This window comes from Syngnathus scovelli, chromosome 19 (assembly GCF_024217435.2).
Source record: "Syngnathus scovelli strain Florida chromosome 19, RoL_Ssco_1.2, whole genome shotgun sequence".
In the NCBI taxonomy this organism is placed as follows: Eukaryota; Metazoa; Chordata; class Actinopteri; order Syngnathiformes; family Syngnathidae; genus Syngnathus; species Syngnathus scovelli.
This window is the reverse complement of record NC_090865.1, coordinates 3,846,079-4,333,665: the sequence shown is the minus strand read 5'-3', so window position 1 is coordinate 4,333,665 and position 487,587 is coordinate 3,846,079. Positions and strand designations below refer to the sequence as shown.

The 487,587-nt window shown below is 43.6% G+C and overlaps 28 protein-coding genes and 9 long non-coding RNA genes across 90 annotated transcripts; 18 read left to right on the top strand and 19 right to left on the bottom strand.

The window, feature by feature from the left end:
* Window positions 1-207: 207 nt before the first annotated feature.
* LOC125986830 (fibronectin type III domain-containing protein 5) lies at window positions 208-3,821 on the top strand. The gene is made up of 6 exons (XM_049750732.2): window positions 208-451; window positions 1,101-1,219; window positions 1,281-1,479; window positions 1,805-1,894; window positions 2,033-2,233; window positions 2,706-3,821. The coding sequence occupies exons 1-5, from the start codon at window positions 325-327 to the stop codon at window positions 2,170-2,172; spliced, it is 675 nt and encodes a 224-aa protein (XP_049606689.1). The 5' UTR covers window positions 208-324; the 3' UTR covers window positions 2,173-2,233; window positions 2,706-3,821.
* Window positions 3,822-5,507: 1,686 nt separating this feature from the next.
* Window positions 5,508-10,425, bottom strand: LOC125986827 (macoilin). Its single transcript, XM_049750730.2, has 11 exons — window positions 10,192-10,425; window positions 9,436-9,577; window positions 9,158-9,284; window positions 8,950-9,073; window positions 8,704-8,882; window positions 8,089-8,614; window positions 7,844-8,002; window positions 7,580-7,762; window positions 7,393-7,513; window positions 7,153-7,327; window positions 5,508-7,083 (listed from the first exon to the last, which is right to left on the bottom strand). Exons 1-11 carry the CDS (start codon window positions 10,269-10,271, stop codon window positions 6,881-6,883), a joined length of 2,019 nt encoding a protein of 672 aa, XP_049606687.1. The 5' UTR covers window positions 10,272-10,425; the 3' UTR covers window positions 5,508-6,880.
* Window positions 10,426-10,432: 7 nt separating this feature from the next.
* Window positions 10,433-13,230, top strand: srfbp1 (serum response factor binding protein 1). Its single transcript, XM_049750729.2, has 3 exons — window positions 10,433-10,577; window positions 10,841-11,305; window positions 11,379-13,230. Exons 2-3 carry the CDS (start codon window positions 10,856-10,858, stop codon window positions 13,089-13,091), a joined length of 2,163 nt encoding a protein of 720 aa, XP_049606686.1. The 5' UTR covers window positions 10,433-10,577; window positions 10,841-10,855; the 3' UTR covers window positions 13,092-13,230.
* Window positions 13,231-13,453: 223 nt separating this feature from the next.
* On the top strand, window positions 13,454-15,486 carry e2f3 (E2F transcription factor 3). The gene is made up of 6 exons (XM_049750731.2): window positions 13,454-13,879; window positions 14,075-14,174; window positions 14,297-14,507; window positions 14,601-14,732; window positions 14,810-14,924; window positions 14,988-15,486. Exons 1-6 carry the CDS (start codon window positions 13,727-13,729, stop codon window positions 15,171-15,173), a joined length of 897 nt encoding a protein of 298 aa, XP_049606688.1. The 5' UTR covers window positions 13,454-13,726; the 3' UTR covers window positions 15,174-15,486.
* A 347-nt stretch (window positions 15,487-15,833) lies between these two features.
* LOC125986771 (uncharacterized) lies at window positions 15,834-143,528 on the top strand. 3 transcript variants are annotated; one of them, XR_007487767.2, is made up of 11 exons: window positions 15,834-15,977; window positions 16,325-16,408; window positions 49,339-49,503; window positions 50,774-50,826; window positions 73,640-73,790; window positions 82,874-82,959; window positions 83,711-83,787; window positions 115,168-115,277; window positions 133,424-133,559; window positions 136,636-136,691; window positions 143,393-143,528. It is a non-coding gene; the product is annotated as an uncharacterized lncRNA (long non-coding RNA). The 3 variants fall into 3 exon arrangements; XR_007487766.2 differs by lacking the exon at window positions 115,168-115,277; XR_007487768.2 differs by lacking the exons at window positions 49,339-49,503; window positions 115,168-115,277.
* sox4a (SRY-box transcription factor 4a) lies at window positions 75,067-78,515 on the top strand. The gene has a single exon (XM_049750627.2). It carries the CDS (start codon window positions 75,465-75,467, stop codon window positions 76,557-76,559), a length of 1,095 nt encoding a protein of 364 aa, XP_049606584.1. The 5' UTR covers window positions 75,067-75,464; the 3' UTR covers window positions 76,560-78,515.
* lpcat1 (lysophosphatidylcholine acyltransferase 1) lies at window positions 141,799-149,555 on the bottom strand. The gene is made up of 14 exons (XM_049750626.2): window positions 149,291-149,555; window positions 146,236-146,375; window positions 145,955-146,169; window positions 145,777-145,889; window positions 145,355-145,415; window positions 145,068-145,126; window positions 143,933-143,967; window positions 143,770-143,824; window positions 143,624-143,706; window positions 143,432-143,557; window positions 143,165-143,312; window positions 142,679-142,777; window positions 142,467-142,608; window positions 141,799-142,397 (listed from the first exon to the last, which is right to left on the bottom strand). Exons 1-14 carry the CDS (start codon window positions 149,375-149,377, stop codon window positions 142,264-142,266), a joined length of 1,497 nt encoding a protein of 498 aa, XP_049606583.1. The 5' UTR covers window positions 149,378-149,555; the 3' UTR covers window positions 141,799-142,263.
* A 1,851-nt stretch (window positions 149,556-151,406) lies between these two features.
* Window positions 151,407-152,498, top strand: ndufs6 (NADH:ubiquinone oxidoreductase subunit S6). The gene is made up of 4 exons (XM_049750628.2): window positions 151,407-151,583; window positions 151,702-151,755; window positions 152,068-152,190; window positions 152,364-152,498. Exons 1-4 carry the CDS (start codon window positions 151,440-151,442, stop codon window positions 152,430-152,432), a joined length of 390 nt encoding a protein of 129 aa, XP_049606585.1. The 5' UTR covers window positions 151,407-151,439; the 3' UTR covers window positions 152,433-152,498.
* A 2,407-nt stretch (window positions 152,499-154,905) lies between these two features.
* On the top strand, window positions 154,906-215,728 carry LOC125986623 (uncharacterized). Of its 4 annotated transcripts, none has more exons than XR_011085763.1 (12): window positions 154,906-155,085; window positions 181,582-181,636; window positions 195,955-196,033; window positions 209,115-209,243; window positions 210,907-211,056; window positions 211,652-211,885; window positions 212,915-213,146; window positions 213,231-213,377; window positions 213,831-213,915; window positions 214,025-214,142; window positions 214,449-214,960; window positions 215,111-215,728. It is a non-coding gene; the product is annotated as an uncharacterized lncRNA (long non-coding RNA). The 4 variants fall into 4 exon arrangements; XR_011085760.1 differs by having other exon boundaries at window positions 210,853-211,056; XR_011085761.1 differs by having other exon boundaries at window positions 154,907-155,085; window positions 210,853-211,056; window positions 213,278-213,377.
* irx4b (iroquois homeobox 4b) lies at window positions 155,639-158,814 on the bottom strand. The gene is made up of 6 exons (XM_049750359.2): window positions 158,417-158,814; window positions 158,142-158,327; window positions 157,950-158,059; window positions 157,713-157,869; window positions 157,471-157,624; window positions 155,639-157,388 (listed from the first exon to the last, which is right to left on the bottom strand). The coding sequence occupies exons 1-6, from the start codon at window positions 158,459-158,461 to the stop codon at window positions 156,850-156,852; spliced, it is 1,191 nt and encodes a 396-aa protein (XP_049606316.1). The 5' UTR covers window positions 158,462-158,814; the 3' UTR covers window positions 155,639-156,849.
* irx1b (iroquois homeobox 1b) lies at window positions 166,005-169,209 on the bottom strand. The gene is made up of 5 exons (XM_049750358.2): window positions 168,660-169,209; window positions 167,972-168,214; window positions 167,022-167,754; window positions 166,896-166,956; window positions 166,005-166,443 (listed from the first exon to the last, which is right to left on the bottom strand). The coding sequence occupies exons 1-5, from the start codon at window positions 168,894-168,896 to the stop codon at window positions 166,395-166,397; spliced, it is 1,323 nt and encodes a 440-aa protein (XP_049606315.1). The 5' UTR covers window positions 168,897-169,209; the 3' UTR covers window positions 166,005-166,394.
* On the bottom strand, window positions 198,329-199,461 carry med10 (mediator complex subunit 10). The gene is made up of 4 exons (XM_049750362.1): window positions 199,223-199,461; window positions 199,073-199,156; window positions 198,884-198,986; window positions 198,329-198,816 (listed from the first exon to the last, which is right to left on the bottom strand). The coding sequence occupies exons 1-4, from the start codon at window positions 199,342-199,344 to the stop codon at window positions 198,721-198,723; spliced, it is 405 nt and encodes a 134-aa protein (XP_049606319.1). The 5' UTR covers window positions 199,345-199,461; the 3' UTR covers window positions 198,329-198,720.
* On the top strand, window positions 199,855-207,245 carry ube2ql1 (ubiquitin conjugating enzyme E2 QL1). The gene is made up of 3 exons (XM_049750361.2): window positions 199,855-200,434; window positions 200,739-201,664; window positions 204,797-207,245. The coding sequence occupies exons 2-3, from the start codon at window positions 200,957-200,959 to the stop codon at window positions 204,926-204,928; spliced, it is 840 nt and encodes a 279-aa protein (XP_049606318.1). The 5' UTR covers window positions 199,855-200,434; window positions 200,739-200,956; the 3' UTR covers window positions 204,929-207,245.
* nsun2 (NOP2/Sun RNA methyltransferase 2) lies at window positions 211,326-216,049 on the bottom strand. The gene is made up of 19 exons (XM_049750353.2): window positions 215,783-216,049; window positions 215,378-215,535; window positions 215,199-215,303; window positions 215,023-215,128; window positions 214,880-214,951; window positions 214,724-214,808; window positions 214,451-214,646; window positions 214,286-214,360; window positions 214,009-214,139; window positions 213,824-213,897; window positions 213,615-213,745; window positions 213,255-213,351; window positions 212,928-213,121; window positions 212,759-212,851; window positions 212,551-212,686; window positions 212,322-212,402; window positions 212,080-212,218; window positions 211,960-211,999; window positions 211,326-211,871 (listed from the first exon to the last, which is right to left on the bottom strand). The coding sequence occupies exons 1-19, from the start codon at window positions 215,846-215,848 to the stop codon at window positions 211,574-211,576; spliced, it is 2,277 nt and encodes a 758-aa protein (XP_049606310.1). The 5' UTR covers window positions 215,849-216,049; the 3' UTR covers window positions 211,326-211,573.
* Window positions 216,050-216,512: 463 nt separating this feature from the next.
* Window positions 216,513-220,289, top strand: txlna (taxilin alpha). The gene is made up of 11 exons (XM_049750357.2): window positions 216,513-216,800; window positions 217,082-217,256; window positions 217,343-217,579; window positions 217,754-217,845; window positions 217,934-218,104; window positions 218,224-218,418; window positions 218,489-218,608; window positions 218,679-218,753; window positions 218,834-218,926; window positions 219,005-219,100; window positions 219,252-220,289. Exons 1-11 carry the CDS (start codon window positions 216,771-216,773, stop codon window positions 219,573-219,575), a joined length of 1,608 nt encoding a protein of 535 aa, XP_049606314.1. The 5' UTR covers window positions 216,513-216,770; the 3' UTR covers window positions 219,576-220,289.
* Window positions 220,290-221,403: 1,114 nt separating this feature from the next.
* On the top strand, window positions 221,404-227,927 carry LOC125986616 (trafficking kinesin-binding protein 1). 3 transcript variants are annotated; one of them, XM_049750356.2, is made up of 18 exons: window positions 221,404-221,587; window positions 221,674-221,868; window positions 222,554-222,630; window positions 222,790-222,906; window positions 222,980-223,080; window positions 223,426-223,531; window positions 223,604-223,682; window positions 223,753-223,883; window positions 223,965-224,039; window positions 224,123-224,260; window positions 224,344-224,420; window positions 224,501-224,749; window positions 224,806-225,074; window positions 225,814-225,932; window positions 226,020-226,056; window positions 226,282-226,387; window positions 226,470-226,595; window positions 226,681-227,927. In XM_049750356.2, exons 3-18 carry the CDS (start codon window positions 222,580-222,582, stop codon window positions 227,264-227,266), a joined length of 2,367 nt encoding a protein of 788 aa, XP_049606313.1. In that variant the 5' UTR covers window positions 221,404-221,587; window positions 221,674-221,868; window positions 222,554-222,579; the 3' UTR covers window positions 227,267-227,927. The 3 variants fall into 3 exon arrangements, with proteins under 3 accessions (XP_049606313.1, XP_049606312.1, XP_049606311.1); XM_049750355.2 differs by having other exon boundaries at window positions 226,020-226,209; window positions 226,470-226,765; XM_049750354.1 differs by lacking the exons at window positions 221,404-221,587; window positions 221,674-221,868 and adding an exon at window positions 221,999-222,101 and having other exon boundaries at window positions 226,020-226,209; window positions 226,470-226,765.
* On the bottom strand, window positions 226,097-233,951 carry LOC137839695 (uncharacterized). 6 transcript variants are annotated; one of them, XR_011085767.1, is made up of 8 exons: window positions 233,822-233,861; window positions 233,508-233,581; window positions 232,548-232,636; window positions 230,777-231,310; window positions 230,445-230,688; window positions 230,272-230,333; window positions 229,907-230,122; window positions 226,097-226,205 (listed from the first exon to the last, which is right to left on the bottom strand). It is a non-coding gene; the product is annotated as an uncharacterized lncRNA (long non-coding RNA). The 6 variants fall into 6 exon arrangements; XR_011085768.1 differs by having other exon boundaries at window positions 229,907-229,988; XR_011085766.1 differs by lacking the exon at window positions 226,097-226,205 and adding an exon at window positions 229,487-229,647 and having other exon boundaries at window positions 233,508-233,578; window positions 233,822-233,871.
* Window positions 229,171-231,404, top strand: LOC125987497 (uncharacterized). 9 transcript variants are annotated; one of them, XM_068648874.1, is made up of 14 exons: window positions 229,255-229,298; window positions 229,355-229,449; window positions 229,528-229,567; window positions 229,640-229,681; window positions 229,756-229,812; window positions 229,919-229,971; window positions 230,056-230,096; window positions 230,171-230,231; window positions 230,298-230,370; window positions 230,460-230,552; window positions 230,628-230,691; window positions 230,757-230,888; window positions 230,970-231,031; window positions 231,099-231,404. In XM_068648874.1, exons 5-14 carry the CDS (start codon window positions 229,798-229,800, stop codon window positions 231,387-231,389), a joined length of 885 nt encoding a protein of 294 aa, XP_068504975.1. In that variant the 5' UTR covers window positions 229,255-229,298; window positions 229,355-229,449; window positions 229,528-229,567; window positions 229,640-229,681; window positions 229,756-229,797; the 3' UTR covers window positions 231,390-231,404. The 9 variants fall into 9 exon arrangements, with proteins under 9 accessions (XP_068504974.1, XP_049607872.1, XP_068504973.1 ...); XM_068648873.1 differs by lacking the exon at window positions 229,528-229,567 and having other exon boundaries at window positions 229,171-229,298; window positions 230,171-230,195; XM_049751915.2 differs by lacking the exon at window positions 229,528-229,567 and having other exon boundaries at window positions 229,171-229,298; window positions 230,757-230,864.
* On the top strand, window positions 232,089-232,660 carry LOC125986624 (uncharacterized). The gene is made up of 3 exons (XR_007487728.2): window positions 232,089-232,288; window positions 232,383-232,469; window positions 232,566-232,660. It is a non-coding gene; the product is annotated as an uncharacterized lncRNA (long non-coding RNA).
* A 2,059-nt stretch (window positions 233,952-236,010) lies between the features above and the next one.
* cckb (cholecystokinin b) lies at window positions 236,011-245,554 on the top strand. The gene is made up of 6 exons (XM_049750363.2): window positions 236,011-236,166; window positions 237,214-237,378; window positions 243,024-243,324; window positions 243,596-243,704; window positions 243,769-243,903; window positions 245,206-245,554. Exons 4-6 carry the CDS (start codon window positions 243,596-243,598, stop codon window positions 245,346-245,348), a joined length of 387 nt encoding a protein of 128 aa, XP_049606320.1. The 5' UTR covers window positions 236,011-236,166; window positions 237,214-237,378; window positions 243,024-243,324; the 3' UTR covers window positions 245,349-245,554.
* Window positions 245,555-246,666: 1,112 nt separating this feature from the next.
* LOC125986778 (uncharacterized) lies at window positions 246,667-252,443 on the top strand. Of its 5 annotated transcripts, XR_011085795.1 has the most exons (8): window positions 246,670-246,918; window positions 247,814-247,901; window positions 249,322-249,523; window positions 249,780-249,823; window positions 249,912-249,956; window positions 250,092-250,648; window positions 250,903-250,996; window positions 252,324-252,443. It is a non-coding gene; the product is annotated as an uncharacterized lncRNA (long non-coding RNA). The 5 variants fall into 5 exon arrangements; XR_011085794.1 differs by having other exon boundaries at window positions 246,667-246,918; window positions 250,092-250,996; XR_011085797.1 differs by lacking the exon at window positions 250,903-250,996 and having other exon boundaries at window positions 246,673-246,918.
* Window positions 249,292-258,481, bottom strand: LOC137839704 (uncharacterized). Of its 17 annotated transcripts, none has more exons than XM_068648932.1 (13): window positions 258,355-258,474; window positions 258,199-258,298; window positions 257,961-258,001; window positions 257,831-257,889; window positions 250,584-250,636; window positions 250,460-250,500; window positions 250,326-250,385; window positions 250,193-250,255; window positions 250,045-250,137; window positions 249,909-249,970; window positions 249,749-249,843; window positions 249,609-249,670; window positions 249,292-249,537 (listed from the first exon to the last, which is right to left on the bottom strand). In XM_068648932.1, the coding sequence occupies exons 1-9, from the start codon at window positions 258,377-258,379 to the stop codon at window positions 250,088-250,090; spliced, it is 492 nt and encodes a 163-aa protein (XP_068505033.1). In that variant the 5' UTR covers window positions 258,380-258,474; the 3' UTR covers window positions 249,292-249,537; window positions 249,609-249,670; window positions 249,749-249,843; window positions 249,909-249,970; window positions 250,045-250,087. The 17 variants fall into 17 exon arrangements, with proteins under 17 accessions (XP_068505033.1, XP_068505032.1, XP_068505024.1 ...); XM_068648931.1 differs by having other exon boundaries at window positions 249,909-249,974; window positions 250,076-250,137; XM_068648923.1 differs by having other exon boundaries at window positions 249,752-249,843; window positions 250,045-250,255; window positions 258,199-258,217; window positions 258,269-258,298; window positions 258,355-258,473.
* Window positions 258,482-260,847: 2,366 nt separating this feature from the next.
* Window positions 260,848-265,663, top strand: LOC125986777 (uncharacterized). 4 transcript variants are annotated; one of them, XR_011085793.1, is made up of 6 exons: window positions 260,850-261,116; window positions 262,188-262,276; window positions 263,696-264,369; window positions 264,465-264,845; window positions 265,126-265,207; window positions 265,460-265,663. It is a non-coding gene; the product is annotated as an uncharacterized lncRNA (long non-coding RNA). The 4 variants fall into 4 exon arrangements; XR_011085792.1 differs by having other exon boundaries at window positions 260,848-261,116; window positions 264,465-265,207; XR_011085791.1 differs by lacking the exon at window positions 265,460-265,663 and having other exon boundaries at window positions 260,851-261,116; window positions 264,994-265,143.
* Window positions 265,664-267,782: 2,119 nt separating this feature from the next.
* trim71 (tripartite motif containing 71, E3 ubiquitin protein ligase) lies at window positions 267,783-285,507 on the bottom strand. 2 transcript variants are annotated; one of them, XM_049750637.1, is made up of 8 exons: window positions 285,223-285,507; window positions 283,839-284,834; window positions 278,638-278,805; window positions 276,245-276,379; window positions 273,647-273,889; window positions 273,088-273,585; window positions 272,884-273,024; window positions 267,783-272,704 (listed from the first exon to the last, which is right to left on the bottom strand). In XM_049750637.1, exons 2-8 carry the CDS (start codon window positions 284,568-284,570, stop codon window positions 272,132-272,134), a joined length of 2,490 nt encoding a protein of 829 aa, XP_049606594.1. In that variant the 5' UTR covers window positions 284,571-284,834; window positions 285,223-285,507; the 3' UTR covers window positions 267,783-272,131. The 2 variants fall into 2 exon arrangements, with proteins under 2 accessions (XP_049606594.1, XP_049606593.1); XM_049750636.1 differs by having other exon boundaries at window positions 283,839-285,507.
* Window positions 285,508-286,912: 1,405 nt separating this feature from the next.
* topaz1 (testis and ovary specific TOPAZ 1) lies at window positions 286,913-293,327 on the bottom strand. 4 transcript variants are annotated; one of them, XM_049750947.2, is made up of 22 exons: window positions 293,205-293,327; window positions 292,989-293,124; window positions 291,911-292,089; window positions 290,937-291,781; window positions 290,807-290,853; window positions 290,541-290,638; window positions 290,418-290,467; window positions 290,311-290,354; window positions 290,177-290,232; window positions 289,912-289,998; window positions 289,695-289,752; window positions 289,424-289,575; window positions 289,197-289,289; window positions 289,025-289,128; window positions 288,890-288,959; window positions 288,642-288,813; window positions 288,477-288,577; window positions 288,200-288,365; window positions 287,963-288,115; window positions 287,623-287,826; window positions 287,334-287,520; window positions 286,913-287,287 (listed from the first exon to the last, which is right to left on the bottom strand). In XM_049750947.2, the coding sequence occupies exons 1-22, from the start codon at window positions 293,316-293,318 to the stop codon at window positions 287,068-287,070; spliced, it is 3,336 nt and encodes a 1,111-aa protein (XP_049606904.1). In that variant the 5' UTR covers window positions 293,319-293,327; the 3' UTR covers window positions 286,913-287,067. The 4 variants fall into 4 exon arrangements, with proteins under 4 accessions (XP_049606904.1, XP_049606902.1, XP_049606903.1 ...); XM_049750945.2 differs by having other exon boundaries at window positions 290,937-292,089; XM_049750946.2 differs by having other exon boundaries at window positions 286,913-287,266; window positions 290,937-292,089.
* Window positions 293,328-293,525: 198 nt separating this feature from the next.
* LOC125986974 (uncharacterized) lies at window positions 293,526-301,768 on the bottom strand. Its single transcript, XR_007487830.2, has 6 exons — window positions 301,652-301,768; window positions 300,740-300,801; window positions 300,465-300,630; window positions 299,669-299,788; window positions 296,044-297,562; window positions 293,526-294,018 (listed from the first exon to the last, which is right to left on the bottom strand). It is a non-coding gene; the product is annotated as an uncharacterized lncRNA (long non-coding RNA).
* Window positions 301,769-305,713: 3,945 nt separating this feature from the next.
* LOC125986780 (1-acylglycerol-3-phosphate O-acyltransferase ABHD5) lies at window positions 305,714-309,028 on the top strand. The gene is made up of 7 exons (XM_049750649.2): window positions 305,714-306,000; window positions 306,603-306,685; window positions 306,759-307,137; window positions 307,216-307,367; window positions 307,433-307,544; window positions 307,620-307,800; window positions 307,879-309,028. The coding sequence occupies exons 1-7, from the start codon at window positions 305,957-305,959 to the stop codon at window positions 307,987-307,989; spliced, it is 1,062 nt and encodes a 353-aa protein (XP_049606606.1). The 5' UTR covers window positions 305,714-305,956; the 3' UTR covers window positions 307,990-309,028.
* Window positions 309,029-311,780: 2,752 nt separating this feature from the next.
* On the bottom strand, window positions 311,781-321,833 carry snrka (SNF related kinase a). 3 transcript variants are annotated; one of them, XM_049750646.2, is made up of 8 exons: window positions 321,533-321,833; window positions 318,663-318,995; window positions 318,374-318,592; window positions 317,921-318,167; window positions 315,744-315,885; window positions 315,212-315,424; window positions 314,989-315,123; window positions 311,781-314,171 (listed from the first exon to the last, which is right to left on the bottom strand). In XM_049750646.2, the coding sequence occupies exons 2-8, from the start codon at window positions 318,783-318,785 to the stop codon at window positions 312,965-312,967; spliced, it is 2,286 nt and encodes a 761-aa protein (XP_049606603.1). In that variant the 5' UTR covers window positions 318,786-318,995; window positions 321,533-321,833; the 3' UTR covers window positions 311,781-312,964. The 3 variants fall into 3 exon arrangements, with proteins under 3 accessions (XP_049606603.1, XP_049606605.1, XP_049606604.1); XM_049750648.2 differs by lacking the exon at window positions 321,533-321,833 and adding an exon at window positions 321,315-321,507; XM_049750647.2 differs by lacking the exon at window positions 321,533-321,833 and adding an exon at window positions 319,629-320,834.
* A 1,286-nt stretch (window positions 321,834-323,119) lies between these two features.
* Window positions 323,120-324,746, bottom strand: rpl14 (ribosomal protein L14). Its single transcript, XM_049750650.1, has 6 exons — window positions 324,618-324,746; window positions 323,842-323,943; window positions 323,677-323,771; window positions 323,493-323,592; window positions 323,356-323,409; window positions 323,120-323,227 (listed from the first exon to the last, which is right to left on the bottom strand). The coding sequence occupies exons 1-6, from the start codon at window positions 324,618-324,620 to the stop codon at window positions 323,156-323,158; spliced, it is 426 nt and encodes a 141-aa protein (XP_049606607.1). The 5' UTR covers window positions 324,621-324,746; the 3' UTR covers window positions 323,120-323,155.
* A 742-nt stretch (window positions 324,747-325,488) lies between these two features.
* On the bottom strand, window positions 325,489-348,725 carry LOC125986788 (growth factor receptor-bound protein 10-like). Of its 4 annotated transcripts, XM_049750663.2 has the most exons (17): window positions 348,488-348,725; window positions 345,951-346,058; window positions 343,702-343,795; window positions 341,854-342,079; window positions 341,559-341,682; window positions 335,727-335,883; window positions 334,033-334,148; window positions 333,123-333,197; window positions 332,668-332,805; window positions 332,116-332,226; window positions 331,307-331,405; window positions 331,145-331,222; window positions 330,347-330,463; window positions 330,204-330,270; window positions 330,047-330,134; window positions 329,861-329,954; window positions 325,489-329,211 (listed from the first exon to the last, which is right to left on the bottom strand). In XM_049750663.2, exons 2-17 carry the CDS (start codon window positions 345,999-346,001, stop codon window positions 329,065-329,067), a joined length of 1,782 nt encoding a protein of 593 aa, XP_049606620.1. In that variant the 5' UTR covers window positions 346,002-346,058; window positions 348,488-348,725; the 3' UTR covers window positions 325,489-329,064. The 4 variants fall into 4 exon arrangements, with proteins under 4 accessions (XP_049606620.1, XP_068505035.1, XP_049606623.1 ...); XM_068648934.1 differs by lacking the exons at window positions 343,702-343,795; window positions 348,488-348,725; XM_049750666.2 differs by lacking the exons at window positions 341,559-341,682; window positions 341,854-342,079; window positions 343,702-343,795; window positions 345,951-346,058; window positions 348,488-348,725 and adding an exon at window positions 337,251-339,278.
* On the top strand, window positions 342,076-343,249 carry LOC125986789 (uncharacterized). The gene is made up of 2 exons (XR_007487777.2): window positions 342,076-342,540; window positions 342,894-343,249. It is a non-coding gene; the product is annotated as an uncharacterized lncRNA (long non-coding RNA).
* Window positions 348,726-356,067: 7,342 nt separating the features above from the next.
* LOC125986717 (triple functional domain protein) lies at window positions 356,068-388,934 on the bottom strand. 2 transcript variants are annotated; one of them, XM_049750545.1, is made up of 64 exons: window positions 388,710-388,934; window positions 388,373-388,488; window positions 382,927-382,977; window positions 378,602-378,676; window positions 377,572-377,686; window positions 376,487-376,679; window positions 375,591-375,695; window positions 375,302-375,498; window positions 374,983-375,232; window positions 374,289-374,411; window positions 373,914-374,105; window positions 373,503-373,634; window positions 373,200-373,430; window positions 372,776-372,898; window positions 372,367-372,558; window positions 372,011-372,180; window positions 371,413-371,587; window positions 371,145-371,340; window positions 370,919-371,085; window positions 370,731-370,850; window positions 370,389-370,580; window positions 370,181-370,330; window positions 369,978-370,092; window positions 369,798-369,913; window positions 369,596-369,718; window positions 369,331-369,525; window positions 369,140-369,255; window positions 368,752-368,818; window positions 368,563-368,672; window positions 368,275-368,344; window positions 368,098-368,187; window positions 367,939-368,031; window positions 367,763-367,874; window positions 367,496-367,686; window positions 367,327-367,428; window positions 366,459-366,488; window positions 366,081-366,223; window positions 365,917-366,016; window positions 365,607-365,850; window positions 365,428-365,535; window positions 365,169-365,362; window positions 364,918-365,091; window positions 363,242-363,337; window positions 363,021-363,169; window positions 362,891-362,957; window positions 362,725-362,828; window positions 362,591-362,660; window positions 362,436-362,525; window positions 362,280-362,372; window positions 362,130-362,180; window positions 361,992-362,069; window positions 361,740-361,919; window positions 361,491-361,671; window positions 361,153-361,407; window positions 360,619-361,067; window positions 359,847-360,094; window positions 359,643-359,778; window positions 359,552-359,579; window positions 359,320-359,482; window positions 359,134-359,255; window positions 358,989-359,067; window positions 358,685-358,885; window positions 358,483-358,621; window positions 356,068-358,042 (listed from the first exon to the last, which is right to left on the bottom strand). In XM_049750545.1, exons 2-64 carry the CDS (start codon window positions 388,434-388,436, stop codon window positions 357,488-357,490), a joined length of 9,240 nt encoding a protein of 3,079 aa, XP_049606502.1. In that variant the 5' UTR covers window positions 388,437-388,488; window positions 388,710-388,934; the 3' UTR covers window positions 356,068-357,487. The 2 variants fall into 2 exon arrangements, with proteins under 2 accessions (XP_049606502.1, XP_049606503.1); XM_049750546.1 differs by lacking the exon at window positions 366,459-366,488.
* Window positions 388,935-389,970: 1,036 nt separating this feature from the next.
* adcy2b (adenylate cyclase 2b (brain)) lies at window positions 389,971-406,841 on the bottom strand. The gene is made up of 25 exons (XM_049750908.2): window positions 406,325-406,841; window positions 403,462-403,659; window positions 401,747-401,908; window positions 401,011-401,160; window positions 399,750-399,898; window positions 399,115-399,226; window positions 398,560-398,687; window positions 398,018-398,176; window positions 397,643-397,775; window positions 397,226-397,402; window positions 397,120-397,160; window positions 396,967-397,047; window positions 396,629-396,698; window positions 396,057-396,154; window positions 395,584-395,668; window positions 394,135-394,275; window positions 393,789-393,938; window positions 393,520-393,704; window positions 393,126-393,210; window positions 391,650-391,808; window positions 391,405-391,551; window positions 391,223-391,330; window positions 391,033-391,147; window positions 390,843-390,967; window positions 389,971-390,714 (listed from the first exon to the last, which is right to left on the bottom strand). Exons 1-25 carry the CDS (start codon window positions 406,592-406,594, stop codon window positions 390,562-390,564), a joined length of 3,381 nt encoding a protein of 1,126 aa, XP_049606865.1. The 5' UTR covers window positions 406,595-406,841; the 3' UTR covers window positions 389,971-390,561.
* A 3,106-nt stretch (window positions 406,842-409,947) lies between these two features.
* tent4a (terminal nucleotidyltransferase 4A) lies at window positions 409,948-417,855 on the bottom strand. Its single transcript, XM_049750541.1, has 13 exons — window positions 417,122-417,855; window positions 416,109-416,232; window positions 415,557-415,603; window positions 415,333-415,453; window positions 414,984-415,091; window positions 414,026-414,154; window positions 413,752-413,959; window positions 413,563-413,689; window positions 413,381-413,484; window positions 413,132-413,316; window positions 412,507-412,665; window positions 412,267-412,434; window positions 409,948-412,163 (listed from the first exon to the last, which is right to left on the bottom strand). The coding sequence occupies exons 1-13, from the start codon at window positions 417,853-417,855 to the stop codon at window positions 412,005-412,007; spliced, it is 2,373 nt and encodes a 790-aa protein (XP_049606498.1). The 3' UTR covers window positions 409,948-412,004.
* Window positions 417,164-419,251, top strand: LOC125986716 (uncharacterized). The gene is made up of 2 exons (XR_007487749.1): window positions 417,164-417,308; window positions 417,472-419,251. It is a non-coding gene; the product is annotated as an uncharacterized lncRNA (long non-coding RNA).
* Window positions 419,252-419,683: 432 nt separating this feature from the next.
* Window positions 419,684-421,942, bottom strand: srd5a1 (steroid-5-alpha-reductase, alpha polypeptide 1 (3-oxo-5 alpha-steroid delta 4-dehydrogenase alpha 1)). The gene is made up of 5 exons (XM_049750543.2): window positions 421,515-421,942; window positions 420,988-421,154; window positions 420,720-420,821; window positions 420,364-420,514; window positions 419,684-420,283 (listed from the first exon to the last, which is right to left on the bottom strand). The coding sequence occupies exons 1-5, from the start codon at window positions 421,823-421,825 to the stop codon at window positions 420,217-420,219; spliced, it is 798 nt and encodes a 265-aa protein (XP_049606500.1). The 5' UTR covers window positions 421,826-421,942; the 3' UTR covers window positions 419,684-420,216.
* A 523-nt stretch (window positions 421,943-422,465) lies between these two features.
* On the bottom strand, window positions 422,466-429,065 carry LOC125986714 (importin subunit alpha-7). Its single transcript, XM_068648888.1, is given in 15 exon segments — window positions 422,466-425,885; window positions 425,960-426,144; window positions 426,217-426,344; window positions 426,427-426,552; window positions 426,636-426,714; window positions 426,777-426,940; window positions 427,053-427,152; window positions 427,240-427,328; window positions 427,420-427,551; window positions 427,614-427,708; window positions 427,780-427,879; window positions 427,993-428,085; window positions 428,166-428,302; window positions 428,911-429,004; window positions 429,006-429,065. Coding segments are annotated over 15 exon segments (1,755 nt in total). The 5' UTR covers window positions 429,051-429,065; the 3' UTR covers window positions 422,466-425,697.
* Window positions 429,066-487,587: the final 58,522 nt, after the last annotated feature.

The following is a 487,587-nucleotide window of genomic DNA, read 5'->3' as shown; positions in this document are numbered from 1 at the left end:
GATGTATAACAGTGCTGTTCTGGAATCTCTCTAAGTATCTGCTTTCTTTCCTCTCCTTGAGGCCATCAAAGAGACTTTCAGATGTGATAGGTTAGGAATATTAATCATATAACAACTCATGGAATTTATTTTTGAGATTCTTTTTATACTATACGTTCTGGGCACTCCTCCTCCTCCGCCTCCTCCTCCTCCTCTTCCTCAGAATCATCATCATCATCATCATCACTATCCCTCTCCTCCTGCGGCGAGCCTTCAGTCGACGTCTCGGCCGCAAAAAAACAAGGAGCTCAGGATGATGCGCGCGTCCCACGGGGGATGCTCTAAATGGGCCACGCAGCGTGGAAAGACACGCTAGAAGAGGAGGACGAAGAAGAAGCGGGAGGGATGTTTGGGTCTTTGTGGCGCTCTGCCATCCTTCTCGGCTTCCTGTGCATGTCCCCCGTTCGAGCTGGTGAGTGAAACAAGGTCCTCGCATGCAGACGTTCGTGCAGTTCTACAACACGTGTTGCTTGAGGGAGCACATGCTCATGGCTCGAAATAGATTTTTCTAAAGGTGTATGAACGTCCTATAATGTAATCATCAAGCCAAAGTGAGTGTTACGCTATGTGCATTTAAGTGCTGTTTTTAAATCTCACATTGAGCATCACCTTGATGCATTTGATGCGATTCCCCTTTAAAAAAAAAATTGTAAAATGAGAAATAAGAAGGGGAATTGCAGCAATCTCGAGACACAATGCAAATATGCCCCTGATCGGTTGTAAACAGTCGGAATCATAAAACTGGAATGGGCAGTTAGTCCTTTGCTAGGAATGCCGCATCTAGTGTCATCTAATGCTGTTAGGGTAGGGGAGGGGGTGAGGGGGGGTGCAAAAATTAAAAGTCATAAAGAGAATACTCATACTTTTTCAAAAATTAAGTGTATTATAATATTGTGAGGCTCCACAGCCCGGAAAAATTCAATTCCGTCCGTGTTAGGTCATCTAGTTTTCCTCTCACACCACGTTGATGGTGTTAGTATTGAACAGAGAAATAAACTGTGAGACAGTAAATTTGTGCAGAACAGCATTAGTGGACCCTCTTTTTTTTTTTTTCATACCAGACAGCCCACTGTCAGCTCCTCTCAATGTGACCATTAAGGAGATCGAGGTCAACTCGGCCGTAGTCACGTGGGAGACTCCGGAGGGAGACCCGGTGATTGGGTTCGCCATCACTCAACAGGTGAGTCCGGTTCCAGTTTTGCATGTCAACAGTTATTCCACATTTGTGTTTTGCTCCTCAGAAAAAGGACGTACGCATGCTACGCTTCATCCAGGAGGTGAACACCACCACTCGCTCGTGTGCCTTGTGGGGATTGGACGAGGACACCGAGTACATCGTTCACGTGCAGAGCATAAGCATGGGAGGCAGCAGTCCCCCAAGCGAGCCCGTTCTCTTCCGAACCCCCAAAGAATCCGAGAAGCTGGCGTCCAAGACTCCGGGTGAGGCGTGGAAAATAACACCATAAAAGGAACGCTTCCCTTTTTTTTTTTTATCTGGGCTGACCCAGTTAGAACGTCAAGAGCGGCGGCTTCAGAGGGACCTTGCAAATATTAAATGCTCATCATCAGCGGGGGTGATAAGAGTGGGAAGTGGGGAGCGACATATCTCAAAGAGACATGCCCGAGGGAGGAGAACAGTTTAAATTTCAAATCTAGTCTAAAAGCAGGCAGAGAGCAAGTACATATTCATCCTTTTTGGCGTCCCAATACTTTTGTCTGTATCGTGTAGGACTTTGGAGGTCATCACTTTATGTTCTTTCCCCAGATGAGCTCACACTGGAAGAAATGGGCGAGGCCGCTCAACTCCGAGCTGGCGAGGTCATCATCATCGCAGTGGTTCTTGTCATGTGGGCAGGTAACTAAATTAGCTTCATGCTAACAAACAATGCAAAACACCATTGCCAGGCTAACAAATACTCTCCGCACACCTTTGCTGTTTTCATAATCTCGCCTCTCTGTCTGCATGGGTAACTCCGCCTCCTTTGCGTTCCAGGCGTGATCGCCCTGTTCTGTCGTCAATATGACATCATCAAAGACAACGAGCCCAATAACAATAAAGACAAGGCCAAGAATTCGTCGGAGTGCAGCACTCCCGAACATCCGCAGGGAGGGCTCCTGCGTAGTAATGTTTAACAGACGCTCGCCATCTGCCCACCTTGCAATAACTTCACCCCCCCCTCCGACCTCAGGACAGGTGAGGCCTTTTTCATCTTATCAGTTATATAAAAAAAAAAAATCAAATACTCATACCAGTTATTGGGCCAATATTTTAAGGTATCGGGTACTAACAGAGGCGGCCGATACTAGCCACGATACTGTATATAAGAATCTGGCAGCCACTTTATAGCACCTGCACCTTAATATAGGATAATTTATGCAAACACTTTTGTTTGGATCTGTAATGAATTTTATTCTCCTCCTGTTTGGTGTGAATCCATTTTGGGTGTTAAATCTGCTAACAAGCCAACGGGGAGGGAAACAATCTCCTCGGCTGAAGTAATACAATCCTTCACTGTCGACGTAATAAATATTCCAAACTTATTTTAGCAAGCAGGATTAATGGTGAACCGTTGAATAGGCTTAAGGGGAAAAAGAGAGAAAAAAAAGATAAGGCATCAAAAAGATGATTATAAAATCGCTTCCAGTGCGTTTTTCTTCTGTTTCAGAGCCTGAGAGCCATTCTGTAGCCAAACATGCTGCGACACAGATTCAACGTTCAACTCCTCATGGCACAATGAACAATTGTTGGAAAAACATCTGAGTAAGTGGACTCAAACGCTTCCAACAAGGAAACAATAGAGAATAAATCACATTTTTGTTGTGATAAAAAAAAACTCTGCATACATTTGGACTTTCATCCAAAATCCGGATTGTCCCATGTGTTAGTTTTCGATTGGCTTTTGTGCCACTTCTTCTCCTCGCCGTCTTTCCGGCTTGTGGGCGCCCTTGACATTTCAGGAATACAATGCAACAAGATTTTTTTTTTTTTCAGCACAGCGTATATATTGATTGTTACTTTCACTCTTTTTTTAATTGATGTCTTGCTTATACTATCAGCTAAAAAAAAAATCATCCCACTTATGTTATTTACTAGAAATACAACATAAATAATAATAGTCTTTCATTATTCTACTTGTGCACTTGTGTTAGTCTTCTAGGGCACTCTAGTAGAATAATTAATAACTTAAAAAGTTACTAGTAAGGCAGGAAGTCGTACTAGGGCAGTTTTTTCGATACTGTATGAACATTTTGCATGCATATAGAATGACTCGGTCGCACAAAAAGCTACTCGTGCTCGACTTTGTCTTGTGTCCTTATGAGTCACGGCTCTCCAATCTCGAGCCATACAGCCACACTTCCTCCCTCCCGTTTCTCATTATGGCGACTTCCATTAAGCCGCCCTACTCCGGCCTTCACATCAGCGATTTTCCGCCTCATATCCCCTCGTCGCCAAAGTCCGTGTCCTTTTTTCGTTGTTTGTCGTGCTTGAGCAACAGGCAATTTTTTTGTAAAGAAAATCAGCTGAGGAAAAATTTGTTGTGGTGGGGCATTACAATCAAGCGCTTGATTAATTGATTCTTACGATTGTTTTATCATCTGAGGCAAGAAAGCATCTGAACGTAAATCATCATCATAAAATAATTTTTGATGAATTGTTAATTTTCTCCATTGTCCTGTGAGGAAATGAAGTCAATGGCCCATCCTATTTTCCGAGAAAATGTGAATGTTCAAGTATGTACTCTACTACATGATCAAAAAATAAATATTTTCAATGAAGTAAATTTAAGCGACTAGAACTTTATCACGAGTGCTTGTGTGTGTTTTGTAATGTCACGGTTTTATTTTGGGTGTGCGAGAATTATTTGCAGGTGCATGTTTAAGGTGTGAAACGCAAATATTATTTTTTGTCCTTTAGAATGCCAAAAAGGATCCAGACAGGCATCAAATGTCAATGTCAGCAAACCGAAACACTGGGAGGCACAGAAGTGCTTGGGTTCTATTTTTAAACACATTTCTCACTTGACCTTTGAGTCCTCAGCAGCTTATTGACATTTAAATGCATTGCACAGTTAGGGTCATAAGCATTTGTCCGTACTCTTGACAGAAAAAGTGCACTTTAGGTCGTTCTGCATCTTTTTTGTATGCCTGCCTGCACGCTTCTATTAAACCAAGCGTGAGGGAGGCATGTTTAATAATGCAGGTGGTTAAGTAAGAAGGGCGGGACAGGATGTCCCTCAAATATTGACTCGCTCAGACTGAGCATGTGTGGGCCATAGATCACATGACTTTCAGCCTCCCATCATAATATTCATAATGATCAATCAGAATAATAAAAGGTAAAATAAATGGTTCGTTATTATTATTATTATTATTATTATTATTATTATTATTATTATTATTATTATTATTATTACTATCAGTATTATTATTATGATTGTCCGACTTTTGAATGCAAGTCATTTTGAGGTGGCGAAAAGTACATGATTTCACCATATCCTATTACAACACTGCCACCTGCCGGATTTTGCCGGAAGTGAACATATTATCTACATTATGCAGACCGCAAATGCACTGCTGTCAATAACAATAAAAAAAATAATAATGATAATAATTATTATTATAGTACTCAATAAGAATATTAATAATTATTATTTATTATTGTTCTTGACATATGTAGTGTACATATAACAATAATAATAATAGTGATAATAATAATAGTAATACTATAATATGAATAATAATAATAATTATTATTACTATTGTTATTATTATGATTGTTATTGACAGTAGTGTATTTGCGGACTGTGTAGTGTAGATGACAATGTAGTTCACTCAAAATCCGGCAGATGGCAGTGTTTCAATAGGAAATGGTGAAATCATGTTATTTTCGCTACCTCGAAATGACTTGCCTTCAAAAGTCGGAAAGTAATAATACTAATACTAATACAAATACTAATACTAATACTAATACTAATACTAATACTAATACTAATACTAATACTAATACTAATACTAATACTAATACTAATGCTAATACTAGTTCTAATAAATTTATGTTAGTTATTGACATCAGTAGTGTATTTGCGGACTCTATAATGTAGTTCACTTAAAATCCGGCAGGTGGCAATGTTTCAATAGGAAATGGTGAAATCGTACTTTTCGCTACCTCGAAATGACTTTTTTCTTCAAATGTCTCCTGGCTGAACTAAACTGTTTTGAGAATTTATTTATGTTTTCATCTTAACGTCCATATACTCATTAGCAGACTCTTATCAAGCCTGACAAGAAAAGCCATTTTAGGCCGTGCTCGTCACTGATTTATAAAAATAACTATAATAAATATAATTTTGCATATTTGCAATTTTCCGCAGTTTATCTGAAATTCCACAAGGGACAAAAATCTCCTCTAGTTGTCAACATTAAGTCTTCAGATTATAAAACCACTATTGCACAAAGATCACACAGAGTGGCTTTCACTGCCTCCAGCAAGTCTTTAATAGTGATGGGCAAACTGAAAAGTGTGACACCGTCACTTGAAGTAAAATGAGATGTGGGGGAAATGGAGCACAAAAGAACACAAATTACTTTTACCTCCCACACTTTTTCCCCTCCCTCACAATGTTAACGGAATGTACTAAGCCACAACAACAGTGTTCCAGGTAGGTCACATGATAGCACAAACATGATCAAAATGATTCACATTCACAAAATCCTACCTGGTTGGAAAAATAGAGCAAAAAGCAATAGAAAAATACTGTCATTAAATCCACAAATAAATACATGAAGGAAGAACACAATCAAAGTGACAACCTGCCGTTTCATCACAATTGGCCTTGTAAACTCTACACCATCGATACGTTCTAATGACACAAAAAAAGAACAATTAAACAGCACCCGTTTATAAAAAAAAAAAATGCTAATTACATCAATTGGAGTAAAAATGGAAAAAACACACAGCACACTTGGCACTTAACTAAACAAAGCAACATTCCTCTGTAAGTTAATGTACATTTCTGTAAACAAAGAGACGCCATTTTTTTTTTAGGCATAAGGAGACAATCAGTTTGGTTGTTGTTTGGCACACCAACACTGTGTCACTAGGAAAATGTGAGTTTCCCTTTTGGAAAAAACTCAGGCTGTCCGATTAAATTTGGGTAATTGCAAAACAAATTCTTGATGGAGCTGGTGACACTTAAATGTATTTTGCCTTTAGATACGAAAAACAGCCAAAAGAATGCGGCTGCGGCGTTTCGAAAATTCAATTCAAAGGCACTGAAATATCGGAAAAAAAATAAATAAACAGTAACGACCGGTTACCGAGACATCATTAAATTCATTGAAGGACATTTAGGTTGGAATTTGGTCCACATGAAAAAGTATTTGCAGCAAACAAAATAATACTCCGTATATTTTGGCAGTGCCGTGATTACAGCATTTCGATAATCGATTAATCGAGTTAAAAATGATACTTTCACCATTGCTTAACGTTAGCAGGGATCTAAAAGCATGAATACTTCTACATTCATGTATATTTTAGGTGCCTTTAAGTCAAAAATGATAAATTAAAGCCCAAGTTGACTCATGAGAAACAAATGCTTATAGAGGTAAAACAATAACGCACAATGTTTCTTTCTTCGTTTCATTTCTTCACACGATTCCTCTTCCCACCCGTTAATTTGAATAATTAAACCAGCAGAACAAAAAAATACTCCCTTCAAATGTAGATATGTTGTGTCCCTCAGTGCAACATCTGTCAGAGGCTTGTAAACTCAGAATGACCCGAACAGAAACAAAGAGATTTAAAAAAAAAAAAAAAAAAAAAGGAAAGACAAAAGTCCAGTCATTTTTTGAGGGGCTGGTAAACTGAGGCGTTGGGGTCCAGGGAGGAGGGACTATTGTCCATAAACTTGGAGGAGTAGTGCGGGGTCACCGGGTTCAAGTTGCTGCTGTCTGACGAGTACGAGAGAGTGGGCATCACTGCCATCACTTCTGCTATCTTCTGCTTCAGCTCGGCGATCTCTTGCTCCCTCTGGTGGATCTGGCCTGAATAACCGGGAAGTGACAGAACCGTGAGGAACAAAAGCTGGGGAGCCAAGCACTGAAATTTCCTACCTTGCGCGATCTCCAGCTGCCTCTTGGCATCACCCAGCGCCGAGAACAGATCCAGCTTGATCCGGGTCTCGGCGCTCAGGCTGTTCTCCAGGTGCTGTGTCTTCTCCTGCATGGCTGACAGCGCCGACATCAGCACCTCCGTGTCCTTCTCATTCTCTTTATATTTACGCAACTCCTGTAGACGAGATCCTCCGGTTGGAATCGATATGAAACGGCAAGGTGTGTACTTCTCGAACCTACCTGGCACCTGCCCTCCAGATCCCGAATCTGCTCCTCCTTGACTTTTATGTCCATGCTGAGCTTCTTGCACTCCGTCTCCAGCTCTCTGATACGACCTCGTAAGGAATCATTCGACTCCACTCTGGAAGACCAAAGAAGAATCTTAGCGATCTTTTTGTGTGTTCCTGCCTGCTTCAATTTTCTGTACCTGGTGGCCGCGGCTAACGCCACAGCTCTAGCGGCTGTGGCCTCCTCCATCTTTTTCCTCTTCCTCTCCTCGGCCAGCTGTTTTTCCGCCAGGACCCGCGCCTCCTGCTCGGCTTTTAGCCTCTTCTCCAGCTGGGAGATGGTCTGCTTGTCCTTCTGTTTGGCTTGGACGGAGCTGTGGAGCCTGTGGTAGTGGATCAGAACATTAAATCCTTGACAAAGACTTTTGCGGTGTATAAAATGATGGATCGCTTGGGTCTCCTACTTGTTCTGGAGCAGTTCATTGTCCTGCTGGAGCTGGCCCAGTTCCGAGCGAAGGCTGCGGTCTTGGCTGCTCAGTGAGGACAGCTGACTCCGCAAATCCGACTCCACCTGCCTGTTGGCCTGCAAGTCCGCCTTGAGGCGCTTCACGTCCTGCTCCATCCTTTCCGTATCGTTCCGGATCAAATGATGTCATGGTCAATTTGAGCACAGTAAGTACTTTTCTTTTATCCGACGTTCATCTCTTACCGTACTAAAGCGTCCATCTTCCCCAGCTGGTTATTGGGGATGCAGTTTTCCAACGGGTCCTTTGGACTTTTCCCACCCCCCTTCTGCTTTCTGTCATTCTTACTCGACGCCGTGGGAATGTTGCCGTTACTAAAAGTGTGATTCCGCGGCGATGAGTTACAGACTCCGCCTCCTGAGGCGTTTTTGTAGTTTTTCCCACTCGCCGCCACTTCTTCTTTAACAGCGGTCAGGGCGTTGGAGTCGCCGTGCGCATTCTCTGCCCCCGCCACGTCGTTGCTCAGTTTCTTTGCCCTGATATAGTTCTCGATATATTCCGTCTCCTGTAGTTTGGAGTCCAGTGAGTGTATAATGTTGTTATTATTGATTCCAATTGTGTTTTGTTTTTTGCCTTCACGCTCTTTTGCAGAACCGTCCTTCCCTTTTTCCCTGTACTCCAGTTCCGGTAATGGGACTGAAGTGTTTTTCTTATTCGGGGGTCCTCCGTTTTGAGACCCGACGGAAGGTTCTGTTTCTGAAATCCCTTTTGCTGAAGCAGAAGGACGAACAGACTCGTATTAGAAGAATTTTTTGCATCTTTCTACTGGACAAATGTGAATTTGTGTGTGCACATCTCACCCTCCTCTGCCTCCCTCTCTTGTCGTTGCAGCATCTGCTGCTCAGGTGGAAGAGCCTGTTGCAGCAGCTCCATGTAGAACTCGTTCTCCTTTTGCACCTCCTTCTGTTTCCTTAGCCGCATCTTATAGCTCACGTAGCTCTTAAAGCCAAAGCCCAGAGTCACCACTGGGTAGCCAATACTGTCAAGGAAGACAAATATTGATAAATAATTGCAGTACTGCTGGATGGCATTTAGATCAACTTTACCAGTGAGCAGCAAAAGGTCGACACAGGTCAACATGAAAGTTCTTCAGGTCTTTGAACCGGATGGCGGCTTCGATGTACACAAACAGGATCCACAACGACACAGTGGGTAGACACACTCCTCTTTCTGCGTGCAACACACATGCACACAAAGTAAATTGTAGATTATTTTTTAATTTCAGGTCAGAACTTTATTGCAAATAAAACTAACCTGTGTGCCAAACATATTGGACCCATACATAGGTGCTGGCAGCAAAGAAGAGCCACTGGACAGGGATGAAAAGGAGGCAAATGATGTCTGACGTGAGGGCCACAAACACAAAGAAGAATGAGAAGGCCTGAAACAGAGAAGGGAAAAGAGAATTTTAATCAGGCTATAAAACGCACAGCTATAAATAAGCACTTTCCATGCAAACCTCATAAGACAGGAGGGAGTGATTTGGGGATTTTAATCTTTGTCATTAAAACAACAAAGAAACACACCCTTACCAGACCCTGATATCTGTAGGAATCGTAGACGCTGCGGATGAAAAGCCAGAATGGCCACAGGTACTCAAACCTGAACTCCAACACAAAGTCAGCAAGTAGAACTAACACCCACACCACCAGAAACTTCAGATATAGGAATGTACTGCAGGGAGAGGAAGACAAAAGACACAATGGAGATTATGCTTCAAATTGTTGGGTGCATATTTATATTACATGGCAATTTTGCAATATTTGCAATTGAACATTTATTCATCTTGTGATGGAAATTACATAAATTATAAAGAAAAAACAAGATTAAGAGGTTGCATATTGATTTGTGTAATATTTTGTAATTATAGGCTAATTATGCGACAATAATATTTGTGCAAAGTGTGAATTATAAGAACATGTTTAACATAAGCTTTTTTTCCGCTCAAAATGTTGTAAAATAAGACTCTGCATTTCAAAACATTTATCTTTTGACATTAATGTGTACTGCCAACTAAATCAATTTGAAATGATAATAATAAAAATGTCCAACATACGGATGAGTCACACATTTAAATGGGGAGCCAGTTTTGAATGTTAGCTAGCCTGGAACAAAATAATGCACGCAAAATGAAGAAGAGCGATCATTTTGCTCTTTGCATGGCTCAGAATGCACAGAATGGTAAAAGATGATTTAGGCACAGCGTGCAAAAAGCTATGTTGCAAAATTGAGAGAGGCGCCATTGTTATACAATAGCGTCCCTCCGATCCATTTTTTTTTTCCTGTACCTGCTATATATACCCTCGGTGATTCGGTTCCGTTTTAACGGCCGTCTGAGTTTGCTGCAGTCCGCATTGCGCCGCTTCATCCTCCCCCAGATGATTTTGCCGATGTGTCGGTGTAGCAACAGGAGCACGGGACTGTCATTCGCTCACGCGAAATATTCACACGTCGTGAATTAGCCACCGTTGTTATTGTTTAATACACATGAAACAAAGAAATAAATAATAACAGTGCGCGAAAAAGCCCCTCCCCTTTTCACGACACGCCGCGTTCCCTTTCGCGACGTAAGGCGTGATGACGACATCAGAGGCGTGGCCACGTAAAACATGGCCGCCTCCGTTGCGTGCGTATCTGTTGCCTCACGTTGGGAGCGTATTGCCTGTTAATTACGGTAAGTTTTGCAATATTTAGACGTGATTTAATCGCTTTGTATTGTTTTTAGTTTGTTGATAATTTGCCGTTCAAGATGCTTACTGAAACAACATTATTCAACTCCACCCGGCAAAACGTGTTTAACGCCACCACGTTGATTCTGTCTGCACGTAACGTAGCTTTCAGAAATGTTTATTATATAAACAATTATGAAAAAAACAATCGTACTGGAAAATACATTGCAAGATGTCATTATGTGGTAAATGTGTTTATTTTTAACAGATCAACTTGGAGAAAATGGCATCATATATTGAGGATAAGGAAAAGGAAGATGTGGAAAAAGAGTCAGACAATGGAGATGGAGACAACAAAGAGGTGGAGAGCGTGACAGTGGAAGCAGAAGGAGAAACAGAAGATGCCAGAGAAGAGGATAAAGATGGAGGAGATTCAGAAAAAGAAGACTGCAATGATGAAGAAGAAGATGAGTCAGAACAATCCGAAGTCGAAACGGAGAAAAAGCCAGACCAAGTAAAAACGCAGCCGGTTGTCCTGAACTTGAACAATGAGGTGGTGTTAATGAGAAAAGAGGTGAAGCGAGTGAGGGCACTGCTCAGCAGGAAGATCATTCGACAAATTGCTCAGCTGAAGAAAAAGAAGGGGACTGAAGTGGCTGTTGAGAAGAATCAGAAGAAAGCCGCCAGATTACTGGAGGAGATCCACGCAATGAAATCTCTCAAACCGGACATTGTATGTAAATACGTTTTACTCCTAGAATTGCAAAAAGCGTAATTTAACCAGTCTCACTGTGATTCCTCCGTAGGTCACCAAAGTCGCTTTGCAGAAGGATCTCAACTTCAATGAAGTGTGCAAGAACCCAAAGTCCACCATGTCCAACAGAGCCGTAGCTCGCATCGCCTGCCACCCGCAGTTCAAGAAAAAGATCGAGGACATTCGGGCGGCCGTGAAGGCGTTCAGCGAGCAGAGGAAAAAGAAGCAGGTGCAACAGAAGGAGAAAAATGACCAAGTAACGGTAGCCGTGGAATCACCCGTAACGGTAGCTGTGCAATCACCTAAGCCTAAAAAGGTCAACAAGTGGAAGGCAGTGATGCGAGAAAAACGTTCCAAAAAAGTGAAGAAAATCACTAAAGGTGACGACAAAGACACTAAAGATAAAACTACTTCTGAACCTGATGGGGAAAAAATGGAATCCACTCAGGCTCAGGAGAAGAAACCAGAGAAAATCACTGAAGATGATGACAAAGACACACAAGATAAAACTACTTCTTCTGAACCTGATGAGGAAAAAATGGAATCCACTCAAGATGCTCCTGCTGCAGAAAAGAAACTAATAGCGGAGCCTAAAATTGTCCAACCGGCATCGGTCAAAAAGAGCCAGCCAAAAGAACAAGTAACGAAGAAACCGCCAGCTCAGGCTCAGGAGAAGAAACCCGAGAAAATCACTAAAGATGATGACAAAGACACAAAAGATAAAACTACTTCTTCTGAACCTGATGGGGACAAAATGGAATCGACTCAAGATTCAGCTCCCGTTGTTGAAAAGAAACTAACAGCAGAGCCGAAAATTGTCCAACCGCCATCAATCAAAAAGAACGAGCCAAAAGAACAGGTAAAGAAGAAACCCGAGAAAATCACAAAAGATGACGACAAAGACACAAAAGATAAAACTACTTCTTCTGAACGTGATCTGGAAAAAATGGAATCCACTCAAGATCCTCCTGATGTTGAAAAGAAATTAACAGTGGAGCCTAAAATTGTCCAACCAGCATCGGTCAAAAAGAGCGAGCCAAAAGAACCGGTAAAGAAGAAACCACCAGCTCAGACTCAGGAGAAGAAACCCGAGGTGGTGTCCACGCCGACGAAACAAGAAGAAAGCGAATCCGAGCTCTCTGACGACGAGGACAAACCGTACTTTGATGACAGTACTGAGGAACGATTCCGCAAGCAGTCGTCCCAGGAGGACAGCGACAATGACTTTTTTCTTGGCAAAGTGAGCAAATTTAAGAAAAAGAAAAGCAAAAACACAGACAGCGACAAGACGGAAGAGGATTTTGCCGGAAAATCAAAGACTAACGACAAGCTTGATTGTGAACTCGGCGAGCTTGAGTCGCGCTTAAAATCGAAAGCGCCCAAATTTCAGACTGTCTTCTGCTCTTTGTCTGAAACGAGACCCGGTTGGGGCGGAAGGGGGAAACCGTTTAGGGGTCAAGGGAGACCGACGGGCATGGGCCGTGCTGATTTTGATAAAAACAAAAGGTTCCATAAAAAAGACGGAGACCAAACCAGGAACCCAAAGTTCAACAGAAGTTTTGATTCAGAGAGACCAAACTTTCGAGGACGTGGCCGAGGCGATGCTGCGAGGCAGCAGGACCGGCGTGGCCGGGGAAATGTTGCCCAACAGGAACCACAACAGGCCTTGCATCCATCGTGGGAGGCCAGTAAGAAGAGAAAAGAGCAGCAAGGAAAAATTTTGCCTTTCCAAGGGAAGAAGATCAAGTTTGATGATGATGACTGAGCCATATATTGCAATCAAGTGTTTTTTTAATGCCTTTTTGGGCGTCTTCTTTCAGATCATTTATGGTAAAAATGTTAGACAAATTTAAAAATTGCTTATATTAACGGGTCATGTTAATAAAATACCTTTTTATATGTTGTTTTTGATTTGTTTATTTGATGTTTAGAGAGGCTTATTTAAAAAAAGAAGTGACATTAAGACTACAATATTTCTGTTAAATCGTGTCACCTTTTAAGGACAGTATTTTTTTGGCCAAAATCACAAAGCCAAGCTTTATTACATTTTTTAAAGTCTTTGATTTATGTGTATCTTGGAGATTTGAAAACAAAAGTCACATGTCTACAAAGATCACTGCTCATTGGTTGGTAGTTTTATTGCGTCACGGCGGAACACTTAAGGCTGCTAGCTAGGTTAGCAAACATCGGTCGTTCCTCCTGCAGAAAGAAGGTCATTATTTTACCTAAAAGTAGCTGTTAACACTCTGCGTTACTTTTTATGCAAAAAGTAACGCGGTGCAAACACAATTGCATGTTCGTGCGTTGATAATCCCATTGGAATGCTCAAGGCAGTTTCTACGCGTGTGCTAGCGAGGCACGTTAACTGCTAGCATAATAAGAGCTGCAACATTTCTGGACATGCTCGGCGACGCGATGATTTCAAGTGGGACATCCGAAGTTTCCTGCAGCAAAAAAGAAGAGTCACCAAAGTCCCTCGACGAGACGCAGCAACAAACCGCACCAAAGTTGGTTCTGATCTGGCCCAATCCAAGTTCTGATCAGCCCGTCAAGGTATTGACTATGTTCTTTCTAAATCACGATCGATGATAACAATAATCATGGTCAAGAGCCAAACAAACACTTTTATAATCATGTGCAAGGTCAGTGTGAGCCAGACGCATCTACAAACTGCAGCATATTGAGTTATATTTTGTGCCAGAATATTTTATTGCATTTTGAAATGTGCATTTTTTTGTATTGCAAAAGGAGGAGGAGCTGGAAGATGTTGATGATCCAAATCAGGATGATGGGATGATGTTATCTGTCTCCGACCACAGCGCATTAAACCTATCTACAGGAGAAGAAAGTAACGCATCTTTACAAAAACAAAATACCCAAAAGCAATCATTGAATATATTTATTTATACTGTTTGATTAATACTTGGTCATGATTTATTTCCTCCCCAACCGCTCTCTGTTTCAATCCAGATTACACCAGAAAGTCTCGAAACGACACATCGCTTGTTCTCTTGACAAGAAAGTTTTTGAACTTGCTGTGGAGTTCAAAAGATGGCATTTTGGACCTTAACCTCGTGAGCCAGGAGATCAGCTCCTCCAAGAGACGCATCTACGATGTCACAAATGTCCTGGAGGGGATCAACTTGATCAAAAAAATATATAAGAATCATATACAGTGGTTGTAAGTAGACGTAGAGTTGGGAAAAAAAAGTCGATAGCATTTTCACATTGCTGTAATGCTATTATTTTTTTATTTTCTTTTATGTGTCCGCAGGGGTGGCAGTCCCAGTAAGGACATCGTCCAAATAATAAATGATCTCGCCGAAGAAGAGAAAAAGCTGGACGAGCTGATCGAAAGCTGCACAGTGGATCTCCACGTGATGTGTGCGGACGAGGAGAGCAGCAAATATCCTTTGCCATTGCCATGCTTTTTTTTTTTTTTGTATTCTGCTATCAATTTGCCCCCTTGACAATATACTTCACGTTTGCCTATGTGACCTATGAGGACATTCAAACCATCCCCACACTTAGTGAGCAAACTCTACTCGTCATCAAAGGCCCCGAAGATACAATCCTGAATGTCACGCACCCGAAAGAAGTACGTTCCCTTTGTTGTGTGTACTTGTATGCAAATCAGAACACGCTCTATTCCTGTCCTCAGAGCTTCCAAGTCCACATGAAGAGCACTCAGGGTCCCATCGACGTGTTGATCTGCTCGGACGAGCCTCTTCCGATGGAAGTCACGGGCGGTCACGTGGACGGCGACGCCAACCGCGATCACAACTCTGCTAATGACTCGTACACTTCATTTGTTCAAATGCCTCTGAAAAGCGAACCTTGTTATTAACACTGTCCAAGAAAAGCCTGTTCTCCAAATACAACACCAAACTCCCTCCAAAGATTACTAATGTTTTTGCAAATTGAAAAATGAGCCATTTAATTACCTCTGTGACACTGAATGTACCTGAAATGTTGTCATTGCTTTGACTGGCATTTGTAAGTAGTTGCTTGCATCACAAATTGTTTTACACATTAGATGCTTTATTCATAGTCTTGTCTCCCATGTGATGAGATTTTCTGAAAGGTTTTTGTAGTTGTACGAGAGTATACAATGTTACCGCTGTTCATGTCAACAAATAATAAAATTGATTCACTACCTTAATTCGGACCACAAACTGTACCATCATGAGTCCAAATCTTTCAATTGCGTATACTGATGTGCTAATCACGCAATGCTTGATTGTGGAAGGATTTTAAAATCAACTTTTTTCCTCAAGAGGTTGATTTCCTTTTTAATTTTACTGTGGTCACTATTGTGAATATCTTGTGTCAAGAGTGTGGGCTTACACCTGTTTGAAATAAAGTGCCTTTTAAAAATTCATTGTTTTTTATAAATTATAAGTGAACCAATTTTATGAATAATTAAAATAATTATCTCGAAGCGGGTGTGGGCAAAAAAAAAATGTTTACGTGTACGTCACGATGACGTCATGATGTCAACTGGCTTCACCTGCAGTTTGCAAGCGTGCACATGACGTGCAGACAATGACGAGCGATGTGCAAATATTGCAAAATACGCTGCTGTAGTTTATATTTTGCACATTTTAAACAACGTCGTCGAATACCAACAAAATAATGACGCGTTGAACAGGTGAGTGTGGCTCATTTTTCCTTGAAAACTGTCAAATGTTTGAGCGTGCTGTTAGCAGGCAACCCGAGAGGCTAAACTTTACGTGCAAAAGGTAAATAAAAAGTTAATTTCCTCATCTCTAACTAGTTGTAATATTTTACCCTTGGAGCGCCATGACGCACAAACAATATGTGGTTTTTCTTATTTTATTAAAAGTACATTTAAGCCTGCGCGTATCTCTGTCGCCACTAGATGTCAGAATAATCCCACAAATTACTTGATCCAATGCATACCCTTAAAAAAAAAACAACAACAACGGTATTTTGAAACTAAAGTATAATAACCACCATCTCCTCTTCCACATGCAGTCCTTGCTACAAGCTGCAGAAGTTCTCAGCAGCATTTTGAGACAATGGATCGACCATATATGTTGAAGCCATGATGATCAGAGGGTGAGTTTCTGCAAATGAGAAATCACATTGTAATGCATGAACGCTTAAATTTCAAAAGCACTGTTTGATAAATCACAAAAAATGCTTGGAAAATGAAATGTAATGTTGCTCGAGTCAGAAAATAATTCAAAACACAAATATCACAAAATCCTGTTTTAATTTCTGAATATTCTTTCCCAATATTTACCATATAAAAATGTTTTGCACAAATGTAAATTTAGAATATCCACGACTAAAACATTTAAATGTTTGAAACCGTTTTCCACTTCAATTCAGTATCCAAACATCTCTGTTCCTGCTTCTCTTTGTGTGAACTGGAACGTCAACATAATAAAAGCAACCTCAACCTGATGATGTAATCCATTGGGAGATTTGGGTACCCACTCTCATGCATAGATGGCAGTATTGCTCCTCCAAACTCTCATAAACCCAATCAACCCAGTTCCCCATAAACAGAGTTCACAGAGTCACTGGATCACTGCAGTGATTGATTTATGTGTTTCAATTTTTTTGTCTTGCTTTGCGTACTGTAAAGATCTTACACATGAGAGGTGGAGTGAGGAGGGGAGGGGGAGGGGGGGGGGGTCAAAACAAAACAACTGTGAATATTGAACTCGGTCATATTGAATCAAACCTGACGTCAGCCTCGCCCTCTGTCTCAAGAGGACCCGGTTAAAGATCATTCATTAAAGCTGTCAATCACCTGATCGATCTGTCGATGGAGTTTCATTTTTAGAGTGCATCGCTTTGCCGCTAACGAATAAACAGCAAAGAGGGGGGGGGAAATATACATAGAAGGGGAATGGGACGACTTAGGCCGCTCCTTGGGGGGGTTTCGAAATGCAGTAGCTTGTCCCTGTTGTCCAAAAACTGTCACATTAAGGTCGAAGCGGACTTCAGCCCAAAGTTAGCCCGTTGTTTCGACTTCTGCGAGACTGCAGAGACTGAAACAAAAAACTGTGTGTTAAAAAGGCAGCCCGAAAGTAAGAGAGAGAGAGAGAGAGAGAGAGAGAGAGAGTGAGAGAGAACGCGGTACTCGCCTCGAATTGGCTACAAAGAGCGCATCGTATTTTTGCGTCGGGTGACGCTGACCAATCGGCTGCCTCCCAAATATTTTGGGCTTATGAATGAAATGAAAAAGTGAGGGAGCAGGACGGGTGTAGTTTGACGCATCAAGCCTGAGTACACCAAAGAAATATGTGCTCAGTGAAGACCCTCTGGAGGGCCTCGGTGCCTAGCTCAGCAATGTGACGCTTCAAAACAAACCTGTTTTCGGATTTTTTCCAATAGCGCAAGACGTGAGGGTTTGAACTGACGAGTCGATGCATCGACTAGCGCTGTCCAAAAATGATTATAGCTTGAAGGCCTTGCTTTCTTTTCAATCTCAAAGGAAATGAAAGAAAAAGTGTTGCGGCCTTCTCGGAATTGAAGATAAGTCGCGTTCGTAATGTAATGTACTTAGCGGGAGCGGCGGTTCATTTACTTTCCACCCCAGTGGAGGCTTGAAAGAGGGGGGATCAATGAAGTGCAGATCCATACTGTAGGTGGATGCGCGGATCATTAGAGGAAGTGATTTTCCACCTTGTCACGTGCTCTTTAGAGGTTTGACCTTCTCGCAAAAGTATTTGGCTCGTGTCAACTTTCTACGGAAGCCATTTTGGAGACTCGTTCCTCCTTGTTCCTCCTTGTTCCTCACAGGCCTGTCAGGAACTTTTAGCCACCACCTCGGAGTGGGCGTGGACTTTCTTGTCTTCCGCTTGGACACCTCCAATATTTGCATTGACAGAAGCAGGCGCGAACTCCACCCCGAAGGCTGCCAGCCTTCAGCCAATGCAAGAAAGCTGGTCATTTGCATGTCATTTGCATATCACCCCCCATGTGACTGTTTGCAATGTCGGGAGGGCAAATTAAGCAGTGTTCTGTTTTAGCGCCATTTGCATCTCATTTGCATTGGTTACTTAATGAGGGTGACTTCCATGGCCCGACCCTGGCGGAAACGCCTTACCTAGCGTAGCACCCCCCTGCAGACGGCGAGATGGGCTAATTTCATTAAGGCAAACAGCCGTTTGACAATGAGAGTGCCTTTGGATGGAATCGTTAAAAGGGACGACGGCTCGCAAGCTGTTTGTAATCAGCCACTTTTTTTTTTTTTTGCATTCATATGGACATTGTGCCATATTTATTGTAAGGATGAAAGATTAGCCATAGAGAGTCTAGCAGGCTGCATCAATCTCCATCAGCGTCTTCGGGGCAGGCGCATTAATCATCTCATCTATGGAAAATCGTCTTCATCGGACCGTTGGGGGCGCCGCGTGCAAATTTGGATGGCGGAAAGTACAGAAGGGAAGTTAGTGGCCGAGCGAGCCAGCCAATACTTCTTCATTGACCCGAGGAACTCCACTTGGCTGTTCGAGAATGTTCTGTCCTGTTAATGTTCACCTGGGCTGAATAGTTTAGCTAGGCTTACTTTTTTTTTTTTTTTCTCATTTATAGCAGGCAAAGAAAGCTTCATGAATTGCCTCACATAACTTCATTTTTGCTTTGTGCTGCTTTTGCAGCTTTCAAAGAATTGCACATCCTGGAAAAAAAATCAATCCAATGCAATGTTGTTCCTTTCGCTCAAGGATTTTTCGATTTTTCTTGTTGAGGACTCTTATTGATACATTCATGCCATATAGAAAATATATGCCAATGCCAACTAACCAGCACTCACATACTCATTACCAGGCTTTGTGTGAGATGCTTAACCATGGACATGGACTTGCAACATGTGTGCTTATGTGCTCGCTGGCGCGCACACACACGCTCGCGATGAGCCTGGTGGTAGGTCTAATGAGAAAGAAGGCCTTGAATGGTCCTCATGCTTTGAAGCATTAAAGCTTAATAACCTGTCCTTTCAGCTGCCTCGAAAGAACATGCGCCATGCTGATAATTGGAAAGATACTGGCCATTTTCTATCGCTTTCCCATGTCTCTTTTGTCTAATGGCTGCTTTTTGCTTCGGCTGGAACTATTACTTGGCCATGAAAGATTATTTTCCTGTTCCCCCCCCCCCCTCCAATCATAATTTGGCTATTTAGTAGCGCTTACTCGATGGACTTCTTGTTGTGCCTTTTCTAATATCTGCCACGAGGGAGGAAATAAATGGAAGGAACAAAGTAAAAAAAAAAAGGCGGGGATAATTTGATGTCATTACTTTTATGGAGCAAATCTAAAAATATAAAAGCGAAGCTGCTATTTTTTCGGCGAATTAATCATCACGTACTGTTTGACTGTATATCATATTTGATAGCACACCTGACTCTGTTTTTACACCTTTGGCTATTTTCCTGAGACAGTCAGTCCGCCTGTCAGATGGAGGCCCTCGCCCCCTCCCACTCCCTATATGCCGTGGATTAGAGTAAAGGGCAACTTTATGTGTTGATGCCCACAGCAGTGTTTGTATGGCTTCCAGTAAGTGGCTAATGTGCGGTCACAGTTGGAGGAGGCCTGTCCACATTGCCGTGTCGCCACGGGGACGAGGACGACAGTTCACCGCGCTCGCCTGTTTAATGCGCCCTGACCCAGAAACTACCCGTCTGACCTCTTTAGCTTCTGCTTATAGAAAAGCTCCTTCACATTTCTCTCTCTCGCCCGCTTTCCCTCTGTTGTCCTTATGTCCTCTCCACGTGACGCCGCACGGCCCCGTCCAATCCACCGTTAAAACTGTCAAAAGTTTCTTTCAAGAGAGTTTGCAATGCAAATATCATTTTCTTGCGTCACGCTGAGATTTTTGTTGTCTTTATTTCCTCTTCTCGAACTTTGCCAACATTCTGAGTGATGATCTTTGGATTATTTGTGTTCATCCGCAACATCCAAACCATCTGTTTTTGATTCTTTTTTGGGGGCAGGCCTTTAAGGTTTGGCTGCTGTCGCCAGAAAGAAACATTTGAAGCAAAAAGTTCGATTTGCTTCTACCATATTTCTAATTTGACATGTATCTGTCGCTGGAAAGCGAAGCGTGGAGAGTCTCTGTCACACAAATTAACTTCTCCCTTAGCAACCGCGCCATGTTTTTGTGATTCTTCTAACTTTGTTCCAGAAAGAAAACCAACTTGACTATATAACCTGTTTTTTAAAAAAAGGAAAAAAAATCCACTCCCCACCGCCACCCCACCCCCCGTTATTGTGACTTATATAAGCTGTGTTACTGTCTCTGCTTGACCTCTCACTGCGGTGACAGTTGGTGCTGCGAGAACACCGCCCAATCCCATTCGATCAGGCTCAAGAGATACGTGTGTGTTTATTTTGTGTTTTTTGTTTGCCGTGAAACCTTCAGCTCAAATCGAGCATATCCCACCTTGATAAACTCCAAGTTGACCCCAAGTGCCTCTCGATGCAAACAATCTCGCATTTCAAGGAAAGCAGCAAAACTGTGTGACCATCTAAACTTCTTGCCTGCTTTGTCGCCCCTCCAAAAATAAAATAAAGCCTATCAAATTTAATAATTAATCCAAAGACATTTATGTACGCTCACATCAGAATGCATTTGTCACCAGTGAGGACCCCCTCCCAATTGGCCTATCCCAAATGTCACCCCCCTTCATCCTCTCCTCTATGAATAGCACAGTAGATGTTACGCAACCCCTCCCCTCCCCTCCCCCTCCCTCTCCTTTTTCGACTACCAAAGACATCAGCATGTCAACAAAGGCTGCCTGCCGGCTGCAGATGGGCCTGTTGTTTTTGTTATCTTCCTCTCCGGTACTGTGAATCTTGGACTACATTATCAAGTTAATGATATGATATGACGTGACACGCACCGCTTGGTGAGAAAACGCTAGAGGAGAGGGTGGGGGGGGTGCACATTTTTTGCACGGCGATGATAAACAAGTCCAAGAAGTTGGCGACACGACGGATGCCTCGACAGCGCGGCGGTTCTCGTCGAGCCGTCACGGGGCCTGCCGGAGTTCCTCTCGCCGTCCCGTTCTCTTCTGCTCTGTAATCGGTGGCCCGGTTGTTGAGTTCTTCTGCACCGAGTTCACCTCTCCTTCTCCCCTGCATGAGTCATCACGGGATAATCAGGCCCAGAGCCGTACAAGGATAACTCAGCCTGACAGCGCAGACACGCTCTAACGACCATCGCCATCCCGTCGAAAGAATTTTAAAAAGCAATCGCCACAAAAGTGGCCGCCGAGGAAAGGGAGAGAGATTGATTGGGAGAATGGAATGAGTTTATTTCCCTCCTCATATATACAATATTTCCTTTCTCCTTCACTGACTTTGGATGTGCTCGACACGGACGTGTGTTTCCTCCCCTGCTGGGTTTAGTAGGTCATCGGGTGCAGTGAGTTGGCACATCAGGGTTTTCCCCAGGTTAGTGTCAAGGCCAGTGCCCAGGATAATTATGCTTTTTTTTTTTCTGTTTACTTCACGAGAACATTCTCCTTTTCCTCCCATTCCCCTTCATATTCCCGCTTTCGACACTTTCTGGAGCCCAGTGGTGCCATCTGTCAGATGTATGTGTTTGTACACGCCGAGCTCAAGAAAGAGAAAGTATATTATGCAAATGAGCGGAGAAGAGAGGTTGGGGCTGAGGGTGGCAGTGAGCAGAAGGGTGGAGAAGAGGGAGAAGTGAAATGGAAATGATTGTGCGCACGTGTTAGAAGAGGGAGCGTGTGCGCACAAATGGGCGTTTGTGTGTTTGAACGTCTGCCCGAGAGCTGCAAAGTCAGCCATTAATATGACCTCTTCCTGGCAATGTGTGTGTGTGTGTGTACTTGAAAGCAGCTGTTTTTTTTTTTTTACCAGCAGCATGCTGTGATTTTGGATATCTAATTTATTTGAATCACTGGTGAATATGATGTCATTTAAATAAAAAATTGACCTGCTTTTAGGTAAGTTTATTGAATGGCTCTTTGGGACCACACTTCCAGAGAACCACCCATACGTCCTGGCTACTCAATATCCACAAAGTTGCATTGAGATTTACTATGATCATCCATCTGTTGAGTCTAGAAGAGATTTTTTTTTCCCATTGTTTCCAAGCAAAAAGGCCTCTGAGGTCAACCAGCGTCCTGGAACTGATTATGTTGGGCTGTAATCTTTCTAGCAGCCCCTTGTTAGCGGCTCATTTGGAAGGTATTCCAGGGTAAACCCTTTAAGTAATGGGATTACAATATGTTGCTAGTCTGCAGGGACCCCTCCTCCTTTATTGTAAAGAAGAAAAAGATTTAGCATGACAGTTTGAAACCCCACCAGGTGGATATTAGCGATTTTCACCTTCCATGGGTAAATAAACAAAATGGCCGCCAATGATGGCAACAAGTTTGAAAGGGCAAAGTGGAATTCTTCTTGTTTATTAACTATAGTGGCCAAACTCCCCCGTATAATAAAGTCGTTTCATCACTTCCTGACAGTTTGTTATTACGAACCGAGTTTCATACGCCGCTTTGCTCATCATTAGTGCTAGTCGGTGTCACAAGCAAAAGGCCAAGAACAAATGACACCAACGTATAGACGGAAAACGGTGAAAGGAAGGTTTGAAAGATAAAAGTGACACTGATGAACGCAAGGTCATTGATAATTAAAAAGATAATTACGTGGCGGCTTCGCTAAGGACACGAGAGCTAATCTCAAAGGTTAGCTCGCGTTTAACATCATCAGCACCTCGGATGGTTTGATCTAAAGTTGTAAATGAAGCTTCTTTAGAAAGATGTGAATCGTACGTTCGGTCACAACAGAGCAAAAAAATACGGCACACGGTAGGACAATAAAATTGCCGGAAAGGATGTCAACCCACAAGGACATCATTAGAAGAGATTAACAGCAGGGGGGCTTGGGGTATTTTAGCCCCGGGTTCAAAGTTATCATTTTACTGGCCTATGACCCTGACGAGCTCCTTCGGCAGGGCTTATTAACTCGGACCTTGCGTGTGTATCTCCAAAGCCTTCTTTCTTTTTCCGCCGCAACAAAAAAAGGGCCATTACGGGGGCTTCGGACATTCCTCGGCACGCAAGGTTTGTGTAGGAGTCGGCCTTGCACGGCAAGCCCTTTGTCATTTTCTACTTGAGGAAAAAAAAAAAAAAATCGCCCTTTTTAGTTCTTTTTCTTTGACGAGTTTCACTTCTTGCATGGCTTCATGGTTGAAGGAAGCAAAGTGTCATTTCTGTTTATGAAAGTCGATATTTAAAGACACAGAAATGGCGAGCGGAAGATTGACAGCTTGCGTTTTTCCCAAAAGGATTGTTGCACCCCCCTCCACCCCTCCCTCCCAGTTTTAGCCCATTGGAGGAGGTGAACCGGCGAACAGGCCTGTAATTGTGGTAAACATGGAAATGCAATATTCACGCCAGGACTGTTCTGTCAGCTTAATGGACAACTTCTGTCATCTGTCACACGCTTGATCCCCCCCCCCCCTTTTATTCGTGACTTTCTGTGTTTTTTAACACTCTTGTCACACACTAAATTCTCTAGATTACCGACCAATCAGACGCGAGCGCTGACAGGTTTAGGATGAAAAATGAATTCGACAGTGATTTTCTAAATCTTCTAAGAATGATAATGTACGTTTAATCTGCTTGGGAGGGGAGAGATAACTTGGTATATTTAAGTGGTCATTTAAAATGCTCAACATTTTTTTTTTTTTTTTTTTTTTGGTGTGCTCTATCTACATTATACACTCTGCAAATAAAATAATAATAATAATGATGATAATGATAATAATAATAATAATTATAATAATAATATTCTTCATATTATTAACAATAATAATAAAAATAATAATGATAAAAAAATAAAGAAAAAGAAAAAACACCTGAACAGATGTCCAAAATGTGCCGCTGCCGCTGCCCATTATTTTATCCTTTTATCTTTTTGAGCCGAGCAATTGAGGGCCATCAAGTCTTATTATTTAAATGACTTGTTTGGGTGTCCAATTTAAGGTACGCTACAAGAAAATTGGTTAGGTCGCCGCCAGTCGAGAAGCAGTTCTTGCAATGAAACTAACAAAGACTTCAAAACTTGATCCTAACTGCGATACCAGACTGCACATTTATTATAATTTTTTTTTTTTTTTCAAAACAAGTCCCCCCCCCCCCCCCCCACACACACACACATCCTACAATATCTCATCTTTTCTCTTCACAATTAAGAGTTAGCCTTGCGAGAAGACCGCCGAGCATCATTTGGTTAGTCCGCCCCATCGCACAATGGCACTTCTCAGTCACTTTGGCACCACACAATTGAGACAAAAGACAAAGTGAGACAAAGCGGCATAAGTTTGTATCAACACAGAGACTTGCGAAGCGCTCCGTCTTCATCATATCTGATGCAGACAGTCAACTTAGAAGAAAGGTGTGTAGGCGCGTGGCTCCATCGTCTACACCCCCTCCTCCCCTTGCCCCAAACTAATGACTGATTCCGATCACCGCCCCACCATTGTTTTACAGCTGCCTCTCGAGAAATAAAGCAGGAAAGACAGAAAAAAAAAAATCACAGAGCAGAAAGAGGAATCCTAATTAATTGTATGAATATGCAGATTGGGTGGAATCCTCTGGATAGCCGATTCTTTTCACCTCGATCCGCTTCAATATTTAGACAGAGCTCGCAGGGACAAAGCCGAGAGTATAGGCGGAGCGTTCAATCAGCCTCGATTCAAGTCAAACTTTTTCGGTGTGTGTCTATAGACGGAGGGCCTCGATTTATTTTGATTTTTTTTTATTCATCCATAACATCAGGCCAGCATTTTAAGCCAAGCCAGTTTCAAAATCAGTCTGTCAGGCTGTTTTAGCAGATACATATATTGTTGTTATGTGTGTGTGTCTGTGTGTGTGTATTCTCTGCATGCTCGTGACTGCAGTAAAAAATGAGTCATGTTAATGTCTGGAAGTCGTGTCGCGATCTCAAAACCACGAACCGGGCAAAAACAGTTGGTCATCTGGTGTGCATTGAGATATCGCAGCTAGACTGTTAAACGTGTGTGTGTTTGTCCCTCTGTGTGTGTTTGTGAGTGTGAGAGACCTTGAAGTGAGACACTGTGAAGCATTTTGTCCCCCCCCAAAAAAGTCTTAAAGTAATAAGACAGGTTTTTCTAATTTGTTAAACGACAAATGCGCCAAATCACCTTTTTTAGCCAAAAACATTTAAGACGCCTTTAATAGCTTTTCCGAAACTTAAAACGGGATGCCGCAAGGATTCAAATTAAACATCCAGCTGTGTAAAAAAAAGTTGTTAATGTGAGAGCAACCTGAGATTTGGGTGCAATTGTTTTTTTCTCCCCCCCCCCCCCCCTTCTGCCTTGCAATCTGTTTTTCATCATCATTATGCTTTTCAGTAATGAGCCACAGGAAAACAGGCAAGTCCAACATAATGGAATATTTAACAGCGTTGTGTGTCCTTGGATGGGTAACGTTCTCCTGGAAAGAGTGAATACCGGAGTGTTTGTGTGAGAGGGCGAGATAAGACGCAGCGGGGGGTTAAGACTCGAGATGGGCTGAGTCTTGTTTTCCTCCCTGAATTATTTAGTGCCAGCTCGCCCGGGTTTTTGTAGGAAGACCTCAAATCGGAGGCATATTCTCCGGATGGGTGCTCTTTTATCCACGACCTGATTTTTGAAAAGTGATCAGAAAAACTGGAGTGCAATTGTCCAAAAGCTGCTTTGGCCACTGCATGGATGTGCGATGGTCTCTGCTTAAAGCCTCTTAACAGCGCTGCGGGTTTCCAACCCCGTGTCAAGTGATTTCAGCTTTTGTTTGATCTCTCTTAAATGACCTGAAAAGTATCGACGGGATCATCCCGCTCTTAATGTTTTTCCCCATTTGTTGAAAGTCATGCCTTCGATTTAGACTTAAAGGATTTCAGGTTCTGGATACCGACATGAATAATCTCGTGTACCTAATGTATTGTCCGGGATGCCACACCCAGATTTCAAAACATATCCCCACCTCAGTTTTTTTTTTTTTTTTTTTTTGTCCTTCTGCCCAGTTCCTCGCAACCGTCCCTTCAACATGTTGGCACACACACACTCGGTGTTTTTAGAAAGCAAAAACAACACAGGGAGGACGACTAAAATATGGACCCGCTTAATCTCTGCGGGTGGATGAGTATCAAATCCGAAACATTGAGGAAGAGAGAGAGAGAGAGCGAGAGAGGCTGGAGGAACACTGTGTTCATTTTGCCAAGGCCAGATGGTGAGGGCAGCTTTAGTGTTGCACAGCCTCTCTGTCCGTTAGGCCTTCACACACACACACAAACACACACTCACAACCGCAGCCACGTCTGTTTATACAGCAGTGTTCTTCTGTATGTGCTGGCCTGAGTGAGTCAGACTTATTAGATTAATCTTTTATTTGTCTCTACGTTGTTATCGCTGTTTTTCATCTCACCGTGTTGCCGGGATTAAGAGGCAGGGTCTGTTTTGCATTGCTTGTGTTTGGATCGTTTGTAAAGCTTTTTCCTCTTATATGTGTGTACGTGGATGAATATGTGTACCGTATTTTCCGGACTATAAGGCGCACCGGACTATAAGGCGCACCATTAATGCATCATGTCAGATTTTTAATCCAAATCAAATCATTCTCCATTTTATCTTTTTTATTTCAACTTCAGGCGCAACAAATGACTTTATAATCACAAAATAATGATCCATAGGGTTTTTGATTGATGATTCAAAGTCTTCAGCGGGCCACTTATGATTGATTTCATGACACAATGTTTCGGGCCAGTTTAAATTTAGGAATTTGGTCCATCTATAAGGCGCACCGGACTATAAGGCGGCGTTTGAGAAAATTGTAGGTTTTTAGGTGCACCTTATAGTCCGGAAAATACGGTATTTGTTTTTAAACCTTTCCAAACCTTTGGGAAGCACCCTTTTTATAATTGGTGCAAAGGGCCATTCTTTGTGAAATTTCATTTGTTTATTTAATGATGCAGAGAGAGCTGTGGCTGAAAACATCTCATCCATGTGATATATTTGGAAAGTTCTCATCCGTTCTGACTCATTCCTCCTTGTTGCCGCCGTGTTTAATCAACACTTTGCTACCCTGTTGGAAAACAGATTTTTCTCACTCTTGTCTGTCACTAATGCAGTTTTAAAACCTTTGGATAAAAGCATGAGAGGTATTTTAGTGCAGAACGTCTCCAAGCGGGGGCCGGAGGTCGAACAGTAAATGTATAACGCTTGAAAGAAAATAGTCGGGCTCGTTGCAAAATATGTCTCGGCCTCGCAGAACCGATGTGTCAACTCAGGATATACACTCCTTTCCTTCGCGTGACCTCACATTGACCTCTAGAGTTTTATTGGCATGAGGGAAAATATGTTGTTTGCGCTGCATAGTATGAATTGTGCTGCTCTAATCATTTGTTTATGCATGACTTTTTTTTCTAGGGTTGTTTTCTTTGGTTGAACGCCCTCGGCCTGACTTGGTTGAATGTAAACGGTTGCGCTATTGTTAGCCTCATTTACTTCAATGCATTGATTTTGTTATGCTAGGAATTAAAAATCGGCTTGTTTGCTTTAATATGCGGCGTACAGTCGAAAAAATACATTTCAGCAGTCCTTCATGTTTCAATTCAGTTTGAACTGCCTTGATTAATAATTAATGAAAATGGAACATTAATAAAATACCCACCTGTAATTCTATAATAATAATTCTGTAGTTCCATCCCCGGTGATTTTTTTATTTATTTTTTTTGTTCCACCTACCGTCTTGCAGCCTGTCAATGCACCGACAGAATACTAATTGCAAATTTAGCTGTTGATATCCCACAGCCCCGCGCAAATTGAAGATTAAATTAGCCAAAAGTATAACGGGCAGGACTTGTATATTCTAAGCAAGCCTTTGATTTCAAATTCCGGATTGATTGAACATCGCCTCAGGTCTATGCCTGGGCATGGCATAAATGTTATGTTTAATTCAAAGTTGTTATTATTTTTTTTTTTTTTTACACTGGATGGGAACCAAACTGATCACGACTTGTTTACATTTTCCAAGCCCGAGCAAGTCCTGGCCTACTTTCCCCAACACTTGCTTGCACTTTAAACTGACTTAAGTGCTTGTTTGTGCTAGGGACTGTCCTCGACATATGTACGCAAATTAGCTTTGCATGTATAATGCAAAACTCCTCGGATATGGATCCATATACAGTCCTATCTTTAGCCGAGCGTTCCCGCCGCCTTCGTGTGAGTGACGGGTTACATTTGTTCCTGTATACAGAAGATGTATGGCCGCTGCAGCGTGACCCCGTTTGGCTGTAAGATCTCCATCACTCAGGGTGACTTAGAACTTGACGCAGATAAAATGCAGCCAGGCACTTGACGGCTTATATAAAATAGGCCGATTACAAGCCGGTTCACATTCAAGATGTTGGGCTTTTGTGCTCGAACAGACTTTATCAGTCTTTTATGAAATCATCTGTTCTCTGTTAAAAGTGCGATTATATAAGCATATAGAAAAGTGTATAGCCGAGTGAAAATCAGTCGGCCCATCTGTTTTCTGGGAACGTCTTACTCCATCAGTCAAGCGGCGATGTCTGGCTCGCTATTTAACCAGATTTAAACGTGTAGAATTGTGGAGCGAAAATCTCGTGGGTGTGTGCGTCAGCGTGTCCCTGACAGCCCTGTGGAACCGCACGGCCCGTAGCCGAGCAGATACCAAGTCGAGATTAGGATGTAATTACACGCCACTTTCTGCGCCGTCTATCTGCCTAGGAGAGGAAGGAAAAAAAATACAGGGGGAGATGTGAGGAGGAAGGTTGGGGTCACATATGTCGCCTCAAATGTGCCGACGAATTAAAAAAAAAAAAAAAAAAATCACCTGCCCTACCTGCTTTTCTGTGGGCATCAAATGTTTTGACTGGAAAGCTGTCCCACCCTCCCCTCCTGCTGTGCTTGCTCTCTGGCTGTCTGTTGCCACGGCAACGTAATGAGCCATCCCAACCCATCCGCAGGATGGTGCGCGTGCCTTCGGCATCAAACATTTGGATAATCTTCACTCTCATTTATATGCAAAGTCAGCATAAGAAAAAGTGGCAAAAAAAAAAAGTATGGAGACGTGTGGGAGGGGCCGTGAAAAGAAATCCTGTTTTTCTTCCCCGAACATGTATCCCATGTGCACACTAGGAAGATAATTTGTAAAAAAAAAAACATAAATGGAAGCATCTTTTTTTTTTTGCCCTGACTCCCTTTTCCTTAAATCTCTTCATGTCTTGTTCTCATTACAGTTTTGCCCTCTTTTTTTTTCCCGTGGTGACATTTTTAGGTCACCCCTCGCTCACTTTCATCATCTCGACGGCGCCACACTGTATGCAGCAAAGGTGAAGACGGTGGGATGCGGGAAGAATTTCCCCTCGGGGGTGGAAGAAAAAAAAAAATGGTGATCTTCCGGCACGTTCCCCGCTTCTCGCCGGCTGCCGTTTGAAGACGGCGATGCTGCCGTTGTATGAGACAGCTGTCACAAACGAATGAATACCTATAAGCGCCACGCGGCATCCTCACATGCTGTCACCGTCTTTTAAGGGAAGAAATTCCCCCCAATCAGTAGCTGTGTTGATATGAGCAAGTTTTAATCCCACTTTTGGGGGGGGGGGGGGGGGGGACCACATTCATGCCGGATCAAAAGCTTTAAAGGGATTTTGGAGATGGAGTCTGTCTGTGAGTGTGTGTTTTATTTTTATGAAAAGGAGTTTGGGGGGGGGGCTTTGACACAGATGTGATTGAATATTGAAAAACAAATACGGTGCACGTCACCACGTATACTGTAAACAAACAGCCAGCCTGCAAATACAGTACATTTTATTTTATCCTGCGTGAGTAAAAAGTCTCCGCACACCCCCGTTAAAAAAATTTTGATCAATATTAAATAATTAGATAAATAATTCCCCCCAAAATTCCAAAATAAAAAAAATACCTGCAAGTACAGTACAGTACATTTTAGTTTTAGGAAAAAGTCTAAAATAAAAATAAAAAATGTTTTAATATTATCAATACTAAATAATTAGATAAATAATTCCCCCCCAAAAATTCCACAATCAAAAAATACAACAAATATTTGTTCCTATGTTTTTTTTGTTTTGGTTTTCATGGAGGATATAAACAAACAATAAAGCAAATTCCTCACAGAAGGTTGTAATCAACAATGGCTTGACTATCCATTAATGCTTTGTGCCACTGGCAAAGTAGCAAATCTGCACTGTTAATCCCTCGCACCAATGTTTTCTGTGTAATCCTGCTCAAATTATTAAAGTAATTGGCGTTTAAATGCGGGAAAATGTAATTATTGTGACAATTCAATAATAAAAATGAAAGGCTGTGTAGCCGGGTCGGATCCTCCACGTAATTCTCATGACTATTTATTTCATCGAAATACACTGGAAAAGTAATTTTTTTATTTTTATATGATATGATTCCGTTTTAAAATACCTTCATGATCAATCAAAACAAACAGACCCTCATCCTGAGCCTCAACTAGTGTGACAGTATGTTAAAATCATGAGTGGATTAGCGCCGAGTTTCTAAAACGAAATCACGGCTGGATTAATTCTATGTGACATCAGCTCGTCTGCAGCTCCTAAGCCATATTTAGTTGACGATCAAATAGCTTAACCTGGCCAGTCAATCCCATCCTAATATTCCACTAATCTGTCCCCAATCCAAACTATAACAGAATCAGCATCAGCCGTTTGTTGTTTTGTACTTTTTTTTTTTTAATTTATCTTGCCACTATTTTTTACAGATTAGATTTCACACGCAAGTGCTCAATCTAATTCCTGCTTGTGTTTTCCCGTAAATATTCCCAGAAAATGTAAATACTCAACAGACACCTAATCGAAGTCACATACCTAAACACACAGGATTAGTGATTTATCATTATCATCAAGTCCGAGTCTTGATGTCAGGGAGGTCAGTAAGGTTCTTACGCTTTACAATAAGCGGGCCATGTTATTCACTCGGTATTTGAAGAGCACTTTACTTGATGAAAACACACAAATACAAGTGAGTACAACCTCCCGCTGTACTTGTTTGTTCGAAGCCGGGCCTTAATGCCTTAATCAGATCAGTTCTTGGTGAGCAGCGAAAAATGACGGTTGCCGAAAAGTTGAAAAAGGCTCGTCAAAGTTTTGAAAAGAAAATGACGACGGGAATGTTTTAAAAGTGACAGCATGATACCCTGCTGGTGTTAATTTTACATATCAAATATTTATCTGGAGATCCAAACATGTTTGACTCAACTCAGCCAGATTTTCTTTTTATTTTATTGGCACATTTTGAGGCCAGATGAACGCTTAAGTACATTAGATCAGAATATATACAAGCTGTCAATCAAGTTTGAATCAAACGCCAAATACTGTGCAGAAAAAAAAGTGGAATACCGAAGAATATCCAACTTGTAAATATTTTTTTGAAGGTTGACTTCAATGTTGTGCTAAATGTCAGCTAATTACATGTTTCCTCCCTCTAAATACATGTTTGACACTTTGATGAAATAGTTCGAGCTTGTGGATCAATATCTCATGATGCCTCCCATTACAGTTTCATTTTTCAGCCTGATGGCTGCATCATGGGGGTCGGGAGTCACGAGGAGTAGGAGTAGGGGGGGTCCCCCCATCTGCGCCATCTGGGGTGGCTCCCGTGACCCCATTCGCTTTTGTCCAATGAGTAAAGGCCCTGCTCCAAAGTCAGCGGGCCGTGTCCCATTTCATAAGTCGTACCGAAATGATCCCGATGCTCATTTCTCCCTCTTTATTTTTTTATTTTTTCTATCAAAGTAAATCACTAATGTTCAATCAAACTGAAAATGTTCCCTTGTAACCTTTTCACATTTACTTTATTGGTTTTCCGGCTTCACTCAATTTGTCAATCTTCCAAATCTCATACATTTCCTTAAATCCCTACTCCTCCTATATACGGTTAATACAAATTGCCGGACTGCGGGTCCAGATGACCCCAGCTTGAAATGTAAAGGATTGCCTTGCGTCCGAGTCGGATTTTCCCCGCAATCCTTATTTTTGTCCACCACAACTGCATGTGGCTGCAATGTAGGCTAACACTTGGATAATTCGGCCATGTATTTTGAGCCGGGACTTTAGGCTTTAGTGGATGTATGGAGACAACAAGGTTCTAATCAGCAGTAATGTGATGACCGGCCATGGATTAGTATAAAAGGTTTGATTGCATCATACGGCCCGAAACCAATTGAGTCCTAAATCTGCAGGTGCTTATGTCGCGTGTGTACTTGCATATGTTTAGCACTTTGTAAATCAAGGCCGAATACTAAAAAGATCAATCGGTGACATTTTCAATTGAGCCCCTTCATTCCCGCGGATCGTCGATACCTATCTGCGTATGACTCAGGGAAAATGTGTGGGAGTGATTTATTTAGGTGTGACAGATGTGTCGACAACGTACCAATCTGCCGTGGGTGATGAGATTAGTCACATTGGACACCTCTCTTAATTCTCCGTGTGTGTGATTGGAGTGCTGGTCAAGACATGCGTGTGTATTTATGTGTGTGTGGAAGATAATCCCACTGAGCAGCTGTGATTTAGCCTATGGAGCATCTGGTCAGGTTGTGTTTATATAACAGAGCGCTGACCTCAAATTAGCGGCAGTCGATAATGATGATTAGGTCGGGAATAATGACGATAGTTTTCCGATTTTCCTAGGAAAGAAGGGACTTTATCGTGACAATGGCCTCCCGCTTATGAAATATCTCGCCGCCTCTCTGAGCTCCGGCGGTCCCTCATCAAATCAAGAGCGAGCTAATACCTGAACCCGGACCCTCATTTTTTTAAACTTTATCAGCTGTTTTAAATTAATATTGATTCCGGGTGGCACGAGTCACAAATCAAGCCATCGACTGGTCGCCGTTTCCGACGCACCTCCATCGCTCTGCCAAACGTGGATTGTAAAAAAATCCAACACCATACAACTCGATTAGCGGCGGCCTTTTGTAACCCGCAGTTAATTGCCCTCTTTTATCTCCTTCGGGAAGTAGAAACAGACCCATTCGGTTCTGTCCGACAAAACGTTGCTCATTGGTTGGTGCCTTGATAATGGCTGTGATTTAAAAAAAAAAACGTGTCGTATTATCTCTCGTTGGGAACTCGCCCGCTTTGAAGTGTTTTTTGTGTGTGCGCATGTTCACAAACATCTGTGCAGGCTTGCACCCTTAAGTACTATATGTTCTTAACTTGGTAATTGGATTACTGAATTCCTCAAACGCCACAACTGAGCGCCCCCCCCACCTCCCCTTCGACTCCCCTCGGAGTGCTATTTTATGCCTCCTCAGCATCCTCGCCGCTCCCCGCGTTATCCTTTTGCTCCAATTCTAACTTTCCCCAAGACATACTCAATAGAGGCAGTCGATTTATTTATTTATTTTTTTGCAAGGAAGCGCTGACAAGTAGTTGCAAGTAATTCCAGTTCTCTGACCCATTTCCACAGAAAAATAGCAAGCGGAAAAAAAACCTTCCTCGCTTATATTAATCTGCTTTCGTTGACCTAGGCGAGTCAAAAGAAACATAGAAATGTGTGTTTCATTTGACGTTATCGTGTTGTATGAACACCAAGGTCACACGCTGCTCTTAAGGTTCCATCTCATTTATCTTGAAGGGAAATAGTGCAAATGTGTTCACAATCGCCGCTTGCGTGTTTTTCGATTGTGTGCGAGCTGGTGTGTCGCGCTCTCGCCGAGTCAGGGCCAAGGGTAATATCCGTGGCTAAATCCAAGCGAAATAGGAGTGGAATGATTTAATAAGAAGACTGGAATAGAAGGATGGAGAGGATGGATGAATGTTTTGATCAGAGCAATAAAGAACGACCCCCCCCCCCAGCTCTCCCTCGCCCTTTTTTTTTTTTTTTGCTTTGCCCTGGGCTATCTCTGTAAATGTGTGTGTGTACGTGTCGCCCGGGCAATCCCGGTTCTAACGCGAGCGACGCCGGGGATGAGAATGAGGAGAGACAGCCAGGGGAATAGTGTCGAAAACACAGAGCGGACTACTCCATTCAATCAGTATGGAGCTGAAGCTAGCTCATCTGCTCTGCAACAATGAAGCGGTCACTATGAATTAGAGCCACACTGAGATTCGGGAGATGGAAGCAAGCATGACACACACACCAACAATGTATTACCATGGCCACTGCTCTCTTATTCCTTTCAGTTTTGGCCTTGAAAGTAGTCCGCCTTCAAGGCCGGTCATTGTCCAACGCTGCCTCGGGCAACTCGCTACACGCATTTAGAGTTTTACAAATGTGCTCTCCCAATAGGTCAACATGCTGCGTTATCAAGGTGAATCAACGGAATAGTCGCATGTGTCCAATTCAATTCTGAGAAAATATGATCTTATATTGAAGCGAGGGTTAGCATAGGTCATGGTGAAATACACAGGTGTGAAAGTCCAGGCCCGGGGGCCAGATACGGCTCGCCACATTATTCTAGGTGGCCGGCGAAGACAAATCATGTCAGTTACAAAATTTCAAATTGAGATATTGTTAGCAATTTTTATTACCATTCATTTTTTTCAAATCATTTTTATTTTTAAATATTTGATTTCAATATTTCATTTTTAAATATTTGAACAGTTTAAAAAAAAAAACTGGGAAAATGCATGCTCGATTGAGTTACGGTCTGGGGATTGACAAAATAATTTTGGGAAAAAATAAAATAAAAAAGTCACAGAGTTCAACTTGTCCTCTTGGACTTTGTCAAACGTACACAAATTGTGAGTGTTTGTGCGTGCGAGTGTGTGCATGCAGTTAATCTGTTCAACGCATTGTATATATTTATCCCGTGGGATGAATCCAGGCCATGCAACTGATGAGTCTTGGATTTAGCCTGATCAGTCTGGGTTGGAGGGAGGAAAGGAAGCAAAGTGAGGATGAGTCACTGTTATATCAGCCACTGGCTAGCGGCTTAAACGGACGCATAAGCGCAACAGGCTAACCCTGTTGACTCCACGCCGCTTTAATCTTCACAAGGGAAATGGTCCATGCCTGAGAACCAACCAGGGGGTTAATCAAGTAAAATGCACCCTCATTAGTGGGGAATACGGGGTGAAGACAATTAAAAGGCATAATGAAAACAACAGATCACCCACAAATTAACGGCACAGTCAAGATGACGCTTAGGGAAGATAAAACTGGAAGAGAAATAATCTGTGCATGAAAAGATCAAATGTCAATAGGCCACGCCCACTTTTTCCGCTGTTTACAACTTATTTGCGTTCGTCCTCTTCGGGAAATCGCCACTTACTGGACATACTTCCCAGCATGCTTTGCGTTCCTCCAGTCCGGCACTGTTAGCATTTTCATCGGGAAATCATTGCTCACCGAGTAAAAAAAAAAAGAAAAGCAAGAAAACAGCCGTTTACCTTAATTTGCAAGCCTTTAAGGATTTTTAACTGCAGCGCCACTAGTGCGGAACCGTGCTTATACTGAGAATATGAGCTCATTGGAAGGTTTTATAGCTGCAGAGTCACCGTGGTCTTAAAGACCAGCTGTTGGCGTGCCTGTTAAAACTGTTTACACCTGTCACTCAGTCCGAGTGTGCACGTAAGAATAGCAGCACTGCAAGGAACCTCAGAAAATCTCAAACTGATTATTTTCCCAAATAAAAACAAGCTTCGGAATTGCCGACTAAGCATTTCCTGTATCGTACCTGAGCGTATTTCATAAACAAGTTGTTTATCATTAACGGACTCAGCAGGTAGCACGAGGTGAGAGGAAGCCTCGATGACTTCGCAGAATGAGCGCATTAATATGTTCACGGAAGCAATTATGTAAACGTCGTGGACGGACTTGAGCAGAAGAAATGACAACCAACAAGCCTGAGGATGATTCATGTTATAGTCTGCTCCCTCAGATGACCTGCTTGGCCATGAAGAAACTCAAACTGATCATTTAAAAATGCCATACAGCAAAAAACTGGATATCCCATCCTGCCCTGGTGTGAGGCCTGTTGTTTTTTTGTTTTTTTTTAATCTTCAGTGACGTAACAGCACTCAGCAGCCATGGCTGTTTGTTTGACCTACTTTCTCTCTATCGGCTCTCATCATCTGGCATCGGAGGGGGAAATCCCATGGTTCCATGGAATGGGGTGTCACACCTGAGCCTGGTGATTAGTGGCGCAAAACGCCTGGAGACACGTGCAAATACGTCCCCGCCCGATCCCCAGGTTGGACGGCCGCTGACGTGAAGGATAGATATTCCCTCGGATGTCATTAGACGACCTGATTCATCAACGCTTGCCCGTTGGAGATGCGTTCCAGCAGATGTATGCCCTCCAGCTAGAGTGTGTTTCTGAAGCCCACCTTTCCGGCCCTCTCAAATGATTAAAAATCGGGGTCACGGTTGTCGGGGTGTGCAGAGGATTACAGCCTCCATCCATCTTTTTATCAGCCATCATTGCTTACAGCTAGTCAGGGATGTTTTTGGGGGTGCGAGCGTTTCATGTGGTGAATGATGCCCGTCTGTTTTTTTTTGTGGAGGTAGATGATGGGGTGTGGCGGATTATAGAGGGAGGGAGGATAAAATGAGGATGGGGTTGTCATGGAAACCAGTCGTCGTGGAAACAGACCCCCCCTCCCTCCCTCTAGACAAGGGTGGGCAAAATTGGCTCATGGAGCTTACTGCTGAGTGTGTGAATTTAAATGAGACCACACCCATAACACACACAATTAGTAGGAGCGGCTAAATGTTATCATACTGAAAATGGCCACTGATGTTTTTTTATTGATTCGATTCCAACCACACACCACAACCTCCGCTTTATGCTCAACCAACAGTGTATTATCTCCGTCACATGTCAATGCTGCGAGAGCATACGAGGTGAATCCAGTATGCGTGCGCCGACCCTCATCCCGGTGAGTCATAGCGGCGCCCCGCTTATAGAACAGCCTGTTTCTGCTGCCTGAGTGGTTGCCTAGGGAGTCATGTGGCTATACAATGCGTCCTCGATTCAACTCCACTCAACTAAGTCACCTCAGATGAATCCCAGCGTTGAGACAAAACACCCTGCTTTCAAGATATTGTCAATCCTCTTTTATCGAATTTTTCTCCCCTTATTTGATAGGTTTGTTTTGAAATGGACTGTATCTGGAGAGCATCACATGGCAATCCAATAAAAATAGCAAAAGTGTTCCGCCTCTCCTCGTGTAGCTTCAAATCCATCTTGTTCAGCCACACCAAGTCAGCATGCATATATCTTGTTTTGTTTCCATTGGCTGTGGACTGATGTAAACCCAACTGTCCCCATTTCTCCTTCCCATCCCTCCCTCCTTCCCGTCTTCTGCTTCACAACACTCCTCCCCTCATCACGTTGCCCTAACCACACTTTCCCTCCTGCTCCACACCCTTTTTCACAGCCAACATCCTTCCTCTGCTTTTTATTGTCTTTCCAATCTTCTCTCTCGGCCACCACCCCTCCCTGGAACATCAGAGTTGACTTTAGGTGAGGATCCCAAAGGATGGGGGTGACGTGAGGTGACAGTATTAACCAAAATAAAGTGGTGAGGGGAGTAGAAAGTTAGGTGGAGGGAAAAAAAGGGGCAAACGGGGTCAGAGAGCTTGAATGAACCATATGGGGGGGCGGGGAAGAAGGAAAAATAAGTGGGTGGGGTGCTTTGGGATAGTTTCCGCAAAGTCTGCATCCACTCACATGCTCCCATGGGGATGAGCAAGACTGTGCCCCCCCCCCCCCCCCTCCTCTCTCCGTCTGCCTCTGAATGTTTCGTACTGATAAAGTGTTTGTGTCCAAAACAACAGCAGTGAGATAAAGCTGCAGCGCGAATCATCAGTAGACTCTGTGCTGCTTGAGTTTTATATGCGTGTTTGCTCATTTCATACTTGATAGAGATTAAGTGGCTGTTGAAACGGTGCGGCGGGAGGGCGGGCGGGCGGGCGGGCGGCACTCTTTCTTATCACAGCAATGCATTAACTCCGTTTTGTGTGTTTGTGTCTCACCGTGTTGTATTTACGACCGCACGCTACTTGCACCCGGGTGTTTGAAGTCATTATGAGTCAGAGATACTCGGTCAAGGTGACTCTGCACACTCAGCATATTTCCAAAAGCATGCATGTGGATTTATATTGCATTATGTATGTATTCCAATGTGAACAATACGTCTTTTGTATAGCTGCTCCATTATGCATGTTGTCTATTATGCATAATTTTTTCTTGTCTCCAACTTATATTTACATTTGTGCATGTCTGTTTTAAGTCCTTTCCGCTAACTCTCTCCTACATAGGTACAAAAAAAAAAACTGTTTCAAGAATGTATGTTGAGCGACAGGAATAAAATCACACCTAGGTGAAGATTTTTTTTTATACCGTATTTTCCGCACTATAAGGCGCACTGGATTATAAGGCGCACCTACAATGAATGGCCCATTTTAAATCTTTGTTCATATATAAGACGCATAGAATGAGTAACTCAATGTTGCTCAAATGTTAATGCAATCACAATATAGTAACACTTGAAATAGTGAAAACAATAACAATATATTAACTCAACGTTGCTCAAACGTTAATATCACACAACACACAAAATAAACACGTTAAGGTTACTTTAATAAGTTAGTCCTCATCCACGAATACATATTGCTCCATATATAAGGCGCACCTGATTATAAGGCGCACTTTTGAGAAAATTTGAGGTTTTTAGGTGCGCCTTATAGTGCGGAAAATACAGTATATGTAATTTTTATAAATACATAACATGGAGGCAGAGTTAATCCTTAGATGAAGTTTTTGTGGCATATTTTCTTCCAAAACTCAAGTGATCTGATTTTACTGACTTTTGACTTTTACACGCCGGCTCCAGATTGTTAACGTTGCTCCTGTTAAGATATTTATGGGCAGTTTTGAATTTATATTTAGAACCTATATATCGCAGCCATCTGGTTGTCACTTGTCAAACTACAGACACCGACCCCGAAGTTGCCTGTCTAGGCCTTGTCACTGTGGGTTTCACATTCTGGGTTAGACCCTGATTTGAACTCCCCGTGCTCCACATTAGCAAAAAACTATCACGGCCAAAAAAATAAATTATGTAGAAGGGGTTTTGAGAAAAAATGAAAACATCAAACAAATAAGAAAAAGAGAACTGCTCCACCCCTCCCAACCCCGCCGCTACCTTTTCACACACATAAAACGTATTAGTCCTTTGACCAGCCAACTGCAGACTCGATCAGAACAGATTAGTCTGGAAAAGGATGAGAGCAACTAGGACAGGGAAGGAGTTGTTTGGCTCACGATGACTCCAAATTACAATTGAAGGTAACTGACATCCAGTTTGACAGTGAGTAGGTGGCTGAGTGAAACCGGTTTCCTCGCAGTCTGTCATGGATTATTGGATTAACTGTCGAGTTTATGCATGATGAGAGTTGAATGTGTTCACTTTTACTTGATATATTGGTGCATGTACTTAAGCGCGATAGGCCTGAGGACTCGAAGAAAAAAAATAAGGTTTTCGCTCAAGATGAATGTTTTAGTGTCAAGATTAGTCAAAGGTTTTTGGGGGGGAGGTTTAAAGCATCCTTGAGTACATCAATAAATCGAGTTTATCTTATATAGATGCTTGAAATAACCACATTAAAAGTAGCCGGGTTGCATTAAACTACTGTAGAAGATTAGGGAACACTGCCAATAGAGGATCCTTTCGAAAACCTGACACCAAGAACATAGTGGTGACGTCTGTTTCCCATTTTCAACCACCAATTCCACTTTTCCAACAGTAAGCTGTAGTTTCAAAACCGCAATCTGTACCCCCAAAATATGATGGCTTTAATATTTTGGAAGTTCGTAGGATTTGTTATTGGAGCAAGACATCCATCTTGGTGTCTGATGAAATCAAAAAAATTGAGTGATGCATAAATAATTCCAAATCCTTGATATTTTTTCTCTTTTCACATTTAACACACAGATTAACACGGTAGACTTGAGCCTCCCGAGTAGCAATTAACAGTTGCCAGCATTGCTAACAATCACTTTAACCAGAGCCCAATGAGAGCACTCGCACCTCTTAAGTGTCTCTCCAGCCATGTAACGAGCTCTGTTCATTAGCCAACAGCCATCGTGCTAATTATACCAGGGCAGTGGCGAGGGGAGCTTGTCCAGAAACTTACTTTGTCCAACACGGGGGTCACAAACTAGACCATCTGTAGTCTCAAAGGGCGACACAACGAGCCCTCAAGCCTGTTTAATTAAAGTAGTTCGCCAATTATCCCCAAAATAATCACAAAAACTATTTAGACTATTTTATTTAGCTGTATCTTCTGCTAATATTCTTGAAAACTGCATGTAAGGATTATAGACTGCTCTCAGAGGCCTCTTGAGGACAAATCTTTGAATATCAATAAGGTCAATGTGTGATATTAGCAGGACGCGAGGACCTTGACATTTGCCTACCCTTTCCTTTTTGTGTAAATAAGATACTTTACAAAGTAATCTGATAAATGCATACTGGTTTCAAATGTTTTTTTTTTTTTGGTGACCCTCTGAGCTCTATCTTAAGTCCCCTTATCTTCTTGTTTGGGGTAGTTTGTAGCTCCCTTGAAAATAAAAAGGTACATTTTAGTTTGTCCCACTTCTATCTTGTTCCAAGTAACAGTCTGACTGCCACATACAAAAAAAAAAATCCATCGTCTGTCCATTTTCCTATAACCCAGACATGTGTGCCACCGTGTCCGCATGCACATGTGTTTTTTATTTGCTTGTGTGTAATGCGAAGAGACAGCTCAATCTGCTCCCTCTAATCGCGGGGATACCGAGGCCCCGGGAATAAGACACATCTTATTTCCTGTGACATGGCTGTAACTTCCTGTTGGCCAGTTTTCATGGATACCGACCCCCACCTCCCTCCCCCCTCCCACCCTCTCCGTTTCTTGATTAGCTGATGTAAGTGTGTGAGCTTTTGAGAAAGCGTCACTTCATTGGGTTCCTGATAGCTTGGCTGAAAACTTGATTATAATGACAAGCCTCGGATTGTATCACCGGAAGAGGGGTGTGTGTGCGTAGGTGTGACTGTGTGAGTAAGAAAAGTGTGTAGGGTTGTGTGTCGGTTGTGCTCGTACGACAATTCTGCAGCAGCTTAAGGATATCGACCCTTTAGAAATTATTAGACAACTATTGTCCTTCAACGTATTAAAATAAAAATGTGTAGACATATTTCCAGTGAAAAAGCTCTCCGGGGTTTAGAACGGTGAAACCATTTTGAGTTATCTCTCTCCCTCTGCCCCCCACACACACTCCCCCCCTCCCACTTAAAGCACATCTCCACCTTGTTATCACCCCGCAAAGCCAAAAAGCTGTGTTACCATGGCGATAGCTTCCCCGTTGGAAACCGAAAATGTGCGACTTGGAGGTGCCACAGTCATTTCCATAGCTGCCTGAGCTTGACGCCATCATTCACAACTCGAAGAGCCGCACCTGCATCCCGGCGTCATTATCGAGGCATGCCCTTTACAAACGGCACGTTTTAATTCATTAATTCGAGAGGCCGAGCAGTGAATCTACACTCTTAATAAGCAGTTAGGCATTAATGAAGACTATCAAAGCACCGTCCGGAGACTATTTTCATCAGCACCGTGAAAAAAAGTCTCATTTGCCTCCGTGGCGCTGTCCAGAGGTGTGACAGCTTTGTTTCATACATTAAATGAGACAAAATGTCACATGAAAGTAGTAACGGGGACACATCACCGCCGAATATGATGCAAATAAGAGCAGTCAAGGATGGAGGGATTGTAAATGAATGTCCTTGTTGCCAGCAGTAAAATGCAGAATGGCAGCCATGCAGAAATCACTACAGGACGGTTAACGAGGGAAATAATAAAGGGCATATAAAATGATGTCACAAAAGCCAGTGACAAAAGAGAAGTGGGCTAGTAACATTGAGGCTTTCCTTAACATATACAGTATTGTCAGAATCAACTGTTATTATTGCTAAAAAATACAATAATGATTACCAGGAATTCAACAAATCTCAATAAAAATAAAATATGACATGTGCAGGTTGAGTTAATTGAAAATTCAATATTGGTAAATGTTTTTTTTGTCGCAATCTGCCCCGTGATTGGCTGGCGACCAATCCACACAGTACCCCACCTCTCGCCCCAAAGTCAATTTAGTTCTGATCGGATGCTTGCACTTGAGCTTTCCTCTAAAAAGCACTGATTTTCCTCTATCCCCGGCCTTTCAGAATGAGAATTTCCTGCTGCTTTAAATGGTGTCTTACAAACACCATCTGCCCACACCCCAGTCGACTCCGTATACATGAATAGTGAACATCAATTAACTCGTCTCAAGTGTTCTCACATCGGAAATCGCGCGGCCACTCCCAGGAAGTGTTTTTGTGCAGGTGGGGGAAAGTGGGCTTCATTAAAGCTGTGTTGGATTTACATTTTTTTTTTTTAGGGGTGCAAATTTAGTTCTGGGGAACACATGGCACCCCTGACATCAGACGCACTGGCTGAGTAATTAAAACAAGCTTGTTCATGCCTGGCCTCTCATAGAACCTGAAATATAATATAATATAATATAATATAATATAATATAATATAATATAATATAATATAATATAATATAATATATAATTGACATAACATAATAACATAACAACATAATAACATAACATAACAACATAACATAGCAATATAATAAAAAATAAATAAAAAATAAATGTATATGCAGTGATAGCGATATGGAGATGATAACAAAAGAGATGCCGCTGCTGAGGGCGTAGTTTAAAAACTTTTCCCCTATCATATCTGGAGCTTACAAGGCAGTAAAGGGTCTAAACGCCCCAGGCTAAATGTTTCGAATCCATTCTATAAGTGACTTAAAACATCCACGGGCCTTATCACTAGAGTCCATATGTCTTAATGTGTGCATGTGTGTTTACGGCACCACACCTACACATTCCAACCTGAGACATCCATAAACGGGGGAAGTCATGCCAGGGATTAGAGAATGGTATTCCCAAATCCCAGACACGGATGGCTCGGTCCACCAATCACACGGCAGGCAGCGCTAGCCTCCCGGTGAGCCATGCAGGGGAATCCTGGAACAATACCAGTCGAGGCTCTGCCTCCAGGGGGAAAGGAATCTTGCTGTTGTGGTATTTAGCTCCCCACCCCGCACCAAAAAAAAATAGTCGATTTGAGAGGAAAATACATTTCATAGAGGATTGCGTTTGAGTTCTACCGCTGTCACGTCAATTTAACTTGAACGCCCACACATGCATGATGCAAAGACCCGCTTCCAAAGTATTCTGAAGATTGTTTTTCTACTTGTCAAATTGGAATAGAATCGTCCAAAATACACGTGGGATTGAAATCCATTCTATTCTGACGCATGTTAAATTTTATCAGTATCAATATTGACGTTTTGCTTTTTTTTTTTTTTTTTTTTTTTGGGATCCACTTATGTTTCTCTTTTCTTCAGTATAGTTACTGACTTTCACTACTATTGGAAAAATGAGCGAGTGATGCTATCCCGATAACAATATATGTCTCCAGTCAATACTCTCCAATACCCGAGGAAAAAAAAAAAAAAAAAAAAGGTAAACCTGGAAACTAGAAGGCCTGCGGTGTTACAGTAATGAGGTCACAACCTCATACATATTGAACATATCATTTCCAGCAGCACTATTTTTTTTTTTTTTAAATCTTACCGGATATCCTCGACCCCGCACGTTTGCCCCGATGCTTATCTTTAGCTCCTTTGGGTTAAAATAAAGTCGAACTATTTTTTTTCTGTCTTGTTGTTTTGGGGGGCCAAGCAAAGCCGGGCTGGTGTTTTATGAGAATCATTGATCGTGAGGGAGGGGGCGTGCATTGATGAGTCGAGGCGAGGCGGCGTTGTGAATGAAGCAGGATATAGTTGGCGACCCAGGGGGAATCACAACATACTCCGGTCTGATCTCCTGCAAAGCTGTTTGGAACCCAACGCTGTCCGCCCTGATAAATGTACTCCATCGCTCTCTCCTCTTGCTCTCTCTTTCACTCTGTTTTCTGCGCCTGATGAATGCAGAGAGAATCAATAAATCTATTCCCCTGCTGGATACCTGATAAAATTTACAAGGACAAGCTTAATAAATTACTAATGGGGTGGCCAATTAGTTTGTGTGCTTGTCTATGGAGAGCGTGTGTGTGTGGATTTGATTTTAAAGTCCTGCCTGGTCATTTGTATGTACACACGTGTCCGCATTTCCACTATTGACTTGAGTTCAACATTTCTGTACTCACATCAAGTAATGTGAGCAAAAATTTGATCCTCATGAATTTTCTTTTTGCACAGGTGTCAAACTCAAGGCCCGGGGGCCAGATACGGCCCGCTACATCATTTTTTGTGTCCCGCGAAGACAAATTGTGCATCAAATTCGTGTGTCATTACTAGAATTGCAAATTGTTTTCACTTTTAATCTTTTTTTTTTAATAAATTAATCAATTTGACCAGTTTTTACTCGTCTGATTTGAAAACGAGTTGTCTGTTTTGTAGCTTATACTGTATATAATATGAGGTCATAATGGCCCTTTCCGAAAGAAGCTCTGACTACAACGCGGCCCGCGAAAAAAATGAGTTTGACACCCCCTCTTTAAAGTCATCATAGCTTCAAATATAAAAATGTCTTTATGGAAAGATATGACCTTACTTTCAATGTTGATTAGGCCTCCGAATGACATTGGCAAACGTCCTTTTAACACGAAGGTGACGGCTCGAGACGCTCGTCATACCTTTTCTCTCTTGCCCCCCTTCTGTCATCTTTTAAAGATGCTTTTACTCAAAAACTCTGCGTCCTCTCCACAGACAAGACTGTAATTATTCGACATTTGCATGATAAGTATGTCTCCCATGTACTCATTTATGTATGCATGTATGTACTGTGCTTAAATGCACATTAGCCTCAGTCTGGCACGAGCGCTCTTCTTTTATCTCTCTTTAAAAGACAGGAAGAGACAGTTTTTTTTTTTTTGATGCAGAGTCTGGTTCGGCGTCTCTCTGCTCTCCATGTGAGTGTTTATCATTAGCCACTGTCAGGCAAGAGAGCTTTGAAGTGGAGTCAGGGATTCGCCCACGATGTGGAATGCTTATGACACTTTGGTGCTGTTTGTGTTTTTTCCGCGTACATTTTGCGCGCTTTCCCGTCAGGATCAACCCTGCAATTTCTTTCTACTCTCATTTGTGATATTTGGGTGAATGGCACTTTAAAGCATCCCCTCATCACTTAACTCAGATGTGTGCCATTTGCAATAATAACAAGAAATATTTTTTCCCTTTTAATTTAATACTTCTAGAGAGCTAGGGAGTGTTTTTTCCTCAAGAATGCTGTTAGCCGCTACCCATGCTTCACCGAGTCCGCTGATAGAAAAATGCAAAGATAGCGTGCGGTAAAAAATCCGAACAGCGTAAACGAGTGTGGCGAATGTGTACGCCTTGTGATATGCCTTGCATGTACAGGATCTATACGATGCGCCCCAAAAGGTTCACGCGCCGTTAAGCATACGCGAAGGCAAGCAGACAGAGAAACGATTTCACTTGCGTCCGACCTCCCAAGGCCTCATTAGCTTTGGAATAAGTGTGCGAGCAGCGAAGCGGAACCGGCATGCATAGTGAACGGGCGCACAGCGGCCCCGACGTCAACACGTGATTGGCCTGGAAGCTCGTCTCGTTGGGGCATTCAGGTGCGCCGTGTAACAGAGCGACGTTTATCTTATCAATTATGGATCACATTTATGAAGGCTCCACGTTGGTTTGAACATCTCCCTTGCATTTGTATTTTTTGGACCATCCATCCATCAATCCTGGTGCACCTTTGAGTCAGAAAAATACGGTAAAAGTTACTCAGCCAGATGTTCGACTGTTCCTGGCACGGTGCGCCAATAAAACATTGGAAGGGCGAGTGTGATCCTGTTCCTGAGGTTTTTTTATGACAGTCGGTTCCCAAACAGATCTCCGTTTATTTCTGGAAGGAGATGATTCGTCTCATGTGCGGGAAAAGTGTGGTGTCGTCAAACCCGAAGAAAAGTGATGTTAATGGATGAAGTCTTTGCTTAGTAATTTGAGCATATTATCAACAATGGAAGGGTGTTATTATCCACGGTTTGATCTTGAAGCGAACTCAGCACTTTTCGTAACCACTTTGGTCCTGCTGGCTTTCCATAAGATACAAACAATTGCATAATTCCCATAGATGTATCGGGGGCCTGTATTTGTGGCATTTCTTAATCCCACATTTTCTCCGTTTAGCATCTTTGGGTCTTTGGAAAGATGTTATATAAATATTTTCAAGTACAAACAGGGAGCCAGGAGGTTTAGCATTTTTACCAACAAGTTCGGTTTTCATAACTTCATTCACGTTCAAGATAGACATACCTGACACCTGACAAATCAATCTCGACTTCTTCCGGAGCGCTTAGCCAATGTTACGCAATTCAGAGCGAATCATTGAAGTTGTCGGCACTCATCGACAGGAATGACATGACGCTGAGCAAAAGTGAAAGAGCGGATGGGTCAGATGGCAAATCCGATCAATCGGAAAGATCCTCACTGTCTAAACGAGTCGACCGTCTGAACCGCCATCACCGACTGACAGTCTTGATAACCATCCTAATAACAGGATGGCCGGTTAATAAAGCATACTATAAATGATTACCTCCATCATTAATCCATCTGTTAATACCCAACGTGAACGCGGCCACACGTGCTTTTTGATTAATACCGCTCACAAAAATAGAACCAAACGATTCCGTCGGAAAATGGCGGTTCACCTGGAAGACTTTGCTAGCGAAATGAAATATTTGCTCTCAAATCTGTGTAATCCCCCCGCGGCGGATTTTACATGGAGCCTGCTTTGTCATTAGCTCTGTTTGGACCAGATTGCATCGTGTCCACCAATTTCATTTGGGAAATCTATCTCTATACGGCACATAGCCTCCTCGTGGCGGTGCTGGAGGCTGTGCCTGTTAGAGTGTGGATGATGACAGAGCTGATTCAGACTTTATAAATAATAGACTGATACCGGAGGTATCACCTGATGAATATTGCATTTTCATTTCTGCTGCTCGCCCGGCCTGCCTCTCTCTCGCGTTTCATTTTTATTCATATGAGCCAGTAAAAATATCCGCCGATCCACTTTGACAGTGATTTACGGCTTGCATAAAAAAAAAAAAACATACTCACAGGAATATATATTCTTTATCCTCTGCAAAAAAACGGTCTTCTTTGTTTTTGTTTTTTTTGATAACTGCGTTATACTGCCCCCAGTGGCCAAGTAATAGTGTTAATTTCCTTATTAAAAAATATTCTGCTTTCAACTCTTTCATTGAGCCTTTCAAATTTGGCAAGGGAACTGAGAATGTTCCGCATAGTGCAAAGTATTTACCTCCTGCTGGGAAGTGTGGTGCGAACGGGCGGTAAAAAAAAAAAAACGGAATAAATTAACACCTTCAACAGATTATTATAGAGGAAGGTGTTTGCTAGAGTGGCACCGACGAACATGTGTGGACTCGTATCACTCCCTATTTACCTGCAAGCCTCTCTTCTCTCTATGCATATTATGAATTTTATAGACTTGTATTTTTTTTGTGATGATATGATGTCTCCATTCGTGAATATCACAGCAGTGGAAACATCTTGTGAGGTACGACAAGGAAGAAAAGTGAGAATCTTAATCATCCAATCAGGAGGAAGATTAGAGGGCTGGTTGGATGGGGAGGTGTGGTAGAGCAATTTAGGGAGAGGAAAAATATTTTTTTTTCCTTTTGGTTAGCAACACAGCAGCCAATCACAAATCCAGACATGGAGCAAAACAACTTTATTCACCAATGACCCTGACTGGGTTTGTTTGTGAGTGGGTGTGGAAGTATAGAGGAGAATCAGAAGGGGAGGGGTGGAGAGGAGGGGCAAATCTGCCCGTGTGAGGGATTTTTTGGCAGCTACCCAATCTGTGTTTGTTACAAAATGAGCAGAGGGTTTATTTTAATTTGACATGGTGAGCAATTCTCTCTGTGCAAGCATTAGGGCCCGTCGTGCGTGGCCATGCACATACACACTTTAGCGGAGTGTGCATCTTTTTGTGTGCGAAGGAGTTTGAGTGACAGCTCTGACCTTTTCAATATGCCTGTTAAACCTGAGCTCTTGTCCCAGCGCAGACGTGCTTGTGTCAACTCCAGCATTACTACATGAAGGTCAAACTCTGTCTCCAACACACACGTCACGTTGTTTCCCTCTCCTGTAAAAAAAAATTGCTCTTTGCCCCTACTAGCATGTCCAGGCAATTACCACATCATACTGATGTATCGTCGCTGCTGTCCTACCGTGCAATAATTGTGGATTTAGTCCCATCATTTTTTCCCCCCTTCATTTGCTTTTTCTGTTGTTGCCGTGGTCACCATAGCTGCTTTTTATTCCTTTATACTAAACGCTAACTTCTGCAGAAGAATAAATTCCAGACTCGTTAAAGTTTGATCAGATTTAGTAATGGCGTACAAGCCCTCGCATACTAAACACTTCCTCGAAAGAAAAAAAAGGTGCTGCATATCACAAGTAATATCAAATCTAAATAGCTCCGCTGCTCTCTGAACCCAACTATGGTGCTCACTGATGGATAAATTATGAAATGTGTTACAAACGGTGCACGCCTCTCCGAACGTGCCTGTGAATGTACATGCACCCATCAAGCGTGCGTGCGTGAAAAACGCCGATGATAACGTGCACTTGTTTACATCTAATTCTGCCAATTCTTTTTTGTATGTGCGTGTGTAAACCTCTCCCCGGTGTGCTCATCGTACCGGGGTGAAGCTTACAGTCCATTTGTCTGGGAGCACACTGACCATTAGCTAGCCGCCATACATAATGTATAGCGGTGACCTTTTTGCACGCTGCACCCTAAGGCCTATAAGCCATTGTTTGGTGTTGTATTGATTTTTTTTTTTTTTTTTTTTTTTAAATCCCCTTATAGATGGAGACGGTGATTTGAGGGGAGCGACTGAGTGCAGCTGTGTCTGCTGAAAGGAGAAGGGGAGGGCCGGAGCAATGGAGTGGAAAGAATTGAAAAGGCTCGGCGGGGGGACAGCACATACCTTTAACCCCCCCCCCCTCTCCTCCTCTTGGTGACCGCTCTGAGGTTAGCTCTCTTATGAACGACAGGTCATGTTCAATGGTGTTGAATGTTGCGGGCCATATAAATGCCAGCCATGCACAGCCCATTAGACAGAGTGGCGAGGCTGCATGATAAACAATTCTCAAGTCGCTGAAAGGCTTCTCAACATTCATCGAGGCGCAGAAAGGTGTCTACCCCCCCACCCCCCCCCTATAATCTTCCCCAACATTCTTTACGTCCCTTCTTCTCCCATTGACAACTAAAGTGGAGATAGCACAAGACTGAAAATAGCCTCGGAAAAGTGTCCCGCGGCGATGTTAAGAAGCTGTTGGCAGGTGGGAAGATTTTCGATTCACTGTCACCGAGGAGGATGTCAGACCTGTTGCAGACGCTTGAAATTCTGGGGAAAAAAAAAAAAAGATCAACATGTTTCCATTTGACACAATTGCAACAACCTTTTTCAAACTCACCTATTTGCTGTTAAAGTTTATTTAGAATATTTACAAGAGCCTCATGAAAATTTAGTGAAGACATTTCACAAACATGGCTCCAAATGTATCGTGAAAACAACATCAAAACAAACTTAGCGGGCAGATCACTCCAGTAATGATTCCTGAAAAAAAATTTGGTGAGTGTTTTTAAATTGATGTGCGGCGTCCTGCTGGGATGCCGCTTGCAAGCGGGTGTGCATATTTGTACACCGTCTGCCATCATTGTTGTTCCTCATCTTCCTGGCCAGTAATACTTTTGATGACTCCTTTTGTCTCCCGCTGTTTGGTTTGTTCCCATTCATCTTGTCTCTTTTAAAAAGATGGACACAGGGAGGAGGAAAGGGATTGAGGCGGGCAGGGTGAGTGGCTGCGGCTAACAGAAAAGCTTCGCAGCAGGCTTTCGTTCCATTCATCAATGTCAAGATTTCAATCACAGCGCGACATCTTTAAAAAAAAATACTCGTCTTTGCTCGCTCGCTGAACAAAACCGAGATGAAGTGAACTTAAATGCAAAAGCCTTTTTCCTTTTAATACGATTTGCAGCCGGTGTTTCCTTTTTAAAAGAGATGGCATATAATATAATAAGGACGACAAAAGCTTTTTCAGAGCAACTCTTGTCGGCCTTGAGGTTTTATTATGACTGTGATTATTACTTTTAAAAGCTGTTTTTTTCCATCATGCATTTCAAAAATGCCCATCTGCATTAATGGCATTAAAAATATTGTACACATGGAAACACATGTTAAGTGCTTGCCAGGGAAAAAAAAAAAAACTCTGACCCTATGTTTTTTTTTTCTCATCAGCCCTTCTCCTCGTGTCAACCAATCAGCTCTCACCATCCACTCGTACTGCTCAGGTATGTTTTTTTGTTTTTTTTGTACCTCCACTTAGCATCATGATTCATTTAGGACTCTTATGTTCAACAAGTTTATTTCAAATTTCCGACTGGATTTTGAAATCAATTGCTCTTGACAACTTTTTCTTTGCACATGCCCCATTCTTCTCCACTCATTGCTCTTCCTTCCACTTTACATCATTATTTACATTCCCTGCGTCCATGTCATGAATGCCGCTTGTGCTCCGCGCCACAAAGCATCCGCTAGTAGCTGTTTGTCCTCCCAATGACTGCTCGTCAATGTAACGTCCTTGAATAGAAATGTCTTTGTGTGCGAGCATTCATGTTGTCATTTCTGGGTCCCTTCCTCATTTCGGCCTCCATATGGCATACGCAGATAGCGTTCTTCGGGTCGTGTCTTGGCTCGGCTTTAATTAGTGGATTTGCCGCTAATAGATGGAGCTAATTAAGAGGGATTGGAGTGCTTGCACACTTCCCGCTGTTTTCGATTGTGTGTGTGTGTGTGTAAGGGGGGGGGGGTATGTGTGAGCTGACATGGTTGGGTCTGGTCGCGGTTGACGATGGATGCTGTCACCTTGGTAACCGTGTTAAATAGATTCCAGAGGTGGGAATCGGCTCGAGCCAATTAGACATAGACATGCTATGAAAATGGCAGGACAGATTCAGGTATGCGCTTTTTTGGCTCGGTCACTCACCCCCCTCCCTCCCTCGCCCCCTCCCTACACACACGTGCAGACAGCATCTCGCCTCAGGCAGTGTAGATATGACCGTCATAATCACATCACCCCCCCCTCCCTCCCCTTCTTCAATAACAATAACTCTGCTCAGGGATGCAAATAATCTGTACGTCCACATATCTTATTATTGCAATCAATAATAACGAAGCGCGCACACACACGCACGACAATAACACCCCTGTCACCCTAATGAGAAAGTATGGCCCATTATTATGCATTGTGTATTGTTGTTCGAGCGGGTTTCAGCACCATTTTGAAAAATAAAATGGTGATCTAAAAGGGGGAAGGGGGGGTCACAAGGCGAAGCAAGTAATTTACTTTCAAACGAACTCATTCCGTCCATTCTTCTTCTCTGTAGTCGGACTCGTCATCAAACGCTTATGTGATTGCGAAACACCACCCGAAAAGTGTAAAGGGAAGAATTAATGCATGCGTGTTATTTTGATTCTGCCGCAGTGATTTTTTTTTTTTCTCCCAAAAGCAAAGCGGTGACCCATAAGCGTTCTCTGCTTGCCCTTGGCCCCGTTCCGATGAAATGAAAAGAGTGCTAAAGCGGACTTTGTGATAACACCACCTCTGCCATCACTCAGATGTGGATGAACACTTGCAAAAGTGACTTTGGATTAGTTCTTGTTTATATTTTTCAAATGTTGATAAGTGTGTGCGGATGATTGGTGATTTGGGCCAGGGTGTCTGTTAATGAAATCCTTTGTGCTGCTCTGATTGGCTCATCAATCAAACAGTAGCTCGTATATTACCCAGAACCCCTTTCTGCTCTCTCCAGGTGGTGGATTACTGCAAAAATATAAAAGAAGGTGCAAAACAGGAATTTTTTTTTTGACAAAACCACATGGGGGCAAATAGTTGAGAACTTGAAAGCACATATTTGCATTTACGCTAACAGGAACTACAAACAGCCCGCGGCACCCCTAAAAGCTTTACGTCAGGGGTTTTCCCGCTGTCATCTTAATATCCAGGAGACAATGAGACAGTGAATGCATCATCTGCATTAATTTTTGCTTGATTCAAAGTGTCGTGGTTAAAGAGGGCAAAAGGAGGGGCCAAAGGGGAAGGGCGGAGGTAACGTGAAAAGGGGGAAATGTGACGGGAGGTTTCAGGGTGTGTTAGTCCTGCAGGGGGAAACCTCGCTGGGGTTGGAACGAAGCACACACACATTCCCTTAAGATTAGAAAGAGCAGACACACACGAGCGCACATAATCACATTCTCACATATGCACGCTCATGCAGAAAAGTCACCTCCCCCCCACTTTTCCCCAATCCAGACATAATGAGGAAAAAGTCCCAAAGAACTGTGATATTTTTTCATGGAGTGACAAGATGACATCATTTTGAAAAAAAAAAAGTCTTCTTTTACAAGACAGGTGCTCTCTCCCTTGGTCGATACACGTCCTCCCCTTTTGTCCAACCTCTCGTTGCGCCTCTCCTGGCTGCCGTCTGCGCAGCCTGTCGTGGAGGCTCTGGGACACTTCATGACTCATCTGTCTGCCACATTGAGCTTGGCGCGCTCACCGAGTCCTTCTTTTGAATCACTTTCCCAAAAAAATTAAGCAATCTGTGCTGTCTGCACCCCCCCCCCCTCCCCTCCCCTCCCAGACACTCACTTGATTGAAATCACCCATATAATTATTACCTTTATTATGACTTTAATACCGAAAAATCAGGAACATGTTGCAGCCTGAGCATTATTTTATTGATCATTTTTTACGTGCAGGTGTATCAAATAAATTTCGTCATGACTCATATCATCGGTATCCAAATTGCCGCACTGTTGCATCAGCGTTGACATGGCACGGCTTTTCTCTTGGCTCTCCGTGTGCATAATTGTGTGCGTAAATGCACCACAGTTGGACGTTGATGTGTTTAAATGACCATAGGTTGCCCCCGTGAGGTTTAACAACCCTCGCCCAGCCAACTTCGGTTGGCCTGTGAGGCTCGGTGTGACCTGCCAAAACACACAAGGCAACACTTAGTGACGTGTGTGTGCGGCATAATGACAGAGTGACTGATGAGGCTCGACTCTGAACGGGCAGATCTCCTACTCTTAACAACCATTTCAGCATGTACGAGCAATCACCCATAAAACGGTCGCCCCCTGCCAAAATGTGCATGTGGATGAGTTTGAGAATCTGTGGGCAGCCGTAGATGAAATCTTAAAAGGAATTAAAAAAGCGTGTGCAGTGGCATCGTAAAGGGAAATGACAACCACATTGGCGTAACTCGCAATAGACAAAATATAATGATCCATTCCGGGTTGGGCCGTCTGGCACCATTTACAAGAATGTTTTTAATTTTTTTTTTTTTCTGGCAGTTCTAGCTAAACATGCTATGTGGTGTTCCTCAAGGCGCCATTTAGGGCACAAATTAGTCTACTGGCTAAGTGTGTGCAGAAACCATAATCTCATAATAACGCAGCCATAATCCCAGATGAGCCGTTAATGTTTGAGTTGGACAAGAGCGAAAAAAGTTCCCAGTTAGTTCTTGCAATAATTTTGACTTTATTGAATAATTCGTTTATTGCTGTGATTATAGTCATGTTTTTGATCGTTATAGTTTGCTTGAAAGTGGCTATGGATCTTCACCCACCCACTCTGATTATATTATGATATAGAAATTGGACGCACTGTTGCGTAACAGCGGGGCAGAATAGTTCACCCATGCGTGTTTTCCAAAGTAGGCAGAGAACCAAATATTTTTCGACATGTCACAACTGATGGATGGCCAGACACTCCAGAGACCAATTAGACAATTCTCCATATGTCCCCTTTAATATTTTCGTAGCAATTCATTTGTTTGCGATAACTGCGACAAATCTTTCCTTCTCTCGCACGGCTAAGAATAACAAAAAGTTTGTCGTTTCAAAAAAAAAAAATGTACGGGTCTGTCAAGCATTGTTTTGTTTATTGCCTGAGAGCGGCATGTGCCAGCTCGGTTCTCCGCCGAGCTCCCCAGACTAGAAATTACTTTCCTCTCTTCTGCCTTTTCTTTCTTCTTTCCCTCCCTGCCTCGGAGGCAGAGCAAGGCGATGAGGCTTCCCGGCAAAGGCAATGATCAAAAGTGGCACACGGATGCCTACAGGTTCCTCCTGACATGAGAGGAAATTGCGCGCGCGGAAGGTGGAGAGTTCGCCTAGCTAGGTTGGAGGGGTCGAGGGAGGGAGGCGCGAGAGAGACGCTCAGCCATCACTTGTCAAGCGGGATACCTCAAGATTGCCAGAGATGTAAATAGGGATGCAGAGGGAAGCGGGAGAAGGTTTGAGGCATGAAAGGCGGGCGGGGAATAAAAGAGGAGAAAGTTGGAGAAAGGCGAGCACAGCATGTGGGGGGGCCAACGTAAGAGCCAGGGGAGCTTCTCCAGTTGAAAAGCCATCACAGGTGAATAATTGAAGACGGGGCTCGGCTCCCGACAGACAAACAGTCGAGTCAAAAGGCGGAGGTGGCGACGCTCGAGTGTAAAATTTCGCCGTGCTGAAGAAGGGATTTTATTCCACTCGGTGGCAACTCACCACATGAAGTTGCATATGTGATGTGTGCTGGAACGTACTCATGAAGGAATAATTCTGTTTTTGTATGTCAGGCTTTTGCCACAATTAGAAGGGTGTGGTGAAAGGGAAAAATCATTTTTTGGGATGTAATGCGGTTTTAAAATTTAATTCCATATGATTATAGGTTGGAGCGTCTGGTATTGTTCAAAATTCTGTTCTGGAACGTGCTTCTAATTTATCAACACGTGTTGGCTGACAATATAATGACACTCACAGGCATATATTATTTATCCTCTATGAAAACGGCTCTATACTTTTTCATTTGCCTTTTACCTTTTGCTTGCTTTTCTGTCGTGCGTGCGCTGACATGACATGATTTCCTGCTCACACAGCATGTTTAATGCATGTCCCAAATGATGTTACATGTTTGCTTTTTTTTTTTATTTGATTCCCTCCATCCAACCAGGAGTGAGCAGACATTCTAATGTGCAGGCACAGGCAGTGGAATAGCTTTATTTGACCGCATATAAGACCAATTTGAGCCAGATTTATGACTGCCTGAGTCGCGTTATTCCCGTGATTTCCCAGACAGGACCGAATTTACAGCTGTTGTGTGTGATACCTGCTCACATTCCAAATCTAAGAGCCGTGGCATTGCAGGGGTGCCAAGGGAGTTGTAAGGGGGGAGCCTTATTTCCAGCAGCCCACCTCTTACTTAGCCCCTTACATACATTCCACCATGGAAAAAAAAAAAGCCCAAGGCAACTTTTATCGTGCCTTCCTTCAATTACGCCATAAAAACAACACATTTAATCACAGCCTCTGCTCACATGATGAAGTAGTTCATCATTAATAAATGCCAAGACAATGGATTTCAATGCATACACGTATTTGATATCAATAAAAAAATGATTTAGGCCCGCACCTCGGTGTCCAAACGCATTATTATTGCAGAAGGGGATGGCACCGTTCATAACTTATCCAAGTCCAAGGGAGACGAGTTCCCTTGAGAGAGCGCAGCAGTAGTCCCGGGGTGTTGCGACAATGGATGGTTGCTCACCACAGGGGGATTTATGTGCCTTAAGGAAAAGCCTGGCAATCCATGTTGGGAATACAGAGTATTAGCCAAATCCCTACAGTGGCGAGACTCCAGGCAAAAGTCTGATGTAAGTGCAAGAGGAAGACGACGCACTGGTTTCCCCCCACTGGGAAGGAAGATATGTCACCAGTATGTCTTTGACACTACTCTGACTTGACATGGAGGCTAAAAGAAATCTGCTGACATACATTAGCAAAGCGGCGCTTTCACCTTTTGTGTTATCGGGGCTTCATCGGGATTTGTTCACATAGGAGTGAGAATCGCAGAGTTGCTGGAAATACAAATTTATCGCGATATTTATAAAGGATCACGTACAACATATTGGAAAGAAAAAATAATATTTTTAGGAACCTCATCATTATTTTTAATCTTTTTTATTTTATTTTATTTTATCTTATTATATTTTATTATATTGTTGCGTTACTTCCTTTGTACCTCCTAATCAATTTGGCAATTAGTGCCAACCCTGTTATATATTCACATCTTGTTAAAATGCACGGCAACAAAAAAAAGCGAGTTGTCCGCTTCATGTCAACAAATTGGTAAGGGGAAAAAAAAACATTTTAGAATGAAAAGGCTTGGAGGGTGCCTAGCAACCGTGATGTGGATTGAGAGAAAGCGATTTTCAGACGGGAATTGGAACAATAGAGGGAGATAGCGTGTGTCCAGAGGCAAGAGAAGAAGTGCAGGTGGCGAGTGAGAGAAAGCCTTGGAGAAGGGAGAGAGAGAGAGGGAGGATGGATGGAGGGGAGGAAGGCGAGAGGACGGGGGGGCGTCCTATTGCATTCCTGTTGCATCAGTTCAGAGTAACAAGATTTGGAGATGCAGGCTCAGACATATTAATAGGTTTTGCCCTGACGTCCAACCCCCCCTGAACCTAACTCCTGCTTACACGCACAATTCTGCTCAGCAACACGGCTTGTCACTCACACGTCCCTTCCCACTTTCTTCGGAAAGGTGGCGAGAAAGAAAACGGACAGTCAACGACCCGACACAAAGACGCTGACCTTGGAAGTATCAAGGAAAGAAAACAAGACTATTTAATTTAGCGTGGCCTCAATATGGGCTCCCGAACGTGGATCTATTTTGTCATGTTACACGAAAACGTATTTTAATCCCGACGGGAATGAATTGCGGATCATCTTGTGTTTTCAAGTGGGTTGTCAGCCACGTTAATCTCCGCCGACTGCGTTCAAAACAAGCAGCTGAATTGGATCAACAATACGTTGGTTGCTGGTCAGTTTTTATCGTGCTTTTCTTTCAGTACAATTGTTTTTTTTTTTTTTAAAGAGAGAAAATAGATCACAAGTAGTCTAGCGCCGCAGGGCGTTTCAAATCAACATTCAACAACACATGTTGCCGTTGTGTTGCAACATCCACAGTATTTTTAGCAATGGGCCTTAAAAGGGGCTAATTTTTTTTCCTCATCTCCCGGCATAACATTTTTATGTAAATGCACCAACATGAAATCAGACAGCCAGAGATCATTACCGCCTCTTCAGCGAGCTGAGCTGTTTTCTCATTGAAATTCAACACGCTATTGAAAGAGAAACGGAAACAGAACGCTGGCAAATTTCAATGAGCGGCTCAATATCAGTTCTTTGCTTATTTAGCGTTTTGTAATTCTTACAAAAAAAGAGCGCAATGGAATTTGATTTTTTTTTTTTGGCGTCGCTAATGCTAAAGACTTCCAACCTCCAGTTGCCCATTGTAACTTTTCGAGCCAACGACAAAGAGAATCACCACCTTGGAATCATTTGTTAATTTGTTTTATAGATGAAGACCAGGTAAAGCGTCTCGGGGTCTCTCGTTGTGAATAAGCAAACGAGCGGCCCCCGCATACATCACTAATTAAAGCGTGTTTAGCGCTAATGGTACATATTGATTGCTGCAGGCTGATGCAATGGCAGAAGGTAATCTGGTTAGTGCCATAGCACCCGAGGAGAGATTGAACTAGGCTGAAGTGAAAACGCTTCAAGGCTCTTCCCCCCCCTTGCTTACTTTCTTGGCTCCTTCATGCTTTGGCTGCTACTAAATCATAATCAATTAGTCGTTTGCCGCAAAGCAAAGCCAAGCAGGCGGACAGACAATGATAAAGGATATTAATCTGCTCTTATGTAATGTTGCTATATTGTGTACGGAAATGCATCCCGCTGAAACGTTTGACAAATTAATCCCGTGGAAACAAATCCCAAATTCCTATGGTATTGATTTTGCCTTTTGTTTGCAATGTATCACTGTTGCTTCAGGATGAGACATGAGTTGGAAGAGATGCATCATGGGAAATCTCAAAAGGGCATTGGTCCAGATAAACAAACAAAACGATCATTCAGAACAATTTGGATGGAGACTCAGGTGAACTTGCAAGTTCTAGGCTAGGAAACTTTTGAGAAGTGGAAATAATGAATTCATTACTTGAGGGCAATTCTGCCGCTTTTGTGGATTTTAATGATTAATTCTAACTTGAGTAAAAAAATGAGCCCTCTCGGTTCAGTTTCAAATATTTGAAGACTTCACCGCAACTCATCAAGTATTTTCTATCGCTTTATTTTTCGGCCCTTTCTTAACGCACATTAGCCCGCCGACAGTTGTGAGCTCTGACATTTCAGACGTCGCGGGTCAGAGGTCACTCATAATCTGCCCATCACCATTCCTGTCATAACCCATCTGACATTTTCCCAGCTCTGACTCCAAATGTCAAGACCTAATCTGTAAAGGAGGAGCGCTTCCAGGCCGCGAGTCGCATTCATGTTTACTCGCCGCTCTGCAGATGTGCTCGGGATGTGTTAATGATTCCAAATTTGAAATCGTCCACGGGGTTCGGGAGAGTTGGCCGTCTCTCTCCGGTATTTCGTGCGGGGGGTCAGTGGTGGGCCCCGCATCTGCGCTTGTAGATAGACAGAAGCTAAATGAGAATTGTTGCCGGTGTCTTCTTCCATTGGTCGCTGGTGGAGAGACGGAGGCAGATTATTAGCTGCCGGTGTCGCCGTTCGTAAAAGGGAAATGGATTGTGAGGGAAAGGAGTGTCAAGCCTGATTTAAGTCTTGATTCCTCAGTCTCTCTATTTGCGTTCCCTCCCACTCAACCTAATTGTGTGGCTCTCCATTTTTTTTTCCCTTCACCTCACTCCTAAACATGGTCGTAATCCCCTACCTGTAGAGATGTCAAGCATCTCCCACATGCGGGAAGAAGAAACTTACCCATTAGGGCCCTGCTGCATCTTCTGAGCCTCGGGCTAGGACATCATCTCCACTCCCCGCTGTAAGAAGTGGCGGCATCTTGGCTGAAGTTCCGGCGAATCCCCCCCACCCCGAACAATCAACTGTATAGCCATTTAGTCGGCAGCACGTATAGATGCCAAAGCCATCACGCCCCCCCTGCAATGACTGCCTCGCTTTAAACGCCCCCCCCCTTTCTTCTTTTGTATACGCTGAAGGTGGGGAATGATTGCTCCATCATTGTGACATATATAGGTCCTGTCTGTTTAATGGCGTGTGTGTGTGGGGAGGATTGGGCTTGGGGAAGAAAATGCATTTGTGTCAATCACCGAGACACATATAGATTACGATAACTTCCCCTCAATTAGACTTGACAAAAGAAGAGGTAGGAAATAGAAGAACGATGAGAAAATGCGAAGGTGGGAGAAGAACTGGCAAACATCATTTCACTCTTCGTATTGTCACATTTTTACATTTCATGTCGTTTTCTTGAACACTCTTTAGATGTATTTTCCTCAGTCACAGCCACTGTGATCCATAATATGACAGTATTGCATCATCTGTCCGCGAAACATTTCTCGAGCCCTACGGCGTGCTTAGCTGAGGTAACAGACGGTGGATGCGTGTGTGTGTTTTCATGCATGCACACACACGCGTGTGCAGGTTTGAATTGATAGCCGATTGCTGTGCTTTTCCATGTCCATATGTTGAAACCCGCAGCTACATCCACCATCTGGCCTAGTATGATGCTAATTTAGCATCCCCCTTAACTATAGTTGACTGTCGATGAATTCCCCACCATCTTCAGCCTCATGATTCTACGACAGAAACTATTTTCCCCGGCTTGGAAGCGAAAGGCCTCGGGGGTAGCGTGTATACAATGCAGGGAAAAGGTATTCTGGTTCAGCAGCTCTGCGACTTGACTCAAGAGTAGCCCGGGGAAGCATGTCAGGATATTCTCGGGATAATCACTCAAAGCCCGGCCGGACCCGCTGCTCGGAGTAGCGGAACGGGGGAAGGGTTCTCAACCTGCCGGGGAGTTAGCTGATGGAGGTCAAGAGCATCAGGGGTGAGAAGAAAACATATATATGTGTGTGTTATAAGGTGCACACTTTCTTTGGAGGTCAGTGTGATTGTGTTTGCACTGCCTCCAAGCCAACATGTGAGAAATAGATAAATAAGTAAATAAATAAATACAATTTTATTTTATTTTTTAGATACATTTTAGTTTGTTTTCATATTTTTATATTTATATATTTTAATATTTTTGGGTATATTTTTAAATAAATAAATACATTTTTATTCTACTTTTTTGCATACATTTTTATTTTATTTTATTAATTGAATTTTTGCTTTAAGTTCCTTAAGTTACACATACATCAAGCAGTACTAAATAAATAAATAAATAAATAAATAAATAAATAAATAAATAAATACATTTTTATTCTACTTTTTTTATATACATTTTTATTTTATTTTATTTTATTAATTGAATTTTTGCTTTAAGTTCCTTAAGTTACACATACATCAAGCAGTAATAAATAAATAAATAAATAAATAAATAAATACATTTTTTATATACATTTTACTTTTATTTTATTTTTTTATTTTTTTTTTTTTTGCTGGTGGGACTTAAGTTCCTTAAGGGACACATACGTACATCAAGCAGTAATAAATAAATACATAAATAAATATTTTATTTTTTTCTATACATTTACTTTATTATTTTTGTAATGTATTTTTTGCTGTTAGGACTTAAGTTCCTTAAGGGACACATACATCAAGCAGTAATTAACAGAACCCGTAATGTTGTCAGCGCAGCTAAGCGACTCCCCCGGAGCCCGGCGACATCGCTATGCAGGCCGGGCGGCATGGTGGGCTTCCCCATATGCGCACGGATGCTTGATGATGCATGTTTGAAGTTAAAGACGGATGCATTCCTGATTGGTTTGGCTCACCGGGGAGACGCTTTGAAAGAGCGGCTGAGCGTTTGGCACGCGACTGTCGGCGAGGAGGTGCACTTGTGTGGGATTGAGACCGACGCAGATGAGGAAGAGTGTCGAGTGTGTCCTGTCTGATAAAAAGGAACATGGTTCATCATCACAGGGAGCGCCGGGGGAATGCTAGAGTCCATCTGCGAGCTAATACATACTAATGCTCTCGCTGGGTTGCACCTATCTGTCAAAGGGACGAATCGAGGCGATGCCCTATTTCGGTTTTCTTAAACTTAACTTTCTTAAACATAGTAAATAAATAGCTTAAGCCAATGTTGTCATGCAACCGCACTATAAGGTGCACCTAAAAACCTCCAATTTTCTCAAAAGCGCCTTATAATCAGGTGCGCCTTATAATCAGGTGCGCCTTATATAAGGACCAATATTGAGCCACGACAGCAGGCGTGTCCAAAGTCCGGCCCGTGGACCAAATGTATATATCTTATATATGGACAAAGTTTTAAAATGGGCCATTCATTCAAGGTGCGCCTTATAATCCGGTGCGCCTTATAATGCGGAAAATACGGTAGGCAAACCGCACGTTTCACTTCTTTGTATTTCTCGGCTACCTTTTGTACGCTCCATGTTGCCGTCCGTCACCAACTTGCAAGGCCTTTCGTCTCCTCTTCATCTTTTTTCATGTCTGACAGAATGTGTGGACTTTGTTGGCAGCCTGAGGAGATGTGGCTCACTTTTTTTTTTTTTTTTTTTTTCTGTTGTTCCTCATTAGGTGAAAGCAAAAAAAAAAGTCTGGTCCAGCACGGTCTAGTGTGTCAGAAGCAGTTTCAAACAAGTTTAAAGCCTTTAGCTGAATTGTTTGACGTCCGCTCAGGCATGCTATTGCCTTTTGATATTTCCTTTTTTTTTTTCCTTTGGTAACGAATGCCTGCGTGAGAGAGGTGTCAGTGGTCCAACATGTGAACGTTCTGCGTGTCTAGCGGTATCACACTGAAGCTTAGCCACGGCATCCGAGCCTTTCGGAAGAAGTCGACGGCACCGCCGAGACCTTTTCAAAACACATTAAAACGGGGTCACCTCACTGAGGTCCAGGTTTGTGGTAAAGCGACACATCCAGGGGAGGCGGACATAGGGGGGAGGGGGCGAGTGCGCTCTTCACTAAACCTTGGGAAAATGTGCCCTTTCATCACACACTGTATTCCCGTGTGCATCTGTCCATATGCATTTGCCGGCTTTGGAAAAAAAAAAAAAAACACGTACAGTGGTACGCAGTCACGATATGTCGCCACATCGCACGCTCGGCTGATGAGAACATACAGGTCGACCTTACGACAGGATTTTGAACACGGAGATATGTATGATTGGATTGATATGTGAGTGGATGCTTGTCCTATCCCAACGTTGGGCTTTCTTTAAATGAAAGCACGCATGAGAGCACATCCCCTACCTCAGCAACAATCTGTACGTGAATGTCTTCGCATATCAAACGAGTTGTGTGTGCGTGTGTGTGTGTCTTAGTGCATCAGACTAGTGAAGAAAAGAATAACCCAATTATACAGACAGTCTGCCTGCTCACAGACGAAGTATGGTAGGTAGTGTGTGTGTGTGTGTGTTTGTGCAGACAAAGATGATCACAGTAAAAAGGGAAAAAGTGATTTCTTGATTAGCAGAGCTGAATCGACTGAATGAACACAATGTGCTCGCCACAAAACCAAGGCCGTAAAGATAGCGGGCAAACATTTCGTCAAAGCCATCAAAATTTTGGAATTTCTACTAATGAGGATTCTGGAGTGCACACCTCAATTCATGTTCCTTTTCTAAGGAGGAATGTAGCCCTGAACCTGGCACTTTGGTGGATGCTGTTGCATAGCAACTGCTGAGTACCTAAAAAGGAAAGGGGGGGGGGGGGGGGAGCAAGGCTATTTGGCTTGTTAAATATTCCCTGCCTGCTAGAGCGTCTCCCAAACCCAAATGTGTTCCCTTTAGAAAATAAACTGAAACAGAAAATCCAAACATTTATTGACATGTTTATCTGTTCAATATCAAACACAGTTCATAAATCCGACTTTCAAAGATGGCCCTCGCCGTTCCATTCCACACAATCTTTTCTTGTCAGCATCTCGTGCCGTGTTTTCATTGTCCACATATTGCGTTCCCATATTATCTAATAAACCCGCGCACAATGGGGAATTAGCATTTGAAATGCCAGCGGTGATGTTTTCGCAAGCTTCGACAAGGGTCGCGGATCAAAGTTGAGCCATTTTGTCATATTACAGATAAACACAAAGCAATTTCCCTCTGAATTTATTAGCATTTCAGACAGGGCCCCGTCATTCTGCGGACACTCAGATGTTTGTGTCCTGCAGGACGAGAAATTTGAATAAAGCAATAAGCTGCCGCGCTTGTCTTTTTGCTTGTAGAGTCAAAGACGACTGATGCTCCCAAAAGGACAAACGAGATTTGTTTTTATTGAACCGGCTTGTAATCAACAAACATGTCCTCGCTGGACACTACATTAGGTACACCTGCAAATCAGCAGTAGGACAAAACTTTGGGGGGGTGCCTAATATTTTGAATGCTTAGTGTCCATAACCTGACATTGAATAATACATCTCCCTTTTTTTTCCCCCCACATAATCTATTTTGCATCCAATATAAGCTTTCAAAAAAATCAAAGCGCCGGCTTTTGCTAACTTTGCAGCCTCTCTTGAATGCACGCCGCCGCGCTGCTTATTAATCTTTATTTTGCACGCCAATAGGATGCTGTCGCCGCGGGACATATTGTGACTACGGTTGATCTCGCCACCGTTCTTTCTCACCGAGCTGCGAATAATAAATCAGAAAGCTGACCAGAGATAACGTCTATCCGTGAGGCCGTATAGCGAGCGGTGTCTGCGAGAATGCTAACAAGCTGTGATTTTTTTTTCAGCCATTCTCCTGTTCTTGATATTATTTTTGCAAAGCCGCAGAATGATCCCTTTTCTTTTGGCTCTCATACATTTATTAATAGTTTCTTTCAAAACATCTCTGGATAAGATGGATAACTCAGTCCTTTTATCGCTCTCTCTCTCTTTTTCTCTCTCTTTCTCTTGCTTGCTCCCCCCCCCCCCCCCCCCCCAACACACACACAGACAGTGATGTGGTGTGAAATTGGATGGGAGGGCTGCAGTGTAGTTTTGTTGCCTTTCAACACGTAAATGTGGGTCACAGAATAGATTATATGCCCCCTCACCCCTCTTTGCCCCCCCCAACCACACACACACACACACACTGTGTCACTTTGACACGGTTACCTTATCTACAAGAAATCCCACGCCGCAAGATTACACGTCAAAAGTTCTTGTTTAAAATTGGAAGAATGATGATTTAGCCTTTTTTAAAACAACCACAATCGTCTGACATATATTCTTTATCCTCTGCATTGAACAACTTGAAGGGAAAAAGGCATCAAAAAGAAATGCTTGCTGTCATCTTAAGGTCAAATTAAAAAAAAATATTTTCTGATCTAACTTTGAAATAACTCTAGGGGCATTGGCTTATTTTATGTTTATAGAATCTTAAATTGAGATGAGTGCTTTGTTATCTGGCCTGTAGGGGCCATATTAAAGCATCCTATAGAAAAATAAAGCCAGACGTTGGCAGAGGCATTGTGTAGACTTGTGTGTTTGTGTGCATGTGTGTGCGTAGTATTTGAAGTCAATGACAGCTTTTAGGGATTTAGAGGAGACTGGAGCCTTCTCTATTCACACTCCCACATGAAGATGAGTCCTGCATGTTTGTGTGTACGTGAAGGTGACAAAGACAGAGAGGCTTTAATTTGCGGCTAATCTTAGCAAGCCAGTGAGTGGCATTTGTAAAATATTAAGCTATCAGACACCTGACATATTTTTTTTTATGAATTAATTTTTTTGGAGGCCCTTGCAATATTTTTTAGCCAGTTTTGCCATATGCGTTGGTTGAAGTAGACCCTAAGAGTAAATCCAGGCCAATATGAAATCTTCCATTGGAGATTACGGTTGTACTTCCTTATTATGCCTTTTTTCCAGAAAACTGACAACCAGAGCGTGTCTGCAAAATGCTGCTTTAAATAAATGACAAAGCTTCTTTCTTAGCTTTGATTTCATATTGCCAGTCTCCGTACGCTTTTCATCGCCAACAATGCTTGTTGGATGATCATTTTATGTCAAACCCGCTGAAATAATCTCTCGCTTATTGAAAATGAGCCTCAATCGGTATTACTTGCACTATTGCGACGACATTTGTACAGCAGGCCAGTGGAGGCTGCCAATCCTCTTAGTGTTTGTTCAAAGTCGGGGCGAGCTCCGTTCCCACATTTCTTATGTCAGGAAGGATGTTCGACAGCTCCCGCGTTCCATCTCGCTTTCTCTAAAGAGATGCTTTTGTCATTTCAATGTTGGCACGCGTTGGCTAAGAAGAGGCGGCTTTGTTTAGGTGGCGTTGACAGACAGGCGGTCCTCCCCTCTCGCCCCCTGCATGTACGCATCACCTTGGCGAGCATCAAGGGGATTAGCGTCTTCTTTCACAGGTAAAAACGAGAAACATCAATGGGGTCCCGTGGAAGATTTACACCGCGTAGATCAGACGGCTAAGGCATTGATGCAAGGCCCCTTTGCGAGTTAAACATTTTGACATCAATCTATTGGCTGGGGAACAACGAGGAACCTTCCCCTCCCACGGTGAGGCGGGATGAATCCTCATCTTTACGGCCTTTATTCCAGGGAAGAAAGGTAAAAAAGGGGAAGTGCAGGGCTTGGACTCGTGGGAGGAGGCTGATCTTCTCTCTTTATATCTACTTACTTTGACGATTGAATTTAAAGGTCAGTAAACAGCATCACTATTCGTTAGCATCCAACCGACCATTAGAAGTACCGATGCTGAAAAAGCCTTATCAGTGTTTTGGTTTATTCGTGCTGATATCAGCTCCCCCCCACAGACACACACCTCCACCTCACTCACTACCTCTCATCCAACACACACCTACGGGCACAAACATTGTTATCTCTGCTATCTGGTGTTTAGCCAACTCACAGCTAATCCGGTGTGAACCCAGTCGCTGGCTTGTGCTCAGCAGTTTGCAAACACACACACACATACATGCAGAGGGAGTCAGAGTTTTGGCCCTGGAGCTGGGAACATCACGCTCCAGTAATGTGATGCTGAGGCAACCGCATGGCTATGTGTCGTTAATGTAAATATGCATTTTGGGGACATGTCGGGAAATGGATGAGGTCAACTTCCCCTCACTGGTGTACATGCAAGTGGGGACGACCAGATGGTTCTAGAGGAAGTGAGGATTTAGCAGAGCCTCAGAGGGGATGGAGCTTTTTTTGGTTCCGGTCCCCCCCTTGCGGATTCCCGTCTCACCTGTGATGACTCCACACGGGGTGACATAACACATAAGCAGCTTGTTTTGTTTTAGCCCGGCCCACATTTGCGTTACCTGAGGTGACTTAAATTAAAACTATTGCTGTTTATTTGAGGCGGGTTTATTTGAAGCTGTTTATTTCAAGAATTGGAATTTGTCCTGCTGGCATTTTTTTTTTTTTTTTTGCACAAATCTGGCCTGAAGTGTTGAATTGGTTGCATTTTCAAAGAATGTGTGACTCATTAGTGTGCAGGGCAGAGCTGACCTGTTGATAGCCCTCAGTACACTGCGCTTTTCACTCTGTTTTCTCAAGAGGCCTGCTTAGATAAGACTCCTTGGGCTAGGAAAGAAACCCGCAGCCCGGGGAGACAAAAGCATAAGAAAAACAGAAAAAGTCAGGCAATGAACACAGACGTACTCGACTGTATGTGCGGGTGACGAACACAAACAGCCCTTATTTCTGTCTTCCCTCTGATTTTCCCTCTTCTCGAAAATCCCCCCCTAGGCTACAACAATATTATGAAATCATTTTTTTTTTTACGTCTGGTCAGTCCAGGCCAGCTTCATCTGCTCCAATATAATGTTCACTTATGTAAATGTAACGGCTGCCGTTAAAACTGTTCAATTTTGTCCGCTTGGCCGAGGTTTTTTTTTTTCCTGCACATACTGTAAAGCTTCGTGTCACTGACTCAGTGTTGTATAACAAACAAATCTGCGCGCTCTTTGATGGAAGAGGCTCACATAACCGACTCCAGGCAGGGGCTACATTCATGCTTGTCTGCGTCGTAACAAAGCGAAATATATTGGAAAAAAAATACACAATACACTGACACATTGTTATTGAAGGTTAGCTGGGCCGTCAGACATTGTGAATCTTAGTGTCACAATAATACCGCGAAATCAGAGGTACCCTTCCGGTAAATCTCTTATAAAAGATTCTATTTCTTATATATGAGGCACTTTTCGACCTCAATTTAAAAACACAATTTTTTTTTCTTTGTGTTGGTTCTTGGAATTTCAGACTGGAATGCGTATGCTACAATAGTATGAAAATAGTTATGATAATTATAAGGGGCATTTTCAAAAACACACATATACACCCCCCCCCCCACCACCACCACCCTCCACTCGTGTCATTGAAGCGGCGCCGCTACATTGCAGCCTCAAGATGTGCCCGACGCTCAGACGCTAATCAATGCAATGCACCCTGGGCATTGCTATGGAATGACCTGTGCATGGCGGCACTGTCACATACACACACACAGTCACACACACACACCTCCTTAGACAACTGAATGATTACGCATCATAACACTGCTGAAATGCCCCATGGGTTGACACTGGCTGTCCGGTCGAATCATGTTCTCCTTGCTTAGCCCGGCCCAGTCGTGTGTGTTTGTCTGCTCCCAATTGTTTACATGCTCTGGGTTCATGGCGATATTGCTGTTATCGTGTAACCCTCACAGCGACGTCATTTGTCACTCTATGTAACATGTTAAGTGAAGACAAAAAGCTGAAGGCAAAGGGAGGAGGGGGGGAGTGTGTCATGCATTTTCAGGTTGTGTCTATTTCTTTTGATTCATTTTCTAGATAGAAACGGGTCACAGTAAGTCAAAATTAACGTTTATTGTCATGAACAAATGTTTCACGTCCACATTTAAACAATAGATAGCGTTCGCACTTGATAAAATAAATGGGTGCTATAGCGAAAGCAGAATATTTAAACACAAACGGATGAACAACACGTGTAGCTCAATGTCCATTGAATTAAAACAAAAAAATATGGCATACATTCATTAGGTTTTCATAATGTACAGCAATATAGATAGCTAGTTTACTCATAAAATAAATAAATACCGTATTTTCCGCACTATAAGGCGCACCTAAAAACCTCTCTCTATATATACATGGACCAATATTGAGCCACTACGGCAGGCGTGTCTAAATATATTAACTTAGATATGGAAAAATTTTTAAAATGGGCCATTCATTGAAGGTGCGCCTTATAATCCGGTGCGCCTTATAGTGCGGAAAATACGGTGCAAGCTAATTTGCTGATTTTGCGGCAAACTGAAACGAATGAATGACATTTTAATTCATTTCAATGGGTAAAGACGATTTAAGATGAGCACAGTTTTAATAAAACAACATTTATTCTGTAAGAAGATGATTCCATTCCAACCTAAATTCACTTTGAGACAGTTTTGTTTTTCTTTGTCCCTTAAGTTTGCTTTTTCAGGCTCCAAAACTCATTGCTGTCACCAAACTGACAAAATAGTTCATTTTTTATTTGCCTTGAGTAGTAAAAAAAATTACTTCCATGACTCCTTAGTAACAAACTCGTACATTTTGCTCCTTTCCAAGCTGTACATCCCCCCAGATGGATGTCTTTGAACCCAAGGCACTTCACTTTCATGCCCACATTCTAAACTGCTCCACCAAAGTTGTCCTGTGGAAAAAAAAAACCCTCCACTGGCAGACTCTTGGCCTTAAAGCTGATGATATATTGCGGTTCCGAATGCAAATAAAGTCTCGGCAAACAGCCTGAAATATCCTAACAAACACTTATATTCTCAAAGTCCTGCAGAGGAGATCAAGCTGGTCCTGATCCAAGAGTATCCCTCATGGCCCCAGAAGTTCTTAAAGATGTGTGCAGCAAAACCACACTGTTGTTTGGGATGGCACGAAAGAGTCTGGGGGTTTAACGTAGCTACTAGTTTTGCGTGTTATAGGAGAAGACAAAAGACGTGAGAATGTACCCTGTTGTTATGTCGGGGGGAAGCATATAGAATGCGTGCTGATAGATATTTGCCAGATGGAAGTCGACAAAGTTCCCTCTGTGCTATTTTGGGAGATGGAGAGGGAAATGGTCGGACTTGGCAACTCTTCTTATGTATATTGCAAGTGTACATATAGGGGAGGGAAAGGGTCTGGCACATGTTTAGTGCGGTGACCTACTTTTTTGCATCTGGACCCGATCACCCCCCATTTCCCGAAGCCAACGTATACGGCTCTATCTGTCTCAATCGGCGAGGGCTTTGAAAATTTGGCCGGTCCAGAGTTTGCGAGCGTAATCAAGCGGCAGGAAGCGTGCCACCGTCTGTATACGCGACTTAAGTAAATAGACGAGAGCGCCGGCTTGATCCGGTCGCAAAAGAAACGGTTGTTTGAATTCGAGACGATTTTTACCACTCCAAGATCTTTGTGTAAATGCTGAGACGGGCAAAAAAACAACACCACGGAGATATAGTTAAGTTCTGCCATCGTGATTTCCAGGACAGACATCGGCAGCAAATACCTCCATTAGAAGCTGTCATTTAGTTGACAGATGCAATTTGAAGGTCTTGACTGGACCGCTAAAGGTAGAGAGGATTTTCGTTTTATCTGCGGTCATCTGTTCAATCTGAGCAAAACACTCGCTCTAATGCGTCTGGAGACTCAACACGGGGGTCCGTCCTCTGTAGATGAAGCCAGAGGTTGAGCAGCTCACAATAAATCAGGAGAGCTTTAGAGGAGAAAACTAAATTAACCCCGTAAGGCCCGGCCGGACCAGCTTCCATTTTTCCACATCGCTGACCCTACCGGGAGATTCTGACCCTGGGTAGATTCAAGCAAACCTTCTAATATGCTTTGCTTCTATTCCTGACTCCCTCCGGGGTTTGCTGATGTTCACCTTGGGGAAAAAAAGGACATTGTTAGTGTGACTGAGCTACGTTGCATTAAAGACTAACTTCCACTGCCACACAATGTCCCCCGAGAGCCGCGCTCCCGTTAGTCTGATCTATCTTCCTGGCTATTGGAATTGATCCTCGTTTAGTGTCGTCGGGGAGCGATGATCACACGGAGCGAGGTAGACGCACGGTTCCTCTTAGCACACAAGTCCCTGTGACTGCTGAAGTACACCCTGTTCCTCTTCTGCCGCACTGCAGAGCCTCTCACTCGCCGACGCTTCAGCCCTCGGCTAACCTTCCTTCTCTGCCTCCATCATTTTTTTTTTTCTTCTAGCGCAGACTGATAAGTAAGCATGCCGGAGACGACTAATCCTCCTACAGGGGAGAGACGATTCGGGCGGTACGATGCCGATCGTGCAAAACCGGCAAGGGAGGGAGCGAGGATGAGAGAGGGAGGCAAGTGAGGTGACGACTGAAAGAATCCAGAACGCAGAAGGGGATTTGAGGTTACATATTTCGGATCGCTCGCTATTGTCTTGCCGTTAATTTGATCAAGCAATCGACGCGTCCTCTTCGTCATTCTCTCTCTCTCGCTCGCTCGCTCTCTCTCGAAGTCGCTCACTCTCTTCCGCTCTTCGCTCGTCTGGCGGAGGCTGATGTAGGTCAGTGCGTCTGGAGCCTGTCTGGAGCTGCAGAGGGGTCTCCGAGCTCCACGGCGGAGCCTCATCGACCCCCGCTAGCGGCTGGGCGAGCTGAGGACACCGCTCGCTCCCTGGGCTACGTGAGGACACGCTCGGCATTCCTCTGACCTGACTTGCCCGGAGGATGCTATGCTTATAAAAAGGGGAGGAGGAACAGGGGGTAGAAGGGGGGTGCAAGGTTATACCGGGGTGGTCTTAGTCAACGTATGTTGTTTGCATGTGGCTCTGAAATTTAAAATAAGGTCGCGGGAGACAAAAGGTAAAAATGCAGAGAGGGAGATTGCGGCGAGTTAGGCGATGCAGTCCTTGCTGATGTGCAGGAATGGATTTTTGTTTTTTTTTTTATTGGTGGGGGGGTCATGCAGTCGTCCCAGTGCCTAACTTATTCCTGATTCTCGTTGTCTCTTCCCCAGACATCGCCGAAATAAAAGCGACTCCCGCAAATCCTTTATCCGTCGCGCACAAGAGAAAACAAAATCTTCGGTTTTGTGGTATCTTCATCCATATGCTACTCCGTGCATCTTTTTTGTTCCATATGGCTCCAACTCCAAGCAGTCGGTGCGATTCCAAGTATCCGTCCTGTATCCGTCCGTTGTATGTCGACTGTTGGGTGTCGAAATTTGCAAAAGAACCAAATGCGCTGTTGACGACTTGCGCATCCACCGAAATGGCTCTCCCCCCCTCCTTCGTGCTCCCAGTCGATGCTCCTTCCTGGTCCTCTGGCTTTTTACACAATGCAAAAAAAAATTGTTGTATCAGAGTGTCTGAAAGTACTGCGAGACTGCTGGAGTGGATGGTTGTGTCGGTGTGTGTGTATGCGTGCCCTCCTGATTTGACTGTCTCATGTCTGAGTTGTGCAGCGGTAGACTGGCACTTCACTGGCTTGCATGACTTTGTGCGTCATTTTATGTATGTGCGTTTTTGGGGTGCAACCATGACAGTCAACTGATCTGACTTGACTTCTCCCAATGACGTCATTGAGCATATGAATCATTATTGTCCATTTTTTGGAAGACTGGAAGTTATGCTAAGTGCAACCATAAGAATGCAGGAAACTGTTGAGGTCTGACCCAAAAAAAAAAAAAAAACAAAGTTGAACTTTTTGCCCACTTGGAATGAGTCACTTGGCCCTGTCTATATTTTTTTTATTTGCAGCCTTCTCAGAATTCAAATTTGGACAATAATATTAGTGTTTTCCGGACTATAAGGCGCACCGGACTATAAGGCGCACATTCAATGAATGGCCCCTTTGAAAACTTTGTCCTTATATAAGGCGCACCGGACTATAAGGCGCACCATGAATGCATCATGTCAGATTTTTAATCCAAATCAAATCATTCTCCATTTTATCTTTTTTATTTCAACTTCAGATGCATCAAATTACTTTATAATCACAAAATAATGATCCATAGTCGTTTTGATTCATAGTCTTCAGCGGGCCACTTATGATTGATTTCATGACACAATGCTTCGGGCTAGTTTAAATTTAGGAATTTGGTCCATATATAAGGCGCACCGGACTATGAGGCGCACTGTCGGCTTTTTAGAAAATTTTAGGTTTTTAGGTGTGCCTTATAGTCCGGAAAATACGGTAGCTCTAGCACACTCAACAAATACTTCTGACCACACCATGATAAAAGCAAGGCCAAATTGAAGATATTACCAGAAAAACTGCCTGAAGTACAGTATGGCCCAAAAAAAAAAAAGTTTTAGTGTTATGTAAGGGCTGACAGCATTAGGTGGGTGCAATGGAGCGCCAGCCACCTGCCCTGTCTGACACATCCACACACAAACACTCGACGGACAACGTGACCCGAGGATGAGTCACAAAGAGAGAAAACGTGCGCATATGCAAATCACTGCTTAGTCTTCACTTTCTCTATTTGACCGCAGGGTGGAAGGGACTTCCCGCTGGTTTTGAAAACTTCCAATTCTTGGAAAGGCTCCAATTCAGTTCGAGCAAACGCACACGCACGTTTACACTCGGGGGCGTGCACACAAAGGCCTCATTGTGTTTGACCCGCAGATGACGAGCAGGCAGGTCAAACTGTCGCGTCATTCCGAGGCAGCTGAAAAGGCCGGCGAGAGTGCTGTAATGAATACCTACGTTTGACTGCGCCGGGAGAAAGGCGCACTTTACCCTCGCTCGCGTTGTCTTTTAGGGCCAATCTACGACAGGCGTCGTAAATCTGTCGGTGTAGAAACACACACAGTCACATGACTTCATTCGGGCTATACCAATACAGAAATCTAAAGATTTTACTTATCAAGGTTTTGATGTAACATTCTAATTTCAATCAGTAATTTCCTTTTTTTTATGTTTAAGCACATTTTTGTCATAATTATCAGTGTGTACAATCTTTTAATAAACTATTTTAGAAGCACATTCTTTTGGTATTTTTGGAGGCTCTCCCTTTAATTCCCAGAAGTATATACACAACATGAGTTTTGGAAAAGCATCCCACCATAAACAGCATTTTATGAAGTCATTGTTGAAGTCTCCTTTCTCCCGCTTGCACTCTCTCATCATGACACTATCCCTGCAGGCGTCAACAGAGCCGAGACAAAGTGTCGGTGTATTTGGGGTAAACACACGGATCCTGCAGTTCTGAAGAAGGCGCGGCCATCGGTCGTCTGCCGGCGACATACTGGAAACGACCTGACAGCTGCAGCTCGCACAACCAGATAAGATTACAGGTAGACTCGCTTTACCTGTTGAAACGCACACGCGGTGTGGGTGTTTGCGAGGCGTCCCCCCCGAGGAGTTCTGTACACACTGGGATGATAAATATGGATGCAGGTGCGTGTTTAGAATGTTTGGACTAAAGAATGAGCTTATTATTATTCAAATCATTGACTAAAAACATATTTGTCCAAGTTATTACTAATTTACTGTCAGGAAAAAAATAGCTAGTTAAAAATTAGTTTGTGTAGATTCTTAATCACTTATCGAGCACAGTGAGTACAAATGGGCTCACAATCAAGTAATATATTTTTAAATAATTATGCAAAGGACATTTTTGGGGTAGTGCTTTGCTAAAAACAGATGACATCATTGCTAATAGATGTCAAAGAATGACAGCAAAGCACATTTGCCTGTGAAATAACTTAAGTCAGTCCAAAAATCCACAAGCACAAAACAGCGATTAGGTGAGTTTGCATTGCTGGTGTGAATATTTTTCTTTATATATGCTGATAGCAAAATCTGCTCAAAAATACTCCTAAAATATCTCGATGTGTTGATAAATGCGTTTATATCGCCAATCTATGCAGTTCCCAGTCAACCATCGCAGAGCATGACATCATCTGGTTTAACAACAGGCAGCTTTGCAGAACGACTGTACTGTACACACACACACACACTACACACACACACACACTCAGCTCCTTTTGGCTCTAGCCTGACATCTAGTGACACCGACTGTAACGTGATCCTACATGACATGAACATGTGAACATAATGGAACTGGAAGCTTGCGATGGGGGAGCAATCAGTGTTTTTATTTCTTCAACGTACGATTTAGATGAACATGTTTGGCCGTCTTGGTGTTCTCAACTACAGATTGAAACCATTTTAAGTGTAAACACAGATTCCTATTTACAGTACTTGTGATGTAATGCTATGTGATGTATGATACCAGGACTGGGCGAATTTCTGAGTGAGTCCCACTCACAGCATTTCATTGCCTCACTGTTGCACATAGTTTTTATTTGAACAGCAGCAATGAGTAAAAAAGAGAAGCCCACTGAGCTCCAATAAATACGCTAAGTTTGTCTCCCCTCTCGAGTCTGACAGGAATGAGGTCAGACACACCGATCCTCATTGCACATTATTATTATTATTATTGCCCGTGTCTTTTTGGCCCAGCCAATGGGGAGGCGAGAGGCGCGGCCAAAGTGAATAACCGGGGATGGAGATAGGCGGCGATTGGCCGCTGTGCCTCGCAGTGAAGCTATAAAAGTGCGCAGGGGTCGTTGTTGTGTTTACAGTAACGTTGACAGAGCGCGCAGGAAAACGGGGAGACTATGAGAAAGCGCAGCTGCAACATTCAACCACATGGTTCCTCAAGCGCACACACAAGCCGCGCCGCTGACGTCCACTTAAAGGACTTGCACTGGTGCCGTCCACAGCGACGTGGTCTCAGTCCAGTGGGTCGTGTTTTCAGCCGCACGGGCAGTTGAAAAGTTGCCACTTGGAGCGTTTTTGTTTTATTTTTATTTTTGTAAATCGAACCAAAAAAGGTTCCAAGATTGAAGAGAGACTTGGGAACTTTTTTTGTTGTGAGGTTTATCAGGCAGCGTGATAGGAACAAGTGGGACGTATTGTTGAGAAGCGGTGGTGTTTTTACGCACTTTTTACGCACAGTAAGGATGGTGCAGCAGCAGCAGCACATGAGCGCTCACGCTCTTTCCCCAGCCGGGGACTCCACGGACAGCGGGGAGATGGACTCGGAAATGGATGCGTCTCCCACCCCGGCGGAGCGGAGCGACTTGGCCTGGTGCAAAACCCCGACGGGCCATATCAAGAGACCCATGAACGCATTCATGGTGTGGTCGCAGATCGAAAGGAGAAAGATCATGGAGCAGTCTCCGGACATGCACAACGCGGAGATCTCCAAGCGGCTCGGCAAGCGGTGGAAGCTGCTCAAAGACGCGGACAAGATCCCCTTCATCCGGGAGGCGGAGCGGCTGCGGCTCAAACACATGGCCGACTACCCAGACTACAAGTACCGGCCCAGGAAGAAGGTCAAGTCGGGCAGCGGGGCAAGTAAGCAGCAGGCGGAGCGCGCGGAAAAGAGCTCGGAGCGCAGCAGCAAAGCCAAAAGAAGCCCCGCAGCCAAAGCGGCGAGCCGGGCGCACAAGCACGTAGCCAGCAAGTCCACCAGCCCCCCGGGTCTGGATGGCGCGTCACCCAGTGGCGACCACCAGACCCTCTTCAAATCCAGGTCAGTGTCTGGGGCCAGACAGATCCCCGACAAGCGCACCGGGGAAGCGAGGCGCAGCTTCGCGTTTGCGGGGGCAGGGAGCTTAGAGAGCGGACCTCCCTCCGTGGGAGTCCCGGCAAGTCCCACCCTGAGCAGCTCAGCCGAGTCCAGCGACCCGCTGAGCCTGTACGAGGAGCACAGCCCCGGGGGGAGCGATTCGTCCCCCACCGCGCGCCTCAGGTACTCTCGCGCGTCCTCCCCCACGCCGTCTGCCTCTCACTCCTCGTCAGTCTCCTCCTCGGATGAGGAATTGGAAGACGAGCGACTCGACTTAAACCCGAGCCCCGGCTATGAGAGCATGTCTCTGGGTTGCATGGGCTTCTCTGACGCAGAACTGGACCGGGACTTGGACTGGAGCTTTGGGGAGTGCGGCGCCGGCTCGCACTTTGACTTCCCAGACTACTGCACTCGGGAGGTGAGCGAAATGATCTCAGGAGACTGGCTGGAGTCCACCATCTCCAACCTGGTGTTCACCTACTGAAGCTACAGCCGAGCCGAGGAGAACCGTGACGAACCCTCCCGAGTTTTGAACTCTACGACCCCCATTCCTCCTCCTCCTCCCTCCCGGAGCCATTTTCACGGAATAGAGTGGAAAGAGGAGACAGCCCGTGTGCGCGCTATTCACAGACTGTGCGTCTGCCGGGTGCGCGCGCGCAGGCGGGCGGGGGAAAAAATGCTTAGTTTGCATTTGGACAGAGTGGAGGAGTGAATGTAAGCAGAAAGAAGTGAAAGTGACTTCGAAACTAATCCCCGACAGGATGACAAGTGACACTAAAATGAGTGTTATTTGGGGAAAGAGACACTTCAGGTGTGTTTTTTTTTGTCCGTCCCCCTCCAAAAAAGTAGTTCCAGTATCAACACGCATGCTCTCCAGAATGAGGAGGATTTAGCTGTTGTTAAATGTTCATTGCTGCGTAATGACGCAACGTGTGAGACCTTCGGTTGGACACAATTCACGATCACCAGCTTTTTTTCCAACGGCAGGACTTTTAAAAAAAAAAAAAATTCAGACTTCAGAAAACCTTTCTTAAAACACTCAGTGCACAATTCAGGACCAACGCCCCCCATCCCCATCCCAGTCTGCATCCTTTCTGCCTAGTGCTTCAAGTTTCTAGTTCCTCTGTGTCAAGATGACTTTTTTTATATCGATGTGTTTCTACCGGCCAAAATTTTTTTATACATAGAAAGTCTGGTCTCGTTTGTGCGCGTGCGTGTGTGCGCGCGCGCGCGCGCGCCTGTGTGTGCACATACACTTTGTCTGTATCCAGCGCGGAAGGGCTAGAAGTGTCTCTTATTTAAAGTGTCTGACCTCTCTCACTTTCTGAGTGCGTCACGATTTTTTTACTTGTATTTTTGTACAAAATCTATCGGAAGTCGAAAGGGGGTGGGGGGCGTGGCTATTGAGGGAGCGAGGCAGTGATGTGGAGGTAGCCTCCAAAAAATGTTTTGGATCTACATTTCATGTGCAAAAGAACCTGGGGGGCGGGGCTGGCACAATCTGACCTCACACCGTGTTTACAATATTTACCCACATGCTTCTTAATGGCACAGTGACTCCAGTTTCACCAGCCAAGTAAATAAAACACCACTGCTGCAGGCTCCCGAGCAGCCTGAGTGGTGAGTGTCTTACTCCAGTACACATCCTAGACTTTGTAAGGACTGAAAGATCCCAGAGTGTCACTGTTTAGATAGAGCTAATACCTCTGTGTGCTTTTCTTCTAATTCTTCTTCTTCTTGTTCTTCTGCTCTTACTTTCCGAGATAAGTTTTATTTGAACCACTGGATGGAATTTCACTCACATTCCACTTTGCCTAGACTTTGGAGGGAAGAAGGTGTATGAAGTGCTTCATCTGTTTCTCGCGCAAACCGCATCCAAAATAGTATTTAACCTTTCTGTACCTGTTGGCTACGTATAGCAAAAGGCTAATTGTTTTTTCCTATATTATGGCATGGCAAATAGCATTTGTATTTCAGATTCAGGTATATGTAGCTATAGCTGTTGTGTTTAAGATTTTTAAAAGAATAATAACATGAAGATATTTATGTAAACTGACTGTATTATAAGCAAAGATTGTGTGTTTTATGTATGATGATCAACGACAGGCACTAGGACAGCCATCTTTTGGACACGTTCAAGATGATTGTGGTCCAGGAGTTTCTCTTTTTTCCAAGACATTTTTCTATTTTTTTTTTTTTGGTTTTGTTGTTGTTGTTTTATTTTTTTTTTCATTTGTGCAATATGCTGTGTATGACCATGTCGTGTCCGATCATGCCAATATTGATTTTGTTGTTTATTACAAGGAAGAAAAAAAAAAAAAAAACAGCCAATGTTTTGGGTCAATCACTGCCTCTCAGACCTCTGTACAGATTGTCGTTTTTATTTGTATTTCTTTTCCTCCGAGAAGGAAATAAAATCAGCTGGAACTGAAAAGTGCAACATGACTATTCTTGTCATTCTTTCATACTACATCACATTCCACGACTTCCCCCGCTCGGTCCGATCGTGACTACGCGGGCTCGTTTGCGCTGCTCGGCCGGATCAGACTGTGAATCGATAGGTGGCCGGCGAATCAATAGGAGTGGTCTCATTCACCCTCTCCCGTCTCGTACTACACGTGCAGAAAACGTGGCTGCCATGGTAACACTGTATCCAAGAGCAAACCAGAGAGGCTGCAATCCTCTCGGGACCAGTGTGCCATTGTGTGTGTATGTGCGTGTGTAATAAGGGACGCAGACTGATCCATTGGTGGGGGGTAGGCAGACATTTCTGGAAGGCATGACTGGAATAAAAGAGGAGAATGAGGTGAGTGTGTGCACATTGAGAGGAGGAGGGGGGGGGGGGGGGGGGGGCAGAGGGTGTTTGTCTGTCCTGGTGCTCGTGCCGGAGTCTGCTCCCAAATCCAATTAATTCCTTCTGGATGCATTCATTTGTCTGCTACATATGACGAGAAAGAACGAGACCCCTTAGGTGCAGTATTTAGCGTGTATCAATTTACGCCCTGGTCCACAAGGACAATGGTAATTATTTCCATCTCGCCCTTGTGTGTGTTGTGAGTGCCGGGACATCTAATGAGAAAGATAAGGCGAGGTGAACATACCAAAGATCACTGGGATGTCTTCAATAAGCTTGACATCAGACGAGAGGTGACGTACTCGGATCTGATGGAGCCCCGTATATGCGTGTCAACAAAATCGCCTTAAGGGGACGAGCCAAGATGCCACGGTTCACCTTCATTGGCTTACTTTTATTTTTATCCTTTTTGAGGCTGAAGAATACCAACACAGTTTGACAGCAATTGGAAATTAGATCCATGATGTCATCACCGGCCCGTTTATTAGCTGCAGCTGCACAATGCAATGTACCTCATATTGCGGCCACTGAGTATTTGTAATTTTTTCCCCTCAATAACAACTCGGGTGTTCCGTTCCAGTAAAGTTGACTTGTTCAGGACCACAGTGGCAGATTTTACATTAAAGGACAATGTTTTATTTGAAAAGAACCCTGAGTGTTTTGTGCTTTGACTAAAAGGGATTTAGCTGTGCTTAATTGCATCGCCTCTGCATATATTTCTATTCTAGATTTCCTTGAAGCTGCCGTTGAACGTGACTAATTGCAATGAGTCAAGCTTCTGAGAACATTTCATGTGGATTGGACTCTTTGGTGCCAGAACATGTGACCTGTTCTTTTTTTTTCGCCCTTCTCATTACAACTGTTTGTGAATCACCTTTCTGTCTCGTTCCGCTAGCAAGATAAATTTTAATTAATCATCTCGTACATTATTGCATAATCAGCAAATTTACCACAAAGACAATATAAGCTGTATTTTATGTTCACATTACGTAACAGTTGTCTATTATTAATGTGCTGTTCAAATGACTTTACCCCCCTCAATCCAGTTTTGATTATCCATTCAGTTAATTCTTAGTAAGCCTTTCGAGTTGCAAAACATAAGTTGGCAAGTTGAAGCTGGCTTGACCCTGATAAAAATCTTCCAATGTAATGCAGCTTCTTTACAATCAAAGTGCAATGCTATAACCTGCATATGTGAGATGAGATAAAGTGAAAAACACATTACTCCTCAGCCCCCATGAAGATATTACAGGACAAAAATATTGCCAGGCAAAGGGTATAAAAATATCACTAAGTCAACATAAACACACTTTAAAAACCAGAAAGGCAATTGGAGTCCTTGCAACAATGACACTATAGGAACTTTTGAAGCACATACATCGAAAGATGTTGTGATGGCGTGCAGTCCAACTTTGAGATGCCGCCGGCTGGATTTCCACAAAATGTCATTGTAGTAAACAGAAACGAGATAAGAGCAGAAGAAGTTCAAATGGAATATTGATACCGAAATAAAACGCCCCGCTTCCTCTCCCCTGACATATGTTTACGCCTCAAATCCTTTTGGTTTTGAACCGGCATTCAGAAACGCATCCAATATTCAGATGCAAAAAAAAAAAATGTCTGTTGTTGACTTTGCTCCAGGAACTCTAGGGTTAGGGTTTCAAAGTAGGGTTTCTTACTAGAGTTAGGGTTTCAAAGTAGGGTTTAAAACTAGGGTTACAATTTCAAAGTAGGGTGTCATACTTATGTTAGGGTTTCAAAGTAGGGTTTAAAGCTAGGGTTAGGGCTTCAAAGTAGGGTTTCATACTAGAGTTAGGGTTTTAAAATGAGGTTTAAAGCTAGGGTTAGGGTTTCAAACATGGGTTTAAAGCTATGGTAGGGTTTCAAACTAGGGTTCATACTAGAGTTAGGGTTTCCAACTAGGGTTTAAATCACAGGTGTCAAACTCAAGGCACGGGGGCCAGATACGGCCCGCCACATCATTTTATGTTGCCCGCGAAGACAAATTTTGCATCAAATTCATGTGTCATTACTAGAATTGCAAATTGTCTTCACTTTTAATATCTTATTTTTTTTATATTTGACCAGTTTTTACTCGTCTGATTTGAAAACGAGGTGCTCATACATTTATTTGGGTTGACAGTCATAATGGCCCTCCGAAAGAACCCATGACTACAATGCGGCCCGTGAAAAAAATGAGTTTGACACCCCTGCTCTAAGAATTCTGGGATGTGATATAATCGGTGACTGAAACAGCTCCACACAAAACACTGATTGCACTTTGTTGACTTACCATGGCTGATAGGAGCTGGGCCGGGCCTCGGTACAATCCAATAGTGGACAGTTAGTGTGAGGTTAAATGGTGTCTGGGAATGGACAGGAGGGGGAGGGGGGGTGTTGCCCCTTCAGGCTCTTTGATGGGATAAACAAAGTAGCGCCCTCATTAAAGCTCAATCGGTAGATAAACTGTGGACTGGCACTTAATGATTTGAAAACATGGCTGTGAAATATCGAAGACTTGAGTTTACATTTTTGCAGAAAGTATTTCTATAAAAGTAAACACAGCTTCGATGGCCTTGCTTCCTGTCACTTTGTCGCCAAGTTGCCAAAGCGGAAGAAAAACAACCCTCGGTCCGATGTCAAATAAAATATTGTGACTATTACGGTGATATCTTCTCAAATGTAAACACCATTGTTGTTCATTTGTTTTTTGGGTGACACAGATGCCAACACAAGTGTGGAGTCATGCACCGCTGTAAATAGCCTCAGTGCTTCACAACAAGCACAGATGGAGACTATTAGGCGCATGAAAAGATCGGACAAGTCCACCTACACTCAGACTTTGGAGTCATTTCGACACCATGGCACACTGTGTACTGCACGCGGCGAACTCATTGTCGAGCATTGTGCTCCAACCGCCCGTGAGTCATCGTGGTAGGTGTTGTCGTACGCCTGAAAGCCTCCAAACAAGTTCTGAGAACACGGAGGCTTGGATCAAAATTTCTAAAAGGCTGTCATGGCACTGTTGAGGCAGTTTTGTGCACAACGGAACAGCCAAAGCGTCGTTGTGTAAGCTGAAAGAACCTAAAAATAGAGCGCGGGGCCTATTGAACAATCTTATCATGCAGCTAACACAAAATGGTTCTTCAAGTAGGGATGTTTTTTTTTCTTTCCCATGGAGCTGAAAGAGAGAGCCGAGCTGCTCGGGCAGTTGCAGACGGCGACCTACATGCAGCCCGCAGTGCTAAAATTAAAATGCGTCAGCGTTGCTGTGACACAACCTAAATTACATCATCTCCACGGACAGTTGTCATCATTTGAACACTCTGCTTCCGCTGAGCTGAAGCTAGCACAGAAGAACGGAAGTCATTAGAAATGTAGTGTAAATGGGGGGGAAAAAAGCAAGGTGCAAATGCCACAATTCTTCCAGGTCGCAGTTCCTACAGCGCCGCAACTTCTCACTAATCATGGCTAACATCTGTTGAATAAATTGACACACTTTTTTAACACTCACACTTCCCAGATGCGTCACAAAGTTTAATGATCGCCTGATATTTCTCGTTTTGTGGATTTAAATGGATCTGATTTCAGTTCCTGTGGCGGAGCTAGAGGGGGGGCTGCAAGGGCATTGCCCTCCCCTAAAATATGCTTGGGCTGGACCAGTTACATAACGTCTGGGTATTTCCAGATTTTTTTCTGGGAATTCCACATTCCCATCCAACGTCTAAAAATAACAATCTTTATAAAATGCTTTTTATTGTGTAGAAAAAAATGGATCGTTTATTATATGAACCATGACTGGCATTTTTCTGTATTTGCATAGCCAATGTGGTTATGATTTTTTTATGAGCATCTTGTGATACTTTACAAACATCACTTATAATTTGTGGTTTGTCAAATAGACTTGTACACTATATATGAATCCATTTTTGTGTCTTTTACAGAACTACACAACTTTGCAGGAGGCCCATTCTCATGCTGAGACACGAGCAGAGTGCACCGAAGCGGACTGGAAGATGAGCAAGATAAAGTACGTTTGACTTTCTAATTACAAACATCAAATCCCTTTATAAAGTTGTGGAAAATTACATTTGGCCATCAGCCCAGTAACTTGTTCCAGCTATATGAATTATTTCTGAACGACCTTGTGAAGGATTCAGCTCAGGCCAGCGGGGTCCGCTCGTTCAAGGCAGTTTGTGAAGTTTTTAATTTGTATTTGAGCCCGGGGGGCCAAAAGCTGACGAAGTCGGGTCAGTGTAGTTAAAACAGTTGCCGGGTCAGGGGCGAGGATGTGTTTGGATTTGTAAAGCGTATGGAAATGCTGCTGTTTGGCAACTATCAAACCAAAAAGGCTGTTTTGATTTTTTTTTTTTTTTTTTTTTTTTGGGGGGGCTACTGCTGCCTGAGTTCAAATATGGACTTTTGAAGCCTGTACAAAAAGCCCGTGGCTATGACTGACTGCCATAAGATGAAACTACTCATGATGACTCGCATGCGATTGCTCTTATTTTTTTTCATCCTTTTGTTTTCCCAAACTGGCTTATTAAGCCTGCTGTCGTGTACACCTCACTGACCCCCGCACGTAAACTTCGCTCATGACCGACTTTGTGAGCCTCCAAACTGCCCAAAGCGGCACACAAGACTTCTAATTGGACATATTTGGTAAATCCACATGAAAAGTATTTGCCAACTTTATGCAAGTTTGATGATGATCGCACATATACACAAAAAAACTATTCACAACTATAGACAACTTATAGGATTTTTTATTTTTAATGCAGAAAACCACTAAAGACAACACGGACAGTCCCAAACTACGATTTGAACCCGGAATAATCTCGACTATGAGGCAAACATGGTAAGTGCTATTTTTTGTCACCATTTATTTATCAGAGGGAATCATTTCCACAAAACCTGATTTCAGGACTCCTTGCAGTTATCACGTTGTGTTCATGCATGTGAGCTATGTTGTTGTGACATGCCTTGCCGTCCCTTCTGTGAAAAAAAAACACAAAAAACGATAGTTGCTGCTGTATCCAGACAGCATAACTAATGAGTCAGGCGCACACACACAACACAACACACACAGCATGGATACATGGGGGAGCCAGTGAGTAGGATATGATGTCACCTCCATAACCATAATTACCCGTCATAAATCATGTGGTGTGACACTCTGTCACCGAGTGAATGTGTGTCCTATGTGCCAGCCAGGGATGGCTGCACTTTACTGCTGAGTGCCACCGCACTCGCCCTCAGTGTGTGTGTGTGTGTGTGCGAGTGTTGACATTCTTCTTCACCCATCACAGCTTCCCGGATGATGCAGGAGTGTTTGTTTATGCTTGCTTTGCTATTCGTTTAGCAGCAGCGACTGTCAACGTTGCTGCTCTGACACGACGGCTTTCATCTGTTAGCGCTCATTGTAATTAAAGGCGGTCAGTGGCAAGATCACCAATAGGGGGCAGCGTGATTGGCGGATTTTTCTTTTGACCTATTAGTCGTTAATTAAGGACAGGGGCGGAGATGTTGTCATATTGATTGAAGTGAGTTGAGGAGTTTCATTTTGAATACATTATCGGCGCCATCTTGTGGCTTCTTTAGGCAATTACATAAGGCTAGTCCCGCTCTCACTGCCGCAATACGTCACGCTCGACTGCTTACATATTGTTGTAAATTCCCCTGCCGCTGCCAGGTGGATAACTTCAGTGATGGGAAACTGAACTCTCCCTCTGCGACTCTGTCACGCTACGCTTCCCCTCGGGAAACAAAGTCGACACATTCTCAAACTATAACGACGTTTTAGTATTTGAAGTAATGCTCTTGTCTTGCAATAATTCTGAATCTACCTTCCTTCATGGAGATGTTAATTTCCTGAGAGGCTGCTAACCTCAACCGAGAGAGTAAAAATGTACTATTATTACTCGCTATGAGCCCTCTGGCTACTTGTTTAATCACACTGTCTCATTTTCTCTCTCATTTGCATGTTGTTTAATGGGTTGTATGCGCGAATGTGGAGTTGTTTAAAAAAAGAAGCAATGACTGCAGCAGTGCATCACTAGCAACGCGGTCATGCATATTTATGTGAAATGGCCAAAATGTCATTTGAGGATACATTCTATTTATACCAAGACTCCAAACTTTTAACTACTGCGTTGAATAAAAGGAGATTAATAGAATTACATGAATGTCAGTTGATTTAAAAACCTTTTAAAAAATTGATCCAGATGATTACCGTGTTTTCCGCACTATAAGGCGCACCAGATTATAAGGCGCACCTTCAATGAATGGCCCATATAAAAACTTTGTCTATATATAAGGCACACCGGATTTTAAGGCGCATAGAATAAATAACTCAACCTCACACTATAGTAACACTCGAGATAGTGAAACCAATAACAATATATCAATAACTCAACGTTGCCCAAACGTTAATATCACACAACACACAAAATAAGCACGTAAAGCTTACTTTAATAAATTAGTCCTCATCCACGAATTCATAGTGGTCCATATATTAGGCGCACTGTCGGCTTTTGAGAAAATTGGAGGTTTTTAGGTGCGCCTTATAGTGCGGAAAATACGGTAGATAATGCAAGTCTACCTAATCCTGTGCCCGCTTATTTCCAAATTGTAAATACGTGACTGAATGTGTGCGTCCTTTGCGTGATGTGGTGTCCTTGCTTTATACAACAACAACAGGGAATTTTTCATTCCCTGTGGATAGACACACACATGTAGCACGCACACGCGCAAGTAAATCTGCTGACGGTGCTGAACGGCGCCGCTTCGCTGTCACAAAAGCCCTTGAAGTGTGGAAGTAGCTCTCGCAGGCCTTCTGCTGTTTAAGTCAGACCCTCCCCTCCCCTCCCCTCAGCCACCTCTCTGTTCTCCCACTAATTTGCCGCATTTACTTCAAGTTTACATCACTGATGGTTCTCCTGCAGATTTTTTTTTTTTTTTTACAAAATCAGCCCCAACTGTTTCTACATCCAAGTGACAAATTGCTCACTTCTGCAGAACCTCCCTCCTCCATCTTTGCCTATCTGCCTTCACCTGTCTCTCAGGCGCATCTTTCGAGTCTCTCTCACACACACACAGATTGGCTGAGCTATATTCATCTGCTCCTGGTGGTGCCTCCGCTTGTATAATCTTTTTCTTATATAAGTGAACCGGAGGCCATCGAGGTCATTACGGCTCATACAGTGGAAGTCAAGCGAAGTTGCTGTTTGTGTGTCACGGCATGTCTAGACACGGCTTGAGACGTTCTTTGTTGAGTTTTTTTTTTTTTTTTGCTCTTATGTTCTATTTAAAATGCTGTTTGCAAGCTAAGTCGGGAACATTAAGGCTAGGAAGATGCTTCGATAGATACTGGAAGGTGAAGAGTGAGCTGACACACTTGAAGTTTTTTTTGTTGTGTTCTGAAGATGTTGATGTCAAGTCTTTTCAAGAAATGAGAATAAAGTGACTTCTGATTACTCAGCTGTCACAACTCTTGGAAATAGAAGACAAGAGGTTAAAAGGAGTGAAATTGGAGCCCGCCCCTTTTCTAAACTTCTATAGGCTGGCTGGAACAATATGTTTTCCAGATGCGAAGCACATGCACGAGGCGCAAAAACCGTGTTCGCAAAAAAAAAAAAAAAGTGTGCGAAGATGAGGAGAGGGTGCACAGAGCACATGTGTAAAAGTCATTTCTCTCAAAGGTACACGGGAGGAAGAAGGGAATAAAGATAAATGTCCTGTGACATTGGGAAAGTGGGCCAAAGCCGGGCGTGTTTAAACTGATCCACATGTGCTGCGGGGGAGGGACTTCATCATCTTATAGTCGCATGCATTGTATCGCCGTGCAGTATTAATGAGTTGTTTTCTCAAACATGGTGAAAAATATATTTGTCACCTTTTTTTTTTTTTTTTTTTGTTGCGCGAGCCTGATTAAAAACAAACATGGATAGGTGCATGAATCATAAACAGGCGGGACAGCTTTAATAAATGAAACTCCTTTATTATTATAATTTTTTTTTTTTTTTAACATGGTGACATTGTATTATGAGGATTCATGAAAACTTGTTGACTGCGGCCACAAGTCCGAATTCGGCTCAGGGGTTCTAATTTGCACTCGGCTGCTGTCATTTCGTACCATGCATGGTAATAACATTTACTCCCCGATGCATATATGTTTACGAATGAGATGTGCAGCAATCGCTTAAGCATGTTGCATGAATAAAAACAAAAATATTTTTCCACCGCAGGAGGTCATAGAAAAAAATATCAATTCCAAGCAGCCAGCCATCATAAAAACCTTTAATAACCGTGTCACACTTTGAAATTCAATTCACTTTAGCACGTTAGCATTTTATCATAACGATGCTAATAAAATGTAACTCAATTCAATTCATAGTCTTAAACCATCAGGCCTGAACCAAGTAAGTTCTAAGTATGTTTTAAGTTCATTTTTACACCATAAGTCAGTCACAGGTGTCAAACTCAAGGCCCGGGGGCCAGATACGGCCCGCCACATCATTTTATGTGGCCCGCGAAGACAAATTGCAAATTCGTGTGTCATTACTAGAATTGCAAATTGTCTTCACTTTTAATAATATCTTGTTTTGTTTTTTTATATTTGACCAGTTTTTACTCGTCTGATTTGAAAACAAGTTATTTGTCAGTTTGTTTTGTAGCTTTTACTGTATATAATATGAAGTGCTCATATATTTATTTGGGTTGACAGTCATAATGGTCCTTTCGGAAAGAAGCTATGACTACAATGCGGCCCGCGAAAAAAATGTTTGTTACCCCTGCCATAAGTGATGCTCACCTTTTTGATAAAGCCCTCAAAAAAAAACTTCTACTGTGCTTCATTAGGACTCTCATTAAGTATGCTGAGCTTGTACGCTCGCGTCATTAAGTACTGTACCCATCTGTAAAATACATCATGTGATCTGACGCGACCCCAAAACCTTCTGCTTTCTTTTCTTTGCTCCCCTGTTCCTGTTCTTAAACTACCCTTTTTTTTTTTTTTGATGACTCAATGAGATTGCTGTGGCATGGAGTAGCGGCTGGTGTAGCGTTTGAGCGCTAATGAAATGTGAGGTGGGCGGACGCTGGCGTCGCCATGCGTGTGTGACACTTTAATGCAAAGCAGCAATACTTCCAGCGTGCAGAGGGGAAATGTGATTTTTGGCAGGCTAAGATGTGGTTTGCTGTCTTCCTCTCTGGCGCGGCAGCTGGGAGGGTCATTTGTGAAAGTCTGTGCTTATTATTTTTAATTCCATACAAGGCTTGATTATGTGATGTTTTCGATACTTAAATACGCTATTGGTAAGCCAGATGCATCCTGTTTTATTCCCAAAACAAACACATCAAGATCTTACCAGTGGCAGCCGCCATTAGCGAAGGGAGAATGGGTGAAACTTTAACTCACTTCTTGATTAATGGGTCGAAGTTCACTTTCGGATTCAATGCATGCAACCGCCATCTTCATTATTTTCCTTATTGAATGGCTGTCTGTGTTTTGTCCTGAGCATTTCCAAACAACTCTCAGCTCCTAAAAAGCTCTAAATGGAGATTTGGCCTTGGATGCTAACCTAAGTCTCACGAAACAATAACAGCAGAAAAATACTTCTGCATAACATCCCCAACCGGTATGATACATAATGCAGAAATATTACCGAGAATCGGTGCTAAACAAATTGCAGGTTTATTTCCACTTCTTGTTAGCAACAAATCCCAGCACAAAGTATTTTTGTGTGTTCCAGGAAACCGAAACTATTCCGCACCCTTGCCGTACAGAAAATAGACTCGCCTTAAGACCAGATAAAAGCGGGTCTAAGTTGTGGCGCAGGTGGTGGAATTTGATCTAGCTATAGTCGGACTATTCCTTCTTGCTAAGGGCACCTTCTGTTTAGTACGGGAGATATAACGTGTCATGCACAGGTGAGACCACCCTCCATGAAAGCATGTGAGCAATCATTGGTTGAAAAGCCCGCTTGGCTAACACATACACACACGCTTGCTCATGAGCATACTAAAGCAACACACTATTTACACTCGGGTTCATGCACAAATGCGAGCACACACGCGGGAGAAAGACCCTCTTGTTCTCACGTCACCGCGAGGCCGCCCTAGATTGAGATGACACGGCAAGTTTTGGAACGTCAACGTGGGCTTCTCCTACTATTACACACAAACCTTGAATGCCAACAGCTGGCCGCGTGAGCCGACCACACGCGCGTACATACGCGCCGCCTCGGAACGGAATCACAATCGGGACGTCTGATCCCTATCGCACGAACTCACATAGCGAGAACATATGGAACTGCGTTGGTGGCCGTGTGTGAGATCAATGGCAGCCAACCCTTGGAGACATGCCATTAAGCTTCTCAGACGGATGGACGGAACCAGACAGACTAGGAGAGGGCAAGAGCGACAGAGTTTTTGCTTTCACTGGAACGGCAAAGGGAAAGTGGCGAAATACCTTCTTGTGTCACACCATGGCTTGACTTATTTATTTTCTCCCGTGTCATGCAAGGCGCCCCCTTCACATGGCGTTTTTTATTCCAGGGTCATTTCCACTGTGGGAAAGGAGAAAATGGGCCCAAGCCGTGCATTTTCCCCTCCTTTTCTGTTTGTTCCTGTCCTCCGTGGCTCCCACTGTCTGCTTCCTCTCTCCCTCCTTTTTTGAAATCCTGGGGAAAGTCCCGCTATCTTTCTCAATGTGGAACGCACAATGTGGGAATTTTACGTTGTGTAAGTGCATACGTGTGTTTCCAATCACATTTTTACCACTGAAAAATTATGACGGCATGAAGTGTACTTCTTTTTTTTTTTGCACGGAGTTTTCAAAGTATTTGGAATTCTCCAAGCACGGAAAAAAAACGATTTGTTAAACGAATGGGTGCTGAAATCCTGCGCTAATTGGCCCGTGTGAACAAATCTCCGAGCTAAGCCCGCGTTCTCGTTTGCACAGCATCGGCACCCCCCGTTGCGTCAAGCGTTCTGTATTTATTCCATTTTTTTTGTTTTTGGACAACCGCGGCGAGATGTTCGACTGACTTTTGCTCACTCTCGCCTATGCTCTAGTGATTGATATCAAATCTGTTGTGTTTGATCAATAATTAAAGGTGCCGAGCCCTCGTCTTTCCCCAGACTAGACTGAGTGTTATGAATTATGGATTGTTATCCCTGCTGGTCTGATCAAAGAATAATAACAACAGCATAGCTGGATTGGCGTATCACTTAGAGCTAAATTATTATTTCATCACCCAACACTGATCCACGATGAGTGTCACCGTCCAAGTCGGGAATGACGGAATCTCGGGTGAGGACACCAGGAAAGCTGAGATGAAGGATTTCTGTTCTGCTGCCAATGTTAGCCAGCGATCCGTTTTAATTATACTCGGTCTAGCTCGAGAAAGCGAGTCTTGTCGCGCCAGTGTGCACCGTCACTGATCAAAGTCACGACAACATACAGGAAGACAAATGAACACGCGTGTGAGCATGTGCACTTGACTGAGTGCCTTGATTGAACTTCTACATGTTCACTCTTGAGGACATTACTGTTCGATGCAGGGGAAAAAAAAGTGTGATGTCATTTTCTGTTCAAGGAAACGGCGCTTTGACGACATCGGCGTACGTAACGTTGTTAAATCACTTAGCGCCCAGACTGAAAGAGTCAAAACAGGAAAAAGCCAACAATAAAGCTTGTCTGTCACCTTTGACCTTTGCTGTGAAAACTCCCATTGAGCTGCTAGAAAGTGTGTATGTGCATTCCATTAGCACCTGGTCGTGTCTATCTTCTCCAAGTGTGGCAAAACTGGGGAACAATATGTTGCAAAGAGAATTTTTTTCCTTATTATGTTTATTTTATTTATTTTTATTCAAGCCTTCAAAGAACCTTCCTCATTTCCACCCCTTGTTTTCACTTTATTACCTCCTCCGCTCACACACCGCTTTAATTAGATCTTAACAGTGGAGACACCAATCTGGAATCCCATTGGCTAATTCCCCCAGATGCTGCGGCCATCTTCCTATTGGCCGCCGCCTTCGCTGTTGCTCCCACTCCGACCCAGTCAACTCGCATATGAACCGAATCCCGCCGCTCCTATTGGCTGTCGCCGAGACACATGAATGGCGCTCGGCGAGGCAGTTTGCTCTCCCACAGGATGATACAGTCATCCTCCTCTGAGATTAGGAAAGGGGAGGGGGGGGGGCGAGGGGGTGCAGGACCATTCATCACCTCCCTCTCTCCTTATGTATTCCTCTTCCTGTGTTTTGGCTGTTGGGTTGCTGCCTTTGTCCCCGTGAAGGTTTTGAAAGCAGTCCAAGTTATGTGAACGTGCCCGGGTCAGGCTGATTTACCTCCTCTCAGACTCCAGTGAAAGTTCACTCCATCAGATCCCTCCATGTAATCCCGAGGGATGTCATCCATCCACCCTTTTTAGGGCAGCGTTTTTAATGTTTTTGGACTGGGAACTCTAATTATTCTTAGTCCACATATACACCGGGTTTTTGTCTGGCATGTGTCTGCTTGTTGCTCATTGAGTAGGTTAAGTAGAGCAGCGAGAGGCCCACATGTTAGTCCAGCTCACTCATCGAGCTCAAGACGGTGTGATTAGCCAACGTCCGTTTCAACAAGTCCACGTTTTCACTTCCTGTGACAGCTGCTCTAGATTTAACGTCATATAGTACGCAACATTCCAATCCAACATGAAGCATTAAATTTTTTTTATTTGAACCGGTGGCTCGAGAAAAAGAATCTTAGTAATCGGATTTTAAAGCTTGAAAATGGTATTGTGTCATCAGTCTGCTTTCACTCACCGTAAGTTTTACGCTAGCTCGTTTGTCGGAGTTCTTTGCGGTCAATGCAGCAGCTCTGTGATTGTGGCTAAACTAAACACGTCAATCCCTATTAGGACTCTATATGATGCAATTCTCCTCTGGGCCAATCAACTGCAAATGTCACTTTGATTTGACCCATAATAGCGGATCTTGTTGGAGGAGTTTGCTTGATGAGAGAACGTGAAATGAATCCCAAAAAGTCACAATAATCAGTCTCGCATGTCACGTGATGGACGGATGGAATAAAGGGTCAATTACCGTATTTTCTGGACTATAAGGCGCACCAGGCTATAAGGCGCACCTTCAATGAATGGCCCATTTTAAAATGTTGTCCTTATATAAGGCGCACCGGACTATAAGGTGCACCATTAATGTCAGATTTTTAATCCAAATCAAATCATTCTCCATTTTATCTTTTTTATTTTAACTTCAGATGCAACAAATTAATTTATAATCACAAAATAATGCGCACTGTCGGCTTTTGAGAAAATTTTAGGTTTTTAGGTGCGCCTTATAGTCCGGAAAATACGGTAAATGTACCAATTGTTGAAATGACACAGGAAGTCTATTTTTTTTTTTTGCCGTGATTTCTGCTTTTAAAATTTGTGCTTCATCGTAAATTCCAGGAAATTGTCTTATTATTTTTGCTGAGTATTTCAAAGCAAATAGATAAGAACAGCTCGACATTGACTAGACATTGTTTTTTTTTTTCTTTCAAAGCACCAATTCAAAGCTCGCCCTGGGGGGTTAATCTCGAATGAGACTCGAGGAGGAGATTAGGTTATTAGAGATGAGCATCGGCAGTAATCTGAAGCTGACTCAGCTCGTTTTGTTCTTCTCAGACTTGAAGAAGGAAATTGGTTAATCTCTTCCTGGACACCCTAAAAATGTGTCTGTCATGGGGAGATTTACACCTATAAAGCTGTCTGGTAAATGTGTGTGTGTGTTTTTTTGCGGTTGGAAGCGTGACCACTCTTTTACCAGCAACCACACATGTGCTCATTAACTTCCTTCTTTTGTCCGTGTCCTGCAATGAAGCACACGGCGTGAGAAGGAAGGCATGCGGACAGTAATCATTTATTTACTGGGAATGATTAATCCCGTGTTCCTTCCTCTCTCTTCTTTCCTCATCATTTCCTCTCTTCGCCATTCCTTTGCCGCTCTCCGGGCCGTCAAAGCGTGCCTGAGTCGAAGCCACCCTCATTAACCTTATCATCACGCTGACCCCAGCTGGACTCAAGCTCCCTTCACATTACAGTGGATATAAAAAGTCTACACACCCTTTTTTTCCAAATGCCATACGATATAAAAAAAAAAAAGACCAAGATAAATCATTGCTAAACTTTATTAATGTGACCTGTGATCTACACGGCTCAATTGGGAAATAAAATTGAAGAAGAGAGGTAGTTAGGTTGCAAAAGTGCACACACCCTTAATATCTGCAAATCCAATGTGGCTATGTTATAATTAGCCAATTACATTCAGTATAGTGAAGGGAGGAATGTAATCACGACGAGTGTTACATTCAAGTCGTTTTGAACTTTTCGTGTTCTGTTTGATGTACCGTGAGTGTGTACGTTATGAAAAGTCCACACGGGGATTAAGCTTGTCCTTGTCTAAAACAATATGAAATGAAAGCCCCGGGAGAGCAAAGGCGTCTAGACTTTAAGCAGTGAGCAAGATGAAACATCTGGCACTGTAAAATGGTCAAAAGTATTGGACAAGATGACCTCTGACCTCAAAATTCCCACTTGTGAATTCTATACTTGATAACTTAACGACAATAAATGATCAAAAACTATTGTTAAAATGGCTTTCGCTTCTGTTATCCGGAACAGTAAAATGATATCGGTGCTTAGTATCGGCGCGTTTTTATGAGCCACATAAGCAAGTAAGGCTCAGATATAATATTGTTTTTCCTCCGCTCCTCACCCAGCAGCTGTTTTATAATCGTCCCGCGGTCTCGCCGTGCTTCACGCATTGTCATGGTGATGAGGGGCAGAGCGAGTGAATCCTACCAGCCCCTCGTCTTTGGCAAGGTGAGAACTCATTGAGCTAAAAGGCTCAATGGCAACCAGGAGCGAAAATCATCGTCTCCATTTCTGAATGATTTGCCACTTCCGTTTTATCCGCTCAAAGATCCTCCATGATGGAAAAGGGAGGCCCAAATATCAGTGTCATATATGTAATGTAGATGAACATGTAAATGAATGCGTAATGTATTCAGATTGCCTCTTTGTCTTTGTGTTTGGAGCTCCTATAGGTGATTCTCGCCCCGGGCATAACAATCATTCAAAGTGTTAATGGGTCGCACACTGAGCTCGTTAGCTATGCACAGCCTTCATTTGCATACAAATTCAATTAACTTTCACCACAAAAGAAAAAAAAATGGAAAGAAAACAAAATCTTTTGTTTGACACACTTCAAGAAATTCCCCGATCATATAAATCTGAGTTTGTTTTATCGATATGTTTGACCGCTTTGCTGTCACATACTACGAACGATTGCGTCAGGTAATTCTCTCGTGCCATTAGATGGCACGGCAGCTGCTTTACACGCCGGCCAGAGGCCGAATAAAATCGCTTTGTTGATTGAAAGCCAATTTTCAAAGTGGCGCCTAGTCAGAATGTTCAATGGAGGTGCACTCAGTTGCCTTTGTGTGCCATCGTGTATTCGTTGGGCGGCGCTCTTATCGAGGGAATTGGTAATTAGTGGCATGCATTGTGTCAGAGGACGGAACACTGAATACCAATGACATTAAAGGGCTGATGAGATAAGAGTGTGTGAGTGTGTGTTGGTTTACGCCGCTCGCTCCGGGCGACGGCGAGGTGCAGCGGTCGAGCCGAAACGCAACTTCAATTTACATGTTTGCATTTTTGACAATTAAGTAAATTGATTTCCTGTGTGTGCCCGCCCGCGTCGCACGTCAAGCTTTCTTGAAGATGCTCAATACCAAAACCTGTCCCATAATGGGCGCTGTCTCATTTGCATGTCATTAATTAGACAGTCTTATTAAATGCCTAATTAGCATATATAGCGTTGTGTGTTTTATCAGGCTGAAAGCAATAGCTTTGCTTTCATTTGATTTTGCGATCCACGCAGATTGGACTTTATGATAGTTTTAATCAGTTTGGGATGTCCGTTGGTGAAATTGTCTAAAAATAAACAAGAATTAGCTCACAAGTATCAAAAAGGTTCTTTGAGGCTGTTGTTGGAACTTCGGATGACGCAGCAAGCCTCTTTATGCGATTATGCGTAATGAATATATTTTTTGAGGCCGAATCAAATTTGTATCAGGCAATTGATTCAACATGACACAAATTGGCGTTTATTTTGCCCAGCACAAAACAACTTTTGAGCATCATTTACTCGCTCGTTATTTCTAAATAATACAAAACGTAGGTTATAAATTATATTTGACAGATTACATGACCAAAATGCATGTGATTAAAAAAAAATGGCACTATCTTGATCACAGTCATCAACATTCTAGTCTTGAGTAAAAGTTCAAGCTTATGCATTGCTAATTGCACATCAGTGCTCGGCAACCAAATCCAGCGAGGGGCCAAACTGCAGAGACCAGAGGGGATTGAGCTGGTGTGTGTGTGTGTGTGTGTGTGTGGGGGGGGGGGGTTATATAAATAAAGACGAGGTGGGAGGGATGGGAACGGAAAGAAGGATGAGGTCAATTTAATGGGAGAGGCCTGCGCCGACTCACTCAACTCGTTCAACCTATACCAAGCCAGTTTTTTTTTCAGAGCTGGTGAAGGAGGATGACAGAATGAAATCAGGAAGGGGTCAAGGGTTAAGCAGATGCTTTGTTTTTTTCCTCCTGAGGTCGAGACGAGAGGTTTTACCTGCGAGTGTTGGAGGAGGAGGAAGTTGAACTTCTTGGCCCCTCCCACAGTCGCCGTTCCTAAAATTATGAATGAGGACCACACATTATTTTCTAATTGGAGGAAATCATATTTCCCTTTTGGTCTCAAATATAATAAATGGCTTTTAGCAGCTCCTTTAGATGCATCAAGACTTTCCTCCTATTTCCTTTGAATCTCATTAATTTCCATATTTAATTAGCTTGGCTCATTAAATGCCATGTGCCCAGCAATGTATGCAGGAATAATTGGATGCAATTTTATAGGCGAGTATTATCCACAATGCTCTTGTGTGCCTTGTGACAGGATAATATGTAGGCCTTGTTGATTAGTCAACTCTAATACACGACATTTGATTTGTTTGTCCATCAATGTGTGTGTATGAACGTACGTCGCCCTCGGGTGCTCAAGAAAGTGTGTGTGACTGCGTGTGTGTGCGCGTGAGAGAAAGACAATCCAGCCATCAACTCTTAACCATGTTAAAGAGTGAAATTAGCCATCAGCTCCAGTAAAAGCCTGGCTGACAACCTGTAATCATGAGAGAAAGCAAATCATTGTGTGACACACACACACAGACACACACAGCTGGTGGAATTATAATAAAATAAATATTCTTTTGCATCCCACTCTATTTCCTAATCTTGACACCGCTAGCTAGCAAAAGTTGCTACTAAATATTGAAGCAGTAAATATTTCTAATATGGTAGTGGCTGTAAAAATCATTTAAATGGAACGTTAGTTTCATTGTAATAGAGATGACAGGTCATGAGTTTTAGTGTAAATGTTGTTAAAATTGTGTAAACACTTTGAAGCACCACCCAGTGTGTTTTATTATTATAAGCATTATTTCAACCACGTCTTCCATTTTTTTTCAGAATCGTCCAATATGTTTTCACGTACTTATCAACTTTTCGACACCAGCGCCGTTAAATGTTTAGCTCTCCTTCAGCGTCTCCAATCTATATTTACAGCTTCCATAGGGGCGGTCGTTGTCACATTTGAAAAAAAGAACTAGGTGAGTTTTAATTGTGCGCCATGCACGACTAACTGTGACATTTACAATTAGACGTTGTCAGCAGTCAAAGCGTCGACGCAATTTACAGAGTGCACATTACTGTCCTGAGTGGAAGTGACAACAATTTGATATGTCGTCGGGGGGGAGAAAAAAAAAATATGTCGCTCTGTGTAGGCGAAAAGCTTTCATTCTAAACGGATAAGTGGCTTTTTTATAAGAGGTTAAGTAGATAAAGTAGCTTCAAGTGACTTCTATGCCGGTGATAGTTTATGACTTAGGAGGTTGAATGCGGGCGGTTGGAGCGAGCAGGGGTAGGTCGATTTTTGGGAGTGTCTGTATGGGGGCCGCGGTTTCTTTGGTCTCGGCGCTGTGGTTTGTGCACATTTGGCTGGCAGACAAATGTGTTGCGCATGAGTCCTCTCAGATGTGGCCCAGCGATGATGAGTAAGCACACTTACCATTGGACGTTTGTGTGTGCGTGTGGCACGGAGCTCTCTGCCTGACACATGGCCTTGAGGCAAGCAGGGAGTTGGAGATTTAAGTTACGCAGCGTTTTACCAGCCAGACTTTTCCCTTAAGTCTAATTACAGGCTAAGATGTGGCTCCTGTGAATTACATAACCCCCCCTCCCCACACCCCTTCCAAAACCTCCAGGTTGGTCATGTTTAGCACGACACACTTAGACAGAATGATAACCTCACATGTGCTTCGATAGCTTTTAAATAAATATGTTTAAAAAAAAAAATGATTTTGATGGTACACTGGCTTGTAATAATAAGCAAAGAGCCCCTGTGCCGGCAATATCAGACAAGAGTAAAAATAGATACGCCACTGTAATATTAAAATCAACATTCCACCTTAACCGAACAAGCGGGAGATGAGAAGTGGAGATGACGTTTCATTACTTTGAATCTGTATCTGTATATTTTTCTATTTTTGTTCTCTGAGACTGGTGGGTTTTTTTTTTTCTTTTTAAATACCTGTCGCAAAGAAAACACTTAATAGAAAAAGTCAAATAAATAAATAATAATTTATATTATATTATATTTGATATTTAATTTAAATATTTTTAAATTATTTATAAAAAATTTAAAAAAAAAATAAAAGCAAAGAATGGTCGGAACAGTCTTGCATCCGTCCCGTAGAAATAAATCTAACTTGGGCTCTTTTTGCCCTGTTTTACTGCCGCTTCTCCCCCCCTCCCTCCTCGGAAACGGGACAAGGTGGACTATAATTTCCAATTGACCCAAACAGTACAGTATGTACAGGTTAATGTCTCCTCTAAACTTGTCATCTGGACAAAAGAGGTATAAATCTCTCCACCTTATCGCAATTAGTAATGATTAATGAACTCGATCCATTGACAGATGTTGTAAAATGCCGACGTGGCACTTTTGCGTAGCTTTGAGTCAACCGCCACGTCTGAGGGGGGGTCTAATCCTCATCATCAGCTCACAGTATTGCCGCACAGCCCTCTCGGTGGGTGGCTTCCTTCCACACGCCTGTGTAAGAAACGCGATTTAATAGTTCTTTATCATTCTTGCACCTCTCCGTCTTCTCGCCCCCTTTATTTTCCTTCCTCTGCTTTTTCCTGCCTCGTCTTAAACTCCCACAGAACTCCCAAGCTGCTCAGAGGAAGTCCTTCCTGGGATTAAAACACACACGCACGCATGGATTGGCTCAGACGCAAACTTCCTCGTCAGAGTTACCCGCTTTCATTCGTCCTCCCACAGACATCCTGTTTGTCTCCTTCGGCAACGCAAGCCGGGGAGGAAGCGAATAAACATTTTGTGAAAAGCACAGCAAGTACAAAAACGAAGAAGAAAAAAAACAATAGGCCTGAATTTTATTTCTCTTCTGGCTCTTGTGGAGCAATTTCAGTGACAGCTTTAACCAATCATATCAGCTCTACCTTTTCAAGGCGGGAATGATAGAAACCTTGTTTTTAATCCGTAATCGCTTTCCATTATCTCCCGTAAGGCTTCAGCTCCCCTCTATCCAATCCATTTTACCCATCTGCCAATCTCCATCATTTCGATCTGGGTTTGTCTCTTTTTTACCCCGCCGCTGTCGGCCTTCACTCCATCCGTGGGTAATCCATTACATCTCTTAATGACTGTTGTTGCGCTCCGTAAAGGAGAGCTTCGGCGCCGTACGTGTCAGGAGCTTCACCTCGGTGCCGACTCTCCAGCCGTTTCAGTCACGCTCTGGAAAAATCACAGATTATCCGATGAGTAGAACAGGTTCTTTTCGACTCCAAAACACCATTGCTAGCCATCATATTGCTTTTTTTTCCCTAGAAGTCCTATGCATGTAGGAACAAAACCATGACCAAAATGAAACATTACCATATTTTCCGGACTATAAGGCTAAAATTTAAACTGGCCCGAAGCATTGTGTCATGAAATCAATCATAAGTGGCCCGCTGAAGACTATGAATCATGAATCAAAAAGACTATGGATCATTATTTTGTGATTATAAAGTAATTTGTTGCGTCTGAATTTGAAATAAAAAAGATAAAATGGAGAATGATTTGATTTGGATTAAAAATCTGACATGATGCATTCATGGTGCGCCTTATAGTCTGGTGCGCCTTATATAAGGACAAAGTTTTAAAATGGGCCATTCATTGAAGGTGCGCCTTATAGTCCGGTGCGCCTTATAGTCTGGAAAATACGGTAAATGGAGATTGTCTGATTTGCTGTTCACCGAAGACATTAAATTTGCAATCACGGAAAGAAACGCCGCGTTCAGGCTATATATGACTTTATATTACAGCTGCAGTTATTGCATCCATACCGCCCGCCATAGGAAAGTAGTAATACATACATCTCGTCCTGTCACTTTTGATAGGGTCACTCTGAGGCAAATTAGTAGTTATAGTCGCTCTCCCGGAACCCCCCACTGTGCCAAGCTCCTCTGATTTAGGATTATGAGCACTCGGACCACATGACAACTCTCTCCATTCATATGTTTTATGGAATCATCACTGTCGCCACCCGGCAAATGAGCGCGGTAATATTTAGGACGAATGGCTCGGCGAAACAATGCTTTTGAATATTTTAGCAGCAAAGCGGTATAAAACGGGACGGGGGTGTCGCCGCTGTGGATCTAACTGGGAGGCGCCGGGATTAGTAATCGGAGTAATCGGCTGATGACTTGTTTATATTGCGGGGTGTAGTTTCCTCCATTGGCTGCCAGAGAGGCTTGTGGAGCTAGCTGGCTGTGGCCTCCGCTGACCAGCTTTTTACACAGCATCTGTGAGGGCACAGATAAGCGGCAGCTCACACACACATCGCTGACGTATGATGGCGAGGCTGCATGTGTGTGATGTTTTTGCTAGATTTATTTCCAAGAGCCTGGGGGGCATCTGGGTGAGGTTCCAACAGGATCTAAGAGGCCAAAAGTTCACAGAAATACCGAGCCGGGGAAAAAAGTGGCAACTCGTGTGCATGAAAGCAAAAAAAAAAAAAGACGTGACAGACATGTGGGATGATGGTAAAAATATCCTCAAGTGAAGAACTGAACATTTTCACAGGCAGCACTGGCTTATGTTTTATAAATATAACATGAATTTTTATCCGGGAAAAAAGTGCCGTCTGGACTAATGAGATTTAATCGCATCCCGCAAGTGTCCCTAATGTTACGTCCGCTGAGCGCCTACCCGTCTTTCTCCTTCATGGCCCGTGAGGCCGAAGGCCCGCTTACCCTACGAGGCGTCTTCAGGTAATGGCCTGTGTAACGAGCGGGCCACGCTCACTGCAGCTTATTTATGGAGCCGCTGTGGTCTTTCTCTTGGCCTCCACACCTATAAATACACGTGGAAACGTTAGTCTGCTAAAGCAAACAATGATGTGAGCCCAGGAGGATGTCAAAAATATAATTTGCAAATTCAGCACCACGGGCCCCCTTATAAAGCTCGGGCTTCTATCTTTAGTTGGAGAACAGAAACTTCAAGATGACTTCAAGATGTAATTAGATGTTATTAGTTTATACTTTATTGACCTGAACTAGAGTATATACCTGCTATTCAACCTCACAAAGGCTACTGTGGTTTTTTGAAATCCACTCGAGGATAAAGGCGGTTCTAATTTACTATATCACTGACGCAAGTTGGCCAATCCATGTCGGATTTCAAATCAGTCATAACTGGCAGATGTGGCTCTCATTTATATGATTTATGCTGTACATTTTATTTAAAAGTCTCCCTCTCGCTTCATGGCCCAGCACACATAATAATAGTCAGGTTGTTGTTGGACAACTAGAGGTGTCAGTGAAATAGGCGTCGGCCGCTGAGTTCCATATGCAAAAATTGGACAGGTTTCAGAACACGCCGATGCGAGCGACTCGGCTCGATCTGCATAATGGTTATACAAGGGCGCTCCTGTTAGTGTCTGCTTTTAGCTGGGCTGAGTTAAAGCAAACAGCAGACAGGCAGGACTGGAGACGAGCCCAGACCTGGAACTGGGGAACGTGGTTAAACTGATAAAACTGTTATTAGCGCGTTGGAAGCGGCCGGCTGGCAAAGAAATGGAGGGGGGGAAAAAATTATAAGAGAAGGAGTACATTGAGTTAGGTTCGTTGGCTTTAACACTTTTGGAGTCAATGCTCGTGGTGTAGTTAGCTTCTCCCAGAATTTTGCTATCTAGTATAAGGCAGGTTTAGAAATCACTGGCATCAATCCAGTATTATAAATGAGTAAAGTTCTAAATGAATAATTCAGGCTGCATATTCTTTACTCATTGACTTATGTACTGTTTGCTCTTTCGAGGGCTCTTGCCGATTCCAACGCGAAGGATGAGTGAGCAAGCCACTGAAAATAACACTGGCGAGGAAAATCCCAAAATATCAACGCTGGCCTTGAGAAGCCATAAAGGTCAAACTCTAGCGGCGTTCGCTGCTGTAAAATCAAACATGCTGCTATGCCATGCTGCGAGAGGGAAAAGGGAGCAGTGTGAGGAAGGAGGAGGTGGAGGGAGGGATTGGAAGGTGTTATGTTGCAGCGTGGTGCCAGGGGAACTGCAAGGCTTGGCAGTCAGGTGTGTGAGCATCCTGAGTTTCTCTTCTGCAAAAAAGATGATGGGGAAGTTGGGATGAGATAAATGGGAAGACAGTCAGCGGGGAAACCGCCGAGCAAAGCAACGCCAGGGACAATTTACGTATCCGTCACTCTCTGATGGTAATCAAAAGCCTTTTTTTTTTTTTGTTTGGTCACGTCTCAGGAATGACAAACATCTCCAAACATCCAATCTGGTACATGAAAGCTGACTTGCGTGGGTTTTCTCTTGGTATTCCTCTCACATTTGGTTAACTCAAGACTTGGAATTGCCCAAAGACTACTTGTTTGTTGCTCTCAAACTTTTTATACCAAAAATATTTAGCTCCAAGCACCGCTATCATGGGCAATATTAAATTACAGTAATAGGCCTTAGTGTTGATCTCTAAGGTGCTGCAAAGTCGCCTTATAAATCAAAAATGATGATTACAAAAGCCGCTATCTCACTAGTGACAAATTTTCTTCACAAACACCCATTTAGGATGAATAGCCGAAAACGCTAATGGTGATGCTTGTTAGCGTGATTATTATTGCAGTGTACACAGAATCTAGATCACGGAGGGAGCCGGCGTACACAGAAGCTCCCGTTGCAACAGCGTGAAGTCAGTTGAGGTCATTATGATGATTTTATGAATGCAAACCATTTCAGATGAAGTATTCATGAAAGTCGGCTGCAGTCGACACACTGATTAGTCCGACATCTCTTGGAGGGAGCGTTTAATTAGTCCCCCACCTAGCGTGTAAAGCTAATACTGCTTTTTAAACACAACGGGAGAGCGAGAAAAAAAAAAAAAGGCATTGATCGTGCACGATCAATAGAACATCGCCCCCAGGTCCTGAGGGTTTGAACATTCATGAACATTGTTGCTGTAAAATGCTTTTCTTCCCAGATGGGCCCCTGGGCTTCTATGATTGTCTGTGTTTAGACATTTTTACCAAGACATCACACTTTTTTCGAAAGGCACCATGAGTAGATTATCGATTAAAAAAAAAAGTGATACATTTAAGACTATTTATGCGTGTTGGCAAGTGACAGGTGAGTTAAGGTGAGGCGGAGTGGAAGCGAGGTGATGACACCCGAGCGAAACTGAAGGCGTCGGAACGCCGGCTGGATGTTGATGTGATGCGTGAGGTGTCTGTCGCTTGAACTCTTGTCAACAGCACCTTGCTCCCCCCCCCCATTCACCCCAAAAGACCCCTCAGCTGCTGAGATCAGTCCTGTCGCTTGGTAAAAAGTAGCTCCAACAGTTTGATGGCACCGTATTGCATCATAGAGCTGATTGGCTATCGGGAGTGTGGCTCCGCCCACATTGTTACAATCAACAATTTCTCAAAACAGCACAATTATTGCAGCCATGTCATACCTGAGCATGCCGATTGTAGTAATTGAGTGAATTAGTAAGGTTATTAAATATCTGTTTGTCTCCTTTATAGCTATAATTAGCGTCATTAAAACATTAGCCACAAAAGAGTAGACAGCGTCTGAAATATAGTCGAGACAATTCAAATGGATTCATTTGACAAATTGCTTCATTACACGGAAAAATGACACCCGTAACATTTATTATTATTTCCAAGGACTTTCGTTCTGTGACTGAGTATCAATTATGACATCACCTCAAAGTAAACAGAAAATAATGGACTCGAGTGAAGCAGAGTAGAGAACAGCAATTTAAACATTTCGCTCGGTTATTGCTGTAACAATAACAATTCAGAATTATGAGCACAAACTCCATTTGCATGAGTTAAATTTGAGCACAGACATGAAATGAACGATGGACGGTCCCCACTGAGAAATCCAACGCGGTAGTTAATCCGACAAAAGTTTCAGATGCTGATCCGTTTCTGGCATACTGATCGGCTTCTAATGATGATGTTTGACAATTAGCTGTGAAAACCGCGCGAATATTTCCCCTCGTCTTGGCAGCCGCCCGGTTTGGCAGAGCGTGGCGCGTCTAGCGACTGAGGCTTCCTGGCCAAATCAACATTTATGATAGACGATCCCAGATGGGCCCATGCAGATGGCCGGGCGATCTGGCCTCAGTTGGGACTTTTTCAGGCCTCCCCAAACAAGAGTGCAAAATGCATTTGTGAATTATAGTAGACTGCCCGGAATTACGAATTCTCCATCTCGTTGCCGCTCGGCGAAATCATTCACGGGGACGTTTACTGCAGCTGTTATGTTTGTGGCGCAGCCCCTAACTGCGACGTTAATCATCCCGGCGTGCTGGAGAAATACGCCCGTCCCTCTCGCCCCGCTCGCAATTAATCCACATCCTCCACGCTCGGAAGGGTTAACACGGCAAGACGACAAATTATTCCCAACTGTCCGCCAAGCCGTGTAAAAGCGCTCGCAGATTGATCGATTGCTTTGTTTATCAGTCATAAAACTATTAACAATCAATCTTTCATGGCCGGCCCCTCTCTTCCCAGGCAGTTTTCTATATGGATGATTATACATTCATTAATGCATGGCTTGTTGTGCGCGAGTCAAATGAGCCATGTTTGACTGGGATGCGGAGAACGTAGATTACTGCACACATGCCCCATTGAGGAATCTTTTAATTAACAGTATGGCTCCTCTGTGTTAGCCATGGAAATTAGCTTAAAGTGACAGCACAGAAGAGCACAAGCTTTTATTTCAAAATAAAATCTAGAACAGGATGAATGTGACCACCGGTGTTCGCATTTATTTTCCAAGTTTCAAGATCTGCCCAAACTTGTTTTTTTTTAACCATGTCAAGGAGGCAGTTAGTGTATCCTTCCTCTCGCTGCCCTTAACTCCAGTGGCGTTGAATAAAACATCTAGACACGCTGTCAGAGATCATATGACCCTGAAATGATTGGATTTCACATTAAAAGCACCCAGCGCTGTAGATGAGAGGCGAGTCGCGCAGACAGTTTTGTTAATCTATGCTCAGACCTTGCCTGAGGCCGTACAGCGCTGAGGTAAATGTGGCTTGAGTTATGGTACGTATGTCCAGCCAATTACTGAACTTGAATGTTTTGACCGTGCAAATGAAAGATGAGGGAACAAAACACACACACTCCTCTCAGAAGGTTAAATTCTCATTTTACTTTTTGTTTCGAACATGTCGGACTACTGTTTTGGAAGACGCAGCTTGGATTTCCCTACGCTATTCTGTTCGAATCATAATTGATACACTGATACAAAGCCACATGAACTGATTGGTTGCCTCGTAATTGATACATAACATTAAGAAACCCATTTGTGTACCGTATTTTCCGGACTATAAGACACACCGTACTATAAGGCCACCTTCAATGAATGGCCCATTTTAAAACTTTGTCCTTATATAAGGCGCACCGGACTATAAGGCGCACCATGAATGCATCATGTCAGATTTTTAATCCAAATCAAATCATTCTCCATTTTATCTTTTTTATTTCAACTTCAGACGCAACAAATGACTTTATAATCACAAAATAATGATCCATAGTCTTTTTGATTCATGATTCATAGTCTTCAGCGGGCCACTTATGATTGATTTCTTGACACAATGCTTCGGGCCAGTTTAAATTTAGAAATTTGGTCCATATATAAGGCGCACTGGACTATAAGGCGCAGTGTTGGCTTTTGAGAAAATTTTAGGTGCGCCTTATAGTCCAGAAAATACAGTATGTGTGTGACCAATCACGTTCCACGTCGGGGGCGCTCATAACACTAGCGTTCTGTGCGATAGCATCAATTATTGATATTAACGCCAGCCACAGTGTCATAATCGCTCGGCGCAGATAGGAATAAAAGATTCATCAATGCGGTGTTACGCTGAAGAGAAAAAAGACTGGCATGCCGACGCTCTATTTAGGTTGAAGGCGTCAGCCAAATAGAGAGCAAGTATTCCAGTAGGGATTAGATAACACGAGTTCATCAGGTTTCCCGTAATGTTTGCTCCCTGCGGCGCCTTTGCTGACATTAAAGCGTGCATCGTGTGAGTCTCTCGCACAGTGTCTAACCTCACTTAACCATGTGACCTCTCTTTCCTCCATCGCCTAGACAGCAAAGAGACAAGGCGTAACATGTCATTTGTAATCCCATCCCCCCCTCCCTTTTTTTTTTTTACATTTTAAACTGCACTGACTGTAATAAGCCGCCGCAGATGATCGATGACTCGCTGCCACCGTTTCTGCTGTTGATGTTTCAAATACTATCGAGTCGCAATTAGATGGTCAAAAAGAGAAAAGGAGCGAAAAGTTTTACAGCAGGAAAAGATAAAAATCAACTCGCTGTATTCTCCTGGCAGCAAACAAGCCGGTAATTAAAAACTACGGGGAAATGTCCTGCGAGAGAAGTGAGAGTAAAGAATCAACAAATGTTATTGGACCGTATGGTATATGTAGCGGAACTCGGATTATTTCCCCGATGCTTCACGACTTTCTTGCCGTCTGGTGGATTTACCTCCAACGCGTTACCTCGATTTTCATATGTTCGTATACACACACATATATGCATAGTATGGTCTATACGGAAGATTTTCTGGGATGAGTCTGGAACGAATCTTCCGCAATAAATTGGGGTTCACTGTAGTGAGAATTCTGTTGTGTTGAATAATTTGCATCCCAATTCGTCTTTTATAAGTGAGAGGAAAATTGCAAAAAGGCCTTGGTTGGCATATCAGAGCTCGGCACTTACCTCTACAGTAAGCCCGTCTTGCTGTCATTTGCCACCCTGACTCGGGGCTTTCGAGAAGGTGCGCAAGACCAAATAAGGGGGGGTGAATAGAGGCGGCTAAAGAAGCACAGGGGGCTTAGCTGATCAGTAAGACACAAACTCCTCACACCAGCGAGATTTCAGCGCCAGCTTAAAGGCTTCGGGGGAATGGATTTGGCCCTAACATCACATGAAATTGCTTCTTCAAAGTCTCCTTATCAAGACACACGGAAAATCTCAGAGTGGTTTTACTGCTAAAAAACATGCAATCACATTTCACACTTTTAAATTACATACTTAGCCATTTTCTTTAGCGGGGCGCGGGAGGTCAAGTGCTTAAAGATTTGTCCCCTTCTAGTCTTTTTTCAAAAAAGGTGCGCTATTTTCGTTATCTGACTTTCACAGACCAGTGACTGTCCGTTTCATGCATATTTCCGGCAGATGAATAGCGATCGGTATTAGCGTAGCGACACACAAATACTTCTGAAAGTGCACATTTAAGCCCGCCGACAAACAAACCTGGAAAGAGCGACGGAACAGGAGGAGTTTTGAATTGTCTAACGCGATAAGCATAAAGCTGAAAGCAGCACCGTAAGCTGACTGTTGTTTGTTCACCTGAAATATGACACATCAGCAGTATTTCTAGTTAAAGCCACCTTTTTTTTTTTTTTTTTTTTTTTTTTTTTTTGCCGCCTTGACAGTCCCGGTTCCCAAAAGGACACAAAATATGCGCACGTGAAGAAAAAGCAAGTGATTAAAAAAATGTGCATCATTATTTCAAAAACATCCACCAGGGATTTTTCGATCACAGCTGCGATAAAATGTTCCCACGAGAAAGCGTTTTTGAGACGAACAATCTAAAAAAAAAAAAAATGCTCTGAAAATGTTAACTCGTACATTTCTTGCTGCAACCACAAATTAAAATATCCAGCACTAAAATCTTTTAATTTTATCATCCGAGCATTTTGTAGGCCCGAAAAATGGACATATGGAACATGAGCTGTTAATTTACTTCTCCGCACGAGCCGAGCGGCAGCTGAATCAGGATTATTGCCCATATTTATAAATCATCTTTACACACTAGCGACAATCTTGATCGTCTTATTTAGAGGCACTGCTACTGTTTACATTAGACAGATGAATATTCGAGTGTTTTCTATTTTGGATCAACCTATCCGCTCGTGTCCGACTAATATGTAACCCACCAACACCATCAAATAAAAAAGATGAGGTAGAATTTATTCATGAAAAAAAAAAAATCATATTGAATGTTTTATGACAAGGGGAACCCCCCCAGGAGACTCGACATTGATGGCGGTAAAAGACACAATCAATGTTGCTTGGACCGCTCCCTGCGAGGCATTCAAGGTCCAAAGGAAAAGGCCGAGAGACTTTTCATTGATGCGGGTCAGGAAAACATTCGCACACACGTGGACAGAAAGAAATCTCACAATGATCAGTGAAAGAATCCCTTGGTAGTCTTGAGGTTTCATTGTAGTCCGCGTCAGATGGAGCAAAGCCGCCCCAGAACATAACAAAGCCTCCTCCGAGTTTCACAGTAGGTGTAGCGCTCTTGTTTGTGTGAGCTTCACTCGAGAGAGATCCACTTTTGTGTTGCGTCCAAGGAATCTTCTCCCAGAACCTTTGTGAACGGACAATATGGATTTTTCAGGTCCATCACTTTCTTTCTTTCACCAACAATTTTGTCGGTGTAATGTATCAATGCTAAATTGAGAGTAGTTAGAGACAAAGTAGACTCCCTGGAAGTATAAAAGCAAACACGTGACGGGCTGAACAGCACCTTTGTCAGGTTGTGATTGTTTGTTTTGATGGGTTGAGAATCGCCGGTGGAGAAGATGAAAAATATTTTTAGTTTTCTTTCTTTTTGCCTTTGAGGACCGATATGAGACGCTCGAACAAGCAAAATGAACCCAATTTAGACAGAATCAATATTGTGAAAATTGTTTTACAAAGTGATTTTTTTTTTTTTACTGGACAAACTTTAGTCTCACAACAAGGACGTCAAAGTAAACACGAGGATCAAACATTGATCAACCAGCATCTCGTTAACATTTGTGTTCAACTTTTGAATATTTGGGTCATTTCTTTGCTCAATAACAGCAGAATGTTTTGTCTCCAACTTGAGTCGGTTATATACGAATGAATCACACATCCAGACAGAACATGACTCATCACTCTCCTGCTGTCCTCTTGTGTTCTAACACTTTTCATCGCTTCACTTTTTTTTCCTTTCTTCCTTTAGTCGAGCAAAAACAAACATTTTCACAGTCTCGGATGTCGATTGACCTAACGTGTTGAATAACCTGTTTCATAACTGAGGTCACGTACATAAACGCTCTCGTCTTGCTGAATGTAGGTCAAATATTAAGCCGAGTCATTTCAGGTGATTTTACTGGCTTGTGTGTCTGAGCATGGAAGCTAATATCTCCCGCGTCTATCTCATGAAAAGAGCTGATTATAGGCCAGATTACTTGGCACGAGGGTGGTGGATAAGGTTTCATTCTCACAGTTACCTCATTCATTGTTGAATAACTGTGATTATCTGGTGTGTTGGCTAATGTTGTATAAGGACAACTTCACTTTGACATGATTTTGGGCGTTAGTGGTCATGCTCTCGAGTGGTCTAGATGTTTTTTGGCATAACATTTTGTGTCAGCCTGCGTTGCTGCTATGCCCCACTGACTTATGGTGTTCCACAGGGCTCAATTTTAGGGCCCCTGCTGGTTTTACTGTATTTGCTTTCCTACCAAGGTCTTATTGGGATTTTTTTGTATTAGTTGCCTGCTTTCGTTCAGTTTATTAATGGTGTCATTTACCGTATTTTCCGGACTATAAGGTGCACCTAAAAACCTAAAAAGCCGGCGTTAATATCAATAATTGATGCTATCGCACAGAACGCTAGTGTTATGAGCGCCGCCGACGTGGAACGTGATTGGTCACACGCATACTGTATTTTTTGGACTATAAGGCGCACCTAAAATTTTCTCAAAAGCCAACACTGCGCCTTATAGTCCAGTGCGCCTTATATATGGACCAAATTCCTAAATTTAAACTGGCCCGAAGCATTGTGTCATGAAATCAATCATAAGTGGCCCGCTGAAGACTATGAATCATAAATCAAAAAGACTATGGATCATTATTTTGTGATTATAAAGTAATTTGTTGCGTCTGAAGTTGGAATAAAAAAGATAAAATGGAGAATAATTTGATTTGGATTAAAAATCTGACACGATGCATTAATAGTGCGCCTTATAGTCTGGTGCGCCTTATATAAGGACCTTTATATCAAGATTTTCTCGAATCTTGATAGGCAGTGTAATGTGGTTAATGGAATGCAATATTAATATGTTGCTTTGTGTTATCTTGGTTGATTTTTCCTAGTGCATAGCTTTCTCACATTTTCAAGATAGAATGTCGCTGCCCCCCCCCCCCCCCCACACACACACACACACCTCTCATCTACGCTCCTCTGCTGACACACACACACAAACATTACAGCTTTGATAGAAATCCCAATGGTGAACTTCTATCAACTCCAGCAATAACGAGCTGTCATGGCCTTCAGTGATCTATCTGTCTGGATGTGTCAGTGTAGCAGGCAGGCAGACTGAACGTTGGTTCCCCACTTCCAAGGCCTGCCAGTCAGCACTGGGGGCACCTCAGACATCCCCGTGTCGGTGTGGGATCATATCTGAAGGCTGACACCGGATCAGAGGCAAGAAAAAAACACTAATTCGGCGTTTGACCTCAGCTATGGAAAAATAGGCCGAGGTGTTAAAGGAATGACAGCTAAATGCCAAATTGGTTGTCTCGGGAGGTTTTCATATCTGAGTGACTCCTATTTTAAAGATAAGAAGCAGATGGGACTTAGTAAACTTTTAGCCAACATTCCAATGATGCATTTACATGCCGGAGTTGAAAGTCGGCGGGCACCTTGAATATCTAAAAGTCACTGCGCTACAGCGATGATGAAGATAAACCTAAATAAGCCTCTCAGATAAAACCTGACTGGAACCCTCACGACATCCCCATTTAATGTATTCCCTCTACATTCCCTGAGATATATTATCAAGCCCTCCTTATTGTGGCGGTGATAAATGCAGCACGCATTACCTCCACCAAATGTGTTTCTCCTATTTCCACAATAAAGGCACCTTACTTTCTTCTGACCTTCAGCTGGGTTGCAAAGCCAGCACAAAATATGCATTTAGAAGAAGCAGCAGCGGGAACATACGAGTTCCTGTAGCAGATTGCTTTCCTTTGTACGGCAACATGCAAGAACATGCATCACTGTCCGCCTCCAACAAACCACTAATATGCACCAAATATTAAGTAGGATCAGCAAATAAATATATGGAGTCGGGCGAGTCGGGTGACACATGTTGGCCATTTGCATGGAGCTCCTCTGTCACGTCGTTAGTCGACTTTCTCAACCGAGACGTCAGAAGGGTCGGATATTTGCAGCGGGATCGGTCGAGGAAATCTGTCAGATGTTTATCCATGTGCGAGTGTTTAAAGAAAAAAAAGTTCCTCACGTTCTGGAGTCAGATGAAACTGAGGTGAGGACGTCATTTGTATCTTCTCATGTTTCTTAGAAGTTCATTAGAAGATCGATTCAAACCATTGTGTTCTCTAGTCAAGGCCTTTTCGCTTTCAAACTCACTGCGTGACTTCAGGGAGAGCGTCCAAACACCAATCTGGACATAAATGAGTAAAAAGAAACTACTCTCCTTTATTAACCCCCTCAGGAACATTAGAGATTCGTACAAGACCTCCGCTGGTGGCGTTTAGTGTATCGAGCATGTCGCCATTCCCTTCTAATAGCGTCGGGTCATCAAGCAGCGCTCGGAATGGAAAACACGGTATTGATTTGAAAATGTCTTCTGTTATTTTTAAAGCTTCCATTTTTTTTTTTTTCCCGAGGGGGGCGGGGTCTAAGTCAGCAGAGCCTCAGGTAATACGGGTTTATAAAACAACCTAGTGATCGGTGTTTCTTGTGTGTGTCCATGCATGTATCAGATTTTGTCGGGTGCAGAATACATACGAGGCGGCGGGAGAGTCGTATAGCTCGCCAAGTGCGGCCAATAAAGTATAATTCATGAGTGTTACAGTGCCCGTGGATAGTAGTCATTACTCTTGTGTTGGTGTGTGTGTTGTATATCAGGGCTCAAAACAACAGCCTTCATCGCTATATTGATTGCCTGACATCTGATTTTTTTTTTTCTCGGGGAGAGCGAAAAAGTGGAAAAGATGGATGATGTCAGAGAAGTGGAAAAACAGCTCTATGTCTTAATAGCGCCATGTGTGAGACACGTCTATATTGTTTCGGCGGTGGGGAGCTGGACGCCAGCGGAGTACCGGTTCAGGCCCATTTCCCCCGTCAGAGTCGAAATCCAATCTTGAGGCCGGCGTGATGTACAGTACAGTATCCCGTGTTGTTCTTCCAAACGGACAGTGCGGCGCATTGTTTTTATGCTCGTCAGCAGAAAAATTCCTCGCTGAGGCCACAGTTGCTTCTCTGTGGACACGCCGCTAATGCGGTGCATGTGAGAGAACATTTTCATGTGATCGCCATCCATCTTTTTCAGCGAAGAACCCTAACGCGAGCTCGCCTGAAGCTTTTTGAAAGAAAGTTGTAAGAAAGCCGAGCAGTCATAAATATTGGGACACCTCATGACACTCTTGGAGAGTTTCTATGGGGTATTAATTGTAATATTTTTTGCTTTGAGGGGCATTTTGATAAAGATGTGGTGGACTGCTTAAAATATATATATTTTTTTGTTCTGTCTGTTGGACTTTTTGTCCATTCACCAAGATCAGGTGTCAAACTTAAGGCCCGGGGGCCAGATACGGCCCACCACATCATTTTATATGGCCCGCGAAGACAAATTGTGCATCAAATTCGTGTGTCATTACTAGAATTGCAAATTGTCTTCACTTTTTAATAATATGATGATTTGAAAATGAGTTATTTGTCAGTTTATTTAGTTTTTACTGTATATAATATGAGGTGCTCATACATTTGGGTTGACAGTCATGATGACCTTCCGAAAGAAGCTATGGCTACAATGCGGCCCGCGAAAAAAAATGAGTTTGACACCCCTGACCAAGAGGAACATTTGTGAGGTCACCATCTTGGATGGATGTCAGGTCAGGTGTCCTTTGTCACCACAGTGTATGCTGTAAGCATGGCAACGAGAAATAATCTCATCAAAATCTGCCAAAATCACTAAAATCATCCTTTTGAAGTTTTCACAAACTTGTCCAGCTGTCAGATGCTTTTTCAGCCACTACGAAATACCCTTTTTTTTTTTTTTTTTGGACTATACGCTCGATTTTCCCTGCCATATGGCCCTGAAAGAGGTCCTGGAGGGATGCAACCTTGGAGCCAGAACACGCACCTTAAAGACGGTTCCTGCATTACTATCACGGCATCCTGCCCAGTTGTAATTGTGATTCAGTACGACGCCGCTTGATGTATCCCTCGAGAGAAATTAAAATCCATGTGCGTGCGAGTTGTATTTTTGGCCTGATTAGAAGTCAAACGGCAGCCATAGGTCACCGCGGCGGCTTCCATTCGAGAACTCTCGTTGAATTAGTCGCTAGAAAAGTACTAATCCGCTCCGATATAATTGCCGCCGTGCGCTTTGCTTCCAAAAGGGCAGCGGGCGGATTGTTTTTTAGCATCAAAATGTGTTCTGTGTCGCCCTGCTGACTTTTCTCACATCAGCACTCATTCAATCTTTCTTTATTCCGTCAAGCTCCTCACGGACCGCTCGTGAACTTGATGGAACCTCAGATTTTTATGCAGGCGCCTGATATACAGCCGTATTAAAGAGGGGCGCTTTCCGTTGGACGAGCGCGGTTTAATCTAAATCTAAAGATATGACTCCCCGGAGGCCTCCGCTGTAATCATGTCGGACTGACGACGGAGCTTCGCCGTCACTCTCTCTCCATCTCATTTGATCATCATCTGCATTGCAATTATTTTGCAGATTTGGATGCTACCGTCGCGAGGTTATGTTGCTTACATCACGTTTTTTCAGTTCGTAAAACACAAATCTCAGTGATTAAATTACAGACGATCCCTCTTACAATAAATGAATTTTAACGCACGTGCCAATATTGTAAAGTCACTTTATATTACGTAATCAAGCAGTCACGCTAATTGCGTAATAGGCTTCCTTGCTGTCGACTCTCATTTGCATATTTACACTCGTCTTAATAAGATCTACGTGGACCCTCCCTCGATATCATCGATTTATTTATTCTCTTGGACTCGATCTAAATTCCCAATCAGTGATCGGGAAAGGATTGGAGTAATGTCACGGCCTTGGAGGAGTAAACAAGTGTCCGTGTGTGTTTGAAAGGAAAGAGAAGTCCATTTGCAGTGCCATTTAAATTTTCTGAGCGGGACAAAAGAATGGGAGAATTCTTAGAAATTAGATGTGGAAGGACTCAAGATGCGTTTTAAAAGCAATTGAAGCCGCAAGGCTATTTCTTCTCTGGCCTCTCTGCAATGATGCAGAATAATGAAAATAAGTGTGTCCATTAGGCAAGTTAATCTGATTTGCTCGATGTTTTCATCCCAGACTGAAGGTCCCTTGTTTTTTTTGGCTCTTTTTATAAGTACTCCGGAGGGGCTCTCACACACTCACGCACACACACACACATGTTTTCATTGCTTCAGGGGGTACGTTTTCATCGATTCACATCAATTTCCTCGGGACTTGCCCAAACCGTAATGATTGAAAGTGTATTCATTGTTGTTTGCAAACACTTTTTATGCTGCATCCACAAAGCAGCCAATTATAGTGACACCATTCCATTCAGGGCATGTCACCATTTACAACCAAAGGCGGATAATGATAATAATAGATAGAACCCAGTGTACTTTTGGACCGCCCGCAGATTGAAAGCCTTTTGTTATCCTGAAATTGGCTGATTTACTTGCAGATGTATATCAGTTTAACATTTCAGTATGCGTCACCAAAATGGGTCCTGGCGGCAGATGACATCCACTGAGGCTATATGTGCATCATGGGGTCACTCCAACCTCATTTATTAACCCCGCAGTGATTTTTAAACCACATCATCTTTTAATCAAGAGAAAAGTAGTTTTTGCAACAAGTCTTTCCTCTGTTTTTGTATCAAGAGTCCATTTTGTAGGCTTCAGATAAGAGTTTGATTTCTTTTGTGGCTACGTTTGCAACTCAAATCTTCTCTTTCATTGATTTGAATGGAAATGGCATTAATCTATTCCAGCGTGATAAAAAAAGTTTTTTTTTTAAATGGACGATAACTCAATAATAGTCCATTTTTTAAAACTAATAATTAAATACAAATTAATGAGTTTGTACATCACGATTAATTGTGACTCCTGTTGTGTGCGACTTGGCCATTGGGGGCAGTATAGTGCAGTTCTGAAGAGATAAACGTAGAAGACTTTCACAACTACTGTGATTCAGAAAGTTGCAGTAATATTTGTCGTTTTTTTTCACAAATATAAAATATATATCTGTGAGTATTAGTATAGTTTTTGTAGCTTTAGTTCAAATATTAATTGCTTAGAGACGTTTTGCATGGTGTATTTACGTTAAGCTAGCCCAAAGCAGGTTTGTGTGTTTGTTTGTGTAGCACAATATCTATTTCTTTGCTAGGCTGTGTAGTGTGAGTCTAGTTTGGCGCTTACGCACAGAGCTGCATCTCCCCACTGTTCTTTCTCCTCCATTCACCCATGCCTCTTTTCACCAAAACAACACAGGACTCTTCTCAGCCGCCAGCAGAAAGAGCAAAATTTACAAGAGGAGCACAGTGGATGAGTAGCGCTGTTGTGTTGCAGCTGAACAGGACCCTTTGACTGCAAAACCAAAGGTCAGGGCACGGCTCCCGAAGCCTGCGGGCCTCTTTGCTTGCTTGTGTGTCCCAAAGTGTTTGTGCGTGTATTTACGCTCCTCCACAGTGTGTGTGCGTTTCGGGGGTGCATAAAGCTCAGCCTGTTAAAATTACAGCTAATTTGCTGCCATATTGTGTTTGATTTCGATTTTTTTGTGGCACATGACAGTCTCATGACAAAACAGCATGTGGGCAAGTCTGTTTATACGCATCGTAAACTTTGGGTGTCAAGTGCGCGTGCATGATGATGAACACTTGGCCTTTGTGTTGTGATTGGCATGGAGATGTTCCTGTAGTGGAGGAAAATCAGATCAATCATTTCCAGTCATGTGTATTATTTACATTCATTATTTTGTCAATTTAGAATAATGCACAAAATATTTTGGATTCAACACTTGCAGCTATTTGTAACCTTGATATGGGATAAGACAGATGTGCAAGGTGCCACCCACCTTGAGGACTCTGGAGGACATCAAACCTATAACCGTTTAGTTATTAAATATCCACATGACCGCCTGAGTGATAGCTACATCCAAAGCGGGACATAACATTTAGAAATGCGTGATGCACTTGGGCTTCTATAGAAAGTCAATTGGGTGAAAAAGCATTAAGGAGGCTCGGATGGCTTTCGAGACGCGACAATTGATGCTGCGCTGTGAAGTAGTGAGCGAAGAAATGAACATCTAGGTCATAGGCAGACGTCGTGGCGCTGTTAACTACCAAATAAATCCCGACACACTTTTGTGAGTGACAACACACTTTCAAGCTCGGGGCGGAACATCAAAACATCATTTGCGGTCCTGCTGAAGAGAAGCTGGGGGGGGGGGGGTGTTTGGGAAGACGCGAAGACGCAAGTGTTTCATCGTCAGTCTCCAAAAGGTGCAAGTCGGTAATGGGTGCTATCCGCCTTCAAACGTTGCCCGTCATCACGACAGTCAGCGCCTTGCTACGCGAGGTCAAAGGTCAACCTCTAAGGGCCTGAAATCACGCCAGGTTGCACTTAAATAAATAAATAATGTCTCCCATCCCAATCCTTTCCTTTTACCCACTTGATTCCTTTTTGAACGCAACGTTTAGGAACCTCTCGGTGATATACGAAGCCGGTGGCAAGGTGAGAGTCCCCCGTCCCTTCTTAATTCAGTCCTCCTGGCTGAGTGCACTGGCACTAGAGCACTGATGGATGACGCAAGGCTCATTAGGAAAAGACAACAAAATCAATAGAGCAAGCACAGAGGTGTCAGCGCTTCACACACACCAGAAAAAAAACGAAAAAAAACACACTGATAGTCTTTTCACCAACTGAAGCGTGTGTGAAATTTGGGCATTCAAGTGTGCGTCCGTTACGGTGTGAGTGATTGATGCTGATGGACACTTCATGGATAATGGATAGAATGTAATATACGACGGGGCGCCTCCTTGTTTGCGCCAGACATAGAAAGGATAACCGTGGTGGGTGAAAAGAAGGAGGCAGACGCCGGGTTTTGCTTCACAAAGTGTGACGGCTTTCTCCAAAGCGTGATATTGGAAAAAAAATGACAAAAGTCATTGTTGCAGATTGACGGTGTGCTTACACATCCGCTTGTGTTTGTGTGACACTGACAGACTTCCTCGGTGCGCCGATATCCCAACTTGCAAAAAAATGTACCCTCTTCACCTTCAGTTAACTTTATATCATCCGCAAGTACCGTATTTTCCGCACTATAAGGCGCACCGGATTATAAGGCGCACCTTCAATGAATGGCCCATTTTAAAACTTTGTCCATATATAAAATATATACATTTGGTCCGCAGGCCGGACTTTGGACACGCCTGCTGTAGTGACTCAATATTGGTCCATATATAAGGCGCACTGGATTATAAGGCGCACTGTCGTCTTTTGAGGAAATTTGAGGTTTTTAGGTGCGCCTTATAGTGGAAAATACAGTAGATAAAAAGTCAATTTAAAGGGAATGAGCGTAGCCAAGAGTCAAATCGGTTGTGTTCACTCCCACAACGGCGCAGATGCCCATTGGCACGTTGCGCTAGTTACTTCCTGCTTGCTATGATCGCCATTTTATTTTAATGTTCCATTTATGTCAATAAGGCTCCCAGTAGCTTATATTGTGGAGCACTGTGTCATTTAACTTTAATATGTATCATATTCATCTTAAACACAATTTAAAATTCGTTTTGTACAATTTGACCATTTTTTTGTGCTTAACTACTTTAGTGTGCACTTTTTGGGGTGGTGGGGGGAAGTGGATTTGAGGTGATAAAAAGCATGTGCTTATCTGCAGGATGAAGGTGGCAATTTTATGATAGCACACACGGCTGAGCCGCCGGCTGCGGTAGGCGACCGGGGTAAAGATATTGCTTCACAGTTTGCTGTTTGCGGCCTCATACGCCACGCATATCTTCCTGTGCGAGCCTCTGCACTCGGCTGTTGATTTCCCAGTTTGACTACAAGCGCCTGGGCAGCAGACAGCAGACTGTTACACTCCTCCACTTCATTCCCCTGCAAAAAAAAAACTTCATATCGTCCTCTCTTTCTGCTCGCATATGGACTGGTGGCAATGGCATTCCAGAGTAAAGTTCATTCAATGGATCTTCACTCTCCTCCACTAAGAGCGCAGTAATTGAATTGAAATCAAACTTAATTGGATTGCTGAAGGAATGTCAGTGAACAGTGCACGTCTTCCTGGGAAGGAGATGTACAGCTCAGGTCAGATTGTGCCTGTGTGTGTGATGAGGTGACACTCAATGACGATAAATTAGATTAGACTAATCATTTTCACCATGAGGGCCGCCGTGTGCGGCTACGGCTTGGACGAGGGCGTCGGGAACATGCTGACGCTCAGCAGAGGCCGGGCCGGCGCTCACCATCACACGTCAAGTTAACTTCCTGTACAAGAGCAACTTTCTTTTCTACTTCCATATATATTGTATTATCACTGGAGAAATACAAACCCCTACTGTACCGTGTTTTCCATACTATAAGGCGCACCTAAAAACCCGAAAAATTCTCAAAAGACGAAAGTGCGCCTTATAGTCCAGTGCGCCTTATAGTCCGGAAAATACGGTATATTCAAAAGAGCCTACTTTCTAATAAACTTCCATGGATTCATTTTTTTTCCTCCTCATCAGATAGTTTGACTTCCAATCTTATTATTTCAACTGGCCAATTTTCATTCGACCGAAAGCGTCGGGAGTATCCCATGGGTCCACGCTACACATGTATTCTTGAATTTCTGCGAGAGAAGTAACTTCTCTTCTCCCTAAAGCCTTTTTTTTTTTTCTTCATCAGAACTTGTTTCGGACTTCATTTTAGCTGTAGGCTCCGACAGGACTCCAATTAGATGGACGATGGAATTAATGAAATCTGTCTATCTTCTCCTCCTTCTCTTGCTCTATTTATCCCGGTGCTCAGGGGGACACTCGGTCTGGATTCAGTCAGCTCGGTGGCTTATCTCCTTCTTACTAAATTAAATATGTGTAATTGATGGTTTCATAAACAGAGCTAACCTTGCCAGGAGCAATCGGGAAGCGCCACTGAGGACATCCCTGTGAATATGGATTGCGTCAGAAAAAGAGTCCACCTTTTAGTTTCTTCCCCACGTCGTATTAGGAAATAGAAAAATAACAATTCCAGCTGCAATTGTTTTCTTTTTAGGGTCATGATGTCTCCTGCCAGTACGCTGTGTTGCTTGTTATAATTTTACACTCACAAGAAGTTCCCTCATTCTTCCCCCGCTTTTATTGTTTGCATGCAAGCTCTCTGTGAAGAGGCTCGGACAAAGCAAAAAACTTGACTGAACAGCGTTTTCAAAATTGATAATTACAAACATGGAGAATTCTGTGAATTTTTCCATTTATAACTCAAACACAACTGCTATGCTAATGGAAATTAGCACAGATGCTATTTCAAATCACATAGAGCAGCAACCCAAACAAACCGAGTAATACTACTCAAAGGGAGTCAAACTCGTTCGTGCCAGATTGCATGAGACAAGGGCCTCACCTCCGACAGCCTCAAAAGCTGCCATCTACATAATGAATGCATAGAAAAGCTTATACACATTTTTTTCCACAGCCCCGCTATCAATAACACAGACATATCCATTAGTGTGAAAGAGCCTAGTGTGGGGCAAACACTCCCTCTAGCATTTAAACAAATCTCCACAGGGACTCATTCTCCCAGACTCCCCTGGGGTGGGAACACACACCGATGTTGGTCCATATACTGTACTACTGGGATTCAATTCTTGGAGAGGAGAAAGAGACACAACACACACATCAGGAATCACGTTTGCTCTACTCATGTGGGCCGGGATATTTAAATTAATGAGTGAGATTGAGAGATGAAAAATGGCTAGGCAGAGGCTCTGACTTTGAGTAATGCTAGTAATTGGAAGGAAACATATAGGAATGCATGGATTAACAAATGCACGTTTTTCAAAACACACATTGCTTGGAGTGTCGTCATCCGACTGAAGTTGTAGTACAAACTTGCAATCTTCAGCGCAACTCGTGATATTTTGGCCAAATACTTGTTTACGTCTTCCCGATGTGCTGTCAATTTATCAAGCCCCAGTGAAGCTTATACCTTCTGTTAGCGTGTTACGATCCTATAGCCTTGCCCTGATTTATCGGCTGTCTGGCCGCAGCACTCTCTTGTGTGTTTAGGTGCTAATTAGAGAACAACACACCAGCACGCATGCACGCACACAAGCGTGCAAGGCGCACGCGTACGGTGCGACCGCAAGCTCACAGGTGATAGAGGCGGTGCTTTATCACCAGAGAAAAGTGGGTGTTGCGCCAAAAGAGGGCCTTAAATTACTAGTGACACCTCAAACAAGCCTCAACCGCACACACACTCGGAACCACACGCACACAAACACACACAAATACACACATTTGTACAGAATATTAACCAGTAAAAAAAAATATATATATATATATATATATATATATATATATATATATATATATATATATATATATTTTTTTTTTTTTTTTTTTTTTTTAGGTGCGCCTTATAGTACGGAAAATACGGTGTAAATATATATATATAATACGGCTGGCTAGCTCAATCAGTCAGCCGTATTATATATATATATTTACACCGTATTTTCCGTTTTTTTTAGGTGCGCCTTATAGTACGGAAAATACGGTGTAAATATATATATATAATACGGCTGACTGATTGAGCTAGCCAGCCGTATTATATATATATATTTACACCGTATTTTCCGTACTATAAGGCGCACCTAAAAACCTCCAAATGTTCTCAAAAGCCGACAGTGCGCCTTATAATCAGGTGCGCCTTATATATGGACCAATATTGAGCCACTACAGGAGGCGCGTCCAAAGTCCGGCCCGCGGGCCAAATGTATATGCCTTATATATGGACAAAGTTTTAAAATGGGCCATTCATTGAAGGTGCGCCTTATAATCCAGCACGCCTTATATATGGACAAAATTTTAAAATGGGCCATTCATTGAAGGTGCGCCTTATAATCCGGTGCGGTTTATAGTGCCGAAAATACGGTAATATAGAGTAAATGAAATAAATAAAAATAAATAAATTATATATATATATTAGTTGCTTTTTCAGTCCTCACTATGACCATCTGACTTTGCTCTATTTGACTGACCAAGTCCGTAGTAATCCCCCCAACCCCAGCAATCTGGAATGCCCAAGAGGGAAAAGTGCACTGCATCACTCCATAAATGTATGAGTGTCCAAAATGAAGAGGCGCTGAGAAATGTGTGGGCAGCAGACTGGGAAGCATGGCCAAGCTTACTAACAGGATTGAAGGGGGGGGGAAGGACAGGGAGTGATGGAGGTGGAGAGGCTCAGGTTTAAAGGATGAATTGCAGAGGTGCGAGGAGGTTCATGTGGAAAATTGTGAATAGAGGTGTCATTAGATGATTTTCTATCTTTTATTTTGATTCATACCTTGATAGTCTCAATTTAGCATCCCTTGACACTGCTTTTTTTTTACGTTGGTGTTATAAGATAGACGGGTAAACTCATTAAAGTGACGAGTGACAGTTCATATTCGTTTGATTATAATCGACTCACATAATTATGGTGCAGTTGGGAAATAAGGCCACCCACAAATAAATCAATAACAGTCGATGGATTATATACGTATAGTTTGCGGTTGGTAAGAAGACTTGTTGAGTCCCAGAAGGTCAAAGAGAGCCATGAGGGATATTTAATGAAAGGTTCCTTTTTCCTCTTTATTCTCCTTCCTTTCTGGAATGATGTACATTGGTTCTCCCCCCCCCCCGCCTCTTTCAATCCTTCAATGACTTGAAATGACTACGGGGAAAGTTATGCGGAGTTCAGGTGGAGTTCAGACGCAGACCTGCTCGCCCCTTCTTCTCTAGCCGCCTCTCCGTAAGCCGACATGTGAAAATCTCCCTCGGCTTCCTCTTGACATGGGATCAGCTGAAAGCCCCCCATGAATGGCAATCGCCATTCAGTCTCCACCGAGGCTCGGACTCGAGATGCTTCTGCAACATTTATTTTTGTTGGTGCAGTGGTGGCAAAAAAAAAACTCCAGATACGAACTACCAAGAAATCTACACAAGCTAATCAATTGCTCATCAGGACAACATGACATCAGGGTGTAATTGCAGAGACAGGATTTTTTCAGGGACTTCTTCCATGTAGCTCGCCCTTGCCCCCTAGTGGACTAGCACTTAATTGCACTGGTAAAATGCATGTCAGTGTGGGTCAACGTGGGTGTGACACTGCCAAAGAACTGTCTCTCTCCTCCACGAGCATCCTGTAATCTTCCTGACACATCCAAGACCCACCCCCCCCCTCCCCCCTTGCCCATCACACCCCACCGTGTGCCTCACTGTAACGATCCTTATTAGGCAGCCTGCGACGAGTGAGATTTCATTAGGTCGTGCGCTGCACATTTGCATGTGCACTCGTATGTGCTTGTGTGATCAGTGTATAATCTATGTGACACCAGCCAGCCGAGAGAGAGACGCACGAGGGATGAGATTTACTGGACAAACACAGCCAAACGATTGGGTAGAGCGCCTCGTTGTCACGATGAGCGAGTGGAGCAGTCAGCGAGGCCTTAAATAAATATATTTTTGCAGATCAAACATGGAGAATACAATCAGAATAAAGTTTTCAGACCACTTTATATAATCGTAAAGAAAATTTTTTGACTTCGAGTGTGAGTATTTTTTTGCAACATCTGGTTAATGTAGGAATGTCACGAGCACCAACTGTCAATTTTATCTTCGATACTCTTGAAAGTTCCACGCCACAACTTTTTATCATTTTATTTCAAGTCAGGCTTTTAATTTGACAACATTCTCTCTCATCCATATCTTCCCATTCCGCGCTCACTCGTCGGCCCTCTATCATATCGCGCGGCGTTTCCGAACCAATAAACGGAGGCACTCTGCTGGAGAAATGTATTTATCTTTCACATAAACTCCATTCCGGTCTCTCTCCAGTAGTTCTCCCTGGCACTTAATTTCTATTAATGGTTCTGCAACTGGCGCTCAAATCCAATACACCGCCAGTGAGGGAGCGCACATGGGGGAAATATGCATAGGCAATTATCCACAGTAATGTGCACCGTCCAAAACCATGCATCTGTGCTCATTGTGTGTTCCGGGGAAACACCACGACCACATGCAGGCGTATATTAAAGGTGGGAAACGTGAGGATAGGGGAAGTAGAAAGCCTTGTGATATTAGTGGAGCGACGATTTGTATACATGGCGTTTTATAAATGAGGAAAAATGGTGATGCGCCGACCACTTATGTGCTGGGGAAATTGTTATTATTTTAAGAAATCCATATTCAATCTTCATGTTGGGTAAATAAGAATAATTCAGCATTCCACTTGGAATAAAAAAAAAGTTTTTTATTTAGTAAACTCGGCAACAGAATTCGCTCCCATGTTTATGTAGCCACTTGTTGCTAGGCAGGGTTCGTAGAGTTAAATCTCAGCGGCACCACTGGCCTATAAAACTGTTGGCATATGCGAGAATGTCAAACTGCAGGCTGAAACTGCACACACGCTTGCAAATTAGTCCCAAAATAACACTATAATATTTTGAGACATGTTTTTTTAACACATTCCCTTCACAAATGAAATGTGCATTAAATACATACAATTAAGTTTAAATCTAGTAACACCTCAGCGATTTTTTTTTTTTTTTTTTTTTAACAGAAGTGATTACCTTAGCTGGTAAAGACACAATCTATAACGAGAAAATTATTTTCACAATATTTACCATTTTTGTTGTTATTTCCTGAAGATATCTCAGTTTTATTCCTAAAAAGTACATTTTAATATTTTCGTAAGATGCAATTCCATGAACACTGCTAAAAAATTTCATATTTTTAAAGTTTGATGTCCTGCAACATTCTTCTAATGTAAAATATACGCAGCGACTCAATAAAGTTTGCATGAAAGTGTAAGAAAGATTCATTACCATCTGCAAAGGTCAAGGGGTGCAAATATTTGACCCTCTTCGGCCCACTATCAGGTCGCGCCGCTAATCATCGTCAACATTGCGTGTGAACTCCTCGACCGGGTGATAGTAACATTTTACCCGCGCTATTGTACCCGGAGAGGCCTCCGATATCTGACTGCTTATAGATATAACACAGCTCAGTGGGACAATGACAGGAGACCAATAACGGGCTCCTGGCCTTGTAAAGCTTCCATCTGCAGAAGAAATACAAAACAAATAAACCCGGAGGAGCTCGCACACACAAGCCTATTAGAGTGGCCGTAATGATACGGTGGAGTGTTTTCAAATACACCGTGGTGTGTTAAACTTTTATAGGCAGGGGTCAGTGATGAGGTGGGCTCAGATATGATGGGATGAGGCCTAATATGTTGTTTTATTGATACTAGGTGTGTGATTGTGTGTCTATGTGTGATGGTCGGATATATCTTTCATGCATGTCCCGTGTGGGATTTTCACTTTTTCTGTGCGGTCTTGCTTATCGGATCCCCGTGCTTTCTCTAAAACGTTAAATGTTATGGACGACAGGCGGTGACCCCCCCACGCCACTTGTGACCCCTCCCTCCCCTGTTACGCTTTGCATCCAATCATCTTCTTTTTTTTATAACCCATCCATTGTGTCCTATAAAAAAAAGCAATGTATTTTTTTGGCACCAGCAGAAAAACAAAAATTCTTTACTGTTGTTTGTTTGCTCACAAAAAGACAAATTCAAGTTTCACAATAGATTTGTTCAGCGCTACTCGGAAAAATGTGCGTTTCTTTTCACCGCGTAGTTTTTGAAAAATGCAAAGAAAAGAGTAAAAAAAAATGCTCCCTAAGAGACTCAAGCAGACCCAGTGAGCGAAATACAACACATTAATAATTTGCAATATATTTGTTAGTTTTTTTTCCGCATGAACCCGTGCCGGTCTGGTCGGCTGTGTGTCAGCATGTGTGCGTTCAAAGCAAGCCTGAGGGAAAGGAGACTCCAACCGGCCCGCTCCATCCCAGAGCTAAATTACACAAGCCAGCCGTGATTTCATGCTTGACTTCTTTACTTTTCCCTTCCCTGCCCTGCTCTCCTCCTTCTCTGTCTCATTTACCTCCGCTTTAACCCCGCGTGGATCTTATCTGGTTAAGGAGCAAAAAAGAGGTGAACCACGTATGAATATTTCATCTGTGTTTGCATTAGCATTTTCTCCACAGATTTCATTGTTTTATGTATAAAACATGCGGCGTCATGGCACCCCTTTGCACCCGGGTCGTAGCCCTTGCGCCCCGAATCACAAGCCTTCACCTATGTGTGTGTTTTACGTGTACGTTGATGGACCTACGTTTTGCGGGGGTGCACGAGGAGCCAGGGGTTAGAGCGAGGCTAACACCGGCTCATCCTTCCTCTTTCGCGCACACTCCTCCGCCCTCAGGCTGGATTAGAAGATGAGGTGGGAGACAGAGTGAGATTGGAAAGGAGAGAAAAATGTGTTGTGAGGAAAGAAGAGATTAAGAGTGAATCTATATGAAAGTCGGTTGCGTTTTGGGGGGGCTGTTGGCTTGGATCCCGGTTTTGATATGCCTTGAGATGATGCGGCCTTCGCAACGGCGCCTTTTTTTTTTTTTTTTGCCAAGGCCGTTTTTCTGTCTGACGGCTCACTTTCTATTTTATCACTTAAATGAGCGGGCGAATATAGAAAACGGGCTCGGCCGGCTGGCCGATTCAATACGCCGCTCAGCAGGTGTATGATGATTCTGGGAAATGGCTGCATGAAGCCATTCTGACCCGACGTCATATCTCTTCTGAGCTTCCGAAAATTGGCTCCTTTAAATGTATAGTTTCTCCAAAAATTACCATAAGAGTCATTTGAACCGGAGAGGCACTGACGGGTAGATCAAATATGAAGAGGCTTGACCCGAGTGGGTGTGAAAATGCTTATTTACCCTCACTGTGTGTGTGTGTGTGTGTGTGTGTGTGTGTGTGTGTGTGCACCTGTGTGTGTGTCCCCAAAGACAGGTTTGCAGGCCAGTACAGGGCCATAAATCATTTGGAGGCTGCACACAAATATACTTTATTTTCTCATTTACATGAATCAGCATAAAATATACTTCAGATGCTCCAAAATGGAAGAAACCAAAATATTGTCCATTTAACGGCTTTTTTTTGTAATGTTTTCTCAAGTGAGAATTGATCCCTATTTTTTTTTTTCAATTTTATAACCAGGAATAATCTTATCTTCCCTTATATATTTCCTTCTCACACTTTGGGTGTGATCTCACATTTAGGCTCGTTCACTCGTGGGAGTTGTACAGAGCATCAAGTATGCAGCACACTTGATTGCACATTAATTTGCACATGGATTGAAACCTGTCTTCCTTTCTGCATAAACATCCCATTTTTAATTTAGCAAGATGACAAACGCCGATTACAGCTGTCACGTCACCGCTAACTAAACAAACAGCAATTTCCTACCTGCGCTTTTTCTGTTTGACCAATTGCTTTGCCTGAAAAATCATTTGGCCGTGTTACACTTTCCCAACCAAAGCAGGTGCCCCCCCCCCCCCCCGCCCCCCCTTCGCACACCTCCCACACACACATCAGACATCAGTGAATCCTCACCAAGATGAAAGTTGGTGTGTTGTGTTACTTTGAATTAGAGCTACGCTTTCAAAATTCAAAGTATTTGTAATCAAATCTTTGGGGACCGTCTGTTTTGGTCTGGCGCTTCAAGCTGGTTTGTACGTGGATAAATTGACTTTTCTTTTTGGAAAAGTAACAAAACTTCATCCTGAGAGCTGACTCAGAAAGAGCTGAAAGAAACGGAACAATTGTTCATTTTCACGGCAGTTGAACCCACAAAATCGATCCAAATATGCAGCACAACCAAAAATAAAATCATAAAATAAGAATATTTATTGACACTTTAAATATGAACCCGCAAAATAGATCCAAATATGCAGCAAAACAAAAAAAAATCATAAAATAATACTATTTAATGACACTTTCGATATTTTTTTAAATAATTTATATAGATAAAATAAATAAATAAAAATGTAAATACTTTTTAAAAATGCAAAAAAAATGTATTTGATAAATTACATGAATCAGAGCCTTCCTCTGTGATTTCCTCTCTAGTAATAGTTCTAATTCGTGTCTGTCTGCAATTACGCACACGCAACAAGCGAAGTCCATCAATCAATGCGTGCTGATGGCTACGGATAATTCCCCCTCCCTTTTATTTAACCGTGCTTCATAATTCATCTTGGCTTTCAATCATACACAACATATGTTGCGCTGTCGAAATTATTCGTTGCGTATTTTCTCGCCGATGTGACAGCGCGCTGCCACTTATTGGACTTAACTGCTTGACTTAAATGGTGTGAACATTCAAAGTAGTGCATAGGTAATGCATTAGGGAAGGGGAAAGTGTGACATAAGAGTTCCAATTAATAGCTGTGAGGAGTGAAGCTCTATGCTCCAGCTTTAAAAAAATATACAAAAATCGGTAATTTGCTGCATGTTTGCATATTAACAACTCTGACAGCCTCTCAGCAGGGCAGACTTGCTTAGTTATTCGGCGATAATGAGAGCACCTCGCTGTCACACATGCGTAAGAAAAAAATGATTTCTTTTCAACCTATGCGAGGTCTTACTGGATGTGTGGATTAGAAAAAACACATTCTGGAATTTTTTTTGTTTGTGTACAAAATTGTGAGGCTCATCTACCGTATTTTCCGGACTACAAGGCGCACCTAAAAACCTCAAATTTTCTCAAAAGCCGACAGTGCGCCTTATAGTCCGGTGCACCTTATATATGGACCAAATTCCTAAATTTAAACTGGCCCGAAGCATTGTGTCACGAAATCAATCATAAGTGGCCCGCTGAAGACTATGAATCATGAATCAAAAAGACTATGGATCATTATTTTGTGATTATAAAGTCATTTGTTGCATCTGAAGTTGAAATAAAAAAGATAAAAAGGAGAATGATTTGATTTGGATTAAAAATCTGACATGATGCATTAATGGTGCGCCTTATAGTCCGGTGCGCCTTATAGTCCGGAAAATACGGTACATATGAACTCCACCAATTAAATGCTTGTCTGTCATTTTTGTGTTTCAAGTCGACCTTCTGAATCAAATCAAAACTCAGAATACATATGAGTGTTTTTCAACCTGCCTTATTTGTAAACTCCCGCTCTATAAATCAAACCAACTTGAATCCAATCTTTTCATTTTGACAGTCAGTCCACCCAATAAAAATTCAAGCCGCCACCCATCTTGGCTCCTGAACCAATATTTGGCAAAAGCTGCTTCCAGAGGCACTGAGACAAGTTGAACTCCCCAGCCATGAACTTTAATTGACCTCTCTGAGGGGCCGGCTTGGATCTATCATCTTAACAGAGGCGATTCTCAGCCCCCCCCTCCCCCTCCTTCCACATATGTCATGAGAATTGCTCAGTGGTGACACACATAAAACCCACAAAAGTCACACACTGTAGAACTCATTGACTCAACCCAACTTTTTCTACATTGTGACTTGAGTTTCATAATCCGACCCAAAAGTAGAAAGGTTAAACACACTTAAAGAAACCCTGATTGACTGCTAAATGTTAATGACCCCCCGCGGGCAGCACGCCGCTGTATCCTCCCATCACGTTATAGCGCAACGGTTATGCTATAGTGCCTCCGTCTTTGCACGCCACGCGGCGGGGACGGCTTACTGTACAGCTGGCACGCAGCCAGGAGTCCTTCCACTCGATGGTCAGGCAGGGAAATCAATCAAACATGGCTTGTCAGGGCCCTGAATCCATTACGGCGGGGAGAGTGCTGAGGCTTGAATAAACAGCCATGACAAGGAGAGACAATTAGCTTGAATTCGGTAGGTTGTCGGGAGAGCCGCTCGGGGATTTGACGGTCCCGCCTGGCCTAGTTTGGCCCACCTCGACGGAACGGCGTGGCCGCTTTATTGCTGTTAATTCACGAGGCCCTCTCTTGCCGCTCTCTTTACAGCCTAAGCAGGCAAAATCCATTTAAATAAACACCGGCGCCGCACAATGATGACTGAGGTGTTTAAAGGCACTGATGCGGGAATAGCGCACACGCTAACTCGCAACTGGGACCATTAAGACATTTCAAGTTGTGACTCCAACAATGGCCGGCTTCTTCGGATTTATATCCCGCAAGCGATTTCAACATGCTCGCGTACATACGTCTTAATGTAGGCGTAATTTGCACAACCTGCAAAATGAGATCATGCGTTTGGAGTATTGATAAAAAATTTGCAAGGAAAACAAAAGAGGGAGTCATGTCTGCTCATGACTCATATGTGTGAGAACTTTGTTTTCCATGGATCGGCCACGTAATTAACTGCAGGGAAGTTTAATGCTAAGGAGAAAGGTGCCATTTTTTTTTGGAGCATACGATGGCATTATTGTTTTAACATGCATTTTGCTCCTCTTTTGCATATCGCCGCCACCAACAGCGTCTCGGTGGCGCAGCTTGACAGTGACACAAAGCTTCGCATTCGTGAGCATGCATGATAAAGTAAACAGGGGATTATTTGGCAAAAACATCACTCAATAGTGCTGCGAGCTGTCTAAAACTTTACCGGGAGTGCCTTTAGGCTAGGACCATTTATTATTTATATGCTTCTATGAGGGGGAACAAAAAAAACAACAGTTTGAGTATTCATACAGTAGCTGATGAAGACTTTAGTGAGTGTGTAATTCTTCTTTTCATTTCTACATCGGAAAAAAAACCAGCTGTGCGAACTCAAAATGTCAAAACCTATAACATTTTTAGATAGGCAATTTCACTAAATATTTTAGTTTTTGTGCATTTTCAACTTATAAATGTAATCGTCCCCTAACTTAAAATAATCATTAAAAAAATATTTTTTTTCCAGAGTGCTTGAATATTTCAAAAACTACATTTTACTAAGTCATATAAGTAACTTGTGTTTAACTTTGGTTTCCTCTATACCCACCTTTGACCACGTTCGTATAGAAATATTTATATTAAATCCAAACACCATGGTTAATTCATGAAGCTCTCCTTCGGTGGAAATGTTGCGTTTTAAGAGCTGACAGAATTCCTCTCGTAAAATCCAATTTACGTCGCCGACTCGCCCCGGCTCGTAAATCCTCACCTCCAAATACGTGAATGGACCTCTGTGCCGAACCTCCAACAATTTTCACACGCCAACCTCAGGCCAGTAAGAAAATAAGCATGAAGTTTCGCGTGCCATTCTCAAACCCTCGAGGGGGGTCACGGCGAAATACTTGAGTCGACTTTGAGGTTTTGAATGCATTTGTGTCCGTTCCGCACGCATAAAGTCCCAAACGTGGGGTGATTGCATGTCGCAGAGTGCATTCGATCCGTCCCTGCGGGATGCCGTGCTTGAGTGGAAGTCCAGGTGGAGTCCCTAATGCATCGTATATGTGTGCACGCGTGCTAGAATATTCATCGAAAGGCAAGACTATAGTCTGAAAGCATCGGCGTCCACCGCCTATGACACGCATGCACTGTTCTTAGATGGCCTTATTGATTTCCACCGGCAGGGAGAGAGTGAGCGATGGAGCCAAGTGGAAGATTATTCAGAATAACATATATCTCTCAGTGGGAGTCCTTCGTATAGTGAGTGACAGCATCTCAGCTAAATTGTGATGAAATGATTGCTTCACTCTATGCTAAAGCCGCCTCTGTACTCGGCCTCTTCTCCTCTCCGCATGTATGATTCATATAAAGACGTGCGGAGAATTCCTTCAAAGCTCTCACATGTTTATGAGTCCATAACATCTGACGTGTTCATGTTTATGCTCCCAAGCCACATTTGACATTTTCTAGATAGGATAAATCATTAATGATGACCTCAATAGGCGCTCACATCTTTGGCCAGCAGATCAATAAAGTGGTTAGGAGAGTAGGTCAGAGGGTCCCCGGGTGGTGCCTGTCACTATGCGAATGTAAGCGTCTTTCTCGCCAGCCTCCCAAACAGTCGGGAGCAGCACGCCACTGTCAAACATGGCCGCTAATTGGCGGTCAAACGTGACACCGGCAGGATCGCAGCTGCTTTTCGAAGATTTTTTTTTTTATTTTGCCGCTTCAAGCAAATCCCTGGGTGCAAAGCGGTGGGAGTTTCATCCATTATTGATTCCATCCAAAAATGAAAGCAGAAACGCTCAGTGGGGACTGGGCATCTTTTTTGCCCCATGCAGGAAAAAAAATAAATAAACCGTTGACCACCAAACAGACCAGAAAAAGAAATCTTTCACTGGACACTTCATTAGGTACACCTGACTGAATGTTAGGCTGTAATTTACTATGCTGTAATGATATAATATATTCACAGCAATCCTGCTTTGAGAATTGGTATCTATCTAGTACACAGATGATGACATGGTGTTATGTAGTCACTTGCCAAGCTTGGCAGTGTCTCCTCATCTCAGTCCTGCTCAATGATTCAGCTGTGCGGCATTGACCTCCACCTCACCTTGGCAAAAAATCCCCAACCAAATGGACACTTGGCAGCCAGCACACACTCTGGATATAGAAGCGTGTGTCCCCACTAGTGATAACACACACACGTGCACACACACAGTCTCTGGCAGCGGTTGTAATGCTGTGTGAAACAAAGGGGCAGATGGTTGTCAAGTGAGAGCGCCAACACTTGCAAGGCGGTTAAAATATGCATTTGTGTTTGTGTGTAAGCAAGGCAAGTGTATTTGTATAGCACATTTGGAAAAACAAGGTGATTAAAAGTACTTCACATGAAACATAAATGAGTAAATATGTCCTCGCCGATGTCTCTGAGGTAGTTTTAACCAGGTTAATGCATACCCGGCAGCAGCAGGAATATGGTTTCTCCCACTGCTCATCAGTATTTGTTTTGGCCTGTTCTGGCTCGTGTGCCAGAAGTGGGAATAAGAGACCTGAATCTTCTCCATATACCGTAGTTTCCGGACTATAAGGCGCACCGGACTATAAGGCGCACCTTCAATGAATGGCCCATTTTAAAACTTTGTCCTTATATAAGGCGCACTGGACTATAAGACTATAAGACTATTAATGCATCATGTCAGATTTTTAATCCAAATCATTCTCCATTTTATCTTTTTTATTTCAACTTCAGACGCAAGAAATTACTTTATAATCACAAAATAATGATCCATAGTCTTTTTGATTCATGATTCATAGTCTTCAGCGGGCCACTTATGATTGATTTCATGACACAATGCTTCAGGCCAGTTTAAATTTAGGATTTTGGTCCATATATAAGGCGCACCGGACTATAAGGCGCACTGTCGGCTTTTGAGAAAATTCCAGGTTTTTAGGTGCGCCTTATAGTCCGGAAAATACGGTACTCCCTGCACATTCTAATGAGATCCACTACAAGAGGCTGAAGCTTGCGTGTTGCTAACAAAAGGAAAAAAACTGAGGATTAATTTTTAAGGGTCCTCTTGAAATGAAACCATATGAGAGTCACAAATCTCAACCACTCGGATTTAATTGGCCGGCTCACTCCTGTCCTCCATCCAGCGAGCATCACATGAATGAGACTGTCCACTCCATGTCATCGAGCCATTCAACGGCCATCCACTCTAATCCATCCCAAGTCGTTAGCCCTGTCCGCAAGGCTAATCATCATCTCATCTGGCTTCAGTTAGCCAAAGAGCAAGAATGAGACGGTTAAATATTCATGTCTCACCGCGCCGTAATATCCTCCTCAATAATGTTTGAACCTTTTGACCCGAGCTAATCGGCGGTAATCGCGCAGTCACGCTCATCAGTGATCGAGCTGACGTGATGAGCTTGATGAGATTTTGACAGCAAGTCGCACACAGACAAAAACACAACCTGGGATTGTTATTATACATCTGGAACGCACCATGACACTGGCGGTAGGCAACGTTCCTGGAAATTGACATCACTCATTTTCCCCGGAGGCATGTCGCTATGACATCACTCGATTAATGGCGGAACAATTAATTATGACCTATTAGGCGGGTGAATTAGATTAGCTCGTGAAAAAAGAATATATCCATGTGATAATATTACACCAGGATACATTAATGTCTTTTTGGATGAGACAGTCTAATTATAGCTATGATAAATGCCATTTCTCATATGATAATGCGTCTGTACCTCAACAAGGCTATTTGCTACGTTATTGTAATTTGATTATATTGAAAGTCAGTGTGAGAATTCGACATAAGGCAAAGTGACAGCGTGTGGCGCTTTAAATGAAACTTTCATATAGATGAGACGTTTAGCCCCATGCAATATTTGATAGCGGCTATTTAATGCACAAACATGTTATTGTTTTTAAATATGGATGTTGTTATTGCTTCAAAGATGCCTGCAATGATAAATATGACAATGAAGCGTTAATATTTAGTATACATTGCTAAGGGCGATTTAACCGTACATTTAATATGAATTGACAAATGTGTTTTAACTAGACCTACTAGTCTTGTTTTGATTCCCCGGCAAGAAAAAAAAAAAGTTGTCAGAAAAATAAATACTCAAAAAAATTGTGCTTTGTTGCATCCCCCACTGTTGCATATAATGTCTGTTGCATATTTATGCTGTTTTGATTCCCTGGTGTTGCATTGGCGTTTAATGGAAACAACATTTCTGTGTTTCATATCAGATGCACTCGCTGTCCCATTGTGAGGATTGTCACAAACAAAGACGCCCAAGCTGATGGAGCACTCACTTAACCCTCGCTGCATTCTACTGACATCTAGCGGGAGGAAAAGGAACTGCGCTAACTGTGTGTGACCCAGGTGAGGATCTGCGCACACTCAACAGAAACGCACAAAGCTCCCCACTTGCCAATACATCAGCGTATCGATTTACTCGCCGCGACCTTGAACGATCAGACAAGTGGAAGCGCCTCGTCGGGCCTGAAGCCATCCATCGCTCGCCCCCACCCCCCGCTATACTCGTAATGACTTGAGGGGAGACGGCGAGCAAACAGGAGCCCGCTGAGATGGACCTCTGAACCAGTGGGCTCTGCCACAGCCTTATGTTGCGGCCAGCCTCCCCTCTAGGCAACAGTCTGTTGCGGGTAAAGGAGCAGAACTGGGTCAGCCTGTCTGAGATGAGAGCCATGTTTCGTGAGAGGGAAAATAAAAGTAGCCCATGCGCCTAAATGGAGCTTTATGCTTCGCGGGATTATGTAAGGGATATATATGGAATTTAGTGAGTTAAGATGCTAATCAGGTGGATGATGAAAGATGAAGTAAAGTCATACCTGGGGGGGGGCATGAAAACAGGTAGCGAGGGTATTTTAGCATCTAACACATTGATGATGTCATCTTGATGTGAATAGGAGTGAAACAAACACTTTTCAGTGCTATAAATATTTTAGCTGTCCACAACTTGAAAGGCGTATCATGACAGCTTCATTTTTTTATACTGTTTTTTTTTTTTAGCTAAAAGTAAGACTCCTGCAGACAAACACTGTCTGGAAATTCTTTTACCGTATTTTCCAGACTATGAGGCGCACCTAAAAACTTAAAATTTTCTCAAAAGCCGACAGTGCGCCTTATAGTCTGGTGCACCTTATATATGGACCAAATTCCTAATTTTAAACTGGCCCGAAGCATTGTGTCATGAAACCAATCATAAGTGGCCCGCTGAAGACTATAAATCATGACTCAAAAAGACTATGGATCATTATTTTGTGATTATAAAGTAATTTGCTGCGTCTGAAGTTGAAATAAAAAAGATAAAATGGAGAAGGATTTGATTTAGATTAAAAATCTGACATGGTGCAATAATAGTGCGCCTTATAGTCCGGTGCGCCTTATATAAGGACAACGTTTTAAAATGGGCCATTCATTGTAGGTGCGCCTTATAGTCCGGTGCGCCTTATAGTCCGGAAAATACGGTATAGTGCTCATTATATATCCTTACAATATTCTGCAAAATAGAACTTCCTGAAAAATAAGAAGCACACAGCAAATGCATAAAAAATATTTTTTTTTTGGGGCGCAATAATGAGTTGCGCATCACATCTGTACTTTTCATCATAGGATGTGACACTTGATGGCCCATTAGTTCCCAAAGTGCTATTCTGTTCCATGAATTGCTCCCCTTATAGAATATTTAGACTACTCTGTGTGTTTCCCCTCGCTTGTCAACACGACATGCATTATTCATGTTAATGCTCCATTATCTGACGCTCGGCGTGAAGTTACGCACCCGCCGACGGGGTCCCCGCGACCTCCTGAACCCGACGGTGCCGTCGGCGTGCCCTGAGCGTAGCATTAAAAAGCAGACGTTTCATTATGCGAGCGAGCACCTGCCTTTAAGAATTACCTGAACTAGCTTTTTAATTGTGCAGTTAAAAAGGTGTTTGTGAGCCATTTAAGAGCGTTAAAGATAAACCGAGAACATTATGGGGTGTTTTCGGCTATTCACGCATGGGTTTATAGGAAGGGAATGTAAAACAGCCGGATGCTATTGCAAGTTATGGTTTGCGTGGATAAGGAATTTATGTCGCGGTATAAAAGTGTATTACGCCTTTTTATTATAAACAACCTCGATTGAAGTGCCAGCTTGTCAAAAGTACACGCTGGGATCGCCGCCAGTATTTCTACCGAAAAGGATTAGATGAGGGGAAAAAGAAAAAAAGTACCTTTAGTCTTCTCAGTCATCAAATTTATTGTGGATGTGGAAGACGGGTGACGAGCCAATAAATGAAAGGCTTTTCACAGCTAATTAAGATGATGCTAGGAGGTTATTGACAGCGGCTTTATGGGCGGCGGTGACTTGATGCACAGGTTATTTTTAAGATACCAGATGAGCACAATGCATAATTTATCACGGCGTACAATACGTCTCCCGAGTCGCTGAATAAAAGAATAGAAATGATCGGGCTTCGAAATGAGACACATGGAAGAATCGCGAGTGCAATTATGTGGCAGCCAATCAACAGTCAGCATTTACTTCCTGTATCTGACCTTGCTGGACTTGTAACCATGGAAATACTTTTTTTTTTTGACTCAAGCATAGCTGGTCATTGAAAAATATTGTTTTTTCCATCTTGGAAAAAATATTGTCCTGCTTTTTGTGGCTTACTGAGTATATTGTGACACACACCAATTATAATATTCTAATTCCATTGTTTCTATTCACACAACGTGTTGTCTTTTCATTTGACATCTATGACAGTCTGCATATTTAATATGTTTTCAAGAAACGGGCAAATATTTACAGAGCATTTATTGACAGGATGTGAACTGTGTGTTTAGCTACATGAGAGACTCAAATCAGCAGCGTGTGTGTCATTGCAGTTTTGCAACAACAACTCAAAGTGAGCATTAGTGTCCTTGCTCTTGGGTTGGAAATTATCGTCCAGATTTACCTCGAGTCGCTTTTGACCGGCGTGTGCTTGCGTTATTACGGAAGCATGGAAATGAATCAATCTCGCAAGGCCACCGATCGCGTGCATGAAATGTAACCTGATAACTTGGAAATAAAAATGTAGGACTGGGCATCTTCCATGAAGGCGGAAAATGAAAGGAATCAATCTCATGGATGCATGGAAATAACAAAGGGAAATAACATCACAAACACATGTGCGTATGTATATGAGCTTGGCTCATCTGGGGATGGTTATGGAGCCACCTCAAGGCCAGGCAGCGCTTGTCAGAGCTTTTGCATGCACGCAACAATATAAGCGAGCCATCCGGCAGACACGTTTGGAGATTTACGACGAGTCCCCTGATGGGAGAATTTTTTATTGAGGCAAATACGGGTTCGGCAGATAGACAGCGTTATCTGCTGACATGCACACATATCAATTTGAGCTTATATGTGTATTATATTGACGTATTTGTGTTTTTATTGCAGGTGCATGGTGAGTTCTGGCGGCCCGCTTGTTCGGTTCTGGGACGGAAGAGTGTGAGGTAAGCAACGACCATAATAATTTTTTTGATTTTTTTTTTTAATGCATATGTTGCACCATGCAGTGTTGCTTCTGCATGATATAAGTGAGTGTTGTGGTATTTGGAAATGTGGCTTTTTTTTTTGCATCATAAGCACAAACAAAATGACCTTTCCTTTAACAAGAACTGAATGCAGTAATTTTTTTTGTCTTTTTGCTTTGTTATGCATCTGCAGCTTGACAATAATTTTGAAAATATTCCAAACATCTGTCAGTATAATCCAACGCAATTGTAGGGAACCGCAAACGAACCTAACCACACGCTACTCATGGCCACGTGTCATCGCCAAACCAATTTTTGCTTCTCAACATGCTCCTTTTCACACTGGCCGCGCATGTTTTCATGCCCGATTTGAGCATGCTGGCTTTATTACCAAGTATATGTAAGTGCGTAATGCCCTAGAAAAGTGGAAGCGGCGTAAGGCTTTCCTATGAGGATGGAGCCAGATACGCTCCAATGACTGCAAATCATCATGAGACTCACGCTCTTGTGGGAGGAGAAGTCTGAGATTGGCTGGATTTAAAAAAAATAGCTGTACATAAAAATATATTTAAAAAAATTGCTGTATATAAAAAAAATTATATATATATACCGTATTTTCCACATTATAAGGCGCACTGGATTATGAGGCGAACCTTCAATGAATGGCCCATTTTAAAACTTTGTCCATATATAAGGCGCACCGGATTATAAGGCGCACCTTCAATGAATGGCCCATTTTGAAACTTTGTCCATATATAAGGTATATACATTTGTCCCGCGGGCCGGACTTTGGACACGCCTGCTGTAGTGGCTCAATATTGGTCCATATATAAGGCGCACCTGATTATAAGGCGCACTGTCGGCTTTTGAGAAAATTGGAGGTTTTTCGGTGCGCCTTATAGTGCGGAAAATACGGTATATATCTTTTTTTATATACAGCAATTTTTTTTTTACATACGTTTGTATTTTATTTTTTTTATTGCCATTGCAATGACGCAATGCAACATGTACAACACGCGTGTGATCCGATGTCATCAGGCTAATCTGGTGCAATTTTTTTTGTCTGCGAAGTTCCAGTATGTCGGCATTGATGATGAAGTTTCTTTATCATTCATTCATCGGCCGACCAATACGCCTTTGATGAGTTCATGCGCGATGAAGCTGTGAAGATGAATGGCGATGCGGTTGGGTTGACGACACGCTGTTTCATCAGCCTCATTAGGAGAGCTACATCGCTGATATTTATAGATTGTAACACTGCGGTACACGCAATTCGTTTTCACATTACGCTTTGACACTTTGGTACATACATTTTCGCTTTACGCTTGGACATGTAAAGTCAAACACTTATAAATGTTGATAAAAACTAAAAATAATGATTAGTTTCTACAAAATTAATTTGGCTATTTACAGTATTATCACACTATGAGGTAATTAATTACTATAAAGTATTTACATTTTTCAGTTGCATGAGTGCGCTTCATTTACATATTAGCTCATTATCATGTTTTAGAAGGTTGCCGCCACAGGGCAACTTGTTGTTCCTGATAATGACGAGCCTCGAAGCAATTAAACAGTTTAACTTTTTTTTAAACCATCTCACATTGCCAAATTGATGTCAAACCAACCCCACCGCTTCCAAAATCCAAAGTTCACATGAAGCCAAAAGTTCTTTGTGTGAAACCATCAAAACCTTTGGCGCAGTCAAACACCTCAACACGTATGAGTCTTTGTCGAGCATTAAAAATGTTAATTGGAATTTTGCAAAAGGAAAGAAAATACCATCCCACCTTCTCTAGTCACAGGCTGTCAAAATGCAATATTCCAAATTAGATTGTATTTGGATAATCTTTTGAACTGTAATGGGTTTCCAGCCAGCAGGCATATTACTATTGGCACATCATTATTAAACAAAAGTGACACAGAACCATCACTTTGCAGGCGGCGCCAGATAAACGTTCGACACCGTGCAAATAATATTAGTTCTGCTTCCAGAGTCACCGGCTTATCTCTGTATGCTATATTGGGTTCATATCCTCGTCTGCCGGCGAGGGCCTTCTGACAGAAGTGTCTAAATTTATGAGTAGCCCGTATGAATACTCTGCCGGGTGTGCGTACGATGTAACTTGTGTGTCACGCATTAACGCTTTTATATGTAAATGACGTGTTTGTGCGCACGCGTGGGCGTCCGGGATAGACGGGCGCGCGCTTTCTCGCACCCGTGCAAAAAAGTACACATTCATATGTAAATGAGCGTGTGTATCCGAAGCCCGTAGATGCAGACGCGACCCATATCATGGCATAATGAGATCCGCCACTGTTGGTTACCCTCAGACAGAGGTAATTATGGCTGCAGTGAAGGCGGCACGGACGAGCACGTATTCACGCGGGCCTCAATCCCGTTGACAGGCCCCTGTCCATTTGGCAACGGGAGGCGGCAAATGGGATGTGATAAATTGGAGCGGCATCCGCTTTCTAATCAGCGTCACACAACCTGTTATGAGATTCAACAACAGGAACAAAAAAAACGCGATTAACCGGGATTGGACCAAAAAGCGGATTGTTCGTCGAAACGGGACAAAACTGCTTGATTAATCTTTGTATCCGTAAACAATTTACAAAAAGAGTCATGACTTTAAACAGAGGATGATTTTCCAGAGAAGTGACATCTCGTTTTTTCACCCAAGGTTACGGTACTTCATTCCTATATTGACCATTTTTTCTAACCGCCCTTTCCACTCGACAAGCTCTCCATCGTGTTTGCACGCCGGTAATCCCTCCATCCGAGTTAACTTGTGATTTATTTGCTTGCTACTCGCCTTGAACTTCTCGACCACAATCTTAGCCCGTTCGCCTCGTCTTGCTCGCTTATTTCCGAGAACTAATGCCGAGCCAACAATGACACTTTAATGCCGTGAGGTCTTTGACGGAGAGCGGGGTCTTTTGTGGGAAAAATAAATCATGTGGTTCATTTTCGTTGCTGTTTTGTGTCATGTGAGAGTTGGTGTCAAGGAAATAAACATACCGTAATTTCCGGACTATAAGCCGCACCGGACTATAAGCCGCACCAGCTAAAATTCAGGGATATTTTAGTTTTTTTCTTACATAAGCCGCACCGGACTATAAGCCGCACATGCACATGAGTTTTTTACAAAGAAAGACAGTACACAGAAAGCCGTAAAAATCCATAAATACGCCGCGCCGCCATTTAAGCCTCAGGGTTCAAAGTAACCTTCTGAATGAAATGCATTAAAAGTTCACATTCATTACAACTTGTTTTTGGCGAGCAAAATTTCAGAAGAATTGAATTTAAATGCTGATTGATTGGGTTTTAATACAATGCAGATGGTCCAAACAGCGCCACTCTGAGTCACATGGCAGAGTAAGAGAAAGGGTTTAGAGCCCTTTGACGCAGGTAACCTAGTGTGCATTCCTACTAAAGCTCATAATAGTCACAAACAACACAGCCAGAATAAGCAGCAGCCATAGTAGTGTTTTAAAATAGTATTTTTGTTGTTTTTTTCTTCAAGATACCGCACAACAGTGGTCCACAGCCTTTTTACGAGTGTATAAAAGTGATCAAGTCATCACAAAAATCACGGAAAAAATCTTATATAAGCCGCACCTGACTATAAGCCGCAGGGTTCAAAATTTGGGAAAAAAGCCGCGGCTTATAGTCCGGAAATTACGGTATTCAGGGCATAAAGAAAGTTGTGAAAATATGTAAAGTGACTCAGGATAAGAAGCATCACTTCTCATGACACCTACCTCGCTGTTTTTTGGGCGCTAGCATCTTACAAAAAACCCTAGCGGGATAAATTCGGAATGTTGTCTGTGGTGTGAGGCCAAAAGGCCAAAGAAGAGTGCAAAAGCTCCACGGGCGATCCAGATTCTACTCGGAACTGGGTGATGGAGATACTACGAAAACAACATGAAGTTGACTTTTGACTTTGGCTACGGGCACAAATAGCATGCTGTTTGGAGAAGTTGTCCTAAAACCCCTTCCAGGTTTTCGAAAACTCCTACAAAACTTGTAATTGGAATGTGGCTTAGCCATTGGCTCAGCAGTACTTAGTACTCGAGGGCTTCTGTATGGAATGAAGATTTACAAGTTTAAAACTAATACAAGCTTGACGCACAAAGAGGAAAATTAATTTTTTTACAAAAAAAGCTTCCATAAGACAAAAAACTTTGAGCCGCCACTGTAAAAAAAAAAAAAACCTGCAAACCAGATTTGGGATTGCACAACTGACACACTGACCACAAAGAGTCCGCCTTGTTGCCACGGTAACCACATCACCCACATAACTGTAATGACAACACACTCCCTCTCAGCCTCTGTATAAACAGAAATAATTATCCTCCATTTGGCATTTTCTTTCGGATCCATTCGGATATTTTATGTAAACATTTCCAAGCATTGATTGACTGGACACGTGAGCAAACGGTGTGACCTTTGACCTTGCATTTAGGCTCATCAGCGCGTTCGCAATCTGTTTACCGCTCGGCCAGGACGCTCCGCCAACACAATCCAGCCTCGCTACGCTGCGGGCGGCGTCTTTTATTGCAGACTCCTTTGAGGCAGGAGACTCCAGAGAGACGCTTGCTCACTGAGCAATTTATATGTTCTCATCAAAGCGTCTTCTTTAGACCCTCAAGGCAGGTCTTAATTGTTCGACGTGATATCTGCACCCCCCCTTTCCCACTCGCTTGCCTTACTTTTGACTGTTTTCCTCTCCCTCCCGCCTCGCCTTGCACCCACCCACCCTCCCTGCAGCTATTAGGAATTGGATTTGGAGCAGAACGATCCATTTAGTCTCTCTACTCGTTTCGACGCCTCTCGCTCGCTCACCAGCTTCCACACCTCCTCTGTAGGCTTCTCTCATCAAAGCCAAGGCTTAATCTGTCTATTTTTACCTGGAGGAATGAAAGGAAAGGGGATGAGGTAATGCTTTTCCTGTCCATCAGGTGGGCACTCGTGCGTCTTGTGATGAGTATGATTTAGAGAGACAGCGCCACCATGTGGACACAAATCAAAAGCTGAAATGGTGATGTCAGTGGTTGATGAAAAAAATAGTAACACACATTTGAAAGCATTTTGTTTAATAAAAAAAAATTCTGTGAAACATCAGACAATATTGCCTTCACCTGTCACTTAAGTGCAACTCAGAAGCTAAAAAAAAACGCCAGTATTGAGTCATAAAAACTCATTTTACAAGGTAGTGTGACAGAACCGGCTTCCACATTTCCCCTCTGCAATATAAATGCAATATGTATCCTGAGAGTTTTTTTATTATTATTATTATTAAGCAGAAAAGGCGTCTGAAAATAAATAATCGTTTGTAGACTTATAAAACACGTCTCGTAGCGAGAGACCGAAAATGATGCGCGAAGCTTCCGACGCGTCCAGAAAGCTTTCCGGGCCACTTATTTGTATTTCCATTCAGAGTTTATTTTCCCTCTCTTGCTGTAAAAAGGCACTTGGGCGGCACTTGTGCTGCGTCCCACAGCAAAGAAGCAAAGATAAATATTTTGTCTTAAATCGTCCTTTTCAGTTGTCTTTGTCGTGGTTCTGACCGTTGCAGGCGTTGGGTCGGCGGATGCAGAACTTGCGTGGGTGGTCTTTAAAGTCAAGGTAGTCGTAGACAACACGTGGGTGCTGCTCTATGAAATGATGAAGCTCATCTGGACAAAAAAAATAGGTCAAGCCCAGTTCTCGGAAGTTGTCCTCGTACGTTAACAATATGTTCTTACCATACGTGATTTTCCCGGTATCTGGTCCATCGAGTTCCATAAAAAGCATTGACAAATCAACTTCTTTCATTCCCAACATTATTTCCAAGATGGAGGCTAGCTCGTCTTCATGGACCTCACCGCTGTCCTCGTTGGCATACATCTGCGCATAATAGCTTTTACTTTTAAGCAATTCATATGGAAAATGTATTATTCTAAGAGTGCTTTTTTACCTTGAAGGCCATCTTGAGGGTCTCCATTGACCTTGATGGTCGGTAAATAGTGGACATAGCGATAAGAAAGTGTCTGATGTCAATGTGACCATCTTCATCCTGGGCAAAATAAACATTTCACATGAGAGTGGTGAGCACACAAATATTTTAAGATGACTATTTCTAAGTGCTCAAAAAAAAAAAAAAAAACTGCAACCCACAGAATCTCCGCTAGAGGGAGCCACTTACATAGTAACAAAATTTGATACAGCTTTCAAATTTTTCTACAGATCATATCAAACTGATTATTTTGTAGCTGTCTTATCACATATTGTCTTTTATGCATTTTATGCAAAAAAATCCTAACTGCAATCTACAGAATCTCCGCTAGAGGGAGCCACTTGTGTAGTAAAATTTGATACAGCTCTTATTAGATCATACCAGATTTTGTAGCTGTCTTGTCACATATATTTTTCTGAAGTATGCATGCATAGTAAAATTATCTACCTTGACGAAGAGGTTGCTAACTTCTTGCAGTGTCTCTGTAACTGGCAGGTGAAGGAAGCATGCCAAGTCTTGCAAATTCAGTTTATGTCTTTGGAGCTTCCTGACTCTGCTGGCATGCTCATTCAGAAGGCTATCTGTAATCTTCAGCCTGTCATGACAAGAAAAAAAAAATTGTTTCCAAGTTGAAAGTGCAACTCATGATTTGGTGTGTTTCTTTTGTATCACCAGAAGATGTCAGCATCATCCTGACTTCTTTCTAACCCTCACCTCAAGCGGCGCACCAGCAGATTTAACTCAAGAAGACTGCTAGGGTTGTGGATGCGCAGGGGCCCTTGTGAAAAACTAATCTCCCGGTCCTCAAAGGAGAGATCCGTGAGGGGCACCTCCAGCGCTCTGTCAGAGGGAATGCAGCTGGAAGGTAATCAAATTCCGCACACACACATGCCAACACACACTCACTTGGCCATGAGTTTTCGAACGTTGTTGGCGAACAGTGTTGGGTTTTCTTTTTCCTCGTCAGACGGGGTGTAAACCGGCAAGTACTAAAAAACAGAAGTCAGCTAAGTAAACATCCCCGCCATATAGTCCGATCAAAAACTGTTTACCTCTATCTCCATGGCATTGTGAGGCTGACACAGAGTGAGCCATAAAATCTTGAACCTGGGAGTATGAAAACACAACATGTCACTAACACAATGTCACATTCCTTGGAACGTGGAAGATATGTGTACTGCGGTTTGTTGTTTTGTGTTGGGGTGTTGCACTCACGCTCCAGGCCCTCGCCACGTCCATGAAATTGTATCCTGCGGAAGGGAAGCCAAGAAAGGAAATGACAAACATGGACCACACTTTCTTTTTTTTTCTTTCTATCAAGGCCGGAGAAGAATACTGGGCAGCTTTTGTGCGTAACTGTGGTTTTAATGTTGTGAAGGTAGGAGGAGGGTGAAGGGCAGATGGTTCACATTGATCTCCGGTTACAAAGAGGCCCACCTTGGATTCAGGCTGCTCAGAATGCTTGTTCTTAAAATGTTGAGCTTGCTTTACTTAGGAGAAAGTCAACATTACACTGCGATAAAGCTGGCTAGGATCAAATGTATTACCATATTTTCCGCACTATAAGGCGCATCTAAGAACCTCCATTTTCTCAAAAGCCGACAGTGCGCCTTATAATCCAGTGCGCCTTATATATGGACCGATATTGAGCCACTACGGCAGGCATGTCCAAATATATGGATTTATATACGGACAAAGTTTTAAAATGAGCCATTCATTGAAGGTGCGCCTTATAATCCGGTGCGCCTTATATATGGCCAAAGTTTTTAAATGGGCCATTCATTGAAGGTGCGCTTTATAATCCGGTGCGCCTTATAGTGCGGAAAATACGGTAATTTGTGCTGTAATGTTGACGCAGGGATATCAGAAAACAATGTGCCTACAGCAAAGCTCGAGGAGCTTCGACAAAATTCACTTTCTCAATGATGACGTAACCACACAAATGAACATGTCACAATAATCACTTACATAAAACTAGCACTATCCATAACTCAAAACATCCCTCCTCACTGAAATGAAAGGAAATGCCTTTAATCTGTTCCACCTTCCTCTAAAATATTTCGTGGCTAACAATAGTGATTGAGGATCAGAAAACTCGAAACTTCTAGAGAAACTACTATGTATGTTTCATGAAGTGTATTTAGAGACATGATACGTGTGTGTGTGTGTGGTGTGTGTGTGTTTGAGTGTATTCGTCAGCGAGATAGCCAAACGAAGAAAGGGCAGGATGAAATATCATCCTAGCAGAACATGAAGTCATTCAACAAAAGAGGAACCTGTACATATATAACGTGAAGGGAAACCTTGACATAGTGTGTCTCAGTGACTGGAAGTTACTGTTCGTGTTTACCAGTTTGTTTTGGTATCTCAAAACCACCGGTTGCACTGGGAGTCCTGGAATGAAAGCACCTGGGGGAGCACAACAGGGAATGTGTCAGTTTTGCTAGCTCGCAGACAGAACAAACCGCTAACAATATGGACAATAGAAGCGAGCAATGGAATTACAGACTGGAATAAATGGGGATTAGGCCGAGCGGTAGCCAACGGCTAAAAACAATCGGACACAGGAAGCGAGGGGATTACAAATGAATTCGGATCTGGAACTAGTCAAAACAATTTACAATATCTTGTCCATACCTGCTTTGAATAAGATGAGGCTTGTCCTGTTGGTGCATGTACCCTCTGGAAATATCATGATCTAGATTTAAAAAAATTTAAAAAATTAACAAGTAGGATTTTGATTGTCAGGTACCGTATTTTCCGCACTATAAGGTGCACCGGATTATAAATCGCAGCTTTAATTAATGGCCCATTTTAAAACTTTGTCCATATATAAGGCTCACCGGATTATAAGGCGCACCTTCAATGAATGGCCCATTTTAAAACTTTGTCCATATATAAATCTGTATATTTGGACACGCCTGCCGTAGTGGCTCAATATTGGTCCATATATAAGGCGCACCGGATTATAAGGCGCACTGTCAGCTTTTGAGAAAATTGGAGGTTTTTTGGTGCGCCTTATAGTGCGGAAAATACGCTAAGTCAATTCAATGCCTTACCTGAGGCCACTCCCCTCCAGAGCGTGCTCTCCTCTTGATCTCCTCAACACTTTGCTTCCTCGAGTCCTGGTCCGAACGGAATACAAACACCGGTCTGATGTACTTGATCAGGGCTAGATCGGAAAAAAAATAAATAAGCGGAGGTATTGTCACGGACGATGTCAAGTTTGTTACTAACTGCCCCAGATGGGAAGACTGCCAGTCTCCAGTTTAGTGACAATGGAGCACATGGTGCGGGTGATGGGAATGGCGTCAAAGTAGCTGGAGTGAGGTGCCACCGTGATGATGGGGGCCTCGGAGGATGTCGCCCGTTGACCTTTCACATTAATCCAATGGAAACCACCGCAAAACCACATGGCCCTCATAATCACGCTCAGGGAACGCTTGATAAAACTGTAAAGAAAAAAAATTATTTCATCTATTTTAGCCCGCAAAATAATCAAGGAAGAACAAGCGCACCTTCTCCACCATGACTGCGAGTCAACAATAAATTCCGAACGTCCAAACGAGGCTGCGAAGGCAAACGGCCACGCTAGCAGCATGAAGAAGGAAACCATGAGTAGTCGAACTGGAAACACCGTCACAGACATGAGTCCGATCTACAAAACGGAAAAGAAAGACCACATTAGTATAAATGCAACACATTAAGCTCGGCCGGTCACAAGCTACTTTGTAGCATCACTTTGACATTCTTGAGTATTCCAAGGAGGATACACACATCCCATTAGTTGATTTAAAAGGGAAGCAGCAGCTAACACTCAATTGAATCTACACAGAGTCACGCTTTGTTCTCGGGCCAGTTTTTTTAATGGGTTAATGGGGTGGGGGGATGCTAATTAACGCTGGAAAAATAGCAACATTCCACAAGGGAAATAAGGATTCGATTTGGTTAAATGTACAAATTCATTTTCAATGGCACATTATTACGGTTTATTAGTAGGAGCACTCTACTATAAAACCACCTCTTTAATAGCAATTAGATGTACTATTTGGATTACATGCATTTAAAATCAATTTGAAAATATATAAATGATGAAAGTAATAGTGCTCAATAATATAGATAAATATATAATAAAAAAACTAAATTAAAATAAAATAAAATGAATAAAAAATAAAATAAATAGCATCTGACTACCTAATTTTAGATCCACAAATAATTCAGATATACAGTATAAATAATTGAGATGGAAAAAAATGCAAAGATTACGCAAGGGGGAAGCCACCCACTGGTCATATGGTGCAAGTAACGTGAAGGTCAGCCAGAGCAGAAATGAGAGGATGACAAGTCAGCTGATGCCTTTCCTCTCGCTGTCTTCCCACTCGTGGCGTTTTTATGCACGAAGCAAGATCCCGACTTGCTATAAATAGTCCCATTGTGACGTTTCAAACCCCTTTTCTGCCTTCTCCCGACCTATCTTGGATCTCTTCTCGATCTTCGGGGCCTGTGTGGTGGTAATCTCCCATCTCGGAGGAGTTTCCCCTCCATCAGTCCTATCGTTTTGCTCCCCAGCTGCCACCTTCATTTAATATGCCTCGCTGGCTTCAACTGTCTTGCCTCTATTTTGCATTGATGTGCAGTTTGTCACCTCTCTGGGGAATCGTGGCAATCCCGTCCACCTCCATCCCTCTCTGGAGGAGCCCAGGTGCACGCTGCGGGGCCATATTAATAAATAAACAGTTATGAGGCAGATTTATGATGCTCCATAACTCTTCTTCTTGCTTCCCTGCCTCCACTTTACTTCGACTTGACACATCAGAGCTTCACAAATCCATCCGGGAGGATCCTTTTGACATTTTCCCGAGGGAGGGGGGGTGACAATGAGAGCAGAGAGTAGTAGTTGCTGGTGTTTTTACATGCAATCTATGTAATTTCAGGTACTGATTATGATGATTATGAAAAATTAATAGATGTAAAATAAATGCCTGTAGCATGTCAAAATAAGGAAATCTGACGTCACAGTGTTGGACCCTGCAGGGAATTCTCAAAATTGTTGTGAGGACAGGTTGAGACGTGTTAAGCAATGGAGGTCACAGTCCACCTGAATTTTGTAATCAGGTATTTATCTCAAGACACCTAAGAATGCTTTTGCTGATGGTTGATAAAAACCTTATGGACATCATAGCTCCACCAAATCTCTCATGTGTTTTGTTTTGGGAGCTGTAGCTGGCAGCCATGACGGGATTTCCACTCCCTAAAAAAAAATGTGTGACTCAGCTGGAATGAGTTCTACAGTCTGTCTACTGTCTCATTTTTTTTAGACCAGTCACCAATTATTGATCACAAATAAGCACCCAGAGAAAACAAAACATGCTAACACAGTTTAGCTTTAGAGGTTCCACTGTAGCTTTAAAGCATAAGGCCCAAGTATAAAGTCATGTTTGTTTATGTAAAACACTCGCTTGTCTTGAGGTGGAAAAATACACCTCGGCGCCACATTAGTCAGCCGCAATAGGAAGTGTGAAGGAGATTGTCTATGGCCTATATTTACGGGTATCCTGCTGTCATCTGGTACAAACAAAATTGTTAACAGGCCCCTTCAAAGGCGAGTGGATAAATATCAGTGATAAGCGGCCATTACAGGGAAATGCAGAATTCAGGAAGATAAAATGAAAGGAAAGGAACTGCATGCAGAAAAACTTCAATTGTCTTCGTGTAAATTTAATGAGGGTAAACTACAGCGCTGACAGGGAGGTTGTTTGTACTGAGCCTGAATGTTAGGCATGTTTTGGAAAGAATGAAAACAGGCAGGGACTTCAAGTCTGTGGAACTTGATATAGTCTTGAGTGAGTTTCTAAAAGTGTTTAAAAATTAGAAAATCAAGACAGTCAGTGAGAAAAAAAAAGTATTGATGGATTGAGATCTTTTTTATTGGTCTTTGAGATTAGAACAGAAGACCATCCATCACCAAGAGGGTGTCCATCGATCCATAGGTTGATTGATGACGAGGCAATTGAAAGTGTCCGCTCGCCCAAAGCTGTGATAGATTTAAGATGAAAGCACAGCTGCTTTTCAGTGCAATCCCGCTTCAGGTTCATGTTTGCTTTGCCACCACTAGTCATCTTGTTAGGTCCATAAACATGACCGCAACCATTAAGCCTTGACTTTTATAGTCATATTTCATCATATTAAATTGCACCATTTTTGTGAGGCGCTTTCACAACAAGGGCAAGTTGCTCCATTCACTTGCAGGTTAGTGCCTGGCAATGTTGGGAAACATTGCCAACAGTATGATGGATGCACAGAATGTCTTACATGGGTTAGATATTTGCTTGATGTGGTTTCTGTGGTCTACACACCAAAATAATTTAAAAACATTTCTACCATCGTTACCTATAATGTGTACAACTCAATTTAAAAATAAAGGAGTCACCAAGTGTCCACAAGTTGTAAAATGCGCGTAAAAAGTTGTATTGTATTGCAAAACAGTATGTACCAATTGAAATAGTCGATGGGTGCATAGATACAAAATAAAACGTCATAAATGTGATCAAAGAAATACAAATAGAGCCTTACCTTTATTTTGTCTGCCTTGCTGAGTTTTATCGTATGGACGAAAGGGTTCCTGCCCCATCTGGAAGGGCGATTGCCAGACGAGATCATTGCTGCCAGCGTAAAAGTAATCAAATAGCGATAAAACTGTGCGTATCTTAGTCTAATGTCACTCTTTGGAGTTTTGACCGAGGCTCGTGTTCTGTCGTCGGACTTGGAAAGGGCTGCAAGTGCGCGTAGAATTGTGCGATGCACAGGGAGTCCGCTTTCAGCAAGCGTGCGAGATTGAACACGTTTATATCCGGTGGTAAATAAAAGGGCAACGTTGACAACGTCATCTTTGATCCCTTTTTCCCTCTTTTACGTTGCTTTCTGACACGTTTGTGATGCGTTGGCAAAGTATTTCAAAGGATTATGACATTTTTATGACGTACAATAGTAAAATGTTTTTTAATTACCATTATCACACAGCTATCATAATAGAGGCTGTTAATTGCTTTGTAAAACTTATACAAATTCAGCAAGGGCTCAAATAATTATTTCCCTCACTCCTGCATTGTTGAAACGTGTTTTCCCATTTGTGTATAATATTATTGGGAAACCACCCAAGCAGGTTGACTGTTTGTTGCCAAATACAGCTTACATCAGTCACTTGTACTGTGGGCGTCCAAATATGAATATGTGCTTTCTATATTGGCATAATTTTGTAAGGTTTTAAAATGGGGTAAGAAAATAAATAGCTTTAAAAAATGGACCATGAAAAGAAATCATTAACAGTAAAAGATTAGTAAAAGAGTACACTTGTATGAATCAAAGACTTTGTCTCCCCCTTGTGGAAGAGAAATTAATAATACTACTGTAGCTGTTAAAATAAAAGCGGTTTTTTTTTTCACCACTTCCATCTGATGAAACCTCTTAAATGTGCATACAACAAAACGAAATAACTATCAAAAAGAGCAGGTCACCAAATCATTTTATTTTGCAAGCAGACAATCGTCAAAACTAAAAATCTCAACCTTGTCTCTGCTTGTGTCTCGGATGCGTCTTGCAATACACAAACAAGCGGCCCCGTCGTCGCACAAAGAAACAATCTTTGCAGCGTCTCTTTAAGGCAGACTTAGTTTTCATCCCATTCGAGAGCTGGATGCAGGGAAGATGCTGACATTGTCCCAATAAGGATGGTCCGCACGTAGCAGGCGGAATGCAGCTGAGTCTGGCTGATGATGGAGCATGAGGAACTGTGCTGAGAATGGACAAACATCTGTAGGAAGCAACCGTCGGTAAATAGTTCCAGCTTAACCGAGTCATCTGGCGAGTCAGGGAGGCTGTCAGGTGCTTCAAGAAGTGAGATGCCATTTGTTCCAGACCTAAAACAATGAAAAGGAATAGGGAAACAATGATGACATCTCTCCATATTTAAATGCAGTATACTATTCTTATCGGCATAATTAGGGCAGTTGTCAATTTGCGTTTTTGCAGCAGAACTGATGCTCCATATGCAAAAAAATGTTTTGTAAATGCCCGTATAGATAGATACAATACAAGACGTCCACGTTTCGGCAAATTTGCATTTAAAAAAAACGCCCATCTTCCATAAATTTTCAGTGCATCAGTAACTGGACGTGTCTTCTTGCAGATCAGAATGTTTTGTGGACATGTACCTAATAAAATAGCCAGCCGGAAAGTGGCCGACCTTGCATGAGACGATCATTAGCAAACCAGGCATTAAATAGAGTCCCTGCAGGGAATTATGAAAGAAAATCACATGGAAATACCTTAAAGTTGCTTCTCGAGAATATAATCAGGTACAGAGATCATAAAATTGTGGTTATGATCACCACAACCTCAACAACAGCGTTGCAGGTTAGCTCGGAAGTATAGGGCTATTTCCTGTTTGAAAAGATTTATTTTACCCTGGATTTTGTCTCGCAGTCTTCCTTGCCAATACGTCAGTTACCAAAAGGTTCTTTTTTATTCTAATAATCCATCATAAAAGTAAAAAGTGTTTTGATTTGTATTGTGGTGGACCTTAGAACTAGTTCTGCTGGGTGAGAGGCCTGGTCATAAGGTCCGCCATAGTATGCGTCTTTCAATTTACACCTGTAAGGCAAAATTTAGGTTGTTATATATAGTTAACCCGCTGAGCATCTTGGGAAAGTAATTTGCTGCAATCATGGCGGCCACCGGAATTCGAATGTTGTCCTTCAGTAAAAATGCAAAGGCGTTAGTTTCTCCCTTGAAACTCTCTGCTGTGCCCGTGCACCGTTACTCCGTGGAGGTTGCCACTACCGGCGAGCCCATCACACATACTGGACAGGTACTTTGTGGTGTACAAATTGTTAGCCTGTATGCTGCACTGGTTATCAAGCGACGTTGCTGTTGAATTTCTGTCGCACAACAAACTCGTTGATACATTGCAAGTATTTAATGCGCAGGTTTACGATGCAAACGACCCAAGGAGGGCCAGATTCGTTGGCAGACAGAAGGAGGTAAGACAATGTTTGTTGTTGGTTTTTTTTACAACTTTATTGCAGCTAGGTTACTGTAAAGTCGTAGTGCTGTCAGATTTTTATTAGTAAGCATGTTTCAGTTTAGAATTGCATGTTAAAATGTTACAGATAACTTTTCCAATCTGTTGCATGGCCTGTCATTGTGTCTATTATTTTCACCTCATTGCTAAATGGCACGCCCCTTATTTAGAGTTAGTTATAAATTGCTAAGAAGCCACTGTAGATGTTTAGTCTCTGGAAAAAAAGTGTCACATTTAAGTAAGATTTTAATGGAAGAAATGTCTTCATTAGGTGAATAAGAACTGGGCCATCAAGTTGGTGGCTGAAGAGAGCGTGAGTGACGTGGAGGCCCGTGTTGTGTCCTGTGATGGTGGAGGAGGAGCACTCGGTCACCCCAAAGTCTACATTAATCTGGTAAGATTTTGCTAAATAAATAAATACAGATGATGCATAGATTACTGCTGCTTGTTTTCTAGTTATGCAAATTTCCATACTGTATATTTAAGATGTCCAACTCCATCATAATAAATGCAATTGTCTGTGCATTAATAGATACTAATTATATTTTTTTCATTTATTCTTTCCAGGATAAAGATACTAAAGTTGGCACATGTGGCTACTGTGGATTGCAGTTCAAGCAAAAGCATCATCACTGAATTAACTCCTCTTCCTTCTCTACATTGTAACTTGCAATATTGGTTAATAAATTTATAATCTACCTACCTGGGGGTTGGTTTGTTCTCTCCAATTTCGACAGTGTGGGGTTGGGAAGCCATTTGATCATTTATTCAACGTAAATTGTTATTTTAATGTGTTTGTCATGGTTTAACATATTACAGAGTGTTGCAGTAACCATTGTTGACCGCTAGGTGTCAGCATTGTGATTCTAAATGCATTGCTGTACTGTTTCCCCAACCTTTTTTTTTTTGAGCCAAGGTACCCGTTTTACATTGAAAATTTTTAATTGTATCCCTAACCAGGAAAAAAAACTGCATTGGTATTAATACCAAAAAAACATTTTGTTTTAATTTATTCTGTATGAACTCTGGGGTCATTTAATGAACTGCAAAGGAGGAAGCCATGACCTATTTAGTTGTATGAATTGCAACAAGTGTGTATACTTTTCTTCCTTGTGGAACCAAATGGAAGAGCATATAATTGTTTTGTCACCAACCTAGCTCTCTTATGTGCCACAGCATTCTGATTGGGAATTATTCCTGCTCATATTCGGGGCTCCTGAAACCCCCTTTTGATTTGCACTGCTCCGTTCAAACTGCAGGACATCAGGGGCAGAAAATAAGAAACAGTAGTGCGGAACAATGCATGTTTGAAGAAGATCATATATATATATTTCATCAAGCTTATTCTCCACAGACCTCTGCATGCCAAATTGGCCCGCACTTGCACTCCAGACAGCACTAGTCTGCTCTGTCCCCAGTGATGCAGCCGGTGGAGCTGCATTTTCCACGCTGTGGCGCTCAGGTTAAGGCGGGGGGATAAGTCAGCCAGATATAATTGGCCCTGGTGACTTCTGGGAAGTGAGGCTTGTGCTTGTAGTTAACCTCATCTATAGTCAGACTGCTGTGGATGAGTGAAAGCGTGGGGAAGAGGTGCATTGTTAAAAATGACGCAGGGAAGCCTGGCCCGTGTCAGAGTTGACTGCTTGGTGTAGTCAGAGCAGAGGTGGAGCTTCCGTTGAGTTGTTAGACGATGCCAGGGGCAAAAAAATCTTACGATGAAACTGAGCATATGAATTGCACTGAATAAAATAGCACGTATCCTTTCCAGCCAGTACTTGTTAATTAATTTAATCTTCCTAAACGAAGCCCACAGCAGATCTCACATCTGCCAAGGTTGTGTGTGATGTGGCCCTCGGTCATCTTTAAGATCCACTTATCTGAGGGCTGTTATGATCTTAAAAAAAACTCTTGGATCATGAAATAAAATGCCAGTGAGCTCCTTAACAAAAACAATCCCTCACTCTGTGCAAAACATCCTCCTCATCGCTATAATTGCCCCATTAAAATATTTCCCCTTGAAGATGTGTCATTTTACAAACCTCTTGGCTCATTATGGAGCTGCCTGCAGCCAATTATCTGAACCTCCCTGTCTGGTGACCAAAAAAAAAAAAGTGGAGTCTTTAGGCAGATCTAGGAGCAGCCCATCCTCTTCATATCCGCGCTCATCGTACAAGGCGGCAAACCAAAAAAATGACCTTTGGTCATTGTCTCGGGGCAACTCGGCTGAGCTCCACTTTGGAGTCAGGTGACAGAGCATCTGACCTTTTAGCGTGGAAATAATGACTTGTTCTCGTGCCAGCAGCCGGGAGCGTAACGGCGGGGTGCAAGACACTTCTGGCGACATGTGACACTTTTTGGAGGAGGGAGTTTGCACTGAGCACTTTGATAGTCATGGAAAACCAAAGTGTGTGTGTGACAAGACACAAGAGACTTGGAGCTGTGTATATGTATGCCAACCTGTGCAAGTGCGGAAGGCAAACAGGCGTCTGACAGAAGGTGTGGACAGGAGTAATTGGATCTTGCCTTTTTTTTTTTTTTAACAGTGCTCAAATATTGTGGTTAAGAAAACTAGGTCATAGTGTGGCATTGTGCTGTTAAGGAAGCCTGGAAAGTGTGTGTGAGTTCCACAGAGCTCTCGCTGGTTAGGTAAGCTCTCCATAGTCGGAGATGGAGGAGAGAACCAGCAAAGAGCTATAAAATAAAAAAATAAAAACTTGTGATTTTGGAGGGATAAAACAGTAATTTAAGTAAAAGTTGTTTTAGATCAAATAATTGTACATTTATTTTTAAGTTAAGGGGAAATTAGGTAGATATATTTTTAATTCTCTTTTGCATTGTTATATGTTACAATAGAGTATAAATTTAAATTTTAAAAACATGCTACAAAATGTTTTGGGAGGGTGCTGGAGTAAATTAATAGCATTTCCATTCATTTCAATAGGAAGTAAAAGTAGATCAATGCAATTTAAACTAGGCCTTCATATATGGTGCTTGCAAAAAAAAAAAAAAAATCATTTTCAGTTGCCTATGTCATATGCTTGCAAAAAAAAAAAAATCGTTTTCATTTGCCTATGTGTCATTCCCGACTTGATCCACAGAGGACAGTTGTTGTGAGACAGACAATGTGACTTAATCAGATTTAATGGCCGAGGGAGCATCCAAAGCTTTGTGCCAGGCTAACTGTGTGTCTCGCTCGTGTTCCCACAGGTGAGGTGACGCATTCCAAGAGGATGAAGGAGTTGAGCAAGAGGAGAAGATGCCGCGACGATTCCTGGAGGAAGTGTGAAAGGTCAGTGCGACAAATCACAATGTGAGAAGGATAACAGTGAAAGAAAACTTGAATAGTTTACATGCTAAAAATGCAGCTACGCCTAATATTGACTTTTATGACCACTCAATTGAAAATATAATTATCTAGCAGTTCAAATTATTCACGTCACTCAACTAAGTAAAATAAAATCGACACTCTACACACACGTGTTTTAACTCGGTGTTGTCAGATTGCTTTTTAATGCCCTTAAGTAAATCGTGAAAAACGTTTCTATTCTCTCGAGGGAAGTTCCGCCTCCAAGTGTAGCGAGAGTGAAGGCACTCATAGCTCTTAACCCCACTCACAAGAGGGTCAGCCTCTTATCTGGTTGCCATGTGATATCCTTCATGACTCCTTTTTTTTTTTTTTAAAGACTTCCAAACGATATTTTTTCCGATTATCATGCGAGTGAATGAGATGAGCACAATCGTATCTGCCTTGGAGCCACTTCCTGTCAGCGAGTTGAGAGGGAAGAAAACTTTACAAAAATAAGAAGTCAGATGTCATTATTTATCATCTCGACTCTTATTTATTTATGAAGCAGAAAGAGAATGAAATTCTCGGATGAATTCATCCTGAATTATTTAATGTAAAATGGTTAATTCCATACAAAGCCTGGGAAGATCCCTCCTCTGTTCTGATAAATACTTTATCACTGCTCCTAAATCGAAAACAGGAGAACAATGGTGGTGGTGAGGGAGGGGGCAGTTTCTTGTTGTGCTGTGTTTTAGAAAAACGCTACTTTAAGTGCTTTGAGTGCTAAACTTGACAAGTTTTTTTTTCCCCATGTAATATTTGAAGCAGATGGAACTCCGTTCACACCATTTATTGCCAATGATGCCTTGCTTATTGCATTGTTTATTTCTATCATGCTTAATTTAAATTACTTTTATGAGGCTTTTTTTTTTTTTTTTTTTTAAACTGGTAGAGCGTTGTGCGGAATTCCCAGGATGCCAAAGTCAAAAGATGCCTAATGAAAGGGGACGCATGGCTGATTGCGGCTATATCTGGAGCTCGGCTGGAAGTGGCATCGATTTAACAATTTAGCAGCACCCTCCTCTGTGTGTTTCCATTAGTCACGGCTGAATACAATCCACTTCCCCCATTTCACTCCCTTGAAACACACACACACGCATACTTGGCCGACGAAGTACGCACCGCATTGTTTTAGTGGATTTAGAAAATTTAGGAACTGTAATATTAGTGACTCAACATTTAATTCTTGTGGCTTGCAGTATTTGTGAATGTCATCTAATTTCGTGTTAATCAGATGTTAGAATTAGATAAAAAAAAAAGTTATTGGAGCTGCTTTATGCGCATATCTATTCATCATTCATCGATATTTTACTCAAGTCCTGTGTAACAAAGCAAAGTGTCTTTTCAGGCTTTTCCACAACTTTAGAAGGCAAACAGACAGGAGTGTTGTTGTCCTCAAATAGTAAGATGTTGTTTCGGTGAATTAGGATGTTGAGATAAAATAACTCTAAGTCAAGTAGTCTAGGTCAAATATTGAGTTATAGTGATTTAATAATCTCATGGCATGTATTTTTTTTTTTTTTTTTGTGATGTGTCAAACTGGAAATTATAAACAAGCACTCTTCTTACTTTTCGCCACGGATCCTTTGTGCATGTTAGAGGTGATATACAACAATGTGGATTTTTGTGAAGACTTGATTGGTCACAACACTAAAATATAAATTTTACTCAATAAGTCCAGGAGGCTTTAAAAGTTTGCTTCGGCGTCTACAAAGACGATCTAATGAGTTCGAAGGTTTGTCCTTGTGTTCTGTCGCTCACGGTTGTGTCGTTGAAACCTTTCCACGCCGTGGATGCTTTCGACTGATGGAACGGCGCGCCGTGGAAAACGCCATCCACCCACTCCCTGAGTGTGTCCACTGGCGATTCTTGCGTCCTGTCCGCTTTGGGTAGCGCCATGTTTGACGGGAAGCCGGGAGATGATGAGCTGCTCGACAGCATACAGGGCGGATATTCGGGTTCCAAACCGGGATCCAGAGACACGGCGGTGTGAGCGATGGACCAGATTTTGGGTTTGTTGTCTGTTCCGTGCACATCTGGCATCGGAAAGAAAGCGTTCTGGTCTTTCGGGAAGTCTGGGGATGATCTGTCTGGCTCTGGGTTGTACGCGAGGTGAGCGTGTGGTAGGTTAGAATCGGCTTCATTGTCCTCGGGTATGAACTGCGGCTTTGGTTCACAGTCGGACGCGTCGGACTCCAGGAGGTCAAAGTCTTCCAGATCGCTCTGTAAGTCGGCAGACGTCTGATCTGAGAAGTGCAAGAATATCCAAGATTAAAAAAGAAAAAAACTGACTTGAAATCAAACGAGAATCTATTTAGGAGGCCTCACCTGGATGATCTTTATCTCCTTTAAGCGACTTCTCGGCTTCGTCACTGTCTTCATCACGACCTCTGTCCTCTGAGCTTTTACAAGCTCGCGGCGACCACGTCACTTTGTTCTCCTTCTTCAGCCTCCTGCGGGCATTGGCAAACCATGTCGACACCTGAAGAAATAAAATGTCAGAAAATGAGTGATGTCACACAAACCAACTTTCACATTTTTTTTGCCTGAGGCCTGTGTTTCGTACTCACTTGTGTGAGGGTCATCCTGGTGATAATAGCCAGCATGATCTTCTCTCCTTTGGTTGGATAAGGGTTCTTCTGATGCTCCTGCAGCCAGGCCTTCAGGGTTCCGGTTGTTTCTCGGGTCGCGTTTTTACGCCTTGAAGCTCCTTCTGTGGACGAGTAACTGAAAAGTTGAAGAATAATTAAGATTATGATGACTTTGGACTTAAAGACAACCATAAGTAGCCATTTTAAAATTCTTACCCATATCTGTCGTAAGAATAATGGCCGAATGTGTAATCATACGGATAGCAGGCTGTCTGAGAGGTCCCCATGTGCACAGATGCAGGCATACCTTTAGGCTGCAATGGTCCCTGCAATTACAGGTGACACATACTCAGCATCCTTTACATTTAATCAGCGGCTACAATCTTGAATTGTCAACGCATAACTCACCCTGGAATAGAGAGGTGTGGGGTCACCAGAGCATGTGTTATAGTAAGCTTGGCACTTTGGATAAGGGCTGCAAACGCCGATGCTGCCGCCAGAGGTGAGATGGTGAACCGGGGAGCGCAACGCGGGGTGGGATGGAGGGGATCCCGGCTCCAGACAGCCAGCCAAGGGGCTTGTAGTCATAAGAAACTTCAGAAAGAATTGCAAAATCATTATTTTTATCTTTTGTGCAAATAATAAAATGTTAAGTTGAATTAAAAAATTAAAAATAAACTCACCTGTGATGGAGTAGAGTAGGAGTATCCCAGCTGAGAGTAAGCCATGTCTGAATTCAGATCAGAGCATTAAAAAGCTCCAAAACAACAACAAAAAATCTACTTCAGACACTTATCCAAACCTACGTAGACATTCTGACAAATTGAGTTATAAAATCAAGAATTCTAGTTCCATCTAGCGACTAATCCAAAGTTGGTCGCTGGCTTTTACGCACAGCAAGCAGACGTTTACGCACCACTTTCATTTTCAAAATGGCGATAATTAGTTGGGAAAAAGTAATTTCCCTCGGTGGGCAGCCCCCCCTCCTGGAGTGCTCTCTGAACCGTCGCAGCCTCAAGTGCGTCCCCGCTACCACAAGATCCGATCCACAGCGTGAGCGCATGAGTGAGAGATCAAACCAAGAAGCCCTCCCCGCGCGACGCACTTCCAATTTAAGACGCGCCTCTGTGACGTCACTCTGGACTCAGTGCGCGTCGTTCGGGGCTCACGTGAACAAGAAGCCCCTCGGATAATTAATTCTCTTTATTTCAGCTCTTATTCAAGAATAAGAAACCACGCAGAAAAAAAAGCCCCGGGCGTAATTAGAATGTCATCAATTCCATTTTTCCAAATAAACACACACATTGCTTTAACTCGAGATGCTTGACAGCACATTGACACGAGATGATTGATGACTACAACCTGCTATTAGCATAATCGTTTTGCCCCTGTAGTTGAGATAACTTGTCACCATGGAGAAATCTCCCTGTCATCAACTCATTCACGAGTTGGGGGGGGTCGAGTAAGCAAATTAATCAAAGAATAAACAGCCCGCATTCCCTCGAGTAAGCACATTTACCAAGTGGATGACTTGTCATGTTTTTAATAATAAACCCTTAAATGTTGTGATCAAATTCACACTCGACTGCTTTTTACTCAATATTGTAATATGTCACAATTTTATTTATAGGGTAACATAAATTACCCTAAGAAATTAATTCTTGCTCAGCATTTTTTGTAGAGAACATTTAAGGAAACTTCAAAAGTATTGAATTTTGAAAAGCATGCAGGAAAATTGGTTAAAAGTAAAACGGAGCGAGGGGGATTCGAAGGGGTAAAAGGCCAAAATATTCCCAGTGCAACCAGAGTAATGCAGGAACAACAGAGCCGCATCACCAGAAAGCATCCTCGGCCCCACCGGAGGAATGAAAGGGGGCGGGGCTCGGGGGGGGATGCTGCATCTGTGTACCTTCCCTTGATTGACATTCCATTTGTCCCGTGAAAGGTGCTCATATAGTGAAACACGGACTAACTGTCGCCACGCTCATCTGCGCTCAAAGCTGGGGAATGAACTTATCTTCGTGCGGCGTGGTTGCACAAAACAGATGCCACTCAAAGACAATAGCAATTTGTTTTGCCGCTGACAACAAACACGAGCGACTCCTTGCTCGGGAAAACTTGCGTCCCTCTCGTCTTCATATACACAAAGCCTATTCAAAAGCTTTATTTTTCTCGTTTTGAATATTCAATGAGCTACTTATATATTAATATACACAGTCTTTATAAATTGATGGCATTTTTCCAGTAAGTATATATAATTTTTTCTTCTTAAGCCCCTGCGTTCGTTAGACCGTGATTAGATCTTTCTGATCGCGCTTCCCTCACATCAATCATTCATTCAAAAAAAGGCTCCACGGGTGAGAAGGACGAGGAAAACTACATTCTTATTTTACCCTCCGTGCATCCCGACGCAGTTATTATGCAGGAGGTGGGACAATGGGTTTAATGATAGAAGCGTGTTAATGCGTGAGGAGAGCGGCGGCGGCGGCGTGTTGTTTGCCGGAGAGGCCCAAACAACTCCAATCGCAAGTTCCTTCAATCACAATGTGGCGCATTTGAATATTTTCTAGCTGAAAGTCTGAGCTTGATGCAATTTTAATCATTGTTTAACATGCAGATGCTTTTTTGGCCTTAGAGCAATTTTATATTTCTTCATAAATCACGCTTTCCCGATGTCATCTATATATTTGTCGTAGACTTTGTGTCTCTGCTACAAAGTCACACTTTTTTTTGTTCTTCAAATAAGACTTGTATAACGGAGTCGGCTCGGGGGGCTTTGTCACTTGACCGACCACATGATGTTTGTGTTTGGGGGTAAAAAAATAAGTTTTCCTTCCCTGGAAGCTCTCAGCCACACTTGTCGGATTCTCGCTGTCAAACATTTTGATCACCATTGCAAGATGTAACGACTTTTAGCACTTTTTAATTGTCCTAGCTCAAGTCAAAAAATGGCGTCGGTGCTTCATAACTAAACCGGGAAGTCGCACGTGTTAGTCCGAACAAACTGAGAATTGTCGAGTGCCAGAAGCTCAACTGGCACAAGGCACAAAGCATTTCATGGGAGCTGCCAACAGCAAATAATTCCCTAGAATTCAATGCCTTGATGCAAAACATCTTGCTTCTCAGAATCAGTTGCCATGACGATTCATGAGTTCACATTCTTTCATGTCACGCCATCACTGTTTTTGCAGCCTTATAAGACCCCAACATTGACTTTACTGTGGAGCTTCTTGTCCTCCATAATGTATTTTTTTATTACCAACTCTATGTCAAACAGCAAATCTAACTTGATGTGGTCCACAAAAACAAAACCACCTCAGATATCTTCCTGCAATTCTCATCCGATAGCATCCTTATGGAAGCGACGCATCTACTGAACTCTTGAGCGGGATACTATAAATGCCCCGGCTTTTCTCATCAATGATGTAGCAAATGGGAACAGAGACAAGCTAACCCTCTTAGCCGCCGTGCGGCGTGTATGTGTGAGAAAGACGAGAAGTGAGACAGACAGAGGCAGAGAAGGGAGGTTTAGGCTACAGGCAGCTCTTAAGTGTGCGTACAGTTTGCGTTGAGCCCTGGGAGGACACTCGTATTCCTCCCATCACTTCCACTTCATTACTTCTGCAGCGGGCATACATTATTCAGCCCTCCAAGCTTCGGCCCGCAGGGACCAATACAGACCATTAACAAACACTTAAATCCACCTTGAATCTTCCGATGATCCGCCGATGAGCTCGTTTTGAAAGTCAAAATGATCCCAAACTGTTTGCTTGAGTTTTAATGTCACATTTAATGGCTGTGGGAGGTTTTGCAGTTTATAACTTGCAGCAAGATACAGCAAAATATTTTTTGCAGAGTTTAAAGAACACATGAAGTGATTTTAGAGATTTTTCTAAATACTTAAGGATTATCACTGGACATGAAAAAAAGATTTTGGACTGTGTGGCGCTCACGTGTGGTGAGAGTTAAAGTGGTTCTGCTTTGGATGAGTAGTTGTACTTAGAACTCAAGTGCCACCTTGTGGCAGTTTGCGATAATACAACATTGTGTGTGTTCGCCTCAGGCAGGAGCAGGCTCAACTTGCAGTTCTTATTGACCGGGAAGGTGAAAAGGTCACGTTTACTTTTGTGACAACCCGAGCACCAAACAGCGCCTCCACTTGTCTCCATGCATGGATGACGTGGTTGCAGATTTCGAGAAGGACCTCCCAGGTCCGGAGCCCACCAGCGGTGCTCTTGACTATCCCTGTTTTCTCCAGTTTGTCACATTCCCCACTTTCCCCCAGCGAGTGTCACATCTGAGTCTGATCACGTGCCATCAAACCCGCCAAAGTATTAATCCACTCTAGAACCCAAGCGACCGACGAGGTTGAATGTGATCGCAGTCGATTAAGTGCCGAGTCGGCGTTCTCCCGCGAGACCAACTGGGGCAATCATTACCTCAGATTGGCCCGGTGGGAACAAGATGGCTAGTTTTCTGTGTCCACTCCAATCACATCAGTAATGGAGAGGCGGGTAAGCATCTGTGACAGTGGGAAACCGGATCTCTGCTTCCCGCCGCCCACCCTCCTTCTGTGTGTGGGTGTGGGCCTCGCAGATAAACAGTTGGCAGGTTGTCCCGTATTCCTCTGCGTGTGCACGAAAACACACACACACATGCGAGTCGCTCATTCATCTGGCCCAGTCATTTAGGCTAATAGAGCTTAATGGAGTATATTAACCCCTGTCTATCTTAGACACCCACACACACACACACACACACATTTTTTTTGTGTCGATGCGCATGTCTGTAACTGAGAGGGGAGAGAAAGTAACACTATGCGCCTTTAATGTGTAATTACGTTGTGAATTTTTGTGTTATTTAGTTACCGATAAGATTAGGAAGCACCCAAAATTGAGTTTCATATATATATTTTTTTTCTGAGAGGGCTTTGTACTTTTTAGCCAGATCCCAGACTTTTTTTTTTTTTAAAGTAAAAAATTCACACTGACATTATTGTTTTTAAGTATAGAAAAATAAAATCCAAAGGTATGTTGCTTCATATATAAATGTCGTAGATGAATATTGTTCCCTCCCGCCTGTCTGAAAGTAACCAACGGTCCGAAAAACTACCACACAAACCCTCCCCTTCTCCCAACCTGCTTCTGGCCTCAGATTATGGTCTTGAATGGCTAGACCTCCACAAAAAAAAGGATTTATCACTCCCTCCCTTTCATAGTATTTGCCGTGTGTATTTCGCCTGAATATTCGCCATTGAGGTACTCGCAGCTGCGAGCTAACAAAAAAAAAAAAAAGCTCAGCCTGTAAACTTGCTGCATTGTGGAACGTGTTGAATTACTCATGAGTTGTGATACTTTTGTGCTAAACGCTTAATTCCGCTAATCCCTACGGAGGAAGAGTGAAAGGCGCAAATTCCCTATGATATCTCGTCGAGGCTAAACATTTGCTCACTTATGTATACACATGAATACAGAAAGAGGACAGATTTAACCCAATGCCCCCGTTTATCCCGCAATGACATATTGGGATTCATTGCAGCTCGATTATTTTTTTTTAGCAGTTTTGTTTTGGAAACTTGCACTATATGAACTTCTGTTTATTATCTCTTCTCCTGAACCTTTTGACATTGTCTTGGACTTTTCTTCTCCTGGCCCCTGAAGGTCGACCTTTGTAAAACCTATTTGGCAATCAAACAGGACCCCCCCCCCCCCCCCCCCTTCCCAACCCAACTCCAGTTTTCCCTCCGTTCCTCATCCTGCAGTCATTCTCCACCCCTGCCCGTGCTGGCCCTCTCGGCGGGGGCTATACATCCCTAACTTGTCTACATTTACCCCCCGGGTTGGATGAGCAATGAGCCCATTGCGGCGAGAGTCCCTCCTTTTAGCCCCGTGCCATTCTCCCAGAATCAGCTCATGCTCTCTGTTTTCACGACCTCTGACCTCAGGCCATGGCAACTGTGGCAGGAATGTCAGGAGTGATTGGCAGGATAAAGAAGGCAGCGCCTCTCTTCTGCACAAGCGGATTTGAGAGACTTTGAGGGGGCCAACAATGGCGGATTTGGGCTTGATTGGATCACAGATGAGCTGATGACTGTCAAAAGAGCACGTCGTCTTTACATAAGCCCGATTATCTCCTCGGCGGAGAAGAGAGGAAAGGTGCCGGCGCTTCACGGCCGGGAGCTCGCTCCCATGCCGGGCGCCTCCGAAAAGGGCGCACGAGGGCTAGTCCACGAGGCCCGGAGCTCTCTCATCCACTGGGGTCCTTTAACAAATCTATTCAGGCAACTACGGGGGCCCTCGCGCACGGAGGCCATCATTGTTCTGTCCGTGACCATCCCATCAGCGGCGAGAGAAAGGAAACGAGGGAAAGATACAAACCGAGAGGGAGCCGCTGACAGAAAAGAGCAGTGGGACAGGAGAATCAAAGACAAATCCCTTCTATAATCTGCCTCTTTAATAGGGATTAGAATTCACCAAAGAGCCCATATACGAATACTAAAGCGCCAATGAAGACTTGATTCACACTGAGAGTTTGAGGGGCTCGAGCAACCCCCCGAAAAACTCCGCAGAGAACGCTCGAATCCCAGTTGCCTTTTCTCAATTCTAGTTCTTCCCAGCATGCACCGCTTCTGAAAAGTTTCCGCGCAGGTTGGATGACAAACAACTGCCATGTCGTGTGAACTTGAGGAAGTTTCTAGCAGCTCCAGCCAGGAAATGCTTATCAAATATTGGATCTGCTCTTTTTTTTTTTTTTTTTAACTGTGCCTCCTTTCATAGCACAACTTGTTTTTGGACATGCGGCGTCCAGCGATGAAAGACTCATTTGATGTCATTTTCAGTGCCATCGTGCAAGCGCTCACTGATATCCAAGTTTGAAAGAATAACATATTGTTTGAGTTCTTGGAAGGACAGTCGCTCGATCTGGCTGGTATGAAGCGCCGGGAAAAAAAAAAAGAGATTGAGAGCGGCTAATATTCTCCTCAGCGGTGCCGATGGCAGTCTGTCTGATTTGGCAGAGGAAGGCAAAATGGCCTCAAGTGTCTGGCTTCCTTCCATGTTGTTCTCACATCAATGACAGCTCTCGCTGTTGCTCGCCACAGCTAGGGTGTGCTGTTTATTGCCACTCGCGTTCTGATCCGATCGTTCATTGTGCGTGGACCGATTAGATCTGTAAAACCAACAGAAATGTCAACCGCTTTAAAATCAGATTCGGTCTTATTATTGTGTAAATAAAGACAATTAAATACATAATTACCTCGAGGCTCTTACGACATTAATAAGAATTTTATTTAAAGGCCGTTTTATAGATCACATTTTTACTCTGGATAAAAATATATTATTCATATATGTTTGATTGACGATTAAGCGATGAAATTAGTTGCTGGCAAGCGTAGAAAAATATTTCAAGACAGCATGAAGTGTTCTTGGCACAAGTTTCTTCCTGGATTATTTGATACATTTATCCAAAGATGGATAGAAACGTGAGCATTTTCAGGAGATAAAATGCATATTCCGTTCTTGTTTGTTTGATCGCTGATTGGTGATGTCTTCCTTTTTGGGTATTATGGCGATCAGTAAAATTGGATTTACATCACAGTTAATTGAAAACTTTGGAGTTTATTTGTGGTATGACGTGTCAGAGTGAGGGGGCAGCAGCGAGTCACATCTTCATGCAACTCATTCTAATTACTGATATGAGCACAGTTCCATATATGGCTTTTTTTTATTATTATTTTTTTTGTTTAGTCTTATCTGCTATTTAAATACATGCAGGTTCCCCCAATCATGAGCCACGCATGCATCCAGCTTTTATGCTCGACAGCTCTAAGACCCCCTACCTTCTTCTATCTTCCTCTCCACCCCCGCTACTGGGAGGCCCTTGAACGTCAAAAGATGAGTTGGAGTGACACACAACCCACCAGGCCTTTGCCACCCCAGGAGTTGTTTTGCCTCCCCACTGGCCGCTGGCCTTTCCCGCTTTCTGATCCATATTTCAGAGGTATTGCAGTGATGCCACCAAGAGTGGCGTAATCCAACATTAAAGCTTTAAAAAAAAAAAAATAGGGGCTGGCTGGAAAGCTTGGATTTCAATTTCTGTAGTGTTTGCTGGAACTTCCAAGTGGTTGTGAATTTTAGTGTAAGTTCACTTTGTTAGCAGACGAGTGAAGCTAACTAAATAACGAAATATGTCAAGTTAGCATTGTCATTTATTATCCGGGGTATTTAAATTGCTCTTGTTGGATAAATAAGAATAAATGATGCAAACTTGCAAAACCACTATGAAAATATTTTATAAAAATTCTTTGGCTAATTTTGTACCACACTTTGATAACGCACACACTCCGCTTAGTCCTCCACTTCAAATTAGACCCAAGCCATTTTTTTTTCAATAATAAATGACTATAATGACATTTATTTAGTTTCCGAAAAATAGATTCTTTAAAGACCAATCCATATCCTATATTTACAATTTTCAAAAGAGACAGTAAGAGAGTAAAAGAACATACAGAAATGAGAGGTACAAGCAAATTGTTGACATGAAAACATCTCTTTAACAAGTATAGGCTAAACGGTAACACTCTTAACAGGTCGTCCCGTCAAAAATATCTTTGAAATAGTTCACAGTTAAATAAAATTCTTTTTTTGTCGTTGGTTAGTATTTTCATAATGTTGATGTTAAAGCTCGCTGTGCTCCTCTGCCATGGTGAGGTCTGTTGTGGGAAAAAAAGAAATATAAAAATTAATTAATTGCAAATAGACAAAAAAAATCAATGACAATGGCATTTCATTTTTTTTCTTCCAAATTGCAATAAATTAAAAAGGCAAACACTGTGTTGTTCAAAGCCTCTGCTCCATTCCTGCTCTCAGCGCTTTCTTTGACATGCATTGACTGCATTCACTCAGGGGAGGCTGCAGATTATTTAAATGACCCGGCTTGGAGATAACTCCGAGGCCCCCGCAGGACGCATCAGCAGCCTGCTGCCTGACGAGGCGTTAAAGTGGCCTCTCAATCACATGATTTATGTGCTCACAGCTCAGCCTCCATGGCCAGTCAGGTGTAACAGTGTTTACCCCCCTGCTCGAGGGTTCATTTAGCACAAGACATGTGGCAAGAAATCGAGCTTGATAGCGTCATAATATGGTTCAAATGCAGGTCATTTACCTGTCAGTGATGAGCTGGAATGGAGACTTAAGGGAATCCGATCTGTGGTCGCTGTCATCATCTGTAAAACAACAAAATGTGTGTGATTTTACAAATTAATGTTGGAATAATATCCTGTCGTCGTACCATCTCTTTTTGGACTAAAGCTTCCAGACGAGTCTCCGTCACTGTCGTCTTCTGTCCCCGAAGTTCCGTGTCCGGGTCGTGCGTCATGACGCGCGGGGAGCGCAGGGCCGCGCAGAGGCAGTTGTCCGGCCTGCGCTCCTCCGAGCAGCGACCTCATGTTTAATAGCGAGTTGGCGTTGATAAAAGCCGCGTTGGCCCAGTTGTGGAGTTTGCCGATTTGGCATGTGTATATCCCATGGCCCGGGAGAAGCGCCGGGTGTCCGGCATGCGCTAAAGCCGGGTGGTGCGCGTGGGAGGCTTTGTGCGAGTTGTCCGGTGCTGTGGCGGTCTCAGCCAAGGACCAGATTTTGGGTTTGCTCTGCGGTGGTCTGTGGCACTCCTGTCTGCTGGGGGAGTGATCCACCAGTTTGACCACAGCCGCGTCCACGGAAAGCGTCCTGTTGCTCTCCGAGTTCCGTGGCTCCGTTGCGGCCTCTCTGCCAGCCACATCCGCCTCTTTCTCCCCCTTCCTGCAGCCCTGCTCCGCTGCGGCGCGCGGCTCCTCCGGTCTTTCAATGTCGACCGTTTCCAAATCGATCTCCTCGTCTTCGTCGTCGTCGCTGCCGTTCTTGCCTTGCTCGTCCTCGTTGTCGCTGCTGAAGATGCGTCCGTCACGGTCTTCGGCGCTGCGGCCCCACGTCACCTTGTTCTCCTTTTTTAGACGCCTGCGTGCGTTTGCAAACCACGTGGACACCTGCATCACAGAAATGCGTCTTATTAGGTCAATTTGAGAGTTTTATAATACGTGAAAATTATTTGTCCTAAGATGGAACTTGGCCTGCTCTATTTTTAAAAAATGCATCTGTTAAAATTAAGAGTTTGGCGTTGTGCATGTCGCACATTCACTAAGAGCTCATTTTTCCCCTTTCAATTTTTTAAACATTTATTTAATGATGCATTGTTTCTCCTACCTGTGTGAGCGTCATCCTCGTAATGATGGCAAGCATGATCTTCTCCCCTTTGGTGGGGTAAGGGTTTTTCTGGTGCTCCTGCAGCCAGGCCTTCAAGGTGCTGGTGGTCTCTCGTGTGGCGGTCTTGGCCCTCGACGGGTCTCCGTAAGGATACTGTCCATACGGGTAGAAACCTTGAGCGGCGTGCACAGGTAGAGAGCTTGGATGGGAACCAGGGCTGTCCTTTAACTCGTACTGGGAGCCCTGAAATTGGAAGTGACAAGTTGTTAGAGGGAAATATTCAAGTTAGGAAAATGCAGTGTGAGAATAATTTTAGATTTTAGCAAAAAAAATATATATATACGATATTGATGAGATTATTTTTAATTGCACTGTTGCAACTTTGATTTTTTTGTCAATGCAATAATGCATTTTTATCATAGACAAATCGGTTTTATGTGTGTGTGTAAGGATTTATTTTCTTCTCATCATGTCAAAACGTGCAAAATTATACTTATATATTACATTGCTTTAAAATCAAGTAACATTTTTAATTCAATTGTTGCAATGATAATCCTTACATTTAAACACTAAACAATTTGCTCATGTAATTCGTTTTTAATCTTGCACTGTCCACCATTATGGTAAATTAATTGCCATATGTTAAGGCAAATTGACCATGTCAGTCATGTTACGCAACAAGTCTTACCATTTGAGAGATGAGGGCGAGGTCTGGTGCTCCGCTATATGGCAGAAAGGCACTGTAGTTGGGGGCCGCCCATGGACTCCCGTACATCCCCAGCATGGAGCCGACAGTAGCGGCTGTTGCAGATGAGCTCACGCCGCTATCGCTGCTTCCTTCCCGACTAGAAGCCGGTCGTTCACCCGCGTACACTTCATGGGCGGCGTTGAGGAACTGGGGGTACCCCAGTTGAGGGAAAGCCATGTCCAGTAAAATCTCCCCCAAAAGTCGGCAGTGGGAGGGAAAGGTGGAAAAATCTCAGATAATGGAAAACGCTCAAAATAAAAATCGAAATCACCAGAGTCCCCCTTTTTTTGGAAAGTGTCACGCTTCCACTTGCGCGCTTCTAACAGTCCGAGTCAAAGCCCGGCTTTGGCACGTCGAGTGCGGAGTGCTGCGCGCGTTTGGCCGCAGGAGCTTTCTGGATGTGGAGCTGACTGACTGATTGGCAGCCTACTTAAGCTCCAAGCTCCTCCTATGCCCAGGGCAGGCGATTAGTGCATTGGTTAGCCCAGGTCGTGGGTGGCTTGTGCGTGTGTGCGCGCTTGTGTGCGCCCGTACGCGCTTGTGTGCGCCCGTGTGCGCTTGCGTGTGCGCTCATTTTTTTTTTTTTTTTTTTTAACAATATGGTCATAGAGAGGAGGACCCTGTGAAGTGTGTGCTACATTAATGGTGAGAGAAATGCACCACGTGTAATTGTCACATGCATTGCTGGCGCTCATCAAATGTATCCGTTAAATACGCCAATTAAAATAAGCGTGGATGCATTTGCATGAGTGAAAAAAAAAACTATTGGCACCTTTACGCGGGCATTTTTACGTGTGACAGATCTTGGCTCAATTTGGACACTATGTCGGTTCTCTGGCGGGCAGATGGACCGGTAGGTCATTGATATGGCCGGCCAGGTCCAAGAGGAATGTCCGTGATTATCAACGGAAGTCACTGGAGCATATTTTCAGAGGGTGGTTACCAGGGATGGGTGGGATTGATGGAGATTGAAAGGATAAGATAGTCTGGCGCTCAGGAGTGGAAAATGACAGATGTTGCCTGAGAAGAAGGGGCTTTTGTTTTGAGACGAGATGCGCCGTGATTGATAACACTGCTTTGAGATACGAGTTTAAATAGCTCGTTGAAGTTCGTACATGGAAATAGCAAAAAACGCGATGGTGCTAATGAGGTAGAGCACCCGGCGCCCTGCTCGCTGGCCTGTGACCCTCCTGGTTTCCCTCCGAGGTTAGCCGTGTAATTACTCCATCCCTATAAATACAGATTCATCATCATCCTGGAGCCCCCCCGATGAGCTAAGAGTGAGAGAAAGATGAGAGGGCGGGAGGGAGGGAGGCGGGAGGTCTAATGATTTCATTACTGTGCTTAAAGCCCACTCGAGCTAAGTGATGGTCCACTCGTATCGCCATAGGGCACTTGTGCAGCTCAAAGGTGTTTTCCCTAAATGCATATCATGCATGCATCCAAGTGTGTGTGTGTGTGTGTGTGAGAGAGAGAGAGACAGCGCGAGAGAAAAATATAAAGAGGATGCTTAATCTCCATGGCATTTTAAATGGCATTCATAGAGAGAGTGGCCCTTTCCTCATTGCCAAGGTAAATGGAGCCAGGGGACTCTCCATTTCAGACCGATAAAAGAGCAACGTTAAACACTCTCTGCATTCCCTACCTCTCTCTCTCTGTCTCGCTCTCTCGCTTTCTCCCTCAGTCTTGTTTCTCACTCAAAATTGATGTTGTTTTTTCATGACAGGGAGGGAAACGAGACATATCCACCATCTAATAGGATAATATAACCCCATTCAACACACACCCTCGCCTCCCACCTTCTTCTCCCCTCTCTCTCTCCGACTCGCTCTTTCTCTCTCCGCCTTTGTAGCTTGCCTGATTTCCATAGTGTCTCTGTGGAGAGGCAGTTAATGAATTCCTCTGAGCTGGAGAAAGGGGGGAGAATGGTTTTGGCGGTTTAGAGAGAGAAAAGGGGGGAGAGGGGGAGGAAGGCTTTGAGCTATGCCATTCAACTTCACAGCCGAGGCCTGCTTGTGCATTCACAGTGTGTGTGTCGTGTGTGTGTGTGTGCGCAGGGCATTTGTGCGTCTTTTAACATGAACCTGCTAAGACTACCAAATATTTAGACTGGCCTCAGACCTCTCTTTATGGCGACGGTGGATTGAGGGATCTCTGGAGGCAGTTTGACTCCATTTGAAAGCCATTCCCCGCTATTAGCTGCACGCAGACAAAGGAATAACTTACATTCGGACACGTTCAAATGAAGTGGCGAGATCCACTCGCGCTGCTCGTTTCCTCCTGGGTCATTTTCAGTGAGGTAAATAAAAATGGCATCAAGTATTTTGGATGAGAACTTCATCTGTGCAATATTCTCAAGGTGGTAGGAGTTATGAATCAAAAGCATTTGATTTGTTGTGCTGAAATTGGACCATTATAATTGAAGACAATTAAATGTAAATTAATCTGGGCCAATTAAACCAAAATATTTTCTCAGTTTAATTTTTAGCATTTAAATTTTTAGCATTTATTTTAAAAATAAAGTGAACGTGTCATCAAACTCAGATTGATAGCAAAGTTATTCCTCAATCCCACATCTGATCCAATTATTGAATATAAAGTTTACAAACTTGGTCTTTTCCGAGGCTAACAGATTAATTAAAAAAAAAAAAATCTTTGTTTGCCCACTTGAGAGCACAGATAAGCACCAAGTTGACACTAAATCAGATGAATCACCGCCAAACGTAACAGATAAGCCTGACCGCCTCAGGTAGCGACTCGCTCTTTTAGATTCCCTCACACTGATCCCACACTTTTTTTTTTTTTTTAATCATCACAGCATGAGAACGCACGGCACCGGACACGTGATTACTAATGGCTATTATTTTCACACAAGCGATTATACAAGTTGCAATGTGACCTGGAGATAGATCCCGCTGACTGAACATTTTGACCCAGAGGGGAAACTCTCGACAAAGAGCCTATCATTAGCAATTAATGGGCGTGCCAGCGTTTGTTTGTTAATAGCTCCTTTAGAAGCCCAGTGGGACTCATTTACAGTGCATGGGCCAGAAAACAGACCCTGACCTCCGGCAGGGGTCACGTCGAATCGGCCCAGCTTGTGAAACGCCAACAGCTTTTTTTTTTTTTTTTTTTTGCTGAGTGCGTGTAAAGAGCCGCCGTTAAATACTGTTCCATCATTCTCCATTGAGAGCGCGATGAAAACAAGTGATGTTCAACAAGATTGCTGACTAAAAAAAAAAAAAGGTGAATTCCCTCCTCCTCCTTTACAGAAAGACTTAGCAGGGGGGCTTTTCTCATGGATAGCAATCTGATTGTTTTCTAAACGGATTATTAACTCTTTTGTTACAGTAGGGGTCACTTTAATGCTTCTTAGGCGCCATTAGCATGGCTTTAAAGAGAACGTGCGCACGCACACGCATTGGATTTGGCGTTTGGTGTCTTTGTTGATCTCAGCGGGTGCGGAATGATACCGTTATAATGCCGTTAAAAACAATAGCGTGACATAAAAGGGAGGCGTGGGAGGTGAGGAGTGTGTGTGCGTGTGGCGCCATGTGTGTGTGTGATGAAAAGTAGCCCTTATAGCAGGAGCGGTGAGCTTAACGCGGCCGTGCCGACATCAATGACCACCTCAAAGAGGCGGAAGCATTACCCAGCCAAGTCCTTGACTGAGCGAAGGATGAGTTGGAGAAGTGGCTCAGATGACCAAGATGGACGAATTAGAAGGGAAAAGGTGTCGGCTGCCAAAGTTGGAATAACCACTCTTTGTACTCTGTTTATTTCTCCGAGAAAGAAAAAAAAAACTTCCCCTGGGAAAATCAAAGATACTTAGCGTAGGTCAAAGCATCACGGGCCACGGAGCACCAAGGCTCATATTGACCATATGAATGTGATGTGGGAGGGGGGAGGGGGGGGACCCCGGGGAACCGCCGCTTCTGGCTGGGTGCCCCAGTTGAGCTTTGAGCTCCTGTTCTAGAGGACAGATAAAGAGGGGTATCCCTTACAGGCTTGACCTCTAGCCACCCCTGTCATGAGAAGGAGGGGTCAAAGTTCAGATCAATTGGATCCCAACGGCCCACTGTCTGCAACGGCGACTAAGTGCCTGTAGTAGAAGAAGCGGCGAAGAGGCGTGGCCTGTCTTTTTATCCAGCTGACACCAATCCAGGTTTATATAACTCCGAGTTTTATTGCAACATGTCATATGAGCTTTGTGATGTTTTGAGTACGTATTAAGAAGGAAATCGGATGGCTTGGATGTTATATTCATTTTGGACTTTTAATGATTTATTTGGCCCATTCTTTTGAAGGGTGGAATGATTACACAGCGTTCAACAAGACTCCAGTGCACACGTTTTGAATTTATTTTGGATTTTATCTAATCCACACCGGCCGGAATAATATTATACACACGGGCTCAAATGTGTACTGTACTCAGAGCACGTTAATATTTGGGGAAATGAAAGTTGTCATAATTCTCACTTTTCCATTGTTCTGAGCCGGCGAGTGCTGTCCAACAAATCCTTTTAATGCCAGAAAACACAAACTGCTTTGTCGAGCTGGAATTTAATCGGACGCGTTTGAATATTCATTAGAAAGACGAATTAGAATGAAGTAGATCTGGCTTTTAATAAAACTGCCCTATTTTTTGTTCCACATTTGACCTTTTCTCCCAAATATTAGCTCCATCAATATAAAAAGTATTGCTAGTAATTGAACTCCGCCCTCAGTCATGGCTATCTTAGTCAGAAATATTTGCTTCTCCAATAACCCCAAAGTACAGTAAAACAAACATACCCGTGAAACTGAAGTGAGCGGTGTGGTGCGCTGGGGTTTTTCCAAAGTAACTTTTGAGACTTTGACCACGAGCCATTTGGGTGTGTGCTCCGCACGCTTAAGCTCTGTCAACTTCCTTGTAAACCCCACGTTCGCTCGACACATCTCCGCCCTGCGTCGAGGTTGGTCTGACCTTCAACTTGACCTACAAAAAAATGAGCCATTGTTTAACTTGATTTTCAATCATAATTATAAATTAATTGTGTGTAGGAATAAATTTATTAAATGTGACATAGGTGGTCAACAACCGATGCTAACGTTAGCGTGCATTCCGCGCGGCGGCTCAGCCAATTAGCGCTTGAGCATTTTTTCGTTTGAGCCCGTGCAGATGATGAGATGTTGTGCTGGGTGGCGGCCCACTTCATTAAGCACACTGTTGTCTCGGGTTTACTCAGCTTGCCGGCTTGAACAGCTTGTTTACCGCACGCAAATATGACAGACTGTATGTCTATTTGACCGTCTGTGTGTGTGATGCAGGAGGCGGTGAGTGTGGTCATGTGATCCAAGTTTGGTGTGTCCTATATATAGGGTCAAACCGTTATTTTAATACACTAAACACACGGCAGATAAGTGCAAAGTGTGCCCGTCGCCGAATAGTTGGCCAGTCCAATAAGGGCCCACAAGTCTCTTTTCACCACTTGCACAAATATTAGTCCAGGAGCAGCAGTTTAAGTGCAATTACACCGTCCCTCCCCTTTTTTGTTTTCTCATTCAACACGGCGCATCGGGCCGAGCCAAACGCGTTACAATTGACAACCGGGTTGTGTTGACCTAACCAGACCCGAGCCCCGGCGCTCTACTCTTACTGATAAAACACATTGAAAGTTTGATTATAAATCATGGAGGAGGCAGACTTCAGCCATGTATCCCCGCCCCTCCCCTTCCTGAAATATCAAGACGTCACAGTGGCGTGCGTCTCACTTTCAGCTTTCTGACGCGAGGGCAGTTGCGAAGGCCTTAATGTGGCGGATGATGACAGATCACTTCATTCACGCAAGACCACAGCAATTATTTCAACCATGACAGATTGCCTCAGCAGAACTGAATTTCGGATAAAAAAAAAAAAAACAGCCCCCCTCTTCACAGACTCTTTATCTTTCTACCTCCTTCACTCCTCTTCCTCCCCCTCGTTCAATAAGGAATCTTGCGGTTTTCCGAGCTAATGACTTCCTCCTCACTCCTCACTGTTACACCATTGTGTTGATGTAGTTGTGTGTGTGTGTGTGTGTGCATGTGTGTGTTTTACTTTGTGTGTGAGCAGGGGGTGACGGTACCATCTGTCTAGCTGCTGTAGCCCTTGCCCCTGCCCAGCTGGTGGGCACTAAGTAATGGGAGAGGACTTCCTCGTTTCAACCCCCTGAGACACACACACACACACACACACACATGCATTAGTATGCAACACCTACTGTCACAGTGAGCGAAAGACAGGGAGATTTTTTTTTTTTTTCTTCAGCCTGAGTATTGAAACCTGAGCAACTCGGGGTGTCAACTGATGATGACTGAGTGTGTGTGTGTGTGTGTGTGTGTGTCTGAGTGACAGTTAGGAATGTAAATGAATGTTTACGGATTTGCCGCAAATAAAGCTCTCCACACTTTTTTTTTTTTTGCAAAACACAGTGTACACAATACGGACAATTAAAATTTTAAATTGCAGCAAGGCAGTGACCAGTCATGAATGCTTATTGGCGGACATCACAATTTTTATTTTATTTTGTTATGTACAAGTGTGGAATATAATTCCAACATGGGAAGCTTCATAAAAATACCTTTGTACCTCAGTGACTAATTATCAGTTTATTTATCATAATAAGAGTTGTTTATATTATTGATTTACCATAAATGTACCTATTAACATGCGCATATTATGATGACTGATCACGTCGGAATTTTTTTCTTTGTCTTTCCGACGACATTTTTCACATTGCGACAGGTCTGAATGGTTTGTATGCATGTAAATTCCCCCCTCATTATTTACTGCTTAAAAACATGCACGCGCACGCGTCTCCACCTGCACTTTAATGAAGAGGCTCCGGTTTGAATTAAACGAGAAGCTTCACGTAATTGGCTTGAAAATCCATTGAAATGCAGCACGTGCGCGCCGGACCGACACGTGGGGTTCACGCGGATTGTTGCCGTCGGGATTTTTGCGCTACCTGTAAGCGAACACACGCACACACACTTGAATTTTTAATGACATGGTGATGATGGAGTATTCTTGACCTCTCTGGGGTCGCAGACACTCAGCCACACACAACTTAAATAACATCCAGCTTTTAACTCCCGGCCGCTCCTACAGATTGGTAACTTCCCCGCTCGGAGTCGGCGACAATAGCCAAGACCGAACTGAGGCCGGGGAAAGCCGGGCCGCCATTGTCCGAGTTGAAAGCCCGGTTATTCATTGGCTGTGAGTTAAAGCGCTGACCCCGGTGTAACACTGATGGAGCTGGCTAACAACACTGAGGCCCTTTGTCTGGACCGGCCTGCTCTCTGATCAGCCCGTAATGAACTGTTGAAAATTTACAGCCCGTCGTCACTGTCGGCCTTGCCTTTCGCTTTCATCCACCTTTTCTGCCGCGTCCTCGCTTTTTAGTACTCCGCGGACGTCATCTTAAAGGGTGCCCCTCCCCTTCCAGACGCCCTCGTGCAATAACAATGCCGTCAATGTAGGTGGTTCATTGATTTCCTCTCAATAGGTGCCTATTGTGTCGCATTATTCTCCTCCTCTCCAATCCTTTCAATGTGTCCTGTTTTGTGCAACTTGTAACAATCTTAAACTTTAGGTGTCATGAGTGACTATACCTTCAAAAATGCATATCTTCTATATTTGAAAAAAAAAAAATGCTGAGGTAATAGTAGCTGAATAATCACAATAGACCCACCCATGCCACTAAATAAATCACTTCCTACTGTTCTGATAATGGGGAGTTAAATGTTTTATGACATGTAATCATTACTTTAACACTCCCCCTGTCTCAGTGCCCCCCCCCCCCCCCCCTGCTTTTTTTCTCGCTCACAGCATAAGCCTTATCTGTCTGGAGAAAAAAAAAAAAAAAAGCATTCTCAATATATGCAAAACTATTCCAGGTTCTCAGTTCCACCCAAAAGATTTCTTGCTTTTCTTAATATCTTATTTTTCTCCCTGAACTATTTTCTCAGTCTGGAATTGGTGATGGATTTCTCTGAACCGCTTCTGCTGTAATAAATCCACTCCTTGAAGTTGTGTGTGTGTGCACGTCTGCATGTGTGTGTGTGTTTGTGTGTGTATGTGATATCCCGGGGTAAATTGTTTCCTCCAGTCTTTGAGAGGTGGGCATTCAATAGCTTGCCAAAACAGCTATAGGCAATAATTAAATGATTCCACGCTTGAGAGGAGAAAGAAAAAGAGCGGGAGGGAGGGAGGGGAGTGTGGGAGAGAGATATTCAGGCAGAAGAGGAAGGAAGAGAGCGAGAGAGGGACAGAAAGCAATGATGTGAATGAGAAAGGGAGAAAGACATATTTGGAGAGCATCACAGTCTGTGGGCCAACACGTTGCATTTTGCCAAGCCAAGGGATCATCATTGATCAGCCATGTTGGAACACTGATTTTTTTTAAATGCCATTTATTTCCCATTTTCCTTTTTTTTATTATCCTGCTGCACGTCTCTTAAAAAAAATTCGGACAAAACTTAATTTTGAGAAATTTAATTACAATAACATGTATTAGTTCTGTGTAAACAAGTCGGCCATTTTTAATAGCAATATTGCATTCCTGGCTGATAAGATGATTGGCAGAAGAATAAAGCCACAAAGTGTCCAATTTGAATTCAAATATGTAAATAAACCTATCAGACCTGCCACAGTCGAGCCCCCTTTTGAAGTCTCCGGCTCCTTCCGGGATAGATTACGTTCCAGGTGCTGATGGACGCCTGCTAGCTGATGATTAGCCTGCCGCCTTTCCGCCATGATATTTACCGGATACAATTGTGTTGTCTACTGACATCATTCACTTTGTCTCCTCTATGCAAATCACATCATGCACTCTGATGCACCCCAAAGTAGCATGCCTGAAGTATTTGACAGGCAGGTGCATGCAAAAAAAAAAAAAAGACAATTATTTGGAGATGATTGGTAATGGACACACACATTTGCATACACGTATTCACACAAGCAGCTGTCTGCAGGCAGGCGGGGTCAAACGGTGGTTAATTAGTCCTGTCACCCGTTGAGGTCATCACACCTTCAGCTGTCTGTGCTCGGAATGAATAATACCGCAATATTAACACAGTCAGCTCAGCTGGAGTGAACCTGTTGTTGGTGTAATGCATAGCATATCACTCGCCCCCTCCCTTACTTTTCCGGAGAGGCCACGGCAAGTTGTCACTTTACGTTAATGACTGTCACAGTGATGTGTGCGGCACGTCCTCCCCGTCTTCATCCCAATGCCGCCGTATTAGCGTCCGCCCTCTAAATGAAATCAAACGCGTCCTCTTCGGAATGTCCCGGAATGTCTCATTAGCTCGACCTGTCTGCAAACTCCTGCAGTTCTTGATTCCATTGCTAGGGAAAGGTAAATTTCAACTTTACTGTGTGTGATTGAAGTCTGCTTCATTTTTTTTTTTTTGCTTCTTCGGGAGACTTCCCGACAGGTGCTTCCGGGACAACAGGGAAAAGTAGGAATGATTTCCCATCTGGTTAGTCTGTAGAGAGATGGCGTGGATGTCCAATCTGAAATGGGATGCAGCTCCCCGCAAAAAGGAACATTTAAATGGAGCGGAAAACCTGATTTCCACCCTTGAAAAGCCGACTCGGAATTCTCATTTCTAATGGAGCATCACTGCGTTTCCGCAATCGTTTTCCCGTCGGACTTTGCTGACGATCGTATCATAGCGTTAATTTGCCGGTTGTCCTCGTCCACGGTTATTTTTTGATGCAGACAACTATAGTATTAACTCCATGATTAGATCAGTTACACACACACACACACACACCAGGGGATGGAGGGATGGATAAATGCCAGCCAGGCCTCATTAGCTTCTCGCTGCTTTCCTGGAAAGACAGGAGTGAGACAGTGGGTGGGTGGGGGGGGAGTCGGAGGGGGTGGAAGGAAAGTGGGAGGTTAGATAAGCAGAGGGAGAGTTGAAAGCAAGCGAAGGGGGAAGCAGAGGTATGGGTTGTCGGGGTAACAGGACGAGAGAGAACCGGGTCTCGTATGGTGACCTGTTGGATTAAGGCTATTAGAAATCCATCTGGGGATGTTTGACCACTTCACTGGATGATCCGCCCCTAGCAGCCGCTCAGATGAACCCCCCCTCACACAAAATGCCCCCCTCAGGACACATATGCACAAAAACACACACACCATGGCGGAACAGGATTAAGGTCCATCTTGAAATGCTGCATGTTAGCAACTTGGACAGATGGAGGGTCAATGGAAATCACCTCGGCTGTAGATTTCATAATGGGACTCAAATGTTATTTTGCAAGTTCGATGAAAAATCGAAACTTTTTCAAGGGAGAAGATTCTACTTTCAATTCTTTCTTCTATTCCAAATTTGGTTCATTTTAAGCTCCATCATGCATTTATGCATAAGCATATTTATTTGGGCTCGTCATTGCTTTTAACTATTTCATATCCCTCATTATCTGATTTGTGTCATACGGTGGAAGCTTTTTATGAGTGGTTTAAGCTAGTGTGATTGCATTTTTTTTTTTTGGTGGGACTGGAAATGGTTTTGGCTCATTTCACCGATTAGGAGAGCGAGCCGCTCGGCGCAGACAGACGAGCTCCCAGCTGAATCGCCGCACATCAAACCCTTCAATCACTCGCCATTTACTGGGCTAAGCACAGATGAGAGGGGCCTCCCTGCTTGAGTATACAAAAAACCTGCCGCAGTTTACTCGCGCCGCCGCCGCCGCCAGCCAATTTCGGCCAGGCGTGCACACAACGGGAAGCAGCTTGTTAAATATGCAGCGTATCTTTGAAAAACAAACGCGAAAGAGAAATATTTATGAGCTTGACGTGGCTGCTTCTGTCTGTGTGAAAACGCGAGTGCGCTCGCGTCCCTACGGTGGCACCAATGAGGTGATTAGCGATTTATACGAAGCGAATCATTAGCATACGCGCCTCCTCCCCTCCCTCCCTCCCCTTCTCATCTGGGTACGTCTGCTCCCAGCGCCGCTTAAGTGTTTTAACGTGTTAATAATCATCAGGCGCTCAAGTGGGCGAGGCACTGGGGAGGTGGATGATGAGAAGGGTGGGCTCGTACCGATCCGCTGCCCTTTGACCTTTGACCTTGGACTCTCCTCCTGTGTTGGAGAGGCCGGCCTCTCATCTCAGGGGTCCATCGGGGACCTATTAAGGGCTGTCTCACACTCCGCCACCTCACTTAACTCCGTCTTGTCAATATGCTACACCGTGTGTGTGTGAGAGGAGGTCGTGTTTATATTCACCTTCCCGTCCATCGTGTATTTTTCCCCATTTTTTTTTTTTTTTTAACACTCTCCCGCCACTTCTTAGTGTCTCCCTGCCTTCTTCTCTTGCTCCATCCCGCTGGCTGCGTCTGTCTTTGGAGATGCTAATTCCCAGTCCGGGGAGACCACATGAAACAGAGCTGAGTTTCTCTCATTAGCTGACACAGATGCCGAGGCACGTGGACCTGAATAACAACGTTCTTGGCAGGCGCCGCACCGCCTCTTCCTCTGCACACCGCTCCACTGAGGAGTCCGCATTCCCGCCGTATTCCGCACACAGCTCGGCCGCGTGTGTCCTCTTCTTCTGACATTGCAAGTTTTATATGGGAAAAGTATAAATATCATATTAGTTTTATATGCAAAAATATATATACACACATTTATTTATTTTTGTTCACCTTGAATGCCCATATCAGCATCAACGCGTTTTGTCTTTATTTATTTTTACAATTGAAAACTGGCTGATTTGTTTCGCAAAAATTGAAAGTTGTCGGAATTCATTGCCCGAACACAATTGATTACAAAAAGAATGTATTAGTATAGCGTGGAAAATTTCATTTCCATATTTCCTCGGTGTCCCTTTTAGGATTCGTAAATATGTATGAGTGTCCCTCATCCATTTCAAAATTTCATCACTAATGCTTGCTATTCAATTTAAATAGTACGATTACTCGCTCCAATCATAAATCTAAGAGCAGCCGCGGTCGATTTCTGATTGACAGTCAGCAGATTGACACTCCGTCAATAAAATAATATCTGCTGCTTTGTGTTTATACTTTTTTTCCAAGTATTTTGTGGTTGGATGAGAAGCTTTCATTAAAGTATTTCAATTTGAATTTTCTCCCCAACAACCGCGGCCTTAAATATTAATTTCTACGTTGATCTTTAAAGTGTTGCGGGAAAAAAAATTCTTGATTCAGTTAAAAAGGATAACCTTGGAATCAATCAGGAAACAAGTCGGCACATTGTGCCGAAGCGGGGCGACGGACTGTAATCCGGTTTTAAAGCAGGTCCACATGTTGACCACATGATGCTCTCTTGGAGTCAGACATGACTTCACCGGGTTGTATGTCACCACGCACCCCCTAAACATGGAGCTCAGCGCTCTCACGAACACGATCATGGAGGCCTTGCGAAGAAACATCGAGATTGATCATTTCTTCACATACAGCCGCAATTGGTCTGAATGACAGTAATGTAATATTGATAGCCAGGGGGATGACAGTCTGTCTCCCTTGTGTTCATCCCCTCAGGCTTGACAGAGCTTTGGTCACACATGCCACTGGTGGAAATCTGCTAACATTTGCTCCAATTTATTTTCTGTCTTTCTCTAGACGTCCATCCAGTCACTCATTCTGAGATTTGTCCCAACCCCGATATAGTTCAGTAAAACAGCAATTATTGCAGCCTCAATTAAATGAGTCCAATAGGAAAAAATATAAGATTTTTAATTTGGGATTTTTATAGGATTTTTTTTCCATATTTGTTTTACTGTTTCCTATAGACAACTTAAAATGAATATCAGTGTTTTTTTTATTTTTATTTATTTATTTATTTATTTATTTATTTTTACAGATCCTCCTACTTCACTTCTGTGCAGAAATATTGGTCATCAGGATAAAGAATGCCTGTGAGTATTATTTTTTATATAATATATATTATGTCTACATGTGTTGCTGCACCGTTTGTGTTCAAATATGCATTTTGTGTCTACATGTGCATGCATATGAGTAAGATCTTTTTTGTTATTTTTTTTTTTAACTCGAATCGCCAATGGTGGTCTCTTGTTAAGGCTGCAGCATCTGGTTTAATTGAAACTTCCAAGAGTCTCCTTTTTTGCTCTCAGACTGAGGGAGATTATTGTAATGATTTGAGAGGTTTACCCATGTGTGTGTGAGTGTGTGTGCGAGTGGCCAGGGGTGTTGTCCCTGTTGAATGAAGGTTCAACAGCTCACAGGTAGACGAGGGCTTTAGTGGCCAAACATCCGCACAGGGCGCCGCTTGTCCCAATTTGATTTCGGACATATTTTGGGGATCGCTCGGCGAACTGATGAAAGGAAAATAGAGAGTTAATCCTTGTTAAATTTGAGGGTATTGCACCACACGCACACACACGTACACAGATGCGCACACCCTGTAAGACATGTGTAACCTAAGTCTGTTGTGATTCTTTTCCTGGGGAGGCCAGGAGAAGTCTGGGAGAGGTTAAAGCAACACTGCACAGTGTGAAAACACATTGTGTGGCGTGCGACACACACACACACACACACACACGGCTTTGATTAATTGGCTCTGCCTGTGTTTGCCATTGAGACAGTATTCATTCAGGTTTGGGAAGCAGATTTTTTTTTTTTTTTTTAATAAAAGGTCAGTAGATAAACAGCTCAGAAGGGCAGCCATTTTGGGGCTTAATCCTCAACGTGACCTCATTTGCCTCAGAGGGGCGAGGCGGTTCAAAGGTGAGGGTTATGAACTATTTCAGAAGGTTAGCCAAAAGAAAATGGAGGCGCCGAGTCCACAGACTAATGAATTTGCATTGAGTCGTGGCTCAGCTGGTTTTCCCAAACTGAAAGTTAGCAAGGACATCACGGAGAGAAATAAGTATTCAATTTAAATATAATTTGATAACATTAAAGATGGCCGCACTCCAGCAGTTCTGTGTGTGTGTGATCTGCTCCCGTAATCTCTCACACACACACTTTCACACTTTGACGCAAATGTTACTTCTCAATTATTAATCCACTTTAAATGTCAATCTGCAGGGATGGAAATAGTAAGAGTGGAGTCATTAGAGCGCCGTACCTCATTTAGACCACATATTGTTGAGTTGACTCATGAGCAACATTCAAGACTTTTCATCTTAGATCACGTGACAAATCGCTCGTCATCTTTCTGAGTCAGTGTTTCACACTCTGGGCAAATGCATACTTTTGTTCATCACTTCATGCGTGTTTAACACACACAGAGAAAAAAAAACAGCTTATGAATAGTGATGAGGCCAAGGTAAATATTGGACATGTGCTGAAAGACGCGGGGATAAATGCGGGGAATAAACACTCTCACGGAAATAGAGCTTATGTGTGCAGTGTAAATTTTGGCGATGGAAAAAATTCATCATATTAGGTCTCACCTCATTATTTCATTCGATATTGTAATTCACAGAATTGGCGTTGTTAAAATAGATATTCGTGCTAGGCTGTGCTAAAATGTCACTTTATTTATTTCTCCAAATATTAGATCATCTTGGGAGGTTGATTTTAATATTAAATGAAATTGAGAAAAATTTATTCAAATCTAACATGGCCCCAAACTGATAATGTTCACATTGTCTCTTTTTTTTTAAAACATTTCAGAACAAAGCCTGCCACTGTGTGGGATTGATTCTGCCCCTCCAAAAAAAAAAATTAAAAAATATCCGGCAAAAGATGCGTGATGGCGTGCCATAGCGGCGTAGCAATGAAACCATATGTGGCTTGAGGATATTAAAAAGAGAATCGCCAGAAAGCATTGCAACCCAATTTTATATATATAAATATACACATACATATAATTCAATATATACATACATGTAAGACCATCTAAGGCCCGATCCGTGTGTTTGAGCTCCAATCTCACAGGAGCAGCTGTAGCCTACAGCCTATATGGAGATGACGGTCAGTCACCCTGACCCGGTCACCCGGCACACCGCACAGTTCTTGCAGACTGCCATGGAAGGAGAAGGGGGGGGGGGGGGGGGCACTTCAAACAGTTGACTATTATGACTTCAAGGGCGTTATCTGATCCAGGCGCTGGCGAGATGGCGATGGCGAGTCAGAGGGGAGAATATGGCGGATGGTTTTTGAGGGCTGGCGAGAATATTTGATAGCGCACGGCATGTCAGAATGACATTTTTGCTGAGCATCATTGCTGAAAAAATTTTGAATTCTATATGAATGACTAACTGTTAATTATTTCCAAATCAAGTCTAGTCAATTGGTTGCAACAGGGGTCTTATTAATCTCTTCCCTCGCCGCTACTAATCTCATTCAGGGGTGCCAAATTACCCCGAGCTAGTGTGTGTTTAAACATTCAACCCTAATTATGGCTCATTATTTGCAGATTCGCCAACCTTTCACCCTTGTTCACCTCATGAGCACAACACACACACACATGCACCATAAATATTAGTCTGCACCCACAGCTCGAGGTGATGTTTAGGGGTTTAAGTCTCTGCTGCCATCTGCAGAGCTGAGGAAAAAAATACCAGAGTTGTTTTTTGCGCGTGTGGCCTGTTGGTGGCAATGTTGATGAAGCCAAATGGTGGAACTCCAAATTATTAGGTACACATGGCTTATTGTAAGAAGTTGCGTCAACATTTTGAGCTATAAGAGAAGTGCGAGGTATTAAAAACAGCTCTTAGTGCGGTGTAGTGCAGCAAATTAAGCATAATAATAATAAAGTACACATTTATGATGATTATTATTAGATTTGTATCCCCCAAAAAATCTGACTATATACGTAAAAGTGTCTAATATTTATAGAGTAATAAAAATAAATTTAACTTCTACACTACAAATAAAAAATAGGCGTTTTAAAACACTAATTTAAAAAATATATAGCAGAACCGTATGTGAAACTTTCCCTGTAAGTCCAAAGATAACCACAAGAGGGCAGTCGTGTAATACATTTGGACTATTTTTGCGTTTTCGCTCAAGGGCAAAAGGGGAATAAGAAGGAATACTCAATCTATTGTTTTTATTTTTTTTTGCCTGATTTTGAAGCATACAGACCTCACTGATGATCGATGTGGGTGACAGCTGTACTTTTTGCACACATACATACAGAAATAAAATTAAAACATATCATGGTATCCTCCTCCCTTGTCTCTCCTTCACACTCTTCATCTAATCCCCCCCCATACACACTCCTCCCCATCACATGGTCTCCTCCTACATCCTTATTTTGCTCTCACCTTGTCTGGAGGAAATGTGACCTCTGGAGGCTTCATGGCTGATTTCATTTCTGTTATGCAAACAGCAGCAGTTACACACAAGCCCTTTGTAAAAGACTTCCCTTGTGTATTTCTGTGTTTGTGCACGTAATAGCCTGACGAATTGGCTAGTTTGGGCCAATAATAACCTATCATAGGCGATTTTCCACGCTCATCCAACACATTAGCACGCCGTCATTGGCATGGCGTCCTCACGGCACGGCTGAGAAATCACATGCGACACCACAACGGTGTGGAAGTTGATGGAAGCTTGCAGTCATGTCCGCTGTATTGTAAATAGTCACGTTAGCATAAATGCTTCTTGGGGGTCGGAATGTTTTGCCCTCGTCCTAATCAGTGATGTCACAGGGGGAGGTTGTCCATCACCAGTCAAAGCCAAAGCACCTACTGTGGATGATGATTGGACCCCATCCAAGTGCTCATGTATACATTTAAATATGATTAATATTTGTAGTTACAGCCAAGCAGCTGGATTTTTTTGTCAAAAAGATCCCCTGTGAGCTTGTGTCAATTTTTGGACAAAAGTAGTGCATTGCTGCCATCTTCTGGCATCTCAGGAATCTTGAGGAGTTTCATTTAGACAGAAGTAGTGATTTGCCTCCCTCTTGCAGCATCTTGGCTCTAATTCAATATGTTTGACATGAATTGAAAACCTTCATTTAGACCAAAGTAGTGCTTTTACGCCATCCTGTGGCTCCTTGATACAGAGGAACAAGTAGTGCTTTGCTGCCATCGTGTGAGTTATTGGACCAGAGACCATCAGCTGAGACTCTTAAGTCCCTGATTCACGCTGAGGCTTTGCTCTCCTGGTGCCCTTGGGCTCGATTAATAAATAGCACCGCAATGGCGACGGGGAGCAGGGCTAACCTTCATTATGTGCTTGCCGCGGGGGAAGTCATCAAAGCTGAGGTGTAGCTTTGAAAAAAGCAAGTTAGGGTTGACGTCGGCAGTGCACACCGGGGAACCTTTCCCTCCCTCTCCTCCCATTTGTTCTATTGCTCGATTTAATGTCCAGTTATGACCTCACTTTCCAACCTTGCTAGTTCCTCCCCCAATGGTGATTGCTAAATTGGTGCTCGTGGGGGACATCCAGCAGATGGCAGTGTGATGGAAATAAAATCCTGTGAGACAGAAATGATTAAGTTGGCATATTAATATACAGTAAGCTCCTTATGTTGTTTCAGGAAGTGGGTGGAGGTCTTTCTCATAAGATTTGTCTGTCTTATTATTGTTGTTAATATTATTATTATTATAACATTATTGCAAATATTTAAAAAAATAATAATATTAACATATCGCTACCACAAACCTTAACTTGACATTCTGGTTGATATTGCATTTGGGAAATTGTGAATTACTAAGAGACCGTTGTGTATTCTACCCAAGCAGTTGCTTACCTTATCATTATTCTTCAGCTCCTCTGACCTTTCCGTCTCCTCTTCGCGTCTTGTCCTCCTCCTCCTCATCTCTCCTCCGTTTGGCTCCGCCTCCTCTTCCTCCCAGACACACCCGAGACACGACGTTGATCCCGCAGAGGCGCTAGATCAATAGCGCCGATAAGTAGCGCCGGTAAAGGAAATGACACGGCTACGCTCCCCGCCAGCAGATATTTTATTTTCTCCAGCCTCTCATCTTGATTTCTACTCGACGCTCTGATTAGTGCCACTGATGTTCGCTTGAAAACGAAACCAAAGCCAGAAGTGATACGGGCGTGCTCCTTCTCTCAAAAGCCACTTTAGAGGCGGAGGAAACGCAAGTGTGCGTCTTTTGATTAGTCAAGCAGCCATATTGTTATGACGATGGCCTTCTGTGACCTTTGGATGTATGCGTGTGTGTGCGTGCTCATGTGTGTGTGTGTTGGATGAGTGACAGAAGAGAGCATCTGTCACCGAAACACACGGGGAGACATCTCATCCATTATTCACTAAGTGGAGGTATCATACATGCGAGAAAAACACGCATGTGGCGCCATGTTTGTTTTGGGCCGTATGTTTGCGGTTTGCTGCTCAAATGTGATCTGAAGCATGAGTCTATTAATATGCTCCTAAAATAAAAAAATAAAAAATATTTGCCAGGTCCAAAACATGTATTTACAGCTCAGAGATTTTTTTTTTTTTCATTGACTTCCAAGATTTACCGCTAAACGATTACTTGGAATTTAATCAGGCAGACTTAAGGGGAGCCCTCGTGTCGGTTGAAAATAATTGTGCTCCTCCGGGCTTTACTACTGATAATCAAATTTTCTGTTTTGTCATAAAATCAATTCCTGCTTCTACAGTGCTCAGAGCAGTGAGAACATTTCCAGGGTTCAGAATAAAAAGCCGAATTACCCGTGCACTTTTGAAACCTCGCTCTAACATTCTTCCAGAGACAACAGATAAGGCGCAGCCATGTTCGATGCCAGATAAGAGCCTTTCCATCTTTTTGGAAGGGATGTGAAGGATGCAAGTCGGGTCAAAGGGAGAAGAGGAAGATGGAGGAGGGAGATTAGGTTCAAGATAGAGAGACAGCATCAGAGAAAGCGATGTGGCCGCTTTGTCGTGCCTCTTGGACTATTGATCTGCTGTCAGCTGTTCAAAGACTGATGGAGGACCCACCGTCAATCTTCTCCAGGGCTGTTTGCTCTATTCCAGGGCATCTTGTACCAAAGTCCTTGACCCCTCCCCCCCCTCCTTATTGTCATGACAACCTGCCCTGGTTTTAGAACTGCGCCAAGTCATGCTTAGTTTATGAAAAATAATTTTCTGAGTGATTCAATCTTATTTGGATAGAGAAAGGTCAAATCTCAGCAGCTTTGATGCATTAATTTTTTTTCCCCACCTAATCACTGCCATCCGTCTGCCAGACTTTTTAGACAGGAAATTAATTATAAATCCAACTTCCTGTTTAATGAAGCTAAAAACTAGTAAACACCAGCATTGCTACAGTCTGCCAATACAAACATATTATTGTTCAATTTTGATTGGGACTGAAGTTTAGTTTTTACGTTCCATTTTTAGCTTTTTCTATATGTGTCACGGCCCTGTGTCTCAATATTTTTGTCAGCATAATGTAAATATGAAAAGCACAGATGCTCGCCCGCCCACACATGCAGCAACAGACGTAGAAAAAGAACACGGTAGGGGGGGGCTCATCCATCTGAGCGGCAGACTGCTGCATGTCACAATTAATCACAAGAGGACGACACGGGGGAGCGGCGGATCGTCACAACCTAACCAAAAAAAAAAAACAGTAAAAGGTAAATAAGCGGCCATTGTGTATTGTTTCAAGGCTGGTTTGATCTGCCTCTTGGCAGGTGCAAAAGCTCGATCCCTTTTTTTCTTTGCCGCCGTTATTCCCTATTAAGAGTTAAAAGTAAAAAAGCAAACTTGACTCATTCCCCCTCGGTTTCGTTCCGCTCTGCTGAAAATAACAAGGAAATTGCCGACGGCAAGCAAAGGCCTTATGGTGTGTATTATTTCTTTTTAATTTCAGTTGTGATGATAAGCAAGTGAAGGATTTAGCTCAGCCACCTGCACACACACACACACAAACGTGACCTTTATTCGCCCCTTCGATGGCACCGTGTGTTACAGATGGAGGAAATATTTATCATGGTGCATGAGCACACAAACCCGGCACACATTGGGGGTTCATCTCCCTTTAAATTGTCCAGCTGAGAAAGAAACCCACCACCATATGTCCACCAATCCCGAACCTCCATGAATAGTGAAATAATATCGCCCACTCTTAGTCGAACAATTCCTAACACGATGACATCATCAGCTCCCTGCAACACGACACGACATGACTTCATTATGTGACCCAAGTGGCTGACAACACTCACACCTCCGCCCCCCCAAAAAAAAAGTCGATGCGATGACTCAGCGGCTCGTTTAGTCGTGCTTGCGTTTTACCGGGAGAGAAGAGTGCTGATAGTAAAATCCCCCCCGTGGCCCCTCTAGATGTAATCAAAAGGTACACTCCACCAGTGTGAATGTTGCCCGACAACATTTATAATTCAGTGCCTGCAAATAAATTAATGAGGCAGCCATTTTTGAATAATTTAAAAACGTGCCACTTTTTTTGCTACTAAATCTTCCTAATTGAACATTTCTTGCATCTTTTTACATCACTCTTGCACGGTAACGAGAGCCCCCAAGAGTTTGAATGGAAATTAAAACGATTCCGATCAAGTAGTACCAAATTAAGCAGAATGATGATACCGGGGAATTCTTTTGAAATGATGCACCTGACTTAATATATCAGCCGGCTTAATCAATCTACTCGACGCCTGGCGATAAAAACCAATGCATCAATGAAATACTTAAATGCAATCAACATCAAATACACTAAATTACTAATTAGGTGCTTCAGAAGCATAAATGAGACATCATTTGTTGAGTCTCTGTAGTGATGGGATGAGAAGGTTGCAGCCTCCCACGTACAAAAAGACAAAAGCAAGTTCACGTTATTGTTTGCTAAGCTTATGGAAAAGGAAAAGGTTGAGCTCATTTGCTGAGTGTTGCGTTGATGAGGTTGGAGTGAGCATTTAGGAGGAGGAGAGCCTTCCAATGAAGTGCTGTACTCCCTTTCATCCATCTTTTTGCTCCATTTATGACCATAATAGATTTCGCCATCGCTATGGAAACAGAGAGGCTGTAATCAGCGTGCGACAGTCTAAGCGGGGCCTCGAACAAAACGGGCGTAATGACAGTGAAGGCTGGTGGGAAGAAAAATGTTGACTTTGGCAGAGCGATTGAGACAAACAATAGAATATTCACGCATTGTTCTTAGGGAGCCACGTGATTTATGTGTTGCTATCATTGAAGCGCTATTAACGTGGAGAAAACAAAAGGGAGTGGCAATCAGTCATCGCTAATGATGTTGTTTTGCATGTATGCATTTACATATATAGATAATATACTGTCACTATAAAACATGATGTACAATAATTGAAAGTCAAGTTTAGTTTGGTGCATTGTTAACCGGATGAGTTCATTGTGTGCTTTGGCTGAAGACAAAATAGGATCAAGATGGAATAATGGGGATCTTGTCAGATGATAAATATTTTTTTTAATATGCGGTGCAAAAGTAGTCCTTGATTTTTTATTATATTTTTTATATTTATCTTATCTCTATTATCTTATTATTAAAAAGAACATTTATTATATTTTATTTTGTTTTTATATATCATTATATTTTATATATTATATATATTATTTTTTATATTATATTTTCAGGATTTAGAAAGTTTTTAAATTTTAGTAGTTCAAGTCAGACGAGGACACACGAAAACTATTAATCGATGCCCGAGATTTTTTATTTTGAGTACCGTTTGTGTAAAAGCCTTTTTAATGAGAGGGTTAATAATATGAACCTCATCATCATAAATATTTGGCTCACAATCTGTCGCGTCTGCCGTTATAAGGCAAACGCAAGCCTTTCGTAAATCCGCAACCGAGATTGTTTTTGGACCCGTTTCAAATCAGAGTGAGTCAAGACAAAAGAGGTGCTTAGCACTACAGGAAAATAAGTAAACGCCTATTTTCCTCCTTTCAGATGAGTGGGCGGTGTGATGAGATCTGGTCAGAAGCCCCCTCACCTTGGTGAGCAGATCGCTTCCACAGTGGGATAGTCTGATACCTCACTGTCCCCTGGGGGGGATTGGGAGGGGGGGAGAGAGGGGGGTGTAGCTTTCCAGACTGGCAGCCTTCAGCCGCCCACTGAGAAGGAAAAGAGAGAGGAATCAAGGTTGGGTGGGTGAGGGGCTTTTCTTTGTGCCGCACCTGGCGATGCTGAGATGGATGGGGAGGATGGTGGGCAAAGGCAGTGTTAATAATGAAGGGCTGGTGTGAGGAGGATGAAAAAAAGATGAAAAATAAAGAATTGCAAGAAGGTGAAAACACGCAGGGGGTTAAAGTGAGAAGATATGTGGAGGGGGGGGAGGTCATGAGGAAGTTTCGAAAGAAGACCACCACCCTTCATCTGCAAACACTAGTCAGGCTTATTTTTCATTTTGATGTGAATCATTTATTATTGAAATGGAATATATTATGCAAGCCTTTTATAGTTTTTGGATGACATTAGTAAAAAAGTAGTACGGTAAAATTCTCGAGTTAAATTCTAAACGTTTATACGGAGATGACATTCTTCTCCATCTCGAGGCCTGACCAATACACTGAAATGGCGGGGTGACCTCACATTGCGAACTGTGCAAGCTCACTTAATGGGCTTATCTAACATAAAAAAACACCGGGAGGAAAAGCAGGCTGATGGAGCCACTTTACGTGTGTGCGTGGTCTGTCGTCGCAAGGGCGAGCCTGCTTCGGCTGCTCTGATCAATAATGCAGCCAGCGGGGGGGGAGATGGGGGGTGTCGAGAATGGTCTTTGATGACTCACAGGGATACGCTGAAGCGGACCAGAGCGAAGGGATGGAAAAGGAGGGCGAGATCAAACGAGAGAGCCCAGCAGACAGGCGAGAGTCTCTTGTGTCACACATGCACACTAAAAAGACAGAGAGCAGGAAAATTACATGAATAATGATGAAAAAAAATAAAAATTATAGTAGTCTACTTCAAAAAGTGTTAAGGCTACCTGAATTTTTTAAGCTTCGTCCATATATTTTTACTTTTATTTCTCTTGTGGGGCACATGCTTCATGTAATACACTAAAAAGACAGAGAGCAGGAAATAATGATGAAAAAAAACTAAAAATAAAAATTATAGTAGTCTACCTCAAAAAGTGTTAAAGCTACCTGATTTTTGTAAGCTTCGTCCATATATTTTTATTTTTATTTCTCTTGTGGGACACATGCACACCAAAAAGACAGAGCAGGAAAATTACGTGAATAATGATGAAAAAAAATTGAAATAAATGAAAATAAAAATTATAGTAGTCTACCTCAAAAAGTGTTAAGGCTACCTGAATTTTTATTTTTATTTTTATTTATTATTCATGTATTTTGACAGTTACTTCAATGATATCCCATTGCCTGTCATTTGACATTCAAGTCACATGGCTGGCAGCCAAAAGTGATTTACACGCACGTTGCACACGCCTCTATCCAATTGCGGCCATGTTGGAAGCGCAAAAAACACTTGTGAGTCACGCTCCTCCATTCGCTGCTTGCCTTTCACACTGACCCAGATTCACCGTCTCAAGTAACAGCAAAGGATGCTTGACCTATCTAAAGAAAAAACTCTCTTGATCGGTATTGAACAAGCATCAGAAAAACTAACTCCATGTCGTTCTCACACCTTCTGCAGGGTTGACATCCTCTGAGGGTTTAACCAGCCAGTCGTGAGATTAGCTCTGGCAGCATTATTACGCCCGAGCTCCGTGTTCTCACCGGCCCTGACGGTCAGGAGTCAGCGGTAAGCCGTAGCGTTATGGCGACACCTCATTACCCCCCCCTCCCTCCTTCGCTGTCGTCATAGCAACGGCCGAGAGCTTATCTGGATGCTGAGAAAATTGCACCTAAGAGGTGAACCCCGGGGTGAAGCTTGTATGTGACATATGGTGTCCCTGGTGAGGTAGCGACATGCCCAAAAAAGGTTCAACTCATACGAGAAGAAGAAAAATGGTTTCCAGAGTGGACGTAATCCTATTTTATAAATGTGTTTGTTATCGTGCTAAGCTATCACTCACTGCAGCCATGTAACCTAATTAAATCTCTATTAGGTAACAATGTTTGATCTGACTAACTTGGTTCGTATAGATTTGTACCAGTCCGGAATTTCTTCACCTCTCTCGGAGAACATGTCGAATCAAACACAATGCGATTTTCTTCCAATTAAATGTCATCGGAAAGGAAGCGGCGGCGGGAACATCTTAAATTGTCGAATCCAACATTGCAGCACATAGAAGCCGTTGGCAGATGTGATTTGTTGGTACGCTCTCACTTGATTTCCGCTGAGGTTTGACCCATGCTCGGAAATAAACTCGAAGCTGTTTCCAGTCCCAGGTCATGAAATATTTACCCTGTATCAAATGAATTATATATATGTGGAATTGAGTCCATGGATGATTCGGCATCCAAACCAAAAAGTACACGTCATTAATTTCCATTTGATTATATTTCAGAAACGACAAATTAAATCAGGTTTAATGAATAGAGTGATGTTCCGTATCTAAACGTGCAAGGTCTGCTCATCTTCAAGATGCAAGCTGATTTTTATTTTCCCTGAAGTTTGTTTTCTGCTCAAGGTGACAACTTCAGTTGAGAACGCACACACGTTTTTATTCCCTTTTATTAATCTGTGGCGGAAATATTTGATAGCTCGATAGATGGACGGGACATTCAGATCCGACACCCCCTGGAGTGCAGTGTCGACAAAATTTCCGACATAGCGGCGAGGAGCAGTGCTATGGTAATAATATGCTAATTAGGAGTAAAACGGGCTTGACAGCGAACGCGCGTCTGGCTGCATAATGGCTCAGGAGTCGAACTGTTTGATCTGATGTATGCTAATTTAAGATACGTGTCGCATGATAATTTGATAGTGTCAGGCAAGTTCTCAAATGCCCTCCCCCTCCCCTCTTAACGACATCTTCACCTTTCTTTTTTTTTTGCATACCTCAGCACTGTTGATGTGAGTGTCTGGATGGAGCTAATATTAATATACACAGTAGTAGACAAAAGTATTGGGACACAGAAGTCACCTCAATTTTCTCGCTAGACTAATTAAGAAGAAGTTCTTAGAAGAGACGTAAGGATGTAATCTTAAAATAACCATGCTGTAGCACAACATGTCTCTGCCTTTCCCCGAAATAGCCGAGTCACCACATGGCTGTCCTCGGAGACGGGTCATCGGAAAACATCCTAGTTTTTCCCTAAAATGGACCGTTGCCATTGAATTGTACAAAACCCCCCGCTTAAACCGATCAGACCGTTTTAATACCTCTCGATAAAGTGAATTGGATTACAAGATGGCAGTAAACCCTCAACACTCCATTGATGATTTTTGTGACGAGAAAAAGAAGCTTAGCTCCATTCAGTGTGTGTGTGATAGTCTATTTAAGCCCCTTATTAGGTCTATTTCTGCCTACTGTAGCGCACAGGTACTTACATAAGCTTAGGATGTGTGTGTGTGTGTGTGTTAGAAAGATCTCACCCGGTGACTCAGAGATGACACGAGGAACATACGTCACACCGCCACTAAATCCGGATGATGTGTTCATGATAGTATGGTGACGTAGATTGTGCAGATGGCATGTGAATTGAAAATCGGAGAAACATTAGAGCGGGCATGTGTGTGCACGCCCACTAATCAACACATAATGGACCCCCAATGTCACATGACCTGAGGGTTTTATTGCACCACCATATTATATGTATACCATCTCTTCCCCAACGGGCTAATTCTTTTCTGCTTCCATTATGAAGCTAAATCCCAGTGGTGCCTTGTGGCAGTGAGTCATTGCAAATCGAATTGGGATTTTTACGCCAACTCGCCAGCACTGAAGTGGCTCATGGACCCAGAGAGTCCAGTCAGTACCTCCCCTAGTGAAACAAAACAGGGAGTCCATTATTTTTATTATCCATTTTTGTGTTTGTGTGGAGAATTCGGAAGCCGAGAGGGAGTCGGGGCTTCACTCCTGAGCGCTGATTTGTAGTTTTGACATCGGATGCAAGAAACGAATGCGGTCCTTTTATTTGGTTTCACATCTACTAAAAAAAATAAATCACCAAAAAAATTCAGTTTTCCAAATCAATCTTGTCGAGGCCAATTTTCTCGAGCGTAGACTCACAACACTAATCCATCTTCATCCCGTCTTGTTCCCATCAGGTAAAGGAAGGGAGGGTGACCTCCGTTTCTAAATATAGACGCCGTCCGACCCTTTGGCAAGTCTTTACGTAGACGCCTCGGCTGTAATGGCCTCGCTTCGTCATAGCAACGCATGTTCTCCACTTGTATCGAGCTCTTTTCGAGAGGCTAATGATTTCAGATCCCTTGAGAATATTCCAGCAAAAGAGAAAAACTTCATTTAAACAGGCCTCTTTGATTATATAGTGCCAGTCAGCAGCTAACAGATTAGCTTTGGGGTGAGAACAAAAACAAAATAAACTCCCTTGCTACACTGCTGTTTTAGCGTTTGATTGTGTGAAAACATGCAGAGAAAGAAAAATGGGTTATTGGAAGAATCAATGAGGGGAGGGAGGAGGAAGGGATTGGGCAAAAAAAAAAATGCTAAGCTGTTATCTTTTGGAAAAAAGGATTAGGCCATAGTTTCGACACTAGAGATTTACAACAGTGTGTATTGTTTTTATGTCTGACTTTGACTTTCACGAAATGTCCTCAGTGGTACGTTTCCTGTTCTTACAGGCTGAACGTTAGAATTATCCTTGCAAAAGATGCGCTTCCAACTGTAACCCGGTTCTAAAGTCCATTTGTGACGTAGTATTACGTAACTTGTAAGCCGGTGTTGTAAGCTGCTCAACTCGGTTTGCATTTCATCGTCATTTCTAGGGATGACTTTGTTTATTCTCAATCAGATCTCAACCGGAATAAATGGAGGAATAATTGTTGATATTGATATTTAAGAACAGACGGCAAACCATCCAAGCACATAGAGGACCACTTGAGCCATTATGACATCTCATTTGAATATTTCATATCGAGTCAGTCCTTCCATTGCTGCCGTAACATCATCCGCCGCTCGAGAAAGACTTTCTACAAGATTTTGTTTTTTTCCGAGTCCCATTTTTGAGGTTATCGATGCGGAAGAACATTTGTGAGGTCACCGACATGACAGAAGTTCTTCCGCACCACGTTCAGTCAAGCATGACTTCTCAACACAAAAACTTAAAAGTGGGACTACTTTGAAGATTTTTAAGTGCACGTCAACACCACCGCAATAATAAAAAAAATATTAAATCAATACCAAAACAGAGCCTGATGATTCATATTCACATCAGAGTGTTGTCTACGCATTTTAATACAAATACAATTTTCTTCTTTGTATTCTCTCCTAGGGAATAAATCATCCGACGTGCACGGCCGATTTAAATGTCATCGGCGGTAAAGTCACAAAGGCCTCCTCCGAGTCGTCGGGTAAGCTTTGGGCAAACACACTGAAGTTGTGATCTTTTTTCAATCTAGTGTGAGCAGCACATTAGGGAGGAGGGTGAAGGGAAAAAAAAGAGGGAGGGGGAGGGCCGGCCTGGCATTTATGGCTTGACCTCACTGAGGGTGTTTTTGTGGGGTGCTGGAGTTTTATGGAGCGTGTGTGTCCGTTGGGATAAGATGTCTTGGGTGACAATGGGGGTTGGAGGTCGCAGCTGACTATAGGCTAAAATATTCAAGAAACAAATTAATGGTCCATTTGACCACGTGGGCCATAAAAGCCTTATTCAGATCTGGCCCACCACAAACATTTTCTGCATTGAAAATTTCATAATGTTCCCATCACGCCGAGTGCAATCATGTATTGCACTTTTTTTTCCCCCAGCACCCCGCTTCAAAACGCCCGAGGCACTATCACAGCCTCTGGCAAACCCCAATATTACAATGACCATTGACTGTGAGAAGATCCACTGAAGGCCTTCCCACATTTTCAATCGAATCACTCATTTAGAACCCCAACTAGTAAGAGCGGAATGCGGATAATTGCCTTCTTGGTTGGACTAATTTGCAAAAGAGGTTTCAACTTGACAGTGAGATGACATCAGTGGCCGGGTTTTGTTGTAAATGTCACAGTCAGGGCTCCCGATTTGACTGTGTGTAAAATGGCACGGCATGAAGCAAACGAGATGCAGACTTAATTAAACCAAAGGGAAATTATGAGAACTCCCTTCGCTCCTCGCTCTCATCCTTTATTCATTTGCGTCCGCCTCGGCTTTTCGCATTGTTTGTTTTTCCTCCGCAAATTAGGCTGGCTGCAGATGCATTTAATAAACGTTGAACGCTTTTGTATGCACGCTCGATAAAAGCATGACAAACTATTGTTTTCCTTCTATTAAGGCCCATCTGCGGGGCTTTTTAAGCAGCGTAATTCGATCGGCGTTGTTGACGGGTCCTTAGCGGGGGCAGGTGCGAGGAACATCAGGCGGCAGACATCATCGCTCTGATTTATGGTTTTCATTTAGCGCCTTTATCATCCTATTATCGGAACCCTCACGCACACAATCTGTTCTCCCGCCCGGCGTGCTAATCGCTAACGTTGGGTCAGTGAGCGGCTGAAGCAAAACGTGACGCATGAAGGCCCCATGTGTGCGTTTTTGGTCATTATAGAGTGCAAACAGATGGATTCAGCGTGAATGTTGGATTTTTCACGGTGACGTGCGTAAAGCCAAAATAGTGCTCACTAGAGTTGCTGACAATGAATTGTTGACAATCACTTCCTGATTTGCATAAGATGACAAATAATGAGTCGAGCGTGACGCTTTTGATTGGGGAGCAGTAAACGGTTCTGTCACGACTCAAATAATTCTTCCAACAAAAGTCATGAGTTGACCTCTATTTGTTTTGGTACTTTTTTTTTTACAGATAATCCAAGTCATCCGCAAATAAATTCAATTCATCCACGGTTTTATCAATGTGATGTATTTTGGTATTCACTGTAGCTTTGAATATTTCTCCATCTCAACAAACCTACGCAGCCCATAGAATTGTCTAGGGTGGAGAGAAAGAGTGCGTGACGTAGGGGGGGAAAAAAGAGGTATTGTTGCCATGGGGACGAATGCAACAGAAGGAAGATGGGGGTCCGGGTCCGCCTCCTGACCTGCACAGAGGAGTTGAATGACAGTCACGGAGCTGAGGCGAGACAGGCGCTGGTCACAATGCGAGAAGAAGGGGGAGATGGGCGGGCGACCCTCACCCGTGCAAACAAATTGCCTCGGCTTCAGCGGCTACTCACTGCTTAGCATTAGCATCCAAAAGACATTATGCATTGAACATCAAAGGTGGCTTGCACTGCTTTTGTGTGCCTGTCGCAATCTATGGGGGACTGGTGGAGATTTTATATGCTAGCCACTATCAAAATCTGCTCTTTAAAATTCAATTTTAATTAAATAATAAATATTCAAATATAAAAAATAATTGTATTGCACATAAAAATGTAATTTTAAGACAGCTGAGCCATACTAGGGCAACGGATATGAAATAAATGATCAAAAGAGTTTTCCATATTGGTGGCCATTATCTGTACGCACTTTTATTAGAAGGCTCTAAAACGGAAATCCTGTATCGCGCATTGTTGTCATAAAAGACAAGGCTGCAAAGAAAAGCCTCTCAAGCCTGTGAAATCTCTTCATCATGCTCATATTTTGGATTTGGTACACTCCGTCCGCTGGCAAGGCAGCTCACTAATATACAGTATTAGAACAGAATGCTACTTTACGCATCAAATGAATACTTACAAAACCTTTAATACAAACAGGATAGAAATGAAGCGCAGACATGTTGCTGGGCAGGTCCAAAAAAAAAAAAAAAAAAAATCCCGCATTCAGAATTATCACAGCCTGAGCAACAATTTTGTGCTGTTACTATATGTTTTATGAATTATTACAAAAAGATATAAATAAGTACCACCACTTAAGAAAAGAGCTTATGTACAATACGGAGTTTGAATTTGACCCTGCTGCCAATATAGTGTCCATGCAATAAAACGAACATTTGCCCCGCCAACACACTCCATTTAAATGAACTTTCAATGTTGGCACAGTCTGGTTGCGATCGCAGATTCTCGTTCTTGATCCGAGGTTTAAAATTGTACTGTAATTGTCACAGTGTAGGAGTCACTAGGATGGAGCATCATCACCATGTATTGCCTTATATTTCAACATCTCCTCCGGGAAGACTTTGCCGAGCTCAGAGATGAGAAGACTCTTGAATTTCTGTAACAGAAGAAGCCTGTAAATCAGTTTTGTGTCATGGTAATAGGCTTAATGTACGACTTCTTACCGTCAAGGTGTCAATTTTTCCTTTAACTTGCTCGTTGCGGGCCAAGGCTCTCTCCAAACACTCCTTTGTGTACAGCTGTGGGTTTCGACCCTGGTCGATATATCTGAAAAATATCAAACAGGCAAAATACATAATGATAATAATAATACATAGTACATGATGGTAAGGTCAACAACATCGTATACTTACTCAAAGACTTCCAGTGGTACGTTGATCTCATGCAGTTGTTGACGGCACTTCTCAATATCTTGCAATCCCGTTATCATTAAATTTCTGTTAAAAGAAAATGAAATTATTGTCCGTCGATGTTTACAACGCGTCGATTTAAACATGACTCACAATTTTTGGTTGAGTCCCGCTTGACTGCTCGACTGGAAGTCGCTGACAATAATTCCAAGCTGCCGAATATTCTCGACAAACTTCTCGAGATGTTCCTCGAGGTTTTCATTTTTCTCCGCCATTTAAATGTTAATAAGAGAAATGGCTTAAAAACGATGTGCCTTAAACCAAGCGCACTTCTCTCGCTAGCCAGATATGCTTGCGCAGCTAAAGTGCATTTTACTTTACGGCAGTTCTGCAGCCAATAGCTGATGGGCTCTGGTGTGTTGCCATAGTGACAACCAATGAAGAGGTGCCGGTTTTTGTATCATAATGTCGTGCTGCAGAATGGAAAAAGACCGTATAGCTGCATTATTTATAATCATCTTCAAACAAAACGCTGCAATGCTTCCTGATAATATTAATTAAATGTATTCATAAAAGTGTCCATAAAACATCTCAACACATTATCAGAAAACAAAGCTTAGAATAGGAAGGCGTCATCGCGTAATTCACTTTTCAATCTACGGCGTAAAATTAAAAAAAACAATTCTAATTTATTTTGTGTGAGAAAATTACTCCTTCTCATTGTAAATAAATACGAGATTAAATAAAATAGGTGGGTAAATACTAATTAATAGTGCCTGTCAATCCTTAAACAGGAAACGTTACCACCGCTTTCGCAATAAAAGCATTGTCGTCATCACGATGCGAAGTGTCACGACTCACGAATAATGCAATATGATTGATTTGATGACGAATGACGACTGTGCTGATTGAAATATTAAAATGTACTGTTTTGTCCTGTAAATATTGTGAATGTGTCATTATCCAACATTAACTGTATGGAATCAAATGCCACATTTTCAATAACACGTAATGCCTATTTTGACATGGTTTATGGCATCATTTGAATTTGCACAGTGCACACACTCAAACGAACAATTCGTGCGTGATGAGCTTTACTTTGAAAGGTGTCACTACTGTGCGTATGTGGGCTGAGCGTTGAAGTTGGTCTGCTTGCGCGTCATCCCCTGCATTACGAGAGCTGCGGCAGCTGCACGCACATATATACATACACAAGTACACTTAACACGCACAAAGACACGCACTATTATAAGCGCTTTCCTGCAGCTCACCTTCGTGGCAGCTCTCGTGGATCATCGGGACTCGTCTTTTTTACTCATCCAAGTTGGCTATTTGCAGAAGATCCTGTGGATTTTACGCATTTGGGTAAGCACATTTATGGTTTGCTATTAATTGTGTTTATGAGTGTTTATGTCGTGCAGGTGTTAGATTTTTGACCTCCTCTATCGTGATGTCATAGGCGTCTTGTTGTCTTTTTATTCATTTAATTCAACACATTTTGATGTAATGACGTGCAGCGTGTCATTTGTATCATCGTCCGTTCGTACTGCGGCTACAATGTTAATGGGGCGGGGGAGGGATGGGGTTGAATCCAGGAAAAAAACTGCTTAGGAGGTTGTCTTGATGAGATTAAGATGCTATTTATTTGTTTCTCGATTTCTATCTTTAGTCACGCAGTTCTGTGATGATGCACTGAGAGGAAAAGCGCAGAATCGTGGGCTGTGATCACCCCTGAAGGCTGCAGTGAAGGGTGAGATCTGTGAGAGGTGCAAGCAAGGTGAACTCCACAGTGAACATCCGCGTGGGGGAAAGGGTGCAATCTCGACCCTCTGCAGGGGGGGGGGGGGGATCGGTGGAGAAATCCCAACCAGATCTATAAACTAAATTATGGCCACTCTACTGCGGAAAATCGGTCTGATCCGCCTGCACGACCGGGACACAGAAGACCCCAAGCACCACCAGGGCTCATTAAAGGGCACCAAAGGCAACCAGAAAAATAACAAAAACTGTCAGACGGCCAACGAAACTAACATCCTCAGCACCCCGGAGATTAAGGCGAGGAAGCTGGACCAGCACGCCAAGGACAAGGAGAAGCCAGGCAAGGATGCCAAGGAGAAACAACAACAGCAGCAGCAGCAACAGCAAACAGGGGGAGGCGGGAATAAAAGCACCGGAGCCTCCTCCGTCCCTCCGCTCGCCCCTCACCGGCATCACTGCACCCAAGTGCGGACGCGCAGGCTGATGAAGGAGCTGCAGGAGATCCGGAGGTTAGGGGACAACTTCATCACGGTGGAGCTGGTGGAGGACAACCTGTTCGACTGGAACGTCAAGCTGCACCAGGTGGACAAGGACTCGGCGCTGTGGCTGGACATGAAGGAGACCAGCACCGAGTTCATCTTGCTCAACGTCACCTTCCCCGACAACTTCCCCTTCTCGCCGCCCTTCATGCGGGTACTGACGCCCCGCTTGGAGAACGGCTACGTGTTGGACGGCGGTGCCATTTGCATGGAGCTGTTGACCCCTCGCGGATGGTCCAGCGCCTACACGGTGGAGGCGGTCATGAGGCAGTTTGCGGCCAGCCTTGTAAAAGGACAGGTGAGATGAGAATACACAAATAGATAAGACTGGTATAATCAATCAAATTAATCTTAAAGTCACCACTATATCTATATTTTTTATGTCGAGGGAAAAAAAATTGATCCAAGTTTGAGGTATGTTTTTCAATATAACATAATATTAATCATCTGACAAAATGAATGAACTGGGAAAAAAAAAATGAGGGTGCGGGATGGTTAGCTCATCTTCCTCATATTTATGAGATTCCGGGTTTGAAATTTGACACGACCTTCCCGTGTGGATTTTGCATGCTTTCCCCACATTTGCTTTTCTCTCGACCCAAATGAGGACAAGCCGTAAAGAAGATAAATGGATGTTTCTTTACGGCACCCGTTTCATGCCACGCTCCCCCCCCCCCTTTCTCAAAGCTCTCTGCAGTCTCTGTTTGATTGCCTTTCATCAGTCAGCATCCTCTGGCAACAGAGACCCGCATACCAAGTGGGAGTCACGCAGGCTCACGATATGTGTCCTCTTTTTCCCCCCCCAATCCCAACGTACTAATAATTAGACCGCCCAGGGATGGAAAAGCAGGATGCCACGATTGCAGACCTGTGTGATTTCGATCAACTCCATTATGTAATCCCGTCAAATCCTGCCCCCCCTCGGTGTTTTTGCAGCATCCAATGGAAATGGCTGCATCCTCAAATGCACTCAGCGTTATAACCAGGAGAGCTTTAGTGGAAAAATAACTCTTCGTCAACAAGGCTTAGCAGGATGATGGAAAGTGTACTCCATGCGACCCCGTCATTTTGTGCTTTTGTTGAATTAATGAAGAATCTACTCAAGATGAGCTTGATTATTTGTGCGCACGGCATCCCAGTTGGCAGATTGACGACTGAGCTGCAGTGTCTCCTTGTATCTAATGGAAACAGTATTGATTAACGTGGATGTACAGTGTGTGTCTTCCCCAGACGGTGTTTGCATGTCGTGCATTGTCCCAGATCATCTCCGACGCGCTCGAGGCCATGTTAATCCGAAATACACACAATGTGTTTTTCCTTTCTTGGTTGGCGGCCTTTTTGTGATCAACGTTTTGATGTTGCGTTATTTTTAGGGAGAGCAAGTGGTGAGATGAAAGTCAACAATGAGACACGCACATGACACACAAGTGCTGTGCGTATACACTAAGTAGGTCATCGCTTTGAGTCTTTCGTTTCCTTTTGTCTTGCAGTGCCGTTGTTAGAAGACGTACATAAAATATTTTTTGTGGTTTTCTGGAAAACAAAAAGCAGAGCAAAATATTTACAGATTATGAACAGAATGACCTGTGACATCTGATTTTTCAAGGCACAATTGCAGTTGTGCATTTAATGGGCGTGGCCTAATAGGTGACATCATCAGCCTGGAGTCAGTCAACCAGGCAACTGCTGATAACTCAAAACTCGTTGACGTTAATTAAATATAAAAATTCTTGTTTTTGGAATGTGGGAGGAAGACATACAAATTCCACAAAAAGCCAGAGTCAAACCGACTTTTTTTTTTTATTCGCAAATCCTGGTCCCAGTCAAGCATGATGACATCATCAGTGTTAGTTTGATGAAGCATCCCATTAATGCTAACTGTAGCGTGTAAGCGCTTTTTCAAGTGTGACATGAATACAAAATTTCATTTCTGGCTCTGACGGCTTAGCACAAGATTTTAATGCTAACATTTTGTTAAGCATGATTTTATCCTCTAATGACCCGACTATCTGTTCCGGATGTGATGCCGGCCACTATTGATCAGGTGTTCGTTCATCCTGACCTGATCTCAGGCCCGCGTTACGCAACAAGCTACCTCCAGTCCCCTAGGGCCGATTCCTAACATGCAAGGGAGGCTCGCCGTGCCTGTCCTGTTCCGACCATTGACCGATTCCCATTCATATAATTAGCCGGCCGCCACTCTGTGCAAATCCCTCCCCACAAGCGAGCACTTTGCCCAAATTGATAAACACTGACATGGGACTTCGTAGGCTTCGGGCGCTTGTTCATTAAACTCGTTCCCTATTTTGACTTTCCATCTATCTAACACTGCAACACGATTTTTTTTTTTTTTTTTTTTTTGCTCATCGGTGTCTGAGAGCACGAAGCGGCTAATTAATGCTCAATTTACGTGTTTCACGCTCGGGGTCACAGACTTTTGATGTAAGGTCGACACATTCACCAGCCCTCTTACATGCTTGCAAATAAGAAACAAATGGCAGAGTCGAGGTCTGGTTAAAAAAAAATCTTGTTCAATGAAAGTGAGGTCATGTTCCTTGCCAGCGCATCACCATGGCAGCAAAGTCTTGAACAATAGGCGGCAATAATGAGGCACGTCGGCGAGGCGACAGGCACCATTTTGAGGTGTCACGAGCAACCTTGTGTGATGTGGAAGATATGCATGCATGATCACATCACATGATGCCGCTGCCACCAGAACCGAACCACAATGTCTGCAACATTACGACATTTTGGATCCTCTCACATGTCATCAGTTGATTGATTTCACAATAACTTGCAAAATAGGAAGACCTGGTTGCTCTCTTTATGAACTGCTACCATGTTCTAACCATTCATGCATTCATAAAGTAACGGCTCATTCATTTCTAATGTGAATCACGCTACAATAAAGAGGATTAAGGCACAGACGGCACTCGTATAATAATATTATCCCAGTATTTATATCTGAGCTGCAGTGCAGCATTCAGAAAGGCCGGGCCATGGAAACATTGTTTCATTAGTTTGAGCAGAAAGCCGCCAGCCAATAAAGTGGCGCAGTGTTATAAAACAAAGTGAGAGGTAGCAAACCCACGACAAAGCCGTAGATCATATGAGGCGCATGCCGCGTGACTAGTGGGCAGATTTATACCGCCCGTGCGGGCTCGCTTACACGATGTGATAATGCCGTTTTTATTTAGTCAATAATCCAGAAATGGAATATTAATCAGAATGCTGTGTAGCTTAATGCTACCACATAATGCAAAATGCCATAGACAGGCTAACAAATAGCGTCAAGGTGTAATTTAAATTTTTTTAATTACTTAATGTAGTTTTTATTTATTTACTTAGATTCCAATGATTATTTTCTTTCATTATTCATCTTTTTACAGGTGATTTAGAAATGATAACATTTTTTTATCATCTCTTGCAGGGACGTATATGTCGAAAAGCCGGCAAGTCCAAGAAGGCCTTCAGCCGTAAAGAGGCTGAAGCCACCTTCAAGTCGTTGGTGAAGACCCACGAGAAGTACGGCTGGGTGTCTCCGCCCGTGTCGGACGGCTGAGATCCGACCCCTGACCTCCACGCGCAAAATGACACCATGCTAACTCAACAATCTGTCACACTCACCTTTTGCTGTAGCTTTCTTTATGTATGTGTGTGTGCGTGTGTAAATCGGGGGGGTGGGGGGGGGGATTTCGTTTTTAATATGCAGACAATTCACCACTATCATCATCACTTATCCAGGGAATTTTTTTTCCCCATTTTGGGAAAGGCCTGAGAGGGAGGTGTGTGCGCATTTGAGAATGCATTTCTTGCTTTTCCGCAATTTTTTTTTTTCTCGCCTCATGACCGTGTAGGATCTGCAGACTCAACTCGGTTGCACTTTTCTCACCCCTCCCCACGCCCAACCCCTCCCTCTTCCTTTCGACATTCCTCTCCGGTCGTCTGCGTGTGTCTGTGGGCTCATTTGCATAGAAATGAAGCCGTTAATGTTTAATAGACGGGCAGCGCGCCCACTCCTACGCTCCTTTCTTTCCCTTTTTCTGTCGACTGTGCGGTCGCCCACACTTGGATGCAAGATGAAGATTGTAATGTACATGAAGCATCATCACCTCCCTCCCAGCTCTCTCTCGCTCGCCCACTGTCTTTCTCTTTGTCTCTCGTGGCTATATTTAGCACTCATTGTTGCGTAGATGGATATTGATTTCTAATGGAAAAGAAAAAAAAAAAGTCACATGTTGCATTATGCAGAGACTTTGTATAATACATGGAATGATAGTCAATCGTTTCGTGAGCAAGGAGTGTGTTTGATGTGTGAAAGGGACGCACCCCTTTAAAACAAAACTGAACTGTGAATGACACTAAGACCTGAATCGTTACTGTTTTTAAGGGATTTTTTTTTTTTTTTTGCCTGTGTGTGTACGATTGGTGTAAAAACAACCAAAGTCCAGCAGGAAATCCGCTGTGCTATGAACACACCTACTGTACCTGCACAGCTTAAAATGTCAACAAGGTGGGCTTGCCATTTCGTTGAATGTACGCTCCAGGGCACCACATGATTGCCCGGAGAGACACATTCGGGATATTAGAGTGGGGGGCAAGCCGAGAGACACAGCGGGGGTCGCTTCTTCGGAAATGTCAGTGAGTTGCAAAATGGCCGAAACCTGCGTTGACAGTTTAATAAAAACATGAAGTTGGCGTCCCAATACTTTTGTCCACGTGTTACGATGCCACTCAGGCAGGCGTCTGCGACGTGTCGAGCTCGGCTTCTGCGATGTGCCAGTTAAATGTCAGAAGCGAAGCTGCTAATTGGGCTGACATTTCCGCCAAGCGTCATTAGAGAGAGACGTGAGGTTGAGTAGCAAAAGATGGAGGATGTCAAAATCTCCCGCTCGGCTCTCTCCTCCGCCCGCTGGCATTTGGGTCCATGTTGCGTGACCCCGCTGTGTTTGTTTTAGGAAAAGAAGGGCAGACGGAGGATGCGAGTGTGTGTTTTATGCTTCATTACAAATGAAATGACCAAGTGGGGTCCATGTAACAAGTTTCATTTTCAGGGTTGATTGTATAGTCCTCTCTTGACTTCGCCAGTGCAGAAATACTGTAAATTGACTTCATATTGTACCACAAAATATCTCTTAGCTGAGTGTTTGCTGGTTTCAAACCAATCATTTTGTGGATCTCTAGATTTAGACTTGTAGTTAGCAGACACTAACTGAGCTGGTTATGTTGTATTATATTTGCATGTCAACTGTGATTGGTAGCTACCTACTGTATATTTTTCTTTTTTTTTTTCAAGAAAACTCAGAAAAACTGCAGAGATAAACAAAAAATGCAAACTGCTTAAACTGCTTCTCTTGTCTTTTTTTTTGTTTTTTGAAGGGTGAAGAGGAATTTCTGTCCCGTACGTGCTTTTCTTTTTACGCGTCCTCAAATGTCATATTGTCTTATATGAATGTTTGTGTTTTAATTTATTTGTGGTTTGCCAAAAATGAACATTTGAAGCATGATGCAGGTATTGTCACAAAAAAAAATAATAATGGAAGAGGGGGAGAAAAAAAAAAAATCTTACCAAGGATATTTGGAGTATTGAAGGACAAAGTTGCAAAGCCTCAACACCTTAAAGGGACTTTAAATTATCCCGCCCCCCCCAAAAAAAAAAAAAAAAAAAAATCTTGACACCACCATTCTGTTCATCCTCTTAAAACTTAAATGTGGGTAAAACTATCCCCAGGTCAACGGCAGATGTGCACATCTGACCTGAGATCAGCTACTCTGGACAATTTCATTCTCCCGATTGTTTGGTCCAAAAAAGTGGGAAAAGGCTCGTTTGCGAGACCAAACAAGAATGTGCAATAAAATACACAGCATATTCAAAATGATTGCGTTTTGTCTTTCTCTTTTTAAATCTGCTGAACATCGTGAAATCCCATTTCAAGCTGCAGTGTCCTACTTTCAACCAAAAACTTTTGAATTATGTTCTATTCCTTGACATGACATTTGATAATTTCCCCATGTTGCATATCCCAAAGGGTTATTTGTGTTATTTTTTGCAAAGGTTTACAAAACGACTCCGATTCTGTCCATGTCAGCACATGCTCAGCAGGTTACAACCATATTTCTGCTGCGATGCACAAATTTGCCAGAACCATTTGACACACACACACACGTCTTCACACACACCCTCGTCATTACAAATGAATCGTAATTAATAGATCCCCTTCGAGCGCTCTTGTTTTTGTGTTGCTGATGCTCCCCGCTGCTCATTAGTGCAGGAGAACCTGAGCAGCATACGGAATCCATACTATGGATCTGCCTCGGTGAGCAAATTATTGACGAGGTCATGTTGAAAATAAGGCGCGGACACCGGAGCGTGCAAAAGCTGCACAATATTCCCATTAGTCAATACAGTAATCTTATGCATCGATGAAAAACATTCAATTCTAGCATAATATTCCAGTCAGTTAAGGTCAGGCGAGATGAGACGTGTTGTAAAATTATTATGCATTGAGTATTTCAAACAATCACAAAGCTCTGCCTTAAATGCTACTAGCATAATGCTAACATGTAATGGGAAACTCCATAGACAGGCTAATCCTTGAAGCAACACAAATTATGGAGCAGCACATGTAGACAGACAGGTGTGGGACCCTCCCTCTGTATTATACTGCCCCCAAGTGGACAAGGCAGGTGCTTGAGAAGGAGTAGCAAATTAAAATGTAACATTTTATGTAATATTACCATATTGAAGAGCACTATTTTTCATCACATCAAAAATGTCAATTTATGCAACAGCTCATGGGATTCAACAGTTAAGGTTATTTGTCAGAATGTCAATCCAAGAGCAAAAATAGGAAGTGACATTGACATAAGGTCCTAAAGCTTAAAGATTATAAGATTGGCCCATCTCCATGTGAGTCATATTGCTGTCATTATATAAGATGCGATTTGCGTGTGTCCTCTTTCTGCTCCCAAACACACAGAAGGCGATTTTCGGAAGCACAAGGCTGCGAGACGCTCACATAGACAAACATTTTTTCTGATCAGCTTTAAGTCTGATTTGCAATAACGACCCACCTCACCCTGCGTCGTATATCAAACAGTCAGTAGGCTTGGAGGCAGATGTGATTTTGTTCTTTACGGCGGCATGCATAATTCAGCCGAGGATCCACTTACGTGGAAATGTTCAATCATGAATGTGTTTTCCCTGCCTTAGTTGCACATGTATGGAACAAGACAAGGCGTGTGCGGATAACAAATGTCCTCCTTTTTGTAGTGCAATTAAAAGTGGACTGTAAATTGCCCGTACTGGTGCGCCGCAATCATCTAAATTAGACGAGTGGACAACACTGAGCCTCTCGTGCCATTCATGTGAGTGTGTTAACGCCAGTTAGCTCTTATGTAAGCTTTGGCAGCAGGATGGAGGCAACAGTCAGTTTTGGCAAGTCAGTCGCTTCCCCTGCTTCAGCATCGAGGCCATTCTTAGCAGACTAAAGCTCACTATAAATATTTTATATGGCACAGCGCATGTGGGAAAATGTATTTTTAGCAATTGCCTGCTTTCCTTGCACTTTGAAAAATGCTTTGTTTTATCATATCTGCTTCTAGCAAGCTTGGCTATGAAATTTTCTTCAACATCCTGGAATTAAGAAGGAAAAAAACCACAAAGATGTCTGTCAACTGAGATTGGGTGGTTTAGCCTGAACGTGTTAAATTATGATTTGTCTTCTTTCTGGTTCATTTTGTTCCAGGTTGCAAGTGAAGACCAAGAACTGCCCCCCTGCAGAGTGCCCTCCATCTCACCTTGATCAATCCACGAAATGGCCATGATTGCGGGAGATACAACAGCACATTAAGTTGATTTATCGAGGCACTCTCTGGTAAGAGCCATCCCGCACACACATGATTGTCCGCGGGTACATTTCGTCTCCTTTAAAGATTCAATAGGGAGAAAGTGTAACGGAGCAACAAATGCTATGGCAACAACATAGCCGGATGTCGACTTTCACTCCACCGCTGGCTCCTCCTCTCTTTGCCCTCCTTTCCTCGTCTCCTTCCTGACTGCCGTCCGTGCTGACTGCTAATGAGGAGCGATGCTTGTGAGAATTGAGAGTCAGGCATGCAGAGTTGCTTTGCTGGGGAGGAGGGGGGTAAGAGTTAGCATTTTCGGGTGGGGTGGTGGGGCAAGATAAGGCCCGGGAAGCGGAGAGAGAGGGGAAAACAAAAAGCCAGGGATGTTCTTCAGCTTCTCTTCTCTTGCTCTGTCTGTTACTAGGCAACACCTGCAGGCATGCACTAAATAAAGCCTTGTGTCCGCCACTAGCCCCCCCCCCATACAACCACCCACCTACCTCCTTGCCAACTCTCACTGCTCATCAAGCCTAATCCATCTCTTCTTCCTTTGCTTGTTGTCCCTCACCCATCCAGGAGACCCAAAACGACCCCCCCCCCGCTCCTCATTCCACCAGTCAATTTCTAAGTGCACCTTCCTGATAAGGCAAGACTTCTCAGACAAGTTAAACATTCAAAAATGATAATAGGTTTCTAATCCAACATTTTAAATTTACTATAATAATTTAAAAAATAATTAGCCCCAAAATGTCAAGTATTGTCCCGCTGTGAATAACTCAACACGGGGATTTTCTAAAGTAGGTCCTTACTGCACACATACAATATTATTCTCGAAGTGTGTTTAGAAGACTGTACACATACGCGATAAGTGTAAAGAGCACTGAAGTGCGCCTCTCCAGGTCGCACGGTCGGGCGTCAATTTGTTCATCTTCAATTGTGTAACGCACTCGAGATGAACGTGGCTCAGAGATGTCAAACCCGGAGAGTGTGTCACAGAAAGTGAATGAGGATTAAAGGGTGTAAAAACTGCAGCGTCACCGGATCAAATGCGGAGATGAAGGCCGAGACGTGTGTTTATACGTCTTTGCCATTGTCTAATTTTTGTAAAGGATGAGAACAGGCTTTGCACAATTATCAGATAAAGCCAGCAGGCATAGCCAGAGATTTAGAAAAGGCCTTTGCGGTGTTTGGTGATTGGTTTAATCCACACACAAGATTTTCCAGCCACTATGTGTGTGTGTGTTTGGGTGAATCCGCCTGGCTCAGTCAGCGTGGCGTTGCGTAACTGCTGGATTATATAATCCCAAACATAAACGCATGTGGACGAATGGGCATGGAGCATGCAAGTGTCTCACATCAGCGGGGTGAGGAGGAGGAAGAGGGATGAAGAAGGGACAAACATGCATTAGCGCCACTTTGTGCTACTTCAAGTGCACTTCATGACAAGGATTGGTGATGTCATGGCTTTTATTCCGCTGCAGAGTTCTCGTGGAGAAGCAACTTAAGAGTTGCATAGAAATGCAAAGTTTTATTTTTAAAAAAAGAAAAATCTATAGGTTAACATAGTCTAGCGATATTGAACGAATATTTGTAAATTATTAAAACACACTGACAGTCTAAATGTTCTTTCCGATTCAGGTTTCTCATCCCACACGTTTTCCTGACATCAAATCATCTTTTCATTTCCCTGAGGCTTCTATCATTTTGGAAAAGCGCTTCAATACTTAAGGTGATTTTTTTTTTTTAAATCTCTTTATTCATCCTCCCGAATTTCATTTTTGCTTCACAAAATTCCAGATTTGTTCAGGATGCTGCAAGGTGTGGGTGTCTATCTTCTCTGAGGTGAGTCCTTGTTGTCATAACAGCCGTTGCCATGGTAACCCCACCAGGCAATAATGTCTCGACCATCCACCGACAAAACACTGTGTTCCCCTGTCTTAAATACATTTGAGACTTTTAAATATTTTTAATATATGACCCTGAAGCATTCAGTCACATTTTTAATCTTTTTATTTCCTCCACCCACATGCGCAATTGAGTTAAATATCATCCCTCCATCTTGTTGCGCTTATCTTGTTCAAGATCCCATCCGTCTAAAATATGAAACCAACAATCTTTCACACCTTTATTCAGCTCAGTTTCCGCTCATACAGGTGTACCAAATGAGATAAGACTTAATATAAAACTCTTTAAAAATGCAAAACAAAAAATAGGTTTACGCCACTCGGCAGGTGGACTAAAGCAATTAAATCACAAAAAAAGTCCTCTTCATTGGAGATCCCAAAAAAATAATTACAGCCAAGCTGTCTTCCATCTGTAACAACATTTTTGTGAATAATTTCCTCCTCTTCTTCCAATTTCAGACACAAGTCTCTTTATTGTCGCCATCTTTTTTGGCTTGTGATGATCCGTTCTCACTCCCGTTCTCCAAATGCAGCTCCTTCTGGTCAGCCATCGCCTCTTCCCCGCCCTCCTCCCCCTTCTCTTTGGCCTCCTCGTCTGTTGGCTTCCGTCCGGCCCCCTGCTTGTCCCGGAAGACCTCCACGCCCAGCATGCGTAAGTAGTGGTACCTCTCGTTGCGGGGGACGAAGGCCCGGATGGACGTCTTTCCTCTCCAGCCGCACAGTTGGATGGGACACTGCGGCTCTGCTGGCTTACTGGCAAAAGAAAGGTAGAACACACAGAAATCAGCTGTCGCAAATAAAAAAAAAAAAAAAAAAAAAAGAACGGCCGAAAAATACTTACTTGGGATTGGGAATGTACTTCAACACAATACTGCCCATAGCTTTAAAAAAAATAAAATATAGATTAAGAATTAATACAGAAAATTATATACTGTAGGCTGAATCATTTTTTTTAACGTACCTATTTTTTGGGCTTGAGTGCGGGCATCATCTTCTAATCTGCTTAAGAAGGGGTTTTCCTGAGTCAGCAACACCTTGATGTCTTCCACACTCACTGCGACGATTCTGGAGCGAATATACGGCTGCAAGGTGTAGATACCCTGTGGAGAACGGGAGGGGTGACTTGGAAAATCCAATACGCTCCCCATGTAATTGAATTACGTTCTTTCGAGACAAAGTGAAGGATATTTAATCATTAATCACCTCTTGGGCCAGTCTAAAGGCACAACCAAACTCTTCCCCGTCGCTGTTGCGAGACCACACTTTCACACCTGTATTTATTACCTAGAAGGAAGTGTTGGACAGATAAAAAAAAAAACAAAAAAAGGCTTTGGTGTGGGCTACTATTTTTACCATCAGTAGTACACTTCCTGAATCATAATCAGGGATTCCGTAATTAATGAGGATTATATTTAGTAGACATGTCAGGCACCTTCATGCGCTCGCTGTTGTTGAGCATGACGTTGCGCAACTCTTTGGATACCATGTACAAGTGTCTCTTCTTGCCCTCGTGCGTTCTGGTCAGCACGTTCATCTTGGGGAAGTTTGGAGACAAGTTGTAGAAGGATCTAGAGCAAATTCAATGGGATGTTAATTTTGACTTGCTATCTTTTTGATGGGATTTTAAAAACAAAACTCACTGCATGCTGGTGAAGACGGGGTCTTCTTCATTGAGGAACACAAAGGGATCTTCCTTGTATCCAGATAGCTTCAACTTTTTGGAGGGTGGAGGTCTAAGGAATGAAAAGAGTGTGAAATGTAGTCTGATTTGTTTACTTGTTCTTTCTTTCTTCAAGCACTGTGACTCACGCGCAGACGCCATCTTGTTTATCACTGGAACAAGCTCCTTTGGGTGCTCCCTCCTGGGCCTCCTCCACGTCTGCTTTGCTCTCAGCGCCGCCTTCCTGCATCTGTTCCCCTTCGGGGAGACAGGGAGACTCCGCCGGAGCCACCGGAGAGCTTTGCGTTTGGGCTTCGGAGCCAGACGCGGCCTCTTTTCTCAGCTGGAAATGAGCAGGACAAGTCGTGGTAAGTGTAATTTGTTACCAGCTGTGAGGAGGAGAACTGAACAGGTTAACAGTTCTCCGTTTTCTCTCCTCTGGTGAGTGACAGATCATCTGTGAAATAACAAAGTACCTTGGGGTATCTCTTGTTCCAAGGCATTGGGGCTTTCTTCATGAGCACAGCCACAAAGAACCCTCCCGTGTTCTGGTGATGGGGCAGAATCCTCATACTGAGAAGAAAAGACTCTCTTAAAATGTGACATTTCAATTTCAATTCATTTGTTTTCCCACACTGCAGAAGTCATTATGTCACTAAATGCAAACAAGCGTATCATTATTTGAGTATTTATTCTGGTGATATTGCTAAAGTAATGTGCCTTTGAGCAAATAAAACCTGGTAAACACTGATATAGAGCTAAATTGAGATTTTCCCCCGAAGCATTTAATAAACCAAAGTATGTGGCAACAGTGCCCCCTGCAGGCCAGAACCTACCATCTCTCCAGATGCATGCTGGCCAGCTTTTCTGCATCTGTTGGTGGAAACATGGTGGGCCTGATTTGAGTGTGGCGACTGGTGGGAACCTCCGACCAGTCGGCGTACCACTTGCCCTCTTTAGTCATCAGCTGGGGAGATAGGGCAATTCTTTTCAGCACATTAGCCGACCATTTGGCATCGTAGCGATTAAAATAACATCTTCGTACCTTCCAGTAAGTCACACCGGGCATCCACTTCAAGCCGGGCATGTCGGAAGAGCAGTCGACCAGCTCCAATGCTCCTTATGGGACAAGCGAGTGTAAGTAAACTGAAGGTCACACACACACACATGATGAGTGACATCAGGAGCTGCACTTGCCCCCCCCCACCACCACCAAACGCCATTTAATACCTTCGCTTTTCTCCAGGAGTGCCGCTATGACAGCTTCGTCCTCGATGGGGTTGAGGGAACAGGTGGAGTAGACCATCCTGCCACCCACGGCCAGCTGTTCGACGCCACGCACAGCGATACGCATCTGGAGACTTGTGAGTGGAAACCAACTTTTACAATTAGCACCGCAAGAGCACTCGCCATAGCCATTAAAAAGCCATTTGATTAACCACAACAACAAAAAACTGTTTGATTACTTAAAAGGGCGCCTAAGCCCATAATCGCTGCCTCCGCTCACCCGTGAAGGTGCAGGCTGTTGCTCGTCGTCCACTTCTTCCACACATCTATGTTCTTCCTCATGGTGCCGTCCCCGCTGTGTGAAAACAGAGCAACTGTCTTGATAAACGGCCAACTTCTCAATTCCCTTCCATATGAGGACAAAAAGATACACGTTTCTTCAGACCTGCAGGGCACGTCGCACAAGACGCGGTCATAGAAGAGGATGTCCTTCTTTCCGTCCGCGTTTTGGATATGCAGCATGGGGATGCAGGAGGCGTCGTGGTTGACTACCATGATGCAGGGGCTGTTGAGACGCTTGGCCTGATGCACCAGCAGGTAGCAGCGCTTGTTGTCCACGTCGTTGGCGATGACGAAGCCCTCTAGAACGTATTGATACAGTCACGCCTTGACTTGTGAGTTTAATTCGTTCCGTGAGGACGCAAAACGTGGTTTGTACCTGGAAAGGGCACGTCCATGTCAGAATGAAGCATTTCAATCAGCTGGGCTGTCTTTGAGCCAGGAGCTGCACACAGGTCCAAAATCTACACAAAAAAAAACATACATGTGTCTTTATTGTACGGTTCTGCGGGTGCATCTCAATGAATCTTATCACCTTATGATGGGACTCAATCTTCAGGAGAAGCGGCGGGATCATGCTGACGGCTTCCTGACGGCTAATGTTACCCTGCAAAAGGTAAAGAAAATAATTTAGAGTCTTTAAAACCACTGATCGTTTTTCTCTTTGCTCAAACTCACCGACTCTGTCTCACTGACAAGGAACTGGTGGAACTTCTCCAGCAGGGGAGACTTTCTAATAATCTTACGACTCATGTTGGTGTGCCAGGCTTGCTCGTCGGGATACCTGGAAAAGTGGGCGGAGTGAGCATTTCGTGTGACGATGCTTGTTGCAACCATCTCAGGATGAAAATTACCAGCTGAGAGGCTGCGGAGCCTCGATCTTCTGACCGTCAATCTCCAAATCCAGAATTTCCTTGAAGTACTTTTCCTTCAGGCAGTGAAGAATTTCTTTGGCATGGCTGGAACCAGAGAGGGACAGATGTTGATGCAATCCCAAAAGGTAGGAGATCACTGTATGTTGTAGCCATCTTACCTTTTATATCCAGTGATGCGTATGGTGGCTGGAAGTGGTTCTCTCATGGCTTCCATAAACTGTTCAAACTCTCCCTCTGGAATTAAGCCTTGTTCCTTGTAGTAGTGCTCAAACAGCTTGTTTTCCTTAACAATGTCAGCATAACCAGCACCCCAGCCCTGAAAAACAGAGTTTTCCACATATTTGTTTACTTTCTGGTTTGGAATAAAGGGCGTCGAATCATTTCAATGAACTACCTGTGGTAATAAAGCAATAAAAATGAGCTTTGTATTGCACTGTTAGCAACTACAGTTGTTTGTATGCTCCAGTATAAACAACACAGCAGGTTATTAAACATGCTGGAGATTGTAACACGAATTTTCCGAGTTTTTCTTCCAAGAGTTAGAGCAGAAAAGTGACTCTTACAGCGTTGTCTCTGTGGTCTCTGCCAGTAGGTTGATTTTTCTGTCTCTGTCTGCTTCTTTTCCCCATTTTGGAGAAGATTGCAATTCTTGAGAAAAGTATACGAAGCAGCGTGGCTAGCGCAAATAACTCAAAGTGGTGTACAACTTCGGTAAGAAGAGTGGAATTGCAATATTGTGCTTTTAACCGCAGAACCGCATAGAGATATTAAAGACCTGGAGCGTGTGTAGTTTCTGGTACACGTGAATCAGGACCCCTCTGAGCTAGCGACAAAATATGCCTAAACGAAATACTTTTGGAAATCAATGCATTTATGTCCGTGTGGATGCAAGAACAAGGGTTCTGTTATTTGTATTTATTCAACAGAAGTTGCTTACTACGAGACAGAAAATAAGGACATAAACTGTGGCGTACCGGAGAATAATAAGTGTGTATCCTATGATTTGTTCATTTTAATTTTATTTTTTAAATATTTGATGCGTTTTAAAGATTTGGTTAATATATGCATGTATGAACGCTCCGGAAAAACAACAGAAAAATTAAGGAATTACTGTCAGGCAGCTCCGCGGACGACCTGTTATAGTATGTCAACATTGCTGCCATATTGGATGTGTCAAAGTCACCCATCGCTCCATTTTTGCCACACCCATTATGGCGGGGATTTCAATGTATTTTTGGGCGCCCTAAGCGGTATCACTGTATGTGCGTCTATGACAGTGAAACCGCCGTTGAAACAAACGAAGAAGACGAAGTTCTAACCGGAAGTCTACATCCTCGAGCTCACGTCCAGTCAAGCTGTTAGCAAGGATTTCACTCTTTGAGTCTACAGAAATAGTCTATCGTGTCGTACAAAGAACGGATATTGTTCAAATAATTGTACTTATTAACCGTATTTTTTTTAATTTATATTCTTTATAACTGAAGTGACGTACTGCATCTCGAGCTAATTTTGCCCATACTGTTGCTTACCTTGTGAAAGCTTCTTCTGACAATGAGTGGCAAAGTACAAAGAAAAGGAAAGGTAAGGTCAAATTCTGCGTTAATTTATCCATGTATTTCATTGCATAGTTATATACACCAAGTTAAATGTCAACCATGTACAGCCGGTTTTTTTCTGCTGTTGGGGAATACTAGTCGGATTAAATTTAAAACTGTTTCTCATTGAGCAGAGGCGAAATGAGACTTTACAGCTAATGGAAAACCTCGCAGCAATCTTCAATATGCATCGTATTAACCTGTCGGGTTTTAAAGAATTGCAACTTGGGACGTTTGCAAACAAACTTATCCATTTCAAAAATCAAGAAAAAACAGAATGCTGGAACGAAGAAGCAAGACCTAAAGGAGTCGGTCACCAAGAATGTGGCGACTACATCAAAAGGGACAGAGGCCGTTGTGGCTCCGAAGGACGACGTGGACAGCAGCAGTAGCCCAAAAGAGTCCGAAATTCCACTTGAAGGAGACGAGGCAGTGAGTGAAGGTAAAATCCTGGAACAATATGTATTACTGGAGATGAGTCTATCTTGGGTATGCATTTTCTTCTAACCAATGTCTCTACCTCTTCAGCGGCGGCAGCTCGGTCTCGTGACAAGGTCAATGAGCTGAGCCGCCAGCTGGAAGACATCCTCAGCATCTACTGCATAGATAGACACGCGGATGACGCCCTGGCCAACGGCCAGTCACCCAGCCTCGAGTTCAATGGGCTTAACGATGACAACGGGGAAGACGGAGACCAGGGGGGCGCTTGCGGTGGAAACAAAGAGCAGAAGAAGATGCAGGAGAAGAAAAAAGTCAAGGGCCTGGGTGAGGAAGAGTGCCAAAAGTGCTCGCACCAACATACCAAAAATAATTGCCCCAAAATGGTACAAGTTGTGATTAAATGTACAGACAGGAAGCTCATTTATCTACTGGTCTGCAATTTGTACTTTATTTAGCAAATGTATGAAATTCATTTCTATTACTGTCTTTTTTTTACAGGCAAAGAAATCACCCTCCTCATGCAAACTCTCAACACATTGAGCACACCCGAGGAGAAGCTAACAGGCCTCTGCAAGAAGTACGCTGAACTGGTGAGCATTTTCTTCTCCATTTTTTTTTCTCCCTTCAAAATCAGAAAATGTGCTTTTCTTAACGGCATTGGTGTGTTTGGGTAACAAGCTGGAGGAGCACCGAAACAGGCAGAAGCAGATGCGGGCGCTGCAGAAGAAGCAGACGCAGGTGGTGCAGGAGAAGGACGGCCTGAGGAACGAACACAGCAAAGCTATTCTGGCTCGCAGTAAGCTGGAGAGCCTCTGCCGGGAGCTGCAGAGACACAACCGAGCTCTCAAGGTGCGCACAACGAACGCATTAGTGTAACCCTTCAGATGTCACAATTTATCTTTTTTTTTTTGTATCACGTGTCATCCATCCCCTACACTTTAGTTTGGATTTTATTTTTCCCTCCGCAGGAGGAAGGCATCCAGAGGACCCGCTTGGAGGAGGAGAAACGAAAAGAGGTGACTTCACACTTTCAGACGACGCTCAACGACATCCAGGTTCAGATGGAGCAGCACAACGAGAGGAACGCCAGCCTGCGGCAGGAGAACACGGAGCTGGCCGAGAAGCTCAAGAAGCTCCATGAGCAGTTCAAGTTGCGAGAGGAGGTGCGTCGTCGCCGCTTCGAGTGTGAAAAAGAAATATTTCAGCTGGGCTAAATGCGCCTTGCTTGTCCAGCACATCGAAAAAGTGGTGAAGCACAAGGACCTGCAGCAGCAGCTGGTGGACACCAAACTTCGCCAGGCGCAGGAGCTGCTGAACGAGTCGGAGGAACGCCACGACGCCGAGAAACATTTTGTAAATGATGACACGCACGTCGGCGCAAGCGTCCGCTCTCGCGAGGGCTCAACTCTCTTCTCTTCATCAGCTGCTGCAAGAGGCGCTCGAGTCTCAGCGCATGTGCGAGCTGATGAAGCAGCAGGAAGGTCACCTCAAACAGCAGGTTTCCCATAATGCTTTGCTCCTGCTCTATTTTAATGCTGTCATGAGTTGCACCACTAAAGCTGCCTTGCGCTTTCCTAGCTCTCCCTGTACACTGAGAAGTTCGAGGAGTTCCAGACCACCTTGTCCAAGAGCAACGAGGTCTTCGCCACGTTCAAGCAGGAGATGGAGAAGGTGAGGAGTGTGACGTCTCTACTAGGGCCGCGTCTGGGCTAGCTTTGACTTTGTGCACTTCTCTCAACATTTGAACAGATGACGAAAAAGATCAAGAAGCTGGAGAAGGAGACGGCCATGTATCGCTCCAGATGGGAGAGCAGTAACAGAGCTCTTCTGGAGATGGCTGAGGAGGTAAGGCCAACTCAAATAAACGGTGCTCAATATTTTGAGGACTGACGCAAATAGCAAAAATCCATGAAGCAAAACTCAAACACTATGTTCTGCTCAGAGGTTTTGCATTTTGGTGGAAACGGAACGTTAGTTTTTATGTTTCCTCGGCCAGAAATCCAATCAGGACCGTGACTTCGAAGCGCTTCAAGGTAAAGTCCAGCGGCTGGAGAAGCTGCGGCGCGCCCTCAAATCGGAACGGAACGATCTCAACAAGAAAGTACAGAAGCTCAACAGCACACCCGCGGCGCCCACCTCCGACTCGGAACGCCCCTCCCCGACGCCCACGGACTCTCCGCCGGAAGGCGGCTCGGACACCGCCGCGAGCAGCGCCAGTCACGCCCTTCCCGAAGGTGGCTCCAAAGAAACAAATTGTAAACCGAAACAGAACACGGACACGCAAGTGGAGGCGCCACAGCCTGTCGCCACGCAGGAATGATAACAATATAAGAAACACCTTTCAACACGCCTCCTTTTCGGTCTTCTTATAAGTCTCGCGTTGCATTTAGATTTTGAATTCTTCACATTACATTCACAGCATCAAATCAGTTTTGAAAGTAACTGACCACGAGACATCTTGATTTTCTACTAACTGATTTTACATTCCCTCATAGACCAACACTTGATTGCTTCAAGAGCCATTACCGTTACATTACACGTAGTATTGTGAACGCTACTTGATGAAACTCTAAAGATGTCACCAATGTTAGCCAGTAATATTAATGTCCTCGACATATTTTTGTCTGCGTTTATGTTTGGGGACCGCTATGCAACACACACTTCCTTGCTTTTTTTTTCTGTGGCAGTCTGAAGTGGAAAGCACTTAGAATGTATTCTTTCTCCGTCGTGTCCACACACCTGTCGTCTTTCACACAAGTAAGAAATTCATAGGTCTCGAGCTATGGTTATTACCTCATGTTGAAAAGTTTAAATGGAGGAATTGAATTCGTTTTCCTTAATCATGTCGTTTCTTGTTTAGACATACATTTAAAAGCCAATGATTCCGTAGCACTGGAAATATATATTTCCTTTACTTGTCGTTGACAACAGATTCATTGAACACGCAAAAGAATCAGACATTCCTTTTTTCTTTTGCTGTGGTTTTGTCTCCTAATACTTTACATTTTGTTAAATAAAGGAACTGAATAGTGGATTTTTTGGTAAGGCTTTTTAAGATATTTTTTAAATTTATTTTGAAATGCGATGCTTTTACTTTTTTCCGGTTCATTCTCAAGTACTGTATTTTGAAAGCCCAACCCGGAAGTGTTGTGTCCGTATTTGTGTTGCCTTGACGTTGAGTGGCCAATTGACAGAAAAAAACAAGAGATGGCTGCAGGACAAGACAAGTGGACCGGGCCAGTTGCGACTTCAGAAAGCTCTCGAACGTGACCTTGACCGTCCACTGAGCTGTTCCGATCTCTGGGTTGGCTCCACGGTGGCCGCTTGCATCATCGTGTTCCTCCGGCCTGTGAACACTCACACGGGTGAGCATCGTCCAGCCAGACGGAATCTTATTCAATCAAGCCCGGGGAGAGTGTAAGTAGCATTTTCCGATTCAAACATATTAGTAGTGATTATATTCCATGTGCTACTGTTTCTCGTGTACCCTAAAAGGACAAGGTTCATTGTATCATGTGAGACCCGCATCCGTGACGTCACGCGGCGATGGGGATGAAGCCGCACCCTCAAATGACCCAACCACATGAATAAGTCCTAGGATGGAAAGACGTTTCATAAAAATCCCCCAATGCAATGCTGTGTAGCAACTCTGACTTATTAGTAAAAAAAGAAATTATATTACTCTCTTCTACTAGTGTATGACCTATCTGCACACTACTAGGAAAACTAAATTTTACTAGTGAGGAAAAACTTTCCACAAGTTGGTATCTGTGCTATTAGTAACATGTTAGAATTTTATAATGTCACAAATAAGGTGTCACCTTGTGCATTTTTGCTACTGTAGTAGACTCGAATGTCAAAGTTTTCTGCTTGAGTTTAATTTGATGGATTAGTATGTTTCAGGAGGGATTAATGCGTTTGCAGTGTTGTTTTGCATGATTTAAAGTATGCAGTTGGCAGCACTGCTGAGTCAGCAGCACTCAACTTAAAGACTGGGAGTGCATTGATCGCAGAAAACTTTGTCTTAACAAAACATTTATCGGACTTCGATTGCTATTTCCATTTAATTGCGCGGGTGTGTTTGTTTTGCTCTCTCAGTCAGCGCAAGAGCACCATGGCCGGCGTCTCCCTCCGTTTGTGATAGGTGAGTCAAGCTGGCCTCCCCGGCCCCCTCCCAGCCTCCCACCCCAGACCCTGACCCCGACCCGGATCCGGAGCCTGGCCCTGACCGGGCCTGCAGTGTTGAGGATCAATATGTAGGGGAGGGCGAGTCCAGTCAGCCTGAAGTGTACCAGGCGCTCTCTGACTACAAGGACGCCGAGACCATCACAGGTAATCGCGTAATCTCCTGCAACTTCTAGTATCATGAGGTGAGGAGCTTGGTTTAGACAAGTGGTGGCATGTTTGTGTGCTTTTAGATGTGTGCAACAGCACCGACCTGCCCGAGTTTGAGATCATCAGCCTTCTGGAGGAGCAGCTGCCTGTTTATCGCTTGCGAGCCGACACGGTTTACGGCTACGATCGCGATGACTGGCTTCACACGCCCCTGCTGGCCGCCGACGTTCCGCTCGACCTAACCACCGAGCAGATAGAAGAGACGCTCAAATACTTCTGTAAGTCTTTCATCGATAACTTCAGAAAGCTTCATGTACAAGTTCAACTTTACCTCAACTATCCCTCTCCAAAATTGATTATGTGCACGTCATATGTGAGGGGGGGGGGGTAGAGTCATGAGTCAATGTGGCACGCCGGTCGTAGTGGAACTCAATAGAGGAGATGGGAAGTGAGAGCGCGATGGAGACCTTAAGGTCGGATGAGAGGCAGCGTTGTCGGGAGGATACGAAAGGTAAAAGCTGTTTTGTTTCTAGGCAATTTTAGAAACTGAGCAATTACATTGATTTTATTTCAGTTTTAATTCTTAATTCATAAAATAAAACTTAATCAACACAGATTATGTTTTACGTATTAAGCTGTGTAGTGATAACTTCTTCATCTTGACAATTTAGCACGAGCATCGTTGGTCATCTCTAAAGTAAAATGGTGATTAAAATAAAGCACGAAGTCAACGGTAGCAACTGTAATGTCGCAGGGAGCCGATCATCGATTGGACAACGTCAATAAACGCCTGCGGGTTGTGCGCCATGGAAATCAACAACATTGTTGCCGTCATTACTGACGAACGTCACACGCAAACTTGACCTGGCACGACCTCTGAGAGAAATATTCCGGGCAGCTGGAAAAGTTGCATAATGTCGCTCGCTAACCACCTCTTCCTCGTCCGTGTGTGTGTCCTCGCAGTGCTGTGTGCGGACCGAGTGGGCCAGATGACAAAGACCTTCAGTGACATTGACGCTGTCACACGTCTTCTGGAAGAGGTGAGCTCACGTCTATGAGAAGTTGTGAAGAGAAAAAATGAGTCTCAGATGTTTTGATGTGTGTGAGAAGTATTTTTGGACCTCAAACATTTGCGCTATAAATATCAAATAACAGAACATCAAAAGAGTCTAAATGTAGCTTCTGGTCTTGTGTGTTAGAAAGAGAGAGACCTGGAGTTGGCTGCGAGGATCGGTCAGTCTCTTCTGAAAAAGAATCGAATTCTGACTGAGCACAATGACTACCTGGAGGAGCAAGTGGGACAAATCACAGAGGAGGTACACAAACACGATTAATTTATTGTTTTTGTGAGCAACATCTTGACTTGAGTGTGATCTTCTGGTCTGGCAGGTGGCCCAACTGCACCATGAATTGAACCTGAAGGATGAGCTGCTTCAGTTTTATACCAGTGCGGCCGACGAGAGCGAGGAGGAGTCCGGCGGATCCCCGACGTCAGTCAGCATTTTTTATCAACAACGTTACTTCATAAAATAATAGGAGAACAGGAAAATATGCAAATGAGCCACATCCTTGTTTGAGAGGCGAGTTGTACAAAAAAAAAGTGCTAAAATCTGTGTGGAGTTGACATCCACCCAAATAGGTTATTGTTGTTGTAATTACCAATAGATGCCACAAGATGGCGGTAGACATGACCTGATTAAATGAAGCTCTTCCCTTTACTTGGTGAGCACCAAAATGCAACCAGATGGCACCAAAGCAATAATTTTATTGTAATCAGGGTGGAACACAAAATAAATCTGTATGAGTTGCTAATTTTGCTCTCAATGTGCTCAAAGGGGCAAGAAGAGTCGAGTGGAAGCTGCCGCTGGAGGTTTCCTGAGCGACACCCTGCAGAGGAAACTCAAAGAGCTGGAAGAAGAGAACCTGTCGCTCCGCTCAGAGGTACGCCCGTGGAGTTTTTTTCTGTTGATGTGATGATGACATCATCCTGACGTGTTTTGTTTCCATGTGCAGGCGAGCCACCTCAAGTCTGAAACGGAGACGTACGAGGAGAAGGAGCAACAGCTTGTCAATGACTGCGTGAAGGAACTCAGTAAGCTTGATTTGTTGGCTCTTTAGATTTTGTGTTTTCAATTTCAACTCCAATTTTTTTTTTCCTGCAGGGTTGTCCAGTCTGCAGATCTCGACAATAGCGGAGGAGCTCGCTCGCAAGACTGACGATGCCTCACGGCAGCAGGAGGAGATTACGCACCTGCTCTCCCAAATTGTGGACTTGCAGAAGAAAGCCAAGTCTGTGAGTCATACAAATAAAAAGAAAAAACAGTCCATTGTTTCCTATGCTTGTCCCAAACTTTGTGTGCGCGCGTGTGAGCAGTTTGCTGTGGAGAACGAAGAACTTTCACAACATCTGATCGCGGCCAAGGATGCGCAAAGGCAGCTCACTGCAGAGGTAAGTCTCAGGTTGTCATGGCGACAGTGTTCAAATTCAACTCTCCAATATGAGATGGCATGTCAAAATCACAATTCCACCAGCTGCAAGAATTGGAGGAGAAGTACTCTGAGTGTATTGAAATGCTGCACGAGGCCCAGGAGGAGCTGAAGAACCTGAGGAACAAAAACTATGCGGCGGGCACGCCCAGACGCTACCATCCACTTGGATTGTACCCGATGGTGAGGGTTCGAGCGCCGTCTTCACACTATAAATGCGTGTGTGTGTGTGTTTACAAGATGCACCTCGGGTGTGTGTTTGACAGGATTCCCTGGCTGCGGAGATCGAGGGAACCATGAGGAAGGAGCTGAGCCTAGACGACCCTGACTGTGAGCAGCAAAAGTATGGACGCATATTTCATTTTATATTCCGAATGTCAAACGTTTCATTATTATTAAAATCGGGTTTGTTTACACCGGCAGGGTCCAACGTAAGCGCATTTTCGAGACGGTCAAGAACGTAAACCAGGCGGTGCGTCAGCGCTCTCTGACCCCGACCAGCGCCAACATCCCGGGCTCCAATCAGTCGCTCTCCTCACGCACCTCGCCCATGTCCAGCGGGCTCACCAGCCCTCATTCCAGCCTGTGCGGAGGCGACCTGGGCGGGGACGGGGTCCCCCTCGACAACCGCGCCCAGAGCATCCTCATGGAGACGGCGTCCAATCAGGAGAGGTGAGGGAATCGACGGCAGGTTTTGAGGATTTTTTTAACCTTTCTCAAACCTTCAGGAGAGCAGACGGCCGAGAAAAGACGGTAAACGGAGCTGAGGATTTGCGTCTGGCCCTGCGCCGCCTTTCCCTTCGCCGTCAGAACAACCTGAGCGAGCGGCGCTTCTTCGAGGAGGAGCGGCGGCGAGGCGGCGGTCTCCCCGACGCGGCAGGCCAAGGGAGCATCATGACCCCCTCGGAAAGCATCATGTCGCTGGGGAACCTTCACCTGTGGGCCACCAGGGGGCCCTACCTGCCGGACAAACTGCAGATTGTCAAGCCGCTCGAAGGTGAGAGCGGGGCAAAAAAGGAGAGCAGAAGGAGAAGGAGGGAGGGGCAGACACCCGAGGGAGAAAGAGGGGGTGGCTGGGGCTGGGCGAGAAAGACCGGAGCTGGGCTGGAGAGGGAGAGGGGGAGGAGGTGGGCGAGGGACAAGGCCGGGAGCAGGAAGAGGAAGGCGACCAGCGAGGGGAAGGGCACGCTGCCCTCGCTCATGCTTTTCAACTCTTTCTGGTCTCTCATGCATCACCATAAGTCAGGCGCCTTTGCGTCACCTCACACTTTCTGTAGGGACACCAAGCCCAGAGCGTGGCTCTAAAAAATTAGCATCACGTGTGGCAGAATATTTCATAACACAAAAAATTGCTTTAAAAAGAGAGAACATGTTGATGCCATGACAATATTGTAATTAGTAATTAATTTTATTGATATACTTGATTCTTTCTCATTTTATTGTGCTGCTTCACCAAATGCTGACATTTTCATTTTGATTTTAGTCCCCTCTTTTTTTATGTTCTTTCTCTCCACATTGTGTACTTTCCTTTTCTTCATTTCACCATGTCTGACCAATAAAACATTCTCTGTCATTCAAATTTCATTTCTTCTTCTGTCGCTTTTTGTCACCTTTTGGTTGTCTTTTCATATTTTGTTCACTCTTATCACCATCGTCTCGCACTTTTTATGTTTCTCACTTAATCACATCACGGGCACCATCAGCACAAAGCCGTCATGCGTGTTTTTCCACCGTAGGCTCGGCCACCCTGCATCACTGGCAGCAATTAGCCCAGCCCCATCTCGGGGTGATTCTGGACCCCAGGCCCGGGGTCGTGTCGAAAGGTTACCGACCACTCGAACTGGAGCTTGAACAGGTTCTCCACTTCCCTCCACTTTGCCAGTTAGCCACACCCACCTGATCACGGCTCACCAGTTTGCACATCGCACCATGTCGTCCGCAGGTGTATTCCTGGGGCAGCTTTGAGGAGGACGAAGCAGGCGAGCAGTACTTCCAGAATCTTCCCACCACTTCATCTTCAGCCTCCCCGGCTGTTCCCTGTACCTCCTCCAGCTTGGGTCAGCCCTCGCCGCTCTTGGCTCCAGCTTCTCCTCCATCTTCGTCCCCACATCTGAGCAACACTGATGCACTGGGTGAGACAAAACAAAAATGGAGTCAACCATGAAGGAAGTGTGTTGTTTTGCAATCTTTTGTTTTGTTTGCAGCTGCATACTATCCAGGTAAATGCATGGCCCATACAAGCTCCACCTACACTTTCACAACCTGTCGCATCCTGCATCCGACTGACGAGCAGACCCGGGTCACCCCCAGGTAAGCCGCTAATAGAGATCATCCAAAATAATTCTAAGATATTTGTTTTTGTTTAACCGAGTTGGCTCATTTTACTCGACAGTCTGAACGCCATCCCCGCGTCGTCGTCCTGCGTGATGACCAGCTCGCTCCTGGGCACGCCTGCCGTAACACCCTGCACCCCCCGCAGGCTCAGTCTTAGACCATCTGAGTCATCAACAAATCTCAGGCAAAAAAATACACACCCAAAAGCTCCTTAATGTATTTAGAAAATGCTAAAGATGACCTTATATGTGTATTCCATTGGTCTGCAGAGATGCCACACGTACCACCAGCACCTGCCTGGGCCTGGTGCGCCTCCTACAGGAAAGAGGGATCTCTGCAGCGATGTATCACCAGCATCAGGGCTTAGATGCCAGTCAGGCCAACGAGGGGCTTTTATTCAGCACTTGCATCACTCCTAACAAACCCCCCGACCCCGACTCGTTGCGTCCTTCCACCCCTTCGAACTCCCCCACAGGACAAGGGGCTTCAGCCGTAGCAACCTCCATGGGTTTTGACTTCAAGAGCCCCTCTTATGACAACTTCCTGGCTTCCAAGCCGGCACGTAGCATCCTGAAGGAGGTGACAGGGGTGACGAGGGGGCGTCAGAGGGGACGGGACTGCGAGAGCCAGACTGATGTGAGCGTCACCGTGCATAACCTCAACCTTCTCGACAAGGTGAAACGGCTCGGGGTCGCCGGGGCGGCGGGGGGCAGAGCGGCCAGTCCCGGCCCCATCTTGGGTGGGCCTCTAGGGGGGCTCCGCAGATCCGGCTCCCCCTTCGGGCCTGACGGGATCAGACGGAACCGGAGCTATCCGGCCAGCATGGCCATGAAAGCTCCAGGTCCTCCAGAGTAATTTTGCTTACTGACATTTAAGTGACCAATCAAAAGTGAGCACTGGCTGCTGGCCAGTTACATGGTCACTATTTTATGACTGAAGAGGCTTCTCATCACCAAATTAATATAATAATGGAGTTTACGAAGGATAAATCCAGTGTTCCTCCTCATATTTGCCTGCCATTAAATTGTAATTACCTGTAGTTGCCACAGGAGGGCAGTAAAGCATGACTCAAATCCCGCAATAGTTTTTGATAGTTTTTGACACCAAGATGGTGCTAAAGCGCTATAGTATTAGAAAAATCATTTAATAGATATCTTTTCCCAGCAAACATATGTAAAAAAAAAAAAAAAAAACCTGCCTTACACTTAAGCAAACTAATCTGCAATAGCGTTAGTTAACCGTTGGCCTCAAAATGAAAAGCTTGAAAAGCTGTATGATAAAAATGTATTGTTAAATGATTACCTCATTATTATTTATTTGTAAACTTTCATGTTTGTGCAGGTCTACCTTGTGGTGTGGCCCATGAAATGTGTTTATTTACTTTATTTTTTTACTTGGCAATTGTTTATTCAATGTTTTATTTTTTTTAATTTTGTTTTATTTTAGTAAGGTTTAGCTTCTCCCTTTCTGTGAAACGAGAGTGGAATTTGTGTTGTAATATACTTGCAGGATTTGAGATATGTTTTTTATGTTGACTGTTCTTTGCCACAATCCCTTAAATTATTATGCGAATGAGTGCAATTAATTAAATCGAAATGTTACTATTAATCCCACATATTAAATATGTAAACAGGCGAAATGTATACAAAAATCTAAAATATAATTTGTGGAATTTATTTTAGTGGTTCAATTTAAAAAGTGAAACATTCACTTCATTCAGTTACTTATAATTCAAGTTAATTCATAGATTTTTGGGGGATCAAACTACATAATGAGATAAATGTGCAAGGCTAACAGAAGAAGTCCACACAGGGTCGAACCCTGCACCAGTCAACTGCAAGGTGGACGTGTTAACCAATGCACCACTATGCTACTTGTAATCATTAGTTCTTTTCATTCTTGTTGACGTTTCCATCTTGTCACCAAGACCTGTCAAAATGATCTATCTTTTTTTCATGAGTTTATTTCTTTTTTTAAAATAAAGCTTTCAAACCAAAATTCAATCTGTCTGATCTCTTTTAGTTACTTGTCACACCAGAACAAAAATCAAATAACGAATCATGTTTCTATTTTTAAAACCTGCATCTGACCGTAATTTCAAATGACCAAGAGACACGGAGCGTTCAATCAGTATGAGAATTAAAATACTGATGGGGGGGGGGCGTTTTTCCCAAACGGCCAGTGTGTGTTTTATTCTAGCACTTAAGTCATGATCACCAGTAAAGCACAGTAACAAAACGACATGCGTGCGTCAATTGTGAAACTTTCTCCGACATCAAAAACTTGGTGGGTCAAACCATATCTCTGAAAGACACCCATAAAAACTTTTCGAAATTTTCACGGCACTTTGGCATAATGGTATAACACTTGGTCTGGAGTTCAGGAGACACGGGTTCGAGTCTCACTCCGCCAAACATTTATATATTCAAAGAGTCATATATGAGACTCGAACTCGGTTCTCCTGAACTCCAGGCAAAAACTTAAACCACAAGACAATTTGAGATTATACTAGAAAGATCCATTTGTCTATATTTATCCTCTTGCTTTATCAATTCAGAGTTTCAAAATAGTCAATAAATACTAAAAACTCTCATGTCAGTCTCAACAGGCTCTGGTCGAATGGTGAACGTCTTTGCCTCCTAAACTGTAGAACCCTGGTTCGAGCCCAGTCCCGTCACTCGAGTGACACTTTGCCGTTTTCCTATCGCATCGACGTGAAACATCTGGATTTTTTTCTTTTTTTTTTTTTTAACCCTTCTCTAGTGACGTCATCAAAGAAATACTATAAAAGACGTCACAAACGCGACAATCATTCTCTTGCTCATTTCTGACACCATCACGTCGTGCTGCTACACGTGCTGCATGCAGCGTCCAAAACTTTCACAAGGTGAGTCTTCACTATTTTAGTCGCAATTTCAACTAACTGCTTTTGCTCTCTTTCAGCGTCAACTTGCACTTTGGACACGCGAGCTAAAGTGTTTGCAGTAGCGTCGCCAATTAACGTCTTCTATGACAAATTGCAACAAATTCTGCCGCAGGTAAGACGAAACGTTTGCACAAAGAATAAATTAAATATTTTGATGCATGCGCGTTAATTCTTTAATTTCTTTCTACAGGTGCAAATCTTCCAAATGAGCCTCACATGACCAACTTTCTGTGCGATCAAACTGGATTCACAAGTAAACTCTTTCAATGGACTGCATCTAATTGTCTCCTTTCTGTCCACAGGTGTGCATCTGCAACAGAAGAACCGCGTTTACTGCAAAAAAGGCAAAAAATCCCGTTTATAATTGCAGGACATGTATTAAAATGACTAAATTGACTTTTTTTTTTTTTGTCTGCAGGTTTCAAAATGGCCGACTTGCTGTCCTTTAAAGCCTGGCTTCATGAGGCGTTTGCAGGTCTACTATTACTAAGCAAGTCGACCAAATGCCACGTTCCTAATCCAAACTAACTGGTAAAGCTCAAAGTTGACAAGATTGGTTACAAGTTTACCGTGTCTTTCAGGTTAGCAAGCTGCGGTTGGAGAGAAGTCCAGTGCTGCCCTGCGCTCTTCACTGGTGAAACACATGCACACCTACATGAACAAATGTTTGAAAAAATGTATTTCACCGTGTGCATTTTCTTCCTGTTTTGTCCACTAGGTGGTGCCAAAGGACAAGCTCCCTGCAGCAAGGAGCGACTGGTGAAGTAAAAGCTCCACATTTGACCCTGTTGCAATGACAAACTCTGCTAATCAAAGTCCTTGACCTGTTTCAGGTGGTGCAGGTGATCAGGAAATGAGGTGTCATGATCAACTTCCTGTCCAACATTTTGACAGGTGACCAAACTCACCAAAAATTTGCAGTAAAAACACCAACCTGCTTTTTTCTTTCTCTTAGTGCAGTCCAGTTTCCAGTAAGAGTTCCATCCGACGCTCCACCTGCCGGGCCAAGAAATTCTCCAAAACCAGGCCGAAGGTCTTCAAGGCTGCCTCAGTTTTCAGTATTAAGACTTGCAAAAAAAACGTGCTCGACACCAGCTTGACTGTTACCTCATTTGTGTGCAGGCGCGGCAGTCCAGGCGAGTACTTGCAACATTTCAGCCTGCTGTTCCTCGTCTGAGATTCAAGTGCACAAACAACCAAAGTTTTCAACAGAAGGTTCCAGTCTATAGTTAAAAATAAAAACTGTCCACTTAAATTGAGTTGTTGTGTCAATGTTCTTTTTCTTTACAGGCAGAGGTGATAAAGCACCTGAAGCTCAAGCCAAACTGGCAGGCTGAAGATGAGCCCTCTGCTGGTAAGAGAAGTACATTTAATTCAGCCAGAATGTTTAAAAATTTCAATGACTATTTTTGTGTTCAGTGTGGTGCACCATCGAGTACCTGCTAACAGCTGAAGCCAGAGCAAAGGCGGATGCCAACTACACTTTGGTTTTCTTGTTGCGTCCTCATCTCCAAGGCAACCTGAGAAGTGAGACACAGTTGCATTTAGGTGGTATGCTCTTTAGCTGCTCCTCACTGCACAATCATCATGACAACTTTGTTCCAATAATCTTTTTCCTCCATTTTCTGACAGGCAGCAAGGAACTGGTCATGTGGCTTGCAATACTTGGTGCCATGAACTCTTGTTTTGCACTGGTAAGGTTCATGGCTTTTTCTGCACAAAATGTTGACTTGACTATTGACTGATCTCTTTTTGTCTTAGGTTCAGGCACTCACAGTTCGTCCAACTGGCCGACCACTTCACCACTCGTCCAACTGGCCGGTCACTTCGCCCCTCGTCCAACTGGCCGACGACTTCGCCACTCGTCCAACTGGCCGGCCACTTCGCCCCTCGTCCAACTGGCCGACCACTTCACCACTTGTCAACGAGCAGACTGCCATCCAACTTGAAATTCTTGTGATTGAATGTTTACTCTGCAAAATAAAGTTTGATTACAAAGAATACTTTAATTCTCACTTCATTCTCAAACACATCACAAAAATCAAACTTTAAAAATATCTTTACTTAAAAAGACTAACAAAAAAAAACCTAAAATATTTCTGATTTTTTTCAGAAAATTTTTCAGAAATTTTTTCGGATTTTTTTGGGGGGATTTTTTTTTTTCGCCAGAATTTTTTTTCCGCCTGGATTTTTTCAGAATTTTTTTTAAAATGAGGTGGGTCAAAACTGGAATACTGCTTCATGATTCGCTGACGGCTCAAAAAGTGGGCGGTGCAATGAGAATAAAGGTCTGTGATTGGTTAAGAGTGGGGCGTGTCTATGCAAATGAGGTACTTTGTGATTGGCTGGTTTAAAAGTAGGCGTGGCCTTGAAAATTTGAAGCGATATGATTGGTCAGATGTGCAAATGCTGCATTCTGATTGGCTGTTCAAAAGTGGGCGTGGCTATGCAAATTAGGTGCTGTGCTGTGATTGGTCAGACAGAATTTCGGCAGAGTTAGGAGGCGGGCAAAGTGGCACTTAAGTTTTCAAAGGCAGATTTCAGTCTTGAGGTGAGGGTTGGCCTTCTGTCACTAACAAGGACACAAGTTTTTGACTGTTACCCTGCATCTCACATGACTACAAGTGACAGCAATTCAATTGCAGCCACTGTGAGTCATTCGAGATGCAGGGTAACAGTCAAAGACTTGTGTCCATGGCAGTGACAGAAGGCCAACACTCAGCTCAAGACTAAAAACTACCTTTGAACCTAAGTGCCACTGCAGTTCAAATGAGTGAAGCAAATTTGCTCATAAAAACACAAAGACTTGCATTCCAGTTAATTAATTTATTGGACAGAAGAGCAGTTTAAAACATCTGAGCACTCAATGTTTGCATGGGACTAATTTAGTTGCATGCAAACATTGACAACAGACCTTGCAGGGAAGCAGCTTAAGTGTTTGATGAGCTCAGGTATGATGCCATTTACTTCTAATGACACAAGTGCCATCAGGGGGAAAGTGAGCACATGCGAACAGCTGACCTCTCTCACTTACCTGGCACTTAGGTTTTGGCCCAATGAGCAATGTCAGATGTTTGCATGTGCTCACCTTCCACCTGGTGGCACTTTGTGCCATTAGAACTGACAGGTGAGGTAAGTGCACTCGCAGCCACCTTGTGGTACAATGAGACATCGCACATCAGCTTCTCAAGCACAGCACTGCGTACTCACATCACGTTCCAATGGCAGGTTGCCGTCCCTTCCACTATGCATGTTCCACATGGCTGGCAGGTGCAGCTTTGGAGCTCCAAACCTCTATCCTGTCAAGCAAGCAAAAAAAAAAAGAAAAAAAAGCCGTGAGTAACACTAAAAATCAATTTTATTCATTCATATCGATCTATTCTATTAGGAGAGTTTCACTTTTAAAGTGCAAATTCCCAAATGTGCCAACACATGTAATGCATTTGTGTGAGCAATCAGCTCCACACCCAACATGCAATGAGCCTCAACCAAGGTTTCAAAGTCCTCAGACTGAAAAGTCTCCGTTTACTGAATCATTCAAAATTGGTAAAATTGGTTCTGTAAAAGGCAACAAACTGCTCCTCTAATAAATTGCCTTACCCCCCCCCCTTGAGAAAATACAATTTAAAATACGAATACAGCGTTTTGTTTTGAAATTAATGCTTCCAGTGCAGTCAGTTGCTAGTGTTTTAATGGCAAGTGTTTCTGATTAGTTAAAAGTGATTTAATACTGAATGATGTAAACAAATTAACTAGGTCCTGCAAGCCATTTTGGTGGGTTTTTTTAAACTATTTTCTTGGCAGCTGTAATGATACTCTGTCTTATTTTTTACCCTTTAACATCGAACATAAACTATCAAATGACCCAAACAGTACTAGAAACCTCAACTATAGAGGATGAGCGCCCTCTGCTGGCAATATATTATACTGCACCCACCCAACTTAATTTTATGCAGGGACGTCTTTTGACCACAATTTCTGAAACTAATGGGCCGATCTGCTGTTACCCACTACCTAATTTACCGGGCAACCGTCGAATAACTCAAAGCACGGATTAAATTAATTTTAGAATATAATATTACGTCAGTGCCGGTGTTTTGACCTTCTCTAGTCACCAAAGGCATAATACTGCACAGGAGAAAAATAAGAAGGAAAAGCAACATGCAATACCTTTCGAAAATATGTTGGCGTCTACATGTGCAGGTAGACGACCAGCAGCCGACATGGAACCTCAACATCAACTTCTGCGTTGAAAACATGTAAAAAAAAACACGTTGAAGTCAAACGCTTACCTTGATTAACATTTGATCGACAGCCGAGTGACACTTGTGGGCGTGTTCTCTGGCAATTCACCTTTTGTTGATATTGTTCTACAATAGCTAGTGAGCAATACACAAACTAAAGGATCTCCTGTCGCAATCATGCTCCTGCATATTTACATGCAAACAGCAAATAGAGATCTTGAAAATGTTTGCAATACTCACCCGAAACACAGCCAGTTGTCACCGGAAATGCTGCACGGAGAACTGGCGTGTGTACGGTAACCAAAAAAGTTCAAATCAAATGGAACCAAGCGATTTTGACAACTTGCAGAAAAGTGGCATGACTCTTCCAACACAACAGCAAGGACGCCACCGCATTGTGTACACAACGGCAGCTGTGGTATTAAAATTATATATTTATATTTTGTTTTAAAACGGATTGTTAAATGCATCACTTGTACTAATCGGATTGCATATCAGTCGCAAGAATTCAACTCTCAAGTACATGTCAACACTCTCAAATCGTTGACATTGTTCTTGCAAAGGTTTGTGCCGTGCAAATGCAATCATTATGTTTCAGCGGGCTCTGGTGGCCACACTGTCTAATGTCGTGGCGATGCTCTCGTGGACTCGAGTAGAAAATAAAAAATAGTCTCAAGGGGCCATTTTAATAACAGGGTTGTAAAAGTCACCAGCACCTTGATTTAAAACTTTGTGGAACTTCCATTTGCTTGAATTACAGACATCAATCTTTTTGGATATGTCTCCATTCGCAATTGGATCATGTTTGCCGATTCTTCCTTGCAGAGTTGCTCAAATTCAGTCCAGTTGTCCAGGGGTTGATTTATTCTAATAGGGCTGCTGTTTGAATTACTTGTAACTTGGGAAGGGGGGGAACCTGTTCAAATTTGCTGCACTTGGTGAAAACACCCCAAGAAGACCCCAAGTAAATTGATGCTGCCATGAGCAGCCTCCTACTGGTAGCAAAATGAAGTTCAGTGTCTTTCTCAAGGACACTTGGACGTGATCACTGAGCTTGAGGATTGAACCTATTTTCACATAACATAAAAATATGCCACCCAGAGCTACCGCCTGCATCGCCCGTGCCAAAAACCGCTACTGGGTCTCAGAGGAGCTAATTAGCAAGAGCAGACTGACTGCAAAAGGTGCGTAGGGAAGCGAGATTGTATACACGTAATTGTTTTTCTCAGGCCACAATGGGAAGTTCTGATCTCATAGGCGAATGCCGCCATGTAAAGATGCTTTCCTTTCCCCCAAATTTCCCGGCCGACATGTTTTAATTTTTATTTATTTGTTTTTGTCTTGGCTCTCAGTTGAGGGGACGTGACCCGTCCCCGTTTCCGGCGAAGAGTCATTCCTCAGAGGGGAGGAGAGTGCATGAGTAAATGGAAGGAGGAAATGGAGACAAACATTGATTGCTTCAGTCTTGAATTTCAAACTCTTCAAAGACTTTTCAAGTACATATTGACTCCAATTTGGAATCGTCTTTACTTTCCATGTCACCATCCGTGACATCGACACTGTGTGAATGGTTTCCATTCCACACTTCTTATTTAGTGGTTTTGATTGGTTGCTACATCACCGACCACATTAGATAGTCCTGCGCATATTATGTTGTGCAATATTGTGCAGTTCTCAAGTGTCCCTAATATTGTGTCTTGCAGAATTGCTGAGTCATGCTTTTGTTCTTGGAAACAGGGACTCATAGTTTGGACCATGTAGCGGAAGTGGGTTGTGGGTGGGTGGGGGTCGCATGTCGTGATGCTATCACATTATCCATCTGCAGATGAGTATGGTCCCCACATAGCTCTTTCTTCCAGGGGCCGTCATGGCAACCGCACCGTGAAGGAGGGGGGGGAGGGCTCCGCCAATGACATCACTCGTATCTTCACGGCGGCCCTTTAACCTCCAGCATCGTTTCGGCCCGAGCGGCAGCTCCACCTCGTCACGACGCATCTGTCTGGACGCATGTACACGTAGCGTAGTTCAACTCGCCAACCTGAGTAGCTCGCCAGGGGATTGATCAAAAGCGACAGATGCATGACGGGAGGGATGGGAAGCATGAAGGTGCTCGTTGACCTCTGCTATCCCCGTCCGCCCTAAGCGTCCACCCGGCAGTACTTGATCCCCTAAACGCATCTTTTGTCTGTTCATGCGTGGCCTGGACACAAACAGGAAGTACGGGATGCTAAAATGGAAAGTTCAATGGTGAAATCCAAGAACTCACAAACGGCTTTACATTTTCTCCTCATGCTTTGTGGCTATTTATTCAAGTGTTGTCAAATGTCACTCACCGTAAAAAATTGATGAGTGGATTTACATTTGTTTTCTACAATAGCTTCACTCCACAAACTTATTTAATTTCCACATATTGTGTTTTCTCCCCCAGGATTCCTCCAGTCAATTTCGTCCACCATCTCCACAGCGTAACAGGCACTCTACTATCGATATGATAATTTCCTCCTGTACGTTCATCTCAAATGGAAACGGCCTGAGGGACTCGGACTTCTAACATATTCCCCAAATTGCTGCAGTGTGGGAAAAAGGTCAGTGCGTAAACAAGCAAACACCCCCCCCCCCCCCCCCCCCCCTCATATCCTCGAAATGTGTCCTCCTTGTGTTCCTGGTTTTGCTGCCCACTCATGGATAGAATTTAATGTTTGAGCGAACATGTTGACGACAGCAGAGTGAGCGTTCTACTCCTTTTCTTATTGCCTAAGTGTCACTCTGTGGGACCCCAAAGACACATTGAGTCGTCCCTGCAGCTAGAGTGAGTCACATCCATGAGTTGAAATTATCGAAACACATACACAATGTTCCCCGTCAAAGTCTGTGTGCTCAACATTTCGAACGTGGTCTAATAATGAGATAAAGTCCACTTTTCCCGTCGGGATAATGATTCCATCAATATCAATTAAACACAGCAAACAAGCACCGTCGGCTTTAAAGATCATGCATCGATTAAGTGACAAGCGGCTGCTTAGTCATTTTAAATTAAACTCGTGTTAGTTACTCAACTGGGCAATATTAGAATAATAAAAAATAACCTCATTTTGTTTTATGTTGTAATACTTTCAAATATGTTCAAAGCATGTGGGAGAAGTAAAACGATCGAAAAAACGTTTCGATATATGCTCTCTATATTACGTCCCCCACGGATTGTATCTGCATGCATAGTGACAACGCCAAAAGAAATGTTGAAAGCATTCACGACCGCCTCCGAGACGGCCCTCTCCGAGGAGTCGCACGGAGCCATCAAATATTGAGACAGCCAACTTAAAAATGCACACAGTGGTCTGATGTCGTCTGATCCATCTGGTGATTGATGGTCTTTAAAAAGGCTAGACGGGTTGGCGCTTAAAGCCTGTTCGTTGTCGAATTTCAACTCATTTGAACGACTTTAATGTCTCCCTCGGCTACTCGGGCATCCCAGACAGCAGTTTGCCATCACTCGGTGAATCCACCCCGCATGTTTTCCCTATTCAATATGTCGGCGTTCTGAAAACACCATCAGGACCTTACGGTGTGCAGACGCAATCACATCTGCTGTCTCCCTCATCTCCCTTCATTTCTTTTCCCCTTTTTATTCCCAGCGTCTTCATCTGGGCCTCTGTTGAAGGACTCAAATGCGTAATGAAGACCAGGGAGACGTTCCAAGACGGGCATAAATTGAAAGTGAGTGGCATCGAGACCCCAACGTGGTGATGAATATTCGACTGGAGGACTTTTTGGAGATACGCTTGATGTCGGGTTCAGATGTGAGTAAAGCACTCGACGACAACACATTTTCCAAAACGAGTTCCCATAATGCAACTGTGGCGGAATGATTACTCACGGCTTCAAATGGGCGGTGACCACAGGCACAAACTAATCCAATAATCATCACCTCTTCGCATATTGAATGTGTGAAGCTGCGTTTTAAAAACAAAAATCAATTTTTACTCAGGTTTGACCGATACATTAAACAAAAAGAGCACACCATATATATAACCCCAATAAAGTGACGGCATCACAACTTTCAAAATTGGCTTTTAAATAAAGACCGTCGGCGGCAAACGTGATAAACACATTCTCCCTATTTTTTAACTGCATTAAGCATACATATTATTTAGAACCCAAGCAGAAGCAATAAAAAGTAGAGTGTAAAATAAAAGTGCACAGTGGCAACTATAAAAATAATTTATTATTATTCCCCCTTATGGTGAAAGACACCATTAATAGTCTTGAACCAACCTTTTAATAATGCTCATTTTTATATAAAACACTAAAAAGACAAAACAACACAAACATTTTCCACTAAATCAGAATAAATCTACAAATTTTGGTGCGATAAAGTTTCGGGTTTAGTCTGACAAACGATTTATTCCCGACTATTATTCTGCGTCAAAATGGCTGCTGAGTGAGAAATCTCATTAAAACAACAAAGCTAGCTATGGTCTTACATTGTTCTCTGTATATTAAAAATACATCAAAGTTTCTAGTCAGCAGCAAAGTAATAAATAATATAGTGTATAATAAATCAAGTTCACACATTCTTTCTGTTCAAAAAAGTAAAAATCTGCACATTCTAGACGTTTAAAAAGTAGTCGTGATAAATAATCATCTTTGCCACATGTGTTCCTAATTAAGTGTCCATTTGCTGTATCCATGCATTCTTGTCTTTTTATTTTTAATTTTTTTATCATCCTCTTGACGTCATCTCCTGTATTTTGATTCCCACTTACCGAGCCGGAGTACCAAAAGCATGAGTCTACAAGAAAAATAATCCAAATAGCGGACAGACTGCGTCATTCTTTTGAGCTCTGTCTTAAAAGATGCACGCAGCTGATGTCACCACGGATAAAACTAATCAGACTTGTGCATTCCGCATTTCGGATGCTTTTTTGGAACTGGAGGGAGAGACGCACCAGACGTTCTTAAAGACTTTTAATATGGGAACAGGTGCTCGGGAGACTCACACTCTGCAGGCCCCATCTGCTTAGCTAGACACAAATAAAACATTTTCATCAAAATTCAGATCCACACACACAGAAGCGGAAAGAGCCTACCGAATCTGTGTAGCGTAGCTAAATTTTGTGTCACTTTTAATCCATCCGTTGCACAGTTGCACCACATCAGGAAAGATAATTAGTCCAATCAATCTGGAGCCACCTCCATTTTCACATCTTGAGTTCATTCTTCTCTTTCTACCCTTCTGTCTATCCATCCCACCACTTCACAAAATTACTGACAGTCAACGAAGCTGTCCTCATTTATGTTGAGCACTGTATTTATCTGCGCTGCCGTGCATCCATCAAAGAGGACGGTTGGGATTTGGCGACCTGTCATTCAGCTTGTCACACCCTAAAAAGGACCTTTCCCTCTAAAAACTTTTTCAATTGGAATCGTTACGTTCAAATGTCATTAAACGTCCTGCTGTGGCCGAACATCCAACAAGTGTCGGTGAAAACAAGTCCAGAGATGAGCAGATGACTGACGCTAATTCATGCATGCCACGTAGGTGTGAGACACTTTTAAAAGAGATTTATGCAAATGAGGCTTAAGAGAGCAGCAGTGATGTTATAACATCGCAGTTGGCTCGACACATGTGTTATGGGGTACACTCTGGACCATTTGGGCAAATTGATGAACAACACTCACATTAACACCAACGGACAATTAGGATCATAAAAAAAATGCCTGCGTGTTTTTTCTATTGAATCACCAGCCATCGATTCAATAGGATTTATTCATTGGCGAAGAGGCAATGTCAACTTTTGCAGATCGAAATGACCCACTAAAGTCATCCCTGGGAGAAGAGCCCAGACAGGTCCACATCCCAGCATCATTTATAATTCAGCGTTGAGACCACATACAGTGGAGTGAAACAATCACCACTGGAGCATGTGTGTGTATGTGCATACTAAAACCACACACACAGGTGATGACGCAGACGAGAAGCAGTTCAATGACTTTCACCTCTCGTGGTAAGACCCAGGACACTGGCGTTGTGCGTCCACAAGGCCATCTTCAAGCCACCCTTCCATTTCAAAAAGGCTTTTAATTGGGAGGCTCAGCCATCTAATGAAGCCTCATCAGCCTAATTGGATGTAAAAGATATTCACGCGTACACACTTAGATGATCTGCTGACTCCACTCACACTCATAGAGGCAAAATACAGGAGTAATTTAAGCAACACTTATTGGAATACAAACGGTGCAGCAACACATGTAGACCGACAATTTACTCTTTAACCTCAACTGTTACTCCAGCTTATTGAGCAATTGTGACCTCCACTGCACAATGAATCCATGAAATCCACCATATTTGTAGATCAAATTATTTGTATTCCAGTATGTCAGATGATGATGCAGGTGTACCTAAAGAATCGAATTTATGTCTCGACAGAGGACACCCAAGCGAGTTTGGCCCAGGTCGCTAATTGGCCTGTTTGCTGGGTCGCCGCGTGCAGCCGGAACTCGGTTGTACGTCTTAGCTAACTAGCTGTCAAACAAACATTGATTACGCGGTGCCTATAGCGCCATTTATTACCTGGAACAATGGCAGCACCCGCCGAGCTACGGGGAAACTTCAGTCTGCTTGCAATCGGAAAGATCTCCAGAGACGTGCACTCCTAGCAACTGTAATTAAACCAATTCCTTTTTTTACATGAGTCAAATAATATATGATCAACAAGCTTTCTTTGTCCCTACACTGCACTGCTCCCACGTGCGCTGTAATTCCTTTATATGTATTTAATCCTGTAAAACGATTATGCGGCTGCACAACAAAGTCAAAATTATACTGGGGGGGATTATGAAAGCGGGGGAAGATTGTAAAAAACCTTATGCAGCATTCATATGTGGGGAAGTTGCTAAAAACAAAACGAGCACATGTAGGATATCTGTTCAAAGTGCAATCAGACGCCGGGTGGACCCTTGCCGAGCGCTTGACCCAATGGAAGCTGCTGAGGCGGCGACTTAATTAAAGCTAGTCGATAGTATTGAACCTCGGCAGGAGTTCGGAATTGTAGGACAGTGAAAGTTTTGGATTCAATTACTAAATGATTGCTCGGAGGAGCGTTGAGACATCGCGACGAAATACACTATTCACTCTGAAACATTAGAAAATAAGTGTAATTGCGCCTCCACTACAGTAGAAGGCAGTGCCGATCTCATTTATTTTACATTATTCACACAAAGGAGGTAGTAACTATTAATTTTCATAAAAACCCCAAATTTGGCTTTATCATAAGTGCGCCCTCCAGTGGACAAAATTAGCAACAACAGTTAATTTTATTGAATTGACCTTTGACCGGAGAGGCTTTTTCGTGGCCCACGAACCGTACGTTTGCTCACCCAGACCACGAGAAACAAACGACATTCCAAAAATAATAAATTAAATCCATGATGATATGTGTGACTATCCGACGTCAACTTTAAAATCTTAACTATGGGAAAGATCACGTGCAAATGACTATGACGCCATTCTAATAGCATTTTCCACTTCATCTTCACTTTACCGTCTTGAGGCAGACGAAGCGAAAAGGCCGTCTTAATCCACGGGATTTCAATTTCTTTAAGGACACTGTGTCATCCTGTTTTATTATTCTCTGACATGCAGCAGTTTTGTCACACGCATGAAGATGACTTGATAAGTTTGCTTCGTGCTTGTGTGTGCGTGCGGCCCACGTCGTCCTTTCTCCGGGCACTCGAGAGCGTATTCATCTGCCTCGAGAGCTCACAGCGACATCACTATCGTCGCGCCTCTCCATCATTTTGGCATTCATCGTCATAACGTGTGTGTGTGCTTGAATTTTAAGTGCAAATGTATACTTATGTGGGAAGACGAGGGCTTCTTTGAATTTCCCACTGGTCAAATAAGAAGCTAAAGTGCCCGATGGTTTTAAAGTGAATTCAGAGATTTGTTTCAAAATACGTCTTTGAAGATGATTATTAAAAAATGACCTATAGTTTCAGCAACAGGTCATTTTTTTTTTCCCGAAGCATCCTAATTATATTAATAATTATCAAATACCGACACACGAAATCAAATGTTTCATTCGGGGGGACGAGCGTGCCGTGTGGAACCACGACGAGACAAACACGGTGTGCCTTCGGCTCCTTTAGCGATATTCTTCTTATAGCTCGCTAACAGATGGGTGTGCTGTTTGCAATGTTCGAAGTGACATGTTCACGCTGAGCTCCACACACACACACGCTCGCACACACACACACCTTCCAATAGACTCCAACCTTATGCTCAAACGGTCCTATGAGATGCCAGCACTGTGACAAATACTTCAATAGATGTTTGCATTATTTAGTATGTTTACACACACGGCCGACGAAAGGCGTTGCAAATCGCCTTAGCCGGGGTCTCGCTGGACATTTCCCTTTATGAGTGCGCTGTGTGAGAGGTTTCTCTCACAAGCCAATTAGAGACTTTTAATGAGCATTTAACCTCAAACCAGTCCTGCTGTGTGCTGCGAGTATTTTGCTAACTAGAGAGAGAGAGGGTGCAAAACAGTTGCTTGATGACATATGAAAAAATACACACAAATGATTACTGGTATGTTTTATTTTTATGGAAATTTAAAAAAAATGTTTCTCACGGTGTAAAAATAGGATGGGTTTGCATCATCTTTCTCAAAAATAAAGCAAAGTCATCAATGTTCACAGTATGGACGTTAAGGGAAATAAAAGATGAATGGAAGTTCTAAGGCACTTCCTGCGCAATTGTCGGCTGCTGATGATGAAAAGACTTGAAAATTCCCATCGGGCGACCTTAATGTCAACTTGCGCCGTGGATGTGAGGCTACTCACGACCTCATGAGTTAATATTCTCACAGGCGTGACTCATACAGCTCACCGACCTTAACTGGAATCCTTTTGTTTTAATTTCAAAGTCGACTTAAAGATCCTATGGGATATGGCAAGCACATCACACAAGATAGCACAATTAGCACAAGAACAAAGAGATTATTATTTTTTTTTTCAAAGGCTTATCAAAAAAAAAAATTCGTGAAGGCCTCGAAAAGCAAATGTGAGCGACGCCCCGTCTCCGTTGCCTTATCGGCAGGAGAAAGAATCCCGACAACGGCTTTGTTTGCTTCGTTCATAAAAACATTAAGTGGCTACAGTTGATCAATAGCCATCGACCGGCCGGCCTAAACATTTGCTGCGGGGCGGTTGATCGATGGGCCTGGTTAATCCCGCTTGGCCGGACAGAGACAGAGTAGGGGGAGAGACGTCGGCAACGTGGTCGGAACGTCTGCGGGAACGAGAGTACAAATACTTTGTTGTTGTACTTAAGTACAATTGTCAGCTATTTTATACCTGTACACTAATTATTTTTTCTTATTTGTTTTTTTTACATGACATTCGTCATTCCCTTATCACATCCACAAACACACTCTGATAGTCCTAGTCAACAAAGAAGCTCTCATCGTGTTGCATTTATGATGTGCAAACATTATTAAAGCCCAATGTACGCTTGGATTATTGGAACTGAAGAACAATTACATCCGTATTAGTCTTTGTGCAAACACACACACACCTGCAATGGGGAATACGCGGTACAGATTGTGACCACACACACAAACACACACACACACGAGCAGAGCAGTGAGAGAGTATAAAAGCGCCATCCTTCCCACTCAGCGGAGAAGTGCTCCCCTAACGCTGAGACTCTCCCTTCAACAAAGAAAACCTCCTTTCTCAAGGTAAGAAAAATTATTTTATATTTTTTAAATTATTGTCATTTTTTTTAACCTCAACTTCCTCTATTGGAATATACAGATTGTTTAACATGGATGAGTGAAGGAAAGCAATAATAGTCATAGCAGATTGGATTATATAAGGCTTTAATTAGATTGCATAATGTTTTTAATTTGATTTATGCGTTCATTTAATTTAGTGCCGCATTGATTGTTGAAATGAAAAGACCACTCAACATATTTCTCATCAAGATAGTTGTGTCTCCCGAACTTCCAGATGCCTGCAGGGTTGAGTGTGTGTGTGGTTCTGGCGGTCCTGTGCGCGAGCTCTTTGGGGCTCCCATCCCATCTCGGGGACGAGGACCAACGTTCCCCCACGAAAGAAGGTACGCCAGCCGCTTCCTTGTATATCTCCACCACCGTCATGTAACATCTAACGTGTGTGCGCAGCCCACCTGGAAGCCGACGCCCACTTTTTGGGGGAGCCCCATCTCCGACACAGCCGCTCCATCCCCCAACTCAAAGGGTCACAAGAGGATGGCAATCTCGGCGAGCTGCTGGCCAGACTCATCTCCTCCAGGAAAGGTACGTGTCCTCCTTTTGCAATTATTAAATTTTTTTTTAAAAAAATGGCAACATGTGGCATCAAGAATACACTCATCATTAGAGACAAGTGCTTTTCACTTGATGACCCCCTCGCCTCCGCACCCCCCCCCCACCCCCCCCTTTTCCTCCCCTCCCACACTACACAGTCAGTCTCACTTATAACTGGCACCAGTGCAAAGATGCTTTGTAAAACGAATTAGTGGCTCTGGAAAGCTTTGGTGGTTCCAAAGTGCGTTTATTAGAGTCTTCCGGCCACTCCATGACACACTCCCACTTCATGGAATTTTTTTTTTTTTTTTTTTAGTTTAAAAATAGCATTTGATGCCTTCGTATGGCCGTTGGCATTTGGTTTTGATGTCGTTCAGATGTCTTGGCGAAGGGTAGGGAGGGGATTGATGGGCTTTGGCACTCTGTCAAGACGGCTAACAGATATTAGAAGAGACGATGCATGCACGGCAAATGATTGCTTCTTTTTTAGAAAAGGCTTGAAGTTCTAGTTTCTGATTTCTGACATAATAATGATAATAATATTGAGTTTGTCACAGATGAGAAATTTTGGTGCTTCATTTTTTATAACTGGGAATTCATTAAGAATTAAAAGAAGAATTTATTGAATTAAGAATTCACTACAGTGAAGGTTTGCATTTTTTAATAATTATTATTTTTATATTGTTTTTTTAATTACGAGTTGCTTGCTCTCACTCTTTTTCACTCTCCTGGGCTCTAAATGATCCCCATTTATTCCCATTGAAAGTCTCCATTTTGGAATACTTTCACGAATCTTAAATTCTCATAGAAATTCAGCAAAATGTTTTTACTCCTTTTGTATATTTTTTTTAACTGCACTATTGTGCTCAATTCTGAGAAGAAAATTTCTCTTCACTTTTTAGACAAAGAAGAGCATAACATGGCAAAGGTCGCATTGCAAGAGCATCTCTTGAGGCTGTGTGTGTACGCACAAAGTCGTGTTCCTTGCTGTTCGCTTTGCATGTTTTCGGTGTGGGAGGTGTCGTTGTCGAGCCTTCTGCAGCCAATCTCAGCACACCAGGGAACTTGAAAGGTTGTGCTTTGTGTGTACGTGTGCGTGTGTGTGTTGCGTAGGAGGATGTGGGTAGGGTGAATGCAGAACATCTCCGCTCGCCGGAATGCTGTTTGACTTCAGTCAGGATAAAAATAAATAAAAATCACCAGCAGGATAGAAACTTTTATTTGGCACACCTTAGCGAATTGAGCCAAGTCACGAATTTTGCAATCATTTTTTTATTGGTTTGTCCCTTCTAGCAAGTTCCGTGCGTCGGAACTCATCGGTCAACAGCAGAGGCGGCGGCCTGAGCGCCACCAACCACCGGATAGCGGACAGGGACTACACGGGCTGGATGGATTTCGGACGGCGCAGCGCAGAGGAGTACGAGTACTCCTCGTAGAGTACGAGTACTCTTCCATCGATTGTCCCTTCACACACAATACGAGTCGTTGTACATTTGTTTGTACTGTTAAATGCAATACACATATGCCAAACTTTTGCCTCTCTGTCACCCATTTGTTTGTTTATTGTATTAAAAAGGGGGAAAATATGCTGTCAGGGTACATTGAGATTTACTAGACTGAATAAACATAAACACAACGTAAACTACGAGTCTCTCACTTTTTTCCTCATTTTCAACAGTCGTCCATATTGAAATGAAATTCAATTTACACTCCATGAAGCATCCTCCTCAAATGTCACCTCACCCGAACAGGAAGTGAGGACCACTGAAAGTGTTTTCCTGTTTACATGATAAAATCAAGTATGCACAAAAAAAAGATGGCAAAATTGATGCAGAGAAAAGGTCAACAGGGCGGCGTGGGAATATCCTCAAAGGTCATCATCATAAGAAGCAATAATGTCTGGTCTTTATTTTGAAAGTCACTTTTTAAACTTGCATATTTTCATTGTTCTAATGAAGGTTTAAGCGGAGCTAAAAGTCACCATGGTGGTGAATTGCGATGCAGCTGCCTTTCATGCTGTTGGTGTCCCTGTGTTTAATGATTGATCTGTTCGTATATGTGTGTGTGTGTGTGTGTGTTTGCATCGAGGGATCGATGAACAAAGCAGGCTCAGTGAATTATTCAGTGACTGGGGACGTCTTTGGGGAAGGAGAAGGCTTTTCGTCTGTGCGTGCCGACAATCCGAAGTGGCCACACGGGACCCGAGTCAAACTTCATGTTTCAAGAGGTGACACTAGTGTGGAGAGCTTTCATCATTGAAATGTGTGTGGATGTGATACAGAGAAGGTCAAAGGGCATGTGTGCTAATCCTCAATTTTACATACCATGCATCACTGCTGCTAATTTTGCTAATGGTTGATGAGACATGAAAATTAAGAGTATCTACTATTATTATGTTTTATTTCTCAGGTAGTATACAATTTGCAGACATAACTTGAATAAGCCTAACAACAGTGCTATTTTCCCTCAGCCCCTTTAAGGCTTTTCACATTATATATTAGCACTGATGAGACCTTGTTCAAATGATTTTCCGAGAGGTCTCACTAAGAGGACACTCAATATCAGTTCCCCTGCTAATTGACAATTCAATCTCTACAAAGTAATAGAATTGACAAACACACAAGATGGAAGCGAAACAAGTTCATTAAGCAGGCAAGAAACATTAACAGAACTTGTTAGAGGAAATTACATGTCCAAGCACTGCGTCAGTGCAAAGACAACATGCAAGTGACTGGGGTTGCCATAGCAATGGCAGAAATTTATCAAACGCTACGTGATTACAAAGCTGTTTAGGCTCATATTATCACATTGAACTTTATTTTCTAGATTTTTTTTTAACGTTAAACCAGGTTATCATCAATTTATCAACTGCCAGCATAATTCCACTTTTCTTCAGGTTGTCAAACACACGCCCTTGGTTCCATTTGAATTGAGCCTTCTCGGTATCCGTACGCACACCTCCGCTTCACTGAGCAGGTCCACCATTGACTACGAGCTGTGTTTTGAGTGAGTATTGCAAACATTTTAAGTTCTCTATTTGCTGTTTGCATGTAAATATGTAAGAGCAACATTACGACACGAGCTACTTGAGTTTGTTTGTAGCTCGCTAGCTATCGTAGAACAATATCAACAAAAGGTGGATTGCCAGAGAACACGCCCACAAGTTCCACTCGGCTGTCGATCAAACGTTAATGAGAGTAAGCGTTTGACCTCCATGTTGTTTTGCATGTTTTCCACGTTCTTGATTCTTTTATGTCGCATTATGCCTCAAGTGGCTAGAGAGGGTTAGGGTTAGCAAAGTCTAATCACATGAAATGTGATTCAAACTTAACTTAAAACTTTTAAGTTATTCGACTGTTGCCAGGTAAACTAGGCGTGGGGTAATAGCAGAGCATGAAGTTAATCAAGAAATAAATATAGACTAGATAACAGATATGCAAATATAACAAACTATATACAAACTAAATCTACTTGGCAAATTGATATCAATTGTTGTGCAAACTTCCAGTTTTATGCTGTATTCATACGAGCAAGCATACTAAATTGTGATTGTATCCAATCAACTGTTAAAAAAAGGCATGTTTATGTAATTGCCGAAATAAACAAATCAAATCTAAATCAAATAAAAAAATTAATTACTTAAAAACATTATTAAGTTGATTAATTTGGTCGGTTGACCAGCAGTCTAGCCAATAGGTTCAAAAGTTGGGGTCGAAAGACGTCCTCCACATAGAAATAAATGGGATGGGTGCAGTACAACGTTCCCCAGCAGAGAGAGCCCATCTTTTATAGTTGAAGTGAACTATACCACTTTGTTCTAATAATAGGACTTGAGTCTGTACAAAACCCATTAGTGTGAAGTTATGTTATTCACTCCTCTTTTTTTTTTCTTGCTTGACAGGATAGAGGAGGTTTGGGGCTCCAAAGCTGCACCTGCCAGCCATGTGGGACATGCATAGTGGAAGGGACGGCAACCTGCCATTGGAACAGTGAGTACGCCTTGCTGTGCTTGAGGAGCTGATGTGCGATGTCTCATTGCACCACAAGGTGGCTGCGAGTGCACCTACCTCACCTGTCATTTGTAATGGCACACAAGTGCCACCAGGCGGAAGGTGAGCACATCTGATATTGCTCAGTGGGCCAAAACCTAAGTACCAGGTACCTGCACAACTTCATCATCAAACACTTCTAGATGTGTTTTTAATGACATTGATGCAAACCAGGTTAGTCAGAAATACACATTTGATTAATATTTGACTAACTTGGTTTGCATCAGTGTCATTGAAAAACACATCCAGAAGTGTGTGATGACGATGTCATACAGTACCTGGCACTTAGTTTTTGGCCTAGTAAGAGCGGTCAGCTGTTTGCATGTGCTCACCTTCCCTCTGGTGGCATTAGAAAAGTAAGTGACATCACATCGGAGCTCATCAAACACTTAAGCTGCTTCCATGCAAGGCCTGTCGTCAATGTTTGTGTGCAACCAAATTAGTCCCACGCAAACATTGACTACTCAAATGTTTTCAAACTGCTCTTCTGTTCAATGAATTAATCAACTGGCATGGAAGTCTTTGTGTTTTATGTGCTAATTTGCTGTCAACTCATTTGAAGTCTTTCATATTTGGTGGATGCTGCTGTGGCACTTAGGTTTTCGAAGGCAGTTTTCAGTCTTGAGGTGAGCATTGGCCTTCTGTCACTGCCATGGACACAAGCATTTGACCGTTACCCTGCATCTCACATGACTACAAGTGACAGCAATTCAATTGCAGCCACTATGAGTCATGCGAGATGCAGGCTAACAGTCAAAGACTTGTGTCCATGGCAGTGACAGAAGACCAACGTTCACCTCAAGACTGAGAACTGCCTTTGAAAACCTAAGTACCACTTTGCCCGCCTCCGAGCTCTACCAAAAATTAGTCCGACCAATCACAGCGCGGCTCCTAATTTGCATAACCACGCCCACTTTTGAACAGCCAATCAGAATGCAGCATTTGCGCATCTGACCAATCATATCGCCTCAAATTTTCAAGGCCACGCCCACTTTTAAACCCAACCAATCACAACGTACCTCATTTGCATAGACGCGCCCCTTTTTAAGCCAATCACAGACCGTTATTCTCATCGCACCGCCCATTTTTTTTAGCCTTCAGCCAATCATCAAGCAGTATTCCAGTTTTGACCCACCTCATTTTAAAAAAAAATCTGAAAAAAAATCTGAAAAAAATCCTGGCAAAAAAATCCAGGTGAAAAAAATTTGGCCAAAAAAAATTCAGAAAAACTTTTCAAAAGTTTTGAAATTTTTTTTTTGTTAGGTTTTTTTAAGTTAAGATAGTTTTAAAGTTTGATTTTTGTAATGTGTTTGAGAAAGAAGGCGTTAAGTGTTCTTTGTAATGAAACTTTATTTTGCAGAGTAAACATTCAATCACAAGAGTTTCAAGTTGGATGGCAGTCTGCACATTGACGAGTGGCGAAGTGGTTGGCCAGTTGGACGAGTGGCGAAGTGGTCGGCCAGTTGGACGAGTGGCGAAGTCGTCGGCCAGTTGGACGAGTGGCGAAGTCGTCAGCCAGTTGGACGAATGGCGAAGTCGTCAGCCAGTTGGACGAGTGGTTAGTGCGTGCCTGAACCTAAGACAAAAAGAGATCTGTAAGCCAAAAGTCAAGTCAACATTCGGTGCAGAAAAAGCCATGTCCCTTACCAGTGCAAAAGAATAGTTCATGGCACCAAGTGTTATGCGCTGCATGACCAATTCCTTGCTGCCTGTCAGAAAATAGAGAAAAAAGATTTGAACCAAGTTGGCATGATGATTGTGCAATGAGGAGCAGCTAAAGAGCATACCACCTAAGTGCAACTGCGCCTCACTTTTCAGGTTGCCTTGGAGATAACGTTTGCTCTGGCTTCCGCTGTGAGCAGGTATTTGATGGTGCACCACACTGGACACAAAAGGAACATTGACATTTTTAAAAATTGTTGCTGAAATTAAATGTACTTCTCTTACCAGCAGAGGGCTCGTCTTCAGCCTGCCACAGTTTGGATTGAGCTACAGGTACTTTGTCATCGCTGCCTGTAAAGAAAAAGAACATTGATAACTCAATTTAAGTTGACTGTTTTTATTTTTAACTGTAGACTGGAACATTCCGCTGAAAACTTTGATCGTTTGTGTACTTGAATCTCGGACTAGGAACAGCAGCCTGAGATGTTGCAAAGACTCTCCTGGACTGGCACACCTGCACACAAACAAGGGAACAGTCAAGCCAGTGTTGAGCAAGTTTTTTTTTGCACCTTGAGGTTCTTGGCCCGGCAGGTGGAGAGTCAGATGACACGCGTACTGGAAGCTGGGCTGCACTAAAAGAAAAATAATAAAAATAAAGGCAGGTTAGTGTTCTTAATGCATAGTTTTGGTGAGTTTGGTCACCTGTCAAAATGTTGGACAGGACGTTGATCATCACCCTCATTTCCTGATCACCTGCACCACCTGAAACAGGTCAAGGACTTTGATTAGCAGAGTTTGTCATTGCAATAGGTTCAAATGTGGAGCTTTTACTTCACCAGTCGATCCATGCTGCAGGGAGCTTGTCCTTTGGCACCACCTGGTGGACAAGACAGGAAGAAAATGCACAGGTTTAAATCAATTTTTCAAACATTTGTACATGTAGGTGTGCATGCGTTTCACCAGTGAAAAGCGCAGGGCAGCACTGGACTTCTCTCCAACCGCAGCTTGCTAGCCTGAAAGACACGGTAACCTTTTAACCAATCTTGTAAATTTTGAGCTTTACCAGTTAGTTTGGCTTAACAACGTGACATTTGGTAGACTTGCTTAGCAATAGTAGACCTGCAAACGTCTCATGAAGCCAGGCTTAAAGGACAGCAAGTCGGCCATTTTGAAACCTGCAGACAAAAAAAAGTCAATTATTTAGTCAGTTTAATAGATATCTTGCAATTAAACGGAATTTTTGCCTTTTTTTGCAGTAAATGTGGTTCTTCTGTTGCAGATGCACACCTGTAGACAGAAATGAGACAATTAGATGCAGTCCATTGAAAGAGTTTACTTGTGAATCCAGTTTGATCGCACAGAAAGTTGGTCAAGTGAGGCTCATTTGGAAGATTCGCACCTGTAGAAAGAAATGAAAGAATTAACGCGCATGCATCAAAATATTTAATTTATTCTTTGTGCAAACGTTTTGTCTTACCTGCGGCAGAATTTGTTGCAATTTGTCATAGAAGACGTTAATTGGCGACGCTAGTGCAAACACTTTAGCTTGCGTGTCTAAAGTGCAAGTTGACGCTGAAAGAGAGCAAAAGCAGTTAGTTGAAATTGCGACTAAAATAGTGAAGACTTACCTTGTGAAAGTTTTGGACGCTGAATGCAGCACGTGTTGCAGCACGTGTAGCAGCACGACGTGATGGTGTCAGAAATGAGCAAGAGAATGATTGTCGCGTTTGTGACGTCTTTTATAGTATTTCTTTGATGACGTCACTAGAGAAGGGTTTAAAAAAAAAAAAAGAAAAAAGTTCCAGATGTTTCAGGTCGATGCGAGAGAAAAAGGGCGAAGTGTTACTTGAGTGACGAGACGGGGCGCGAACCAAGGTTCAGTAGTTTAGAAGGCAAAGGCGTTAACCATTCGACCAGAGCCTGTTGGAAAGCTGATGAGAGTTGTTCATATTTATAGAGTATTTCGAAACTTTGAAATTGTAAAGTCAAAGTGCCACTTCAGTCCAAAGAAGCGAGCTTAAATAATTGTATCCGAAATGATCGAGTGGTTAAAGATTTTGCCTTTAGTTCAGGAGACTCGAGTTCGATTCTTGGCAATCGCTCTGTTTAATTCGTAAATGTTAAACAGTGGGTCTCGAACCCGGGTTGTCCGTACACCAAACGTAGTGTTATACCACTCGGCCACAGTGGCGTGAAAATTTCGGAGTTCTTTGCTGTATTTAACATACATACCCAGAGTAATGGACAAATACAGATAAATGTACCTCCGCTTTATAATCTCAGTTTGTCTTGAGGTTAAAGCTTTTGCCTGGAGTTCAGGAGAACCGAGTTCGAGTCTCATCCATAACTCTGTATACTTAAATGTTTGACAGAGCGAGACTCGAACCCGTGTCTCCTGAACACCAGACCAAGTGTTATACCATTATGCTACAGTTCCGTGAAAATTTCGATTTTTTTTTGAGTGTCTTTCCCAAATAGGGCTCAACCCAACCGACTACAAATATAGACAACTGGACCTTTGTACTATAATCTCAATTTGTCTAGTGGTTAAAGCTTTTGCCTGGAGTTCAGGAGAACCGAGTTTGAGTCTCATAGATAACTCTTTGTAATATATAAATGTTCTCCTGAACTCCAGACCAAGTGTTATTTCATTATGCCACAGTGACGTCACAATATTGACTCTTTTTTTGTGTCTTTCAGGGATATGGCTTGACCCACCAATTTTCTAATGTCGGAGAACGTTTTTCAATTGACGCACATATGTCGTTCTGTTACTTTGCTTTGCTGGTGATCATGAATAAAGTGCTAGAATAAAACACACACTGGCTGTTTGGGTAAATCGACCTCATCATTTAGTTCTCATACTGGTTGAACGCTCCATGACGACGACTACTACTACTACTACTACTACTACTACTACTACTACTACTACAACCAACTCCCCTCAGCAGAGAGCCAATAGAAAAATACATAAATAAAAATGAAAAGAAAACATGTCGGCTGGGGAATTTGGGGAAAAGGAAAGCATCTTTACATGGTGGCGTTCTGATCACTGTTCAATCTGTTCAAGATCTGAGCAAAACAATTAAGTGTATACAAACATGCAATCTCGCTTCCCTTCGCACCTTTTGCAGTCAGTCTGCTCCTGCTAGTTAGCTCCTCTGAGACCCAGTAGCGGTTTTGTGCACGGGCGATGCAGGCGGTAGCTCTGGGTGGCATATTTTTATGTTATGTGGAAATAGGTTCAATCCTCAAGCTCAGTGATCACGTCAAAGCGTCCTTGAGCAGGACACTGAACTTTATTTTGCTACCAGTAGGGGGCTGTTCATGGCAGCATCAATTTACTTTTTTTTCTTCTTGGGATGTTTTCACCAAGTGCAGCAAATTTTAACAGGTTCCCCCCTTCCCAAGTTACAAGTAATTCAAACATCAGCCCTATTAGAATAAATCAACCCCTGGACAACTGGACTGAATTTGAGCAACTCTGCAAGGAAGAATGGGCAAAAACTATCCAATTGCAAATGGAGACATATCCAAAAAGGTTGATGTCTGTAATTCAAGCAAATGGAAGTTCCACAAAGTTTTAAATCAAGGGACTGGTGACTTTTACAACCGTGTTATTAAAATGGCCCCTTGAGACTATTTTTTATTTTCTACTCGAGTCCACGAGAGCATCGCCACGACATTAGACAGTGTGGCCACCAGAGCCCGCTGAAGCACATTGATTGCATTTGCACGGCAGAATCCTTTGCAAGAACAATGTCAACGATTTAAGAGTTGACATGTACTTGAGAGTTGAATTCTTGCGACTGATATACAATCCGATTAGTACAAGTGATGCATTTAACAATCCGTTTTAACACAAAATATAAATATATAATTTAATACCACAGCTGCCGTTGTGTACACAATGCGGTGGCGTCGTTGCTGTTGTGTTGGAAGAGTCATGCCACTTTTCTGCAAGTTGTCAAAATCGCTTGGTTCCATTTGAATTGAGCTATTTCGGTTACCGTACACACGCCAGTTCTCCGTGCAGCATTTCCGGTGACTAGCTGTGTTTTGAGTGAGTAGTCCAAACATTTTCAAGCTCTCTATTTGCTGTTTGCATGTAAATATGCAAGAGCATCATTGCGACAAGAGCTCCTTGAGTTTGTTTATTGCTCGCTAGCTATCGTAGAACAATATCAACAAAGGTGACTTGAGCACGCCCACAAGTTGCACTCGGCTGTCGATCAAATGTTAATCAAGGTGAGCGTTTGACTTCAACGTGGTTTTTTTCTATGTTTTCAACGCAGAAGTTCTAAGAAGGTCGTCTACCTGCACATGTAGACGCCAACATATTTTCGAAAGGTATTGCATGTTGCTTTTCCTTCTTATTTTTCTACTATGCAGTATTATGCCTTCGGTGATTAGAGAAAGTCAAAACACCGGCAAGTACGTAATATTATTTTCTAAAATTAATTTAATCCGTGCTTTGAGTTATTCGATGGTTGCCCGGTAAATTAGGTAGTGGATTACAGCAGATCGGCCATTAGTTTCAGAAGTTGTGGTCAAAAGAAGTCCCCTGCATAAAATTAAGTTGGGTGGGTGCAGTATAATATATTCCCAGCAGAGGGCGCGCATCCTCTGTAGTTGATGTTTCTATTACTGTTTCGGTCATTTGATAGTTTATGTTCGATGGTAAAGGGTTAAAAATAAGACAGAGTATCATTATAGCTGCCAAAAAATTGTTTAACAAAAAAATAACCCTTAATAAAAAAAAAGCACCAAAATGGCTTGCAGGACCTAGTTAATTTGTTTACATCATTCAGTATTAAATCACTTTAACCAGAAAGACTTTGTCGTTAAAACCTTAGCAACTGATGGCACTGAAAGTATTTATTTCAAAACAAAATGTGGTATTCGTATTTTAAATTGTATTTTCTCAAGGGGGGGGGGGGGGGGTAAAGGCAATTTATTAGAGTTTGTTGCCTTTTACAGTACCAATTTTACCCATTTTGAATTACTCAGTATTTTGGTACATAAACGGAGACTTTTCAGTCTGAGGACTTTGAAACCTTGTTTGAGGTGCTCCTTGCATGTTGGGTGTGGAGTTGATTGCTCACACAAATGCATGACGTGTTGGCACATTTGGGAATTTGCACATTAAAAGTGAAACTGTACTATGTGTTCCTAATAGAATAAATTGATATGAATGAATAAAATTAATATTTGTGTCAATTAGTGTTACTCATGGCTTCTACTTTTTTTTTTTTTTGCTTCCTTGACAGTATAGAGGAGGTTTGGGGCTCCAAAGCTGCACCTGCCAGCCATGTGGACGTGGAAGGGACGGCAACCTGCCATTGGAACGTGATGTGAGTACGCAGTGCTGTGCTTGAGGAGCTGATGTGCGATGTCTCACCACAAGGTGGCTGCGAGTGCACCTACCTCACCTGTCAGTTCTAATGGCACAAAGTGCCACCAGGTGGAAGGTGAGCACATGCAAACATCTGACATTGCTCATTGGGCCAAAACCTAAGTGCCAGGGACTGCACAACTTTAGCATCAAACACTTCTAGATCTGTTTTTAATGACATTGATGCAAACCAGGTTAGTCAGAAATATACATTTGATTAATATTTAACTAAGTTGGTTTGCATCAGTGTCATTGAAAAACACTTCCAAAAGTGTGTGGTGAAGATGTCATGCAGTACCTGGCACTTAGTTTTTGGCCAAGCGAGAGAGGTCAGCTGTTCGCATGTGCTCACCTTCCTCCTGGTGGCACTTGTGTCATTAGAAGTAAATGGCATCATACCTGAGCTCATCAAACACTTATGCTGCTTCCATGCAAGGCCTGTTGTCAATCTTTGCATGCAACTAAATTAGTCCCATGCAAACATTGAGCGCTCAGATGTTTTCAAACTGCTCTTCTGTCCAATAAATTAATTAACTGGAATGCAAGTCTTTGTGTTTTTATGAGCAAATTTGCTTCACTCATTTGAGCTGCAGTGGCACTTAGGTTTTCAAAGGCAGTTTTCAGTCTTGAGCTGAGTGTTGGCTTTCTGTCACTGCCATGGACACAAGTCTTTGACTGTTACCCTGCAGCTCGCATGACTCACAGTGGCTGCAATTGAATCGCTGTCACTTGTAGTCATGCGAGATGCAGGGTAAGAGTCAAAGACCTGTGTCCATGGCAGTGACAGAAGGCCAACACTCACCTCAAGACTGAAATCTGCCTTTGAAAACTTAAGTGCCACTTTGCCCGCCTCCTAACTCTCCTGAAAATAAGTCTGACCAATCACAGCGCAGCACCTAATTTGCATAACCACGCCCACTTTTGAACAGCCAATCAAAATGCAGCATTTGCACATCTGTCCAATGAGATCGTTCCAAATTTTCAGAACCACGCCTACTTTTAAACTGACCAATCACAACGTACCTCATTTGCATAGACACGCCCCCTTTTCAACCAATAGCAGACCTTTATTCTCTTTGCTCCGCCTACTTCCTAAGCCCTCAGCGAATCATAAAGCAGTATTCCAGTTTTGAACCACCTCATTTTGAAAAATTCTGAAAAAAATCCAGGCCAAAAAAAAAATGCAGGCCAAAAAAAAATCCCCCCAAAAAAAAAAATCGGAAAAAAATATCCCCAAAAAAATCTGAAAATTTTTTAGTTTTTTTTTTTTTGTTGGTGTGTTTTTTAAATTATATTTTTAAAGTTTGATGTTTGAGAATGAAGAAGTGAGAATTAAAGTATTCTTTGTAATCAAACTTTATTTTGCAGAGTAAACATTCAATCACAAGAATTTCAAGTTGGACGGCAGTCTGCTCGTTGACGAGTGGTGAAGTGGTCGGCCAGTCGGACGAGTGGCGAAGTGGTCGGCCAGTCGGACGAGTGGCAAAGTGGTCGGCCAGTCGGACGAGTGGCAAAGTGGTCGGCCAGTCGGACGAGTGGCAAAGTGGTCGGTGCGTGCCTGAACCTAAGACAAAAAGAGATCTGTCAGTCAAAACAAGTCAACATTTTGTGCAGAAAAAGCCATGAACCTTACCAGTGCAAAAGAGTTGTTAATGGCGCCAAGTGTTGCGAGCTACATGACCAGTTCCTTGCTGCCTGTCAGAAAATAGGGGGGAAAAAAGATTGGAACTAAATTGTCATGATGATTGTGCAATGAGCAACAGCTAAAGAGCATACCACCTAAGTGCAAATGTGCCTCACTTCTCAGGTTGCCTTGGAGATGAGGACGCAACAAGAAAACCAAAGTGTAGTTGGCATCCGCCTTTGCTCTGGCTTCAGGTGTTAGCAGGTACTCGATGGTGCACCACACTGAACACAAAAACAGTCATTGAAATTTTTAAACATGCTGGCTGAATTAAATGTACTTTCTTCTCTTACCTGCAGAGGGCTCATCTTCAGCCTGCCACAGTTTAGCTTGAGCTGCAGGTGCTTTGTCACCTGCCTGGATAGAAAAATAACATTCAATTTAAGTTGACAGTTTTTATTTTTAACTGTAGACTGGAACTTTCCTCTGAAAACATTGGTCGTTTGTGCACTTTAATCTAAGCAGGCTGAGTGCCTGAAATGTTGCAAAGACTCTCCTGGACTGCCACACCTGCACACAAATGAGGTAAAGTCAAGCTGGTGTCAAGAATTTTTTTTTGTGGACATTAAGGCAGCCTTGAGGACCTTCAGCATGGTTTTGGAGAATTTCTTCGCCTGGCAGGTGGAGCGTCCGACGGAACTCCTACTGGAAACTGGACTACATTAAGAAAAAAGCAGGTTGGTGTTTTTAATGCAAAATCTGGTGAGTTTGGTCACCTGTCAAAATGTTGGACAGGAAGTTGATCATGACACCTCATTTCCTGATCACCTGCACCACCTGAAACAGGTCAAGGACTTTGATTAGCAGAGTTTGTCATTGCAACAGGTTCAAATGTGGAGCTTTTACTTCGCCAGTCGATCCATGCTGCAGGGAGCTTGTCCTTTGCCACCACCTGGTGGACAAAACAAGAAAATGCACATGGTGAAATAAATTTTTTCAAACATTTGTTCATGTAGGTGTGCATGTGTTTCACCAGTGAAGAGCGCAGAGGACCATTGGACTTCTCTCCAACCACAGCTTGCTAGCCTGAAAGACACGGCAACCTTGTAACCAATCTTGTACATTTTGAGCTTTACCAGTTTGGATTAGGAACGTGACATTTGGTCGACTTGCTTAGCAAGAATCGACCTGCAAACGTCTCATGAAGCCAGGCTTTAAAGGACAGCAAGTCGGCCATTTTGAAACCTGCAGACAAAAAAAAAAAAAAGTCAATTTGGTCACTTTAATAGATATCCTGCTATTAAACGGAATTTTTGCCTTTTTTGCAGTAAATGTGGTTCTTCTGTTGCAGATGCACACCTGTGGACAAAGGAGACAATTAGATGCAGTCCATTGAAAGAGTTTACTTGTGAATCCAGTTTGATCGCACAGAAAGTTGGTCATGTGAGACTCATTTGAAAGATTCGCACCTGTAGAAAGAAACGAAAGAATTAACGCGCATGCATCAAAATATTTAATTTATTCTGTTGAGAATTTGTGCAAACGTTTTGTCTTACCTGCGGCAGAATGGCGTTTGTTGTAATTTGTCAGAGAAGACGTTAATTGGCGACGCTAGTGCAAACATTTTAGCTTGCGTGTCCAAAGTGCAAGTTGACGCTGAAAGAGAGCAAAAGCAGTTAGTTGAATTTGCGACTAAAATAGTGAAGACACACCTTGTAAAGGTTTTGGACGTTGCATGCTGTGCTAAGGTAAGGCGTGCGGAGCAACACGTGTAGCAGCACGACGTGATGGTGTCAGAAATGAGCAAGAGAATGGTTGTCGCGTTTGTGACGTCTTTTATAGTATTTCTTTGATGACGTCACTAGAGAAGGGGGGGGAAAAAAAAAGAAAAAAATCCAGATGTTTCGTGTCGATGCGAGCGGAAAATAGCAAAGTGTTACTCGAGGGACGAGACGGGGCGCGAACCAAGGTTCTGTAGTTTGGAAGGCAAAGGCGTTAACCATTCGACCAGAGCCTGTTGGAAAGCTGATGAGAGTTGGTCATATTTATAGAGTATTTTGAAACTCTTTGAAATTGTAAAGTCAAAGTGCCACTTCAGTCCAAAGAAGCGAGCTTAAACAATTGTATCCGAAATGGTCGAGTGGTTAAAGATTTTGCCTTTAGTGCAGAAGACTCGAGTTCGATTCTTGGCAATCGCTCTGTTTAATTCGTAAATGTTAGACAGTGGGTTTCGAACCCGGGTTGTCCGTACACCAAACGTAGTGTTATACCACTCGGCCACAGTGCCGTGAAATTTCCGGAGTTCTTTGGTATATTTAACATACATACCCAAAGTAATGGACAAATACAGATAAATGGACCTCCGAGTTATAATCTCAGTTTGTCTCGAGGTTAAAGCTTTTGCCTGGAGTTCAGGAGAACCGAGTTCGAGTCTCATCAATAACTCTGTATACTTAAATGTTTGACCGAACGAGACTCGAACCCGTGTCTCCTGAACAGCAGACCAAGTGTTATACCATTATCCTACAGTTCCGTGACAATTTCGATTTTTTTTTTTGAGTGTCTTTCCCATATAGGGCTAAACCCAAATACAACAATAACCGACTACAAATATAGACAACTGGACCTTTGTACTATAATCTCAATTTGTCTAGTGGTCAAAGCTTTTGCCTGGAGTTCAGGAGAACCGAGTTTGAGTCTCATAGATAACTCTTTGTAATATATAAATGTTCTCCTGAACTCCAGACCAAGTGTTATTTCATTATGCCACAGTGACGTCACAATATTGACTCTTTTTTTGTGTCTTTCAGGGATATGGCTTGACCCACCAATTTTCTAATGTCGGAGAACGTTTTTCAATTGACGCACATATGTCGTTCTGTTACTTTGCTTTGCTGGTGATCATGAATAAAGTGCTAGAATAAAACACACACTGGCTGTTTGGGTAAATCAACCCCCACCTCATCATTTAGTTCTCATACTGGTTGAACGCTCCATGACTACTACTACTACTACTACTACTACTATTATTACTACTACTACAACTACGACTACTACTACTACTACTACTACTGCTGCAACAACCAACTCCAAATATATACAACTGGACTTTTAATACAGACTATTACTACTACTACTACTACAACCAACTCCCCTCAACTGAGAGCCAATAGAAAAATAAATAAATAAAAATGAAAAGAAAACATGTCGGCTGGGGAATTTGGGGGAAAGGAAAGCATCTTTACATGGCGGCTTTCGTCTCTAAGATCAGAGCTTCCCATTGTGGCCTGAGCAAAACAATTAAGTGTATACAAACAATCAATGCAATCTCGCTTCTCTTCGCACCTTTTGCAGTCAGTCTGCTCCTGCTAATTAGCTCCTGTGAGACCCAGTGGCGGTTTTTGGCACGGGCTATGCAGGCGGTAGCTGTGGGTGGCATATTTTTATGTTATGTGGAAATAGGTTCAATCCTCAAGCTCAGTGATCACGTCAAAGTGTCCTTGAGAAAGACACTGAACTTCATTTTGCTACCAGTAGGGGGCTGTTCATGGCAGCATCAATTTACTTGGGGTCTTCTTGGGGTGTTTTCACCAAGTGCAGCAAATTTGAACAGGTTCCCCCCTTCCCAAGTTACAAGGGGGACAGTAATTCAAATAGCAGCCCTATTAGAATAAGTCAACCCTTGGACAACTGGACTGAATTTGAGCAACTCTGCATGGAAGAATGGGCAAAAACTATCCAATTGCAAATGGAGACATATCCCAAAAGATTAATGTCTGTAATTCAAGCAAATGGAAGTTCCATAAAGTTTTAAATCAAGGTGCTGGTGACTTTTACAACCGTGTTATTAAAATGGCCCCTTGAGACTATTTTTTATTTTCTACTCTTGAGTCCACGAGAGCATCGCAACGACATTAGACAGTGTGGCCACCAGAGCGCACTGAAGCACATTGATTGCATTTGCACAGCAGAATCCTTTGCAAGAACCATGTCAACGATTTGAGAGAGTTGACATGTACTCGAGAGTTGAATTCTTGCGACTGATATGCAATCCGATTAGTACAAGTGATGCATTTAACAATCCGTTTTAAAACAAAATATAAGTATATAATTTAAATACCACAGCTGCCGTTGTGTACACAATGCGGTGGCGTCGTTGCTGTTGTGTTGGAAGAGTCATGCCACTTTTGTTGTCAAAATCGCTTGGTTCCATTTGATTTGAGCTTTTTCGGTTACCGTACACACGCCAGTTCTCCGTGCAGCATTTCCGGTGACTAGCTGTGTTTTGAGTGAGTAGTCCAAACATTTTCAAGCTCTCTATTTGCTGTTTGCATGTAAATATGCAAGAGCATCATTGCGACAGGAGCTCCTTGAGTTTGTTTATTGCTCGCTAGCTATCGTAGAACAATATCAACAAAGGTGACTTGAGCACGCCCACAAGTTGCACTCGGCTGTCGGTCAAATGTTAATCAAGGTAAGCGTTTGACTTCAACGTGTTTTTTTTTCTATGTTTTCAACGCAGAAGTTCTAAGAAGGTCGTCTACCTGCACATGTAGACGCCAACATATTTTCGAAAGGTATTGCATGTTGCTTTTCCTTCTTATTTTTCTACTATGCAGTATTATGCCTTCGGTGATTAGAGAAAGTCAAAACACCGGCAAGTACGTAATATTATTTTCTAAAATTAATTTAATCCGTGCTTTGAGTTATTCGATGGTTGCCCGGTATATTAGGTAGTGGATTACAGCAGATCGGCCATTAGTTTCAGAAGTTGTGGTCAAAAGAAGTCCCCTGCATAAAATTAAGTTGGGTGGGTGCAGTATAATATATTCCCAGCAGAGGGCGCGCATCCTCTGTAGTTGATGTTTCTATTACTGTTTCGGTCATTTGACAGTTTATGTTCGATGTTAAAGGGTTAAAAATAAGACAGAGTATCATTATAGCTGCCAAAAAATTGTTTAACAAAAAAATAACCCTTAATAAAAAAAAAAAAGCACCAAAATGGCTTGCAGGACCTAGTTAATTTGTTTACATCATTCAGTATTAAATCACTTTAACCAGAAAGACTTTGTCATTAAAACCTTAGCAACTGATGGCACTGAAAGTATTTATTTCAAAACAAAATGTGGTATTCGTATTTTAAATTGTATTTTCTCAAGGGGGGGGGGGGTAGTTTGTTGCCTTTTACAGTACCAATTTTACCCATTTTGAATTACTCAGTATTTTGGTACATAAACGGAGACTTTTCAGTCTGAGGACTTTGAAACCTTGTTTGAGGTGGTCCTTGCTTGTTGGGTGTGGAGCTGATTGCTCAAACTAATGCATTACATGTGTTGGCACATTTGGGAATTTGCACATTAAAAGTGAAACTCGCCGAATAGAATAAATCTATGAATGAATAAAATGGATTTTTAGTGTTACTCACGGCTTTTTTTTTTCCTTGCTATGTTTTCCTAGTAGAATAAATTGATATGAATGAATAAAATTAAATTTTGTGTCAATTAGTGTTACTCATGACTTTTTTTTTTTTTTGCTTGCTTGACAGGATAGAGGTTTGGAGCTCCAAAGCTGCACCTGCCAGCCATGTGGAACATGCATAGTGGAAGGGACGGCAACCTGCCATTGGAACGTGATGTGAGTACGCAGTGCTGTGCTTGAGAAGCTGATGTGCGATGTCTCATTGTACCACAAGGTGGCTGCGAGTGCACCTACCTCACCTGTCAGTTCTAATGGCACAAAGTGCCACCAGGTGGAAGGTGAGCACATGCAAACATCTGACATTGCTCATTGGGCCAAAACCTAAGTGGCAGGTACTGCACAACTTTAGCATCAAACACTTCTGTGTTTTTAATGACATTGATGCAAACCAGGTTAGTCAGAAATATACATTTGATTAATATTTAACTAAGTTGGTTTGCATCAGTGTCATTGAAAAACACTTCCAAAAGTGTGTGGTGAAGATGTCATGCAGTACCTGGCACTTAGTTTTTGGCCAAGCGAGAGAGGTCAGCTGTTCGCATGTGCTCACCTTCCTCCTGGTGGCACTTGTCATTAGAAGTAAATGGCATCATACCTGAGCTCATCAAACACTTAAGCTGCTTCCATGCAAGGCCTGTTTTCAATGTTTGCATGCAACTAAATTAGTCCCATGCAAACATTGAGTGCTCAGATGTTTTCAAACTGCTCTTCTGTCCAATAAATTAATTAACTGGAATGCAAGTCTTTGTGTTTTTATGAGCAAATTTGCTTCACTCATTTGAGCTGCAGTGGCACTTAGGTTTTCAAAGGCAGTTTTCAGTCTTGAGCTGAGTGTTGGCTTTCTGTCACTGCCATGGACACAAGTCTTTGACTGTTACCCTGCAGCTCGCATGACTCACAGTGGCTGCAATTGAATTGCTGTCACTTGTAGTCATGCGAGATGCAGGGTAAGAGTCAAAGACCTGTGTCCATAGCAGTGACAGAAGGCCAACACTCACCTCAAGACTGAAATCTGCCTTTGAAAACTTAAGTGCCACTTTGCCCGCCTCCTAACTCGCCTGAAATTAGGTCTGACCAATCACAGCGCAGCACCTAATTTGCATAACCACGCCCACTTTTGAACAGCCAATCAAAATGCAGCATTTGCACATCTGTCCAATCAGATCGTTCCAAATTTTCAGAACCACGCCTACTTTTAAACTAACCAATCACAACGTACCTCATTTGCATAGACACGCCCCCTTTTCAACCAATAGCAGACCTTTATTCTCATTGCTCCGCCTACTTCCTAAGCCCTCAGCGAATCATAAAGCAGTATTCCAGTTTTGAACCACCTCATTTTAAAAAAAATTCTGAAAAAAATCCAGGCCAAAAAAAAAAAATGCAGGCCAAAAAAAAAAATCCCCCCCAAAAAAAAAATCGGAAAAAAATATCCCAAAAAAAATCTGAAAATTTTTTAGGTTTTTTTGTTGTTGGTGTGTTTAAATTATATTTTTAAAGTTTGATTTTTGTGATTGTTTGAGAATGAAGAAGTGAGAATTAAAGTATTCTTTGTAATCAAACTTTATTTTGCAGAGTAAACATTCAATCACAAGAATTTCAAGTTGGACGGCAGTCTGCTCGTTGACGAGTGGTGAAGTGGTCGGCCAGTCGGACGAGTGGCAAAGTGGTCGGCCAGTCGGACGAGTGGCAAAGTGGTCGGCCAGTCGGACGAGTGGCAAAGTGGTCGGCCAGTCGGACGAGTGGCAAAGTGGTCGGCCAGTCGGACGAGTGGCGAAGTGGTCGGCCAGTCGGACGAGTGGCAAAGTGGTCGGCCAGTCGGACGAGTGGCAAAGTGGTCGGCCAGTCGGACGAGTGGCAAAGTGGTCGGCAAGGTGGTCGGCCAGTCGGACGAGTGGCAAAGTGGTCGGCGCGTGCCTGAACCTAAGACAAAAAGAGATCTGTCAGTCAAATCTCAAGTCAACATTTTGTGCAGAAAAAGCCATGAACCTTACCAGTGCAAAAGAGTTGTTCATGGCACCAAGTGTTGCAAGCTGCATGACCAGTTCCTTGCTGCCTGTCAGAAAATAGGGAGGGGGAAGATTGGAACTAAATTGTCATGATGATTGTGCAATGAGCAACAGCTAAAGAGCATACCACCTAATTGCAAATGTGCCTCACTTCTCAGGTTGCCTTGGAGATGAGGACGCAAACAAGAAAACCAAAGTGTAGTTGGCATCCGCCTTTGCTCTGGCTTCAGCTGTTAGCAGGTACTCGATGGTGCACCACACTGAACACAAAAACAGTCATTGAAATTTTTAAACATGCTGGCTGAATTAAATGTACTTTCTTCTCTTACCTGCAGAGGGCTCATCTTCAGTCTGCCACAGTTTAGCTTGAGCTGCAGGTGCTTTGTCACCTGCCTGGATAGAAAAAGAACATTCAATTTAAGTTGACAGTTTTTATTTTTAACTGTAGACTGGAACTTTCCTCTGAAAACTTTGGTCGTTTGTGCACTTGAATCTCAGCAGGCTGAGTGCCTTGAAATGTTGCAAAGACTCTCCTGGACTGCCACACCTGCACACAAATGAGGTAAAGTCAAGATGGTGTCAAGAATTTTTTTTTTTGTGGACATTAAGGCAGCCTTGAGGACCTTCAGCATGATTTTGGAGAATTTCTTCGCCTGGCAGGTGGAGCGTCCGACGGAACTCCTACTGGAAACTGGACTACATTAAGAAAGAAGCAGGTTGGTGTTTTTAATGCAAAATCTGGTGAGTTTGGTCACCTGTCAAAATGTTGGACAGGAAGTTGATCATGACACCTCATTTCCTGATCACCTGCACCACCTGAAACAGGTCAAGGACTTTGATTAGTCGAGTTTGTCATTGCAACAGGTTCAAATGTGGAGCTTTTACTTCACCAGTCGAGCCATGCTGCAGGGAGTTTGTCCTTCGGCACCACCTAGTGGACAAAATAGGAAGAAAATGCACATGGTGACAAATTTTTTCAAACATTTGTTCATGTAGGTGTGCATGTGTTTCACCAGTGAAGAGCGCAGGGCACCAGTGGACTTCTCTCCAACCGCAGCTTGCTAGCCTGAAAGACACGGTAACCTTGTAACCAATCTTTTCAACTTTGAGTTTTACCAGTTAGTTTGGTTTAACAACGTGACATTTGGTAGACTTGCTTAGCAATAGTAGACCTGCAAACGTCTCTGAAGCCAGGCTTAAAGGACAGCAAGTCGGCCATTTTGAAACCTGCAGACAAAAAAAAAGTCAATTTAGTCAGTTTAATAGATATCTTGCAATTAAACGGGATTTTTGCCTTTTTTTTGCAGTAAATGTGGTTCTTCTTTTGTAGATGCACACCTGTGGACAGAAATGAGACAATTAGATGCAGTCCATTAAAAGAGTTTACTTGTGAATCCAGTTTGATGGCACAGAAAGTCGGTAATGTGAGGCTCATTTGGAAGATTTCGCACCTGTAGAAAGCAATGGAAGAATTAACGCGCATGCATCAAAATATTTAATTCATTCTTTGTGCAAACGTTTTGTCTTACCTGCGGCAGAATGGCGTTTGTTGCAATTTGTCATAGAAGACGTTAATTGGCAACGCTAGTGCAAACATTTTAGCTTGCGTGTCCAAAGTGCAAGTTTACGCTGAAAGAGAGCAAAAGCAGTTAGTTGAAATTGCGACTAAAATAGTGAAGACTCACCTTGTAAAGGTTTTGGACGCTGCATGCTGTGCTAAGGTAAGGCGTGCGGAGCAACACGTGTAGCAGCACGACGTGATGGTGTCAGAAATGAGCAAGAGAATGATTGTCGCGTTTGTGACGTCTTTTATAGTATTTCTTTGATGACGTCACTAGAGAAGGGGGGAAAAAAAAAAGAAAAAAAATCCAGATGTTTCATGTCGATGCGAGCGGAAAATAGCAAAGTGTTACTCGAGGGACGAGACGGGGCGCGAACCAAGGTTCAGTAGTTTGGAAGGCAAAGGCGTTAACCATTCGACCAGAGCCTGTTGGAAAGCTGACGAGAGTTGCTCATATTTATAGAGTATTTTGAAACTCTTTGAAATTGTAAAGTCAAAGTGCGACTTCAGTCCAAAGAAGCGAGCTTAAATAATTGTATCCGACATGGTCGAGTGGTTAAAGATTTTGCCTTTAGTTCAGAAGACTCGAGTTCGATTCTTGGCAATCGCTCTGTTTAATTCGTAAATGTTAAACAGTGGGTTTCGAACCCGGGTTGTCCGTACACCAAACGTAGTGTTATACCACTCGGCCACAGTGCCGTGAAAATTTCGGAGTTCTTTGGTATATTTAACATAAATACCCAAAGTAATGGACAAATACAGTTAAATGTACCTCCGAGTTATAATCTCAGTTTGTCTTGAGGTTAAAGCTTTTGCCTGGAGTTCAGGAGAACCGAGTTCGAGTCTCATCCATAACTCTGTATACTTAAATGTTTGACCGAGCGAGACTCGAACCCGTGTCTCCCGAACACGAGACCAAGTGTTATACCATTATGCTACAGTGCCGTGAAAATTTCGAATTTTTTTTGAGTGTCTTTCCCAAATAGGGCTCGACCCAAATACAACAATAAGCAACTACAAACACAGGGCCTTGGTGTTAAAATCTCAATTTGCCCTATGGTTAAAGCTTTTGCCTGGAGTTCAGGAGAACCGAGTTCGAGTCTCATATATGACTCTTTGTATTATATAAATGTTTGACAGAGTGAGACTCGAACCCGGGTCTCCTGAACTCCAGACCAAGTGTTATACCATTATGCCACAGTGCCGTGAAAATTTCGAAATTTCTTTGGGGAGTCTTCCAAAGCTATGGCTTGATCCAACTCCCACTACAAATACAGACAACTGGACCTTGGTAAGCTCAATTTGTCTTGTGGGTAAAGATTTTTCCGGAGAACAGAATCTGAGCCTCTGTGTAATACATAAATTCTTGACAGTGAGATTCGAACCCTTGTCTCCTGAACACCAGACCAAATGCTATTCCGTTACCCCACAGTGCCGTAAAAATTTGGACTTTCTCTTATGTAGTGTTTCATATCACCAGAAAGGTATTGCGAATTGAATTTCCTGCACCCCTTCCTCCTCATGCACACACACACAGAGACACAATCAGCAAAGTGGAATGGAACGGAGTGGCAATTCTATTGACACGTGAGGCAGTCGAACAAAATCCCGGACAGTTTTTGAAATTCCCCCGGGACAGATTTTTGGGGCTGTAAAGTAAGACATGTCCGGGGAAAAGAGGACGCCTGGTCACCCTAGGACTTTGTTAATTGAGACCTGGCCCTTGTGACTACACTTCACCCCCCCGCTTCCACACAATGGTGCTGAGATTTACAATGTGGCACTACTGACATCTAGCTGTGGTGGCATAGAACTGCAATGCAAATATGACCCAATCGATGTGGGCTAAGCAAATTGAGACATATCCAAAAAGATTAACGTCTATAATTCAAGCGAATGAAAGCTCCACAAAATTTTAAATCAGGGAGCTGGTGACTTTTACAACTTTGTTATTAAACTTGAGACTATTTTTTATTTTCTCCTCATGAGAGTCATGCCTACTAAATTATCTTGATTCTACAGTAATGAGAATTTAAAAATATGTTGGGAGGTTCCACTGGCCCAGATTGTGAAAGAACACCAATGACACATGTTGAAGTCAAAGAAATACAACTTTATTTAAGTGTAAACAAGAAAAAAAAAACTGCATAGGAAATGTTTAAAGTCCAAAGAGTGCAGCGCGAGCAGTAGGCAGCCCAAAATATTATATAGTCTCCTTTGCCTCATTTAGACTGAAGACCTGACATCTGCACTTCCAGCCAGCACAAAGTGTGTGCTCAAGAGAGACAGGCAAACACACACATTCACACTCACACACAATGACGAGGAAGTACCAGCAGCACTCATCTAAACTCAGCAGGCTGCACCCACTCGCGCTGCATCCTGGACTGTGAGGGCTTACATTCAGAGGAGGTCTGCTTTGACAATAGAGGCACGAGCAACCACCGCCACCACGCTGCTGGACCAACACCCATTGGATAAAAGACAGATGTTCACGCTGGTTTACGCCACCCGAGGCGAGAAATATTGCTGATGTGGGTACACGGTGGTGACTAATACAAAATTGTGCGGCGGTCCAGCAGCGGGTTGTGGGGAGCGTGCATCGGCCAGACGCCGTTGAACCCTTTTCTTCACAAAATACATTCTAAAAGGGCCAATGAACATCAGGATGTGTGTGGTATTTGTACTTTTATGTAAAAGAAAAAAAATAATAATCTGGGGAAGTTAAACAAAAGCAATATTTCAGATTGAGATTTCTTTTTTTTTTTTTTTTTTAATTTCAATGGACACACAAAAGAATCAGACTAGCACTAAGGTCCAAACAGGGAAAAGGGGAAAAGAAGGGGGCCGGGGGGTGATCTACTTTATTCCTAAGGGACACATTTCAATGAGACACCAGCAGGACAGGGCTGCCGAGAACTACCTGAGATATATTTTATTTCTTTTCTAAAATTTCACCAACCATATTTTTTGTCTTTGATTATACAATCATTAAAAAGGAGGTCTATGACCTCGCACACATCACCCGGTGCAGCTTTACTTTTTTTCCTCTCTTAAAAGTCACGAGAGGCCAGAAATTAGACGGGTGGCGGGACACACACGAGAGAGAGCAGCCGACCCTGTCACATGATTGGCAGCCATTACCAGCATCTGGTTTGTGCTGGATGAGCCAAAATGGTGGTCGTGTGACCGTGACAAGACTGCCCTTGTGTGCTGTGGGTGACTTAATAAATGCAGAGTGGGAAGAAACTTCCCGCACGTAAAGCGCCTGAGCTGGGAGGCACGCAAAAGAAGCCTCAAGATGTTTTCTGTTGGTTACCAATCGAGGCATGGCTGACTGAACAGGTCACCGAATACAATCGCAAAGGTCAACCCTATTCTAGCGCATCTTTTCTGGTAATATCCATCTCCCAAAAAGTCAGCAACCCGCCTATTTCTTTTTTTTTTTTTTTACCAACATTTATCAAAAAAAAAAAAGACTTCAGTATGATAAGGATTTTTTTTTTAAAGCATGCAACAAAACAAAAAGAAGTAAATAAGATTTAAAATATATTTTTCCTCTTAAAGAGTGGATACCTAAGGATCTTTAAGCTAGAACTCTGCAATCGTAGTTTTTCTGAAAAAAAGGATGCAGACGCGGATGAATACAGTAATACTGACAACGCAAAAGAAACAAGCTGACTGTCGATGTTCTTCCGTGTGCAAATTACGAAACTTGATAACGTTCGTAATTGCTGGCGCCACAGTCAAGACAAGTCCTGCCGCGTGCATAAATATCGGAAAGTTGTGCTGAAGGTTGAGGTAATCCTTTGTGGAATTTTTGTGCGACGAGTGATGTTTATTTTTTTTAACGCTCCCGTCCTTCCCCCACCCCCTTGCGCGGTAACAAAAAAAAGCAGAAATGTGCGAGTTCGTCATCGTGAGGTCAAAGAAAAATCAGGGCCCAGCCCTCCTAAGTGCACCCCATCAGAAACTGACTCAACATTTAAATCTGATATTGTGGTCCAGTGACCTTTTGTCATCTACAACAGCCTGGTTCTTGGCACAGAACTCTTGAAGATCACTTTGGCACGATGCTAATCCACGGAAATATTTGCTTTGGTTGATTTTTTTTTTTTTCGCTTTCAAAAAAAAAAAGGCAATTAATCGTACAGCAAAGACAACCAAGCGAAAAAGCTGCTCGGGGTTGCGAGATGAAGACGGACGACCACAACAGTGCCACAATCTTTGGTCCTACAGCTACGGGACATGCAGTCCAAGAATGAGGTATATCGTGATGCGGACACATCTGATGAGGTATGCTAACATGAAAATACGCAAAAAAAAAAAAATCAAAATGAGGTATTCAAATGGAAATGACACACGTCTGAGGTATATGAGCGTGAAGAATCGCTACAAAGCGAGTTGAGGTGTCAAGGTCCACGAGGAAAGCAAACACTGACGTTGAATTGGGATCATGTGCGGACAGAACCTCTCCTCAGAGAAGAAGGCCCGTCGGGGGAATCTTTCCAAATTTGCTAATGGAACATGAATTGTCGAGTGCGATCAAGTGGGGCACAGATTGACGTCAGCGTCGACGCCTCGCCACGGATTTGCTTAAGGGGGGGGGGCGCTACGAGTTGTTCTACGTCGGATTGGCGGGGGTCTAAAATGAGGGAGAGGGAGGGTTCTCTTTGGTTTTCTATGCGACTGGATTCAAACAGGACTCGTGTGATGTCAGCGGGCAGTGCTAGTAAACTCCACGAATTATGCCGGGAACATTTCCCGGCAACCATGATTATTGAAGATGGTGACTTTTGATTTTTACATCTTTTAAAAGCCATTTTTTCTTAGTTGGCCAGTGTGCAGATATTCTACTTTGGTTGAATCTAATAGTTGGTGGGTATATCTTTAGAGGATCGGTCTACTAGCGTAAAGTTCTAAAGACGCTTGAAGACCTGATAAATTGGGGCGAGCTTTGGCGGCGGCGCACTTTCGATGGATCGGAAGAGGGCGGCTTTGGACCGCAGCTTCCATCCAAAGGATTGTACAGTGAAGCGCCGCACATCCGCGGGCCGGCATTCACAAGGTGCCGAGGAATACCGTGTATGCCGCAAGCGATGTTGAAGCGAGTTTCAGCTTCGTCGAGACAAAAGTAGTGCTTTGCCACGCTCTCGTGACATCTATAGGCAATTAAACCCCTTTGGAGGGAGATCGATTAGTCGTACATTTTCAATTCTCCCCCGCCCTGCGAATGGTAAGGGTTCACTGTGTTGTCAAGTCTTAAGTCTATTTGATGTTCTTATTTTCGTCCTCTGGACTATCTACTTCTGAGGCTTTTTGTTAAACACTGCCTCGGGGGGGGAAAAGGTGTCATTTAGCCATGATTAAATCTCTACTTTGGGATCCCTAATAGATCCTGCTCTTTGAAAAAGTATCACCCCCCACGTTCCTTTGTGGGTCCTCCCTTTTTGGAGGCGAGCAAGAGGTCCTTGCATACTAATCTCGGTCGGTCACGCCGTCGAACGAGACGTTAAGTTTCAGGCAAAGAATTTCATTTTTCTAATATCACCACAGGCCCGATCTGCTGTAGTGAAACTAAATAAGAGCTGATCATTTCCAATCAGCCAAAATATTACCTGAGCTCTTTTTTTTTCATCTCATATCATTGTGGCATTTCATTCCCACATTCTAATTGGGCCGTTATGCCCATGCAAACTCAAGTGATGAGTGGGGTCTTATCAAAAAACTAAAAAAAAAAAAAAAAAAAAAGCTATGAAGACACTACCGGACTGTACCCTAATTGTTTTTGAGCAATGCCTTCGAATGAGAACGAATTATGCAGCCCCGACAGCCTGAGTATTGTCTCAGCAACAACATTCAGGAGGTTCACTCAACACATATTTAAAAAGATGCACAGCACGAATGCCATTACTCCTGTGCAAATAAATCGACTGAAGAGTCTCTTTTTCTTCCTCCTTATTTTTGTCTCTCTTAAATAAAAAGTATAGAGGTAGGCTTTTCTTTGTAAAACTTCACGGACCAATAAACCTCTGCTCAGTGACTATGAGTACATTCATAAAGAGCTAAATGAGGTAGGTGTGGAGCAGAGGGTACGAGGTTTCAAGAAAAGTGAGAAATTCCCTGAGAAGGATACTCGAGAAGAGTTTACAGAAAAGAATCGAGCAGTTGACTATGAAGAAGGGACAAATGGCTCTTTTTTTTGGCTACTGATTATCCGTTTCTAGAGGTCCCCATTCAAATATAAACCAGAACATATGAGATTGATGGTGCGAAATGGAAAAAAAAAAGTTATCGAGGTTCGATTTCCCTTCTCGTCAACGTGCTCTCAATCCTCTGAGATTTCTTATTCCTAATATGTCAGTTTTTTGATTCATTCGCTCGCTCGCCTTTGTTGAGGAAAAAAAAAAAAGCCAAATTGAGGGAGCGAATGTTGTCTTTCTAGAACTTGAGGATACGATTATTCCCGAAGTCGACGACGACGATGACTCCGTCCGGAGTCACGGCGACCCCGGAGGGACGATCCATCTGTCCAAAGCCGCTCCCCTGGGTTCCAAATTTGCATAAGAAATTTCCATTGGGCTCAAATACTTGCACGCGGTGGTTTCGGGAGTCGGCCACGATGATTCGGTTCTCCTGGTCCACGGCCACACCTTGGGGCCGCAGGAACTGACCGTTACCGATACCCTCGGAGCCCAGAAAGCGGGCGGACTGGCAGTCGGGCCGGATAACCAGCAACCGGTGGTTGTTGAAGTCGGTCACCACTAGGTGATCCTCGTGGTTGAAGGCCACGCCTCTGGGTGAGTCAAAGTGTTTCCACAGAGCCCCCTCGAAACCGTACTTGTTGAGGAACGAGCCGTCGGGGGAGAATAGCTGCACGCGGTGGTTCCTCGTGTCGGAAACCAAGATCTTACCCTCGGAGTTGACAGCCACGTCCCAGGGATAGTTAAACTGCCCATTCTTGGTCCCCTTTTCCCCAAACTTCAGCAGGAACTGGCCCTCAAAAGTAAACACCTGTCAAGCAAAGCAAATGGGTCAGGGCATGACCTCTGCGTGGGGAGGAGTGAACAGCTGAGGAGCTTTGTTTTTACAAGTGTGAAAGGAGTCAAGATATTTTCAGCAGCTGCCTCTGAACTTGCGAATATTTATGTTACTCAATGTGTGGAAGGTTTGTTCTGAGACCAATCGCGTACCTGCACACGGTGATTGTCCTTGTCGGCCACAATGATTCGCCTCTGGCTGTCGCAGGCGACCCCGGCCGGACGATCAAACTGACCGGGTCGAGAACCCAGGGAGCCAAATTTGTGGTGGAATGCACCACAAGGCTTGAATATCTGGAAATAGATAATCAAATGGAATTTTTATTGTGAATTTATTGAAGCGAGCAAACTTCCTACCTGTATGCGGTTGTTGCTGCGGTCCGCCACCACCACGTATCCCTCCTTGTCCACGCTGATGCCCCAAGGACGACAAAGTTGACCGTCCCCCTCGCCTTCACCTCCGAACGATGACACTTGGGACCCCAGCGAGCCGTAGCTGCGGCCCGATTTCACAAACACCTTGAAGGGGCTTCCCTGAATGTGCTGGTTGCACACCAAGACGGAGACGAGGTGCTCCCCCTCGCATTTGGCCATGTAGCTAACTGTGTACGAGCCGTTCTGATGGTCGGTCACCTCCGCGGCGGAGAGGTTGGCGTCTGCCACCGACATGACTATCGCCGTCACCATGTCGCCGCCGGAGAGACGCGGCTCGCCGTCGTGGTCGTAGCCGATCACAGTAAAAGCGGCGTGCTTGCCGCGGAGCGCAGTGTTGAGACCGTCGCCGTGCGCTTTGGTGACTGGGGCAAAGGCGCCGCTGCTGATCAAGCCCATGGATTGGATGGCGATGTAAAGAGCCTGGGAGAACAAATCTAAGTAAGCATTTGCACACCACTTCAAGGATTTTATGAGCTCCCACCTGGTCTGGAGGCGTGAACATGAAGCGGTCGTCCTCCTGGGGCTGCATCAAGCCCCTCAGTGCTTTGAGCTCATGGATTTGGGTGAGCATTCGCTCGCGCGCCAGCAGCACGTCAATGTGGCGGCCCTCGTCCAGCACCTGGGTGACGGCGGCGATGGTGCTGTCCAACTTGGTCAGACTCTGGTGCAGTTTCTCCACCTGTAGGTATAGCGACTTGGCCTTCAGCTGCCGGATCTTCTCCAACTGCGAGGGGTGAAAAGGAAAAAACAGAGTTGACAGAGAATTGATCAAGTAGCAGCACAATTATTATTTTTAAATAATAATATACTTTTGTTTATCTATCAAAGTCAAAATTTCTGGTCCTACGCTGCGCTGTGAAATATTTCTTAAGTAAAATTTGTGCTTTGGCACAATATAGACAGGTAGAGAAAATAAATGTTTCAATGTGTCAATCTGTCCACAAGATGGCAGCAATGTGCAGAATTGGTTTTGAAAGGTCACTTGGACTTTTATGGAAAGTCAATGACTTTAAATGGCGCTTGAGCTGTGTAATCTTTTTAATTGTGGTGTAGTTTCTCAAAGTTAGATTGCATGGCAGCATGACATGATATTTTTTGTTTAAATACTCAGTCGGAAAAAAAGGTGAGATGCCGGTAGAACTTGAAAAGCATAGTTGCCTCTTACTTAGCGTCACCTAACAAAAAGAGTCAAGCACAATAGGCTGAGCGCCTTCAATGCTAAGGGACACTTTCCAGTCCCTCCCTACTCGGGCTCCAAAAGTGGCCCCTTTGTTGAATCCCGGCCTGGGCAGAAGTGCAATTTGCACATGTGAGAGTAGATTTACACTTTATAGTCCGTGAAGACAAAGCCTCTTGTTAGCCTTTCTGATGGATACCCTGGAAGTGGAGCGTCCACGTCGACACGCCGGGAAGATAGAGATAAGTAAAGGACCTTGATCATTCTTTTTTTTTTGTGGGAAGCAATCTAGCATGCCGGCGCAACTCTCCGCCTACACTCCCACGCAAAATGCATCGGCGGTCACATCGGTGATGAGCCTAACAGTGAGGAAACACAATGCAGAGGAACTGAATTTGTTTCCCAGACAACGCCCGCAATCATCTCGCATGCTGGCAGGAAACTTCCGCTCATCATGCTGATGACGCAGGCAAAAAAAAAATCAGTGTTACCTCATTAACCATCTTTACTAATCAGTCTCTAAATTGATTGTGGGGGAAAAGGGGAGGGGCTTAATTTGCGTGGTGTCCTTGCTCTGATTTGGAGTCTGACATCAAATATCACCTTTTACAGAACTGACATTCAATAATAGAAACCAGAGGCTCTCATCTTGAACAGATCAGCGGAGTTCTCCTGCAGACTTCTCGGGTTTCAGCCGCACGCTAAGCTCTACGGCATTCCTCAACGTACGCAAGTCCTTGTAGGCAAGCCGAGAATTTACCACGGCAAAGCGCAACCTGACATCTTCTTCATGGCTAAAGGATTCAATTGAATTAAAGTGACATTTAGAGCCACATTGAAAACCATAAATACATCCATGTGCTCGTGCTGGGATTCAAATCTCCACCAGATCTGCACGAGAATACGAACTGAAGAGTTATTTTTATTAACAGCCGGTCCGCTGAGAACATTATTCATATTTTCAGGCCCATTTGACAACTCTATCAAATTTCAGATGGATTTATCGGACGAGAAATCGAATCAAACAATAAATGCCTGGATGGCATTTAATAGCAGCGTGGCATTTTACAACAGCAAACGGATTATAAATGGAATATTCCGAAGGCTAGCCAAGACCATAAACCACACATGATCTTGACATGGAGTCGTACGACACCCGTCCACACCTCCCCCTCCCTACTTTACAACTTTCATCAGGCTCGACTGGTATTTGGCCCACTCTCGCCGGCATTCTTTAAAAGTTTAGTAAGCAGACAGACAAAGTGCAGGCCAGGGCATCACAAATCATTCTGACAACTGCCCCTCATAAACACAACGGTTACAAGAGGCTAAAAAAATCGAGGATTCATCTCAACGTGTACTCGGTCAGTCTATTGATCGACTATTGGTGAGAAGGAATGAAATGAAAGGTTGTTTGTCAGGCAGGCTACGAGTTGAGTGCTTGGTTGTCTGGAAAAGATTGAAGAGGGACTGACCCACAAACCCGTCACAGCTGTGGGGGAAGCTAGGAGCAGGTGAGACGGGGGTCATTTTTAAAATATCGCATCTATGTCCACAAGTGCGCTGGTATAAAAAAAGAAAGAATTCCCATCGCGACCTATCTTGTTCACCGAGCCTATCCCGGCAGACCAGGCTAATTGTAAAAGACGGGAAAAGCACATTGAGCTAAATTAAAGGTGGCACTTTAAAAACTAGCTAATCAAGAAAACCTACCAGAAAAGCAAACTGAGGAAATAACATTTTCTTTACTTAAGGCTACACCAAAAAAAAAAAAAAAAATAGCAGCATGGTGTCAAACCAGTTTCACAAGTTTTTTTTTTTTTTTTAAATACCAGTTTTTTTGAAATACCCGTTTTGTGGAGTGATTCAAGAAAAGTTCAATTTATTAGGGAAAAGCTTTACCTTCCACAGTAGTTCACACTCTCGCTCCTCCAGCGCTTTCTTGTGCCTGAGGACCAGGGCCTTCACTTCCGTCTGCACCACCTTAGCCTTGATCTCCACCTGCTCCGCCATGGCCTGGACCTTCTCCATGCTCAGCTGGAGAATAAAACATTTAAAAAATAAAAACGTGTGATGTGAGCTAACTTTAGAGAGGAGGACTCAGACTTGCATATTAATTGGTTTAAACTCAACAATGCAAAATTTTGGGCCAATATTTACCCGCCCGTTCTTTTTTGCCGTTTTGTGGGCGGTCAGCGGGTGAGGCAGACCGCACAGGGACAAAGGGGGAGGTAGGATAAGGCTGCCTTTGTGATATTGGCCGCAGGGCTCAAAGGTCAACTAAACCTTACAGGTCATGATCTGCAACCCCTGTCTTAAGACGCATACCACACTCCCCTCCCCACCGCAAGCCCTGCCAGAACAAAGACCGGCAGCTGGGTCTTTTTTTCCTCTTCTTTGCTGGGCCATTTGAGGTGGGCATCTAAAGCGACAACTAAATTAGCCTCCTCCGCGGGACAACATAAACGGAGCCACTACATATCCTGCGCTGTGGTCTTATTTGCCAGTTAAGCAGGAAGTGATCAGACGTTCACATATCACATTCAAAAAAAGCTTAAAAGAATATAATTTAGTTATTTTTCGGTCTACTTTCAGGTGCTTGCAATCTTTATGGGCTCTTTCCATATATTCCCAGCAGAGCACAGCTTGCCGCACAAAGAGGGTCAAAGTGACCAATCAGACGGCAGAGAGACGGAGAATCGGGCTAACCGGGAGAGTCACAAGAGCAGGGTCAGAGGTCAGGGAAGATAATGGGGGTGGAGTGGGCGGAAATTTCCTACCTCACGGTGGAGCCGAGAGTGTGTGTGTGTGTTTACATATTATCTGGCGTCAGCATTTACTCCTTCGGTGACCTCAGACAAAATGGACAAGCAAACACTAAGTAGCCGCACGACAACGTACCGCCAGATGGTCGGCCGGCTTCTCTTGAAGCTCAGCTGCTAGCTCGAGACCCAGAGATGTCTTTTAAAACACCCACTGGTCAAACATGAGCTCTGCGGGACCCGGTTTCAGTTTCAAAGTCTGCTCCGCGTCGGCAGTTGCCCGAGAGACGAGCCGCCGTTGCGCTGAGGTTTCGGAATTTAGGGAAGAACCTGGGTGAACTCGGCGCCGCGCGTGCATGAGCGAGTCAAGCAGATGTAGGTCATTGAGATAGGGAGAGGCGGGGCACGACTTCTGGTCGGGAAAGAGTGTGTGCTCGCATGTAACATGACCTCAGATAGCATTTCGTGTTTCCACCGTGTCCTACCAAGGTCATAAGTGTGTGCTCTAAGAGGACTGACTGATAAGGGAGTTGACTTAAAGAGCACTTATCTGTCGGAATGTTGACACTTTTTATCGATTGCTTTTTACGTGCTACGTTTAATAAAAAAAAAAAAAAGATGTTTTCATAAAATGTCTCCATGTCTATGAAGTAGTTAGGTGGACAATCTAAAGCCCTCCCCAAAAAAATAACAATTCGATAACAGATGAAATTGAACACGTTTCTGCGCCATTTCTGCATAATGTGGACTCCTCCATTCCGTAATTAGCTAAATGAGAGGCGCTAAGCGCCTGTGAGCCTAAATAAATGTGGGGCGGGGGGACAAGAGGCCATGTGAACAAGAGGCAGCCAAAGTGTTCCACTTCTTTGACTGAGGACGGGATCTTTCTTTTCTCTCAAATCCTTTAAATACTTCATCTCCCCTCCCCCCCTTTGACCTTCATCCCTACCCCCGCCGGACCTCACCCCGTGTGACCAGCCCCCTTTCAGGGCCAGCTGGACACCTCCAACTCGGGGTGGAAAATAAAAATTCCAGGGACCGGTCACTCATTTTAGCTAGCAGAGGCACAAAAATGTTGTCACTTAATGCTTTGTCTATTTATTTCTTGCCAAGCAAGGTTCCATACTAAAACGGGTATTCCATTTCAAAATAAAACGCCTTGCCATGAAAGCCCCTTTTTACACTACCTATAAAAGCCACCTTTTCCACGTCGCTGCTTTGTGTAAACAGAGCACGGGTCGACCCGGCCATTTTCCGCCTCGTGCGCCACTTACGGCGCTCTTACGTCTGTGTGGAACAGGTATTCCACAACGCCCATGTTTAGTTTGACACCCGATACTCACTTCTCCTGCTCTACTACGTTAAAAGCAGTCGGACAAGTATTGAGAAAATGGTGCCGATATCAAACTCTCCACGCCTATCACTACAGTGACTTTCAATTAAGTTTATTTTGCTACTAATTTTGGTGTTAAAAAAATTTGCATTTTGCATTATTTCCAATATGTACATCATGCTAACCGGCGTCCATCTCACCTGGACGGCCTGTCGTCCCTTTTGTGCATCAGCCAGCAGCTGGATGGTGACGGACCTGCAGTCCTGCACGGCCTCTTGGAGGTAAACAAAAGTGTGACCCACGTGACGGCTCATGCTGCACTCTCTGCAGATGGGCACGGAGCAGCTTTCGCAAAAGAACAGGAAAACCTGGAAAAAAAAAAAAAGATGAAATTTCCTTTTACCGGAAGTAATAAATAACAGCTTGAAAACACATCTCATGCACACAAACTCATCTGCTTGAGTGTACCCCCCCCCCCCAAAAAAAAACTAACACCTAATCAATGAGAGAAGAGTGAATGACAAAAGTCATCCATCCATATGCATGAGTGACCAGCTCATAAAAAGTCCTGCTGTAAAACACAATAGATGGACTAAAGGCGATGAAAACTTAATCAATAACCCATTCTTCACATGATCAAATTGTTTTTCTATCGCATCATAGAAGCCAAAGCGGTGCAAGTCACGTCTGACACAAAAGTGTCCACATCCCTGGAGAGAAAGTCGTTTAACCTCATCCGCTCTTCAAATGTTGCCACTAAGAGCCGATTGGTCGTAAGGCTAATTAAGTATGCGCTGACCATCATATCCCAAAGAGATGCAAGATCTATGGGCTTCAATGGCGCCCCGGGCATAGAGTGGATGAGATCAATCCATCAATAACTGCCATTCTCCCCAGGGGGCGGCATAATCTAATGAGATGCGCGCTTGTGCAGCACATGCAGCCACTATTATCTGACTTCCTTCTCTTTTCTTTTTTTTGCTGGAGCCCAGCTCCATCACTCCTCTCACATTTCCACCCTTCTCCTCCTACTCTATTGACATCTCCAAAATTCCAAGGGGACGTGGCATACAAAAGAGCAATGCGGGAGGCGCTGAGAAAAAAAAAAAAAAAAGAGGCCGGACGAACGTGGCTCTCAATTTTAGTGCGTCAACCACATTTAGAAGATCTAGATGAAATTCCTTTATCATCAAAACTGGAGGAAGGGAGGAAAAAAAATAAACAGAGGTGAAGAAGTCATTCATAATTGCAAGATTTCAGATTACATAACACACAGAACCTCTTGAAAGTGCGCTCGATATTATTGACACACTATTCCCACGAGTCGTCACGTCTTTGTCCTTACTCGCTGCTTTCCAAACATTCATTCATTTCCCCACTTTAATTTACAATGGTGTTTTATTTGCAGGATAAATCCGTACCACGATAGAAAATGGGAAACAAATTGTCGGGATTGTGTATTAGAATTTATTCGCTTTTTTCCCCTGCTGTGTTTTCCAGCTGTGGGATGGTTGGGGGTCGTGGGCGCTATTTCAATCTCGGCACCAGGCCTCGGCCGTACGAGGGGGGCTGGCGGGTCGTAAATTATAGGATTTCATTAGTGTACCGGATGTTACGCTCTCTCCCGCTCTGCCCATTAATCTCTCACGTTACCAATTTACAATAAGACACGCCCATGGTGTCAAGCGCTGTTACTCATAAACCTTTAGAAAAGGGTGAGCGACAGTTCAATCATGTGTTGCTGTTTCTTTTATTCTGCCTTTGTATAAGCCCAATTTTTTTTTTTTTTGCTAGCAAGTCAAATTTAAGGTGCTATTGGGTTAGTAGAATTTTTTTTCTGTATTCTAAATTAATTCTGCTTTAACAGATGGTATTTTGTGGCTTCCTGGTGTATGGCTGAAGAACCCAGAGCCATTTTAAATTTTGTATACATTTTTTGTTCCCCATGTGATGTCTGGTACTATCATGGAGACGGCCTCCCTCCCTCCCTGCAGGCACTGGGAACTAGGGAAGAGGGCACGAACTCAAGCAACCAGTAAAATCTCCCAGAGCAGAGCGAGGGGGAGGGGATGTCGGCCAAGTAATGTCACACTGCGCCGCCAGAAAATAACCGGGCCGGCTCTGCAAGGAGCGCACTTACAAAGAAGAAAAAAAAAAAAGTTTGAGCGAGGCTGACAGCGAGACAATTTACCTTGCGTAAAAGGTTATTTCCACAATTGTTTCCACGTCAAGCACACGCGAAGGAATTATGTTGGAGTTGCAAAATATTTATTAGAAAAAGGATAATTGTCGCTGTTCAACAAATGAGTCTGATAAAAATAAAAAATAATTTTCCTACAAGAATACCTAAAAATGCATTTAAAATAATTAATGTTTTTAATCAAATAAACATTTGACATAAAACTAAAAACTCCGCCTAAAAAAAAAAGCAACTCTGGATAATTTCATACGCCATTTAATTTAACTAAATTTAAAATTGTCTACAAGAATACCTAAAAATGCATTTAAAATAATTAGTGTTTTTATCTAATAAACATTTGACATAAAACTAAAAACTGCATTAAAAAAAAAAAAAAAAGCAACTCTGGATAATTTCATACGCCGTTTAATTTAACTAAAATTAAGCAGCAGGAATTTACTATTTGCATATGGCAGCGCCTGGGGCTTTTTCCGTTGTGTTAACAGGCAAGAAAATTGGAGGTGTGGTGCACTCACACTGATGCATCACAAAGTGACATTCCTAAAGGCGATAATGAATTTGACAGCTCGAGACAAGCGCAATTAAGAAGTTCCTGTTCTAAACCGCACCTTCAGACAACATGTCTGGCTTTTGAGAAAATAATAATTATAGTCAAACAAAAATTATACATAAAAGATTTTAATCCTAAACGCCAAGTCAATTTAAGAAATAATTTATTTGCGCTGATACTGAATTCGCTCGTTTGTTTTTCTATTTGTTTCATAATAACACAATAAAAACGAAATTTGTATTTGAGTAATATAATCAATACTAATTATGAATTAAGCTTTAGTGGGTTCAGTTAATTTCTATAAATGTTACAACTTTTAATTTCGATGCATGGTTAAACTCAGGGTGGGAAAGCCTATGACCTAACATAAACCATTAAATTAAAACGAGCTGGGCACCACTCAGTTTTCCTTTCCTTTTTTTCCCCCCTTTCTTCTCCCTCCTTCCTATCACTCTTATAGGGCAACCTCGTGTTGGCCGCTCGCCATCAACACAACGTTGGGACCCCGCCTCTCGATGTTTTGAAACTCTGCCAGATAGGAGTGTGGCGCCGTGGGGGGGCGGTGGCTCCGATCCGGCGACCTGATTGGACGGGCTTTGGAGCACGGAAGGAAAACAAAGCTGGCCTCCTTAGCGAGCATGCGACTGAGCGTCATATGCTACAGTATGTACAGTAGAGAGGGAGAGGGAAGGGCGAGGGGAGGCGTGGGAGAGAAGCTGGCGGCTCGGTGAATGTGGAGGGGCGTGTTTTGGCTTTGTTATGAACACGTGCACATACATATTAGCTTTTTCGACCCGTTAAGGAACGTGGGAAACGCCTCTTTTGGTCCGATACATTTATAAGGGCCAAAGTTGGACATCAAAAGCCAGGACACACACGTCACACAGGAAACGCCGTCTAATTACGGGCCACATGTTGCAAGCCTGGAAGTCAGAACTTCATAATCCGACTCAGCTAAGTATTTGTGCGCCTCGCACCCAAGTCCTATTCAGGGGATAACTACGTGCAGATGGCAGAAGGTGTTGGAAAAGCCACCGCTGGCCACTTCCAGGAGTGATGAAACCAAATAGCGACAGCTGACTAAAAAGGGGGCTGGCCTGCCTCCAGAACATCCATTGTTTTACAAAAGAAAAGGCGGTAGCTATATAGAGCAGACAAAATGGAAACTACAAAGCCTTCCGTTTGGCTCGAATCAAAAGCATGTGCGGGTTTCTCGAGTTTCCTAAGTGATTCATTCAACTTGACTCAATAGAATACAGTCGCGGCTACTCAATCTGACTATTTAGTGAGTTTGTGGGAGGCAATTCACAAGAGCGGGCCAGGCCCTTTGTCACCGTGACGACCGTTTAATCTATGGCAAAGACTGACGGCGGATTAGCATCTCATTAGCTGCTCCTCCGACCGAGCGGCGCGTGGATTTGGGTGTCGGCGGGCGACGTCGCAGCAAGCCCGGGGGGCTCCTTTGGTGTAATCCCATTTTCCATTTCAATTTCCACACACAAGTAAGAAAGTCGCTTGTGTCGTCGATGCCTCGGACAGGACAGACTTAGTTAAGCCTTCGGTTTCAGATTGAGCCTCGCGACTTGACTCACAGGTAGAGAAAGCCTGACCTTCTCTTGTGTCATTCCCTCCCCCAGGGACCACAGTGGGTGAGGGCGGCCTTACTGGGAAAAGAAGCTCTTACTGGAATACCGAGTCAAACCTATTTACTGGCAACGCAGGGGGAGGGTCACTGCAAATCTCAAATGGGCTCCGCAATGCATTGAAAACGGCACATTATGCTAATTGCCTTCGCCGATGACAATAAACCTCAGCGTGGGTGAGTCCGTGCTATTGTCAAGAAAGTCAGTTGAAGGATGTATCAGACTAAGCTTGTGAAGGGATTTCAATTTCCTGTAAATTGATCTAATTTTGGAAATATTCAAAATTTAGAATCAATGATAGCTCACCTTGCGTACTTGGTTGTTTTAATTGGGACTATACCAAAATATATTTGCGCGAGTATATTGCCAAAACAAAATGGCTGCCTCCTATCTGCAGGACACAAACTGCATTAAGGAAGACATTTCCTCTCTCCTCAGGAACCAGAGCTTACAGAAAAAGACCCCCCTCTCCCATCATACGTTATTCATTCGGCCCATATGGCTCAACCAAGATGGTTTCCATTGCAACCAACTTTTATCCAGATCACATAACTTAAGCATGGGTTGTATAGGATTGGGAGGGGGGGCATTTTCTGCTCCGAATGCCTGATGTGGTCCACATTAGGCAGAGACGGCATCCATTTATGCATGCGTGCGTGCGGAAATGCAGCCATTCTGACTACGAGGAATGAGTCACTCGGCTTCCTTTGAACTTCTTGCCATATGGTCCCGGGTATCGTTCTCTGCCATATTGCATTACTACAGCCATCCCCGACCACCGAGCCGTGAGAGATCATCAGGTATGCCGGGGGAACCCCCACTAGTCTGAACACGGTATCCTGATCAATTATTTGTGAAATAAGAATTAAGCGACACTTGGTTTTCTCCATGTTGAGGCGGCCATTTTGCCACTTAAGACTGAAAATGACATCACAGTGCCGTTTTCCCCCCCGATGGATTTTGTTTTGTGGTTCTAATACGACATGAGTGGTTGGTGTTTATGCTTACCTCATTGTCATGGTGTTGACAGAAGCTCATCCGGTCCTGGAAAAGGGACAGCAGCGCAAAGTTGTTCTGCAAGGACTGAGCGAGGGACACCGACATGGCCGGCTGGCCCGGGTTGCTGTTGACTCGGGCCACGTGGAGATTTTCCCCGAGCCGCTCGATGAAGTGGTCCTTGGTGAGCCTCACCCGTTGATGAGCACGGACGCAGTTGTCGCACAGATACTCTTGGCAATCGAGGCAGTGGGACGTGGCCAGGTTCTGCTCGTCACAGGAGCTACACTGAGGTTCTGCCATGACATGGGGTGGGTGCAGAAGGCTTCCGTGGGTGGGATGGAAGCTGGAGGAGCTCAAGCCTCCTCGATTGGGGTGGTGGTGGCCATTCTTGTTCTGGATCTGCTCCTCTGTGCTCACTACCACATCCAACAGGTTGCTGAAGAGGAAGTTGGTGGAAGGCAGCGAGTCCACGCCGGCCTCAGAGATGGACACCTTCTGGTCGCAAGTGGGGCAACGTAATTTCAGCGGGTCTCCTGGACTGCGCTGGGCCTCCAGGCACTGCCTGCAGAAGGCGTGGAGGCAGGGCAGGACGTGAAGTCTCCTGCTGGTCTGGCTGGAGGAGGAAGAGGTGTGGGAGGAGGAAGAGGAGGTTGACGAGCTGGAGGAAATGGGGGCTGAGGAGCCACACAGCTCTTTGCAGAGTGGGCACGTCTGCAGGTCCGAGTCTGGAAATGAAGCCATCTGTGGCGTCACCTCAAAAACAAGGCTCAGTTTACAGCTGAGGTAGACATTTGGGCACACGTCGAGCCGATGTGTCGAGACGGGAGAACGCTGTTGCTTGAGGTAGATTCATGAGGCGTTAAAGTCACTTCACCAGGGAGAGGGGTGGTCATCTGCGTACAGATATGGCTCTACTACATAACTCAGATGTGATGCAAAAATCAACGAGGTGGTCCTTAAACTCAACTATCAGGTGGCAGTAAGGCGGTGTCAATCAATCAATCCCTGAAACGTGACAACATCGAACAACGTTATTGATTCTGTGCAGGAGGCAGGTGATGTTCAATTGAGGAAAAAAAAAAAAATCTGGAGTGACTGGATCGGCGTCTATGTGGAGGGGACACGGTTTCTCCTCCCCCACCGGTTAGGCAACATGACCACAGAGCTCGGCGCTCGTGTAGAAAAAACAGCAGTTTTCTTCAGTTTAGTTCTTACGTTCTCGCCCCTAATGGGTCACCATCGGTGGGAATTCAGTGAGGAGTCGAACCTCGAACCCAAAGGTGTTCGACAAATCAGCAAAGCGACATTGCGTGGCGAGAACGATAAAAACAAACGTACTTATAGCTAACCCTCGTAGTAAAATAAATAAACAATCGGAAAAAAAATGGTCTACCTCCCAGTTATCCTTCCTTCCCCACGGTGGGCTTGTTTTTGGCGTGGAGGAATTTCACGCAGGCTTTTCCTCTCAGACAGCATGGGGCAAAGGGGAGGGGGGAGGAACATCAAATGAATGGTCCAAGCCTCCACTCGGTCATCCACCTTTCTATTTATTTCCTCCGGGAAAGAATCATCAAGACCGGCTGAAGGTACGAGCTCCCACGGGCGAGTGTTGCCCAAGCTGTAGCTCCAAGGGCAGCTCCAGTTCGACTGACGAGTAAAAATGGACTCACTTCCGCTGCAGGAACTGGGAGGAAGGGGAGGAGCGGATGAAGGGGGGCGGGGGAAGACCAGGCGCTCGTACCCGAGTCTGCGTGCGTGCGCATCCGTGCGTCCGACTTTCTGTTCAGGAAAGAAAAAATAAACTAAGTGTACATTCTGGACAAAAAATCGATTTGTTTTGATGTTGTAACTGTGCTGTTAAACTTCAATTAAACGCCACCGGGCTTAAACTACGGACATTTGATTTACAACCCCCCAGGAAGGAGCCGTATCCTGACAGCGCATTGAGCAAAATGATTGATATTAATATTGCTGTGCCGGCCCATTAAGCTATTAATTTTAAGCAGGAATGCTTTTACTGCAGTGTATATGAACGTCGCAAATCTTGACATCAGACGGCGTCGTAAAACACATAAATCAATCATGTAAAAAAGGTATGAACATTTCTGTAATTCGTTTTCCATCAAAATAATACCCTCCAAAAACTGGATCGATATTTTGTAAACCTAATAGAAAAATAATCATAATCACGACTAATAGGGGGGAAAAAAATATAGGCCTACTGCTTCTTAAACGTAAAGCAAATTATTGACTTGCTATTAATACTTGCTAAAATTGTATTTTGTTGCGAGTATTTTAATTTTTTAATTTTGCCAATCTAATATTAATAATTTTCTTTTAAATAATTTTCACTTCAGAATTTATTTCACAGGTGGTAAACATTACCTAAATTAAGTGCTTCTTTTTTAATTCTATTTTTAATTTTCATTTATAAATTCTTTTTATTAAATATAGGTCCTATACAATATATTGGTCCATTAATTTGTGGCCTAAATGACGAAAACAGCGGCTTCTTAGGCTCAGAGGCCCCTAAGATGACAACAGTGGGGTGATTTACAACAGCACCTCAAGGATTTCAGTAAGATGGATTTGTGCAAGGCTTTGGAACAGGCCAGGGGTTATGCTGATATGCCAAAGTGGCAAAACATTCCACCTGATGGACTACGCCATAGAGTTTTCTCTTCCAATCAAACCTTCCATCCATCTCCTCCATACTACTGTACATGCAATGCAATGACCTTTCTTGAAAACAAAAAGAGGACTCGTCGCTGTAAAGGGAGGTACATACACAATTTGTTGCGTCAACTACTCTACTACTAAGTAGTCTTACTCACACAGCATCATATGACCCTTCCCAATGTTAATGTGAAATCACATTAGACAGTAGTCGTCTATCTTAACCACGCGGAAGGTCTGTGATGACTTCCCCTGAGGTAAAAAAAAAAAATGCTGTTCCTGCCACTAAACTGTTGTTTAAGTCACAGATCTTAAAGTTATTTTACTCCTTTAGATGTAATTGTTACTTTCAAGTGTTCAGCAAATCAAACACTGAGACAAAAGGGGGAAAAAAAAGGAAAGAAAACTTGTGTAACAGAACATTGAGAACATTTAATAAAAACACTATGAACAAAAATATACAGTAACAGTATTTGAACGTACAATAATTATCCAACACTAAACAATCACCTACTCTAGTCTTTAACCATTTTTTTAACTCTCTTTAAACTTATTTAAGAAACTAACTAGCCCACAAGTCGTTCGCCCACATATGATTGCTTCGCAGCCAGCGTTGGGCCGAGGCAACGCTAAGCGTGAAGACTTGTTCTTGTGAGAAGTTCACAGCAGTATAGTGGACCTCCAGTTTGGGTTGCGGGATGAGCGCCGCTGAGAGCAGACGGCTCCCGGCTGAGAGGTACTCGCTCTCGCTCTCTTGACTCCTGGTGAGAGAAATGCAAGTCCTAACAGGAACCATGCGGCCACATGCATCTGTATATGAGGTGTTACCTTTTTAGGGTGATGCTGAGGGTGGCGGGTGTCTTCTCGGAAATAGGGAGAATAACTGAAGCATTGACAGTAATTAACATCTCAAACGTGAGTGCGAGTTCCACCTCCCCCAGTCGACTGGAAACAGTCAGCGCCATGAACCCAGCGGGGGCCGATACGGCTGGGTAATAGCCAGTGGTTTGAGAGTCTTATGGGTACACATATAGGTTAGTCAAGCAATGCAGATATATTAATTAAAAAAAAAAAAAAGCAACCGTGTGTCATTGTAGGACCTTTGTCCTCTACTTACGACTGAAGATCTTGCGCGCACGTAGCCAGAGGTTTTGTTTCCCCAGCTTGTGCAAAAGCGCCTGGAGCACAGCACCCTCTACTGGTATCTTTCGAGACAGCATCAAGTCCACCGAGTCCGCAGCTACGGAAAGCATTAGTCTGTCCACGCACACTTTCAGGTGAGCGTTAAACATGGGGGTGTACCTGGAGATGTCAACTTGGTCTGGGGAGAAAGAAAGACATCCACACAGACATTACATCCATTTGATTTGACCGAAAATAAACCTGATGAGCATAAACATCACCTGTAACTGAATTGAATGAAGATTAATAAAAACCCTTATGCGTGTTCTTCTCACCATAGGGTTCTTGTATTCCTGGGAGATTACACAAGACCTCCAAGGCGTCTCTTTGCGAGGCTTTCTCAGCCAGATGGACGAGCACACGGCTTCTATTCTCCAAGTCCGGATGCTCACACGGCCACATATTGCAACTCACAAACCATTTGTTCTCTGTAGACACAGAAAAAAAAAATTGTCCCAACATCACCACCAGAACAAGTCTCGGGGACGCCCTGGGCTCTAACTGAACGATACCTCGGAGAGTTTGGAGGGCTCCTTCCAGGCTGCCACTGAGCAGGAAGATCTCCGTTGCCAAGGTGATCAGGTGGCAGCGTGACTGACCGTTCTCATTCTCAAACAAACCCTTCTGCATGGAGTAGTTGATCCTGAATTGGGTCAGCACCTCCACCACCTTCCGACCCTAATGTGCAAAAGCTACAATTAAGCTTTTGTGCCTTGGATCAATAGCGGGAGGGAAAACATTGTATAATATGATGCAGCAATATTGAAAAATATATTTAGGTGTTCTTACCTTGGCCCACTGTTGAGTTTTATGGTATCTTAGCATAAGAGAGACTCCAATTCGGCCAATGAAACCCATCAACAGGCAGTCTGGAACTCCATTGGGACAAACTACATTGGAGGAATATAGAAATGTTGCTAGATGTTTTTTTTTTTTTTAATAAAGGGTTCTTACTTGTCTCAGCGAAAGCCGCAAACGGCACCGACATCTTGTCTTTGGTCTCCGACAGAAGAGCGACAGTGATGTAGCCGCTGATGCGCTCCAGTTGGCTGGGATGTTGGTGGGGTGTGCAAATGGAGCTAAAAGCTTTCGCCAGACAGCACCAGTCCGCTTGCTTTACACAAAGCTGGCAAACACAACAATGTCGGCAAGCTGCGCACGGAATAAACAGCTCGATAGATGTTTGAAAAGCAGTGGCTAACCTCCATCTCCACCATGACATAGGCCAAGTTCAAGGAGTCTGAAACGGGCACACTGCTGGTTATAGAGACTCTTTGAGAAGAAAGGAGACAATCAGTGAGCGAGGGTACTTTTCTTAGTCATCAAAACCAACCCACCTTAGATTGGCAGACGCATCTGAATGTATCAGCTGCTGGAATTCAGGAGTGTTTTTAACAACATCGAAGCAATCCAAGCTCAGCATTAAATGTTCACTGGCCATCTGTCGGTGGATGAAAATTCTTATAACAGACGTACATACGCAGGTGAAGTATAGAGGTGTTCATTTACCTTGTAAGTTAGCAGCAGGAGGTGAGGGACAACGCTTGTGAAGCTTTTCTCTCTTACAAAGGTGAAAAGGGCGAGCAGGAACTCATGAGTAGGCTAAGAAAGGCGAGAGAAACAATTTCTCCCAAGATTATGAGAAACTGAGGCGACCTCCCTAAATAGCATCATTTTCTGCCACCTGCTGGCCGACATGACACATTACAGAGTAGCGCCGCAGAACGCAAACTCACCACGATCTTGTGAGCCAAGCTGACACTGAGCACTGACAGAACATCAGGCACGATGCCTGCTTTCAGAAGAGCCCAGAGGAGTGAGAGAAAGACAGGCATGGAGAAAAATAATCCTGGGGGATTGTCGCGGTAGTAGTTTATGAACAAAGCTCCTGGAAAAACAACAAAACAAGGACAATGGTGAAGGATGAACGTGCGAAGTGAAAAGATGATTCGCCGCATCGGAGTTCATGAGACTGTGCAGGTGTACAGGAGACATTTGAAGTTGGACCTGCTCTCAGGAGGCACGCTGGATTTAGGGTGAAGCGCTCTACCATGTTGATACAGAACTGGAATGGAGAAAAAAAAAAAGAAGAAAAATCTCCATCCAGTCTAGGCTTTACATTTCAAGTACAGCAGAGGGTGGTATTGACTACCAAATAACTCAAGCATCTTTGTATTTCTACGACGGAGGAAAAAAAAATAATAATTCAAAGGTTCTACTGTACCTTCTCGTCGCCCTCCATAGGCACATGCCGAAAGCGGCATACCTTGTAGGTACAGGACTCGGATTCATTGAAGAACAGCCTGCAGTACTGAATGTTGGACACAATTAGTTCTGTTAAATTACTATTTTGGTCCCGTCTTCAATGAATGACAAAGGAAGCTTTGTTTTACCAAATTTGCTCAGAAATATTTACCGAAGTATAATAACATTTAAATACATCCATAATCTTTCTTCATCTGGAAGAGATGAACCTTCGCACTACTTACTGAATTAATTTTAAAACACCTAGGATCCGCCTTGTTTGGGTGCAGCGTGGGTGGATCTGTAGAAAAGAGCAGCCAAGCAAGCATTCAAAAGTCGGCACCTAATTCCTAAAAGTGCTTCTCGACATTCCACTCACCGTTACTCGCTGTCCAAAATGAAGAGAACGCGTTACATGCATCCCTGCTCGAAAAGGACAATCAATACAAAACTAGACCCTTCGGATTGAAATACGTGAAAATATACCTTTCCTGGATGCCGCCGCATTGAAAATTTCTGCTGCCGTAAGACGCATCCTGCTCAATAACACAGGCGGTAACATTAAAATTCTAATTAAGTCATAAGCGTTCATTAGTTTCGCTTCGTTACCATTGCTTTGGTGCCGTATTCTTCGCTGAATACAATCTTTTGCCTTTTGGGGGAGACAGTGCTCTTTTGTGGCCTCCAGGGTCTGCTGGGGCTTTCCTCTGCAAAATTCAGAAGTGTAATTAGAATTCCAACACTTGAGGTTCTTTCTCAAAAACAAATCTCTGTCACGCTTGGAGATTGCCTCTGGTGTGTTTTAACACAAAAACAATTTCTTGCCGAGTGGCACGTCATTATAAGTTTCAGCGAGGTCCTTAAATTGGCCATACCGTTGTCTGGACTGTCGCACAGAAGATTTATATTAACTGGGGTCCAACTGAAACACAAGTAATATAGTACAACATGTTGTGGTAATAAGCCTTTGGCAACTGGGAGATGTTGTCAAATATGGAGCTTTACCTTTGCGTGCGAGGCTGTGACTCTCCATATGTGTTCAAAGTCTTTGGGTCTTGGAGAACTCTGTCGGGACCCAGTTTCAGGAGACTCTCCTGGGGCAGGTTGCCGAAGAGCTCGGAGTCATCTTGGTTTACATTAACGAGTAGGATATCATGTTGATATGCGGTGACCTCGTCCAAAACGCACGGCTGAGTGTCAGCGCTTGCCCGGATCTCAGTTGAAGACTCTGCTGGCTCAGATGAACTTGGTCCTGGGTCACTATCTGAAGATGACCGACCCTCACCGTTGAAGACTTCATCATCATCATTGCGATCAAAACTGCACGGGGAAGAGCCGGATTCGGCGGCCCCCGGCGAACATTCGGCATTCATCGTCTGTTCCAGTTGCTCCGACGCACCTTGCCCCTCGTTATTTTTTTCCGTTTCTTCCAAAGGCCCATTATCAATTCCATTCCTTTCAGCACCACTAAGGCTAAAAGAGGGTAAAGGTTCTCTTGGAGTAAAGAAAACCGATGGGAATACTTGTGTTGGTTCAGAATCATTCATGCCGTTGTCCAGGTTCATGATTCTATTCACAAAGAACTGCCTGCTGTGCCGGGTTATGTAAGTGCGTGCACAAGAATCTTTTTTTTTCCAAACAAAGATCCTCACTCGCTGGCAGGTGAAGGACACTGGTCCATCGTCCAACAATTCCGACATCTTGTCTGGCATTGTGCACGTTTCAGGACTGCCTCTTACTTCCTCATCCTTTTGCACACTTGCACTTGACGTACCATTTGGGTGCTCATCATTTCCATGTTTCTGGAGGCCAAAGCAACGTGGCCTGATCTGCAATCCAGCTCTCATTTCCTGTTTAAAGCAATGCACAGTCTTGGTCTTGAGACCGTCAGGTAGCACAAAGCCACAATGGTAGCAACTTGGATCAGAATTTAGGACATCACAAATGTTGACTGTAGCTTGGAGGGCTTCCTTAACTACCTGAGTGGCTTTCTGTGGTTCTGGGTGAGGGGCCAAGTTTTTTTGCTCTTGCATAATCAGTGTCCTTATCTGAGAAGGAGTTATTTTACAGTCACCACATAGGCCACAGCCAGAGGATTTAATTATTCTTCTCATCGCACATTCTGAACCAGCAATGGAGGTAGAGGTTGGATTCAAATCTGTAAGTGAAAACAGAAAGTTGTCACGGACTGAGATTTAAAAAAAAAATGTCAAACTAATCTGTGCAGGAAATGTTGGCAATTTTATCACCAGTTTATATGCCAACTTCAAATTGTAGGGGATTGTTTTTCCTCAACAGTTTTTTATTAGACATACAAAAAAGAGCAGCTTGAAGGTATAACTACAAAAAAGTTGTCATTCAGTATTGCTTCAGTGCATCAGTTTGACAGTAACATCTGCTTAGAAATAGAATTCACCCAGAAAAATTGTGCAGCTCAGCTCTTCACAAAGACATGGTTAATTTTAGGTTTCCTAATATATTGGTGATGGTTTGAAGGGAGTGTTGTTCTTAAAAAAGAAAAAAAAACTTGAGTGTGCATCACATTGTGTTGCAAATGTCTAAACTAAGGTTGCTTTTTAACACTGGTTGAGGTCATAAATAATATTTTTGCTAGATTTTCTAGTCAAGAAAATAATTTAAAATTTTCTGTTCTAACAACTCCCTTAATGCCAGGCCACACAAATAAAAACGTTAAAATGAAACGTGTTAGCTTAGCATCCCCTCATTTCTTACAATCGGCTTGAAAACGCATGAAAGAATAAACTAAGCTTTTGACATTTCATGGCCCAAACACGAATTCAAAAACTCTTGGGATGAATTTAATTAAAATAAAGCGAAGGACAAAGTTATAAAGCGCCTTACGTGGCGATTTTGGTTGTCCTTGCTGCGGTTCACCAGCTCGGGCCACAACCGCTTTACGTTTCCTTTCGTTTTCACTTTGGCAACAAATTTAAGCGATGGCCTACATTTAAGGTTTGCATGGAGGCCAGTCTGTAAACCCACGCAAACACGAACCCCGGAGCTGCAAAGAATTCTCCGCTTGCTCTGAATACTCGCCTGTAATACAACCACGCTGCCATGGCACCAATTCCACCGACGTCCCTCTCGCTCTGAGCGGATTGGCGATCGGATTCGTTCGGAAGAACGTCCTGTCACCTCCATCCTCTGACAGGTTTTGTTGGGCTCTCAGTATCTGTCGCGAAACCGAGTTGAAAGATGTGAGATCATTCAACCTGGTTCCCTTTTTCGAGGATGAAATCATTATAGAATAACCTTTTTGTTGGAGTACTGTGTTCGGTTTCTACTGTTACTGCCAGTAGTGTGTTGATTAACGCAGGACCGCCATTTTGGGCGGAGTCGAACCGCAGGTGTGGTCGCACAGCGCATGCGCAATGCGTAAACGACTCAATTAGATTTTGTGTACCAAACTTCTACATTTTCCAAGAGATGTCCAAAACTACACACTTTGCACATTTCATACTTTATTATATCTACTCCTGTACAGTCCAAAAGCTTTTGTTTTGCCTTTTTATGCTCCTGTTTACCTATTTTGACAACCTGGGACGACTAAACAATAAAAAACTGCACACAAAATTGTTTATTTTCCTTTATTAACTTAGTCTCTCTCACACAGAAATCATGTTCTCAAGATAGGTAGTGTTGGCTCAATTTAAGCCCATCAAAAGTGTTCCCATGATTTTGCTCATCTTTTGAATTGGCTAAACTAGACACCACATTCATCACGAATAATTTTATTATCTGACATGGAATCTCTTACATAAGACTGTGAGTAGAGATTATCTTGCGTCTCCAAATCATTAATGCATTTTTGAGCTCATTGAGGTGAAGCGTGCGAATGGTAAAGGAGAGACCCTGGTGTTGGGAAGTAGCCGTTCCCTGGAATGTGGCGGCCTGATTCACAACACCAGCTGTCCCGCCCCACCGAGCCGGCAGATGGTGCTGAAATGGTGGAGAAATCCTCTTCCCATTAGGGAGAAGAGGAACGGTTACATCTCATTGCTTCTCCTTTGGGGGGCCGCAGTCTACTCTTCCCGCTCTCCCCTGGTCTGCACTTCTCGAATGACAGCTGTGAGAAGAGAACATGCAAATGAGAAGATGAGGCGTAAAAACAGACACTCGAGGGAACTTTTTTTTTAGTTGGATTTTTGTCATAAATTGGGAGCTTTTGCTAAACTTCTCTGCACCTGACAGGCCACTTGCAAACCTCTCTCCACTTGCAAACATCCTCTATGCAAATTTTATAATCACACCGACGAGAGGTGTGTGTTCGTGTGTGTGTGTGTGTGCAAATGTGAGCGAGATATAAGCTTTTACTTAGCATATGAAATGAGCTGGGATTAGAATGGGATAAAGAGCAGGGGAGTGTTACAAGAGGTCACTGTTCATTTTGATTCCGTGAAGCACTTTCATCTTCGCCGCCCGCTCTCACAGGCATTGGACCTGCTTACACTTGCCTACACTTACAATCTCATTTTAACGTTGAATGGCGGCGACGGTAAAAAGAGGAATAAAAGGTAGGAATTAGGCGCTAGCCCGGAGCGGTGATCAAATGCAATTCGAGGCATTTAGCTGATGTGGCTATCGTGTCCACAACACGCCCGGGTGCTGTTTGTTTTCTTGCAGCCATCAATAGGTTGAATAGGGTTAATTATCGCGCGTGAGGTTGAAAGTCGCACGATATTTACGATCAGCAAATTGATCCAAGCATGTTTGATGCTGATTGCATTAGCTGTAAATTCCCGTAATGTATACAAGTGTCGTTTTGTTGTCCTTTGACGGCTTTATAATCGAAATTTTTACACTATTTTTCAAAAGGCACCATTATGAACACATTAAGGAATCTTATTACAAAAGTGAACAATAAAGCCTAATGAGAAGATCAGAATGTGCAATGGAGAAAAAAAAAATCATTTTTGCATTTATTGAAATATTCTTAAAATTTCAATGGAGCCTCCTGCTGATTTTAAGGATGCTAAAAAGTCTTTCACGCTTTAAATTTTTTCATAGAAGTGCCTTATAGCTAATTTCAGGCGTGTGTGTATGTGTGTATTTAAACACTGACGGCAGACGACAGTGTTGATTAAGGGCCCTGTAAAATAAATCTGATTAATTTAATTAGCACTACAGGGGGAAAAGATTTTGCTTGGAGGATAAATAGGGAGGAATGGCGGATCAAAAAAAAAATATGATTGCTCTTGGTAGGAGGGCTGAATAAACCTGGGCAATTATGATATGATTCCATAACTCACGGTTTATGATATGGAAGATGATATTGATTTTCAACACGCATTTGAGTGCATTTCTTTGTCCGTATGTGTGTGTGAAGCAGACAGCAAGGCGAGCAGCAGCTGAATTCCTTTAAATATCCCTGCCTGCCTCATCATATGGTTGCTATGGCAGCCGGCCTCTGCTATCCAGATAACGTCCACATGCAGCGAGACACCTCCTCTACCTGAACGGATACGACACATATGAACTGAGGTCTCCATGAGGTAAAAACGGAGAACAATTTGATTTTTGGAGGGAAAAGATCAAATATAATGTAGAAGAGGAGGAGGGGATAGAAGAAATGGCTGATAGAGGGGACAAAATGAGGGTGAAAAAGAGGATGTTCTGTGATCTGTGGCAATTTCCACAGAACAAAGACAAATGAAAGGTAGATAGTCAGACTCCCGGAGGTGACAATAACAGGTGGCGTCTTTTCAAAAGGCACCTATTTCATTTTCTGAACAACTCCTTTCTTCCCCGTCCTGTTCTGCCATTTTTCTGCGGTTTACACCCACCCCCCCATCCTTTCTTTTGTCTGCTTTCCTACTGCCGGTCTCGTCCTCCCTCGCTTTCATTTTTTTTTTTTTAATTCAAGCTCATTTAATCGTACGTATAGCCAAGGGTCCGCCACATTAAAGATGTTGGATGTATGCGGTAATCCTCATCAAGATTACTTGGTACTTAATTTCTATCTTAAAACAACATAAGGTGTAAAAAATACCAACAAGATATTGCCAGACTTAAATTTAGTTTCAGAATGACAAACTGGTTCATCATATTTTTCCATCAATTTACAATAAATAGGTCGGTTCATCGAACTCACCTTTGTCAATCTACGAGACAAATCTTTAAAAGATGATATTCGACATCCATCTTTGTGTTTTTAATGTAACCTAAAAGGAAACAAGAGCAGTCATTAAAGAGTGCATGCGGTCGTGTATGTTATATTGGCAGAAAAAAAAAAAAGCCCACATGAGAGCGAAGTGGGAAAGAAAGTCGATGACGACGGCACCCTCAATTTCCTCTTAAAGCACAAAGGAGGCCTGATTGCATTTGAGCGATAGATATGGCTGCGCCTCAGCATCTCCTAATGCATCTGTAAATTGAGTTGGAAAATGACGACGTCTGTTGTCTGCGCTCGGGATGGAAGCCAAGCGGGTAGGCGAGCATCCTCCCCACCCTGGAAGCCGCAGACCTCCGCAATATTCACTCAAGACGGATTTTGCACCATCTTCAAGTGGGGTGAAATTACAGTCATACAGAAAACCCGGATTATGACACCGTTTCAATGTAGCAAAACGCCGGAAGGTTGTTTAATGTCAGCGAGCACATAAATAGCAACAACGGCATTTTGTGTCCGTTTATTACGGATCCGTGTGATAACACGCATTCGTTTCCTCGTTAACCGGAGGCTAAACGGCAGGTACACAGACGCGCCGCATTCGAGTTCGTGTCCTCAAATTCCGTCGACTAAAATTGAGAACATCAATAAAATCAAGATGATGGCGTTCTCCTTTAAAGTGTTATTTTTAACTCACTTTAAAAAGAGGCCCTTTTTTTTTTTTTTAAAGGAAGCAAACACTCCAGGATGCGTGGAAGTCATTTAACAAAAGCATTTATTTGGTGCTTTCAATTGTCATTCAAGATTTTACTCCTGTGTAAAATTTTTAAATGGAAACCCGGACGACTCAACGAAAATCTAATTAATGCATTGAGCGGCTTGCGACGGAACACTTTAAGGCGGATGGATGCATTAGACACAAGGGCAGAGATTTGAACGCGCGAGCCTGTTGGTGGTCCACGCACGCGTTCCCTCACGCACGCGCGCACACACGCCCACGCGGTCCCGATAAGACCGACAGTCATTTAGTTGAAGCTTTGTCTCTTTTTTTTTTTTTTTTCCTGCAGCATCTCAACGAACTGCGCAAAACGCTCAAACTTGCTGTATTATAAGCAGCTGATCCAAGTATGAAGACTTTCGTACGTCGAAATTGTAATAAGAGGTCGTTTATTTTAAATAGCACCACGATGAAGAATGATTTTTGTCAGTGTAATAATAATTTAAAAAAAAAAGACGCTTACGATCGCCTGTGGTGACTGATGTGTTTTAAAGCTAATGCACCCCACCCTTCTTTTTCTGACGCAAGATGGATCGTTTGGCCTCGTGTTTGAGTGCACATCTATAAATTTACAAGTTCCTGCCTTGCTGATTCGCCCACCGAGGGGTGCCAGCCGAGCACTAACCCTGATGACTCCTGCAGGATGCCAGCTGGGCAGGGTAGGGCAGACAAGGCCCGGGCTGGGCGGGCCGCACGGGCCGGTCGGCTTGGTGAGGCAAACAACTGCAAAGAAACAACAAGATCAGCTTTTTGAAGACGGGTCGCTGACAAATATGCAAATGCGCGCTTTATCTCGGCGACTAAATGTGTCTTTTCATGGTTTCGCCGGGAAACAATCGACGATTGTTCCGCCATAATGACTCTTACATTCTAGGTTGGGTACGTCGATGTTGGTAATTATGGATTAGCGGAGGCTGCCCACGACACACACACACAAAAAGCAGGATTACGCTTGGCACAAATCTACCCGCAGCAGCAACATATGCACACGCATCACCCTCAGACCTACGCACTCGTCGGCCATCACAGGCAGCGTGTCTGCTCGGCAGCCATTTTGCACACCGGCTCTGGAATTTTCACTTAATTAAATTGACGTTTCTGCAACCATGCATCACAGTTTCAGCAAAAAAAAAAAAAAAATGATGCTCGCCAGCCCGGACGTCAAAAACCACGGATTGCGCTTCGTTCGTACGGCCGGCGTGCAGCCAAGCGTGAACTCCACTTGGCGAGATATGTATATATGCAACGTGGAGGCGAGAGGGGCTGAGAGGGATAGAGGGTAGGGGGGCACGCCCTACAGCTTGACAGCATTCACATATGGAAAGGGGGGGGTGGAGGAAAAGGCATAACGAGAAATGTACAGCTTGTTCGAGGGCCTGCGTTTTTAACACAAAGAGCCTGCAAGATTGTAAATGACCCTCGTGGAAAAGTGTAAATCTCACACACACTCTATAGAAGGTAATAAACGTCCGCTCAAATCAATACGTAGCATCGGAGACGCCATTTCAGATGATTGACAACCGACGTCTTTGTTCAAATTTATGATGTCGTGCAAAACGATGATGCTCGTTATTACCTCATTAAAAAAGAAAAAAAAGGTCCGAGTGACCCTTACTAGAAACTGCCCCCCTTTTTTTTGGAAGAGATGCACTGATATCCTCCATCACATGGGCCGGACTTCAAAAAGGCCACTTAAGGATAACATCACATCTCATCTCGTGGTTGACACACAAAAAGAGGGGGGGGGGTGATGTAATAGAATATAACAGGGGGGAGGTTAAGGCGAAGGATCAATGAGGTGTGCATTGGCGAAAAGGACGATGAAAACGGTGGCAGGTTGAATAAGGGCGTCTGGTAAAGAGCGAGTGAGTGGGGGTGGAGGGGGGGAGCAGCGGCGCAATGCGCACATGGCATCTTTCCGAACCCAGACGTGAGGATCACATGTTGTGCGTGTGACGCCCTCCATACATGTGGTTGTTCATCATACACCCCCCCCCTCCTCCCGCCATGAGACCGCCGCACATATGATCGCCGCCCTTTGTCTGGGTCAGCGATGGTCGCCGGTTCAGCGCATCACGCTGCCATTCTTTCGTCGTTCCACGGTTGCACTCACGCGTATTCACACGCGCTCGCACGTAGTCATGTGCGTGGCAGATGACCACCCCAACCCCCTTTGCTTTCTTTGACCCGTGTATTAAATCACATTCACTCTGGTATGTCTATCAAACATGACAGTCGTCCTCCTGTCATGACCGACAAACCAACCCGCGTGTCCTCAGAGTGCACTCCCCCCGCCCCCACACCCCAACCCCCACCCCATCTATACCTACACCGCCATCATCATCATCATCCTCACCATCTCCGTGTCCTCCTATCACCATGAGTCAGGAGTGTTGGGCGGCAATTAAGATTGGGGAATCGAGGGGAAGGGGGGGGTTATATCGTGAAGACCCTGTTTGACTTCTTTCTTCTCACCCACCCTCCCTTCCGTTGTCATAACTGGTGGTTGGTGACGGGGGGGAAGTTTCCCACCCAGTGGCGGCTGCGTGCACAGCGTCAAACTGAGGGGACCCTTTGTCTCTCACCACCATACTGGAAGAGATGGTGTGCGTACAGACACGCACACAACATATATTCTCTACACACGTGTGTCCACACATATGTAGATGACACCAATCGTACTCTCATGCGCACTTTGCAGGTGACAAGCATGACATCCTGGAGCCCACTGGTACCTGCACACCTGTATCATGTACATGTGTTTATTTCATTGGGATGCCATGTGGTCGGCAAAGGCACGTGTCAGTGTAAGCGTGTGTTGGGACTCACCTGGCCTTGACGCGGCGGCGCTCAAGTCGGGGTGGCGGAGCGGTGACACCTGACGTGGCTCCTCTTGCCGCTCTCGCTCTCTCTGCTATGGTGTATAGGATCAGCAGCTACACCCTTGCACTGACAGGAGAGGGGGAGACAGAGAGGAGGGGTTCTTATCCAGCCTGTCGGATCATACCACCCGCCTAGAGGGGATGCGGGGGAGCGGGCCGGACCGGCGGAGCCCTTGTGACGCTGGCGCCGATGCCCCGGAGTCGTCCCTGCTGTCTGCGTGACGATGGTCTCTCCCGCCTTCCTCCGCTCTGATTGGACCACGCGCTTCCTCCTTCATCAAAATGTAAAATTCCAAGACAGAGAGTAGTGCGGCGTCGTGCGTATACGTGCGTGTGTTTGTGTGTGAAAAAGGCAGACAATGCGAGCGGGAGGGGAAAAAAAAAAAATGTGAGGAGCCTTTTGTGCACGTTACAGAAATACACGTCGGTCACGCTTGTATGACTGATTGCTTTTACAGCAGTGTGTGAGCGCAAATGTGTTTTTGCGCCTTTGTGCGTCAAGCAGACGATAGACAAGATGCCATTGTCTGCGTGGGTGTGATGGAGGAAGAGGTAGTTCAGGGAAAAGACAAAGAGCGAAAGAGAGTGTGTCGAGAAAAGGCGACTTACACATGTGTTAAAATTCATCTTTGTGTTGGACTGTCACTTTCTCTTAACAATTTGACACACGCTCCCAAAGGAGAGCATGTCAAGATGGTGGCCGGCTTACCCCGCCGCCCCTCCCTCCAATAAGAACCTCTCACCTCCGACTCCGCCGCCTCCCAGCGGGACCTTCCATCCATCCATATGTTGGAGGTCCCCGAAAACGTATTGAGGAAAAAAGGGCAGATAGGATGAAGCGCTTCCACGGCGTTCACGTGCTCCAGTCTCCTCAGGATAAGCGGATGAAATACTGCTGACTCACGATGCCTGCATTGGAGCACACACAGACAAAAAAAAAAAAAAAAACAGACAAAGGCTGGAAATGAAAAAGAATCCTCCACCAAGGCATTACACAAATCTAGAATCTTCAACTCACCCCTGATAAGAGTTTATTCCAATCAAAGGCAGACCTCCGCCAAGGCCGTAGCACCGGAGCGACTACAAGAACAAAAAAGTTAATATCAATTTGTAGCCATCGTATATACACTTAAAACCAGGTGAAAATAAAAATGTCGCCCTATTTTGTGAACTTAGGGTGCCATCCTCCTTGAAAACAGACCTTGGCTCTTTCCTGGCTTTTCTCCGTCTCTCTCCTGCTGCTGATTTAATTACCTTCTATATTTATCAGCGCTGGTGACGCTATTTTGGTTTGCCGACTCTTCTGGCTGATATCGGTGGGCTACATTATTCAGTGCAGAAGCTCGCCTGTGAAGAAACTGAAGTTCCGACGTTTCTCGTGATCTATTTCACATACATGACTGTGTGCAATATGCGTTTTGAGGGGAGGTGTCCGTGTTTGCTTTAGCGTCAAAGCACGGAGATAAAGACTGCAGACTCGACAGTTCGGGCCTGGCAGACCCGCGTATGGATCGTCCTCCATATTTGCCTGTGATTTATTATTGTTCCTCAGCAGAGGCCACAGTCATCTGAGAGATGATGGCCATATTGATCTGATAAACAGTTTCATTTACTGCCAAAGCCTGCCATTCATGCCCACGTGCGTGCACACACACACACACACATGCACACACACACACACACAGCAGGAATAACCTAGCTTTCTGCTCCATCAATTCCCCACCCTCCTCCTCCACGTCTGCCGTGCTTCTTCTTCTCCTCCTCCCCCCCCTGCGGCCACCTCAGCCTCTCGACACTCTTTAACCCGTTCCTCTTCCACGTCTTCCTCCTTTCTCGCCAACTTATCTTTATTCAAGGTTGTTTCTCACTACATGAAGATTATCCCGCCGGAGCCATTCGAAGGCAAAGCGACAAAAGCGTTTAACCTTACCCTCCGATTTGTCTTGTACTAGTCCATCGTGTTCCCGCAAGGACATTCTCTTGCTAATTCTTACATTTGGCTGTTTATTAAAATAGTCAAAAGAAAAAAAAAAGGGTGACTGAAAAATGAGACGGCATTCGCAAGTGTTCAACAATTATCACAAAGTAGACAAAGGAAACATCACAAAGCATAAATCCACTCCAAGTTCATCACAAGGCCATGTGATGATCGTGACACACTGATTATTTTTCTAGAATAATCACAAAGATTGCTGACAAAGAAACAGTAGACCAAGTGTATATTTTCTAATATTTGAGATGATACAATTACAACAATTAAGGGGTGACTTTGTTATTATTTTAGGTTTACATTCAACTTTTTTTCAGCGTGGTGATAACATAAAAATAATATTGAAATCCACCAATGATAACATTTTTGTTGTTGTAATTATTGGATAATCTGGGTGTAAATCACACCAATTTGAATTGCATACTGTTCTTAGAAATGACATTTTTATGACATGAGCGTGTGTTAATATAATTTAGGGCTCATATCTGCTAATTACCACCTACTTTAAATGAATTTGCCGACCACCGAAATGAAGTGCTAGCTTGACGTCGTGTCCTAATCTGCCATTAGGCAGGACTTTGTACTCAGTAGATTCGCAACTGTGTAATTGATGTTATGGGTCACACGTCTTTAATTAGCCCGACAAGAGGGTTATTTCGAAACTCGGGCAATTTAACAATTGTGAAATAATACAACTTGTTAATATTTTTGCAATTAGATGTTTTGCGCTAATGTGGAAAGAAAATGAGGGATAATCGTGGCGGTCTCGACTGATGTGTGGCTTGCATGTCTTTTTGTGAGCGTGCACATTATTTGCGAGTAAACACTAAATGGCATCCACCAGGAAATGTATAACATATTCACACACACAAGTACACACACACACTCGAAGGCTTTCAGTTTCTAAATCAATCCCACATCCGTAGCTAATGCAGTGCCGGGCCCTCTTCAGGAAACATTAGGCCTATTAGTCAAAGTGTATGCATTCCTGTATATGCATGTGTGTGTGTGTGTGTGTGTGTTTGAGTGGGTGTGGAAGCCGCACACTCAGCACGAGCTGATCTCAGTGGATCCCGTGAGGTCAGCAGGTGCAATAGGGAATAAGGGACCATCTTATTGTACGTGTGTGTGTGTTCGCTCCCTCGATATCCTCTGGGCTCTTTATCGCTCTAAAATTATCCTCCATTTACTGGAAGTCAGGCCGAGATGAGTCGGGGGAAGAAGGGAGAGGAGGGGGGGGGGGTATGGGCACTCTTGTTTGAACGTCCAGCTAGATCACTTGTGGTTGCAGCACAACTTAAGAGACAAATGGTTGTCAAATACTGCAAGGTAATGTAATTTAATACTGCACGCGTTGATAGAGTGCAACTTCCGGAGTCAAATGCATCAAAAGTAGTGTTGATCTGAGGAAGTTTTTATGAAGTACAATTAGATTGCATTTTATTAATAATTTTTTTTGATGCTGTTTTTTTTTAGTTACAAGCGTGGTCACGAAGCAAACTAAATTTGTAGGTCAAGGCACCACTTTTATTTCCTGAATGTATAGCGTCGGTGCTGACATTGGATCTCAAACGCGACATATACATCAAACACCATCCAGTGATAAATATCCATACTCTGTATAGTTGCTTTTGTTCCTTCGCCTCACATGGCCCTCGGCCCTCCACTTCCTCGTCGTCTCCCTCACACTGTATTATATCCCTGGGGACAACGCGAGATGGATCAAGTCTCTACAAATCAATATCATCCATTCATGTAGCTGCAGCTCATGCATGGTCATGTGAACCGGCACTCTGGTACATGCACGCACAAAAGTTGCTGAATCGATATAATTGCATCTCGGACGACGAGCGCGGCTGGAAGAGGGTGAGGGGCGGAAATGGACTCAAAATGCGTTTTACAGTGATTGCAAAATAGATAGAAGTTGCTGGGAATTTTCTTTCTTTGGGCATCAGCGATAATATTAGCCTCCAACGACAGCGGAAGGAAGTCTCCAGATAATAGACGTGCAGATTGGCCGAGGCTACAAACCACGAAGGATGGAAAAGTGAGAGGGAGGAGACGATGGTGGAAACTAATGGAGAGAGCAAGACAGTGAAGCCCGGCCATTATAAATCATAGCCACTCTTGGCGCCAGCCGCGTATCCTAGCAACCAGACAGACTCCGCATCCCTGCCGCCCCCTGTCTACAGTATGTATCGCTCACAGCCCTGGTAACTCTTTTTACCCATAGTGCACTGGGCCATGCCCCCAAAAACTCCTGACACACACGCTTATGGCGATAGCTGCACCATCGAGTGTGCGGTTCGGGCTGCTGAGATCTAACGAGAACTGACTGTTGGGCCAACAAAGAACTCAGTGCACACGCGGTTTTCCAAACACAATATAAAAAATGCAACAGTGACAATTCTAGCACATGTGCAGACAGGAATTATTCATGCATCTATTTTCTATCATGTGTGGAGATAATTTCTGTATTTTTTTTACAGACATTTATATTCATAAAAAAAAAAAATCGAATTACCCATGAAGGCCTGGTTGCCACTGGATGACACTAAACAGACTCTCCTGTGCACAGCAGTTTCAATGCCTTACTTTTTCCCATTCGGAGTGGTCAGGGGGACACAAACACATAATTTATGTGTGTGGGTGTGTGTATGAGTGCGGCAAGAACGATGCACTCAGCAGCCACTCAGTCATCCCATAGCCCAAGTGCCACCACAAGTAGGTGGTATGAGAGGAAAATGGTGTTTGAGAAATAAAGGACAAAGTAGCCAGTGTGTAAGAAGTATACATACATAGAGAACACGAGCACGCCCCCTTGCGGACACGGACAGGCATGGGTCTCCTCCCACAGTGTTTTCTTTTCCTGTTGAATGAGTCAAATCAAATCATTTGCATTCGGTTAAACGCAGAGCATAAAGCACACCATTAATTTTGTTTGTTAACAGTCAGTTTGATGGATTTGTGCCAGCACATTAAATTCTTCCATTTAATACTGTATGCAAAGTGACTGGATGATGCTTTAGAGGTTTTCAAGGGTACCACTTTTTTAATCTATAAGATAAAACCTCTTTTAACATTTAATGAGATTCAGGGAGAGAGGGGGGGAAAGTAAAAGAAGAAGAAAAAATAGTAAAGATAGCAAAAGCGCTCTTCCTAAAGCAATGGGATCATACTGTACACTCAAATCCTGGAGGATAATGAATTAAATTAACTTTTCATTTAATCTCTCGCCTCTTATCTTAAAACTGTACAGCCAAGTTTATGCAGATAAGTTTAGGTTTAATCTCTAACTTGGTAATTATCTTTTCCGTCTATTGTCAGCCTTCAAAAAACTCATTCCTCGTGTGTCATTGCACAAGGTGGAGTGGAGACGCCATTCTTAAAAAAAAAAAAAAAATCTAATATCTTAAACCACTGACATACTTTCGCGTGGAAACAGACTTGTGGCCTTCAACCTATACACCTGATTAAACAGGCAGGAGACAGAAAGCTCATTACTCAGGCAAAATAATAGTTAATAAAAAATAAACACACATAAAGGGAATTAATGTAAAGTACTCGTCAGTGTCTCATGCAACATTAAAACCTTGATGGGGCAATTGGTTCAAAGTTGGAGAATTGCTAACAATTGTCCCTCAAGCGTGCACGTTGCTATAAATAACTTCCGATTAAAACATTAATTGAATCTGATTGCAAATTGCAATGGCTTCGATTCCATAAGAAGTCACAGTTTGTTATGGATGCCATTTTGCTTTTTTTTTTTTTTTAACTAATCAGCAATTATTCTGTCATTGTTTCTTTGTAATTGTCGCAATGTTTACGTACCTCTTTGAGAGCGTCATTTGAAGGAAAATGGTTTGAATACAGTTGTCATTTATTTAATCAAACATGTGACCACTACCTCGAATAGCGACGTCAACAAATTGGCTTTGTTTTCAAAAAGTACTGTTGTGTTCAATGACATTCGGCCACACGTCTGAACTATTGCGTTAAAGTAGGCAGACCGGCAGAAAATTCCACTGCTCTACTTAAAATTCTAATCCAACTAAACATCTACAATAATATTAAGATACGTTTCAACTTGTGGGAAATTATCCTCTTGTATCATGTTATTCTTTTGTATGTGTTTGTGGGGCGTAAACCTCACTTCCAGTTAAGTCTATTTACGCGGAGTGTACTTGAACGCAACATGGTAAATTCTGACATTTCTCTCAGTCGGTCGTAGGACCACCGTTAAACATGCTTAGTATGGCGGAATGGGATCCACCTGCCAAGGAGCAGAGGTACGATTATGGTTTTGAACATTTTAACCTTCTAAAATCCACTAGTGTGTCTTACGATCTCAACATTGCTCCGTTATTTTCTTGAACGAGTTGACAACTCGGCCGGGTAGCTACTGTCAATCGCCATTCGTCTGTTTGGGAAAGTGCACCAAACTTCTATGCCAAATTGTTATTTTTTGAGAATTTCTCTTACTTTTTGCGTACTTGACTGTGAATATTTTATTTCTGAATGGTTTTGCTATCTGATTGTTTATTCGGCGTGTAGTTTAGCTAGTTTTACTGGATGTTTTGTCGAAACATCTCTTTAAAACTCCCCTTTTTGATTACCTGTCAGTTTAAGAATGTCGAATTTTAGTACTGAATGTATTTTTTTGATATTTGTAAAACAGTTGAGTAGTTTTATTTAGAACATGTTGTCAAGTTCTGCTAGAATGGATTGTCAGGGAAGTCCCAGACTGCATGTCAGCAATGATAAGGAAAATGTCATGGTCAAAGTTCAATTCATAGACTAGGGCCGAGGAACCGAGGGTCAGCGGACCATATATAGGATTTTTAAAAAAAGAAAAAAAAAAACATCCACCCATTTCATTTTTCATCTGCAGCTCCTGGTTATTAAGTTGGCTGCCATCATGGTGCCCCACTTCCCTCACTCAGCTTAAAGATGCAGAGGAGAAAATGCTGAAAAGTAAGAGATGTGAAAAGATTATTTTTGTGGTCAACAAACCTTTGATCCATATATTTCTTACCTTGATCCTTAGGTGTCAAACAGCCTTTCTCCAGACAGCATGTCCGCATCTCCAACGGAAACTACCTATGGACCATCGCCTTCCAGCCACCCTCCATTCCACAGTCCAGGCCTCCTCTGGTTTTGCTGCACGGCTTTGGCGGCGGCGTGGCCCTGTGGACTCAAAATCTGGACTCGCTCTCCAGCGGCAGTGCCGTCTACGCCGTGGACTTGCTGGGCTTCGGCCGAAGCAGCCGGCCGCTGTTCAGCGGCGAGCCCGAGGGGGCCGAGGAGCAGTTTGTGGACGCATTAGAAGAATGGAGGGAGAAGCTGGGCCTGCAGGAAATGCTCCTGCTGGGACACAACCTGGGAGGATATTTATCTGCTGCCTATACCCTCAGATACCCAAACAGGTAGACCAGCACAATACATCACCAGGTCACAGGTCACCAATTTATTGTGTTCACTAAAAATTTGCCGTGTGTGTGTAGGGTAAAACATTTACTGCTGGTAGAGCCATGGGGGTTCCCCGCCCGTCCCGAGAACCCGCACCATAACTCCATCCCAGTGTGGATCAGAGCCATGGGGGCCGTCATGAGCCCCTTCAACCCGCTAGCTGGCCTCAGGCTAGCCGGGCCTTTAGGTTGGTACAGTACACACAGCAGATCAGTGTTGACAGGCTTGTAATGTTTTCATTCCTCCCCTCAGGTCCAACGCTGGTCCAAACAATCAGATCCGACTTCAAACAGAAGTACTCCTCCATTTTTGATGACAACACCGTGTCCAACTACATCTACCATCTCAATGCTCAGACTCCCAGGTAGGCCACTTTACACAACAATGGAATCCAATTTGTCCAACCAACCCAGTGAAGACATGCACGTTCCTGTTTTAGCGGCGAAACAGCGTTCAAGAACATGACCATCCCGTACGGCTGGGCTAAGCGGCCCATGTTGGAGCGCATCGGACAAGTTCAGGCAGGAATTCCTATTTCTTTTATTTACGGCTCACGATCAAGCATCGACAGCGCCTCAGGATATGCCTTCAAGAAAACCAGGCCGGAGGTTGGAATCACGGTAAGAGCTTTTCGTACATTTTGCACATAGAAAGAATGTGATGGAAGTATTTCTAATTTGCTTTCTTATATTTGACAGGTCATTCGAGGAGCAGGCCATTACGTTTTTGCCGATCAGCCTGAAGACTTCAACCAAACAGTCCACAGCATCCTCTCCAGAACCAGCTCAGACTTTGACCTGAAACCATGACAACATTTTTTATTTTTTAAACCTCACCACTAAACAGGGACGGTTCAAACCATTTAAGTTTCTCTTTCACGCACTTTACCGACCGGAGACGCTCGTCTGCCACTCGGGATAAACTCTCCCTTGGCCTCCGAGGATTGCGTCAAAAAGCTGGTGTAAATAATGCGATCACGTGCCTTTGGGAAAAGATGTGGGGCAACTCTTATCTGGATGTGGAAAGACAATTCTCCCAAGTGGACATCTTGTTCGGCACACGGATCTATACAGAATGTTCTCGCAGATACGAGGGAAAAAGTAAATAGGACAAAGGGCAACTGCTTGCCTGTGTGTGTATGTGTGTGTTGGTTCTAAGAATCCTCACCTCTCCTAACCTAACCAGTAGGTGTCAGCACAGCACACTGCCTCAACTAGTTTGTTACGCCAACAAAATCCAACATCCATGACTTGGACTGTCCATGATCCTCTAGAAGTCTTTTTTTTTTTTTTTAAGAGGTTGGAATTCTGCAAAAAAAAAAAAAAACACATACAATTTGTTGCCTAAAATGTGCAGTATATGAGGTGTGTCAGAAAAACTCCAGGACAGGAGTCACATAAGTACAGTGGCAATATATAAAAAGTCTACACACCCCTGTTAGTAAAGGTTTTTGTAAAGAAATAAAATGCCCCAAAGTATTATACTGTTCACTTTGCACATTAAAGGGGTAAATCACAGCCACCAGTCCTGGAACATTTCAGACATCACTTCACATTGTTCCACTGTCTTCCATTGGAACACGACAAGGGAACATTAAATGGTTAGCCAAGTAGGAATTCATGTTTGTAGCTTGATTTTTTTTTTTTTTTTTTTTGGTGTTCTTATTTCATGTGTTTAACAAACTTTTTAAAATGAAAAAATGTGGTTTCCTATCTGCAGCTCAAATGTACTAAAATATATCATGTAATTATATCAAAAATATATACATAATCTATTTGCAAGGAAATTTGTGTCTGCTTTAATAACTTTACACTACTGTTAATAAATGATTTTGGGGAATTTTAAAAATTGTATGTGCATTATTCTTTTAGGGAAAAAATATTACTAGTTAGGTTCATACAAACGTTTATGTGCAGAGGCTTGAGCCGTGTTGAACTGAACATCTGACAACTCCCACTCTCAGGCTATTTTAGCTGTCCTCACGTGGATGCAGCCAGGTTCATCTGGGCACACTTAAGGAGAACTGCATCCAACAGAGAGGAGTTTAGGTGACACCATTTAGTGTCAACACATTAGAAAATGATTACAAGTGAATGTTATTATTGCCATTCTAAAAGACACTGGAGATTTTTTTTTTTTTTTTGTGGTCTGGCTTGTGAGTGAAGGCCCCATCTGCATCTGCCAGTTTGTGTCAATGCACAGACATCAACGGCAGCGCACTTGGAGCGTCTCCTGGCAACAATGTAGTCACGGAGACCAAGTCTGTTGGACTGACTGCCAAGCTCCAGGAAGTAACGCTGTGCTCAAACACGGTAATGATAGGTTGTTGCTTCATGCAGACGCCCTGCTCTGTGGGGCAAAAATGCACATACATGTAATGCACTGGACCATGTGAGTTGATGGTGGTGTATTTTTTCCCCACAGCATGGCTCTTAAAGTGAGTGCTGAGAAGAAGACGTGTGCGGTACAAAGTGTACAAGTTTACGGTTTATAATTTTTATTTTAATATTTTATTATTTTATTTCAATATTTTAATAATTTTAATATTTTAATATTATTTCAATATTATTTTAATATTATTTTCATATTATTTCAATATCTTAATATTTTTATATTTTAATAATTAGATTTCGATTTAGAATATTCGTAATGGTTTAAGCATGCGTTTCAGATAACTACCGCGAGAGGGCGACAGAGCAATACAAAACATCCGCCCACCATCAATTTGGCCCTTACGAAAGTGAGCGCTGACAAGAACGTTATGCGGGCAAGTGTAAAAAAGACGACAAAGAAATAAAAATACATATTGATTTTTACATGCTCATCAATTACATTTTTAAAAGACAAATATTTTAGTATTACTGTGTGCTATTTTTGTGACTTCTACAAATCTTACATGACTAAAAACATTTTTTTAAATGTATCTATTTTATCATTAAACCTAACATGATGGTTTTCAGGGGTTAATTCAATTTCATAAATTATTAAATAAATTCAAATACGAAACATTATATCAACTAAATACTTTTTGCATTACTGTAAAGATCCAAACAGATCATCTGAGTATTTTTCTTCCTTCAGTGCACATGCATGATTCCCAGAGCCTGCACGCTTGTCACTCCATGACACCCACACACACTCCCATGAGAACACACAATCATTCCATTACCACAAAATGAGTGAAGTGACAGAAGCTCGCATCCTGTGAAAGGCTCCATTAACACAAGCCCATCACCAACCAGCTTTGACTTCCTCCGTAGTAATCAGCAGCATTGTGTGCTGCTTCACAAACGATAACAACACTAAATGCCTATTCACTTTGCTTTTTTTCCCCAAACAACACAATCTATCCTATCCTCATGGCCATTTGCAAATAAATATAATGCAGTGGGTAGCCATGGTGTTCCTGCCTGCACTATTTTTAAATCAGAATAGGTTGCTAGGGTTAACCAAATAATGAAGTTAAAAGTTCCAATGCAGCTGCAAGGCAAGTGGGCTAAAACTAAAAATAAAGTGAAGACAGCTGGCAGGGAGGAGGGGGGTCGGCTGGGAGACGTGAGGGGCCAGCTGGGGAGCCTCGGAAGGCCAGACAGGTGACACGGCATGACACCACTCACTGAACACAACATTAGGGACACACACATATATATGTATATTTACATATATGGTTTTGTTATAAAATGGAGCAGCTAAAAATACTTGATTGGTGCACATTTCAGAAGTGTTATAGGATTAAGTGTAACACTGTCGGTGCACGCTGACCTAGTACAAGCAGATCAACTGTCACGTGCTCATGTTCCCAGCCAAGTGGAACAATATAGACTGCTATGGTATGTAAGACACATGTTGCATTGTGGAGCACTAACAAAGTTGGTGTTTTGCCCTCAGGATTTTGATTCTACAACTAAGATTTTTGTCATCTTGCAAGAGACTCATTTAAAGATCTCGGTGTCCAATCAATCAATATTTCAGGATTCATAATCAATAGCATTAACTACATGCACCAGTGCAAATTGAAGCACTACTTACTGTTTGAGTCTTCTCTCATTTTCTGAACTTCTTTCTGAGACGTTTTTGCAGGAGGGGAAGCCTGCAGGGTTCCACGGGAGCAGCCATCTTGGAAGTGGGCGTTGTCCCATTAATGAATCAGAAGTGCTGAATCCGATTAAAAAGCGCAATTTTTATTTTGATATAAATGATATGCATCTGAATATGCCTTTTCTTAATTTAAACATGGGGGAAAAAATCCCCTGCTGGAACAGATTGCATTAATATCCGGTTGAGCGTGCATGTGACACGCTTCATTCACAATTTTAAAGTCACGCTGTGACCTCGTGTGTTTGATCCCGCATGGATTACGCGGTGTTTGTGTGTCGTTGCATCATGACAACACATCCTCGAGCTTCTCATCCGATAGTCTGATCCCCTTCTTTGTGGAATACTAGTCCAGATGTTGTCGAGATTACAACACTTATTAGTGAAAGCTTCCGGGCAGTGTGTTTTAAAAAAAATCAGATTAACATTCAAATATTAATTCAATGCAAATTTTACAAAGCAAACAAAATGTGTATTTTTTTTTAAATTAAATGTCAAACAACTCTTTCATTCACATCAGTTTATTCTAATATACCTCTATCATATACATACAGTACAATATGCTCAAGACATATGGCACATCCATAATTGTTGTACATTTTGCAGTCGCTGGTGTTGCTGTGTGGCTACAGTATAAAATGACTGTTTGTTCATCCCTCAGGTAGTACAGCTGTGTATATATATTTATATACACACACAGGTGGACTGAAGGTTGCTACAGCAAGGACACATGCACTGTCAAGATAAATATTCCACCAGGGGTGAGTCACACGTCCAAAATGAACACAGCGATGCTTGATGTGGGTCAGGGAGGCACTGTTGTCATGGAGAAAATCCCCTCCTGTCCCCCGGTTAGTTTTTGGAATGACGCTACAACAGCGGCTACCATGATTCCGGTAAAACATCTGGATGCGCGCAGGTTGCACCCGCTTAATTCCCTTTTCGACGTTAAGATAAAGAGCTGCCATTTTGGTGTACGTACGTACGTGTATGTACATGTGTGTAATGTTCTTTTTTCAGTCATTTTTCAAGTTGTGGGTGTTTCGATAATCCAGCAGGAAAAGAGGAGTAATGGTGCTTTCTACGGCGATACACTGAGATGAAGTGCTTCGGAGTTGTATTCACATATGTACAGAAAAAGTCCGCTGCACACGGCACATTGGGTCGTGCAGGCTGTTGTCTTTTTTTTTTTTTTTTTGGATTATTTCTGAGAAGACACTCCAGATAGAAAAATAAAAGTGGAGTACAAAAAAAAAACTGCGCACCAACAGCTTACTTGACTCTTTCATTCGTCCCCAGTTTCATGAAAGCACGCTTTCAGTCGTCTTTTTTTTCTTTTTAAATCGACAAAACAAAAAAACACCACAGTTAAAAAATAATAATTTAAAAATAAGTCAATAAAAACTAGCACAGTGCAACAAAACGTTATGAGATGAAAACCGCTCGGTTGTTCCTTCGAACAGCAAGTGTAGTCAGTGTGTTTGTGTGTTTACAAATTTTACATGATTGTGTGCAAACCTTGTGTGTGTAACAACACTTAAAGCCTCTTTTTTTTTTTTTTTAAACAGGCCACATCTCAAAACGAAGTCGGCATAAATGGCATTTGTTACGGAGATGGAATAAAAAGCTCGACGTGGCCTGAATGAAAAGACGATGAGTGCAGGAGTGTATTGAACCCTAAGCCGCCCCTTAGATGACCTGGCAGCAGCTGTGAGGGGTGGGGGTGCACAGCAGACCCTCCTTAGGGCTGCGGTGGATGTTGACCGACAGAGTCTTGTCGCTCAGAGGCATCTGCAGGGCACGGTTCTTCATGTTCCTGTGGGTCTCGCGGGCCAGGTCCAGCTCCCCCAGCATCAAGGTCCCTGAGCAAGACCCCTCCAGCAAGGGGTCTGCCAGCACGTCCCCCAAAGGGGGCGGCTGCTGGTACAGGTTCCCCCGGGGCGAGGGCCCCCCCAGAAGCGAGACCTTGTCCAGGCTCCCGGTGGAGCCGCCCACGCACATACGCCACACGGGGCGCTCCTGAGGGTCCCCACCGATGCCTGCCGGGCCGTTGCCTGGCGTCCCCCCGCCTGCGCCGCCCTTCAGGTTGTGAAACTGTGAGCTGAAGCATAAGCTCATCAACTTGAGGCTTTCCACCAGGCCGCTGGAAGCTTTGGCTGAGTTCTTGCCTTGGCCCAAAACCGATCCGGGACTGGTACAGTGAGAGGGGCAGTCCTGGGCCGACTCCCTTTTCTCACCGTCCTCAGTGCCGATTGCCGCGTCGGGCGGCTGCCGACTCTCCGTATTGTCGTCGCTCGTCACCGAGGAGGGCGTCTGAGTAGTGACGGGCGAGGCTGTTCTAGAGTTCAGATTGAGGCTGAGGCTGGGCTTGGTCAGGCCAAGCCCTTTTAATTCCCCCTCCTCTTCCTCATCCGCCTCATCCTCTCCTTTCTCATCCTCGTGGATCTGGTTGAGAACCGGCGCGCTCAAGCGGGACGTCAAGCGATTACGGGACGAGGCGAGGGACGACGAGGCTTTGGAGCGGAGCACCACTTGAGCGGGAGCAGCAGAAGGGGAACAACTGTCTTCCCCCTCTTCCTCTTCATCCTCCTCCACGCTAAAAAGGCTGAGACTGCGACTTTTACAAGACCCCCCTGAGCTTATGGAGCTCAGTCTGAGCGGGTTGGACTGGGGCTTAGAGAGAGGCCGGAGCCCCTTGTCCTGGTTCCCACCGACTGACTGCCGGTTGTCCTGCCTCTGACTGAGGTCCGGCAGTGCAGTTTTGGGCCGGGGGCCTTTATGGAGGCTTTCTGCGCTGCGGGCGGGAGATTGGGGCCCCCCGGGGTGTGACATCGCCGGACCCCCCAAACCATTGCTGACATCCTGATGGACATCCACTCGGGTGGGCCAAGACTGCCTGTGAATTTACATGCAGAAAAGTGTCACACACGAAGTCAACATCTCAGAAGATTGTTTTAAATTTTTTTGCGCCCTTTTTCCAACCACATCGACATAATCACGTTTTATTTGTTAACTGCTAGCCGTAAAGAAGATTTAGAACGCTTGTGTTAGTTCGCTACAATAAAACTAAATTGCATTTTCGAATTACTGCTAAAAAAAAGTGCTACAAAGCTCACTTTCTTATTATGTGAAAGGCCTCGTAAGTAAGAGTTCGTACTATTTATTATCTGGTGTTAACTGCTTGCTACAAAGGAGAGTTTTTGTGTATTTTATAGTCGTCGTTAGTTTCTATTTATAAAACTAAACTGTATTTGAGCATTAATCGCTTAACAAAACAGTGCGAAAATCTCATTTCTTATTAACGGCTTGCGATAAAGTCGCCTCTTCATTGCGTGTTGTCATCAGCATTTTATTCACGTCATTAAAAAAAATCACAACACAGCCATATGATTATTTTTGACATGTTATTTTCTTGTATGTAAAAATCACAACTTCCTTATAACTAAAAATGATTGTGTTTTTAAATGTTCATTATAATCAGTGTTATTTGGATATGTGTGTGTTTTTTTTTTTTCTTCTTAAGGAGGCCATCTGTCGCTATGCTGTCGAGTTCATCTGTTGCAGATTAAATGTAGACAGCGCCACAAAAGGCGGCCTTGACTCAAGGAGGGTGTGTTTACGACTTGGATGTGCTTTTTTTTTTTCTTCTTCTGCGAGGAGTGTAATTTACGTTTGACACGTTCTCAAGGTTATTTTTAGATGCATTTTTGTACCTGAACTGAGCCTTGCTGGGGCTGGGCGATCGCGTCTGGCTGTGCTGCTCCTTTTCTTGCCGATCCCTCAGCATCCTTTCAGCCAGCAGGTAGTAAGTCGCCGTGATGTGGTTGTACTGATTCGACTCCAGAGCCCTGACAAGAGCGAAGCGCTGCATGAGAATCTCCAAAATGCTATTTAGGTTCCTCCTGAAATTTCAGAGGAGCAAACAGTGGCACGTACTCTATTATGGCGTCTCGGTCGGCAATGCTCCCAAGAACCATACGCTGGATGATGGAGCCGTGTTCTTCTTCCAGCAAGCTTCGGTGGGACACCAGCGGAGTGGACAGCTTGGTGGCCGGCGACGGGTCCACGCCTTGGAGCCACGGGTGGTTCTCGATCTCCTCCAAAGTCGCTCGCTTCTTCGGGTCTCGCTGCAGCATGTGGCCGATGAGACTGACAAGAGAATTTATTTCCTTAATTCGAGAACTTTTACACATCTTCTCCATTTTTGGATTGAAAAGAAATTGTTAAAAAAATATAATACAAATAATCAATATAACTAAAATAAAATTATTATATCCAGAGCAATTCAAACTGTCCTGCATACAATAAAAGAGCAGTGTTAAAACGAGTGTGAGCAAGGGGGAGGAGAAGCCTCCACTCGCATCTTCACACATTGGCGGATATGAAATATGTAGCACCTGCCGAGCGGACTCGTCCATCTGCGTGTGAGCGTTTGCGAGCTGGTGTTTGTGTGTGCGCATCGACTCACTCTCGGCAAGCTTCGGAGATGTGCGGGGGCACAGTGTATTTGCAATCCATGATCATGGTGAGCGTCTCGCTGTCATTGGCCTCCTGGAAAGGCGGCTGACCACAGACCAGCATGAAAAGAATCACACCGAGACTCCAGATATCTGCAGGGGAGGTGACAGCGAGGCGTTAAAAGAGCAGACATAAACACGATTTTTTCCATCAAGCGGTATCGATTTGGTTCTGTCTAAAATGGGCAAAATTTTTTGCTATCCTTCAGCTGGAGTGTGAGAAAATGAAATATCTTGCAACAAAATACAAATGTAGTTTGACTGAATTTCGACGGCCATTTTGACCTAAATAGAAAAACATTGGTTCAAATGAAGCATGAAGCAGATTCATCCAGTGCGGAGGTCGTAAATATGCGCATCTGTCAGACTGGGGCCGAGACTCCCGTGGCCCTCGGGGGCACTCGTGCCCTCCCTGACATGTGTGCGTGCAATATCGCGGAAAGTGGGTTACCGCGTGCATCTCAGCACAGCGTCATACAAGTGCTAATTTCATGCTACGCTTCTTTTCGCCATTTTTGAGGAGGGGGGGAGAACAACTTTGCTTGCTGCGGGGCTTGGTGGTCCTTTGACACACTTAAATGGAGTGTTGAATTATTTTTCGATGAATTTGGATCGGGAGGTTGCTAAACTACCGTGCTTTACTTTTCCTGAGGAAAGAATTAAAAAAATTTATATTGAGAAAAAACAAAACAAAACAATTGCAAAGTTATAATGAATCACTGGGGGATACATTTCTTCCAGTAAGTTTTTGTGCTCCGGGGCGTCTCAAGCTGCTCTCAGTCACCATCTTACCTCCTGCCGACGTCTCCTAGCAACCGCGGCCGTCTCCCTCATTACTTGCGTCAGCGGTGCGTTCAACTTCCTTCCTCAGTAACTTTATTTACAAAACCAGATGGCTGACAACACATCGTTGAGCGACACAATAGACCGACGTTCCCTTTTATACACTATATAAAAAGTATGATTGTTTTTAAAGAAGCTAAATATTCATGTAGCAGTTTTGGTTGCTATTAAAAAGCGCTAACATACCGATATTTCATGAATTATGCATTTGCACCAATAGACCGGTTATTAGGCGTGGGTTTTTTTTTGTGTTTGTGCAGCTTGTGCTTGGTGGGGTGGAAAGAAGAAGTCTATATTTAACCCGACATTTGGAGGATGTTAAAAAAAAAAAAAGAGGGGGGGAGCAGACACTTCGCATAAGATCAAAAAGGCAAATAGGTGGGCAGAAATTTTAAAGTGATATTTACTTAATATTGTGTGGTGTCTTTAAATGATAAGCAGTTTTGCATCAGACACAATCAGCCTCTATTTTTTTCTAAACAGGGCCAACTAAAAGCGAGGACGGTTTTGTTATCTCTGTTATAAAGTGGGCTGGGGGCCACGTGGCACATTGCAGCCGGGTTATCTTGAAGCCCTGAACACACGAGTTGTGCTTCTAATTATTATGTCATTGTTCCCTGTGACTAAAAACCGCATCGCGCTTAATGACAAAATGCACAGACGCAGCACTAGCGCACAAAACAACACACAGCCGACACAATGGGTCATGTGACCTCACGTCCAGCTGATATTGTCCAACAACAGGATGTCATTATTTCACTCTGGAGATTTGGAGAACACTCATCTGCTTGGCACAAAATAAGAGAGGCGAGGAGGAGAAAATAGCGCCGCTAATCCACGCAGTGAGAAAAAAAAAAAAAGCTTCTCCATTTTGTGCACTGGCGTTAAAAGCAAGGAGGCATTTTCTTCTTAAATCCTCCACTGAAATATTTTTTTATGCTCTTATAATATTTTGACCTTTGTCTTGTGTGTCCAGCACAATTTACACTCACAATTTCAACCTTGGTCCTTTGGTATACATTCAAATATGTATGCGTCAATCCATTCAAATTTCTGACATAATTTAGCCTGGGACACTTTGAGGCCATGTGAACCTTGAGCTCCTTATCAGCCCGCTGATAAAACTGTCAGAGTGGTGGAGATTTGCAGAGACACACCTCCGCTCTTATTTAATAGCCAAATTGTGTGAGTGTTGATATCAGCATGAGTGTGCAAGTCATACATTCATTCTCCGACGACCGTAAAAGAATCAAACAAAGGTTCACTGTATTTGATTCCAACTCACCGACGGCGGGAGCGTCGTATTCGTCCCCGAGCAGGATTTCGGGGGCGGAGTAGGCCAGCGAGCCGCAGGAGGTGTTGAGCTTCTTCCCCGGCTGAAACCTGTTGCTGAAGCCGAAGTCGGTGAGCTTGACGACGCCCTGCTTTTCGAAGAACACCACGTTCTCGGGTTTCAGGTCACGGTGCACCACGTGCAGCCGGTGGCAGTAGGAGATGGCGTGCACGATCTGGGCGAAGTAACACTTGGACACCTGCAGGGGGGAAGACACAAAGGATGATCATTATGACAAAAGGAAATGCGTCATGGGTCGGATTCACAATTAAGTTTAATTGCTCGGATCCCATTTGGCCTAAAAGGTTTGTGGTTGTGTAGTTGTTGCGCAATACGGGGTCAGGGGTAGACAAAACAGACTTTGTTGTCATAAAAATTGCTGATTGAAGTCATGATCCGACTCACTTCCTCGCTGAGGCCTCCCTCGTGTTTCATGATGCAGTCGAACATGTCGCCGCCGTCCCCCAGTTCCAGGATGAGGTAGAGCTTGGTGGCCGTGTCGATGACCTCGTACAGGCGCACCACGTTTGGGTGCTGCACCAGTTTCATGCAGCGCACCTCCTGGAAAAGGTGGCCACGCGCCATCTGGTCCAGCTTGGTCTTATCGATCACTTTCACCGCCACCTGAAAAGTCAAAGGAGTCAGTCAGAAGGAGAAAGCACGAGAAATTAAAATATTAGGCGTACAAGCAGACCTTTTCCCCAGTGAAGACATGCCGAGCAAGTTTGACCACGGCGAAATGTCCGCGGCCCAGCGTCTTGTCCAGGTCGTAGAGCCCGGCGATCTTCCCGTCATGGTGACGTTTGAGGCCCGCCATGATGGGGCGTTGGCGGGAAGCGGGGGGAGGAGAAGTCTCGTGTCACCCTCTGGTCCCTCCGTCAGACGTCCATTTTGTCTTATGTGGGCCTTGACTGTCAGTTGAGGTGTGGCACGATAAGATAAGAAGAAGAAGGCCAGTAGCTGCTTGCTGCAGTGGCTTCAGGGGACGACGGCAAAAAGTTTCACTTTAATCCCATTTTGTCATGCTCTATGGGACAAAAAAAAAATCCTGAGGTCATAATGTGTTCCATGTTTAACTTTATTTTTAGAATAAGCCCCAGCACAATAAAATTTCAATAAAACACTCCTGGGTTTTTTTGGGTTTTTTTTTTTTGGAACGTGCCAAGCGGCTGCTATGATGCTATTATAACAAGTTGCTTGTTCAATAATATTGGATATTGCACGAAGGAATTAAATGGATTTCCTGTGTCCTGGTGTGTAGACTTCATTACCACTATTAGACACTGTGGGAAAGATCATGACATTTTCCAGTCATTGCTCAAGGCAGTCATAAGAGCCTTTTTTTTTTATGTTTCTCGTGACGCTAGCACAGAAGGCTGATTTATTTCTCGTGATACGGGAAAGCGTCAGCTCAATATCACCATAACTTCGAAGATTTACAAATATATGTCACTGTTAATGACACTAAGGACCATAAAAGGTGTTCAACAGAACAATAAAATCCCAATAATGAGGTCAACCGACAGGGGACCGTTAACCGACGATCATTCCGATAACCGAAATCATGTCATAGGGCGCCGCACCTCCATATGTGTGAGACACGCCTGGCATACTCAACGCCCAGAGGGAGGAGGAGGTGCCTGACATTCCACGAGCCTACCTGCATGCATGTCGAGCCGACACGGCGCAGACGACAGGCATGCCGAGTACAGGCATGGAACATTCCTGCGAGGTGATCCACACCTAGGTGTGCCCACACTCACCTAAATTCAAAGGAACAATAGCACAAAGACTAACTGTCGCCAAGGTGTTCATAGGAACAGCCAAATAGTTCATGCGAACCAGGAAATACCTACCGCCCACCTGCAGAAGCCTGGGCAACAAATATTAGAAACATTTCTCTGCGTGATGAAATTAGGGCTGGGTAACATGGCCTTAAATGGAAATGCTAATTAAAAAAGAAATTGCGTGTACAAGTGTACCTAATGTTGTGTCCTGCTTGAAGAGAAGCACCACACATGGCATGTTACGTGTGTTGTCTTAATCTCTTCCTTGCTGCTCAGGTTAGTACCTAATGAGGCGTAAATGTGTGAGCACGTAAATCCATCGAAGTAATGTGTGAGCACGTAAATCCATCGAAGTCACTTCTTGAAAATTCACATCAGGAGTATCTTATGTGAGCGGGCAACGCATCTTGATTTTTATGAAGGGTGTGTACACAAACGCAACACATACAGGAGCTAATATATCATAAGCTGCGACGTGACAAAGACTGATTCAATGAAGTGCCTTACATAATATGACAATGAAGGTTAAAGGGGATAAAATAAGATTATTTAAGATAATTGTTTACATAATATTCCACTTTCATCCTTTTAACCACTACAAACTAATAAATTGAATATTGAAGTAGCTTCACATTACGAATGGAGGGTTTCCCAAACTTACAAATAAACACACAACTTTATGAGCATTTTTTTTTTGCCCCAATATTGATATTATAGCAAGACACAAATCCACCGTGACAACACAGTTTATAGGAGTGGCAAGTTTGCAGAATCACATGAATATTTAATGCAAGACTACTCAACTCGATTCCCATTATTGCAGAAGATCGCTTCTCTAAGAGTACTGCAGCTACACAAACATGAATCAAGTCCTACAAACATTATAAACATTTTAGTTCTATGTTTGTTGTACATAACAATTAGATCTTAGGAAAAAAAAAAGACTTGATGTTGACATAATCACCAATTACATAGAGTTCAAAACACAAAGACACTGTGTGTGGATTACAAAACGGTAACCTAATATTATTTCTTTGAAAGGGGCAATCTAAGAGTATTTTAATTATACCAAAATACAAAAAATATATATAGTTTTAGAGCTGAGCATTGTAGTTAGCTTGTTTGCCTCACAACGGAATCTGTCAGTTTGAATGATTTCTTACTGCACATTCCAAAAAGATGCATGTTAGGTTAATTGATGATTTTGTCCTGAGGTTATAATAATTTCCACCTTTACAGGTCTTAAATTGGAAAACCAAAGATCTGGTCTTCCTGTCTAGAGCTCTTAATTTTGTATTCCAGCTCTTCCACACTGCCAAGCCCCAGTTGCTATTTTATAGACTAGTCTGTAGAAAATTGATAGCAGGCTGGCTTTGCACTTTTTAATCCACTAATCCATCATGCACTAGTAGTGACTAAAATTCGTGTTAATAAGAGTGATCCTTTTCCAATTCATACTTGACATGCAATTAATAAATTTGCATTGTATTTTAAAAATAGTTTACTCCAATAATTCCAATAATAGCAACAGTGTCAACAAAGCATTGTTTTATTCTCACCGCCATATGGGTCCCCTCAGCCTCCATCTAATGGACGGTAGTGCGGATTGACAACAACAACAAACCTCCCCCACTAAAAGAAAAAAAAGATCCCCCCGCATCTAGTTGACGCTGGGGGAAAAAAATCCCGCAGCAGAATCCAGTCGAACCTGGCTAACTTGACACAGATGGCTAACCGGGCCCACGGAACCAGCTTTCGCTTTGAATGCACCACTTACCGCGATGAGCAGAAGGAAGCAAGCCAGCCCAGTCACACTACTCGTCCGCTTCGGGCTCCCTTTAACCAGACGGCAAGGCCGCACGGAGATCCGGCCGCTGGAACTGCGGCTTTCAGCGACGCTTCGACCCGCTAACTTTTCGGTGATGCTCAGAAGCGATTTGGGTGGAACCATACGGCGTTTTAAACCCAAAGAGACTCGGAATAAAATTTGAACGCCTCTCTCTCTCACTCGAGCTCGCTCCAGTCCTCTCCTTCGATTGCGTCAAGCGAAGGATGTGGTTAGCGCTAACACAGGAAGCGAGCTCGGTGTAGTTATTAAAATAAAAGCTTCTTCTATACTACTTATTTATTACAAATTGAATGGGAGGCACATTATGAACATTTGAATACGAACTACAAATTAATGTAACCACACATATATTTTATAGCTCCTTTTTCAAATTGTAGTTTGGTAAATCAACCATCAAGCATTAGGTGTTTTATTTTTTAAAATAAATTTACCAGCTTTCGGTTGCTACACAACGTCAACTTGATTGCCAATGCGCAGCGACCAGCTCTGACGTCACAATTACGTTAATTCACTAAATATTTACTCTTTAACAGTGCAACATTCCTCCCAAAATATAGTTTTTTCTCTTTATTGCGTATAGTAACAGGACTTGGAGGTTTGTGAAACTGCATGATCTTAAAAGCTCAACGACAGATTCCGCAATCGATGTAATAAAAAGCTTACTGCCTAAAGAGTGTATTTATGAATGTGCTATTTGTAGCGCGACGGTGTTAAGAGTTGGCAAGGCACATGGGCAATGTTCTAGCCGATTATGTAATGGCAAGATGCTCTTGTACGGGTTCAAGCAGGATCTGCTTGGCCGGTGAGCTATCACACAGTTGGACTACGGCCAGTCACTAGTTTGGACTGCGGGAAGCGCGACATTTAATTTAAAACAGATTTACAGTACTGTCCAAATGTGAAGACCCTACTTAAACTAGGTAAGTTATGGTTGCTTTCGAATTATTTTGTTATAGCCTTAGGTTCTTGGCTTTTGCAAAGGGTACACACACGAACACAAAGCAACAGTTTCAATGTACATACTGCCCTCCAGTGGCACAAAGAAGTAATTGCTACTTTGTTGTGTAACATCGCCCCCCTCCCTTTCCTGCCAAATCCATCGGTAATTAACTCTGTGTTGATCATTTCCTGAACCACTTACATGCAGAGTACTAACGATAGAAAAAGGTCTGTTGCTAACGCTCCAAGACATTTGTCACATTTGCATATATATTCAAATCGGTTTTAATTTGCCACTCTGTGACAGACGATCAGAATAGCGTACACTATATTTAGGCAGTCAAATCATTGGGATTGGCACAATTTATATAGGGTACAGTGTTCCCTCGGCATGATGCTGCAAATAACAAAAGACGCCGTCAAGCGAGTATGCAAATACATACCTTCAAATATGCCGGGGGTTACTGTTTTGATTATACAGCCTACTGAGTGAGTACTCTCATTTTATATGCTTCCTCCCCATCCCCATCAAAACAGTTCCAGTGAAACCATAACATCCAAAGGACCAGATAAAGGTGTGGAACCAACCAGAATGTTTATTGTGAAAAAAAATTACTTCTTCTTTGCCGCCAGCGCCTTTGCTTTTTGGAGCTTCTTCACCTCGTTCTTGATGATCTTGTTCCTCTACACCAAAAAGGTCAGGAATTAGAAATACATACAAAACAGTATTTTCCCACATCCATTCGGGAAGTTTCAAGTTTTGCAGTATTTGAAAACAAAGTTGAACAAAAAGTTCTTTCAGGAACACTTACCATCCTCTTGGCTTTCATCACCTTGTAGCGGTCAAAGTCGGACATTTTGGCCCGCTGCAAAAAAGAAGTCAAGTTTATGCAGCCCATGTCTTAAACCTAGGAGTTGGGTGTTTAGAAGTATGACAAACAATATATACCTTCTCTCTTGCCTCGATCTTCTTGGCCCAGGTGCTGTTCGCCCACTTCTCGTTGACTTGGGCTTTCTCCCAAGCTCTCCGCACAAACTTTTGACGCGCACTGAGATCCAGCACACAAATACGCCAACGTGAAGTTATCGATGGACTTCCAGCCGTTCACTCACCGGACGAACAGTAAACTCACCTGTGAGGTACTTTGATGACGTAGTCCGTGAGCTGCATACATTTGAAGGGCAAGGCCTGCCTCTTCACGCCTGTGCACGGACCATCGATAAGTGCCTGGAAATATCACAAACCAATCAGTTATGCGTTGTTCAGTAAAAAATCACATTGTTTGTATAGCACATACCCTATTTTGGTCGATGACATCGACAATGGCCACCAGCTTGCCGGCGTAAGGCCCGAAAGCGATGTAGGCGACGCGTCCTATCTCGACGAAGCGTTTGAACACCTGAGAAAGGACAAAAAAGATTATTAATGCACAAAATGGTGTGATGGGCATAACTACTGAATACTTTGGAATATCTTTGACTTTCAGTTAGCTTATTGCTGTAAGAGGAGCCAGTTATACTGTATTATGATTCTGAAGCCACATAATACAAGTCAACATTGTTTACAAAATAATTCAAATGGCCAATGTGAAAATTGTAGTATTATATGGAAAACTTTAAAGGACAAAAATGTAAACAAATTAAACAAGTGTGATCATCATTGGACAGTTTAAACTCAACTCTAAATGTCCGCAAAGGTTCCACTTGATTGTCCATTATTTCAACAACATGTCATAACGAATTTGAAGTACGGTTAATCACATGCATGTAATGGTCAAATGTCATATGAGGATAATTAGAATTTCAATTATTACTTTTGAGTTGAAACCCGTTAGCTTCAGGGGTGCTATCGGCCTCGTCTACTATTCGGACCACGTTGTACAGCGCTTGATAGCCGACGCCGTTTTACGGACAAATATTACCGCCGAATAAAGAACCACAGCACCATTAGAAAGCTCAAGGAAGCGTGTACGGGTGCTTTTGAGTTTACATATGGCCAATGTTGTAGTAACTGGATAGTATATTTAAGAAAAAACGTCGTAGAGAAAATGCTAATGTGTTTCAGCGAACCTACCATGATGGCAGCCCGTGAGCAGAAAGAACGACACAGGTTGCAGCAGGAAGTGACGGTACTTCCGCTTAGGTTATACGCATGCGCAGTGTGTGAAGTTTAAATCTGGTTCGCCAAACAGCAACAACTACATCTTTTTTTCATATAAAATTTATAAAGTGATATGTAGTCTAGAATCAGAGTGCTCTCAGTTCCTCGCCCCTTGAAGGCAACATGGCTGAGACATACAATACTTGTATTTATTATAAGTGGCCCACCTAGGGGGATTTAAATCCCCCCCCCACCCTCAGCCAACGTTGACGCAATTCATTATTTTTAGTGTGTCCTCCAGTTGTTTTTCTAATTTTAATATCTGCTTCCAAACCTAATATCCAACGACAAAAAGAAACAAGGAAATTTACTTGTATGCGAATTGGGTGATTATGTAGTACCTACAACTGCCACAGTGCGGCGGTGCAGCTCATGAATCTATTTTTCATCTTGTAGCCATTGAACATGTTAGTATTAGTACCCTCCTTGCAACTTTGCTTGGGGAAGGGGGAACCTGGTCAAATTTGCTATATTTGATAAAAATACCATAAGAAGACACAGGAAAAGTAAACTGATGCTGTCATGAATGGTGCTGCCAAGCCTTACTGTGAGAAAAACTGTCTTGCTGAAGGACTCTTGGACATGATCATCATGCTTGAGGATTGAACTCACCACCTATTTTCTTTTGTTGCACCCACATGACAAATTCAAAATAAAAGGAGAGTGTGAGGAAAGATTTGGTGGGAGTTCATTTATTGCTGCTTTTGTCCCACCAGCATATTTAGAGATTGCACATCAGAGTAAACAGTCAGATGATAAATGATTGCTCAGTAGACTCGGCCCATTTGGTTTATAGCAACGTCATATTTTATTCTAATTTCCAATAAACAGAGAATATATCAGTCCCTTATTTGTACAAAAAAATACCTGAACAGGATACAATGTAGATCCAGGAGCTGTGTAGACACTTACAGAATATGAAGCAAAAGCACGAAAAAAAAAAAAAGAGAACATGAAACACAATTCAGGTGTGTACTTTTTGTCTTCTTCCCCATTTTCCTTTCCCTGACATGTTGATTTGAGCTTATGATGACTGAGCTTATGAAATCACTGTTGGACTTGTTTGGCTTGATGATAACTAGGTAGAAAATCAAGAACAAGTGGATGGATTGTATCAGAAAATGGAGGCACCACAACGCCGACTGCTTTGAGCTACTCTGAAACATTGCACCGACTGCCAAAATGTCAAAAGCCCCAAAGAATACACATCCATGAAAAGGTGATTTAACAAACAATATTCGCTGGAAAAAAAAAAAAACAATCGGTGACATCCAATGTAACATTTTCAGAGAAGTGTCCACTGAACATGACATTAAACAAACAGCATCAAATACGAGTATCGGGGCCACTCAAAGAAGAACAAAATTTGAATTACAAGTCAATCTAATAAAAGAAAAATTTTGAAATTTGTTATATTACCGTCACATTGCTACCCGAAATATCCTTCACTCACTGAAACAATTTATGATTTTTTGGTTGCAATTTCATTCTCATTAGTTTTTTCAATGAAAATTTGTGACTGTTTAGCGCCCACTATTTGCAATATTTTTTGGTAGAAAATATGTTGGTCCTTGTCCTAGTTTTCTTTTTCTCATTATATTATTTCTTGAAAATTTGTGGCTCTTATTTGGAAATGTTCTGACTTTTTTTTCCCTGAAATTAAGACTTTTTCAATTTATTTCTTTAAAAATGTTTCCCCATCTCGTGTTTGCGTCATTTTAACTTGAAAATGTTGGCAACTCTAAAGTCCTCTAAAGTCTTTTTTCCACTTAAGGTTCTAATTGTTTTCATCATAGGCCTTTTTACTATTTATTTCCTTTCTCAGTGTGACCCAAATACTAGTAAAGTTGGACACATGGCAAAAAAAAAAAAAAATCCAGTTTGATGTCTTAAAATAAAATTTCGAGCATGTTTAATTTAATACTGTATATAGTGTAGTATTTTGTGATAAGATAAAACTGATAAGCAAAATACACAACGTACACATCATCAACAAATGAATTAAGGACAAAATAGCATTCTTCATTTTACACGGCGTTATGGGCAAAGCATAACGGCCATACATAGTGATCTGTGACCTAAGGTACAGTGTTCGATCCCCACCATCGTCTTCACATACTCATTCATTCGGAAATCAAGGATGCACTAGACGGCTGGTTCATGTTGGACACAGTGATTTCATATGAAAACAAAAAAAGGTGGTGGGCGGGGTGGTGGGGGTGGAAAAAAAAAAGTGCCTACTGGTGTCTAGTGATGTGGTTCAACTCCCACCTCTTCTAATAATATGTGAATCTAAGGCATCACTTCACTTTCCTGACCTTCTGGTACTGTGTCTACAAGGCAAGTTGGATGACCAGCAGTTAACAATAACAGTCGAGCCATACTCACACACTCGCACACACACACACGCATTCATTCGCCACAGGCTCATAGCTTACAGGCTGGACACAGGTGGGAGCGAGAGGGCAAAGGGCAAGGGTCTGACGGGGGAGGGGGGTTCAAGCATTATCCAATCCCTGGAGAGAGTCCACCCCGGCTGGTCACGTGGGGGCAAAGTGACACGGCGCCGCGCCTTGTGCTAACCCTACTCTGGTACAAGATGGATTTTAGAAGGGGGGGGAGGTGGTGGTTAGTAAAGAGCTGGGGAAATGATTTTTGCAATATCTTTCTATGAGAAACACGAGAAGTCAACTAAGTGTAGTTTTTCCTATTCATATTTTATCTTTTATTAGAGAGGGGGGGTGGCTTTTGAGAAATTTTTGAATGAGCATGTTTTAGCCGACAGCAAGCTTAGCACAGTGAAATGTACGCAGCAGCAAGCCCAAGGAAAAAAAAAACCTAATGATTTGTGTATAGATTAAATAAAAAATATGAGCATTTTAGGTGGACTTTGTATGCCAGGCTTGTAGCTGGTCTCCATAAATTAGCATATAAGTGGCATGTATTTTCCCCCAAAATGTTTGTTAATCATCGCTGTGTGTGTGTGTGTGTGTGCATCTTCATATATGTGTTTCAATTGTGTATGTACAAGGCTCATTGTTTTTCACTTAAGGCAGGTAAAGCTCATTTGATTGTGTGTTTGATGCGCAGTCAGCTGAGTTTCACACTTCAAGTCTTTTTTGTTCATTTCCACGCATTGAAAAAAAAAAAGAAATCATGGGAGTGCTTTTCTTTGATTTGTCTCTTCTGAGCAGGGCGGGAGGCGTTAGTAGATGTCTCCGAGCATTTACTCTCACCTCAGGATCATTGATAATGTGCAAGCGAGCGAGCTGAGAACAGACTCGAGGGGGTGGGGAAATAAAAGCAAAATGACATTCACAAAGCCAACTAATAACCCTTTTCATTTCAAATGATCTCGGCGGAATTCGGACATTCCTCCTCCTCGTCCTAGTTGCACTTCCTTTCACATTCTTTACATGACAACAGTAGTGTGGCCGCGATGCTACGAGATCTTCCCAAACCTTCCGGAACGGCACTACATCATCCGCCGTGACTCTCTTCGCCTCCCCCCATTTTTTTTTTTTTATCCCATCAACTTAGATGGAGATCGACATGCATGTTTCTCCCAATTGAAAGAGGATGATGATGATTGATTGGTAGCCCCCCCCCTCCCCTCGCTCACGAGTGCAAACTAGTTCTGCATTGAATCGACAGTAATAAAACAGCATTAAAATGACATCAAGTAATCAAGTCTAAAAGAGAGGCTCGTCACGGCCTTCCTGATAAACATTCCTTTGTCCTTTCTGATAAGCCTCTGCTTGTTTTAGATCCTTCTCCTCACGCTTGACTTGATCCTGGACACAGCAGTAGAGCCACACACATGGGGTGGGTTAAGGTGGGAGTGGGGGGGGGTGAAGGAGGGGTGTCTTTTGGTGGAGTGGGCGGTGTCATGGTGTCAGCTTATCCAGACTGGACTGCACAGGTTGAGAAAACCTCCTGGATCCAAAGTTTGCTGGAGACCCGGAGGGATTCCCCTCCATCCCTGATGATCAATGAAGAAGAAGTAGGGTGGCGCTTCCTGCGCCACAGCTTATCAGGCCTGGGGGAAATAGGGTGGGGTTGGGGTTTAAGGGGAAGGAAGGAGAGCCATAGTTCACGAGCTTCCGTGCATCGTCACAAATGTTCCGGTCTCCGTGGCAACAATGCAAGAGTCCACAATTCGCAACATTCTGCGCCCCTTTCAAGCCTCCAAAAAAGCAATAAGGCGGAGAAAAAGCTCGGCTCACTTCTTCACCCAGACTCGACTCACCAGAGTGGATAGGTGGGATTCGGTGGGGGTGATTGGAGGAGGAGGAGGTGGGGGGGAGGGGGGGTTAAGGAGGTGTGCAAACAAAAAAATTGAAAGGGGTGTGGAGGAGTGTCACAAGGCCACGGCGGTGCACGGGTGTTTGAGCTTGCAGGGCAGCACTCCTCTGTTGAGCTGATAGAACTCCACCAGGTGGATCAGGTCGGTGAACTTGGTGGCGCCGTCGTCCAGGCTGAAGAACACCTGACTGTCTTCTTCGCACTTCACGCCACAAAATGGCAGAAGGAGGGAGGAGTTAGACGTTAACATTTTGGGAAAAGTCACAAAAGCAGTTCGAAATGGCTGTTTTTGGTTTTCAATTGGTGCAAAAATAAGGCTTCAATTTGCTAAGGAGCATAACATTGTGCTCTGGAGCAATGGAAAGAAAAAAAAAAGATCCTGTGATCTAATGAGGCCAGATGGACCATGTTCCAAAGCAATGGGCAGAGTATAAGAAGAGTCCAGTCCAGAGCTTAATCCCATAAGAATCTTTGGGATATGTCAGAGAAGATTTGTACACAGTGGTCCAACACTCTTATCTTTCATAGAAAAATGAACGCAAGCCCTGGATGGAAATGAATGTTGTGCGATTGCATAAGATTAGCGAGAGCAAGCCAAAAGGAAATGCTTGCTCTAATCAAAGCTAACGGCGCTCCATTGGCTGGCTTTTTGGCCGGCTAGTGCTTTTTCCACATTACGCAACACGACTATGTCCATTTAGGAGCATTTACCAAAAAATGAAACGCGCTTGCCAGTTAAAACACTTTTTTTTTTTCTTCAAACTGACGATAGCAACTTGATTTACTTTTGAATCCACCTTTATAATAAATATGCAAATGTCCAACTTCTTAAATTTACGTATTTCACTGACCGGCAATATTTGGAAGTGCTTGATCTTCTGGTGGTGGCACATGGTGAGCACAAAGGCCTTGGGGTTACTTTGACTATCCCGCAAGAGGAATAACCTAAAGGACAAGAGAGAATTAGAAATGTTTTGGAGAATAAACGACATGCTTGTGTTGACTGTGTGAACTGTAAACGCCGCAATCAATCATACCCGTCCACTTGGCCTTGTTGTATGATCATTTTGTGGGCTTCTTCTCTCATGATGCGACCGTGAAACCAAACCTGCGTCCTGTGGATGACTGGAAAACACGCACGCACATTAGCCCGCCGTAATAATCCGCGACGACACGCTTGACGTCGGCGTGCACCTGTGCTCAGAGAGGACGGGTGCAGGGGCGACGGGCTGCCCAGGACATTCATACGCTGACTCCGTTTCTACATAGAAAGAGCAGAGTGTGGAAAAATAACTGGGCTGAACCGGGATTATTTCATTCCTTTTCCTTTGCCTTACCCTCCATGTCTGCCCCTCCTCTAGGGCGGCGCTCTGGGCCTCCACGGGGTTGTCGATGACGCGGCCGGTTCGTCCCGAAAAGTCCATCGCCACCAGGGAGTTCTCTGACACGCTTCGCTGTGAGGGGACGGGTTGAGGAAAAGGGTAGGGTGGGAGCGGTGGTAAGGGTCGGCGGAGGGTGACGGAAGGTGGTGGGGGAGTGAAGCCAGAGGGGGGAGGGGCGGGACAAAGGTCAGAGGTCTAACAAGCCAGACACACTCACTGGGGCATGACAAATCCTGTCTGCACAGAGACCCACTTCAGTCCACTCCCAAATCACAAACGGCCCCCTTGGCTTACTGGCTTTGCTGCGGGAATCATTTTAATCAAGGGCAACAACTTTCAATTTGAAAAGACACAAACTTCCTGTCACGCACACAACTTTGGGGAACAACGAGTCGTCTGTGTGCAAGTCAAATCAATATCTGTCTAATCTAATGCAGATTTTCAATCTGGTGCTATTTTGCAGAAAGGCTCCATAATCAAATTAGAGACTCTTTACAGCAAATCGGCTTTTGATTTGGCAACTTATTACTGCCGCACTGTTGAGTGAGTCGGGTTCTCACCGTGCTAAGGCGCAATTAGCCTAACCAAGACTAACACAGTCACAGTCCAGTTAGAGCGAGGCATGTGAAGTGAAGTGAACAGCTCTGCAATTCATCAGCCAATTAATGGCTCAGTATGGACTGGCTGAGTGGGGAATTAGCATTAGCATTAGCATGCCAGTAAAGGGGATGATGTCACACAGCAGATCCTCACCACAGGCGTGGAGAAATGCGAGAGGTTCGTCTTCCTCTGTTGCGGGACGCTGTAGCTCTTATACAGGACAAGGCCATACTATAAAGACAAGACAGAGAAATAAATATTATTTAAAAAAATATATCGGGCTTAGTGAAGCCTTCTAAAAGTCCATTGGGTGACCTTTAGAAGTCTGAAGGCGGTCATCCAGCAGGTCCTGCTCTGCTCATCTTCAGCGCACAACATTTTCAGCTCCTTACAGTCCCCCCTCGTTTTACTGGGCTGGAAGAGAAAAAAAACGATGACATCAAGATTCATTCATGCATTATTCAGAAAAATGCAAAAAAAAAAAAACCAAAAGGTGCAATTTATAGTGTTTTTTTTTTTTTTTTTGCAAATAATGAGCACTCTTTTCAGGCGTCGGTGGTCAACTCGAGAGTTCACAGGGGGAGCGAAAGAGATTCGGTTACACCCTTGAGCGTTTATTGTACGTGCACAATACGGCGTTACACTCCTATAGCACACAAGCCCTTTTTTTTTCTCCCCTCCAGAAGCGATGAGGATCCTGCCAGCCCCTCGCGATGAATTAATTCACGTTACCATAGCAATAATACAGCCACCACCCGTCAAGTCAAATCCCTAACCCAATTCTGCACTGTCACCCCCGCTGACAGCATCTGACACGACGGTCGGCTCTCGCGTGCGTGTGCGCGTGTGTGTAAGTGAGCTCGGGGTGGCGAGGGGGGGGCGAGTCTCTGTACCATCCTGGCTTATCCCATTGGGCTTATCCCAGATCAGCAGGTGACCCACCGCAGATAACTCTTGGATTGAGGGGGGACACAGCGCTGTGTGTGTGTTTGAACCCCTGCTGGGTGGGTTTAACCCCTCTGTCCTTTGACCTCCCGACATAATACTTCCAAAGGTGACACAGGTACATCTGTTACATACCGAGTGACAATCCCAAGTTTCATTTGTGTATGTTGTTGCGTTACCTTGATGGAGAACTGGTAGTCGGTCGGGGCATTGTATAGTTTTCTGCCGGTAAAAATGGTGAAGATGTTGCTGTCGTCCAGGTCGGACAAGAGCTGCAGGTGTCGGGGTTCCTGTTTAGACCAAATGTTACAATATCCAATATTATTCTCCAAAGTTATGACTGACCAACACAAATATATAATTCCTATCCCTGGAATGCAAAATGAAAGCGAGAAATCTCGAAATCTGAGGATCTATGGGACAGCAAACGTGTCACGCCTAGGGACGGAATCCCGGTCCTGTGTCAGCACCTTGGTCAAGGGAACTTACTGGAAACTGACCTTTCTAACCAGGGATCTTCCTGCTGTGAGCCAGCCGCGCTAACCACTCTTTGACCATGCCAGTAAATGTGAATCATGCTTCAAATTAAACCTGGGAGTGGTGGAAGACGATGCATTCCGATGGGATACAATTATCCACGATTATCGTGTCAATCAAAACGGAGCGCTGGCCGACAGATCTCCTTCGCGTGAGCTTTCATGACATTATTCACGATTTTAAATATGAATGACCTTGGATGATCCTTTAGTGGAGAAATAGAGGCCTGAGCGTCGCATGAACATGTAGAGCTTCTTCCAGGACTTGCGTCCGGGTTCCTTCACGTACAGATAGCCCTGAATCTCCGGACAGCTGCTTGGATTCAGGAAGTTCTGTGAGCAAACCGCGGAATAACAACAATCATCACAAAGATGACATTTTCAATATTCCTCAATGCGTTGCTGTAGCACCAGCAGGCAAATGTAATTAGCAGATTGCAATGACTCTGCGTGAATGTTCATGCATATTTTTAGACAACAGATGTCCTTGTCCCAGCCTTCAGGAGGAGAGGAGACATTTTTTTTTCCTTTCTGGTTTCAAGGACAGGATTTGGGGCTCTCTGATTAAAGCAGGGGGGGAGGGGGGGTAGATAACGATTCACTTGCACGTGCGTGCAGCACTCTGTGTGCACTGAGTCATCCCTCCTTACCTGTAAGAGCTGTGATTGAGGGATTGTGCCATCAGAATCCTGACACCAAGCCACCATCTGCTCTGGAAAAAAGTTCTGCATGGAAAGAGAGAGAAAGAGAGTTGCATTGAAAACCGCTTTGAGTACGCACAAGCTATAAGGGGGTCACACTTCCCCATGTCTCTCTATTGTTGTGTGTGTGACGAGCACAAGGTCTCAGAGACGAGTGGTCAGGGTGAGAGAGGCAGATAAAGAAATTGAGACGGAGAGAGGTGGGGTGGGGGGGGAGGCACTTGAGCCTGAGAGTAGATGCAGTATGATCTCACCCGCTGATGTAATCCCCTTTAGCCAGCAGCGCCACTCTTAGTGTGATTGACAGGCTGCGGCCAGCACTCGGGTGTTTTAGTGCGCTCATTACCACAGAGCTGAGGTCACCTAAATCACCACGGCAATAATGTCACCGAAAAAGCTGGAGCGTCACCAAGAGCCGGGCCCCCATGCTGAGTCCACATCAGCACAGAGGTGACGTACCAGGATGGACTAAATTGTAAAGTGCCGCAAAATGAAAGCTTAAAAATATACGGCAAAAAAAAAAAAAATGCAAAATAAGCAATTTGATTGAAAAAACAAATTTAGCAAGACTGAGCCACGCAAATTGATGTGGCAGGCCGGATGTGGCCCCCGCGTCATGAATTTGACACCGATGGACTTGACACAATTCACCTTATTATGATACAGGAAGTGACTTTGGTGAGCTGCTTGGACATCCCGAGTTTCATCATTTTAATTCGCCACAAAGAACGGCAATGATCAAACGCTCCAACCGGAATCACCATGGTGAAGTGTGTGCGTGGTGCGTGCGTGTGTGCAGAGCTGCGTGCTGAAGCGAGGCAGTCACAGAAAGGTCAACATGGGGATGCGAGAGACTCACCAGGGGGTTCCTGAAGAATTCATATTTGGCATAGTTCTTCCTGAAGAGGAATTTGCTGTCGCTGCTCATGGAAGCTTGAACCTGAACCACCAGTTCGTGGTCCTCCAGGCATCTCTCTGACAGACGGACGGACAGACAGTGTGAGTCAGTGTTATTTTTGCATTGTGCATTCAAAATCTTGTATCATTTATGACCGAGAGGTGGATCAGCTCTGGCTCATTCAAACTTTTTTTTTTTTTAAACCCCCCCCTAACATTAAAACATGCAATGCTCATAAAATCTCCGCTTCCCACAATGACGAAATAAGATCGGAAGAGTTTAACCAAGCGAGTAACAGCAGCAAGAAGAAAAGAGGCACTGTGAGGCGGCGAGGGAGGAAAGCGAAGGTGGAGGGGAGGGAAAGAAGTGGCAAGCGATGGCGAGCGGGGGAAGGGGGGGGGGAGGCTTTGGCAGTGTGGGCATTGCAGGAAGATGATGTCATCTATTTAGGCTGATTGCCGAGAGCAGAGGAGCCATAAGCAAAGTGCACCAAGCCCGCAGACGAGCGAACGCGCATTTAAGAGCTCACGCGGGCCTAACGTGATCAGTCGTGCATATATATGTGTGTGTGTGTGTTAATGAGGAAAAGTACATGATCTAAGAAATGGATAGTGACAGGATGTTCTATGGACACACGCAGGCTTGAGTCATAATTCGTCCTCCCCGCAGTATGTCTCATTATCACACACACACACAAAGACAAACGACTGCATGCTAAAAATGAATGTGGCAGCGACGCATGGGTGGAAATGTTTGACCTCCGTTGTGCGGGGTGTGTGAGCAAGCGGGGGAATTTCCTATGGAGGGTTAAGTGCAAAGCGATTGGCCAGCCGTGCTAGGGGCTCGTCCGACAGAGATCCACGATTGGTTCCCCGCGACTCTGGTATGACGCTTTAGTCCAGGCCTCTCTGCATGCACCCCCCCCCACCCCGTTCCTTCTTTTTTTCTCTCCGTTGCTCCCTTTTTTCCTTCCCTCCCTTCGTCGGCTCACCTCACATTCCATCTCTCCAGTGCACTTTTTTTTTCCAGCAACGCAGATGAAGCAGCAATGCACAAAGCCATCCTTTGACTCTAAAAATACAAGTCTGGGGTAGTGGGAAAGCCTCATGGTAGACAAAGACGGGATCCGGGAGGGGGGAGGGGGGGGGTCGAAGTAATGCTCCGAAAGAATACGCTGTGCAAGTCAATGTTCTTTTTGTTATCTCCTTTTTTTGGTGTTATTATCGGGGGAAGGAAGCAGCGTGTGTTTTGGGGAGCAGCAAAATGCTTAATCCTGCTAGTGCCACCACGTATAGAGCGCATACAAACACTTGTGCCATGCTCAAGTGAACACACACACTGAGAGCACAAACGGGAACATCCCCACCCACGCAGACACACACCGGCCATCGTAACATGAAGGCCTTCTGATATCATTATGGGAGGAGTTTTATGTATGCATTACATCTATGATGAACATTGTAATAACATAAAATTAGGGCCGCGACGCATAATGAGTCTTTCCTAGGGTTGCGAAATAAAATGCTGCAAGCATTTCATCCGGGCCCATTATCCGACGAGTTAATTGTTTTAAATGATAATAATAAATCCAATGTTTAATCCACAAAGACCTGTAAAGGAGAATTCTTGAAAAAAAATGGCGTAATAGCACTTACCAAGGCCAAGGATGGGGTGGTGCTCCACCAGCGTCCAGGCGTTGTCGTCCACACAGTGGCTCTTGTAGACCAGGAGCTGGCACACGTCTCTGGCCGTCATGTCCGCCGGGATCTCCACCACTTTGCCAGCCCCATCCTCGCTCCACACCTTCACTATCTGAAAAACCACACATGGGCCGAGGGTTATGTTTGTCACAGGCTGGAAGACGTCTCGTGACAGTGGGACGGTGCGACGCGGCCTAAGCCGCATTTCAGAAAAATTCGACTATAAAAAAAAACAAAAAACCGATCGGATTCGGAACATCCATTTACCTTCATCGCCATGTGTTTGGCAAGTCCACTCTTAAAGTCCAGTTTCCTTTCTAACAGGAGAGTTTCTTATAAAAAAAAAAAAAAAAAAAACGCAGCAAAGTCCCGGAAACTGGCGCCTGCACGCTGGGTTCAGCCCTTTTGTCCACGGCTCAACCAAACTCTCTCACACGCACATCCCCGGATAAGCATGTAAACTTGCTTGCGCACATCGCGCAGTGACGTCTTTTCTGCCGCGCCGACACCGAGAGGGAAAAAGTAGAAAATATTCACAGTTGGAGGACATTTTGATTATGCCCTTAAAAAATGCCACCACCGGGAGCAGCGAGCGGGCACAGTTCAAAGCCAAAGCGCCGCCCATTGTTGCGCCATTTTGAACCATATCAACCAAGCGGCCAAAGCGACATTTAAACTGGCTGTAATTTTTGCCGGAGAGCGCCTTTGCTCCGCAGATAACCACGGAGCAGCTGCTTCACACCGCTCCATCTGCACGTTCTCACAAAAAAAAAACTCGCTCTCGCATGCAGCGCCCGACACGAACGCATGCAATAAATATGAGCGCGTGAAAGTGCTTGAAAAAACCACAGCGGCGACGCACATTAGGTCAAAGAGAAGGCGTTACATGTTTGCGTGGTTGTGTGTGTTGTCTGTGTGTGCGTGCATGCTCGCACACCTACGTAGTTCACATCCTGCGCCTAGAGCAGGCGTTGTGCTCGCAAACTCTGCTGCCCCGCACTGCACACAAAGCGAGCGGGAGCAACTGTTGAAAATGACATGAGACGAGCGGCGGAAAAAAAAAAAAAGAAGAAAAAGCGTTAACGGACCACTGGCGAGATCATGGCGAACAATGGCACCGCCGTTCGGGCGCCCAAAACGGCACAAAACACCAGAAGCACCATCACGGCGACGCTAAGAGAGCCTCCTAACACGAGCGAGGGAGGAGAAGAAAAAAAAAAAAAACATCACAGTGCTCCCTGCCCCTTCCGAAGCCCTAAGACTCCCTCCCTCTTCTCCTCCCACCCCCCCCAATAAAAAAGTGATTTCATGACGTGTGACTTTTGTTTGAGAAAACTTTTCGACACAAGAGGGGCAAACAAAAAGCAGCGGGGGTCTCCATGGCTGCACTTTGCCAACCGCGCACACACACACACTATTAAAGATGCACTCGCACATTTCCCGAAAAAGAATAAAACACAATAAATGCAAGTCTCTTACCTCCACAGCCTGAAAGAGGCAACAGTCTGGAGAGCAGGATGGCATTTTCACACTGAGACGCTCTCCAGTGACACAGAGAGAGAGAGAGAGAGAGCGAGGGAGGAGGTGGGGGGGGAGTCAGGAAGAGGGAGGGAGGGGCTGACTGGCAAGGAGAACACAAGCGAGGTAAGAGCGAAGGAGGCAAGCGGGGAGAAAGAGGAGGGAGGACGCCACAGAGGAGAGAGCGACTCGGCCGCGGCTAACTGAGGCTTGGATAGTGACGCCGAGTGATCCGAAGCGCTACCGCCAACCCGCTACATCCACCGGTACACCTCTCCCCCCGCCCACTTCTCTCCCCCTTCCTCCTCCTCGCGCTGGATTAACCCAGTGTGGCATTTTTTTTTCGGTCAGCCGCTACCTGTCGTGCACCCCGATATTCTTTCTTCGTGCCCTTTTCTCCACTGTCAGCTCCTTTCAACGATGACCTCATTCCCAAACACACACACATGAGGCTTAATGGACTCAAGTACAAAGCCAATCACTGTACACACGCATCCCTCACACTCTGGCTGCCAGGTTTTAATTTCCATCCCCTCCCCTGCCTCATATCCTCTTTCCCCTCAACAGCTGTGTGTGAAATATTACGCTGTGGAGGTTAGCGGTGGAGAAACATGTGTAACGCTGGAGCTTCGAGGCGGTTGATTTCGGGGCAATATGGATCAAGGCCGAGAGGGGGGTCAAGGGAGCGGGAGAAGGGGAGGCGGTTGCTCAGCAAATCTGCCCAGCTCGACTCGAGGCGGCGAGTTGGGGGTTGGGGGGGCTGAGCGAGAGTACAGAACAGAGAGCAATGGTGGAATGTCAGTAATGCAATACTGAGTCATAATCAGGCTCATGTGTAGCGTGCGGGCCAACACAGCTGGCCCCTAATACGGTGTGCATGAGAAGTGAGAGCCAAACCAGGAAGAGCAAATGTAAACCAAGATGGCTTTTTTTTTGGGGGGGGGGTCTTACTACAGCCTCTTGCATCAGGTTTGCACCCATCTGAGCTGATGTGTGGGAGGGCGGATCATGAGAGGATGAATATGGAGCGAACGCAAACAGCCGTGACCTTTACGAAACTTGAAATAGTTGCAAAAGGTAAAAACTTTACAAGACGAAATAAAGACTCCTCGACCCCCACCCTCCCCTGCACCGCTCGAACAGAGGAGGGTGAGCAATGTTATTGACCTCCTCCTCAATAAACACACACATGCACACACACAAAGTGTGCTCGGAGGATATTGGAGGGTCACGGACAGACACCTGCATGCATGGAAACAAAAGAACACACATAACAGTATGTCCAGGGGTCAGCGGTCAAACTGAATAATCTGGACTCGGGTCAGGACTGCTTGACCAAAAAGGTTTAGGGGCCCCTAAACCTATCAGGCTATTTGCAAACACACACAACACACACACATATATAATCATTCCATGGTGACAATGAAAAGTACAGCTTGTAAAAGAAATCTCAATTCAGTTGCAGCCGAGGGAGGAGGAGGAGGAGGAGGAGGAGGGGGCGAGGGCCTTTATCTGCAGATGCAATCTTTTTATGTAACATAAGAGCACAATGATGGATTCTCTCCTCTCTGCGTGGCAATAGAAAATCGACAAAAGCGCATCTATGATGGCATTCGAGCAAGATAGTCAGCTGACCGACCATTAGTCGCTGCCCCGAGGTTTATTTCTTAAATTCGAACGCTGACAATCGCGGGCTGGAAAAGAATCGGCGAGGCAAATTCTTTGGAGATATTCAATTACAGCGCACGGAGGAAAAAAGACGATCCTTATAGCTAAAAAATGCGGAGGATTTTGGAGCAGGACGGTTTGAACTGGTTTGAAAACAGTCGTCGTTGGAGAAGTGTCCGCCGCCGCCGCCCCGGCATCTTTCATGTCAAGGCAGACTGAGTTGATTAGCTCTGCAGACAGGGCCAAACTCAATTTCATCTCGCCAGAGGGCCGACACAAAGCCCGAGTGTCTCACCTCGCAGCGACCTGCCACTCAATTAAAAAAAAAAAAAAAGTCGAACATCGCGATAGACGGCTGTGTAACCGGCGTCACTTCTACCGATTCACGCGGTTCAACCGACGATCCAATTTTATCCGCCTTCGAACCGACCGTGACGTTGTATCTCCCTAACAATAGAGCTGGGCTTGCACATCTATGTCATTATGAGCTTATGCGGTAGAACAGGCTCTCTCTGCAATCATCGCACGCACACCACGCAGGGCAAGCACGCACACTCGTGCACCTGATCTGATTGCAACGGGTCAGCAGACCTTTGCGTGCAGGGGGGGGGGGGGGGGGGGGAACATCAGCTGACCGCAGACAAAAGCAAAGGGAAGAAGAAGTCCTCACCGCAATGACTCAGCGCTAAGATGCATTGTCGCAATCAATTCTGACATCGTGACGGGATGAGAAATCAGAAGATTGGATTTGTTCTAATTTTTTTTTTTTCACAATTTGGCTTTTGAGTTTGCTACACAAATAAATCCTCCTATTCACTCGTGCAACAATAGCGTTAAGGAAGATCTAATTTCCTGCCGGACAAAAGATCTTCAAATCCGATGTGGTGTCAGGGGGGGGGGGGGGGGGGGGGGGGGGGACAGTAATGCTACAAAAAAATATTTGAAGCCAATCCGATTCTATTGGAGCAACTTCCCAAATAGTTTTCCCAGTGGTGAGGCTTTTCTCCGCTCGTAATGCAATGTCCGTGCTCCCGAATAAAAAGCATGAATTAGTCACAGCCTGCACGCAACCTGACGCTCAAGTTGACCAATTCTTCCCGACGGTGACTGATCGGATTACCGTGCGGCAGCTACAAAAAAAAAAGTGATATTTACAGTGTAACGTTCAGACATGGTTCAGGTTGAGGAGGACTTTTTCCCTGGAGCGTATCTGCAAAAGCCGCAGAAGTTGTCACGTTATGTCGTTCATGGTGGGCCGCTCCTAATACCCCGAGGACAAATCCATTTATATTATTAGCAACGATGTCGACCATAAAGCTGTCATGTCACGCATATACCGGGCTATACTTATAGTGTAATAACTTAAGCTGATAATATGAGCTGCTTATCCCAGTGAGAAAGACTGAAGATTAGTGAAGAATGTTCAGATTCCAGCAGAACAGCTGGAGGGGGCAACCGTGAGAGAGATCCTGTGATAAAAAAAAAAAAAACCATGCCGATGCAAATACAAAACGCAACTATGTCTGAGGACCAAAGTCTGAGATTGTCATCTGCGCCGTTGCGTAAGATGGACTCGACGATCGGAACCCACCTCAGCCAGCAGGGGCGCCAATGGGTGTGTATTGACTATGATCGGAACACATGATGGTTACAGCGATGGGTGAAGAGAGCCAAGTAAATTGTGTAAAAAAAATATTAAAAACCAAATAAATAATATAAAATAAATACTAATATAAAATAAATAATAATATAAAATAGATAATAAAATAAATAAATAAGAAATAATTTAAATAAAAGATAATATGAGTGAATGCATTAACATTTGGGCCCACAAGACAGAATGAGCTGAGCTGAACAAAATGAAGACACAACAGGCCCTTTGTGCAAAGTGCAAGCTTGCTCGCTGACTGCACATCTTGTGAGATGATGTCAAGGAAATCGAATGAATGCGTGTATAATGCAACCTGGGAACACGACGAAACCTCTCGGTACAGGAGTGTGTGGAGCAAGAGAGAGCATTCGGAATAATTTTCATTATTCAGGGAGGGCATCCTGAAAAGGATGGAAAATTCCAAGGACAGGAGGCTCTGTCGGGGGAAGGAAGGGCAAGGCTATGACACACAGGCATGCTTTCACACACTCACACAATGACGCCAAGAGCCATCTTGAAAGCGTGTGAACCGGAAATGGACGCCTGTCTTGCCGGAGCGGGCAGAAGGATTCGCAAAGTTCAGACAGAGGCAACCTGCAGACATTCCCAGCCTTTGCTACGGAAGTCTGCATCCTGGAGACATTGCTCACCTCCTTCCACAGCAAAACATGCCTGTCGTGCATGTGTGTGTGTGTGTGTGTGTGTTTGATAATATACTACTTCCACTGTACTTGCAAAAAGACACATTGTGTAAGATAACCTGGGGTAACCTATGGTTGGAGGGAAGGCTGGGAGCATGCAAAGTCAACACGAGCTGCTCCGACCCGAACAAAACAGGCCAGTCAGCTGATCTCAAAGACACATCCACTCCCATGACTGCCGTACAGTTCAAATAATAACAAGGGAGGGGAAAAAAAAAAAACATTTTCAAGTGGCTTGTGAGCACCTACGTGTTGGTCAGAGGCCTCGACGGGGCTGAGAATCGGCGAGCCGGTCGGACTGCAGAGCTCGGGGAAAGGATTGGGAATTGCAGGGAGTGAAGCAGGGCGCAGATTCTGCTCCTCGCGCAGGCACCTGCAGGGGGAGACACGCGCACGTTTACGCTCGGGTCGCCGTCTTAGCTGACTTGTGAAACGGCTGAGCGAGAAAACGCAAGGTCACGGAACGCTCGCGTGACCTTCTACAATCCTGAAACTCCAACAAATTGTAATGCAATCGTGGAAGCCGTACGAGGAAGCGTTCTACCTGACGGCCTGGATGTGCATCGGCTGAGAGTACCGCAGCCTCTCCCTGGCGGGTGCGGAGGGGGGCGTGTGTCGACGGACGGCGGGGCCGTGCCTAACGAACGGAACGTGCATAATGTGGTGGGGCAGGTGGCCGTTGTTGAGAATGAGAGCCGTGTCGGCCGTCGTCGAGTAAACGCTCTCCATGTTCATCTCGTTGACAAGCTTCTCCAGATCCACGTCGTCGTCTGTGAGAAAATAGCGAGTGTGAATGACAGTGGGAGCTGAACTTTAAAAACCAGAACCGCAAAAACCTGAGAGGTCATTTTAGCAGGACCAAAAAAAAGAAAGAAATTCAATGTCCGAGATCCTTTTGACCGATGGGTGTCCCAAACCAACACCGCACAGAATTCCTGGCATGCCTACTGGCGGAAAAAAAAAAAAAGTACAGCAACGCTCAGCAGACTGAGCGTAACAACAAAGTAGAACACCAACACACTCGCTCGCAGGGGCAGCCGAGGACACGGTGTCCAGTATGCGCTGCTGATGTGCATGTAATTATACATGAGACTCAAAAACGTACAACATCTGCAGCCTGGAACGTGAGGGGAGAGGGTGAGGGGCAAAAAAAAAAGCGGCTCTGTACTTAGAACAGCGGGGCGTCAGCTCAGCGCGGATCACAAAGAAGTATGCATGACGAACACGGAGGGTAAGTAGAGGACACAAGGTCATGTGATGTTCAAGAGAGGGACATGGGTTAGGAGGTGAAGGGCTGATGAGGACAGCAAGCGATGGCTCTTACGTAACGCTCGAGGATGGATGTTATTATCCCCCTGCTGACAACTTTATACGCAAGACGAGTTCGCTCACAATGTCGACGGAAGCCCTTTTAATTTTTTTTTTTTACATATGAGAATACCTGAACTGTTTGGAAGCTAGCTGTGAAATTTTGAAACTGTTTCTTAAAAAGATGGATGACATATTGACCAATATGACACTTTTTGGCTTGGGCCAGGGAACATACAACATTTTTCTCTCCTTTTTTTTTCCTTGGATGTTTAGGAACGACAGTCTGTCCGGCATCTGGCTACAAAAGCTCCTGTGCAAGAGCAGCCAGGACATTCCAGTCAGATCCCAGGATACAGTGAATGAGTGCTCTCTGTCCTTGGCAGAACCAACCTGCAATCATTGATGGGCAACGAGGTAACAAAATTAAAATAAAAAAGCACCGGTATGAACTTTGACCTCGGCTACCTTCATTAACCTGATTCATGCTTCTTTAAACAAAAACGTTTCATTCCTTTTTGTTTTAAATATGGGATTATATTGGATTATTACCGCCCTGACCTCTTGCCTACTTCCTCCACTATGTCCCCTGATTTGACCTACAGGCCTAAATAAACACTCTCGCCGAGTCACGGCGCTGTCTCTGTGGGCTATGTTTACAACACACTCGCGCAAGCATGACGAGCACACACCGGCGAACTCGAGGGAAGAAGACGAAGAGGTCGCGGGGTGTACGATTTACAACGTCTCCTCGGTTTCCAGGCATTTCCACGATGACTGAATGGATTTCTGAGAACGGCGCGGGAAAGCAACTTTTACTATGCGTGTAATGTGTTCAAGAGGTTATCAGTAACGGGGGGGGAGGGGGAGCAAGGGCAAGAGAGATATAAATTTAATATTTGTCGAAAAGCTCTACATCTGGACAGCAGAGCTTGCAATGAAGAAGGATGACAATGTCCAAGTTGGAAACGAAGGAGGTTTGGCAAAACTATTTAACATGCAGGAAATGGAAAAAGGAAAGAGGAATGTGTCATCCATCATCATGTACTTCAAATTTTGGTCGTAGACAGGACAGGAGAGTTACCATGGTGATGTGGCAAGTTTGGATGGGCCGAGCGCTGAAAGCCTGGAACAATCAGCTCCTCGGGCCTGCGAGAGGAACCGCGGTCCATGCCCTCCTGCCAAATAAACAAAACAGGCAGAAGAGAAAAAAAAAAAGAGAAAAGATGTTTTTTGAAGCGAGCGTGTCACAAAAGGCCACGCGGTGGTGTCGGATGTCAGATATTTAAGTGAAGCGAAAAGGCGGCGGGTTATTTTCACAGCGCCCAGACAATGGACGGGTTCACGCCTCTGCTCTGCTCTCGAGGAACAGCGAGTGACACAAGGGCGATACTTTGACCCCTGTAGCGCTGTGACTTTGCGACCCCTTTGACCTTTTTTCTCTCCGTCTGCCTGTCACACACCCCGACACGTATGACGCTTACTCCGGGGAGATCAATCGCTCTTCGAGCACACTTTAAGCATCACTCATAGTCAAGTTCCTCACGCGGTGGGTAATTCGACGCAGCCAGGCCACGAAAGCTGCCGAGTAACGCGAGACAAGAAAGCCAAAACAACAACAAAAGAAAACACATCTCGACTTTTCGTGGAAAATGAAAAATTGTTCCCTGGAATTGCTCGTGGCCAGATGGCCCGCCGCGAGAGCGCGCGCGCGCAAGCATGCATGCGGGATGCTTCGAAAACATCTATAAAAGCCCAAAGTACGATTTATAGCTCCGAGAAGTAGCAGCCAAAAGCTTTCCAAGGAAGGCAACTTGACTAGGCTGTCTGTTGGATGCGGCATGTCGGCAGGCTTCAGCAAACTCTTTCAGAGCCAGATCAGGACCTCCGAATTTGAAATGCATCCAATGTATAACCGTGCGAGTGTGCACGTACGGCGTGGAAGCCATTTTGTCGAGGCGGAGCATCAAATCTAGGATAGCACTTTAAAGTTACACGTCGACAAACTTAGCTCGTCTAACTTAATTACATGTCGTAAAACTGCTTTATTTATATGCAAACTCTGCAATTATTCTATTTTTTTTTCATTAAAAAGCAACAGTTTTAAGGTGGGGCTGGAACAAATTAATGGGATTTCAATACATTTCAATGAGGAAGAATGATTTGGTTTTTATTTTAAGTTTCTAGCTTGTTCACGAAGCAAATAAAACTTGTTCTACTTCCTCTCAGCCAACCAACTGCTGTACTTACTTGAGAGCATAACCACAAGGCTGAGCGCAAAGTGTTGCCCGGGCGACCAACGCGCACAGCCGCTAACCTCTGACCTCAGAGTAAGGGGAAGAAAGAAGGAATTGTAGTCCGAGCTCTGAGACAGATCACACATGTCGGACGTTGTCGGCGCTCGGGGAGACTTTTTTTGAGCGAGGCGACGTTGGTTCCTTCTTTGTTTCTTCGGACCCCGTTCGGGGGTATATAACTCGGGCTGCGGTTTTGCACGCACGTTTACGAGCGCGTTTGCACGCGAAGACGGCAGTTGATTGACGCTTCCACTGCCTCCATCCAAACTTCTCACTGTTATGACAGACTTGAAGAAGACACACCTGGAATGCGGCCCAGACTACCAAAACATGCCTGCAGTCATTTTTTTTTTTGTGTTATGCAAGGAATAAAAAAAAAAAAATGGAGTCTTATCAATACACAGCCTACACAGAGACTCGGTGGGGTGGAATGAATGTGTGCCATGCTGTGTCATGTCAGCCTCTACATAAAACGCACACATAGCAATGCTACGACCCACTTCTCTCCTTCAGACTAAGTGTTTTTTTTTTTTTTTTCCTCCACTAGATGCAAGCTAGAGGAATGTTGCTCTCGACGGGGAGTCAATTGACTATTCACTGCAGTCTTACTGGTGCAGAACTGGAACTTTCCTGGAAGCTAACACCAACCAATGTCATTTAATGACCCCTCAAATAGGCTCAGCTGTTAGTAGTGACCTTCCATTTACCAAAGGAGGAGAAAAAAAAAAAAAAAAAAAATAGTGAGAGGCTCAGCCACCTCTTACAAAACCGACAGCTTTCGGGCCCGTGGCGTAGCAAAGCTGCAAGCTTGTTATTGTTGTTGTGCCCTCTATTTATAGATTCTCGCCGTGCTCCTTAGAGAAATTCTTTGCATTACTGGTGGTTGAAGTGGAGAAAATCCTACAGTCGAGAAACAAAAGACTCATTCTGCAGGAATTGGACGTTGATTGCTAAGTAAGAAGACTCTCGCAACTATTGCGGCGAAGGATAAATCGACGGACCCGGAAATTCTACATTGAACTCTTGATGCACTCACCTGATAGTTTGAGTGACACAGGAAGTAGTCAGGGCCTCCCGCTAAGGCCATTGTGTTGGTTCAGCGGCCCCTCGCACGGGAATGGCACCAACTGGTCTGGACAGCACCCTGCCCAGAAAGCAGAATATTCAATTGAAAGCAAAAAAAAAAGCAGATTTAAAAATAAAAAGTGATCCAATATTGTAAGGGGAAAAAAAAACACCTCCAGGTGAGGGATTTATGTTTTAACACTGAGCAGAATTCTGTGTGTGTTTGGCATATGCTTGAAGAAAGACGACGGGAACCGAACCCAACACCCCGCTCGTTCCCAAAGAGAAAACAAAAGTCGGCATGTGCGAGTAAAGGCGCATGCATGGATGAACATGTGCACACCAAATCCAAAGTAAACACGGCCATTGTGCGCGACGCACACACAAGTCAGTTCCTAAACAATGCCTGGGGGCTTAAGACTAAATAAGAACCCCCCCCAAAACTCTCCATCACCTCTCGACCCACCCTCTTCCATAGCAACACATGACCACTCACCACCTGCAGATTGCATGGCAAGGCAAAGGGGGGAAGGGAGGGGTCCGCAGAAAGAGGGGAGGGGTCAAAGGGAACTTGAAATGGGAGTGTGCTATTTTAACTGCACCACGTAGCATTATCTGTTGTGAGTAAGCAGGGGGCAAGTTACAAGTACGTGAGAGGTTGTGTTTGGAAAGCTGATACACACACGCACTTAGTGTCCTCAGACTAGTGAATTTATCACTTATTAAAATGACATCTGCATGCTGGAGATTTTTTTTTTTTTCTAATTCGTTCATGTTGATGTCTCTATAAAGGCCGTTGCGGTTCACTCCCACACGTCCGATCTGGCGTCCAACTTGAATGGAAAACTGGCACATTTGAAAGGCAAAGCACCTCATGAACAAGATTTTCTGTGAATTCAAGAAAGCCCAAGTTGTGAAAGGGATACTTCTCCAGCAAACAAATCTTTGCGAGCAAACATACAGATTGCTCCACACTCAACTCTCACTAGCTCCTCTCACTTGCTTGGCACCACTTAATTGTTCTTTTTATTTCTGGTATTTGAAATTGAAAATTGAGCAAACTCCGACTGACCAAGCATCTCTAGAGGGATTGTATTCAACCTTTAAGGCGCCACTGTATATCTCACATGTTGCAGCAAAGGCTTATGAGTCTGTTGACACCAATCAAGCGGCTGGCCAAAAGGGCAAGCCGCACTGCTAATAGGCTTTGAAAGTGAAGCCAAAGCTCAAAGTGCTTGACATTTGCTGACATTTGTGGTTCCTTGTGCAGAGAATGGGACTAATTCAGCTTTACTGGGTCGAACGGGGGAGAGCCTGAGAATTAACTGGGTCGTGAGGGCACTTAATAATGCCACACGTGTGGCTCCCGGATCAAGTCGAGTCAAAATGATTCGAATCGAAAAATTGGATTTAAAAGGGTGCGAGTGTATCGTGAACGGAATCGTTCCATTTCGAGATATTTACAGTACTGACAAGTTGATTCACATGTAAACTCATTGCATCATCGCCTACCGAGCTGAGCTGAACAATTCTTGGAAATTATGAACGATTAAAATGTTTGGCATTGGTCTCTTAGTTACAACAAGTTGTGACATCCGCCTGCACCTGCACAGCTCACGAGTTATAAGTGGACAAGCCTAGTCTTAAGCCTTAATGTCACCTGATCTTCAACATACCGTAATGCAAGGGGGGGAACTTGGTTATGTGACTATTGTGCTGAGATTAGACTTTGCATTCTCATAAAAAGACGTTATTGTGTGTTTTGAACTTCTGAACGGGGCATCCCTTAATTCTGACCTGACTCACTGAATCGAGTTCAAGTGAGGTCGCAAAGCAAATGAACTGTTACATCACAAATAATGTTGATAATTAACGATGTGCGAATACTCAAATTGAATAAAAATATTAGAATGTCATTTCCTGAAATAAAATGCGTTTAGCCATAACCTATGTAACCAGAATTTCAAAACAACCTTAATTGGTGCACCCAAAGATACTATTTATAAATATGATGCAAATGTTCAAAATAACCTGTTGTCATTCATGCAAAAGAAAATTAGCTTTGTGTTAAAAAAAAGTGCATATTTAATACAGAATGACCGAGTACATACATTTACTTTGGCTGTGCAGCTATTTTTGACAGCAGCTTAATGACAGACAATTATTGTGCCCTGCAAGCTTCCAACGTGCCGTATATCCATCAATTACACAAAAAATGCACAAAAACGTGACGCAAAGAACTTAATTTCTACTGTTTATCAAGTTTTTCAATCTTCCAATGCATTCTCTTTCAAGCGCGCTAGCTTGTGCACATTTCATTGCAGCTAAAGACGAATGTAAACAACACGTTTCTCCATTATGCAATTCTCCATGTCACTTTAAACACAAGCACGTCATTCGTGTCACACGCGGCTAACGTCTCGCTTGCTAACGTGCAACATTTCAACCCCTGTTTACTTTTAAAATGCACCTTCAAAGAGTTCAAAGCTAAAGTTGCTAAGTTCTTACGGTTGAGAAAAAGCGTCGGGAAGACGTTGCAACGGTGTCCGGGGAGGAGCGTCGAAGGAGCCGGCGAGTCTCGAATGTCCTCCTATGGATCTCCACACGGTTTTGCCCCCTCTTCCTTCTTCTTCTTCTTCTTCTTCCTCCTACCCACCCGAGAAAACAAACTCTTCACCTTGTGCGCTTTCCTCCCTCCTGCCCTACCCACCACCAACCCAGAGGCGCTCTCCTCCTTGGACGCGTGAACGCGCGCGCTCACGCCTTCCTAAATTCGGGCACGCGCACTGACCTCACCACCAGCTGGGAGTTCAACTCTTTGGTCCCACAATTGCAAGATTTAAAAATGCAGTTTTGAATATAAATTTAAAATCCAGTTAGAAACTAACACTGAAAATGATGCCACACTTTAAAAGTTCATTCATACAAATAGTTTTGTTTAACCATTTGTTCCGTTTACTATGTTAAATATTGAATCATCCACACGATTGCGCAATCATCTCTTGCAGCAATGTTTTTTGTTCCGCACACGCGTGTTTAGCCTTCGATCTATGACGTAATATTGCATTACATGTACACTGCTTTCCACCACAACAGAGAAAAAAGCATCACTAAATGTTCCCAGCTCTCCAAGTATCATCTGCAGGCCAAAAATTATTTAGTCGTATCTATGATAGACAATCCTCGACATCTCCTCCTCTTTCAGGCATCCATCAGTGGTTACATACACTGTGGGCCAATCGCAAGACTTCTGAACTCTCCACCCTAGCCGTGGAAGAACACGTGCTCGGCTGGCTCGCAGATAATGTTGCGAGCCGGTTACAAAGCTAATCATTTCCTAACGTCTATTAAGGAATAACGGAGGTCAGCGTTGTGTGTTTGGAACAATGATGTCATAAAGTGACAAAGACAAAAGGTTACTTTAAAGCACTTTGAAGCAAAACGCTCGCTCGCTCGCTCGGGTGACTCCGGCATCCCACCGCTCGCTCTGTTTGTTTGCATTCATAGGTGGTGTGTCATAAAGTTACGCAATGACACAAACAGCTTGATCATTCTCACCAAAATGGGTCAATCCACAAACACATGTGCTGTGTTTTCAAAACATAAGAGAAAGCGTGATTGCATTTACAATGACAACAAAAAAAAATTGGGAAATAGATAAGCGGGACAGATGTGGTGGAGGTTCGCTCAAGGCCGAAGGAGGTCCACGAAAAAAAATTGGGTCATGACTAGGTCTGTTAGCAAAAAAAAGTTTTTTCTTTTTCTCAGGGAAAGGCAGTAAAGAATAAGGAAACCCTAAACAACCATGCCAAACTCATTTCATTACAGCATGAGTCATTTTTCAGGGATTAAAACAATAAAATAACTTTTTTTTTCTTCTTCATGTCGTGGCTTTGCTAAATTATCTGGAATCTAGTGTAAAGACTTTTTTTATGACATTCCCTCCCCTACTTTAACTACTACCCTGAAGTCATGTCTTTTAGATTCGGGCGAGTCAAATGAGGTCTTTTATAAAAAAAAAAAAAAGTGTGAGGCACTTTTTTCCAGATCAAACAGAGAAAATATGAATAAGATGTACAAGGTAGTACATTTGACCGCAAGCTCAGATGTTGCCAGGTGGATATTTGGTTTGGCCCGGGCGCATAGGATGGAACGCCACCCTTCCATCTGGCACCGATGCCCGGATTGAGTTTTGAGGAAAGCATGAGCAATGTTCCACCGGCACCTGCAAGTCTTTTCTTTTATGAGCATACAGGAAGTGTGTGTGTGTGTGTGTGTGTGTAGGGGGGGGGGCAATAATCATTTCAGGAATTTAATTTCTCCTCAGCTTAATCACTCGCTGTGCACATAAATAAATCCTCGGTGATTCAACTGGCTTTGCCAACTAAGGAGAAATAAGGTAAAGGGTGGATTACCGATTTCAGCACTTTTCTTATCAGTATTTATCACGCTTTTATTAGAGGGGATTTTTATTTGCGCATTTTTGTGGAATAACATTAAACTATCAGTATAATTACAATTCACATAAAAATCTGACAGGGTGAAGCAATTGCAACTCCGATGTACCGTATTTTCCGGACTATAAGGTGCACCTAAAAACCTAAAATGTTCTCAAACGCGCCTTATAGTCCGGTGCGCCTTATATATGGACCAAATTCCTAAATTTAAACTAGCCCGAAGCATTGTGTCATGAAACCAATCATAAGTGGCCCGCTGAAGACTATGAATCATGAATCAAAAAGACTATGGATCATTATTTTGTGATTATAAAGTAATTTGTTGCGTCTGAAGTTGAAATATAAAAGATAAAATGGAGAATGATTTGATTTGGATTAAAAATCTGACATGATGCATTCATGGTGCGCCTTATAGTCCAGTGCGCCTTATATAAGGACAGATTTTTTAAATGGGCCATTCACTGAAGGTGCGCCTTATAGTCCAGTGCGCCTTATATAAGGACACATTTTTAAAATGGACCATTCACTGAAGGTGCGCCTTATAGTCCGGTGCGCCTTATAGTCTGGAAAATACGGTGGCTACCAGATAAGCTAACAGTTAGCCTAACTTCATTCCATTTCTTCTTGTGATTTTAAATTCAGCCTGGATCGCGTCTGGTTTGGGGGAGATGTTGAAATTGTATCTTTCCGTGTCAAGCGGTTATTTCGAGTACAATAAAAGCACATGTGCCGATTTCTTCTTCATAATGTGGCGTCTTTCCCGTTTTAATAATCTGTTGAGATGTTAAAAAATGTGCGTGCCTGGCTTAAATAGCAACACTAGTTTCCACTTCCTCATTGTCTTTTTAATCATTCCAGATGAGGCAAGCTTTTTGCGCCAGAGGAAGGCGGACAGTTGCCTCCCATCATGCCCATGGACCTCTTTGGGTATCAGCTATCTCCTGCCAAAAGACGAGCCTATTTATAGGAACTCTCGGAGGATCCAAACCGCATTTGTTTAGGTCAAGGCTGAGCTCACCGTCCATTAAAACAATCTGGGGAATCTCGAATGACTCTTGCCGCATGAGGAGGAGGAATTTGAGATAAAGCAAACAGATCTCCGTTGACCCCCCCAATGGAAAAACAAAATAACGAGCCCAGCTGACGGAGGAGGATACTCATTTCAAGTTGATAAGTGGACCAGACGAGTGCGCATGCAGCAACTTGGAGCCTCGCTGTTGAACGTCGGCCAAGCGGGAGCGAGGGTGATTAATGGAAATGTCAACTCCAAGACCGAGAAGCCAAAAACCCTCTCGGCCATTTTGTGTCCAACTTAATAGATTTTGATCACGCTCTTTACTCATACGCGGCGAAACACCTTGAGCGAGAAACATTGGCTGCAAAATGACAAAACTGAGGCGGGACTCAAAAGGGCAAAGGTCAAACGAGCTTTAACCTGGACAGCGTGGAGCATGTAAAAACGTAGCCCGGCGGACTGAGACTGTTTGATAGGTCCCAAACCCTGCTGACAAGGTCCAGAACATTCCATTTCCAAAGTCATGACTCGGTTTCTGAGAACAGCGAGAACAAAATCCAACAGGAAGTGGGGTGGGGGCGTGTGTACAGTACATGTTTTCAAGGCCGTGCCTTAAAACTTTGGTATCTCACGGACTGGCGTTGACCCAAAACTTGATGTATCTGCTCATTATTTCATTATTTCCGTGAAGGAATAACAAAAAAGGAAACATGTAAATCCTACAAAGTGGAATGTCCATCCAAAAAAACGATTCCATTAGGGAGTTGAAGCAAAATGCTTTGAAAATATCCAATTGGTCAACTTTGAGGTCAAGTTAAGACTTCAGCTGAGAAAAGTAGTCCAAAACAAAAATAAAATAATATTTTAAATAATAAATCAAAGGATTTTATTTGAATAAATTGATTGTTGATTTTTGTGGAATTATTTAACCAATTATTACAATTTTCATCTATTTTAAGGGATAAGTTACTGCAACAAATACTCCGGGTCTTTTGAGGACAAATAATATTTTAAATAATAAATCAAAGGATTTTATTTGAATAATTCGATTGTTGATTTTTGTGAAATTATTTAACCAATTATTAACATTTTCACCTATTTTAAGGGATAAGTTACAACAACGAATACTCCGGGTCTTTTGAGGACAAATAATATTTTAAATAATAAATCAAAGGATTTTATTTGAATAATTCGATTGTTGATTTTTGTGGAATTATTTAACCAATTATTAACATTTTCACCTATTTTAAGGGGTAAGTTACTGCAAGGAATATTCCGGGTCTTTTGAGGACACATCAGTATAGCTCAAGATGTTTTTATGTAAGCTGTTACATATGCGACACACTTTTATTGTAATTCCAGCAGTGCCTATAAAATGCAGTAGGATGACGAACTCACTGGCCTCAAGTATCTTATCGGATCAACTTTATTTTAGATTGAGGGTAGCGAATTACTTCTTATGACAGTTTATAATGTTAAATTGCCGCTTACGTTGGTCCACACTGTTTTCTTAGCCGCCCGAAGCTAAACAAGGTCACATGATCAACATGAGGTTGTGGTTTCACCTCAAACCGGGGAGACGGATTTTGAAACGCCGTGTCACGTTTTTTGCGTTGGGATACGCAACCACGATGTGAAAACGGAAGAACTTGTGGCAGTCTCTCGGTTTCCACTCTTCTGGGAAGACTTTTTACAAGATCCTGGAGAGTACTTGTGGGATTTTTTTAAAAACATTTTTGCCCAGTCATACAAATATTTTAGATGTTGGACAAGAAGACTTGTCTTCTCCTCCAATCTCTGTTGTGGTTGATTTTAAAGGTGTTTAATTTCATATTCTACTCCAAACTATTCCCACCGCAAAGAGAATTTCACAAAGGTTTCAAAATCTTGGATGGGGCTTTTATTTGAGAGCATAAACCACTCCCTAAATGGACTTTGTCACTTGGTTTCCTGGCAAGCTTCTTTGGGACAAACTGTTCACAGTAACCACATACTCTTTATAACTCAGCTCCATATAGCAAATAAAGCAAACTCAGCAGAAAAATGTGAGCTGCATGAAGTAAAATTTACAAAAAAAATAGAATGAGAACTTTAAATGCCTGTAAATTAATATCACTCATTTTTAGCTTGATTTTTTTTTTTTAAATGACGATTTTCACAGGTATTCACAGTGAGTATAAATCGAGAACATGTGGTGACCAGGGTTGGGTAAACATCAACACCGATAACCCGACTTGGCCATGTTGATGGGCTTATCTCCTCGTGATTGGCTGGCAGCCAATAAACACAGGACGTGAAATAATCTAAAGCCTCTTTGTGATTTTTTTTTTTCCCTTTGCTGCTTAGAAGTTCTTCTCCAACATTTCTTCAACCTCGTTTCTCTTAATGTTGTAGCAACTGTGTAAGCATATTTTTGGATGACATTACATTGACAAATGTTACATTGTCAACAAAAGGCATATAAACAAAAATGAGTAACGACACAAGAACGCATGCACACATGAGGCGAAGTCAACCTCTAAATATAGTCGCCTGACAATGTTATTATCACAGTAGGGGCCATGCTCTTATCTTTCACCCTTCACTCCCATTGTTTTACAATTTGAACAGATGACAGCTTCACTAAGCTAAAGGGGGGCGGCAAGGGGGGGGCTTGTTATATAACACCTGCGACTGACCGTGGCTGCTTTGGGCTGTTTTCCAGGAGCAACACTTTATAAATTATTTTGGGCTCGGTTTAATGTGCCAGGGGTGGAACAAGTCTCTACTATTTACTTGAGTCATACCTGAAAATTCGCTCAGGCTAATTTAGGCGAAGGGAAATGGAATTAAAATTATGTGTAAAAGTTTTCCTTGGAAGAACAAGAACATTTTAGGGCAGAATTTTTCTATCCTTGCTGAAATTAGCCTGTCAAAAGTGAAATGTCATTCATAAATTCACCTATTTGCATTTTTTTTGGTGCTATTTTGTAAGACCCTAACATGCCACAAGGTGGCGGCAATTCTCCCTCCACTGAGGTAGAATCTTCGAAGTGGCTATTTAAATATATCTGTAAGTAATGTTGAATTTTAAATTATTGTAACCTGTTTTGGGAATAATTTGTCCTATATATATGATTTAAACTACTTTTACAGGGCAGAAAAACAATCATTAACATTGCACTGAACAATTAAAAAATCTACATAATTTAAATTAACACGTTCACAAGGAAGAAAGTATAAATGTTTGCAGCTCTCACAAGTCTTATCTAATGTTTATGTAGCCTCTACTTGACTCAAGCTAACATTGAGCCATTTTTGAAGTGGTCCCGTGTACCCCCTGGTTATTTAATAAGTTGAAGGGGTCGGGAACACTTCGAGTGGATGTGTTCCCATCTGTTCCATGTACTGTACAATCTTGTTTTAATGCATCATAGCTTGATTAAACAAAGCCTACACTACATCAGAGATGATTTGTCAAACAAGCATTACTCAGATTTTCCAGACATGAAACACCAGTGTCAGCTTCAGTTAAAATATGACTCTCTAACTGCAACCATCTGTGTGTGCATGTGTGTGTGTGTGTGTGCTTGCACTCACAAGTGTAACCCATCATCCATGTGCATTTGCGTGTTCTGAATCATGCCTGAATGTCTTTCCAAAGCCGCTTCCAGGTACGTTCATTGGATCTCTGCTCAAACAAAGATTAAAGCAGTAGGTTATGCAAGGTTCACATTTAAAAACAAAATAGACCATCCACCCCTGGACGTCATCAAGTGCCCATGTTCTCATCAGGGGAGGCCGAGAGGTCAGACAGGATTTCCCTCACCGCTAACAGTTGACTACGTAAATATCAAACTGGGAACAAACATGTTTTTTTTGGGAGAGGGCAACAGGAAACGCCAGACAAAGCGTCTGGGATGAAGCTGAACGGCAATTACGTTTCCCATCGCTCATCAGGCGGCAAGTTTCTTAAGAAATACAATTTTGTTTGCGTGTCTTGACCTTGTGACCTTGACAATGTTAACAAAACACGAGTAGGTTCAATCTTTGAGTGGCTACTATGTAAACATAAATCAGCCATTTGCACAATTTAAAGCAGAGGTAGGAAGATAGGCCTGTCTGAACCAGCCATGCCGTTCTAAAACAAATAGACCTCAGAGGAGATGCTGCCCTCTTGTGGTTTATCTGTGCAGGTGAAACAAAAGGCACGTAAACGTCACACTTTTAAAAAGCAGCTAAACAGAAAAGCCACAAATATGATGCATGTTATTATTAAATTGATCGTAATAAATTGGTAAAGAATATAAACCTGTCAAAATATAACAAAATATATCCAGTTTAAAGCAGAAAGTAGTACATATATATATATATACAGGACTGTCTCAGAAAATTAGAATATTGTGATAGTTTATTTTCTTCAATGCCATTAAAAAAAACAAAAATGTCATACATTCTGGATTCATTACAAATCAGCTGAAATGTTGCAAGCCTTTTAATTAAATGTTTGTTTTTTTAATTGCATTACAGAAAGTAAAGAACTATCACAATATTCTAATTTTCTGAGACAGTCCTGTAATTATATATAAAATTATTTGGCCTGTTACCGAGAAATAAAAACAATCTAAGACAGTTGCTCATGTCCATTATGTTTAATCTTCAAATAACTGATGGCAAAATGAAACTATTTACAAGGAATCTATGGTCTGTACAAAGAAATATACATGCAATAGTACAAAATAAAAATAAGTAGCAGACATACTTTATGAAATGAGTGAAATGAGACAGGTAACAAAAAAACAAAAAAACCCTAAACTGAGGTATCCAGTTCAAGTTTGCACACCTTAAAAAATAAATAAAATGTTACACAGGACTTTATGAGTTTGCTGAATTTGGCAAAGAACTATCTGTACACAAAACGATTTACAAAACAGCTCGTCAAATTGAACTTCACTTCTGCATTTTGTTCTTTTTGCCTTCTGTAAACAATCATTTCACATAACCAAGTGTGTGAAACAACAATAAAACGTTAACAAATTAAATGCTCGCAACTTTGGTGTAGCAATACTACACAGGACAAACAGTACGAAAAAAAAAATTGATCAAATCGAATGATTGTAGCCGATGACACGCAACTACCAGCAGTTCTCGCAGTCCCAAAGTGCATACCTTCCAAATGCACTCATTCTTATTATACATATTGACGAAGTTCTTCATAAATAGTTGCATAAAATGTTAAAGCTGCAACATTGCACATGAGAAAAAGAAATGTACGATGAGTGCATTTACACTTTTGTTTTCCTCAGGCGAATGAGTCATATACTTGAGAAGAAGTTTGAGATATGGATCTTGCCTAACATCCCAAACTTTTTATAAGTAAGACAAAGTAAGGCTGAAACATGTTCCTTTAACAATGTTTTTTTTCTTTTCTCTTGTTGTTAGGTGTCTCGCTGGACGGCGTATTTGAAAGTCTTCACGGCTCGCCGACAATGGTCCTCAAAATGGAGTCCGTGCGTGTGTCCTTTTGTAGAAATTTACGAAAGTATGTTGGAGTGTAAAATGCAAACAAAAACGCACAAGATGGCGTCACTTTCTATGGAAAAGCTGTTCGCTGGTTGCCTTTGAACCTTTGCTAAGGAAAATAAATTACTTATACAGTACTATATATATTCTTTTTGTCTTTTTTTTTTGTTGATTTCCCTACAAAAATGTGAGCAAGCAGCAGTAGACGAGGGCATCCATGCATTCCGAAAGGACTGAGTGATTTTTTCTTTTTTTTTTTTTGTGAAGAAGGATAAGCTCAGCGTTTTTGTTGGCATAGCAAACATGGTTGCTCTGACTTGGGTTGCAAAATTATAGGAATTTTCAAAATTGGAATATTCCCATGGGAAGTGAGGAGAATTAAAATGGTCGATAAGAAAAGCTTGGCTCTTCATTCATGTCACGGTGGCCGTTCTTTTTTCTAACAATGAAGGAGGAGTTTTAAAACTCCACACTTCCCATGGAGATTTACCGGAAAGTTGAGGGGAAAATTTCCCAGCCCTTTGCAACCCTCGTTCAGATCCGATTCTGCAAGCGACTCTGGATGAAGCTGCGCACTCCTCCGATGGGCCGGGCGTCCGTCTGATGCTTCCGGCGGTCGATGAAAGAGACCAGGCGCGAGGTGTCGATGCAGCACTCGGCTGCGGCGCGGTCGTCACTGGCCGCCCGCAGCCACGCCTCCTGCAAGCACAACCCCGACGACGGCCTCTCGGCGGGCTCGGTCCTAAGGAGCAGGCAGACCAAGTCGCGTGCCGCCTGGCTGACGCCGTGGAAGTACTCCTTAGGGAAGCTGAAGTCCTGTCGGCAGATGTTGAGACAGGTCTCCTCGGCGCTCTCGTCCAGGAAGGGCGAGGCGCCGCTCAGCAGCACGTAGGCAACCACGCCCACGCTCCACACGTCCGACGTCAACGACACGGGCTCGCCCAACACTAACTCCGGGGAAGCGAACTCGGGGCTGCCCAGCAGCGGGTGCACGTAGGGTGCGCCGCCCAGTTGCACGGCGTCGCCTAAGTCGGTCAGTTTGACCGACGGCTGGCCGTTGGAACTGTGGACCACCAGTAGGTTCTCAGGCTGAACACATGAAACACATCAGAAGCTTATGGAACGCCATCATCAGCATTTCCTTGATATCCAGTTGGAAGGCCATGAGCAAGACAAGTTTATATTGTTCACAAAAACTGATAAAAAATGAAAAAAATAATTTTGCTAATGGAATAAAACTGAAATTAATATGACTTTTTAAAAAGAAAAATCTTAGACGTTTATCCTTGCCAGTAAGACAATAGTTATTTACTAGTAGTGATTTTCTAGCTATCGTAGGCATCTGGATGGGGAATTTGCGCCCTCTTGTGGACACAAAAGGTATTTCAGACATTTTCTAATAAGATTTAGAAGTGAATGTTTATCAGTATAACTTACATAATTTTGTCAATAGTAGTATGCAGTTGTAAATTGGAAAAAAAAATATCTTTAAGTTAAATATAGTGACACAAACTCTTGATGAATCTTACTTTGACGTCCAGATGAGCTATTCTGCTGTTGTGCAAGTAGTGTAAAGCATCTAAAAGGTCTCGAAGGTAGCAGGCCACCTTCTCCTCTGTCAGATTGCCCCAGCTGATGATGTAGTCCAGTAGACGGCCTTGGTCGGCCCTGACGATAAAAACAACAACACTCATTAAAGGGTTCTTTCTGTCCAAGTGAGTTTCTACTCACATCTCCAAGACCAAAACGTAGCTGCTGGGGGTTTCATAGGTGTCCACCAGGTTGATGATGTTGGGATGTTGGAGCCTGTGGAGCAGGTTGACTTCCTGCGTGACCCGGTCCCGCCTCATCAGCTTTTTGTTCACCTGCTTGACAGCCACTGGACGCTTGGTGGTCCGATGGTCACAACGCTTGACAACGGCGAAGCGACCCCTGGTGGACAACAAAGTCAATACAATGTTTACAATATTCAACACACTTTATTAGGGACACACTAGGTGTCCCTAATGAAGTGTCTGTAAACGGATCACATTACCTGCCCAGTTCAGCCACCTCGATGTACTGAGAGTCGAAGTTGTCTTTCCAGCTCACTCGCAAGCCGTCAGTGGACACAGCTGACAAAGACGCAGGCAGTTTTAAAATGGCGTCACGTAGCGGAATGAGCGGCGTCACCATCTCACCGAGCACTCGGAGGCTCGCCGCCGACGTGGCGCTGCCCAGCTCGTTGGCGGCGATGCACGTGTACACGCCGTCATCGTCTGACGCCACGCCGATAATCCGCAGGGTGGCTTCGCCGGTGTCACTGAAACATATTAGAGGAAGTGGAATTTAATTTGTGTTCAAACGCAGCTGAATAATTTGCCGACCTGTAAGCGATGCTGAAACGCCCGTTGTTGGTGAGGTTGCTCTGGTTGGGTCCTCTCCAGGTGACGGCGGCGCGAGGACGCCCGCACACCTTACACCTGAGAGTCACGCTCTCGCCGTTGTCACACGTGACGTCGCTCAGAGGCACGAGGAACTCGGGTGGAACTGCAAGCGGAGGAGAAACACATTGAGGCACATTCAAGATGGCTGCCGGCGACATCAAGTTACACTTACCATCATAGATGTAGTTTGGATTTAGAAGCTGGAAAGGAAAAAGGAGATTGAGTCAGACGATGCGGTGAGCTGAGCTGGAGAGTTTCCTCACCTTCACAGAAACTTTGCTGCCATCTCTGGACTTCCTGTAACCATTTTCCAACTTGGTGTCTTTCTTTGCCTCCTTCTCTTTTTTTTCGGATTTCTTTCGGATGCGCAAGGTTGTATGCCAGGAAGAAGATTTCCTACTAGGAGGGAAAATGATTCAACATTTGGTTCCCAAAGTGTGTGTGTTACAGGTTCCTTTCCAACTTACTTAACTGATCCCTCGGGGCAATCGGGCGCAATGGCTGAGGTGTGGCCAAGGACGAATCCGGGGATCCAGCCTTCGGCGGCGGGGCCCTGCTCGGTCGCCGCTCGGAACACCAGGAACATGTTTTGCTGGTTGCTGGCCAAAATCTGGACCACCTCGCCTTGACTCACGCTAATCTCATCCTCCTTCACCGCCATGTAGTCTTGGGTCACCAACATGGTGGACACGCTACTGCTGCTGCTGCTTTCACTCTGTTGCAGCAAAGAGTAAATTTTTTTTAGCATTTCAATGCTAGTTGATTTAAACTCTTAAGTCAAGGTGCCACTGTGCATTGTGAAACAGAAGATTAGACCCATTTGATCCGAGTTAAAGAGCAAAGTGTACAACAAAGGTGGGAAAAGGAAATGTTTTCTTGGATTTTGTAGCTCCAGGCAAAGATGAGTAAATGAGAAGATCCGTTTGTAGTCAGCCTACAAACGTCAGAGGTTAGTTGCGGGGAAAGAGTGCCGCCCCGCCCGGCGCCGCGACGGCGGCAAGAGAAGGTACCGAGGGTCGGGTGTTAGTGAAGCGTGGTTAGAAGTCAGAAATCGTTTAGTCCACCAGAGAAGAACCAGGAAAGGTGCGGAAGAGTCTTCAGGGAGTAAGAGATGATGATGCTCAAGAGCAGAGATGCGTAGTAGTGGACAGATTAGTAGCTGGCCGCAGCGGGACAGGCGATGGGACTCTCCCTCGGCCTCCGTGTTAGTCGGGATCAGCAGCGGGTTCTCGGTCTTACCCCGTTGCTCTGAGTGGACTGGATGGACTGCTCGCTGGCGGACGAGCAGGTGCTCATGCGGTCAGCGTCCTTGCTGTGCGTGGAGTGTCTGTGGCTTTGATTTGGGTTCTGGTTCAAATTCTGACGGACCGGACTCTCCCCTGCCTCCCCGGGGAAGGTGAACGAGCCGGGGCGGCTCGCCGGAGAGCCTGGCATGGAGCTCCAGAAGCCGCCGGACTTCTGACAGGGGCTGCCCGGGGGCGGCGGAAGGACGTCCTTGACAAAAGCCGGAGGGACCAAAGGGGGCACGGCTCCGGGCCGGGTTTTGGGGGAGGGAGCGGCACGGACCATAGGAGCGACAATGCTCGTAGGGGTCTGTGCTTGGTCCTCTAGGTTCTGGATGGGGCGTTTGCCCTGCGGACTGCCCCCTGGGGGGAGCGTGGGAGGGGGAACAGGACGGGGACTTGGACCTGGATCATAAGTGAGCACAACTAAAACCTCAAGCACATGTTGTATGATCCAAACGAGAGCATATGGCTCATACGTAAGTCGTACCTGACATCTTGTTGGGGCCGTCGGGTTCGGCCCCGGGGTGGTGGCGGAGGGGTTGGGGTAGGCGAGAGGGTTGGGGGATCCTGGATGGTCGACGACAGCCACCTTGGGACGCTGGAGGGATGGAGCTGCTTGCCGGGGAACTTCCGGCTGCGTTAGATCCACTACTACCTCCAACTGGAGTGCCCGCGCTGGATACACAAGACCCCCCACTCGCCCCAACGTGATTCCTCGAATAGTCAATTGGTGACGTCAGAGCTACGACACGAGAGAAAACACAGAAGGTGGTCTTTAACATCTCCAGTCTTTTTTTTTCTCATTGCATCATCATGTCAGCTCACTATTTAGAAAATTGCGTTGGCTCTCCAGCATCTGGCCGATCTGAAGAGTCCAAACTTCGCGCACGCCCGGGTGAGAGGAGTGCAGCATAAACGACTCCACGGTGCCGTTTGTCAAGCGAGAGGTTAGCATGAACTTGCAGGGGTCGCCCTCCACGTTATCTTCCAGACCCAAACTGTTCACCTGGAGCAGAAGATACAGAAATGAACGCTCAAGATTGCAGAAGATGCTTTAAGAATTCCAAGACAAACCTTGATGCTGTTCTTATACAGGAAGCCGGGCAAGGAGAAGCCCTTCTTCTTGTCCAGCGGCTCGCTGAAGATGAGAAGCTGCTCAAAGAGGAAGACTCTCCTCTCCTTCATCCTGTTCTCGGCGTCCGTGACCATGAACGTGTCCTGCAGCAGAAGGCGTCCCTGGGCCACGATCTTACCCTAGCGAGGACGACGAGTTAGCTGACAATTTAAACAGAAGACGTCCACGTGGTCTTCACTTTTATTTCTTACTTCAAATCCCTGAAGCCGGCCAACATTCATCATGTCGTTGCACCTTTTAGGTACAATGCACATGACCTCGACCGCTTTCTGCAAGAGTCAGAAACAATTAAAGTAACTGGTGGAAATAAAAATAATATTTTTTCTTACCTCCAGATCCACAGACTCCAGCCCTGCCTTTTTAGAATGTTTCAGGAAGTCCTAAAACAAATAATTAATTAAAATACTGTTGCAGCTTTCCAACTGTAAATACAGACATTCGCAACTCTGGCGCCCTCTAGTGTACAATAACGCACCAACCTTGAGCAAGAGCTGGTACTTCATGATCCTCTGGACTGGCTTGATGAGCAAATCGGTGAGCTGCACTCTTTGGCCAAGCCGTCGCTTCAGTTCCTGCAGCGACAACAAAGATCCATGAAAGGAAAGTTCCCTCGCATTTTTTTTTCCCGACATTACCTCAAAGTATGTATCGATGTACTCCGCCACAATGTGCTCCGACTTGGGCTTGTTTTGACAATACACCACATACATGTTTAGTCTCCGCTCCTAAAATAAAAAAAAAGGATCGATGATGATGAGTAGAAAAACAAAAAAGCATATTGACAACAAACCTGTTTGAGGAAGAGCGGTCCAAGTCTGTCGGGATCCTCCAAACATTTCTCCAACTCAGCGAGGAAGAAGCTGAAAGAAAAAGAAGCTCGTGAGCTACACGTGGGAGAACCTCGTCAAGACGTGACGTCCTTACTCTTTATGCCAGTCAAAGATTTGATGGATGTTGCCAAACACAATTTTATCTTTGCCCTTCATGTCATCACGGACGCCCTCCTCCTTCATCCGGCTCATGTAACCCTGAACAGACGTTATTTAGAACAGCGACGACACTGAACAATAGCGAGCGAAGCTCCGCTCACCTCCACAACCTGGCTGAGATCTCGGATGTACTCCCTCTCCGTTTCCACCAAGTCCAGCAGAATGTAACTTTTGAGACAACAGAATAAAATTTAGATCATTTTAATCATGCGCAAATGCAAAATGACTTACTGTCGCTTCTTGAGAATGCTAGCCCGCCGCTCGTCCATCTCTTCCATGGGGGAGGACGAGGAGAGGAGGGAGTTGTCCGAAGGGTTGAACGAGGGAGAGCTGCTGTCTCCTTGTTCGACTGACAGCGAGCTGGGACGGTCCTCGAGAGCCTGCGTCGGCCGGCGAGAACAAAATAAATCAATTGTACTTGACTTCGTTAGCTTATAACTCAAATTTCCTACCATCTTGCTTTTGACCAGCTCCTCGATGGCGCTCACCAACTCAGCAGCGCTGGGCGTCTCCGAACTGGAAGGGCGGACGGAAAGACGAGAGGAGCTCTGCAGATATACAGACAAGATCAAAAATGAGCTCGGGTTAAAAGCGAAGCTGCTCCTTTTAGGGGCCGTGTCCACCAGAGACACGCATGTCGTTAGCATTAGCATTAGCATGGAACAATTATTTTCAGCATAAAGTATGTCTTGGTGAACACAGACCCTCAAGTCCTTCCTTAAAAGAATGATTTGATATAAGTAGGACTTGAGCGTATAAATGGAATGCAAACTTGTTTTCTTGCTTAACTTAGTGATTAATTAGTCATATTAGTGGCTTGACTTTTTGCAATAAAGCTACGGTCACATTGAAATCAAGTGATAACATCATTTTGAGTTTTTAAAAACAATAAATAAAAAAGGTGAAAAGATGTGCCACTAAAACGTTAGAAGTGGAAAGGTGAAAATGATATAAAAAAAAAGGGATCATGTGAGATCAAAAGTTTTGAAATTTCATACTGCTTATTGAGGTGATGAAGTTTATTAAATGGAAAAAATGGAGTTGATGCAAAGATATATAAAAAAAAAATAGATATTACAGGAGAGTCTCACCCTTGCGCTGCTGTGCTTCCCCAATTTGGTTTTCTGGGTGAGCCTGTGTGCTCTTGTGGCCTCGCCAGCGTTTATACAGATGCCAATTATGAGATTAAACGCACACAGGGTAAAAAAGGGAGATGAGGACGAGCGGGGGGGAGGGAAGGTGGTGATGGCAACAAGGGAGGGCGTTTTTAAACTTTACACCTCGGCGTTGGACTTGTCTGGTATTTGGGCTTCGTCGATAAACTCAAGTTTTGTATTTATTTCAAGCCTTGCAAGCTTTTCAGCATGCAGGAAAAACTTTCTAGCACTTTGGCGCAGATAAGGCTTCATGATGTCAGAACCAAAAAAAAATAAAAATGGTTGAACCAACTGAGTATTGTTTTGGATAAAAAAAAAATATATACAGAAGGACAAAAGTGTCAAGAGGCTTGTAGCAGGAAAAAAAAGGGGACTTAATTCATTGCGGTACATTGTTAGAAAAAGCAAAGGAGCAATCGGAAAAGAGCATTTACAGAGTGCCGAGAGGGGAAGAGGAGAAGTGAGGGAAGAAGAAAGAGGGAGGAAGATGAGGCTTTTCAGATGGACAGGTACGGAAACTGAGACAAAGCAAAGACAGGACATAAATCAAGGTAATGCTACATTATGGCAAACAATACAATTAGGAAACAAAACAAAAGAGAAACACAAATTAGTGTCAGAAGAAAGATTCTCTGTTCCCTAAATTAAAAAAAAAAAAAACTTGTCGGAGAGGAAAGAATAGGATGCAACACAGGAAGATAGCCCTCAAACTATCACTTTTAAATAAGATTAAAAACCTGGACAAATTAAAAAATAGGATGAGTAATGATGTTCTGAGGATAAGCCCCGCCCCTTTTTAATTACAAAAACTTCTAAGCAGAATTATTAATTGACTCCAAAAAATAAAAGGTCTAGCTTCTCTTCTAAATATCCGCACAATCAATGACTAAAAAAATGTTTCAAAAATCCCAGCATGTGTGTGGATTGTCATCAATCTCTCCACTGGCCGTGTTTTGTGGGCGTGGCTTCACCTTGTCGTCCTGCGAGTCGGTCGGCTGGAGCAGGCTATGCTGCTGGATGGCCATAGGTGGAGGCAGTGGCACCGAGTCGGGACCCTCCTCGCCTTCCTCCTCGCCGCAGCTCTGCATGCCCGAAGAACTGGATTTGGACAAGGTGCCGCTCGACAGCCCCTCGTTGCGGACCCTCTGCAACGCAGCGGAACGGCGGTTTGAATCCCAGAGAGACCTGATAGACGGCGGCGGCGGTGGTGGCGTCTCCCCACCTCCTCTACGGTCTCATCCTGAGGCGTGGCGGCGCTGTCGTCCGAGTCTTTCTGGGATCCCATCGTCATCTCGCCGCTCTTCCTCACCTCGCGGCTCTTCTTGTGCTTGTGGGCCAGCTTCTTCACGTGGCCGTCCGCTTTGCCGCTGCTCAGCCTCCGCACTGGGCTGGTGAGCCACTTGCGTAAAGTGTTGCCTGTACGACACAGCGCATGTCATCACCCCCCCGCTTGTTTTTAAAGTCGGTGCCGTCTTGTCTACCTGGTCGCTTTGGGCCGGGTGAAGCGTGGGAGCCCATTCCATGACCAGGCTGAAGTGTCGCAGAAGATCCTGGCATGATGGAGTCATTGCTGCACACTGACAAGGTATCTGCAATGAAATAGCAATCATTAAATATCAAATTTGCTTCCAACTGGTGATCTTCTTGAGCTCCTTGTTACCTTTGTGGTTGAAGATGCCTTCCATCTCCATGGACGAGCGGGAGTGGGCGATACATAGAACGGAGCAGGGCACCAAGCCCTCCAGGGCCGGCGAGCGGTCGGTGGTCCTCACCAGGCACCAGTCGGGTTTATCGTGGCAGCGCTCCAGAACCTCCACCGTCTGTCCTCGTCGCACCGTCAGCTCGTTGCTGTTGCTCGCCATGAAGTCGTGAATCACCACCGTCAGCTCGCAACCGCCGGAGAGCTGTGGCACACCGCCAACGAGGTGGTGAGAAGAGAGCGGGTGGCAGATTGGACGAGCGCGACTCACCTTGTCGCTGTCCAGCGTGTTCTGGGACGTGCGAGAGGCCAGAGAAATTGTGTCGGGTTGACTGCTGCCTTCACCTTGACTGTCAAGATCTTCTCCATCCCTAAAAAACACAGACAAACCTCTCACATTCTGTTTTTGTCCAGTTCAAATGTTACCGTGGTTACCTTCGGCCCTTATGGTGCTTGGCAGTGCTCGCTTTGGGAATATGGATGGGCTCCTTGAGCGCCCCCCTCAGGTGGATGGTGCGCTCCTGGATCACCTCCCTGATGTGCTTGATCCAGTCCTGCTTGTTCTCAATGTTGGAGGCCTATCGTGGATCAGGACAGTGAAAAATGATGGCCGCTTGGAAATCAACACAATTGTTTTTTATTTGTCTGTCCCACAAGTCTGAATAAAATAGATTTGAAGATTTGATAAGAATTAGAAGATGGATCAACTCCAGCAGTCACAATACTTTGATTTTCTAATTGATTCTCAATAATTAATAGTTTCAGACTTGTGAGAAGTTGAAGGGCTGTGTTGCGGGATTATTTTGTACTCACCATGGCTCCGTGTTTGGATCCCTGACTTAGCTTTAAATTTGAAATATGAGATAGACAATTTCACTGGGTTTGTTTTTCATTTTCTTTGCTCACAAACTGACATGAAAAAAAAAAGCACAACACCGACAACCTGCCTCGACAGTGTGGCGCAAACTGTCATGGTGGTGAACGTTTAGTTAGTGATGAGATAATTTGTTAAAAAAATGTACGTAGCAGCACGTCATAGTTGTTAGTGAAGCAAAATCTCATGTTGTTATTCAGTGTTGATTTTAGCTTCATGCTCTTCCAAACACTGACACGAATTTCAACTTTTTTTTTTTTCGCCACTTAGCAAAACAGAGCAAATGACACCGAATCGATACAAAGTTGAGTTGTTGCTTCGAAACAACGGCGCTCAGCCAGGTTGTGGGCGTTGAGAAGTCGAACGAGTGTCAGTGGCGTTGGTGGAAGCATGTCAGCCCACAGAGAGACTTTGGAGACAAACATCCAGAGAGAAAACACGGCCCCGGATATACAGACAAATGCGCTAACTAGGCACAATAAAAGCAGAGGATCAACAGAAATGTGCAAAAGGTGAGGGGGGGCGCTTGATTCGTGACTACGGAAAAGTTGGCAGCCGCTTTGAAGCTGCTCATGCGAACAAAGCAGACATCTTAGCGTGACAGGAACGAGGACAGCAAAAAGTAAAGGGGGGGGTGATACCAAGGATGTCATTTTTTCTTTTTAAATGTTAAATAAAAATGGCCACCACGGGTCCCTGAAGTTTAGTAAAAACGTCCTTCACTGTTAGGACAGTTTGCGGAAACATGGCTCAAAATTTAAAGATGCAAAAAAAAAAGAAAAAAAAAAGAAAAGAAAAGCATCTTACCTTCAGAACAATTTTGTTGTCTGACGTTGGCGTGCGCCCCAGCCAGAGCGCAAACTTGCAGGGGTCACCTTCAACGTGCTCCGTCACCCCTAACTCGGAGGTCTAGCGAGAGAACCGAATAATTACCGGCAATGTCGTAAAGATGAAATGCGCGCTGAGGAGGACTCACAAAGAGTTTGCTCTTGTAGATGTATTTGCTCCTGCCATTGGAGTCCTTGACCTCCTTACTGAAGACTAGAGACATCTCAAAGAGGAAGAGGTGTCGCTCTCGCCCCTTACGGATCAGAGTCTTTGGATCCCACACCTGGAAGGAGTCCTGGAGGATCAGCTCCCCTTGCGTTTCGATGTTCTCATCAAAACCTGCAGGAAGGCAGAAGAGTAAGAAAATAACACCTCAATCCCGAGTGACTGAACTTTCTCGTGTGTGTTTGCTCACCTTCCAACATGGAGAGATGCATGGCGTCGTTGGCTCTCTTGGGAACGCTCAGCATCACCTCCAGGCCGTCCTTGATCTCGCCTTTGCCTTCTTCACAGCATGTCAGCAGCTCCTAAAAAAAAGCATAAATATGTTGTCTCACTCTTTTTATTATGGTTACCTAAATGATGTATTACCTTTAACAGGAGCTGATATTTCGTGATTCTCTGCACAGGCTTAATCAGGTAGGAGGAGATTGAGTTGGCCAGTCGGTGCCTCTGCTGAATTTCCTGCAGAGAGAAAGAGAAAAAATTGTAAGACAACAAAATACAGTTCAATTGTGAGCACGGACTTACGTCAAAATAATTCCCAGCATGCTCCAGGATGAGCTGAGTGGAGTCTGGCTTGTTCTTGCAATAATTCACATACATTTGGAATTTGTCAGCCTGTTAAAAAAGAAAAAAAAAAAAAGATGACCAAGATTCTTAACAGGTTATCAGCATGATGATGGTGATTGAGAAAGTGACGCATACCCATGTGACAAAGCAGTGGCCGACATCTTCAGGCAACTGTTCGTATTTTTCCAGCTCTTTAAGAAAGATGCTGAAAAATAGAAGATGTCAAACCCCATTTTAATTTCCTAAAATCATTTTCCAAAAATTGACAGTAACATGAGATAACATGAGAAAGTGCACACAATGTCTGTAAAATGTGAGGCCCCTATGAGCAAATTGACCACTTGGCGGCGCTATAGCAGGAATCTTATTATATCTGCTGCAAATATGCAACGCTTGCTAAAAAAATAAATAAAAGATGCTTACTTATGGTGAAATTCATACAGATCCTGCATGTTCCCAAAGATGATGTGCTCCTTATTGAGGATTCCTGGCGGGATCTCCTCCACCCCGCTCGTCATCTCCCACAGGTAAGTCTGCGCATAAAGATTCACTTGTGAACCTTCTGACGGTTTAAAAAAAAAAAAAAAGTGAGTCAACAAAAGTGAAACTCACATCCATGCACTCCCGCAGGTCTCGATCGTAGGCCTTTTCCGTCTGAATCAGCTCAGCCATGATGAACCTAAACAAAAACATAAACAAGGCGTGATTGATCGTAATGATCTCAAGCCTTTTATTGCGCAATGCCGTCAGCTTTGCCCATTTGCCCTAATGAACAATAAATATTTCAGTCGAATAAAAAAAAAAAAACATCTAGGGCTTATAAAACACGGCTGTTAAGCAGTCGCGCCGTGTCTATCATGCGACGGTGATTTGTAACGCTCGTAAAAGGACACACAAACGTCCTTCCTGTGTGTGTATATGCGTCTTTGCATCGACATTAATATCTCAACGACGGTTCACTAAAATAGTTTTAATCAATGACACGAATGATGTCACGTACTCTTTCCTGCGGGCAGACTTGCGCTTCTCCTCGTTGAGCTCATGGGCGGCGTCCCTCAGCTTGACGTCCGAGCCCGGAGCTGTGGCGGGAATGATGTCCAGTTGGAGATCCTTACTCTGAAAAACGAGACGGAGAGAAATTACGATTTAACCGCACGTCCGTATTGGGTGAAGGAGTTTACGAGAACGTACGGCTTTGTTGGAGTCGGACGAGATGCCCAAGGCTTTTTCCAGGCTGCATCGATATTTGTCCATTCGTAAGGAGAAGTCTCGGTAGCGCTTGTCCACGGCCGTCACCCATTTTTTGATCTCGCCGGCGTGGCTGTGACCTTTGTCGCAGAATCCGTCGGCCAGTTGGATGAGCAGCTTCACGCGTTCCTTGGTTTGCTTTGGAGAACCGAGCCAGAATGTTTTTACACGAATCCACACCACGAGAAGAACGCGAGGTGCAACCTACCTTAGCGGTGATGTGAAAGTCCTCGTGCTCCTTCAACAACTCCTGCGTGTGATGGATACTTGATCCAGTGGAGGTGTGCGTGGAGAGGTAAAACTCGCCCGTGTCGTGAATCCACTCGAGAGCCTGAAGACAAAATGTATTTTATTTATTTTTTTTCTTCCAACACAGGCAGGATGCGAATCATGTTTCCGATCTCCTGCACCTGTTTGGCACTGCGTTCAAACACCACGTACTGCTGACACTGGTCCAGACGCCGCTTCCTCATGGTCCAGAAGTGGAGGACACGATTCTCTCTCTGCAGCAATTCATTGAGGATGTCTGTGAAAATATGAATTCAATTAATATTGCGATCTCTTTTCAAAAATTACCGACTCAAACTGACTTTTAACTTGCTGCTCCGGTGCTTTAACATGACTCAGCAATCCCGGCATGTTGACGCTGTTCCTGTGCATGTACTTGAGGAACACGTCGGCGTTTCTCCTGGCCAGAGTGCACGCCTGATCGACAACAAAGACAAATCCGGGAGCTCAGCTGCGTAACGTAGGAACTCGTGTTTGCATATCACTTATAGCTCTCATTGTCAACCTTGAGGAAGGCTTCCTTCTGCTCCAAGTGTTTACTGATCATGGGGGTCACATGGTCCGTCTCGCAGTTGGGCCCAAGTTTGTCCGCTCCTCCGCACCAGTCCTCTTCCCTCTTGTACTCCTGCTCCAGGCTTTCCAGCACACTGCAGACCTGCAAGGCGGAAATTAATGCTTGTCCACACAAAAAAAATACTCATTGCATGTCCTACTTGCTCCGAGGTTTTGTAGAAGGCCACAGAGGCGTTGACCAGCTTGAGCCTGTCCTCCATTTTGAGCATAAGCTGCTGCCAGTGGGACGCCACGCTCTCGGCGCAGTCCCTGATCAGGTCCATGTCATAGTGGTTGGCCTGCAGCAGTGCCTCGGCCTTCTGTTGAACCTGCAGGGCACTCTGGTGGGTCTTCTGCAGGCACAATAAAGGAGCGATTTAAACTGTGCCGAGCGGTTAAGCAATTTAATTTTTCTTTCTTCATCTATCCATGCCGTTTCATTTTGTTTGATATAAAAGCTGGCCTAATTAAGGTTGTGAAAGACAGCAAAAAATGATTTAAACCTCAATGGCGTGCTGGAACTGTTCATGTTCCCTCTGCAGCTGCTCAGCTTCCTGCAAGGAGCTGGCCGTGATGAGTCCCGCGTTCAACATGGACTCTCCATTTCGAATCCAACCCAGAACCTATCAAGAAAAATACTATTAAAATAAAAATACAAACTTGAATGTGTGTACAAATGAAGACGTCTTACCTGTTTGACCTCGGCTTGAAGGTGTCTCAGCTGAACGCATTGCTCCAAGTGCCTGCGGTGTTGCTCGGCAGCCAAGTCCAGCTCCTGCTGCTTCTCGTGGAGGAAATTCAGCAAGTGCTGAACGCGGGTCGCCATGTCCACGTCGCGATCGCACAGCAGCTCGACGCCTGGAGGAACAACACAGGTAAGGAACTTGTGTCTTTGTTTTTCTTTTTAAGGGTCTTACCAGAAGCCTGGACTTCATTAACATATTGAAGCAGCTCCTGTCCCTGATGAATGACGTCGAAGGTGAGGTTGTTCATGGTCAAGGCTTTGTCGGCGTGATGCTGCAGCCTCTGCTCGGCCACCGTCAGGTCCTCCGTGTCAAAATCGTTCATCTGACCCGTCAGCTCTTCGTTCCACGACTCCAGGTCGGAGATAATCTAAAGGGAAAGGACGTGAAATCAAAATGGCCGAAGACGGCTGAGCGAAGCTCACGTTTAAAACGGTCTCACATCAATAGCGTCCCTCTCGAAGATGCGGAGCTGGAGGAAGAGCTCTAGCTTGATCTTCCTTTCCTGGAAGAGCTCCTCCATCTGGGCCTGAGCTTCATCCAGCTGATGCAGCACGCTCTCGATGTGGTTGATGGAGCTATTATGCGGCGTTTTGTTGCTGGAGATGGCCGAGTCCCTGGTAGACGTGCACAGGCTCCATTTTAAAAATGATGCAACCTCTAGCAGTTAATTCTAGAAAATGCATTTCAAAGTGTATAATACGGTTTTATAATCGAGCCTACACAATCGCCCAACATAAAAAAAGGTCAAAGGTGACAACTGACTACTGTTTGAAGGCTAATCACAAACACTCCCACCCACTCGCGTACACACATCCAGTACACGAGAGATGTGCGGAGGAGACAGGCCGCACAATTAGATGTGCGTTTTTAAAAGCAGAGTTACGTAATACACTCTGGAGCCAACACGCCGGGGATGGGGTGATGATGAGCAGAACAAAGGAAGAAGAAATAGGAGGAAAACAAAAATGGACGCTAAAGGTCAACTGCTGGATTAAAAACTACCCAATCATCTTGCTAACTATTTGTTGATAATTTACCTGAGCTGCTGGATGAGGTCCTCGCCTTCCTTGATGACGTTGACGGTGACCTGCAGCGTGGTCTGCTGCTGCTGCCCGAAGCGTTTGATCAGATCCTGGACGGCTTCCACCGACTCGGCGTAGACGTCGTCCAGCAGTTCCTTCTGGAGATCCTCCAGCCAGGTCCATAGCTACAAAAGATTCAGGATGTACAGAATTAGGTGGCCATCTTTTCATTTCTCCATGACTAATGTCATACCAGGACAATAGAGTGTTCATTATCTGCTTTTAAAGTGCAAAAAAAAAGCTGTCAACAGGCAGCCCACCATCTACTTCAGAATTACATCACCAACCCACTATCCCCTCGCTCTGCCTACCTCTTTAACGTGCGTGTGGAAAGCGACAGACATGTCCAGCAGGACTTTGCGTTGTTCCACACGGCGAACAAAGTCTTGGATCCGGTCTTCGAGCTGGTGGGCGGCTTGGTAGATCTCCTCCGGGTCGCACTCTCCCGTCTGGGCCAGCTGCTCGGCCGCCTCCAGCAGCTTGTCTGCATTGGTGTAAGTGTTCTACAAGACCAAGATAGGTGAGTGTATTTCCAATAGGAACATTTAAGATGCTGACAGAAGTGACAGCGATGATCATTATCTTTATTACAGCACCACTGGATCGTTTAATTAATAGCAATTATCTACGATGTTGCGGCACGTCAAGCAGATCAAAATACTTTTTTATTGGCTTGGATAGTGGAAAGGTAAAAAAAAAATCTTTTTAAATTAATTCTACCTGGGCCACCTCCTCAAAGTCTTCGTGTCGTTTCTGGAGGGCTCGAGCTCTGTGGAGGGACTTGCCCACGCCCGTGTGCTTGCTGAGGAAGGCCTCGCCGTGGTTCTCGATCCAGTCCAGCACCTACGAGGACAATCAACATTGGCGTCACCGTGCAGGGCAGCTCGAGTTGTAAAAAAAAAAAAAAAAGAAAAGCGTCACAGATCCGATTACAATCAGTGTTGAACTGCTCACTTGCTGCCTCAAAGTATCGACATGCACTCACCATGGCAACAGTTGCCATGTCAACAGTGCAGAATTCCCTGGATTTTTTTTGGGACAGTACATAAGTGGATTATCATACTGAACCTTTTTGGTATCATAACATCTCATTTAACAGGAGGAACATTATTTTTAATTTTTTTTCATTCCAAAGTAAGCGTACCTGTTGGACGTCTTGCTGGAAGACGCAGAGCTGCAGTCGTTGGTGCAGACGGACCTTGCGGTGTTGCCAGATGTTCTCCAGTTGCCTCTGGTGATGCAGCACCTCATGGATGATGTCCAAGACGTGATGCACCGCCTTGGAGTAGTTGGCCGACGCCGTCAGCGAGTCGGCGCTGCCCGGCGTGAGCGGCCGCTGCAGTTTGTCCAACAGTGCTTTGCCATCCTGGCTCACCTGGGGGTCCCACCCAAAAAATTATAGCGTCAAAAAGTCAAATTTTGAAGTTGTAACGGAATGATGTGTTACCTCCGAGTAGGCAGCGGTGATGTGCTCGAATATGCCTTGGTGGTGATGAATGGCGTCTTCCAGGTCTTGAAGCTCGGAGGGTAAATCTACTTCTCCGCACGCCTTGCACCACGAGTCCACGTTGCTCATGTACTGCACGGGTGGAGGAGAAGAAAAAAAAAAAAAAAGAAATTTCTTTAGTGTTACTTTGTAGGTTTATGAACTCCATGTTATTTATGGACGCTTATTAGCCTGCACTGACTTAAAATAACTTCATAAAAGCTTCCCGTGATACGAAAAGGCCATGTGACCTTATTAAAGCCTTTCAAATATTTCCTCATGATGAAGACAAGATGGCCGAGTCAAATCTTCAAAGAAACACAATCTATTTCTGTTTCACTTCTTATTTGTCAAATGTGCCGTTTCACAAACCTGTTCACATTTCTGGTGGAAGCTGGCGGACATCTCCAGCAGCGTGCTGCGTTCGTCCAGCGCGGCGGCAAAGGCCTTCCACTCTTGCTCCAGCTGGCTGGAGATCTGCTTGATCTGATGGGAGGCGTAATGGCCCGACTCCAGTAGCCGGTTGCCCACCGACATGATCCGGTTGATGTTCACGTAGACATTCTGCAAAGCAGGAAAAAAAAAATTGCATCGCCTTCGTTTCTTAAGTTTGGAGCGTATCTCCAGAGACTTGTTTCATAATGGTTATATAATGAGAGAAGAGGAACCTCGGCTTTAACTCCTGAACATAGAACCTTGTTTTATCCATAAACAAATACAGGAACCTGCATACAGTGTTCATCTTACCATGCAGTTCATAGCAAAGTGGTTGTGTTGGGTTTGCAGCTCCGCAGCGTGCGGGTGGTTGTTGCCAATCTCAGTGTAGCCTGCCAAGAACAAACCCTTGTTGTGTAGGATCCAGTCAAACATCTGCGGGACGGAGAGGGAAATAAATAAATTTCGAAACCACATACAAGCAAGGCAGGTGAATTGTTGCCATTGCCGAGCTGTCATCTTTCCAGGTCAGCATGCAGAAAAATGAATCTATTAAGCGTAGCCTCTACCGGAGAACAACTGGTGGCCTATGGTGTCCTAGCAACAAGCTTCTGCTACTGCAGTGTATCCAAGACAGCAGCTATGTGTTACTGCAACCTGTTTTTTTTTTTTTGTTTAAATTCTCCTCGCATCAGAATTGATCTCCTTCTGTTTTCAGCCGCGTCTTGTGCAAAGCGAAAAATTTTGCAATGTCTGTCAACCTCAGAGGACTTGAGAAATAAACTGCTTCAATTTATTTTGGGTTTAAGGAGCGGTCTGATGCGTTTTTTTTTTTTTTTTTGTGTTACCCAGCTAAAGCTGGCCTGAATTGCTTGGCACACAAAGTGCAAATCAATCCACTGCGGCCATAATTAGGTTGTGTTTATATTGCGTGCCCCGCAGTGATCGGCCGCTGTTGTTCCGAATTACCGCCGCATCACTGAGCGACACTCCCGGGCCGACCGACCTTTTCGGCGTCCTGCTCGAAGAGGCGGAGCTGGAAGCACTGGTCCAGCTGGAGCTTGCGGACGTGCCAGGCCTGGTGGAGATGCTGCCGAGTGGTGTGCAACTTGTCCAGCAGTTGGGTGATGCGCGGCACCAGCCCCTGGGTGTCGGCGTTGCACACCCCGCCGCTTCCGCCGCTGCTCGTGCCGCCGCCGCCGTTACTGCCGTTGCGGCTCGATGAGGGCTCGCTGCTTTGGATCCGCTGCAGTAGTCTGGATGGTTTCAAATTGCACAAATTAACCATCCAAATATTTTTTTAAAATTTCATTTTGCTGCACTACCTCTGTCCCTCTGTGTCCAGTTCTTCTATGGGCGCTTTGATGACCTTCTTTTTTAGCGTGGCGTGTTCTTCGATCATCCTCCGCGCTCCCTCCAGGTCCTGAGGGAAATCTTTACGCGACACCGTTTCCTGCATCTCATCCAGCCGGGCGAGCATCTGCGTGGCGTGACCGGAGAACTCCTCAAACGCCACGCGGACCTGGACAGGAAGTCAAAATGTTGCTTACCAAAGTCATGGTGAACATTTTTTCCCACAGTCAGCTTGAAATTTGTGGTTTGACTGACTCCTACCTCAATCCACTCTTCGTGGTTGTAGTCCAGGCTGCCGTCAAAGTCCGACGTCAACTGGGAAGGGTCCACCACCTTCGTCAGACCTTCTAATGACACCATGGTAGTCTAGGAAAAAAAGGTTGGAGAGAAATCCAAGCGGATTTATGATTGTTTCCGTCAAATAGGTGTAAATTACTTCGTCTAATCCGCTCCACTGAGAACTTTTTAATTGAGCTCAACATTACCCTCCCGAAAACTACCAACACGGGATTCTAATGGAGAAGAATTAGCGAGACTCTTGACTAATCTCCACAGCACGTGGGGCCAACTCATTAAGCATTTAGCAATTGACTTGCACACTTGGTCTTCCTCCAATGATGTCAGCCAGAAGAACTGAGGAACCGTCGCAACTCAGTGTGGCCATTCTATCGCTGAATATAATAATACTGCTTACACGGCAACAATCGGAATTTTTTTTTGCGCACACGAGAGCGAGGAGAAGCCTTGAGCGTCTCCACGCGTTTTTGTGCAGAGCCTCCTCCTCCGCACGACACCCCCACACACATGGGCAGAGAAGCAAAAGCTCCACAGCTCGCTGAATGTCGACCCGTGAAGGTTTTGTATTGTGTCTATTGTTGCCAGGTTAATGAAATGTTTTCATCACAAGCGCAAAATTAATAACAGGGAGACTGTCAAGGCTGACAAAGTGAATAATGGCAGACATTCATACAGTCCGAGTTTAGAATGTTCCGACGGCAGCTTGCGTGCGACTTCGCCACTCAAACAATCAATGGGGACGTGCGAGTGAGAGTGTGGCGGTGAACAATGAGAGCTTTCTTTTTTTCGTTGCTGGATGATATGACAACTAGGGACATCTGAAACTAAGCAAGATCAACAATAACACCAAGTTGTCTTACCTCAAACTCAAACTTGGAGCTTCCGAAATTGGTTCTTTGCTTTTGCCAGAAGTTGTCAGGCTTGATGATGAGCGCGACGTGGATGCACGACGGGAACGACTCCTGCAGGATCTTCAGCAGTGGCTTGATGCTGTCCCACTTGGAGCCGCGCATGTCCACGATGACCGTGAAGCCATGTTTACAGACTTCCTCGCTGGAGGCGGGCGGAGGTTGGAGGTAATCCAGATAGAGGGGACAGATGACAGAAAGGATGATGGAGAGGGGGCGGGAGGGGAGGGGGGAGAGGAGGGGGAAAAAATCCATGAGGTGACGCAGTTTTCTAGCACGTCACAAGCCTACGCAGTTAAAACATGCATCTACACACCCACTCGTGCACAGCCGCCCACACACACGATTCAAATGTTCACAATTAAAAAAAAAAAAAAAAAATCAGCACATCTGCTGTAACGTGAACTATTTCTGAACTACTTCCACGAGATTTGCATAGTCGTCCAGCACGAGAGCGTGTTCCCGAAATAGAACAGTACAAAACGTACGGTTGTAGAATCCGAGCGCCGAATGATGACATGAATGCAAATTTGGAAACCTGTGGTTTTGCATTTGAATGATGAAATGGTGATGAATGGAGGGATTTACCTGCGAGGTGAGAACTGGTCCACACTAAACTATCACTGCTGCACTGCCTCGGCTACTGCGACGTTTTGTTTTGCTTCCTCTCACACACATACACACACACGCCAGCTCACACATGCGCGTTCCATCTCTGTGGGTTTTTAATCCTCCCCCCTCCTCCTCCTCGCTGCTTTCTCCCATTGGGTCCCTTCTTCCCTTCCCTCGCTCGTGCTCTGATATCCATCAAGGCTTTCCCTCACGCCCCTCTGCGTGTCTCCACAATTTTTTTTTTTTTTTGGGTAGCCAAGAAATAAAATAAATAAACAAATGGAGCAAGCTAACGGCTCTTGAATAATCTCTCTCACACTCTGGCTTGTCCACATGATCCACTCAGCACTTTCGCTTACCCACGTATTTGATTTGAGCATCCTTGTGCGTTTTTTAAAAAGGGGAGGGGGGGGGGGGGTTCTGACCTGGGTATGCCGGCCAGGTAGGCAATCAGTCTCCTCAGGTCGTCCGTTCGTATTCTGTCGTGGTTGCTGCGTGACGGGAAGGTTAACACTGGACCACCGCGTCGGTCCCTGCCACCTAAGACACAAAAAATTTTTTTTTGGTGGCGAGTCAATACAAGGAACAAGCTTATGTCCCAATACTTTTGACCATTTACGGAATATGTGGCAATCGAGGATGTGTCCCAATACTGCTGTGAGTCTGTGTCCCAATATTTTTGTCCACATTGAACAAGCTGTGTGGTTTGTACATTTTTTTTTTTTACATTATAGACCAGATCAATCTCGAATGCTGCGGGGCGTAATAAACGAGAAGAAGCGGTCACAGCGAGCGTGCGGGCAAGCGGCTGTAACTTCTCGGTATGCTGACTGACTTCCTGCTGCTTCCACTCTTACACCATACGCCGCTGCTTAAAACCACAATTTGCAAAAGACGCGGGGGGACGCCAGGAGAAAATTTCCATCGTGTTGCATCACGCCGACATTGGAGCGTAGAATGCCGATGACCGTATTTTGCATTTAAATTAGTCAGTCGAGGCGGAGTCCAGCGAGCACGTAAGCGAAAAGGAAATCCAACAACAACAAAAACCCGATTATTTGGAGGCAGACATAATAACCCTACCCTCTTTTCAGCTGTGCTCCCTTTTTTTTTTGGTTCCCTTTCTTCAACGTGAAACCAGCGACTAGTCGGGGATGCCGTTGCTGACGATACCCCGTCGCTATGGCAACCTGCCTCTCCCGTTTTCTCTCTTTGGATATCAAGCGTGTTTGTCTGAGTCATTATGACTGCTATTCTGTTTGACCTTCCCTAAACCGAGTGTGTGACGAAAAACATATTGGTTTTTTTCATTTGCTACGGTTGGAACACACAGAGACACACACATTTGGTTTTCTATTAAGAATCGTTGACAACGTGTGGGGGAGGTTTTGCGTTCATGCACAAGGGGCCGACTATTGACTCTTGAGCTCCTTCCCACCGCAGGCACATCCATACCTGACAAGAAAGCCACTTTTTCTTTAAGGATGGGAAGCACCTCCATCGCTCTCATATCCTCATTTCTCCTAAAACCTGAAACGATAGAAAAGAAGACAAAAATGAAGACCTTGCTGGAGGACAGAAAGCTCTTTTATCTTATTAAAACAGGATGTCCATTTTTGTTCCTTTGTCAGCTGGTAAAAAAAAAAAAAAAAAAGTGCCTTGAAGGCAGATTATTGATTATTCATCCAATAAACAACATCACAAAGTGTGTCGTAATTTACTGTCACCGAGGGACATCAATTATGCAGCGTTCCGCAAATGTCTCGTTCCGCTCTTGAAACAACACCATATGTTGAAAAGTAATGTTTGTGCATCACATGTTGTCGTTTCTGGAACAAATAGAAGATGAAGTGGAACCACTCCAACTCGCCAATAACGTCAACAACAAACAGCCCCTTCTGTATGTGTCAACTTGGATCTCGTGACTGTTGACAGAGAGCTTCTGCTGTGTTGCTAATATGCCATCAGAGTCAACCGCCGGCTGTCTGGAGATGTTCAACGATGACAAAAAGCGGATTTGCGAACACACCCACCATTTAGGAACGGGGGATTTTTGGGGGCAGCTTCGAGCTTCTTGGTCTCGCTTTTTCGTAAAATTGCTATTAAGGTGATCAATGAGAAGGATGGCGACCAATCCTCTCATGTTCAGGAGAGCAGGAGCCGTCATGATAAGGCACATTAGTTCCTTTATGGATCAGAGAAGAGACTATTTTTAGTGTCAACGTTTATTACCGTTATGTAGTCATTACCTTCCCGGAAAACTGGCCACTTTATCTGCTGCTGAGTCGTGCTAAATAAGCAGCAGTTAAGAGGCGTGCGAATTAATGTGGAAAAGTGTGAGGGAACGCGGATAAAAAGGGAGCGATGGATGGTAACGACGTCAGCGTCTTTTTTGCCGCTATGTGAGTCATCTGCGGATAAAAAGAACCATCTTTGATGTGCAGTCTGATTGGCGGGCTGCCACCAAACGCGGGGATTATCAAAAGGTCAACGAAGCCTTCCGACGCTGACAAGACCACGTGGCCGGGAAGTAAATGACCCGGGTTTTCCCGTAAACACAAAACGTGTGTGTTCATGTTAATAACTTTTCGACTGGGTTAAAATCGTGGATTGTCTTTGCCACTTGTGTTTAGAACAGTGGAGTTTCATTTCCGTTTTGCAAACTTCCCCCAGAGAGACCAAATAACTCTTTCTAAGAATCCCCAAAAAAGTACTTAAGAACTGTTTCAGACAATTAATTAAGCAGGGGCAAAACACAAAAGCTAAGTTTAGCTACTAGCATACATCACTTGTCCTGCGCCACGGGACTGAAGAAAGTAGCACAGCAGCTAAATAAAGAGCGACCAGGTCACATCTACAAAAGCACACGGATGGTACGAGAAAAATAAATGACAGGGAAAAAAAATTAAAAATACCTGTCACACATATGACAGCTGACTTGTGTCGTATGTGTTCAATCGTCCAGCAAGCCATCCTCAAGACATCACCGGCAAAAAAATTAAAATCGAAAAAAGACGGGAGGATGTTGTCCGATGCCACCATCGACGCAACTGACCGACCGATCCCGCCGGCCCTCTTCGGGCACGGCCGCGGCAGCTGCACCTAATCCTACCATTCCTCTGTCGAGATATTCCAAATAAAACCTTTGCTCCTGTCTACAAGTTCCCGCGGGCAAACATTTCCACGGTGTGCAAACAAACAGCAAGCTGTTCATCTGTGCCGTATTTTGGTCGGGCCAGGTTGCGGGAGGTAATCCCGAATGCGTAGGGTCGGTAATTATAACATGCCTGCACTGCATTTATGCATCCTGACAAGCTGCTTAGCAATGAAGACTTGAGGTTGAGAAAACATTTGAGCAAGAGATTGTTTACCTTTTCCTGATTTCAAGGCAGCTCCATCAGGTTAACTGTACTTTCAATATATTCCCGAAAATATCTCCGGACGTTTGTGTGTCAGGGTCTAGCCTTGAATTGATTTATCTCCTGCGTGAATATATAAAGTGGGCAGGGAATGAAATGGATATGTGACAACGCCCCACATCGAGAAAGGCCAAAGGATGAGAGTGAAATTCTAGAAATGTCCATCGTCCAATCCATCCGGTTAGCGTGACCATGCTAGCGGTCGCGTGCGTGTCAGGACATATCAAAAGTCGTCACACTTTTCAAAGGTCGGAGCCTTGTGGGAGCCTCCTGGAGGTCAAGTGGGCATTAGATGGGCTTGATACAACAAAGCAGATTAGTCAACAACACCACAAGATGACTGTGTGTCAAATACCTCCTGAGTGTTTTCATCAGAGGTGGGGGCAACGGCTGCCCAGACCAGGACAGATGGCACGGGGTCAAGGGAAAAGAGGGTAATAGTTCCAGTCATACCACAAAACAAGCTTGGCTATCTGTGTTGAAGAGCGATCACAAGCGGTGTAATCGCATAATGGCTCCCCGGCAGCTGATCGGGATGCGCGGCCTCCGGGCCAGCTGTTGCGGGGCAAGAGAAACCAGAACGCTTGCATATGTGCAAACCCACATAGCTGCCAAGTTCCAACATTGACGACGTGCCAGAAATTCCCATTGGAGTGATGTGTGGGAATAGCAGGAATTGTGGAGTAGACAGGAATAGGACATCAGTAACCTGGAATCCTAACCTACATCCCGATTGCCTCATTGTTGATTGTGATCGACTCCAACTGGACATTATGAAAATATGCTTTAAATTAGCATGCTAGGACTTCAAACTCCAATGTCCTCATCATCCGGCGAGATTGTTCCAGTTTACAAGAAGGAGTTGCCCCACCAGGAAATCAAAAAGGGCTGCTCCGATTGGTCGTTGTGATCGGAAACAGCTGCAGTTCGACTTACTACCAACAACGAACGGATTATTGGACCCTCCTGCCTATGTACACAGACAAACTAACTACAAACATATGCACGGTGATGTGTTTTGATAGCTTCAAAGTCAACTATATGGGACAAAGGTTTTTCATATCTGACAATAACAACAACAGGAAATGAAAATGGATGACCAAATGGAATTGATAACCCCTTGGCACTAAAAAGGAGCTTCTGCTATTCTGGGAAGATTTTCGACCAGATTTATACCAAAGCAAGACTGCTGTACACTTTTCCACCAGCAGGACATAAAATGATCCTATAAATAGTAAAATAATTTCGCCTTTTTTTTGACTGCATATATATGAATGTCGTCGTATAAGAAGTCCCTCCTTCACCTCCGCCTTGTTCGGTTCTCTCCATTCGTCCAGACCTCTAATGGCAGGGTAGGCTTACCGAGCGAGAAGCAGGCCAAGGTTGCCTCAGTGACCGTGAGATGACGAAGAGAAGTAAAAAAAAAAAGGACAGAGAGACAAGGCAGAAGACTTACAAATGTCAAGGTCTCTGGATCTCTTTGAGAGAATCCAGGAAAAAAATATAAAGTCATTTTAATCAAATTTTATTATAAATACGCTTTGACTGTGGGTTTAAGTGCAGGAGATTGAATGCAGTGCATGGCTCTTGGCCCGCTACACAAATACGCCCTCTGGAGGTAAAAGTGGGATTACATTAAAAAAAAGCAGACCGCAATTAACTGCTCAATCGGACTTTGCAATGTTTGGGATGTATTTCGGGGTACTTTGGCTTTCAAAAGCACAAGCAAAAACACTTTTGTCTGACTATAAAAGTTATTACATAACTGTTCTTCTCCCAGTAGGACCAGTTATATTGCCGGGCCAACGGATCGGGGGGGGGGGAGTTAATCCCTGACAAATCTCTCGGAATGACTGGAACACCAGAATCTTAAGAAAAAAATACGTGCAAAGAGAACTGGGAAGGCACAGTGATGTATCAGTTGAATTCATACTTGTCAATGGGAGCCAGTCCCACCATTGGCCTCGGGCACTGGTGCAACCTGCCAATTTGCTGGCCTCCTTTAAAAGTAGGCTTGGGGCTTGATTTATTCAGTGTTTCAAAGAGATTCAACAAAATGGACCGTCAGTCAACCATTGCGCAATTTCTAAAGCTGATTTAGAACGTTCATATTAAGCCACAATAAATGAACAAATCCCAAAAGGACAGCAGAGCGCTGGAAGGGAAAGAAGTGAAGGCCACGTAGATCCATCTCTAATCAAGTGAGATTGAGAGGGGCTGCTGTCGCTACGGCGACGGGAGTCCAATCAGGCGACAATGAGGGAGGGTTAGGGAGTCAAGGTGAGCGTGGTGGTGAGAAATGACATCAGCCTGACCTCATCTGGGAAACTAATCAAATGGACACTGTCGTGTTGGTTTTACCTGCAATCTGGCCGGACACATCTCCTTTCGGCTCCTTGGGGAGAGATCCATCTGTAGGAAACAGAAGATCAGCATCAGCACTAATAGCCTGGACAAGTTCAAATCTTCGCACAGCAACTCATGACGAGAGTACCCAAACAATCCCCGCTATTGACGCGGTCTATATACAGCGTTAGCAAGAGCCACCGCCGTTGCCGTGACCCAAAGTTGGGTCTTAGTGTCACGCATCTTGATGTAAACACGGTGACTGGTCAAGGGGGTCATCTGGTTGAGTGACTCAGCCTTGACCAGCTTCCTCTTCGACCTCGGCGAGAACAATACGGTTTGTAACCGGCGTCAACATAAAGTAAACATGACAGCTGGTGATAACAGTTTTGATTTTGACTAGCTTCAAGTATTAGCTTCGCACGCAACCGCGGGATGAGAAAGTGCAGTCATTCGTCAAGAAAGGTTCTCAGGGACTTCAGAGAATGAACGAAAAAAAAAAAAACATACTCTACATATTTGTAATGCCCAAGACATCCACTTAAGCCTCGGCCTGCAACGGCGCAATGTCGGACCACATGTGCGGCTCCCCGCATTGTATCGCTATATAAACAACAGGCGAACGATAGATAAAACACACACTCGCGTAGATACGGAGTTCACACACTCCAGTCGAGAAGCTTTTTCCGGAGTCGGAGTGCTTGAATGCAAACCACACACACGTTACATACATTACGCCAAACTACTTGGAAAATATGCAACAGATCACACATATATATACACGCTCGGAAATGAGCGGGCAGAAATAAAAAGTCCGACAGGCTTCATGTCGTAAAACGCCGGACGTCTCGTGTGGATGAAATGTGCTCTTCCGCACGGTGAACTGACATGGACCTCAGCCTCAAAGTGAGCACAAACGGCTCCCTCTTGCCCCCGACGCTCGCTCGGTGCCGTTTGGCGGCCCACATGAGCGCGAGACCACCCTTGCTAGGGGCCCCTGCCTTTCCCCCCCTTCTCGGCAGACACACTCATCGCTTTTGACTCACGGGCGGGCCTGAACGAAGACCCTTCATTTGAAAAATACCTATTCTCTTGGTCATGCTGATTCAAATGAGACGTCAGGCAGAAAATCTATAATAAAAGAAAATAAATAAAAATAAAGCGTAGCAGAAGTTATGTTGATGTCACGTGAACTGATGAATCATTCATCTAGCTAGTTGTTCTTCATTCCAAGTAAATGTCAAACATTAAATATCACACTGTGCCTACTCAGGAGCAAAAAAAAAACAAACACATGGCAAGGCCAGACAACTTTCAGGAGTTGTTATGAAGTGATTCAGTATGAAGCTTTTTTTTTTTTTTTGGGTCAACAAATTGCCTGTCCTACCTGAAAATCAGGAGCTATGGATAACGAATAACAGATCAGGGACCTTCATTGATTTCTTTTTTTTTGCTTCCGGTCATTAGATGAAGAAAAAAATCACGGGTATTGGACAAAAAAAAAAAAAAAAAGGCGAGAGAAAAGGGCAAGAATGAGATAGCACTTTTGAACGCTCTAGAGACTAGAGCGCAGGAAAAAGGAGTACAATGGTCTTTCAGGACCTGTCCTAGTTTGGTTAACTCCCTCAGTGCCTTTTTTTTTTCTTTTTTCTAAGACCCTCCCGGTTAAATTTGTATCTCAGTTGAGTAAAGGAACATTTTCTAACATTACCTTGCAAGCTTCTTTTTTTTTTGTGTCGAGTGTGTTTAGCGATTTCTTTGATATCCTGACCTGAAGTGTTTTTCATCCAAAAAAATGTCCCATAAGACGTGATTGGACAGAATAAATTTCGCCAACTCTCCCCGTGTGTGTTTTCACTGCAGTCAGTGTTGGTGGGATGCTAACAGTTATGTCGGCTCCATAGTGTGGCATCATGACAGCTTGCAATTTGCCAAAGAACTCAATCAAATCTGCTTCCACGTTGCCCTTTGCAGCAAATTGTCACAGCAGCGATGAACTCGATATCGTTTGGGAGTTACGACGTCATTCTTCAAATGAGGATGTAGAACACATCCGAGTTTACAGAGCGCTCTGTAATTTAACCCGCCGCGCTTTTGTTCTAGTTTCAACTTGTATTGTTGAGGTGAACCAAAAAGTTCACGCTGACATCATACGTACTTTTAGGCTCCCATGGCTTCTTCGCTCAGCGTGTTCTCATTGAATAATTACAGTGTGCAGCGTAGCCAGGCATGTGGGACGAATTTTTCCAACTGTTCTTTTTTTTTTTGCCATGGAACCCAATCTGTGAGGTCACAACATTTTTCCCCCCTCGTCGGTTACCATGACAGCGGCTAAAATCCATGCGTCATCTTTACGCCGATACGACGACAATGTCACCTTTTATGGATCTGCGTAATTCAACGGTCGGTTAGTGCTTATCGGAGCTAATATAATTTCCAGCCAATTTGTCTTCTGCCACTAAAATCTTGAGTGTTTCACACAGACGACTGATCCACGTTCTAGAAAAAGCCTTTTCACATCCACTCTATGCTACATAAGCTTTTTGGGAAGCTGACGTTGTAGCGACGAAAAGTTGGCAGGAGTCATGCTGGAACAAAAAAGGGCCTTCCCCAAACTGTTCCGACAAATTTCAAACTAGCGTCTCCTTAAGCCGAAGATCTAATATTAACATATTAACATACTAGATGGCCAGATAAAGCGAGTTGAACATCAAACTCGCTCTCCTTCAAGTGGAGCATTAGCAAAGCTGGGTAAACAACTGCAGACACTCAAAGACGTCACTGCAAAGCCAAAGTAAACCTGACCCGGATGACCACCAGTCATTGTGTCATATCATCTTGAGATAAGCGTGGGGGAGAAGAAAAAAAAAAAAAGGCTGGCGAACTAGTGAAGCAAATGCAATGTAGCGTGTCATTCCATGTTTTTGATGTATTTGCTTTGAGCCTGAAGGGAAACCTCAATCAGTCTCCATCTCCAGGATCAATATCCATTAGCGATGAGTGCGTGCGTGTCTCGTTGTGCAAACCTCTTCCTGGGTGAATGGACCTGAGTCATAAATATAAGCTCAAGATCAAATTTCCATCTCTGAGCTGCCGGCTTGATAAACACACCGGCGTTCATTCAATCAGACGGAACACAACCGGATTGTGAACGGGCGCCATGTTGCCGCCAAATGTTCATTCATGAAAGCCGGATGGTATGGATTTCATCCTTTGAGTTTGCATTAGCGACTTGGGAGAAATGCTTGGAATCGATATTGAAGTTATATGCGAGAAGAGCGACATTTGGGGGCGTGGAACATGTTGATGATTGACAAAAATGCCACAACAAACCTCCGTGCAGCAAAGGCGATATAATAATTCCAGTCGAAGTGGGGCAGAGACAATTAGGGAAGATCTTTTTCTCGCTATGCGTCTGGGTGAAGGGTCCATCAGGAAACGACAGAGGAAGGAAACAGACAAGGCTGGATTGACAAATGGAAAAGGATGATGTGGATGAAGATGTGGGGAAGAAGGGGGGTGTAGCTTTGGGCAAGACAGGCAAAACTGTGCAAGTCTGAACAAGATGCCCAGGATGGAGGAAGAAGCCGCGAGTGCAAAACAAGAGCTTGTATGCGACACTCTCCCCTTCCATTAGCATTTCGAGAAGGTGCAAAAAGCAAAAAGAACCATTTCCAGAATCTGGTTATCCTGCTTTCGCGACTAGCATCTTTTAATTAGCATTTATTTAAAATAATATAACATCTGCTCTGCGGCAGACACATTGCATTTGATTTTCTGCTTTTAAAAGTGACACTGGCTGTGTTTTTTTTTTTTGCACACTCTTTCTTTCCAGCTCTCCACCATGCCATCTTCTGCACTGAGCGGTGCACGAGTCAGCAGTAAGCTGTGGAAAAATGATCGCTGCAAAGTGCAAAGCTTGGATCCGTTCAGCCTTTTAGACACGTTTGCTCGACTACTAATTGAGGAAAGTTCACTCGAGACCTAAAGAATACGTGACATAGTTTCATCTCGCAAGAGACTTTTGACTCCATAGGAATTGATTTGAAATGCATTTAGGCAGTGAAGCTCAAGCATGATGACGCAAGCAGTCATGACATCAGGCGCTGGAAGCACTTCTATGCCCGCAAAGAGAGACCAGAACTGGGGGGAGGTGACTTGGCATGGATGTATGGACAAGTGTAACCTAGCCCACAAGCTTATCCAGATCCACCATATAATTCTATAATGTGTGAACACTTCAAAATGTATACTAGGTGGGGCTATGGAATAACCTAAGGAGCTACCAAAATAAACCACTCAGGCCTCTGTTGCTATTAAAACCTTTACTCAAAGCCTACAAATGCACATTGAACCTTATAAAATTGACACTTTATGACCCATTGTTGTCTTTTCCATCACTGCAGGCCTGTCACTCTTACTGATCCAAAATGAAATCTTGTGCACAATCCAAAAGGGGTAGGGGCGTTTTTTGAAACGATAAATCAGTGCTCCATATTTTCTACTGTTTCTCCTCAAAAGCCAGTTTGTGCATTTTTTTTTTTGGCATTATGTGGCACACTTAGCTTAGCCTAACACACCCTGAATGCTGGCTGTGCCACGCCATGTATTGTTTACATGGCTCGCACTGTCGTGTGCTTTTGACAACACCAATAAGCAGCGAATGATGCACATGGAGGATTGTTGAATTCGTACGATTCACGTTGTAACTATATTTGATCTTTATAAGGAAGAACTTAGTCAAAGGGCACACCGGCTTTGTCAACTCACTGGCGAGCTAGCGATGCTACATTAGCATTTGGTAGCCAGACAGGCTTTGGGTGGCTTTTTAGCAGGCTAACTCTAAGCTACAAAAAAATCAGCAAAGTACATGCTCGGTCAGCACTCCCCCTCGCCTCGCTATCCGGATCAGAGTTCACCGAGTTTAAGCACAAAGCAAGTGTCAAGCATATACACAAGATAATCGGAAGACTTAATAATAATGGCAGATGCTCGATTTTCTCCCATTTGTGGTGTTGGAAGGTGCATTGCACGCGGTTGCTGTACGCTTTCCAACTTTACTTGGCTTAAAACTCACGATCTATTTTACATGTGCAATTGTTGTAAGTGTGGTTTAAGTATAACCAACAATGTCGGAGTGTCTCGTTTCAGTATATCGATCAATGGTGCCACATCTTGGAAAAAAAGATGGGTTCGAAACATTAGCGCTCAAGCTAAGCTATACAGTATGTATGGCTGTGCGAACATACTGTAGTAAATTACATGTTTTTTAAACTACTCAAACGCATTAACATTGCTACGATCAGAACAATGGCAGGCAATTGTTTTGTCGATTTATGACAGGAGCAACATTTACAGTCGCCCCCCTCTAGCCCCCGACTCCCGTCTGGCACCCCAAAGCAGTCACCACAGTCGGGGTAAAATGTCCATCATCATGCCCTGTGATCGTTGATGTTCTTACCTGTCCTGAACGCGATTTCTCCGGCTTCCTTCGTCGGCTCCTCTACTCCTTCCCCGGAGCTCATGGCTGCCACAACCGCGGCCCCCGGAGCTCAGTATCGCCCGATTCGATCCACCCTAAATGGGTAAAAAGATGTGTGAAAATCCCCTTTGCTGCCAACCAAGGCGTCATTAAAGACAGACGGGCTGTTTGGTTGGATTCTAAGCACTAATCGTGCCATCTGCAAGCCTCCATCTTGGGGGTAGTTGTGAAAAAAGAAAAACAAAAACAAAAGAAAAGAAACGATGAACCGGGTGCACCGGGTTCCTCTTCGGAGTGAAGCCGAGGGGAGACTCACTTGCACGGAGGAAAGGGGGCGGGAGGGGCCGCTGGCTGGTGGCTCATCCGAGAGCGACGGCGTGTCAAAGCTTCGGTAAGAAGTACATTCAAATCACCAAAATAATGTACGATTAAAAATATAGTCGGTACATATGGAGACGTCATTCGATTCGAGTAAATACGAGGATGAAAGGATAAAAGGTCAACTGCTTTGATTTACATTTTGGATGTGGTCATTCTTGCTCGCTTCTTTTTTGTTAACTACGGGCCACTGCTGCCCCCTGCAGTCGTTCTCCAATACTGCAAAATTAATTAAAAAGCGCTCAATTCTCTACAATGGACACACTCATGCATTCCAAAAAAAGAATTGCATTATAAATCATCGTGCATCATTCCTGCATATTTGTTCTACAATATCTCATTTACCACGTTCATTTACATCTACTATTTCATTTATTTTAGGCCAAGATGATTTTTTTCCGTTACTGTAGCTACGACTTTACTCCAGTGTTAGCCAAGATTACTGATAATCTTTGGTGCATTCCGATTTACGTACATTGTCGTTTATTTTTCCGTCGTAAATAGAGGACTGCTTCTTTTAACTTGCATTTCACGAAAATTCCACTAGAGGTCAGGCTGAGATTATTGTTGTAGTTAAGCTCTCTTATATATATATATATATATATATATATATATATATATATATATATATATATATATATATATATATATATATATATATATATATATTTTTTTTTTTCTAAGACTCATCGTGATCCTAATGTGGACAAGCACTAAAGGATATGGATGGAGGATTTTACTGTACTCTAGTGTGTTGATTCTCATTTTATCATTAGATTGAACCCCCCCCCCCCCCCCCCCCCCCATTGGACTCAATTTGCAGAGACCGAGGCGCGCACCGTTTTTAGTCAGTGACAGTTCGGGAAGTTATTTATATCTCAGAGCCGAAGCAATTGGACTTCTATGGCGCCCATTACTGCAGCACATATTCTTCAGTGCTTTCAGGCTTGCACACTCAGTCTTGTGGTCTCATTTGATCTCAGTGTCAGAGTTGCAGAAAGGCCTCGAAGGGGCAAGTGTTTGAACATGACACTCAAGACATTTTATCCTGCTCGTTTATTTCACAGCACTGTACGCTATTAGCAAATTTCTCAAGGATGCTTTTCAGCTTCCTTATTTATCACTATGACATTGCACGCAAAAAGTGAATCCATTTGTTGCAAGTATGAAAGTATGAAAATAAATAATCACGAAGCATGTTACAATATATACAAATATTTAATGAATAACAAAATGGTGGCAGCATTGGGACATTTGAACACACAGTGCAGCTGGTTTGCTTCCAGTGGAGATTTATAAAAAGCAACAATTTTCTTCTCGAGCCCACAACTCTTCCAACACTAAAACTACAATAACTAGTTCACATTCAAACTACCTGTCAATGAGGGGGAAATTGGTAATTTACACTAAGTCTGACTCTGGGTCCATTCATAACGTCTGGTTTTGAGTGTATATTATTTAAAGAGCCGCCTTTGCTCAAGCGTCAGGCTCTGAAGCGCACGACTCGCAACACTGGTATGGCAAATTAGCTCCACACTACTTCTGTATAAACGGTTGACTGCACTCCTTGAGAGCTGCACATTATATCCTCCTCTCAGCCACTCCATATTTCTCGGAGAGCCGTCTCCTCCACGCTGACATCCGACAATATGGCCGTCTTCACAGTTGTTTGTCCAATGTAACTCAGGGGGGGGTTCCGCTAATAACTCGTACGTACTTCCAGAGCATGACCGATGCTCGCTAATGCCACTTTGTGTATTGAGTCTATTTTTATTTTTCCGTGCGACCACTCAAGGCATGACGGTGCCTTGTGACAGGGATCGGGTCATCTCTGTGTGGACAAAGTAGGTCTTCAGTTCCCCCTTTCCCTTCACGTTGATGATGCCTCGACACGAGCACATGTAGCCCAACGTGGTTAAGATCTCACTCGTCTCCTCCGTCACCTGCAACAACCAGGAAGACGTTTAGAAGCGGAAATAATTCTTTCAAATTCATTATATGTTCTTTATGAGGGGAGGTAGTGCCCCCGTGGCCCCCCCTCTAGCTCCGCCAGTGCATGTATGCTTTTCACCTGGATTTTTCCAAGCACTCCCGTCGTTTCCATCCGACTGGCCACATTCACGCTGTTCCCCCAAATGTCATACTGAGGCTTCTGGGCCCCGATGACCCCCGCGATGACCGGTCCGTGATTTATCCCTTAACACATGAAAATCACACAAATCAATATTGTACACATTCACGCTCATGTGATCTGACCTCACCGATTCTAAGCCGGAAGTCATTAAAGGAATGTTTGTTGATGACATCGAGCTTCCCGACCAGAGCGAATGCGAATTCCACCATGGTGCCCACGTGCATGTACTGTCTGTCGTGTTCCTGTCGGAATGAACAGTAAATTAACAATAATTTATCCTTATTGTGTCATTTAGGAGTAAACTAGCTAGAGCTTGCCTGTGCACAGTCGAGTCCTGGCGCCAAGTTGAGTCCGGTGGCCGCCATGTAGGTACTCCCGATGGTCTTAATCTTCTCCACTCCGCTGAATTTTGGTTTTGAAAGTAGCTGAGGACACAAACAGGAAGTCACGTTACATGTTTCACACTCAACTCTCCAGAAGAATGGGAAAAACTGATTACCTCATCAAAATCAGCTATGATCTCATTGAGAAGACGAAGACATTCGAGACCTTCCTTGTTGACGTCCGACTCGGTGTAAAACTCCTTGAAGTCCGGGATGGAGGCGAACATCACGCACACGGAGTCGTATGACTGATGGTAAAGGTCCTGAAGACCAGCAAATGTATTTAAACTTGAAATTTGGCTTTAATGCCAAAGCACTACTTTTATCTAAATGCTGCTGTAATGTAGAAATATAAGCTGACCTCATTTTTCCAATTGCGTCCAAGGAAGTGTTCAGCCACATGGGCGGGCAGGACGTTCTCCAGCAGGACCCGGTTGAGATTCTCCATAGTCTCGATCTCCTCGCACTCTCGCTTGAACTTGTCCCTCCACAGGAAATCCAACCTACAGTAATATTCATTCTGTTACAGGAGGACACAGAGTAAAGAGACACCTGCGTCATTCCCAGACAGCTCTTCAGAAAGTTTTTGGATGACTAATATGCAAAAAAAAAAAAGCTTCTCAATGCATGCAGGTGGTTTAAAAAAAATGGTTTAGCCCATTTTTTCTCTAGAGAGAAAGACTCAAGTTAATCAAACAGTAAATGATCCTCGCTTTTCTCATTTGTCACGCTCATTTGCATAAAAGACTGATATTTCCTCATCCCTCACGCTCGAGGGATTTTTGTCTACAGCAAGCGTCACCCATCCAGGTCAAAACCTCCCTGGAGTGTTTAGTTGGAGACGTTGGTCCCCGGCCCCCGCAGAGTTATTAGTGTGAGCAGTGCATCTTTCTTTCCCCTTGTGATTTGAGGATGCCGCCAATTTAGAAGACAGGGAGCATTTAAGTGCTGAGATCTATCTATATCAACATCTTGTCCAAGGGGAGACAAAAGTGGGCCAGTAGAAAGAGAGAGGGGGGGGGGCTCATTTTAGATGCAGTTTGGAAACATGGTTGTAAACAAGCTTTGCTCTAAATGGATTGAAAAAGGTCTCATTTGAGCTGACGGTGGAATTTTGCTATGCAAATGATCTAAAGTTGCCGATTAAAATGGATGCGGCCACAATATTCTCGATTAGTTTATGCATGACTCGGCGGCGCCATATTGATTTTTTTTTTTTTTTGCATAACATTGACAATTACGTGGGCGCCGTTCAAATGCCAGACAATAGACTGGAGTTTATTTTGTGCTCATCTCTTTAATAATGAATAGCCAAAGAAAATGAAGAATATAAGATGGAGCTAGGCGGAATTCGATAAAACAATTCCGTGTACTCTGCTATTTTCTGTTTTTTTTTTCCCCCCCTCACTTGTATTGAAATGGTTTGACCTCAAACAGCATGCAGGTAGGACAACACTAATTATAGAACAAGTCACATTTTGCTTCCAAGACAGAATGTCCTCCTCCCATCTGTTGACAGTTAACACAGAATGAGGACATGCTGAGCTTGTCTGGACCAACTGTGGCCTCTCTGGGGAGTGTGTTTGTCCGCCTTCTGATATTCTAGAGGGTGCCCTCCTATCTAGAACATCTGCTCTGGGCTCAGCTTTGATGGATAGCATTGCCAAAATAAAGATAAAACAAGTCATTGAAAAAGTGTGTCGGCTGAGCTTTTTATGTCTCGCTCAATTTAATGACGTGGAGGGAGAAGCGGGTCACATCAGTCGCTCTAAATCGACACCAGCTTGTCATTTGACCCGAAACCGTGTCAAACGAAAGTTTAAGAACAACCACCGACCTGTCTGGCCAAAACCAGCAATGTGATGAAGAAGATGAAAAGGGACACAGAGCCCATTGTTTTGAGGTCCTTCAGGATTCCTGGTCTAGTTAAGAACCATAAAAACAGGATCAATATCAAATCATATTAATGTAAACAAAACAACTATAAAACTCAATTAAAAAAAAAAAAATCAACAGTGGCATAAAAACTACTTTGAGATGTTGCAGACATTTTTTTTTACTCTATGCAAAACTAGCATGCGAGTCTACTTTTTATTCAGATTTTTTTCCCCATACTTAACTTCCATTAAATAAAAAGTGAAAGTGAAGCGTGGTAGGAAAAACATCCATTATCTGTCTCAGCAGTGACAATTCCACCTGTCAATCAAAAGTGTGACTGCATCCCCGGGTACCTGTCCAGCGCCTCGGTTGGATACAGAGCTTTGCTGAAACCGTCCAGAAGCGAAGCGTGCGTTTGGAGGATGATGATGTTGTAGATCACCAAGGCGACCAGCATCACCACCATTTTTAACTCGTAGTTGATTCTCAGGAATACCGAGCATGATACCAAGCCCAGAATACAGCAGTAGATGAAATACTGAGGATGGGAGGGGAGGGGGGAGTAAATTCAAAATAATAGCAACAAACAGGGAACTCTCTGTTGTTTTTTTGGAACACTTACCGGGAGATAAAAGCGTTTTTCTCCTGCTGATTGAGCCTGGAAGTCCGGCATGGTGCCATTTGTTAAATTCACAGGAGGACTGCTTGCGAGCGTTTCAGGGGAAGCCAATTCTGAGAGCGTGGTGGATCTCTCAGCATCCTCCACAAAGAACTACAAGCAATTCCAAAAATAGTCAAAGCCAGCTGAAAACATACCTAAAATAGAATCAACAAGAACCAAAAAAAAAAAAGGGTTGTGATGCATAATTAAAGCATAAAAGAACTCGTGGTTGTCACACATTAAAGAGCCGCACGCTAATTCGTAACTAATAAAAAGCGATCATGAACATCGACAAGTTGGTCCTCACCATGTTGAAGACAGCCATCACAAGGATAAGTGTGGTGGTCGTCATGGTGAGGACCAATCGCAACCAGGGGTTGTTGGTGACGATGATGCGGGAGGACATGTTCAACCAGGGGAACGAGCACACCGATCCTTTCCGTCCTTGCTGGAGACACAAACAAAAAACAAATTCTGTTACAGAGGTGTGCTGATTCCTGGATTTGAACCACGAACCACTAGGGCACCGCGCTGTTATGTCACAATTTAGGGAAATTCATTCAAAGATACATTTTCGTGAAAAGATGGAGTTGATTGCGTAATTTCACACTTGGGTGAGCGGTCAGGCACTCCGGGAAGTCATTCGAGTGCATAATACCTTGTTATTTAACATGGCTGACATTTCTCAGTATAGAACCAAATTACTTTTAAATGATGTTCTGTTCTCACCAGCAACCAAGAAGAAAAAAAAAACCCACAAGAAAGCAAATGTTATCACGATTCTCCCCCCCCCTCCCTTTTTGTTAATCTTCATCTATTTGCGTACCTTGTTTGAGGACCTTTTATCAAGCTTTCCAATTCCTTTTGAAGCTTTTATCGAAAAACACGCGCTGAATGAATGACCTTTGAAAAGCCATTTAAAAAAAAAAAAAAAAAAAAAAAAGATCCCTTTCTTAGTGACATCCGAGTCGGTTAAATAGAAGCGGCCCATTTTCGGCGTGGAAAAATTGCTTATAAAACATTCCAGTCAGGTTGTAGCTTGCAAATAAAAATGAGTTGAGTGAGAATGGAGGAGCGCAAAGATGAATCAGACCATATTGGAGAACGCTCGCACTTATATTACTTTCCGCTACCATCATCAGCTCTGTCTGAACGAGGAGAATAGCTTCAAATAGCTTTCACGGTATTGAGATCAAATATCACACCAACGATGCACTATGTATGGATTGGTGCATTTTGGTCATTTACTCATCACTTAGGGGATCTAATTGGGATATTTGCAAGAGTCACAGTTTATATTTTCCAGTAATTTTGGGTAGGCAAGTCAATTTACACTCTGGTGTATATTTTTGAGTACCGTATTTTCCGCACTATAAGGCCTCCAATTTTCTCAAAAGCCGACAGTGCGCCTTATAATCAGGTGCGCCTTATATATGGACTAATATTGAGCCACTACAGCAGGCGTGTCCAAAGTCCGACCCACGGGCCAAATGTATATATCTTATATATGGACAAAGTTTTAAAATGGGCCATTCATTGAAGGTGCCCCTTATAATCCAGTGCGCCTTATAGTGCGGAAAATACGGTACACAGAACGCCTCTGCAAAATCATCCACAGCCTAATCGTCATTATAAGATGCAGTGAGTAGATTTCAAATCAAATTGTCCAATCTAGTTTGCTGCAGCATATCATTTATAAAGCAAAGTGCTGTGAACACTTTCCGGATGTTCTCTGAGAAATACACGGAGTACCCACCAGAACGTGACCAGCAAAGCAAAGAACCAGGATGAGTGCCAACAGCAAGAAGGCCAGGCCGAAGGATATCCCCAGCACAGCGGTTCTGCGGAAAAAAAAAAATGCTATTTGAGATTTTCCTTGTGAGTGAATCAGATTTAAGGACAAGCATCATAAAGTGGATGATGTCATGACATGGCTAAAGGTTAAAAATAAAAGAAGACCAAATGAGAAAATCAATAGCCGTTCAGATGCTAACCCCGAATAGCCCGGCCAGGCAGTAAATTAGCATGACTCGCTCTTTTCGACGCCACACTTTGATTTACCTGAGCTATAATCACCAGCGGCACGGCGTCATCTCATCGCCGTCTGTATTTTAACTCCCCCCCCCCCCCTCCCTCCACCTCCCAGCCCCCTTTAATGAATCTGGCGTCAAATCTCTTTTGTAACATCAATCTACCGACACATTCGGAGACAGTCTCCAGCCAACTCACTTGGGCAGGACGAGGACTTGCACGATGAAGATGCAGGAGAAGATAAGGCAGGCGCATGTGATGTAGTACTTGAACGCAGGTAAGGTGGTGGATCTATACTGTTGATAGACAAAAAAAAAACATTTTTAAAGCCATATTGATTTGATTTTTGCAAAACTTGGAGTGGTCATTAAAAAACGTTGATTGCTTGCGAGCTCTAACTTTCAAAAACACACATTTAATTACATTCGGGCACATCTGCCACGTTGCTGTAAAACAGATTCGGCATCAATTTGTTGTTTTGTTTTTAATTAGCTGCACAGCTGTTGCATTAGTTAGTCACTGCCAAACAGGATGTAAAGTTTTGCTTCCGAAGCAAAAAAAAAAAAAAAAAAACGACTTAACGACTTGGAAGGCCATTCATTGAACCTATGGCAATTATCCAAGGAGAAAACTTTAGAATTGGCTTGATGAAGGGTCAAAGTTTACAGCATGTTGTTGGTGACTGCAACGGTTCCTTTAATGACCTTAGTTACTCAAGGAGCAATTGATTGACGCTGCGGGTGAGGGTGTTTTATATGCATTGGCTTTACCTCTGCCTCCAGGGCTTTGTTGTGAAAGAACAATGAGATCCTCTGGATGTCCTCGGACTTCAGCCACTGTCTGGAGAGCAGAGGAACATGGTATTTGTTAGGTAGTTTCACCTGGATGAAAGTCACGTTTGGGATTTAAAAATGTCATAGGTGTCAAACCCAAGGCTCGGGGGCCAGATACGGCCCGCCACATTATTTTATGTGGCCCGCAAAAAATAATTTTGCGTCATTACTGAAATTATAAATTTCAGAGATGTTGCCAGCAATTTTTATTACCATTCATCTTTTTAAACGATTTTTTTTTACAAGTCTCGGATTTTAAAACTAGTTATGCTCACTTCTGCGAGTTGATACCATCGATGGTGCGGATCATCCGCTCGTTGAGTTCTTCCTCAAACCTCCTCCTCTGCGACTTGGACCTTAGCAGAAGAGGTTGGGGTTGAAATTAAAGACCCAAAGTGAAAACAGACCCCCCCCCAAAAAAAATGCACCTCTCCCGTCGCTGAAAGTGGTACGGCCCCATCGGGACATCCTATAAAAAAAAAAAAAAACATGTCATAAACATTTTAAAAGTTCTTCAATCATGACCATACTGACCGTGGTGTTGATCTTGCCGTTGTCCGTGCTCATGCTATCACGGTGGTGCAGGTTGGCGAAGGGCTTGGCGGCGCCCCATGACTCCAGGTAGCGGGTCATGCGGACCGACGCCCTCATCTTCCCGCCATCCAAAGACGGGCGAGAGCGCAGGCCCAGCAGAGGGCTGTGCTTGTCGGTCTGACACCCCCCCCAAAAAAAATGGTTAATCCCACTGACAATGACATTCAACAACAATAACCAGGAAGTGGCCCCTATGTGACCTTCTCCATTCAGACCTACTTGAAAATAAAGTCTTGCTACCTTTTTTTAATATCTGACAGGATATTAAAAAGCTCATAAATATGAATGGAGAGGGTCGTAAAAATAATGTGTGATGTGGAACCCCCAATTCACAAAGCATTCATGTCTTCTCCTCACCTTGGGGTTGATGACCAGGAAGGTGACCACACCATGTTCTTTCAGGTAAGAATCCCGACTCTGCCCATCTCCTGGTTCCACCTTGTAGGAGCCCTTCAGGTACTCCAGAGTCACCGACGAGATGTGGACCCTTCTGCAGAAGACAATATTGTTTCCTTTATATAAAAAAAAAAAAAAGATGGATGATGGTGTTATTTTTCAATCTCCTGTCAGAAGGCACCACAGGGAACAATCGGTTGCCCGGTGAGAAGATTTCCTGGCACAATAATTGAATGGCATTTAAAAAAAAAAGTCCAAATGGTTGAATTTAGAAGACCTGTCATACATCATTGCATGATTTCATCTCGCCTACATGTGTGTGCTCATGTGTCATACCCCGGCACACCTCCCGCCTCCATGTGATTGGCGAGCGTCACGTCATGTGACCACACGTCGTACTGCCACTTGCGGAGGCCGATCACACCGCACAGGACGTTCCCGGAGTGAACGCCGACGCGCATGTTGATGTCGACCCTGGTGGCATCTCGGACCTTCCTGAGGAACGAAGCAATGTACACTTTTGAAAAGGATCAAGCTGTCGAGTTGAGTCGACAGCCACTTTTTTAATTTACATCCTGCAACAAATAATTAATAGTTACAATAAAAAAAAGCTATTCATCTGTCAGCTTTGTTCATTTCCATATAAATCAGATTTTGCATGCCACTGATTTGTTTTTTTCCATTTGTTCGAAGTAATTAATATTTACTTGCGCCAGGCCGAGGCTTATCATAATGCGTTCACATTTTGTTTACTCGAGAGTTCAAACACAGCTAAAACCAACTCTGGCTTTCTTCCTGCTCTGACAGGCATGTGTGTATATGTGTGTGTGTGTGGCGGGACGATCCAAACAGTAAGAGAGAGAGATTTGGTATTTTACTTGATGGCCTCACACATATCCAAGCCCATCTTCACACAGTTCCTGGCGTGGTGAGGCAGAGACTCCGGCAGACCAGACACACAATAATAACAGTCCCCCAGGATCTTGATTCGCATGCACTCGTTTTCCTATTGGCCAGAAAAAAAAAATCATAAATATGTGACATATCAAAGTTAAATACAACTGAACAATCCAACTGATTTCTCATTTTCAATTTTCTTGCAATCATGTATATTCATCTTTTTATTTCATGTTTTGGATTTGACACTTTACTGAAGACAAGGCCAATATCAGACACCCACTCACGTAACCTGTAACATTCCACAACGTGGGATGCCGAGTAGCTCGTGGCTGGACCGCTCTTACGTAACAGCGGCTCCGCTCCGTCCACCGGCGGGCACAAAGCGTCAAGAGCCTGACTCAAGCGCTCAGATAAGCCCAAAGCTATCAGCCTACGTGTCTCGGAGGGTCGCGAGTGGCCACAGGACAGGTGGGGGAGATATATTCATTCATTTGATGGAAATGTGGCCTAAGATGAAATATAAATGACAATACCTTTGCAATCTGGTCAAACTTTCCAAAAAGTTCGTTGAGCATATGCACCAGCTCCCCCGGTGCGCAATCGCTGGCCAGCCGAGTGAAACCCACGATGTCAGCATAAAGGATACTGCGGAGATCAGCAAGAAATAGCAATCTTCAAAAATCCTCTTGCTCCCTCAACCTCATTCCCGAGTTATTATTGACGTATTGTTACGATTTAATTAGTGTCTTTTCTATACAGCTCTAAAAATAGACTTGAGCATTGTATGCTCGTGTGATTGTTTCCAAACCTCTTCTTGCAAACAATGCACTTGAAGACCACTTAAGGACATGGTCATAGTGTTTCTTTGTTTGAAAAATCAGGATATTCCCTGGAGAGCTTCTCACGATAAGCCAAAAATGATTGTACGCGGCTCAGTTTCATATGTGAAAAGAAGTTGGAGTGACCTCAATGTACAATGAAGGCGGATTAACTCTGATTTGATTTTGTCCATGGCAACAATAGGGACGAGAAGATTGGATGTGGAGAGGAGAGGGGGTGAAGAAATAAAAGTAGATGATAAAAGATAAGGAGGTCAAAAAGAAGAGTGCGATTAGCGGGAGGACATAAAGTAGCAATAAAGAGTCGAGATAATAAAAAAAAAAATCACCTGACGTTGGTGTGCCGCTGCACGTATAGGTTATGGAAGTTGTTGGCGCTCTCGGTACGACCGAATTTTGGGCCCTGAAGCCGCTGGATGATCTCGGCTTTCATCACTCGGGCGATGTGAGACGGTAATAGAGACAAGAGCAAACGTTCCTATGGAAGCGAGAGGATGGTTGTCACAAAAGTTTCCGGGGAATGGAAAAAGTGATAATGTTGTGTAACCATAAAAAGTGCTCTTTAAAAAAAAAAAAAAAAAAAAGGGCATTTAGTCGCACACCCATTAGCTTTGAGGCTGATGTTTCCAACCCGTGTGTGTGTAAGTGTGTGTGCATGCTACAATGACGGAGCAGCCGCCTTAGGGGGTGTGACTCATAAATGCAGCTCCGAGCACAGAGGGTCATTACACTGTTCACTCACAGCACGGACTCATTTCCTAAAACGCGGCGGAAAATTAACAAGATTGAGAGGTTGCAGGGTGCTGGGCTGCACCAAAAATAGACAACTTTGCCACCCGCTTCACTGCACTCTACATTTATTATTACCAGTTACTTTGGTAAATGGACTAAAGTGATGTTTAGTCAGTGGTAGCTGATGAATACGATAATTTTTTTGATTTTACGTACCGTGGGCAGATGTATTTCAATATAAAATACGTTTTTCAACATTTTTAATTATAGCAATTAATTTTTTTGTAATTAATTTATTTATAAAATGTTATTAATATAATTTTAAATGATATTTTTAATTATTTTTTATTCATTTATTCATTTTTGTTACTCATAAAATATTATTATTAATTCAAAATCATTTTTAATTATATTTATAGCTGTAAAAGGCTGGTTATATGTTTTTCAACATTTTTAATTATAGCAATTAATTTTGTAGTAATGAATTTATTTATAAAATGTTATTAATATAATTTTAAACGATATTTATAATTATTTTTTATTAATGTATTTATTTTTTTATTCATAAAATATTATTATTAATTCAAAATAATTTTTAATTATATTTATAGCTGTAAATGGAAAGGACAGTTATAGCCAATTCCAACTGAGCGTGCTCTCAATTATTAATTTGAGCTCTTCGTGCCAATTGTCGGGGCTCAAACAAATACTGAATGTCAAGATTTGAATGTCAAGCAAATGTCATTCCTCTTTCCATACGATACGTATTACCAAATAACAAAACCTAATCTAATTGCTCAATGGGGATCAATATTTATATTCAAATCTGAATCTGCCAAATATTTTGGAAATACATACCTGCTGGTGCTTCTCAAACTCCAACTTGATGGGGGACTTGATACAGTTACAGGTATCCTGGTAAGTCTGCTTGAGGGCCAAATCCATCAGGTGTTTGTGGTACGCCCCCGCTAAGTTACCGCAGGTAAAGATGATCACATTGGCCAGGATCTGCACACACATAAAAAAAAAAAAAAAAAAGCGCACAGAGGTGACGCATGTTTTGCCGCTATCTCCCGCCCGCCATGCCCGCCTACATGATTACCTTGGAAGAGCAGATAAGAGCGTACACTTCAACTGCACTTTCCCACCACTGTGTCAACCTCAGGCTCTTTAAAAAATGTGGCCATGCATATCAATAGGTTGCCCTTTGGTCTTCTAGCCAAGGGCAACTCGCTTCTTTAGACAGATTTTAATGTGTGTGTGTGTGTGTGGGCATGGCTTTGTGAAAGTCTGGCCATCCGTGACATTTCCTTCCATCTCTGGGCTTTATGTGGCATTTCGGGTATTTATGGAGACAATCGCAGCGTTTCGCCTTGTGCTTTGTAGGTCTAAAATTTTTTGGGGATAAGTGGACATAATTCACCATAATTAGTTTTTTGTCCCAGACGCACAAAGTACCTTAAAGTGGGACTATTTTCGGGCTGTGCTACCTGGATTTTGAGTTTAATTTAGTTTTCTGAGCTAGCTAACTCATTCATCAGATTGAAATGAAAACTGGAAAATCAATAATACATGTTTTTTTTCAAAATCTCACCTGCCAGACGAGAGCTTCCGAGTCTTTGGCGACGGACGCCAAGCAGATGCTGAGGGTGACGGTGTGCGACAGGCAGGTGAGCGCGCTGGCCATGATGGCGCCCCTCATGGAGAAAGGCAGCATGGTGTAGACCACAAACACGATGAAGAGGAAGAAGGAGACCTGCGAACACAAAGACAAACATCCAAATTGAGTTCAGACCTAAAATGGCAGCTCTCATCAAAGCGTGACATCGTCCTTGTGGATTTCCTCCGCCGTCTGTCCGCCCTTTCCTGTTGTGACGGCGAACGTCACAGCGAGGCCATCGTTCCAACCAGATGAACTCTGACCTTCCTGCCTCGTCCGTATGTTGTCTTCCTGTGTCTTACTTGACACAAGCGATCCGGGTTCAACCGAGATATTTTTGCTTGGATTTGATCAAATGAGGGGAAAGAGATTATTTTTTTTGTATAGGTTGTCCGTTGCCACGGCAACCGAGAAGGCTGACTGTGGTGAAGCCTCGTGTAGATGGAGTGCGCAGCGTTCGGTAATTTTGGTGGAATTGACATTGGCAGTCCAATTTCAGGCACGTCACTCGCCGCCCCGGCCGAAGCCAGCTCGGCGTATTTCATCTCCGCCGTCTCGGGTTCTAAAACACCCTCAAGATGGGAGCTGCAGCCGCCATCACTTGGCATGAGCTTCCTTGATTACTTCTGATTGCAAAAATGACATTGATTGAAATTCTTTTTGAGACCAATCAAATTAGAATAAGAAAATTACACTTCTAAGTTCCTGATGGAAACGAGGCAAAATATTTGCAGGCCAGCGTAACATGTGGAGTCATCTGCGTCCGAGCGGCTCTTCTCCCCAGAGAGACTATCCCTGCTCAGAAATTGAATAAAGCCGGGACTAAAAGGTTAATGGTGCTCGATGAGAGCTCGTACTGCACGTGGACGTGACCGAGTGACTCTGGCATTCTTCTCATCTGTTTGACAGCATTGCATTTGTCTATTTGTGTGTACAGATTGCACGCTAGAAGTCTATACGCGTCTTTCTTTTGTTTGCTTTCTTTGTTGTTATTAGCTCTGTGGGCTCCGGTAATCACCATCTAGGCAGCCCACTGAGAAGGGGCTGCAATTTCATTTTTTTTTTTCTTCTCCCATTACATAGCCCAAACCATTTCCTTCCTTTTTTTTAGAGAAAGTCACACTAGCCCACTCCATATTACGTCAGGTGTCCCAATAGTTTTGCTTACGTCAGAGACGAGCTATAGGAAGATTAATAATTCAGATTGATTACGCTCCCACAGGTGGCTGGTGATAAAAATATCTCCTGTCATGGAGGACGAAGCAAAGAATTGTCACCGTGGGGAGAGGAAATTTGGGCCTGAGCGTGTGCGCCGGGGGGGGGGGGGGGGGGGGGGGGAGTCTGCAGGGAACCGGGGGTGGGAGTCCGGAAGGGGCGGGGGCGCCGTGGGCAGGTGGGGAGAGGACAGGATTTGATAAATATGCGGAGACAAGGTGCGAGATGGAGAAAATAGGATTCCCGAGAGAGCGAGTGAGTCTGGCGCGGAGGACGAATGTGTCTGACTGCTCCTTTGCTTGCATCAGACCTAATTAAGATTTGTCACATGAGGAATTAATTTAAACGCACACACATAATGTAGACTGTGTGTAAAAACACGACTTACACAAATCCAGGTGCCTAATAGGAGCGTAATGACAATTTTAGCATACCTGGTCCCAAGGGCTGAGGATCCCTCCGGAGAACATGAACAGGTAACCCATGGTGACCAGACACGCCCATATAAGGAGGGAGAAGAGGCGGAGCATACGCTTGAAAATTGACTCGATGCAGACTAGGATGAAGATGGACAAGAAGAGGAAAAGGGCCGTGGGCACCGTGATCAGAAAGGTCAGGTGGTCCTCAGTGTTCTGAGGAAACAAATTAGGGAAATGTTATGTTAAAAAAAAAAATCATGCTTTCTTTTCACCTTTGACCTAACAACAGCAAGAAAATGCTCGCTATCTTTTTCAATGCTAATGAGGCACAATATGACATGAACAGACTGCGAGCAGATCGGCAAACAGACAGACGCTCTAAACCCGGAGAATGTGCAAGAGCATCACTTCTGCGCTCGCACGGTCAAAGTCAGCGTTTTTGACACTGTCAACACACACACATCATCCAATTAATGCACTCGAAACATTTGGCTAAGCGGAATTTTCTCACCGCCCATTAACTTCTGTTAAAATAAGCAACAGAGGTGGCAAAAGTCAAAATACAGAAAATAAAAATTCGTAAAAAAAGTACCGATTCGATTTTAAAAACGTAAAAAAAACAACAGTACAATATAAGAGAGGATTTGAGGCGAGGCCTTGTAAAGTGTATTTGTGTAAAGTAGCTTGTGTAAGGTAGTATGAGTCATGGTCTGGCACCGGGGTCCCGCGGGACCCAACTACTGACGCCACAGCACTCTTTGCAGCTCAAGTGCACAATAGAGGCTGGAAGTAAGGACTCGCCGCTTACGCCAGACACTCCAGTTATTAACTCAAGTATTTTAGCGCTATTGAGCTAACGTGTGCACTTTGTATATTTCCAATTACCTGCGCGTTTTATTATAATTATTTCACTCTGGGGGAATTTAGTCGCATTGATCTCGATGGTTGCGTCAAAAGATGTTTGATTCAAGTCGGGATTATAAAAGGACACATGTCAACAAATATAACAATTTCAAGGGATTTATTTTTGCACTGAAAAGTGTAGATAAGCGAGAAAAGGAAATGAGACACTTCCTTGGGCAAACACACCCAAGCAACAAGCACGTACAGCATTTTTTTTTTTATTCCCAAAATGGGAGTACTTTCCATCCCCATAAAATCAAAATGCCATCAATCACAGGTTTGATAAAAATATTCTTTCCTTTAAGTTTTGGGTGGTCTTGTAGATTTAAAAAAAAAAAAAATCCACTTCCATCTCCTGCCAATCTTTAAATCACAACTCGCCTGACTACACATAATCATCCAATAGTAATAAAATAGAAATGTAATGAGTGAAATTCATGTACACACGCAATGTGGGAATACAATGACTGACATTTATTGATCCAGTTCAAATAAAAGATTAATCCCACTCCACTAGAAAAAAAACTATTATAGAAGCGACAAGAGAGAACCTCAGTGATGCACAGAAAAAAAAAAAAAAAGTGCCTCTGCATGTGACTCCATTAAAAACAACACTTCATACACAAAAGCTTGTGTTTACAGTCCAAACAATAGCTTTCTCTTGACCAAAGCACTAACGCCTGCGTGAGCGTGAACCGAGCTCTCACGCCGCCTCTTGATCCACTTGGCAATCCCGGCATTGTCATTTTTAAAGTGGCGCTTGACAATCACACATAATAAACTGAGCCCTCAAAACGCCATAGACGGGCTAACAAATAGCGTCGGTGTTGCTATAGCGTTTAAACAACAGAAATTTAGGGACACAAAAGGTGCAGCAACACATCTAGACAGAATTTTTCTATTCTGCTACACTCATATTAACAACAAAACTTCCCATACATTTTCTCGGAGCAGCACTTTTATGAACCGAGTGAGACATTCATTTTTCCTGATGGCGCCATTAAAATTTAAACCAAAGCAAAATGGATGGAGCAGAGGCACAAGTTCATTCAACTTTCGGATAGTGTTATCAGAACTGCTGCCTGACTGTGGGATTCATTTTCATGGTAGATTCGATGAGGAAAAACTAATTCCCAACAGTACAGAGTCACACTTAGCCTGATTTAAATGGAAATATGGAACGATACGGATGCCAAGAGCTGTTAAACACGGGCCGGTCAGAACTGTTATGGATTATTACGAGGATTTACAAGCTCATGATAGAAGAAAAAAATAAACCCAGCAATACTAAGCGCTATCTACTGCATTTTTTTCCAGTTATATTTTAAGCACCACATTATATTGTTATATTAGTTATATTTGCAAATTGTGTGTTGTGTTTTTATCAGCGCTATAAAAGTATTTTTTATTATTTTACCATTGAATAACATTATAAAACATTTTATCTAATGCATTTTTAATTTTTATACATAAAGAGGCATATAATAATGATTACTGTTATGGTAAGTTCATCAAACGAGTACTACTGCTAAATAATAATAATTATAATGACAAAAATTAGTTTCATAATTTTGTTATGATCTGATTTGTCATTTCTAGAGCTCTAGTTTGCAGGCATCAGATATATTACTCCTACTAATAATACATCATAAAATATTCCTTGATATGCACGTATTTATATTTAGATTTAGTTTGCAGTACATCTTATACAAGACATAATAAATGATGAAATAATGACATTGAATTATGACAAGTCCCAAAGAGCTAAAATTAAGTGACTGCTAAAAAAAGCATTCACAGCCAATGAAACAAAAATTTAAAAACAGCATCAAAGCTCTCAATCACAAAGCCGCCCTCGTCGGAACGCACGCAATGTATTTCTCTTTCAAACTCATTTTTCATCAATTCAAAGACGGCCAGAGCGCGGGAACAAACGCTAAAAAGTTCCAAAACATGCCCGGTGGCGCTCACTCACCAGCCCCGAGGCGAAGAAGACCACCAGCAGCGCCAGGCAGGTTCCCATGACGATGAGCAGCAAGAAGACGATGAGAGGATGCTGCTGGCTCATCCTGTAGTAGGACTCGTAGAGCCAGTCTTGCCGCTTCTCGCCCTCCGCGCACGTCTCACCCCCCTGGAAGCTGGGGCAGCCGTCCGCTCCCGGGCCGTCGGGCCCCTCGCCGCCCTCGGCCCCATCGTTCTTCTCCAGCAGGTAGCGTCCGCGGGTCCACAGAGCCTCCTCCCACATGGGTGTACGCCTCCAGGGGGGGCGGCGGGGGGTCACGCCAAAGAAGTTTGGCTTGAATGTGATTGATGCACGGATGAGTGGATGGAGATGCCAGCACTTGCTCCCCCCAGGGTTTCCCTCACATCCTCTCAGGACAGCATCACTGATGAGCTCCTCTTTTGGGGAGGGGAGCCGGCCTCTCTGATTGACGTCCTCTCTGGCTGCAGCGTGCTACTCGGCCGAGGTGCAGATGAGGACTGGGAGGGAGCGACTGTGTCGCTGGAAGGGAGGAGGGGGGAGGAAAAAAAATGAGAGAGAGGGGGTGTGGTGGGGGAGAGATTATGTATATGCGTGTCGTCCGGAAAGAGCAGGGGGGAATAGAAAATGCTGTGAAACTGGCTGAGGGAGGGTATCAAAAAAAAAAAAAAAAAGAAGATAGCAGCGGGTTGAGTGTGTGGAAAATGCCTTTTGAAAATGAGCGAGTGAGACAGGTTGTACCAGCGGTGCTCAAGCTCAAAGGTGGGAAATGTACTCACAGTCTGTACTTAAAGTCTAAATATAACAAATAAAAAATGGTGACAGCAGATTTGACTCCTTCACCTAGCAAAAAAAAAAAGTCTATTGTAAAATGTACTCCGTTATTTAAGTATGAATGAATTACTGTGATTGATATAAAGAGGGGGAAAAAATATGAGAAGATGAAAAGAGGCCTAAAAAAGAAAAGGGAGGAAGAGGAAAAGGAAACAAAGTCAGGAAGGGGGAAAAAAATAAAAAATAAAGCCTAATCAGCAAGAAAGCAAGTGAGAGAGCTGGAGGTGGAAGGAGAGCAGAGCTTCAAAAGGCGGGAAAATGCCGCTAATGAGGAGAAAGTCGGAACGCCATCATCTCAGAAGGCTGCAAAAGAAGAAATACATTATTAAAAAAAAGTGGCTAGCTCTATGTATCAGAATGCAAAATAATCGATAGGAATTAGAAAAATAAATCTCTTCAGTCCAATGCGCGGCCAAAAAAAGTTTTCTGGACACTCATCATCCAGCTGCTCAAAGTAATAACCATAATGAGGCTTAATTTATTAGCTCAGTTTCGAACAATGTGCCAGATGTCGCCCTATTTCCCGGCTGTGGCGCACTAAAATCAAATTAAATGTATTTTTTTTACCGTATTGGCTTGAATATAAGACGACCCCGATTATAAGACGACCCCCTCTTTTTCAAGACTCGAGCCTTGACGACTCACCCTTTTTAAGTTTTATTTCAATGAAAAAAAATCATCTTATATTCAGGCCAATACGGCAATTCTGTAAGGCCTTAATAAAACCAAAAATACCCCCCCACACCTGAATGCAATGGTCTCTTCCCCATGGCCTTCCTGCTTGAGGTAACAATGAGCGATGTGCTCCCAAACCACATTCCACCTACTCGCTGGGTGTTGTGTTGCTATAAATGGACTGAGAACACTTTATAAGCTTTGCAAACCATGTCACAAACAGGTGCGGCGGTGCCGACCCCCCCCCCCCCCCCCCCCACATACACACAAAAGCGGTGACAGAATGGGAACACGTGGAGGAACAGTGGCCTGAACATACTAATCCTGAATCAAACACCCTCCCACATAGAGTCACAGTGTCAGAATAAAGGACAAAGCAGCTAACCACACGTCAGTGCTGCCTCCGAGCCGTAATTGCAATTGTCTCGGCTAATTGTCTGACTTTTCAGTTACGCTCATTTGGAACAAGTCATTTTTTTCTACCCCTGCAAGGCGTTCTGCATAACACAGAATTAAGCTAATTACCGTGATTATTTTTACAAAACAGACCAAAATGACTTTTTTTAAATTCACAATGATTAATTCTCTTTTGTTTTGCAGTAAAATTCAACTGGGGAGTTGACAAATAACTTGAAGCAAGCACTCTTAACCTCTTTATTGAAACGCATGTAAAAAGTATATATATATATATATATATATTTTTTTTTTTTATCAATCCAATGTGCTTAAAAGGGGATAAAAAAAGAAATAAAATAGAGCAACATACTAAAATGAGCCCACGAGTCCATGAATGTGATTCCAGTTTGTCTGCTGCCTGCATGTGGCTCTTGTGAACGGACACTTCAGCAAACTAGGAGTCCCGATCAATGTGAAATTGCACTCCAATTTTTCCCACCTCCTATATTATTCCTCTTCCTGAGACCCAATTGCTCCACACGCTTGTTAACAACAATGTCGCCTCACTACACCGGACAACTCGCAGGCCTATTAATTTTTTTTTTTTTTTTTTGAATAGACGCGAGAACAATGCCAGCGAAGCCATGAATAATAAAGCCTTGGAACACATGGTTGATAATTATCTCCCGAATTGAAACAACCCCATTATTTCAGAATGTATACATTTTCTGATATTTTTAGTTTAGTTTTATCGTGGGAGTTTTCTACTGTATGTGTTATGGCTCAACAAAGGTCGGGAAACACGGCAAATATTTCGTGGCGCCACACACGTGGGAAATCAACAGAGATCAATGGCATGCGTCCAACACAAAGGTCAAACAAAATGATGTCACAATTGGAATGTGAAAGAGAGGATATTGAGGATTTGAGCTACTTACGTCAATTGAATTACCGATTACACGACTCAGCCAAGTGTTCTCTAATTAGAGTGCGAGAGCTGATGAGCTCGGAAATAAGCCCACCTTGATGAGGGCAAAACGAGTTTGTGATTAAAGTAGACCGAGACGGCCTATAAATGCAGCAATCAAGGAAAGACAACAATGAAAGGAATACCTGATGAATAATAAACTGATAAACTGATTTTACCTTTAAATTTGACTAAAACTTGCTTGAAATGTTTTAAATTCCTGCAATAAAAATCTGGAGAAATTGGAATGATTTATAATATAATTTATCGCCATTCAATTAAATTCAACAAATTTACTACTACATTTATTTAAAATAAGAAAAAACACGTTTAAAACACTCGAATGTGTTATACTGCATATCTGTATGGAGAGAAAAAAAAAGGACGCTTTAATGACGATTTAAGCAAAATGTGCTACAATTGCACCATCTGGCGGTTTAACAGGAGAATTACACCTGGATTCACATTCAGCGTCTACAAATCAAAAACAAGGTTAGTTTTGTTCTTCCAAATGGAACAAAAGGTCAACAAGCTTTTCTCAGATGTGATATTCATACTTACATAAATTATGATTCCATCTTCATGGTTGCAGTTTCAAAATAAACCTGTAAATAGATCATTTTAGATGACTCATGCAGTGATTAAGTAAAATAATATTTACAAAACTTACCCCAAAGTGGCCAATTTCAGAATTGGGAAAGCTGATTGGACCTCATCATCACCAGGACAAACCGTGCACATTGAATGGCAGTTTTAAAATGTTTATTTAAAAAATAAAATAGAAAAACATACATAAAAATTTCCAGAAAAACAGCCCCGAAACAAAAGCTGGTTTCTGGCTTACGACAATCAGCCCGGATGAACTTTATATTGGTTGGGGTGGGGTGAGGGGGTCCTTGGCTGCCACCTTTCTCCAAAATACAGCCCCACTTTTAAAACCCCTCGTCATATTTGTAACAGGAGAGAGATTACAATGCACCTCCGTGCACAACCTGCTGGTGCTCGCTTGTTGTTTCACTTCAGAACTCTAAATTCGAAGTAAGAAGTGAGATACCATACTGCATGAAGATATTTGGCAACTCTGACCCAATCCAACAAACTACCCATCTCTAATTCCCAGGGCCCGACTAATTATACTAGTCGATATTTGGCCTTTAAAAAAAAAAAAACCCTGATGTAACCTTTTTTTAAAATGATAGACCAATTAATTGTTTACCAGATATTTTAGCCGATCAAATATCAAAACTGGCTATTTCATTGTTGCCATTTGTTTTAAAAATGGGCCTTGTAATCGAGCAAAACTCGATCATGAAAGATTTTTTTTAAAAAGTGGTGGGAGAGTCCATAATTCCAATTTGGGTGAGATCATTTCTATGATCAGCTCATGATCAGGTTCATCTGTTTGGGGGGGGGTCAAATTGATGCTGAGTGGGCAGTTTTGAATCACGGGTCAGAGTTGCCTGGCGTTTTCTTCCATAGAGGAAAAAAAAAAAAAAAGTTAAAACAGTGTAACAGCATTGAATGTCATTAACGTCATGTAAAAATCTTGTCTGATGCTGCGCCGACAGAGAGCAAGTCGCATTCTGCGTGCATCGCGTTTGACTCCAAAAACCGTCCGAGACAATCCACACACTTAACGAGGTCACACACGCACACACTGCACAAGAATAAAAAAAAAAAAAACTCCTGTCCAGTCCAATTGTTTTCCTTAGGTGGGGAGGGGCGGGGGCACGATAAATCCTCCAATGCACAAGACGCGATAATCGGAGTAACCCACTTGCATAGAAATAACACGGGCGTGCGTGATGTCACGGCTTTTTCGCTTATCCTCTCTGTGACCTCACACACACACACCCACACGGAGTAAACACAAAGAAAGGCATTGCAAACAATTAGCGGAAGTACCTGGCGATTAAATATACACAAGATTCCTGAATGGAATCAATATATAATTCCCTTTAACTCGGGTCCTTTCATTAGGAGGACCACTCCCCTGTTTTTTTTTTGTTTTTTGTTTTTTTTTGGGAAGCGCCTTATGGCCAAACACTTTCTAGTGCTAGCCCGGGCACTGATTTACGGCTTCACACGGCTTTTTTTTTTTTTTTTTTTGTGGGAATTTTAAAGTAAAGAAGCAGGAAAGGCAGTGACGGAAGAAATATGGCAGCAGAAGAGTCCACGATAAAACGATAGACAATTTTGAGGTTGCAAAAGCCAAAACACAATTACATCCTCTCACCCAGATACGATCGCAGGGTGCTATTTTCTCAACACTCGACTGAACTTCCTCGGGGGATCGACTGGCTCGCCTCGTCTAGGTGGGGGGAAAAAAGTGAGGCTTACTGAGATAAGAGCTCCTCCGTAAAAGAAGAGGAGGGGGGTCTTTGACCTGGGCTCCTTCTCACCCGAAAGGTTCTGTAAACAGAATGTAAAAACTCTACAAAAATAAAATAAACTGTATAAAAATGCCTTTGACATATACACACCAAATTAAATAAGCATTTCGGTTCTGAAAAGAAAAAAAAATATTGCACAAAACGGAAAAAAAAAAAAGAACGCCGAGCCTCGAAGGAGCTTTGCGAGGCTCCCGTCGTCGTCGGCGCTTGAAAAATAAATCGAGACGAGCTCTGGAGGCGGAAATACTGACCGCAACATAATACTGAAACGCTACAAGGCGGTGACCAAAAGGTCACGCTGAAGCGGAAGCAGAGCTGCAGGCTGCTTCACGTCGCGGCCGCTCCGCTCAAGTGAAAACTGCTGGTCTCCGTGAGGGGAGGGGGAGAGCGAGGGAGGGGTGACCAGTCTCTATCTGCTGGGGCTAACCGGTAGGCTGTCCCTCTTCCTGCGCCGCCAAGTGTTCCGGTGGTACTGTGCGTGCGTGTGAGGGTGTCCGCGGTTAGCCGCCGCCGGGTTGGTGATGAGCGGCGGGTTGTGCAAGCCCTTGACGTTGAACTTGACAGCATTCTGAGGAGGACAAAAAATTAAGAATTATTAAAAATCTCTATGTGTTTTGTTTTTTTTTTATTCAGAATGAGATGGAGAGAATGGTTGTGTGTCCGGAGCCTACCTTATGTGCGTGGCTGGAGTGGGGGCTGGGCGGAGGCTGGGGACTGGAAGGGGCGGGGGCATGGGCTGGGGGGTGCATGTGGAAGAAGGCGGGGAGTCCCGTGTCGATACACACCTGTCTGCCGGCTATGGAGTGCAATGCGAGACCCCTGGGGAGCGAGGCGCGAGCCTGGCAAAGAAGAAGATAATAAAACACTTGTCGCTTTCCAGAAAGCGCTAAACGCTATTCCTGCACGTCTACCTGCGAGCGAGGCGGCAAGAGCAGATGGGGTCCTGCTATTCCCGCTTTGGCTCCGCCCAGTCCGAACGCCGCCGGGAAAGCTAGGCCTAGCGGTGGGAATGACGCGTACGGTGGCAGAGGGGGCGGAGGGACTGGACAGGGTGGCGCCGAATCGGAGTCCTGATGAATGAAAACAAAACAGAACATTCAACAACAGAGTGGAAAAAATCATTTCCGCTAATCCCCGCGCAGATGCTCCGACACATGCGCGACCAGCTGTTGGCTCTCGCCACCTCTGGCGTGAGGATGAAGCAGTGGCGGAAAGTGTAGTCGAAGAGGAGGAAATCCAAACTTCCGTTCCGGCTATCGTCATGGGAACCGTGAGGTCGTTGGCAAATAAAAGCAAGCAGCCGGCTACGGACAAACTTCACTGCTTTGCCAACTTCTCCTCACGCTGGACGCGAGGGAATTTTATCTGCAGCGGGAATTGTCTTCAGACATAACTGTGTACATTCCACCATCTGCTTCCGGCCAGCAATTTATACAGTTGCTGGGTTACAGAGCCTCCACCCAGAAACTCTTATCATCATCACTGATGCGAGACTAACAGTCCAGAAGAATTGTCCGGAATCCTGAAATGACTCACATTGTCTGACCCGGAGAGCGAAGAGACGGAGGAGGCGGATGAGTGCTGCTGGGGACTGGAGATGGACATTGGCGAGTCTGCGCTCTGGGGGGACGCCGAGTCCCTCTGCTGCTCCTCTGGGCCGCCGCCGCTGTCAAGCCGGCAGCTGGGGTCCTGCTCGGACACCGGCTCCTTGGGAGTTGGCACTGGAGATTCAAAATGGCGGTCGATAAATAAGGTTTCACTGAGCCGCACTAAAGATTTATATACCTCTGTTATCGGCTCGAGCCAGATCTCTGCCGCCCCACTTTTTGATGATCCACTCCCTGTAGTCAATCACTTCCTGGGTCAACCTGATGATTCTTCCTAAGGTGCTACAAAAAGGAACGAGAGAAGAGTTTCAGAGGAGAGGATTCGTCATAATTCTCTTCTAGCGTGCTCAGGCTCGTAACCTTTCCGAGTCTTTGTTGGGATACGATCGGGCGAGTGGAGACACGGCGTGGCTGAGGACCGTGTAGGCGTAATCAAACACCTGCCTGACGTGCATGGCGCCGTACGAACCCCGGCCCACGTCGTTGCCTGCGTGGCGGCAAATTGGAATTGGTGTTTCGGTTCCGAAGGGTCGGCGAGATCGCACGTACCTGGAAGCAAGGGATCTTCGATGCAAAGCATGGACGGCCTGTAACCGTTAGTCACGGCCATGTCGTCTTTGGCAATGTAAGCTCCTCCGTTTTTAATGCGAATCCCCGTTTTCAAGTAGTTAAAATGGCGGCCGTACAATTCGAAAAACTCAATCAGCAGGACGCCCAAGTTCTCGCTGGGGTTCCTGGCGTCGATGCGAGGATGAAGCTGGGGGGGAACACAATTAACCGAGTCATCAACCACCTAATATTAAAATGTGATTCTGGCGAGTACCTGCAAGAAGCTGATGACCATCAGGATGAGGCAGTAGGAACTAATTCCGCCCGTGAAGACTTCATTCAGATCTCTTTGCAGCAAGAACTGCTTCAGCACAAAGATCAGGTAAGGCAGCACCGGATACTTCTGAAAATGGACCGGCAAATAAATATTATCGGATTATGTGAAAAAAGATTTTTTTCCAATATATCCATGAGGCTCCCTGAAAGTATTTTAAAAGCCCAGGAATTACAAATCTTCATTTTCCCAAAGCCTGTGGCACTTTTTGTGTGTTGGCTGACTTTTCGAAGAAACGTAGGAAGACTGGAAAGCTGCCCGCAGAGGAAAAGAAGCAAACCTCCCTTATCCGTCATAACGATAAGACTGCAGCAAAGCCTCCTTCCCCCATTAACAACATTGACGTTTGATTGAGTGCGGCTGTCGGGGCTCCTCAAGCCTCGACACGCAATCCCGGCAGAACCGCGACGTAAACAAACGGACAAAAGGATGACATCTTGCCGGAAGATCAGCACCTGGAATTTCTGGCAAGCCGTGACTAAAACGGGCAGACATCCACCCTCGGGGAAAGCGAGATGTCCCGAGCGCATTAAGCGACAACCTTGCCCACGCGCAGCGAAAAAAATATGGGTCAGCTTCCAGGATGAGGCGAAGCGAATCAAGTGTAACGCTTTTCGACTACTGGCACAGCCGCAATTCGCAGGGAGAGGGTGGAATTTCCAAAGTTCTATTTTTAGACGTCACTCTAAAACAGTAATTATGCGACTGGGCTGATTTAAAGACATTGCCGCTTTTGTCCATTCTTCATCTGCAACTAACATTTACTTCTCGCTACAGTGGAACGTCTCGAGTCAAATTCCCGTCAAGTGGTACAGTTCCTTGAAAAATACGCCTCGAACGTAAACAACGAAATATGGAAGTTCAAAATGGCTGGTCAGCAACGTAACGCACATCTCACCTGAACATAATCTTTAATGAAGCTCGCCGCCTTGACGCCGGTCTCCACGTTGAAGCTGATGTCCACTTTGACCTCGGTCTCCTGGTCTGTAAGCTTGATGATTGGCACCTGAAGGACACGGCGGCAAAATGAGTGCTTCGGCTCCTCTCGTCCGCTAACGATTTAAGCTCCGAACGTGCAGACAGATGGGGGACACTAATTGTGTCTGCTCGTTTCTCCGCTCCTCCTCTCAAAGAAGAAAAAAGGAGCGATGGGAACCAAAGCGTTAGATTTCTGGCTGAGCACTTGAAATCTAAAAAAAGGGTTTTTTCTCAGCCGGTGCCAAGTTGTGAACTGGCGGAACACTCACAGTCGCTTTGTCCAGCACTTTGATGGAGAACGGCTCGGCAACGTTGTGCTTGCGAAGAGCCTGCTCCAACTCTTGCAGCGGGGGGCGCTCCCACTTTCCAAACACCACCAAGTCAATGTCACTAAAAAAGTCACATTCCAAGTCAAAACAACACATGAAAAAAAAAAAAGAAAACACACACAGGGTTTACAATGCTGACACATTGATTTGCGAGTCTCTCTTGCCTTGTTGGAAGGTACAGTCCGGTGCTGAAGCTTCCAAATATTTGGACCTACAAATGTAAAAACATGAAAAAAATGAAAGCTACCCATTAATCAAGTGTTCCCCTTGTTGTGTTCTCTTTTGACAGACAGGACCCATTAATCTATCCTTCACAGGGAGAATAAAACATCCCTTATTCTTAAACCGCTGGCTAAAATGGTCTCCCTCAAAAAAAAAAAAAATTCAACATTTTCATTGTAACGTGGGTGTTGCGTAACAACCCCGATGATTTACAGTCCATAATATCCAATTGAAACGTCCATACAATGCATTTCCGGGTTCCACTTCGGAGCGGGCCGACTGTGCCAAGTGGAGAGCGCTGCCAAACCAAGCAAACAATGGCGAGAAGAGAAATAGCTGCGAGAACCAACTCGCCAAAGAGGAGGCCGAGTGGAGTTCCTTCCCCTTTTTTTTTTCGCGACTGGGAAATACGACGAGGCGGTAACGGTGGCACAAAGACAGAGCTCGATTGATGACGAGGTTACAAATCAGATGAGGGCGCACTTGTAACTTACATCTGCAGTGGGCCACAGCTCCTTGATGATCTTCTCTATGCGTTTCACCACCTCCTTCCTCATAGCGGCCTCCTCGGGCCGCGGAGACATGAAGTTGTAAAAGTCCATCACCTCCTCGTGGAGTCTGGAAAAAAAACAACCAGCGCACTCATCAAATCGGAACTTTGTCCACAGCCCGGCACAACGAGAAGATTCCTTAGCAGTCAAATACCGATGAACAGTGCGCCTCTGTTCCACCCCTGTGGCCGCTCATTTTTTTCCGAAGAATGCATGCCATGGTGTCAGTGTGAAATACGGAACAGGGGGACTGTCACAATCAATTACTAAAACCCTGCGGGACATTTAGTCGGCCCATGTGCCCACGCCTCGGCGAAAACATTCTGCCAGCCAGCGAGACAGATACTCATGCATGCAGCGGGACGCATAGGTGTTGTTGAACCACGCATCAAATATCTTCCCATTCCACCAAGGAACGTTGAAATTACAAAGTGTGCAAAAACAAATGTGGCCCTGAAGGCAACCCAACACAAAACAAAGGAGCATTGAGGAACTTTGTACATACTTCATTTATCCTGCCACAGTTTCATTTACTATTCTCAAGAAGCAGTTTTCATTTTTCCAACATTATATTTGTAATCAACACACCACGTAACTCAAATTCCTTATCCTGCAGGCTAACTTTATGAAATCTTAAAAAGCATCAAAATGTCAGTGATAAGTATTTTTTTATTGCAGTGTGAAAACTAGCTAACAACTATTGGCTTAATGCAAAAATTCATGCAACACGTGAGAATGTTATTGTTACATGAGGATTTTTTTAAGGGCGTGTATACGAATTTCAAAACGAAACGTCACGTTGGGATTGGTGCGATGCTGTTTTTACGCAACTAGCCACTGATGCTATTCAGCAAAATGCGTACGCTCCTTTCACTGCGTACGGGCCCATTTAAACTAAAGACGCAGTATGCCCTCTTCCCAAAGTGCGTAACACCCCAAAAGAGAATTTAACTCACCCGAGAACTCCCGGGTTGTACTTTCTCGTTTTCCAGGGCGTCCAAGAGCTCGCGTCGTTGCCATTAGTGCAATTTGAAAGCAAGTAATTGACCCCGTAAGTGCTGGCCTTATTGTCACTTTTCCTGCGGCCAGGGTGGTGGTGATGACGATGATGATGGTGGAGGTGAGGGTGAGAGTGATTCACAGGTAAGGAAGGGGCCACCTGGTGACTCTGAGCGCATAAATTTAACATGTGACGGCTGTGATGGAGGAGTTGTTGGTGGTGGTGGTGGTACCGGTTGTTGTCCGTGCTGTCACCCAGCGCGAAAAGCAGGCCGACGTTTTTATTCCCAGCCGTGGTTCTCTCCAGCGTGCAGCCGGAGGGGGGACTGTCCGCCGCACGCGATTCCAGCGAGGAAGACCCAACCTTAGGGGACACTGCTTTGCCTTCACCCGCGTCGGAGGCCGGGGTGAAAAAGTTGGATATCGCCATGCCCAGGGAGGATATCGCGGCGTCGTTGACACAAGCCGAGCCGCCGTTCATGATGCTGTGATGGCCGCTGCTGCTGCCCAGGCTCTTGTTCGATACCACGGCATTTTGCAACACGTCCAGCGCAGCGTAATTGACACACTGGTTGTGGACGTGCTGAGCGGAGAACGTGCGTACTCCCTGAGACGTTTCCCAGACGTGCATCCATAAGGCGTTCGCCGGTCCTTTCTGCTCGGGCTGAATCCAAGCTACCCTCGGATCCATTCAACTTGGTTCTCCGGTGACCCCCCCCTTGTTGGGTAGAACGCCAGCGAGCCCGTCGTGATGCCGTGTGCAGAGTCACCGACCCGAGAGATGTCCCTAAAGCGTCTCGGGGACTATGAAAATTACGCGTGCACCCGAGTTTGGACCATGGGTAAAGTCGCTCCCACTACGCCGCTAGATAGGGGGAAAAAGCTACGCTGATTTCTATTGGGATTCAATATGGCGTATTCTCTTCAAATCTTCGCGCATGCGCATCAGGAGGGGACCCTTATTCAACCACTGCGCTCACTCATTCAGACGCCATCGTGAGGCCAACTGCGGTACTACACCATAATTTAAATACTGTAAATAAAAAAGGAAATCATTATTGTGCACGAATTAACATACATAACATTATATTCGCATATATTTATCAAACATAGTAAATGTACCGTGCAATATTCTATACCTGTAAAATTATACAGGTACTGAATTTGCAAAAGTTAAAACAAAATCTATAAATAATGCAATACTGCAGATTGTGGCACATGTCCAGCAGAACATAACTCACAACCCAATACACATAAAGGGTGGTGGAATATAAAATACTCATGTGGGTCATAATCTCAAACCTTTTATACGCTGCTCACGTACACCTGAGGCTCTCCACTGACTATAAACTGAAACACTGAATAATCAGATTTCTAATCTAATTTCTAGGTATCTCCATTCAGAGACGTCTGTGCACGGCAGGTGTTGTCACGCATCACAGCCCCCCCCTAGTAACAGCCATCTCCCAGCCTGCACGTTTTACACTTCAACTGTATGATGGAGGCGAGGCATAAAGCTGCACCGTCTGGGAAAGGGAGTAGAATGTGCACCATAAAAGGGGAGTGAAGAAGGAAACCTCTTGCATAATGTCTACACTCAACCCTGGCTGCTCACGTGTAGCATGTGACAGGCAAAAAAAAAAAAAAAAAAAAACCCTGGAGCAAACTGTGTCAGATAGGATATGTGGCTCTCTTGTAACACACCCATGCAGGCATGCACGCAGCTGCTCACTCCCACTGAGTAAATAGAAGCTTGCTTTCCCCTATCTTTAGCTTAATCTCACACTGCAGCATGCACGGGTATCAACAGCGACAGGATTCTTTCGTTGCATGAGGTTTGCGAATGCTGCGGCGCCTCACTGTCATCGTTTATCGGATTACCCACATCGGTAAGGGCCGGACCGCATCTGACAGATGTGACACAGGAGAGCAGCTTGCAGACCGGGCACGAGAGTACTGTCGGATGGCGGGGATGGATTCATGCAGTTTGTTTGCACTATGTGGCATGAATACTAAAGAGGCCCGACATATGTTCTGCAAACTGCAAGGCACTTTGAATAAAACACAATGCTGCAGCGTGAAGGTTATTTTAGATTTGCAGATGTGTTTTATTTCCCCCCCATTGTTGCAAAGTATTCCCTAAACATCCATTGCAGCAAACTCATTTTTGTTTGTTAATTGCAGTTTCTCTCATAATTGAATTTAGATTGACAAAAAAATATTTTTACGAATGTCCACCATAAATAAGTAGATGATGTGATGGAGCATCTGTTCCCTGCCCATCTCGCTGGCATGCATGTTAGATGAACTAATATGCTTCCCCTCAATCCTGTAGGCGTTGTGGTGTGCAGAAGTATGAATACTGCATTTGGCGTCAAAGCACAAACCAAATAATTGCGAGAGTAAATCTTTCCCTTCGCGCCTGAAGACATGTAGTACTACAGTCAAGCGGAATAGTGATCTTGTAAATCGGTGGCAAAAAAACAAATGGCATGAAGTCGCTTTCACTTTAAACTCCATCCGTGTGTACAAATGATAAATCACATTTATTTCAAAAACACTGCATAAAAAAATTCATAACAGTAACTTAGCTAAAATGGGGTACGCTCATTTTTTCTCAGTCGTGTCAAGAAAGTCAGCAGTTACCTTTCAAAAAAACGGTTAAGATGTAAAAAATGTGTATGCTATTAGTTAAAATGCTGGCTTTAAATATTTGTCCTCTGTTGACCTGAGTGAATATTTACAGGGGAAAAAAAATGCAGATGGCACTTGCCGCAGGCACGCTGTGATTTAAGCTTCAGGTTACACTTCACTCAGTCCCACCACCTAAAAGGTCACCTGTAAGTTTTCATGTAAGTTCAAGTCCAACTCTGTATTTTTGCCCCACCTTCCTCATGTGATCCTGCACTAGTTACTGTCTTGTGCACGCTTCGCAGCAGCTTCTCATAAATCACCCGCAATCGCAAGTGTCAACCTCGACACTGTTCATTTCGAGCGGATGAGTTATTGGGTCGAGCGTATCGCCTGCTGGTGTGCCATATTTGAGAAGATTCTACAGTAAAAAGGGGATCAATGCCTTCCTTGTTTTGGGGTAGTCCTCAAATTTAGCAAGGTACCATCTGGAAAGAGCAAACATAAGATATGTTCTATTAATAATACTTGAGAGCAAGGGATCGACCCAGTGTGTTTGTGTTCTTACTTGTGGTGAGAAAAAGCTCTGCTGCTGAGGACCACTGCGGTGAAGATGGCGAAGGCCACGCTCTGAACAGATTGGCCCGCCAGAGCGAAGCCCGCCCACTCGGTTATCTCCCCAAAATAGTTGGCTGCGGATACATACTCGAACATTCCACCTGTGAGCGCAAAAATGAGGCTGATTTCAACAAGACAAAAAGTAAGGTGTTTGATGTGTGCTATAATCCAAATGATGCGTTATTAAAACACACGGGAGCATTTTTAGATTACAGCAGGAAAATGCATTAAATGTCTTCTTTAATAATAAAGTGGTCTTCAAAATAACAGATGCGTGCCAGTAGTCGCGTGCCAAAAGTATTTTACCTCTAGGGATCTTATATCCGCTCTCTCCAGGCCCCCTCAGATTCCTCAGGATGTGGTCAGAGTGCAAATTTATCAGCCAGCCAAGCAGCCACAGCACAGAACCTGCAACAAATCATCTGAGGGTTGCTTATGCAAAAACACATGCAGCAATATTGTTAATGAATACATTATTGACAGAGCTAATCATATCAGACCATTCGAATAATTATATGTACACCTATATTAGAAAATCATTTCATTTCTCTCCATAAATGTCGTACATACATACCTGCAATGAAGCATGGATTCGTCACCCAATCTGCAGGGTACTCTGCATAGTGGCTCAGATATCTGATCTGCATGAAGCCATTGTATATGCAGAAAACAACAGCCAGGAAAAAAGAGAGAAATGGTGTCGGTTTGCCTCCTCGGATTAAAAATGGATAAATAAGTGCTCTGGAACAGAAAAAAGAATGTGGTCAATAATACAATTACTGTCAATGTAACAGAGGGGTGGAAAGTCACTCTTGCAGTTAGTAACAGTTTGATATTTATTTTTTACTGATCAAAATAAAAGCTCCTCCCATCACGTCAATATAAACTCTTAGCCCCAAGATGCTACAAGATGGCATCAGTGCAATAATTATAAATTAGATAGAAATATTCACAAACAAACGTGACAAAAACATACTCAGAGGCGAAAATATATAAAGAACACACGCATATTAGCATTGAAATTCAAGAATTTATCAGTAATATAAGTAGAGCATGATGGTGCATTCAAGAACCCAAAAATGAGTGGGAATTCCGACCTACCTCTGTGTATAGTGGCACAAAAACATTGCAATGAGCAACTGATTAGCTAGCAGGGAGCTCTTGGCCGAGGATGCCCACACTAGCAGACACACTGGCACCAGGAACGAAGGCAGCTCCTGGACAAACCAAGCCAGCTTGGCGTTCACCAGAAATCCGTATTTACTCGAAGCGTACCGACCATACGACGCGTCTACGAACAACAGGCAAACAAACGTGAACGCAGCCATTAAAATTAAAAAGTAAGCCATGCAATCCAAAACGTATAGCTCTTCCTCCGGAGAGGAAAATAACTCCGAAAGAAGGTTGTCCATCAAGACGGCGATTTTGGGATAGAAGAGTCGGAAAGAAAGGGGAAAAGCTGTGTTTACGTTGTGAGAGGGTTAGGTGAACTACTATGAATCGATTACACACTTGCTTGGGGTGCAGAAATCAGCCAATCGCATCGATGGTGAGCAATGACTTCCGACTCGTCAGCCAATCAAATCGCGTTGCGTTGCATGGACTCATTCAATTCGTTGAAGATGAGTATGTAATGAGACAATTACGTAACGTGCAATATTATCAATATATAAGGCGCAAATACTGTTGCGTTCAATGTCATGCACACACTGCCACCCCCCAAGAATACAAATATCAGCTTATGGTAGTTGCTCTAAACAAAAATAGTAAGAAATGTCGCTAAACGACGTGAGGGCAAGAAAAAAAAAAGTAAAATACGCTTAAATTGTGTATAGTTGACAAAGGTTGAGGAAATAAGGATGTCTTCGCAGTCGTATTGGATCCAAATACAAAAAAAATCCACTTTGGGCAAGGTTCCGTATGTAACACTCACTCCTAGTGGCCAACTACTGTCAAGGCAGGCGCACAAATAAACCAATTAAAAAAAACGTTAATCTTTTACATATACCGCTATGATTAAGGTGGGTGTAATAACAAAAACAAAACTAGTAGTTAACTTTTTTCAACATCTTTATTTTTTTTGCGCAGTATATTCACTGAATATTTTCAGATCACACCATATTTTCTTTACATTTTCCCATTTTGTTTTGTTTCATGTTCATGTTTGTGTGTCATGTTGAGTTGAAGTGTTTTTCGTCGCTCATTCATACCGTCGGTTAAGTCGAGTCAAGTCACAGTTTACAAAGATGGGTCGTTTACGGAGCGAATGAAAGGGAAAAAAAAAAAAGAAATAGAGAAAATAAATACACTTGAAAAGAAATGAGAAGGACCAGAGTAGACAAGATGAAAACTGGTCAGTGATGTCACATATGTGAAAATTTCTAGACAAACATTGTAAACATTTGAAGCATAGTACAATATTACATGCAGTTAGACTTTTTGATACAGATGGCAACACTTTCCAGGACGGAAGACATAAAACGTCAGATTTAGGATTCCCCGTGATTCCACCTGGAACTTGATTTCCCGATTACTGGGCAGTTCTTTCTTTTACTTTAAACTCCAAACACAACATCCAAAAATATGTATTAGAATATCTTGCTCAGGAAAATGTTGAAAAAGGCTTCCCGCCGCCTGTTTTTTTTTTTCTTTCCTCCCACATACTCCAAATGAGGCTATTTGTCCACTTCTCAGAAGTGAGTAGAATTGCATGTGAATCCCTGTCAATGTATCACAACATACATATCATTAATACCTTTTCACACGGGGGTGGGGAACCATTTTGGCTTGTGTGGGTTCTCATGATGCACCCATGAAACATTTTTTTTTAAATTATCTATTATGAGCATTCGTTGTGGCTCTTCCTAGGTTCCCCACCCCTGTTTGAATTTAATCACCATTAAATCTCAATGTCAGATTTTTCTCGGCGTAGAAAAAAAAGTATATATCAAGTATGAGAGGAAGTAATGGTTGCCTTCAGAGTGCCTGATTTGAGGACATTTATTGCAGTCTCGCGGGTTGGGGTTCACTTAATCGACTCCCTTGCCAGTGAATGTTGATTAATAACAAGAGAGGGATTTTGAATGGAAACACCGCAGCCTTTGATTTGGGGGGTGGGTGGGAACTTTGGTTAACGTAAAGGTCAGTACCTGAAATTCTACGCTTGACATTAGAAACAGCCGCGTGAAAATGATATTCCGCAGCTTGAATAAATGCACAGTGAATCCCATCCATTAGTAGACTAATAAAAGGTAGTGGGGGGGCCGGGGGAAAGGGGGGGGCTTAGCCAAAGAGAGCACATGGACTGACACTTGTTAATCAGGCGCCCGCAGAAAGGAAAGCCACTTTTTTTTTTTGTGTGTTTTTAAACAATGGCAGAATAACTTTAAACGAAAAAAAAGGTAAGGAAAATAATAGAGCAGCAATGTTTTTTTTTTTTTTTTTTTGCACAGTATGTGTGCACATTCAAGTAAATAAAAGATATATTATATAAAAAGAAAAACAAATAATCTAGAAGTCAAAGACGCAAGAATATCCAGTCTTTGTTGGTCGGATTGGCACTTTTGTGAATAGGAGTGCAGTTTTGTGGAATATAAATATATCTTCCTGCTTTTTTTTTTTTTTTAAATTCCCCCTCGTAATAGTTAGCACACGGTGCAGTAATTGTCATGAGAAATGAAGACTCGATAATTCCTGCTACACGCATCGGTCATGTAGAGGATGTAAAATAACGACGTTGATGCTCAATTACTGATGTGCTTTTTTTTTTTTTTTTTTAAGAGCACAAGTGCTCTGTGGAGAGCATCTCGAGAGGAGTCTGCGATCGAGTGGCGCTATTGTAAATTTAAAGACAATTACTAGCGTTGGAGAGTCGTACTTGTCTGTCCACAGAACACACAAGCTCCGGGACTCTGATAGGGGGGAACTAAGTCAGAGTCGAGCAAGCTCTTCTTCACACAGTGCCGCTCAGTCAAAACCTCACACGATCCCGCCGCACGTCGGACCCCCGCGTCAGCATTTACGCGGCTCTTTTTCAACCATCCAAAAGTCACAGTGGCTACAAGCAGTGGCTAAATTAAAAAAAAAAGTTTTCATATGTCCTCTGGTATCTTGTTTTTGAAAAATAACGGCACAGCATTGCAAAATATTTAATGCAATGAAAATTAATTTCCTATTGACTAGCTGACGGAAAATTTTTCTAAGTTAACGTCAAGACAATGGAAACTTTTTTTTTTCTCCTTAGCTTGCAAGTAGCCAGTCATCTGTGTGATGTGCAATGTCTGCAGGTGTTGTATGCAAGTGTGTGTGTGCATGCAAACGGGTACATTAATAATCAATGCAAAAAAAAAAAAAACAACAACAAAAAAAGTTACCCAATGGGACTACACTCTGAACGGCGTGCTGTCGAAAACACATCCCGTGCCCGGGGGAGAGGGGGAGGGGGGGGCTACGCTAGAACCATGCAAATCCGTCTCACTTGATGACACAAAGCTACACATCCACTAGCACTAGATAGCACATGACGGCATTATCGTGACTTGATTTCTGCTGCGGGCCCGGGATGTGCGGACCGCCACAAAACCACGCGACTGCATGCAGCTGGGAAGCAGAAGTGGAAATTTGCGTCTTACTGTAAATATCCGCTCATCTAAATATACAGTTTCGCTGCAGCCACCACGCCCAGATTTTTCCATGTTAGCTCACGTCACAATTCAAATGTAATCCTATTAATAACACAGCACGCGTCGAACATTTTGAACGGCAACTAAACCACCCATAGGAACCCGGATCTTTTTTTTTTTTTTTTTTTTTTGGGAACATGTTGTGAATTCACCTGAAGCCTTTTGATATTTTCTCCTGCTTGCCCATACACAAAAAAAAAAAATCAAAGAAAGCAGGGGAAAAAAAACAACAACAACACACGGTTGGTGATCAGAAAGTCCCTTCCCCTCAGCCTCTCTGACAAGTGCTTTCCATAAAATAAAGTTATTTGTGGGTGGAAAATGCAAAAACGGAAAAGATACTTTGAAAGTACATTTGTTCAATTGCACTGTCAGGATGTCAGGCCGACATCGAGGGGGCGGGGCATCTTTCCTGAAAAAATAGGAACGGAAATTAAAATGTCTCCAAATAATCATGCCTGCCATGGAGAGACCCCCGGAGCGAGTGGCAGAAAGGTGTGTGTGTGCGCGCGTGCGCTTCACGGCAACAGTGAAACGAGGCATGACCTCGAGAAAACGCCCCCTCCCCTCCCCAATTAGATGGACTCGTGTGAACCTTAGCCTTAGAGTTGGAAGCCTTCCATGGGCGCCTCCTGATGGGGGAAGAGGAACTGCTGGTTCTCCTGGTCCACTTGAGGAGCCAGGCTGCTGTCCTCGTCCTCCCCCCCAAAGTAGTGCTCGATCAGGTCGAAGGCCTTCTGGTAGATCTCCTGGTTCTCGTGACTCTGGAGGAACTCGATCTTATCCAAACCTGAACAGCGGGAAAAACAAGGCGTCACGACTCTAATTCAAAATTTCACGACAGATATTTGAACTGCTCAGTACCATAAGCTTCTTCGATGTGACTGCAGTAAGGGTTGATGCCCGTGCCGTGGTTCTTCTGCTTGGCTTCTTGTTCGCCCAGCCGCAGGATGTTGTCGAGTCCGTTGAGGGCCACCTGGACGATCTTGGAGTCCATCACCGTCAACAGGTCGCACAGCGGCTTGATGCAGCCCAGGTTGACTAAATATCTAAAGTGCAGATGCCAAACATGTAAAGCCACGTTCTCAATTGAAACCAAGTATCCAAATTTGAGTCCGGACCTGATCTGTTCTGGCGTTCCTCCAGAAGTGGCGTTGGAGATAGCCCAGGCGGCCTCTTTCCTGGTCCTGAACTCTGCTTTTTGTAGAATTTCAATCAGGACTGGAAAGATGTTAGCATCAATAACTGTCTGTAGGGGGAAAAAAAAAATGGCAACAGATCAGAAGCGAGGAAACGACAAGGCCCAGCGAGCGCCGACGGCCATGTCCCACCTGTATCTGCGCTCGGTTTCCAGCGGTGATGTTGGAAATGGTCCAGCACGCTTCCTTGCGAATGGACTCTTTGGCACTGCTCAGCAGGTGCAGCAGACAAGGCAGAGCGGAGCAGTTCAACACAACCTGTGCACAGCAATAACACATGAAACAAAGGAGTTATTTCAGATGTGTCCGATCAAAACATTTAAATGTGGTCTCAGACTCACCTGCGTCTGGATGTCATCTCCTGTCACAATGTTCCCGACAGCTCTCAAGGCAGGAGAGGCCACCTTGTAGTCAGTGTGCCTGCAAGCAGAACGGATTCAAACACCGAGCCGGCGACAGCGTGGGCGGGGCATGCATCTTACATGAGCAGTTCTATGAGGCGCCTGCAGACCCCGGAGTCGATGACGGCCTGGATTTTGTCGTTGGGGCCGTCGGAGAGGTAGGACAGAGCCCAGCAGGCGTCTGCCAGCAGGTCTGGATCGCTGCTGAATAGAAGCCTGGAGAGTACTGGGAGACAGGGAGACACCTAGACATGCACACAAGAAAAATAAATCTGAGATCAGGAGCAAGAATTAACATCACAAGTCACTAGAAGGTTTTCTTGTAATGTTTTTTTCTTTTTTTGGACTCATGACAACCTTTTCAAAAGAAGGTGGAGGGTTTTTTCCTCTGCAGAGATTAGACAAAGCCCACACAGCATTCCTAATCATGGTCAGTCTGGTGGATTTCGTCAGGAGCCTGCAACAGCAAAGCAATATTAAAATTTAACTGTTGGTATATCTACACACTCGGAGAATTTAGAACAAGATGAAGTGGTCGTTTTACATTAACAGTGGTGGAAGGATGTTGCAATTCAGCACATAGTCCCTGCACAAGGCACTGTCCCCTGCAATATTGCCCAGAGCCCACACAGCCTGAAGGACAAAAATAACACACACACACAGAAAAATATGTATAAATGTATGGGTGGGAACCACAAACACACAACACACACTGGCGTTGTACCTGCTCCTGCACATCCTCAAACTCGGAATTAAGAAGCTCTATGAAGATGGGAACAGCTCCAGCTTCAATCACAGTCTTGGTCTGCATGGATGTGCCTGATGCGATGTTTGTCAGGGCCCAAGCTGCTTCAAACTGCAAAGCGTTGATCCATCAAGAAATTGCCGAACCAATATCGTTTGTAAGTACACACTAACCTGTAATGTGCAGTTGGTGCTCATCTTGAGGAAAGCCACAAACCTCTCCACAACACCGCTTGTGTTTATAACCTCATCTATGGGCGGGTTAGGCTCTGAAATCAACAAAGGGAAATGTGAAGAAATGCTCTGGTTGTTCCCCTCAATGTGAGAAGTTGCTGACTACCTTTCGAGAGAAGTTTCCTGAACTTTTGTGTGGTGGCGAGCTGATGTTCGGGTTCCTCTGAGAACAGCATCTCAACCATATCTCTGGTGATGACTCCTTCCTGCAAGAACATGTGTTTGAGCAAATAGACATTCCAAAATACGCTGGGAGGAAAAATTGGCATTATAGCTTTATTGGTAAGCAAGAAAAAAAAAAAATGACGCAAACACTTGCCGTGACTGGCGGGCTGAGTTGCGAGTCCACTAGAGGGCTCTCCAACATGGATTCCTCTTCAGTGAGGACGTCCACATTTCTCCGTTTGATAAGCTTGGAGGAAGAAAAAAAGACGGATCTCACCACTTGAAAACAGCAAGATGGTGGGTTAAAGATATGACGTTTTAAAATACCTGCTGTTCTCTTTTTTGTTTCCTGAGCTGGATGCCCTCTTCCTCTCTCCTGCGCCGCATCTCCTCCGGGTTCAGCGCTTTGTTCTTGTAGCGGTTCATCCGATAGTTGTTATCCTTGGCCGGACTGGCTGATGGCTCTGTTGGACCACGTTAGAACACTTAGGGGGTATCATGGGGTACCAATGTGTCCAATCGGATTGTCCTAGTGTGTATGTGAATATGACACACATAACGTTCTAGTAATAATCCATACTTGATTCTTTTTTGAGGAAACATAATTGACAGTTGCGCAAAGGAAGAGTCGCCCAGATTCGGTGTCACATGACCGCATTGGTTCAAATCGCGCAGCTTGACAAGCCTTATGTCAAAACGTCGATAAAGCAAACCCGTCAATGCACAATGCAGCACATTTAAAATTAATTGCATGGTTTAATAATGACTTGGGTTGTCTCGAAACTGCGGTAAATTGCATCATTTTTGTGCAATATTTGACGCGTTTCAGAGAGGCTAGCATAACAGCTAGGCTAATATAATCGTGAGCTGCTTCGCTCAAACTGCTGACATTTGATCATATGAATTAAAAACCGCAAAATCTTCAAGTGAACAGGATTTGATTAAATACGTCAAAAGTGTCTTGGGTGAGCCACAACGTGCCGAACCGACATTTACACAATTAGTACCCTCGACGACTAAGCATAAAGCTGATAGCATGTCTATAGTTAACCAGTGTTACGAAACAACTTACCCATTGTGTTCTCCATATGGTTAAGATGTATGACGAAGTGTATTCGAAATGCTAACAACTTTAAACCCCGATCTTTCCGCTTATGTTGAAGATTTTTGCTCCAGTAAGTTCAGCAATATGTCTGCCGGAGGTGGAACCATTAATGTGATGACCACTTCCTGCCACCAGCGCCCCACGTTATTCAACAATTCACTGACACACCTCTAAAAAAAAAATCAAATTTTTCTATTTTATGTGTACAAACTCTTTCTAGTTTTAAGGAATCTGTGATGTACAAAAAGAAAGAAAAAAAACAAGTTAAATTTAAAGCGAAGTAGGTCGTTGGTTTAGTGCTTACAAAATCACGCGAGACTTTTTTTTACGCCAGTAAAACTCGCAAAGTGGCAACAGTGACATCTAGTGGTGATTTGATAGAAGTACCCAAGTGCAAATGTAATAGATTACTGGGGATACTTATTTTCACGAGTTGATTTAAGACAATAAGACAGCTATTAATTAGTACCCCCTGTAACTTTGCTTGGGGAGGGGGGAACCTATTTAAATTTCCAACACTTTAAAAACACCTTAAGAAGACAGAAAAAGAAAATGAATGCTTCCATGAACGGTGCTGCCAGGCCCTACTGGGAGCAAAACAAACTACCAAAACATATTTTTATGTTGGAATATTGTTTGGATTGATGTACTGAATCATTCGATGCACTGGGAAATTAATATATGAAATATTACATGCACAAACAAATATTACCAAGCAAATGCACGCTCATCAATTCCCGAGAGACCTTTAAAGAACCTGCTCTATGCATATGATTCCATGTTGTAACTCTCTTACATAAAAAGGCCTCTCTGTTGTGTTTTCAACAAATCAATCATAAAAACAAAGTATTGCACACATGCGGTTTAATTTGCCTGGAGCAGCTGTTCCAAAATCGTTGTACTTTATTACCAAGCCTCCATAACGCGAGAGCTGTTCTATGATGGAATAGACAATAGGGGGCAATGTTACACAAATTAAACAGCAGCAATGCTGCGAGAAAGGAGGCGTGGGAGGTCAAGTGATCAGCATCACAAAGTGAGTGAGATACTTGCCCATGATTGCCATCCTCCAACGCAAACACCACGCACAAATCCAAGCCCTGACTTTTGGTCTGAGCTTCATCCCACTTGAGCCAAAAGCATGGATGCAGTCCAGGCCGCACATGGCGCGTTGGCACAGATAAACTGCATTGCCACTTCTCCCTTTTTCTCATTTCAAGGCTGGCTGAGGCATATCATACACGGACCGAGCAGCAAAGGTTACACATTAATCAATGCCACCGCCTGTGGGACGGAGTCATAAGTGCGGAGACAAAAAAGAATAACGGAGGACTTTCAAATTCAAGCGTTCACCTGTGGGCATTGTTTGGATGAATAAAGTACAAACGGGCCAGCATGCAATAACCATCTGCATTCTTAATTATTTTGATCATTAATTAAACAGCAGCATTTAATCTTTGGAGGTTTCTACTTGTTCTCTGCATGTTAAATAAGTTTGGACTGCTCACACCGGTGGAGAAGTTTCACACTGAGACCTTTTTGCATAATACCCTTGGTAGGCCACACTGTGATTGATCTCTGCAGGCGGACACCGTGCTCTAAGAATAAAATATCTCCTCTGACGGCAATGAGCTGGGCCGGGCCGGTTCAAGACCTGCTTCTGGAGACTCTCTGGGTAATTTGACCCCCAGCGAGAAGGCGCCAAGGGTCAATGGACAACTTCTGCAGCCTGTCTGCGAGAATGAACTACTTTGTCCCGTCACTGCTCAAACGGAGTCAATTAGGGAGTAGAAATACCATAACGGATCATCAAAATCTGCTTAGTTTTTGATTGTGCTTATTTGTGCTAATTCGTCTCATTTAAACGGCGCCTTAATTCAATTACGCGCAATACGAGGAGGATAATTTGTGCATAAAATCGGCTCTTCCGCTGTGGTTGAATGCTCGAGGACAGCAGGCGTATTTAATTCAGAAGAAAACAAACTCCTGATTGCTATTTTGTTGAATCCATGTTAAAAAATTTTTTTGGGGACCGTTTGGGGTTTCTTTAGGACCACCGAGGTTGCGCCGACCACACATTGAGAAACCCGGCTCCAGGCGGGTAATATCGAGATAGAGATATCGTCGGACGGTGGAGCGAGGAGTGTGTCAGTGCATGTCATGCACAAATAGGCCAAAAAAGAAGATACGGCTTCATAACGTTTAGAATTCATTCGGCGCCGTCTTCTCCTTACTTTTTTTTATCTGATGAACGGCCCGCTTTTGCCGTCTCGCTGTCGGCTAGCTTGGCTTTGTGACATCGACCAGGTGGCGGAGCAGATAAGTAGGATGCTGACTAGGCGATTTTGGAATATTCCCGCAGATCATTCGATCATTCCTTTTATGAGGCGGAGATTTGTGGCAGCCGAGTGAATACCGATGAGTGATTCTCACCTGAAAGGATAACACGCGCTGAGGGAGACAAATCTATTGCCGAAGTGCAGAAGCAGGAAGTTAAAAGATAAAATAAAAATATGGAGGGAAACTGATTATGCTTAATCTGTAAGGAAAGAGCTTGACATGCAGGTAGTGAATGAAGAAAACATTTTTGGAAGGCGCTCACATATAATTAGCGAGTGAAGCTTTTGACGTGTTTGATTAGTTATCAACGGAGCAGCGGGCTAATTATCCAGCTCCTCATTCCATCACTGTCGCCGAGTGGAAAAGGTCAGTAGAGGTCATGATTGGTTTGGAACAGTCAAAGAGGGAAGTCGCAGAATTGTCAAACTCCTGAAAGACACCTCACAGGATAATTATTCAGGATAAAAGAAATTTGATAATCCTGCATTTATTGACATAGCCTCAAAAGAGTAAAAAAAAGATTATCAGAATAAAAAAAAATCATAAAGTCCAACATAGAACAGCTAATTTTTATTTATTTTTTTAAAAAGAGCCATAGACATGAATTTTTTTTTTTTAACCTCTTTATGACCCGATAAAAAAAAAAAAAAATCCTTCAGTTCCTGCCTCCATTTAATTCGATTTACTCGAGGTAAGTTGTTGGTGGCAATCTGGAATGCTCTGACTGCTGTCCAGGTCAGTGCTGGTGTTATTTACTGAGCAATGTGTGTGTGTGTGTGTGTGTGTGTGGTTACACGGTGCACTCGGCCCCTCATTACCTCCTCTGTCCAATCACGAGGGGGAGATTTATGACCACCGCAGGGAGGCAGTGAAAAGCCCGTGGCGAGCTAGTTAGACGCTATACACATCACCTTTACGGCCCCCCCTGTCTCACATCGGGGGGCCGAGAGGTGCACTGAAAAAGCAGGACACATCATTTGAAGGCCTTTCTTGCGTTTTGTGCAGAGGAGGCACAAACATAGCCCAACGCGATATAAATAATAATCATAAAAAAAAAAAACAGACGTGGAATCACTCTTAAGGGTATTAAAAAAAAAAAAAAAAAGAGCTTCAAGCCACACCGGTAAATAATAGTACTATTGATCGGTATTTGATCAGTCTATGTGTTGATCAATTACAGTGCATGTACAATAATTGGGCCTTATTGATTATGCTGCTTCATTGACTCCGGTGGCACGCTTAAGTGCTTCGTGGTGCTAACACACCTCGCTATCGGATTCGAGGATGTCGCGGGAATATGTAGGAATTTCCCGAAACAGATATTTTCTTTACCTCGATTCTGCCACACGAACTTTGATGGGGAAAAACTAGTTTGCAACTTTTAATTCTCATCTCCTTTCCTGTCTTGACTCCAATGATGAAAATACTTGTTTTTATTTATTGTTTTTTATCCTATATGATCTATGCTCTCCGAATGGATTATTTTATTGAACCCCTTTGTTTTTTTTATGGTATCATTTTGTCAGACAGGCTATCTATCATGCAGATTGTAGGGGAAAGTCATCTTAAAAAAGTAAAGAATGTCTTTCTTTCTTTTTCTCATTGCTGCCCCCGCCCCTCTCCGCCTATGTCTTTTATTAAGGGTTGTAATATCCACCACACCATAGCGGCGATATTCCCTCGGGCTCCTCCCCCCCCACCCTCCACACACAGACTCACACTCAACAGCAGTCATAGAAATGACAGAAGCTGGGGAGCAATTAGACTTTTTTTTTCTTTTTTATTGGGAATTCCTCTCCAATGCAGCGCGACGTTCCTCTGGAGGGAATCTCAAAGTCAAATAAAAGATCTCAGATCATTTGGCATCCATATGGTGCCTTCATTTGATGATGTTTATCCGAGTGTGCAAGGTCACGCCTTTGTGTTGTTTTTATTTAAGGAGCATTGTAATGCTACAATGTATAAATCTTATCACCTCTATTCAAAGGCGGATACACTATGTGGACAAAAATAATGGGACGGGAGAAAAAAAAAAAGGGTCCTTCTCTGAATTGTTGACACTAAGTTGGAAGCATTCCAAAATGTCTGAAATCAGAATAAATAAAAATAAAAATAAAAATAAAAATAAAAATAAAAATAAAAATAAAAATAAAAATAAAAATAAAAATAAAAATAAAAATAAATAAAATCAGATAAATTATTGGGTGTACACAATCGAGCCGCAATGTAAAGAGTCGGCTTTATTTTTGCGCAAAGTCGTAAAAAGTTGCACTCCAAAGCAAAGTGTTCTTAATGCGGGACAATGTTGTCAAGCTCGATGCCCCGAGAGCATTTTGTAAAACTGCTGATGTGGCGAGTCTGTGTGGGTGGGCAGTGTTGGGAGACATGAGGGGAGAGGTAGGTTGCAAATCACACACACATACACACACATGCAGCACATGACCGTAGCAAGTCAAAACTCGGCAGGTTAGCCTCCAGAAATAAACACTACAATTGTTCTTCATTTATCCAAGGCGTCATTTCTAGGTTGCGGTAGCGAGGTCGTGGGGTCATGTGGGTGGAGGTTGCAACCTCACAAACGAACATCCCTAACTTTTTTATGAATCCCGCCTCCAACAACATTGTGTTAGTTTAATGATCCCAACGAATATGCTCTACCCCACATGAAGGAATAATTAGCTTGCGGCCTTTTCTCATCCCAGCGGAGCTCATCTTTTGACGAGATGATTTCGATATGGCAGCGGTTCCTCCAGCACAGATGAAGACTTAGATTAGCGCATGGCAACGATAGCGCTGGCTCACAACTTTGCAAACAGATTAACGAGCTGATACGTTCCAAAACGTTTTTTTTCTTGGCGTCATTATAACGATCCTTATTTACAAACCGATCCTCCGCACTGTATGACCTTCCACCTCACCCTGGCTCCATCCCTCCCACCTCGGCGCGACCCTTAGCTATCCTCCGGTGACATTCTCATTTGCCTAAATCCCTCCACGCCGGCGCACGTCTCGATCCGAGTGACATTTCCGCAGTCACGCTTGTCACGCCGCTTGTCTCACAGCCAGCGAGGTGTCATTAATGTGTTGAGCGTATTGTGCTTAGCACCAGAGGTGTGCGCTCATTAATCTGCAGACTTTCATTAGGCGGGAAAGTGTGTTTGGCTGAGCTGGAAAAAGTGATTAGGATAAAAGAGCATCTAATTACATGTGCATGAACGAGTCCTGATATTACCTCACAAAGCCTCCCATCTCCTCCTTGTCATCACATCATTTTTCCTCCACATGCTTGTGAAGCACCCCAACCCTTGCGATGATAATTCTGGAACATAAATCTCGGCCCGCTCCAAAGCGTTCCTCAGGCTGTCCGCCTGGGTAATAGCGACTCAGCATATATTGACCCAGTGAATGAGAAAAGGTTTTTTTGTGTGGAGGAGAAAGGATGGTGAGAAATTATTTGCGCTGTGCTATGAGTTGTTTTTCGGAGAGGATAAAGAATATATGCATTGTTATATTTCCTATCTGTATGTTTGCAACTTTTTGTTCTTTAAGGGTTTGGAACTACTGCACATCAATGCTAGTTCTGTTAGCCAACTTATGGAGTTTCACATTAATGTTAGCATTAAGCTAGCGCATTTTCGTATCTGTTCCGTCATTGCAAATTTCTTTTTGTGTTAGCATTAAGCATTTTTGTATCTGGTCACACTTTGGAAACTTTTGGTCCAATAAAAAAAGAATCGCTGGCCAAATCTCAAACTACATGTGTGTCAAGCAAAAGCAAAGAACTAGCACAAATAGGACTAAACAAATAGTTTGAACGACTCTTACATAAGGGTGCGCTACAATTCGGATCAATTTTTGGCATGATTTGTTGACAGATGTATTATTTCCTCAGAAGAAAAAAAAAATGTGTGTGCAAATAATTGACAGCTCCCAAGTTTGATCTCGTTGGTTGCCATCTCCCTCCGGTGCAAAGCAGGAAAACATCTGGTGCCTTTCGGAAAGTGGGACACCAAAGTGTCACATTGAGACTTTGGCGCCCAGCTGAGCCAGAATCTTTCAATTTTATATTATTTTTTTCCCCCTCAAAAAATATGAACTTGTGGTTAATTTATCCACGCAGCAACAAGCCAGCTGCTGTTTTTTTTTCTTCATCTCGCAAACAAACTTTTGACAGATGAGATTTTAACTCCGTTTCATCTCCCATCCGTCGTATCTACTCTGCGATCGCGTATCCGCCTGACATCTTTTTGCTTTTTTTCTCCGCAACTGGGGCACTTTTCCTTTCCCGAGACAGACAAACAGACAGGCAGATTGCATCTCAAAATCCAACTAGACCTTGCAGCAAAACACGCTAGTCGTCAAATATCAAGGCGACTGATCTGCCTCGCGAGCCCAGGCCATTTCTCGCAAAAGAATACTTGTGGGAACTTCTCGCAAGCCTCCCTCGTTGGTATTTTTCATCTATCTTTAGTTCCTCTTTTTCGCAGCGAGCCGTGACATTTCTCCAACCGATGGGCTTTAATAAAACATTTTGTAACTGCCACGGGAACGGGATGCTACTAGATGCTGGGAGAACGAACGACTCAAGTTGTTATTGTGACAGAAGAGGCTGAAAGGGAAATTTTTTACACATGGTCATGTGATGTCACTGTACGGGCGTGACGGCCAATCAAAACAACATCACAGAAAATGAATGAAAGTCTGCTCAGGTGTGAATTTCTTTTCAAAGCCAATTGCGTGTCATTCCTTTTCTTTCTCATGTCACAGTAAATCGTAAAGTAAAATGATTTCAGCACCGGACAGCGCCCCAAACTGAGTAAGCACACAAGCTCATTGAAAACGAGTTAGTGTCCCCCCTCTGCCTTACTTATCGACTATTTTACATCTTGATGGCTTAGCACAAAGTGTCTTTTTTTTTTTTTTTTCCCCTCAATGGCAAACACAATTCAACTTGAGGGATTGTTTAGCTAGCAGGAAAGTCCTCAGTTGAAAGCAATTGTTCTTTTCGAAAGCACCCTGGCTGAATTACACAAGCACTTAACAAGCCGAGGTGTCAGGCCATGAGTGGGCGGAAAGCATCAGGGGCCGCGGTTAGCCCGGGTCACATTTACGGGGGCTGCTGGGTAATTTAGCCCCAACGGCTAAAAAGGCGCCGGCTTATCACCTTTGACTTGCGTGTGACATTGGTGTGACAATGAGCAGCCCAGTTTTTCACCTTCTATTATTCTTGCAATGTGACCTCAAGATGACTTTTTGAATAAAAAGGAAGAAAAGCGAAAGCTGTGCGGTGGACACACACATTTTTTTTCCAAACTTTGTTCGGGCTTCATTTTAAAACGCCACTTTAAAAAATGCGTTCAACTCCGCTTCGTTAAGGATTTGACACTAATTCAAACTGAAACGCACGCACACACACCTATAAATGACGGATTTTGATTAATGACGGCTAACAACACGAATGGTGTCGGAAATGTTTTACGTAAAGTTATGACACTATTTATGAGAACACACACACACACACTGGCCTGCTCACCAACAAATTCCACGGTCCACATCATGAATACTGATAAGCCTCATCTTATTCTGAGGTATGCTCAAACGCTCCCCTCTCTGATCAAATAACCTTGAGCACATTCTTTTCCTCAACCTTCATTTGAGCTCCTCACCGTAAACTTGGCGTGCATGCACGTGTGTGTGCGTAGAATCCAAATAACCGTTGGTGTGTTGTGATCCCCGAATCCTTTTTGTACAAATAGCTTTTTTTTTTTTTTGTCCCGCTGCTCACAAGCCCGTCAATCAATAGCCTCCAATTACGAATATAATACACTCAATTGACTCGATGGGCAGCGGATAGATTGCAGTGTGGAAAACTATTACAGGGGTGCAGGGAAGCGAGCCCCTGGAGTTCTGTACGTGTGTGTGTGTGTGTGTTAGACAAGAGCTTGAATGGAAAGACGCAGTTAGGAATTATTTGTTTGTATGCTGTTTTTTTAAAGTGCAACATTCACGGTTTGTCGATGTCTATCATCACTATGCAATGAAGTCGCATCTTTTCCCGTGATGACCTTTTGTCAAAGGAAGACAAGCATGGAGGAAAAAAAAAAAGTGACATGGTGATAAAAAACATGAGAGACAGGTGTAATATCCAGGATGCGCTTGGAGGAAGATCTGAAGACATGTTTATTGGAACGCTATTTATCCGTAAAAATATTTCATAAAGGAAAGCAGTGAGATTCTGTCTGCCTGTTTGTACGGTATGTTTACCCTCCATTAATATCACATTGGCATAGCGGAGGAATCGAACGCGGCGCCCAGATGGATTCCTTCTATTGATGTGTTTCTTCACACTAATGCCCATTTTGGAACACCGAGTCAAGGCCTGCTGTGTCAAGCTCATGAAATCTTCATCCAACGGGTTATGGATTGCATGAAAATCCACTAGCTTAATGCTAACACATAATGGGAAACACCATAGATGGGCTAAAGAACTGAACACAAATAGTGGCGCAAAACAGATAAGATAACAATGCAAACTGGCATATATTCTTTATCCTTTGCAAAGAAAATGAATATTAGAGGAGCCTACTGAGGAGCTGAGACGTGCATAGTATCTCAATTCAATTTTATAATGTCCCACAGACGCTCTCACTTTGTGCCTCGGGTCGAGGCCTTTGTATATTGAGCGGTCTTTACATTGACTTTACAGGCCTGGAGTGTTCTTTTATCAATATGTCAGACAGGCCACATTGCGTGGAAGCACTCACGAGTCCCATCAGAAATAAATAATGTTGGAAAATATTTCATAAGATTTTTTATGATCAATAAAACATCAGAGAGGAGCTTTGATGTCAGTCAATTCAAGCCGTGTTTTGATCAGTATTCAGGAGATTGATGACCGGTTTGCTTGCTGCTTGTGCCCCTGCAGAGTTATGGGTCATGTTGATTTGGGCATGTTGAAAGTATATATGTGTTGTAGTCGGCCATTTTTTTTTTTTTTTTTAAATAAACCCACTAATGTAAAATTCATGCTCTGAGAGAACACTTGAGGTTTGTTCGTCCATATGGTGGTGGTGGTGGAACACCAGGACAAGACAAAAAGATGAAGATGGAAAATATTTAAGAAAAAAAAGTGATCCCCTTTGGACACAGTGAAGAAGAGCAAAAAAAAAAAAAAAAAAACCCTAAAGTGATGCTTTCATGCTTCAGTGACTTTATGATTCGAAGCAGCGCCGCAGCACAAGTTATGTCTCAGTGCTGGGATCTTGACCGAGTGCAAAAAAACGAAAAAAAAAAAAGGACATCCCGGAAACTGAAATAATTTTTTTAAATAAAATACAGTGGGGGAAAATATAACAAAAAAAATTAGCTCATTAAAAAAAAGCCTGTATTAAAAACATATCAATGACATCACCAACTTCTCGACATTGGCGTTGACCACCAAATATTTTTTGTAGCACACTGACTGCTCCCCAACTTTACAGTTTGCTTTAATTTTGAACTTTCACACACTAATCTCCATTCTCTTACCTGCCTTTCCGAGCATGCTTGTCCCAGAAGTGCCGGAGTGCGTGTTGAATGCAGACGATGGAGTGAGGCGGCGGAGGTGGCATGTCACGTTGTCGGCGTGCGCGTGGCCTCGTCACACTGACGGCGACGGTGTGCGGGGGCCGAGACGCGCCCTCTGGCCCTGCCCATCAATTATGGATGCCACCGAGCACAAAACACACACGGCGAGACACACAAAGGTAAGTCAGAGTGGACATCTGGAAAGAAAATAACAAAAAGGAGATTGCATTAACTCACATGCCACTTTATTAGGTACACTCGCAGTTCATATAAGGAAATTCCAATGCAGAGAAAGAAGCGACTGATCAAAATCTCATCACCTCTCCGATGTCTTTCTTCGCTCGGCTCACCTCCTGCTCTCTCCGCATTTTCGTTCCCTGCAAAAAGAGAACAAAAAATCGTCAAAGCATCGATCAAAAGGTTTTAACGGCGTGTTCTATTCATAGAAAGCCATTATTCACCTCGGCAGGCTGAAGCCTCAAAAGAGCCCGTAGGCGCCAAACTTTAATGTCGAGACCTCTTTATTTGAGTGTGAGATCTGAACAAAAAACAAAACCCCGCCGTCACTTGCATATGGAAATATGATACTTTTAAAGTCTTGCACGTGATGCTGCAATCTGTTAAGAGGTGTCATTTTCATTTGCACGTGTTATTTTCATCTACATTAAATTACACACATTCACGCTACAGCTGGACTTTTTTTTTTTTTTTTTTAGCTGACAATATATCCAAGCACAAAAACTGCCTTCAGCATCCAGACAGACCCCACCCAAAAAAAAAAATCACCCCCCAAAAAATCATATTAAGGCTGCACTTGAATAATATTTTAACTTCCTAAGAGTTTGGAATAAGTCTTTTTTTTTTTTAAATTAAATGTTAGAAATGGCCTCCCAGTGGTGTCAGGAAATGCGGCGAAAGAACAGTCGCTGAAGCATATTATTTTAATGGCGAAACTGATGAGAGACTTTTACAGCGAGAAAGTTCAGCAAAAAAGAAGTTGGTAAAAAAAGTTAAGAATTGGAAAGCGGATTCCGGAAGAGACAGTGGAAACAAATCACAGAAAATCACTTGCTGCTGTCTCCTTGTTTCCAACCCTGAGAGATGTGCAACCTCCTTTTTCTAATTTGAAATGGAAAGATGCTGATCTGCTAAAACAAAAACAAAAAATCGGAAAAAATAACGACGAGCGTGGGCGGTGAATTTTTTTTTGTGTTGCTCTTTTGACATTCCAAGTTTTGATCCAATTTCATGGACATCAGAAGAATTCCACAAACTTAGCAACAGTAACTAAGGAGGCCCAAACTAATTATCTCACTCTTCCCCCATCAATCCCTCCATTTTGGAACGGAGGCTCTCACGGTGTTCATCATTTCTCCCGAGCACTGATTCACTTCCCCCCGACTCCCTTCTCCATCTATCTTAACGGGCTTCCTCGGCCCCTCCCATCAGTCTCCATCAGGAATGACTTATGCCACTTCACACATGTCTGTCCATGCATCTCTTTCTTATCCTCCTTCAGCTGCGTCTTTCTCCATCCATTTCTCTCGGGCTAAAGAGACAGGCGTTTAAATCCGCCGCCATTTATGAAAACAAAGCGACGCATGCTGAATATGATGATCAAATACATCAAGCCTGATGAATTGTACACAGTAGACAAGACGCTTTTCTCCTTGGACTTCTTGATTTAATCATCAAGACGCATTGTTTGTTCGTCAGTAAGACGAACGACTCTTTAGTATGATGCCTTCCGGAACTTGCGAATGATGCAATCGCAAAATGCATGTGGATGTATCCAGCCTTGGTCCGCGTGAATCTTTACATCGAGCCTTTGTGGCAAGCGAGACCCCCTAGCCGGTATAAATCGTGAATTATTCACAATCTCTCCCTCAGGAACATGTGTTTATATTTTAACTCTCCATTCTGATCACACAACCGCCCTGACCCGCATAGCGGGGTCTGCTCCCCCAAGGCTGCCGAACCTCGGCGGAGCACATACAAAACACTTCCATGGATCAAGCACAAATACGACTAAAACGCATTTATTCCGTTCGCTCAAAAAGTATTTGCGCAAAAAGAAAAAAACAAGACAAATGTTGTCTTCAAAAAAAAAAAAATCTATTAGCCGTGAACAGCCCGCTCACATTTGTGTGCTTGCTTCAGGGACCATGTCAGCAGCTGGAAATCATAAATAATATTCTTCGCCAGGTGGTCCAGCGGACAAAACACGCCGGAAGCTTCTCATTTTGTCATGACGAGGATGCTCATGACAGCTTTATCAAAGCCTCGTTGCGGAAAAGCCTTGGAAACAGTTAACACGTTGAATAATGCCGGAACAATGTAAAAATACACACAAATGTAGTTTAGCACTTTTTTTTTTTTTTTTTTTAAACGTGTGAGCTCTACTTAAACATGACGACCCGTTTCCAACTGCCAACAAGCCCAATTAGTGTCACCTCCTTTCTGCATCGCGGCTCGTTTTCTTCCTCTTTGTCCTCACCTATAGAAAAAAAAAAAAAAATCCCAACCTTTGCCCCCCTCACACATTTTTTCCCTCTTTCTTAATTCTGATTCTTTTTCTTTCATCACAGCTTGAACATCTCGCTCCCCAATGCACTTTTAATAAGCCTCTGTTCGGATCAATCCCTCCCAATCAATACTTAATATTAGAAAGAAGCGCCGGGCATTCTTTTTTTTTTTACTCGCACGAACTCCGACATATTGTCCAGATAGGTGCGCTCAACCTATTCACACCGAATCTAATGAAATATCGAATCGGCCTCAGCGACTCTCGACCCCTAAACTGTACCGCCGTCCGCAATTGGTACATTTCTCCCGCAAGCGTCCTAATAATATTTGATCAGAGGCTCATTCTTCTTCATTTGTCTCATCGTATCGAAACAATGCGAGCGTCGCTTCGACTGAACATCCCTTCGGCTCCTCGGCAACCGAGTCGAGCTGCAAAATTGATATTCCGCCACGTGTGATGAATGAATCCAGGTCGACTAAAAGCATTTACATCCAATTGTGTGTATTTTTTTTTTTTCATGATGCTACTTTCAAAAGTGAAAACATAAATCCAGCCTCTCAAGGAAGTCCCAGACCTCCCATTAAGCATGCATTATATGCCGAAGTGTACTGGTTGTAATGAGCGGCGAGCAGGAGCCAGATTTTAAGTATGTCTTACTTGGGCTGTATAATTTATCATGGTAGAAGCTTCAAGCTTTTTTTTTTAATGGGCTCCACTCTCATTATCCAGTCTGTTTTCTACTCGCTCCTTCCTAATGGAGAGACAAATAGATTCATACGAGATGGTAATTACGGCATTAAGCGCCGACATTGGATATAACAAAACAAGCCGGAGTGACTTTGAGGGACACGAACGGTGCGAGTCCAACAGATTCCGTCTCCACTTACTTAAAATCAGTTTTCTGTCTCGGTGGTGATGGATGAGGCCTCGGAGGAAGCCGAGAACCTGGACTAGGAACTGATGGCTGTCGGGAAAACTGAAATGATGAAGTCCTAATGAGAGGACTTTACGGTACTTTTCCGGTGGCCCAAACGTGTTTGGCAAGTCTCCACGAAATATTAGCATGGGCTATCTCCGCCAGGAGGAGCTCATGAATAAACAACAGTGTTATTTGTATAGGCCTCCCCGCGGAGTGCTTCCACGATTTCGCTGTTGTACTAACTAGCTCTGCTGCGGGAACATGACAGTATCGCCACAACACATGTTCTTAAGTGATTAAAATTCATTCTGCCCTTGTAGGCTCGGCTTATCGAAGTATTTTTTTTTCCTAGCCGCGTTGATGGTCACTAGGGGCAACTGCGAATAGAAGATAAAAACTGTCGCCATTGAGCCGGCGCGCATCGATCCTTGCGAATACCGCGGAATGTTTATCAGCGGATTCTCTGTATCAGTTTTGTTCTCCTTATCTGGAATCCTATTGTTGGAAGATGTTCCCAGAAGATGACGGAAGAACGAGACGGTTTTCCTTGACGCAAAGATTCATGTTTTATGCCAAAGTGCTCCGTAATTGAATCAAAAATTTTAGCACCCCGGCATCGCCAGTTAAAGTCACGGCGATTTCCGAGAAGGTGATTAATCTTTTACAGTGCGGAAATATCCTGTTTTATTTTACAAGCGAGAAAGGAAAGCTGGAATTGCTTTCAACATAAGTCCCGGTCCACAGGTGAGTGAAATATAGGCAGTGTATTGATTTCCACTCTCATTATCTCTGGAGAGATAAACTTTGAGGTGGAGCTCCTCTAAATTCTAAATACTTAAAACCCCTCCAATGTACTTGACCTTGCAAACTTTCCAAGTAAAGTTTCACGTCGGCTCCCGGCTCTGAGAGCTAATGAGGATTTGTCGAGGGACTCGCATCTGCTATATGTTGGGGGAGGGGGGCTTGTTGTGAAATTAAAGGTCATTCTCGCTGGATGACTAACCCTGATACCGACCACCCCCCCCAACTCACCCTTCGATAGCCGACTGGGAAATCAAACGCCATTAGACCAGGGAGGTGTCCTTTATCATTATCATCCCAATCATCACCCCGGCCACGGAGTATCATTTAGTCTTCCCATTTAGCTTCTCGCCAGCCGCGTGTCAAAGAGACCCACCGGTGACAATGTGTCCGGCAATTTTGGGGGCTTGGGGGAATTATACGGAGAGGAAAGCAATTAGCAGCACTGATCGGGATGAAGATTCAAAGTCTGTACAGTTATAGACCGGGGAGATACTGTAGGAGATGGAGTGCGGAATGACTTATTAATACGGCTAATGAGGCCAACGGAATTAGCTCGAGATGTAGCGACCGGCTGAGTTGGAAAGTGGACGCCCTTATGTTTCCTTTGCCACCCAGCAGGGGGCGGGATCCAGCGGTGAGTTTAATGAGCGACTCTTGGCGGGTTAGGTGGTCGACCTCTGGTTTTCCCGAGAGAGAAGCAAAGTGTCCTTCAGACAGACCTTGAAATTCTAATTGCTACCCTCGCTAAGGAGATACAGTTTTTTTTTTTTTTTCAAAATGGAGAAATTGAGATTTACGGCCTGACTGATGTTTGTGTGACCCCTGAGACTGCTCAGGTCGCTCAGTCGGCATCTTCAATCCAATATTAAAATGGAAGAGCAATTCTCCTTGCAAGGGTACTCTAGGGGCGAACGACATCGGTGCGGGAAAGTGGACATGAGCCAAAAGCGGGGAAACCCGTAGCGAAAACGCCAGCTTTAATCAGAGGCTCCTTTTGATCTGAGATAACAAGCTATCAAGCGGCAACCACTTCTTGACAAAAAAAAAAAGATGGAAAAGGAAAATGAAAGAGGGAGGGGGGGGGGTCAACAAAGAGCAGCTGATCCAATGTGGGTGTTATGAGGCAGTTGGGGTAGAGAAAAGTGACGGAAAGGGAAATTACATTTTCTATTTTACAGGTAAATAAGACGTTTTGTTTTATTTTTACTGAATTAGGCAAATTTTATCACAAAGTCATGCACTTAACCCTAACCCTAACCCCTAACCCTAACCCTAACCCTCAATTAATTATTTATTGGTTCAACAAAACTGTATTTTGTTACACAACAGTTTTTGTGTTTACCTGACAGGCATAGACTTGCGCAGGGAGTTTTTCCGTGTGGGGAGGGGCGAGCGAGAAGAGTGTAAAAGGGTGGGGGAGGTATATTACAGTCAGTATAAAAATGGAAAAGGAAAGCAGAAGTGGTTCACTGGGGAGAAGATTGCAGGTTCTTCTGTTAACATTTTACAATGTAATCACAGGGAGGCGGGGAGAGGGAGGGGGGGGAGGCGATGGGGGAGGGTGTGTTGCACGTGGTTCAAACTCATTTCCTCATTTTAAAACATACATTTAAAAAAAAAAAACAAGTCCCCGAAGCCCCTGTTTCCCTTCATCAAAATAATCACCTTCAGATTATTCATCACTAAAAATATACATAGCTTGTAAAAAAGCTTTTTGTGATTTTTGTAGGCCTCGCTACGACTGCAAAGACCACGGAAAAAAAAAAAAAAAAAAGATACACAGCAATAAGCCGCTGCTTGTTGTGTACATGAAAAAGACTCCGAGGAATCGACCGCAAACTCCTTGGCTTCCATACATCCAGACAAAACAAATTTTTATCTGAAGGTAGAAAGGCTTTGATTCATCCCAGAATATTTATTTCTTCTTATTTATTTTTGTTTCGTATGAATAAAAATGTATTCAAAAAGGAGAGGACAAATGTTCTGCTGAAAACAAGACAATACAATTCACTCAAAATAACATCAAGGTTGGCATGTTATTATGAGAACATCTCTAGATATTTCCCAGCATCGATGAGAAAAGTTTGGCCAAGTTTTTCTTTTCATCTTTGTCGAAGTTTTTGTAACGCTTCCAAGAGGTTTTCAGCTCTTCTCTTTCTTCGTCATATGCTAATTACATTAGGAGTTCAACAGGGCACCCTTTTAAGTCCCATTCCAAATCTCCAAAAATAAGATGATCAGCAATTGGTCATCCATCAACTAGCGCCTGTACGTATAAATGGCTATGTCTCCGTGTTTCATGCATGTTTTATCGTGAGTGAACAACCGCTCGTTCGGCGTTGCTATGCTATTGCTATGCATCCGCTTCATTAGGGCTCTTCGGCTTCCTCGGGGTGAGCCGTGCCTTCCTAAACATCAATTATTAAGATGTGCTCAGATTGCTGATTTAAAGAAGCGTACTGAAAAGCACTCCCCCGCCTTGGCTATTAAGTTGTTTTCTTAAGGTGCAACGTGAGATTGAGTCATAGACAATCATCACGCCGAACTGCATTATTGTTTTATTTCTTCAACGGCTTCTTTACTCGCCAGAAGCCATAATAGCTTCTCTTTTTTAATTAAAGATAGCGAAGCGTTTGATCGAATATTCCTTCTCAAGTCCAACAGATTTCGGAGATACTTGCTCAAACCGAACTCTGTATTTCTGTTTATGCTCTTTAATCGCCTGCGCTTTAAAGAAAAAAAAAATCTTTAGAGGCTTGAGATGAGGAATGAAAAGCAGACAGACGGACGGCGAGTCTGCTTCATGGGATGCTGATCATTAAGCTTGTGAAGGAATGAAAGCAAGGACGCAGACGTGAAGAAGAAAAAAAAAATTGAGCTACGGGCGGCAGACAAGGGGTCACCGCTAACTCGCGCGCTAATTGTAACATTCCACAACCTTCCGTCACCGCAAACAAGGAGAACATTCATTGCTCGATAAACAAAAACAAAATGGAGGGAAGAGGAGCTACAAACAAATCACCTTCATTAGCTCCCTTTCTCGGGGATGTCATTTAATACAAAGAAAGAAAAGGTGTTCCACAGGGCACCTTTCTGAGTCTCCTTTGATTTTATTTTTAGCTCTCTCAGTCAAGGTGACTTTTACCCTGAAATTCCCTCGCTGGAGTTGACAATTTCCTCCGAGGATCACAAGATGAGTGTTATTATGCAAGGGAGAGTACATGTTCTCAGTGTCATCATTATTTTTTAATGACACTTGAAGGACATTGAAAAATAACACCCTCGGAATGACGCTTTTGATTACGGATCATTTTAGAACTCGGACTATTTGAAGGAAAAAGGTGGGGGCGGGGTGAGGAGGGGGTTATATAGTATCAATTTATGTATGTCTGGTCTGCTACGCTAGCTTTATTCGATCAGATCAGAGCCCGGTCTTTTCAATCTGCATGCAAATAGCATCTTTTTTGGATTGCATAGAACACCAGATTTATGTGCCTAAGGCGCCCGGGCGGTGCAGGTGAGCCGCCCACAAAAACACAGCAAATAATTACATTATAATGCCAGAAATCCAGTTGAGGGTTTTTTTTACCTGACAGTTTTAAAGCTGATATTAATTACAAATTTTGTGGTTATGGTGGATTTTTGGATGAATTGTGTCATACTGTAAAAAGTAGAGAGGAGTTTTAAAATACCTGTTTGCGCAATCAGCAAAATGGAGGATAAGTATTGAAGCCAATGTTCTTCCGCTTCGACTAATCATTCAAAATGTCATCTTCAAATATGAATTATTAAAAGTTTAATATGTGCTCTCCGTAATGGGCTTTGGTTCCTCATTGCCGGAAAGTCATTCCAAATCTATATTTACCACCATGTATTTAAAGCTGATAAAATCTCCTTTTTAAAAAAAAAAAAAAAGGATTGTTTCACGTCTTGTGTCATTTTCTGAGCGACATCTTTTTTTGTTTGCAGACACTAACAAGCAACCCTGACGGCTGGCGTCCCTCAGCGAGCCGCCGAGGTGAGACGCACAAAGAAAACGAAGACGAGGGGTGGGCTGCTAAGACTTTTACAAAAGACTCCTTGATATTTCTCCATGTTTTGTATAACAGCTACTTTGAAAAGCTTTCTCAGGAGATACAACCAAAAGCCCGCCGTAATCCTCCCTCACCGTGTCTGCTACGGCCTTAAAACGAGATAATCTCCCTCCGTGTCTTCATTCCAATCTCGTCCGATTTTAAAGACTCTATCGACGCCACCGTTTTTTATTTTTTTTGCTGAGGTCATCGTATTTTTTCAGAATTATATAATTCACTACTACGACTGACTTTCCAAAAATCCAATTGCCCTCCGATAAAAATGTCAGAAAATGAATAAAAGCAAATTCTTAGCAATACAATATTAGTCCTTGTACATTCATTTCAATTCAAGTCAGGACACGATTGCAAAATGGAAAGGTCAAGGGGCAGTGGAAGATTGCAAAGCTGCCGCAATGACACCACAAGAAGCAACGGCAACTCTTTGCCACAAGCAGACTGAATTAATGAGCAGACCTTGACATCGTTTATTCACCATTTCACCAACAAAGCCTTTCAGCCTACCGGGGCTTTAAAAAAAAAAATGTTTGTCTCAAAGCCGAATGCTCAGTTTGCATTTTAAACTCATTCCAAGGCTGCATCCAAATGATAATCAAACTCCTTGTCTCTTTTGGGATTTTAAAAATTTCCGCTGAATTCAGATGATCAAACTGCAATATTATTATTATTAAACTGGAATGTTCTTTGTGTGGTTGAAACCATATTAAACGATTTTAGTGGCATAAAAATACAACAATTACAAGGCAACTTTGATGGAAAGCATCAGCTAGGATGATCAAGCATGCTAACCAGTGTGCTGTGACAGCCATTTTGATTGAATAACACACACTCGCACACTGGCTGTCCATAGTCGCTAATGAGGAGCCAAAAGGGGCTTTCGCTCAGCAGCCAATTATCCCGTCCCTTCGGAGGAACGGTGTGTGCGTAGGTTTCAAGCCACACCGGTTTCCTCCATACTAATACGGCGACAACAAGCGTCTGATTTGCATAATCGTTCGGCTTCACTTGTGTCCATGAAATGTGTCCTGGACACTCTTCAAGCAGATGTTCACAGCTAATGCAAAGTGAAGGCTTCTTTTTATTTATTTTTTTAAGTGGCTTGTTGTGGATATTACGTCATAGGTTCAGCAAAGCTCCTGAAATCCAATGTTTTAAAACAAAGGCACACCATTTTTTTCCAGTCATTTTAATTATCAGACTTTTTTTTTTATTAATCTTATTATTCTTGATACCATTGATACTTTACATGTGTGTTTGTGCTTTCCAAAACCTCTTACGAGACACAAAAGAAACACCCTCCCATCCTCTCTGTTTGGTTCCTCATCCACTTAAGCTCATTTCGCCAAAGCATGGTGAGAACTGTCAACTTGACAAGTCTGAACGGTAATTTGCATGAATGAGGCCGTCAGTGAATGTGTGTGAGCGCGCACGTGTGTGTGTGTGTGTGTTTGAAAAATCTGCTTGCCTGCTAGGCAGCATTTCACATTAATGCTCTCCTCCCTACTAAATTGCATGCAGCTGAATCATTATCATACTCAAAGGGCAATTTAGTAGCAACATAAAGACTCCACTCCAGCAGAAGTACAGTAACAATGTTTCCACTAGCGAACGTTTCGTGAGCTTGTCAATAAGAGTTAAAGGACTCCAGAAGAGCAGATGATTCTCGGGGCTCTGCCCTGACCCTCGTGACTCGCCGCCGTGCAAAGTGTTGCCGAGAGAGCCGTCACAAGCCATCCGTCGACGTGTGTGGACATGCAGCCCAAAAATGGCAACTTGTGTTGTTGTGAATACAAAATGCCCGCCGGTGCACGCGTGTGTGTAAAAGTGTGGAAAGTCGTCGGTATTACGAGGTACCGCCGGGCATTCCGTGGCTATAGCGATCCCATCGCGTTTGCGTCCGCCCGGGGGCTCGCCGCACGCTGATGCTCCTTTTAACCGACGTCCATTCCGTGTTTTGAACCTGTGCTGATGCGCCCGACCCGTTTATTTATTTATTTTTCTATGGGGTGCTGGAAGATTTAAAACGAACGCACCCAAAAAAATCTGGATACATAGCTTTATACTGTGATTTCTCATTTTGCCGTCCGCGGTAAGGAACCAAAGAATCTTCCCATCCCGTGATGTCAGCAAGACGTACAAGCAACACGCGGCGGCGGCGTCTAACAGCCGAGTATAATTTCATAGTCGAGCCATAAAGCACATGAGCGGCGCGGCGTCCACAAGGGGAATAAAAACTCGTAAACTACGCCTGCTTTATTCGCCGATACGGGAAGATGTCGCCTCGAACGCTTTCCCTTAGGCCGCTGTCAACTTTCATTGTGAGTCGTATTCGGTGTCAGGATGCAACTGAGAGGTCAAAGGTCTCTCAAATGTCTTTTTGACCCTGTTTATGTTTATTTCTGGATAGAAAGTAGGAAAAACTTTCACCCGTCTTCATTCTGGCACAATGGTACAAACAATTGGGAAAAGCTACTGTGTTAGCACTAAAGCTCCTCCCCGACAAAAAAAAAAAAAGATAAAGGTTTCACTCAAATGCCCTCCATCAGCTTTTAATCTCCCGCATTGTGCTCCTCCTTCCACCCGAGACAGAAAAATGTAAAGGAGACAAATGACTCGCGCTACGGCGGCAGAAAATGACCATTCCCAGACATATTACACAACGTGCGCATACATTTATTGTGGGGAGGAAAATGAAATTTCCGGCGTGTTTTGCACGAGAGGAAGACAAATAACATCTCGCGCTGACATTTGCTCCGGATGCTTTGACATTCCATACGGAGCGGGACATCCGTAATCGATCGACAAAGAGAGGATTACGACTCGAAGATAATGAAAGTCTGTTGCCGTCAACAAAGTTCCACGCCGCCTTTATGACGTGTCAGCGCTTTACGGCCGGTTCTGGCTATCGACGTTACACACGTGCGTATCCTGTCATTAAGATGAAACTGCAATATAAAGCTATAATGTGGCGCATGTATAACTTGATAAATGACTCCATAAAAATACTTCATTTCTCGCTGAGCAAGCGAAAGTAAATTTTCTTCTTCGGTGGTTTCCCGGTGATTAATTGGGAGTCCGATAACGATTATCCCGCCTCAGCACAATCGGAACGTAGCTCGTCTGAACTTCCTGATTGTCTTTCAGCACAGGTGGCAAAAAAAAAAAAAAAAGGATTTCAATGAGTTTTGCTCGATGAAATTAAAAGACGTTTTGAAGATACGGCCGGCTTGAAGTGGAAGAACCACTTGACATTGCGCCTCTGACACTCGTCACGCTCGTCGCCGTCACTTTGTTGACATCTGTCACCTTTGCTTTCTCGTCTTCCCGCCCACACTTTTCCGAGTCCCCCCCCCCGCCGCAACAAACGCAGCGTCGTCCCGGCGCCGAGTGACCACTTCCGAAGCATCTCTGCCACTTAGCTCCCTCATCACTCACACGCTTCACAGCGCTCTGTGCAACCCCCTTCAAGAGGTCGGCGGGATGAAAAGATGCGGGGAAAAACAAGACCACGTGTCTGCACAAAAACGAAAAATTCTCCCAGCGTCAAAAAACATCTTTGTCTGCACCCGTTGACTTTGAAACCTCTGCGACGTGTGCAAAAAAAAAAAAAAAAGTCCGTACCTTGCATTGTCTGCACAGAAAAGAATCCTCTGCTGCACTACAGTAAGCGGTTGCCATGACAACCGTAAAGATTTAAGCCCTCAGTTTGGTAGAATTGAAGTCAAACGGAATGTTTCGAACAAATTTGTTGGTCGTAACAACACACACACACACACACACGATAAGATAGCTCACTTTGCGTCTCAACTCAAGGGGAAGATTTCTCAATTGCCGTCGTAAACGCGCCCAAATGAATTGTTCATTAGCGGCGTAAAACATGGCGGCGGTGGCGGCGGGCCGCGATCATTAGGGCCTGCCTTTGCTTGATTAATCACGTAATCGCTCAGACGAGCTCGGATCGTGGAAGGGCGTGATCCGCCAGAGGAGCCATCGTATTTGTGACGATGTTGCGCTTGTTTCCAAAAATTAATTAGCCGCTACGAAAAATCCCTCCTGCTGAGATGCAATTTTATTGTTTTTTAATCCTTACGTGGCTTTTCCGTCTTCTTCCCATCCGCCTCGACTGTCGCAGGTGTTTGTCTCGCTGCACAAAAGCAGCTCTTGATTGACGCCTCGAGCTTGTCAATACAATCGTAAAACCTTGGCCTCCATCAACACGCCTTGTCAGCAAACAAAAGCGCTACAAGTTACACAAGCGACAGGAAGCCTTTGCACACGCCAAACTTTTTAACAGATTTTGCCTTTCCCAAACAACGGGGGAAGAAAAAAAAAAAATCTGTCAACACAGTCTGACATTGTCTTTGTGTATTTACAAGAGCGACGTCTCTTCCTGTCGGAGCGAAAACTCCCCGCTGTGGCCTAATGATGCGGGATGATGACAGGTTGGGGTGCATCATGGCAAACCGCTCAATCAAACAAAAAAATACTCATCCTTGATGCTATTTTGTTTCTTGCTCAGATTATTTTAAAAAATTGAAAAAAAACCCCAGATTAATCGAGAAATTATTATTTTTGTGAGCAAGAAAGAACGAAAAACTCAGCGTGAATTATCTTTTGGAGGGTTTTCATCTGCAAAGCTCCCCGCTGCGGCCTAATGATGGCGGCCGATGACAGATTTGGGCGCGTTATGGCAAACGGCATCTTTTTGGAGTAAAAATAGACCTTTGACGCTTATCAGTTGTTGTTGCCGTTTCGTCAAGGAGCGGCGGGAAGGTCAAAGCTGGGCGTATTTGCAGCTACACGAGCGGAAAGCCAGGCTTGATCTGCTCGGCTTCACGGGCCGTCATGCGAGTCGAACAAATAGCTTGTGATTTATGTATTCACTTTGAAGCGAAAGCAACTTCCTGCGAGCAATTGCGCGAGAGACGAGTAATCGCCTGCGACACGCCGCGGACAAACGCACATCACCCGGAAACGTTTTTCCCTCCTGTCATTTTCCCTCGTCCGATCTCCACCCGACAAATAAAGACCACCCCGAAACAGGCTGATTAAAATCGGAACTAATTGGCGTCGAGTCTTGATGTTGACTCGTCGACAAACTGACGTTGGGTGGCGGCAAATGAGCCGCGGCGAAAATACGAAGCGTCAAAACTGTTTTTCTATTTCGCAGCAATTCCAGAAAGTTCCCTAATTAGCCCTGTCGAGGTGGTTAATAAATCAAAAGCTAGACCCGCCCCGCCCCCTCCCTCATTTGTGGCTATACTATGAATAAATGATGAAGTGTGAGACTGACAGAGCAATTATTAGCTTTCTTAAACATCGTTTACACACCAAACAGGCTCTACATAATGCATGGAGATGTTTTGAACGCTGCGGATCAAAAGCAAGCCCGAGCCGAGTGGTGCAACTATTCCACCGACTCCAAGTCGAATAAACAAACGAAAAAAATTGCACGTAAAGACGTACCTCAGGGGACCGACTAAATGCCCCCAGTTATGAATAAAAATTGGATGGGATCAATTAAGAATATTATTAAATCTCAGCGATGATTAAAATACTCATATTGCGCAAGAGCCTGGAGCAAGATTGTGAGTTCAGAGATTTCAAGTCATGAGCTTGACCGCCGGCTCAAGTCGGGCATCCAATATCACGAGGAGGATTACAGCGCCGCTTTCAATTTTCTATTTCTGAGAAGAGTCACCGACGACGGTGATGATTTTATCCGTCTAACAAGACGAGGTCAAATTGAAGGACAGAGACGAACGGCGCCGAGCCAAAAGAAGTAACGTGGCCCCCGGCGGCTCGGCGTCTCGTCTCGGCCTTATTCAAAAGGTTGCCTTATTTATTGCGCGTTGGTTTTTACGGCATCTCGTGTTTGTGCGCCAACGTCATTACTTTGCGGCAGGCTGTGACAAACAAATCACGCTTGCATGAGGGAGGGGTGGGGGGGGGGGGTGTCGAGCAAATGCGGAGAGTCGACGTGGACAGGAAAAGGAAAACACTGCATGTACGGTTGTCTTTTCAAATATTGATGCGAGTGCTCGTAAAATATTGATGGGTAATGCGGAGAGTACACAAAGTACGTACCTGTGAACACAACTATACAAAAATCCTGCTATTAAGCTAACGACGTATAATACGCACATCACAATAAAAAGTTTACACACACCAGCTGCTGTGTGTATTCTTACACTTGCAGCAGAAAGAAGACAAAAAAAAAATTCTCTCTGCTCACAGAACCTCAAAGCAATCAACCGTGATGCATTGGCAAATGTCAAACAAGGATTAATGGATTAATAACCTTGCTAACTATCTCCCCTGAATAGTTTTTTTTTTTTTCCCCTTTCTGGGTGGAACTTTTGTCTTCTCTCCGCACTAATAGGGCACGCGGAGGGAGTCGAGGATGTTAAGAAGCAATCTCGCAGGGAAAAAAAAAAAAAACTCTGCAGAATTTAATCTCTCTTTCCCTTTTCTGTCTCTATCTGACAGCCTCGCTTTCCATGTGTGTGTGTGTTGTGTGTGTGTGTGTGTGTGTGCCCGGGTTATTGGGCCTTCCATTAAAGCGCCTTCAGTGTAATCAGCGGAGAATTATGGGCGCCTGGGGCAAGACTACTCCGTAAACCTTTTGCCAGGTCGGCACGGCGACGCTACTTCCACACGTTTATTGAGATTTATAACCCTATCTGCTTTTTTTTTTTTCGCATTTAACTATTAATTTTTGACACTTTGCGACGTCCAATTAAAAATACAATAGCTGCGTGTTAAGAAATGAGAACGGATGAGGCCACCTGCTAAAAAATTCATATTCAAGTTTGTTGTGGGATGAAAAAAAATCGTGCTGATGTGACGTCGAAGTGAGTGAGTTATCCCTTCCGTGAATTCTATTAGCAGAACAGCTTGCTTAGAAAAGGTCAAGCTTAATTTCCACAGGGAGGGGTAATTACCAGGGATTTTCCGGTTCTTTCTCGGCCTCCTGACCACGACCGGGCAACTCTCGACTAATCGGTATTTCAATCTCGGAGACATTTTATGTATCGCATCCCAGAACCGGCGAAAGGAGAAAATGATAGACTGCAGTTTGAGGAAGTCGTGCCTTAACTCGACTCACCCGCGGGGAAATTAACCGTGGCGAAACAGCATTACATGAATTACCGAAGTAATCCTGCTCTGACACTGCCCTAATCTGGACTGGGACTAGCTGGATCAAATTGCAGCCTGCGTATTTTTAAAAGAGCGGGAAAGACGACAGACAGGTGGATGATGAAGATGGCGACGTTAGCGTGGTTTTACTCGACAGAGGACTTTGCCTAAGCGGGCGGAACGGCTTCTCCGCACATCCCCCGAACAAAAGCCGCTCGGTATTCCGAGCGGGATCGTCAGAGGGAGCGCAATGTTTGCCGTTGTCAGAAGGTGTTAATCCTCAAATAGCCACTATCGCTAAAGCTGAGTGACACGGGGATATTAAAAGCGTGCGCTCGGAATCCATAAAACCAGACAGGAGATATTTCCAGGATAGACGCCCGCCGTCGGAATCGGAATGTTTTGACTTGAGCAATATCCATTGGCGTTTGACATACAAACAAAACACCCATTTTGTTTTGCACTTTTTGAAGTAGCGGAATAAATTGGAGGGGCGGGAAAAGAAATAAAATGAAGTTCACCGAGTTAGACTTGATTGCCGTGGTTCCTTTCCAAATCTGTTTTAAGGTCTGTGAACCATCATTACGATGACATTTGCTCACAGTCGTCTCCTCGCGTTGCTCAGCAACACCCAAAGGGAGTCGCACCGAGAGTTCCTCTTTATGAATTTAAAACATCCCGCACGGACTCCTTGGAGAATTTCACCGAGTTGCCGATTCAAAGTGAATTCGGTGGGAGGGAAGATTGGAGTTGATAAGGACACGGTAGGGCTGCGGGGTTTGATTTCCAAAAGCAGGATGGTTTTCACTTTTTCTCCTGCACAGGGAGGGGAGGGGCTTCCATATGAGCAGAAGACAGCACAATCCGTTAACGCCGACTTTACTACTCCACAGTTACTGCATATAGAATCATAAACGACTAGCTGGAGAATTCAACTTGGACTCCCGCTGACCTTTTTTTTACTTTCCCAAACCCTTCGGAGCCTGCCGGCGGCAGACGTGCAAAGTCATCACAAACGGTACAAGCTCAATTTCGGATTTGAGTTTGACACTACGAACATCATTTGGTAACTTTTCCGACAGCAGGTGTCAGCGACTTCAAAGAGCGCCTCCGAAGCCGCCGTTAAAAAGGTCCCAAGTGAGAAAGGCAGAAGCCAATTACAGCAGGAACAGGTACGACTTCAAGGGGGGGATTCTGGAATACACTTCTCCGAGTCTCAGTTCAAGTGAATCATTTCCAGACCGTCGTAGAATTCATCGCTCAAGAACTTACCCCGGGAGAGAATAGAAAGCAACCGGCGGGGTCATTAAGAAAAGAACCATTTGGCGCTAATGTGTTAGCAAATGGCTCGTGACCTCCATCTTGGTATTTAACATTTAAATGTACGCCGTGACTCACGACAGTCATTTAGAGGAGCCAACGGCTGTAGAGTTTTTGTATGCCAACGCGAGGGCGGACTCGGAGGTCCAATTGGCAAGAATGGCTTGTTAGAATAAAGGTCATACATTTGTGAGGGTTGAGTGTGAAATAGGATTACGGCGCCACGTTACAAAACGACTTTTGCCGGCTCGTCTTTCACGACAGTCAACAACAGAATATTTTTGCCGTTCAAATGAGCTGTCAAAGGGATATCGAAAAAAAGAAGCGTGTCAACCCGATTAACTGGAAAATATTTTGATGGAGAGTATTTCAAAGTGATTACGCTCAATAAAATTCATTTTTAATCAAATGGATGTCATTAAACTGTCCGGCGTGCCGTCATCCTTTCCCAGCGGTAAACTCGATGAACTGATGGTGCTGAATTCTGTCGAATCGACCGAACCAACTACCGAAATGAACTAGTTGCAAGTGAGTCAACCCCACTTGGCATTTCACACTCTTCTTCATCCCGAATATTAAACATGACCTGGCCTCCGATGCACTACAAGCAAATGACATCATCCGGCGAGGATGTTTTCACTTGCCGATCACCCCCACTCCTCCCCCTCCCTCCATCTTAATATGGCTGGTTTAATGATGGAGCATCTACAATGTGTTCCTCCAGGCATGACTGCGAGTAATGGAGCCTCCAGTCACTAGTGTTTATCTTTGCGGACAGTTGATGGCTCTCCGATGTGTCATTATGCTAACTAAGCATAGCGAGGCCGCCGGCTGTGTGGTGTTGGCAAGTGTGTGTGTGTGGAGGGGGGGGGGGGGGTAATACAGTACTTGCACACACTGGGCTGTAAATAAATACACACCACAGTGACTAAAAGCATTATGTCAGTTTACACTCAGCGGGACACTACATTAGGGACACCTGCACAATTACATTCCTGCAATGGCGGCCAATAAAAAAAAAAAAAAAAAAATCACATTTGTATGGATCGACTGGAATCCCATCTCTTGTGGTTTGTAACGTGCCGTCATGACAAACAGATCCCAGTAGATGGCGACAGAGAAATGCCAGCACCTTTAAAAGTTGAGATAAGACGTGTGTTTCTAATAATTTGAATGACAATGCGCCATTTTTGTCCATGTGCTTTGACCTACTGTAAAAGAATCGGTTGGGGTATCCCGTGGCAACGGAGGAGTGGCTGGTGTGTGTGTGTCCTTGCGAGTCCGTATACTGTATGTGGAAATTGATGTGCTTTTAACAGCGGGTATTTTTGCAAAGGTGCACGTGTGTGTGTGTGTGTGCGAAAAATGAGCCGGTCATTTATCAGTGCCTGAGCGTCCAAGGTTAAAGACCATCCATCTTTCCGCCTTCCACCGCCAAGGCTGACACTCAAGGTGTTTGTACGACTTAATGTACTCCTCTGCAGGATTTTTAGAAAGGGGGGGGGGGGGGTGCACGCTAGGTGATGCAAATATTCCTCTTTGTTTACTTGGCTGACTTTCAAAGATCCGTTTCATTTGAATTTGGCAAGAAAAGCACATGAGGATCGTGAAGAGGACGAAGCTTGCCAAGGTTAGGAAGTTGCTTAACTGCAGATTATTTGAATTAATGTGTTTTTATGTATAAATGTTAAGAACAATCTAAGATGCTCTGTTTTTTACAAAACTTTTTCCTTCAGTTTTTTTCCAAGCGCTTTTCGGCGATGACCTGAGATGAATACACGCTTGGCCCGCGTGTGCTTCTGTGCGAGCGGTTGAGTGGGTGCTTACAGTTTGGGGCCTTTCTTCTTCTCTCGCACTAAAAGGTCAGCTGTCAGACGTATCGAGCAGCGCTAAAGGTGAAAGAAATGAAAAATATGTTAAATGATGAAGTGCCGGGCGACGCCTTTTCGTTTGCGACACCCGGCGGAGTGGGAGGCAAAATCTGGATGTTGCTCTAATTTTAATTAAAATAAACTAAAAAGATAAACTAAAAACATAAATAAAATATTTAAATTTAATTGAATATATTTGAGAATCCGCGAAAAAAAAATCTGGTAGAGAGGGTTTATATTGTGCTTTTTTTTAATTTTTTTATTCCAAACCAATTATTAACAGATATTTTCTCCACGACAAGAAGTCGATACGCCTCGCCCCTCCACCTCCCCACTTCAGTTATGAGTCAATATATTTCTCGCCAGTTCTGGGGATCAAAGCGCCAATCCCGCTTCTCTAACCTTTAGATCCTGCTTGGCCTTTTGCGAGAAGACTGACAGGAGCCGAGCTGTCTTGAATATGTGGAGGGCAGCTGCGGGATTTACGATTGATATTATTTCTTTTTTTTTTTTTTTTACGACAGGAGGGTTTCAAGGATGACGATTCTATTCTTCCATCCAGTTAATGGCGTCTCACTTTAAAAGTTTCTGCGCGTCAATATTTGATCTATTTGAATTTATCCAATGCTCGCATTGTCACTAAATGCAACTCTCCAGACAAGCTGCTTCTGATTAAAACGCTAAAAAAACAAATTGGATCATATCTGTCATTTTTGTTTTTATTTCTAGCATCATCCTCAATGACTCGAGGGAATGATTACAGTTTTTATTGCAGCATTATTTTGGTGAAAAGCAACATTTGATGACACCCCATGAATTAAAACGTCTATCAAATGAGCGTCTTTGTCTCCATGTTCATCTCAGCACAATGCCGTGATGCCTTCACTGTCACGGAAAAATTGGACACACATCCCCGGTTCTTAAATGGGAATTGATTCGACTCTGTGTGAGCCACCACGTTATCAGTAAAAGCAGCAAAGGCTTTTTTTTTTTTTTTTTTTTTTCTCCCCCCGCAACTATAAAGTAGCTCAAGTTTCGCTGGACTTCAATTAGCCAACTTTAGTGTGCATTGTAAGCCCACTGCACGGTTAACTAACTCTGCGGTCTCGCTGCCGAGCGAAGCCAAATTGCCCGGCTGGTGCCAAGCGACAAAATGAAATTCTTTTGTGGATTCACTTTCCCAACACTTCACCGAACAAGCGTTATTTGCACAAAGTATGCAGTGTTGCTAAGAAATTAGCCAACAAGAACTTGTCAGCTCGTTGGGCTCGGGCGGATTATCTTGGTCTTCAGCCGGTTGAAGGCGGAAAGCTCCTCTGGCATCTGGCACGGACGCCGGAGAACAGAACACACCGAAAGCTTCGGTGAGTGTGCCGGCTTCCCGCAGCGCGTATCGGCTGCCAAGCTGGATTCTTTGCGGAGAACGGCTTGCCAGTCTTCATCACCTGCCTCGCCACTTCATCTTGGACGCCAGCTGCGTCTTGGCGTGCGACTCATTCCAGCGCAACTCTTCTCTCCCACGTATTTGATGAAAGCAAATGTTCCATTTAGCCGCGTCGGGTTTTGGAAGTTCCTGGCTTTGCTCACGCCCACCTGGGTTTGTTCTAACCTCCGGCATGAAGGGGATAATTCTTATTTACTCGGCCTGTTTGATTTGGTTTGATCATATTTAGCTCGACTCAAAGTCAAGCATCCAAGAGATTAAACTCAAGGAGTCGAAGCCAATACGATTTAAATACCGTTTATCATTTCTACTTTTACCCTTGCTCAAGGAGACTTCAGATGAATATTATGATCTCAAATATGAAGAACCAAATTTAGGATTTTTCCTCCTGAACTGGATTCTGCCCGTGAGTAAAAATCCACCTGACAACTGATAAGACCATTAGTCTTGTAGGCCGGCGGATTGGGCCAGGTACCAGGGTCCAGGACAGAGGGCTTGTCTCCTGGAGATTAATGACCACCGGGCGCTGCTGTGTGAGTAGGCTACTTCTTTCCGGTGAAATACACCTCATCAGCTCGACTGGAGCTCTGATTTATTCCTGCCTGCACGTTGGCCCCTCTGCGGTTTATCTGTCTTGTTTTATTTAATTTGTCCTTTTCTTAGCCCAAAACAGGTCCAGCACAATAGCTTGACGGGAATTCCGGTGGAATAACACAAGCTGATACCTCATCAAGGAGTCACCTCAGCCTCAACGTGTCCTCTGTTAAGTGCTTAGCACTCATTTAAATCAACGAGCGCTTCCAAAGATGGATGGCGGCAGTTTGTCAGCTTTTTGTTGGCTGTTTGTCGCCGTTATAAACGAACAAGAGGGCCGGCGGCGTCGCTAATGACCTTGAGGGTGGGAACAACATTTGCGGCGTGCGGCGTGGCTACTTCGTGATGTGTGCTATATGCATCTGACCTCCACTCACGGCTGGCCTCTGCCGCCGTGGATAAATCACGGCTAACCCTGCCGAGGAGATTCATGGAGATGCCTCGGTGACCTTCTGTTCAGGTACACAGCTGTGCCTATTCGGCCTGACACGTCCATTCATTCCTTCAAACGGCTGGCGCCAAAGCGCTACGTTACGACGAGCTTCAGTTTTGCATGATGGAAGAGGATCTGCTGGATTTTCTTAGATACAATAAATCCACTTTGCCATGTGTGTGCGGTGCATCTGTGAGACTAATGTGGCCGGACACGGTGCGGCTCCCAAAGTGACTCTTGCTGTAACAGATCAATCAGGCCTGGCTGAAGCTCCCCACGCCTCCATTGTGATACCATTATCTCCCATTTAGCTCGGAAAAGTCACATTGATTCTCGCCGTTGTGTCACTGCACATTTGCTTCCATTTACTGCCGCTTTTGCCAGAGGTTAAATCTAAAAGTCTGAAAGACGCCTGTGTTATTTATACGCTGGCACGTTTTTTAAATGTCAGGTGTTCTTTCGAGGTTGGCGTTTTTTTTTTTTTTTATTGTTCACCGCTTAGAAATTAAATGGGTTATGGTACTAAAGCTAACTTAGTAGACAATCAGCGCTTTTATGTCATTGATTTGAAAATATCTTGAGAAGGCCTCTTCCATTATTTCGCAGCTGGGTTTCTCATTCTCCGCCGTGCTGTTTTTGTAAAAACGATTAAACACGCGGGAGGCTTTCCATACTCATTCTCGCATTGACCTATAGTGCAAATAAAAGAAAATATTTTTAAAAAAATCTTCCTCTTGCTTTGCCGTCTTAAGTGAGCGATGTCATCAGGAGGGGATAAAAATAGTGTGGGAGAAAAAAATAAAAAATTAGGATCTTTTGTGCGAATGTTGCTATCGATTAGCAATTTTCAAACTCCTGCCGTGCTTTGATTCCAAAACGTAGGGTGCCTTTTTGCACAGTCCACCTCGGATTACTGGACAATGGAAAATAATGTTGCCTGCAAAGATGCTGGCGGCCATGCGGTGCCAAAGAAGAAAACCTCTGAAAAAAAAAAAAAATCCCACTTTATCAGATGACAAGAAAAAAAGGCGCTAATTAACAATCATGGCGAAGCAAACGAGAAAGCCACTACAGCAGGTAAACAAGTTGGAAGGCATTAATATTTAAATATTTCATTATCCGCAGCCGCCGTCTCGCAAAGAGACTAAAGACACTTCCGAGACAAATCGGTCCTATCAATAACCAAAAAGAGTCCTCGGAGGTGTCGAATTACACGTACATATTTAAATGCGTTGCAAACGTACAAAGAGTCGATGTCTATTCAAATATGCATGGCCGACAAATGTACTCTATATATCTTGAAGGTAAATACTTAAGGGGAGGGGAGGAGGGGGGGGGGGGGGGGACTTAATTAGCAAACTGCTCCAATGAAAAAAGGCTATTTAATTATTAATCCTCAGCAGCAACATATGTTCGTGTCCTATTTCCTGCCATTGTTTGGCTTCCACTTGTTTACGGGTTATAAGGTTTGCTAACAACGTCCATGTTTTTGGTTTGGCCTTCATCTGGCATTTCTTGAGACAAGATTCCGGAACACCACTTTGGTAATCCGGAATTTATTACACAAGAGCTCCAGCGTTGCTTTGCAGAATTCAAATGGAGGCTCGGAACATTCGACTGTGTACACACGGAGTTGGAAGACAATCCCCCCCCCCCCTCCGCCCTCCCCGTCGTCTTTGTAAAACACGCCGAAGCCTAAGTGGAATCGATCTGGAAAAAGAGCGCCGGCTTTGCATACACACTTCTTGCATTGTTTCGGCGGCCGAAGCTTCTTTAGTAAAAGTCGACTAAATGATAAATGATTGATTACGGTCATTAGCGAGAACACGGCGCTCTCCTTCTTGGAAGTTCTTAGCAGAGGCAATTATGTGGCACATTCATTTGCCCGTAGTGGGCATTGGAGAGCGCCACGAGACGGCCATCCGGCCCGAGTGCTAATCTCGGTCTTCTCTCGCCGCGCTAATAACATTCATTTGTTCTCGTCTCCCTCGCGCCGTTTGCTTCATTTGCATGAAACGTGCTTCCATTAAAGCACGGCAGGGTTGGGAAGTTTTTAGCTCCATAAACACGTCGGTGGCAACCGGTGACAGCTCAAAGACGAGCAGCATCCGTGTAAAAAAAAAAAAAAAACGCTCGATAAATGAATGAAATCCCTCGTTCATTAGCATTCCTTTGTCGCCGAGCCCGTCTGCAGATCTGAGCAGCGTGGCCAAGTGGCGGCATGAGTGGAGCCACAAGAGGGTTGTTCTCTGTACCTCTCTCCACTTTTTGGGCGGCTGTTGACTTAATGAGGACATGACTTTGAGCACGCACTTGAGCTTGAAACACTTTTTTTTTAGGGGGGGGGGCATCAGAGGCGTGCTCTGATGAAAAATGGCGGATTGGGAGTACTCCAGCATCTGGGGGCTTAGAGGGCAAAAACAAAATGGAGGGGAGTTGATGAGGCTTTTAAATGATAAAAAATAAATTTCCCTGTCTCGTTTTAGAAAGCTACCTTTTAGTCGTTTACTTTTAAAAGTCTTTTTAACAATTCTTAGTAAGCTCCTTTTGTCGGTTTTTCATTTACCAGTGAGAAAAGGTGCTATATAAATAAAAGTGCCTTACCTTGACTTCTCGATGCCACGGGGAGTGCCTGCTCTCCCCCGTCAAATCATTCCATCACCCTTGAGAAGGGAAAAAAAGAACAAGTGTCACGTTGGGTTGTGCACGAGCAACATCGATAAGTGACAATAGGTACAGGAGATGGAATCTGCGTCGGCGCCGTCTCGCAAGGACGGGCAGAGAAGATGGAAGATTTTTTTTTCTTCGTCTTGCAGGCGAGAGAAAAAAACACCGCAGGACAAAGTTTCCACTCATTGTGTGACTATTTAGAAGCTGAGGTGTGCCAGATAAAACACTTTCTGGGTTCCCACTGCAAGTGGCCCACAAGCCATAGGTTGCGACCCCCCCCATCCCCTGAGGTGTACACCACCCACACTCGGCACCGGGCCCAGTGGGTCAAGCATGACAAGCAGCGGATCAGTTTGAGGGGCTCGGCGCCTCCAGCGAGTCACGCTGAGAATGTGATACGAGTTTAACCCCCTCCTCGCTTTGCTGTCATTGTGATTTGTGTCTCCCTGGTCGTCAGCTTCAGGTGAGACACTTTTTTTTTTTTTTTTAAATCATAACAATAACGGCACTCCAGATGGAATAATTACATAATCACTGAGGCAACGCTGCACTTCCTTCCTGTCTCCTTGCCTGTGCACCACTCCACCATTTTAAAAACAACCTTTAATGTCCAGCGTCTTGGGAACGTGCTTGTACACACACATTGCCCCGCCCATCACCTCAATAGGACTCACACACACATTTAATGAATTGTGTTCAAGCCTGCTTTTCCCAGAGGCTCAGTGTGTGCCTGCATAAAGACATTAATCATTCTGAGGGAGTGTGAGGAAGCAAGTGATGGCATCTTTCGGCGTGTGTGTGTGCTAGCTTGTCTTCTTTAGCTTGCAATTCCTTCACGCGTCTGCCCTCAGGCCTCCCTCACAAACAAAGCAGCTTAAGTTGCTTTGATTGGCCCAGAAGTCGGCTGCTCTCTCCCACAACGGCGCACACGCCCCCTTTTATCTGTGCTAGTCCGGCAAAATACCAAAAAGCTACACAAAACATCTCCCGTTGAGATTCACCTTTTAATTATCTGATTGATCGAATGATGGAAGTTGCTTGAATCCTTTTCGTGATGTCACACAAAGAGATTTATTTCCCAAAACGGAATTTTTCAAGTTGCGCAACGTCAACCGATCTGACATTCGGCGGAAAACGTTTGGATGAAAATGAAGCATCAAACCCGGCATCTTTCTCTGCACGCCCTACTCATCATTAAAGGTCCTTTCATGAGGAAAGTCGTTTTTGTTGACTTTATCTTCTCATGAGGACGCCGCCGCCGCCACCACGGTGGGAGCGGACGCCTGGTAACTCAATTCCGTTTGAAGTCAATTAAAGAATGTCTATTCATCATTTTTATTTTCTCTAATGAAATATTTAATTCCACCAAGACTGAGATGAGATTAATTAAAGCGGGGTACTTGTAAAAGAAATGCTCCTTTCTTCATACCCTTTTAATTTTGTGCGTGATTAAGTCTTTTTTTTTTTTTTTGTTTCGGGAAGAGACACAAAGTCTTTCACTTGGCAAACTTCTTCATTTCTACGTTATTGATGCGGCTCCTTTGTATAAATCATTGCACCACCCAAAGGGTTATAAATGCTCCCCAAAATTCAATTAGGGGTCATTCAGGACATCCCATCATTAAACGTTTTCGGGTCTCGACGGCCACAATGGCTCATTATACTAACGAGCATAAAAATACATCACGCTTCCCTATTACATTGAACTCGAAAGTGAAGTTGAAGACAGAGGCCTTTAAAATATTCATATCGAATAATTCCAGTGAAATAGCTTAAAAGGTACGCTTGGGAGAAGAAAGGCAGTTGTGATTACATTTGTGAGCTGTGAACAGCCATGCTTTGAACAGACTCATTACGATCGTAATAAAAAGCTTGGTCATTAATGTCCGCTAAGCTGGATCGTATGGTACATATGGATAATTTACAAGTGAAAACCTCTCAATGGGATGATGAAAAAAAAAAAAAGACATAAATATTGTATTTAGAGCCCTTTGGCAATGCAACAAGACATAATTTACACTTTTGGCCATGAAAACAAAGAACTGGACAATAAAAAAAAATATTGGTTCATGCAGTAGTAATTTTTGCTAACAGAAGTGACTAGCATAGCAATGATTAATTAGTAGTATTCTACTTTTATCAATAATCCAATTGAAGTTATTTTTAATTTAATTTTTAAATTTTGATATAATTTTTAATTTAATTTATAATCATTTATATTCAGGATGGCAGGAAATCATGCAGTAGTAATTTAATAACAGAAGTGACTAGCATAGCAATGATTAATTAGTAGTATTCTACTTTTATCAATAATCCAATTAAATAGTTATTTTCAATTTCATTTTTTAATCTTTATATAATTTTTAATTTCATTTATAATCATTTATATTCAGGATGGCAGGAAATCGTGCCCCTCATTTGTTTATGACTTACCCCATCGGCTAATTGCGGCGCTAACGAGACTCGGGAGAAGCTGCCGCTGCTTTGGACGTGCGTCGGGTTAATTAACAGCCTTGATTAAGATGAGATAAAACCTCACCGTGTTGCATACCGCAAAACATAAATGTGACTTATCGATACTAACGCATGAAACCGAGATTGTATTTTTGGCGTAATGGCGGCGGCGGCCATCTTTCCCTTGGCTCTAATGTCATCAAGATTTGTCTAGGTCCTCCTTAATATGTCCCCGTCCTCACCTTGCCTGGCGGTGCGTTCATGCGGACATCATCACGCTGCCAGGTGAACGCGGCGCCAACGCTGGCGCGCACTCCCTCGCCAGCTGTCCCGGCGTAACTCATTTATCGGAATCCATTTGTAGCGAGCGCTCGTATGAATAAAAGCAGCCACTTGCTTTCATATCTATATGCCGCCTTTTATAGCCTGGAGGGTTGTGAGATTGGAACCTGCAGACATGTTTGGCCTCATGGGGACGTGGAGATAGAAAGGGTGGAAATGCATCAGTATGTCATGCGTTCCACATGGAGCAAAACGACGTGAGTCTGGATGTGGAACACTTGCCTGGAGAAAGCAATTCCGAGGAAAAGCCACAATGGCCGACAAGAGGCCCGCTGGCGGAAACTCCAACTAACAGAGAAGAAACCTTCATCCAATTCAGTCACAGTAATTTCTTACAATGTCATTATGGCGCCCCCGAAATTGTATATTTTTGTGACTCACCATATTGGGAAGAGATGAGAGGCAGCCGTGCTAATTTAAATTATATTTAGTCGCGTGGAATGACATTTTAAGCGGCTTAAAGACAAATACGTGTTGGAACTTTTTCCAGGTTTATAATGACAAGCTTTATTAACTGTAAAAAAAAAATCCATCCATGTATTTTTGCAGCCCTGGGTTTGTAGCATTCTTATAGCGGCCCCGTGCGAGTGGTTTGGTCCGAGATGCATAATGTAAATCTGAGCGAGGTGATGCGTGGAAATAAGAGCATGTTCCCGTTTGAAAAAGAGTGGCTTTAAGTGGCATGTCTGCTCATGCTTCCTTCCATTAGTACTCCCTGAGAGGCTTGGTGACAGCACTGTGCTCAAAAGAGGCTCGGGCAAGACGTGTGCTGGGGAAGATGGAGCAGGAGGAGGGGCGGGGGGGTTTAAGTAGAGTTGCCCGACCTCAAGGCAAAGTAAGAAACTCCTGATGAAAGGAGCCAGTGAAGAGAGCGAAGGACAAAAGTTTGAGATGTTGGGTTTATGTCGATAAGGACACTGGAGAACAAAAAGGTGGCAACGAGCGGGAGATAAAAAAAAAAAAAAAAAAGGGATGAAGAGGGAGGTGAGATTGGGAGATAGTGATGAGTAAGGGAGGGGGCTGGAAGTTTCATGAGGGTGTCACTATGGTAGCAATGATTTTTCTACCATCTGTGGAGGACAAATTCCTCAGGGGGGTGGGGGGTGTCAGGGGAGGGAGGGGCTGGTGTGATGCAGAGCTTTTCTGGGTGGCCAAGGATTGTGTCTGTTTCAACAGCCAATCCGTTAGGGAATAACGGATAAACGGTTCGCTAAGCAGTAAGAAAAATAAAAAAACACACACACGTGCAAGTTTCTTTTGCATTCCAGGGCCGTGCATAGTTGCTAAATGGGGTGGGGTGGGGTGGGGTGGGGAGGGGCTTTGGTTGTTAATAGGCAAGCTGCAATCATAGATTAGCGAACATGACAGTGTCTTTTTCAGAAAAATCCATCTGCGGCGACCTCTCTGGCACTATTACAGCAAGGTCAGAGAACACAGAGGCAAACCAATCGATAGCATATTGAGTGCATGTGCTAGTGGACCGGGTCTGAAGCAGAACGATGGACAAGAAAAGGACAGAGAAGCAAAAGGAGAGGAAGAAAGAAGCTGGCAAATAGACAAAAAACAGACTCCAGACATTCCACTTGAGTTTAAAGCTAGCGGTTAGCATGCCTGCTGCACCAATAAAAGATTCTGGGTTTGAACCTTATTCCAAAATAATTGCTCTTTATTAGACAATGTCCAATAAATCAACTAAAATACCAAAAGGCTCATAACAACAAAATGATTTTCAACTCTTATGGAAGTCAGAAAATGAAAAATCGTCATGGCAACAGATGAGCAAACAATAGAATCAATGCTTCTGCACTGGGATGATATGGCTGATATTAAATAAATGAAAAGGGGACCATGTGACTTGCAGTATTCCACGCCCCCCCCACTCAGCTGATGTTATTTTCCGCCGGGGCCACTCTTATAGAACATGCGGACGGCCCAGCGCTTCCCCCATCCCTCCAAAGTGCACTCCACGCCATTCCCGCCAGAGCATGGCTATTTCTTTCCCCTCCCTCGCCACGCATTCAAATGCTGACTTGCCTGTTGCCCGAAACCACCTGTTCTACTTCTAGGAAGCCATCAAAAGAACGGAAACATCTGAAAATGAAAAATGGAAGACGCTGTGAAATTATTAAGCGGTGCTTGGAGGATGGAAAACCTTCTTAAAAAAGTCTTTCAGGCAGCTTGGGAAGATAAATATTAGCGCCTCGCCGAGCAGCAGGACATGTTTACTCTCATTAACTGCACCAATATTGCCACACAGATTTTGGGGGGGGACTTTGAAGAAGAAAAAAAAAAATTCCATCCATTTTCTATAGCGCTCAACTCGTTGTTATGATTCCACCTCGGTGCCATTTGCATACGGCTCACCTCCAGCCGTGTCTTTGTCACATCCATGACATCCCTCCGTCCCTCCGCACGCACACACAACCTACGGCGGCAATGGACCAATGTTGAATATGTAAATTGACATCTGCTCCAGTACCCAATCTCCAGCCCTCACCATGTGTCAGATATGCAAATGAAGCCAACATGGTTCCTTCCCTCCACATCCTCCCTCCTCTGCCTCTCTTCATCTGCGGCGAGCCTGCCAAGTGCCAGCAGAGGAGACAGAAGAGACGAGGGCCGGCGAAGGAGAGAGAGAAAGAGTTGAGGCTTCAAACAAAAGCTGATAATGATGTTGTTATGGATGGATGTTACACACGCAAACAGACACGTGAGCGAGTTTAAGAACGGGGGGGGGCTTATTAGAGGGAACACTGGCGGGGTATCAAGGGAGAAAGAGGCAGGGTGGCGTGGAGGGTGTGGGAGGAAGGACAAAGCTTCAACTCCTTTGGCACCATCAAGCAGGGCGCCTCTCACCTTCACTGCGTAATGAGCCCCGGACTCCTTGCACGCACTTATTGCACTGCGGCGTGAAGGCTCTTGGACAAAAAAACTCCATCGGTGCATTTTCTGGAGTCCTCATTAGGGTGCCGGGTGGCCCAGCTCATACCCAAGCCTGGAAAAATAAATCAAACGCACCCCCTCTGGATAGTTGAGAGCCACCAATGCTTGCCAATGAGCAATACAACGAGCTAGCAAGGGTCAGCGATACTTTGATCTGTGTTATTTTGGAGCGACGTCGGCCATCTAAATTCCTGATGTGTTGCTTTTGATCCATAAAGGATGAAATGGGATGCCACCTTTTCCCAGATATCGCCGCTCGCCAGTGCAGCGGCTCCCTTTGGTTGACTTCTGAGCGAATACATGCATGTGAAAACCGGCGTGTTGACGGCTCGTCGTGTTGTGCCGAGAGTGTCGACCTCTGAAGCTGAGCTCAAACCGTAATTGTAATTTCAAAATAGCAATTACAATTAAGAGTTAATGTATGCGAGGTGTGCCTAATGTAGTGACCGCCGAGGTTGAAAGCTACATTTGTCGAATAAATACGTTTTGGTACACTTTTTTCCCGATTCCCTTTGAAGTCACGCCGCCGTTTTCGAGGTCTGCACGAAAATGATAACGAGACTGCACGCTTTGAAGCAACCAAAAAAAATGGTGGGACACGTTACCGGTTAAACGGAGAGAAAACTCCAGAGCGTCAGCACTTCTTGCGGAGGGGAATCGGAACATTGATTTGAAATGCCCGGAAGGCAAGCGGTACCTAATCAAGTGTCCGGTGGGTGTATCACCGATTTACACACTGTGAAATATTTCGATTTCCAGTTTCAACGCCGAAACCTGCTTGTCGAATTCCACATCCACTTCCCGCATTGTGATTTATTTATTTCAAATTTTCCGACGACTCTTTGTTATTTATTGAAATATACTTCACAACGCTATGCAAGATTTGTATGTATTATTATCCCAGCTAGTAATAATGAGTGGCTGTGTCGCAGCGGTTCGGCTTTAAAGGATTACTACAGCTTTGAAATGCAAATATTCCGGAACTTTTGTGTTAAAAAAAAAAAAAAAGGGAGTTTTACTGTTCTGTTTTTATAATCTAGCAGCTGTTCTTCTGGCAATATGACAGCAGACTGAAATATAAAGTCGTGTGCAAAAGAGAGCGGCACATTTAATCAATAAAACTACACAGAGACTTTTAGGTACTGCTGTTTTGGTTAGCAACTGGGAAAAAAAGGTTAGGTAGGATACTTTGATTAATTTGACTTGGAAAGTCTAAAATGTCGTTTCTCAAGGCTGGCCTGAAATAGAAAAGTGTCTGTCGTCTGCTTATCATTAATTCAGGTTAATTTAGCCTCAGGCAGATGAAACATTCCCATCCACGCACATGAATTATTGGCTTGGAATATGCGAGATTGTATCACAAGAGGGAAGGAAGGCTGGCGCGAGATGGACTTGAAACTTTAAGCACAGCTCAATATTTGAACAGGCCATTCCAGGAAGCCGTATTGACCTCCATCACTTGTGTTTCACTTAAGCGCTGGCGGAATATCGAGCCCACTGAAACAACACCAGTCAGTCCTACGCGCTCAAGTGCTGCTGTATGAAAAATGAAAGGCTCAAGAGGAGCCCAAATTAAATGTTTATGTCGCAGCTTTCCTCTGAGGCAAACCTGGAGCTCGCTCTCAATCTTTTGACATTTTCTCTGTGATTGCAAAATAGTTTCGAATGAACATGTTTTGCTTTTGTAGTCATTTGAGTATTGATAATTCAAAAAAAAAATTTCGGTGTATATACAAATTTTACACACCCCTGTTTAAATGCCACAAAAAATAGATAAAAAAAAAATTGGGACTATTTCGCGGCCTGTAGATGATGTGGTTGCAAAAGTTTACACACCCTTGCTTTTTAATAGACTGTTCTAGTTGAAGAAAATCAATATTTTGCTTTTTCTGCACAGTTGAATAGAAAACCTGCAAGTCAAGTCGAAGCAACAAGCTCTAAAATACTTTTGCGACATCAAGATGACAGCGGTGAGCGAACAGTGCAAGGGAGGGGGGGGGGGGGGGCAGCAAATTTAGAAAGTGACAAGGCCTAGTGACAAGCTGAGAATGGAAATGAGAGGCGTTGAAAGGTGGGAGGTGGATGAAGACGCAAAGCGAGTTCAAAAACGAAAATAAGAGGAAACACTTTCATTTTCACTGACAACGAGCCAAGACGTGGCGTGATGATGTGACACAATCATCAGGCTGTTTGCACAACTGGAAGGGGAGGTCTCAAATGTGTGTGTCGAGGTTAGATGTGTGACCTCGTATGCGTGTGCGTCTATGTGTAAGAAAGCTGTCAACTACCCCCGGCAAGAGAGTTCCAGCAGTGTGTCAAGCTAATGGGCAGAAACTGGGGCATGGTGAATTATTCAACAGCTTTTTATGGGGAGGAAGATGCTTCCAATATCTTCCCTCAGGAAAAATGTAATGACCCTGCTCTCATAATACTTTTCACACACACACACGAGGCTGCGTGTGCGTTCAACACCATCGGTTTAGTTCCCAAATTCCTCAACTAATGGTCTTGTTTCCAAAAGCAAACAGAAGCGGCTAACCTCTGCGACGCCATTTTTTTTTTTCTTCCCCCCCCAAAACATTTGAATTATTCCACGAGACCTGAGGGAATGTTCGAGCTTCGCTTCACATTTTTCAAAATACTCAGTTGTGCAGAATGTGTCGGATTAATTACATTAATAAGATAATGAGTTTGGGGACTTGATTAAGTGACTTTGTTTCATTTTATTGGAGAACTTTCATCTACTTTCCTCTTTATCAAACGAGTGTTGAAATGGCTGAAAGGATTTGAGGGAATAAACTAACGTGACATAGGTTATGACGACTACGTGCACTTTGAATGAGGACCGTCATAAAACGCTTTATTTCCCAAAAGTTCACCTTTAGAGACATTCCGGGCTGCCCGAATCAAATCTTAGACAACACCTGGCATTTACAGCAAGGTTGACTCCCTGGTTCTATCTCGCTGTCGCTCTCCTAAACTCTCCTTTCGGCCCTTTCCCAGCATGACTCGGTGTCCAATCTGAATCGTTGACATTTAATTAGTTGCTGAGTGGAGGACGCTTCTCCAAATCAGCCCTCGAGTGCCGCTGACCTTTTCCGAGAGGGTCGCTCATCTGTCGTTAGAGCGCACACACTAATGTCACACACACACTGACAAAGACACCCTGATGTGAAACTATATATAATATATCTAGTCGGATGTTTGGAGTGTTTGTGGTCCTTTCACTGCATTGCATCATTTTAATCAGGCATCACGAGAGGATGCTAATAATATAAAAACACGGCGGTTAAGTCGACGGTCAGCCGGCGATTCCGCTCGACATATCATCGGGTTGTCTTTTTTTTTTTTATCCGCCCTGAAAGAAGCCTGTCAACACAAGCAAGGCGTGACCCAAATAGAGAAATGAGAAGTAAGATGGGCTAACAACCTGGCAGAGGCGGCTCTCAACTCATGCCAGGGATGGGATGTTGCCCAAAATTAGTTTTGGACTCACTAAAAGATTGGGTAGCATGTTCCAAAAAAGATAGATGAAGAGGAACAGTGGTGGTGGAAGGACGTAGGGAATAAAAGAAAAGCTGGAGTTGGTCCTGCGCTGTGATTGGCTAGCGAGCAATTGTGACGTGAAATTAGCTGGGACAGACTCCAGCACACGAGCGGCAGGAAATCTCGTCAACTACGAGCGTGAGGATGTTGGTTTCCAGCATTGTTTGAAAATCTGGCCACAATGGCTCGTAAAGTTAACCTTAATGGGAATGGAATGGGATTTATTGTGATTGCACAAGCATCAGAACACAGCGATAAAATTTACTTAACAGTTAGAAGCGGATAAAAAAAAAAAGAAGACCATTCAAAGTGGTCCAGGATGGATGGATGGATGGATGGATGGATGGATGGATGGATGGATGGATGGATGGATGGATGGATGGATGGATGGATGGATGGATGGATGGATGGATGGATGGATGGATGGATGGATGGATGGATGGATGGATGGATGGATGGATGGATGGATGGATGGATGGATGGATGGATGGATGGATGGATGGATGGATGGATGGATGGATGGATGGATGGATGGATGGATGGATGGATGGATGGATGGATGGATGGATGGATGGATGGATGGATGGATGGATGGATGGATGGATGGATGGATGGATGGATGGATGGATGGATGGATGGATGGATGGATGGATGGATGGATGGATGGATGGATGGATGGATGGATGGATGGATGGATGGATTTTTTTTTAAAAGTCATCCCGCCTTTGGATTTTGCATCTCTCCAATCCAGGCTTGGGAAATCCCCATGACTATTAATAACGGCATAATCGGTTGTGACAAGCTTTGAACCCAAATTCACACACACACACTCACACACACACTCTTCCCGGACCTTCTGAAGCAGCACATGATGGATCGGTGGTACGCTTTAATCATCCGCCGTGGGTTCGAGCTCTTGACAACAAACCTGTCCTTGCCTTGCCCTACACAAGATGCCAAACAGCAGCTCGAGACGTTTTGATCAATATACAAACGAAAGCAGAATAGTGCCGATACAACTTTCTATTTTTCTTGCCTGGACATCCTGCATATAATTATGCTAAAAAATAATGAACTACCTCTTAACCTGGACTAGATAGCGAAAACTCCAAAGTCTGAAAAAAGGCTGAATCGTTTTTTTTTTTTCTTACCCAGTTTGCATCCAATTACTAAAATTACTATGGCGTTGAGACAGGACAGGGGAGCTTCATTAAGCCCATCCAGAAGTATATCATTAACTGACCCTAGATGGACCACAAGAGCCCCCCCCAACACTCCAAAATGGAATCTCTGGGAACGTTGCTATTCCCCGATCTGTCGAGATGAGAAGGCGATACGCTGGATGTTTTGTGCATGTATGTTTTTTTCTCTCTCTCTCCCTCTTTTCTTCTTTTTTTTACTGTTCCAAAGCTTTCTCTGATCTGATCTGATGTGAAATCACAAATTGGCCCCTAGCCGATGCCCCCTGTGTACATAACAGAACTCATTAAAGATAGGAGGGTTATTAAAAAGTGATGGAGCGAGGGAGGACTGTGACAAGAAAAACGGGTTCTGTTTAATAAAAGCCACGGAGGAAGGAGAGCAAGAAGCTCCGGATAGAAAAAAAAAAAAAAAACTTTCTGAAGCGTGGCTTAGATTCTGAAAAAGCATTTGACATGCTGAGCAGAAGTGAGACGGACTCTTTGATGCTAAGCTAGGCTACAAATAAATGATGCATGACTCCCCACTTAAGATAACAACATTTGTTAAATCACACCCATCACGATACCCCCCCCCCCCTCCCCCCCTCCCTGATCATGGAAATACGGTCCACTCGTCCGCATGCACTCAAAGATCTCCACTATTCTGCTTCATGGATGTTCATCTATATTTTAGTTGTTGTGACTGGGAAAGCAAAGACAAACACGCTCGAGCGTCTCGAGGAGGTCGGCCGGATGGATGGCATGTCGCGAAAAACTCGGAGCGACAAAGCTCGGGAAGAAAAAACAGCGAGGGAGGAGGAGGAGGAGGAGAGGGGGGAGATGTTCCAGCTTGTTTGCTCTCCAGAGGCTACGATGGATCCAGATGGATCAAGCCTGGAGGGGGAGCAGAACGAGCATCAATATTTACTCGCGTTCTCTCGCTTGTCCCAATGAGACAAGACGAGGAAAAACAGCATAATGTAGAACCACTTAAGGCTTCACATTTATCAACATCTCAAAAGAACCTTCTTCATTTTTCAAAGAGGCAGCAGCTTTTGTGATCTGGACTCAACCACCACCAAGTTACTTTTCTTCCAGGCTACTTCTAATTTACGTCTACATATTCGGCACATCTTCAGGGGGGGGGAGTCTGAGTCATAAAAGGCGAGGCGGGATTGAGCTAGCAGACGGTGACCTTGGGAGTCAATAAATATGAGGTGAGCAACGTGGTTGAAAGGTTAATGACCGGGTTGGCTCATTACCTTGGAGACATTTTGACACAAGGAAAAGCACCGGCATATAAAATAAGATGGAAGGAGAAGGTAGCGGAAAATCTCGGTTGGATTAAATCATCATGACGCTCCATCTATTAGAAGATTCTCATCTCTAAAGAACTTTTGTATTGGAAAGGGTAAAGGTCAAGCTATGTGGTTGACAGAGGGGAGAGAAACGGGGATAAACACCACCGGGTTGGGTTTCCACCATCCACCCACCCCGTCCATCTTTGTCTCCTATGCATGGCTTCTTCCGCCCGCTTGGCGTGTACATATACGTTTTGACGTCTTTATCGTGGAGGCTGAGAGGCGGCGCGGTGGCAGCGATGCCGTGTGAAGCGGAATCAGGGCAGAATGGAAGCACTCGTCCGGATAATGGAGAGAGAGAGCTTGGAGGAGTCTTGATGCGGCGCAAAACACACACACAGCTGTAATTTGTCATTTGGCCGGGAACTGGGACGTCAGTTCGGGGTAACTTTTTTTTTTTTTTTGCTTCCGGCGCCATGATAATCTTTCCCTTTGAAGGCCGGCCAATCCAATCCCACGGCTGACATGGCCAAGACGGACTCCACCATTCTGACCTTTATGCTTGCACTAGCTAATCTTTCACTATAAGAGGGAGGCGGGATATTGGCAGTGCGTTCAACAAGCTTCATGAGTCGAGGATTTGTTACTCCTTTTTTTTCTAGTTGCTCCCGTTTTTAATAAACGCGGCACAAAGGCTGCTTAGTCACTTGACATTTAACCAAACCTCATGTTCCCGCCTTTGGCTTAATGTTCCTAGTGTGTCAAAACGACTCTTGTGTCAGGTCCTCCTTTCCCCCCCCCGGGAGCTTATGGTCATGTAAGGTTTTTCTACACTTTCAAATCATTTCTTTTTTTTTTTAAATGCTGATAAAGGTCCAGGATGGTAAACATGGGCCAGGACCGTTGGGTCAACCTGCTTCCTCCGAGCTGGCTTAAGGATGAATAATTGAGATCCTTCCATTTGTTTTCCCGACTCTTGCCGTCATTGTTGTCCTTGCAAGCCCAGCCCGAGTGTGAGCTCGCATCAACGGGGCGACCTCCAATCTCCCGCTATTTCCCGACATGGTCGCAATCAACACTTGAAGCGCGCCCCGCTGAGAAGCAACCCACACTGAAGACAGACTTGGAGTGATGGCGATATAGGGCGCAGGAAAGGGAGAAGAGGAGAGATATAAATAGCGGGAGGGTGGAGATGGAAGGAAAGAAAGCCAGGCAGCTCCTTTGGTGAGAATCCTAAATTTACCCTGATGCTGAAGCTCCCCGCCGCGTTCAACTCATACTCTGACAGAAGATGAGCCGCATCCGTGCATAAAGGCACGCCACGTGTACGGTTACATCTCTGAATATAGGTGACAAATTGCTGCAAATGATAAAAGGTAAATAATACCTCGGTAAAATCGATAGCCCGTTTTAAATTACACCCCTGGGTACATTTATCTTTTTTTCCAATAACAGTTTTTGTATTTTAAAATATTCCTGCATTTTATCATGCTGCGCCCATCCCTCAGAAGAACACAATCGATACACTCTTGTATTAAAAAAAGTTTTTAGATTTTTTTCAAATGCGGAATGAGCAATATTTTTGGTTATTGGGGTTTTATTTATTTATTAAATTTTTATTTGAATTTTATTTTATTTTTATTTTTTTAATTGTAACCTCCCCCCAAAAATAAAACTGTAATGGTAACATCAGTCTATTATGATTAAGTCATATAACCAATTCTAAATATTTTAAGGGGACCCCAAATGAACTAACCTTTTTGTTCCAGTTCTCTTTTGCTGCAGCCGAATAAAAATAAGAAAGCATGGCGCACAACATTTGGACTTTTCACACAGTGCTGGAGCCCACCAAAGAAACAATGTTGATGCAATCACATCTAATTGTCCGCTAATGGCTCCCTTTCCGCTTTCCTTCTCTAATTGGCTGGAGTGCCATCTGCGCACACTCGCCGATGCAAAACGTTTTTTTTTCTTCTGCAAAACTATCCAGAACTTGCCTAGATTAAATTTACAGCTGCGTGAATCATTCCGGGCGATGTCACCGGTTTGAACGTGTGCCGTTGTTTTATAAATCACCTTTCAGCGGTTGTCACCTTCTTGGAAATCTTTTTTTTGCTGGTGTGTGGCAACCAAAGGTGAGTCAGATACAGAAACAACCGTGCTTGAAGCACAGCTGTTACCATGGAAACCTCCTTTACCTGAGCTCACCTTAACTGATGGATTTTGTCGCATATAATAAGCCCGGGATAACTTCGAATGTGTCCCCAAAAATACGTTTCGTCACCACAGTGTGGGTGGCTGTCATTAAAAAAAAAAATCCCAGCTCCATTATTCTGTCTTTATTTTTCCCTAGGAAGCTTTTGACAAAACTAAAACGTGCTCACTTTCCATCCCAACAAAACATCTTCGAGGAAGCGTATCGCTTTTCATATCATTTGAGGAAAAAAAGGCAAAGTCAGGCAGTTCTCCCATTAGGATGTGAATCACGCTCGGTGGCACAGAGACGGACGGATCCAGGTTTATGTCTCCTTTAACACCGCAGAGGTGACACATCAATTCACACTTGTCTGCTTGGATGCTAACTTGCTGCGATGGCACTCTCTTCGGGTGCTCGCGTTGTTTTTCTCCGAATCACAAATGATTCCCGACGTTCGTTCGTTCGTCCGTCGCCTTACCATTTGCCAGACTGATTCAGGACAAACAGGACACTACTTTGCATTTTCAATTTTCAGATAAAAACCTCGTCTTGCAGCCGTATTTATTCGCCCTTGCGTTCTTTTCTAACAATAGAAAAAATCGGATATTTCGATGATCTTGGTCCCCGGTGTGAAGAGTAAAATGCTTTCAAGTGAGCATTAAACTTCACACCTTTGTGTCTGTTATTTACAGCTCTTCCACTCCCTGTAAAGGCAGAAAATTGCTGTGTCTCCAAATTGTCCGCTGCTGTTGTTTATATTGAACAGCCAACAGTTGGAATCATTTCTCCAGAAAAATAACACGGGGTGTTAAAAATATCCACCTCACGGATAATCATTTAAAACTCCATTCGGCGAAAAAAGCGAAGTGTGGAGAGTCTCTGTCACCGATTGGTGTGGAGATTCTCTGTCACCGATTGGTGCCATTTTTTTCGCGGCCGCGTTTGTGTGTGCGGTGGGCAGAAGATTACCACGGCGCAGCGGTGTGCACCTCATCCCCGAGTGCGACAGGAGCAGATGTTAAAGCTCGTGTTGGCTGTGGGGCTTAAAACGCGAGTCCCATCAAAGGAAACGCTCGCTCCCCGTGGGCAGCGGCTCTCTGCGTGCCATTTTTTTTTCCCTTCATCCAACGTTCGTTCGCTTTGTTCATCAGAAATCCCCATGCTGATGCCAGATAAAAAATAAAACGGGCAGCTCAGCCTCTCAAAAATTTGCATTAATCAATATATATTTTCCTCCATATTTGGAAGGGGCTTGATTATTATTCCTGGTTTGGCCGCGACCCATATTCCAACCAAAATGGCAATTGTGTCACTTGAATCACGTCGAGTAAATGCAGCTTGAAAGCTGCAGGCCTCTATTTTGTGTTCTACAATGTGCACTGCCTTCCGGCCGATTGAGCTGTCACAGCATTTTGGTCACTGCATGGATTCCTCCCGACGGAGGGCTTGGTGGGTAAATTGAGCATCAAGGAGAGTGTTAGGCCAAAAAAAAAAAAAAAAAAAAAGCAGCAGAGATGCTCACATCGCACTTCTCCATTCTTTGACTCATCGGACTAGCTGCCGTGACCCCTTCGTATTAGAAAAGTGCTTTGGCGCCACTTTTTTTTTTGTCTTTACTTTTCGGACTTTGCGACTACGTGTTTGTAATTCCGTCTGCGAAACTTTGGCAGCTGTTACGCCAGGGTTGCATCACCACGACGCGAGTCACAACATTTTTCACGGCGGTCAAAAAGTCACATGAGACTCCGACAATGGAAGAAAACGATTTCAAATGTCAATTATTGACATTTAAGGAGACAGCAAAACGAGTTGGTCGTCATTTTGCACATTTCGGCCGCCGTTTTTCTCTATGGCTTCGTCGTTATGGCGATGAGGATGGAGAGAAAGGTGAGCGTGTGACAGACGGAAGGTGGGAAGAGGAAGAAGCGAGAAAAACAGAAAGAGAGAGACAGAGATCAGGCATCTGTGCAGAGGTGATGTTTCTCCATGCCCTCCCCCCTCCCTCCCTCGTTAAACACATCACCCTGCCTGTCGTCGCTTCAGCTTGTTTTTGTGCCGACAAGAAAAGTGCATTAGCGCCACTATTTACAGTATCTCTCGCACCATCGAGACCCGTCGCGCAAATAAACACCAGCGAGGCCACCATTTCTACGAAGACAGACTAAATAGTATTCCAAAAACTGCAGCAGCCATTTTTTTTTTCGCTGTGCTCCACACATTGCTGCTGCTATCTCTTCGAACACAACATTCCTGGAAGCTCAAAGCATCTAAAACGTACGACTTGACCTGCCTGTCTAGTTTGCCGGTCCGGAATCTGAAAAAAAAATAAAAATCCCATGTGCTCACGTTGAAGCTCCGACGGGAGCCAGAAAAAATTTCACTCGGGTAAAATCACATTGACAGAAAGCTTTAAGGAGCTCCTTTTAAAAGCTCCTGCTGACTTGTGAGAACACTTGAACACACATATAAGACTGGCACAAAGTGCGGGCTGTCACAAGTCCAATTGTCGAGCGATGTACTGGAGAAAAGCGCCGCAGACAGATGCAGCAAGCTCGGTGTGGGAGGAAGGTGCTGAGAGGTGAGATGGAAGGAAACTGTGAACAGAAGGGGGGGGGGGCATGAAGTGTTTGTCTGGTTGAACGTACGCTTTGAGGACACCACATTAGGCACCATCATAGAGGAAGCAAAGTTGTCTGTGTTCACTCCCACAACGGCGCAAACTCCCCTTTCTGACTGTGCCTGTCTATAAAAACACCAAAAGAAAAAAACACCGTTCGAGACTGTCAAGGTTGAGGAAGTGAATGAGTCACTTCTTGGAGGTTACTTAGTTGAATCACAGTAGATGGAACCTTGCTAGACAATGAAGAGAATCTCCTTCCTGGTTACTTTCGCGTCTGTGTTAAAACCTTTTGAAAGAACTGAGTCATCTATGATGAACTCTACTTTCCGCACACAGCAAATACATTTTCTAGCCGCAGACGACTAATTTGCTCTTACCGGTGTAATTTGCAGACATTTTTTTCCCTTTCTATCTCCATCGTGTGTTTAACGAGGTTACTTATTTACAGGTTATTGGAAAATAACGATTTGAGAAGAGTGGACGAAGCAGGTGGAGGCAAATAAGATGTCCCACTGTCATTTCGAGCATCTGGCAGGGATTAGCCGGCAGACTGCATAAAATCTCGTGCGCTATCCTGTGCATTCAAGTAGTCGCAGTAAATTTTAAGCAGTGGCAGATCTAGAAGGGGGCCTCGGGGGGGCTACTGCCACCAATGTAGAAATAAGCATATTTTAGCTAGCAACAACAATGTTGGGGGCTGAGGACACTTCTGGGGATCACCAATAGATGGTGAGCAGGCCGGAGGGAGGCCACGGGCCGTCGATTGAGCACCCCTGGTCCACAAGCTAGTTCACACACATCCCACATTTGACACAAGACAACACAGCAGTCTTGTTTACATTACAAATAATCCCTTCTCCCTGCAAGGCCCATCTATTGGACTCTGTACAAAGAAATGTTTTATGTTATTAAAAAAATGGGAACCTCAAAGCACAAATATGGCCCTCGGTGAGATTGTCTCCTTTGCTAAATATTGCAGCGGCAGTGAATCACCAGCGTTTGCTGCCCGTGGGTGGCAAGTGTAGCGCAGACTTTGTTTGTTATTTCAAAAGCCCAGCGCAAAGCCCGCATGTATTGTGCCCGAAAGCAATTACTGCTGCGGCTGAGCGCCGTGCCACGTGTCCTCCACCATACGCCGATGTGCTGTCTGCAAAGAAACGTAGGCAGTAAATAAATGCATGAAAAATAAAAATGTAGCGGAAATATTGATTTGCAATATTTTGGTGTAAATTGTCTAGCTTTGCTGGCTTTGAAATTGAACCTTTTTACAGGAGGTATTTTCGACCTAGCCGAGCATAGAACGCACAAATGGAATGAATAATGAAAGAGAAAATGGTTTGTGTTTCCGTCACGCACATTGCAAGATTATTTAAAAAAAAAAAAAAAAAAAACATAACCAGTTGCCACATAACTATGCGAAGCGTGACTGATTAAATTGCACATTGTGGTGCTACAAAGTTTTTTATTTATCGGCATAGCCATTAGTCAAAGTTTCATGTTTGGGGAGGTTGCATCATTTGAATTACTGCCACCTATAGGCCTGGAGTGGAACACAATTTCTAAACGCTCAAATTTGTTTCGCCAGTATAATAAACAGACTGTAAAAAATATTACAGTCTAAAGAAGACCAAAATGAACATGGATAAATATAAAAAAAATTTTAAAATCAATCAAGTCAAAGCTTTCTCCTCCTCAAGGATGTTTCAAGCACAATCCAAAGACACCATCAGGCTGACTTCATCCATCAAGATTATGAATTTTCAAAGGCACTATCATCACAAAAAAATCTGCTGCGCCTTCACTCTGCAGTCCATCCCCACCAAGTCCATTCTTCGCTGACGCGTGGGACCTTGATGTCAACTTTGGAGGATTTGCCACGGCACATTTACGCTGCAAATCTAGCGTGTTAGTGCCGGCGCCCCCCACCCTCCCCCCCTTAATGTTTCCGACACGTCGCGGTGACTCAAAGCCGTAGAGCAAGGCCAAAACACGCCATCACAATGATACAAAACATTCCAGAGGTTTCATTGCATTTTGTTGCCTACCACCAATTAGTTGCAAAACATCCACCGACTCAAAAAAAAAAAAAAAAACGGCATGTGGTAAAGAGCTTTCATGTAAATGCCAAGGAACAAACTATCTCTAACCTTCAGTAACCGAGGTCGTGTTAGCCCGAGGTGACAACGGTTCAAATTCGGCGTGCGCAAAAAATCAATGATCACTTGTGTTCACGGTGCAAAGATCAATGGTATTAAGAGTGATCAAACAGGGTGTCAAATCACAGCCCAAGGCAGGTCGTGTCCCACTCGCTACATTTAGCAGCCCTGGTTTGAAACACGTCCCGATGGCAACGTGGTATCGTCTCCGGGGCACGGGCAGATAAATGCGTCCACGGCCTGAGCAGCGGCGGCTAAGTAAGCGAGCGGCAACCGAGGCGGCGCTTCATTTAGGAATGATATTAGGATTTACGAGCCAATGAAGCGCAGAGCTGCTTTATTACGCCGCCGCCGAGGAGGAAAGGCACGGATGTCACTCGGAATGTTTCAACTCGTGTTTCCTTCACGTTTACAAGATCCAAAAATATTTCAGAAGCCTACTTTGAAAAAAAAAAAGGCTGAAAACAAACAAAAAAAAATCCCACGTGACTTTCCATCTATATTGGATGTCTATAAGCCGCCATTAACATGCAGCACTGTGACTGAGCCCAATCAGGCGTGGAGAGAAAAAAGTGCTTATCTCCAAAAGTCATGTGAAGGAATACAGAACACGAATCATGTGTGTGCGTGGGTGTGATGACGCTCACGCCGCGGGAGCTAAAGCACGAAAAGTTCTTTTGCTGCTTCACTGAATCCAGACTGGGATCAGAACTGCATCACAAAATTAATGTGGGTGTACCTAATGAAGTGACCAGACAGCTGTGCAACAAAAACTATTGAGAGGGGGAATCCTCGGCCGTGAAGAAGGTCGGGCGAAGCGTGTCCAAACGATGGATGAACACAGGTGGGAGGGGCGGAGGGAGCATGGCCAGGTTGCGGAATGCTCTGTTCACTATTACAACCATTCATCAGCTGACCGGTGACAGCAGGGAAAAGTGAATCAGAGCAACAAACTGCGTGTGCCATTCATAAAACACTTTCAACCCCCGGCGACTCCATACAGGTAAAATGTCGGACATTTTTTTTTCAAGCAACAATTAATTTGACCCCGAAGACTGAATATCTTTGTAACAAGGAAAATAACTCAAAGGTGGAGTCGTTTTGCATCATCAGAGCGATTTGACGCATGGCTTGGTGTGATGACACCTAATTACATGTCGGCGTCAAAACGCCGAGCCTCTCCGAGGTCAGCTTGTTGCAGTTTGTCGTGGCGAGGACGCCTTCATTTCACGCGCGATACAAAAGGTAATTATTAGCTAGCGAGACTCTCATTAGAAATGTTGCGTATCAGAGCGGTGCAGCGAGAGCAGGAACCAAATCTAATTACCGCCCTCTTCTCACCCCGCGACATCAATACTCCATTATTGCGGCTTGTCTCCGGGGCGCAGGCCAGCCCGGACTCCGGTGCGGAGATTTACACGTAACCCGACAACCGCGAGACATGAAGCTATTAAATGATATGTTGTGGAAAAATTCAATATGTGCAAAAGCTGAGGATGCAATGCAGCATATATTCATAGAAAAAACCAATACATTCATTTTAATGGAAATTTTTTAATCGAATTTGGTCAAGGAATGACTTTTTGGAACCGATTAATCGGCGAAAACTCAACTTCTGCTCTACAGGAAGCATTTTTGAGCCAAGGACGCAAACTTCTAGAGTCGCAGTTGAAGAACTATTGCAAGAATCTTACAAGCGAATTTCAAACAATCAGGTGTCCAATTTAGTGCTGAACTAAATTAGGCTCGTTGAAGGTCTCTGCTCGACTGAGTTCCATCCCAGCGATTTTTGCAGTCATTAAAAAGAAAGCGCGACATACTAACTCCGAGAAGCCTCTCGTTGCCAAGCGCAAAAAGAACCTTTCATCTTTGCCAAGCGCTTTTTTGTCGCCTGATGGAGAAGTTGCAAATGAGAACGTCGAGGGCGAAAACTGTGGGCGGCATCGAGAGTCAGTTCCACTCGACGGGTGGGCGTTTTCCCGGGACTCAGTAAAGCAGGTAAAAAAAAAAAGGGGAGGGGGGGGACGAGGGGGAAAGGTGCGAGTTATAATTCAGCGGCGGGCGAAAGAGGGAAGGGCTCGGCGTGGGATGGATTTATTCCATCCACTTCCATCAGTGTGTGTAATGATGCTGAAAGGCTGCGTCCCGCCGCTGTTGGCCGCCATGGGAGTGAAATTAAACAGCCCGTCAGCCAATGTTCCAAACCAATAGCCACTCTTACACTCCCCGTAAAAGGCGGGAATTTTCCGTACGGCCGCAAAAGGCCGCAAAGTCAACACAAACATGTTTTGCTATCTCTTGTAATGTTAAGAATCAGAATGGAAATTGTTTAACAAATTACACAACAAAAAAAAACAATTTCAGTGCAATATCCATTCTTTTCTCAACCCACACAGAAAAAAAAAAGTAATATATGCCGACTTCGCTGTCGCTGAACTCGATTATTTACCGTTGTTTTCAGAACCTTATTCACTGATAAGACCTTAGGGCTCGGAAAATGGGCCCCGTGTGAATTATGCAAGCCGCCGGCCGTCGAGATCAATAGAGGTGCTGTAAGTCCAGCCTGCTCTACATATTGAATCGCTTGCTTGTGTTGTCGGCGCCTTAATTCTTTGTGTTACAGCGGCCGTATATTAGATATGTGCATCTTAAACACCTCTCAGACTTCGAGGACACGCTTTGCAGTACAATACAACAATCTGTTCCTCCGACTTGCAGGTTGTTCTCATTTGCAAGTACTTGTTCCCCATTGGAAATAATGTAACGTGAATTAATTCGTGCCAGTATCTACAAACGACAAATATTAAGATGTCTTACCTGATGTTGTTAGCCAATCAGCTCCTTTGTGTGTAGCCACTTAGCTCCTTCCTTGGTGCCTCTGCAAGGAAAAGGTCCATTACGAAAGGTAGAGAGAAAAATAAAAAGATGTCACGGCATGGCTTCAAGCATCAAGTGTCTGGTGTCATCTCTTATGATGCTTATAAGCACTGGAGGGATTATTTCACGGTGGCAGGGGATTACTAAATCTCAAAGAGTGAAAGCACCGGAGCCTGTTATGGTTCAAAGTTTGGTTTCTCTTCTTTTATAAAGCCTTTTAAAAAATGGATTCATGTGTGCTCCGCTTTTATTTAATTTCGCCCGAGGACGTGTCACCGGCGTCGAGGTCGAGCTCGGTGACGCAGAAGACCTCGGAATTCACGAGACGATCTTTTAGTGATGAAATAAAATGTCTTCTGGTTTGCTTAAATAAAAGGGCAGCTTTTCATTTTAAACGCGTGCTCGCGTATGGAAACTGAACACGTGTCGTCGGGTCTCGAGGCGGATACAAAAAGTTTTGTGATTTATAAAATTTTAAAGAACGTCGGTGATTGGAGATTTCCTGAATTCATAATGCATCGTGTGTGCCTTAGCCACCAGGGGGCAGTATAATACACACAAGTAATGTATATACATGTTAAACTCAGGAAGATTTTTTTGCAGAGGATAAATAATATATACATATGTGAATATTTTTTTATTGTCTACCTAAACACATACATTTCCGTACATATAACTGCAATGTGACCTGAGTTAGAGACTCCCGTCTGAGCGCTACTTTTATCTCAAATCTGCTTTTGTTTCTCAAATACATAGTAGCAAGCAAATCCTGCCACTAATTGCTTTTCCTTGGCAGAAGTCGGCACTGTCTGAGTGCTTTTGTTTCCTATTAGGTCTGTGCGAGTCCAGGTGGGAGAGAGGAAAGGATGACAGGGGGAAGTAAATTGGGGGTTGGGGGTGGGGGGCTTGCAATGTTTGGCATGAGTTGTGAAGATGAGCCTGCACACACAGATGAGCAACTGAAGAAGAGGAGCTTCTTGTTTTAAATGAGACCATAGTGAGTTCCATTCTAATTTCCTACTCCTTCCATTTTTTTTTTTTTTTGTCGAGAGAAGCCTAATGATGTCCCCGGTGACGCCTCGTGGCTGCGGCGTCACGTCAGCGCCCAGCAGCTGGCCAACGCTTCGGCCAGCTGAGCCCGCCTGACTTGAAGGGCACGCGCGGGGCAGATTGCGGCGACAATGCCGTCTTTCTTCATCTTGACTACCTTTTTTGTGCAGCCGCCCATCTCCAGACAGGAAGCATTAGGGCTGCTTCATTATCTGCTCTGCTGCAGGATTTGTAGGAGGAAGCATCAGTGCTTTCACCAAGGCCGCCACGCCCCATCCGTGTCGGTCGTAAACTGACACCTGCGAGAAAAAACGGCGGATTAAAGCTACAATGCAGTTACAAACGTCTGTAAAGTAATACACATCATTATTAGGTGATTTGTATCATGTAATGTATCAAAATTCAAATTCTAACCCCTTTTACAGGGATTTAAAAGTAGGGAGTAATTAATCTTTAATCTTTTCCGATAGGGCGGTTTTGCTTTCGGGAATCTGGCTAACACGCTTGATGCACTCGGGAACGGCAGCAGTGTGCAAAAAAGACATTATCAAATCATCTGAACTGTGTAGGCACTGATCTGAAACCAAGAAAGCTCTCCGGGCTGACAACCGCGATGTATATATAGTAGTGTTTGGAAAAATGTTAAAATATGAATATGAGGTGTGTCGGGAAAGTTCCAGGACTGCTATTGCATCTACGCAACCTTCCCTGCTACATCTTAATGGGAAAATTCCACAAAGGTGACTCCACAATGTTCTCGGGGAGGAACTGTCAGATGCTCAAGGCAAGCGTTGGAGTTGTTGAACATCCTGCACTGAACAAATATCAAATGTTTGACACACTCAGCAAAATAATTTGTAGCTCTAATTGGATTGTCAATAAGACAAGCACCTGGAACTAATGTGACATGAGCGCACTGTAATGAGTGCTGCATGCATGTGTGTGTGTGTCTCTGTGTGTGTTTGCATATAAATAAAAAGTTCAACTAGTGTCCCAGTTACTGAGAATAACTCAAAGGAGCACAAGTGCTCTCACAGGGGCCGCTTTCCTTCTAAAAATTGCCAAGTCGTCAAGGTTGCGTGCACCAGAGGGTCCCGTGGTAGTTTTGTGATGTGCCTTTAAATGCTAATGAGTTCATTATCGATGTTGGCATGCAAACGACGTCAAATGAACACCATTAGATTATTACGTGCTTGCTTGGTTATATCAATGCATTTGTTCGGGTGAGGAAAAAAAAAGAATGTGTCATGTGCTAGCATAAAACTTTTAAGTGCACAGGCTTTGAGTAAGATGCAAAACACTTAAAGAAGACGCATGTGACAACTTGCGGGGAAATGGGAACACGATTTGCCAGAAATTGTACATGACATTTACGGAGTCATTTTCTCAGCAGCTTCTCACAAGCTTACATTTAAAGCTGTTATTATTTTTATGGACAAAATACATTCTCTATGTAGCCTTCAGAAATAGCAACGCTCCATGGCAACTTGGTGACGGGGACATGATGATTTGAGAGCTTCTTAGAACTATGCCGACTTGAATTTCGTAAAATTATGACTGCTCATATATTTAAGATTACAAAGTGAACTTGAAAATCTAAGGCTTAAATCTCAGTCAGTTGGGGATGAGGTTAATGTCAGGTGAGGGACCCAAGAGGAGCTAACAAGGAAAGTAGAAAGCACAAGAGAAGAAAAGCAGAAATGAGGAGAAACTGTCCAGGGAAAGTCAAAATGTTCTTCTTTTCAAAAGCCACTAAATGAGGCTTGGCGTGGGCGTCGAGCTGCAGTCTGTGGTGGTCAAGCACACGCAGAAATAAAATGTGAAGATGCCAAATGTTTCAAAGTGAACTTTAAATCTTGACTTTAAGCGCTGGCAAGGAAACACATTTGGTAACCTTGGTAACAATTTAAAATGAAGGAAATTCTGGTTATCAAAAGTTTCTATTCAAACATAATAACCGGAACAAAACAATGAATTTCTATAATGAGGTGCGTGACGTCACGACAGCATAATAAATAACCAAACCACGAAAGCAAACCATTTTCTATCATTATTTTGAATTTGTCCTGCTTTATTTTGCTATCCTTTGAGAGTCGAGGTAACTTTAAAAAAAAAAAAGTGCAATTATGACCAGACCTGCAAGAAACCGGAGTTTTATCATTCCAAACTGCTCTCCGTTAACAAATAGTAAAAGTCACAACACTAATGCGTATAAAAAACAATGCAACGTATAAAATCATTCATTGTGCTTTGCA

Excerpts from the sequence above, each read along its gene's own strand:
- LOC125986830 (XM_049750732.2), top strand. The coding sequence starts at position 325 with ATGGGCCACGCAGCGTGGAAAGACACGCTAGAAGAGGAGGACGAAGAA. Across the intron at positions 1,220-1,280 it reads GGTTCGCCATCACTCAACAG|AAAAAGGACGTACGCATGCT; the intron begins GTGAGTCCGGTT and ends TTTGCTCCTCAG. Across the intron at positions 1,895-2,032 it reads GGTTCTTGTCATGTGGGCAG|GCGTGATCGCCCTGTTCTGT; the intron begins GTAACTAAATTA and ends TTTGCGTTCCAG.
- LOC125986827 (XM_049750730.2), bottom strand. The coding sequence starts at position 10,271 with ATGAAGCGGCGCAATGCGGACTGCAGCAAACTCAGACGGCCGTTAAAA. Across the intron at positions 9,074-9,157 it reads CCAATATGTTTGGCACACAG|AAAGAGGAGTGTGTCTACCC; the intron begins GTTAGTTTTATT and ends TGTTGCACGCAG. Across the intron at positions 7,084-7,152 it reads GCAGCTGGAGATCGCGCAAG|GCCAGATCCACCAGAGGGAG; the intron begins GTAGGAAATTTC and ends CCGGTTATTCAG.
- srfbp1 (XM_049750729.2), top strand. The coding sequence starts at position 10,856 with ATGGCATCATATATTGAGGATAAGGAAAAGGAAGATGTGGAAAAAGAG. Across the intron at positions 11,306-11,378 it reads AATCTCTCAAACCGGACATT|GTCACCAAAGTCGCTTTGCA; the intron begins GTATGTAAATAC and ends ATTCCTCCGTAG.
- e2f3 (XM_049750731.2), top strand. The coding sequence starts at position 13,727 with ATGCTCGGCGACGCGATGATTTCAAGTGGGACATCCGAAGTTTCCTGC. Across the intron at positions 13,880-14,074 it reads GTTCTGATCAGCCCGTCAAG|GAGGAGGAGCTGGAAGATGT; the intron begins GTATTGACTATG and ends GTATTGCAAAAG. Across the intron at positions 14,175-14,296 it reads CCTATCTACAGGAGAAGAAA|ATTACACCAGAAAGTCTCGA; the intron begins GTAACGCATCTT and ends GTTTCAATCCAG.
- sox4a (XM_049750627.2), top strand. The coding sequence starts at position 75,465 with ATGGTGCAGCAGCAGCAGCACATGAGCGCTCACGCTCTTTCCCCAGCC.
- lpcat1 (XM_049750626.2), bottom strand. The coding sequence starts at position 149,377 with ATGATCTCGTCTGGCAATCGCCCTTCCAGATGGGGCAGGAACCCTTTC. Across the intron at positions 145,127-145,354 it reads CCTCATCTTATTCAAAGCAG|GTGCTTTCATTCCAGGACTC; the intron begins GTATGGACAAGA and ends GTGCTCCCCCAG. Across the intron at positions 142,778-143,164 it reads TTAGCAACCTCTTCGTCAAG|GATGAAGATGGTCACATTGA; the intron begins GTAGATAATTTT and ends TATTTTGCCCAG.
- ndufs6 (XM_049750628.2), top strand. The coding sequence starts at position 151,440 with ATGGCGGCCACCGGAATTCGAATGTTGTCCTTCAGTAAAAATGCAAAG. Across the intron at positions 151,584-151,701 it reads CCATCACACATACTGGACAG|GTTTACGATGCAAACGACCC; the intron begins GTACTTTGTGGT and ends TTTAATGCGCAG. Across the intron at positions 152,191-152,363 it reads CCAAAGTCTACATTAATCTG|GATAAAGATACTAAAGTTGG; the intron begins GTAAGATTTTGC and ends TATTCTTTCCAG.
- irx4b (XM_049750359.2), bottom strand. The coding sequence starts at position 158,461 with ATGGCTTACTCTCAGCTGGGATACTCCTACTCTACTCCATCACAG. Across the intron at positions 158,060-158,141 it reads CCACACCTCTCTATTCCAGG|GGACCATTGCAGCCTAAAGG; the intron begins GTGAGTTATGCG and ends CTGTAATTGCAG. Across the intron at positions 157,870-157,949 it reads TATTCTTACGACAGATATGG|TTACTCGTCCACAGAAGGAG; the intron begins GTAAGAATTTTA and ends TCAACTTTTCAG.
- irx1b (XM_049750358.2), bottom strand. The coding sequence starts at position 168,896 with ATGGCTTTCCCTCAACTGGGGTACCCCCAGTTCCTCAACGCCGCCCAT. Across the intron at positions 168,215-168,659 it reads TCGCCCTCATCTCTCAAATG|GGCTCCCAGTACGAGTTAAA; the intron begins GTAAGACTTGTT and ends TTCCAATTTCAG. Across the intron at positions 166,444-166,895 it reads TTCCAGCTCATCACTGACAG|ACCTCACCATGGCAGAGGAG; the intron begins GTAAATGACCTG and ends TTCCCACAACAG.
- med10 (XM_049750362.1), bottom strand. The coding sequence starts at position 199,344 with ATGGCGGAGAAAAATGAAAACCTCGAGGAACATCTCGAGAAGTTTGTC. Across the intron at positions 199,157-199,222 it reads GCGGGACTCAACCAAAAATT|AAATTTAATGATAACGGGAT; the intron begins GTGAGTCATGTT and ends TTCTTTTAACAG. Across the intron at positions 198,817-198,883 it reads GAAAAATTGACACCTTGACG|AAATTCAAGAGTCTTCTCAT; the intron begins GTAAGAAGTCGT and ends CTTCTGTTACAG.
- ube2ql1 (XM_049750361.2), top strand. The coding sequence starts at position 200,957 with ATGGCCACTCTACTGCGGAAAATCGGTCTGATCCGCCTGCACGACCGG. Across the intron at positions 201,665-204,796 it reads CCAGCCTTGTAAAAGGACAG|GGACGTATATGTCGAAAAGC; the intron begins GTGAGATGAGAA and ends CATCTCTTGCAG.
- nsun2 (XM_049750353.2), bottom strand. The coding sequence starts at position 215,848 with ATGGGGAAAAGAAGCAGACAGAGACAGAAAAATCAACCTACTGGCAGA. Across the intron at positions 214,647-214,723 it reads CATGGACGTGCCCTTTCCAG|AGGGCTTCGTCATCGCCAAC; the intron begins GTACAAACCACG and ends AATACGTTCTAG. Across the intron at positions 213,352-213,614 it reads AGCATGCATCTGGAGAGATG|TATGAGGATTCTGCCCCATC; the intron begins GTAGGTTCTGGC and ends TTTTCTTCTCAG.
- txlna (XM_049750357.2), top strand. The coding sequence starts at position 216,771 with ATGAGTGGCAAAGTACAAAGAAAAGGAAAG. Across the intron at positions 217,580-217,753 it reads GAAAAAAGTCAAGGGCCTGG|GCAAAGAAATCACCCTCCTC; the intron begins GTGAGGAAGAGT and ends TTTTTTTTACAG. Across the intron at positions 219,101-219,251 it reads TTCTGGAGATGGCTGAGGAG|AAATCCAATCAGGACCGTGA; the intron begins GTAAGGCCAACT and ends TTCCTCGGCCAG.
- LOC125986616 (XM_049750356.2), top strand. The coding sequence starts at position 222,580 with ATGACAAAGACCTTCAGTGACATTGACGCTGTCACACGTCTTCTGGAA. Across the intron at positions 222,907-222,979 it reads TGGGACAAATCACAGAGGAG|GTGGCCCAACTGCACCATGA; the intron begins GTACACAAACAC and ends CTGGTCTGGCAG. Across the intron at positions 226,596-226,680 it reads GAGTCATCAACAAATCTCAG|AGATGCCACACGTACCACCA; the intron begins GCAAAAAAATAC and ends ATTGGTCTGCAG.
- LOC125987497 (XM_068648871.1), top strand. The coding sequence starts at position 229,274 with ATGCAGCGTCCAAAACTTTCACAAG. Across the intron at positions 229,299-229,354 it reads GCGTCCAAAACTTTCACAAG|CGTCAACTTGCACTTTGGAC; the intron begins GTGAGTCTTCAC and ends GCTCTCTTTCAG. Across the intron at positions 231,032-231,098 it reads TGAACTCTTGTTTTGCACTG|GTTCAGGCACTCACAGTTCG; the intron begins GTAAGGTTCATG and ends TTTTTGTCTTAG.
- cckb (XM_049750363.2), top strand. The coding sequence starts at position 243,596 with ATGCCTGCAGGGTTGAGTGTGTGTGTGGTTCTGGCGGTCCTGTGCGCG. Across the intron at positions 243,705-243,768 it reads ACGTTCCCCCACGAAAGAAG|CCCACCTGGAAGCCGACGCC; the intron begins GTACGCCAGCCG and ends GTGTGTGCGCAG. Across the intron at positions 243,904-245,205 it reads ACTCATCTCCTCCAGGAAAG|CAAGTTCCGTGCGTCGGAAC; the intron begins GTACGTGTCCTC and ends TGTCCCTTCTAG.
- LOC137839704 (XM_068648917.1), bottom strand. The coding sequence starts at position 258,379 with ATGCAACGTCCAAAACCTTTACAAG. Across the intron at positions 257,729-257,830 it reads GCTTCATGAGACGTTTGCAG|GCTAGCAAGCTGTGGTTGGA; the intron begins GTCGATTCTTGC and ends CGTGTCTTTCAG. Across the intron at positions 249,844-249,908 it reads TGAAGACGAGCCCTCTGCTG|TGTGGTGCACCATCAAATAC; the intron begins GTAAGAGAAGTA and ends TTTTGTGTCCAG.
- trim71 (XM_049750636.1), bottom strand. The coding sequence starts at position 284,570 with ATGGCTTCATTTCCAGACTCGGACCTGCAGACGTGCCCACTCTGCAAA. Across the intron at positions 276,380-278,637 it reads AGGGACGACAGGCCGTCCAG|CTGAGCATGGAGAAGGTCCA; the intron begins GTGAGATGGACG and ends TTTATTCTCCAG. Across the intron at positions 273,890-276,244 it reads AGTGTGAACTACTGTGGAAG|TTGGAGAAGATCCGGCAGCT; the intron begins GTAAAGCTTTTC and ends CACCCCTCGCAG.
- topaz1 (XM_049750945.2), bottom strand. The coding sequence starts at position 293,318 with ATGCGCTGTGCGACCACACCTGCGGTTCGACTCCGCCCAAAATGGCGG. Across the intron at positions 290,468-290,540 it reads AATACGGCACCAAAGCAATG|GATGCGTCTTACGGCAGCAG; the intron begins GTAACGAAGCGA and ends GTTATTGAGCAG. Across the intron at positions 288,366-288,476 it reads AAACTCAACAGTGGGCCAAG|GGTCGGAAGGTGGTGGAGGT; the intron begins GTAAGAACACCT and ends TTTGCACATTAG.
- LOC125986780 (XM_049750649.2), top strand. The coding sequence starts at position 305,957 with ATGCTTAGTATGGCGGAATGGGATCCACCTGCCAAGGAGCAGAG. Across the intron at positions 307,368-307,432 it reads CAGGCTAGCCGGGCCTTTAG|GTCCAACGCTGGTCCAAACA; the intron begins GTTGGTACAGTA and ends TCCTCCCCTCAG. Across the intron at positions 307,801-307,878 it reads GGCCGGAGGTTGGAATCACG|GTCATTCGAGGAGCAGGCCA; the intron begins GTAAGAGCTTTT and ends TATATTTGACAG.
- snrka (XM_049750646.2), bottom strand. The coding sequence starts at position 318,785 with ATGGCGGGCCTCAAACGTCACCATGACGGGAAGATCGCCGGGCTCTAC. Across the intron at positions 318,593-318,662 it reads ATGTCTTCACTGGGGAAAAG|GTGGCGGTGAAAGTGATCGA; the intron begins GTCTGCTTGTAC and ends TTGACTTTTCAG. Across the intron at positions 315,886-317,920 it reads ATACGACGCTCCCGCCGTCG|ATATCTGGAGTCTCGGTGTG; the intron begins GTGAGTTGGAAT and ends CCTCCCCTGCAG.
- rpl14 (XM_049750650.1), bottom strand. Across the intron at positions 323,772-323,841 it reads ATGTCATCGACCAAAATAGG|GCACTTATCGATGGTCCGTG; the intron begins GTATGTGCTATA and ends TGATATTTCCAG. Across the intron at positions 323,593-323,676 it reads GTCATCAAAGTACCTCACAG|TGCGCGTCAAAAGTTTGTGC; the intron begins GTGAGTTTACTG and ends GCTGGATCTCAG.
- LOC125986788 (XM_049750663.2), bottom strand. The coding sequence starts at position 346,001 with ATGGCCTTAGCGGGAGGCCCTGACTACTTCCTGTGTCACTCAAACTAT. Across the intron at positions 335,884-341,558 it reads TCGAGGCCTCTGACCAACAC|ATAGTGAAGGTGTGGAGCGA; the intron begins GTAGGTGCTCAC and ends GTGGTTTTTCAG. Across the intron at positions 331,223-331,306 it reads CCGCCTTCAGACTTCTAAAG|TATGGCCTTGTCCTGTATAA; the intron begins GTCACCCAATGG and ends TTGTCTTTATAG.
- LOC125986717 (XM_049750545.1), bottom strand. The coding sequence starts at position 388,436 with ATGAGCTCCGGGGAAGGAGTAGAGGAGCCGACGAAGGAAGCCGGAGAA. Across the intron at positions 374,106-374,288 it reads ACTTTGCTATGAACTGCATG|AATGTCTACGTGAACATCAA; the intron begins GTAAGATGAACA and ends CCTGCTTTGCAG. Across the intron at positions 365,363-365,427 it reads ACCCGGCCCAAAGCGACCAG|GCAACACTTTACGCAAGTGG; the intron begins GTAGACAAGACG and ends TGTGTCGTACAG.
- adcy2b (XM_049750908.2), bottom strand. The coding sequence starts at position 406,594 with ATGTGGGAGGAGGCTCTGTGGACCCGCGGACGCTACCTGCTGGAGAAG. Across the intron at positions 398,177-398,559 it reads GATATGTGTGAGGCCATCAA|GAAGGTCCGAGATGCCACCA; the intron begins GTAAAATACCAA and ends TTCGTTCCTCAG. Across the intron at positions 396,155-396,628 it reads ACAAAGCCCTGGAGGCAGAG|TATAGATCCACCACCTTACC; the intron begins GTAAAGCCAATG and ends GTCTATCAACAG.
- tent4a (XM_049750541.1), bottom strand. The coding sequence starts at position 417,855 with ATGGATCCGAGGGTAGCTTGGATTCAGCCCGAGCAGAAAGGACCGGCG. Across the intron at positions 415,092-415,332 it reads AAGTGCTGGACAAAGCGACT|GTGCCAATCATCAAGCTTAC; the intron begins GTGAGTGTTCCG and ends CGTGTCCTTCAG. Across the intron at positions 412,666-413,131 it reads CGCTCTCCGGGTCAGACAAT|GACTCCGATTCGGCGCCACC; the intron begins GTGAGTCATTTC and ends TTCATTCATCAG.
- srd5a1 (XM_049750543.2), bottom strand. The coding sequence starts at position 421,825 with ATGGACAACCTTCTTTCGGAGTTATTTTCCTCTCCGGAGGAAGAGCTA. Across the intron at positions 420,822-420,987 it reads GAATCCATGCTTCATTGCAG|GTTCTGTGCTGTGGCTGCTT; the intron begins GTATGTATGTAC and ends GATTTGTTGCAG. Across the intron at positions 420,515-420,719 it reads CGGATATAAGATCCCTAGAG|GTGGAATGTTCGAGTATGTA; the intron begins GTAAAATACTTT and ends TTGCGCTCACAG.